This window comes from Prinia subflava, chromosome 4 (genome assembly GCF_021018805.1).
Source record: "Prinia subflava isolate CZ2003 ecotype Zambia chromosome 4, Cam_Psub_1.2, whole genome shotgun sequence".
Taxonomy (NCBI): Eukaryota; Metazoa; Chordata; class Aves; order Passeriformes; family Cisticolidae; genus Prinia; species Prinia subflava.
The window spans coordinates 35386530-35963245 of NC_086250.1; the positions used below are offsets into that span (position 1 = coordinate 35386530).

The 576716-nt window shown below is 38.1% G+C and overlaps 1 protein-coding gene across 1 annotated transcript; it reads right to left on the reverse strand.

Moving 5' to 3' along the window:
- Nucleotides 1-14125: 14125 nt before the first annotated feature.
- On the reverse strand, nucleotides 14126-282002 carry NAV3 (neuron navigator 3). Its single transcript, XM_063396422.1, has 38 exons — nucleotides 279998-282002; nucleotides 197884-198001; nucleotides 197100-197152; nucleotides 173529-173601; nucleotides 169950-170127; nucleotides 156387-156455; nucleotides 153496-153635; nucleotides 145469-146504; nucleotides 137452-137567; nucleotides 124206-124314; nucleotides 122049-122432; nucleotides 118515-118634; nucleotides 79251-79389; nucleotides 75925-76201; nucleotides 73110-73815; nucleotides 71083-71571; nucleotides 64616-64657; nucleotides 62137-62297; nucleotides 60124-60312; nucleotides 57696-57748; nucleotides 53299-53322; nucleotides 50944-51021; nucleotides 42696-42779; nucleotides 40975-41086; nucleotides 39592-39713; nucleotides 37620-37792; nucleotides 35139-35292; nucleotides 32081-32255; nucleotides 28355-28452; nucleotides 27619-27714; nucleotides 27170-27338; nucleotides 26192-26427; nucleotides 24114-24268; nucleotides 23147-23218; nucleotides 22523-22719; nucleotides 21779-21897; nucleotides 18926-19129; nucleotides 14126-16788 (listed from the first exon to the last, which is right to left on the reverse strand). The coding sequence occupies exons 1-38, from the start codon at nucleotides 280238-280240 to the stop codon at nucleotides 16669-16671; spliced, it is 7083 nt and encodes a 2360-aa protein (XP_063252492.1). The 5' UTR covers nucleotides 280241-282002; the 3' UTR covers nucleotides 14126-16668.
- Between the last annotated feature and the right edge of the window lie 294714 nt (nucleotides 282003-576716).

Genomic DNA, 576716 nt, shown 5'->3' on the forward strand with positions numbered 1-576716 from the left:
GGAAACGAAACATAAGCAGAAGTAATTTGACAGAACTATGTAAACATGACTGGAAATTTAAGAACATCAAAAACTGTAATCCCTCTACTCAGATAAAAACAACAGTGAATATGAAATAATATTTATAAAGTACCTTATTTATGTGTCTAGGTATGTGTACATTTATGTCTACATTTATATTTATGTTAGAACTATTTTTCTTCTGGTATGTATATTATAGACATATTCACTAGATAAGACCTTTCTGATATTTTGAATTATATGAATCAAAAGCAAGGAATTGAGAAACACCCATAAGTAAGGCAAAAGGAGAAGTAACCTGTTGCAGGAAAATATAAATTGATTCTATGTTCATAAAGCAGAGCCTGAACAAAGAGAATTCCAAGAAATAACAAATAGATAGAATTGCCAATAATCATAGATAAAAGGCAAAACATACAACTACATTTATCCACAGTAAGGAAAGACAGCAAATTATGTCAAAAATTATATCGTACAGTGATAAAATACTTTCCCAGAGTGCTTTAGAATTTTGTTAAATAGCAAAGAATCAATAGAAGCAATTTACAAAATACAGAATACTTATAATGCAAGAACATTTCAAAAGTGAAAACTGATCACTGAGATTTTTTAAGAGCCTTAGACCACTTGAGCAATTCTGTTAACTTAAAAAGGAGTAAATTGTGCAAACTGAGTAACTCCAGACCCTTCCAGAAGAAAGAGACTAGATATGGTTAACAACTTTTGGACAGGAGTAGCACCCACACGGTAATAATGACCAGGGTAAATTTAAGGATTTAGAAGGTGACATGAATGACATTGTCTGGAAAAGACTGTCCAGTTTCTAAGCTCAGACTTCAAAATGAAGGCTTATAAATCCGAATTGGGTCAGGAAGGAACCATGAGATGGTGTAACAGAGTAAAAAAAACATTTTGAATAAGATTCTGGGATTTATTTGATGAGCAAGATTAAAAGATGGCATAGGCACAGCTTATGAGTACATGCTTCAGAAAGAGATTTCTGAGAAGTGGAACTCTTCTGCAGAGGGGGAAGAATGCTTGAATAGGGCCAATAAAGGAAAAATGCTCCTCAAAATCATTAGTTTGTGTCCAGTATAAGCAGAGGCTCACCACAATTCTGTTGTTCCTTATTTGTGATTTTTTAACAAGTGCATCAGCACTCTGTCATTTCTGCTCACAGTAAATCTTCATGTCCTCACTAGACAACCTGGTAGACCAAAATCTCAAATACTTAGCATAGACACAAGACTTTTGGCTGATCTTTCTGTCCAGAAGGACAACAGGGATTTCAGAGTTAGTTTCTGTGTCTAATTAAGGTGAACAGCTGTAATATTACAGACACGAAGTCATAGCAAATCTGATTTTCTATGATAACAGCTAAACAAAGTTGAAGGCTGTGGCTGAAACCACCTGTGGTGTCAGTGACTGTGCATTTCTGTTGCCAAAGTCTACTCAGCTGAACACTATACAAAAGCACCAGGGGAAAACAGGTGGTGTGAGCCCTGGCTGCCTTTGTGCTTTCAATGTTGTACCCTTTTTTTTAAACCCCTTTAAATAAACCATGCCACAAAGGAAAAAGAATAACATCACAGCAAGAGGAGACTGGAAGCATGCAGGATTTGCCTTCCTCGTGCTGGACAGCGTCTCAGGGTTGTGTAAGAGATGTGCTTTGCTATGCTCACAGAGCTTTCCAGAGAAACAGTACAGCCAGTAAAAGGACACAGAGCCCAGAACTCAGCTAAATGTGTGGTATTGGCAGGTACTGTGTTTTGGCAGTTCATAATAAATGTTTGTGGACCTAATGGGAACCTCCTTTTTTAAGGCAGGTTGCTGTTTCTTTGTCCTGACCCTTGGACTCTGGTGGCTGATATCCTTTGCTCAGCTGTGTTTGTATAATGCATCCTGTCTACCAACAGTGCCAGGCTGTTAACTCATAATTTGGTTCACTGGTTGTCCTCCTCCTTCCTCACTTGCAGCACAGAAGGAGGAAATGAAAAGCATTAATTTTTTATTCTGTATTATTGTTCATGGCTTATAACACTTTTACTGATCTTTCCCAAGAATTCCCTGTCTATTCATCTCCACTCACATACTGTTAATAATTTTCTTCTTCTACAATCCTTTTTGAATGGGGATCATCAGCATAGCAGCCTTTTTTAAAGTATTTCTTCTATATATAATAACCCCAGTGATATTTTAAATTTCATTTTTCAGAATTCCCAGCAATCCATATGCCTTTTGAATGACCACTATGAAGTATGCAAAGCTTTTTCACAGATGGTCAGGGTTTACCATTATTGAGAAACTAGCAAGTATATGAATAAATTCATGTGCTTACTAAAGAATGAAATACTTCTAAGGCATTTTTCATTTGCCATCATATGCCTTGTTTTTTCCCAAATCCTCTGAAAATCTTAGCACGTCCATATTCTGGAGGTGATCACCTCCAGACATTTACAAACCAAGTAATGCTATTACCTGTGACTGTTTTTGTTGTTTTGCATCATGAATAATCACAATTAACAGAGATATAGTCCTAAAAGCTACCCCTCCTAGATGCAGAGTGTTACCAGAGCACAAGTCTGTAAGACTGTCAGGCTCTTGTCTATCACACTCCCTAAATTTATGGTGAACTCAGTGCTGAACATTTCCTTTAGAATTCACTCACTCTTCCACCTCACACACCTTAAAATAATCAAGGAGTATCTGTAGGTCTCACCATGGGAAGCAATCAGCACTTTTGCAACAAAGCTGAAAATTTGATAAAGGAGAGGGTGCCTGAGGCATAGATGATTGATTAAAGAGGATGCAAAGCTTCTGTTCAGAAGATGGGAATATTATCTGAGTTCTTCCTGCTGGATTGCAGTGAAGAGATATTGAAAAGAAATGTACAAAGGAATTGTTGCTTCCCCTATTTGTTCTCTTTAGAGCAGAATCGAAGTTGGCTGCAGCTAGATGCAGTGTTTCATTTTAGTAAATAAAGTCACTTTTTATGGGCATATTTCTTTTCTGATCCTTCTTTACAAGAATCACAGAATAACTAAAGCTGGAATTGACTTCTGAATGTTACATTGCCTGACTCCTTTCTCAAATCATATTTAACGTAGCAGCTGTAGCAGGCTGCTTGTGGTCATATCTTTTCAGGTTTAGAACACCTGCACAAGCTCTTCCAGTGTTTCACCATCTTCATTTTGATCCCTACTCAACTTTTTGTCTTACAATCTACCATTTTATCTGGGAAGAGGATACATTTTGTCCTCTAGCTTAGTTTTTACTTTCAAAGACAAAAGAGAATGTAAAATACTCTGAAAAGTGAGAGTGGTTCTTTAATAGTAAGTATTTAATGTTTCTGTAAACTATTCTCTCAAAAGCCTACCTCTAACACTAATAACCTCTGTTTTTCAGAGAAAGAACTAGATCCAGACAAGATCCATCTGTGCCACCTAGAAACAGCAAAGCAGAAACCACTCACCTCACCACACCGTTAACCATTTGAAATCAGAAGGATGTGATAAGAAAGGAAGTACAGAAACACTCCTGAGTTTTCAGATGAAGACTGCTGCTCCCAGAAAATGCCTCTTCTTCTGTAGCATCTCCTATTTCTTCTGGCCTATAGATAATTGCTATCACAGTGTTGGCTATGGCCTTCTTAAATGATAATTCTTCAGGTGCCACATAAACTTCATGTGTTAGCTCTAGCTGTTGAAATACCTGTTCTGGACAGGGTTAAGATATATCATTTTAGAGAACATATTAACTTTATTTCCTCAAAAGTCATCTGCCTTGTCCTTCTTAAGAGCTGTCTCTTTTAGGAGCACTGTGAATAATGGGAGAAGCCCTTCCCTGAAGAAACTCAGTTTTTCTTCTTTATTCAGCTATTCAGCAACCCAGGGATATGAATAAATAACTATGATGTTTCATTTCTCCACCTTAAAGCATATGTGGCTTATCTGCAACTCCTTTCTCCTTCCCCTGTCTTTTAATATATTATTTTTAAGATCACAGATATACCTAAAATCTACAGGTTTCCTGTTGGAGCCTACACAAAAACTACCCTTCCCACCCTCTGTAAGCATCAGGCAGAAGAAGGCTATTAGAAGGCTTGGTATGTGTCAGATTTATTGGATGGGTTAGTAAAAATAAGGACAACAGCTGCTATTAAATATCTAACCACAGATTATGCACTCAAGCAGCTTCAAGGGTCACTCAGTATTTGGGCACTGATCAGACTCTCAGGCACTGCAGAGGTTCAGAGCTACCTACAACCTATTCAAGATGGCAGAAATGGATGGAGAGTCTGACTGTGGATCTGAGAAAAGTTACCATCTTTGTGTAGGAAAACCTCTTTCCCTGCATGGGATTCCTAGATGAACTAAGGAACTAGGAGAAAAGCACAACATTATGGTCTTCTGTATTTTTTTCTTTGCTTGTTTGTGGTTTTTTTTATTCGTTGTTTTTCTTTTCTTCTTCTTTTTTGAGTAGCCATTACATTAATAATTAGAGAACATTTTGGGTTTTTTTTTCCTAACCAAGAACTGTAAGTCTAGACTCACGTGCAACCATACATGAAAAATACATATAGCTCATCTTTTGTCACAGATAACTACATTGTTGCCATCAATACCATCTCATTCTTGGATGTGATCAAAGCACTGGTGAAAAGTGGTAGGAAATGAAATGGAACACAGATTACAACCAGCAAACAGTGGAGGGTAAGGGCAGGGCAATGGTTATTCTTGCTTTTGTCACCTGTTAGCTGGACTGAGGCTCTGTGATATATCTGAGTCTGAAGTCCACAGCCCTAGAAAATTGCAGGTAACATGTAAAATAGTAAAATAGGTACCTTTGTCTGCAAGTCAGGATGCTGCATATGTAGCAAACCTCTCTCTGCAACCTCTCTCATGCAAGATTTTCATAGCATTTAAAAGAAAACTAAACACATCGACATAATAAAAATACCAGCAAAGTTGTGCCCAAGATATATTAATAAATCTCACTCTGTACATCTGAGTGGAAGAGAGTCCTCCACCTCTCTGTGCCTTTGGTGCAAAGGATCTCTGTGAGCAGGCTGGATCCTGCCCATGCATGCCCCACGGGGAGCATTGCACTGAAAGAGAGCTCCTCACCTGCTGCTGCCAGAGACCCACCTCTGACCACTCCAGTCTCACAGCAGCACTTGGATTTAAAAAAAAGCAAATGAAAATGTCTTCAGAAAACAAAATGTTCTGCCCCTGCTTCTCCCCCTGAGGGAAGGATTATAGTACAAACAAGACATGAAAGTTGTTTGTCATGGCACGTAAGTGCTCAGGTGCTCTCAACACAGCATCAGAAAAACCCCATATGGATTAAAATATAAAATAGCCTTCTCTGCTTCTTGCCTGCTTCTGTCATGTTGCTGCCTATCTCCTCTTTTCTCCCTTGCCTCATCTTCATCTCCCATAGCAAAGTTAAATCCTGCTCACCAGCAAGCACTGTCAGTCGACTTTCATCGTCCTTCTTCAGCCCTCTGCTGTGTTGACAGAGGGGACCTTTGGAGGCAAATAGGGAACAGTGGCATGCAATGGTGCTACCCTGCCACAGTGTTGCTTAAAGTGCCTTGTTTGGAAAGACTTGTTTTGGGTTATATATAAAATATTTCAGTCAGGCCCAGCTAACTCTCATATTTCTTTATCTGTACCCCTTCAACCATCACTCTCATTGCACAAAACACCCACGGGTCTGAAATTCTAAGCATAATATTCCACATGGCTGCAGGGAGGATTTTTCAGGGGGAAGAGGTTGTTTCCCACCTATCTATTGCTTTACACCTCATGCCGCTCAAAGTAAATGGAAATTATTGCAGCCAATTCAGGAATGCTACTGCTGCCATCTCCTGAGAAAAGCTAGGTTGAGCATGTTTAATGGAGTTACAGAAGCTTCTGCTGCTGCCAGAATCTCTGCCTAACCATGTCCTAATGAAATGGGGTCTTTGCCTGGACTAGACTAGTCTAGAAATATGGAATCTCAACCCACATGCCTAGCAGTTGCCTGGAAATCTCATTTGCAGATGTAACATTAGATCACAGTATATGATGTCATTAGTCTTCTCTGCTTCCCAAAGGCACACAGGAAATCCCTGCTCTACTGAGCTATGGAGGCCTCTAAGTCCAGCTAAATGGGAGCCCTGAAATATTGAATTCAGAGAGATAAATGCTGTTGGGACTCTAAGCAGAAATGCTTACCTTCTCTCATTTAACCCTGAGCATAGAATTTTTGAGGAAAACTGTCACAAACTACCATAAATTTAAAAAATGTCAAGGGATAATATGAAGTCTTCTCAGGTATTCCTGAGCCATCACTGAAAGCAGAATTCAGTCTCCTTCACCCAGTAAGTAACATCAACGCCTCTGTGAAACTCCCATTTATAAAATCCCCAAACCCAATGATTAATTTTTCCCTTCTCTTTCTCAATATGTAGACATGTGATTGAATATGTTCTCACAGACAACAAAATGTTTCATACTTTCTAGGATATTGAAAGTGTTATCCTATACTATGCAATCCAAAAAATGTTCTAAGTCTACATATGATATACAATACCCTCTGAAATAAGGGGTGATAGACAGTAGGAGCGCAAATCAGCTTGAGAGCTTTCTTCATTAGCAGCATCTTGACACACAGTCCTTGCATGAAGCTGTGCTATGTTGTCATCTGCACCCTGCTGCCGTTAATGAGATTTCTTTCCCATTCACTCCTTAACAATAATGCTCATCCTGACCTTTGTAAAGTACTTCAACATGATGCTTCAGAATCACTAAGAAAGTATGAAATAATATTACTTGATCATTATAACTCATGTGACAACCATGGAAAAATATTTTCTGTGTTTGCCCAGAGCTAATGACTACTTAACAAGTATCACTATAGTAACATGACTATTTCTAATTTTATTTCAAATTACCAATGAGTCTTGGCTTCACTGTCAAGATGAGATGTTTCTGCTTGTAATATCTGAAACTGAAAAATTCTACCATTTTTTACAATAAAAATTCACCTTTCTTGGTCACAGAAGCAGCACTACTGATATCCTTCTTTTCCTTTAGTCAACCATAGAGAAAGAGAATAAAACTCCTTTGAAAAGACTCAATCTGAGAGCAGAAGAATAGCTTTGGAGCCTCTGCTCCCACTGTCCTGTATCCTAGATAACTGTGTATCCCCCCTCTTACATCCCACAGTCTTCCTCGAAGCTAAAAAATATGAGCTATTTAGTTTTGTCAGAGTACTAAAAGCAGTAAAAGGTTGCTTTTTTAACTTAATATTCCTCAGTCAGCAGAGATGGGGGTATAGAGAAATGGATGGCAGTACTGAGAGGCCATGACCCGCAAGTCATTCAGTTTTTTCACTGCAAACTTATTACCATGGGTAAGGTCCAGGGCTTCCCAGAGGCTGCTGACCTCTCCTGCTGCTGCAGTGGGTCTGCCATGGCACTGGCAGAGGAGTCAGCACTCGGGCAGAGTCCAGGAGGGGATGCTGCTGGCTGGATTGTGATCGCCATACTCTGCTCAGCTGTGACAGCATATGCTCAGCATTCAGAGCCAGAAAAGTACATGATGCTGTCCTTGCTCACTCTGAGCAGCCAGCAGCCTTCTGGGGAGTGAGGAGATGGACAAGGGAAACGTGTCAGGCAGAGAAGGGGAGCCAAACGGAGAGTCAATGGGAACAGCAGAGAGAAGAGGAACACGTACGAGAAATGCAAAGAAGGGATGTACAAATGGCAGAAGGGCAGAGAGGGGAGTGAACAAAATGCTGAGGGAGGGAAAGGACCTGTGACACTGACAGGAGATATTTTCTTATCTATAAAAGGATCCAAGCAGAAAAAAAAGACTTAAATCTCAATGCTTGGAATTCTCTGACAAAATGCCTTCCTTTCTTTGGAAATGGCAGTCCTCAGAGCAAGTTGCAAAGTCTGCCTCAACAACGCCACCATTGCCACTGCAGTCCAAACAGACTTAAGGACCCCATGTTACCATAAGGTGGATCCATAAAGAAATTACCTTTACAGTAACATCCCCTATGTGTATGTGTTGGAAATAATTTCAGTAAAAGCTTATCTATAAAATACCACTGGGAGGAAATTCTCCATGATTCAGTTTTAGAAGGAATAGGTGGTTTTTCTCATATTGTCTGGAACAGATCACAGCAATGTCTGCTTTGTCCCCTTCTCCTCCCACACACCTTAGCAATTTTTTACCCCATCATCAGCTTCAGGACACATTCCTCCATGGGAAGTGAGGGTAGTGTGGATATTCATAGTGAGGGATACCCTACCTACTTAGGCTGCTGGAGCCTCCTGAGGAGTGAGAACCTGAATTCCTGCAACAGGCTTCTCCATCTCTGTAGCAAGAAGCTTCATGCTCTGGATCCTGAACAAAACTTCACCAGAGCTGCAGATCTCTGCAGTTCTGGTTCTGAAGCATCTGCCTGGGGAGCTGGCAGGAAACAAGGACAAAAATACTCTCTGCTTGTGGTACATCCAGAGTTCATTTACTCTGACATTCTTTGGGCACTATTTTGGCTTCAAAGGACAACCTTGTTAGCTGGAAACCTCCTGACCAGCTGTGGTTTGGTGTTCAGCAGGTCTGCTGATAAAACTGAGGGGAGAGAATTCAGGCACAAATAGGCAAAAGAACCAGACTTCTTTTTTTCTCTTTATCCTGCTCCTTCAGAGGAAGAACAGGACTCAGCAAATATGGAGGATTATATGGACATAGGCGAAATTTCTGTGCATCATAGTATGTCCCTAAGAATTAGGCAGAGAATTTCAATTTTAAAGTCTGGATATTTATTTTAAAGTTCACACTGAATTTCAGTCTTGTATTTTACATTTTGATTACTGCTTAGTTCAGGCCCCCCATATTTGACACCTGGTAAGAAAATATTATCATTACTTTAAAAAGTTACCTGACTTGTCAAGGAATGGTAACAGCTGAATGATAGTGACATTTTTTCAGTACGAACCATTTCTTTCAGCATGCCCTGTAACATTATGCTATAGCTTGTCTGTCTTTCTCTAGGTGGAGTAACCTCTCCATTGTCTTGTAGCTAAAAATAGGCAGTTAGGCTTTATTGCCAGCAGCTGCTCCACTCCAGAAAAGGAGGAGGCCTCCCTCCATTCTAATTAGCAACATGGTCTGAAGGTTTTATTCAACACTACAATTGGCAAAATGGAAAACCACTGAATACTGGGCCTAAGCATGCAATTATATTATCATTCTTGAGTGTAATACTCTGCACAGTTGCTACAATGTTCAGCTGAATCTTGCAGCAGTTAGTTGACCATCTTATTCTCTGAAGATGGTTTATGGAGAAATAAATTGCAGGCACTGAAGCTGAAATTAAGGAAGCACTTCACATGCTTAACCCTATATTCAGGACACAAATTAAAGAACATGACTTATGCAGAATACATAGGAAGACTAAACATGTTATTTAACCCCAGAGACCCTTAAGCTAGAGATGAAATTTACTGTGTGTGGATGTAGTTTAGCCTGTGTGTAGTAGTTTAGCCTACTGTGTGTAGCCTGTAGTTAAACAGGCTGGTAGAGTGGTACAATGTAATAACCAGCTCTCAAACAAGTACTACACTTTTATACTTGGAAACATAATTTGTTTTTACAAGAAAACTATTTATAAGGTATTTGAGACACACTGACTCTAAAAAAGCAGTAATACAAAGATTAATTGCTACATTAAGTAGCAATGATATTAATCACAGTAATTACTAATGAGACAAGGTTTTCTTATGTAGCTTTTAGGTTTCTTATTTTGTCTAGATGAAAAACACAATTGCAATGTAATGTTAGTTCATTTAAGATGCAAATTCTGCCTCCGGTGTGACTTTATACAGCCACAAACAATCAAGAGTCACTACCATTCATACAAAACACACCAGTGCCCCCTGCTTGACCCAGAAGAGCAGGGACAGAGTACGCTCAAGATCATGGCAGTTACACGAAGAGTATGGTAATGATGGAGCTAAATTATTCATTCAGCCACCAAATTACGTCTGGTAGCTCCCAGACTGCTCTACAGAAGGCACATCTCTTTCTGGCATGAGGTCTACATGAGTGGAACATCTTACCTGCACTGAAGAGTCTGTTTTCTGACTGTGTATGTCTTTTCACTGCACTTGCAGAGTGCAGCACGACATATTTAAGGTGTATTGAATTATCAGTGCTAAAATACAGTTCACTAATTTAAATTACTTTTTCTTTCACTATGTCCTTGGGCTTTCATCATACAGGTAACATGTATTTTGTCTGCTTCTGTTCTGCCAGAGCCATCCATGTATGGCATGATGAAATCATTAGTGCTGGTTAAGTGTCACCATGCAAATGCTTTATTTTGTTCCCAGGTATCTTTTCTTCCAGGTTTGGCATTTAACTGTCAAGATGCATTCAAGTTTCCTAAATTGTATAATCTAGTTTAAAAAACTAGAGAATGCACTAACAAAGGTGAAACATTATTTCATTTATGAAATTTTTTACTAAAGACATGGTTATTCAGTGTGCTTTCTCATTGCTATTTATCAGCATTTGTTTAAGGTTGCAATTGAACAAAGAACGGTAAATGCAGTTTAGTGTAGAAAGGCAAGGTCACATGGCCTTGGCTTTAGTTAATTTATCTTTCATGACATATTCTATTTTCTGTTACTAGTATTATTACCAGCATTACATTTCTCCCATGACATTGCATCTGGAGCTCTTGCACTGCCAAACTTAGTGCTAGCATTTAATTTGCGTGACATTATTCAGTTATCAAGAAAAAGTGCATGCTGAGAAACACTGTAGTTAGTTAATGATAGCATAAAAAATGAGTTCTTGTAAGCAAGAGCAATGTCTCAAGTACTTTGCTAAAACACTTCTTTCAGAGGCTGCACTATCCCATTCCTGTCATGGAAACCTGGGCATTCACCAAGCAGTCTCCAGATGATGGTTTGCAGGTAGATATGCTGAGACATGAGACACAGAATGAGTTTAACCATTGAATTTCATACCTTTTCCCTTAAGTAATGGCAGCTGGACAACATACACACTGCAGGACTGAATTATAGGAAAAGCACATTGAGACTGCCCTAGTCTAATACTTTTTCTGTTGAAGATCATCTCTACATATGTAATTTTCAACAGAAACAAATCTAATCCATCCTTGGAGACCTGCAGTGATGGAGAAGCCATGTAACTCATCATGCATTTTCTGTAATATTATATACACATGGCTTTGTATGCTTATATCCATATTAACTGAAATACAAATATACCCATGGCACGAGTAGCTGTAAACGGGAAATCTTCATGGAAGGTCCTACCAGGATTCAACAGGGCTCTGCTCTTGACAAAACATAACTTACTACCTTTATGTACAAACTGAAAGACAAAGTAAAATGACAGTGCAGTTTTTGGAAATTATGGAAGCTGCTGAAGTTTTAAATTAGACAGATGTCGTGGTTGGGGGGGGAGGTGAATTCCTCCAGGGGGATGTGGGCAGTCCAATCAGTGATCAGCTTTTCTTCTGGCACCCGGGTTGGTCACTCAGAGGTTTGGACACGCCTCTGAGGACACAAAGAGTTAAAAGCAGGAGTCTGAGGGGCTCGGCCTCTTTTCGGATCCGGGTGTCAGCAGAAAGATGTCTCAGGTCTCCTTCCCCCGCCTGGCCACGAGGCTGGGTGGGGGAGGGGAAACACGTGGTCGGCTCAGGTAAGCCGGAGCCCCCCGGGGGGGGGGAAGAAGAGAGGGGACAGAACTGGAACTGAGCTGCCCCATCCAGGATGGAGGGGTGGAAAACTGTGGAAGTGCCTTCTGTGTGTGCTCATCCCCCTCCTCCCCCCAAACTCTGAGAGAAGGTGCTCAGCCATGTGGGGGGTTGCCGAGCCTGGTCTGCAGCACCCTGCCGAGAAGAAACTGTTAACCCTTGCTTGACAAAAAGAAACTTTTCTTAGACATTGATTCTCATGACTAGTAGTTTTCGGAGAGAGGGAAGCGGCCTGGGACCGAGATAATAAAGCATGATTGGAAGGAATTCGATAGAAGAATGAGAGGAGTAGCCTTGGAGCTAGACTTTTCTTGCATAATGTCAGCCATAGACTAAACTTGAGTCTCTTTTGAACATAAACTGCATTTTTGGGTGGATGCAGCTGCCCCTTGCTTTTGCTACAGTGACTGGCACTTGAAGAGTGGAGCGAGCAGAGAAAAGAGGGGGAGGGTGAGGTGGCGCCCTCTGCCCTCTGGGCAGACCTGCTCCTGGAACCCCGGCCCCTGGGTAAAAAGGGGAGAGCTCGGCATGCAAGTATCCTTAAAAAGCCCTGTATGTAGTTTTGGCCTATGAGACAGCGGTGAGAGCGCTGGACATAGGAAAAAGAGAGTGTCACCCTGGCAGACTTCTCCGGGCGGTGCCACGGGTGACATGGAAACACATAAGGGGTAGACCCGTGTTTTCTGAGGAACAGTCTGTGGTGCGAGAGAGACTCCTCTCTCCCTTGCTGAATTGAAGATTAGTTTGTTTTTGAGTAGTGATTGTTTGATCTAAAACCCAAAGGTTGGTCTGTGAAGAGTGATGGGTGGGGAGGTAGAAACTGAGAGAAGAAATGTTCTAAGAAGGTTTTTATTTCTGTCTTTGTGTGTGTTTAAGAGTATTTCTGTCCCTGTTCTTATGTAATTAATAAAGTTTTGGTGGGTTTTTTTTTGTTTTCAAGATTTAAGCCTGCTCTGCTCTGTTCCTGATCACATCCCACAGGAGTTGTTAGAGAAAAAACATATATTCATGGGTGCACTAACATCTGGCCAGTGCCAACCCATGACAACAGATGATAATTGTAGAGAATTAATCATTTAGTAGGGTGGGCTGATTTGAATATCCTGTTTTAATACAGATAAATTTGCACTTATATATCTAAGGAAGAAAGAGCATATTTTATACAGACAGGATTGGACTAAGTATTTCAAAATGACAGAACATGAAAAGAAGTCAGGGTCTTGGTAGATAATTAACTGAACATGAGTTTGCAGTGGGATGATGCAATTAGAGAGTGAATGACAGCCTTGAAGCCTAAGCAGGGAAAATATGAAGTGGGAGTAGAAAGGTGATATCAGCTCTGTTTATAGCAAATGTAAAACCATGACAAGAATGCTGTGTTCAACTCTCATTCCCACATTTCAGAATGGACTATCTGATAAACCACACAGTCAGAAAGTCCTACTACAATAAAAAGGTTGAGGCCTAAAAGGCATGGCTTATTGTGAAAAGCTAGGAATGAGCAAACTGCCTGTCTTATCAAAAAGACAAGCAAAGATGTCTATTGTAAAAGATGTAAAATATGTTTTCAATTGTGACTGGCTTTTTAGTGTATGAAAGGGCATAACAAAGGACACTATGGGAAATTATTCTCTTGAAAAAGTCATATATAAGATTTAATTGCAAATAAAACCCTTAAAAAATCCAAACCCCCCAGTGAATAATTATCCACATATTTAACAAGGTGATGAATCTTCTACTCTGTACTGATACGTCTAAAGGTCTTTCCTGGGACATTGCACTTCCAGGAGAAATTACAGACCTGCTGCTGAGACTTACAGCTGAGGTGCTGCAACTTGCAATAATGATTTCTTCCAACCTCAAAGTCTATGATTAGGTGACTAAGACAATTATACTTTCTTTGAATTCTATCAAACAATATTGATGTATACCTGCTGAGGAAGTAGCTCTAAGTTCTTTGAGTTTCAAAACAAGACTGTTTCATTAGACAGTTCTGGACAGATATTTTGTCACTAAAATCAATAGGCTTGTATTTAAAAATAATCCTGCAAATGGGGAGATTGTGAAGTTGTTTCTGAATGGCATAACCTGTTCCCACCAAGGAAACAGCCATTCAAAAATCCTGCTGAATCATTGGAACTGGAATCAGTATTTAATTTTGTTTCTACAGAGATTAGTTCTGCTGAATACAGAAAAATCCCATCCTTCAGTATGTCATTTTGTTTTCCTGTTCATATATTTGAAATAATATCTGTTAAGTAGTCCTGACTGCAAAAACACCAGACTGTGTTTTCAATAAATAATTCCACTTTAATGGCAAAGTAATAATTTAGACAGATACAGTGTGCACACCTGCAAAAAAAATATACGCAAGCTGGTTTACAAGCTAGAGGAACAATAAACCAATAGAAAATACATCATCCAGTTAAGTCCGATGACACCAAATACTTATTAGGGTTTTACAAAGACTACAAAAATCTTCAGATGATTTATTTCACTGTTTCTGTCTATTTACAAGATATGTTACATCAAAAATGTACAAAATATAAAATGTGTACAGACAAATGTTTCACAAACAATTTCTGAGTTGTAAACTAGGTGGACTCACTGAGATGTATTGCAGGAAGTTTTGTATATGTAATATTGTGTGTTTGTGAGCTAAATATGGCAGGAAAAGATTCGCAGGTTTGCTCAGAGCACAGGTACAAGAAAGAGCAGCTTTGCTTTAGTTCTTTGAGTCAGTCAAGGTGTATGAACTGACATTTGCATCAGAAATAGATCCAGATTTGGGGGGCACGATGTTGGTCAGACTGAATCCTACGTGCATAAATGCAGAGTTTTATTAGGGCAGTAGCACCGTGTAGGAACCTCTAGATTCAGCGATGCAGCTCAGTGCTGTTTGGAAACTGCATTGATTTCTTTAAGTTACAGCAGGTGGCCACGGGGTGGCCACCAGGAGTGAATAGCACCAGATACACATCCCGAAGGTAACATCCATGAGGTGTACAGTACATGACTACACAATGCCAGAGCCCTTAGGTACCTTCTTGCTCACGTGCACCTGTTTTAACCTCACGGCTCCCGCGGTACAAGAGTGCTTCTGGTTACCCGAAGCAGTCCGGACGCAGTCTGGCTGCAGCCTGCCGTGACGTATGAGCTGAAAACATTTTCAGACTTTTCCCCCCAAAATGTATTGGTTTCATACAGATACTGAAATGTGCTAACTGTAGCATTGATAGTTCCTGCATAGTCCTAACAGCTGTAAGTACAGGACAAACACACCAGGTAATAAGAGCTTTTAGGTTTTGCATTCTGTATTTGTTTGCAACATACAGGAAATCTCAGCAAGTGAAACATCTCTTAACACCAACAGAATAAAATACAATTTTTTTGTTCGTTTGTTTTTGATTTGATTTGTGCAAGGCTTTTTTTTTTCCTTTTTTTTTTTTTTTCTTTTTCTCCGTATTTACAATACCCACCCAGTAGACTGTGCAAAACCAACCCACTTTTACAGTATAAATTCTTCCTCTTCCACAGTGGACATCACTGCTTCAGTGTTCTTTTATGCTGAATTCTTCATGTACAACTATAGCAATCAAAACAACATGCTGAAACTAGAAAAAGGAAAAAAAAGAAAAACCCATATATTTGTGCTCATGCTGCATCAAGTGCATCCAGCTCTGCTGGATAAGTATTCAAAACATCTATCCTCCCAAAAATTCCGTTCCAGGGGACCAAATGGATTTTAGCTGATTTTGTCAGCATTTAGGTGGCAGTGAAAGTGGGTTTAGGTTCCTTGTGTACTTCTGAGGGTAGGCAGAGAAATCTATTCACAAGATAAAAATATTATATAGCAACTGTTCTTTCTCGTATCCATTACTTTAAAAAATCATGATATACAGATATGAGGCTACTACGTTAACTGATGTTTTCTCATAAGTAAATGAAGAAAAAAACAGTGTAAATTACCAATGGTTTACGAATTAAACTAACTGTAAAACTGTTCTAGAAATCTGTTTTAAGGCAGTGAGACAGCACCATAAGAAATGTTCCTTCTTTCACTGAAAAGGCTCAAACAAATGAAGCCCTAAAAAGCCTTTAATCAGTGTTGGTTAATAATTGGTAGAAAACTGTTGTTAAGGAGTGGGCAGGCGGTTAAAAAAGACCCTTGTGGTAAAAATAACTTTATAAAATCTGTGACTTGTGTACTAAAAACTTGATGGAGCGCATCACTGTGACCATGGCAGTTAGAATTAAATTGGCACTTATCCAGCATATCACAGTCATGTTTTCTGGTGATTGCACAATACTGTTTGTGCTTTCTGAGTTACTATCATCTTTTACTCATTTTGGAATGGGCAGTAGTGTATAACACAAACACCACTGCCGTCCTGTGACCAGCACCATGTGGCACAACAGAGGTTAGAAGATAATTAGAAGACTGCATTGTTCATGCAGCACCTCAGGGTAAAATAAAGGAAAAAAAAAAAAACAACAAACCAAGAAGTTTCACTGTAAACTTGTATACAGAAACCCAGAGAGACAGAGAAAGAGGATAAGGGGAAAAAAATTCCAGTTTGGCTAACACGTGTGCAATCTGCTCAGATGCCCTTGGTCTAGGGCACTTTCCAGTTGACAAATGGAGCCTCACTTGGCTCCATAGGTATTGAAACACCTTGAAATTAAACTAATTCAAGCTTTCCACTTCAATTTTTCTTCCTGACTTTGCAGAGTTCGCTCTCCTGCCTCCCTACAACACACCATTCTTACTCAGAGACCTTGGTGTGCTGCTTTAATACTGGCAGTGGTCTAGTGGAAACAGATTTTACCATCATCCTACAGCAAGATTTGTCCCTTTCAGAGAGTTGATTCAAGGGATGAATCCAAAATGTCGTCATGATGGCTGGTGCTATCACTGTCACAGCTCTGTGCACTCGAATAGTTGGCTGCCTCTTGAAGCCTCATTAGCATATTCATCTGAAAGAAGAAAGCAATGTTTACACAATCTCGTCTCATTTAATACTGCAGTGACCGTGTTAAAATTTAATTAGGCTCCCTTGCTGTATGAGGTGTGCTGGTACCTTGATGAGGGACCGTACAAAAAGATTTCAAGAAGGGCAGGGTGTTAGCAGCTCCTACTGGCACTCTTTTCATCGTCTTCTTGTTTTTAAATAGAAGTTTAAATGTCCAAAGAGCGATACAATGGAGCTGCCTGATAACTCTTTAATTCAGGGGTGAGGCCAGCTGCAGCTGCAACCCTGGCAGAGGAAGCAAGCTGAATCTCAGCTGGACATCTGGGCCCATATTTGGAGACAGTCAAGCTTCCAGATAATTTTTGGATGGTGTAGATGCAGTACACTGGAAAAGCATCTGAAAAAACTATCACAGTAACATACCCCCTCTACAAGAGAAAGATGGAGAAGGAATGAGAGAGGGGTGGACTGAGGCCAGCTGCTTCATAAATGAGTTCCATCTGCAGTTGAGGGGCTGACCTCAGGAGTGGAACAGCAACAGATCCTCCTACCCAAGAGAGTAGAGGCCCTCATAATTTATGGACTGTTAGTACCTGAAATCCATCTGAAAATCATCAAATAGCAGCACTAAGATTCAGAAAATTACTTGGATGCTTGATGTCTAACTACATAATGGTCAGGATTTTATTTATAAAGCATCTACTTCTGCCAGCATGCTAAGGAATGCAAGCGATGCTGACAGCTCCTCAGTGTTTTTCAAGGAACAAATACACTGCTGTTACAAAAAGCAGGCAAGCCAAAGATGTATTCCTATCAGTTTATGTTTTAAGCCTCTATTTCCAGTTTGCTCAGAAATCCTTACATCTCCATGCTTTCAGCTTGCGTGGTGATGTTTTCTCTAGGCACTGAACAGTGTTATAAACCCTTTTGTGTAGTTTCTGCTGAAACTCTAATAGGTATCTATGCTTGCAAACACAGGACACCTGCAGTGTGTGTTCAATACATCCTGAGACGTGTCCTCTTTCCACAAGCCCAGTGTCTGTCCACCCAGGAGCTCCCCTGGAGAAGGGGGCAAACCCTTCAGTCACAACTTTCAAGCTTCTGATATTTACTCAGGTACAGATGCTGACCACAGTGTGCAGGGAGCAGGGCTGAGTGGGCACTGAACTCAGGCTGCCCATAGCCTGAGTCTTCACCATAGCAGAGATTTTGCCGTGCTGGGAGCCCAAATCACAGGGTCAAAATATCACCTGAAAGCTTATGGAATGGAAGAGCAGTTCAAATAAGATGATTTTCTACACTTGTTCAGGACACAATGTCTGTTTTTGAACATGAAACAGTGAGGTGTAGGAGCCATTTTCTTAACACTGTTAAGAGTTAAAAGCATTTTTCTCTGAGAAATTTCTTTTTCCAAGGGCCGCTGTATTCTAGAAATACAATTCTCTAAAATGGTATTTTGAATTGTGATAAAGGCAGTCCACAGAGAAAGCACTACACAAGAATAGCAGATCAACAGATGCATTTTAATAGTCTATTATTAGAGAAGGCAATGGTAAACCCGAATGTCTGGGATCGTATTTAAATAAAACACTACGTGGCATTGAGGGAAATCAACTTCTTATCGTTTAATGCCACCACACTTGCATTCTTTCCACATTAAGACTATTACATAGACATCAGTTATCTTGAAATATTACGAGAAATGGAAGGATGGCTAATTTCTATTTTCACTAAATTCTCTACAATAGGGAAGTTAGATAATGTGAATATTGCAGTCCTTCATTTGTCTAATGTAGATGAAAAACTGCCCAATGAGGAAAGATGTTTTAATATTAAAACTGATTAATAAGCTGCTGAAGAGTGGTACCCAAACAATCTAATGATGAAGACCTGATACATGGTACCAGATACCAGATACATCTGGGCAGATGGGAAATACAAACAATGTAAGGATGTATTAACATCTTGGTGACACATGCCCTCCTGCTTCCTTTCATCTTCAACATTTTCATAAATTACAGGAGGATTTATTTTAAAAGCCTATTGTGGAACAGGTGCACAGTACTTTTTTACTGCATAGTGTACAGTTTAACACGTGAGATTAAAGTGCATACTGAAAAGCCCAAAAGTTTGAATCTTACCAAGGGATCGCCCTCTGTATCAGTCTGTGGAACGTGCTTAGAGGTTGTTCCTTCTTTTGCTGATGCATAACCTTCATAACCAACATCTTCGGGCCTTAACTGAAGTAGTGATGGCCACTCATGCTGCAGAGTTGCAGAGCTCCACGGGTAGGTATCAGCAACCCACTTGGAGGGATCCTCCCAGGGTGCCCTCTTACCGTACATCTGGATTACGGATATAACACAGGTAAGTATGCTAGAGAGTTTTCAGCACCAGTTGCAACAGCAGAAAAAATAGTCATCACAAAAATCTAAACCATTTCAGAAAGAGATTTGCTTTCAGATGTTCTCAGTACTCAGGTACTCAGACTTTAAGGAGATCGGATCATCTCCACTAATGCTCCTTCAATACACAGAGTGGCTGCAAGTTAGAAAATGCTCCATAACTAGTGACACTTGCAGATGACAGCAAGTGCTTGATACAATGTGAAATGAGACCTCCAGGTAATTTGCTTAAGGCATATCAGGGAAATTAACACAGACCTATCAAAAGCATTCAAGTTAATTGGGTTTTGTTTGAAGTGAATTAGGAGGTGGCAGTACAGATTGTTCACTTCTCCTAGCAAAATGAGATGCTGAACCAGACATCTGTCCACATCCTAAATGTGATAACTTTCAGAAGGTTAAGGGAAGAACTTCACAAGGGATATATTTTTCCTTACTATGAAGCATAAAATGCATATGAATCTAGGAGGAGGACAGAGGAAGTAAAAATGAGAATATTGTAATTTTAGGAATAGCTTCCTCACTAAAATTCACCCCTCTGTGTATTGCTGTGCACAAGCAACATGTTGACTGAGAGCCCCTCAGTTGCTGCTTTAAAGATTTCCTTTAGCTGTGACAATGACACACTGGGATGGGGAGCCATCCACCAGGGCTTTTTGTAATTTCTCCTGCCTCCAACAGCTTCACACAACCCAAAGAACACCAAGGCTACTGGCAGGGCATGCACTCATGGAGGATATAGGTGGGCTGCACTCCTAAAGGGAGTATAACAGGGGAGGACCTTAGTGAAAAGGCAGAATGATGGGTTGTGCTTATCTGCACAGCTGCTGCCAGGCACTTGCTGAATGCAGAGCTTCAGCAGCCAAGCTCCCTGCATTCGGAACACAGATACTCAGACTTCTGCCCAGAGCTGAGGCTAGGCTGCTACAACAGGGATCTGCCTAAATAAGCCAAGAGAAGTGTTTCTCAGGGGTAGCAGGCTAATTTCAGGCTGTAGCACTTCCACTCATCTGAGATTAACGGTGACTAAATGTTTTCTGGAATCTAGAGCAAGGCTTGTAAATCCTATGTCTGACAAGTGAGTTTGTAAAGCACCTGACCAGAAAGGCAGCTTCTATCCATCTTTGGTTCCAGGAACACTTAGTTGTATGATATAAAAGATTTCTATTATTAATATTTTTATTCAATGGAAGCCATCCAAAGCAGCTAAAAATTGGTACAGCTCATGAAACAAATATATTTTCTTCTATATGCTGCCATCTTCTGCTCCACAACTGAAGTTTTCACTTAAGCAGTTACCCTGATACTTGGGAAAATAGAAGCATGAAGAATATTTCACTGCATTTTTATAGCTGGTCTAAACAAGTGCTGTTAATCTCACTATTCTCACTGTTCTATCAAATGTTTGGCAGTATTCTGCACAAGGCATAAACACTGTAATTCCCAGAGAGATAAGCAGTTTTAGGAAAGTATGAGATATTCAACAGGCAAGATTCTAAACCTCCATTGCATCGGTATGTCACTGTGACAATACAGGTGATAAAGAAACTGCAGCTGCTTACACAGTTCTTTGCCATAACAATCCTCTCTGCACTACGCAGTAATTTCTTTTGGTGTCATGTGTGGAAAAAAAAAAGCCTTTCCACAAAGCATCTTTTTAGAGGATATAGAATTGCAGTGCATAAACAAAAAAAGGAAAAGGGAGAAAGCCAATTAAAGATTGGGGGGAAAATACAAAAAAAAAGGAGACTGGATTAATGTACAGTTTGAGGTTTCCTCCAAAGATGTGGAATTATCCAAAATCCTAGCCTCCTCTGGTATAACCCAGAGAGTTATCCTCCTGGAGAAGACCTCATTGCAACCTTCCAGAGGGCTTACAAAAAAGAGGGGGAACAATATTTTAATGTGGGCAGATAGTGATAGGACAAGGGAGAACGGTTTTAAACTAAGACAGAAGAGATTAGATTAGATTTTTGGGAGAAATTCTTTACAGTGAGGGTGGTGAGGCACTGGAACAAGTTGCCCAGAAAAGCTGTGGATGCCCCATCCCTGGAAGTGTTCAAGGCCAGGAATGAGATAATCTATTAGGTCCCTTCCAATCCAAGCCTCTCTGTGATTCTATGGAAACATGCTTGCTCACAAACTTTTCCCCACAAACGTGTACCTACATGTGTGTGCAGGTGGTAGGAGAATTACACAGACCAAAGCTATTTTCTGGCACCAGTGTAAAGCTTATTAACTGTTCTATTCAGGGGTAGGCTGAGACTGCCTTGACTCAGGGAAACAGTCTGAGCTGTATTTAGCCATGCTGGGAACTCTTTAACCAATGGAAAAATACCACTTTCCTCCAGTCACTCAGAAGAAACCCTCTTCATAAAATACAAGATATGTTAGTGCTGGAGCAGACAAAGCCAAATCATACACCAAAGTAAGAGCAAGTCAAAAGGAATAGTCTGCCCTCTATAACCCACCCAAAGATTTTCCTCTTGCAAATGCAACAGCATTCATACCATGATGCACTGTTTAAAAACAGCTTGGAGAAAGCCTTTGAAAGCAAATAAAAAGATTTCTAGGAAACAAATGACATACCTGGAGTCCTTCTCTCACAGCTTCCAGAAGATACGGAACCAGGGAATAGTTCCAAAGGTCCGTGAACCACACTCTGGAGCCATCAACATCCATAGGGCAAGGCAGGAAGAGACGGGGACCTGAGGAGTCAAGTTGTGTATTAAAAAAAGTAGAACTAGGAAACACACTAAAAAATAATCTCAAAATTAAAAGAGCAGTACTGGAACAGCTCAAGTTAAGAGAATATTAAAACAGGACAACATTAAAGGAGCTAACAGTCTCATGTTATTAAAAATGAACTAGTGTCATTTAGTCCAATTTTAGGGCTCGATGAACACTTAAAAGTTTTATGGCAAAGCTACGGTATGTAAAATCTGCCATCTCTGCTAAGATAGTTACTCCATTAAAAGACCTCAGGTCCAAAGGCTTTTATTGCTGTAATTATACTGCAGTGTAAAAGCAGGAGAAAAAAAAGTTTAGGAAAGTTACTATTGGGGTGATTTTTTTCTTTAAATTGAGTTTTAAAAATTGTGATACTTGAAAGTATTTAGCAACAAAGGAAGAACTACCAGGAAATATATATACTCTCTCATTAAACTTTCCATCTCCTTTTAAATCTTGCAGACAACTAGACAAATTCCCCACACCTATGTTGCACTTCCCATTGAGATATGCCAACTTAAAAAAATAATGATATATTCTTCCCAAAACCCTAAAATGCTCAGCCTGCCTCCCTGTTTCAAACCATTCCATCAATGGACTCACCAATGGTGACATCTGAAGAGCTGTGTGTTTCTAGGAAGCTGTTGAGATGATGCCATGTTTTGGGGATCCAGTCAATGATTTTCATAAGCTCATTATTGCGTATGTTCTTTTCTATTTCAGTTTCAATCAGTTTCCTTCTCAGGTATCTGCCCAAGAAACCTTTAACAGGCTCCGTGTGATTAGCACACAGCACCCACCTGGGTAGAAGAGATAAATGTCAAGCGGCAATGAATAGCAAATACATTGTTTCCTCTTAAACATATAGATGAAACTAATGTCATGGACTCTCATTAGTCAGCAAGTATAACACTGCCCCAATAAACCTCATTACTGCTCACTGTTGCAACACAGCCATTTCAGGTTCCAGCAGGAATTCAAGACACTGCTGAAGACAAATGAAATGCAGAAATGCAATGATTTTCAGCTACTTGCTAGAGGTGCCAGACAGTTTCTTATTTCTTTTACCATTCCCCAACACCATTCAGGGACCCGTCAATAGAGGAGAGACACTGAAACTGAAATACTTTACTGTGATGAGACACAAGATCAATATTTGTCAAAGAACATGGTTTAGAAGCAGGAAGCTGTGCAAATATGGCCACAGTAAATACAGAGTGAATGTACCTGAAATTGTGATGCATCTCCAGATTTGGTGAAGAAGAAACTCCCTGGTTCATGGTTCCAATAATATAGGGACTGGAAATATAAAAGCAATGGGATTTTTTGAGGGAGAATTCATTCAAATATTCAGAGTATATTCCTTCTTATTATCTGCAGTAGGCCAATTTCAAAAGAGTCTTTGGGTGTACTATAGTCATAGATTTAAAATATTTCTGAAGTACCCTTTAAAAAATGTTTATTCTTGTAAGATTTACTTCTTGCACATATTTCGTGCACTAGTGCTCATCTGTAATGAAGAAATAAATAAAGCAAACCTGTCTTAATGTAATTTATAATTTGGCAATAGGCTTAGCTTTTCAATTTCAAAAGCCAGTAAATCTCAGGAGTAAGATACTGCATGCAATGATTTTATGAAGGGTAGTCCCTATGATGTCACTTTTACAGCAGAAATAACCAATGTTATTTGCCAGTAAAAGTTCTAGAAAACATTATTTTTACTCTTGCTTGAGAACAAAGGACAGTCAGTCAACTTTGTACTTCTGCACTGCTGCAGGAAAACTGTGGGAAGGGTAAATCTGCTAGATACACAGCTGCTTCTGTATGGCATGGTTTATCCCAAATTCCACTATTACAAAGTGTAAGCTGTTCTCATGATACAAGTGAGCTTGTGTAATCTGACAGGTTGCAAAGGATAAGACTATAATTCAGCCAAGTGTTTAAGTACATTCTTAAATTGTGTGGTACATTTACACCTCAGTGAGAAGCATGGGAGTCATGTAAATGAAGCGAGTGAGAGAACTATGTTTTTGGCCGAAAAGGGTTAAAATCACTGAAGAACACAACAGCCTTGCAGATGGCTGATGAGAGCCTAAGCTTTCACTGGGACATTTTATTTTGCTAAATAACATGGAACTTTTACTGTTTTAATTGTAAAACCTGTGTGCAAAGAGAGAGAAGAGGTACTACCTACCATTTATTATATTTACAGTTGAGGAAACCATTGAAGATGTCACTCAGTGAACTGATGTGGTGGAGGTTATCAAGAATTATGACGGCAGGGAGGTCAGTACCATTGTTGTCAGCACTGCATTGCTCAGCTAAGTTTGCTAGATATTGTCGCAGATCCTTCAGCAGAATTAATAAAAAAAACCAAAAACAAAATCACAAAAAAATGCCCCAAGCCCAGAAAAGATGAATCCAATTAGACCATAGATGTAATTTCACCGGAAAAAAACTTCAGAAAGACAAAATGAGTGCTAAAGCGTTTTCCTTCTGTGGATCACTCAGCTGGATTTGCACATGCAGGAAAACATGCTGCTTACGCAGGGCAACACTAAAGCCACATGCTAGGAAAAGCAAAGGTGCTAAACACAAGGCAAATGACTGAAGCATTTTGATCTGGAGGATATATTCCTTACAAATTTGCTGATAAAATATCTTATATCCAGAGGAAAATATGTTGCAATAAAAAGGCCATTTCCAATGGCCTGAGATACTCATACTAATTTTTGGACCTTTGACACATTTATATACCAAAACCTCACCACTTTGTCACATAATTTTGGTGTATTGAACTGCTCCTTTAGATATCTCCTTTCAGCACTCTCACTGAAAATCTGCCTGCCTCCCTTGGGGATGCCTTATCACACCTCATAATAAAATCTGTTGTGTAAATTCTTCTTTCCTGTCAGCTGTCTAGCTGCTGTTTAGTGCAGAAGGAAAAGAGAGCTTTCTATAACCAAAACATTTCATATTTTTGTCAAGAGTTGCTCTTGAGAATTTGGGCTAGTCAAGTTTTACAGCTGTATCTCTAGATGTATCTAATTTTGTCAGGGTTGGAAATACTCAGTATTATGGACAAAGTTCCTATTTCCATTTTATTCTTTTGGATCAGGGATAGCAGAATCTTTTCTTCTTTAATGGGAACATACACCTTTTTATTTCAAGAAATATTTTTCTTTGCCTTTTTATGATCAGGTGTCTCTCAGGGAAAATTACAGGTTTCTTCTATGGAATAGTGCCATCTGTATTATTCAAACACCCTTAGTATTTGACAATGTTGCCTTTTTTTTTTTTTTTAATTACAAACTCAAAAATTCTACATGGACTTTGATAGAAGTAAAAAAAAAAAAACAGGGAAAAAACCCCAACCAGCCCAATCCCAAAAACAACAGCCAAACACCAAAACACAGACCAAGCAATTTAGCAGAAATTCAAAATCTGGCTCTTTTGTGGGACAATTTTCTTTACAGGTGTGTATGGAATAACAATAAAACATAAATTCATTCTCTGCCAAAGTAAATGGCATCACAAATCCTCTGTATAAAGACAGTGAAAAGCAGTTATTTTTGCCAGAATGGTCCTTTCGCCCATTTGGGATCTCCATGTTCTCCCTTCTTACGTTAGCATTCATTATGTTCCATTTTTTTCCCCCCAGGTACCCGTTAGGAGAACACTCAATTCAGGACAGCCAAGTGAATAGCATTATCTGTGGCTAGCACAGAGGTCCTGCTAGAAACCTGATAACCCGAGCTATGTAAATCACTGGGAACGTGACATGATGTGTGAGGCAATTTCAGTATGGTCAGCTTCCTGACTGATGCACACCAGAAATCATGACAGTCGTATCTCTCCAGTGCTGATTATGAAACTGAGCCCAAGACAGTAATTTCAAATCACTCCTTTGAAATCTTGGCTAACAAAGGCTGATGTTATAAAAAAGCAAGTTCCACTAGTATTATTACATAGCCAAACTTTGACACAGGAATTAAAGACACTCCAATATTTAATTTACATAGGACTTGGACTCTGCATATATACTCAAAGTGGGTTTCCTTAAGAGGGGGAAAATTGAGATTTCCTTGACAGTGGTTCAATGGTTTGTTTACAATGGGAAGATCTGCTCCCCACACATCACTGGGATTGGAGACTGAATTCTTGTAGGAAGAAGTGCTAACTGAGCAGCAAAAGAGTACACCAGTTAATGGAATCTGTTCTGCATCACCACTACAAATTGGACAATAGATTACGTTTTCAACTGTAACTTACCTTGCTTGACTTGTGATCTATGTTAAAAGTTGCGATTGCATCCTCTGTTTTTTTTCTGCCAGATTTAGTTATAACATATTCAGCCAGCCTGTTAGCTAAATAGGTCTTTCCTGTGCCACTGGGTCCCGAAAGAATGATTCTGCGATGCTCCATCAGTAAATTAAAGTACCGTTGGGTAATTGGCTTAGGAATTAATGTGTCAAACACAAAACTGTCCAAACTGTTTTCTTCTACTCCTGGGGATAAAAGAAAAGAAAAATGGCCTGTCTTATCCTTGCTAAGGTAGTTATTTGGCACAGCTCCTGATGGCATCAGTGCTACACCCAAAACAAGGTAAGATATCTCTTATATCAAATCTTCTAAATCAAATCCTTGCTAAAAACTTCCTTACTGTAGAAATAATGGTATCCTTCCACAAAAAATTAAACAGCAGTAGTGAATTGAGATGAGTGGGAGAGATGCAATCAAAGTAAATGTGAAGAGAAGGCTCAGTGAGGCAAAGATATATGTTTTAGACATTACTGGCAACAATGACAAAAAAAAGGTCAAAGTGACAGCCACAAGGGTAACCAGTTGTCACATCCATGTATGTAAAGTCCTCCTGAAGGCCCCCTCTCCCCTCCAGTAGCAAATCCCTAGAGCTTTTGAAATGTATAGAATTTTTCCTGTGGAACTGAATAAAGCACAAATATTTCTCATCATAATCTCTGCTTTGGGGTGGGTATTTTTGCCACTGTTTAGAAATCTGTACTTTGTTGTGATCTGGCAGTCGGGCAGGGGAAGACATATATTCTTGGATTTCCCTCAAAAGGCTGCGAGAGATATTATGCAATGTCTTACGTACAGTTTATGTGATAAACGTGTCCTAGAACTAGAGACAATACAGAAAGGTCAGGTGTAACAAAAATAAACACAAAAGGATAGGGAACTGCAGTGTAGAACTCTACAGTATCTGTGGAAATATTCCTCAGGTTTTACCTTTCAGGTTCACAGTGATGATGTTATTATCTCCAACCAGATATCCACAAGGCAGCAGTTCAGGCACTTCTAGGCTATGGGCTCTAGTTACATCCCCTATACAATAGCTAGCAATGCAGTCAGAGCTTAAACCCAGGCTGGTAGTTGGATCCACTCGAAAAATATACTCCTGAAATTACATGAAAACATAAGTCATAAAAATATTTATTGAATGAATGCTATTAGGAAAACTGCCTACAGTCATAAAAAAAAAAGAACTGTGACATTAGAAATAAAGCTTAATAGTGGTGTTAGATAGATATAAAACAAACAAACAAACAAAACCAAAGCACAACAACAACAAAAAAAAACCAACCCAAACCAAAACAAAATCTTGGCAAGACAACTCAAAGAATACAAGAATTTTCTAAAATTTTAATAATACTTAAGCCAATTTTTCAGTGTCTTACCTTAAAGAGACGTCTGATTACACCATCTAAAACATCCCATTTGGTTTTTCCACTGACTCCAATTGATCCTATCAGGTATGCATGAGGCTTTTGATCCTGCAAAGAGAGATTTTTGGAAACTGGATTAAAAATGGTGCTAATTAGTCTTCTATGAAGATTCATAGTTTTCCTAATGAAGAATAAGAATATTATTTAGAATGAGAGGTTACAACTTCAGTAACAGTCTTGCCAGAAATAGGTATAAATTGTATTACTTTGATACATCTTCATAAAGAAGGGAATACAGAGTCTTGTTCTGCTCTTTGACTGCATCTGTGTTTTTAAAGAGATGACTAAAAAGAAAGGCTGCACTGTATTTATAATTTTTTATAACACAGAACACGAAAACATTACAATACAATTTCTCAGCAGCAAATTCATAGTTGCATCCTAAGGAGACCAAGGCATAGATCTAATTTATAATGACTTTTAAACAGAGATAGCAAGTCCCAGGATATCCTACTACTAACTAAACCAAGAATTGGTAGTGTCTAAGCCACCACAAAGGCAGAAAGAGGCTGTATGACACTAGACTATGGAGTGTACCTAATTGTATTGAGCATGGATGACAGAGAAGAGAGCTGCTATCAATGGGATATTTCCCTTCAGTTCCTGGCTTAAAACACTGAAAGAAATTTCAGCTACTATATTCTAGCATTTGCTTGAGCTATAATTCTGCTCTGGGTAATGAACTTACCTTGGCTCGACTATAGCCTTTGTTTATAGTGACTAAAATTTTGACACTGTGACCTTCTTTGTGGAGTGCTCCATCAGTGACATCATCCAACAGAATATCTACATTAAAAGAAGGGAAGTGATCAGTCTGAAAAATCACATCAACTATGTTCACATCATCAGTTCAATATTTGTTCAAAGGATTTTTTTTGATAAAATGAAAGGCTGCCATGACAATAACTTGCAATTGTTATAATCTGTACCTATTCCTAATTCACCATTTTAAAAAAAAGTTACATGTTGTCAATTTTTGCAGGAATATTAGGAGTTTTAATAATGTAGAAATGAATAGAGACTCCAAAAATAAAATCTTGCATTATAATCTTGTCTTTGCTTTCCCTCTTGTAACTTTTTCAAAATTACAGTATGTTCACAAAGTAATGTTGTTTAAAAACGAAAATAAATTTATGTCTTTGGGCACTCATTTTTGCCCTTTAGAATGCTGTAAGAAGAGAAAACAAGAAATCCTTGCATTGATATTTTTGCTGTTAAATAAAATAGCATTTAATTTCACTTTCCAGGTGATTCCCTTACTTTCTTTACATATGGCATGGATAGAGTCCTTTTCACCCCACTCTATTTTCTGCCATTCCTCTAAGGAAAAGCTTCATTTTTCTTGGAGGTAAAGAGTGATTTTGATCTACTCTGTATCTCTGTTCCTACCACTTCATTAACTGCTAAAATGAGAAAGCAGATGTATTTCTCTTTAAGGCTGGGCCTACAGCTTTATTGCAAGTGATAAAACTGCTGCTTTCTTCTAGATGTTCTCTCTGAGATTTTACTGTTAGACATTTAAGCCAACTATAAAATTAGATGAGATTATGGATTTGCATTTTCTTCAAAGGCCAGCACAGTAATCCACTAACATAAGCCCCATTTGTTCTTTGTGTGAAAAACATCGACTTCATGACGTAGTCTGCACAAGGTCAGATTTCATCCAAATTAAATGAGGTCCCAGTAAGATTCAGCCACTTGTTCAAAGGAAAACCGAAGAAGGCTTATGAATATAATTTCTTTTAATGTATTAAAAAAGAAGTTTTCAAGTTAAAAGTTTGATAACTTACATCCAGATCTAGAATGTGGATTCTGCTGTTGTTTTTTATTTTTTAATTCATTGAACAAAGGCATTTTTTTCTTTTTTTTTTGTGAGTTTTAATAAATCTATGCTTACTTTGTTCCAGTCAGACAGATTTCTTGTGTCACCACTGAACATTTCATTTCACTTGTCTTGTTTTTTTGGAACATCTGACAAATCTTTGAGCAAACCTAAGAGCTTTGATAATGTCATAGTTTATCTGAGGGCAAATTATGGTATGATCACCCTGTGAAAATTTTCGATCTCTAAATGACCCTTATGTAGCCCTTTAAATTAATTCTTCAAGTCTAGGAATGAGGAACCACTGTGTAGCAAAGGAAAAAATTCCACTTTCTAACAGCTCTCTCTATCAGTGCTACAAGGGACTGAGAAGATGCCCAAGAACCTCTAATTTCATGGTGGTACTAATTGCTTTAATTACACCCTGGCAGGTATGCTTTTTAGGCATGCTATGATTACTTCAGTTCAATTCTGGTCAGAGCTCTCTCACACTCTTGTACTGGTCCTTGTTTGCTCCTTTCACTCCAGTGAGTGACTGAAATAGGAGTGCCTGTAACCCCAAACCCCTTCCCAGGCTCCCACTGATCTTCAGGGTATCCTCGTATCCTTAGGAAGTGACGGTGGATAGCTTTGGTCATTTTCAGATGACCGTGGTTGATTGGAGACATTGCTCTCAGAAAGGGCAATGGCATTTTTATAATATGAAGAGCCAAAGTACTAAATTCTCTGAGCTTAATCCTCATCATGATTAACCTCCCCATATCTCAGGGGCTTTTGTTCAGTAGTACTCCAGCTGTCTCAGAAATCCCACAAGACCTGGTGGGAAGCTGTCACCCTTCCAAGTTCTCTGGCACGGCGACAAAATGATCATCACAGTGATCAAAAATTCTAGATTCATAATCAAATGAAATTCTCCACTCCTCATTAGGCACCCTTTTATCTTTAATTTCTTATAACAAAAAGTAATTACTTTGCATGTGAGAAAAACATTCAGAACAATAACACAGAAAATTATATAAAGTTTATGAAATAGTGGAATCATTTAAGCTGGAAAACACCCTCAAGATCATTGAATCCAACCACTTCTCCCAATCCTGCTCTCCTTCCTCCTATTCCTTTACCCTGTTTTCCTCTTCCCCTTTCTTTTTCTTCCAGCTTTTATTTTTTCTATTCTTTTGCTGAATACTTCTTCCTAATTTTCTTAATTTTCACTCTTTTATCTTATCTTTTACCTTCCCTTTTCTTTCCCCCATTCCTCTTCACCCATTGTATTCTCATGTAGTTCCCCCTCCTTTTCTTCAGACCTTTCCTCCTACATGCTTTTTTCCTGTATCTAGACAGAGTTAGTGCCAAGCAACAAAGTGCTAATGGCTGCTACTCATGAAAGACATTATATAACTACTATATTGCAAAAAATGCTGTTACATTTTTTTGGTGGATTTTTTGTTTGTTTGTTTGTTTTGTTTTGTTTTTGTTTTGAACACATGTCACTCTGTGAGCAGTTAAATTCTTTCTCCCTGGTTTTGCAACACCTCATTGCAAGTTGAGGCCTAGTTCAGGGTCCTCCATGCTAAAAGTTAAACCTTTCAAAGAGCAGGAATGTAAATAGAAAATATACCAATTTTCATTCAAAATCTGATATTAACCAGAAAAAATGTTCAAATATCCATGTAATCAATGACTGGCAAGATAATATAACTAACTGCCAATCCAAATTACAGTCAGTTTGGCATATTCCCAGCTGTACTCCTGCCTAGACTCTTTCCACAATTATTAGCCATATTTTTATTGCTTCCAGAGACTGCATTATAATTTCTGTGGCGTCTATGCTAATGAGTGCTGCTTCTCCCCTGCTTTACTCCTGGTTCTAATGTTTGAGACAGCACCTCTGTTTCTTGGCTACATTATCAAAAAAAAAAGTGGAAGGCCTGTTATCATAAACTCCATGGCATGGAAAATAATCAAATGTTAATGTTCAGGATGTGGACCAAAGTTCTGCTTGCTTTACTTCATTCACAGAAGACAATGAGAGTGCCTAATAGGCCAGGAGGGGGTTTGCTCCTGTGATAAATGGTGATTTGGTCCAACACAAGCTAGCTTGCTGTACCAAATTAAAAAAAATGTAAGGGATAAAGCTAACTGAGACCACCTTCTGCCTTAGCTGCAAATATGAAGTCTAATTAAGGGAGCTAACTGAATAACTAAAGATCGGCAAACCAAAAGAAGAAAGTTTCACATACTATACTCATATGCCCATCTGGGCAAGAGAATATATCAATACAGTTGTCACGTATACTTCAACAGGTATTTCTTTTCAAAGAAATTGTAAACTGGATGACCAAAGAGTCCTGTAAACTACATAGGCAGAGAGTGTCATACCTAGGAACAAAGCAAACATAATGATCAGTCCTACTGCTGTTCAGGGGCTTCTAAAAGCTGCATTTCAGACATAACCTCACGAATTCTTCCTCCTCACCATTACTGAATGTATACTCGACATCAACCTGAACGATATGAGGTGTTTTAATTTCCAGTCATGCTTCTCCTGTGTGGCCCACTGCTGAGGCGTGCAAGTGCCCAAAGTATGCTCACCTGATGTAACAGATTCTGTGATGTTTAAATTGTTCAGAGAAAGTCCTAGTGACTGCCGTGATGAAGAAGATGATGTGCTGCTGGACGACTCTGACGATGGCCGGGCAGGCTTTCCACTATTTCCAGTCTCTGCCTTTAAGCGATCATTCTCAGCTTTCAATATCTCAATTTCATTCTATATACAAAAGAAATCAACACAAAAGCACAGGAGGTTATTCTTCTGGAAAACCAATGCTGGTGACTACTCTGGTGATGCTGTTCCCCTGACCTAGTTAACTGCTTTACCACTTTCACAGCAGAGATATAATACAGTGAAAACTGGACTGCCTTTACTTCTTAAATGAAGGGAAAAGCCCCAATAACCTTGTTTTAGCTTTTGCCTTAAGATAGACACTAAACAATATAAGCTTCAAGTTTTTGTGCTTATTGTACAGTTGACCATAATATGAATGTGATTAGAATCTTCCCACCTATCCCCATTTTTTTCAGCTACTTTCTGTTGTCAAATACCTCAGGTAATAATCAGTTAAGAAACTTACTGGATGTTTCTAAAGCCACAGAAAATTATTACTGCCATTGAATAAAAAATTTAAGCAGTAACTTCACAGAGAAATTTAACTAAAAATGAAAAATTAGAAAGTAATACTTTAACAGTTTCACAACATTTCCTGCTATCAAATAAGACTTTCTGATCATTCAAACACTGGATTGTTCACACAGCAGTGTGCAAACTCTCTCTGATGAAAACAGACAGTGACAGATGAATCAGAACAACCGGAATTTTTTTAGCTAAATCTGCTGTGGTGCCAAGTGATTACTGAATGTACAATAATAAAATGAAAACTTAGCCTGAGAACATCCTGGTACCAGCTAAATCTAGCTTCCAAAAATGCATTACAAAGCAACTGCTTATTCTTGCAGACAGTTCTGCATATCAAATTTAATTCTACATTCACTACCACCCTGCTAAAAAGTCTCATTTTTTAATGGAGGCTGCACAGCAATATCATACAAGTAAAAACATAAGGGATAGATAGTATCATAAAAAACCCCTGCTACAGCTACAAAAAGATTAGATCACATACACACAGGTATGTGATCTAATCTTTTTGAGGAGATTGAGAAAGGGAAGGGACAAACCAGAATAATAGTAACGGGAGGTAATAGATGTGTGCATAGTTTAGTCTAGGGTTCAAATCAAGAGCCACTCTGCAATTTATGCTGATTAATTACACAGCTCTTAGCAGTCTTCAATTCACCTGAGCTTTAAGTTTTTAAGGTGCTTTGATTCTAAAAGTATCACTTCCACCAGTCCCATTTTTTCCCCTTACCAATCCTCATCAATCCTCTATCACAGTTTGGCAACTGCAAGGCAGTTCTTTTGGACTTCTTTTGGACTTCGCCAAACTTCAGAAATGGCGATAACCCTGTCTCAATTAGTTGCCTCTGCCCAGATTTGAGGAAGTTCAGACTTTGGAGAACTGTGCCTACAGCTGAATCCTCGCTCTGAGGTGTTCACCTGGCTCAGGTACTCATCTCCCAGTATGAATGAGACTGTCATCAGATGATAAGCCTTCATATCCTTTTCTCCAGCACTGCAATTTACTGTATTCTATTCCTCATAGTTCCTTAAAACCTTCCAGTGCCTCAAGATCAATGCCTTACTTATATCTGGCAAATGACACCATACTTATGGACAAGTTCTTGATAAGTCTTCCCTCTAAACGAAGTTCAGCCAAATAACCCACAGTAATGTTGGCACCTAGTGGTGTGAGCACCTGAGAGGATGGCAGGTACCCTGATGTTTAAGATCTGGCTGAGATGGATACAGGCCTTGTGTAAACAAAGAGGTCTAGAAAAGACACCAAGCACACCATTTCTGCAGTTATGAAGTCAGGTGCTATGGGCATCTACACAAAAGTGCCTAAAGGTGCACGTGACCTAAGCATCCAACACAGAGCAATTCAGCTCACAAAGCACAGGGCTGGATTCAGCTGTGCAAATGTGGGTTTCCACATGACAAACACGGCCTTCCATGGAAAAATGCTAAACTGACATGTCATGCAAATGCAAATAATTGAGGCTGGTTCAAACGGTAAAAAGTGCCTAAGCTCAAAGAACTCCATTTCACCTTCTGTACCTATCTTGGGGTAATTTTAGGATAGCTCTTCAGCCCTCAATACTACAGGACTAAAACTCGATTGACTACAACAGAAGTTTATCATGCAGCTCATTCCTAGACTTTTAAATATAGCCAACCATGTCTCAACCTGAATCCCCAACCCACGGCCTTGATTCTGTTCCCAAAAGGCAGATTTATAGTGCCTTCAGGGATGACACAGGTATCTTAGCTGCCATTCCAGAAGGGCCCAGTTCCACTGAAGGACCCATGTCATACTGTGTGGATATTATAGATACTTTTGGGCATCACCATAGTACTGGGAATTTGCATGGAAGCAACAGAGTTGAGTCCCATAAAGCTCAGTGCTCCACTGAAGAACACTGCCACTCCTTTCAGCCTCATGGAAGGGAAAATCTTCTAATGAAAAATGTGATCACAAAGGAATTGGAGCAATGTAACAAAATAATGTAGCAAAATTTTATGATGCTGGATACAGTAGTTAGTTCAATTCTACATTCTTTGCCTTGGCAGCCATAACTGAGTTAGGAATCAGCAATGATGGAAGAGTATGCACATAACATCCTGGCCCCCTCCACGGCTTAAGGACTTAAAATGCTGTAGAAATCACTTTTTGATCTGTTTCTCTGTCATGTTGCTTACCTCTGTCATAGGCTTGAGATAATAAATATCCTTTGGGCAGGGATTATGTCTTCTTCCATATTTCTTAAACACATTTTAGCTACTAATATATATGCTAAGAATGTCTTTATTATAAGGTGAACACTTATCATACCCATCCTTCAGAAGTACTGTCAATCCAGCAATTTACTTTGCATTGACAGGTTTTGGTACCTGAAACAAAGTACTGGGAAAGGAAATACCCCAGTCATACCTTTGGTGTGCATCTCTGTCATCACTTAAAGCTACTGCACTGACCTGCATGCGGTTCATGGCTTCCCGGATCTGATCCAGATGGTGTGCAGAGCTGAGGGCCTCCAGACGAATATCCGTTAATTTCAGCTCCTTCTCCCTCAGCTCGCTTTTTAGCTGAAGAATAATTTCAGCCTCTGCCTCTGTGCACTCACAGATCCTAAAGAGGAGCAGGAAACAGGCAGGAGATTAAAGGAAGGTTCTCTCCCCAAAGCAGTGTCATTATTAAATATCAAAGAACAGAAAAATGCTTGCTGCTGGTGAAACCTTTGAGTGAAGAAAGAAACTTATCAAAGAAACATGAAAATTACCAAACTGCAAATTAAAAATGGAAAAAAAGCCCTCTCCCGAAAAAGTGATCAGACTGCTTTATAGCTTTTTAGTTTAGTTCACTATGGCGAAAAACAAATTCTTAACTACTTTTGAGGTATCTTTTTTTGAGTGTGTATCATCCATTGGTTTTAACAGGATTTTATACTCACATAATTTCTTTCGTGCAAAGTTTATGATTTCTCTGCTTAACAATAGTCAGAACTGAAATGTGCCGATTAAACTGTACTGCTATTTATTATTTGTAAGGCATAAGTATTTTTCTCTGATTTGAATATTACACAAAGGGACAGTCTTTGAATTTATGGTCTAGAAGATTTTGATCTGTAATGGTTTTGATTTGTGATGGCTGATGTTTTGCCTATAGCCTGTCATTTTGTAATGTACGATATATGAAATCATGTGGGTTGGTTTTGGGTTTTTTCCCCTTGAAGATTGGATTACCATGTGGTTATTTTTCAAGAGCATTTATTTTAAGGGAAGAAACCATTACATTGTAGGATTGAAACATGTCTGGTTCAGGGACCCACAACCGTCCAGCTCTCATGTCAGACTATTTTGTCTCCTTGTATCATCATCAGAGCCAACAGTAGAAAACAAAACACTGAACTTCAGCTACATTGTTACACTAAGCAGTATTTCCAGTCAATTCAGTAAATGTTATTTGTTCTCTATTACTGTGACTATAGATAGTTAATATCTGCAGAAAAATTTCAATATGAAAGGTATTTTATGAAAATAAGTATTATTATTGTGATTATTACTTCTAATATTAAAAAAAAAAGAAAAAAAAGAAGGAAAAGAAAAAGGAAACCAAGGTCAGCATTTAATTGCCAGAACACATGCAAATGCATTTTGGGAAAAGAAGATGCAGCACTCTTCAGGTCAGCAGTTGGGTATACAACTCCATGCCCCACACTCAGTTTTACCGGGATCTATGCTTGTAGACCACACGACCGTTTTGCCTTTTCTTTGATGCCCAGACTAGAGATGACCTGCACACACATGTACTAGACAGATGCAGTTGGAAGAAAGTAAAGGTAATGGTTTAGAACACGGGACTCGGTCAAGAAAATATACGAAGAAATCGCAAGGAAAGGGAAGATGAAGAAGTTCATGGCAAATAAAATATATGTCAAACAGAGGAGGAAAAATAATGAATATCATTCAAAACATGCACAGATATTTTAAATGTGATTAATAAAGACATACACTAGGATTTTTTTTTCACGAATATTATGGTACAGCTCTTTCTGTGATGTGTCCATACCTGCCTATGCTAAGAAAATAAGAAATGAAATTTTATTTCCCTGTATGTTCCATTTATTATCTAAGAAAACAGTCATGAGACTAGAATTCCTTGAGTGCCTTAAGAAAGAGTAATTGTGACCTGATTATTCTCAATTAGGAGAAGGAAAGTAAGGCTAGCATCAGTAGCAGGCATTTTTTGGTTCAAAGAAGTTGATTTCCCCATATTAGAAAGTTATGAGTTTAGCAGAATGAAAAAAATAAAGCAGAGGAATATGAATAAGAGCTTGGAGGTCTATAAGAACATATCAGATATTCAAAAAATACTGAAGAAATGGGACAGCTGTTGACTGATGACTTGTTCTCAGACCTGAAACCTTAAGGGTGGTGATTTGAATAAAACATAAAAACAAAATCCCATAAAAGATAAAATCCTGATAAAAGAGAGAAAATAGATTGAAAATTGTATACATCAGTAGCTACAAAGTAGATAAAGTAATAACAGGAGGAATGAATATACTGTAAAAATTAATAGCCACCTGGAAAAAAAATTACATTTTTAGAATGTCATGAAAAAAGAAAACAAGGAAACTTTAGCATTTGGCCTTTACTAAGTGGTTATGATAGAGCTGCTAATGGTGCAGGGAGAGCACAACATAAGCTTTTGGAAGTTTGGATATCTGGGTGATTTTGCGTAAAGTCTGTGAAAGGAGGAAAGATTATGACTGAATAAAGAGCTGCTGCATAACCAGTGTGTAAATGGTGAAGCTCACGAGAAAACTGGAAAATGGATGGAGGTCAGGACTAAAAGATCACAGCTGTTTACAATGATTTCTGGACTGCAAATGGCCATGCTAGGGAAGGAGGTCTGTTTCCCAGTCCATCCCATTTGCCCAGAGAGACACTTACGCAGATGCTGACTGTGATGGTTTCATCGATGTTGCCGCACACTCTCCTGAGCTGTGGGGCAACTTAGGTGAGGAAGGAAGAGAAGAATCTGTCAGCTCTTCTATGTCTGAATGTGAGGAAGGAGGTTTGGTGGACTTTTTCTTTCCAAAGGCCTGTTTGAAAGAGCTTCTTAGCTGGAAAACAAATACAGAGAAAGATTATTTTCGTCATCACAGCACTTTGTGTGCAGCTCATGTTTTGAAGAGTTAGTTTGCAGATGCCATCCTAAGCCACTGCCTGAGGTCAGTATGCAGAAGCAAGGTATTAACATATGCAACACAGTATCTCTAAAAACATGATACAGTGCTTTGTTTTGACTCCATTAATCCAGCGCAGTGCAAAAGTAATGCTATGAAAAAAGTGCAGGACTCAGTGGAACAGCTATTGGGGAGAGGTGCTCATTTAAAGCCATTAAGCCCCAGTGGAATCCCATTCCCATGGCATTCCCTTTAAGGTGTGGCTTTAAATAACCACTTTGCATCTAGGTACAGCAGAACTAAATGCTGAAATCAAAAGACAAGTCCAATTTACAGGGTTTGCCAATCTATTTTCCCCATTAAAACTGTGAATGGTCAGACTATGCAAATGCTATGATTTGGATCACAATCAGGAGGATCTAAGCTGGGACATGAGGTTTGCCTTGTTGCACTACTGAGAAGAATGTTAGCTGAAAGGTATATACTGCTTCTTGCCATTTCCTTTACAGTGGTAAGATCTCTGAATGTACAAGCATTGCCTTTTCCGTCTAGAAGCTTGTATACAGTATTGAAAAGGGACAGAATAGCCAAAGAGCCATTTATTTCAGAAGCCAAGATGACAACAGTTTTGTATGCAATTAAAATTAACTAGCTCATTTGTTTATACCTTTGTCTAAATACAGAACTTACTAATCTTAGGTAAAATACAGGGTTTATTTTTATTTTCAGAAAGTTGCTCTGATCAAAACCGTACAGAACGCAACAACCAGCTGGTTCCTCTATGACAAAATGAGGACTTCAAACACATTCTCATGGTATAATTGGAGAGTGGGGAGTGTGACCACTGTTCTTAATAAGCAACAATATTTAGGTCCTTTCCAGCTCATGGTGTCTTGTGAGAAAGAAATGGATTTTGGCTACACTCACCCTTTCTATAGTCTAAACTTTGAGATTAAAATAAATAAAGACAAACTGAGAAGACATATAGGATAATCTGGTTTTAGAAGGTATAAAAGCCTACTGCCAAAATAAATAGCAATCATGCCAAGATAGGGTTTTTTATAGATGCATGCCAACTTTTCCACGGTTTATATTCACCTCACTTCCTCTAGAGTTCACCTTGCAGAAACACGAAAGAGTGTGGAATTACAAATCAAGGGAATGAAGGCTCATCAGTAGTTTAAAACAAATGCTTATGCAGATAATATTTTTCAAACAATATAAAACAAATTTTCTGATTCTTTATTGAAAGTATTTAATTAAATCTTTAGCAGTATGTGGTATTTGTATGTTCTAGTTGAGAAAAATCTTGATTTCTTTAAACACCATACTAATTTTAAGTGAGAATTCTTAACAGATTTCAACTCTCTCCATAGCTGGGTAACATATTTGAGTCAAGCTTTTGAGCCAAACTTCAACTCAAGAAAAATCAAACAGGGTTTCTATATGGCCCAGAGGTAGTTCTGGTCACAATAGCTATTTTAAATTGATGTTGTTTTGTTGTTGTAATCGTTGCTTGTACTTTTGTTTGTTTTAATTACTTTTGTGGATAAAACCCTGCTGATATTCAATAATTTTTAGTTTGCTGGTAGTGTCACAGTATGGATACGCATGTATTTCTTGATATCCGTCTGGCCTCACAAGAACATTGTAGATGAAACGGACGATTATGTTACTCAGGCACTAGGAAATGACATAACAGCTACAAGATAGGTTTCAACCTGCTGAGTACTCACCCAGTTTTTCTTTTTCTTTTTTTTGGAATCAGCATCATTACCACTTCCAATACTTGAGTGACTTGTAGCACTGTTGATACTGGAAACACTTTCTGAAGAATGTTGCCGCCTTATACGTAAATCTAAAGAAAAGAAGTTACTGTGAAATCTGTTTCTGCTTCAATATAATAAAAATTGTTTTATTTATGTAGCATTTTCCTCCTCAAAGACAGTCTAAATGAACAAAAATGGCATTGATGCTTGCAGTGGTTCAGATTCAAGCTACTGAAGCCTGTGAGAAACCACACAGGGGTTGCATACAATTAGTCCAACACTTAGGGGCTTCTCCAAACAAGGCTATTCTTGCCCTGAAGGCAATGACCCTTCACAGCAACCTATGCTTGTGTATCCTCATAGCTGAGCACGTGGATTACTTTGACATATCAATGCCAAATGTATTATAGTTCTGAGGAGTGTAGGCACTACTCGACTTGTAGCAGCCCTGATCAGTGTTCAGATGCTACCTTCTAATATACCATGATGGAAAGAAACAGGCAGGAGTTCATGAAAAATGAATGAAACAAAATAACCTGGAAGTGGAGAATATTAAAAATGGTTGGTGAGGCTTCTGGGTTTCAATTTCTTATAAGCGTCTGATAACTATATCTTAATCACTGGAAATTATTCTTGCAGAACGTGCCCACTAATACCAAGGGAAATTACTTTTTAGATTATTTTCTACTTCCTAGAAATTAGCTTTGCTACACTCAAGTCATGCAGCGAAATGACCTTAAGGCAAACTCCTAAATAATGACCTCTCTAATGGAAGATCAATAACACTCTCAAAAATGAATACCGCAATTATTTTTTTCATGTAATTCCTTTGCTGTTGCTTTTCAGCAGGCACTTTTGAAGTACATATTTATCATGCAATATCTGCCTAACTGCAATGACAAATTAATTCAAGATGTGGAATGTAAAACTTGCTATCCTGCACTGATTTAGCACTTCATGAAGCGCTTCATGTTGTCAATCCGTCTCTTACCAATGAGGATGCAAATTTACAAGCTACAACTTTGGTTGGATTCCCAAGCTGTAAGCATGTTATACTGTAAAACTTCACTTGTGTCTTGGGTGTACCTCGTTACTCAATTGTAGGGACACGCTTAACTCTTGATCGGTTTCTGGCCACCCAGCTCTAGGAAGATAAAGGTCCAGGAACTTTGGCAGGCAGGAAGCTTGTGCAAGGTTTCCAGCTCTGGAAATACCACAAATATGCCTACCATTCACTTCAGAATTTGCTTTGCCTTGCAACAGGGCTCCCAAACAACAGAAAAGTAGTGACTTAGTTCTTTTTTCCTGGGGAGAAATTCTGCATATATTTTGATAATGACAAACCCATACCTTTGTGGGTATGATCGGGGCCGTTCAAGGCTCCTTGAATAGCAGCTTGTGCAGCAGAATTCTGGGCTTTCAGCATTTCAATGGTTTCCCTTAGCTCTATGAGCTCAGATTCCTGTGGGAAGAGCAAATAGAGATCAAAATAACGGCAAAAGAATAATGTTTGTCTAGGCTAAAAGAAAAAATTACAAGAGAAGAGTGTTCAAATTAAAAATCATGGGACTGCTTGGGTGAATATAAGGACAACAGTAAAAAGAATGCATTCTTTCTCTCCAAAGACATTAAAGTAAACTAACATATTCCTTTTCATTTATTCTATATAAAGCAATTACGCTATTTCTAAGATGAAAACATTTTTAATAAGGAGTAAAAGAGTCTCAACCACCTATTCAATATAAAATTAAGAAAAGCTCAATGACTTTATTGCAAAAGACAATGGAACCGTTTGAAGTACATCTTTTAATATGTGAGGCTACTGCTTAATGGATGAATTCGACATATTTAATTTGTTAAATGCTAATTTAGTTTAAAAGCCCCTGTTTAATAGAAATTGTCCTGAAAGTTGAAGTAAAATTATTCCACTTGAGTGCAGGAAGTTCTGCACTAGAATGCACAGCTGATTTTTATTAAAAAAATATAATTTATTATTGCTTTTATAAGCACTATTTTATTTATTACTCCCTGTACTTCCAGTCTGTACTTATATAATTAGGGTTAAAGGAATTTAAACTCAACAACAGAGAAAAGAAGGAAAAGAATAAGTTCTAAATCTATTGGGAAAGAAACTTGGAGATGATCTGTTTCAATGTCACTGCTTAACCCCTTCTGGGAATTCTAATGGGATTATAATTTGTAAAATAGTTAAAAGTTTTGGTTTTAAGAAAATTTCATTGTGATTGTGTTCTTTTTCCCTCCCCCATAAGATAAAACAAAAGCAAACAATACAAATATTTTCTACACAGTTCACAATGAGTCTTTCCACATTTTATCTATTGGTGCTCAACCTGATTCTGAAATGCTATTTTTGTAGACAGCTACAGACTCCAGTGGTGACTAGCAGCTCACAGTTTCTTTCACAGTTTGGCTCCAAGAGGCCTTTGTGTTAATTGGACATTGTTCAAAATTCATTAGGGTAGGAATTTGCAGAAGTTCAGTCCTGAAAGGTGCTAAGCAACCTCTTAATCCTGAACTTGGTAAAAGGGCCCACATTAAATTTCTTCTTATCAGGTTTAGAGATTTTCCCCCCATTAGACAAAACAGCAGAGTGAAAACCCAGACTGTTTACTTATGGATGGGATGCCTAACCTTTGTTAACTTTCTCAATGGGGCTATTTTTCTTTACTTAAATTTTGTTGTTTCCTCTAATTCTACTATTCTGGTGGCGCTGGGAGGCTGGACGGAAGCACTGCAGCAGCTTATGATAAGTTTTGTTACAGGATCTTTCAGTATGGAGTAAACTTAAAGTCACACATGTTTTAATTAAATTCTGGAAACAAAATACTTTATCTTCAAACTATTTTATGACACTATCTGTGTAAACCTGATGCTGCATATTTTTTTCCAGATGCTGCTGGACATTCATGAAAATTTGATTGCAGCAACCATTGAAGAAAAATCTTATTGTCATAGATGTCCCTGTTCTCTTTCAGTTTTTTTTTAAGCAAAACTCTCTCATAATTTGCTGACTGTTTTCTACATTAAAGCATCTGCTTTGATAAACGCACCTTTTGTTCAGCTGTCATCGTTAGACTTTGCAATCGTCCTGTCATGTTTCCCAAGCTTTTTTCAAAAGCTGCTACTAGATGAGCCTGTGAAAGAAAGACAACATTTGTCATTACAATAGGGCAATTTTCCCAGATCTATTTGGTTTTTAAAAGTATGTTTTTCCTGCAAGCACATTTTCTCTAGCTCTTTAATATTAGCTTAAACTCAGACTGAGCTAAGTTGGATAGATGAATCAGTCAAATGAATGCAGTGTTCCTCAGGCTTCTTTAGCCCCCAGTGAGATTAGCTCAGGTATCTCTGCCTGGAAATGAGTTATGGATTTAATGCCTGGCTTTAAGTCTACTGATATATTGACCAAAACTAGTCTGTTCCCAAAGAGAAGTCCAGGAGCAATTATTTTCAGTTACTGGACACTTCAAAACAGGAATTCAAGTACTTCATCTTGAAAAGCAAATTTTAACTTCACAAATAAAATACTTCAGAAAAATCCCGAGCCTCAAACAAAAAATATTACAGTTAGTCTTATGTCATTGCTTAGTCTATTAATGTTACATTGATCATATATGTCTCTGTGTGTATAAAACATATTTTGTAAAATATAAATGTAACATTTATAATGTGTGAAAATATAAATATAAAATAAAATCTTGAAAACTGGAAGTCTTCTCAGTACAAAAAGCAATGAAGTTGAAACAGACCAAAAGATTAAAAAAACCCTTCTTTTTCTTTTTCTTATTTTTTAAACAACCAGCATTCTACACTGTATGTAAGCTGAATTTATACAAATGATACTTCATCAGATCTAACTGGCACTGTAGGCAAAGAAGAGCAAATGGTCATAAAAATCCCAATATGCTTAGCTAGCTTGCACTGCCAAGGGAAAGCCACGGTTTAACTTTTAAGGAAGTCCAACTAATTCCATCCATTTCTCCCCCAACATCAAATAGTAAAAGCATACGGAAATGCTTATTTTCTCATTACCATCTCAAAAGTGGTAATAGACAAAGTCTCCAAACATTGCCACTTGGAAATATAACTCAAACTCACCATATTTATATGCACAAATAGATTAACTGAACTTCCTAACTGAGGAAATTTAGTTTTTATTATAGCAGTGCAGGAACACAGAGTGCCTGGAAAATTTTTCTGTTGCATATTTGCACGCTTTGACAAGCATAGTTGAAATATTTTGAATGTATGTGGTTGTATGGAATCTGAGGTATAATCAAGAAAAGACATGGTCCAAAAAGGATTTTGTTCTGCATTTTAGGAGAGGGAAAAGAGCTTCTTGCCACCTTGCTCTGTTTATTATCCCTCAAATAGAAGAATATTACCATATATATAATAGTGGGCTACTTCTGCATCTCCACTTCAGAGCTGTTATACGGATGAGTGACTTTTGCGTTTTGTAAATAATTTTGGATTGATATAAATATTTAGGTGTCTTGAAAACCATTTATTTTATTCTTATTAAACTTACAATAAGTTTACTCCTTGCAAACTACACTATTAGTATACTTAGATATACTTAATTACTTATGGGTATAGTGGTCGACCTACCTCTTTTCTGCATCTGCAGGGATATCTTAGGGATAAAGACTAACTCCATATAAACATGAGATTAGATAAATATGCAATCTCTTAAAGATTAATTGGTAATTGTATATATTCCTATTTTAACACCTATTTTAACATTTATCACTTAGGCTACATTCTTGAAGTTACAATCTTTGATAAAATGAATCTGAAAACCAGTCAATCAATACTACAGCCTTTGGTTGCTTTTACTACTCTATTCCTCTGAGAAAATAAAATAACTGGTTTTTAAACTTACTTTTAATTTTATTAATTAGCTACATATTAAAAATATCCAGACTACAATGTTTTCTTTCCAAAGAAATGACTACAGACCCAGAACATTATCAGAGACAAAATAGCTGCACTACTACAGAATTTTAGCCAAATGTTTATTCATTACTTTTGTTTAACAGGAAACTAATGGAGCTCACAGTTCCCTGCCTCATAAAAAAATCTATGGCTTGGCTGATGGCCCATGGTTCTGCTTTACTCTGAGAATTACAGTGGGGACTGAGGGCTTGAAAGAGGAATAATTTGTTTAATTATGCATTGCTTCTCTCCTTTTCCAGCAATTAGACTGTAGTAACCACAGTACTTTGGTACCAAACTATGGATACTTGTGCAAAGTATTTTCCTATTCCATAGATACAATTTCATCCTGTATTGTGCATGAATAGACAACAAAGAACTTACAGGAAAAATTAAGTACTAAAAAGCAGCATTAAAAATGTCATCAAAGGTCACAGAAACTATTATTATCTGACAGCCTTTAGAGAAAGACGGCCATGTCACAAGGATTCTTACTAAAATTCAGCCAGTCACAGAGCACATTACCTTCTTGGAATATTATATCAAGCTTTTTGCATCATAAATGTAAATAAATAAACCTTGGATCAAGATGATGCATTTTTCCTAACTAATTTCAAATAAAGACTATTAGGTCTTAGTTTGCTAATAATAAAGAAATGTAATTCAAATTCCCATTGACCAAAAACTATTCAAGAAAAAAGCCTTTTAATTGCAGTGTTCATTACTTTAGGTGTTTATTATAAGACAGCACTCTTCTACTGAAGTATTAATTTTACATTCAGAGTAATAAACTGTTCTATCTTTCTCCATGGTAGCTAATATTCATTTATTCAGCTGTCTAGGGAACTCCTACTTGAAAAATTATGCAGATTTTCCCTACAGAAATACAATACAACAAAATAAGAAAATTTAGTTTGAAGAAGTCTAAATTATCAGTATACTTATATGTGTGTTGAAATATACATAAAATATATGTATATATTCCCATTTGAGATCAGGCTTTGCATTTGAACAGTTAAATGCAGAATAATTCATGAAACAATTAAAGCAAAGAGAAATAAGTATCTGTGTCTTTATAAACATTCATCAGAAATTAAAAATTCTAATTAGAAACTTTTTTCACACTTAAGAACTTGGTATTTCATTTTGACTGGATTGCTAATCCTCAGTTTCTGAGGATGATTTAATTTATTTAACAGCTTCCATTCTTTTATTCTTGTAAAAATATTTAGGACTTGCTTTGTTTGCTTTTTTTTAAGATACACCCAGTCTCTCACACCTTAGAAATCTCTGTGTTAGATTCAGTAGTTTCATTCATGGAGTACACACATCATTGCAGTACTTCAAAGAGTAGCCTGAATATTACACGTGCTTTATATAATGCTTATGATAAAGTAAAAACATGTCTTCACAATTGATTGCAGTATTTGCACTTGAAAAAAGACAACCTGAAATCAGAGTGACGCAACTGGGCATTACTTAAAAGTATTCCTGCAGCAAAATATATCCATCATTAACATGACATACGTATTAGATACACAGATGTACAGCTGTAGATATCCTTCATGTATGAATGAATTTTGACTTCTATTCACATGTGAAATGCCACTGTAAATAGTCAAAGAGATCTATGCTAAGGGAATGACTTCAGTGCTAAGACGACAGATTTGATTTTAAACACTCCCTTAGTAAACTGTCGCAGCCAGGCAAACCCCAAATACCTCAGCTCTCAGGTTTACAGCCTGAAGGTGACATTCATGTACGAAACACCTGCCTTCCAACACACTTTGGGATTTGACCTGTGGCATTCAGATTTACAAAGCAAAGGTAAATAAATAAAGTTCCTCCCACCTGACACGGCTGAAGGACAGGAGGTGTGAAAGGCCAGAAGAGGCCAGGCTGATGGCAGGCAGCAGCTGTACATCTGGTGGCCTCTCCTGTTTGCTGCCTGCTGGCCTCTTGCTGCGTGGCTGTAGGGTAGCGGTTCAGAGCTGGCCAAACAAGAGCATTAGCCACCAAATCCCCTCTGCCTTCTACTGGCATCCTGGCTCTACTACAGTGAGCAGGCATGCACCCTTCAGCTTTATACAGCACAGAGCACTGATCAAAGGCCCTCTGAACAGGCTGGGTCAGGCTGCTCACTGGAATTTGAGCCCTTGTCAGTCACATACAGAGTCTGCTGGTTGGACATTTTCTGCGCTGGAAACAGGCCCTTTCCGAATTAGTATTGAGATTTACCCTTCAGTCACACGGAGACAGATGCCAGGGGTAAAGCAAGAATCTCAGAGAAAATCTGTAAATTAATCATCCAAACGACAGCTGGACCCAGCTTGAATTTAATCATATGCAGGCAAAACACTGGCACTTTGGGGTTAATCAAATGAAGTAAACTGCTGAAGTCAAGCATACCATTTGAGTCCAGCCAACAAAACCTGAACAATGAATGAAACCAAATAAGAAAAATTTTAGCAGAGTTTTCTCTAACTTTTCAGTAACTTCCAACTGACAGATTTTGGTATAAAATAATGTATCAAGCAAAGGCTTGATTAAATAGGTCAAATTTCAACCTGCCAGTCTTTTAATGACTTATGTACTAATGTCACCAACAGTCTTCTGTGGAGAAGCAAAGAAAGGCACAAATAGTGTTGAAATGAGCTGAATAAAATACTCTTTTTTCACTCCCATACAACTTTTTCTCAGTTCTACAAAGGGAAATGCTAACAACAAATTCACATTGAGATGAACTATGAGGGAACAAGACTTATGGCTATTAAGAGTTTCCTGCTCCAGACCACAGTGAGCCAAAAAGTGCTGCTTGTTTTCAGACAGTGAAGGTATGGAAATTAGGAGGAGCTTAGGACTAACACTAAGGACTAACGCTAAGATGAATGCATTTGTAGCAAAAGCATCAGAAAGGACAGGGCATTTTTCTGGTTAGCGAATGCACACCACAAAAGATACTCTGTTCATACCGAGATGGATGTATTGAAAGAGAAGAGAGGTAGTGATCAAACTCTTCTGAATTAACCTTAATGTTGGTTCAAGTTTTAGCCCTACTGATGAGCAAAACTGACTCAAAATGAGGGTCACAGTAGTATTATCCATGTAGAGATTTATTTTCTTCTCTGAGAATAAATTCCAGATTTTGTGTTTAGGACTATTTCTCCTTTAAAAGGCAGTGACTGGTGAAATATGTCTCTTAGACTACAAAGCAAATGATAAATGAATACATGCAAGAACGCATTGCTAAGGCAGTAGAAGTTCATGAAATTTAGAAAGCCATCTAGGTTTTCCATAAGTTTGCCACGTTAAATCAATTGTTTGTTAATAACTCAGAATTTTAATGAAAAGTACTTAATCACTGGTGTTTAAACATCAGTTCTGTAAGTAGACTAAATTTCAGTGTTTCTGTCACAATTAAATAGTGGAATATACTCTCTGCTTTCAAGCTGTATTTTATTTCTGATGTTTAAGAGATACTTTGTAGAATTTCTTCTCATAAAGTTTAAGGACTGGCAGCTTTAAGGACTGACAGAAGGAATGAAACATTTAATCAGTCTCTTTTGATTGTTTCGATTCATGTGGAAATATTGTTTTAATACTTTACAAGTACCAGAATCAACAGAGAATGAACTCCAAACCAAGTTTATTGTGAAATACTTTTCAATTTTTTGGTTCTGTAAAGTATGTATCTCATGAGAACATCCTGCCAAAAATATTTACTCCCAATATCCAGTAATATCTACTTTTCTTTTAAGATGGTATTCATTGTGAATATAATTTTGCTCATGCCTGGAGATTTTGAAGCCTCTGAGTTTCATGCTCCTGAAAAATTTAATTTTTAAGGAATTTCTACATGTTGGGGATTTGGCAAGAGGAAAGATTTCTCTTGTATCATTTAAAAAAATGCATGTGCAGAATGGATCAGCCTTAGGGTTGCTTATAGGTTTAAAGAATATCTCCAGGGAGATGGATTAGGAGGTGTGTAACAGACAAATGAACATGATTAAATTAACCAGATGTGGTACTTCTGGACAGGCAATATATTCTTCAGGGTATGCATATATTTTTTAGCTATCCTATTGAACATGTTACCCTTACAGTTAGATCAGTAGAAAAGCATTCTTGCTAGCTGCTCAGAAGCCCAGAGGCAGTATATAGGTTCCCTACAATCCAATCTGATTTATACAGATCAACCCACATTTATTTCTTACCCATGCAGCTGATTTAGTTTGAGTGAAAACCAAGCCAAAATACCCATTTTGAAGTTTACTCAGTTTCTTCAAATTATGGATCAAATGTGATTATAACTGGGAACTGCCTTTGACAATTTGCCTAGAATAAGTAATGTTATTAGAAACCATCCTGTATGGTGTTTATTCAATAGAAAGACATATTAGCCAGAGGTATAGTGAAGGACTTCCAAATAAGACTCACGACAGATTTGACACATTTTGTCCAAACAAACAAAATAATGGCTTCATTTCCTCAGCTGCAGAGAATGCTCTGACATCCTCACCTTATTGCACTTGTTGCTGTATTATAGACCACAGCATATGGGTTGACTGAAAAGTGATGGAGACTGAGAAATCCTTCAACTCTCCCTTTCCACACAGCAGTTAGAAAGAATATGTTAGTGTTTTCTGTTCTGAGCCAGTGGAAGGAGAGAAGGGAAAACTGTTTTTCTGCCTGCAGAATAAAGAGAAGAGTGGTACCAGGGGCCTGAGTTATCACCTGGAACAGGCACTGAGCACAAGCCCACCAAAGGCAAACAATTTAGTTTTATTGATATCTCACCTCTATTTAGAATCATGAAAAGGTTTGGATTGGGAGGGACCTTGAACGATCATCTAGACCAACTTCTGACTGTGGAGAGATACATCTTTCACTAAATCAGGGGCCTGCTGGATAATCTCCTCTGGATAACACCAGGGCACTCAGAGGGCATGTAAGTGTGTCTGTGATTGTGCTGTGTCACAAGCCCAGCCAGGGATCACCTCCCTGTGCTCCCCATTTCCATGCAGAGCTGCTGCATCTCTGCATTTGTGGTGGAAAAAAAAGTGCCCTGCAGAGAACAATAGACTAGCAAACACACCAACCAAAAGCATGCTAATTTAGCTCTTCAGACCTCTCAGTGTGGGTTTTAGTTTGTTGCTCTCAGGATAGGTGAATGAAAAACTGCCCAGACTGGTAAAGAGAAAGGTCAGTGTCTAAAACATGTGAATAAAGGAACCTCAAACCCAATATAAATATGGTATCTATTCTAGCTATACATTCTCAAACTAATAACCCAGTTCGAAATCCAGATTTTGAATTTACAAACATTGCAATGTCCCACATTGTCTGATTCACTAGTTCATTCTCAGAACTCAGAGGAGTCTGGCAACCTACACTGCTACAAATACCCACAGGTGCTCTGCAGCCATCTGAACAGAGGAAAAAGTGCTAAGCATAGCTCTTCCATATTTTCGTGTACTGAAGTTACACATGAACAAGCAGCTTTCACAGAGCTAGAGATTATTTTATCACAACATGAAATAATTTCTTTAAAATCAGCAGTATTTCTAAGTCTAAATATTCAGCACACCTCTACTTCAAAGAAAGGCACTGTATGGGCTGCCCAAGATATCAGGAAACTGCTTTCTTGAACTGCAAAATGATATATTCTTCTAACTGCATCTCAGATTTCCCTCATAGTAGTAATGATAATTATAGTCTGAACTGCATTTAAAAATCACAATACTAGATTGTTCAGTAACTTCACCTGAAACCACAGCAACCAGACAGGATTGTAGCTTGCATTCTGTATCTGACGTTATTTTCACTTAACATGTTCCATAACGCATATTACCAATATATGTCAATTGAAAGGAACACACAGAGAGCTCTCTGTGAAATAGCCCAGTTTTAATTAGTTATATATCAGCACTGGTTTTGTAGCATTTAAATTCTATATACACTTGTACACTTGTGCCTCCCTTCAGACCTGACTGCATTTTGCAGGGTTTGTCTTTGTGAAATGAAACTCTAATGAATTCTATTAGAAATCATACCTTTCTTTGGTTGTGTCTCCTTACTTTAGGCCTTTTTTTGTAATTGATTCTAAGAAAAGGGTGAAACAGAACAGGATAGGACTGTCACATCCAAAGTGGGGAAACTCTCCACTTTTACTGTCTACTTTCCATTTCCATAAGATTACTGCTACTGGGGCAATACAGAAATTTAATGAAGTCAGTAACTTGGAAAAAAAAAATCCAAAAAATAAATAAATAGTAGAAGTCTCCAAGAATACGTGTTGAGTAAGAGGCATTGATAATGTAATTGTTGATACTACTTATCATCACAAGCAAAAATACTTACATTTGCAGAAAGCTGAGAAGTAAGGGTAGCAACTTTCTCCTGTGATGCAACCAACTCTCTCCGTAGTTTCTGAATTTGCTAGAGAAACAACAGACTGATGTCAGTAGTTCACTAATATTTTTTGTTGTTGTGATTATTTTTGTGAGAGATCACCAATAGGTTTACCATGTCTTAGCTTCAGATTTAAATCTCAGAACTATCTAGAAATACAAACTAATAAAAGTTGTCTCTTAGTGTTGCTCCAACTGTTTTCTAGCACTCAACTGGTATATGAGCCAGGATTCCAGTTCAGGGAGGAAGTAGGAGCAAATGCTTAATTACTTTGTATGTACTCTCCTCCGTTTGCAGAGGTTGGTTTTCACCAAATCCCATAAGTTCCAAACACATGCTTAGCGCAATCAAGGAGAGCTGCCCTGGATGTGGTCTGAGGTTTTAAAACATGAATGCACTTGGGTGAGGTTCACTGTGCCTGACTGTAGGCATATTCAACAACATATGTTGAATGTCTACATTAGAATAAGATAATGTGAGATATGCACTCCCACACTGACTGGCATGAGGAAGGCTTTGATGGCTACCTCAGATGCAGATTTTTTTCTTTAAGGATGTCTAAAATTATTGAGGTAAAGTAGTATATCTTTTTTCCTAACACATGCTTCCTACAGTCCTTGAAATTCAAACATGCAACCTCTTTAAACCTTATACAGTATTCAGAAACTTGCTTGCCAAGTTAAAAAATAGCTTTAAATGTGCTTGTTGACACTAAAATAAACTCAAGACTCCTTTATCCTTTAATGAGAAACAGAATCCTTAAGAAAAATATCTGTTTCCATTTCAGCTGGGGTAGATACCTAGCATGAAGCTTGCACATCATTTTAAGCTCATTTAACCCTATTTGAGATCTTACAGGGACTTCCTGGCATTGCATTGAAATCAAGCACAGCATGGAGTTTCACTTTGAAGAGCCTTTCATATTCAGACGTAAATTATTCCAGACTAGAGAAGTAAAATGGGTAAAATTTCTAGCCTAGGAAAGGGAAGATTTACAGTCACTCGTAAAGACAATTGCAGTACTTTAGTTCTATGACTCCCATGAAAACCAACAAGGAATACTGCACAAGCAACATGAACATGCTCCTGTACTTCTATAACACAAAAATAGCTCATTTACACTAGCTCAGTGCAACAAGGACATATTATTGAGCTGTTCTTCGTTCTGAACTGACCCTTTTATTTTTCCAAGTTTTCTCTTTGGTTTTTAAAAGCAATTATTTGACATTCCAGCTTAAGCTGGAATTCCATCATGTTCTTGCAAATTCACAAAGGTAGGCCTCATGAAGTGCTGTTAAACATGCTCAAGTGCTCTCTTGTAAGAGCATCTCAAGTAGACCCAGATACAGAGAAAACATCATGTAGAAACACACAGGAAAGAAATGTTGTTTCACCTCTATATACAGCCCTATATAAAAAGCAATAAAATGAGGAATTGTAATTTACACTACTGAGCTATGGCATGCCTCTTTAGCTCCTTTGTTTTAACTTTTAAGAAATGTGAGTTTAGATGAAATTATATTGAAATATACTGTGGCAAGGAGGGAAGGATATGCTTATTTGTTCAATTTCCTCAAAATATCTTTTTGTTGACGTTTTCTTTGATTAGAATAGTAAAAAAAGGAGCAGCATAAATGTAGGAGTTGGAAGGCATGTCTTTCTGTGAAGTGGAAATGCACCCCTTGGTGCTGTATTTTATTGCTGCTAGTCTTCGGTGCCCTTTTAATACAACCAGGACTTCATTTTGAGAAAGGCTATAATTGTATGCAGCTGCTGACCCAGGCTTGTCATCCAGTCTTGTACACTGAGAGGAGAAAGAAGCTATTTTCCACGTCAAATTTGATTTATATCTGAAATCAATCTGCATTGCACCGGTCCATCAAAGTGGTCAGTTTCAGAAATTTAATATAATGCAAAATGTGAGGGAGAGAAGTTCAAAGCGATCATTTGAAGTATTTTTCCTCCTGAAAGGCAGCACCTTACCTTGAATTGCACAATCCCTTAGATCCTGCACAGAGTGGTATTAAGTCTGAAATCAGACCTAACTCAACTCCTCCACTCAACACCCAGTTCTCACTGATTCTTTTCATCTTTTCAGAATGACATGCTGGAGGCTTTCTTCAGCACAATGCTAAGAAAACACCTTGTATTATACCAAAAGCTTCACCAGGTTTCTCACCAATATTTAAAAGGTGATGCAGGGTGTATTTTCCCTACCAACTACGCAGTTAAGCCAAAGCGGGTAAACAATAAACTATAAACAATGTAAAGCACAGAAGTATAAAAACGAAGAAAAGTTCTTACCTCTGAATGTGCCTTTTCTTCTGCCTGGAAGAAAACAAAGAAGAAACAGCTCAGAATCAGTGTGCAACATAATTGCGGTAATAGGGCATAAAAGGCAGCTACACTGAAGTGAAATGAATAGCTTCACGCATCCATTACATTGAAGGAAAGGATCCAGTAAAAACAATAAATTGAACTTTTTCAACTTGCTTGGCAAGACTCCAGCTGAAACACCAAAGAGCTTGCCAGCGTACTGACAAAATGAAATGGTGGACGAAAGGAGAGCAGGACCATTTCTAAGACACAAACAAAAATTTACTATGCTCTCACTGCATGGATCTTAGTCTGACACAACAAACTTTTATGCTGCAATGATTGTTAGGGCTCCTGGATTTATATTTGTCTTACTGCATACCAAGAAATGTTCCTAATATGATAATAAGTAACCCCTAATAAGTTGACAGCATTCCTGTACATACATTGGGGAAGGTGAGGGGAACTTGCATTTTAATGTAATTTCTTCGATACAGAGTACTGACCAAAATATTAAGAACTATCAAGGCATGTTCAAATTTTCAAATAAACTTGCTAATATTATTTTAAAACTTTGGTATTTTCCATATTACAATGTATTGTGTCATATATATTGAAGCTTTTTACTCAGCAGTATTTTTCAACAAGCTAAGAAACTAAACCACTGTAAGGCAAACCTTTGAAAGTCATTCAGTTTCTAAGCATTGAATTAGTCCTATTCAGGAGACATTTGGTGGACAGATAAATCTTGCTTCAGTGGGATTCTAATGGAAAAGAATGGCATGCCATGTGAAAGGAACCCTTTCATAACATAAAATAAGAACCAGTTAATGTACTGGAAATCAATCCACCCCATGGTCTGAAGTGGCCCACATTCAGAGTAGTAGTCTACATTATCTGGAAGAGAAGTAAGCAGTAAATGGAAAATGTAGGTAGAGGAATTATCTATAAATAACACTAGCAACACTAAAAAACCCCAAGGTAAGGGTTCTTCAGAAAATTCTCTGGCATCGGACTGTCTTATTCTCTGTTAGTACAAATCAGTATCACTGATATAGCTGACTCTAAGCCTGTAATAGGCATTAATTTTGGCCTGTTAGGATTTTAATGATTTTTAACAGAAATGGGATTTTTTGCTTTGTGTAAGGGGAGAAGACCTCTGGAAAATGCCACTCTCCATACATGCTTATCTGTTAGCAGTTACTAAACAGACTGTGATGCTATGATATTTACCTTCACAACACTTAGAAGTGCCTTGGGCTGAAACTGCTCTAATACCTGACACATCACCATGTGAGGATGATTTAGTAATGAGATATTCTTTTCAACACTGATGTGGCACACATACTGTAACACACTAACTTTCTGATCTATGTTTGCAAGCAGGAGATCTGCCTACAAAAAAAAATATTCTATTCCAATTATTGTTGCATCAAATATGCAGGGCATGGAGAGTCACAAAGGGACTGAGGTGACAATATTCTCTTATGATTTCTTCTGTGGCAACAAAAGCAAAAAATTAGGGTTGGTGACCTTTTCCTAAAACTGCCATGTGGGGACATGTGCTTGTCCTTGGACCACCAAACCTGCTGATGAAGGCATTGCTAAATGTTGCTACCAGACAACTCCCTCAATGCACAAGGGGTGTCACCTCTCCCTGAGTTCAGAGAGGTGGCTCCCACAAGTCAGATTTTGTGGACAGTTAAGGATGTAAATTAATGAGAAAGACCAGGATTTTGGACATATTGTCAGCTTGAAAAATAGAATCTGACAACCAAATACATCTGAGCAGTTTTTACTTAAATTCATGCTCACACCATTTTAACCCAAGACTCAGCCATTGCTCCAATAGGCTCTAAAAGGAAAAAATTCTTTTTCTCACTCTACTTCTCCATCATATGCATGCATCCTGTCCTTGCAAGGATTACTTTTTCTTTTTTTGAAGTCTTAGAATATTAGGGTACAAATGGCATGTCCTTATACAACTCCTCTGAGCATGGCTTAGCACAGTCAATGAAGCCTAGGGAGTCAAAGTGTAGCTAATGCTGAAAGCCAGCATGAGAAATTGGCAATTAACTAAATATGTGAAAATTTAAGTGTTTCACCTACTGAGCACGAGGAGATTGAAACAGGAGATATCCTACCATAATTTTTTCAATTACCCACAGGGCTAAATGTATTTACTGCCAAAACTGAATGAGTCTACTGCACCTGCTGCCGTGGTATATTTTTCTGTGAAACAAAATGGATGTCTCTATACATGCAGATCTCTACAAGCTAGATTTCCATTCTATGCAAGTTAAGTCCTGAAAAACCCAAATGCAAGTCAAGAAGAAAGCCAATATATACAGCAAAAAGTAGTGGATGCAGAACTTCTGCGTCATTGGACTTATTCAATGTCAGAAAAAAATGAAATGTCTCTTCTGAATCTCATATTCTAATTCTCATAGAAAAATCTTCAGAGAATAACTTGAAGATTTTCAACTATTTTCTAGTAATTATACATGAAAGTCTTGATCTTCATTTAGTACTTTGTCTGAATTTCTCCAGCGATCAGGTCACAGAAAACACTAGCACTAAGGCTGAAGACAATGTTTGGGAAATCTGATAAATACATTTAATTGAGATAACCCCGTGAAGCTATCCCATTGCTCTCTTCACTCAGCTGATGTGATTCTGAGTGTTAAACTTTTCATGTTTCTATACTCCACTTGTGCATAATTTTTGATTAATTGCTGAAAAGTTTAAACTATTTTCACAGAGGGCTCAATCAGAAAAAAATTGTATCAAAAATCATTGCTAAAAGTCAATCCTAGTAATCTTTTCATACTAATTTCTTTCTGGTCCTTTTCAGCTTTTTCTGCAGCTTTCATTAGCCTACATAATCCATTACTTCAAGAGTGGGGCTCAGCTGCAATGTGAGATCCCAGTCAGAAGATATTTATAGTATGAATCTGGGTAAACAGTTTAAAGTTTATTTTGCAGGAAAAATACCATTCTTTACTATCATGGGGTTTAGTTAGTATTTCCAACACACCACGCTGAAAGATAACAGGTTATATTCTTGCTATATTACACAACATCAGAGCAAAGATATTTCAGAGTTACTCACTGGGTGCTGAAAGCATCCTGTGTCACTTTATAACTTGATTTTTTAATCTATCAGTTTCATAACATTCTTCAAAAATTTGACATCAAAGCTTGAATTATAATTTTTGACACACCTTCCCAAGCAAACTGATTGTAGTGTCTCATAGACAGGGAAGTAGCTCTTCCTTGAAAAAAGATTTTTTCAACCACCAAAACATAAGTGAGAAGCTTAACTCTAAGTGTTAGCTATGCCTCACGTGTAGCCAGCCTGTGTATACATTCTACATCCCTCAGCCCGACCTCCCCTCTCTCACTTCCTAATAATTCAGGACTGGTCTGCACTGGAATGACTTGCATTTTGCAGTTTAAGGCCTCTAAAAACCTAAGGCATGCGTACTTGATGTTTTATATATCCCCTTGTATGAACCTTTGATGATTAAACAGAACTCGGAGAGTGCACGGATGCAACATACTTTTCAAGCTAACATGAGTTTAGCATTGAGACAGAGCTACCACGTGCTACAAATGCATCAAACTGCATGAGCTTGGTACTCCTAGGCAAGGGAATGTCCAAACACGTTCAGCTGCTCCCCTATGGAGGATTTCTTGTAAGAACAATCGAAGCAATAAATGATGCAAAATATGTTAAAAAAACCCCCATACGATTAAAAACCCCAACAAACCCACAACCAAAACCCACAATAAACCAGAGGGAAAAAATCAAACTCAGAACAACTTCTGGAGATAGAAACAGATATTACTCAATCTAATTAATCTAACTAATGAAGATTAACATTTTATAAAGTTATTCTTCTCTTTGTAAATAACATCTAAATGCTGTCACTTGCAAGATAAATCAGTAGACACTTAAACTCCAAATTACATCTCTCTTGCCCTAAGGCAATCTTGTGGTTTTCAAGAAGTTTACCTCAAACAGCACTAGGAGATAAATAATTTTCCAAGTTGTGCACTAGCTGAAAGTAAGCAAAATGACTCAAAATAGTCAACTACAATAGCATAAGGACCCCATAAAAGAGACACTCAGACATTCACCTTTTTTTTTTAGCTTTCAAAATGTATACTGGGTGATTTTAAACATTTATAAGCAATTCACATAAAAAGATGAAAATAATGTTTTCTAAAATAGCACGCAGGAAAAAAAAGCTGAACATAAACATTCCTATTTTATTGCAGTAAAATTCTAATTCTTCGAGATCTCAGAGTATTGAAATTTTGACCAACAATGAACAAGAACAGAGGCAGGCAGAACTTTTTTGTAAAATATCAGTACTCACCGTGGAGTAGAGAGAGGATGTACTGGAGACAAGTGATAATGAGGACCCATGTACTTTAAGAAAAGGAAAATAACATGAAATATTGATGAAAGCATAAAATTTCCCCTATGTAGCTCAATAAGTAAACAAATTTTAAAATGAGAACCAATTTTCCACAAAGACCAATTATGAGCTATCAGTATAGAATAGCTATTGATAGATTTCCCTGCATTTAGAAAGATTGTCCTATACAGAAAAAGCATTTTCCTGCTTTGGCAGGTGAGTGAGCCAATGTCATTTTGTATTATTATCAGCAAACCAAGCATCACTTTTGTTGCTTTGAAAAGAAATCACTTCATAATTACACTCTTCATAGAAACCAGAAATCGAGCTGTTTATACACCTGTCCTAAGCTGAGCAAATGATTTTAGTAAGAGACTACGCTCTGAAAAACAGTTGACATGCTGTGGGGTGAGCTCCCAAGCTTTCCTCAGCAATGCTGACCTGTGTAGTTACAGTCCATGGGAACAGCTAACTGTGAGAGGCAGGGCCATATTTCCCCTAATCCTCAGTGGACTCAGCCTCAAGAGCATTGAGTGAACGTTGCAAGGCTGCACTTTAAGAAATGGGGTTCCTGGCCTACCTGGAAATGGAAAATGAAGACTAAAACTATAAAAAAATGTGCCCCTTTTTGCTTCTGATGACTCTCCTGAGGAAGGCTATAACCACAGATAATTTCAAAGAAAATTTATTTAATTACCTCTTTTTATTTTTATTTCACAAGAATTTTTCTGATATTTTTAATTTGCCAGGGTTTGATAAAAAAGTATTTTGCTTTTATAGCTACCTGTATACAAAAAACAGACACGACAAGAATACTTGGATTAGCTAAATGGACTTTAAATCTAGTTTTGTATTTATAGAAACATGGTACACCAACCACTGAAATGGAATGGCTCCAAAGCATGTTTGTTTTTCAGTCTCTGGTTTAAATGCCTCAGCTAAACTGCCATTCTGCATTCATACACAGTGGCTCTATGCATGATCTCACTTGTTTCATTTTAACCTTTTTCAGAGATCCTATCTTAAAGTATACTTGATCTTATAATAGCATCATTTCATGTTAATCTCTAATGACTGTAAACTGCTGAAAACTGTTTATTTCTGCTGCATTGACTTTCATTTACTCAAGTTGATCACGGTTACCTTCTCCAGCTGGATATGAAACATAACCAATGAAAAAGCTTTCATCAAACCCACTGCTGACCTATTATTGAAATCCTATATTTAACACCTCTTTTTCTATGCATAAATTGCTTTGTTTTCTTTATTATTCTTCCAGAGTTTCCTTTGATAATTCTGTTCCTTAGCAAAAGGTCTGTAGTCAGCTCTGTCCTTGAATTATGTGATATTCTTCTGTGCAGTCAGCCATCCTCTCTGTGCTGACTACTCACAGCTTGAGTTGTCCTGCACCCTACTGCTAGTATTACATACCCAGATGTCTGCTTGATACATCATCTAAAATACAGTAAAAGGAATCAAAAAGTAGAAGTATTATTTGTCTGTTGTTTTATCTAGGACTCTTTTCCCCTTTTATCTTGTAACTGTGACCTTTGAGGCTAAGGCAAGAATTTTTTATTTGCCTACTATAAAGATAATTTACATTGTCATCACTTAACAGTAAACAAGAAGAGTGTTATAGAATGAATTCCATGGAATTTCAGTTGTCTTTTTTTTTTAATTAAAGGGTATAAGGACTTTGCACTCATGGGAACTCTGCAAATAATCATATTTACCAGAAATGTTAGTCGGAAGAAAATGTTACAGTGCATTTAATTAAGACTTGTCAGGTTTTCGGTGGATGAAAAAGAGCAAAACCCAAAACCGAACTAAAAAATATTCATCATGTTGCAGATAGCATTAATGAAAGCAGACAGTAATAATCTGCATAAAGTAGTGAGGTCAGTTTAAATTACAGAATTTCAATACAGAAATTCACATGGTGTTTGCTGTAGGAGGCTGTAGGAAAGTGGGGAGATTAAATGACTGCAAAGGAAAGGAGATGCTAAGTAGCACTGGTGTTTGGGGAAAAGAAAGGAAACACAGAAGTAGGACTAAGAAAGCAGAGAAACACATTCAGACATTTCACATTTGGAGGAAAAAAGAATAATTTTCCAAGAATGGTTTCCTTTTCTCAACATTTCTGACAGAGGATTTGTCCATGTATGAGATACATACAGAATTGCTTTTTACTGGGTGAAAGTAATAACTTCCATATTTTAGGATAAGGAAGGCTTGTGAGTCCAACCCAACAGGATTAATAAAAGCTTCACAAAATCATTTAAGTTTCTATGTTGCAGGGTGCAGAAGAAATATTTTAAAATTTTATTACGCTTTGGATATCTATTTTGGGACATGTTTGCTGGTCTAAGTAGTAACTCAGCCTTACCTTCTTCCATGCTGTCCCTGAATGAACCTGAATGACTGATTGCTCGTGGTCTCTCTTCTAAGGAAGTAGCACTGCCACACAGTTGGGAGTCATCATAGAGATCAAAAGAAGTGTCTTGTGCAGGGATGCTGTTTGAACGCATCATGCTGGGCCCAGGAAGGTTAAACTGTGATAGGTTGGTTGGACTCACTGGAATAAAAAGCTTTATTAATGAAGCACATTTCCATTAAGTGAATTTTGGTTCTGCACAAAATTGTAGTGTAGGACTAGCGCGGTAGGGTGGACTTCATGCTGTGGAGAAAATGGAAGGCTTTTATTCCTATATTTAATGCTACAACAAAAAGGTGAAGCGGATGGCCTCAAAGGGGCTGGATGAGATTAATCCTGTAAAACACATGGTAACACTAGCAGTGGTGTCTGAACACTCTTTGGCAGCCCAAGACAGAAAATCAATGGGGGAGATTCAAAAGTTAAAAAGGAATGAGGTCACAAGTATTTTTATAAGCAGTTCTTCTAATTAATCAGTATCTGTATTTTATTGTTATATACCTGTATTACTGACTGCTGTTAAGACCAAAGTTTATTTGCATACGCAAGACATTTACCGTTTGACTTTCAGGAGTACCTACCACTGTATTAGGTTAAAAAATCATGCACAGGCCTCAGTTGAATCTCATCCTAAGAAACAGGTGTAGTCAGACACGATTGAAATCAAGCATTGATGAACCTACTTTAAGCCTTCACAAAGTTCTTTTACCAGTAGGGAGGAAAGCCTGGATATGGTTACTCTGGACCACACAACCTCAATGCCTAGAAGAAAAAGCTAACTTTCTATCCAAATTCAGGCTCAGTATTTGGACTTTTATTTTAGATCATATGAGATGTGTTCTAAGTTGTAAGCGATCAAAACAGCTGTGTTGTGAGAGTAAATTTTCCACAGGGTTATAAAAACTGAATAAAAGCAAAGGACAACGAAAAAATAAATTTTAAACCCCATGATCTTATTGCTCTCTATTGTGAGTTCACAAGAACTATGAACAAAAAGAAAAGGAAATAACTGTAAATGGAGAATAACATAGTGCAGAAACTGCTTACAAAGACCTGTGTCTACAACTACAGGAGGAAAATTCAAAGCAGTGGCTTGTTTAGCAAGGATCCAAATTAATTTTTAAAAGTTGCTTAGCTCAACTTCTTTTCCTGTATGTAATAAAGACTAACATGTGTATGTCTGATTAAATTTCTTTTGAGCGATTGTTACCTATAGATGCCATAAGCTGTGACAGAGTGATAGAAGTGTTAATGCTGTAAAGCATGTTATTAATTCCTCAGTAAGGGCTTCAACCATAAAAAGCTCATTGTGAACCTAGGTACATGTCAAGTGCAGTGCAGATAAGTAGTTTTTATTCAGAATTAAAGAAAGAAATAAAATTATAAGAAAAAAATAAACTTGTGTTGGATTAATTTTAGCTAAGAGTCAGAGGAACCAAATCTAAACCTTGGTTCATAACCAAATAAAACTGCAATGTGGCTCACATCCCAAAATCCTATATTGTATTCAGGTTAGATTTTGGATTGGGCCCAGTGCGGTTATATCCAGGTCCAGCTACTGAAATGCATTGAAAAGGTCTGTCTCAAAGCAAACCTATATGTAGGAAAAATGCAATGTTTAGTTTCTGACATTCACTAAAATCAGCAGAAAGAATCCTACTGACTGTGAAACCTAGAAGATGAATAGCTTTGAACTAGAAGCTAATTCCCAGATCCGCCTCAAAATTTATCTCCTTGGTCAAGTTATAAAGAATATGTGGGTTTTTTCTCTGTGCAAAATAGGTGGTACCTTGACCTACTTCATTAACAACGTTGTGAGTGTCTCCTCATTAGTAAGGTAAATCACTATGGTGATGAAGATGTTAAAAATAAACTACCTAGTCTGGCGGACTAAGAAACACGTACGGTTGAATTTTATGGTTCTGTTACAGAGGGGGAGAAACAGTGAAGGGAAACAGCATTTACCCAGGTTGGAAAAATGATATTTTCCAGTTGCAGATGAAGACATAGCTGAAGGAGAAACAAGCGGGGACTGACTGCCAGTGTCTTGCAGGCCTCCAGTTGAATGGGAGCGTAGCCACTCCTTGCCTTCCTCCTGACTTGTCTGCCGGGATGACGGTGCGTATCTGAAAAACCACAGCTGACATGCTCAAGACAATGACAAGGTGATGTCTTGGAAAGAAACACGTCACATAAATATCCTTCAACAGTTAGATAGAATAAATCCCTAGGAAAACATCAAGTCTAGTCAAGTGATTATCACCAGAGATTTTAACTAGGTACAATTTACCACTGAGTTACAACAGAAAACATACAGGACTTGAACCCTCCTTACTCTTCATCCCCCTCCCCAAAACAGCATTCCCTTCTTTTGAAGAGACAGGATGACAGACCATAGCAGACAGACAACTGAGCTGACAGAAAAGGAATTCAAAGCTATAGGAAGCGTACAGTTGATACAAAACTTGGAAGCTGTAAGGTTAGGATGGGGAATGGACAGAATAGAAGCCAAGGAATGTTAGTAGCCACTTACAAAATGACATCTGTCACATATCACGTGGGCAATTGATTAGACAACAGGAGTGAAACAGATCAATAGCTCTGGAAAAGGACTTTGCGTTGGTAATGACAGCTACCCATGGTCATATGCATGTGGTCTGCCACTCTGAATGCTACCTCACATTGAGTCCTGCCCCAGACTGAGGGGAGGGAAAGGGACAGGAAAAATAAACAATTAGCAGAAACAAGTTCTCTGGAAGGAAGAAGTTTGGCAATCAAATAATTAATCAACTGCTTCCTATGGTAAACCAATAAAACAAGTGCAATATGACATGTGGGCTAAGAGGGAGAACTGGTAACTTAATGGTCCAGCCTAGGCTGAGCTGGAAGAAAGGCAATTCTGACAGTGATTAGACATTAAAGTGTACAGACAGTGTGGGTATTAATCAAGAGATTGTTTTCAGCCATGTCTGAATAGTCTGCTTCATTCAGACAATATCCTGCTGAGAAATGAACACCTTCTTCACTACTGTCATGAGCCATCAGTGTTCCCCAAAAACAGCAGAGCAGAAAGGCTTTTGTTATTCTGGCTTGAGGCTTGTGAGGCACAAGTGTTTCTGCTTAGAGAGAAGATTAAATGAACATGTAAGTTCTTGTGTTGTGCTTGGGGTTGTTGTATCATATTTTGCAGTAGTAAACCATCTTGTCCTTATTAAATATTTACTTCCTTTCTCCTTTCCAAAAGACAGCTATGATCTTTGTCTATAAATGTGGTAGAGCACAGAGTTACTGAGTGGTTATCAAATTGGAAAGATGGCAGAATGAGAATTCAGGATCTAAGTTTTGGACTGGGACCTCTGCCCATTAAATCAAACCGATTTTCTTTTTCTGAGCTAACTGATCATTCTCATATGCCTATAAGCAGTTTTTCCACTCCAATTCACTTTCAACTTCCAGCCACCATTACAGCTGTACATCCACAAACCTTGATCATCCCATTGTATCCTCACAGGGTCCCCACTATGCCTTTAATGTCTTCCACCTTTTCCATGCTCTCCAAATCCAAAGTGATTGTTTTGTCACGATAGGAAATTTTATTGAATTCTTATTAAAGAACAGCTAGTGCAGAAGGTCCGAAGGTGCATTATAGCGACAATAGTTTAGCACAATCTTAAAATTTCATAAATATTTATTTGGTGTAATTTCATTTACTGGAAAGCTGCAGTGTCTGTGTGCATGAACATATATCCTTGCTTGCCAAATCTTTTTCCTGGATTGGGGAGATGGGATAACATGCCTGATGAGATCAGCCAAGTTACCTAATGATCCACTCTTTTAACCATGGAGGAGAGAAGAGGGTGGATAAATTCCGTTTTCTGTGATGAAGACAGAATTTAGTGAAGAGTTAGTAGCAAAGTTGGACTGGGTATTGCTGGATAAGGACCAAGGAAACTGTATGGAGCAGCATGCATTTTATACTTACAAATCTTAGATAGTAAAATTGGTACTTTCTATCCCTATTCTTTAATAGCTCTCCAGTTCAAACTGCATGAATGTTTGCATGAGTTCAAGTCAGATCCACCTCTAAATTCTTGTTTTTCTCCATAATGTTTTCAATAATCAGTCCTACTGAATTGTGTAAATATCTTATTCTGTCTCTTGAAGCTCTGCAGGATTCAATGCCTTTTAAGATTCATTGCATAAGGAAATGATCCCTAATAGTATTTACTTTCCATGGTATATCTTGAAAGAAGATTTACTCCTTAGGTAGATGTGGTAAGAAAAAAGTCCATTGTTAAAATTTACATTTTCTGGTTTGAATTGAAATTCCAAGAACTCTGTTTTAAACACGACCAACAAAAGAAGAAAGAAAAACAAAGGCAGTGTAGAAAAGGTTACAGGAAAATAGAGAAGCAGCAGTCATGCTCAAAAAAAAAATATATACCTTAATCCCTTTTTGGGTAGTGTATTTCTGTCAAGCTGCATGCTGTTAAAACAAAAAAAATCCCTAAGGACATACAGCAAACAGGACTGTTCAGAATACAAATTTTAAAGCTCTAGGTTTGTGTGCAGAACAGAAGGTCATTTAATGCTTTTTAATATAACTTTCATGATAAATCCTTTACACATTGGAAGGAACAATAGGACATGGACTGCTGCACATTCATTTTTCATCTAGACATGCTCTGGGCTGGGTCAATAGTAATTTGGAGACTGTCCAAGTCAGAGAGGAGTGCTTCTTTACCATTTCTAACCTTTCTACAGCTTTGCTCTACAATCTGTGTGAGAATCATATGGTCACAGTATGAATCTTTATTTTTCACAGTTGCCTATGACAAGGCAATAGATTTCCAAAAGAAATGAAGGTTGTGGCACCTGCTAAGAGGCAGCATGGCCTTGCCAGAAGCCAAATGACAGCTCTGCATGTAGAAATATGTCCTAAAGATTCAGACTCTGGGCTTTCTGTTTTTGAAGGGCTCACATAGTAAGGCAATGGTGGGGACAATGAAAAGTGGCACCAGAGCAATGTTTTTCCATTTTCCTGCACACACAGTGTCAGAGTGGCTGATTACACAAAGTATATAGACGAAGTTTTCCTCATTTAAATCACATCACTAGAAGGACACCCACTAGCCCTCCTTCCAAGTGTCCTTTGAGCATTTCATCATAGAGTCTTCGTAAATTGGTCTCTGGTTAGTGTGGGTTGAACTAGTTATCATCAAGTAAGTACTGCAAAGTTTTCTCCCTTTAGAACATAGCTTCGTGTCACCATATGGATTAAATGGCAAAATGGCTTTTGAAAGCTTCTGTATTACATATCATAATCACACCTCTGAGAGCAGCAGTAACTTAGGACCCTTGCTACCCAAGAAATACCCTTCTTAAAGGAGTTTCCTGTTGTGCTAGGGGTGATGGGAGTCCTACTGTCATGTATCCTCGATCCAAGTAGATAAAGGCAGTGAAAACACTCTTGGGCATGGACAATCTACTATCAGCAAGACTGCCTACTATCGTGGACAACCTACGATCAGGGCTTGGGTGAATGGAAGCAGACTACTCTTACCACCAGGAAATCTTACAGACAATTTTACTAGTTTAATAAAGGGCCTTGTTCTGCATTTGGAGAAAGCAAAAGGAAGGAGAAAATTAGCAGTACTTCAGCTGAGGCTCAGTTATCATGGTCCATGTGAGAACAGTCCCATGTGTACAGACAGAGGACTGTATTTTCAGCATTTTGCTCCAAACATAACTAACAGGACCAAGAATGCCTGGCAAAAAGAAATTTGAATGAACAATTCACTTTTTTTTTTCTTCACAGAGAAAAATGGGGCCTTGATGTTCCTCTATTTATCTTTATGCACCTCTAAATCTCATGATGAATAAACATGATCATAACACCAGTTTCTTATGCAAACACTTAAAAGTCCAAATGAACAATGCATTTTCCAATATTACTTTAACTTGGGGATACATGTATTTCAAAGTAATCTACAGCGCATTATCTAAAAATAAAGGAGTCAGTGTTCCTTTAAAAAACTCCACAAGCCAAAAGGTATGCCAGTTGTATAAGTAGGTTGAGTAGGTTGACTACAGGATTTTCCAAAAATCCTTTGAATTCAGATGATCAAATGAAATAGGGATGAATATAATATGAATGAATATAATCATGGAGTTATTGCAACTGCATTAAAGTGAGTGTAGCAAATGATCATTCTGTGTTTTTAAAATAATAAAGCTTACAAAGATGCTCCTAGATTTCAAATAATTGTATGAAGCCATTAAGCATGGTCTAATATAACTATTGCTTCAGACCAATAACTGCCCTTATCCTTTTAATATCTGAAATCATTCATCCACCAAAAGCTGGGTTCATTGCTTCCACAGAAACTGGACTTTTGGTAAATAGAACTAAATTTACCTCACATCTCCAAAGTTGATAATGATCGTAAAGACAGTTCTTTCCTGAAAGAAGCAATGCATACATGGACAAAAAGCAATATAAAGTGAGGATGAGAATATCATAGTATTCCTGATATTTTCCTTTGCCATGTAAATTGGAATAAACAATCTTGCAGAAAGATGAATGAAGATGTAGGCTAAAGTTATCAAGCCCACTGTATCTCATTCTCTTTTTTTATTTTACAGTGCAGAAACTGACTGCAATTTCTATGAGGGAAATTACAAGAAGCCTCACATTCCTCATTCTCCTACCTGCCCTTGGCAGTGAGGTTATCTTGGGAAAGGGCCACTATACCATATCCTTGAGCTACATCTAACTCTTTCAGAGCTGTTAGGGAATAAAACAAACTATTGCAAGCTAAGAAACAACTAGACATGTTTCTCCATGCTCCATGACAGGCTGGCCCAAGCTGATACAGGTCTTACAAGTTAGTTTCTACAAAAGGCTAGGAATATCAGAAAATCCAATACAAGGTGCACTGTTTCACACCTTAAAACCACAACTATCAATATGATAATTTTAAATAATTGAAAATCTTGAAGGGCTTAAGTGGATTTCAATGCACTTCATAGCACTCAAAACTAAGCATTCTTTTAAAGGGAACCAGAGAAAGCCAGTCATATTCCACTCTGCTAATCTTAAAATGCAGCTATTACTGCTGATCAGACCACCATTTATTTCTGTATCTCTGCATTTTTATGCCTTCCTCGCTGTGTCCTTCAGATTAAGCAGAAGAAAGTTACAAATTTGCAATGCTCAGCAGCAATTAAGGGTTTGAAAGAACTGCTTGTGATGTGTTTACCTGGTAAATTTTACAACTAAAGCAGTAATATTTTCAATTAACCCCAGAAGATGTTTTTGTTTTAGAGTATAAGTACTTGCAGGATTGTTTTAATCCCTCTAAAGTGTTGTAAGGTAAAATACAAGTGACCTCCCATATAGGGAGCTACACTGCTATTACAGTAGAATTAGACTTGTCTAAATACTGCTAGTGCAAAACCAGCAAAAGGCATGAGAGAGATGCAAAATTCTGCTTTCCTTCTGAAAAAGAAAATACTTTGCTTGCTTTTACTGAGTCTATTTTCTGTTTGTTACAATGCAATAGAATCTCATTGACTGATGCAGGATTTGGCTGGAGTAAACTTTGACTTCACCCCAGGAGTTGTCAGGCAGCTCTGTGTTGATGCTGTACCATCACCCAGAGGGTAGCCTGAAAACTGTGGGCAACATCTGATCATCCCTGGAGGGACAGGTGGGCAAATATAGCAGAGACCTTGCACATTTGCTGTCTCCATGAAAGGTGACTCTTTTTTTGGAGGCAGTCAAGGGCTACTTCACAGAAAACATGGATGTACCCCGAGATTTTGTTCTCATTTTCTGTGTTCTTTCCAGCTGCTCTTTCATAAAACTTGATGTCCCAAAGTCTCAAGTTAAAGCCTTAATGTGAACCATATATAATATATGCAGTATTTTCATTTTCAAAATGCTTTGTCCCAGCAAGGCACTACAACTCTGTACACACACTCTGCAAAACAGCCTCACTATTTTCCATTTTATATCTATGCAAATATATCCTGCCCTGTTATATCCCTTCAGACTAATAAGCCTTTGATCACTCATCTTCAGTAACTCTTTACCAACTATTCAAGCACCTTATCTTCCCCATGTGCTTATGAGAGTGTTATTAGGAATATCACTTAAAGCTTTAGTAAATTCAGGATTTTTATTCCATTTGCTACTTTTCCTCTATTCAGAGAGCATGTTTTCCTGAAAATTAATTAAATCAGTCTTTATTATTTAAAAGGCTGTTAATGACTAATCCCATGTCATCTGTTACTTAACTTATTTTGTTTCATCTCTTCTGTATTTTTTCCAGGCAAACTGGCCTTCGTGTAATCCCTTCACCCTCCACCCCAACTCTCCTCCTCACTCCTTCTTCAGCACAGACCCTTTGAAAACTCTTCTCCAGCTCTAATGACTGCAGAGTTTTCAGGCTGTGTCTGAAGCAGGGAAATGAAAAGTTCATCAGGACCAGTGAATCAGAGATATCTTTTACCTTTTAATTTCCTCCTAGTATGTTTGCCATTACTGATATTTATGCATCAAATTACAGCTAATTCTTTAATGAAAGAACTACTTTTTAATTATTTTTTTTTAATATCATCAATCATTAGCTCTCTCTCAGTTTTTCATGCAGTTTCTCTGCATGGACTTTATGCTGCTTACTAGTTGTACCTCATTGTGCACTTTGGTCTTTCTGACTTTGATTATAAGGACTGCTGATGCATTCTTTTTCAAGCTCTAGGGTGACTGAAGAAGAAGAATCTCCTTGCAGATAATTTTTATGCTATGCCATGCTATAATTAGTATAGCCAAAGGCATTTCAGATATAATCTGAGTTTACAAAGAAAAAAGGACATAATCTGCTGCCAAACATATCTGTCTCCAATGTTGAAAATCAATGCTTTTGCAAAAAATACTTTGCTACATGTAAGTTTTGATGTATAAAAGAGTTTAGAAACTCAGCACTTGTATCAGACCTTTAAAAAAATCAAACTGCAAAAACTCTATTGGGGCTATAATTCAAGAAATGACACCATTTACTCTAGGTACATATATTTGTTTTGAGGCCAGATCAACATGAACAATGGCTCTCTCTGGACTCAATCATAATATCCCCATATGGAAAAATCCGAAACTTAAAAATATTGCCAACAGCAAAGTATTTGGAACCACTGAAATTAAGTCACGGAACAAATACATAAAGCATTAGCAGTGGTGATTGCTCAGGAACTTATGCCAAGCCATTAATATTTGAAATGTGATGTTTAAGATCCTGTGTATAAATATAAATTTTGGCATAAACTCACACTCTTCTATATCATTCTATTGACCTCACCATCCATATATGTGGCAGTGAAGAATTTTGTAAGCTTATTAATAATTGACCTTTTAAGAAATATTGTCCCATTCAGTTCATAGTTCAAATTCAAATTCCTTTTTAAAAATTAAAGGCACAATGCCAACAACAAATTACTCATGTATCAGTGTATTTACAAGTACTTTAGTGTATTTACAGTATTTTTAATAATACTGTGTATTGTTAGTGCATGTTGTATTGTTACATATATATGTTTTATAATTATTAAAATGAATAATATAATTTAATATATTAGTATAGAATTGTAATATAATTTCTAACTATATTAGTAAGAGGTGTGATTTTTAGCTGATATAGTAATACTTACGAATGTAACATAAGAAAATGAAATCTATGAAGTTTCCATCTAGATTTCTCAAAGCTTTGATTATGAGGGGCTTTTTAAATGCTGGTTCACTGAAAATGAATTCCTCCTATGTAAAGGATGGGTATTGAAAAATCTCTGAGTTTATATAAAAGAAAGAAAAAATCTTGACACTGTATGTTAAAAGTCTTTTTTACTTTCAATGTTTGTGTTGTTAGACAACTAATTAAGCTTAAAATACTTTTGACAGATTCAGTAAAATTTTCTTTTTTGAATCAAAAGCTAATGGAATATTTAATATTAATTTTACAGTCCCCACGTGAAATAGGAGTTTCACTGTCAAATCCTGAAAATTTTCATGGGAAGTGGAAGTTACTTAGTGCCTAGCAAAGAGGATTTTATTTCTCTTCTGCAAAAATCAAATAAATATTACACAAAAAGAAAAAAGAAGGAAAAAAAAAAAAAAAAAAAAAAATCATGGTTCAACTGTGCCAGGCTGGTTGCACATTTTATAATGTAACTTAAATGGTAAAAATTCTGCATATCAAAAAATCCTTTAATGGGGGAAACAGAAAAATCTTTTCTTGCATTTCTTTGTCTGTTCCGGGCACTTGCCAGGACTGACCGTACAGCAAGGATCTCATCCCGTAAACTGTCTCCCTGCCAGTGAAATTGCACCAGAGTGCTGATCTGTGTAATGATTACCATGCAAGAAGCAACTTGTCAAGACTGAGTATTTTAAGGCAAGACTGGTCAGCTGAAGACCAGGACACACCAGCTCTGCCTGTGCTTTGAGCTAATGGAAAGAGAAAAGCTGGGGTCCCACAGCTGGAGGTTTGCTTGCTTTGGAACTGCCAAATGCTGGGACAGCAGGTGGATCCAGCATGCAAGAACCATTATGTGCCTGTTGGCTGTTTACACTTGCCTTTGATTAGACAATTTTTCCCCCTTTTCTCGCGTTATCTCCAGAACAAGGGGAAAAAAAATCTCAAGATAGAAAAAGTGCTTGTAAAACCTTAAAAGGCAGTTGATTCCACATTACAATGCCTTTCAGCTCTCTTTCTTCCTTCCTTTTTTTACATAAAGGACTAAGCTGCTCATTAAACAGTGTCCCTTTAGCAAAACAGGTGGACGGCTTATTTTTTTGGCTCCTGTCCTTTTGCCTCTCACTTATTTCGTGGTCACTGTATCTCCAGGCAAGCTCACCTTTCCGAAAGAGTAGATCTGACGCTTCCAGTCCTCATGAGCAGGCTCTGAACCTCCTGAGTGCTTGTTGTCAGTCCAGAGAGAGAGCCATGATGGCTAAGAGGAAGGTCAATAGACTCGGAACTGGTGTGAAGGCTAGTCATGGACTGGTAACTTGGTGTGTCCTTACTGCCCGCTGAAGAGCTGCTCAGGTTTGCAGCCCACACAAGAGCACCTGACGTGAAAGAGTGCACTGAGGCAGGACTGGAAGCCAGGGAGTGACTTAAGCTTACAACATCTGCATTTAAGTCCGAAGGTTTACTGAAGAGGGGGCTGCTGCTACCACTTTGCCCACCTGCACTGCCCATGCTGCCTGTGCCCGAGGATGGCGATTCCAGGCTGCCTTGCCGTGCCAATGTGGTACTAGGGCTGGGCATTGCCGATGTGGGTTTCACACCTTCAGTACTGGGTGCAGAGGCAGCTTTACCACTTGCCTTGGCACCAAACAACCTAAATGTAAAACAAATAGCTTTAGAGAAACTGATAGCCACATTAAACATTCATGGCGCAACATCCTAAGAGCCAAACCACACATTTTTAATTACTGCTACGAAAATCACGCCTACCTAGTTGATCAATCACAGCGCAAATTTAAATTCACTTCACCGTATCACAATAATAATGGTTTGTTTCTTTAGTAACAGCTCTTATTCACTCGTAGTCAGATGTGCCCTTTGCACAGAGACCCTCCCAGAGTGAGGTAAAATAATCACATTTTTGTCTTGTTAGTTCATAAACAGATTACACTTTCACCCAAATTCAGTAATTAAGCATTCCCAAGTCATTAACTTTTAAACTCCTCAAATCTGCTTAAATGATTGCAAAAAGAACCTTGCAAAATCCTTAATAGTTTAATAAATATCCAAGTATTCATGCAAAATTCCCCTCTCATTGTTTTTTGCACAGTCATGTGTTTATCAGTCATGTGGTAACCACTCAGACAGAATAAACTGCACCCTGGCAAAATGGGTTCAGTTTTTCTCCAAGGGCAGGAATGATAAAAGCGTATTTCACATAATGCTTTCCAGCAATTCTAGATAGAAAAATTTTATGGTGATGATGAAAAAATAAACTAGAAGTCCTCTAAAATCTGAACTAAAAGGTCCTGTCATGCTTTAATGTATTTCTGGAAATATTTTAAGCTGCAGTTAATGTACAGCTTATCAATTACTGGTAAACAAATACACAACTTATCATGATGTAAAGTAAGGATGTCTAACAACACAGGAATCCGTTTTACATACTACCAAGCCCACAAATCTAAGACTCAGCTCCCCAGCTGCCTGGAGATGATGTTTGGGTAAGTAGGCACAAGAGGGCACTATTGGCTTTTTCTCCAGCACTGCAAGTACTCCATCCGAATTCATGGTGCATTCATGCGGATTTATACTTCCAGAAATGTTACCATAGAGCATTTACAATTGAAATTTAGCCTTGCCAATGTTTTTGTCAAAAAATGTAATGAAGCTGCTAAGATAATGAAGCGTTTGTAGCTGGAGCTGCCAACAATGTGAAAGCAAATCTCACTTTTTATAATTTAAAGAGCTCTTCAGTTCTCCATCAGAATATGGTAGTTGCCTGTTCCATTAGCACAATCTGCATAAACACAGTGTCCTTCTTCCTTCTGGGGGTTTACCACAGTATTGAGAAGAAACTTCACATGTGGCTGAACTGAGAATCAGAATATCTTGAGTAGGAAGGGACCCATAAGGATCAGTGAGTCCACCTTCTAAGCTTCAAACTATGGTTTATAGGGATGCACATAAAATGCTTAAAGCTCAAGAAGCAGCCATTTCAGGTCTGGGAAGGTCTTTAAATCTCAAAGAAATAATTGTATTGTATGAAGAAAATACTGCCCTTTTATTTTACTGTACTTGATTTGTTTGTGGCAAAATATTCCCTAAAAAGCTTTTTGCAAAGTATTTCAACATATTGAAAACCCCTGCTTTACATACTGCAACTTCAAGGAATCACAGAAATGCACCAACCTTCGAAACGTGGGAGAAGCAATATCTGGGTACTTGGATCCTGGCTGTCTAAGTCCGGGTGTGCCAGAGGCGCTTGCCGAAGTTGGGCTGGATTTAGGGGAACTGGACAGCGAGACGCTTTCAGAATCTGACACTGTCACCTTCTCTTTTTCCTTGTCGGTCTGGTTGATGGTGACTGGGCTGGACCTCCCGGAGCCAATCTTGCTTGGCTCTCGCAGTTTGGTGGCAGTGGCGCCCGCAGACTTGCTGCTCACGTTGGAGTCGATGCTGCTGGTGCTGGAGCGGTGGCCGCCCCTGCCAGGGATCCCGCTGCCGCTGGACTTGGACGGGCGAGGCAGACTGCGATACTGCAGAGTTGTCTTTGAGCTCACGTGCAGGACGCCGTCATCCTGGTTTTGGGAACCGTCCAGGCTCGTCTTCCTCCCTGCATTGGCCTTACCACTGATGGCTGAAGATTTTGGCATTTTTCCCAGTGTTGCTGACCCGCTTGTGATGGTCGCTCCACTTGTGGTGATTATGGCAGAGGATCCCAACCCAGACTTCTTGAATCCAAACGACCCTGTAGCAGTTGATCTCCCAATGCCAGAGGGAGGCTTTTTCCCTTCATCACTGCTGCTTTTTCCTGCATCTGATGGAGATCGCTGTATGGAGGCTCCTTTCAGGGGAGTTTTCACTTTTTCCGAAGCTTTTGCATCATCGGTTTTTCCTAAGTAAATTTGAAAAGGTCACTTGTGTTTAAGCTGCAATCTTTTAATATCTAATTTCAACACTGTATGATTACAATTTCAAAATGAAAAAATACACAAATAGAATTCCCCTAAGGAAACAGACCGGTTTGGTCTTTAGTCTCCCATTAGCTATCTGCAGCAAGTATGACACATTACAGGTAAGCTTAAAGTATTAAAAGCTTGAAATTCCCGTGAGGACTTCCGGTTTTATATATAGGTGGAAAATGTAGTTGTACAAAATGATCTTGAACAAACTATAAGGAATTTTGACCATTTTTTTTTCTGTTAACAGTATTTCTTTATGAAAGAAATAATACTGGAAAATAAAACATTACATGTAATAAACATCTCCTGAAGTATGACATTAATTATGCATGTAGAAATTAGTGGTACTTATAGAGTTCTTTGGTTTTCACTGATTACATCTTTCTAGCTTATTGCTAAGTTTGTTCTGGTTTTAGTTACACAAAATTATTAGGGAGAGATTATATTATGGAATGAATCATCTTGATCTGTAACAATATCAATTACATAAGTTACTTAGTCTTTCTAGTATCCTTGATGTCTTCTCAAGATTTGTGATTTTTTTGAGAGGTTTTCTTCCATCCTGTGTAGGCTTGTGACTATATAACATATATTTCTATGTTTCTTCCATGTTTTCTAAAACTTTGGAAAGGTTGAAGTTAGATGATCTGCTATATCAGAAAGTACCCTCTTCCTAATTTACAAATAGATAAAAATTGCCATTTCAATTCTAATTTATCTCTAAGCATCTATTGTAGACCACTAATAAGTCCTAAAACAAACCCAAGTTTTTAATTTACCCTTCAAGTAATCATGGAAACTTTGGAGACAGATGACCTAATCTCTCTTAAGAAACTAAACTGTAATAAAGAGTAACACCTTTAAAGCAGAACTAACTCCCCTCCTGTTTTATCCAGCACACTTTTCATGCTACACAAACAGATGCACATGCCATGATACAGATCAAACTCTGACCCAGCAAACATAGAGATCAATAGTAGTTAATGCCTCAATTCTGTGTTGCACAGTGGCTGCCTGATCACCTTGAGCAAAACAGATCTGGAAAGCTTAGCTGGGCATGCAGCAAACCTTTTAGTATCTCCATTTTTAATTGCTGTTAGAGGGGTATAATTTCTGTATCCATATGATCACCATGGCAGTGCTCCTCAGGGATCTCACAGATAAGAGACTGCAATGTTTAGCAGCTCCAAATTGCAAAGAAACAAAATGGGTTCACAAATTTTGAGTGGGAATTTATTCTGCGGAGATCTTTTTTTATTTGCCTTTACAACTAGGGGTTGAAGCAGGCACTATTTTGTCACAACATGACAAAGCTCCAGAAAATGTTCTACTGAGAATACACATTTCCTTAATGAAATGATGGATTAGGATTGTTGGATGGTCTTAATTATTATCTCTTTCACCAGCTTTGGATTTTTTGCTTCAAAACTAGATTGCAGAAATGGTTACTACTTCTGAGAGGCCTTCCAAAATTAGGTAAGAGGGCATTTAGCACTGAAAGGGTGTAAAAAGACTTTTTTTTACGATTTTTATTGCTTAACAGTGGTCTGTAGAACACACTAGTATATGGAATGTGATAATCCAGTTTTAGTTCAGAAACAACTAAAAATATTATTTGGAGTCTCCTGCCTTGAATATTCAATCTTTTTGACTCAGCTTCTAATATTTGGCCATTTCTATGCATATGCTGAATTACCAAAGGTAAGATTTCCTAGAGAATAAGGATAAGGCACAGATGAGTCCAAAAATACTTCTTGGAATTAACAGACGTTGGCATACACAGATGACAGCACAACAGAATGCAATCACAGTTTTTGTTATAGATCACCTATGTGTACTTATTATGATGCATAATGTGTACTTAATTATTATTATGCATGTAGCATACTAACAGTTATAGAAATGAAAAAGTTATAATATTACAATCTGAGCTTGCAGTCATTTATGGGATGAGAGAACAATATACATATAGTATATATACATATATAATATCCATCGATTACTTTAGGACCACTGTAATCTGAACTACAGAAGATTCCTACCTGGGGTCTTGAGTGCACTTGTTCCTGCTTTGTTCCTGGACTGAGTTGTTCCTACTTGTGCAGTCATGCCTCTCCTCCAAGATCCAGTCTGTGATACAGAGAGGGATGTTTTCTGCCCCCCCTTCTCTGACTCTTCAGACAGCCCCGAGGGAAGGCCTTTCCACTTGCCACTGCTGTCTACACTGCTGTCAAATTCTTCCTCTGGTTTCTTCAGCTCTTCAGTGCTCCCCCAAGTTTCACTGTCTGTAACTGAGCGCTTCTCTGAGTCTGTCTTCAGCTACAAGAGATTCACATGAAAAACGGTCAGTCCCAGCAACTCCATTATTTGCTGATTTCTTAAATCATAGCAGAGGAGGAGAATTTGGTCTATCAGCAAGGGCTGCAGAAACTTTCCTTCTGAAACATTAGTATTCTGATTCCAAAAGTTTAAAAATATATTAAATATAGCCATTTAGGGATGACATTTCTCTTTCATTTTCAAAAGATTTAATCCTTTTCCCATATAGATAAACTATAATGAAGCGAAATGTATTTCACTCTAATAATCACTGGTGATACTGTATTGTTCCTCGATTCAGTCTGGATTTCAGAAGTGATTTACTGTGCTGAGAGATTTTTTTACTAAGAGCTTGGGTGAGTGAATTCCTGAGTATACTGCTAAAATTACCTCAGTCTGGCTTCTTGCTTTTTCCTACCCAAGACTGGATTAGGAACATTTCTCCAGCAGAACAGAGTATATTGTGCCACCAGTGAGCAGGTATAGTATCTTCCCCGAAATTATTTGTGCTACAGCTGATGCCTTTTCTACTGGTCTGTCCCCACAGAAATGAATTGTTTCCAACAAGAAACTCTCCCTAGTTGTATCAGCTAGCAGAGCAGAAGAGAGGCTTATGCCACCACTAGTCATCCATGGTATGAAGGGAACCAGCTGGGCTCATGCTCCCTCTGAAACTCACATCCATGTGGAGGATGCACCAGTGAGGACCTAACCCCCCTGTGGCATCTGCCTTCCCTGAGGCAGGGTGATAAGGAGGGCTGAAGGAGCAGCCCAACAAGACAATGTAGAAGCTGTGAAAGTGGCTTAAATAGAAACAGAGACTGACCCTACCCTCCGTGTTTGACAAGACTGGTGTTCTTTGTGCTTGGCAGGCTGTTTAGTAACTCTTCCTTCTGTGTTTTTCTGCAGCCTCCTGACCTCAGTCTGAAGCCTTATTTGCACATCACCCTCTCACCACCCCTGCTTGCCTCTGCCCCTCTTTAACAGCAAAAATATGGTGCTGCTCTCAGGTATCACCAACCTAAGAGGGGCTGCAAAACTGATTGCATTGGGGGACAAGGTATTTAATTATTCTGGGCTGTCACAGCTCCTTCACCACAGAGACCCCTCTGTGGCTGTTTCCTTGGCACTGCTGTCATAAGTAGGATTAATACTGATTAGACGACCAACAGAATAATCAGTTTCTGTTTACATATTTGTCAGCTGAGGTGCAAAAAATGCAAAAGCTCTCTGCATGTCCACAGTTCGGGGACACATGTGCTTTGGACATGCTAGCACAGATTATGGGTAAGGATTAATGGGAAAAAAGCCCAAGCAAATATCTACAAAAATATTGCAGGGTCCTTCAGAAGAGAATTTGCATTCAAGTTATTGTTACAACATGTGTAACATGTAACAACATGCTTACAGGCATTTTTAATAAGAAAACAACAACAAAATATGCAATTTCTGTCTCAGTCTATAGCCAGCCCTTACTGCTCCAATCACCTAAAAAGACTGAGAAAGGGATCCCTGTGTTGCAGTGTATCTAATACTTGGAAAACTGGCAAAATGAGTATTCTGGTCATCTCAGCTTCTGCCTGAGATTGACAGCTGGCATGGAATACAACGAGTTCTGCTTGATGTGCCTGGTAAAGGCATACCTGATAAAGGTCTTTTCCTAGTCTTCATAATATAAAGAAATTCTGGAATGAAAGTAAAATTTGAACATGCACTGCATCTCTGTCTGTTGCTGAACAATTTGCAAATAAAACAGAGGCTTATTGTAAAGCAGCTAGAACACAAGATAATCCAAATGAAAACAAAACCACAAGCAGTTAAACAGTCAGCCTGAGATTTCCCAGTCCTGATGATTATGCAGTAGAACAAGTAAGCCAGAACTACCTGGCCATCACGGTTGATGGGCAAGGGAAGAGGCTGATCTCCAGTTAGCAAGCATGGAAGTCCGTGATGGAGCAGGAAAGGCAATGGTAAGAGTTGAAGAATGTTGGCATTTGAGTGAGTATCTTTGCATGAATGCAGCCCTGGTGGAGATTAAAGCAATTTTCATTCCAAAAGAAACTGTATTCCCCTATCGTCTGGGGGAAATGACAAATATGTGTTTTTCTCCTGCTCACCAAATCTGCTTCCATGTGCATTGACAAAACAGACCTCTGAACTGCAGACACTGGCTGCCTGCAGGAGTCTAAATGGAATCAGAAGTGTCAGTCTTGTGTCCTGAATACTTGACATCAAATCACTGGAGGCAGCCATTCTTCCCCAATGCTGAGTGTTCAGTCTCAAAGTTCCCTGCTTGTAAACAGGAGATGACATGGCAGAGAATACTTTCCTATTGAGACAAACTTTTCTGGTTTTATTTTTTTTTTTTTGGAGGGAACCAAGTTCTGCAAGGATTCTGTATTGACTTCTCTATCACTTGCAATTTTGAGGGGAGCTGGAAAGAAATGCCTGGATACTCTCTGGCACAAGAGTTTTACATACACAGACACACACATATATGTATTATGTATATAGTTTGTGGCTGTATGCCTTTAAGAACTCTGTTTTGACACTATGCATTGTCAGCTTCTATTGACACTTTCATCCCTGGACCTAAGCAGGGAGAAGACAATCTCTGCCATTTGAAAGGACAGTACAGCCTGTATATTTCTTCCCTAATGTGTTTCAGCTCATAAAAGAAAAAAATACATTATTTTTTATTGTACTATCTGTTGAAAGAGATACTCCAAATGAGCTGAAGTGAGTAGAAATCCACAATCACAGACCCAATCATAATGCATTTGTTTTGTGTTAGCGTGCAGCAGGGGCTGGGTCTCCCCAGCCAGCACCTTCAGCAGTGATGCATGCCCTGGGAGCAGGGAATGTGGAATTCCAGCTCACACCACAATGTTGGGTCAATGGAGTCTATGGCTTCTTGCATTCAGGTGTAATAGAGGATTTTGTAAGCTATGAATACTTCATTTGTTTAGAGGCATTGATACCAACCTTTTTCTTTTGTTATCCTGCGTGCTTGGGGGTTGTTGCAACAAATGGCAACAAAGCTACTCACCTGGGCATGAGTGTTCTTCCTTGAAGAGGCTGTTATGTTGGAATAGGAGCTGACAGAGGAGGTGGTATTCAAATCATCTGTGCTGAGGTTGTCAAGAGTGTCACTGAGGCCACTGCTCACCGAGCTGCTGTCATCCCAGCTGCAGAGAAAGGAGCACATCTACTTTACATATGAGTATCAACAGGGCAGAAGGCATCTCAAAATCAATAGATGTGATCACTTATTTTTCAAGTGATTTACCAGAAACTTTTCAGTATTATTTCCTAAGGCACAATGAATATTGTTCTTCAGACTTTGAAATTAATTATTAACTTGCAGTCAAGTGGTTGCTTGTTCAATTAATGAAAGAGGCAGGTGTCCTTAAAAAATTAACATCAGGTCCAAGTATAAGTCATTAAAACAGTTCATTTCATGCTTCATTGCAATCACCTTCAGTACACTGGCAAAGAAATCCATTACCCTTACCTGATATTGCTAGTAAAACATTATTAATATCTTGGAGAAGCCCTGATGAATTGCCAGGCTACATAAAAAAAGAGTATTTTTTTGCAGACTAATCCACTGTCAGCAAGATGCCAGTATTTTCAAAAGTTTTATTTTCTTGCCTTCAGTCTCTGTCTAGTTGGTGCAATGTCATCAAAATAGGAATCCCTGAGAATACAGCCACTGGAGCTGACAGAGAATACATTATACATCTCTGAAGAAACACAGTCTGTCAAACTGTTTTGCTTTGTGAGATTGAGGCAAAGGATGCAAATGAGAGAGGCTGCTCTTACAGAAATGTCATTACTGAGTCTCACAAAAACCTTGCTTTCCCATGGAGGGGAGGCTCATCTGTATTTGCCAGACCTTTCTTTAAAGAATTGCTTCTTTATGGCATTACATTTTCACTTTTATTTTATTGCCATATACACCATTATACTTTCAGTATTTTGCTACATCTCCACCTGTTCATCTTGTTTCGGATTATTCATAGGCCAAAAGTTTGAAAAAAAAATCACCTTATCGCTTTCCATGGGATTCATCTCCTATAATTTTAAGTATATAAAATTAGGTATCTCATTTAAGTTATCTAGGTATCCTCTCTAACCAGTATTAAAAGCAGCCTCCTGCAGGAGGTAATTCCTGGCTAAGAATGTCTCAGGCTTGTGGGATAAACTGTCCACCAAAGGTGCCTCTTTTTGTCTTTTACTCTTGTAGAGGGGAGAGGGTTGATAAAGCTTCTTCTAGATATATAACTTCTAGAAAGACTAAGCTTGGTGTTTACATCCGCTGATAAAGTCCCAAACACAAGAGAGTGATTTTATCCTTGTTTTGCTGTAGCCACTTGAGATGATTTTTAGAAAAATAAATGTGAGTCAATCCCTTAGTTAAATTGCCAACTAGTCATTCAGAGCAAACAAGAAAAATATCTGTGTATCCTTATTTTACATTTGGAGTTTTGGGAGACAGCAGCAGTGACAGGGAACTGCATGGAACACAATGTGTGCTGATGCACCAGAAAGTTCAGTGCACTAGTCTTGTATCATAGCAACAGCAGAAAGCATTACCTTTCTTTTGCAAAAGGTAGAAAATCACATTAGTAAGCCAGCTCAGTGACAAGATAAACATATTTCAGAGGGCAAGAGTTTATTACAGTGCTGCACTTTCCACTACTGAGTACAATGACTACAAATAAATATGTCTTCTGCTACATTTCCAGGTGATAAACAAGAGAGTGATTTAATAATGAAATTATAATGTCATACATAATAGGCTGTCCACATTCATCTAAGAACCATCTCTGAAGCACTAGTCATTTAGGCTTTCTGTGCTTTTCACTGTCTGATGTGATGCAGAATTTCACTGATGCTAAAAAACCATTAATAAAATGCTGTGTACCATATGGGAATATACCTTTAGAGCAGTGTTAAGACTGAGAACCTTAAGGATGGATAAAACCATAAATAAATGTGATTAACTTGTAGAAAAGATAATATAACCCCATTAAAAGCTGCTCTTTAAAAAAGAAAAAAAAATCATAAACCAGATTTCAAATGATATATATTAGATACTTCCAGAAGGAACATGAGCTTTAAATGTATGACATTCATATCAATTAACATTTGACCATCAGCCTTCTGAGTCTACCTAAGACCCCGGGGATCAAATTACCTCCTCTTTCCCCAGGTTCCTTTGTTATTATACTCTGTTTTAATTTTTCATATGCTATTTTGTGGTCCTTTTTATCTGTAAGAGAATTTACATTTTCTAAATTCTGGAACAGTTCAGCTGATTCACAAAATACAACTATGTTCTCCACAGCCGAAGTTTTCAGACAAATATTACTATGATCATGTTTTCTATTGTGGCTTCTCTGCGGCGTTTCACACTCATCACACCTCACTCCCCAGGGGATTATTAGTGGGTTTGGAGAACACTCATGGACATCTTGTAAGTTGTATAGAAGATCACTCTGACACCTCCACTACTGACCTTTCAGAGTCATCACTGTATTTGCCTGGAATTTTTTTCTCTTATGATAGGTGCTTGAGATGCTTTATAAATTTGGGGGCTTTCATACACCAAAATTTCTGACAATATTCAGTACGCCTATAAAAACCAGGAATACTGGAACCCACTTTCTTTCTGGTATATTCTAAAGACTGTTACAGAAACTGATGCCTACCTGACACAATGTTTTGTACCAGCCTTTTGAAAAGACATGGTAAACCCCAAAAACTCCAACAGAACAGACCATATCTGCTACCCCTTTGGCAATGAAGATTGTTGTTTTTACGTATTTTAATGTATTATCCAGAGTTATTTTAACTTGCTCATGCAGCTTAATTTTTGTATTTCAGTACTTACTGTTTCTACTTTTACAGATCTATTTCCCCAGATCTAGACAGTGGAGTTGCTATCAGACAAGTAAGTATGTTTTTGATGACGAAAATGCCTTGTTTATAATTTGGAAAAAAAATTTTGATGATTCATATTAATGTATCCTTTAAACTAGTAAACTCATGACAAAAATATCTGATAAAATTACTGTGCATTTTGAGATTGAAAACCCAATTGTGGGAGTCTGTAGCAAACTCTAATTTTAGTTCTTGTTCCTCCTACCCTTCATAGAAACAATATTCATTGATATTTTAATATAATGGCCGAGAGTCATATTTCATTTTTTGCTGTATGTTTCATTTACTTTTTTTTCACACATTCTACAGAGTCTATGACAGGTCAGGTTAGCACTGCTGCTCATTAATGTGTTACACCACTTTGCTGTTAAAAACCATGTTTTAAGTACTTATAATGTTGACAGAATTTGCTTGATTTTTCTTGATGTCAGACTCAGACTGATTTCTTTAAAAGAAAACGTCAGCAAATATTGTTCAGCTATCTGGGAGACTGAGGATAAGAGAAAAGTGCATTGTTTTTACAAGGTCAGGCAACTTTTTCTTTGAGAAACCCCTGGATCCCAAGAGGATCTGGAGAAGAACCTTGATAATCAGTAAGACATAATCTTCTCACTAAGGATATGAATTTTGCTATATCTAAGAGAAATCTTCTTAAATCTGGATAATTCATAACAGTCTTCAAAAACACTGCTTGCATGTACCTGACAGCTTTTTATTTTCAGTAGCTCAGCTCATTCTGCTTTGTCTGGGTTTGAATCGGCAAACAGAACAAGCAAACAACCCAGTAGTCACTGCTCTCATTGTGAATGCATATAGCACCAGTGTTTGATAACACAACCACGTATTATTTTTTCTCTAGAAATGCTTAATTAATTTAGTGCTTGTAAGAGGTTTGCTTTAGGGGATGAATCTGAATATTGAACTAATGAAAGATGCCTTCTGTCTTCATGCAAAGAAACTGAAAGTTCTGTAACAAAAGGGACTATATGAAGCACGACTGAAGCCCCTGGTGTACTAGACTCCCAGCAATCTGCAAGGTGACTGCTTTAACCAACATTTTTAAATAAATCGGACACCAATAAAGAGCTTCTAATTTACTTTAGTGGTTCACATTCAACTTGCAGAGATGTAATGCATTGAAATATGTTCTTTGAACCTACATTTTGCTGCAGGGATACCTTAAAATTTAGGTTATTATCAACTCAAATTGCATGTCAAGCCCAGCACCTCTTTTTTTTCGCCTTACTACTGCTGTACCTCAGCTTTACATCTGTAGAATGAAGACAAATACATGAAAAAATGGTTAAAATGTTGGCCACTGTGTTACAGCTTTCATCCAAAAACATACCTCATGCCCTCTCACTTTGCCCAGACTCTTTATTGTAACTTTGCTGATGTTCCTTCTGCTTAGACCTGTGTTTTCCTTTGATATACTAGTTATGCCAATGAGATCATTTGCACTTGTTCATCCCCTAATTCTAGACTGCATCTATCAAATCTGAACAATTCTAGCCTGTTTTGATGCAAGACATTTTCACTAATTGGCGGAGGTGGCTATGAATATTGCACACATCCTAGTGCTTCACAAAATGCTCCAAATGCTTCAAGCAACATTTCAACTCCTTGACTGTATCAAATACTCCATAAAGTTGAGAAATCCACAACTTGCTATCTACACAGTTTGTTAGTCTCCACTATCACTCTCTTTCTCACTTTCATTAGTGTGTGCTAGTACTGAAAAGATCTCCTCATAATAATCCTCTCATTGACCCCCCTACCACATAATGTTCTGGAAATAGCAAGGTGTCTGAAGGCAAAACACGGTGCTTGACATCACTGTGTAGAGCTGAACAAAGATTCCAAACACATTCCAACAAGTATCCTCAGATGGAAAGATAAATTGCACTCAGCTGTGCTCATGAAACTTTCCCGTTTGTCTTCCACAAGTATCTGTTTGGTTTTTTTTAAGTTCACAGTCTGAAGTATACAAACCTAAAGAGGAATACTTTATAAAAAATAATACATTATTTCATACAACAGGAAGGCAAGCAATAGAGCAATAGGGCAAAGATGCAATTTGACTGTAGCCTACATAATGACGATCCACAGAAAATATGCAACACATTTTTCTAGATTTTTGCAGCATGTCCGAAAGTAAAAATGCAGTGGATTAGGAGAGCAATGAATTCTGAAGGTATGTGACAAGAAGAAGGAATATTAACAATTGTATTAGCTCCATGGATACTATTTTTCTTTTAAAGTACTTTTTTCAGAAAATCAAACCACTCTAGTTGCAGACAACATGACAGAGCACTTAGACACAATTATTGTTCCACCTACTCTTCCTGTTTTCACTTTCAGCATTTTCCTATGAGCCCTTAAACTTGCCAGCTTACTGAAGTTCACCACAATGTTAACCTGGGTCGGTGCCTGGAATTTGTTTCAACATTGGCATACTTGATTAATTTATGAGACCACCTCCAGCCAAAGTGCCTAAGTATACAAATAAAGAAGCTTTTCACAAGATCATCAGACACAGCAAGACTCCAATCAATGTGCCATCATGAATGCCAGAAAATTATGGTTCCTTCAATGTATCCATTCCTTGCACAATTTGACAAGCTGCTCACACTGTTTTCTTTGGTTCATTAGCCATTTTTGCAAGCAGAAGCAGGAGTTACAGCTTCCAAAAATACAGCTGTAGAAAAAAAAACCCAAAATCTTTCCTCTTAAAGTATTCATTTAAGCAGAATAACTGTTCCCTCTGGGGAGGTTTGTAGCTGAATGAAAAGTAGCACTGTATTTGTCACATGTTTTGTACTCCACTTGAAGAGCTTTAGACCACAGCAGTAGACACAGATACTTGATTAGGAATGAGAAATCCTTAGGCACATTCTTGCTAATGCCAATGGAACTCACATAGCCCCAGGGATGTCTGTCTGAATTTGTGATACAAGGAATATGAAACATTTAGCAAAACAACCTTTGCTTGCTTTTTAGTAGTTTTAGTAGTAGTAGTAGCAGTTTAGTAGTAACTTTGAGTTTTCAAATTGTGAAGCCCTTTTAAACACTTCTAAATCCTTCTCTGCCACGTCAGGTACACACAGGGTGGTGCCCAAGTGTATTTCGCCAGCCAGGAGGAATGGTCTTAGAGGACAAATAAGACATGAACCGAGTTCATGACACAAAAGTAACTTTCAGAGAGAAACAGAAACTTGACTTCTGAATGTTTCAGGATCTACAAATCTGTACTATGAGCAGATCAATGATGAGCAGTAAGTTGTTACCCCTTTCTTTGCCTGCACACAGCTCCTTGTTTTATATCAGTGAATCCATAGATGATGCAGGTCTCTCTGCCCCTTTCTTAGAACCTCTGGATGTCACTACACAATTTTTCATAGAAACAGGTAGATATATGAGAAACCAAGAATTTATTTGATTAAATTTGATTTGAATTTATTTGATTTTATTTGATTTGTGGTATAGCACACCTCCATGTTTGCCAAATAAGATGCTAGTACAGTAGTCTACTGAAGTGGATAGGATTTGGACATCCTCAGTTACACTGGATACTTATTTAAATTAGAGTGTTCTAAAAATACACAATCCCTAGATTTAGGCACCTGTGAGGTGAACAGTTCCCTGGGGTGTAAGATAATTTGTGTCAGTGATGTGCAAGGCATCTACATTCAATGTGAATTAGGAAATAAAAGGTTGGCATTTGATCCCCTAGGTAGTCAACAGACAAAGGCAGATATATCCAAAAGATAAGCAGGAAAGACAGGAGAGATAACAGCAAAGCAAAGGACTTAAACTATATGTCCACAGTAGAAAGTTTGAACTTAGTACACCTTTACTACTTTACTCACACAAGTTAAGCTCTGAAAGATTGAAGAAAGCATTTAGGCTACTTCTACACACATAAAATCCATATAATAGAGAACAAAATGCAAAAATCAGCCTCCACAATGCACTCCATGCAGGTGGTCATTGTTTCTCTACAGCACACCAGTGAAGCGAATATTAACGTGCATTCTGGGCTGCTGCCATGAACTCTCTTGACACTCATATTTCAGGTCATGTTTCAGGAGAGTAAGGCAGGATTCAGCTGAATATAAAGATTTTATAGCTACTTCCATAATTGACTTTTGAGAACAGAAATGATCTCTCAGCTCATTAAGAGGAAAAGATAAGAAAATAATTGGACAGTTTTACTTAAAGCAACTCCTCACTAACATGCCAATATATCAGCTGGCAAAAATTTCTCCATCAAAGTTCAATTCAACATGAATTAATCCTTTTTAAATCTTCTACTGTGATCTCAGCTGCTCATTATTCATGAAACAGCTACACTGACCCTTCACAGACAGATTCAAGAGGGCACAGAGTTTGTAAAATCAATACTTTCCTTCATTCCACACACTGCAAGAGCCAAAGCCCAGGCCCTGAATCAAATTAGAAACTTGTAGGAGCCATAAATTTCCCTATAGCTATTCTATGCTCATAGCTAAATGAAAACATAGCCAGCTGGACTCATACTTCACCACTTTTTCCTCAGCAAGTGTAATGCATTACCTATCATACCAAAACAGGGCAACTGCTGAAGCCTTAATCCTGAATTACTTTGAGGTCTTTAAGGTAGAAAATCATGCCATGTAAATTTCAAAAGGGATGTACTGAGCATATTCGAAGGAAATTTGTTTAGAGTTAAAATGAATAGGAATGCATTTATGCACCTGCTTTAATGCAGTGTCACTTTGCAAGGGTTTTATTTCATGTTATAAATTTATTTTGTAAGAACATCCAATTAGAAAATTATATCCTGCTAAAGAAAATACAGCTAGCCCAGGAGCATCATTAAAGAAAAATGTTTTTTTGCAAGGTCAGTTAATTTCCATATTCTTCCAAACATTTAATACATGTTTGAGAAATAATTTGGTTTTAGACCAGCAGGGAAAAAAGAAAATGAAGTAATGGCATATTTACATTCCTTGAAATCATTATACATACCTTGCAAAACCTGCATACCACACCAAAGGATCTAAATAGGTCTTGGCCAGAACCCCTTCTGCTTTCCACTCATTTCTGAATACAACACTTAATCTGACATGATAGGGACAGTAGAAAGTCATTACAGCTCTGAATTCCTAACAGAACATATAAACAATCAGAAGAAGGAATTTTGTAAAATGAAATTTAGGCAGATGAATAAAACAATAAATATCCAGCTAGGAAGATAATTTATTTCTGGAATCTACAGGGTTGTGTTTTGTTTTGGGTTTGTGTGTTGTGGTTTTTCGTTTGTTGTTGCTTGTTTTTTTGTTGTTGTTTTTTTTTGTTTTGTTTTGTTTTTTTTTGTTTTGTTTTGTTTTGTTTTGTTTTGTTTGTTTTTTAACTTTTTTTTTTTTTTTTTTTTTTTTACATGAGGTACACGGCATCCATTTTTAATTATATTTTGACCAGTCTTTGTAAAAATAGTAATATATGGGCTGAAATATATGTAAAAAAATAGTAATATATGGGCTGAAACAAGATGCAAGAAAGTAATTTCATCAAGAGCTGTTGACAACATCCAACAAACCAAGGGAGAAAATCTTTTGATGGAATTATCTTCCTGCTGCTGTTTGTTAAGTTTTCTATACACTGGATGCAAGAGATGTTTACCTTTTTCAAATGCAGATTCAGGCAAGTTAATTAACATTAGTTGAATGAGCATAAATAAAGTACTAACTGGCAATGCAGTTCTTCAGAAGTTACAAAGCAACGCAAAGCCCTATTACTTCTTGTTATCTCTGCTTTACAAAGTAAAAATCTCATTCTTCATATTGTATATGGCCAATTCCCATTCCGAAAACTTCAAAGATAAATGAGATGCCACAAACAGAAAGAAGTATCTCATGGTATCTGCATTTATAGTCAAAGAAAAATCATACCAAAACCAGCCCCTTAAACACCCTGAGATAAGCAGAATTTGCCATTCACCTTCGCAAACTGTCAGTCAGCTGCTTCAGATGGGAGGGAGGTATTGAAATATCAAACCTCTTTAGTCAACTTTGTATCTACAGTATATTAAGAAACCAAACAGTTCTTCCTGATATTATCAGGAAGAGATAGTTCAGAGAACTATTTCCAGTAATTATTTGCCCAGTGTCAAAATCCTGATTAACCGGTAGAGTCTCTCATGCTTAAGCATCTTTGTTGCTAGAACTACCTGTCTTGTTCTTGCTTATGAGCAGTAGCAGGAATTTATTTCTCCTGTCTGCACCTGATTCAACTCAGTCTGAAAAAACCGGTGTACATAACTATGTTAGCAGAATGATAAGTAAATCTGTCTTCATTCTGGTCATGATACTCATCCTATAAATCTCCATGATGTAGCAAGTCTTAAATCTAGAGTTTTATACAGATTTGCTGCTGTGGTACAGCAAAATTTGGAGTGGTTTTGGCTTGCGACAAATATTTGTTACTCCATGCTACCATTTGCTTAGAGTGGGAAGATGTGGCAGACAGAGACTAAACCAAAATTTTGTATTTAATTTGTAATTTCACTGAGTTTTTTAGAATCATCTTTTACAAGTGTAGGCTGACAGTAATCTCCTATCCCTGTCACCTCATTTCAGCACTCCCTAATAACTTTATTACCATAAAACAGTCCCAGATTTGGCAGCCTTGCACTACCATCCAAGGAGAGCATTCTGGCTGCAGGATACACCCCTGATACATGAGAACTCATGATACATAAGAACTATTGGAAAAACAGTGCCTCTGAAAGTGTAAAACGAGTTGAGTCTGGGGGAAGCAATGGGTTTCCTCACACACAGCCTTGTGCAAAGTATTTTTTTCCCTGCAGGTCTCAAGAGAAGGTGCTGGTTTGTTGAGTCTAGCAATAAGTTGTGACCATGGGAAAAGGTGCTAGTTCAAGGCCTAAAGAGGTCCTTAATATAAACCTTCCCCATTGAACCTCTTTGAGAGCTGATCCACCCAAATATTTTCAGATAACAAGGTAAGCCTATTTCCTGAAGCCTAATAGGATTACTTGCTTGCAGTCAGCATTGTGACAACCTGTCTGCCGAAGGGCAAGTTAAGCAGAACACAGGTGTCACTGTTTTCTTGGTTTTGTTTGCCAGGATTGTATCTCATACCTCTTGCTTCTTTCCCAAATTTTGCTGAGTAATGATCCAGGTTGCAGCTTTAGCAGAGAGTGGGAAGGGACTTGCTCCTGCATCTGCACGACCTGATTTTCAGCATCAGTAAGGAATAAAGGCTTCAATGGTCACGCTCCCTGTGCATCTGCCCTTCAGGGTCTTGCTCATCACTGCTCCCTGACAAAAGTACTGGCTGATTTTAATAAAACTTTGCAGAAAACATAAAAGTCAAGAAATTATATTTCTTAACTCTCAAGCAAATACACAGCCACATGAAAGCAGAGGCAAAGCAGAAGTTCTTCTGAGAGGAAATGTGCAATATGTATTAAATACATCAGACATTCAATATATTATACATAAAATCAGACTGCTTACAAATTAGCAAAACCAAAAACTTAATGCAGTTTAAGTCTATCTTTAGTCTCTTTTTAAAAAATAGTTTCATGGAACATTTTTATTCAGGTTTGAGACTTGGAGATTTTCAAGACCCTCTAGCCTTTTCACCCACAAAGGCCAGGGTGCTGAGTTTAGAAAACACAGATTTCAGACCCTAACTTATTTACAGAGCTTTAGCCATCCAAGCATTTGTTTGATATTTGATATTTTTTTCAGTATCTTAAATGTTCAAGATTTTGTTGCTCTGCATTAAAGGGCTTTCTTGGAATTTACAATATTGACACTGCTTAGTTTAAGGTAAATTCTGTTTGAAGGGTTTAATGTTATCTTTAATCTTGGTTTGTGCTAGGCTTTTGCAGCAAATCTAAACACTATTTATTTGCAGCTTATGTTACATGACTGCTTTTCACATGGTTGTTATCAGCAGTCACTGACAGTAACAGTAATTTAACTGTGCTCAGAGATCACAGTTGTCATTGATTCTATCAACAGACATTTTCAAACATATTTCTTATTCCATATGCCAGTGGTACCCAATCTTTGTTGGTCTCATAATCGCTAAAAAAGTCCCTGTGCAGTGTGTTTATCATCTTGTCAATGAGGGTAGGAGCTCACTTATGGAACTGTTACTTGAGGTTTCAATCCAATCCTTATTCAATTTTTAAGTCTGGAAAAGGCAGGGATTTAGGAGTAAGTTATAGGCCAGATAAACCGCTCAGGTTTCTGGACTACAAAAAGTAAAAAATCATGAAACTGTGCAGATATAAAGATAGGTGGAAATTTTCAAATAAAATATAGTTTACCATACACTATTTTTTAAAATAGAAAATGAAATATCTTGAAAAATTTTTAAAAAAAAATTCTCAAAAATTGGAATGGTTTAGGAACTAATTTTTAAATTTCAGTTAATCTATACTTAGTCATATTAAAATCAGAAATAACTTCCTTGCACTGAGAAAACAGGTGAAATAGGACACTACAAATGTTCTTGTTATCTCTTAGCTTTCAGATGGTTCAATTTACTTCATTTGATATTTCAAATCATTGTGGAAATGATTTAACATTGAACAAAACTACCTTTTAGTAAATTGAAGCATCTTCAATATTATAACATTAACTAGCCATATGAAAAAAGTATATATAAAATAAAATAATAAAGGATAACATAAAAGGCAAACCAAAATTTTAAAAAATCATTTTTTTCCTAAATAAAACATATTTGAATTTCTCTTGTAACAAACTAAAAAAAAACCCACTTAAAATTGAATGCAAAACCAGAGCCAAAATATGAAAAATTCATTTAAAAAAGAAATTGCATATTTTTATCAAATCTCTAAAGATACACAACCAAACAACAATAACCAGTTTTTATGCATACTAAACACTTTGGTATTCTTCCTAGTACACTGGCAGCTATTTCTTGGAGGCATTGCTACCTTCTGTTTTGTAGACAATTTTCTTCAAAAAATGAAGAACCCAATCCCTTTAGAAAGTTGCAGTCCTTCCTCTGGATAACGGAGTAATTCTCTTGGCTATTTTTAGCTCAAATTTCAGAGAAACAGCTCATTAAAAGGACCCCTATCAGCTGAAAAGATGGCTGCACTAATGTATCTCCCCATGAGTCCTCCCTTTCCCTGGGATGAAAGTACTGAAATTACTATTATTGCTAGATTGACTGAAAGAGAATAATGGTGCTTATGGATTCAAGACAGTTTTGACACAGGTGTGGTGTGAATGGCAGGAATGTGGCACGGAATGTGTCCCCTTTTAAAAAGAGGACACATTTCTGCCTGTAAACGTTTTCAGCAGCAGAAAAATAATGCCTGATCTCCCTGTAGACACATAAATAATTGTCCAAGCGGATTTACTCCCCTTATATATCAAAATCTATCAAAAATTTAAGTAATTCAGCTCTGGCTGTTTTTAATGAATCTGGAAGATTGGGAAGTGCACAGAGGTCAACACCAAGAGGCAGAAAAAGAATTTTGTGGTAGGACCAAAGAAGTCATAAATGCCATAGACAAAAGTCCTCTGGCTGGTTCTCCCCAGCCCACCACAGCCACACACGTGTGGTTCAGGAATGGTAACAGCAGACACAAACTGTAGGGGGGAGATTTTGGCACTTGATGGGCCTTTACTGCCTGTCAAGGCATATGTGCTCTGTCAGTCCCACTGCATCCTGCTGGGCACCAGGGGCAGGATCTCTCCAGGCAGCTCGCTTTGCTGCATCGGACACTTCATCTCAGAGCCAGTCTAAATGTCCCTCCACAATGATGATGATTCCATTCAGCTTGCAAAGACACATTTTAAGTGCAAGTTACCCTTGCAGCCGTGTGAATTTTTAATTTACTTAAGTAACATAAGGAGTAAGTTGAGTATTTATTATTACCACCCAAAAGACACCAACGCCAAGGTGAGCTGTGAAAGGGGGAAGTGGATCTAAAATCATCATGAAAAGAAGAAGAAAGAATGCATGCTCACTGTTCTTTCAGTTCAGTTTTTCTAAGTGAAAAAAAAAAAAAAAGAAAATTCCATAAAGGATAGGCATGAAGGATAGGCAGGTAGTCCTGCTGGAAAGTGAGCAGAAAGGACTAGAATCTTCTTTACCACTTCGTAAGAGAACTGAGAATTAAAATTCTCATCTGCAATGTTGCAGAAAGAATTAAGATGCAAGAAAGGCAACACAAGACCAGACAGCAAGAGATTGTGGAAATATGATGGATTGCAGCAGAGAAGGAAACCAAGCTCAAACCCTGCATGAAGAAAGGGTGAATGTCACCTACAAAGGTCAGAGCTCTAGACATTGGCAGGGAGTGGAGTTTGGAGAATTGAATTGCTGCATTGTCTCTGTCCTAGACACATACAGCCAGGCAAAGGGCACTACAGACAGCAGCACAGGGCCTGCAGCAAAAACCCTCCCATGCAATCCCAGCACAGAAAGTAAGCTGTCTTTACATTAGTCAAGTATTTTGTTTACTTACTTTTCACCTGAAATTTCCCTGTTCTCTCCCATTTAACCTAAAAATCAGATAATTTTTGCTCTCTGACAGACCACATAAAATTATCAGAAGCAGTAGAAATTAAAGGGCAGAAGGTATTGCAGTAGTGAGAACAGGATATGGCAGGCTGAAAACTCTACTGTAAACTTACCTCTTAAAATCCCCAGCATATACAATATGTATTACTACTGATATGATAGCTCTTCTACAAATAATCAATGCTTATAACATCTAGCTTTCTTCCTTATAAGAAGTTCCCATTTCCATATGTAATCCCTCCAAAATTTCATTTTCCAGGAAAGATAGGCATAAATACAAAACATAAAATGTCCTAAAATGGTTTTGAAGAACTAAAATTTGAGTAACGCAGTACCTATCTTATACTGGGTAACGATTAGGATTATTTAAAATGTAACAGAGAGGACCAACTCTTAGAGAAGCAACATTTATTTCAGTATTAAATTGCTAGAAAAATGAATGATGACTACAATTTTCTTTTGCAGTACCACAGAAGAAAGTCCTGCAAAAAACACCACTCCATTTTCTTGACTACGTTGCTTCAGTTGCTGCAAAAGCAAAGGGGCAGCAGTATCACAGAGGCAATTCTTCAACCGCCTTGTTATTTTTGTGGCTTTTTCCAAGGGAGAAGAACACCAGAGAGAACAGAGGACATCTGACCTTCATTTTTTGCTAACTCACTGCTTTGATAAAGATGGTTACTCTCTTATCCTTCATTCAAATGTCTGATTTTCAATTGCCACCTCTAACACTGCCATTGCGTCTAAAAGAAATCCATGTGAAAATTCATGTTTTATTCAAGAATACCATTCTAATGTTCTCATTGTGAAACACTGAAATACAGATGATTTGTTAAGTGTGATAGTTAAACGGGTTAGATTCATTTTTAATAACAATATGAAAACTGGATGTTGGAGACAATATATACACCCTGTTCAAAAGTCAAGTGGCCATAGGGCAGCCTGTGCTCAGCAGCAAAGCTCTGTGTGTGGCCTTCCCCTCCCTCGGTATTGCTGCTCTTTCCCTGCTGAGGCACCTGATACATGCACTGGCTTAAGCACACACTTGCTTTTGGCCTCAGACTCATTCTACAGGAATCTAGGCATCAAGCCACAATGTCACTGTAATTAATTCTGGTGAAGAGTAAAAACGAGAGTGCCAAATCAAAGTTCAAGTTGGAAGCCAGTTCCAGTCATCTGCAAACAGCAGCTTGTCCAGCTCTTGGCAGGTGCTCCCACACAATGCAAAGAGAATCCAGTTGGTACAGATAATTACAGAAAACACCACAGGATTACTTCTTGTGACAAACAAGAATACTCCTGTGGGATTGCATTTTATGGAAATGGTTTGCTCTGGCTCACCCTTGGAAAATGTATGGTTTATCCCAAGTCTGTACCCTCCCTGCAGTATCCTGTATCTGTAACCTCATTGGCTGGAGAATGTTACCGCGCCCCTTTGAACCTCTGTGATAAGAATGCTAAGGCAGAAGGCTCTGCCCCTCTTGCCCCTCTACCCCTGGAGGCCTCCTGATGCTCCCTTTCCCTCTCCTCCCTTCCCCCCCCTTTCCCTTCCCCTCTCCCTCAGTGAATAAACCCTCACCTCATCAGCATCCCACCGGCGTCTGAAGTCTCTTTGCCTGCCAGCGCAGGAACACCACGACCCCAAAAGACCCCGGGGGTCTCCGGGGGGCACTCCCCGGGGACCCCCCATAAATTTAAACAACAACAGATGACGCACCAACGTCGGGCAACAGCATCAGCGACCCTGAGAAAAGATGGACCATGGTAACTCCGTTTCAGTGCCGTCTCCGGTGGAGCGGCCGTTCTGGGCCATCGCGGCCCAGGGCGGCCCCTCCCCCACCGCGCAGAGACCTCGTGAGCCACCACGCGGCCGTCCCACCACCGCCGACCAGCCCGGCGCGGGCCCGGGTCCCGGCCCCTTGGGGCCCCGGCCCGCCTCGGCGCTGCGCGGGCTGCGCAGCCCCGCCGGGCGGCGCGGCCCAGGCGCGCGGCTCCGCCACGGCGAGGCTCCGGCGTGAGCCCCGGCACGGCGGGACCGCTGCAGCGGCGCGTGGCCGCGGCGCGTGGCTGCGGTGCAGCCCCGGCCCGCCTCGGCTCGGCGGTGCTGGCTGCGCGGCAGCGGCGCGGCACCCTCCGGCCCGCGGCAGCCGCGGCGCGGGCGGCGAACCAGCGGTGGAGCGGCCCCGGCCCGGCACGGCCCCGGCGGAGGAGCGGCCCCAGCCCAGCGGGACCGCGGCGCGGGGCAGTCCCGGCGCGAGCCAACACGTGGTCCCGGCCCCGCTGCAGCGCGCGCGGGCCCCAGCACCGGGAGAAGCCGCGCGGAGAACAGGCGCCCCTCCCCCCGCCCGGCAACAGCGGCGAAGCAGCCCTGGACAGCAGCGAAAGGAACTCAGCCAGACGGCCATCAGAGAAGGAAAAAGCAGTCTTCAGTTGTGCCCAAGCCCCGCACCTTCCACAACTCGGTTTTGTAAATTGTGTAACCTCCTTCCTTACCCTTACCCCCTCCTCCCCTCGCTGCTCCTTCTCCCTAACCCCCTTTCCCTTAACAAACCCCCGAGAGTTAACCCCTTCCTGCTAAACCCGGCACGGCACAGCTAACACCACGTGCTGCGCTGTGACCGCATGGCCACCATGGCCACGTGCTCTCAGTCCCATCTTCCGCTTTCCAAGTCCCACAAGGTAAATGCTAAGAAACCAAACCCCAAAGCTAAAGTGAATTTGTAATACCAGTTTTGCAGCCTTGTATAATTGTTAATGCTACTTTGATTCCCTTTCCCTGTTTTTCTGCCCCTGTCCCTTGCTGTTCTGGCCAAACAGCAGGGTGTCCCAAACCCCTCCATTTCCTTCCCATCCCCATGAAGTAGTTTTTACAATCATGCCTTTCTAGCTTTTGTGTGTGTTCATACTGCAGATTCCCCTGTTTTCTGTTTTAGAAAGCAGAGGCCTTTTCAGGTCACAAGTGTGGATCCAAGGGAAGCAGTTTTTAGACTGTCTTCTTGTAAAGCGCGAATCAGTAGTAGACTATTGAATCGGTAACGCTTTTTGGGTTTATACTGTCCTCAGTTAGTTCTGAGGGTGATTGATAACCTGATAGAGTGTCTGAGAAAGTATTTGACAGTTTCTGTAGTTTTTTTCTTTTGTTTTTCTTTTGATGACCTAAAACTGGGGGTCTTTTGTTAGGCGGTTGAACCAGTTGGAAAGTGAAAGGAGTGATTTGGCTCAGATCCTTGGGTGAGAATCTGAGGCCGTGTGTGGAGCCCGGGGAACTCCACGTGTTTTCCTGTCCCTAGAGTGGGAGCAGAGGTCAGCGCCTCAGCCTAAGCTGGGGGCTGTGGTGGTCTGAAAAGCCAGTTGGAAAAGACTAGACACTATTAGGCCAGTCACGCTGGAAAGGCTCAAGCAAATTTGTTAACTTGTTTCAAATCTTGCAATATAAACTCACATAACCCGTCTACTGCAATTACAAGGTCAGATCAACTGTTCACCTTATAACATAATCCTTACTGCAATTGTATTTGGTTTCATGCTGCAAAACTGTAATTACTGTTTCATTTTTTAAATTGTTAATTGTCATATGTCATATTTCTCTTCTCACATTTTAAAGAAAAAAAGGGTGACTTGTGGGATTGCATTTTATGGAAATGGTTTGCTCTGGCTCACCCTTGGAAAATGTATGGTTTATCCCAAGTCTGTACCCTCCCTGCAGTATCCTGTATCTGTAACCTCATTGGCTGGAGAATGTTACCGCGCCCCTTTGAACCTCTGTGATAAGAATGCTAAGGCAGAAGGCTCTGCCCCTCTTGCCCCTCTACCCCTGGAGGCCTCCTGATGCTCCCTTTCCCTCTCCTCCCTTCCCCCCCCTTTCCCTTCCCCCCCCTTTCCCTTCCCCTCTCCCTCAGTGAATAAACCCTCACCTCATCAGCATCCCACCGGCATCTGAGTCTCCTTGCCTGCCAGCGCGGGAACACCACGACCCCAAAAGACCCCGGGGGTCTCCGGGGGGCACTCCCCAGGGACCCCCCATAAATTTAAACAACAACATACTCCATTGGATTTTCATTCACTTATTCAAGTTTTTCTCTGAAAAACTGTAAATCCACTCCTTCCTTCTCTTATTAAAATATGGGTATGAGTCACGCATGGTCTGTCTGCAACACAGCAAAGCCCAGGAGTCTCCCAAGACTGACAAGGCGCTCAGCCCCCACTTTTTTTTGCTGTTACTCTGCTATTAAAAACATTTGGCAGAGTTGAACATGGCATGCTGCTGGTTCAGGCCTCTGGTCATTCTCAAATCTGTCAAATGTGATGGCTTACACTTGGGAATGCTGCAGTGTGCATACTTGGAAAATAAACAAGCTATTAAGGGCTCTCCTGTAGATTGGGCAGCATGTGAGTCCATCTCATTATATCTTTATTCTTTTCCACTATCAAAATAGTCTGTCAGTAGAAGTCAAGATATTTATTTGTTAGCAAAAAAAATTCCTCACATCTACTGATACTTCATTCACTGTTTATTTGCCTTTTGTCTTATCAAATTCTTCAATTCAGGTTTTTCTAACCATTTTTTGACTTTCTGTTTGCTTGTTTTTTATGGTATAAAAACTTTTACCAGACTTTGTCTGATGGGAATTTTCACTATTTTATTTATAGTTCAATTTCTGAAAGTAATTTATTTTAAAGTCCCTTACTTGAGACACAAAAGCAGAAGTCTCTTGGGAAAGAAATGAAACAAACTGAGATATAAACCAACTTGACAATTTTTTAAAAACACCTACTGAAAGTAATGAAATATATTTCATAAAGCAGTGCACAATTAAATATCAGATCCTAGCTAGCCTTTTCAAAGGAAATAGAAATTAATAAGGATAATGCAAATATACACTTTTAATATTAGAGTAAAAATAAAAGCCCTTTATGTTCTAAGTTATAAATTATCCCTAAATATCCTTCCCCTAGGATAAGCATTTTCCTAAGACTTTCCTTAGAGAACAGAGATTGCCTTTGTTATTAAACCATAATGTAGAGGATTTTCAGCACTTACTTCTGAGTGAAAAAAAGTACAAGTTTCTTGATATTATGCAACATCATTTTATTTCATGACACGTAAGGTTTAGCTGGAGATCAAAATTCTCAACCACAGTCTAAAACTATGACACTTAAACAGTTAAGGACACCATCGAATGGCCTGATTTCCCCAGCTATGGCACACCCTTCTGTCTGTTGACAGAAAACCTGCCTAAAATTATGGCAAATAATGCATCTGAGCAGGGAGAGCAGAAAGATCTCCTATTACTTCTTTGTTTCTATCTATTGCTCCCAAACATGAGAAAGATTAATTTGCCACTTTAAATTATCTGAATTAATTTTTTTGCCTCTTTTTACCTTTAAAATTGGAAGGGAGAAGAGTTGGTTTACTCTTGAGTGCTAAGTCTTCATCTTTTATACACTGATGCTTTTTACGTCTCTGAAATCAATGAACTTTACAAATACTGAAGAAAATTTAATGAGAAACTGCTAAAATGCCCTGTTTAATGCTGCTTGAAAAGATCCTTCCATTTGAAAGTTAATTATTTCTGAGTCAGGTTCTGAATGCATGGTATGTCAAATTTGACAGCTTTCCCAAAGAAAGGTTGTGTTTGATGATTATTTTAGGGAATAAAATCTGATGAATTTTCATGTTCCAAAACTAAATTCACTGGCTTACAGCTCTTCAAACTAGCCATTTGGTTTCCTCTGCCTTTTTTAATGCATCCTAGGTGCTTCTTGCTGGGTGACAACCGAAAAGTAGAAACACTAAATTGCATTTTTAAGACCATGTCTTTTCTCTGCAACGCCATTAAATTCAGTGGAAGTTAGTGACACATGTTTTTTAACAAGTTAATCTCCACACTGAAGTTTACTTTTTGGGACTGGAAAGGAACATCTATTGTGATTTTCACTTGCTCCCCTAAAAATAAGAAAAATAACTTTTACATGCAAAATGCTGCAATATAACTGGAGTATACAGGATCAGTAAAAAACCCAAAAATCTGAACATTCTGAATGACTGACAAGAGAGCATATCACAGAGCTGGTGTAAGAAAAAAATTCGCCATCTCCTAGATGGAGAAATCCAGTATTGAAAAAAATTAGTCCTCTTAAGTGAGACCAGACCATCAATTCTCCAAATTTAGACACCAGCCTTCATCTCGCTGCAGCTTGGTGCCATTAAATGCAAATCAAAAGCTAGCAATCACTTCTTATTTCTAATAATTCAGGCATCATTTTGCAAACTGCCACTTTCTCATGCACTGCCATTTATGTCTAATATTCTTACTGGGTATGTAGGCTTCAATGTACAGCCTAGTAAGTTCACAACATGCAGCACTGTGAAAGATAAGCCTTTGAAATGGTGTGACATTTCAGGGTGAACAGCTGAGCCATCGTTTCCCTAGCAAGCCATATTTCATAGCCAAGATTACCTTGTGGAACTGAGAAATTATCTCCTAAGGCCACAACAAGCTACACAGTCCTATGAATCTGTCCAGAACCTACACCCCAACAACTTATCATGTAAAATCCTAAGTAATGAGATGTTCAGTTACTCCCTTACGGAAAGTGGGACACAGACATTATTAGGATTGAACATGAAATCTCAGAGAGACATAGATGAGAGCAGAATACTGTATGCAACTTCAAAAATAAATTATAACCAAAGAGGAACTTGTCATAGTTTAAAAACCTCTGCCAGTAGAAAAAAGGTCTTTTTATTTCCCCTTGCTCACCCAGCAGTGCTGTGCTGGCTCAACATGTTCCATTTGGAAATGATACAAACAAATAATATTGGGAGGAGAGAGAAGGGAGAACAGCTGACAGTCCCATTGACATGATGGCTGCCTGGCAGTAAAGATTAGAAGCAGTGTTGATAGGCAAAGGCAAAGATAAGCAGGAGAGAACAACCAAATCCTACTTATCCCTGCCATTGTCTAATTCACCCAAACCCAAAGCTGTCTTTGTAGGCTAGTTGTGACTTCAGCTCCACCAGTGACAGCCCTCCTTTGTGTACTGCAGTGGTGACCTTTTCCTGCAGGGCTCAGCAGCACTAATCCACCCTGTCAACCATCCCAGGAGCCTCTTCTATCTTTAACCTTTGTACAAAAACCTTAGGTATTGTGGTAAGCAGAGTTAGTAGATGCTGCCAGAATCAAATCATTAAAGCCAAATGAGTTCATTGACATTGTTGTCACTACAATGAACAACCTAATCTCAACTGTTGTAAAAAATATTGATTAAAAGGAAAGATTTTAAAGAAGTAGCTGCAGTTATTTTCAAGAAATTGCCTGCAGAAAAATTGCAAGCAGCATTCTGGAAAATTTGTCTTATTTTGATCTAGGTTGAATTATTTTACCTAACTTCATTCTCACTGTTTTCTAATCAGTTTAGTGTGATTTGCTCTAATTTAATTTGGTATTCAGACATTTGATGGATGAGAACTTCACAATTTTTCTACTACTACAGAGAATACTTTTTCATTATTTGATTAATATTTCCATTAACTTAGTGATATATTAATAGTGCAATAAATATTAAAAATGTCTCCAGTGACAACAGTCACTGTGAAATACCCTAATTCCCCTGTTTCTTCGTGGTTTATGTGCCAAAAAGAGTTTCAAAATTGCTGAATCTCATTTTGGTTAACCATTTTGTTCAGCAAACTGTTTATTACAACCTGCTCTGGGGGTTTGCATTTAATAGGTAGATCACCTACAGTGTGCCCACAGTTATATAACACCACAAAGTGAGTCAGGAGATTCCTCTCCATGGTTAGATAATGAGCCCTTTCTGAGTTCTCATGTACCAGGTCTGGGAGGCCTCCATTATTCTGTAGCAGAAATCAACTGTTACTAAGAGGTGGTATTGAAAGCTTTATAATAATCTTTCCAAAAATCTAAAGCAAATGCAAGGGAGCAGCACTACAGAAAGCAGAAATACACTTGGCATTTTCTCTTTCATCACATTGTGGCTGTTTGTCAAATATAGCAGGCATTCTTCACATGTGAGGATTATCTAAATAATATACACTTGAATTTACTGCATAAAGCATCAGGATTACTAAACAATGACTTCTTGATTCCCTGTGGGTCGTATTCCCATTGTGTGGTTCTGCATTTATTTTCTCAAACTAACTAATACCAACTTCCTGCCTTCAAGAATTCACTTAACATCATTTTAAAGTGTTTCCCTGCTTTTCCTTTCAAGATGCTAGGATTCTTTCTGTCCAGATACATCAGATTATAAAGTTATCAACGAACATTTCCCTCTGTCATTGTTACCAAGTGTTAATTTTACCTCTATAATCAACCACTGCCTTGCAGAAAATCAGTACTTTATCAAAATGGACATAAACCTTGTTATCTGATAAAAGCCTCTTTTCTAGTGCATTATTAGTAAGATTATGAAATCTATTACTTTTTTTATTCCTTCATGATCTTTATATTATTGACTCCTGGCTCTAATATTATTTTGCTTTCCTTTTTTGCCTTCTATGCTCTGATTTCTTTTCTGATAGCTCTCTCACAAACATTCCTTGCAATTTCTTGCCTTCTAGTATTTACTGCTGATTTTTATTTTAGTTTTTTATGTTACTGCATTTGAGAAAAACCTATATAATAACTGAGCCCAGCAAGAAGAGTCAATTTAACAAGATGCTCTGGGCATAACATAAAATCTTTACTATGGGAAATAGAATATTCAAGTGAGAACAGCCAAATATAATTATTTAGCAACAGTGCTGAATTAGAATACATGGTGAAACAAAGGGGCTTTCCAATTCCAATCTCTAATTTCACAGCCCCACTATCTCATTACAAAATACCCTCAATTAATCTTTTCATGAACAGTTATATTCCATCTATTTTAGGCATGCCATTTCAAGGAAGAATTCTGATGAAAAGGAACAACGCCCAGCATGACTGAATCATTAAGGAAAAACATTAGGTGATATTTTTGACTGAATTTGAATAATGGATGTGAAGCTAACTTTGTAGGGTTTGTTTTAGATGATCTTTACTAATGGTTACCATAAGATGTATTACGGTATCCTCTAGATATAATGCTCAAATATTTTAGTTGAATACATTCCCTGCAGACTGGAGCAAGATGCAACTAAAATCTTTGCCACAGAATATTTATAATTTCCGTAGCCTTTAGGACACAAGAGGATGAGAAAACAGCCAGCATAAGAATAGAAGTATCAGTGGTGACCACATGCAAAAACTGAGCAAGGAAGCAGATGAAGAAGACAGGCAGAAGCTGTTTTCCTAATCAATAACATGAGAAGTAAGGGTGTAAAGAGCAGATCTATCACAGTTAATAAAAAGAGCATAATCTTACAGTGTAGAAATCAAGCAGAGGTAATGTATGGATGCTTTTGAGGAAAAATGGGTATATGACTTTTGAAAACTTGACTCTGGAGGATTAAAAGGGTGGATAGCCAGTCTACAAAACCAGCAGACCTAGTACTTCAATTTTTAAGACAAAGATAGCCCTTTTTCTTATTTTTCCCTGACTTCAAATTAAGGAAAATACTCAGCACTGGGATGTTCGGAGTATCAGGGAATGTCAGTACATGTAGATAAAAATATTAAATACCAGATACTTCCTAAGACTGGTGATGGCAGAGTGATAATAAAATATTTCCTTCCTTTGTCATTGTAACAAAAGGAAAATATCAGCATATGCTGCTTGCTTATTTCTACTTCTGAAACATACAGTAAGAGATAATGTAAATGAGGTCTAATATACAGCACTATGCTGTCAAGCAGAAATTGGTAAATAATTAGCAGATCCAAATGACACTGTCAGAGTAAATTTTTAATTATCTAGTTCATCAGACTGGAAGAGCCAAAATAACACCTGGAATCTAATGCATCTTTGCAAAATTCTTTGATAAATAATTTTACTTCATCTTTAACCACTTGGAGAACATATCTATAATCACTAGAACATTTTCATTGCCTTTTTCTTTCTCATGAATATGCTCATAGCATCATTATTTATCTGTTACCTTCCTAAGACAAGCCTTATACTTTATCCTTCAAGAGTTAAAAACTTATCATGCAGTGTCATTTCTAACCAGTTAAGGTCACAACCTCTTAGTTTAACACCCATCCATTTTCAGGGTGATATTCAAAGTCAACCAGCTTTAGGCAAAGGGCCAGCACAGATGGTGACAGCATGAAGAGGCAGCACAGCTTGTGAACCCCTCCTTCCTCCACTGAGAACCTGATCGCTCACTGTACACACAGAGAGAACACTGACTCATGGGCGTGTACCACGAGTGCACGCCCACATCACTTGGACAAGCACCTGCAGGCAGGACACACAGAGGCACAGATATGCTGATATAATGTGCATATCACATTGGTGATTTGCAGGGATGGGTTTTCTACAGAACAGAAAAGCAACGCTTTGAGTTTGTTCAAATCTTGTGTGACTTAGGGGTGCACGTGGTAAAGTCATGATTTTGCCTTCTGAAAAGTTGTCTACAACTTGGCAACTACGCTACAGAAAGCATACCTGTTTCTTCAGTCAGTCTAGGGAAAAAGAAACAGTCCACGTAGATTTACTGTACTGTGACAATTTAAAAACAATAAGGGACATAATATTAACCCAGGAACTTCAGATCTTTGCTCTGCTCGCTTGTTCAATTATAGCTTACTGTTTGGTTTGGGATTTTGGTGTTTATTTTTCAAGGTAAAGCAATTAAATCCAGGCAGCTTGAAACAGAGGCTACTTAATAATGATTTAATGATTTCATCAATTCTGTTATGTGTTTGCTGTAAGTTTGGGCTGAAATGCACCTGTAAGTTTCCAATCTTGTATTAGGTGAAACAGGAAAGATTGGGTTTTGTAACAGCAAAGAGAACCGACTCTGTAGTAATTTTCCTGGCTTAACCTCTGATTCTTTTATTAGATCCTCTAATTATTAAAGTCCCAAAGCACCTGCACATAATACAAAGAGTCTGGCTGAAACCCAGAGCATATTCATCCTTTTCCAAAAATTGTATAAAACATATGCTATTTTGTCTGAGAAAGCAAAGCAGACTCTGCATTTAAATTATACAAATAGCAATATACATCCAAAATGGCTGATTTTTCTTCCACAGCTTAGTTGGAACTTATCAATGTTTCATATTAAAAATTAAATAACTCTTAGGCGTAGAATTAGAACTTGAATGACTAAGTCTATGACACAAAAAAATTTTGCTGAGAAGGTAATGGGACCTCTGGCTATCTGTGTTTATAGCAGTAAATGTACCAGGATCACAGTCAGGGAGATGAGGCAAGCGGCTTTTGTAAATCACTGCCAAAAGGCAGCCAATTACCCAGGCTCTCACCCCAGTATCCTGAAGCTCTCTCATCTCCCATAAATGTCATCTTGAGTTAAAGCCAGAAAAAAACCAAAAACAAAACAAAAAATCCCAGGTCTACTGCTTGGCTGTGCACATACACAAAAATAACAATCCCACACCCAAAACAAAACAAATTTAAAAACCCCTTTATCAACTGGAAATCTTGAGGAAGACATAGCAGCAATATAGCACATCTCTTTTAGCCTATTAATTACTCCAGTTAGACTACTAAGCTTCAGAGGTGAGCCACTAACAAAGATGGAAGGTGGCCATAAATGGGTTCACTATATAGGGTGAAAAAATCCAACTCAAAAGATCCCCATTACAAGGAAATACTTTCCCCACTTCCTACATTAACAGATGAAATATTCAATTTGGAGAACACGCTAGCAGGTGACAGATGGAATAAAAATACAGCTGAAGACAGCAAAAACATTTAAAGTCTGTTGTAATTAATTAAGTCTCTGCCATCTTTGGAAACTTTGTCCTCCTCTCACACTCCAGACTTCCAGGCTGTCATGTTTGCTACCACCCACTGTGCAAAGCTGAAATAATTCTTTGAATGTTCCCCATCAGCATCAGTATGGCAAAGACTTTTTTCCAAACTGAATACTGACAACAGCCTTTTGCAGTTCTTTCTCATTAATGACTACTGTTCCTCTCTCCCAAAGTCCAGCCAGCCTTTATCACTTAAGTTTACTCTGATAGTAGAAGAGATTGAAAGGTGAGGAGGAAGAGGGCAGAGTTATTGAAAAGTAGTACCCTGGAAAAAAACCTGAGACCACAAAACCAATCCGGAAAATGAATGGCAATCATCTTCATAAACATTACTGAACAGCAAAAGTAGGTTCTCATATTTACGGCAGAGACAGAAAGGGATAGAAAAAAATAGTGACATTTCAAAATGGAACCATTGGTAAGCTACAATCTCACCATCAAAAACACTGTGGCAATAAATTTAAAAGAGGCGACCACTATGGAAAGGCCTATAGCTAATTGCTGAGTAACTAATAGAATCAAATATTAGTGAAATTGGCAATCAGAATCTATTTTGAATCACAGTGTATTCTAGAAAGGTGTGACTGGAGGAAAGAGCTTGGTATATTTTCCTTTGGTCAAAAAACCAAACCAACCAAACCAACAGATGTTGAGTATAAGAATGAAACTAGCTGGAAATGTGAAAAAAACCCCAGATCCAAAGAACGCAACTACTGGAATACAGGAAAGCTGGTCAAACTTAAAAGACACCCCAGGAGGTATAATGGAATTCCATACTGCTTCAAAAGGAGAAATGCAACGAAAAAAAAATGACCAAAGAGAGTTAGAAGTTCGAAGGTTAAAAAAGTCCTTTCTTGTAAAAGAAAAATGGAAAGAAAACCAATTAGTAATATGGCTTCAGACAAGTCTTGCAGGCAAGAGATAACACTGGAGAAGAAGCACTGTGAAGTAATGCTACCCAAATGGGAATACAGAAGGCTTTTATAAAAACATCAGAAGAAAAAACTAGCACTAGGAAGAGAAAGCCATTAAGGAAGAGGGTCTAACTTTAAATTAGCGGTGATTCAGAAATAACTGAGGTAGCTGCTTATTTTAAAAAATCCATCTCCAAAAAGAAAAAATTAAAACTCTGCCAAAAGTTTGTTTGTAAGAAATTACCAGTGAAATTTTTTTTAAAAAAAAATTCCAAGATTTCTCTTGAAATTTAAAGAAAAATAGCAGATGGAAGAGCTTTATAGAGAAACATCAACATAATACTAGCTTTCAGGAAATGCATGAATGATTCTGTATGTTCTTGTCCAACAAATCATTTTTGTTTCTGCCAAAAATAAGTCCTTTAACAACACAAAAATGAAAATATACTGGGAAACAAAAAAAGTCTTTCCCTTGTTTAACTAACAGAAAATAAAAGCAACCTGAGCATTAAAATTAATTGATGTATAAAGACTGCAACTTGTTACATACCACACCTTCAATTAAGTATTTTTTCTTAAGAACTGTTGCTGCCATACATTTTCATAGAGCCTCTGATATTAATTTCATGAGATCTTACTCTGATTAGAATATGGAACCAGCTGATTCCTAGGGCTTGCACAAAGTCCTGATGGAACTGACACATAGCCTTTATAACCAACTGGCAGCTAAATATGTATCAAAGCATTTTGAAACTGCAGCACAAAGAAAAACTATCAGTAAATTTTTTCCCACTATAGGATATTACTCTGAAGAAATATTGTGATAAATGCCTTTCCATTCCTGACACAATAAGCAGGGATTTACAGTTAACACAGTTTTCTTCATGTACTTTATTTGAGTTTTACATACTCAACTACTGCAGGTTAGATTCCCTGTTTCATCCCAACTGAACACAGAATGTATTGATGCCTCCAGGCCATATCTGGATTTCCACAATCTGGGGATAACTGACAATTAATTAAATGTCTTTTGTAATTGAGAGCATCACAAAGGGTTCTTCAGCAATCATTTGGCTATACACAGCAACTAGCAAGCGCTGAAGCATGAAGCTCAGGAAACCACATCACCTCTGCTGAGCTCTTAGACCCCTCTGAACCACCAGCAGCATTGCAGGGATGCTTAGGGCTCTCTGTGCACCTGGGCAACATCCTCTGCAACAAAAGGCCAATCATGTTCCTCTAAAAGAAGGCAAAATGTCCATGCTAAAGCCAAACACAAAAAAAAATACTTGCCTTTTTTTTTCAGTCAACAGCCTATAAAATAATTTGAGAATATCCCCGTTGAGTTGAATGATGATATTGCAGGGTCTGATGTTGCTGGCACACTAACCAGAGCAGAAGGGCAGCCACACAGACATTGTAGTGACCGTTTATTATTCTTGTGCTTGTCATGCTACGAACACTGTTGAGAACAGCAGTCTCCTCAGTACCCTTTTGATATCTTTTATGTACAGTTTCAGCAGTCTCTTTAGAAGACTTTGAGGTGTTGGGAGCTGTACGATAATTCTGCTTTAATACATAATTACTAACACAATTTGCATCCTCCTCATGATGAAGGCCTTTCTCTGCTGTCTCTCTGGAAGCATCCTGCTCCTGGTTCAGCCCAGCCAGCAGGTCACTTTCTGACTGCCCTTTTAACATATACTCATCTGGAAGAACTGCTCAGGAAAATACTAAATTGTTTTGGTGACCTGTAAAGAGTATTTCAAGTGTGCTAATAAAATCCTTTTTGGGAAGCTCTGAATGACAAATACAGGACTGTAGGATTGCATGTAGGGTATGGACCAGAGAGGAAGTGTAGGAGCTGTTTCATCTTTTTCACTGGGACTGAGTAGTAAAATACATATAGCAAAAGTCAAGCTGTTTAAATGCATTAGAGACCCACAACATTTTCATCATACTATTCCACATCTTCTAAAATCATAGCTGTTAAACATAATGGGGTTTATTTTCCTATCAGAAATAGAAAAAGGGAAGAAGAGTAATATTTATGTCTGAGTTTCCTTAAATATATATGGCTTTCTCTGACATGTACATTAATCCACAAACTTCTCTAGAAGAAATTCTCCAGGGTCAAACGAAAAGAGAATGTAATTTGCTAAATTTACAGCTTAAGCATCCAGCTCTTGAATCTCATCATGTGTCATTTGGAAAGAACTGACAACACGTTCGGCATAATTTCTACATTATGACACACTTCTGCAAACAATATTTTGGAAAAACTTTCAAAGGTGAAATAGAAGACAATTAACTGGGAAAGATTCAGTTGTTTAAAGTTCACTCAGGAACATTTCTGTTTGCCTAAAAGATGAATAGTAAACACGCAAAGATTTAACACTGTCCTATGAAAATCTATTTTTATTTATAGCTTTTCAACCTCCACAGTGCAAGCCATCCTGAAATTACTAGTTACATACAATTCTCTTTTTTTTTTAAAATCAAAAGATCCTTATTTATTTTGCTTAAATTCTCCTATTTTTCCTTTTTAGATGGTGCTTATTTCTTGATAACGTGGCTCAGGTTTTCAAATAAAAATCCTATAAAACCAGGTGTGAGATACTTAAGTTGGATTAGTTTTAGGATTTATCTCAGGCTTTTATACCAGCTTTTCATTGCAAATACCAGGAACAAAACCCACAAAGCTGCTACTCAAATATAAGAAAGTATTTTTTTCAGAAACTAGTGGCAGAAATAGGAGAATTTCCTTGCAGCTTTAAGACAGAAAATGCCACATTATTCTGTTCTCCACTGTAGCAGTCATGGCTAGTTAAAGGAAAGGAGCTCTTGTCAAGGAAATAATTATGGTTACCTCAATAAGCATTAGTCAAACCCACTACAGACTGAGGACCAAAATTACATGTGGCATTGCTGACCAGCTACCTTCAGTATTTATTGCCTTTGTGCTGACTTGGACCAAATAGCTGCAGTAAGTCCAAGAATCTGACAAAACACCACCAAACAATCCAAAATTAATAAACTGTCTATCATAAATTTTCTGTGATGTAGGCTGTTTTTACTGCCTACTCTGGAAAGCTGCAGAAATTGGTTCAGAGTTATTTGGGCTCACTTGCCACTGCTCAACAATTCAGTGGCTTGCTGGAATGACACACATACACAAAAGCCCCATTGTCTTAAAGTTTCTAACATTTCCAATCCAATAGATGCATTTCATAAGAAAATACATGGATAATTTTATTGAAAATAAGTTGTTTAACGAATGCTGTTGAAAATCTAGTTAGGATATTAAGTTTCAAAATTTATCTAGAAGGCTCTAAATTATCGTGGTCAACATGTATTACTTTTAATATGCAAAATTATTTTTCCTACATGATTTTGCATTCAGTTTATCCACTTGATATTAATCCATTTCTCAAATGTATGGCTGGTATCATTAATTTAAATTATTAGAAAGATGTACAAAATAAGAGATCCTAAATTTCTTTCTGTACTGAACAAAGGAAAAAGACTTGCAAAATACAACAAATTCAGTTATTTGCTATGCACAGAAAGTTTGGGTCATAAGCAGCACACTGAGTTAACTCTTCACAAAGGGGAATGATTTTAACTCAAAGAAGAAAAAGAATAATTCTTCATGTTAAAAGAACATGGTGATTCCTCTTTCAATAACTTTGATGTACAGAGAAAAACTCCATTTTAGGAAAATCATTCTAAAAACCCTTGAAAGATAACTGCTTCCACTAAGGAATTATCCCTGGGTGACAGGCTGTCACTTCACTTCACTGCAATGCTCTATTAGAATTTATTTTACTTAAAATTAAAATTAAAAAATTACCTTTTTAAAAAAATTCTTCAAAACAGTCATGCTTCATCTTAATATAACCCAAAAGCTAGATGTCTAGCAATGTTCCTAGTACAGCTGACAGAGATAAGGACTTCCAGCTGGGGGTTCAGGAATCACAAAGATTATACACCTTTGCTGATCTCTGGCTTCTCAGAAAGCATTACATATCCTCCAGTCACCGTAGATGAAGACCACTTATTAAATTTTGTCTACTTTAGTATTTAAATCAGTAAATAAATATCTTACAGAAAGATCTAGGCTTGATTTTAAAAAATGAAGCACCTTTATTCTTCATGTTTTCTTCCAAAAGTTCACAATGCTATTAAAATTGTGTGCATTTCTAGTTTGAATCAAAAAAAAAAATCAGCTTTTATCTCCTGGCTATCAGTATGAATCTGTTCACTAATAAACTCTCAGAAGATATGCAACACATAACTTAGTGTGTGTAGTTTCTTTTCCAGAAACTGATTGAATTAATATCCATTTAAAATACCCTAATTTCACTTTTAAATCAGTATACCTAGTGTCTGATCAAAAACTGTTGGGTATTTAAACATAAAAGACACTAGCTTAATATCAATATGATTTGTTTCTAAATAAAATGCTTCGAGGAATGATAAACACCTGTTTTAAAAGTTGTACTTCCCAGGGAAATGCAATTATTTTCAACACTACAGATGTATTTAAAATGCAATAAAGCAATTTTTGCTTTTATGAATTTATATTCACAGCAGTTGATAGGATTAGCAGCCATTTTACATTCTATTCTGCAGTATGAAACATAGTAGAGTGTAATGCATTCAAAAGAAATAAAAGGGAAAATTTAGCACATCAGAAATTAGAGCTAATGAACATAGGTAAGAGATTAAAAGTTTATTTATCTAGGTAAATTTAATTAGGTAACTCTGGTTTTAAAATCTCCTTCAAATAATGTATTTTAGATTGTTTTAAATTATTCAATCCAATAAGCAGGTTTGAACTTATTATAAGTATATTGTATCCTCTTGCAAAAAAAACTTCTGTAGAATTCATTGAGGGTTCCACTCTTTAAATTTACACATCTGATCCTGCTTAAGTTGTTATGACAATCTTTTGTTTACAAAGGAAATCTTTGAAGACTTAGTATTTTAACAATTAGATACAGATGAGATTAGTGCTGTAACTTCAAAAGAAAACAAACTCCTAGCATATTGCTGCACCAAACATTTCCCTGTGTGGTACTGAGGTTGTCACAAGGGGCTCAGGAGGGGCAGGAAGCCTCCACAACAGCACTTGGAGAACAGATTGATGAGGGAGGCCAGTCTTTTTCTCTCTCCATCAAAAGAAGGCTCCTAGGTGACATTGTTAAGCTTTATAAGTAAAGTGTTGATATAAGCAAATGGAGGGAATTTTTTTTCCAAAGGGAGAGGTTAACACACGCTGTGCTCTGCAGCAGGCAGCCTGCAGCACGGGGTATTCCGTGCACTGGCTGGCAGGTTGTCAGCCACGTGGTATTCTTCCCAGCCTTCCCTTCATGCTCTCTCCCTTTGAACACAGTCTTTAGCCAGCCTACAGTGTTCAAAGTCTATTTCTCTGTCAAGGAAAATGAAAGGCTCCCATGTTTTTTAACCTGCACAGCTTTAGAGACATCCTTCTTTTAATTTTAATCATAGATAACCCATGACCAGTTTTCATCTGGATCCCAGCTGTCTTTAACCACTCATTATCCAGTCACCTTGCAATGCAATTACAATTCCAAAATGGATTGAACATCGCTGCTTTCCCAGAGGCCCAGGACACAGCAGCACTGTTTTGCTCAAAGAGCAGCACATTGCAAAGAAAAGAGTCAAAACCTTTGAATTTTCCTCTTGTGCACTATAAGTAGCACTACAGCCTGAGCAGCAAAGTGTACTCACACTTTAGATGTTTAGTTTAACCTAAATTTATTCTTCCTTTCACTTAACTATTTTTCCACCTGTCAACTAGGAAAAATTGCAAGTGTACAAAACAACAGTTTATTTAACCCCTTTCTCCTAACATCTCATGAATGTAAAAAGTCCATCATGATGGGGGTCTCCATTTTTACCTATTTCTCATTCTTCTCCTGAAGTTGCCAAATTCATATTTTATTTGAAGTAAACTTATATCTAATCAATCCAAGGCAAAGGATTTCTATAGTGTTATAAATTAATTGCTTTCCATGAAAAGGTTAATTGGAATGTTCTTATAATTCATGTTTAGTTTTACAAGCATGCAACTACCTCAGTCTAGAATGCAACTATTATAAAAACAGTTCTTTAAAAATGACTTAACCAAGAAATAAGTATCTCTCAGGCGATTTAGAACAAAAGACTGCTTAGGAATCATGAGCTGCTTTATCTCCAATAATAAATCATCAAAATCCATATTTTTATATCCAGTTTTATGAGGCTTCTGTCTAAAATACCGTGCGCTTGTTAATGTTACAACTGTAATATCAACTGCTGCTCTTTTATTACAAATTTCAATATGATTTTTTAAAAAATAGCCATGCAGGAGAATCAAATGACAATATTTGTTTCCTCCAGCCATGAAACGAATCAAGACATTTTAAAAAAATTAATTCATTCTTGACTTCAGGAATCAAGTAGGTGTCACATGGGAGATTCAAGTTCTTGAGTTTTACATTTGAGCCTGGGGTATTTTGGTTAATGATTTAAATCACACTACCCATTTTTATTCTAACACAAATTGGCAGTACAGTAGTCTTTGCTGATAACAATGAAGTACAGTGGTGGACCAAAATATTGCTGCTGCTGAAACTGTAAGCTTAGTCTTGGAAAACTTTTATTAAATACATTGATACTCTCTTCAGAAGTAGATTGCAATCAAAATAAACCGTCTACATTTCGCCTGAAGTGAAGTATTAGAAACCTGTTAATAAAAGATAAAGCCCTACCTCACTTCATATAATTTTGAAGTATTAAACCAAATTTTGAAATAAGCAGAAATGCCAACAGACTCACTAAAACTTAGCCCCACACCATCCAGATTTAAAAAGTACATTTACGAGAATATTATATGTGTCATCTGCAAAGAGCCAGCCTTTGGTTCAATGAACCTACAGCAAACTGTGCTCAGCTCATTCAGCATTGCATGAGAATGTAGTTTTCTTGTATTCCTGTGGAAGTTTAAATATTTATTTCTAATAATTCCTTTCTAACCTAAACTGAAACTACTTGTCCCTCCTTTATCCACTTAATAAAAACTTTAAAAAGAGAAAACTTAATTTGTCATTTGCAGCCTGGTCTTGTTTTAAGGTAAACATCTGCTATTCACATTTGCCTTTTTTGAGTGTGTATTTCTTATGTAAGCTGGGTGCAAAAAATGTGTCTTGCAGACATGATGTTGCAGGATCATGACACTGTAACATACTAACAACAGCATGGTAACAATGCAGTTTGTTTATGTCACTGATATGAATATAGTATCTGAACCTAAAACCACACAGCTGCTAAATGTTTCCATGTTTTGGTTTGTGGTTCCATGGGCAATTACAGTAGATGCTTAAAGCAAGTAAGGAAGCGTAAACTTCACAAAATTAGATCAAAGTCTAGTTGCTTTGCCTATTTTATGTTGTCCAAATCCTTACTTTGGAAAGCATGACCAGAAACAAACTGTACTAATTCAAATACCATTATTTCTAAATTAATAATGCTTTACAAAATCATGTTACTGAAAAATTTATTTCTCATTATGCTTTTGAAAATAAGGAATTCATCCTCAAAGAGTTCTGAATACTTAACAACATAATGAACCAAAACTCCAGGAGTGCTCCTTTTGACAAAATTATTCTGACCTTCATGCATGGATACACACATATTTATGCTTCAGGTACTTAAATTTAGCATCCATACTTTGCAGGAACGATAAAAGCTAAGATAGGCATTGAAATAGTTACTTCTAACCAGTAACTTTCTTGACAGCCTAGCAGATGCTAAGATGAGCAAAGATTTACACCAGAGACTATGAAAATGCAGGATCATTTGAGAAAAATAAAAAAGTAAATGGTGGGAAATGTTAACAACAACAGCTGTGAAAAGAAATTAGAGAATATTAAAAGTATAGAAGAGAACAATAATAGTAAAAACACTTTAAAATTTAAATTGCTTCAGAAGAGAGATTCCATAATTATGGCTTCTATAGATATTTGAATAGTAATTTCAAAATCAGTGAGGTATAGATACTTAAAATTTTTCCAGTATCCTAAGAACTTACTAATACTGTAAAGTCACAACCAAGAGAATGATAGCAGATCACACAATTATATGCACCATGCTGACTTTAAGGCCTACAATGACTTTTTAGATTGTGAGCAGAGTAACAGTCACAGGCACACTGAGTGGTGAAGGCAGATGCAAAGACATTGGAAGCCTTCCTACACAGTGAAGTTTTACAGCAAAACTTACTTTTGCCCAAGAAAGCCTTAGGTAGCAAGAAGGTATATCTGTTTCTGTGTTGTATTATTTATTATTTCGTATCTGTGGATATTTGTATTTATTGCCATAAACACAGGTACCCTATGTTGGAGAGATCTGACATATTGGCAGACAAAGGAAAGGGTAGAGGGCTGAATATGTGCACACAGGGAATAGTTAAATACTGTGGCACATACATTTCTTTTATCCACAGTAAATCCTGCTCTGCAACCAGAAGCAGCAAACTGAACTGGTAATAGTTGCACCTTGGCAGAAAAATGGTCACACCAACACCAAACTGCAGAGACACACAACAGAAAACAGTACTAATAAAGTGACGAAACACAAATCACACAGAATTACCTGGATAGAAAGACAAAACGTAAAGTATGCCCCTCCATTTAGCAACATCCCAATGGGATAAATTCCAAATGACAGCAGAAATTTCAATATGCTTCTAGAACTGTACAGTATGAGAACAGGCTTTGTACTCGATTTGGATTTCAAGTTACTGTTCATGATATCTCAGCCTCTTCTGATACAACCAACCCTATGAAACAGAGCTCCCAGTTCAATGCCTATTGATCTCTAGAAAAGTTCCTTTTTCAAAAGCACAGTACTCCAACTCAAGGCTCATCTACTCAGACAAACACCAGAAGAAAACTTACAGTCATTCATGCAGGAGGTTAGCTAATAAACTACAGGCAAAATCTGGAATTATTTTATTATAATTAATAATGTATTATGGTGATTACTGTTTGGCTGAGAAAAAACAGGCAAGGCTGAGCTAGTCTGAGATAACTGCCAAATCTTCTGCACATGTGGCAGATGGTGGAAGCATTTGGGAGAGTCCTTATGCATAAGAACTCTGTATTACATGGGCTTAGATTCAATGCAACAGCGAAGTAGCTGAAGTGGGTCATGATAGAAGCACACTAAGCAGCATAAACTTTAAAGCCTTGGGTTTCATCCAAAGAAAATGTGAAAAAGAAAGAATATTGCATTCAAGGGATGTGAGAGGAAAGTGGTTGTACAACCTATATTGACTGATGAAGGTGAAGAAAACTGTGGCTTATGACAGACTGCACTAAATTCTGCAGGTATAGGAAGTGGAAGGACAGTGTTTGAACTCTGTGGAGCTATGCCTTCTAATAGTTAAACTTCCTTAACAGTTTTCATGAACATTGCAGGGTGGTTTGGAAACCTTACAACTTACATTGCAACGACCTTATTCTTCCGAAGAACATAATTCATTTTGTGTTTATATCTAATCTCTTTTGGCTCATCTTACTTTGAAAAAGGCTTTGAACTCCAAGAATGTTCCTCAAATACTCCCTCTACAAGTCCCAGGAGGCAAATGCTAAAGCATAGAGGAAGTAGAAAAGACATGTAATACCACTGAGAATTCTCTTAGCCATATTCCATGTAATACCCGATGCAGAAAATCCATCTTCCTCTGATTAATTTCTTATGGTAACTGAATCAAGGCAAATTGGAAGGAACAGGCATTTATTTAAAAAAAAAAAAAAAAAGTGTCCAAATTAAAAGAAAAAAAACCCTAACAAAAAGAAATCCACCACCAAACAAACAAAAAAACCCACCCAACCAAATAAACAATACCCAATGAAACAACTGTTGACATATGATGCTGCCGTGTCCTTTCAGCCTTTACAATTTTTTCCGAGAACAAGAAAATTTGCTGTACTACTTTCTGCACTGATGTGTTTTATGGAGCAGTATGCAAGCAACATTTAAGCCTTGACTTATGTTGACTTCATGAGTTTAACTTTTATGAAGTTGTTCAAAGAGCAATTTAATGGGGATGAGCTCTCTCACACTAGGTTTCCAACATGGAAATCCTTCAATCCTTTGCTTTTTGGCAAGATGTGGAGATAGAGGTGTTATCTGAACCAATTTAGTGTCACTATACTGGGGACCTGCTTGTCTTTTTAGATGATCCAGGAAATGAGAATTGGTCTCAAAGTATAAATTTACCAGAAATGGCATTACCCTTAGAGATATCAGCCCACATCTCTAAAGAATATTGTACTGCCAGCTCACAAAGAAAATGTTTTAAGATATAAGCAAAAGCTATAACTTAAATTTTCAGAGAAAACCCAGGTTGAGTTTCCATGAACATGGGATTGCTGTCAGCAAAAGTTGCTGCCTCTAGTAATGGACAAATAATCAAAACTTCTCTCTCGCTTGCTAATGTAAATCAGATATTTGCAGCATATAATTTCTTTTCTGCCCAAAAAGAGATGCCAGCAGAGTCCTTTACAACAGAATGGCAAGGGCAGATCATGCCAATTATGAAAAAGGTTTATGATACCACATGATACCACAGAGAAAATGTGTATGTCCTTCACATATCTGCAGGGGTGACAGTGAGGAGAATAATCCTCTTTCACAGAAGTTCACCATCTCACTGAAAAGGCATGCCTTGAAGCTGTGACACAAACCCTATTACTTTTTTGTTCAGAGTAAACAACAAATATTGCAAAAGGCTATGTGATGCTATCAGATGAAATCTAAGGTACCCACACTGTTGTGAAGGACCAAAACTTTCCCTGCCAAAGTCTCAGCAATCTCTATTGCTTTTTCCCCCTGATTTCACCTCATAAATGTGAAAATATTCTTTAAGATCATCACAAATAATTTTTTTCTACCTACCCTAGGTTTTTTTTTTTAATCAATTTTGGTAAGCATGTGTTATCATCAGCACACACAAACAATCTTTTGGTTTTTCAAGGAATACCATATGCTTATACATAAAAAACCCTCCACCTTATGTCCATGAAGAATGATTAAGTTTGTAAAAATAAAGTATTGAAAGATCATGGAATGCTAGAATTGTCTGAATAGCCATAATTCAAATACCTCATGCCTGTGCATTATGACAAACCTTTTTATTAAATATTAACATAGTATGTTGCATGAAACCTCATTTAGAGAGTCTAAAAGAACATAGGAATCCAGCTTGCTTTCTTTGTGTAAGGGAAAGCAGTCATTACTTGAAGTAAGTTCTACTTCACATTTGTAGATGACACACTCCCTGCAAAATATATACTTACCTGCACACTGTACAGAACAAACAAATATCTATATTAAGACAAATAAGCACCCAGTGTTTGAGTGGCATCTAGAGCTTAAAGAATACTAAGAAAAAGTAAAAAATCCCTTATTTTTGACTTTTTTTTTCTTCCGCAGGGGAAATCTGTGTGGTTTGAAACCTTAGTGTGAATATTGCATGGTGGGAAGAGCTCTAATAACTTCACTCCCAAGGGAAAAAAGAGACGCATACAAAAAAGTGGGCACTAGTGACACTCTCTAATTACATGACTGCCAGCCTCTAAATTTTCCACCCTCTCTCTCAGTTTGAGCATAAGGATTCTGTTCTCACATACAGAGCTCCACAAACGTCCCTCCTGCCCACATCTCATTTCTCATTTTCTCCTTCTGTTACTGCCTGAGTTCTATGCAAATTATTTTCTTAAAAGCCTACTGTACACTTTCTCTGGTCTTTGCATCACGTCAATGCTTGCATTCCAAAGAACCTATCCATGTTCTTTTGAATTTATATTTAAAGTAGTTTTTTTCTGCAAGGTCAACAAATGCTCTGATGTCAGCTAAAGCAACATTCTTTTTTAAGTAACTGGTTTCCTAGGTGAAAATTATGTCCTTTATCTTGATGCATTACTTGCACTGTTTGACCAATGCAGACTACTCCTGACTTACGTCACAGGCATATTTTCATCAGAAAATGTGAAAAGTAAAAACTATATCATACCTAGGTAAATATCCTAGAACTTCTTCAACTAATTTGCCAGGTTTATAAAACCAGAACCACTCCATGAACATTTTTGTCTTTTGTGATTCAACACTTTTTTTTTTCCAAAAAGAAAATTAATTTTAAAACAAGGGCATTCAAATCAACCCCATAACATTTTAGACTGCCAAATTTCACAGCTGTTTCTTATCTCTGTGATGGTCTGACCAAAACCTCGGAGCTGTCAGCTCCAAGTTCTGCAAAAACTGGATTATGAATTTTTATTTCCCAGATGTGGACACAAGCCACCAATATGAATGTACTTTAAGCTCAAGGAAAAGAAACAGACATGTTTTTATGCTCCCACCCATATATAAGGGCAAGATGGAGTTGTTTGTTTTTTCACACTGTACAAACAATGGAACAGAACCCCAATTCTCACTTCTCACTACTTGCCGGTACTGCCTTCTTATGATACTTACAAACGGCAAAACAGGTGGACAAGGCCATAGTTCTAGTTCCAGCCAAATCCAAATGCATGTTTTGAACCATGTCACCAGGCACACACAAGCTGTCTGCTACCCAAAGACCATGTGAATTTTCCCTTTGCTCCTCAACTGATAAGGCAACCTGTAAAAATCACGCCCCATTTCAGAAGTTCAAGATTGCAAATAAGGTCTCAGCTTCTCAATATTTTCTCTTACAACAAAAAGTTCTTCCTGAGTCTCTTCCCATGTGAGAACTTTGCTTTTCTCCCCACTCACTGTGGTATTTGCTATTTTGGCGCTCAGAAACTTCACAGCCTCGGAAGCTTTCTTCCTATTCCAATTCCTTATGTGATATTTTAGCTAGTATGAAGGACACACAATATTTATAGAGCTTAGATAGGTTTTTACTTAGCCAAGCACTGTTACCTGTCAGCATCCACAGTCACATCGTGAACCCCTCTTTGGATGACGTCTCGAGAGGCAGCAAGGTCTGGTATTCGGTTCAGACTTCTTGTATATAGGTTGAGTCCTCCATCTGTCATGTACCTGAAAATAAATTTGTGGTCAATCAGTGGGAAATGCAGCCATCTGGCAATGTGTTTCACTCTAAAGTCAATGGTCTGTGAAATTCAAATGTTTAAGGTACAGGTTGTCTGATTAGATGGTAGACTTATACTAAATATTCCCACTTTATGTGCCCGGCACAGGGAGATTGAGTATCTATCTGCCTGTTTTCTGGGATCAGTTGCCTTTTTCTGTGATGGCTTTCAGGCCAACCTCTTTTAGTAAAATATTTTTAGACTGAAGCCCTCAAGTATGTTCAAAAGCACAATTTAAATACTGTGGTTTTTCCAAAAAATAGTGCCAGGTGCAAGAAACAGCACTCCAGCTAAAAAAAAAAGAAAAAAAAAAGAAAAAAAAAAAGAAAAAATAATTAGTAGCATTTATCCACATGGCAACAGAGGTTAGGAACCCAAATTCATAGTCCCTGTTCAGATGCAATTATTCAGATATGAAAGAGATGTTCACTGAAGACCTTACAATGATATTTAGGAATATTTTTTATGTATGTTCCTTTTACTTGATTCTCAGCACTTCACATTATAATGAATGTCCAATGAACGAAACAGTGAGTATAGTGTTGTTTACTCACTTGAGAACCATTAGAAATTTATGAATTAAAAGTACCAGCAATAATTTCTGGAATGTCTACCTACAGTTTGGTTGTGTCTCTGAGAGGTCTTGGCACTTATAATGGAACAGCATCACAAGCCTGTCTTACCCCCAAGACCTCTCCATTACATTCCCAAAAGACCTTTTTTTACACTATCTTCCCTCTTTGGCTCTTGTTTTTCCTGTTTCCGTTTTGTATTTTCTGATAATATACCAACACAGTTAGCATAAATTTATTTGTGAAGGACCATGCATGTGTATGGCACTGAACATGGAAGCATACATACTCAGAAAAAAAATTCTGTACCTCATTGAACCTACTCAAAATAAAATACAGACTTACTGAAATAGGCATAGTCCCAATGATAGGTTGATGGCTAAAGTGATCTTCCAGAGTTTACTCACGATTCAGTCTTTCACACAAGCTCTCCTTGAGCCATGAAATGGTGCCACACAAACCCACCTTTCAGTCTAAGCATGTGTGCAAGCACACAAACATTTAACTTCAGTAACTACACAGAATCCCAGGCACCAACCAAGGCACACACACATGGCTGCTGCTCCAGCTGCTCTGCTGGCCTTCTCCCTGTGGCTCCTCCTGGGAGCAGATTTAATTGAAATCATGTGTGACAGAGACCTGAGGGCCAGTACAGCAGTCTGGGAGCACCTGCCTGCGCCTCTCTCCACGCGGGTCAGGAGGGTTGAACAGCTCAGGCCTTGAGAACAAAGCTGCAGTGGTGGAGCTCTGTGTGGCAGCTCCAGTTGGAGAAGGCATCATGTTCTGGGTGCCGTATGGATGAAGACAACCTCAAGTGCATTAAAACACAAAGGGTTCCTTTGATTATTCTCAACAAAACTCTGAGGCATGTAATGCATGGGGTAAAATTTGGCCAGCAGTTGGGCAAAATATTTCTGAAGCCTTGGTATCTAGAGTTTGGAGAAGGTAACTTCACATTTGTTTTCAAAGGTAAATTAACAGTCACATTTACATACTATATTCATCTTTTTATAAAACAAAAAACTCAGACTTGTTTTATAGATTATTTAGCTTGCCTTGAATTATCCAGTAGATTCCACAGCTTTAGAATTGCATATTCAGTTTAGCTGTGGCTTGAATGCAATCCAGACTATAGGAGTTCTTTTCCTGCATAAGTAAGGAGAGACTTAACAAGTGCAACAATCCTTCCTTGTACTAACTTCTAATTACCACTGCATTTTTCCCAAAGTGTTTAAAGTAATTAAACTGATAATGGAAGAGGCATAGAGGAGATAAGACTTTACATGCCTGAGTGAATCCTGAAATTTCAGAGCTTATCAACTTGTTTTTAACATTTACTGCACCTAAAAATGTTAACTGAGCACAGAGCAACTTACTATCTATTGAGTTATCCTTATTTCAGATGCAAAGAAAAGTCACATAAGATGACTATATTCACCCTTTAATGTGATAAGCTAATTAATACAACTCATGAGGCACTGCAAAGGATTCCCCCCCCCTTTTTTTTTAATAAAATCATGCATCTGTCAAAGGCAGCATTAATATTTCCTTTATGATAAGAGGTCCTCAGATATTAAAGTATCATATTTTCCATATGTATTTTCCCTTTTCTAGAACATATAAATATGGCATCCTACTTGACAGTCATTAATGCTGTGTTGTGGACAGTGCTGTCAGCAGCCCTCCATACACAGATCACTGAAATAGTAAACCAGGGAGATACAGAAATATGCTTTCTTTAAAATGATCAATGCTTTTTCTAGAGATCTGTCTTTGGATGGTGCTTGAGATGAGACACTACCCTAGAGAGAGCTTTGATCACAGACTTAGATTTGCCTTTAGGAATAGATCATACTCAATTTCATCACCCACTATTCTCTAATCACAGCTATACTTCAAACTAAGAGATTAGACTGACAGCAGGAATTCTAAAATTAAAGAGTGAAGCAGTGTGGTGTGACATGACCAGGTATTCTATGGAACTTCTATTCAACACAGGGTTACACCAGTCAGCAAGCAGCCTTGAGATGCCAATAGCAGCACTCAGTAGTAACTTGAGTAAAACTGTAACATGGCTGCTCTTTTTTAATGATGTTCTAGGAGTTCTAACATTCACAGGACAGAAGTGACTTGTGTTTCTAGACTGATATAAAAATTGTTGAATTTGAAACACAGGGAATGCAGTACCTCAAAGTACCTCAAATTGCAGTACCCCAATTGACTGAGCAAACAAAAGCAAAAACTGTGATTCCCCCTCCTGGATATACTAAGAGAGTAACTGGTGTAGTCTTTTATTAAAATATATTGCTGCTGCTCAAATGATATGCACATTTCAAAACCTGCAATAAAGGCCCATTACAACGACTATGCTAGACAGTATCTGAAGTGGAAACAGAGAAATTCAGTGCTGTCAACAACTGCTTTTCATCAGCTGCATCCAATGCCATACCTATCATCTCAAACAAAACATAAAAATACCAAAAGAAGACTCATCCCAGAGAAAGGAATGCAAAATGATGGTTCACAGGACAACCGAAAATTTTCAGTAAGTAGTATTGGAACTCAAAGTTCACAGCAAAGTCATTTTGATGTTAAAGGAGAATAACAGACTCTGAAGGTAGCTGAGAGTATCACTATCAGATTAGAGGTTTGGTTTTTTAATATGTGCATACATATTTAAATATTGCAACTCTAATGCAACTTCTACATGTGTGCTAAATTTTTTTAGAAAAATCCTTTGACACCTACCAATTGTGCATTAGCTCAAAACAGGGAAAAATGCTGCTTACCCGCTGTTGATGTCATCAGTCCTCAGGCTTTTCCCCAGAATGTCTCCGTCACTCATGTAGCCACCAACGTCCGCCTCAGAGGATATGTCCAAATCTCCACCTCCTTTCTCACTCATGTCAATCTGTGAGATATTTCCAAGGCGGGAAACAGCTGCTCGGCGAAGCGGGGTGGTGTACATGAACCGAGAAGGGTCTGTGTGTATGAAGCGGCTTGCGCTGCTGCGAGGGTAGCCAGCGCCCAAGGACGGAGCATCTCCTGCCTGCAGCCGAGGACTGGCCTGCCCCAGCCTCCAAGTCACAGGGGTCGATCGGCTGGATAGGCTTGGTATGCTTCTCCCATTCACCTCAGTTGTCACAGTACTGTCAAAAGTTGTCTCCAATGTGCTGCCAAACAGAATGGAGAAGTCAGTGAACTGTGCTTTCCATGTTCCTGAGAAAGCCAGAAACGTGAATGCCGGAGGAAAGTATATTTGTTTCTAAAAATTCTCTGTGTGTATGTGCGTTCACCATATGCACACATGTGCTTGTATATGCTCTCAGTACTGAGGCCAGTTCTGTTTAATATCTTTATGAATGACCTGGATGAGGAGATTGAGTGCCCCCTCAGTCACTTCGCCGATGATGGCAAGTTGGGCAGGACTGTTGATCTGCTGGAGGGCAGGAAGGCTCTGCAGAGGGATCTGGGCAGGCTGGAGCTATGGGCCAAGGCCAGCTGGATGTGGTTCAGCAAGGCCAGTGCTGGGTCCTGCACTTGGGTCACAACAACCCCGTGCACTGCTACAGGCTGGGGACAGAGTGGCTGGAAACTGCCCAAGGGATGAGGTAGCTGGGGATGCTGGTGACAGTGGCTGAACATGAAGCCAGCGTGTGCCCAGGTGGCCGAGGAGGCCAATGGCATCCTGGCCTGGATCAGCAATAGTGTGACCTGCAGAAGCAGGGAAATTGTAATTCCCTTCTACTCGGCACTGGTGAGGCCACACCTCAAATCCTGTGTCCAGTTCTGGGCTCCTCAGTACCAGAAAGACACCGAGCATGTCCAGAGAAGGGTAACAGAGCTAGTGAAGTGTCTGGAGCACAAGTGTAATGAGGAGTGGCTGAGGGAGTGGCCTGGAGAAAAGGAGGCTCAGGGGAGACCTTATCACTCTCTACAACTACCTGAAAGCAGGTTGCAGTCAGATGGGAGTTGGCCTCTTCCCTAGATAAGTGATAAGACAAGAGGAAATGGCCTCAAGTTGTGACAGGGGAGGTTTAGAATAGGTAAGAGGAAAAGTTTCTTCATGAATAGGGTCGTCAAGCACTGGAACAGGCTGTCCAGGGAAGAGGTGGAGTCACCATTACTGGAAGTCTATACAAGACTTGTAGATGTGGCACTTTGGGACAAGGTTAATTGGTGGACTTGGCAGTGCTGGGCTAATAGTTGGACTTGGTGATCTTACAGGTCTTTTCCAACCTAAACAATTTTATGATTCCTTGATTCTGTAACCTCCACTTGTGGGAATGGTGCCAAACACCTGGTCTTAACTAAAATTAGAACAAGAGAATATTGACCCTAGAGGCTTTGCTAATCTGTGCACGTGATTGAAGGTGCTGTGGGAAAACTATTTTGGTTGAAAATGCGCCATAAAATTGTGTGACTTAGTGTGATTGAAAATAATCATATGCATGGAATGCCTGAGACATGTTTTGTGTGTTACAAGATTAGCAGACAACCTAGGGACCAACCAGAAGGAGGTGGTTTATCTGTAACAAAATTAAAAGGGAGCTCATGTGGGAAGAAAAGGGAAGGAGAGGATAAAACCAACACCTGGAGAGCTCAAAACTATAAGACTATTACAGTGTCTTTTTCCCATCGCTGACATATTTATTTTTTACATTTAGATTTTCCCTTGCATTTGATCTAATCCCCAACATCTACTTATAAAATTAACTAAAATAAATTTTATTGGCTTCTAAATAAATGTGTATGAAACTATAACTGTCTTTGTGAATGACTGCATAAGACATTTTGACAGTACAGTGTATTAAAGTCTCATGTAAGTTGCTAAGGCAGTTTAGTGTCATAGTTAATTTTTCTTTGCAAGTCCCTCATTCATTCAGAAACTAGTAATACTCTCTCATGCTCCATATTTTTTAGTAGTCTACACAAAACCAGTATACCTGTGGCTTATCTGGGTCCCTCTAAGGCTGGACATGGTTTCTTCCAAATTCTGTCTCAGATCTGCAATATTCTTGACGGTTCTCATTCTCCTTGTTTCAGGGTCTTCCCCTGGAAGAAAACAGCAAAACCAGCATACACTTTAGCATGTGAGTTTATAAGGTTGAATAAAGTGCACACATGTATCCACAGCTGAGAACGTACATATATGATTGTAAATAGGGCTGTCACTTAAATCTTTTAAAAAATAAAACTCCATTTTTTCATTAATAAAACACATACACTTATAAATAACACATAGTATGTAAAAAATCCCAAAGTATTTCTGATAAGGCCCAAATCTATTAATGAAGCTTTTATTTACAGTGTTGGGATTTTTTTGCTCTGTAATCAAGGCATGATGCAGCCCCAGACCACTTGATACATTATAAAGTCCCTTTTTAGTCCTTGACATTTTACATAACTCAGTAGGAAAAAAAGCCACAGTAAATCTGTGTCTGGAAAAGACTGGGATGACTCTTAGAACAACTCTTCAATATTCACTTAACACCCAGGCTATTTCAAAGTACTTCTTAAGTAAGGCACTTAATAAAACTGCTTTTCTGGACTGTAATGCTTCCCTGGAGAGGGACATTATTCTTCAATGGGATAAATATAATATGCTTCTTGGGATACAAATCTGAACACTCTAAGCACATGCACCATTTATACAAGTACAGGTTTCAACAGCCTTCAGGATCCATTGTGAAAAGCTACTCTCATATCTCAGATATTGAAGCTTTCAGAACTTCACCTGGAATGTCCTGAACAATATTTACTTCATGCAGTTAAAAATAAATTTAGAAAAGGAGAGAAGTTATATATGATATGTTAAAAAAGAGAAACATAACAAACATCAAAGAAGCCTCCAGTCATCATACACAAAGAAACAGAAATGCAGGTTTTCTAGCAAATTCATAGATCAAGAAAGTTTAATTTGTTTTACTTTTGAACAATAAGAGAATTTCAAAAGAAATTCTGTGACAAAAATCTCTGATTTGTTTAAGGCTAGTGTTCTACTTCTGCTCATGTCCTGTATCTGTTGCTTGTAAAAAGGCTGGCAAGAAGCAAGGGTATTAGAGTTATGTGTAAAATGCTGAACTTGGAGTGCAAATCATTCCTTTTTGATTCTATCAATTAGAAATTTCACATCATACCTCACAGACCTTCTGCAGTCATGTCCTATTGCCCGAACACTTTGTAGTCTGTTAAGAAAAATCTCAAGTCCTGACATTAAATGGAAATAAATTATTTCATATATATAGCATATAAGCTTTAATTCTTCCTGAATAGGCAAATGATGCTTTAAACTAGCCAACATAACCTGCAGTTGTGGCTTAATGTCAAAACAGCTTTCACAGCAATGCCATTCTGAAGTTTTCCCATCTAATTTGCCCTGGTTGTGTATTCTGTCCTCTTTGCTGCAGCCAAACAGTTCTTTGGGAAATTATGTTTGCCTATTTTATCACTCACAAAAAATTCTTCACTGCCTTAATGATACTAATGTCTGTAAATGTCTAGTTTGGCAGTGGGATCAACACCTGGGCAGGATGGAAACAAGTGGTGGGGATACAGGCCCTGCACTGCTGCCAGACTCTCTCTTCTCAAGCCACACCCCAAGGTTATGTCTGTTCACGGTATTTAGTTCCATAAAATAAACCTGTGTACATTTTTTACATGTAGTGCCTTGCAGGAAGCAAATATTCACAGTCGCTGAAATTGCAGCTGCTCCTGTGTTTCGAGCTAGGCGTGTTTGATTAAGCACAGGCAATCCATGGACGCATGGATGCCACCAACTCTTTGCAGAAGTTTCTGTACCACCCTGGAGATTCCTGTGGGGCAGAAGGGCTCATGGGCAGGCTAAGCTGAAGACATTTACATCCTGTTAGACTGTTTTTTAAAGCCCAGGCAATTTCCAGGCACACTGTCCATGCATGCCTCCAGCCAGTTGTCTGTGGTACACTCAGTTCCTCACTGTCACTGCCCTTTGCCTTCCCCACGCTGCCAAATGAATTCAAATTGACTTCCAGGAGCACATTATATTCCTGCTACCATACCATAATATAGGGAAGATCCAGGAAATGTTACCTGCCCTGCCTTGAATAAGAGGTGAAAGGCTAGTTTTGGTATAAGCTACATATATTTACACAGAAATACAAATTCAGGAGTCTATTCAGGCAGAACTGAAGGCAAAGCCATATTTTACCTCTATATTTATTTGAGGAACTGAATACAACTCATATTTTACAGTGACCTTGCCCTTTTCCTTCCTTGTTTATATTTGTCAGTTGTCCTTTGCTGTATGTTAACATTGCAAATTCTTGCAGCAAAAATGACAGCAACTGTCTTTTTTAATATGTATTGCACAGTAAATGGCATAACAAAGCCTTGAGGTATAATTGCAATACATCAAATAAAAAGGTACATATATGGCAAGCTGCCAAAATATATTTTCACAGTGAAGAATACTTTGCTTTCAGACAAATTATACCGTAAAATTGGTGTTATCTTATCCTGCAGAGGTGAAAAGCTTGAGATCTAATCTCTTTTGCTCTCTCAGTCCAAAACACATCACAAGTTTTAACGAAAAAAAGTTTAAACTGAAGTTTTATTATATTAAAACACTACACAGTACTATTTAAAAAAATTCACACTAACTTTTGGAGTGGTTTAAAAGAATTTTTTTCTTTCCATCATTCTCCAAAGGCCGTATCACTGGAATCTTCCCGTACCATGGATGAACAAGTCAGAAAGTATAAATAGTTGAACATGACAGTGAAGAAATTTTCTGCACTGAGTACAAGATCCTATGTTTTCATGACAGCACTGACTCCCCATCCACATCAATCCTCCGTCTGTAAAGAGGACCACAGGGATGATGAATATGTTTATTTTTCTGAAAACTAGCTACCCCATGCCTGCTAGTGGAGACACTATGGTGCTTATTGCATCAGGATTGGGTTCAAAGGGATCCCAGACTCCTCTGGGTACTGGTTCCTATAATATGGCACACTGACATCATGGAGTCTGACTATATTTGCTGGACCTAAGATATCAGAAAACCTCCCTGTCTTGTTATCTCAAGTGATTCTGGTTTGTACACGAATTAAAACCCATTCTGTTTCACATATGGTAAGAATGGGATAAGACTAAAACCAGGATAACCTGAAACTTTCTGACAGAATTCTGTTCCTCTTACAAGAAAGGCCATTTGCTCCAATCATTTGTAGCTTCATCACTTATATTAAACATGAATATTCCAAAAGATTGTCCCCACAGTGAATCATTATTCCTTCAGTAAGTTTCTGGAAAACACATTGATTTATTTCACTGTGTGAGATACATTCATAGGAAATTGAAATAAACATTTTACAGAAACCACTGTACCTAGGTCAGACTTTTATATTCACATTTCTGAAGCCCACCCATAATTTCACATTCAGTAATATGGTTCATAATAATTTCTGTTCTTCTGCACACGTAATCACAGCCCAAAGGAAATGGGAGAGTAACAATTCCATCAATTGTCTGATTTGCATAAAATGATTTACAAATAAAAAACGTTTACCCAGAGAATTGTCCACTACGGGATATTAACTCAATTCAGAAAGGAAAGAACCAGTTTTACCCTGCAAGTGGGGAAACTGAGGCTTACAAGAGAGCAGGGATTTGTCAGTGACAAACAGCTCAAGAGGAACAGAGGCAGGTTAGAGCTCAGTCTCCTGTGCTAGCAAGCTTTTGAGCTGTAGCAGAAGACCTTTTAACCTACTGGTACAGTCTAATAATTAAAGGTATGCATACAAAGAGAATTCTTGTTTCTTCCTTGTTTTGAGATGACAGCTTTTTACACTACATACACAGGAAAAAAATTGTCCTTAATGTTTAAACACAATCAGGGCTCCAGGTTGGACACATGACATATAACCTTCGAAAAGCAAGCAGCTACTTCAATGATTTAACTGGCTGCAGAACAAAGCTTTGGAAATGAACACTTTGAGCATTCTTATAAAGGGCTGAGAGATGAAAAGTAAAGCCAGTAACACAGAAGCCTTTGAAGCATCTATGGATGTGGACTTCAAATACTCACTGGCATGCACAGATATAGCAAAACTGGTTTTCTAAGCAAAACTAAGACCCTGGTAGTCACCATTCCACATGCAGGGGTGCAGTTATCTGCAAAGGGGCTAGTGAAGGGGCAAGAAATACTGCAGGGACAGTTTGTAGGAAGGCCAAGACCTGTTTTGTCCCACTCAAAACCTGGATTCAAGATATCAGTTTCAAATTAATGAGAAAAATATCTTCAAAACAAAACTATTTAACAATAAACTAATAGCACTTAAATATTTCACCTTGTTTTTCAAAAAGCAAGCCATGTTCAGTTATTCACAGGCTGGTCCTGCCCCTGCACCCATCAAAAGCAATTTACACATTTGCGTCTTTATTTCACAGTCTTAAGAGGTCATAGTAAGGAAACAAAGAAGAAATGGCTAGACCCTATTTTTACATACTACTGCAAATAAACCCAGTTCTGTCTTGGGAAATCACTGTCAAGATCAAAAATCTGCTCTGTGCAGATATGTGCTAACACTTGGGTCTCCTCCTGCCCTTCCTGATGTCAAGCCAAAGTTAACTTACCTAAAATATCAGTATAAAGGACCTGCTCTAGGTCACCCAGCATTGTTATTATGACATCTTCGTCCAGATGTGCAGTCCCTTCACGCAAGCACCCCTCCTCCTCCTCCTCTGTCCAGGTCCTGCTAGGGAAATGGGATGTGCAGGATGCATTTTCATCATCGGATTTTTTGCTGTCCTCATTGTCAGTCTGAAAGCCTTCACCTGCACACCAATCTCCTGACCTCCTGGATGTCCTGCTTCCAGAAGGTGGTGTCCCCAGAAATGCTTGGGGTGTGGTGAGGCTGGAGCAGCAGAGGGAGTGCACTGACTGTGAGAATGCCTTGGACAGGGAGCCTCTGCACCCAGCTTCTGCATCCCGCTGTTGGTAACTCTGGCTGGACTTGGAGGCGTTTCCAAACCAGTTCTCCCTGTATGAATATCGCCTCTTCTCCCCTTCACTGATGAGTGTGAGATTGGTCAGAGACTTCTGCTTCTGAAGACGAACACACCCTCTTCTAACCTCCGTGCCTTTAAACACTGACAATTCAGCAGATCGCTGCATCTTTCCGGCTGGAGCTCCAGCTCAGTTAGATTTCATATTTCTGCGATGGACAGCAGCTCAGTTCCCCTGAAAGGTGCGGGCGGTGCTCCCTGCATCGCCGCACGCTGCACCCCCCAGGAAGCACACACTGGCACTGGCAGGGAAAGCACAGCTGCAGGCACTCTAGGTACTGTAGGGGACTAGACAGGCACAGTCATCTTCTTTAAAATTACGCTGCTGTCTCTGCTAAGCCACTTCTCGTCCGTCACATTAATCTGCAGTACTTACAGTCATTTTCACTTAGATTTCTCTCAAGCAGAAGAGAGTTGATCAAACACTCTGCTCCAGCACAGAAGTAATCCCAAAAGCCAACTGTGTTTTCCCCTCTCCATCCAATCACCAGTCTCATCGGAGCGGTGGGCCTGCATCTCTTTCTACAGCTGCTGCCTTCTGAAATCCAAAGTAGGCACAAGTACTGTCTCAGGCTTTTCCCTCCCTCTCACCAGCTCATGACTGATCCTAGTGCACAGCTCTACACTTTAGATGGGCTGACACAGAACTGCAAGTACAGCCTCCACGTCAGAGCTCAATAAAGAGCCAAAATTAACCACTGAAGCACAAGCCTCCTTACATTTTAGTATTCAACCTGCATTCCCAGATATATAGCTCTTCTCTGCTACTGCAGTGAATGCTGCTGGCTGCCATGGCAGCAAACATCCTGGTGAATTAAACCGGAGACACAGAAGCCTCTGCCCAGTTTACAGTGCCACAGGTTTCAAGACACAGCTTCACCTGAATGGGATGTGCTACAGTAACAGATCTAGCTCGTGGTCTAATCATATTTTTCTCCCCAAAAGGTAAGGATGAAAAACTATTTCTTCCATATCATTGTTACTCCCTATGCAGGAAGCTAAAAGCAGACTTGCAAAAGGACCTTCAGTCTTGCAATTTCTGCTATAAATAAAAAAAATAATTTAAGATTATAAGGCAAGACATGGAACACAATGGCATTTGTCTGGTAAGATGATTCATAAAAGGAAATATTTAATTTCTTTCTCCTTAGAAAGCTAAGGAGTTTGCACTGTTTGGACCTCTGTGAGATTCACAGGCTAGCATAGAATTTGAAAAGCTGTAAAAATCGTTGTTTCACAATATTCTGAAGAAAAGCTATTATGGAGGAGTAATTTTTTTATAAAGCAATTTGGTATTGTGTCTGAACTACGTTCAGCAATTTTGAATGCTATTTTTAAATTCATTATCCAGAGAGAAAGAAGACTTATGTTTAAATGTATGTCTTTTCTCACAAAGAAAAAGGTATTAGTCCCAGAAATAAGGGACAGATGAACAAAGAAATAGGTGACTTTAATTATAATTTTTAGACACAAACTTTTAATCTAGGGGAAATTATTTTCACAAAACATTATGCAGAAATCTACAGGTAATAAAATTGCTGTATAAAAATATACTGCTTTTGTCAGTGCAAAAATATGCTCATCTCAATTCTCTACCTGAGAAACCCTGACAGACAAATAACCTTTAAAAATGCCACTCTAAGAATTACAAGCTGTTCACAAATTTCCTGTATGAATAAACAGATGTTAACAGAAGCCTCAGTGTGTATTTCTTGCCTTTCACTGGTTCAGTTTACAGTTTTTGAAGATACTCGGGGGAAAATTCTTGGAAATTTCAAAGGAAAGGTACATTTCTTCCTAGATAACTCTCAGAAACACAGAACAACTCAGCAAAAAATCAGTAGCCTAAAGTAATGGTAGTTTTCCATATTAAAGCACTGTTGAATTCCTAGAAAGACATGTTCCACATCAAGAGGAGGTACCACTCCCATCCCCACCTAGAAACCACAGTCAAGGAGGAGAGAACTGGAATGGTCGGTCTGTCTGAGCAGAAAACTGTCCCAAATATTAAACACCTATCACTTTTTCAGCATATTTCAGCATTACCTTTCCAGAAACAAAAGGTAAGACTGCTGTGTATACTCCCAGGGTCTGCCAGCTGCAGTGACATATGGGCACTTGGAAGGGTTTTATGAATGTGCTGGTGGCTGCCTGCAGCAGAGCCTGGTGTGGATGCTGATGTGGTTTATCCTCTGGTGTCCAGAGCTGGTGTGGTGTTGGTGCTGTCCCAGAGTTCCAGCAGTGCCTGCACACTCCTGTGTTGGTGTGCACTGACAGTGCCCTGTGCTGTCCCAGCATCCAACATGCCTGATCAAGCTATGGTTGTTAGAAAGTCCTCACAGGGAGGTACTGACAATAGAGAACTTCAAAAAGGAAGGGCAATCTCACTCTTTTTGTATTAATTAGTTTTATATCGTAAATTTATACTCAAATTGGTACAGTATTCTCCACTGCTATGTTTTGAATTAACAGGAAGGATAATGGTTTTTGGCTCAGTTAGTTGGAGCACAGTGCTAATAATGCCAAGGTTGTGGATCCAATCCCTCTATGGGTAATTTACTTAAGAGCTGGACTTGATGATCCTTCTGGGTCCCTTCCAGCTCAGACTCTGTGATTCTGTGATTTGGCCCTGTGATGCCAAAGTTCTCTTGGTGATTGTCTTGGAATCAAGAGAACAAGCTCTTTTCGTACCACAGGGAGCAAGTCTGAATCTGTCCCTGATATTTCAAACCATGAATAACTTCCCCACCTGTGCTTTCATGCCCCAGCACCTGCAGGCAGTGACTTGTCTCCATGGTAAGCTGTAGGCAGAGGTGGACCCGCTCTGCCTCCATGCAGGCTCCCAGAGTGCGTGGTCACATGCAGCAGCCAGCACTGCAGAGCTGCAGCTGGCCCCAGGAACCCTTAGGGGCAGGGCACACCCCTCGTGCTCAGCACTGCTCTGCTAGGGAAGCACTGCACAGCGTGGCTACTCAGCCACAGACCAGACACCAGACTGCCAGGATTGGACAGCTATAGTCAGTCCTCTTTCTAGCTAGCAGCAGAAATAGTTATGGCAGGAGCTCAAAAAATTTGACCCAACGAGCCACACCAAGCCTCACACACAGTGTTGGCAATAGGTGCCACACCCCTCCAGGCTGGAGGGGTTTCTGGTAGTGGCACAGCTGTGTCCTGGGCAACCCAGTGGGCCTCAGTGTCTCTGTTGACCTGTTACTTCTCCCTTCAGCAGCACTCAGGTCACAGACCATCATACTGAAAACAGAATGACGCCTGGACTCCGTAAGAGCCATGTGAGGGTGGCTGGCAGCTGCAGCGTTCACCTGCCTCATTTCCAAATACACTGAAAACACAATGAGTCAAATGCTTTTATACAAAGTTCCTGAGCTAATCACACAACCTTCACTCAGTCTTCCTGTGTAAAAACATTTTACTGCCTCTCTTAATTATAAAGTTGTATGAACTTCTCTTCCAATAATCCCATTGCCTCACTTGGTAGACTGGCCATTGTGATCACCCCAGATATGGCGGATATTTATTTATCTTAGACCAAATGCTCAGTAGAAACAACACTGAATTTATCCTCATACTTTACCATATCTCTCTGCAGGGTGTAATTTGCCAAAACATAAAATTCATACGTGGAAAAATCTCAGGTTTATTTATTGAAAAGTAACTTTCTAAAGCTCAGCTCTCCATTTTAAAAGGTTCTGATTTAGCAACCAAAAAATACATTCTTCTAAGCTAAGAAGTATAGGAGACTAGAGGAGAGCAAATGTCATGACAGCATTATTCCCCAACTACCCTGTGTTCTCCACCCAACACGCAGGAATACGTTTACATCAAGAATATCTTAGGGCAGTTCTTCAATCCATCACAGTCAATGTAAGATACTACTTTATTTTTACTGTCTCTTTCATAAAAGGAATTATAAAAACTATTTTAAGAACCAATAATCTTTGGGCAATTTTTGCTGTCAGATAAGACTTTCTTTGAAGTCTCAGTGGATGGTTTAGAACCCTACAAATGAATTATGTAATAGATCTGGAAATGCATAAGATTATGAATCTCTTCAGCTAAGCTTACTTGAAAAAAAAATGTAAACTATCCCTGCATGTATTAATTAACTGTTTCTTTCAGAGAGCAAAAAATTAAGCACAATAAACATAAAATATTAAAATTTGAATGTTTTTATGCTAATCCTGCAATTGAGATAGGCCTGTAACTTTTAAAAGTACTGTTTCATTTCTGCTTTATCCCTCAGATTTTTAATAATTAGTCAATATTTACAAATTCATGAATAATTACCTAATCAAACACTTCGCATTAAGCTCTTAGGACATGCCAGCACTTGTGAAAGCCAAATGTTATCACTGATTTCAGTTTTGTATACTGACATGTACAGTTTACAGTGGATTATTAACTAATTAAATTACTGACATCCTTCTCCAATAAACTTGGTGCAGAAGGTGATAAATGTCACAGTGATTTTAAGAAGAAATTGTCTGTAGTCTGAACAACTTGTTCCCAGCCATACCACGAATGCCAACAACCAAACTGGATTACTTTATTAACCTTCCTTTTCATTATCATTTTATAATCTTGTTTATAAAGGTATATTCCAGTTTTGTAGAAACTGAGTGCATAGATACTGAGCAGTCTTGTTGAGGTAAATGGTACATAAAGTACATACAAGAAATTGTGTTCATACTTGAATGCAGAATTGATCCTTATTTAGGTGTCTCAGATTTCCGTCTGGGATTTCCCGGACAGAGGTCTGCACACCTGTGTGCCACACGAGCAACAAGCCTGCCACACACAGAACACACCAGAACTACTCCTCAGGTGTCTCATGCCTACAAACAGGGCCCATTCAGTGGGAGTACAAGTATCACTGGAGCTGTGCACACAGAGGGGACTCAAGGTGTGCAGGAAGACTGAAAAACCGCTCCATGTGTGCTCCAGTGCTGATCTGCATGTGCACTGTGGAAACACTTAGAGCTGTTCTGGCTGAGCAGTGAATATTTAAAGGGGGAAAAAACCAGGAAAAAGTCTTGAGAAGCACTGCTTCAGATCACATCTAGAACAAATTCCCACCAAAGACATAGGAACAGATTTACAGTAGCTCTACCCAGATGCAGAACTGGCTTTAGATATATATACTTGAATATATACATAAACCATGTATATATTCACCAAGAGCAGCAGATTATTGGTGACAAGGCAAAAATAAAGAGGCTGTCCAGTCTATCAGGACAACCATAAGCCACACTTCTGAGTCCATGCCTACACCAGCCTCCCCATCTCCCTTGCCTTCCAGCAGTATTCTCTTCTCCTGACTGTGAAGGTAAACCCAAGAAATCACTTGCAAAGCAGTGGACAGGAAACAAGAATCTTGAGCTCTGAGTTTACCTTTCACCAGTTCTGAGTTGGAAGACAGGAGAGGTTATAAAGGTAACCAGCTCCCTTGGAGGAAGAAGACAGAACAGAGAAGAGCTGAAAATTCCCTCTACAGATTATTGATTTTACTTTCTGCTTTCCCATCACCACTGTTTAGACAGTAGCAACGGGATGTGAACTGCCTTGCTGGACACAGAAAGCAAAGCCATGACTTTTCACCACTACAGCAAGGAAATTAACTTGGGTTTGGTTCCTGAATTACACCAGGAGAATGGTGCCTGGCCAACCACTCCTAAATAATTTTAAGATTATTTTTTCTGCATCCAACTTTTGTGTTTATTATGGAGAAGTCCTGAACCAGACATGCTTAAAGCATTAGTTTAGGTTCAATTGCTGATACTGCTGCAAAGTGGATTAGGAGTTCTGATATGAACAGCTTGGCTGGTTATGGGATCACTAATCTTCAGCCAAGAAGCAATAACAAAAAGAATGTGTAAATACTCAGAAAGCAGTGAAACAGTTTATACAACAACATTGGGTAAAATATTCTAGTTCTGAGGATGTCAGCCTTAGTTCTAAATATTTGGCACTTCAAAAATAATAATGATTAATGAAGCAGAAGCACAATACAGGTGAGACAGAACTTTATGAACATACTCCTCCAAGCTGTTTAGTGATTTCCACAGATGTTCACTCTTTTGCATTATCCTTACTGATACTTACTTTTACAAACATATTGTACTAGGGTGGTGGCTACCAAGTTTCAAAAGAAGATCAAGATATAACAAAGATGATGCCCACCCATAGCAACAGTTGAGAATTTCAGGAAAAAGGTAATATCAAAATCAAAGAAACTGGATTCATCGCTTAATACTCTGAAAATAAGTGACCAGACCATAGAAATTAACCTTGCCTATCTCTTTGCTACTAGTGTCATCCCTTAATCATACCAGAATAAAGATGCTCTCAAGTAAGAGAATGTAACTGTTCTTTCTCATAGCTAATTCATCATGGAATAATCCTCTGAGCAACTATCTGCCCAAGCTTTTATCCATGTAGATCTAATAACAGAATCACCAATGACTTGGGTGATAGTTCATCCACGCAGACAATTCATTATTCAGCAAATATAGTACTTGACCCATTTATTCCTTTTGCTGTTAACAGTTAAATACAAGTGACACACCTCTGTTTCCCTATGCACACAGGAAGTCACTGACCACATTTTCCCAGTGTTTTTGCTTTACAGCAATCAATGGCTAATGCCAGAGTCTAAATAATCAGATTAGGAACATCTCTGGTGTCTAGTTTTCCTTCTGTAATTTTCTTTTTGATACAGTTTCATTTCTGTTCAGATCTGTAAAAGGTCATCAGACATGATATTCTGTTTGATCATTTCAGGAGGTATTGAATTGTTTGGGGTTTTTCTAGCCTCTCTCTGGATGATTCCTTGAAGTGTTTCTTGATTTGAGGTAAGTATTTAAATTAAAATCTTTATATATATTAGACGAAGAAGCCAAATTTCTAGAGTAATTAAAAGTAATTTTATATTTTAACAGTTATGCATCACTTCCAAAGAACATTACACCATTTTTCAGAGTGACATGTTTATCACAGAAGCTGGCTGCGCAAATAAAGGATGTTATAAAACTTCCAAAGAGACTGAGACAAACCAGGACAAAACATTTCTCAGGATGAGTCAGCTAAATGTCAAGACAGACCCCATAAATCTTGGGCATCTGATTTCCCTTCTGGTGGAGAGATAATTTTAGACTGATGTGTCAAATTAGTGCTTTAAGTGAGTTATATCCTGTGTGAGAAGAACCACATGACTCATTACAAATCCGTTTAAATGTTAAAAATTTGTGGTAAAAGGGCAAAACCATAGGTGAAACCAGTGAGATAGGATATCACCTATTATGTCTGTAAAATTATAAGAGTAAGGATGCTAATGAAAAACAAAACAAAGCAACAGCAATCATAAACCCTGAAAGCCCCAAATAACAGCTCTTGCAAAGAGTCCCTTTGGAACAACTTGTACACAATCCTGCAGTGCAATTCAGTCCTGGTGAGAAAGTGAGCTGTGGCACACTTTGCTTTTTGCACCCACAGGCAGAGTCATGGCCAGATCCAATGCTGATGTAACTCAGCACAGTTCTGTTGATTTCAAAGGCATTATTCCAATACGACTAAAACACCCCATCCCTTCAGCTTTGTAACCTAGTAAGGACTTTAATCCCTGTTTAGAAGGAATTCCTTGTAACACAAGCTTAGCTCTAGAAGCAGCTTATAGGTCAGGTACAATATTAAGGACTTGCTTGCTTTCTGAATATAGATTCATTTATAAAAGCAACACGTATATTATGTAATTTATGTCTCAGTTCTGATGTTATGATTTAATTTGATGTTATTAAATGATAGTGTTAAACTTTCTAACTTGACTTTCCATTGCTCCTCTTGGAACATTCAGTATGATTAAATAAAATAACAATTACATGAAAACGTAGATTGTGAAAGCCCAGTTTCTGCAAAATGATGAAGAGGGTACTTGAACAGAAGGAACCAGTTCAAATAGACATCCGTGGATTTGAAGCACTAAATATGCAACACCTATATTTTGTGTGTATTTAATACCACTCATGATTAGAGGTCAGAGGTGTTATTTCAATCCATCACAAAGCTCATGGTAAGAAACAGATGTAAATAAAGAAGTTCACAGTTTTCTCCTGGCATACTGTTACTCACCAGATATCTCCTCTAGGCACTGTTTGGCAGTCTTACTAAACGACAAATCCATTTTAGTAGGACTGGTACAGGAGTCAGCAGGTGGTAAAGAGGTACTGTCATTTTCTGAGAGAGTTCTGAAATCAAGCAAGAAGATTGATTATTATCATTATCTTTCATGTATTCATGGGAAAAAGTGCTACTTGCAGCTCCATCTACAATCATATCACTACAAGATGAAAATATAATTTCTGTCACATTCTTATTACGGTAGTTTAAGTCTAGCTGCACAAACGTACAAGCAACTAAGATTTCTCCCTCTCTCTGTCTCTCTCTGCAGAAACATCTTGTAGTTAATCCATGAAATTTGAAGCCATATTTTTTCCTCACTTTTTTTTTGCAGGGTTTGTCAACCAAATCTAGTCAGAATCCATTTACATTGGTTAAGTCACATCCCTGCACCCACATAAAGGAAATAAAAACTTGTAACTAATGAAATATTAAGTGAGAAAGGCCATGTGGGAAAAAGCTTATGCAAGGCTGGATGGAAATTTGGCCCAGATATTTAAATCTATGTGCAGCTTCTTTTGATAATGCCCCTTATATAACCCTGGGGAATGGGATAATACAAGTTTTTCCATTAACTTTCTAACAAATAGCTCATCTTTTCTTTGAGGGTATATTTCTGTGAATATCAATGATAAATTATAATGGGAACCCCTCACCCAACACAGTTAGTTTCTGTTATATGAAGGTAAATAGCAAGAAATACATGAGAACACCAATTACAATGAAGAAAATCTCACACACACACTTCTTAAAGAACAGTGGTTGAATCTAGTTTACACTGGAACTGCTGAACTAAGATGTCCTCAAATTACAACATGTACAACAAAAAGAACACATCTAAAGATATAATAGCCACACTTTGAAATAAAATTTTAAAAGCTCTTCACTTAAGAGTTTAAGTTCTTCCAGCTTTCCTGACATGAATAGCAGTCACTCATCTGACTTATTAAAAGACTAGTGAAATATTTATATCCTAATTTTAAAATGTAACATTTATAGTTCAATTTTCAAAATTCACCATAAAGTGTTTCCATTGACCAGCTAAACTTAAAAGAGAAACATTTAACTGTGTGATGTATCTGTACTTTATAAATAAAACTCATAAAAACAATGACTTATCTCTCAAAATAATTTTATAGCAACTTATTTTATTAAATAAATTTCCATCTAATATTTTCTTTAAATTCACTGAATGGATTTGTTATGTAATTCATAACAATAGATGAGGAAATAGATTTTTGCACAAAGATCAGCACAAATACTGACGTGGTGGAATCTATTGATTAGGATCATTCAAGTCAGAAAGAGAAACGTAAGTTATGCCTGATCAGATGCATTGTTTTCTTACCAATTTCTGTTCTTTTGAGATGCTGGAACAGACAACTCCTACATTAAAAACTATTTTTGGTTCTTGTCTGCCACACACTACCGGAAACACAAGCTCAGAACATGTTGCAAGGTTAACTATGTCCTGCCAACCTTGAACGTTGTTTTACCTTTGATGCTTGAGAGGAGAGTCTCTTAAGTGAAAAAGGAGCTCACTCTATCCCTCTGCAGTGAATACACTCCGAAATTCCACAGCCCCACCTGCTTTCCCAAAGGGCTTCAATCATTAAAATTTTAATTGTCTGAGGAAACACCAGAAGTCTCATGGAGGAGTATGGATTTCACGGCCACCCAAGTTTGCTTACTTGAGACTCCTGGTTATTTGTACTCGTGGTACAGACGGACTAGAAAGCACCAGCCCTTGGGCAGCCGTGATGGAGATACTGCAAGGGGGGAACAGGGAACAGGCTCTCACAAACAGCTCTTCTTCTACGAATCCTCCAGGGGGCTGCCAGCACTTACACACCACTCCTGCCTTTTCATGCATGATGGCCAAGGGCCTGATTTTCCCTGGAGTCAAGCTTAGCCCAGCTGCACCCAGAATGGTGAAAGACTAGACTAGGGGTGAAAGATTTCCAAGTAAAATGATGTAGGATTTTGGGGCTCCTGGGGAACAAGGAGGCCCAGATGCACACTGGGTACCTAAAACTTCAAGCTGTGTTGCTGTGGGCCCGTTGTGGGTTGTGATACACTAGAAGAAGATTATAAATGCCTCTTCTAATTTTTGAAAACTGGGAAATGAAACCGTGAGGTTTGTCTTCTATACTTCTGTCTTTAATGTCTTTCTGTGGGACATATTAATCCCATGAATGGCTCATGTGATTGCTGCAGGACTGCAGCACAGACTGAGCTAGAAGCAAGTAAACAGCAAATTAAGTGATCTGCTCATTAACCTTGCACACTGGCCTTAACGAATAATCCTCTATCCTCTACTTATTCACAGCCCACTGCCTTAAAAATAATTAAATTCTTGCATCTCTCTTGATATCAAGAAAAGGGAAAAGAATGTCAGTTTCATCAAAGGCAGCCCAGTGATATTTCCTTCAGTGCTGTGCATCTACAGTGCAGTTTATTTAGGCAACATTCATGAAGACAGGACAATCTGTTTCTATTTTAATCATGGCAATTTATCCCCAACCCACTGAGTTACATGCTACCTATTTGTAAAAGTATCAAATTCACTTAATGGGACAAATCCTTCTTTCAGTGAGACCTGCACAAGCTTATTCATTCTGATTAAAATGAGCCTGTACAGGGTAATTAAGAACAGAATTTGAAACACTACTTAATAAGTGGTCTTTAACACAGTCAGTCATTTCCTGTTTCTAATGAAACAGCCAGCCTTAGATAAACACAGATAACATCAAAGATCTGTTTTCTTTTTAGTTGGCATGCCAAAAGATATCAGATGAATATGATGGCGTTTTTCCAACAGCTCTCTTGGGATGCAACTGTCTTGAATGTGTATCACTGTCAGTGTAACAGACTGGCAGGACCACATCTGCAATATGAGCAGTTCAATCACTCATATTCAAGAATTGTGAGTTAAACTGGGAACAGATGCAAGGAAGGGCTACTAGGATGCTCATGGGGAAGAAGAAACCCTTCTGGAAAAAAACCCCACCAAAACCACAAAACCAGAAAGAGCTGATTTGGTTTAGCCTCACAGAAGAGAAGGAAGGGTATGATTCTCTCATATTTAAAAAGAGAAATCAAAGAGAAGGAAAACACCTTTTTCAGTCAAAGGACAATTAATCAAATATGTGTTTATAATGATTTCTTCACTTATTATGCTTCTTCCCATCTCTTAAACTAACACCTCTACAATGGAAACTTTTCTTGCACAATTACTTGAAAATCAATCATGGAAAAATGGGAGGATTTGTCTAATGACCATGTATTTGTTACAAGTAAAACTAGTGAGTAGAAATCTTTAGCACTACCTATGATTGCAAAACTTTGGTAGTGACTGTTGCTTTATTTTCAAAGCAGCAACATACATAATAAGAATCAATAATGCACTGCAGTATGACTTCAAGTCCTCACTTTATTGAAGAAAGTATGTTTAGCAGCATAATCTGTTATTAAATAAACGGAATTTTTTTTTTCTGTCAACTTAGTTTCAACTCCACAATCAGTGATACGGAAGTAGCTTTTGGTCATAAAAACTGTACATCAGTATGACTTCAAGAAATCCTGCACACATTCTGGTTGCTGAATCCTTGAAGAGTAGTATAATTTTTTCCCTAAGCCTATAAAAAACATCCTGAATAGGCATCTGGAATTTAATTTCACTGCAATTCCAGAGATACAACCAGATTATATCCTATTTCCCATCTGTTACAGCTCTGAACCTCCTACTCACCTTTGAAGCTATGGCCTAGTAGAAGAATTATGTTAATCACCATGTAGTAAAGGAGTTGAGAAGAAAGTTTTAGTAACCAGTAACACGTGTATTTATTACACTGATATGTCCTTTTTTCTCCCCTATCTATTGAACACTTTTCTCATTGCAGAATCATAAAGTAATTGAGATCAGAAAGATGATCTAGGTGCCATCTGGTCCAATTAATTTTTTTTAAAGAGGGTCTAGTCACATTAAGTTGCTCAGAGCCTTGATTTGTTGGATCCTGGACATGCCCAGGGACAGATTCCACTGCTTCACTCCACAGCCTGCACAAAATATTTCACTGCCTTTAAACTAAAACCATATTTTTTTAACTTCGAATCAGCACCTCCAGTACTATAAATTGCATCTGTTACCTCTTTTACTTTCACCCTGCGTTTCAGAGAAGAGTCTGGCAACATCTCTACACCAACATATCAGGTAGCTGAAGTTACCAGTTTCTTACGCTGCAGGGACAGAAGAAGTGCTAAACTGGTATTTGTAGTCCAGCATTAACGCTGAAAGAATAACTCTGCAGGACTGCAGCTCAGACACTGCTGAAACTTCTTCCAGATGTTGCTATCATCAAACTAAAACTTAGCTGGAAAATGGGAATTTAAGAAATGCACAACACAGAAGTGCAGCTTGGGATGATGAGCGGTCAGCTAATTCTCTGCAGCAATTTCTGTACCTTCAGCATTTCAGGCAGTAAGCAATTGCTGAGCAACACAGGCCCTGGGATTTGAGAGCTTTAGATTCTATATCTCAGCCATGGGAATGAGACCTCCTAAGCCCCTACAGTGGTTACTGGTGGAGTTAATAAAATAAAACTGAAGTGCAGTGCATGCATCCAATTACAACCCAACATTCTCCTACTGAAAATCAGTAGGATTTCTTTTTTGCCGTTAATGTACCTTTTTCCTGCAGTTTGCACTGTAGCGTAGTAAGTACTAAACTTCTGTGTCATTCTTCTCCATTTGAAATTTAAGCAGTACTAGGAAGACAGCTGAATTCTAAGGCCAGTTTGAATGCTGGGACAAGTTTAAGGGACTTGGGAAAATGGCACAATTTCCAGCCACCTACATTTCTGTCTAGGTAGAAGAATGTGTCATTTTAAGTGGCTGGTGTACTTTAAACAGTTACACAGTCTCTTACACCTTCCTACTGTATCAGCGCGGGGCCTAACCAGAAATGAGACTCGGGGACCGATCTGAGTTCATCGAGCATGCAGGGCAGGAAGGCTCGGTTTATTTACAAAAACCCATCTTTATACATTTCCTATGAGGCCTGTGGATTGGAGGATGGCATTCCCACCTCCCCACCACATTGGCCAAGGAGGCTGTCATTCAACCTCCCCTTCTCCTTGAGAAGGAATTCATAACAAGGGCAGTGTTTATAAAACATGGTCCTGTGTTTATATTCAGGAGCACGAGAAACTGCACATTTCTCCTTTAATATGAACGCTCAGCAAACCAGGAAAAAACCTCATGGCAACAACACTACTGTGTCTCCCTTATCAAGCTTTCTGGCAAATAAATTACATCTTCTTCAGTCTTACATCAGTTGGACCCTCCAATCAGCTTCAGAGGGGACACATAGGAGACTAAATAATATATTGACAGCCACATTTGAAAATAAATAATTACTTTCTGGCAGAATGGAAGAATTTAAATTATACCCATTTAGATAATCTCAAATGCAACTCTGACTGTTGCTGGTAATCTCTGAAGAGAAGTTATAATCCCGTATGAATTTAAATGTCAGGTAGTTAAGAGGAATAAAAATACAATCGGATATCAGACAGGGCAAAGTACCAAGACTGCAAAGCTGAATAATGCAATATCCCACTTGAGAACCTCCCAGTAAAACAGAATATTCTCTTTACTGTCCATTGATAAAAATACAGACTTCTTGAAAACATGACTATTAATAACTATTGTGGGTTTGCATTACTTACTTGAGGAAAATACAAGGCAGTCTCAAAAAAACTCCTTGGAATAATTCCTTTTCCTCACAAATCTACAGTAATATCCTCTTGGTTAACAAAAAATATTTCAAAATATATGGTATCTGCAGGTGCCAGCAACAAATCAAGAAATCACTAGCTTACTTATGCTTGTGCTAACAGTCTAAATAGATGACACAAGTATATTACAAGAAGACTTGTAATATCTTCTGCAGAACTCTAGATAAAAAGCACTCACTCCATTTTTACTACATTTTACTGACTTTTTTATAAGGACTGAAGTACAAACTCACAGAGCCTAGATATTCCTTGTAGCTGGGAAAAACCCCTATTAGTCTAAATGATAATCATTGTTTACTAAGTCATATAAAGTTGTTGAAAAGCACATCTGAAAATTCTGTGTATTAATTGTGATGACTGCTTTGAAAACAATTATGCTGAAGAACAAAAAATGTAAATATAGTACCCCAGGTCTTGCTCATTTCCACTCACTATATATCCACAGAAATAAATATGCTGACTTTGAAAATTTGGACATTTTATCCTTGATTATATTTATATTTTTCTATTAAATCATTGTGTTACCACACAATGCCCTGGATATTTTAAAGAAATTTAGTTACTGTGTATTTTTTTAGTCAGATTCTGCACTCAGTTAGAGAGATACATACCAAAACAACCTCCTCCAAGTCAATCTTTTACACTGAGCTTAATGGCATTTTAAGATCAGACACTGTCTCTGAGAATTTTATTTTCATGTGAGATTTAACTTCAAATACAGTCTCCTTTGCCGTTTGTTTGAAGCAAAGAGACAATTATTAATAAGAAATATTACTGGAAGATGCATGCCTCTATCACTCTTTAAAATTCAAAATACGTACTGCTTTAAGACGAAGCTTAAAACGAAGACATCTCCATCATGCAATGAAATGGCATCAATGTGTAATAAAATAGCCATTAAGCAGCACCTACATCTGAAGGCAAAGCACAGCTTTTTCTCTCTCCTTATATATGCACCCTGACACATATGTAGGCTGTCCCATGTACCACACCACAAATGCTCAGTATCACTGAGGTTATTCCAGATAGTCACTTGCATATTAAGTGCATACAGTGATACATATAATTTAAACTCAAGAGGCTCCGCTGCATATTAGCATAAATATAACCCATACTGAGCCTTTTCTTCCTCCCATATGATTTTCTGAATTCATCAGTCATCCAGATTGGTTTTGAAGCTATGTTTAGTTGTGTGTAATGATATATATACTTCCTCAGAGCCTACTTCATCACCTCTTTAATCTTTAGCCAAGATTATCCACAGTATTAGTCACTAACAAAAACTGGCAGTATATTTTGCTTAATAATGTATTTGTCATTTTATCAGATGTTAAACTTACCCACAACTGTAGTTAAAGCCCTCCAACAGCTGACATCTGAAAATATTATTCCAATCAGCCTGTCAATCTTTCTACACTTTTTCTGTCTTCTGAGTTTACAACAACGAATGTCCCAGCTTCTCTTCAACTGCTCTATCATATAGCAAAATAAATTCACAGAAATGTTGACACATTTAACTGTTCATTCTTCTTTTCTAGAGCCTTGGCCCTCTGAAGAGTTACTATTGCCTGTAAAAATCAACTGCCTGCAGGGAGTTCATCTACACCTGTTTCATGCAGGGAGTTCATCTACACCTATTTCATGTAGAAAACGAAATAGGTAAAAAACTGCAAACAGCAACCTTTTCTGTCTACACAAACTGTTGAAATATTTTTTAATACTTGTATCCACCGGTACTGTTACACATTCTGAAAACATCAGGAGTTTATTTTATGATCTTTTAAAAGAATGGTTAATTTTAAGCAAATATTATTATCAGTGAATAGATGTTGAGGTTCTTAGAATGCAAACAAGAAAATTCCCACTAGAAACGTGACTCAGCCGTGACCTTTCCGAAGCAGCACAGAGAACGTACCACATGATCTGTATTTCTAATCAAAACACCCTAAATGTTAAATGGTAAATATTTGCAGTGAATTGCTTTTGTACAAGGTAAAGACTCAGAGTTCTTGTAAGAAATTGTTCATAAAGTAACGTTAACTAAAAAGTAATATTGGGAAAACATTGTCATGATGCTGTGACAGAAACTGTGGGATCCACCATTATTTTATCCATTTTAGCTCTCTTTCCTGAATGGTAGCACAAACCCCAATTTTCCTCCATGATCTTACCTGTAAATGAAAGGCGCTACCGTGGCAGTGTTTGGGTGGCTGTATTGCTGCTGCTGAGGAAGCTGGACTACACCATTTCCTGTGCCTTGGCCACTGCCTGCAGCCATCGAGGCTGACAGACCGACAGAGGATCCTGGGGTGGGAATAGCACTTGGTTCTTTCCCTTCAGAAGAAGCAAGACCAGAGGAAGGAGAAGCCTTCTCACTAAGCTGAGATTTTGGTGTTGACTGGGACTGGTTTCCTTTTGTAGTCCTCAGTTTTTCAACCTCCTTACTCCCTGTGCATGCAGAGGAAGTGCTCTGCTTTGCTGTTGGCACCTTTGATCCAGGTTTTGGGATCCCACTAGAAGATGATATTAGACTTTCTTTCTTGGCTGCTGTTGTCTTGCTTCCCTTTGGGATTAAGCTTGCAATTTTTGAGCTCTTCTTTGTAGATGATTCAATGACCTGATCCTTCTCTTCCTTGACTGCTTTCTCAGTGCAAACTTTGTTTTTGTCCCTGTTCTTTTCCTCTTTGTCCTTTGGCTGTAGCAAAGACTTTTTATTGCTGAGATTTTTGCTGCCAGCTTTCGGAGGGGTTAACTTCGGTGATACTTTGGGACTGCTACTTGTGGAGCCGCCGCTGTTCACCCCACCACTTAAGACATCCATTTCACCACACTCTGAGAAGCTGTCATCCTCTCTTCCACTGTCACTGGGTCCTGAGCTCAGTGACAAAGGAGGTCTCAGAGCAGTCCTAGCATTAACCAGCTTGAATTTTTCTAGCATAGATTTCTGTCCAGATGAAGGGGGCTTCACACCTTCAGAAGGAGGTGGCTTGAGCCTGTCTGAAGTTGGAGTAGGGGAGGTTGCAGGACTGGGCTGCTTCACAGACAGCATGGTAGAGGTCGCGCTGTGTTTGACATTCATGGATTTGCTGCGCCAAGGCTTGCTGGCACTTGGAGAGGGTATGGCAGAGACCTGCTGCTGCCCGGTGCTGGTGGGATGCTGCACATTTCCATTCATGCCTGCAGAGGGGGGAGGACCTTTTGGTGAATCTGCTTGAAAAACAGAAAGAAACCATAGTGGTATAGTTACTCTCCCATCTCCTGCTTGAAGGTGATGTCATACCCTGGCATTTAAAACACACTTACATGTGATCTAAAACAAACATAATTTATATGTGCATGGAACATGAAGGACACTAATAGAATACGCCTTTCTTTCCACCATTATCATGGTGTTCGATACTTCCACAAGTCCAAGAAAGCCTCAGAAACACCTTCGTTACAACATATTAATTATGCAAATCAAGCCTTCCAAGTAAAGATTTTATTTTTTAATCTGTAATAAAGAAGTTCTTCCAATCACTTGTTCATAACAAAACACTGAAGAAGAAAAAAAAGAATGCTGCAATTATGGCAGAAAAGCAAACTGGACAAGGAGGGGTTTGATATTTAATGAAAGAAAAATATATGCTAGAAAGCTACAATTTTGGGCAAGAGGAGAAGGTTTCAGTAATACTGAAATTAGATGGATAAAATCAATAGTCATAAAAGCAAAAAAGGATGATGACAATATATTTTTTAGTTTTAAGTACTGTTAACATTATTTAGCAACTTCACGAACTTATCCCAGTACACTTTCATAGGTAGAAAAAACTTTTATCAACAATTTCACCAGTGTCAGTACTTGAAAGTTACAGTGATACATCATCTGCATGGGTACAGCAATGATAGCTGGTTTGGCTCTGAACTCAGGTAGGTACAGAAGGCTCTGGCACATTCACTACATTTGCATCATCCAGGAACTTCAGTGGATCTTCAGAATGAATGAGAACAAGGCTTCTTCTGCAATAATCAAACTGTGATGCAACTTAACAGCTGTCATTTTCATCATCTAGCCTTATTAATTGAAACAGACCAATGCATGAAAGGGTTAAGCTCTTCTCTGTGAAGTTCAGATTCCCAAGACATATCTGAGTATATAAACACCATCACTCTGAAACACCAGATAAATGAAGTGGCAATGGCAATCAAATCCTGTGGTACATAGCTATTTCAGCAGCTGACATATATTCTTTGTGGATGTATCTTGCCGTGCCATTCAGTATTGGGACTGTTGGGGAATTAGATGTAAGCTGGTCTATAGTATTTGAATTCTGTACTACAAAAAGCTCATGAAACATGCAATGCAGATATAGTTTGTGTAATGACAAAAAGAGTTCTTGATGCTTTGCATATACACATAGTATGTCATACCTTGGGCCCCTCGCATCTGAATAATATCGCAGATGAGAATGCTGAGGACAGTTGTCCCTTCAGCACAGAGTATGAAGTAATGCATCATTTTCATTTTTGCAGTCTCAGCCCTAAACCTCAAGTAGAGATTCAACTACCCATCTGGAAGTCTGAAGGCTGATAATACATTCAGGAAAGGCAGAATTTTGAGAATATTGAAAGTGAAGCTGTTTTTCCTTTAACAAAGAGAATGTGAACATAGCAAAATTTACTGCTCTGAACAGAATTAAGAAGTTCTAGTTTAGAAATATTTAAAAAATTCTGAACAAAAGTAACATGACAACATATAACATTTTTACTTGCTTAACTCTGTCAGCAACTAGTTCCATTAAGCCAATCATCTCCACCTTAACAGATGCTATGGAATTCCATCTGCCCAGTGTTTTTTGTGTGCTCCTCACCCTGGTATGTAAATGCAACAGCACTACATGGGGGACATAGATGATGAAGGGACTGAAGCATCTCTCCCACAAGAATAGGCTGGGAGAGTTGGGCCTACTCAGCCTCCAGAAGAGATGACTGAGAGGGGACCTCATCAATGTATACAAGTATCTAGTGGGAGGGTGTAAAGTCAGGTTTTTCTCAGTGGTGCCAGCAACCGGGTAAGAGACAACAGGAAGACCCTGATGCACGTGAAGTTCCACCTGAATATGTGGAAGGACTTTACTGTATGGGTGACTGAGAACTGGAACAGACTGCCCAGAGAGGTTATGAAGTCTCCATCACTGGAGATACTAAAAAACCATCTGGATGAACCCATGCTCAATGTGTTGTGAGATGACCCTGCTTGAGCAGGGGGATTGAATCAGATGACCCACTGTGATCCATTCCAACCTGACACATTCTGCGATTCTGTTATGAGCTCATTCCACCTTCACAAAAGGTTTTAAGCTGCTCTGCCAAGTCCTGTTCTAAGCAAGAAAACATTAACTGGTAAAGCTTGCTTCAGAGTATTTTTGGTGACAGGCGAACCTGCAGCATATTTCCCAGGCTCCAGGTTGCACCATGGAGCACCTTTGGTGCCCAGCTGCACAGCTGATCCCTTGGGATCAAGGCAGGAATTATGGCTGTGCCCCTGTTCTTGTGTAGTGAGCCTCAGATGCCATAAGAGAGCCTGGGGCCAAGCACAGCTGTTGGAAATTACTGCAGCCCTCAGGCTTTCTAATTTATACCAGGAATCAGCCACAGGGCTGATGAAAGTGGGTGTGCACTTGCATACATCTTGCCTTGCACTAAGCTAGCCCTACATACACAGGAGGATTGGGGGCTTAAGCTATACCAATAGTTTTGCAGAAGAACAATTCACCATAAGAATATGCAAAGCTAATGCAGAATACATGTAACAATCTGTGAACAGCGGGATGCCACTACATTCTGTTGTATTATTTATGTTACATATTTATGGCTTCAGGCTATTAGCTTTACTGCCAAAAAAAAAAAAGTGTTCTGATTAAAAAGAAGAATGCCTGCCTTGCCATATTTGCAGCTGTATAATATTGAAATCATTGAGGGGGAAAATGTAAAAAGAAGAGTATTTACTGTTTCATCAGCAGCTTGTTCTGCTGCTTATACACACAAAAAATACAGGTTCCTGGATCCACTGGTATTTATTTGATCCCTATGTCACAAATCATAAACAGCAACAAAAAATTACAGAGAACTTTAGCTTGTCTTTAATCTTCAATTTAAAGGGCACCCTTAATATTTCTGCAAGGAATGTGAACTGCATGCTCTCAAGAAATATTGACAACCTGTCTGTATGTTTAAAAATGTGGAATTAAAAGATCCATTCCCTGCCACCTCCAGCACAAATGCATTACTTGAAGCTGCACACAATTAACTGCTTTCTGTGTATTCAACTGGGCTTGGCTTTAGCTGCTCATTACACGAAACTTGTCCCCACCTTGTGGTGATTTTGAGACAGAGTGAACCCAGCATATGAAAAGGATTTCTCATTTCTTGTAAACTGAATTTTACAAGAAGTCCGTTTTGGGCTTAACCCCTCATTTTTGAGATGATCATTGAGTCAGCTTCTGGTGAAAACAGTTTTGCATTCTGCTTGAGAACTCATTGCTTCAGAGATCAACCTCTGAAAAAAAAGCATGGCAGAAACACAATACCCTCAGATGTTCAATGCACAAAGATAAATTTCTATCATAATCCAGCAAGACTATGACGATCAAATGGACATTTTTAAATCCACTTTTTATAGGCTGTTGAACAAATAAAGGATATGTGAAGAGTTGAACTTGGGGCCAGTACATAATCAACCTCCTTTGTCTTTTCATCTGTGACCTTTATTGTGTTCTGTGCTGCTTGAGAGGACAACCTCTTAACAACAGCTCCTCCACTGCAGCAAAATTACTCACGATAATCTAAATATTTGGTAGCAGGCAGGTGTCCAGGTTATACATTTTTAGTCAGTCACAATAAAAAAAAGTTAGTAGAAAACAGAAGAGTTGCAAGGGGTTGCTATAAGAATGTTTGAAGGAGTGGGAGATATATGTAGAGAGATTAAAAGAATTCAGCTTGTTCAACTCTCCCTTTTAGCTGTCCATGAGAAAGTCACAACCCCTATCAGGACAAGAGCACACCACCACCAGGGACAACTGGAAAAATAGTGGCACCAGAAGAAACATACACAAACTAGCTACAGATGTACATACTGGCCAGAGATGAACAATTTGCATCAGCATCATCACACAATAGAGTTCCAGGGCAGAGTTTCTCAGAGTTCGTATGGGCAAAATAACCACTACTGTTTAAATTGAGTTTGGAGAAAACAGAAACACCATCTTATATCACTAAATTATATTGAAAAGCTGGAAATACAACTCCATGACAAAGAGACCTTCATCAGTGTTCAAATAAACTGTTTGTAAGATCTAAGGGGTAAAGATTTGTTTTAAAAATGTGGCATGAATTAGAACATTCTTTCTTTGCTGTACTCAAAATGTGCTGTTTTTCCACCTTATTAGCAAATCTGAATAATCGCTTCATTCAAATAGTTTAATTTTCCTAGTTTTATTTCTATCTTTATGTTATTAAATCAGAGGCAGATAAATCTGACGTGTATGAAAAGCAGGCATGTTCTTTGAAATTGATCTGCAAGCTGCAAAGTCCAGGGGAAAAAAAAAAAAATGTGCTAAAGCTCCAGGTGCAAGTTTCAGCTAATGGTTTGTTCAATGTTCTGGTGCATTCTGTTTCAGACTTAGCCAGAGCCATACACAGTTACCTGTGTCACATAATGGATCGGGTCTGTTGGTGAAAACTGCTCTGCTTGGTAAAGAGCAAACCTGTATTTGCGCAGGGGAGCCAGGTTTCTTACTGAGTTGAACTACTCCCTAAGCAAAGTTCAAAGGAGATCATTTCAGTGAGAGACTAAGTAATGGAATACTAAATAAGAGGCTGATACCACATCTTCTTTTGGACCACCTTCAGGTCTCCTTTAACTTTGTGACTACACATCCATTCCCCACTGTGGCTGAGTGACCGTGTTAGCCAGGAATGGATTAAAAGTACTACCTATAACTGGATTTAAAAAAAATATCTTATGCTGTATATATTTTCTAAGTCTCCTTATTGCATATACGAGAAGGTGTACAGCAGAGAAAAATGTATCAACAGTGGTCCGTCCTTGAGGAGGTTTGATGGTCCTGGTATCTAACAGCTATTTATTTAGCATTAGTCATCTGTTTTAGAAATTAGAGGGCATGAACTGTGCATGTATTCCAAAAAAGCTGGTAAAGATATCGTGCACCAAGCATCTGCATCAGAAGCAAATAATTGAAATACAAGGCCTCTTATTTGTGCTGCAGAGTAGGGAAATATCAGTTTGTTACTGATATTTGTTGCATGGTGAAACTACTTTTTAAAAATATGGGTTTTGTATTATTTTATATTATTACTATTGTAAAGGTTGAAGTTTGTTTCCAAACAAATTCTTCAAAAAATCTCAGGTTATAGAACATCCTAAAATACCTTTTAAAATATAAAAAAAATGGAAATCTCATTGTAATATTCAAAAATTAGTCACTATAATAAGTTTAAAATATAGCATGGCACATTTGTTTTTCTCTTTAAGAAAAGTAGAGCACAGCGTATTCAAATACAAGTTCTTCTGTTCTTTTAGGATACTATGAAAGAATATCAGTTTTCTACCCTTGCATTCACAGCAGGCATTTTCTGTAATGAACTTCTCCTTTATACCCTAAAACAAACTTGTATTCATCTTGGATTATCATGTAAAGTTAACATTTATTCCTCCATTCTGCTGTTTTGATAGGAAAAAAAAATACACATGGAAACATCTCAAATACAGTAGTCTGCAGAAATGCAGCATTACATCTATTTTCTGTAAAATGAATTGATTGACTTTACAAAAAAAGCCACCCCTTATCCTCTTGCAAGTGGTGACTTCACTCAAAACCCCATCAAGGTTCTCATTCTCTGCTGTAAGGAAATGGGGAAGTAAAGAAATACATCATGCAAAAAGTCACATAAATGTACAATGCAATGGAAGCCTTAGCAGTCAAAAGACAATTTCCAAGTAATGAGAAAAGAATATTATCTACATTCATGTCTCACCTTGAATCATTTCATTATCACATATTTATGTAGCAAACATGTCAACATTGTGAAGTAATTCCAAAACCTAAACTGTGGTACATACCTTCACTCAAGTAGCCACATCTGCTTCATAACTTCACTATCGTATTTGTGAACTATACAGTGTGTGCTCACTTTTCACTCTGATCTCTTTCTAGTTTTAGCTTGGATGTCTTGACACAAACAAGTCCTTGATAAAATAAAACCCACTATAGAACTATGTGAAACATTCGATCCTGATAGTGAAAATAAAGAAATAACTATTGAAAGGATGGTTTTATATCTTCAGATACAGCTAGGGGCAAAGCGTGTTCATCAGAATTTTGTAAAAAAAATCTGGATAGCTGCCTGTTGCTTGGATGAAGAACATTCACTGCATACTTGTTCCTCCCACAGACCCCAAGGATGCAAATGGGTAGTATGTATATTGTATCATTTTCAACTGGGTTCTAACCCAGAGATATGAATAAAATGCCGTTCATTACACAAAGGGAAAAAGAAGGGGAGGAAGGGGATGAATTAGTTACACAACTCAGAAAGCTGCATTTTTGCATTATTCTTTTTGAGATAAAGCCTGAAAAGGCACATTTTCCAGGAAAATAGTCAGGGTGAGAGAAACGGAAGGACCCAGGGTACGCAGCTCATTGTCACAATGGCTGCTCCAAATCCTTGCAAAATTTCATTTCACATGCAATCCTTTATTCAGTATTATGCACACACTAAGCCAGGTTCTGAAAGAATAGATATATGTAACATTCTGATGCACATATAATATTCTGATTCTTAGCCATTAGAGGCTATGATGCCAAGTCCCTGGAAAATGATGGCAGCATTCTTTCAGGGAAGAGCAGACTTTTACATGGAATAAGATTATAGGCATCCAATATGGATTTACTTTGTAAAAGTTGCCCTGTGATATTTCCATAAAAGATGGATAAAATATGATTATAACACCTTGAAAGTTTTCACATCTGAACTTAAATCCCAACTGAACCACAAGTCCTAATTCAGGCCTCAATTTCTGTACCTATTCCTTACCAAGTCAAAATACTACATTCACTTCTTTGACCCTTGTGGATAGTTCTTTTTTTTTCCTTCTTGTGTATTATGGAAAGTAAACTTAGTAACTTTAATCCCTTACCTTTTTCATTTCCGTTTGCATATTGTGGAGGCTTGTTTTTGTCAATGCTGTTAAAGCTCTGACTTCTCCGATTTAAATTGGAAGCTCCCTGGACTTTGGTACTGCTGCCTGCAGCTGGCACCCTTGAGGGTCCGGGAAGCCTGGAATGGTGAGAAAATCAGTGAGAAATCAGTGGGAAATCTATTAATTTTATGTAATACAACAATGCAGTGGAGACAGTGTGCAAATATCAGACCACAATTTTAAACCAACTAAACCCAATGAATTCAGGAGGCAACAACAAACAAGAGGATTCAAATTAGTTAGACTCCACAAATGAAAATTAAAGCTTATCCTTAAGCACACAAAAGGGAAAAAGATGCTTTCTAGAGTCACAAGACATGTAAGAAGATGCTTTGCATTTGCCATTAACATTGCTAAAACAGATTCACCCTAACCAATATTAACGTGCAATATGAACCTTTATTAATATGTCACTTTTGGAGAGGAAATATTGAAAAAATAGATGAGAAAGCACAGCAATACATAGTTGAGAAATATTTTGTACCTCTTACTTTACTAAATTTTTCACAGTTGCGTTTAGCATAAAAGTTGGCTTTTTAGTTATCTTCTTCAGTTATTTTTCAGAAGGCTATTTGCTAAAATACTTCCACCTTACTATTTTAAATGAAAAATATTGAAAATACTTATTTTATCTAGATGATACAGATACATTTATACCTTTTAGATAGAAGCATATAATGTAGACTCTACAATTCATTTCTTAGTATTTGCTGCCACCATCTGAATGTTACTATGTGGCTATGCTAAAGAAAAAAATGTAGATTCTTGTTGTTTCTGGTTTGTGTAAGTCTGTATCTTTTAAACTTTGTTTTGTGCTCTAAGATTCCTTAATATGTACCTACTTCAAACGTTCTGAAGCACCTTAGTGGGCACCCCCATTCCTTTCCAGTTTTGTTATTTCTTAGAAAAAATTAATTGCTCAAATCATAGGCTTTTGCCATAGAAGAGCATCTCTCTTCTGTTTCTTGGTTATTGGAATGATTTTAATAATGGCAGTGCAAACTATACCAGAGTTATCAAATTCTGTTAGTTTCACTTTATTATGAAAGAGCAGCATTAGGCGGAAGAAAAAAAAATCACATTACAAAGAAGTACAAAACATTTGAATTTTTTCCAAACTTTTTTGTTTATTTAATACACTGGCATAAAAGACATGTTCAAATAATTTTATTTTATTTGCAAACGTATGTAAACAGCTCCATGTTCTCTTTCTTTACCAGTTTAAACCTCAGAGAACCAATCCAGTGGTTATTTTCACGGCTCATTCTGGCCGCCAGCCTGCCCTGTTGCTCTGTGCCGAGCCCAGAGCAGACTGTCTCTGCTCTGCAGCTGTACGCGTGCTAACCTTTACTGTGACCCGTGAATTCGAGTGATCTTCTGTTCCCTGAAGAATGCACTAAAACAAACTTAAAAATCCATTTTCTCCTTCTCATTACCCTAATTTGACAGGCAGTAAGAGCCCTGAGACCATTTGTCAAAGGTAATGACAAAAGCAATGAAAAGGCATGTGCAACACTAGAAACTCATCTGTTTTGTTAAAATACAAAATAGTTCTGCATATATTCTATATGCCAGAATTCAAGAACTTGCCACAATAAGCACATTATGCATGAAGTCATTTCCTCTACACACTTTCCAGTTTACCTCATTTGCTGACTTTCTTAATTGAATTCAGGTTTTAAATTGCTCTTGCAGAATCATGTTAAGCAGCTAAGGAAATGCAAAGAAGAGTATAACAAATAAGGGACAAGTCACATACCTCTGACCAGTCTTCGGAAACACTGCCACAGATTTAAAGTATTAGACAATAAGACTGTTAACTTTGACATGTTGAATGTGGACAAGACAGGAGCATCAGCAATAAGGAAAACGAAGACCTATAAATGCAGGTGCAAAGCAACTGGACCGTGGTATAGCTCATTTCAAGCTATCACCAGCAACTCACATTATGTTAGTGTTCTATACTGCAGAACGCAATCTTTATTGTAGATTATGCAATTTAGAGCTCATTGGTCTCACCAATGAACTGTACAGCAAAGGTATAATTAATGAACACATGAATTATCCACCCCCGCCCAAAAAAAACAAAACAAAATTAAAAAAAAAAAAAAAAAAAAAAGAAAAGAAAAAAAGAAAGAAAATAAAGCAAGCTAGGCAAAACAGTAAGCTTTAGACCTCGGCTTCTTTCTTCTACAATCCGTCTTGTAGATTTTAGTGCTCATGGAAATGACAGACTAAAAGTAGTGACAAAATCTGAAACAAGTCAGCTCCTACACACAGGTCTGTCAAATTCACTGCCAAAACAAAGCCTCTCGTTCATGGGCACTGTGTGCAGGCTACTCTTGATGGAGCAGAAGTCTGGGAAGTCATTCTTTTTTTCTGCTCTATTTTGCTTCTGTGTAAACTTGACTCTATGAACTCCAACTTTCAGGTGGGTTTGCTATATATGCCAAACATCTAATGGGAACGGGGGTGGACTCCCAAACTTCTTGTCACTCATGACTAAAGTCAGGAATTGAGCCAGAAAGTATAGAGCACTAAAATCACCAACTAATCCTTCCCATCCAATATTTTACATGCAGAATACAAAGATGCAGGATACATAACAACCAGAAATATTGCTAATATAAAGTACAAATCAGCCAATTGGCCAAAAGCCAATTAGTACAAGGCTTTTCTGTGGCAAAGCTCATCACTCCAAAGCTTGCACACATAACAAAAATTACACATTGTTTAGTGTCTGCTTAAGTCCAAAGGATAAAATATCAATGGGCATATACTTGCTTGAGTATCACTAACAAGCAATAAATTAGAGACATTTAACTGACCTAGAAGCCTTTTTTTGACTGGTTGCAATTCCACTGTGATTAGACTGAGTTGCATATCTGGCTGTGAGACTGTATGAGAAGAAACAGAGAAATTGAATTAAAGAATTTCTTTGAATATGTATAGAAAGAACACACTTACCAGTAAACGATGAGTTAAAGAATGCAAATTGAACATGGATACAAAATGCAAATTAACTGGAAACAATATGAAACAATGTAAATATGCAGATTTTTATGAGATACAATGAACAGGTTATGAAATAATGGATATTGTTATAAAATGTCTCATTTACTAGAAATTATCTTATGAATAGGAAAAGCGAGCAAATTTCCACATGACTGAATTCCTTAAGTATAGATCAATTCACGCAGAACGTGAACCTTAAAACATTGTGTTGTTTTGTTTTTGGTTTTTTTTTTCCGTAAAAAGCACTAAGCACAAATACACTCCAACTGGTCTCTCCAGAAACCTGACTGGATTCACAGTAGGGCTGCTATGCAACAGATTTGCTATACCAAATTCAACGTGGATTCAGAAGAATTCCCACTAAAGCAAGGTGACCCCCCTCACTGTAGAGCTATAAGGAAGAAGCACCCTATCACTGATTTTATTATTATTACAGCATAGGTCATGTATCTGATGATCCAGGCAATGAATCCAAGGCTGCATTAGGAAAGCCCTGGCATGTGCTTGGACTCACTGTGAAATTCCATAGGAAGATGCACCTTTGTCTATTAAGGCATCCAAGAAGTACTTCTGCAACAGAAAACATGCTGTGCTATAGGGCTAAAAACTGTATGTTCCTTTTCACACCCAACAACCTGGCACTAGTAGACAGCAGATTATTTCTTCCAATCTTTTAGACATCTACATAGCGGATATGTCAAATATTTGGCCAAGGTACAGCTTTCTGTCTTTCAGTTTCCATAGACAGGTGCATCCTTTGGGATCCACACAGTCTGAGGCTGTAGACAGGTGCCTAAGCCAGGTGCAATCACAACATCCAATTCCTTGCATTATTAAAGAAGTCATGAACACCTGACTAAGCAGAAACTCTGATAGTCACAGACTTCTTTCGTTTCTCAGAGTTCTGCATCTTCCAGCAATGTCTCTGAGTAGCAGCAGAAACCACAGTGCTCTAGTCCCAGCTTTATAGACTGGCAGCCCTTTTAAGAAGCACCTGGTGTTGAGTCTACCACAGTAGTGTCAAGCAAGTTCTGCCAGTCCACTGAAGCAGCCAGACCTGAGTGTAAACCAGATGGGGGAAGCTGTCAGGTAAAAAAGGTCTTCCCTTCCTTAGTACTGCTGAAAAGGGGCAAAGAAGGCGGCACAAACCAAGGGACAATGTGAGACTGGAGTGAGATGTGACTTTATTGCTACTTTACTAAATTAAACCACAGCATTGATTCAGAGCTGCCTCTGTTCCTGCCAATTAAAAATGACACATTTGCACATGATGCATATAAAAGAAGAGTACTTCAGTCTTAAGAGGGCAAAAAGGAATCATTCAATATGTAAAAGCAGCATTCAATTCTCTGACATATATCTTTAGAGTAATGCTGACAAATTGCCTTTTTATATGATCATAGCTTCTATGGATATTATAATATATCAAATCACTTATCATAATATCATATATTACTTATAATAATACAAAAATTATTTCATAATTTCACTGTGTATTTTTATCTGTCTAGTACATTGAATTATATTTCACTTACAGCTATATTTCTTAATAATGTCTGGACTTATAATACAAATGTCACATAGATTGTTTTACTGAATTTGCTAGATTTGTGCCTGGCATAATTGCTTTTGATGAGATCTTTCTCTCATGTTTTTTTTCCCCAACATATTTTAAATGAAGGAATCTAGAAATGAATAGCTGTTTATCTGTGTTGACTAAAATAAGAGATTTGTGAGAAAAATTGTATGTCAAATAAAACCTTTGTGTATTTATGCTGTAAAAGGTGGAATGATACACAGTACAATCAACACAATGTAAGATGGGAAAAAAGAGTGAGTAGGTTGCAGTGCCTCAGTGTATCATAGCATTTCTACCTCAAACAACACATTTCAGAGTAAATTGAAAGATCAAAACCCTTAATCTCAGTGTTCATAAGCTAGCCCACAGAATTTTAATAGCAATAAATACATAAAATACCTATCTGATAACGCTTGCTAGAATGCTTCCCTTCTGTGCCTGTTACTTGGCACTCCATCCACTAGTAAATTCATGAAACATTAGCCTATAGACTACTTTTAAACTTTCCAGATGGGCTTGAAAGGCATTGATGAAAGTGTCAATGTCATTAAAACATCATTTATAAAGCATGATTTCCACTGTAACTGAGTAAATTTATTTTCCAAAGTAATGTGACAAAAGAAGGCAAAAAGAGAATTTAACCACTCATAAAGCAGGTGCATCAAATTCCTAATGACTTTAGGTTTTCCTTGTCAATTAGCTCTGGATGTGCTGAACCCATGAAAGCTTTGCATGGCTGTGTTTCCCAGTTGCTGGCCTCACTTTTATGGATGTGAACTGCAACACTGTTTCAGACTAGACTTTAGCCTAGCCACTCTTCTAAATGTATAAACTAATATTTAACTACTGCCCTCCATCCTACCAGATAATTGTCTGTGGGCAGTATCTGTCAGTCAGAAAAATAAACCTGTTTTGCTTAAAACAGTACTTTTTAATGCTTACAAACCCACACCATGATATAGTAAGTATGTGTCTGCAATAAAGCAGTAAATGGGTCTTAACATATCTGACAGTACCAGTTTAACACTACAGCATTCAGCACAAGGAAGGATTTCCTTGTCAGAGGGCTGCAAAAGGGGATTTTGAAGGTCTCTGGTTCTCAGCTGTCTGCTATCAAGACCCTTTCCACTGTCATAATACTCATATCAGCAATCATCTACACCATGTACACAGGACCAGACATCATGCTTAGCTCTCCTCTTCCAAATAACACATAGGGGAAGTGAAGTAAACGCTGTCCAAAACAGGTAAAATGGCATATAGGCATCTGATACCAAATCCTTAGAAATAATCTGGACTCTGCAAAAAAGATATGAACTCTGTCTTCCGGATGGAAGTCATCAATATTTTGTCTTACCAACCAGGGAAACACTAGTCAACACAGCAGATTTGAAATGGTGCCAATTGGGAAATTTCTTTTGCTGTGAGAAAATGGGATAAACACCGTGAGACTGCCCAGAAAGGCAGTTCAGCAGAGAGGTAGCTGAGGTGGTATCAAGAAGAAAGGCCAGAGATGCTGCTGACCCCGAGGTGCTGATGGAGAACACCACGTCTGTGTGGCGCTGCCTGCTGCAGGACCGGGGCTCTGCACGGTGCCACACGGCTGTGCAGCACGATCAGCTGCACTGGGGACTCGTGCACCACGTTCCGTCAGGATGGGAAATTCACTGGCAGGCATGACATGGTTACAAAATGGTCCTAAGAGGTGGAGAGGAGATTAGGAAATCAATATAGCCTACAATATTAAATGACTTTATGTGGCATTTAGGGATAAGTTTTGGTGGTGGGCTTGGCAGTGCTGGATTAGCAGTTGGACTTGATGAACTTAGAACTCTTTTCCAACCTAGATCATTCTATGATTCTAAGAAGAAGGAAGGCAACAGTTTGTTTCACACTGGACTAAAGTACCAGAAACTCAATCTTGTTGCCGTACAATATATCAGAAAAGAAGCAGGTCCTTGAAAATGTGTTAACACGTGAAGCTGAAGGATGATGCTTCTGTAAACCTGAAAAGAGCATGAATCAGGCTAAGAATATTTTAACATCCATCTTCAAAGAGTAACCCATGCAGTGACACCCTGAATATCATATACTTTTTATTAAGTCTTCCAAAGGATCAAAAGGATCATGTTACATCACACTGTCATTTTCCTATAATGCTAAGAGTCACATGGTGGTTCTAAAATGCCAGCTATGCACTATGTTAAAATTAAAAAAAGGCAAAGGTTTTGTAGTATATAATCAAACTGTTTCTTCCTTACTGACATACTTGATTTTTAATATGCTGTTGATCATATAAAGTGTATTTAGTTTCTAGTGTGAATGCACTCCAGAGCTGTTCAAGACTTTTGTATTAGAACAATTCTCTGAAAAATGACTAGTTTAAAAAAAATTCTTTTTCAACATAAAAATTTGCCCAGAAGGTCTAAGTTGCCCTGTGCACCTTTTTCTTTTTAATTTTTTTTTCTTAATTAAGTTATTTGACTGGTTATAATGCTACTGGTTGAAAAGCACAAGAGATAACGTTATAAGGTATACCTGATTCCAACTTCTAAGTGTGCCTAGAAAGATGCCACGGAGAACAAGCTTCCAAGCCCTCACCATACCAAACAGTTTGGGCAGGTAGAAGATCCCTGATTCCCCAAATGTACTTTCCAGAAAAACTAAGGAAGAAACCAAAAGAACTTGATTTTCTGTACAAACAATATTTTTGAGACATTTATTTTCCCTTTTTAGCCCAGTCTTGGTGAATTAATATATGGCCATATCTAAATGTATGTATCTATGTATCTACGCATATCTGTACCTATATTTATTTATAAATAAATAAACATTTAACATTTATATAAAGGTTATGAATGCGTATTTTATAGGTAGAGGTATATTATCTGTATATATGTAACACATGAATACACTTTCTTTTTTTCATTCACAAAAGGAAATGTCTATGGCTGAGGCAGTTCTAGCTCATACCCTGTCATCTGTTCTAAATTATTTGGACATTTCTCCTTTCCGCTCTTTGAACTTCTGGCATCTTATTCAAGCAGTCTGTCTCCAAATGATTAATGCTTGAAGCTACAAGGTAAAATTATGTTTTCAGTTTTCCTATTGTTCACAACTCATAAACCAAAATGTACATAACCCAGTTTTGCATCAATATTTATGTTTCTGCAGAATATAGGGACTTTTAATAGGAACAAATCATATGCCACAGTGACCATAGCTCTCCTGCTTTGGTCCAAGTATTGTAGTGTAGATATTTTGTGGAATTTAATGAAGGAGTACATGAATCACACCATTAAAGAAAAAAAATGGATATCCAGCAGTAACTCTGGGTAGTGGTTTAGGACATGGTGCTACTTTGCTACTGTGCTTAGCCTAACCTGTAGCACATCTAAAATGCCATCATTCAAACCTTACTATTTTTCTCTGAACAAATTGGACAAGTGGGTAACAGTGTGCTGCCAGAACTAGGAGTAGGCCCTTAGGGACCAATTGTACCATTTTATGACCTTATCTCCATACCATTTATGATCTTTTACTACAACAAAATTATATCAGAGTATCTGCACAGAATCATTTGTCGCCTTTCTACTTCACAGTTTGATACAATAAAATGGTAATAAAGATTTTTCCTAGAGGGAATGAAACAGAAGTGACAGAAATGCTGATGCTTTTAATTCTTTAAATCTATGCTAATTATCTCTTGAATATTTGCATAGATTTCCAGAAAGTCCATATTCATAACACATCCTAATATGTGGTTGGGATTGCTACAAACCTGCATCAGTCAAAAAATTATCACATGGTTAACAGTTTCTATTGACAGTAATAAAACATTTGTAAGCATTTTGTTTGGTCTCCTCATTGACTTTAAAATGGTAAAGCAATTTGTAATATAAAGAAAATACAAAAGATGCTACCAGCAGTTCAGCTATTTTCCTTTATGCATTTTCAAAATGAAAATAAATTCTTGTAAGTCTGGTGAATTATAATATTTAAACCCCCTTTTTTCCACTTGTATTTGATCCATTTTGCTTCTTTGAAACTTATATGGATTTTTATTTCAGAGTTTTTTTGGTTAATCAAAAGAGAAAGTCATCTCCATCACAGCAGCTTCCAACTGTAATATTATTTCATTAACTGACACCTGCAAAACCACAATATATAGAATATCAAATTTGTTGCACAGTCTCTGAAAACAGTAAGATATAGTAGATGATATAAAGGATTGACAGAAGCAAGGAAAGTAACAGTACAAATATAGAACTGTGACTTAAAGGAATGCAAAAATGCAAGGAAAAGACAGGGCCACATGTTGGTATCAGGGAATTTATTAAGGAATGAATAGGAAAAGAAAGAATATTTTGCTTCATAATAGGTAAAAAAGGAATCATCTGACAAACAAGAAAAAAGAAGAACGAAGGCTGCACTAATTTAATATGGGTATCCTTGCATTTTACATGTGTTGAAATTTCATTTGCCATACACAAATAATTATAGGCAACCTCCAGTGTTCACAAGATGTCAGAATTAAATTGGTGGCAGGTCTGGGAAAGTAATAAATGTATGGGCAGTTGCATCATTTTGTATTTCATTTCAGAGAATGAGAAGATCTAATGAATCTCAGTAGAGAGTGAGGGTAGAGCAACAAAGAATGTCTGAAGGGAAAGTAACTTCATTATAAAGCTTCTATTCCTTCAAAGGGAAATGCATAAAAGATTGGATTCAAGTCCTACAAGGATGAATGGAACACTTCCCATTAAATTCTACATGATCTGGATGAGTAACAGTGAAAATTATGACCAAAGTGCATCACAACTGACATATAAAAAGTAATGAGTGGCAACAGACAATGAGAATATCTGAAATGTACAAAATGAAAATTGCCACTAAACTGATTTAAAACACTCTTTGGAAAACTGCAAGAACAGATAATGAGAAAAGATGACAGTTGCATTTTGAACTGCAAACAGCAGAAGAGGCAGGGAAAAGAAATTGTTCTTGAACAGACATAATTTATAAACAGAAGAAATCAGGATAACTACATGTCACAGGTTTCTAAAGAAAGCATTCAGACATACATCAGGTACTTTGCAAGGAGAAAAAAACTGTATGCAACAAACAAAGGAAGATACCAATCAATAAGGGACAAGTCTGAAGGATGCAGCCCACAGAAATATGTAAAAAGGTAAAAAGTGAAGCTGTTTATGAAGGATTGATAGTGAATTCCTCCAATAAGCAATGAACAGTTTAAAAAAATCTGAAACACTATTCAGAGATTAAAAATTCTTTTTAATTTACATTTTTTATTTTCTCTCTAGGCATGCTATAGTCTGCTACAGTAGTGTATTATAACTATAGAAAAGTCCATTTATTTTAGAACCTGAATGTCACTTTGAAAGACCCTTTCCCCCATTATTTTAAGCTTAAGAAATGTTATTAGATAGCACCTTAGAGAGGATGGGTTACATGGAAGAAGTATATGACAAATATGTTCTTACTACTGCTTTGTTCTGTCTTTTCTGTGTGAAGGTTATTAGACAGGTTAGTCATCTGTCATTGAGACACATTAAATGCTTTATTTACTTGGACTTCAGGACAAATATAATGAAAGAACTTCCTTTCTGAAGTTTCTGTGATTCAGAACCTTAAGGACTATACTGATTGCATCTTTGGGGAGTAGAACAAAATAGGGCTACAACTGATTTGCAAGGTAAAAAAAATGTTAAAATAAAATTATATACCTAATGGCCATTTGAAGGTGAGCTTCCTGCAGATCCTGGGACAATCATATTAAGCAACTTATTCTGCAACTCATTCATCCCAGACTATAAAAATACATCAGATTAGATTAATAGCACTTTGTTTGCTTAGACCCTTACTAGCAAACAGAGAACAGAAAGAAGAAATTTTCCTAATTTTTCTTCTCTTCATAATCAGTGATTGGTACATGATTCCACAGTGGGAAAAGCAGGAACTACCTGCCTCTTTCCTTCACCAAAACCAAGTGACTAGCAATGGCAAGAGCTAAGGACAGCAAAGGGACTTGGTTCACCGCTTTCCTACATTTTGATCAAGAAACACACACAACTATGTACACTTTACACTTCACACTTTCCAGCCTATGTCAGTGCAATGCACTTGGTGTACACTGCTGTAATCATATTTTAAACCTTCAGAATACTTAAATGAAGGCCTTTTTCTAAGCAGAGTGATGTAATCAAGATTGCTGTGCAGATTGCCACTATTCTGATGTGGCTCTAGTTCAAGTCATAATTATAACCAGCACATTTTCATTCCTGTATTTCACACAGCACAAGCTCTGTGTCCAATATGCTTAACTTCTTCCCTAGTACTTCTGAGCAGCAGGCAACATGAAACCTTGTTCCTTGCAGTAGTTATATATGCAACTGTAGAAATCAGCTACCTATCTTTGTTTATATGCCCAGGAAAACCAGGGTGCACTTTTAATATAACAAATTTAACAAAATCCATCTGGACTTCAAGCTGTGCTCATCATTCCTGTACGTGATAAAATAGTTTGTCCATCTAGGGGAATTTTTCTGACAGCTTACTGAAACCAGTTACTGTCTAATCTGTAAATGAGACAGAGCTTCTTTCATCCACATATGTTTTCTCTTAGTATCTGGGTGGTTGAAAGATCATCACTACAGATGTATTGCTCTGATAATGGAATCCACTACCAAAGTGAAGCATAAAAATATAATGTAGCCATTGTTGTCATCTATCTGTACTGACAGATAGAAACAAGGCCACCAGCACTGTATTTTTTAAAATAAATCTCAGAGCTGCAATAAAGTCATAAGGAAACGCCAACTTCAGATTTCAAAATATTCAATTCCCATAGTTAGTCATGGAAGAATATAAGAAATTTTAGGGTAAAAAGAAATCAGAAACCACATCTAAAACTATTTTTTGCCTTTGGTTACTATTTATTTACTGCAGATTTTTTCACTAATAGTCTAATAATTTCAGAGCTTTTATAATTACTAGTACAAAACCATAATATTCCATAAAGAAAGTGAGCTGTTTGCAAGGCAATTTCCCTTACCATGAATCAACTTCCTTCTTTATTTTTACATTTAATTTGAAATGTTGCTGTTGGCTGTAGGACTAGATAGGCCAATGATACTCTTTCACAAGAAGAATCTTGTTTGCCTTCTCTAAGCACAGTTTTCACAATTCTGATGTTGGTCACAGAGAGCTTACATGGGAATAGGAATGTTAGAGTATTGCCATACTGACTAATTTTGTATAACTTCATAAGGAGCCTGTGAAAGGAGATTCATTAACCTCCCACACAAACTTTGCTCTTAGGAAAGAGAGGCTCCTCCAGAAACTGGTTTAATGACATTCCTAGTTTGTGTTGTCTCCTAGTCACAGAAGGACAACTAGCCTCCTGAATTCGTCTCCTGAATTGCCCATTTCTGCACAAACCTAATCCATTCAGCCATGTGATATTCTGATTATAACATTTCCCTAGGGTTTCTGTTTGTTTACCTTAGCTAAACAAGCTGTGTATGAAACCTGTAGAGTCCCAATACAATTTGGTGCCTGTTTCACTTTTTGTTGACAAAGCGCTCAAACACTGTATAAAGCAGCTTGTCTTCAGTGGCATAACTTGGAAATGGGGATGAGTACCATCATCATCATTATCATCATCATCATCACCAGCAGGACCAATCTCTTAAATGAGGAGAGTGAGATGCTAGCCCTACACATACAAATACAAAATTTTCTTGGTCTTCAGCAGGGCTTGAATGCTACAACCTCTGTAGGTGGACCATCTTCAGTGTGACTTCTCAGAGGTATTTCCCTCTCCCATGTATAATCTGTATTTCTATTGAAAAAAGCAAAGTGCATCACCTTCTCATATTTGTTTAATAAAGAAAATACAACAGCTTTTTACCTCCTAGGAAATAAAGTTGAAATTACACAGTATCCTTAGTATATGTAAGCTGAAAGCAATGAAGAAGATAACTTTTCTCGTAGAGTATTCTAACCTAAATTAACCTCAGTTATTAATTGAAACTACGATATAGTTTCAAATACTTCAAGTACAACATGAAATGTCATTGATTATTGAAGATTTTAAAAATGTATAGTCTATAAAAAGCACCCAGCTTTTTCAGTGTATATATTTTGCTTTTGCTTACATGTATGCACACTTATAACCACATGGATATCAAATGCACTTAAATGTATGGAGTGCATCAAAAAGACACCTTTATTTCTCAGGTGTCTAGCAAAGTAAATATGTGTGAGTCTTCCAGTAAAAAAAAATACCCATGGTGTAAGAAGATGATTTTCACAATACCCTTGATAATTTACTCAAATTAGGTTTGAAGCATTTTGCCATTACTGAAAAAAAGATGAATGTCCCATTCATGTGTTAGCAGCTACATTCATTATCTGTCTTCTGACAAAATAATAAGATAATTTTTCTTGTTCCTTTCAAAAACCTGAAAGAACTATTTCTAGGTAATAAAAGACCACAGGTCAATTTAATGGAAACTACTCTGTTGCGTGTGTTTGCCAAATATTTTTTCCAAAATATACACCATAAGGTATTTTCTGCCTTAAGGCTTCTGCATACCAAACCTTTCCACAGTTATGTTCCACAAAGAATCAAGAATTTTTAAAAACATATCAAGAACTGCAACATGGAAATAAAAAGGCATACCTGCACAATAAATGTGTAGTAATGAATAGCCATAAAGATTAACATTCACTATGAAAGGATAAAAGAGCTTGTTTTATCAATACCACTTCAGAAAAAAAGTAAAATTACTCCATTTTTGATTGATAGCAGATTATCTATTGAGTTAATAATTTTATATGGACAGTGTGAAAAATGTACATTAATATACACTTCAGATTTTAACACTTTCCAAAATTCCCCATACAGTGAAATGTATAGGTTTCAGTATCCTAAGGAAACTACATTTTGCCAAAAATATCTCAAGTGGTCTCAAGTGTCCCACAGAGCAGACATGTGAGGTCCTCAGGACCTCCTAAGTCATGAGCTTCCCCAGCTCTGTTATATTGGTTGCTTTTGTAATTGTTGCTGAGACACACCTGACATGAAAGCAACCACAGAAATCAGTTTGAGGAATCATGTAAGCTGCCTGTCCACATTTTAAATAGCAAAAAGTGGGCGAGGCAACATGAATCTCACCAAAGCCATCTTTTCTTTTCTAATTCATATTTTGCCTTCTTTCTAAAAAGAGACTTTTATTTACTCATTAGCACCTTTAAACTAGAAAGGTGTTTGGTAAATATTTTTAATAATTTTTCAAATAATTTATTTTATTGGGAAAAAACAATTGAATAAAATGACTGCTATATAAAGAAGCATTGGTGAGTCCACCACAGAGAATTCACAGAAATCATTGTAGATTTAAATATGCCCATCTATTTGTGGAAAACTTGTTTTCACATGTAGTCATTTTTCTTAAGAGGGGAAATATCATTTTATGTTAATTTCCTTATATTGCTTCAAAATAGTAACAAATGAAAAAAAAAGAAAATTAATATTGATAAAAAACTGTATTTCTGTTTGTTTCTGAGTTCCAGGACTCCTTGTTTTGCTAGTAGCTCATAATACTAGAAGTATTTATAGTAGAAGATAGAAACTTTTAATATAGGAGAAAGTTTTTAGTAGGCAGTTTTCTTTATCCTTAAAGACTTAAATGAAAAATATATGGATAGAGGAACCATACTTCATCAGGCAATAAGGCAATACAGAAGTTCATAGTAACAATGTGTCAAACTTCTCTATGTGTGAAAGCAAACAGAAAAAAATCTTGCCTTCAGTTTACAGATAAGAAATAAGAAAGATGGCATCAATCTTGGTCTAGTAATTTTGGACACAGAAATATTTTACACCTAAAACCTAGCTATGAACAGAAATTTAATCAAGTAATTAAACTATTTTAAACTACAAGAATAAAGTGGAAGGTCAAAGCACACTGATGGAAGTTGAGATTTTTTACATCAGCCTTAAATGTCACTCTACAAAATCATAAATGTGGAGGATCTGGGACACGGAATAATTGCCTTTCTTCTTAATGAAGCAAGTTTTAACATAGTAAAATAGAAGAGGAGAAAAAAGTGCAGAAGGACCATGAGATCTCAGGGAATTATAATGGAAAGCTTAATTCATCACCTCTTTGCCTACCATGTGCAATCACTGTCATCCAAATAGTAAAAAACCTGCTTTGTCCAGGCTTTTTTGGACAAACCCTTGCAACAGTCATGATGTACAAAGAAACACTGTATATTTTTTTAATTAAAACTTCATCATGGGTAAATTATAAAATCAGGAAATGTGTCAGTTCTTTCACTAAATTAAAAACAAAAAACAGTAACTAAAGGTATTTACAGGAAGCTGCCTAAACTCTTAATTCCCCTGATTAAACCTCTGAACACTTAATTACTGAATAACAAGATATCATTGCCTCTCATGCAGTATTAAATATCCTTCGTAAAGCAGAAATTCAGCTTTGGAAAATGTTAAGAATGGTCAGATTCTTCTAGGACCCCACCATAACTTCCTAGATTACATGTTAATAGTATACTTCACAGGGAAAGCCTTCAAAGACATTAATTTTCAGCAGAGAAAATAAAAGCATTTCATTTCATAATGCCCCAGCCAAACACAGGTATCTTAATTTTTGTATCAAAGGAGGTCATTAAAATACTATTAGCAACACTTTCTTCCAAAATATATTTTTAAAACATTTCTAGTTCCAAGATATAGATTTCTATCAGGCTAAAGGGTTAAAAGCTTTTCTTCAATTGAAGAAAAATATGTTTATTATACACATGAAAATGTAATTTATATAGGAATGGACTTAAGAACCAGAATCTCAATATATTAGTCTGATACTTTTATTCCAACCTAGATCGACTTACCATATTCTAGAAATACAGTTGTTCAGTAAGTCCAAAAAACATTTTAAATAAGGATATAAAAAATGGAACAAGTACTAAACCAAACAAACCAATAGGCAAAACTCTGCATGAAGATCTATAGTTGACTTTTTTTAACTTCCCCAATAAAATACACATTGTTAATACTCTTTCTATTTAAATAGATATGTGTTTCAAATTCATTCTTCTATAATGGCCTTTAAGCAACTACCTTCTGAAAAGATGTTTTCAGATGCAATCTGAAAGCAATGTACTTCAGCAATTACTGGATTCTGACGAGTGCTTTGCTTTCTTAAAACTAAATAAAAAACTGCCCCCTTAAAAGAAACAACTACAACAACAACAAAGGCTATTTCTTCTCCCATTTAAAAAACATTCAAATAGAATTAGGTCCTCAAAAACTAGAATGTGTGCAGATAAAAATAGTTTATAACAAATTAAAGTATTAATTGTGCCCTTTCCCCATCTGTTTTGTTAATTATTGGAAATCTTTCATTTAAATGTGGAACTAGATATGTGAAGAAAACATGAAAATAACCAGTATACTAATCACATGGTGTGCTAGCAGCCTCTTACGGTGCAATGGGCAGAAAAATCAGTAATAAAATAAAAGAAAGGCTTGCAATTAATTAAAATTTGGAATTATATCTAATTGGGAATGTTCTCTGCTCTTGCTCTACTCCCAAGAAATGCGGGCTTACTATCAAAAACCACATTGAAACCACTGCGTAAATAGGAAACAAAAATTAAATGGCCTAATCTTTACCCAAAATTTTGTTTTTTTCAAACAGAAAAATAGAAAGCTTTTACACCTGAGAAAAATGACTTTTTAACCTACCTTGACTGCATATCTTGGTGTGTTTTGGACTGGCTGATTTCAGCTGGAGTTGAAGGGACTTGCTGTTGTAGCTCCACCAAAGACTGGTAATACTGTTGCTGATGATGTTGCTGCTGTTTGTACCGAGACAAACTGAAAAACAGCCCTAAAATGGCTTTCAAATTTCCATTCCTTATTTCTATTAAAAAAAAAAAAAAAAAAAAAAAAAAAAAAAGAGAGAGAGAGAGAGAGAGAGAAAAGGAACTGAAAACACTTTTTTAGACTTCAGTTTTGTAAAAGTCATGCTAAAATACGCCCACAGCTATACATGTTTGTGTCATATCTCTTCATTTACCTGTAATGTCAGAGAAATTTTAGGTGTCATTTATAGTTTATTTTTATTACAATTTTTGGGGTTTGATGTGTCAACGTTGCAACAAACACCTGTCTCTACAGTGCCCTCATGATGAGTCATTTGCATGGTCATAAAAAAGAGTATATCCAACCTTAAATATGATACATAATCTGCACCCTGTCCCAACAAAGTACAAATATTCTAATTAAGGAAAAGATCATTCAGAAAAATCGAATTCTTGTGGTCTTAAATATACATCCCTTCAAACCTTATGATTTTAAATTATTCTTTTTGCTTTTGGAGCAAATTCTGTGTGCATTGGTAATAAACAGTGAAAAAAAATCGAAAAGACTGCATGGTAATGGTTCTTGTCAGTGAGCACACATCCCTTCATACTGATGTGCAAGAAACATGAGAGAAAATAAATGGAAGGTTGTTTTTAAAAAAGGTGATTGTAATGCTCATGATTACATCTTTGGACTTTCAAATGACGTGATTTTATAGCTTTCTATTTTATACTGCTGTTACTGATAATGAAAACAAGAACTACAGCTTTGATGAGGCAAAACAGCCGAATACTATTCTGGTGAATCCTGGTGGCATCCCTATGTCTCCCATTACTTTTTTAACTTTCGCTCAGCCTGAGATGAAGATTTTATAAGGATGTTGTTATTTGCTGGTAAAGGATCTCAGTGTCAAAAAAGAAACCTCAGAACACTTCAATGAAATTATCTGCAGCATGTAGGTCTGTTCACAACCTCATTATTAATTTTCTTTGGCACTGACCCCCTTGTGAAAGGTTTTTATTATACCTATAGACTTGCAACCTGACATGCAATGCCACAACCTTTCTGCCTTCCCGGCAAATCAAAATACTGAGCTGTGTGTGCCTCACAGCTTTCCGAGGCAAATTTTCCCAGGTTGAATTTATATAAAATTACTGTTATCTTTGTGTCTATTAAACCATATTCATTTTCTTTCAACAGGATTAGGTGAAATGTTAATACATATACTAAGGCCAGCAAACACTGGAGCTTTTATGTTCACAACCTGTTCTTCAAAAGCAAAACCAATCCTGGACACTGGAATATACTTTTCAAACTGTAAATTTGTTCTAAGCAACCATACTTATTCATCTTCCTTGGGAAGATGCTGCAGGATCTTTGATTAGCAATGAGACCATGACAGATATGCAGAACTTTCCCAGAACAAGTAAACTTTTCAGGCAACTATGACTTTTGCAGTCATGTTGGTTTCAAGGAAGATCATTGTAAAAAAATACAGAACATTTGTATTTAAAATAATCCTAGATAAAATCTCCAAAACCCACATAACTATCCATTTTAAGTGGCTCTGATTTGGGAAGACTGTTGGTACATCAAACTAGTTTATTGATTCTAATAATTTTGCATCGCTTTTTTATTTATCAACTGGGCTCTCAAGCAGAGATTTGGTAGTCAAAATCTGAAAATTCTGACTGTTTTTTTCTAGACCTCTTTACTCAATTGTGAAAATGAGGTCATAAACTAGCTGGGAAATCTTCAAAACTTGTTAAGCTAATGGTTTATTGTTCCACAGCCTTTCTGATCATTAATAAATGACCTGATAGTAAAGGTTATTACAAGAAACTCAATTTCTTCTCCCCCTAAAAATCGCAATATTCAGGATTATACCTAGTAAAAATCGTATATTTAAGGAAATCACACTTCTGAAGTACTTTGAAGAATATCATTGAGAAGACAGTAGTGGATATACTCCAGATTTATACTACCAACTGTGTAACAGCAGAATTAATTTTAACCTTACTTCAACACTAAATATTAAAATTCAGTTTTGAAGAGTAATGAGCATTTTAAATCATCCTATGTAGTAGTATTGCTTTTAATAGTATATGAACTTTAAGCTACACAATTGAAGCCTATATCCTATTAAAATTATTTTCCAAAACAAAACAAAGGTAGGAATAAAGGTATTACAGGATGCACACAGATTCTGATTTTAAAAAGTACAGAAAATGTGTCATGTACCATGTCAAGTATTAAAGAATGACGACTATCCTCATAAAATAAATTAATGCTATTCACACATTTAATTCATACTTAATATGCAAGTAAAAATAGGTTGCTCTAGAAATACAGGTTCTAAATAACTTTGAGGTGAATGACAGCATGCAAACTTTCAGTATCCTCTTGCAACAAGATATCTACAAGTACACACAAAGGCTCTCTTAAATCGCTTGAGGAGCTTTTCACCATTTGACAATCAAGGTGAATAGATACTACATATCTGTGAATAGTTTGTGTTGCAGGTTTTAAATCCTAGATAGGTTCAGATGGTGAAAGATAGTAATTCTGAGTTCATTTAAAAATAAAATAGTGGTTAGCATTCCAAATTTTTTCTCCACATATCCTCTAGCATTCAACCGAAATTATCATGTCTGGAAAAAAAAGTCCTTCCAGCTTTTAGTTGCGCTAGGAGCAAAATAAAAATACAGGGTTGCATCTCTGGACCTGTTCCCTTCAGGTGCCACAGAGGTCAAAGGGGTTTGAAGGTGCGCAGCACCTTGGAGAACTGCTTAACTTGCTACAGGACAAAGACATATACATTTTATTAATTCACTTGCCTCTTACATGAACAAGGCAATATTACATAATAATTAAGGCAACTGGTATTTTTAATGGTTTTGTTTATTATATGTATTAATTTAGTTGCAACCACGTTAGGCAATCACTTAAGGTGACTAATACAGCAGAATAACTGAAACAGCAAAACCATTCACTCTTTCACTTAATAGGAGACATCAAAGGAATACTATAATTTCCAGACTCATCTGGACAGCATTACTACTACTAATAAATTTGTTGAAACAAATAGTCTTCTCTGGGTTTATTTAACTGAGCAAGATTCTTATGTTCTTGTTTGCTGTTTTGAATCAAATATTGAACAAGTAAAAAAAATATGCTTGGGAAGTTCTGTGCCTATCTAATATTGTGGAGGTAACATGAAAAGATTAATACCGTTGTAAAAATATTGTTTTAAAACATTGTCTCAAAATTCATAAACACTGCATTGGTTCAATTTCAAGGGAAAATTAAAAGGGAACTCTCACTTGTTATCACTAATCTCTATTTGCATGCTGTTCAAGACAGCTGGAGCTTGGTATTTAGGTGCAAGTGATTTGTGTTAAGAAATTTAGCTTTCAGAAGGAAATCTTGTTATTTGTTCTGATGATTTGTTTCTCTTACCTTCTGCAGAAAGACCTTGGACATTTACGCCTCTGGCTGCCAGAAAGCTAAGGCAGACATCAACATTCTCAATCTGCAACATGAATAGAAATAACAAGCAGGATAAGACTATTTGACAAAACAGAGAAGTGCTGGGAGAGGGGGGAAAAAAAACCCCAAAACTGCCCAGGAATGAATACTTTACATTCATCGCATACTACAGCTCTTTACCCAAGTTTAGCGAGAATGATTACTGCTAATTGGGGAATCGAGATAAAGCTTCCATTGTCCGCTTTGGTGCTTAGAAACAATTCACAAATGCCCAATCCAGAATGGCATGCTGGCAACTCAACAACCCACCTAGTTAACATAAAACTGGATTTTGTATGCTACAAACAAGCAGCAGTGAAAGCAACCAGAGAGAATTAGACACTGAATATATGTCAGGAGAGATGATCGCCTGAGTTTACTAAAAAATGTAAGCAAAAACTTCTAACGGTGTAAACAAAGGTACTTGCTTGGGATGAGTAGGATTCTGTGAAAATGATATCACCTTCATTAATGGCTGCTCCTCTAATTTCTTTCCTTCAATCTAACAGTAAATAAATTTAATTTATTTATTGTTTATGCTCCTCAGAAGAGTTCTTGCTTATTAAAGAACATGGTGCTGGCTGCTCATGGTGATTTAGAAGAAATCTACAGTTACCACAGAGAGCTTTATGTACAAAAATGTAGCCTAAATATATATATCAGTAAAAGGATAAAACTTCTGCCACTAAAATGAATAATGACTGAATTAGACTCCTTTCATGTGTCTGTTTCTAATAGATGAGGGAGAGAGGTGTTCCAAAAGGCTCTTGAGTCATCATCCTCAGCTGATTACCCCAGTCCTTCCAGGACCCCTGAAGGAATAATCAGCTGTAAATATAAAAATTACTATCTTTGTCTATAAATATGCTGCTATGAAAACAGAAAAATTATGTATAGAGAGGTGTTCTGTTGCAAGTGGCTTCAACAGGTTTGAATTTAAAATACTTTTTCAGATTGATGCATTTATTTCCAGGCAATTGGGACCAAAAAAAACCACCAAATTTTAACAATATATTTTAAATACCTATTATCATTGGAGAACATCAAGCAAAGAATATTCGACACTAAAAACATAATGCTGCAGTAGCTCAGGTCCATGCAGTTTATTTGAATGTTTACACATTTTACAATGTCTTACGTTTTGATGGTTTTCAACCATCAAAACATAAATGGTAAACTCATCCCTTGAATGAAAGCTACTTGATCCTTGGCAGTATCTTTTCTTGCCTAAGAAAGTCTTTGATTACTGTCATCTTTATTGGAGTTCTGCCATTGTTCTCCAGAAATGGTAGTAGCTAAAAGGATACAGATATTCCTTTTACTACTGGTCCTAGAAATACGTATTATGAGTCTACAGACTGTCTTGATCCATGGGTATAAATGTATACATTTATAAATACCTGAAAAATACATAGATACGCTCTTCTAGAACAATAAAGGCCAATACACATTTTTAGAAGTCTTTTCAAACCTTGATTTCAAGGACATACTAACATTTACAGTTGAATAATAAACAATTTCTTTACTGAATCAATTACAGAAGAACACCAAACTCAAAGTCTGCAGTTAAACTAATGAAATTTACTAAAAAAATGGGGTCTGCTGTAAAGTTTCATAAATCAGTTTGGTGGGTGTCACCAATTTTCACAGCTTAGAATATGCAATAACCATCCTCAAATCAATGTGATTACTCCAACTCCGGCCCAGCACAGTCACTGAAGCAACCCAGGCATTAACTGTAATTTTCTTAAATGTTTATGTAGTTTTACACCACAAAACCCCCCAGATTAACTAGGTAATTTTGTTAGACCTAGAGACGTGACACAGCTAAATCAGTCGCAAGTTGGCTGCAGCTAAAATAGGAAGACCTGACTCTTCCTCACCTCCTCTTCCTCCCAGCGCGAGGGCCCTGCTGCTGCTGGGCTTCAGCGCTGCTCTGAGCGCAGCGGGAGCTGGCTGCGCGCACAGAACTCACCCAGCAGAAAGGCAAAGGGACTTCACTCATTCCAGTTTCCCGTGCAGCCAGATAAGCACAGGAGCCAGCAGAGCGAGGGCGTGTCCCAGCCCGAGTAAAGCGTGGTTTGGGAGAGGAAAGGACGTGGGAAGGAGGGACAAGGCGGATGGTGCCACTCCTGGTGGCATGGGCTGGCTCAGCCCTGACCTCCAACTAAACCCCTGCACAAGTTGAGCAAATAGTGCACATGAAGAGAATATTTCTACTCCACCTTTAAACAGAGTCAAGTACATAAGAAAAAACTTTGAACTGAAATGTTTCTGCCCTGAAGAATTGAAAAGAAATGAACATTTGTTGGGCTATTAGCTGTATAACTCTTTGCACTTTCAAATCAACCATAATGCAGTATCAATTGCTTCAAAGATGGGAAAATCGGCTCTATAATTTACTAGAAGCCAAAGAGAGGGAAACAAAAAAGGAAAATAAGAAAGAAAAATCAGTACAGTACATCGGTATCACCCATCTTCAAATAACTGGAACAATATTTCCTAACACATTCTAGTTTAATCAGATAATTTCTGATAATGGTCATGTCCCCTCTGCAGTAGTTCAGGTGACCACAGATAAAACAAAAACCTAGTTCACTGGAAGAATATTTAAACCCTAATGTGAAAACATTTCAATATCTAATACCAAATAATAAGCCTAATACCTAACCTCCACATACATTTAGTGAAAAATATCCTATAGAAATAGCACCTGGTTACTTTATGTGTCTACTTTTACGGCATGTGTCTTTGAAATCATGTTTCTCAAACTCTCAGAAAAAAACTAATCATTACCACTAACATCTGACTCAGTATGCTGTGGAACTACAAAGCAAATTCTGTTTGGCTTCAGAGTTCACCAAGAGAAGTGTAACAGAAGCTTTGAGTCCAAAGTCACCCTTTTGGCAGGGGTGTATGAAGCAATAGCAGTGTCCAAGTTCCAGACAATAGACTGGAGTTGCACTGTTAGCCTTATAATAAAGTCTTGTTTTGACTTGTGAATTGAGCAAGTTTGGTGTGGCAACTGACAGGCCCATAATACCCTGAAAATGTCAGAAAACAACTCTTACAGTCAGCTTTCTGATAATAACTGCAGTTACTATACAACTCTCAGAAACTCTTAAGGGATTCAACGAGACATTAATACATTTTTGTGTTATTTTCACTTTCTTTCCACTCCAGTCTATAAGATATTAGCCTTGAAATGGTCCTATTTTGAAGCTCTCAGTGTGTCTCTAAATATTGCTTTAATTATCTACTTGTTGTCCTGGAAAACCACAGTTATTCTTTGAACTCAAACCCAAGCAGCCTAAACACATCTTCAAACTCACTCACAGACAAGAGTAATTTTGCAATTACAAAAGTTCCAAGAGATTTCAAGCGAAATTCCCGGAGTCCATATTTATGTAAGTAGTTATTCACTGGGGTAAACTCCTCCTAGAGCTGACACTGTGTGTGTTGAATTCTACTGCTTATATATCAGTGGCTGAAGATTCTGTGGTGTAACACACAAAAGATACCAGACAAATTTTGTACCTTACATATGACCACAATTCTGTAGTGAATTTTGCTTGCACAAAGAACTAGTCTGTAGCAGAGATTGTTTATCATTATAGTGAGTTGTATCCTGAGAACGACAAGGTATTGTAGCAGAAGAAATTGCTCATTACAGTACAGAATTCAGGATATACAGATTGACTTCAAATCTTACATATCAAAACAGAGAAGAGCCTCAGATTTGCAAATTTACTTGTACAGGTACATGTTGCAAGATTAGTTTGCTGCTATTGATAAAGTTCTCCACCGCTGGCAATTCCTGATTTTTATTTTCTTCCTAGGTTCTTATTTTATATTAAAGATTCAAATGAGTGGAATAAATACAACACATTGAATAGCAGCACTTCAATATTAAAAACCTTGACAACTATAAATAGGATAAGTAATTGCCAATATAATGAATCTTCATTGCCATATGGGTATTTGCCACTTAGTTATTCAATTAACCATGTTGAAAGTCAATCAACACTACATGAAATTGCTTCTCAGAGGTAACAAAAACCTAGTTCTGAAACCTAATCACCTCCTTATCAAAATTCAAGGATATTATGTCAAATTCTGAAATGTAGTTCCAGCATTGTGGATGCAAGATACACTTGGCTAAGATGGTGATAATTTAAGAACTAATTTGTGGGCATCATCAGGTAGATAACATCATTTGATAATTTTTAATTTAAGCCTAATGGGTTATGCTTACAACGTATTATGCTTTCTTCATGAATCTGATCCTTTTAATAGTATTCATACACATAGCATCATGAAAAAAGCACCTGGAATACTTAACACTATAAATATCAGTGATGTCCAATATATTTTTACACTGACATTTAAGGGGATACAGTTCATTTGATGATGTACAAATAAACAGAAATGTCACAGCTCTGATAATATTAATAGATTAGGTGGCATGCAAAGAAGATATATTGGAAATACGTTGACACGTAAGATATTGCATAGTTGTGGGTAACCTCCTTTTGAGTGAATGCTATTTGAAATTTATTGACAGAAAAAATCACTAAATCAGACTGGGGGACTTTCAAGTAGATAAACAGTAGTACTTAATACCTGACTGATTTACGGGAAGAGGTAATTTGTGGGGTGTACTCACCTGTGACTCAACACACACAATATGTCTATTTATTCCTATTATTTTTGCTATTTCCATGATTAGTTTTCATCTCCTTTGTCTGAAAGACACTTTCTTCACTCCCAAAAATAAATTTAATTGTGGGATGCTCAGAAGACATGTAATTATGATAAACACAGCCTTATGTTTCTCTGAGTGTATAAGAAGCTCAAAAAAAAATCTTGCTTTGACTACCTCCCTTTTATTAAGTTTATGACAATGTAGTTTACAAGAATGTATAGACACAAAGTTAATTACTGTTCACCTACTTTGAGCTGGATTCTTCCTGAAGAGTGGGAAGAATAAAACCTTTATAAAAATGACAAATTATTACAGCCACAATAGAGTTTCTGTACATATATGCTCTTTAATACTCTTGATTATTTTTGCAGCAAAAGTAAAATATTAATTTCTGTTAGCCCTTCATTCAGTGCTATCTTCCACAGTTCTGTGTGTGTGTGTTTTGTCATTCTGATTTGTGACCCAAATCCCAGATAAAATTTGGCAAAAGATTTTTCCCTGTAGAAGTTTCATAATATTGCTGATGGTTGATTAAGGACATCCATGGAAGTAGTACTCCACACAAATCCAGAGAATGACATACATGCTCACTTTCCACTGAACAGAAACTCCACAAAGCTCTTCAGTATTTGGTGCTTTTTTTTCCCTTTTTAATTGCAAATAATAAATAGTACTCCTTTGAGATTGGTAATATGGTATGAGATAGTATGTGTCATAATAACTGTATTTCAAACACACTTTACCAGCATGTTTCTTCCTAAATGTCCACAGAGTATTAACCTGAGTTGAGAGACATGCATTTGAATCTTCCTATTGCATGGATATTCATCACTAATACAATTTGTAGAGGATTTAAATGAATGCAGAATCAGAAAATATATTATTGTTATACATGTCCTTCTCTTTCAAGTTCTGTAGCATTAGTGCAATCAAAATAAAATAAAATTCAGGCCTCACAGATGGCAACCTGGACTCTTAATATTTACAATTCACATGTTGCTTAAAATTATTAAAATTTAAAGAACATAAAAGTAGATACTATTTGTCTGATATTAAAAGGAATGAGTCACGTAAGGAGATGCATGAGCTTTTGAGTTCTAGCTGCTTACTTAGTAAGTGAAGTGCCAGTGATCTAGTCTCAGTTGCAGGGTTCAGAAAGTTTAGAGGTTTCAGCAAGCAACCAAGATGTCTTTATGAGTAAATAAAATCATTTTGGATGGACATGCTGGAGTTAGTAAGAGAGCTAAACTTTCCACATAGATTTAGCTATACAGAATGCTCTGGGAGACACTGGAAAGTATTTCAAGGTGGAAATGGCCTAAACTCTGATTTTCCCATGTCTAATAGCAGTAAGAGAATGGGTCATGTACACTCTCACACATACATGGTTAATCCTCAGACATACACTACCTAAACAGGCTATTCTTTGGCCAAACCTATAACCTTTCACAACCTGCTATGCCCACAGGTGTTCTCAGAGATTTAAAAGGATTTCTCTTTCTGTTCTTAAAGTACTCATCCATTGCACACATTATGACTTGTTGACAACGCACTTGTCGTGTGGGAAACACCCAGATTTTTGATTTGCTTTGTAATTTTGTTCCATATGGGTTTTCTTCCCAGCTGGTTTCACTGGTTTGTATTTAGGTTCTGCCAGTCCTCAAAAAAGAAGAGCTAAAATGTTACAAGACAGAGAAATATAAATAGAAAATGTTTGCTGTTCTATAGTGCCATGTTTTTATCCTCAGTTTTATCATTCAGATTATTTAACAAAAACAGGCTTGATAAACCAAGCTTCATAAACCAGGCAGGTGGACATTTAGCTATTTTTTCACTATATATGTTTGATAGCAGACTTACTCTAAAGAAGTCCAACTGAAGAGGTCAAAAGCACCATCCAGACAAAATTGGTATAGCAAAATGGATTACTCAGTTCAATGTCCTTATCCTCCTGCCTATCCATTCTTCAAATGCTACACATTCAACACTGTTTGGGAGTCTAGATGATTCTTAAATGATCATTTAAACAATATTCAGTAGCGGGAGTTCCCTCTTCTTCACTACAAGACAGGTGTTCAGCACACCTGAAATTCTGCTCATCTCTTTAGAAAAATGCGTGACTGATAATATAATTAAAATATAAAAAACCCTAATGCCTTCATGATTATACATGTCTTGTGGGATAAAATGTATCTAATACATAAAAAGTATGCAATTATGATTTATTTGCTATAACACATGGTAAGATTTATTTCAATTATTTGTAAAAGTACCAATCAGTAACCTCAATCATTACAAGAAGCACCTTCTATGCCACATGCTCCATTCCATTTGACACTGTTGTTGATTTACCTGCTTTCTGTGAAAAGTTGTCATGAAATTTTACTTGCAAAACTGTTGTACCATTTTCACTACACTGTATTGCTGTATGATGTCCACGACAGCTGATTCATAGGTATTCTAAAAGGAAGGATTCTTTTTTAAATTTAAGAGTAGGGTTTCATAGAGAACAATGTGATATAGACTCATATGGGCTCATTTTGCAAGTATTATAATTGAGCTATCACAAGCAAGCTGGTTATTTTTAGAGAGAGAGAGAGAGCACTTTAAACTAGTTTAAACACAAGGGACAGAAAGATCTGCTTTCTTGTCTCTTGCATTTCAAAGTTGTATATCCTTGTTAACATATAAATGTGTTCATACTAAATTAATTACTGATTTTTAATTTTGAGCAAGACTGTCTAAAAGTTGTATATTTCCATCAAGATTCCTTGTGAGGAAAGTTTACAAAGTATTACTACATAATATTTTTTTTTTACTAATACTACATAATAAGGACACTTTAAAGAGCAGAGAATACACAGAAAGTCTTCCAAATCTGAAAGTAAATGCAAAGGGAAGAAATGTGGTCCAGAGCAATGCAAAGCTTATAATGACTCTTCTGAAGACGCTGTTTTAAATTTGCAGTTTCTCTGGAAGGTGCTCGTATGTCAGGCTGCATGTTACACAGTTCCCTTGGCCACAGACTACTGAGACTGAGTGAAATTTGCCTTGAATTCTCAGTTTCTCTTGTAGAAATGGGGAAATTTGAAGAACGGGAAATTTGGGAGATAAACATACTCTTGAAAATCATGTTATTTATTTCCTGGTAATTTATTTCCCATAAGCTCCTTCCATGGCAGCTTATTGCAATAACTTTTTGTGACTGCACTGGAAGGTAATGTCAACTTTCCACGGCTGGTGTAAATTAGAAAACCCACCCAGATAAAACAGGTGTTAACAGTCCTGCTGGGAGATGTTTCGTGCATTCTGCTGACTTGCTGTTGCACGTGGCCTAGATTAAGGCACATTCTGTATTTCCATCAAAATTATGACACGTTTTAGGGGTTAAGCAGAATACACTGACAAGCAGACACATTCGGCTTAACTCTTTCCTAGCAAACTCATCATTATTTGCAATAGAATAATTCAAGGAGCATTTAATAAAATATCTATCAGTGAACCATGCAACTTCATTCCAGAAAACTCTTCCAAACTAAGCATTGACTTTGCAATAAGAGACCATACATGCAAATTAAAAACTGATTTACTGGAGGCATTTGGGGAGAATTTTACCTTAGAGAATAATAACTACTGGTATGTAGAAGGCCTCCCAGGCAAAAATTTTTAGGAAATTATGCTGGAGTTATTTAATTATAGTTATTTTTTGAGGAAAAAATGACAATCTAATTTAAAAGTGAAATAGCTTCCACTTCCTTTTCCAACAGATATTAAGGAACACGCACATCAAATTCTTCCAACGTGCAGTCCAAACACGAAATATGACCAGTAAACCCAGAAATGCAAAAACAAATTAAATTCTCAAGTACTTGGAGAATTCAACAGACATATGCACTGACCTGCTGATAAAAGAATGCATGAGGTCACAACTGAGGTCAAAGCATGAGCTGGGGTGTGTATTGTTTTTAAGAAAATGGTACAGAGGGAATTGGATCCCTTCTGGCATGAATTACTGTCAGCCCTGTCAGGAACAAAAAAGTGGCAATTGGTGTTGCAAATTTTTCACTTAGCTCCTCACTTAGAGCTTGGAAACCTTAGAATGAATGTGAGATAATTTCTGTAATGGCAAATACAGAATACAGTTTGTTTGTTTGTTTCTGTCTGTACACATCAGGAAGTTAATGAATAATTTCATTATTCTAAATAAAAAATAATCCTAATTATAATTTTCAGATGGCCAAACAGATCATAACCATCTGCTGGTCAGTTTCACATAAAACCAAAAAAAGCTGTATCCACAAACACCAAAAACCCTCCACCACATAAGAGAAGAATGCAAAATTTTACTCTGATCATCTATATAATGGTGTGCTTCTCACTTTTTTACTCACTCTTCTTTCTCTTTCTTGCCTTGCCTGCATTTGCTCTCCCCATTATTTTTATACAGTAGTCTCTGCAGCAGACATTGTAAAGCACAAAATGCAGTAATGGTAATTTCTGAGATGCTTTTGCACTACTATAACAGAAATGGTGAGAAGAAAGTTCTGAAATTTTGATTGGAATAGAGTACTGGATTTGAACCAGAAAACCATGGATGTATTTTAATATGTTTCACAAATTTCTTAAAAATCTAAATATGGCTGCACAGCAGAATGGATCAAAAGAAAAGACAGGGCAAAATTCTCTTCCAGAGTCTGCAAGTAACTTGCTACTTCAGGACTCTAATCTCTACAGGCCTGAGGGCGCCACCGCCATGAAAGAGCCTTATACATACACTAAGAACACAAAATTGAAGATAAATACTACCCTGGGAGGACCTTTCTTTTTTTTAAGGCAATGATAAAAAGAACTCTGTTTAAACACAGAATTTCTTAAAGTAATGCTCTGCTTTAGTGAGACTTTTTACAATTTTTTTTTTTTAATTATGCAACACATCTGAGTCAGCAAGGTACCAGTGTCTAAATATTTATGGAACTTGGCAACTTCTGAAAACTGGTGGGCAATGTGAGAAAGCACGCTTCTTTAAAACATAGGAGGTTCTCTCCATTAGGTCAAAAGACAGTCTACAACAGAGTCTTCATTTATTAGATTTAATTAAACCTTTGAAAGTATTCCAGTTCTCTCTTTCACCACTACTTAGTGCACAGCAACTTCATTCAGCTCACTCAAAAAAGCAGCTTTTAGAAATAAGGGCAGTACAACCAGTGATGGAATGAATCCTTTAAAAAATGAGTAAACAAGTAAACTACGAGGCATTGCACTTCATCTCTTGAACTTTGCATCTGGACTCCATCCAGATGCACTGCGTGCTTTCTGAACCCTCCCTACTGACTCCACTAGAAGTCATAATGCTATAGCTTGTGCAGGAGAGACACTAACAGTTTGCTCCTATCCATCTGGCTTTTTGATTTTATGAACATTCTCAGGTTTTTTAATTAGATATATTTTTCATATTACCCTGGGAATAGTCATAGAATTTACAGAACATATAGTGTTTGTAGAACGCTGAGCTCTTCAAAAGAAAAGTGATAAAAAATACTTGATATTAGCAACCCCCAAAAGTACAGCTCAGAGTTTTCTGTAGGACTAAAGTTACGTGGCTGGTCCTCCAGCTGGAAATTAAAGTCCTTGGGAATATATGCATGAGAGAACATAAGTTACTAGTTTTCCTCTGTGTTTAGTTTTTGTATTACTTACTCAAATTGATCTAAGCCCTAAAGAAAAAGACAAGAAAACCTGATGGTGAATTGGCATCACAGGTTATTAAAACCATTCAGATTAAACCAGGCATCTTTAAGACCCACAGGGATAATACAAGGGACTCATATTCAGGCTTTCACTTTTGCTAGTGTACCTGAGCATTGCATTTCAAACCATGTTTAGTATAATATACATAGGAATATGAGGCCATGCTGTATTTATTTTCATGCCATGCTTCTAAAAAGTTTTCATGCTTGCCTGTTTCTGCCCTTTTCTCATAACTACGGTAAGAATTTTTCACATTTTAACAAGATCTTGTGTCTAGATTCCTGGTCAGAGACCGTTTAAGCACCTGGAACCACAGAAGGCTGTGGGACATCTGCCTGTAAGCTCAACAGGGTCAGATTCTTCTTCTTGGCTTCTCAGTCAAATCCTGTCCTATTAGAGAAGAGAAATATCAGAAGTGCTCAAGCCTATAAAATGAAGCTTTAACAAGCACTTGGGGCTTGCCACATCACTTCCAATTGCAGCCAATGAAGTGTAAAGTGTGGGAAGAAACAATTTTTTAAATAGTTACCCAAGTGTTCTAAAGTTCCAAAATACTGCCAGTATTACGTGAAAAAAATAAACTTTTTAGAGGGGCTTTAGAGGGGGCACATATCTTCAAACACATTAATTCATACAATGCAACAATCTAAATCTTTCAAAACTGTTTATGTCAAGAAATCCAAATAGAAGCTTTATATATATATATCCATGAACTGTGAAAACACCCTTGCGCATATGTTTACCCTGGAGTGTTACTGCTGATCTGCCTATGAACTAAGTAAGAGCCCTTACCAAAAGAAAAAAACCAAACACCTAATTTAAAGTTGTTATTGGGAGAAATTACTGAGAAAATCTGACAGGAAAAACAGGCTGGCATGATGGTTAATTACTTATGTGTACACTTAGAATATAGAAGACTATAACTATCTAACTCCATGAACTACTATTTATGAAAAAAAAATTAATATGAATTATTACATGCAAATAGGTCTCAGTTCTTAAGTGTGGAAACCAAGGGACAAAGAAAATTCTTGTGGTGTTTTTTTTCCCCTAGAGCAATAAGCCATTTGTACATTCCCATTGTAATTCCAGAGAAACAAAGAATCAAGAGGTATGAACAATCCAAGCAAGGTTCTATTTAGCTGCCAATACAAGCCTAAACAAAATATAATCTAATTGTTACAGAATTAAAGGCTGCCAAAAGCTACAAGCTAAAATACAAATGTATTTCTCTTTCAGGAAGACCGTTCAGATTCACCCTTCAGAACTTTGTGGGTTTGGTGTTGGTCTGGATGCCAACTGAAAGAGTTGCTAGGGACTACACAGGTAAACAAATGCTTTTAAGTGGATATAAACTATCAAAAAAGCAAAAAACATTTGTGCTCAGTTTGTGAGATTGAATACAACCTTGTCCCAACAACAACAAAAAAGTATCTTGGACAGACGCAGAAAAAAACCCCTGCCCAGACTTATACATATCCAGACACTGGGCCAACTTAAAATAAGTTCAACTCTAAATAAGTATACTTCTGATTTATGTCATGTGGTCATCTGTTGATCATATGGTCAGCAGACTTCTCAGAGTAGGAGTGTTTTAAATAATTCCTGCACATCAGAAAGCTGCCAAATAGATTACTATGTTTATATTTATACTATTTATTTCTGCTGAAACAAAAATGGTTTACTGTATTCTAACTATTTATGTATTAAGTTTCAGGTCATAGTGGATTTAAACAGACAAGTTACATTAAAAAAAAAAGGAGATTGTGTTAATATTTTAATTAACTCGATCAAAGCATTTACATGAAAAGGGATTAGTTAATGCTGTTGAAATAAGCAAGTTATCTTTGTGATAAGTTGCATGTTCTACAGTTAATTTAAGCCAATTTACCCATCTGTATCTTAATAGCATTGCCTCTAATAGGGTCACCAGCTGTAATAAAGTTTATATTTAGAGTTAACATCAGTCTTTAAGTCCACTTCAAAGTTTGTCAAAATCTCTACTAACACAGAATTTCAGGTGCCTCGTGCTCTCTAGTGCCACTTCAAAGCAGTCTGATCCACGGGCTCTTGACAGCGGGACAAGGCTGCCAGAGCAGTTATTCCAATGAGTGAAAAAGCCATGACCACGCTCCATCTGGTCCAATGGCTGTGGACATGATTGTGAAGGACAGGAGACACATATTTGCTGACAAATACAACCCATTTCATTTTGACATTTCGTGGAATATATGGTGATTACAACAGTAGTGCATAAATATATATTGAAAGAGCAGGAAAAGAATTCTAATTACCTAGCACAGTAACTTTAGATATTGGGGTAAGTAGGAGGAGAATGAAGGAAAAAATGCCAGGGTCAATTCTTTCTTTTTAATTCACCCCTCACATTGTCATTCTCAGAGAGGGAATATTGAGCTGATGGAGCACTGCTAGTCTTGTGTGCCAGCAATAGCACATTGGGGAGAGGCTGTAAGGGGAAGGGATTTGCAGCAGGGTTCAAAGAGGAGCTTGTTCTTGGAATATAATTAAGGGCAAATAAAAGCACAAATTTAGGTGGGTTAGTGTGCATAAAAGTCAAGGGACTCCAAAATGGTGAGTATGTAGAAGAACTGTAAAATCAAGCAGATTTGGCATTCTTTCCATGAAAGAGGCTCACACTATGCTGCAGCAGATGTAGGCAGCTTCTGTTCCAGCAAAGATCAAGGGCAGATTGAGAAAATACATCTGGACAGATCGTGGTAGTTTCAATATGCACCTACTTTCATTTTTCTCTTCCTTTCCTAACACTGTAATTGTATTATATTCTGGAAGTAATGCAATACTGACAAAGAAACTCAACCTTTTTGAGGCAGCAAATTTTTGATATTTTACTTTGTAACAGGAGAGCAGGGAGAGGTTGTAAAGACTTTCTAATGTACATCATAATTTTAAATGTAATAAGACAGAATAGTTTTTGTGGCCACATTAGTCTGTAATTAACAAGAATGTTGCTAGGACATTCTGTGTTACTTTATTAGCCTCATGTCTTGCAGTCTCTTTTCTGTAAGACCAAACTTTTAAATACCAGGTATGTATAGTGGCTAAAAGATGATTAAGTGACCGGTACCGTCACCTAGGCATAATGTACCACACAACACCTCCAAAAGCTTGATCATTTTTTGATAGTATTTATTTTAATTTTAAACAAATGTAAGTGGTTAAAATTACAAGAAAGGTGTTGTCTTTCTTCCCTTCTGCTAAACTCACAATGCAAACCGTGTTCCACCCTAAAATTGCTAGTTCTGTGGAACAATGCAAGCCTCAGCTTGCTGCTTTCTGGCACCCTCTGCTGCTTTACACATTACACCACAGACAGCGTTTTATGGACAGTTGCACAGTCCCTGTATCTCCATTAAAACATCTTCACAGGAGTTGCATTTCCCAGCCCAACCAAGTAAAAGCTGATGATACTCATACTTGGTGTGTGCCCTCATTTATTGTTAGCAGATGTTAATGCTTAATTCTCAAAATCTGTCTTGTAGCTCTTTTCTAACCTTAATCTGGACTTACCCTAAGGAACAGAGATATTAAATCTGTAGAAGAGTGGCCATCTCAGGCTCCCACAGATTTCCAGATAATACCAAAATTCCAAGAATTTGAAAGCTCCCACAAACTTTGATTCACAAATGAGAGGTAGAGTGGCTTAAATACCTTTGGAAGTGAATAAAATCATTGATAGTTCAATCAGGACTGCACAAGGTGCTTCACAGAGATGCATGGCCATGTGCGTGAGCCACACACTAAAACATATGCTCACATTGTTTCTCAAGAGACTTGCATGTTACTGAAGCTTCAGAATTCTCCATTGTCAGGAGAGGCAATAGCAGATTATTTTAGGAAGAAGGATGAATGAAAAACCTGGGTACTTCACCTGAATATTAAGAAATTTTCTTTTGTGAAAATCTACCTCTCCGAGGAAACTCAAAGCTCCACAGACACAGAACAATAAACTTCTCTAAATAACACAGCACTCAAAATTACAAAGTCTAAGCAGATGAGGGAGTGGTTAGAAAATATTTAAATAAAAGTCCTCAACTTTAACTATAAGAGAACTGGCATTTTGCCACAGTTCCAAAATAATCAGACATTTGAAAAAATCTAGAAAGCTGACAAAATCTCAACATTATCAGAAAGCCTTGTTTGGTTATACTGTAAAATAAAACCACTTCAGATACATTGTTTATTTTCTTGTTCAGCTTAAATATGCATTTTTGCTGTTCAGCTAAATATCACGCACTTTCTTCTCTATTTTTAAATCCAGTAAACATTCTAGACATTCCTGGTATTTATAACATACTCTCCCTATAGAAGATGATAAAAATACACCATCATGAAGTAGACATATTTACTGTAAGCTGCTGCTGCTATCTGGGAAAAATCTGTTAATGTCTTATAACTACAGGTGCTTTCTAGAATGTGTCATAGTCCATTTGTGTGTATGTATTTTAACTGCATGTTTATGTTAAGACTTTTCAGTGCATTGCTATTAATGGAGGTTTCAAGGCCATTTATTCCTCACCTCTTTGTCTAAGCATATGCATTGCTAAAATATATCTGTTCTATTCCAAACTCCAGGGAATGTTCACATGACATTTTTGAGGGACAAAAAACCCAAAAAACCCCAAAAAACCAAAACAACAACAAAAAAACCCCTAAAAACAACCATCACAAAGAAACAACTAAAAATTGAAGAGTATGGAAAGCTAATTACAGATAGGTGAAATGGAGAGACTGTAAACTGCATCTCTTCAAACAATAAGCACTTCAAAGTGTATATCACTCATTAGTTTTCAAGCAGAGTACAGCACGTAATCTCTGCATGTCCTCCCAATACAGTTTAAGTTTCTGATCCATTGACGTTCCTGACAAACACAGCTGAGGGATGGGGAGAAGAGGTAGATGGGTGAGATGGTCATATCTCAGGGGCATGAGTGGCATATTCCAGACAGAGACTGAGGGGAGGTGGGTTTCAAGGAACTGCAGGGGAGAGGGAGAAGGAAGGCAGTGTTTGAGGGAAAACAGTTGACTTTAGAGAACAAAAATACCTTTTAGTGTTTGGTAGTCTTTGTCTACAGAAGGAAAGTGTGCAAAACCCTAATTCCAGTCCTAACCAAGCAAACCCAACTATAATCTAATGACTCAGTAGATTTCATGGAGACTGTATAAGTATTCATCACAATATTCATTACATGATTATTTCATTAACATCTAGATGAGTTACTCTCATATGACTCTACACAGTAGTAACACAAGGGATTTGTAAGTGTAAACAAAAGGCCAATAACAGCGCACAATTTATACTTCATGAATAATGTACTTCTAGCCTGACAAAATAAAGTCAGGATGTGCTCCTGCAGCATTTTCTTTTATATGGCTTCAGACAGTCAAATGTGAGTGACTCAGGGGAATATGTATCTCAGTGCCTGACACCACAGTGAGTAACTCTGAGTTATTCTGTGAAGACAGAGTCTCATAAATCTTGTGGTCCTTTTAATGTTCTCAAATGTAATGTTCGAAATGTAAAGAGAGCTGCTTGTTTCAGTGCAGAATAAAGAGGTCTCACAAAAAAACAAACTAGAATCAAACCATATCAAAAAAGAGATGATTTTATTGTCTTTTCCTCCCCATCCTTTCTAAGACAGTAACATTCTTAGGCAGGATAAATGAAGTGTTCCATTCTTTATCCTCTACTAATCTCTCACTTGCAGCAGTTCTTCCATCCTTTCCTCAGTTTTCTTGTACTCTCAGAGTAAAAATATGCTTGGTCTACCACAAAAAGGCAACTGTTACTCTATCTGTCCAGCTGTCATCCCATCTATATTTTCTCTACAATTTCTTGAGTTCCTGGAAATTCTAGGGTTTGTTTACAAAAGCACTTGAAATTCCTCCTGTTCTATGCTAAACCAGTTTGCCTCTCATATTACTCAAATTAATAACATTAACAATCTCTTATCAGCAAAACTTGAAACAAGAATTCAAACATCTACACCCTTGAGATTCAACCATCGTTAACACCTTTAACCTTGCCCTTACAAAAATTGTTCTCTTTCTTTTCTTTTGTCTCTCCATTCATATAATCACAACTATTCCCAAAATGTATTCTTATATAGACCGTCATTATTCCCATTATCTTTTTTATTTTGAGGTTACACATATCTCTAGTCTTGATACACTAATTTTCATTTTTACTCTAATCATTATGCCAAGTTAATTTCATCTACGAACAAAAAAAATAAACTTCAATGTCTACACTAATGAAGATGTTACTTCCTGTAACTATCCTTAAATTTGCATTATCTATTTACATATTTTCATGGTAGATATATTTATATGCATCATGTTTTGCCAGAGAATTTTTAAATTTCTGTGGCATAGAGGATTACAATAAAAAAGGCATGAGCCCCCTGCAAGGCATATACAAGTTTAAAAAATGGCTTTCTTGATGTCTAAAACAAAGAAGGAAACTCCAATCCTGAAATTCAGCTTCTAAAATTTTGTCCTGCACTCATCATTCATGATTCAAGAGTTTGAAATATGGGAGACTTCAATGATAGCTGGCTTCAGCATTCACTGAATGCCAAACGAATTAGAAATGCTCTGAAGCAGTCTTGTACATTGTGTGCTGAACAGTGGATTGCAAGTGTCTGGATGTGTCAAACATTATCCAAGAAAGTCTTCCCTCAAACAGCTGAGGACAGTCACTGGGGAAGTATGTGGGAATGGGATTAGTTCTTAAAAAGAAGATCACACCCTGAACCTACCTAGGAAATGAGAGGACTTGTCCAAGAAAGCATCTTCAGAAGGCTAGTTGGGACATGCTCCTGGTTAGGAAAGTATTGGGCCCCTAGGTTCTGGGAGTCCCAGAAAGGTTAAAAGTTTAATGTAAATCACCTACCTAGGGAAGAAACTCACAAAGCACAGCTGGTTAAGTAAAAATATATACTTGAAAGTGCCATCAGAAAATGGGAAATCTGAATATGCATCAGGTTGAGGAGTGTCATTTCCCTCACAGGAAAACATCTGTTTATATCCTTTCTTAATGGAGCTATATCAGCCTTGTCTGCTCTTCCACCTAGAGCTGCCAGTGTTGCAAGGCAGGAAAGAAGAGATTGAGAAGTGTTTGCTACCCATGTGACTCTAATGCATATTTAAGCCATAGTTCCCCCCACAAAAAGTTATTGCACGTGACTTAATTCAGCCAAACCATGAGAGTTGGATTCAGAAATGTGTAATTAACAGGTAAGTAAATCCATGTGAGGCAGGATACCAAAGAACATATAAGCTGTGCATTACTATGACCCAATTTTCCCAGGAATGGGGATCATGATGCTTCTGCCACCACTTAAAAAGTCCAAGGAAGAAATACATTTGTTGGGACCTTGCTAACTTTTGGGGACAGGCTCATCTACACTGAGGGCAAAACATCCTCAAAATTCCCAGCTGGACAGCAACCTGGCTTGAGGCTGCACAGAAGTGTGGACAATATGGTCTGAATTTAAAAAAATGGGGTCATACAGATCTCAAAAGGGGTCATATAGGTGTCACTGCAGGAAGAAACTGGTCCACACATTAAAAGAGCTGGTGTTAGTTTTCAAAACCCAGATTGAATTCCCAATTTCCCAAGGGACCATATTTCTTCACCCAGCCAAATTTCTGTATATACTTCAATCTGTCACACTTGCGTGGAAGGCTCACCTGAAGCTGCTCCAAAGCACCTGGAGCTGCTCCAAAGCCCAAAAAGTGTATCTTGAATCCATACAGCCAATCTCATCAACAACTGCACCAGCAAAGCCAGGAGATTCTTACACAATTCAAAACTGCAGGCAGGAAGAGCTCACATGTGAGCCCACTAGACAGTGAACACAGGGATGACATCTTCAGACTTCCCATTCCTCAAAGAGCTACACACAACCATACCACATACATTTTCACATGGAGTTAGTGAACCTTGGTAGAACCCTGAATGCTCACTTTATACACAATTATCTGTTTTTCACAGTTTTTAGACACAGAATATCATGCTGATGTTCTCATCCTTGGATGCTGACATTGCTGGACACGGACGGGTGCTACTCCACAGTGTCTGACCATCACATCTGTGTCAGAGGAAGTCTGAAGGACACGTGGCACATTTAGCAGTTGTAGTTTCCACCCTGCCCACAGGTTGACTCCCTGTTAAGAAGAGATCTGCATACACCCTATCCTCTTGCAACCTTCTCCTCCTCCCGAGAAAAACCCAAGCATGTAAGCAGAGACCACCATGGGCTTCTGCAGGAGTACAGGAACACCACAAAGCACATCTAGCACAATAAATTACAAGCAATGTCTACCAGTACATACACTTTGTCTTTAGGCTTCACACACTTCTTTAACTTCCTCTCTTAGAGAAAAAGCTCCCTGGTTGAGGAGACTGATTCACCTACTCTACCTTCCTCTTGTTAACACACACAACTTTTCTTCAGTCTCAGAATACAGCAACAGTTTTGGTATTCTTCCGTCTTTTTTACAAAACATTTTAAATTCATTAGTGTTTTTTTAAAGGTGTTATTAATGAAATCAAGTACTATGTTGTAGAAATGATCTTATCTAGTTCTAAACATAGTCACAGCAATTCACACTTCTATCAGACACACCGCTCACCCAAAATTGGTGCTAGCTCTGATAACTAAAAGCTTTTTACTAAAGGTTTTTATCAATTTGGGAATGTTCTACAGCTCCAACACCTTTTCTCCACTCCCTGATTTCCAGGATGAACAAGACCTGGATTTTTAGTGAACTAAACTTTCTCTGTGGGACTGCAGCATATCTGTATTCTAAATTATAAAAATTACCTCTGATGCATACCTTTGGTTTTATAAACTGGTAGAAAAGTGTGCCAAAGATCAGGCTGACAAAATAAAAAAATAGTCTTCATGAAGTGCATACAACACTGGGAGACTCTTTATTAAGAAAGGTCTCTCCAGTGCTATCATAACTATAACAAAACCCCTGCTACCAACAAAAATTAAGGATGCTTTTGTAGCTAGATGGGTATTGGCAGAGACACTTCTTGTGGGAATTAGCTAATTCTAAGAAAAAAAAAAAACACCTACTACGGCAGCATTAATCTCTGAAGGAAAAATCACTAGAAATTTTGGTCAACTTTGAATTTATTTTATGATTTATGCTGTTGACAGCACCGTAAACTGCATGAGGAAAGAACAGAAACATGAGTTTTGAAAAAGTCACTAGGGACAAAACTACAAACATCACCATTAAAAGATTTTCAGTCCAATACCTTTTGATTCTCTTGCATTTTCTCCAACTACCCCAGGATGGATTGAATTGGTATGTTTTGTGTGCTTACTGTATGTTTGATGTGATGTGTTAAAAGCCAGAGAACAATGGAGATTTTCCGGTGTTTATATTTATTATATTTATATTTGTCATTTGTTCAGGAGTAAAAAAAACACTCCTAAATGCTTTCTCTTTGAACAATTAGATAAAGGCTTTATAACATAGTTTCCACCCAGAAGGCTATCTCACTTTTTCTAGTGATGGGGGAACTTAAAACAGAAATTAAAGAAATGAATGGGTTATAAAGAAGCATAAAGGAATTAGCTTTAGATTTTATCAAAAGGCAAACCCCTGAAATCTCATTATTTTCTAAATAAAGATGATATGAAATGTCCTTAATTGATAGACTTATTGAATAATTCATACAAGGAAAAGATAGAAATTTATGTGGCATTATCTTCTTGAAGGGATTCAAAGAGATGATGAAAAAAATAGAAGTTCTATATTGCTCCTTGAAAGCATAGCTGTAAGGAAAATATAGGCAAGACTCTACATGGCACTCTGGACAGACAACATATGCTGTAATACACAGAGGTTTAAATCCTTATTATATTTATGAAAACCATTCATAAGAAATACTCAAATTTATTCACCACAGTAGACTGACCCAGCAAACAAGTGAACCTCTCCAAATCTTTTACAAATTTTATTTATTTAAAGCTTCTGAGATTTGAATATGAAATAATCTATCCCCCAGTACATCTCAGATTCTCAGGTTCTGTGTGCAACATCAAATGGGTGAACACAATGAATCCTGATAAAGCTAACTATGCAGAAACTGGGCGCTGCTGGGCTTCACAGGTTTTTAGATTTTATGAACTTGGACCTATGGAGCCAATTCAACTTGTCTGCAAGTGCTTTATATATCAGTGCCACAATGAGCATAGGGTGCAAGACATTGCAATGGAACTAACTAAAGGAAAACTAAACCCCAAGGATTTTATATACATTTAAAATAAACATTAAAATATGTTTACAGTTTAAGGTAGCAGCTGAATTGAGATGCCTCAAAAATCACTTGAAAGATGATGCCATTGGCAAGAGGAAAACCAAATTATGAGTGGAAAAGAACTTGGTAATATTGGTAGTGATTAATCATGAACCAGTATCAGTATCATCCACAGAGAGTATCAAGAATTTCCAACAGCAGACAATCCATGTCAGCGTTCTCTCGCTTTTTTAAAGCTAATAAAATATCCTAGACCTCCTGAAAATGGGTATCAAAGGCCTCCTGGAAAGGGTATCAAATGGCAGATGAATAGAGAAAACATTTGCCCCTAATTGCAAGTTATGAGAGCAAGGATTATGAAAACATATGTGCAAGAAGAGGGTAGTGGGATTCTTGAGGTTTGTTAACTACAACTTTTAAAATTAGAGCACTGACTGAATGAATGTTATTGGAGTATTTTGACTGTTGCTGGTTTGATGGCTGATGTTCTAGCAGGTTCTGACAGGACATATTGCTGCATACTAGTGTATGTCAAACATACAACATGCAAACTACTGTTATATTTTTTTCCCTGCATATCACAAACACCTTCTCCTGCTATAAGGAGAAGAGGATTTCCCTACCATTAAGTGAGTGGACTGGCAAAATTGAGCACTGCCAAGTAAAATTACCTGAAAATATGGTAAAATTGTGCCTTTGGCTAGGCTAGACCAGTTCAGAGCCCAAAGGAAACAAATGAAGAGCAGACTCAAACCTGGGGTCTCTGAGAGATAAACTGACAAGTTTGAATGACTTTAACTTCAGAACATTTTAAATTTCCTAACTCAGTTTAGAAATCAGCAGTATAGAACTGGTTTGTGAAAAGGGAGGAAATAATTTGATCAGTCTGTGGAGATAAAACAATTCAGTAAAGAGATTGTGTCAAAGGATGGATAAATAAATATATTAGTATGAAGTTAAAGTGGCTAAATGCGATGTTTTAGTCACCGTGCAAACACTGATGTATGGCTATGCACAGCAGCTTTCAAAGCACCTGGTTTGACACCCAGAGCACCTGGGACATATTCTTTGGCCTGGCTGAGCTGAGAGATGGGCTTGTGGGAGGAGAAAGATGGATGCAAAGAGAGCCACAAGTACTGCTGCAGTGTGGGCATGCACTGACCACGTTTCCTCCACAGCTGCATGGAGCTAGAGATGAGATCCAGAATCCCTCTGCCTCATAAACATGCAACAGGGAACCTACACCAATGTTGTTTGGGAGATGCAAACATTGCTAGAGTGAATAGCTCTCTCTTCAGCTCATCTTTTTCTTGTGGAAGTGAAGCTTGTTAGACAACAGAGCGGTGGATCCCTAAGCAGTCCTAGATGGCCACTAACCATTTCCATAACCTTGGAAAATCACACCACTCCCCTGTGCTTTTGTGTCTCCTTGTTTGTCTTGCCTTTCTGGAAGGGCAAGTTTTAACGTGATTAAAGTAGAGAGTGATTATCTCTTGATCTCTGTGTGTAATATTAGAGTGCTGTGCTGGAGTTCCCAAAGTTCTCAGTCAGGGCCACTAGGTGCTGCTGTAATATGAGTAGTTAAAATAATAATTATTATTAGGGAAATTGTGTATATTGTTTCTATGGACTATTTCAAAAAGTCTGAAAGTCAGAGAAAAACTTATTCTAAAGGTGCCCATTTTTTGAACAATTAGAACAAAAAGACCCCATTATTCACTTCACTAGTACTCAAAAAATGTTCCCCTTACCTTTTGATGCTTTGCAGAAAAAGGCTGCAAACACCTTCTGCCTTTAAAAAATGCATAAACTTTTATGCACTTTTGCATAAAAAATGCACTTTTTTTTCTATTTCATTTCCATTTTTAAACCCAGTTTCAGCAGTTTGCTATTATGCAAGTTCAACCAAATCACTATACTCCAAAATCCTTGCCAGCCACATAATTATGCACCTTATTTATATATTATTTGAATATGAACAGAAAGGCAAAGACCTCACCATGGGAGAACATGACTTGGATTGTAAATGATTCAATAAATGCATGGTGGTTTTACTGAGGCTCAGATTTTGTGTCTGTCACTTTCACAGTATTCTAAGGAGGTTTTGTCTTATTAAATGTAGTTGACTAGCCATAAACATAGTAAAAGATTAATAAGACTCCATATGAATCACAGTGACTAAATGCTTCTTGTCTGAGAGTATTAAAAAGTCTTTAGACAGCTGCCAGCTATAGCTCAGAGAGCTATATGACTAAAGGGCTATTTCTGAAAGTCTTGGAGTCAGTTCATCTAACTGGACTTCACAGTGGACAATCCAAAAGGCTATTTATATTTAAAAACAATTTGGCAAGTGTTGTTCATCAAACCAGTTTTCCAGACACAAAGACTCCACTTAATATTTTTTTCTTAGATTAACTGCCCTTAAAATGAAGCTAAATGAAATTATTTGGATCCTCAGAAGAACAGGTCTGATAAGGCAATTCTGGATTAATTAGAAGTGATGAAGTCTTGCTGCCAGGTTATCTCAAGATCCAAAGTTAGCACAGAAACAAAGTTAAAAACATTAAGCATGTGTGGAAAATAAGTATCAGGAACCTGTATGATAATTAGGACTTTATGGTAAAAATGGGATAGAATATTCATATTTTATACAAATCCTTATTTAAAAGTATTTTAGGAAGGTAAAGTGGTGCCAACACAAACTAAAAATATATTTTATTCTTACCATTTGAGACTGGCTCCGTGGACAGCCATTGATATCTTCAACCTTTTCATTTGCTAAACAAAAACAGTGAGGGGAAAAGCAAAAGTAAACAATGAGATAAAACTTTCCTTTACAACCCCTTGTCAAAAAATAAAAAAAAAAAAAAAGAAGAAAACTCAACCCCAAAAGCCTAAAAATCAAAACAGAGAAAAAAAAAAAAACCAAAATCCTGAAGAAAAGCAGAAAAGGCACAGCAATAACATGCAGAGGGTTTTGTTGACAGAGAGCTCCTCTCTAAGTAAAGCTCAGTCGTACAGTAACAACACTCTTGTTAGCAGCAGTTGCTTCCATATGCCAAATCATGCAAAGGGGGAAGTGCGAAGGAGGTCGCTGCTAATTCTTCAGCCCCTGCAAAATAACTGCTGACATGAAATCTTCCACAATTGTCTTTGCAGGGTCAGGATACAGTTTCAAGGCATCCCAGAAAGTATGAGCCTCTCCAACTAACAAAATGCACACATGGGAGACATATGGTTTAATGGAGCATTCACTTCTGACAATTCAAAGTGTGTAAGATACAGTTCTGGCCATTTAAAGTATGGTTAAACAGCAACTTCCAAACATGCTCACATAAACATATTTTTTAATTAAGACAAGGATGAACCACACAAATATCAGAGACATATGGACCCAGTCAAATTGTATTATTCAGGGTTCATCTTATTGTGAAATACATTCAACTTGAATCGTATATTCCCCCATGCAAGGAGTCAGCTCGCAGTGCTTCCCTCAGCCCTGGTCTTACCGATGATCTGGATGATTTCTGCTAGCAGAACTCCATCTGCAATGTCCTGTTGCAAATCCTTGATCAACCGCTTGTGGCCAGATTTTGCTAGGTAGTGGTTAGCCCAGTCAGTGTAAATCTGCAGAGCAGAGAGGGAGGGCAAGGGGAAGAAGGGGAAGAGAGGAAAAAAGACAATAAAAAGTCTTAAAACAAATGTTGGCTTACATAGCAGAACTATTCTGGAACACATTCCCATTTAAGAAGTCAGCACCAAGGGAAACAATTTTAATGTGTTTTTTGACTTTTTTTTTCCCCCTAACGGTCATGCCCCTCCCCCTGCCATCCTCTGTTTTATTTTAGCTTCAAATGATTCAGGCTGTTTCATGAGGGTTCAAACTTGCTGTGACCAAGCAAAATTCCCCTTATGACTGTAAAGGAAACTCCTGTTGTAAATCAATCACATCTACCAAAATTCCACCTCCCACCACATTTCTACCTCCACGCACACCCTGCCAACAACATTCATACTCTGGGGCTGCCTAAGAGAAAGTGATAGAAGAGGCATGTGCCTGTTCTGGAGTAAGGATTAATTAGGGTGTTACTGGTGTTCCTGTGCCTGCTGATGCCTCTGTAAGATTCTATGCAGTAATCTTTGCATCCCACTGCCCAGGACAGGTCGTTTGCCCCCTTGCCTACAGTTCCAAGTGCTCTAATGTGCACAAAGGAGACTGAGAGCACCAGATGCACAGTAGTCTCATCACTGGAATTAGAGTACATATATTGTGGAAATATGCTGTGCCCTTTCTTTGCCCGAAGAGGAGGGAGGAACAGTGAGAGTGAGCAGCACCAAATACTTAGCAACAGGCAGCACAAAAATGGCAGTTATCAACAAAAGGTTGGAGAGGACCAGCTGAATTACATCCTCCAAAATAAAGGAAGAGATGAGCATGAAGAGAGAGGCTGAAGGCACTTCATAAGGTGTATGTACACAGAGAATTTGGTAACACCTACAGCACACACACAAGCAGAACCAGGTTTACTTAGGGTTGGAAAAGAGGGACACCTTCCCTTCGACACTGAAGGAGCGGTGCACCCCAAGAGCTTCTGGCACCTTACTGGAGTGTCACAGCAGGCACAGGGAGCTCATAGAAGTGGAGATTGGCAGGGGGTGTCACACAACAGGAGTGTATCCGTGGCCTTTGGCAGCCAGCCCTGACTCCCTTTTTCAGGGTGTCTGTGACCTCTTTCCTCACTCCAGAAAACAGGAGTTGCACAGAACCTCCCAAATCTCCCACTGCTGTGGGATGATATCACTGAGAGAAAGCACATATGTATGATAGCACCACCGTGTGAGTAAATAAAATAACTAAGAGTTTCTCTGCTGAGAATATTGTTTGAAAATGCTGAAACGGCAGCTTTTTCATAAAAAAAGAAATAAGCTTACTTTACAAACATCCTTTTATTTAACCTCAATAGACACTTGGGAGAAGAAGGGGTCAGAATCTCATTTTGTAAAGAGAAGAAACAGAGGCGAAAGCTATTAACTACTGGCTTATTCCATCAAGGAAATCTGTGGCAGAGCCAGGGTGGGAAAATAGATGCATTTCCAGACCAGAGCCTAACCCAGAGAACCATCATCTGCTTTCCACCCCACAAAGTATCACCACTTAAGTCCATGCTCACTTGCTAAGGACTCCTTTGCTACCTGAGTACCATTGCCACAGATTTTCTTCCTCTTTATTAAAAGACAGAAAAATAGAACTTGTTTGGTATACTCTATTTCTTCCCATAGTCTTCCAGGTGGATCCCAAGTTGATTTGTCATAGCTTTCTTGACAGCTTTAGAACTTTAAATAACTCCACGGAATTAAACTGTGGAAGTGGATTCAGCTCTCCCATATTCAAAGGATGCTGCTGTTCCATGGGGCCCTTAATTTTCGTGCTACACCCAGAAGTGCACTTGAATCTCCTGTGTTTTCACTGAAACCAGTGTTTTCACTGATTGATATTCTTTTTTTCTCTATTACAGCTAAATAACATAAAATGGTCCATTAAAATTTTTTTTTTAAAGCAAACTGTAGCTAAGTGAGTGTTTTTCAACCGTATAATTATACCGAGTGATTTTGGGGTCTCTATAAAGATTGCATGAATACATATTTAAAATAATATGAAACCATGATGATAAAAGACACATATCACACCCATAGCATCATATATTCCCTACTACTTGTATTTCAACTTCAGTCATACTTTTTTAGTAATGTTTCAAAAATACTCTCTATTAATATAAGCAGAACTATTTTCCATATTGCAGTGAAACTGATCCACTGGAACATACAAAATTTAATACCACTAGTATTATTTTAGTTAGTTTCATATTACAAATAAAAATACCAGGCATTTCCTTTTTCATTTGTCACACCCTCACATAATTGGGTGTATCAGTCCTAATTCGGACTACAATTTGAACTATCCTCCCACTAAGCAGACAAGGAAATTTCAATATAGCAACTGCTTTGCAAGTGTCTACTATTCAAGGAATGGACTTCACTGATCCATCCACCCCCTCCATAATTTTCTTTTTTTCATTAATTTAGAAGTAATAAGCATAAAGAATGCAAACAGAGTTTTGTAAGCAAAGGTTGATTATCCACATCATACCAAAATTTTTCTGATAGTCAGCATTCAATAGTCATGCAATGGTACAAAAACAGTACTGGGAGCAGCCAGTGTTAAAAGAGGAGTTTTTTCACTTCAGATGTATTATAAAAAAATCAAGAAGGCAAGGATTTATTCATGGAGACAACATAGCAAGCCAACACCCAGCTGGCAGTGGAATGTCACATTTTATTTCCTCTCTTTCTGTAGGAAATACCACTTGCTTCTGTTCCCTCCCTTCCCCACAGGATGCCTTTCTCATTCATCTCATTCTTCTGGGGACCCAATTGGTCAGGAGTCTTGTAAAAATGGAAAGCATGTAGATAGACACATGAAATTATAGGAATGTACACATGCCACCATAATCTTTTTACATTAACTTCTCTCATGTAAGTGTAATGAGAAATGGAGACTCTCCCTTTCACAATTTTCAAGTATCATATCATGGTTTTATCTTTAAATCGTTGGGAAAATATAAAGCTCCAGTGTGCTTCATCATTCACAATACTCAGTTATCACGGGAGAAAACTCAGAAGATCAAAAATAGTAACTTCATGAAATTCAGCTCTTTATGTGTAGTCCCCTTCCACTGGGTGCAGAGAAGCTCTAAGGAGGAGCTGTGCATGTTCTCCCTCTTCTCAGAATTAGTAATAGATCACGGCATCTTGCATTAATTGTGCAGCAATGTTTCCCCTAAATCCTCTTATCTTAAATTTTTCTGTAATGAGGCTGTTTCAGAGAGAAACACAGACACGAGTGTTGTTGCAACATTTCCTCCCCCTCCACTGCTCCAGTAACCCTGTGCTACAGCCACACACTAGGCCAGGCTGCTGACTTACTCATTTCCTCCCCAAGCTTCCTCTCCTCTGACCACCCTGCTCTACAGGCACGTCTGACTGGGGAGCGTTCACTCCAGTGCCAGGTCTGATAGCAGCCAGTGTGCAGGATAGGCACTGATACCTGACTGCTGTGTGTGGGACAGGCACTGATACCTGACTGCTGTGTATGGGACAGACACTGATACCTGACTGCTGTGTGTGGGACAGGCACTGATACCTGACTGCTGTGTGTGGGACAGGCACTGATACCTGACTGCTGTGTGTGGGACAGGCACTGATACCTGACTGCTGTGTGTGGGACAGGCACTGATACCTGACTGCTGTGTGTGGGACAGACACTGATACCTGACTGCTGGCAGTGTGTGGGACAGGCACTGATACCTGACTGCTGGCAGTGTATGGGACAGGCACTGATACCTGACTGCTGGCAGTGGGACAGACACTGATACCTGACTGCTGTGTATGGGACAGACACTGATACCTGACTGCTGGCAGTGTGTGGGACAGGCACTGATACCTGACTGCTGGCAGTGTATGGGACAGGCACTGATACCTGACTGCTGTGTGTGGGACAGACACTGATACCTGACTGCTGTGTGTGGGACAGGCACTGATACCTGACTGCTGGCAGTGTGTGGGACAGGCACTGATACCTGACTGCTGTGTATGGGACAGACACTGATACCTGACTGCTGTGTATGGGACAGGCACTGATACCTGACTGCTGTGTGTGGGACAGACACTGATACCTGACTGCTGTGTATGGGACAGGCACTGATACCTGACTGCTGTGTGTGGGACAGGCACTGATACCTGACTGCTGTGTGTGGGACAGGCACTGATACCTGACTGCTGGCAGTGTGTGGGACAGGCACTGATACCTGACTGCTGGCAGTGTGTGGGACAGGCACTGATACCTGACTGCTGTGTATGGGACAGACACTGACACCTGACTGCTGTGTGTGGGACAGGCACTGATACCTGACTGCTGGCAGTGTGTGGGACAGGCACTGATACCTGACTGCTGGCAGTGTGTGGGACAGGCACTGATACCTGACTGCTGTGTATGGGACAGACACTGACACCTGACTGCTGTGTGTGGGACAGGCACTGATACCTGACTGCTGGCAGTGTGTGGGACAGGCACTGATACCTGACTGCTGGCAGTGTGTGGGACAGGCACTGATACCTGACTGCTGTGTGTGGGACAGGCACTGATACCTGACTGCTGTGTGTGGGACAGGCACTGATACCTGACTGCTGTGTGTGGGACAGACACTGACACCTGACTGCTGTGTGTGGGACAGGCACTGATACCTGACTGCTGGCAGTGTGTGGGACAGGCACTGATACCTGACTGCTGGCAGTGTGTGGGACAGGCACTGATACCTGACTGCTGTGTATGGGACAGACACTGATACCTGACTGCTGTGTGTGGGACAGACACTGATACCTGACTGCTGTGTATGGGACAGGCACTGATACCTGACTGCTGTGTATGGGACAGACACTGATACCTGACTGCTGGCAGTGTGTGGGACAGGCACTGATACCTGACTGCTGGCAGGATATGGGACAGGCACTGATACCTGACTGCTATGTGTGGGACAGGCACTGATACCTGACTGCTGGCAGTGTATGGGACAGGCACTGATACCTGACTGCTGGCAGTGTGTGGGACAGGCACTGATACCTGACTGCTGGCAGTGTATGGGACAGGCACTGATACCTGACTGCTGGCAGTGTGTGGGACAGGCACTGATACCTGACTGCTGTGTGTGGGACAGGCACTGATACCTGACTGCTGGCAGTGTGTGGGACAGGCACTGATACCTGACTGCTGGCAATGTGTGGGACAGGCACTGATACCTGACTGCTGGCAGTGTGTGGGACAGGCACTGATACCTGACTGCTGTGTGTGGGACAGACACTGATACCTGACTGCTGGCAGGATATGGGACTGGCACTGGTATCTTAGACCTGGCAGTGTACGGCACAGCTGCCTGTATCTGCCATGAGGAGCACCGGTCTCAGCAGCACGATGATGGAACAGACCTGATGCTGTGTTTGTGTGGTCTGAGCCCCATGGTGAGCCTGGTGATTTAGCTGCTGGCACCACAAATAGGGATTCAGCAGGGCAATCCGAGCCCGGGCACAGGCTGCTCATGCTAATGATGGTTTCCCCTGGCATTCCTCAACTGCTCGTCATACTCCCCTTCAGCAGAGTGGAGGAAATAAACCCTCATACCCAAATATAGTTATGAACTTCACCTCGACACTTCACATGTAGCTACAAGGAGCACAGTAGAGCTGCTTGGCAGGATCTGTAATGAAGCAAAACACTTTGTAATGCAGTAGCTTAATGAAGTGAGAAAGAGAGAGGATCTCACAGGTTACTGCCTTTTCAGAAAATGTTTAATCATAAACCATGTAATATACATCAGGCAGTGATATAAAGCATCCTCTTTAAAACTATTACAGAAATGTTACCGCGCACGATCAATGCCAACTGGGAAATGTCAGATGGGTTTCAAAAGTGCAGTCAGCCTAATGCAATAATAATGCATGACACTTCGTCAGTGTCTTTCACTAGATCATTATGCTTTCCAGGCATAAATGAGGTCACTCTTTCTATTTGTTATTTCTGTAGATGTGAGGAAACTGAGGCATAGAGGCTGCTTTTTGATGTTGCTCACTCAAGGGCTAACAGCTGGGACTACACCCTAGATATTCTGAGTTGAAAATAATTTCTTCTGTGAGCTTTTAGATCAGGTACTATTGGAAAAATGCTTGGTGGGAAAATGCATATTGCAAGAATTTAGATCCTTCCTGATTTTTAAAAATTTTGTTGTTGTTGTTTGCCACAGAGTATAGAATCTCAGGTCTTAAAATGGTCTCCGTTTGCCATCGGGAAGGTGCCTTTCCATATGACTCTGTCACTCCCTTATGGCACAATGTTGCTGCTTAGGGAGAACAGCAGTTGCTGTCAATTGAGGTACAATAAGACTGTGACAGATTTCCATACCATCTAGGAGCATAGGCTAATTTTCAAAAATATTTAAATATTTTTCCACTAAATGAAAAAGATATGTGGAATGACCAGACAGAATCCAGTTCTTATCACTTGTCCTTTAAAATGTTCTGTAGGAGACAATTGAATCTTCATTCATTAGTATAGCAGACTTGAAATGCTGTCCTCCAATGCTCACTATCACCTTTGGAGGTGGGGAGGCTTTCCCCGAAAGGAATCTGTAGGGGAAGAGCAACCTTCTCACAGATTCTTCTTTAGTGTTTATTTTGTGGCAAACAACAACAAGTTGGGCAAATGGAAGGAAAATTTATCTATTAAAAAAGAAAAATGTTGCTAGCACTGGGTTGCAATATTTCACAGCAATACACAATGCTACTTCTCAGCAGAGCAGAAGTCTGTCTTTTATTCTGTTTGGATTATATCAATACATTTCTTTTTTTTTTTTCTCGATGAAAAATAGAGTAAAGGAAAATGAAACTATTAAATAGCCCCAAGACTAGAATTTTAACTGTCAGCCAAAGTGGAAATATGGCACTGTTAACTTAATAGAAGGGTTATGTGACTTCTAGTGTAATGTTTTCACTCTACTTAAAATGTTGCCATTGAAACAACTGATAGTTGATAGCACTTTGAGCTTTTCACCCATGGACCCTTTTTCAATTTCCCCCTAAAAAAGAAAAGATTGATGAGTTGCTTCTGTTGTTCTTCAGTATGTTACAAAATGGGCTGTAAATGCTGTGTATCTATTTCCTGGGAGGTTTTCCAGTGTGTGGCCTACCCTGGATACTGAATATCCAACACAGCCTGCATAACAGTCCCAGAGTCCCTGTGAAGAAGATTTGCCAGAGGAGAGGGCATGACCACAACTTTATTTCAACTTAGCTATGCTTGTCTAATAAATTGTGGGTAGCAAAGCACATGTTGGAGTGTCCCTGAAGCAGTTTGTATTTTTAAAGAGAAGCTGGGCAACATCTTGATTAGTGTTAGAGTAGGGTGAGGAAATCAGATTGCAGAGAGATGCCTTTCTCCTTCCCACTGCCTATACATTAAGGAAAACTCAACTGGAAGGCAGGATCTGACCTTTAAAAATATTTTCTCATTGAAGGTTATGCCTCTGGGATGCAGAAAAATAATTTATTAGTTTCAGTCCTCCACTTCACAAGTAAAAAGACTAACTTTGAAAACAATGGTTCACATTTAGACTGCCATAAGAGACAGAACAATGATTGAATTTATGTCTTGATTTAATTGGCTACAGAAAATACTCTGCAATTCATTTGCTATGGAGTAAATCTAGGGTCTGGGGGTGGCACTTTTTGTAACATTAGGCAAATTACATGAGAAAGAAAAATATTTACACAATTAAAAATATATAGCCAGAAAATGAAACTAGAATGACTTAATTTATAGGCAAAATGGAAGCCAATGCACTTTATTTAACAAAATGAAATGAGTATTAAATGACATTCCACAAACCCTGTTTCTGAATCCCACTGAGCAAATGAGAACAATTATGAGTTAAGGAACAGAAACCACTTAGAGGGATACATGCCAATTAACCAAAATGTCAGAATCCCTGTAGTACAATTCTATTTTGTAAATAGCAGCATGTATCCATCCATACTACTCAACAGTTTACAGATAAAAACACAATTAAACAAAACTCCACTAATCCCGGCTAAGAAATTTAGTAGAAACAATACTCTTCAACAATCACTGGCAAGCCTTAGATGACTAACCCAACTTAAAGAGGGCTGTTTTATGTTTCCAAGTTCCACTTGCAGTGTGTGATCAAATCAAGTAACATTAGTACTGACTTAGTGTGCTCCCTTCCTACTAATTTCTTCCCAAACCCCAACTCAGAATTAATTTAACACGTATGTTTGAGGCCAATACTCACCAAAGGCAGTACTGCAGAAGCAGTACTTTCAATGCTTCTGTGCCAGATGGAAGGTAACAGTATAAGCTCCTTTGAACATGTATTTCTTTGTGTGTGTATTTGCCTGTAAGGTTCACTGAGTAATTTGTATATTGGCCCAGATAAAAATCCAACACTTTACAGAATAAATTCACTTGTTCATACTTTGAAAAGATTCCTACTGATTTGCTTTACAGTTTAATCTTACAGTTTTATTTACTGGCCTCAGTCTTGTGCAATAGCAATAAAATGCCACTGGAAGGAGCCAGATCTTCGTCCTGAAGCTGCAGGGACCCTGAACAGGCAGCTGCTTCTCTACAGGGTTGTGCTGTGGGGAAGTGATACTTGTCAAGGGAGCAACAGCACCACTGTTATTAACACTGGCCTCGAGCTTCCTGAATTATCAGGAGATATTAAGTGCCTATCACATATTAAGTGCCACCCACACAAAGCAATCCTCTAAAGCAGTTGACCTTGAGACTTTCTGTCATAAATATGCCATATATTTGTTCATACAACTTCGGAACTATTTCTTAGATATAGATAGATACATAGATATGTGTGTTTATATATTTTTATATATAGCCTTTAAAGTGCATTTCAGCATCCATTCAGCAAAAGTACAATAGAATACCTATTATTCAATGCAGCTTTTACATAAAACATTGATTTAAACTAATATCTCAGATCATTTTATTACAGTGAGGAAGACCAGGATTATTTGGGGGGCATTGTGTTATACATAGAGGCACCACGAAGAAGGTGTCAACATTTTAGTTCAGAAAAGCAGTGTAACTCTAAAGGCAGTGTCCTATCACCAGGGCTCTCTCAAAAGTCCCCTTCACATAAGAAAAAAAGAGATGTGCTTCAAAAAAGCCATGTTTCTAGTTTTCTTGGCATACAGGATAACAGAGACCCCATCAGTGTGAATCTCAGGTCTCATATATGTCTTGTCATTGCCAAGGTAAATTTCATGACCAATCCTGCATTCATTTTAATAAAGAAACCCACAGTACACAGAGTTAGGTTTCCTGTAAAGGGAAAAATTAACAAAATTTGAATGGGTTTCCTTTCTGGCTTACCAGTATAACACCACAGATGAATGGACAAGACTTCTACAATCTGAGTAGAAGGCATGAAATAATTTTGAGAACAAAAGCATTATTGCTTGATTGGTTCTTTTGCAAAAAGCCACTCTTGCTATCAAACAGACCATTTCTGGGTGAACATTTGCCTCTGCAAATCAGCAGTGGGGCTCCACACACAGAGCTGAGAAGATTCCACTGTGAAACTACTCCAGATTTTCCATCAAAGCTCATTTTAAGGATTTATAACTTGGACAGGGAGATTCTTTCCACACTGCAATTTGGCATTAAAGAACTTGGCCCAGGGATCAAAATAACTCTCTTTGCCAGCACTTCTTTTTAAGTGTGGAAAGGCAAATTTCTGATATATAAAAATACAAAAATAATAAGACATACATCTCTTTTCTCCTCTTCTTGTGAGAAAAAAAGGAGCAAATAAGGCCATAACTAACTTTAAATATAGAGTCTTGAGCACTTTTTGAGGCTTAGATAACTAATTTAAATTACCTAGTTTCGTCTCATGTGGAAGAATAGTTTGACAAATCAAACTAAACAAAATACACTGCTTTCTGAGCTACATATTTTATAATAAGATATTCTAACTCCTGGGTAATTTTTCTCTGTGCTTTGATGTTGATGTTTTTCATCAACTGTATGATTTTAATATCAATAATGGTCTTGTACATATTCAGAACACCACTGAGGTGCTACAGGTAACATAGTAATATTGCATAAGCTAATGATTTCAAGAGAAGTGATCTGAGACTCTTACTGTCATTAATCTCTGTTAGAACAGGCCTTGGTGGTGAATGTGAGAGTTGCAATGGTTGCATGTGCAACTGCTTTCCCTTTTGCTACCTATCTGAAGTTAGGAAAATGAAATTACGCTTACACAGATGACAACCTATACTTATACCTCTTCAGCTCAAGAAATGCAGTGTTTCAAGGACTTTGAAAGATTAAAAATGCAGTTTGATACAATTGGGATACCACTTCAGTACATTTCCTTTCTTTCCTTTGATCAACATTGAAAGCACTGCCCATAATAAATACCTATCTGTTCTGATTATAATAATACTCAAATTTACAATCCTTCAGGGCAATTATTTTTATGTATGAAATAAATTGTCAGTCAATATTCTTTAAACAATGAAGAGGAGAAAATAATCTTATCATAGTTATGACAAGAGAAGACTTTTCATCTCAAATGGGAATCAATGTTCTAATCTTTCTCATTCCTTAATAAAAGATGTGTCTCATGTACACCTTCTGTAACACAACCAAAATTGGAAGGATCCTACAGTGGAAAGAAAAAGGTTCTCTATTCCTACCAAAAATGCCTTTAACACCCTTCTTTTCTATCATATAAGGTGCCTAAATACCTCTAGTGAATGCTTTGGCTACACAGCACATGAGAAGAGGCAGTGTCTCACAGAGGAAGGACCTTAGGATGTGGAAGTTTTTGTTCACTGTTCAATCTGCAGTCTCTCATGCATACATTCTACCAGAGTTTGAGGCTCCTACACCCTTCCACAGGACCACAGCACCACCAAAAATAGCCCCAAAGATATAGGATCCATGACTCAAAATCTTTTCACCCATGATTTACCTCTGATTTACCAATGAAACTCCCTTCTTTTATGAGACAAAATGGTGCTTTAGTGTTTGAGGTTTGTTCTCGGGGTCCTCATGGCTGCCCATGCACAGGGCCTGCTTCCTCAGGGGACTGCTTTCCACATCTGCAACTTTCCATTCACTGTTCTATACTTTCTTCGAAAATACACATTCCAGTGATACCATGACTCCTGGATGACAGACTAGAAATGAAGAATAAGGACTGACTAACTCACTTTAAAGGGCCACTGCCTGTAAATTTAATTAAATCCATATCTTCCACCTCCCACACAATTGCCCCTTGGGACTAAAGGCTTCTGTAAAGGATTAGGAAGGGGATACTCTCATTGCAGCCACACCACTATAGAGAAAATAATTCAAGATTTGGGAAGTTGTGAGCAGGAAGCAGATGAGGAAGAAAGGGACTCATTGAAAACACAAACAAATAACTCTGCTGGCTAGAGATTACAGCATTTATTTCAGACAGAGGTGATTGTGCTCCAGCCATTCCTTCCAAGAGCCTTTTTGTATTTTGTCCTACTAATGTAAGTAAGAAACAGAAATGATCCAGTAAAAGAAGCATCATGTCTCCTCTCAAATGAGTCCCTAACACAGCTGCCTACCACCTTGGGTCCTATCCCATGTTTTCTTGGACTGTGGTGCTGCATAGCACTAATGGAACCAGTAGCTCGCTCCTCAGGTACCTCTGAGAAGGCTGGCACTCCAGGACAGCCCACACAGCTGTTCAGCCATTCACAGGGATATGGAGTATTACTTTGGGGACTTCTGTTTGACACATACTAGCTTCATTTTTTTTTCTCTTCTTCTTCTTCTTCTTTTTTTTTTTTAAGGAAAAACTTATTGCTGATGAATAATAAATATTTCACTCTGAAACACTGGCAAGGGTTATTTTTTTCCCCAGCTGTAAATTTTGTTAAAGTAGGCAGGTGCTTATGTCACCTGCCCTTTAAATAAACCTTGCTGGCAAGGTACTTGACTTTGTGAAGCCAACGCAGCTTCTGAGCTTTCTCAGAGGTACAGTTTCATGTCTGTACAGATCCTTAATGTAAAAACCTGGAATGGCTATGGACGGAACGTGAGCACTGCCAAAACTGACAGCTGCTGAGTGGGAGTTCTGAGGATGAGAATGATAGATATAGACACCTAAAATGCAAGTGAAATAGGTCATAGGAACATAAATTCTTTGGGGGAGGAGGAAAGATCGTATTTCAGGAATTACTGTACAAAGGATATCCTTTGTTAAAAAGTCCAACCATTTCCTATATTATTTAGTGTGTAAGTTTGGAATAGAATAGTCCTTAAAACAAGTTTTTCCTTAAATTCTTATAGTTGCTCTTGGAAGGTCCCTGATAAGAGAGGACTGCGGTTTCTTAATAGCACTTGCTGGATATCTCTTATTCTGATGTAAATGTAAGGACAAATCCTTTGGAGGAACTTCCTGAGAACATAAAGAACCCAAGTGCTTTTTTTTTTTTTTTTTTTTTTTTTTTTTTTTTTTTTTTTACATTTGGGATCTTGAAGTTTGAGTTGAAAGTGAAGTTTGAAATTTTATGAAACTGGTATATCTCTCAAGTTGTTCAGTCCCACAGAGAGGCTTCTCAAACTTTGCACCAGATGGCTTTGTTCTCACCTTCCCTGGACAGTTTCATGTTACTTCACTATCAGGAATAAAATCCCATACTTACACCAATGCTTCATTTTATGTTACTGTTGTGGGAAATATGGTTATTTAATTCATGTTTTATAAATAATTATAGATTGGGAACTGTGATATATATTATATAAAGATATGTATGTGTCTGCTCAACTCGCACGTTTCACGAACTTCTGGAAAGCACCTCCCTGATCTTCCGGGTTCCAAAAATGGAAGGTGAGAACGACCTGCTCCTGCCTACGTGCAGCTCAGCTCATCGGGACTCGCAACGGTCAAACGCTACACCGGTCATCACACACCTCTACGGCAGTTACTCAAAGCAAGGACTAACTCTGGACATTAGCATTTGAATGTGCCCAGGGACCCTTTCGGGATTTAATGTAAATAAAGTTAATGGTCGATGATTAGAGAAACAATGGGAGGAAAGTTGCCGAGGGGGAAACTAAGTGTATTTAAGTTGGGTCTTTAGGTGGGCAAGTTTGTGAACCCAGTTAGAGGCACTGGCTGCCAGGTCCTGTGTCCCTGGGGTCACCCTTGACTCTGCTTTTCCCGGGAGAACTTCGGTCAAGTAAGTTTGCTGTTCGTGGGGTTCGTATTGTTTTGTTTTTATTGTTTGAAATTGTTATAATTTGATTCTAAATTTTGTGATTTGGATGTTAATAAACCAAACTATTGAATTTGGCAATAAATTTGTCCTGGCGTTTATAACAATTTTGACGCCCAACAGCGGGGCCAGTTTTGAATATTCTACGGATCCCTGCTTCTGACCGGGGGGCGCCCCGCCGTAAAAAGCGGCCTGGCAGAGCGGGTAAGTCCGGAAGAACGAACTGGCTTTACGAACCCAGAACCCACAACAGCAAAGGGATTAGGCATTAGGACAAGCTAGCTTGGGGGGGCTCGGGAACTCAGCAGGGGTTTTCCCCTGGAACCGCGGTATTGTTTCACTCGTAAAAATCTAAGTGCACGAAGAATCCACGCAGGAAAAGGACCGTAAGTATAGCGTGGTTGAGTGGGGGTGACCAAGTGCTTGAGAACGTGTATGTGCGTGTGAGTGTGTGTGTGAATGAGACGTGATTTATCACGAAGCGAGAGCGGACCTTAAGGTCGCGTTTCCGCTGCTCCCGCGAGGGACACAGCCGACCGACGGGGAAGCGATTGGAACGCGTGATATTTCGCTTCGTGTGTGAGTGCTACCCGACGGGGTGGGGGAGGTCACCAGGGGTCCTGAAGGAAAGAGGACGTCCCTTTTTGAGTTCGGGGACGAGTAAGCCTTCTTGACCGCGACCAGGGGGGTCGCTTAATTTTTTCGGTGGCGGTTACAGAGCCCCGCCGTTAACCGAACATCCACGGAACGGTCATCCGCTGGATCATTAAGTTAACGGCATCGAGTTCGGAAACTCGGGATTTAATTTTTGGTATCCCATAACTTCTGTGCCACGGGGAGTATGGGATCAGATCTCAGCAGAGATCGGGAGGATTCCTTAAGGGAAACACGGAATGAACTGGACTACGGGATAAACTTCTCTCACGGCTCGGTGGCCCCCGTCCTGCCAGCCCCTACCCCTACCCCTTCCTCCTCCCTGGCCTTCTCAGGGGCAGAGTTAGCACTGCCATCCGAGACCCATGCGGAGCCCCGAGCTCAGCGGCCACTCCAGAAACCTCCCTCCCGTTCAAGGAGATTCCCGAGAGGGAATCCTGCCCCCGTTTCTGGTCCTGACCCCGCACCTCGGCCACCGACGCTAAAATATGGAGAAAAAGAGAAGAAGGGTAAGGAAAACGAAGGGTGGAAGAATAAACCAGACAGGTATATACCAGTTAGAGCCCTGGCTAAAACCAGGACCCCCGAAGGAGATCTTGAAGAGCCCGGGAGGGATTCGGGGTGGGACAGTTGGTGTGAGAGCAAGAATGGCCCGGGAGGAAAAATGGGGGAAAAGAAGCATTCCCGTAAGAAATTTGACAGTAGAGCAAAACAGAAATTACCAAAGGTGAATTGGAATGCATTAGAGAATAACTAGTGGTGTTGGGAAGCGTGCAAATTAGAAATGCGAGAATTCACGTGAGTCTGCAAAAGGAGAAAAAGATAGAAAAGGGATTAAAAGGAATCTTGCCTACTCTTTTCCTTGGTGGTGGTAGATCTTTTACTTCAGGCTGAATACATTTTGGAGACTCCCTAGAGTTGTGTATTTTGCTTTAAGAGTTTTTTTTTTTCTCCTGGACGAGATCGGCGGAGTTGTTTTTTTTTCTTTTTCTTTTCACTAACGTGAGAATGGAACGAAACCCGCCCCTTCCCGCAAGCGGCAGGGCGAGTCAGTCCATGGTTGCCGGGAGACGAAGGGAAGCGGCAGCTTTAAAGTGATTAGACGAGGCTGCCCGGGGCAGAAAACCGCCCTGTAAGGCGAAATAGGAAGCAAAAATGGATAAAAGTATTGAGAGAAGAGACCAAGAATGAGAGCTATACTTATGCGTAGGAAATACCTAGGTGTTTGTTCTTGAAAAGCTGAAAATATATCTTCCTTTTAGTTGTCTGTCTGCTGCATGTGAGGATTTTGTGCAGATCAAATGGTTGATAGTATGGTGGATGTAGCTCGTCTATGTTTAAAACAATTGCTACATTTTGAATTCGGATTGTTAGCTTGAGCAGGAATATGGCATTGGTGTTGGCAGACAGTGTACTGCAAGGGTTTTGTGTGTTTCAGTTTTTCTTTCAAAAGGTTGAAGCATGTGGCCGGTGAAGCCAAAATTAAAGTGGCTGTTGAGAGGCAGGAAACTAAATCTTTCTGTGTTGGAATGGTAATTGGAGTCAGGATTCTAGTATTAAGTTGGGAAAGTGGTATAATTCTCTGTGTTGGTAGTTACAGGATTTTTCTTTATTCTTTGCAGTTCCTATTCTGTATGTATTTTATCTAGTTGGGAACCGGGATTCTTAATTTTAATTATTGACTCCTTAGAAGGAGATGGTTTGTGTTGTCCCTTTGATATTATGTCTTCTTACTTGCTCCTCAATTTGGAGGATGTGAACCTTGAGGTTGCCCTGGTGCCAGTGTTTTCAGGGGTGGAGAGTAAGTGAGGTATGAGAGGCAGCATTTTGTCACCGGTGTTAAGTTTGGTCGGTGTTTGCTTGTGTATCTAAGTTTAATAATACGCAAGAATGGATAGCAAATACAGGAGCTTTACTTTGGGAATTAGGCACAAGTTATCTCGAGTTTGTTTGTTAAGAAAGGCTAAGTTTGTGAAGTTTTTTTGGACTGAAGTAAAAAGCAGTAGTGTTAATGTTCTGATAATTGTACTAGATAAAGCTGTCTGATTACCGGGGCCTGATGTTTACAGTGACTCCTGGCTTTGGAAAACTTCTGGGTTTTAAGTTCCGAATTTAAGTAATGTATGGTTTATTACAGAGTAAGTTCTGCTCTTTGTAATAGTTTCTTCTATTTGGTGTGCTTTGTTTTTTTCTGTCTTGTTAAAATACTCCCCCAGGATTATGGGTGAGGTCTTAAGTTTTTCTCTTAATTTGTACAAATTTTGCTTAAAGTTATCCTTTATTAAGTTGTACTACTCACTGACTGTTTGAATTGGCTCTCTGATGAAGGGAAGAAGTCACTTCAGCTACTGCTGCAGGATTGTATCTTGCCACGCTGAAATAGGGGTCTGCAGCTGATCCTGTCTGTGAGAAATGGTTTGTAGACGGATCTGCACGAGTAGTTGATGGGAACTGCCCCGGTATATTAACCGGGAGTTCCAGCTTTTCGTGGATGTTAGCAATCACACGGCGTATGGAGTTCTTACACAGGAGTGGGCGGGAGCCAGGAAACCGGTGGGGTATGTTTTAAATGGCTTACTGAATCCCGGCTATTGAAATATGAGGCAATTCTGGTAAATTCCCCGGAGTTAGAACTCCGTACTGCTGCTGCTTGAAACCCCGCCCAGTTTCGGTCCTGGGGAGGATCTGAGGAGTGTAGTCACAATTGCTACGAGGCAGTGGAATTACAAACCAAAATAAGAAGTGTCGCCATCAAGCTAACAGCAGAGCTGAAAGGTCCGATAGTGCTTCTGGAATTGTGTTAATTTTGCTGATCATTAGGGGTGGCTGAAGCAAAGGTGAGAAGCAGTTGTGAAGGCAGATGCTTCTTGGAGGCTGAGTGAGAATGGCCATGGCAGGGTGCACATCGAAAATAAAGACAAGGTAGTCCCATTGTCTCACTCAAGTTGCGTCCTTCTTTTGGCTGTGTGTATCTGAGAATGTGCTGGGTAGGGGTCTGGAATATAAATATGTAGTTCAGTTAATTAGCAGTAGTGCAGACTCATTACACTGAGACTGTAGAAACTGAGTGAGGATGTGTGTAACATTAACAGCTGATTGTCCTAGAAACTGCTGTTGTCACCGAGCATTGTAGGATACTGGGTTTTATGAATGTTTGTCTGTATGCCAAATCACTCTGAATGTGCTGAGTTTGATTCTTGAAATAAGCCCAAATTGTTTGTGCTCATCTATGATTTTTTTAAACTGAATTTTTCTTTAAAAAGCTAAAACCTGTGTTAATACTATGGGATTTGGAGTAGTCTTAGTGTTTATTGTTTGCTCGCTATATATCCAGTGGACATTGTCAGAAGTATTGGTAGGATGTAAAAAGAATTGTTTGTATGTTTCAGTATAAACCTCGTTTAATAAGAAGTAAAATTCTCTTTCTGTTAATTTTAATTTTTCCTGTAACAATACAAAAAAGGGAAAATTCTGGATTGTATGGTACATTGGGTGAACAGTGAGGTGAGAATCATAGTGATCCAGGGACAAAATTGTTTTTATGGTAAAGGTGTGAATGTACTATTAGATAACTTGTTCTAATATTCAGATTTTCTGGACATGACAGGGATTCTCTCTATACAATATTCTTGTAGTATTAGGTAAATTCAATCTGAGGAAGTTGCAGGATTTCGATGTATATTCATGAGATACAACCAGGAGATAAAGTACTGATCAGAGCTTGGAAAGCGGTGTCATTAACCCCTCATTGGGAGGGACCCTTTCTTGTCCTTTTAACTACAGATACAGCCATCCGAACAGCTGAAAGAGGCTGGACACACGCTTCCAGGGTTAAGAAACTAACAGCCCCGAGGGAAAACCCTGAATGGAAGGTCATCTCTTCCCCCGGAGATCTGAGGGTCCGGCTGCACCGAGGATGCCAACACCCTGGAAACATTAAGCTGCAGCCTAGAGGAGCCTCAAAGGAAACTTAATAACCACCCGACAAGAAGGACTGAGAGAGGGAAGGGTAACCAGAAGGAAGGTGTTAGAACATCAGGAAGGGTGAATCCGGAGCTCCAGAAATTTAAAGAGAAAGAACTCCAACCCCAGGATATCAGAAACAAATGGCAGAAGAAATATCCATGCGCTGCTCTGAACCTGGATGCCCCTGCAATCCATATATCCATTTCAAATACAATTATTGTCTTGAAATTTGGGTGGTGCACTGCAAGTGGGGGTGGGGGGGCCGCTGGGGTTATGCCCCAGGTGTTCTGAGGAAAAACAGACTCTGACTATGCGATTCTTAAACTGTGCCACACGTTTGGGATTGATAGAACCAAATTATCCCGGGTGGTATTCAATATACGAAAAGGGGTTAAAGGGAAAATTGGATCTAAAGGCCCAAGTGTTAGCCACGAAGTGCCGTCGAACTAATGTAGTGCCAGAACAAGTAAAGTAATCTCGGTGGGGAATTTTTGAAAAGGAGGTATGCCGTCCGAACCACCCCGAGGGTCCGAGCAGAGAGCCCCTGCTGTCGCGAAGAAACTTCCCCGTTGTTCGGTTGCAACCCGACAGACGCTGGGCCAGACAGAGGGAAGCTTCTGCGGATCACTCTAGGGAGTGTGAACCAGGCTGTGCGCTTGGTGAAGGGCTAGCCCTGTGACCTAAGGCTCCTCCAAAAAGTTACCCCTGTTAAGGCACAAGTAACTAGCTGGCACTCAGAGGCAGTCAAGGACATGGGAATTGGAAAGATAGAAGAAAAGCAGAAAAGGCAAACATGGTTCAGGAATCGCTGATCAGGTGTTTCTCCAAGGAGGAAAAACAATTAAGTAAAATACAAAACATGAATTAAAATTATTGACAAAAGAAAAGAAATGGGGGAATTGTGGGAAATATGGTTATTTAATTCATGTTTTATAAATAATTATAGATTGGGAACTGTGATATATATTATATAAAGATATGTATGTGTCTGCTCAACTCGCACGTTTCACGAACTTCTGGAAAGCACCTCCCTGATCTTCCGGGTTCCAAAAATGGAAGGTGAGAACGACCTGCTCCTGCCTACGTGCAGCTCAGCTCATCGGGACTCGCAACGGTCAAACGCTACACCGGTCATCACACACCTCTACGGCAGTTACTCAAAGCAAGGACTAACTCTGGACATTAGCATTTGAATGTGCCCAGGGACCCTTTCGGGATTTAATGTAAATAAAGTTAATGGTCGATGATTAGAGAAACAATGGGAGGAAAGTTGCCGAGGGGGAAACTAAGTGTATTTAAGTTGGGTCTTTAGGTGGGCAAGTTTGTGAACCCAGTTAGAGGCACTGGCTGCCAGGTCCTGTGTCCCTGGGGTCACCCTTGACTCTGCTTTTCCCGGGAGAACTTCGGTCAAGTAAGTTTGCTGTTCGTGGGGTTCGTATTGTTTTGTTTTTATTGTTTGAAATTGTTATAATTTGATTCTAAATTTTGTGATTTGGATGTTAATAAACCAAACTATTGAATTTGGCAATAAATTTGTCCTGGCGTTTATAACACTGTCATTACCTTGTTACAGGTTATAATGGTATTGGCATTATCTTCCTAATAATTATTCTTGAATAACAGCAGTAAAACTCTTTTAGAGTCTCAAGCTTTGATCTGGAGTCTGCTGAACTACTTAAGTTTTATCTGTGTCTCTTTAACTGAAAAATGATGTACCATACATTAAATAAGAATGAAAGTGGGCAAATGGATTCTATAGTGTGTGCTTTTACAGTAAAAAAATCCAACCTCAGCCACATAGATTAAATGCACGTCACCATAACTTATCTTTATATATATAAATAAAAATATTATAAAATTATATATATATATATTTATATATATATATATATGTATTGTGTAGATGAACTCACTACATTCCTTCAACTTCTAATCCACAGAAGCATTCTCTTATAAGTAACTGTTTATACCACAGTGCCAAAACAGGTGACTTTGTTACATGTCAAACAAGATTGCAGGATTTGAATCTCCAAGGAACATTCTAAAATGAAAATATTGCAGTAAAAGATGTATTTTAGCATACACATGATAAAGTGTCTTGTATTGTAAGTCATTAAAAATATTATATCCTAAAAATGCTGTTTAAAATGCTCACAGTGATATTCAGTGGTACAACACATTTCTGTAAATAATTATCTTAAGAACAATGTATTTCAATTAATTGTGTTAGCACGCTCCAAATTCCAGTCACACAACAGCCTCAGAGATACAGAGGGCACAAGACAATTCTGCATAATCAGCTTTGAAATTATGCTCAACCAACAAACTGCTCACAGAGCAGGGAAAGCATCTGAACGTGCCTGACATGAAACAAAGGTTGTTTTAAAACAATAGCATGCCACATGCATATTGTCCATTCTTTGCAAAACAAAATTTACAAGTTTATTGGGCATTCCAGTTTACACAAAAGGATCACCCATGTCCTTCAGCAGTAATGAGGTAATTTTTTAAAAAACCAAAAAGCACAAAACATAAAACCTACAGTGTGCATTTGGATGGATCGATTCCAAAGACACAGGAAGAAAGCCAAGAATTGAGAAAATTTCTTAAATCCACAGGTAGATAGTATGGTTATCATCTAACTGTTTTAGCTATATATATTTCAGTCATTGAATACACACTCTATAAGCAGAGTTCATGAAGAATCTAACAACTAAATGAACAGCAAAGGCATGTGAAGAGAGGCAACAAAAATTAGGGAAGGCACGATGTTGAAGCACAGCCTGTAGAGTTGTGCAAATCCTCAGCTACGTACACACCCGTCTTGGTGTCCCTCATGACAATGGGCAGTGCAAACACCTCAGAGCAGCTGTGGCATGCTGAGTATCTTAGGTTGTTTTTCAGCTGACCAGCCCATCTGACTTTGGCACAAGTGAACCTTTTTTGTGGAATGCTGTCAGAATCAGAATTTGCAGGGAAACCCAAACTCTTCTAAACAAACTTCACGTATTTATTCACTTGAAGTCAGGAGGCAGAACAAAGGCTTAAAACAACAAACAGGCTTTTTTTTCCCCCCATTGCCTGTTTTCAATGTTCTTTGAAAGCTTTATAAAGTCACTTTAGTCTGTTCCCTGTTCCTGGCTGGAAGGAACTGGCATCTTCTCTTCTGTCTCTGTGACTGTGGAGTTTTTAGAGAGCCATGACAGACACAACATGGCCTAGTCCATTCCAAGCCTGAGCCCTTGAAGTAGAAATGCTCTCTTAAACCCTGAAGCAGTTCAGGGGATGCTGAGATGCAGGGGGATCCAGGATGGATCCAGGAGGATCCAGGGGATGCAGGGCCTCTGTATCCACCTTTCCTGTGTAAGCTGAATGAAAGTGCTCTGTTCCTTTAAAACAGCAACCTTTTAAAAGTAGTGTTTATCCTATTTTTGTCTTTCTGTACCTACAAGCTCTTACTGATGCTTCTGCTTTCTAGCACCATCATTTTTAAGCCTCAGGATGCCCTTTAATCTTACTCTCTACAGTCATCTTTAAAAAGAGTCAATTGCTCTCAGCCTGAAGAGGGCAAAGATAGAAAATATTTCCATATAATTATTTCTCCTATTTTTGCATGAAAGATCATTTTTGCCATCACTTCTTGTTATATTCCTGACAGATCTTGTATAGGGTTCTACCTTGAATCCGTAACTTGACTGGCTGTCAAAATCTTTGTTGGCCTCAAAACATTTTCCTTCAGAACTCTTTTATCTTCTGTATAGCAGTGTAATCTGACTTACAGTAAGCATTTTTTCAACTGCTTTTCACGATGCCTTGAAAACAGTCCACTGATTCATGTAGGTCTGCTATATGATGTGTTGTAAATCTTAAAATAAGGAGGGAATATTTCATATGACATCAAAGATTGAGAACTAAGGAGGAAAACAATTAGGAAAAAAGATATCCTTTCATAAAATATTCTTATATCATTTTCATTTATATCATTACATCTTTTTCATTAATGCTTTTTTTCCCTTAAGAGAGTAGGTTGATATATTTTAAGTTGTCTCTGTGAAGATATACCTAAATTAAAAGATAAGGTAAAACTGTAAGAGACAGCTAGGCACGGAGTTTTGCTAAGAGCAAAGGCAGATGTAAGGTTTTCAGGGATTCAAATAAATTTGTCAGAATACAAATTGTGAAAATTGTTTCTGTTGAGATGATGAACAAAGAAAAATGACCTGACTGGAAGAAGCAGAGACAAAACTCAGGGTCAGAAAAATCACTGCAGAAAAAATACCCAAATCACAGAATAACCTGAACAGTATCAATGTGCAGAATAACTAAACGTTTCATGTTAAGATTGTGGCTAAAATAACCTTGGATATAGGCAACGACGTTGGTCTGGATTATTTGGGTATTTTACCTTTTAAGATAGAAAGTTGTTCTAAATTCTTGTAAGGTGGAAAACAGGATTTAAAAATTTCTCTTTTCTTCCTTTTGCCAGGAATAATCTACAAAAATCTGAATTTCTTACTAGCTATTCAAGACAAAGCGTTAGGAATGTGCTTCAGTAAATCTGTTTACTTGCAGAACACCCAATGTCATGACATCAAATACAGGCAAGATCTTGACTTCCCTCAAAAATATCCAACTGCAGCATATACTGGTGCAAAAAATAAATAATCCTCCCCTCACAAAGGAGGTAAAACACATTCATCTGTTTTCAGCTGGATCTTTCATTACAGTTTCTGGGGTTTGGCCTCCTCCTACCTGTACCATGAGAAAGCAGAAGTATCTCCACTTAAGACAACATATAACCAGAAGAATTGTTGCATTTAGGGTAAGAAGTAGGGCCTGGAGCTAAACCAACCAACCAACCGCATCCCCCCTTGGCACTGCAAGTGTTCATCACAGCTTATTGTAAGCTTATGGTACTAATGAGTATCTGATGCTCTGTCTTGTTTGCAGATACTTAAAAAGCTGTCTTGTTTCTATGCTGGATCAATTGCTTCACTAATGCCATTCCAAACTTTGCTCTGCCCTAATCCTTTTTCATGTGGAATTAGGTGGAATGAACGGCTTTCTCTAGCGCTGTCATCTTTGCCAGGCATCAAAAACCAGTTCGAGGCAGGCAGGAGGAGCCCAGCACTCCCAGCAGCACAGGGAAACCTGAGAAGGGAGCTCTGGGGACAGGGGTGGCACTGGGGCCAGGGTGAGCCGCGGAAAGCAGGACGTGCTGTGACTAACCCTGGTGGAGCAGGAGTGTCACCCCCCGCCCCCACATCGTGCGAGTCACTCATCCCGCAGCTCAGTGACACAGAGGATGCAGGAGAGCGCCAGCAGCGGCATTTACACAGGAAGAGACTGTGGAAAACAGGGCTGCATCCAGCACTGGCACACACTCCCAGCTCAGCTCTGCGACCTCTGCTGTTCCCACGCCCGAGGGGCTCAGAGCAATAAATGCACCAAGTAATTGCAACAGAATATATCAAATAATATATAATAACTGTGCATAACTATGTGGAAATATTTCTGATTTATGCATATTTGATTATATATGAATGTATAACATATATATACTTATATGCATATCCCATACTAGTTTGTCTGATATGGAAATAAAGACAGCTGATCACTTAAAGTTGGTAGTATTAAGGAACCAGATATTTTCCTCCAAAATGCAGGCATCTGGCCTGAGGTAGGCATCTAGGCTCCATCGACAGTCTGTACCAAGAGAAGTAGGAAACTGTGAAGCAGAAAACCCAAGCAGTTTAACCCAAGGATGGGAGCCCTATACAAGAAGAATGAATTCCTCTCTGGAGTTAAAGTCTTACTTTTTAGAGGACAAAACCTAGTGAGACTAATCCCACATGTAGTGCACGACTATCTTTAAACTCTAATTTTGTGGTTGACTCTGGAGCATCTGGTTGAAAAAGGGGGGTCTGAAGAAAAAGTGCACACCAGATACTCTTCCTCACAGTTTTAGTGAAATCTCTGATAATTTATCTGTTGATTTCTACTGGAGCAAGACTGAATGGAGTACATCTGTTCTGTATTGACTCGTTCCTGCAAAGGGACAGCAGGAATTTGCAAAGCAGGAGCTAATGGAGATGCAACATTCCTGGAATATGGATATGGATAAACACCTGTATCTCACTATCTCACTGTCCCCTTTTCATTTTTCCACCTGCAGAATCAAAAAGTATCCCAGGCCTGGCACAAATATTGCTACGAACAAGCTGATCTCACATTCAAATAAATGATCACATATTTAGTAGAAACTGAAGGCTAGAAATAAAAATACAGAAAAAGATGTTGAGAACAGCATTTCATCATGTGGCAAAACCTCTGTTTGGGGGTTTATCTCACTGAAGGAGGTGATATGGGAAGAGAAGTGAGAATGTATATCTAAGCAGATGCCTAATAACTTGATAGAGCATAGAAATGCAGTCAACTGCTTCTAGCTATTTCAGTTCATTCCATCTGTGGGAATAAAAAAAACTACCTATGAGAAATAAAGTAACAGCAGTAATTTACTTGACAGTTGTCCATACTTTCAATATAAAAATATAAATATGTCAAGCACTATTAATATATTTATATGACATATACAGCGCATACAAAGATGAACACAATAAATTGCTTTCATTCTCCTCTGATCCCGAGCCAGGCCTGTATCAAGCCAATATTTTGGCATTAATTCACGTAGCCTTAAAAATGCTTCACCTTGTGCCAACTGACTAAATTGTCCTACAGTTCTCATGAATTAGGGGGCTGAAGCTTTCCCGAGTTACAGCTGCTCTGCCACACCCATCAGCAGCCATGGTTCCCCATGGCCCACCAGACTGAGTGTCCCCTGCCAGGACTCTCCTCGAATGACAACCATCTGACCTGGTCTGGTGAAAGAGCTGCTCTGAATCCTCCCCAGTCAGACCTAAACTGTATGTATCATCACTCCTCTGGCTACACAATAGTGTAATGTTGTATAGAGGTGTCACACATAGCAAGTGTCTGGCACTGGGGGAAAATACTGAGGGAAAGGGTCATACTTTGATGTGCTGTTTTGAGTTCTATTTTAACACTACACATATACCGAACTGTTGGTGAGCTTTATTTTAATGTAAATCCTTGGTGAGAGAAAGGGAAGGAAATTATCAGTGTGATAAGCTGCGATCAATTCCAATATCAACATCAACTTTTTGAAAAAATCAATAATTTAGTGAGAGAAATGCTTTCAGCCTGGTTTCATAGAACATTTGTTTCTAGGCACATATTTTATTTACAAAAGGAAAATCTGCAAAGAGCATTTAAAACTTACAGCCTTTGTAGACATACAGGAATTGTAGGATTCTCACTATTTGTTTGTTACACTGTGTAAAAGAAAACTACATACAATTTGTGGTTGTTTCTTGAAAGATTCACTCAAAAGTCTAAACTAAAAATTGGAAGGAGTAGGATAAAAGCCACTGTTAAGCAGCAGCTGAGAGTGTTATGGGAGTGATGTGTTTTCTTGACTCAGACTTATGGCAGAAAGCATTTGGAAAGATTTTTTGGTAAAAACTGGACTCTGTATATAATTTCAAATGCAGAATGTTTCACATGGAGTAAGAACTATATTGGATTGCTTACAGCCAAGCAGAAGTAGGCTGTGAAGATATCCACTAACACTGACCACTAAAGCATCTCAGATTGCAGGAAAGAATGGCACTACTATCCCAAGACAAACCAACAGATAACTCCCTCATGATTTCTATTGATGTGCAGCTGTTTCCTACCCTCAATTTTCTTTTTAAACCATTGACATCCCCTCTACAGGGGCAGTTCCACTTGTTTCCAGACTCTCATTCTCCTGACTGCCTCCACATTCTCATTCACCATTGCTTCAAGGGCACTTTTGGTCAAATCATTTGCACTTTGAAGTCACAGGTAGTTACAAATGTTTAACTCTAAAGGGACTCATTCAAGAGAAGCTTTATGTAAACAAAGTATGTGGCATCCATAAGCAAGCCAGAGCCACAGTGTATTCGAAACAGGTGCCTTAAGCCAACAATATGTATTTACTCTTGCAACTTAAACAATACAGATGTAATTCTTGACATCCTATTAAAAAATCTATTTTATTTTCAATGCGAAACATTTGTTTTTCCATCACATCAAAACAAGTATAAAATGAGTTCATCAACTTTCTTCCAAAAGGCTAAAAGAATTAATAAAAGAACATAAATAGCATATGAAGAAATCTATTACAAACCTCCCAGGACATACTGCAAGCCAGAATCTTTAAGATTATGTTAAAACTTAGAAGAGCACCTGATTCTCTGCTTGGAAAAAAAATATAGAGAATCCAGAAAAAGAAAAAACTGTCCCAAACCAGATCAGAATGTGAAACAAGAAATCAGACTCACATCGGGAAAGGATCACTGTAAAATCACCTGATCTCTGATTCTGAAGTATCACATAAGAGTGTGCATAACAGGAAACATTTCATATTTGCATATTGATGATAGGAATTCAAGAGTCTTGAGAACAAGTAAAACCACTCTGACAATCAGTAAAAGCTATTTCAAGTTTTCTGTTTCAAAAATCTTTCCTGGCTTACATATGTAGTTGCTATCAACAAACAGGGAAGAATGTTTTGCCATTAGGTAGAGGCAGACCCCAGTCTACTTCGCTTTTTACTGTATTCCTCATTACTGTTATTTTATTCCATTCAGGATTATGAAAATTTTCCAAGGAAAAATTCTGGAAAAAATGTGACAAAAACTACTGGCTGGCTAGCTGATCTAGCAACTAAAAGTCCTGCCTTGGTCTTTGAACTTCTTCACATGTCTGCCTGTTTAGCTTGCTGCCAAAGTAGACAGTTGTACAGTGCTTGAGAGTCTCAAATACCATGGCATATTCAAATACAGAAAAAATATAATTTTATTTTAATTGGTTATATGGAAATATGTGCTGTACAGGTAACAACAGGTGAAATTGTTATTTTTATTCTCTTGAATTATGACAGAAATCCAAAGAAATGCAGCAAAGATGGAGGTGAAAGTCCTGCTCTAGAAATGCTAGGGATATATTATATTTTTGACCTCACTTAACTTAGACTCATGAAACTGTAATATCATCAAAATACCTGTCAACTAAAGAGAAAAAACCTAAATGCATTAACCAGAACTGAAAAAATAAATTAAAAATAGCATGTGTACATGAGTAAAAAAGCAACATCTTGTCCCACCCACACCACCAGCTTTACAGTTCAGTAAGAAAACAAACCAGAACAGGGGGAGGAAAATAGGCCACTATGCCAGGAATGTGTTTTTGATGAAAAAATTAGTCCTGTTTTATACAATGGCTGCATTCAAACACCTCTCAAAGCAGGTCAGATGTTGGTTGAAGCAAACTAATAACATTCTATATGTGCTTTTAACCCAGTCTGACTCTCATGCTATCAGCCATTTGTCCCAAAAGCCTCCACACTGTATCAATCAGCTCCTGACTGGAAGAGATTCCTCACACAGCTGAAAGACACATCTTAAGCAGCTGCTGCTGCTACAAATCTCCTGAGCCCTTCTCATCAGTAACAGCACTTTGCACTGGCAGCAAAACAGCTTTAATTTAAGGGCAGGACTCATGTCCTCTGTTTGGAAACCTGTGGAACCATCTGAGTGCGCTGAGCTTGCCCATGCTTTCCCAGGAACCACGGGCACCTTTAGCACCGAGGTGCCTCATTCATTTTAATTGTGCAGAAGTTGAAAGCCTGAGCTCCGGTGAGAGCAGCCTGCCAGCTCAGCTCAGGCAGCCCCTCAGATGCACTGAGCTGACACAACAAGGGGAGGTGTCAGGGAGGGAGCAAAGCAACAAACAAAGCCTGGGGCAAGCTCACAGCACTGGGGATGTAGTCTCATCCTCTTTTCAAAGTAAAACTTTAGTAACCTATGCTACAATCATGGAAACATTGGAGAAAACAAACATTTGGTGCTGATTATATTATTTCTTTTCTGCCAGCTTATACAGCCTTACATGAGCTTAAAATTCTTTCCTCAGCATACTGTAATGCAAATCAAGATTTTAAAAATGCTGACAACAGTAAAAATTCGGTATTTTGTCTCCCAAAGAAGAACAAGTGACAGTCCAAAGTATTTCAGCTTAGTAAGGAGAAGGAAAATTGTTAATGAAACCAAGTCCACTTCTAATATGTGAAATGTACACCAAAACAAAAACAACAACAAACAAACAAACAAACAAACAAACAAACACAAACAAAAAAATCCCACCAAAAAACCCCAAACAATTACCTCTCTCTCCCAGTAGCCTGCCCAATCTCTGCAATTCCACCAGCAAGTCCTTTCTTTTTGGCACCTGTTACACTCCCCACATGGCTCTTAGAGCCAGTGCAGCACCACTAATGAAGAGAAGCATCTACAGAGTTTCAACTACCACACTGCCCCTGAAATGCATTTCAGAAATAACTGCAGCTGTAATGATTTAAACTATAACACTCCCCCATCGCAGTGATTCAAAAATATTCTAGAGCAGCTAAACAAAGTGCTGTGTATGTTACTAATTAAAGTACTACAGCATCAAGAAGTCCTCCTACACTCCAGGGTCTTCAATGCAACTACATTGCATTGAAGAAAAAGTATTTCTTGCTTTAGATAGTGTAAGGTCCATCTCCAAGTGAGGACCTTGCAGACTGATAGAAAAAGTCGTGTTTAGGAGAACACCAGGCACACCCCTTCTGTAAGTGCAGGTACACTCTAATAAACTGTAATTGGAAGGGTAAACATCCTGTCCCTCAGGCAGTGAATCCTAGCCTCCAGCTGCGATATTTTCATACTTTGCTGCTGCACAGGTACTAATCCACAGGTCAAAGTGCAACAAGATGTAGAATTGCTGAGTCAGCTCCCTGGGATGGGGTGTCTACCTTGCCAAGGACAGCAGCTTCTGGGCATGCATGGGACCCTAACGTGGGTGCTAGACAGACAGCATTCACTGCACATCACCAGCAGACTAAACACCAGCTTTACTTTAGGCATTACACTGAATGCATTTTAAGACTCAGGTCATACAGGCTCAGACAAGACTCTACAGCTTACTTGGCCTGCTAAGGAGGCAGTTTTCAGTGTTAATATGATAAATATAAGAAAACACCAAATGGTTTACATCTTATTTTCTGCACAGTCCAAATAGTCCTCCTCTTGGTCTATACTGATCTTGGAAGGAGGCTATTTCATACCTGTTTTGTTGGAACTTAAGTGTAGAACATATTCCTAGCTAAGAGGCTTCTACTTACATTTTTTTCTGTTTCTCACTAGAATAATCACCATGTATTCTTTAGCACATTAAACTCCTCAAATGATCAGCTCAATCTAATTCATGTTTTGCCTTGTTATTCTTTTGGATTAATTTTCAACTCTATTTAAATAATATTTTGCCCTTTTGAGAAAGATTGCCCAGATTTTTTACAACCACGCTACTCATCTTTTGAAATTTCACTCTGCAAATTCTCATATCACATGTGACTTGGCACTGAAAGTAGTTTAATTATTATTTGAAAATATTGACAGTTGAAGCTAGAACAGGATTTGATTCACATCAGTATGTCATCTAATTAAAAATATATCTTATTTTACAGTCTGTCACCAAAAGTAGCATACTGGAATTCTGCTGAACACTCTATTGATCCAAGGCCACAAAGGCAAGGAGGAAAAGGCAAAAGAGCAACAACTGCACTCCTTCTGAAATAGTAAGTTTCCTGAAAAAGAAACTTCTGAAACTGTTGCACTCTGAGCAAATCCTCCTCTTCCGTAGCAGTGGAGCTGTGCCTGTCCCAGATCTAAATGACCAGCTGGTATACCATCAGAGAAATCACCACCACTGAAGCTGTTTATAAAAATGTGAAAAAACAAAGGCCATCAACTCCTTCTTAAATGAATTACTAGGATGAATTATTTTGTGAGGGCGAGAGCTCAAAGTGCCTGGAGAATGACTGCCTGAACGTCGCTGCTTCAGAAAGACCTAAATTCTTTCAATAATTTGTCCTTTAAAGCACCTCACTTCCCTCCAAAGCAGCTGTTCATCCTCGTAGCGCTTCCCTAGTTCTGAATTGAGAGACACGCTGTGACTGGTACTTTTGACTTTCTGCCAATAGACAGAAAACTGTGAAAACTGGATTTTATAATCCTCTAGTAGGTAGGAGATAGTAAGTGGAGGTGGGGTCCTGGGCAATGAAGTGAGAGAAATGTGTGTAAAGAGCAGAGGACTAAGAAAAATGCAAAACAAGAAGAAAAATTAATCACACTCACGTGTCTTCAGCAAGTGTTAGGCATCAGACAGTAAAAAAGGGCATTTAGAAAACAAAGTAAGAATAGGGCAAAAACTGTGATTTAAATAGCCATAAGGGAGCTTTTATTTTCCTGCAACTCCACCCCTTTTCTTACAAGATACAATCCCAGTGATGTTTTATGCAGAGACGGCTCTGTGAGCTACCCTATTTTTACACTCTTCTGAATCACTACTATCTACATGAAGATCCAAATGAATCCCAACAGGGGCCCGAAGATCCTCTTGCAAATGCAGAGTTCACAAAAGAAAATGTTTGCAATATTCACACAGTGAATGAGGTTAACTGAAAGGCAAATTATCCATGACTTATGCACAAACATAAATGTAGTAGTCAAAACACTCTACTGTGTAAAATCTACATCTACCTTTTCTGAGGGGAAAAGAAACAAGTTCTGCAGTACAGCTAGGTAGTAAATAAAGTATGCTCGTGTTCTGCTCTCAGTATTTGGCATTAGAGGTTGGTCTCTGCAGCTGCATGTACTGACCATTCACAAGCTAAGGCAATTCCTGTGCAAAGGGGAAGAGTTTTAGGATGTTTTGAGCTCTATGGATATATGGCTGAACTGTGAAACACTGGATTATTTAGTGTGTTAGCAGAGAAACAGCTGGGTGAACCAGAATTATATTTAATTAGGAAATAGTGTCAAGACTATACCTGAAGCCACTGAAAAAATTATCTGTACAATGATTTTTTTAATTGCACTGTTTTCCCTTACAAATTTGAAAAGCAATTGACTAAGAAGAATCCTACAAAGCCTAAGAAGGGCTTCAATCCTATGTTCAGAAAAATCTCTTCTTGTTCAATTGCAGAATGTTCTTATCATCTCAGCAGAGAAACTCCACTGATGACCCTCCACCTCAAAGGAGGGTCCTGTGCTTGAGAGTTGAGGAGGGGCAACCTCCAGGAGGAGGGGCACTTTCCAGAGCAGCAGTGCCACTTCAGCAAACTGGAAGGCTTCTAAGTCCTGTGCTGCTCAGGTGGCAGTAGCCAGGCACCACGGGGAGCCACTGCTAATGCCTTTCCAGTCTTTCATGCCTCAGACACCCTTCTTATTTTTTACAGTTCAGTCTCTAGTTCAATAATAAGGATTCTTACCAATTTCTTTATTTACCCAAATATCATAGGCTTTGAGGACATTTATTCTGCTAAATTAAAACTTTTCCTTTCCTGCTATGGACCTATAAAGGACTAAGGTCAACATTATAACTTAATTCTCACTGGTGGCACTCATTCTGACTTCTCATCCAAGTTTTAAGACTCCATTTTTTTCCCTTAACCATTTCTTTAGCTCCAGATTTCTCATAAACTTGGTTTCTCTTCTCACCAGAGCTCTAAACTACAACCTCTTTGTTATTTCATTGATGCTGATTCCCCCAAATGCCAACCAGGCCTGAGAAAGATAAATCCTGTTGCTGATTTTTCTCAGTGCCCATGTCCAGTGTTACAGTGACCTCTGGTTGCTGGGAAAAGCAAGCCCAAGCACTGGAATGTGTTCAGTACAAGTATAATTACGGGTAGTTTATTTTCTGATCTCCAAGTTTAGAAAGCTTGTGTGAATTGAGATTTTCCAATGCTCACATCCTGCTCAAATTTCAGAAGATTTTTTACAGGGAAGGAGTGAAAAGCATTTTGTTGACCTTCCAGCATTCCCTTGCCAAATTTGAAGACTGCTCCAAAACAGAGTTGTCATAGCTTCATAGTGAAATAGTCATAAAACTCTCCTCATTGTATCAGTACCATAATACCTATCTCCATTTCATCTTCCTTCTTTTAAATAAATGAAATACAATTTGTTTGCTATTCTTCTAAAAATTCTGCTTAAAGCAAATACTTGCCTTGAAAGTATTAGCCCATATATTAAAATTGTCAAACCTATAAACAGCTGAAAATAAGGCCTTGTGATGAACAGAGATGATCCATCATCCTTACATCTTTTAATATATCTGGTAGATTGGCACTGAATTGCATTGAGCCCTAGATGCTTCATCCCTAAATCAGTCTGAAAATTTGCTCAGAAGCATTGCTTCAGCTTTATTTCTCTTGGGATGTTTTATAGCATGTATGGGGAAGGTCGACTATCTCCTCCCTGAAATTAAAGAGACATTACAGGGTTCTTTCCTCCTTTCTGCAGTCTACTTCAAAGGGTGAATATCATTAAATTGTAAAGTCAGTGAGAGACTCTAGTCTTTCAGAAAGTCTCCCAGAAACCTCTCATCCCACCCTAGGACAATTGTGTTCAGAACCTCAGTGAGCTTACATGATCAGATGCCTCACCTCCAGGCCCTGACTATTTTAAATGCAGCTTGTGCATCATCTGTTTGCAGTTACAAATCCTCTGCCAGGAAAAGACACGGAATCAGAATTAAAATCCACAAGATACAAATGGTCCAGTGTGCTAATCAGCTGGCTGGAAGGAGGAACAATAATAAATAAGCCCTTGAGTCAGAAGCCAGATGTGGCAGAAGCGCCCTGCAGCTGCTGGGCAGGCTGAGCAGCCCAGCCCTCTGAGCTGGGGGTCACTGTACCCCCTTTGCTATGAGGTCTCTGGCACGGACATTATGGCACTCAGAAATGGAGTAATACAGCCCCAAAGTATAATCCATTGTTCAGCGAGATTATTGTTTTAAACATTTAACATGAAGGGTATGCTGATTTTTTCCATCCAAAATACAAGTTATAATTTTCTGTCAGTCCCAGCAGACCACAGTCCATATTCTAAAAGTAGCATTTTTTCAAGTTTCTCAAAAAATTATAAAATAGGCCTATAAATTAAGCAATTGCCTCAGTGAAGTAGCCTTCTCAGAAAGTCTTCTTTCTCAAAAGTATTTATTGTTTTCATAAAGAAAACACCCTCAATAAAAGATGTTCTCCAGTTATATGAAAGGCACCACAATTTCTGATTTTTCTCTGAATGCAGATTACTTGCAGCATCAAACACTACCTGAAGTGAAAAAACGTATTATGAGCAACTACAACATTGTAAAGGGCCATGTGGGAACTTCAGCTGAATATGTTGACCTGGGTGGGATAAAAATCATCTTTAAGGAGAAGGAATGAAGACTGGAAAAGGAAGCAGAACTGGGCAAGCAGACACTTTAAACTCTTGACAGCACAAGAGGGCAAAAACAACAGTTTGCAAAAGCCCAATTAATATGTTAGAGGAATTTGATCACTACTGGAGAAGTCACTAAAACCATTTGTTATCTGATCTGAAGCCTGCTAGGATCTTAATGCACTGCTAGCTATTCTGCCATTAACTGACTGACAAGGGGTGGAGAGATTCTAACAACAGTGGGCAGCAATTTTTTTTTCAGAGAAAAAATTGCTGTCATTTCACTTTTGGCATAATTTGTTTTACACTACTCACAGTAACCTCAGAGTTTCAACAATGCTCAAGCAAAAGCAGGAATGAGACTGTGGCCACAGGAAGGTTTGGGGTTTGTTTTTATTCAAATAGAGCCACCAACACTCAGGCTCCGAGTATTTGGATCTTTTTTGATGTTTTCCTGTTATGCTTTTCCTTCGTAATAATTGTTTTTCATTTTTTAAAAATACAGCAATAAACCCGGAAATTCCATACAAGCCGTCTTCTTTTATATGAAAGTAAGGGGGGAAGGGGAACCACAAAACCATATGGAAGTCAATGAAATGCTTTATTTGTTCAGCAGAAAAAGGAGACTGTGTATTTCCTGAATTAAATTTATTTTCATTGTCCTTTTGTGGCCAACTAGTTTGGGGAGATCCTATACAATGTCACTCTTCATTTGTGATTCTTTAAAATAAGAGTGCCTGTATTCTGCAGGTACGTAGTTTTGCAGCTGAAGCTAACTTTGTAAAATCTGTCCTTCATACTTATAATGATGTAACTGGAAGAAGACTGGTGCTGTTGTGCTTTTAGCAATGCAGCTCCCATGTAATTCTCCACAGTTGTATAATAAAAATATTAACAGCTGTATAATTTCTGTTAGTAATTAAAAACTAATCCTTAAGGGAAAGGGTAAAACCAGTCTTCACACACATTTTTTTAATATCCATAAACATAATATGTGTCAGGGGATAATTTTGGGCAGCATTAGATATAGGGCTCTGTTGAAGAAAATCTATGTACACACAGATCCATTATTGCAAATTGCAGGTAACACTGTGATGAATATTGAAAAAATCTCAATGCCCTACATTATTTCCTATAATTATTATTCATTGAATACTGGACATGCAGTGTTCCAGTATTCACCATTTTTAATTTCAAGGTGATTTAAGAGCAATGAGTCACCTTGTGATTATTGTTTTACCATCTCCCATTCTAAACCATTACACTTTCTGCTGCTCATTAAGATTTTTAAAATTGCAGTTAAGCTCTTAATCCTTTGAGGCTCAAAGAATATGTACTGATCAACCAATATGTACTGATATTTAGATATTCATTAGAAATATCTCACAAATGAATGTATACCTTAGGAAGTGCAATATATTGTAACTATATCATATGATCTATAAAAAGTACCTGGGAGAAAGAAAAGACTGACAAATATTCATCCCAAGGAAAACACAAAAGGGGAAGAAGAAGAATTAGCAAGGAAGTTTTGACATGCAGTTTTAATTTACCTGTATGGCATTAAGTTGCTGTTTTGATGACAGCACCTGTAGATACTATGTAAATTGATGGAAAGTTCAAGGAAGTGATAAAAAATGTTGTTTTGGAATAGAACGACTCAGAGTCAGCTTTTTATACAGCATCTGAAGAGCAAAAGGACATGGCTTTTTATTCTGGACAGAAAGTAAAGAAATCTGTGCTTGATTATTCTCTCTGAACAATACTCTGGCATGGTTTTAAATATAGAAATAACTGCTTATTAGTAATATCCAGAGTTGGATTACTTAGTCATTAAATTATCACTACATTCACGTGAGCTCAGAGGTAAGATTTGTGCATTGCTCTGATTTTCATATACAATGCAGAAAGAAATGTGAAAATACAGAATCACCATGTTCACCTTGTTCACCACATCTCAAGAACATCCCAAGCCAAACAAACTGAATAAAAACATTCAAAGCAGATTAAAAACTGAGAGCAAATGATAAGAAAAAAATTAATCTAGAGACATTGAATTCACTTTATAGATATGCAAATACAAATATCTCAACTGATAACCTCTTCCCACACATTATCTATCTTTGGATACAATCATATAAAAACATATAATAGGCTCCTGAGGAAAAGTTACGAAAGTGGAATACAAAGCTGGGAACTTCAGACATGGAACATGATTTACTTCATAAAACTGAATAATTTGAAAACTGAAATATTTTAAACTCTTCTGAAACTTGGGAAAAGTGGAGAGTTTTAACATAAATAAAAATCCAAACTGAACCATTTGCCAACTTAAAGGGCTCATAATAAGGCATCACAAGGAGATTAATTCTAACAGCTGCAATACATTTGCAATATCTGGGTGCACTAATCACATAATGTGAACTTAAGTATCAGCAAAAGTACACATTCTGTGAGTCACACACTTGTTTAAAGAATACTCTATTGCATGGGAAGATCAGCTAAGCAAGGAGGAGGAAAAGGAAAAGGAAGCACATTTAAAATTATTCATGGTCACAGTGAAACTTGTCAGTTCAGACCTGATTTAGGAGCACTTCTGGGCTCCTTGCATGTTAAGCTTCCAGCAGTATCTGTAGCTCCAGATACAAGTTCTCTTTGTATCACCTCCAAGCAGTCAGCAAACCTACACCACCCGAAAATGGCTTACTCATAGATATTCTCACATCAGTTGCTTCTCAGCTGGGTCCTAGAAACATCATTTTATTGTGCCTGAATTTTTCAACCATCCTCAAACTCTACCTGCATACTGCAGCATACTTGGTACTCCAAGCTGTCTATATAAGCTCATGCTGGGTAACTCACACGCCACTAATCTTTGCACTTTTTCAATCAAGCTGAAAGCTTACTTTAAGTTACTAAAATCCTGATTATTTTTTTCCAATTCTCTTTGTCTTCTCTTAAAAAGAGCACTAGATTCAATACTGCTAGAATAAATGAATATTAAATACCTACACTGATGCACAGAAAAACAGAAAATGAAAATAAGAATTACTGAAGAGATGACTAGACAGCTAACATTAAAAATTGATATGTGACGTATGGATGGAATTCTCCACGTTTCTTTAGCTTATATAGCAAATAAAGACCATTACAGGTTGGAAATTAAACTGTGGCTATTAAGGCACATAGATGCATGAGGAAACATCAAGGCTTACATTGCATGATACAGTACAGAATTATGTCTTGTTCTATCACCTGCTGTTACCTGCTCCTACAACCCTATTGCCACCATGAGTCTCCTCCAAAATTGGATAGCCATCACCCACCTTGCTGAACAAATGTAATTTAATACAGCAGAAACCAGCCTGATAACTTGAGAGAAATGATAACTGAGAAGTTGGGCAAGCTGAATCAATCCAGCTGTCCAGCATCAGTGCTGGCCATAGGCAGGAAAAGAGAACATGTGGTCTTAAGTAGGAAGGGAGGCCACAGATGGGGAGGGAGCTGGAAAATGTCCTCTTCATTAACAACCATTATTTCTGCTTAGCTTTACCATTAAACACTATTTTGGGACAATGTTATTTATTTACTGTTGGTCTTCCTAGCTTCAGACTTACCTCTGAAGCAAGGTCAAGGGTCACAAGAAAAATTGCTAGTGAATAAAAGCTTATGTCTTCAAAGAATTTTCACAAAAGCAAAGAATGTATTTGTAAGGAAAATGAGAACACAGCAAACAGCATAAAACGTCAGTAGCAACGAATCCCGTGAAAAAGATTTAAATAGTTAGGCTTATACATATGCTCAATCTTCACTGGCACATGTTTAAACACAGACTTTCACAATACAGTGACTATTACTTGTGTGTAAGCTTTAAGCCCACACCTTTCCAGTTAAACTGAGTGAAGATATACAATGTTTGCTTTGCTCGCATGTTGTTATTATTTTTTTTAAAAAGAGAGAAAAACCAAATCAAAACCAGCTAACAGTAGCTGTTAATGAAACTTCTGTAGACAGATTAGCACCTGGAAGTGACAGAGATTTTACCTTTCCTGTCCTGAGTCTTGCCCGGTAACATGTAGTCAACACACTTGGGTAAATGTGAAGTGCAGCATAATGAATGCATACGACCCAGAGGGAACAGTGCCTATGTGTATCCAAAATGCACACGCCAAATAAGTGGGGATGCCTCAGGGTCATTTCTAATTCTTTTGTTAATATCCTTTCCACCCAATTACTGTGTCTCTGGCTCCTCTTTTGGAAAGGATGGGATGTAACCCAACAGACTGGGTTACAACTATGTACAATTAAACCCATTTTGTTGCTTAACCCCAGCAACTGCCATATGTTACTTCTGAATCTTAAAGGCCCTTTAGCTATCAAGGTGTGCTGACCCAGAGTATTAAAGAAAGAAAAAAACTCCTCTCTTTTTTAAACCAAACAATTTGCACTGAAAGGTATAAGCACCTCCTATGTATAATTGCTTGCAACAATCTAGATGTCTCAGAAACACCACAGTAGAGTTCTGCTCAATGTTTAGTTAAACGTCCCTATTTCCAAGCATGCTGAAGACAAAGAGAAATTTTCCAAGGATTTTAATGGGCTTTGGGAAGACACAACTGGTTTAGGTCACTGACTTCTGTTGATGCATGGGCTTGATTTGATATTCTGAAAGGAATACCAAAAGTTAGTTAATAAACATATGCCATGTAAATAGTGATGTACCCTAAAACACGATACTCAGCTGGTTTCCATCTCAAAGCTCAGATTATAATAACACAGAAGCCAGGTGTATGGCACTGACCCAGACTTACAGTTTCAGATCTAACTTCTGTAAAACAGCCCAGCATGTATTTTATAACAAAGTTATAAAATCTGATATGAGAAGTAGTAATAGCAATCTAAAAATCCAGAATGTATTTTGCAGGGTTTTGAAAATAATAATTTTTTCCATTAGATGGCTTTACATATGGGACAACCACAAAACCAGCATTCTTGTACCCTTATGTCCATTACTATCAGTTTTTGTTAAAGCATACCATTGCCATTTGAAATGAACTATTATTTTTGCACTGTTAAATATGATACAATATTCTGACTATATGTTTATTTTTATAGCACTGATTTCACCCAAAATTTCTAATTTGACAAGCCTCCAGCATCACAGATCTACTAAAATTGACTTCATCTTTATATACACACCTAAAAATGGTGCTTTAGGCATCAGTGAAAGCTTTAGGCTTCTGACTTCCTGATAGCTTACAACAGAAATAATAACTGTATTCACCCGCACGCACTGAATAGCTAAATCCATTTCATGATTTGGTTGAACCTTTAAACACACAGAAATGTAACGCTAAATCTTAAAATGCTTTTACTGTCATGATTTACATCAAAGAATTGCATGAGAATTCCTGTGGTTATGGTTCTCTGCTCTTTCTGAAAACTTAAATGGGTAGGGAAAATGGTACTAGGAAAGCAATGTTTAAAGATAAGATTGTCCATTCATGGCTGTCCCAATTCCTCCTGTTTGCCAGTAAAGTATTTTCAGCAGTATTTTAAAATGGTCCTGCACAGAAAATGTCGTTCAGGTCTTAACAAAGAAATTCATCCCTTAAGAACTTTCTCCTTTCCCACTTACAGAGCATTAAAAATGTTACATTGTTTTGCTATTTTCTGAAGCACTTTTCCACAAAACCCAAAAGCCACTGCTTATGACCAGCCAGCACAGCACAAATCATTACAAGGACCTTGGGGTGGTTCACCAATGGAAGTGCTGGACTCAGACCGCACTTTAAATTTATTTCATTACAGTGTTTACTTGTATCTTTAGTCTCTATCTATGTGAAAGGGCAAAGTATGTTCACACAGAGGTAAGCAACTTTTCCCCAAACTGTTAAAAAAAAAATTAATATGCTAAGAAACACTCTTCCAATGGGCCAGAGGAGGAACTTGACGAGCTATTGTGTCTCATTACTGTCATGACTGAGAAACATTTCAAAGTAGAAGGAAAAGGGTTTGCATGTTTGTATGGAAAATCAAATAATGCTAGAGATAGTAACTTTATTGTGTTTTAGCATCATTTACATGCAATGACCAAAATTTTCCAAATTGGCTTGAAAATCCTGTCCTCAAAACTGACATTGTTCAAGATTTGAGAAAGTCACTTTGCAGTCCTAACTATTTTTAAAAATCTTCCACAGTTACTTTATGCATGTATGTATCTGCTGTCTTACAGCATTTAGAATTACATACCTTATTCTGACAGCTCTGAGACAGGCAATTATTAATCACCTTTGCTTAAGACAGTCAATGACCCAAGTGGGAAGAAGCTTGTAACTTATAATCTAACAGAGAAACTCAGCTTCTCTTTTATCACACATCTGCTTTCCACTGGCAGACAGCATCTCACTGCACAAAAACAGTGTTGATGTAGACCTCCTCACCATATTGAAAATGTCACAAATTACCTCAGATTCCAATAACCAAGCTGGAATTTAATGCACTGGGAAGACAATTAACTGCTATCTGTGTGGTACCCTATACATCTATTGCTTTTTGAAACAGGTCCAAAATTTGGAAGTAACTGTATGGAACTGTACACAAATGATTTAGTCAAGCACCTTAATTTCTTCCTCAAGACTGTAAGCTTTTTTCTAAAAGAGCAGGTATTCCAGCCATGTAATTTCAGCATTTAATGTCTCTAGATACAAAGGGATCTCTGTTAAGGTGCTGCAGTTTCCACCTCTCTGTACATATATAGGGTTTGGAAAAATAACATAAATTTACATTCAGGTAAAGTATCCATGGGACCTTCATTACCATCATTACAAATAAGGATTTATAATTAATTTGCTTAACAAGATCTGGAAGCACTACTTTAACTATCATTAGCAAATCATTAACATCAATACTGCTGCATGAAAAAAAGACAAGGACACTGGAGTTTAAAATTTTTACATATCCTATTTTATGCAAGTTGAACAATCATTAAAGGTATCTGGAATCTAAAATTGTGTAATTTCTCTATTTACCCAAAGTATGCATATGATACAGAACATAGCAAGTTTCTTAATGATGACTATGTCAGCTGCCACAGACAAAGTCATCTCTTGAGTCAGAGGACAGTTTAGTCTCCCAGTTATCTCAGTCACTGGCCTCCTCGCTGTGTTCTCCAGCATGGTATTAATTAGTTGCAGTTCCATTGTAGACTTCTGAAATATCAACATCTGTTCATATACAAGACCACACACTTACTCTACACAGGCCTAACACAGCTAGTTATGACTGATCTGAACTTAAACTGAATCACAGCTTCCTAAAAGTAAGTCTCCGTGATGGTAACATTAGTTTGACTATTCATTACTGTTTCCCATTAAATCCATTTAAATTTCTAACTTTAGTTTCTAGTTTTCCTTTTTTAAGCTTTTTTTTTCCTCTTTCAGATGTATTTTGGAGAGATTTTTCTTAACGTGTTCTCTGAGAATCTCTTCAAACACAGGAAGATAATTTAAAGCATCAGACAAATAAGAAAGCATTAAAATGAGGTAAGCCAGGAATATTCAAATACCTGATAAATGGTGTATGATTTTAAACCTTATTTGGATATTAACATAAATTTTAAGACACTTTTGTATAAGAGCTTTTTTGACTAGGAACTAAGAAGCTGTAGAAATCAAACTTTGTGCCTTTTTGTGCTGATTTAATGCTTTGATCTGCAGACAGAAATGAATGGATGTATGTGCAGTAGGTGTACAAATGAATGCTATCTTCACAAATATGATTAGAATAGCAGAAATGTTCCTGAAGGGGTGATTTGGAAGCTTCTGCAGGGGCACAAACCCCCTGACTTTAGTGGACTCTTCTGAAAACTTCTCTTATGAATCTTGTTTCACAGATGGCTTTTAGTAGGCTATCTCATGACTATATTTAGGGAGAACTGAATTTCATTTCAGAAAGACAAAATAAGGTTTCACTGGTACAGAAGATATAACTTGAAACAATGGGATAAAGTATATGATAAGTAAGAATCTAAGTAAAATGTTTTTTCTTTTTTTGAGGCTTTTAGAACAATGAACATTGCATTTTTCAAGAGCTTGTTACTGTCTTTACATCATGTAAGAATCCTTCATGCTTTTTTTAAATAAATGAGGTTGCAAGAAAAGTCCTCAGCTAAACATTCTTATTAGAAATACTGTCTTCTTCCTCATTCTTCAGCAAAATTCATCAAAATGGATAGGGTCTAAATGGAACATTTAGTCCATTTGGACTAAACATTTGGTCCTACATTATGTGAAAACTCCACTTTGTCTACAAAATTATTAGAGCTCTGTTTTAGTTGGCTTTTGCCACACTTAGCAGGGTCTGAGGTCACTATTAGCTTGATTACAGAAGCATGAAGTCATTAATATGCATTAGTTGATATGAACTAGAACACTAGGCATCAAATTATCCTTTCTTTTCCCCCTCAGTGATCACAACAACTAAATTCAACCCTGATAAATCAGAGTGAGGAGAAAAGAGAACATGATAGTAAAGACTCATTAGCAAATAAAATGCCCTATTAGAACAGCCTAGGCTGTTTTGCTCACAAGATTTTTGACTCATTAGGGAAGCTGGGTGGCCTCTAGCTGAAAGTGATGCAAAGTTTCCAGGAATCACCTCAAGAGTTACAAAGGGAAAATCTGCTGCACCTATTTTTCCACGTCATGTCCCACTATAGGCAATTGCTGCACCTCTCTTTCCACACCATATATAACCACAAATATTTTATGTTTCTCAATTACCTAGTTTTCTGCATTAAGCAGGAACATCATGTCTCCTGGTCTCCTGAGCATTTTTCCTAGAGTTAGCAACATGTACTGATTCATACAAGGAAATTTAATTATTTGCCATCTCATAAAAGAGCATATTTGAAGTGATCAAGCTGAGATATAGAGCATCCTAACAAAGCAGTTCTGTTAAATTAAAAAAGTACAAGGAATCAGATATTAAATTGCCTAACTTTAAACATTTTGCTACAAAGAAGAATCCATAAATCTTTCTGAGTCACCTAGGCTACTTATGCAGTGCTTGTGAAAAAATAGGCATCAACAAAAAACATTCTAAGTGATCCACATAGTGGAATTATGAATGCTCAAAGAACTACTTCAGTGCACAGCATGTTCAAAGACAGACTGAGGTAAAAGGCTCAGAGACAGCTCCATTTCCTTGGGTATTTTTCTCACAGGATTCGTGAACTAAGGAAGGCTTACGTTTCTGTGTCACATCTGAGGTGGCAAAGACAGTGTTTACTTCTGTGCTTGGTATGTTGAAATGATTTGTATGTTCATTTTCCCAGTATTTCTTTAACTCACACATTAAACAGACACTAAGTAAACAGGCTTAAAGAGAGACTGGAATCCAGGGGTCACCTTTTCCAAAAAAAAAAAGGCAAACTCAGAGAGATGTTCTTCCCAAGTCTTCCATTATTGGCAGAGAAGTAATTCAAAAACAACCGACGAGTAACCTCACGCTACATTTGCCCATAGTATAGTGATTTCTGCTCTCCCGCATGAAGCAGGAAAGGGCAGGGGTTGACTCCTTAAGTAGAAGCCAAAACTTCAGACTCTTGCTCTCAGGTCTCTGTAATCATCAGACTCTTACAAGAGGATGAATGCCAGATTTCACACCTTTTTGTTTGAAACAACCCCTCACCAAAAGGGGTCAATCCACTTGCATTAAAAATGCAAAATGCGTGTTTAGGAGCATTGGTGGGAACAGCTTCTTGGGGCAGGACACAGGCCATTCTGTTCAGCTTTTAGTCTTTGACTCATCTCAGGCAGAAGAGCTGGACAACCTGGGCCTGCTTCAGAGCCACAAGTCATGCTCATAGTGGGCTCTAACGTTACACTGAGAGACATCTGGTAAATTTAAGATACTGAAGGTTGAGAGATCAAGAGATGTTAGGCTCAAAGATTTCAATCACCCTGCTGAAAACACATTTTTTATTTCTTCTAGCCTGACAAGCCTTTCCATCTTCTGTGGAAAAGATTTATTGCCTGACAAAATTTACCCATCAAGATGTTTTACTAGGAGCAAACTGAAGGATCTTTCCTCATGTTCACTAAGAATCTGACTTAACTGCTCTTTTTTGTGCACATTTTCAATTTTCTCTTAGTTGATTTTTCAAGACAAATCAGCCCATGAATGTACTTTTGAGTCTTGATTTTGCATTCAGTTTCATAAATAAATTAATGTCTTACCTAAGGGAGAGATTAAGATAAAATTTCAATGAAATATTGAACTTGGATAACCCACTTTTTCATATAGGAGGTATAAAAAAATTCTTCAAAATGTTTTCATCCAGTTCAGAGCAGAATTCATCTGTAATCCATAGTGCACTAAGAATGGCACAGAATTAATGAAGAGAATTTCTTTATGCTAATTCACCTACCCTTTTAATTAAAACAAGACTTTTCCTCAAAAGGAATAAAAAATTTAAAACCCCAAATCTTGTCCTATTAGTCTTTCTAATGTCTTTTGTAAAATGCTGTGAACTTTTCTCATCACTTACAGAGATGAACTTCAGTATTACTTCCCGATTTTGGCTGCGCACTCATAACTGCAATTTGAACTGCAAATTTTTTAGGCAGCTGTTAGCACTTACAAGTGTTGTCTCATTTGAATAATTATCTAGAAGGTTTCTACAAATAATCAACCTTTTTTCAGCAGGAATAAGATCTATAACTTTTGCCTAGGATCAGCTTCCCCACTGTGCAACGGCCCAGCCAAAGTTTTATCAATGGTCCTTCCAATACACTTCTAGGGGCTACCTTTATTTTCATGTATTTCCTCTGCATGAGAATGAAGAACGGCTCTAACTGCAAAAAGGTGGCAAATGGTGAATAGGTTTCAAAATTCCTTACATGTTAATAATTTAAATAACCACAATAAATTGAATTATTATTTGAAGAAAAAAATACAGTGGCTCAATACACATCACAATAACACCAGATATTTTGGCTGGGAGCCAGCATTTTTATTTCCTCAAAGAAAAAGTTTTTGCAAAGTTTTTTACCAGTATAAACATTCTTCAGAATTTTTGTGTTTAATTTATTGGATAAATTATTTTTACCTATCTTATTTGCAGCACTGTGCTGTTGTAATGAATGACAAAACCCCAAAAGTATGCTTGATCTGAGGCAAGGCCAAACCAATGCATTTTTGCTCTACAAACCAGCTAAAGAGTAAAACTGTCCCCAGCTGTAATGGACATTTCAAACAGCCATGGTGCACTCCTGCAAGCCTTGGCTTTGATGAATAATATGTGAAGTAGCACATGCAGCTCAGACTCCAAACAGGGAGAAATAGCAGTGATCTACTTTGATGTTTCAGTTGGGGGTCTGTGTTTCCTGCAGTCATGCCAGCAGAGCTGGCCAGCATTTATTCCTGGCACTGATAAAGAATGAGAGTAGGCATGAAGAGAACAAAAAATACTCTTTGAAAAAACAATAAAAAATATTTTTTAAGAATAAATATTTTTTTTAGATTGGACATGAATTCACATCAGTGTTGTCTATCTCCAGCAAAATATTAACAGGTGTGGTCCAAGTAGGGGCACTCCATTAGGCATCCAAAGTTCCAATACTTTTTAAAAACAGGGGATTATTAGCAATGAGAGAGCTCTGTGAAAGGAAAACTGCAGTTAGAGACTCGTGGTTGTTATTTGCTATCTCTCTTCCAGTATTTTGAAATGAATATTCAAAGCCTTTTCCATTCCAAGCCTCTAATCTTCCTTTCAAGTGTGGCAAGCATTCTTGAAATCCTGAAAGAACAGTATGAATCATGTAGGAGTTCACTGACCTATCCATTTTTTTGAATTCTGAATCATCAGTAGAAACCTACTCCCTTCCACAAGTCACTATCGACTATGAATTAAAGCGTGGAGTGAGATGCATTGACTCAAGTCTCAGAAAATAAACAAATGTTAGCCTGATGAATGGGACTATAGCACTGTAACCTATGAGAGGGAATAAAAGAAAGGAATGCTAGGTTTTGCCAGCTCTGTATGCCTGACTTCTAAAATAAAAATAATCAAGATTTGAGTGAATGCAGCCAAGATGAGGATTGATGGTGAGATCTGCTGGGCATTGAAATGGACAGAAAATCAACATCTAGAGAAGCATTCTCTCTAACTTTTGTTCAGTAAGAATTTAATCTAATATGTAGGTATAACCAGAAGAATCAATTACCATACTTTAACTGAAGACTATGGAATATTTATATTTCATATTTTATCTATATTTTATGAAATGCAAAATCTAATTAGAGTAAAACACAAATATATATCTTCAGAATGCTGGAAGATATATATTTGTGACCATTCTTCATCATGTCTTTTAAACATTAATTTCACTTTCTGGTGTTTTCAGAATAAGGTAATTTTAATATTGCTCGACAAGTCTGAAATTGTAAATTTGTGTATGCAATTTTCACACATATTTACATTTAAAAGGAATACAGGATTTATTGTAGAGCAGGACTAACTGTTATATTACAATGGGAAAATCAAAAGATTACTACACCTCACCTAGACTCATGGAAAATTCCAGTTTTGCATTTTTATTGGAAGCTCATTTAAACAGATGCATCTGTGTTTTTAAAGTAGAAGACTATTGACTTTCACAATAATAATACAAAATAATTCTTTATAACTGGATCTTTTTCATTACCTAAAAGTTAATGACAGCCACACAGTGTACTTAGTTACTAAACATTACTCTGAATTATCCAGCCTTTTTCTAGGGATATGAACTACAATAATTTCCCCTTAGGACCACCAAAATATATTGCAAAATTTTATTCATCCACAGCCCTCCTACTCACATGACTCGTTTTTTGAACTTTTCCAAGTCAGTAGAGCTCATGACACCTTCCTCTCTTCCTGTCTCCAATACCTTGAAATGTCATGGAAATTCTGGTATAGGCTCAACTTATCAAGCAGGGAAAAGAACAGCTATTTATTTAATTTCAGCTCTCTTGTTTCTATTTGCAGGTGGTGGAAGGAAGCACAGTTCTGCCAAGAGCTCTTACACCAGTTCCCTAGAGGTTAGTAATTATCAACACTGTGGACACTAGGTCATTTATGGTGTTGTAAAGCACAACCAGACACAGCAGCTCCCTCTTGGCCTGAAATTGCACAGGTGCAACACGAATTACAAAGATATGGCACTTAAAGGATTTCACCATTCTTTTGATTCTACCATGACAGTTCTTCATGGACGAATTCACCCTTTGAAGCAATTCTAACTTTTGACCATTTAAATAAGAATTTATTGTAAAACTTATAAGTTAAATAGAACTATAATGCACAATTTATATTTAAAAAAAAAACAAACAAACAACAAAAAACCAAAAACAAACAAAAAAAACCAAACAAACAAAAAACCCCCCCAAAAAAACCAAAAAAAACAAAACAAAACAAAACAAACCAACAGAAAAAAAACCCCAACAAAACCACACCAATACCTCAAAGGCAAATAACTTGGAAGAATTAAATTCAAAATATATGCCTCATGTAAATTTGCAGATAACCCTGTAATGTGCCTGCTATTGACAGTAATAGTTTTTAGATGCTGTTTTGGCTTTAGTCATTTGAAACAATTTCTAAAATTGAAACGTGTATTATTATAAAAGTGATAATGCTTATATAGAATTTTTATTTCTCACGTTGCTTCTTTGTCTTACATCCCATGAGCCAAATTCTATTCTTTGGATGTGCTTGTACTTGTCATTGCAAATCATGTGTAATCAAGAGAAGATTTTGGTTCTTTTTTTTTCTTTTATTGAAATGTTCTAAATTATGATGTTAAACATTCAAAGATTATTTTCTGTTTATCTCAATGGATATTCCTTTTTATTCTCCCTATTTATGTGGAAAATAATTTCTCAGCAAGAAAGGGATTTGCTTTGTTTAAAAATCAGTAACAAAGTTTACAGATTTACAGTAACTGTCATCCTAACCAATTGAAAACTGGTAGTTATTCCCTCCATAATATGGCTTGCATTAAAAAAACCTTTAATAATTAATTATAACTGAATTTTCTTCTCCCCCCACAGACATTCCATTCTTATATTTCCTAACTAAAACAGAGCGCATAGGCAGGTGATATAGACATTTTCTGCATAAAATCCTGCACTCACTTAGCTAAAATATGTGTGTTTCAAGCCAATTTAGTTAAACTTATGCAGTCTGTTCTAGCACACATATTTTCATTTACAGATATATTAGAGGGAGCTTTGTGAGAGTGTTCAGTTGGATTATGGATTCTTATTTAGAGAGTGAGGCCGAGATTGAAATTGGATCCAGAGAGAACATATTTCAAATATTAAATCCATTTTGGCCTTTTGGAAAATAAAACAGAAAACTAAGGGATTGGTTGTGGAAATTTCTGTTCTCACAGAGAAAGCGGTTCCTTTCTATATTTTCTTACCAAGTTTAGAGTATTATAAAAACTGTCACGTCATCTAATCCAGCAGAAGTAATGTTTGCTATAAATCTATAAATCGAGTTGTTCATTGGTGGTCTGCCTCTTCACTTTTACTGTGCAAAGCCAGCTTTCACAAGGAGCGGTATTTAAGGACCCTTATCCTGTTATTTCATGTATCTGGCTTTCAGGCACCTATTTCTCCATTTCTCCATTTCTCCATAGACACATTATACTGAGGACCTATTTAATATATTCAGTCCGTATGAACATGTTTCATCCTCTGTAGAAGTAAAGTAATAGGAACCTGAGGATTGTATCACACTGAAAGTCAAATAAACCGATTTCCCTCCTGCAGATTGTAGGCAGTATACATAAAGGCAATGGGTTTTCCTTACCTCTTAATTAATCATCAGCTATACTTTGAACAGTCCCCCGTGGTGAGAACGAGCTATAGGCTGCATGGTCTATACTCTGCAAGTCGCAGCAGCCATCTCACTCTCATTGCTCAGGCCATAGATGCAGCCTGGTGGGAGACTTGTCTCTTCCCTTGGTTAGCCTTCTCATCAAGTAATTTAACAATGTTCAATTTACCTCAAACTTGATCCTGCAGGTGATCCTATCAAAAAGAATTACTCTTATTAACTTACAGAATAGAAACTTTTTTTTCCTGAATGGTGTCAGAAGAAAGTTCCCAGTAACCTCTGCTCCTGGGTCCACTGCTTTTCATCAGAATGACTGACAGATTCTCCCAGTAAAACCAATGTGAGCAGGGAAATGGGGGCCCGTGAATTCAGACTGAGAAAAGCCTAAATATCATGTCTTCTGTTTCTTGCTGTGGATGTAAAATTTAGGTACAATACTCAACTGCTAAGCACAAAGTAAACACATCCTCCTTTTACAATAGCTTGAGAGAAAAACAAGAGATGTGTTTAGAGTTTAGTCAAAGAACTGAAACCTTCTGGGGCCTAACGAATCCCTGAAAGCCTCAAGAATAAAACGAGGACATAGCTTTTCAGTTTGACCGCAAGGAGCCTCCCTGAGGCATCCAGACTAACAGAATTTTTCACGTAGGTACATCTTTGAGGAAAAGCTAAAGTGTGCCTGCCACTGGCTAGAAAGTGAGGTAAAATTGTTTGGCTTGTTTTCCTAAATCCTTGGTGATTGATCCAATTTGTGAATTTGTGATCTCACTGTTAATATAGGACCTTTTAGCTTTAACTACTGTGCTCTTTGTTTCTATCTCTAAATTATTTTCAAGACTGCTCTTAAAATCAAGTCCTGTATTTACAAGATTATAATCTCAAAGAGGTTGTAAACACGCTCCTTGTTTCCACCTCCCTCATGTCAAGATGGATCAGCTCATATTGGCTTAATGTATCATTGTCCCAGCAGCTAGAAATTTTGCCACTCTTAGTCAGCACTTCTAATCAAGGAGATTAGTATTCAAATGCCTTCTACCTGGGGCTCAAAGCAGAGATCTTTATCTTACAACCAGAACTTTGTTCAGTTTTCACTTTTACAACCACATGCCTACACTTGAAAAAAACTATATACTTTTTTCCATTGTTCATCTAGAATAAATTCATTCCTTAATATTTAATTCCAACACAGAATGTTATTTTTTTTCCTAATTTGGCATCATCTTTCAATATTCAGATCAAAATGCATTGCAATCCCCAGTCTGCTCCACTCCAAAATATCATTTAAAATACATTCCTCTGAGATTTTTAAAAAGTTTTCCTTCAGTCATCCCACTTCATCTCTTGCCAATCTATGTTCTACTTCATCAACAGATGTCCTTTTTTTCCAATGCCTCTCTTTGTCTGGCCACTGAATGGGATTAATTCCCCTTCCATAGTCTATCTTTCACCTCCTGGAAAAAGAGTTCTGCATTTGACAGACTCTCTAATTTATTCTGCTCCTTTTCAAGCCTTTTCTTCTCTCCCTTCCTTAACTTCTAATCACAGCTGTAGCAAAATAAAGTAACTACATTCTATGCCCAAACTCCACATACGGCTTTTGCATTATTTTTACCACAGTCTAAACACACATATAAATTCAAAAATTATGTTAATACATAATTTAATTATATTTCCTCTTCACAGTGCATATTCTTTATATTTTTATTAACATTACAGACCATAATTATTTGGTAGTTCAAAACACTTTTATGCTCATAAGAGTTACATGTTGAAGTGAAAAGCGTTTTGTTGCATAAGGTATTTATCATGCAGTTACTGTCTGTGATGAAGAGTGGAATAGAATGTTTGAATTATTTGGACAAAAAGGTAGTACGTGCCAACTGACAAGTCCACCCTCCAAATTAACTCAAAGAGGAAAAATCTGAACAAGCCAAAGTTCAGAGTACTCTTTCTCTCTGTCTCTCTTGTACTTCTAAAATTACTTCCAAGAGCAATTCAGCTCTTTGTGAAAGGCTGTCAAGGCAGCCTTGGTCCAGGGGAAGGTCAGGCAGTGCCAGGAAGCACCACACAAGACTTTTCTTCCTTTGGTTCTTCTTTGGGTTCTTCTTTTCCTAGGATCTTCTTTATTCAGGAGCTCCTGGGGTCCGAAGAACCCAGATGCTCAGGGGAGCAGAATTTTATACACTTATCTGAGGGCGGGGACAAGAACTTGGACCAATAGGAAAATAACCAATTAATGAACATATCCAAAATACAGCAATAGGAGAACAGAGAACCTAGGAACTGTGAACCACGAATCAGGGAGGAATGATTTGCATACAGCAGCAAAGACTCATAGGGGTGTGTCAGTCACCTTGCCACGAGGCACAGGGAAGTCACAAGTCACTTAGAAAGACCTCCCAGAGGACAAGGCCTGCCACCTCGAGAACAGCTCATGTGCTGCACATGCTCCAAGGGACAATGATCTCCTTGGTGGCAGCTCAGGGGGCTGCCACAGTATAATTGTCTTCCTATGATGGACATCCTAAGGAAATAAAAAAGCTCTTAGAGAATCAGAAATACCCTTTTCTCCTTAAACACCCTACCAACACCCTTCCATTTTCTTTCCATGCTCAGGCGCACCATGAAGGAAAAAGGGGTGACAAAAGGAATGTAAACAATGGAGGACATGTGATAAAGAATGTAGCCAGAGAATATATCAGAAGCAACAGAGGATCTTAGGGGGAAAGGAGGTATGGAGTGAAAGACAAACTGAAAGAAGTGAGTTTCTTGAGCAATTCATCATAGGGACAATAAAAAGAGAAACCTGGGGTAGAGCAGAAGGAAATAAGCTGACCTCTGATCAGACAATACTAAAATGTAATACTAGTAATAATAATAATAATAATTATATTGTCTTTGGAAATAGCTCATCTTGATTTAGCAATAAAATTTCAAAAGGATTACTTGTTTCATAAATCTGCTTAGTAACTCCCATAAAAAGAATAATAAAAAGAGAGATAAACTTGATTAGCTAAGGAAATAGCTGACTTGCTCTTAATGATCAGAAATAACTCCCTTCATGTTTCCCAAACACATATACATACATACCTGTTTTTCATTGTTAGGCACTAATTTAAAAGAAATTTTCAGTCAACTAAATGTTTCCTTCCTTCCAATTATGTGTGTTTTTCCTTTGAAGCAGTACTATGTTTCTTATTTAAAGCAGGAGTGAACATCCCTTCTTTCTTTACAGATCTTCCTACAAAACTATATAAATGTACAAAACGATATGAATGCTAGTTTAAATATGTCAGGTCCACAGGAAAATTTATTCTTAACTCCTAAGACCTACCACAGGTTCAACTACAGTTCACTGTAATAGAAAAAAAAAAAAAAAGGAAATTTTCATATAGAAATTTATATGCCATCCCAGGAAAAATCATACAAAGGTGGTTTTGGTCATGTAGTTCTGTTGATATGTAAATTAGCACAGATAAAATTAACTCCAGACATTTTAGAGCTGTAATTTCATCTGGCAGTCATTTTATAAAAAGCTTGCTGTACTCAGTATCCTGCATCATCTGTAGAATTCCTTTCTTATTAATTTCTTACATACAACTTCCCAGTTCCATGGCTTTATTTGGTATAAATCTAATGCTTAATTTTCAAACCAAGAATATTCAGGTTCCATTTTATGATCAGCAGATGCTCTTCCAATGATTCTAGAAAAATTTAGGAAGTAACACTAGAATGATTTTAAGTCTACCCACAGTATTTTCAAATAGTAGTTTCCTATCCATAAAAGACATAAATACAAACTTTAAAAAGCCTCCCCTATTTATCTTAGGTGCCTTAATTTTTAATCTGAGGCTACTGAGTCTTAGTCTAAGGAATGTTTCAAACTGATATGAACTGACAACTGCTTTAACCTACCCACTTCCTACACCCACTACTTACTCCTCCCTTCATCTCCTGTTCCAAGAGTCTGTGAACAGTCCTAGAAAACAGATCCAGATTAAGTCATGATTTTTATTTAACTTCTGGTAAAAGTCTATGAATTCTGATCTATTTATCTACAGGACTACTCAAATACTTGTGCTAGCTCAAGACTGAGTGTAAGAGGAGTCAAAAGGAGAATAACAGCCATACTTAAGTGTTTGCAAAAGCAGGACTGGAGAGACTCTAATCATTATCCATTAGAGACTCTAATCATTATTAGTACTTTTCTACCTGCATCCAGGAAATGCAGGTGGAAAAGCGCTAATGCCTTATGCATTGCACATGACTTCAGGAAATATTCTAAGTAATGTGTGGATGAGAGGTAGCCTTTGGGAGATGTGTAGTTCACAGGCTGATTATGAAACTATGTGGCCAACATGTACATTTGAAGTAAATGTTACTGAAAACAGCACCATTTGAATTTTAGGAATGAAACAATTTTGCTCTTTCTTCATAACTTTTTCTACACACTAGACATCCAGTAGGATGTGGTAGTTAAAAGCAAAATTAGCAACACTGTTTCAGTAATTTCCAGGGAATTCCTTAAACTCACATTTATAAAACTATTTTGCCTGATATTATGAAACTTTCTCAAAGAGGAACTTACCAATCTATAAAAATATGAATGTGTTTTCAACGGTAGCTATTCAGAAATTTTTTTAACCTTCAGTACTTGACTTACTGATTTGCATGTGTGCTGATGAGAACCTGACATTAATTTCACTTAGACTTGAAAGGTATAAAACACATGAAGAGATAAAAAATGGGTTTGGGAAATTGTTTGATAAAATTTCTTGGGTATCAGTAGAGCCCTGTTAAAATCAAAAAGGCCTCTCAGTTTTAAAAATAATATCATACATGAATGGGTTCCTACATAATCCTCTATAACTAGCAGCAATGTCCTCAGATAAACAGATGAGGCAATTTATAAGCATCCTCTTTCTGTATCTACAGCAGCATGACAGAAGTGGTGCATATTACCCAGAAAAGGGCAGTTGATCAAGCTGGTCAAAACCATACATTCCTCAGATGTTATAGTGGAACAAATTCTGCAATGACAGATGTTAATGATAGAACTACACTAATGATAGAACCAGGTGGTGTTTACTACACTTTTTCACCTGCCCACTTATGAGGAGAATGAAGACCACTCAAGAGTAGGACTGTCCATAATTCAGTATCATTTGTGGCAAAAAAGAAAACTGAAATACAGGAACTTAAATCTAAGTATCAATAATCATATTTTGTGCATTTCATATCTAATCTGTGTTTCATTTTTGTCACACTTTTAATGGATTATAATTTGGCTGAATGACAACACTGTTTTCAGTGGATTTTTCCAACTGTCAGTGTAACATCCTTTCCTATGTAAAGGAAAAGAAAGTAAAATAAAACTGGATGAAAATGAAACACTATTTATCAAAGAGGAAATACTTAACATTAAGAGAGACACCTAGACTCAACCCAAAGTACAGCATTTTTCTTGTTTTAGACCTCATCACCATGCTATTTACAATACATAAAGATGTCTCATGCTGCCTTTCAGAAAGTCTGCTTTGCAAAGTCTAAATTAGGATTAGTGACCCAGGCAACTAGCTTCTACTCCAAGATCAATGTCAGCTTCCTCAGAGGGCTTCAGAAGGGGACAGACAAAAACAGATAAACAGACAACATCTTCATTGAGGCCTCTTTTATTTGCTGTTGAATGGGGAGCAAGTACAAGAGGTGCCAAAGCAACTCCTAGCTCACAAGACATCACAAAGGGAAGCTCTGAGTTGTGTCTGGAGTTGTGCTGATATGTGAAATCCTACCAAATTTTTAAACAGATGTGAGTTGTTGGAGTCCAGGATATCCCTCTGGCCGCCCTGGAGGATTTGAAGACTGTACAGGAGGATTTGGAGACTGGACAGGGGGGTCTGGGATCTGTACAGGGGGGTCAGTTAGACCCACACAGATCCCAGGAGGACACTGACTCTGATTCCTGTCCATGGGAGTGAACACCCACATGCAGGAAGAATCACAAATCCTAAGAATTTTAAAAAGTAGTGGATGGTTTATTATAGAATATAAATATAGAAATTAAGATTCTTAGCATATGGGGCTGAAGAGACAAGATGGAGGAATTGGGGAGTGGCCCCTGTCCTCCTTGTTCTTGCTCTCATCCCCCATCTTGTGCTGAGTTGGGCTTTAGAGATCGGCCTAGAGTAGAACTGACATGTTAGCATAGGTAGTAGGCATTGGTAAAATTTTGTAAATAAAAAATATGTCTCGGACAGTGGTTGGGTCAAGGGTACCGTACATAAAGTGCGGGGCTCTCTGATCCGCCCCAGTCCAGCCGCGTGTCCTGCTTTGCTGGGGACGCCTTGCAAAGCTGGACAAGAACTGATAGATAATTAAGAATAAACAGCTTGATAACACGAACTGCTGGACTCAACTTGTCGTCTCTGGCTTCGGTGTGAAACACCCAGGGCGAAGAGAAGACTGAAAACCTTATTACCTCTGGGAACAGCAACCCAGAGGAAACTCCCAGGGAACAGCAACCTTGGGGGAACCCTTATCGCCTTGGGGAACAGCAACCCTAAGGAGAATCTCAGGGAAACAATAACCTTGAGAGTGAGTGGGTGGTAGAGAGGAGGAAATCATGTCATAAGCACACAGGGACTCTGAAAGGGCTGATGCCTGCTAAGATCATCCATCTTCCCATCTGTGGTGAGGTGCACCATCTTTTAACTTGCCATGAAGTAATGAGAGTCTGAATTACTGCTCCATCTCAAGGCTACTATGGGCATCAAAGACCATCAGCCCTTCTAATTTGCTGCAATGTCAATCTCCATGAAATCTGCAGTTTTCCTTCTGTCCAAGAGAAAGGCATGCAGAAACTGTAAGGAATAAAGTCTTATTCTTTGGCTGAGGAATAGGAAAAGTTTTCGTTTGAAAGTCTGTTAGGCAGAATTCTGAGTTATTAAGCTTACAGGAGTCGCACTACTTTGATCATGTACAGCATGACCTTGTAGAGCTGCTCAGTTTTTACAAAGACCTGCATTTCCTGCATCCTGATGTACACACAGAGGTCATGCATGCAGAGATGTATTCCCTCTCTCTCTCTCTCCATAAGATTGAAAGTAGAGAATCATGGAAATGTACAGATACCTGTGTCTCAGCAGTAAGCTGAATCATATCCTATCATTGATGTGGATGCCATACTTGACAGCAAAGGAAGTGAAAATACATTTTTAATAAGATGAAGTCAATCTGACAGGTAAAATCACAGAGGGAAACTTTTAAGAAGAAATGGTATATATAATTCAACAGTATTTACTAAATACCAGATGTCATAAAGAATACATGTGGCTAATGAAAGTTGTGCGCTGACTAAAGGATCCTGCCCTTTTTGTTGACAAGAAACACCCGAGGAACAAAAATTTCAGTATTAGACTCTGCTGAGATGCAGAAGAACTCAAGTTTTACCAAAAGACCCACTGAAAGAAGTAGAGAAGAACAATATGAAGATTTTACCCTAATATTTATCAGAAAATAATTATTTGGCCAAAGCAGGGAAGAAAGTTTTCCAAGAAAACTAGGCTGCAAGAAAATTACATCTTAGGAGTAGATCTATAATATATATCCTCATGCTCAAGTTGATTATGTTAAGATGTTATATGTTTTCAAATACAAATAGTAATTTTTTTTTAAAAAAAGATGATGACTGGAAACACACCTACAAACAACAATCAGTATAGTCAAATCAGGTTTTAAAAACTTTCCTTATGCAGTTGATACAGATTTCCCTGCCATTTGAAACAAAAGAACATGGCCAACCAGATGGTGACCATGAGCATAGTATTTTCCTGTGCAGGAATTTCAGGAAAAAAACTCAAGAGTTTGATGCTTGAGTGAGGCAAGGATACCTGCCAACCACCATAAAACTGCTGTTGTGCACATGTGCAGTCTTCCGAAGAAGAAAGACAACTCCTAATATATGTTATAAATAAATTCTCTAAGTGCTAGGCTAGGCTAGATTCATTAGAATAAATAACAACCATGAGGCCAATGGGACTTTCAAATCCTTAACTTCTGGCAAAGAGTTAAAGGACTATATTCTGTCCTTGGATATGCATGGCTCCCAGATGTACTCACAGATAAAATGCTCAGCCCAAAGTGATGTCAGGTTTGGTGTGAATTTTGCCTCATCCCACATCTGCTTTAATCTGGGCCCTCCTGAAGTTGCTGCAAAAATGCCTTTGATATTAGTGACATTTACACACAGTAAGGGTGGTTCCTGTCCTCCCGTGTGCCCTGGTAAAACCAAAGTAATATTTGTAATGAAGGTTGGCAACAAGAACCAGTTACTGTGAAGTCGGTTGGTGGTTTCTATTCCTTGCATTTAGGTTACAGTGAAAAATGTGCACATGATGTAAGCACGGGACAGCAATGAAATATAAATCCCAATCCTTGGATTAGTGGTAATTAGCATTGTGGTAATTATTCATGTAGACAAATGTTTAGAAGTTTTCAGAGCTAATGAATACTGGACTTATTTGTAGGGTCACCTTAATAATCTGCCACAGATTTCACAGAGTAAGGAAAAAATTTTTCCAGTAAACCATGAAAATGGGGTAAGATATAGGAAAGCTATTTTCAAACCACATTTTCAATCTGAAAGCTAAATTTCTTAAATTTAGGTGTCTTTCCCATACTTTATTTGTATATTATAAGTAGAAATGTTTTCAGCTTAGTAATTTCTTTTCTTTCCGTACACATTCCAACAATCTTTCTACCATATAGGCCTTTAAAAGTGTCCTCAAATGCTGCCTGCTCTCAGCCAGCCAGAAGCATCCTATATATTTTATATCACGTGAATTTGGTTTTTTCGCAATAAGAAAATCCAAAGCTCCTCAATTCAGTGAAAGCAGGCCAAAGGTAAAGAACATCTAATGCAGTAAGATTTAGCATGCTAAAAGAATTAATGTATCAGATATGCTGAATATTATAGTATCCATTTTACAATGGTTACAATAATGGATGTGTTAGTAAAGTCAGTAAAAACATGTGACCAGTTCTTGTTAAATTCAGTGATCAGGTAAAAAGGAAATCTTCGTTCATGACCATTTGATGGACACAGCTCTAACATGAACTGGATTTTTCTTTTGACTGTAGTGAAACAGAGAGATTAAAGCAAACTTCACATGCAATCTATAATTTTTGCAAGGGAAATATTTTAAACTGGCATTAAAACTACCTGAGTATTAATTATTAATAACTCATTTTATTCTCTACCCTCTAGAATCTTTAACATGAAATGTTTTAAAAGGGACAATTTGTTTGGCATTTACACAATCTCACCAAGATAATAAGAATCAATTTGTTTCAAAATATGGAGAAAGTGTTTAAGTTAAAAATAAAGCATTTTACTGGGATAAGCAATTTACTAACCCATAAATAACATATCTTAGCAAATCATGTGTGTTAGGTAAAAAATAAGGCTGCAGTTAGCAATCAAATCTGAAAAATAATTGTCTTCCCTAAGAACAAAAAGAAGATATTTCCCCTATCAACTTCTCTAGTGCAGTCTATTAAGTTACTATATGCCAGTATAAAAGGCAAAGCAAGTAGGATATAGCCCCTGTGTTCTTGAATTTATTTCCTTCCATTGTAACAGGTTCTTACTTTATGTGGGATTACCCTGCTCTTAAAATGAATTCTTAAATTGACTCTTGTTCTCTTTTTTCTTCTCCCAAACATAAAAACAAGCCAATCTAAACATGCTGAAATTACTCAGCAGACTCAGCAAAGTCTGGCCATGTTGTTGTTTCTAGCTTCTTTCACCAATGGCAGAAAACTCAATTTTGTCAGTGTGTATTATAAAGCAATTCATCACTGGTGCATCAGATTCACACAACAATGATCAAAGGAAGCCAAGAGCATCCTTTACCACAAAAAAACCCTATAAGTCATTGCAATAGTACATAAAAGTCTTCTTTGGCCAAAAACACTGTTGAGAAATGAACTAACAGCTGCACATTTTTACTTGCTGAACTTAAGTCCGTGAAATGAACCCAACACTGAGTCTAATATGAGAGAATCAATGGACTGTTGCCTTACTCAGTGCTCCTCCAACGACTTTTGAACTAGAACAGAATTCATTTTAATGAGCATCCAACATCTGGAAAAGCCCCTTTAAGAGTTACAATTAGCCAATTTACAGAAAGCCAAATTTAAAAAACCTTGCAAGAATACCAAATCTCTACTGAGAAAACACCAGAAAGACTGGAATAGGAGAAAAGAAAAAAAAGTACAATCTTCAATTAATATAAATACATTTTGAAATTTAAAGTGAATTATGATTTAGAGATCTATTTTAAAATAATTTTGGACAGAGTTTCTCCTTTGAGTATTTGATTAAAAGTGATCTACCTGTAATTAGCAGTAGATTTTTGGACTGAGTCCAAACAGCAATTTTTCTAATGGCTTTAAGTAAGATAGTTTTACTCCTTTCTATAGAGCACAACTATACCTTTGACAGTACCATAAACAACCATAAGGAAAAACACTCCATATCTCTGGAGGGTATTTTTTATTGCCTCCTTTCTGTTTCCCGCTCAGTTTTCAAAAATTGGCTGCAATGCTTTGCTGTCCTGAAAATAAAAAGAACAGAGTACTTCTGCAACTCTATTTTATTAGTCCTATAGCTCATGCAACAGGTGGTTAATGTCAGAAAAGTTCAGGTCAAACAGAGTCTGTGCACTTGCAGACGTCCAAAGTGTTTTCTAACTCAAAAATACATTCATATATGTGTATATATATTTGACTTTTGGCCTCCGTTCACTAGTAATTTAAATTAGGCTCCAAAAAGCTAGAAAAGCTGGATCTACTATGTAATATTCAGAGTATCTCCAGATTTTACACATGCAGCAAATGCCTTCTGAGATACAGATTTTGAGGAAGGACAACTGATAGTATTTTACATGTTATTAATTTTATCCTTCCAGAACTTGCCTTCATCACTATGACACAAATAAAAACAGTGTGCTAGAGTGACTTTTGATTTTTTCATGGCTGAAGAATCTTATAAAGATGAAACATTTAAAGATCCTATATTTTTTTCTCTTTGTATTGAAAATTAAAAAACAGTAGACAGTGATGGATCAATATACATAGGAAAAAGGTTGGAAGAAGGAGAAATAAGATAAAATTTCTAGAGTTTTCTTTTCTGTTTGCCATGATTTTTATAAACTGTGACCCTATTAAAATCGCCACTCCATACACTTTTGTAATCAGTTCCTTTTTTGTTATTGTGCCAGTGTTGTATCCACTGTATATGAATTAATGCCAGATAAATATGGCTATGTTTCAAGAAGCACTGTTTTTCATAGCATTACCCTGAACTTTCTGGCTCAAGTACACAAATCTGAGGGACAAATGTCTCTAAAAAGAACAGTCTACAGGGCTTCCAGCCCCTCTCTCCTACATGACTCTTCTGCAGTTGTACAAAGGCCAACAAACATCAAATGAGACATGTAGACTGAAGCCAAATAATTCAGACTAAACTGATCAAGTTTACCCATTCAGTGCAAGATGTTTTCAGTTCATAAGATCATTTTTCTTTTGTACACTGATTAGAACAACTTGACTAAGACTTACTGAAATATTATATTCCTTGCCATTCAAAAACTGTATGAGCCAATGCCAATGCTACACCGTGTTCCCTTTTAAAGTCACATGCACTTCTCTTAAAATTTTAAACCTGCTTAAGGTATCCACAGCTGCTTCTAATATTTTGACTGTTAAATTCTGTTTTTCCTCTCCAACTGAATTGCTACAAAGTATGCCAAACAGTTAATGTTGTTTTGGGTTTTTCTGTCTTCTTGCATAATGCTGCCGTATTCAAACACAGGAACTGTACGACTAAACAACTGAAGCTTGTATTTCTAGGTTCAAAATTGAATAGTTGCTCATAAAACCTGGAGTTTGCCTATTTAGCTCAGCATAGATCATGTCGCTATTACAAAGAGTTTTACCTGTATAGGCAGAAAAATGAATACTCTAAAATGTATCTCTGGGTTTGAAGAGCCAAAAAAGCATAATTGGTATTTAAGGTTTATCCTGGTAACAGTAAAGAGAAGCCATATAATAATATAACTTTTTTTTTTTTTTTTTTTTTTTTTTTTTTTTTTTTTTTTTTTTTGGTCTCAATCTGTTTGGTTTCAGACCGATAAAGAATTTTCTGTTGATTAGGATGAATTTAACAAAGAATGAGACTTGTAGGTTTATTATATAAACTTTGCATAAGAGAGTTTTCTCTTTTTACTACTCTGGAAAACATCTCATTTTCCACAAGACAGAGACTTTTTTTAACTTTAATAAATTCTACCTAAATTTAAAGTGTGAGTTTTATCTCAACAAAATCTATGTTCTCCAAGATTCACACCAAAAATAAAAATCCCTCTATGACACGCATATAAATAAGAAAATGCAAAAAGACTTAGCAACAAATGTTCAGATATTTAATAAGGTGCAAAGCAGCTGAGAGGAAGAGAAAAAACCTGAACTTTTAAAGCTGGAGAGACTATATGTATGTATAATATTATACAGATACATACACATCTCCATATATACTGTGGATACTATATACAGACAAGGCAGCCTGTGATGAGGGAGAGGGGAAATACTGGGGTTTTTTCTCCTTATGTGTACTCTACTCTGACACTAGATTATAAATTTACTTCCTAATGCAAATCAGATTATTGTATTTTATTAAATTCATGCCTATACCTAACAATTGGTTACTTTGTAAATGTTGGTTACCTTGAACAAAATCTGAAGGAAAGTGAGAATTCTCAAAGATTTTAAAGATTTTTCATTCTTAATTTTTTCTTTCTTTTTTTTTTTTCTTTTCTCTTTCAAATGGAAACAATAAGTCAGAAGAAAAAGGCTCTCAGTGTGAGCTCATCTGTGGTTAGACTTTAGCTCTGAGCAAGTGATTACCAGAAGGGCTAAATACTAAAAAAGCAGAAAACCCTACTATTTTCATGGGCAACATTGTATATAAAAATGTATCACTATTAGGGGAACTATGACAACAATAATAAGAATGAATAATGGAAGAAAGGCACTAACTAGTTTTATAAGCATCATACATTGTGATCTTTATAGAACCTCAAACTATTGTCAGTGCCTTAACTAGCACTAGGTAAGTCCATAGATGCAAACTGTATGTTAAAAGTGTTCATGAAACCACATCCAGTTTTGGAAGCAGCATGATCCTGCTACAGCAGTATCCAGCAGAGCACCCATGATTGCTTACATACCAATCAGGTATGACACAGACTTCAAACACTGCAGTCAGCCACTTTCCTGTATGTTAAGGACCCCATAGATACAAATTAGATTGCTGGCAAAATTTTCACTAGCTTCAGGAAGGGAAATCTGCTGTAACATACATCATCCATAGTCCTCCACAATCAGAGCTTCCTAGAGAGAAGCCCATGCTGGCAATGCTTCCCACAGCTCTACTCAGCAGGAATAGCCTAAAAAGAACTGAAAGTGTTGGCTAAGGGAAATATTGAGTCCATGAACGCAGGGGTGGAGGATAACTCATCTGATGCACTTCCTAAGTTGTCCTCTCCAATCAAACCAAGAGCTCACTGAGATGCTTCAAGAACCGTCCCATCTATTTTTTTTCCAGAGCAGTAGAGATGGCACCACAATCTGGTTCCTTTGTGCATGGGCAAATGAGGAATCTGACAGGACATCCACCTACAAAGACAAGAGCAGCTGGGTCCTGTGCTCTTTATAGACCACTTTCATTACTCTGCATTTTACAGCACCTGTCCTTGGCAAAATTTACCAAGTTTTCTTCATTTCATATAAACACCATCCAATGTAGAGTCAAAGGAAAAAGCTGCTTTTTCTTTCTTATAGTTGTAAATTTTGAAAGATGATTCACAGTATGTTTCTGAGACAACCTTAGATAAGAGGGTTTTTTTAAGAAACAGGGGAGGAACAGAATCACCAAAAGGTATTTACCTAACTGTTTAGTTAAATTGTGACTCTAATTAGATCAGCTATAGAAGTGTAAAACATTCCAATAAATGGGTAGATTACTCTTCACAGAATGGGTCAGGTTGGAAGGGACCACAGGGGGTCATGCGGTCCAAACCCCTGCTCAAGCAGGGTCATCCTTAGAGCACAAGGTGCCGGACTGCATCCCCACAGTTCTTGAATACCTCAGTGAGGGAGACTCCATAACCTCTCTGGGCAATCTGTTCCAGTGCTCGGTCACTCACACAGTAAAGTTCTTCCTCATGTTCAGGTGGAACTTCCTGTGTTCAGTTTCTGCCCCTTGCCTCTTGTCCTATTGCTTGGCACTGCTGAGAACAGTCTGGAAGCATCCTCTTTGCACCCTTCCTTTAGATTCTGATAGCCATTGATGAAGTCCCCTCTCAGCCATCTCTTCTAGAGGCTGAACAGGCTCAGCTCTACCAGCCTCTCCTCATAAGAGAAAGACTCCTGTCCCTTCATTATCTTTTGCTGCTCTTCACTGGACCCTTGCCAGGAGTTCTGTACTGAGGAGCCCAGAGAACTGGACACAGAACCGGACACAGCCCTTCAGATGTGGCCTCACCAGGGCTGAGTAGAGGGGCAGGATCACCTCCTTTGACCTGTTGGCAATGCTCTTCCTGATGCACCTCAGCACACCACTGGCCTTCTTGTCCACAAGGGCACTGCTGGCTCATGGACAGCTTGTTGTGCACCAGGACACCCAGGTGTTTCTCTGCAGAACAGGCCAGCCCTCAATCTGTGCTGGTCCCTGGGGTTATTCTTCCCCAGGTGCAGGACTCTGCATTTGCCTTTGTTGAATTTCTGTTCTTGTAAACAATGAGATAAGAGTCAAGTTGTAATTTCCGTTTCAAATATCTACATTTCAAATATCCTGCATTTTCCAGGATCAAGGTCATACAGCGTCTAGTAATGTAGAAAGTAAGGGAAACTAAATGCTCATGGAGTCAGTGCACATAGAAAACTTGCTGGACTGTAACTATGAACCCTGTCATGGCAGAGACTGTGAGTCAGCCTTTTGTGCTGAGCACTGAGATGTACAACCCTATCCTCTGTGGCTGGTAATCCCATCCTGTTTCCTCAGGGTCCCCATCTCCCTCCCTGCTCACCCCTCCTTAAAGTCTCTTTTACTAGTTTAAGCCTTGCAAGCAAAATATTTGGGAAGAACAAGCTACTTGTAAGCACAGTGAAACTCAGACACAGGACAAGATAGAAGAATCTGTATTTAGTTTGCTGCTTTCTTTGCTTCTACCCTCCTGTGGAGTTAGGAAAAAAAACCCCTCTCTTTCAATGAGAAACTAAAGGCTGCCTGAACAAGCAAGTGAATGCAGTGACTGTGGCATTTGTGTTGCAGCCGTTTTCATACTAACACTTTCAGATAACTTTGCAGGATCAGCCTCAATGTGTACTTTGTTCAGAGAAGATTCGCCTAATCATCAAAGCACTGCATAAAAAACAATCACAGCAATTAGGACATGCCAAACAGAAGAGGCAGCTGTGAAGATTTTTTTGTCCATTTCTCTGAACATCCTTCCTTTGATTCACTTGAGTTGAGTTCAAATTTCTAGTCTTAAACTTCAGGCTCTTTCAAATAGACACAAACCGTACATATCTATCCAAGTGTTAACACTGCTCCACTGTCTTCAGAGCAAATAGCAGAGCCTTGCTCCTCACTCATCCTGTCCTCACCCAAACATACATGCTGTTTTCACCCATCCCCAGGGCACTGAAAGTCTCTAAGACTTTAACTGCCCCTTCCAAAGAGTGATTTCTGCTGAGGTATTTGACAAGAAATAAGTTAGCATACTACAGCAGGGCCAAAAGAAGTTCAACATTTAAACATTTATGTTCTAACATAAACATAGATAAAAAATTTTTATGTATCTGTGAGTTGCTTCCTTCTCTCCTCACATTTGAGACACTTTTTACATCACAACTGATGTAAATGAAATTTAGATCACTATTCCACTTGTATAGCATCTGGGATCACTGATCCTGTCATTTAAGTGCTTGGATTTAATAGTTTTTAAGTCATAAGATGGCAAAAGATAAAAGTTTTTTTAAAATTGAACTTTTGTCTACAGTATGCTGTATTTTTTTCTGATACACTGTCAAATTTATTATCATGGAGCTAAAAAATTATAGCTTCCTCAGCCTTAAAAGGATAGCTTGGAAGATATATTAAGAAATACCCTAAAAGCAGGTACAATACAAGAACACAAGGCAAGACCTGCAGCCTTTTGAGAATAAGCTGTGCTGTACAATAATTGTATCACAGCTGCCACAGTGGACAAAAGTGAAAAAAATCACAGTTTTCCATAAATTTTCAGAGAAATTGTAAAAAAGAACTAAGTTCAGCCTGCTACAATTTAAAATAGGTTTGTTGTTTAAAACTGATTCCAAAGAATATGGAAATATTAACAACTTGATGATTTCCTTTTCTCTGAGTTAATCTGTTTTATTTTCACTTCTAACATAATGGAAGAGACTTGAGAAACTTAAAATATTAGGCACTTCTGCATGATCAGCAGTGTTTTACATAAAGGAGAATGATTTTTATATGTATCTAGTCAACCTTATAGCCTCAAATATTAGATTGCCCAACTTAAAAATTTTGAAAGGAAATTAGTTTCTGTGCTTTGTGAAGACCTTAAACTCTCAGATGCAAAAGCCAGTCACTCCTTTAATATAACCACTTCCCATACACCTTTAACACTTACACATCAAAATGTTTATATTATTGAAATGGCAGGCTACCTTTTGATCTCTATTTTGCAAGATATTGTTGCCTTCTCTTTCTTACACTAGTATAAGGCTCTGCATCTGTGTCCTTGGGACTGCCTGGTTTGAAATACCAATGGCAGCAACCAAATTGTCAGGAACAACACACACCTGTGGGGCACACTCACACCAATCTGCATATTCCTTCCAGCGAAGAGAGCAAGCACAATGTCCAAAATGAAAATTAGCAGCCTGGTTAGACAGGTGACAGGTCCAATGCTTTCCAGACATTTCTACATCATGACAGTTTGCCAAGCAAAGTAGCTTATAGCTCAGGAGGGATTTACCAGGGAGATTACAGCAACCACAGCCAACGAGCAGCACCCTTTGCAGAGCACACATCCAACTTGATTAAGCCTGCATGTAGCCCTGTCACTTGCTATAAGCTTCTCTGCTTATTTCAAGTTGTTAAGCAGAAACCAAAATTCCTTAATGATATCCTTTCCCATAAGCAATGGCTGTAGCAGTTACAGCAATGTCATTCAGTTCCTAGCAAGAAGAAAAATAATTCACATGAGGGAGGTGGTAATCCTCAAGAAAAACTTTCCTAAAATGATATATGCAATACTCTGCAAGGCTGAAAACACATTCATGAACATCCCATTTTTATACTGGCTAAATAACTTGTCATCAGATTCTTTCTCTTCAAGTATATGAGTAGTTTCTAGATGAATGCCACCCTTCTCCTCAGAAAGACTGTGACAGCAAGTGAAGAAGGAGGGAGTCTAACGCTGGCAGATGAATCCAAGTGCTGAGTACATCTGTATGAGATTCTGCAGAGACAGTAGAGAACTTTCAACATTTGTGCAAGTACACCTATGCCTACATCTACATATACAATTGATTGCCCACCAACTCATTAAATATTTCTCCTTGTGTGTGCACATGTAAGACTCATGCTTATATACACAGTTTGTTGCCCTACATTCAGTAAACTAATTCATTATAGTCTTTCTGGGTAATGATCCATTTCATTATCTCTACAATCTCTGCAGCTTTAAGCAGAAAGCTGTGAATATATCAATATATATATCAAAATGAAACCTGTCTTACTTCACAGAGGTGTCACGATCTCCCATGCAATGGTTCATTTCAAATATTATTTTTGCTTGCCTATTAGTTCTCTTCACCACTTCTCAGGGACTTTATATCCCTAATCTGTTTTAAGAATCAAAAAGAGGATGTCCCTCTGATAAAAGCATGATCCACCACCCTTATGAGGGCTATATCTCAATGACTTTTCAAAGTAGCCTCAAAAGATTTAAATAATGTACTTTGAAATACAATTGTACAATCTGTCATAATAATTATAATATTAGCAAAAAATACCTGAAAAGTACTTCACAAATAGAAGTTCTGCATAACAGGTAAGAGGCATCTCAGCTGATTTCACACACTGAAAATCAAGTGTTTAACTTAGATGGTTCATCTCCCCTTAATTAAGCAATAGGTGCACATACTGCCAGAGGGTGAGTCATTCTACATTTACATAAAAAAACCTCAGAAAAAATGAAGGAACTGTCCTCAAGAAGTATTTATCTCTGCCATCTGGATAGATTAGGAGCTCAGACTTTTAACTGGCTTTAATGAAGTAAGATGTATTCTGCCTGGAGCTTCATAGAATCACGGAATGCATCATTAAGGCTGGAAAAGCCCTCCATGATCATTGAGTCCAACCCTTGACCAAACACCACCTTATCAACTAAACCAAGCACTAACGGCCACACCAAATTGTTTCTTGAACACTTCCAGAGATGGTAAATCCATCATCTACACTGTTTAACCACGCTTTCAGTGAAGAAATACTTCTTGATGGCTATTTTGAACTTCCCCTAGTGCAGCTTGAGGCTCTGTCCTTTTGCCCTGTTGCTGGTTGTCTGGGAGAAGGTGCTGACTCCCACCTGGCTATAGCCTCCTTTCAGGTAGTTGTAGAGTTCTCAGTTTTCAGCAGGATCTCCAACCATTCCTAAACTGACAAATATAATTAATAGGGTTCCAATTCTCAATAAACACAAAAATTACAAGACAGAATTAACAACTTTTCTTCAAACAATTTTGGTTTTGTGCTCCCCACTCTCTGTTGATTCTGAACTTCACTGATCTATGATGCAGTAAAAAAAAGCTGGGACTCTTTTGAACTTTCCTAATATTTTCCATTGGTCCCAAGCTATTTGCAGACAGGAAAAAGCAGCCCTAAAGAGCCTCTCGCCTGTGCTTCACATATTCTATTCATACTGACCATTAATCACACATACTTAGTCCTGACTTAATAGCAACATTCAGCTATTCAGGACATAATATTACTGAACTCAGAAAGAAAGATTTCCTTAAAGAAATACAGTATTTTAGGACAATGGTCCTATATAGACTGGACTCTGTTGGTACATAGGATAAGACAGAGAAAGCTGACACGGATTGGCAGTAAAGATTGTGAGTGGATTTTTACTGACCACATTTCTACTGCCAGAAGTCATTAATGGGTGGGGCAGAAGGAGCCTCAATTTTAATCTTTAGAGCCATGAATGTGAACAATTCTCTCTGCAGAATTTATGAGCTCCTTTATTTATCAGCATTTCCTCAGAGTTTTCACGCAGTCAGATTGATTACCCTTTCCTTATACTGTTTGTGCATACTCCAGTTTGGCTATACAGTGCATAAAGTGGACATGAACTGCATACTGTACCATACAAGGAAATGAAAGGCAGCAACTTCCCAATCATAGTTCTTAAATTTTTGGTCAACAGGGTATCATATACAAGAAATATCTAAATGTCCAAATACTTCAGCGACAATGATGATCTAAATATTTGGGGCTTTTTCATTAAGCAAATTCAAAAGGTCATCTAAACAGTTAGAATTTTAAAAAAATGGACAGTTTTAATTTTTCCTCATTAATTTTAATTGTAACAAGCCCGGTTTTCATAAAACAATCCATTCTGAATGTTTTCGGTGCATAAAAAGTAGAAGTTCAGGATTTTTTTCCTCTTTAGGTGCATAATTTCCCTGAATAAAAATCTCAGATTAAATTATTATCAGAAAATACCAGTCAGCTGACATGAAACATTACAGACACAAACACAGCCCAAGTTTTCCAAAAATGAGACACAAAAGCATGGCTTGAAAATCTTACCTTGTGAAAATGTAAGAGGTTGTAAATTGTCTAACCACAATGATGTGGTTAGACAATTTAAGATGATGTTCTTACTCCAGTGAGCAAACAGAAAAGCTCCCACTGATTTAAAGAACACAGCAAGTTCTAATTTCAGAAGGATTATTTTGTCATGTGTCTAGAATAAAGTATTTAAAGTGATGGAGCAAACAATGGTCATCTTCCTAGAAGACATCACAGAGATGGTGAAAGGAGAGAGCTGCAGAAGCATACAAATATAGGGCAAGAGAATCTAGTCTGTTTGGAAACTGACTCCCAGTAAGTTAAAGAATTTATCTACCATTTCTCCATCACTCTCCTCAGCATTGAAGAGGCAGATTCCCACCCCACAGGAACTGGATGGGGTAATTCACCCTGAGAGAGGAATAGTGGAGGGACAGAGTGGAGCACTACCTGCCAGACCCTGGCCTGTCACTGGGCACGTGGGCTGCTGAGCTGCTGCTGAGTGCTGTGGGTGCATTGACTGGAACACATGGTCTAAGCAGCACAGGGAATCAGTGCATCTGCTGGGTTTGCCTGTTTCAGTATTGAACATATCAGTTAATGCTACAATTAATGACAAGTAAAAAGATATGTTCTCACTTTTTTGCATGCTACTATAAGAGTAATTCTATCCTTTTTTTAAAATTCTATTCTTTCATTAATAAAAAGATAGCATATATGGCACATGATGTACAAGCAGATACATGTGTGCAAGTATAACATCCATATATGCATCTTTAAACCACCTTCCACATTAGTAAAAAAAAATTATTGACAGCACTTTAAATTTTTGTAAATACTTAGATAAATGTTAACAGGTATTTGTATATGAGCAGAAATACCCATGTCTGTATTTACTATGAACCAGAGACCAAATATGTATAGTGGTTTCACTCTACGTAGGATTCACTGCTGGTGTCAAAATGCTAAGGCTACATTTATTACCTCTGTGCTAAAAAATTAAATCTCATGGTGGCTTTAGTGGAGCTGTACTAATCTATTCACTGAACTACTGGTTTAACAATTTGAATCATATCCAAGCTGCATCCTGCTACTCCAAAAATGCTGGGGCAAACCAATGCTTGTCACACTGAAACACATTTGAAAGTATCCTTAAAGCAGCTGCAGAACAAAATTAATCGTATGAGCACAAAAATTCTTAGTTAAATAGTTGTTCCAAAGAGCTCAACTCTTAGGGGCAAAACACCCAAACTGCACTCAAAGGAAGACAGTGTGTAGCTCTCAAACAAAAAACACTGTATAGTAATGCTGCCTTACACAGTCCTTAAGTAGCCAATTGGAACTGTATCAAATAGTAGTTGAAATATCATCATTCCTAAAGATTAAATAAGAAAGCCAAAGGTAGTTATAGAAGAGTGTTTTTGCACTTGCAATTTCTTATTTTTGTATCTAAGGCTCCACTACTTGAATATTTCTGTAAAAATGTTTCAGCATTAACAAAAAATAGTTGTCACACAGATAGTAATAAATCCACATTAATCTTACCAAGCAGCTCAGGAACTATTAATGAATTACACTTTGCCTCATAGTGGATCTATGTGAAGTAATACCCCAGCCTTTTCCAAGATGATCCAAAATGTTTTCTTGCCCTGAAATGGTGGCTGTGGGAATAGAGCTGGTTGGGATGGACAGTGGGGCAGCCCCATCTTCCAATCAAGGCATCAACTTGAGGCCCTGGGAGTCAAGCCTGTAGGATGAGAGGCTAACACTGAAATTGTGGTACAAAGGTTGATGGGAAGTTAATATGTTAACAGCTACCTTCTACAGACAAAATTCCAGAATATTCCCTGGTTCTCTTTCCCACTGGTCTATGTTTGATGCAGTGTTTTGCATATTCTAATTCCCAGTTTCTGATTCGACCCTCACCCTCAGATCCGCCTCCAAACTTACCTTTTATATATCCCCATTCTTAACCCAAAGTGTCTTCTGAGTTTGATCCTATACAGGGTGTTCACCTTCCCCAGTTTATTGTTTTTATGTATTAAAATACTTTTGTTTTTCGGACAACCCGGTCATGCCCGTCCTTTATCTCACCGTTAACTCGACCTTGAGATCGTGGTAGCCAGACCATGATGGGTGGTTATTCATATATCGTAAACAGCCTCTACTCAACCTTCAGTTCAGGTTAGCTACTGCATCCGTGCAGAATTTTATGAGACATGGACTAAGTTACAAATACAGACTTACAATATGGCAGGAACCAACATTCACCTATACCTTCCAAAAGACCAATACTTGGATATGACACTGATTTATGGCTTGATGAGGATAGGTAACATTTCTCTCTAATTAATTAGGAGAAAATTACTTGTTTATATTGAAATGGTGTTGGGAATCTTGTGTTACACTGTGCAACGGCTGCTGAGACCTTTAAAAAGAAATATACATCTGAGTGAAAATTATTTTAGAAAATACTGACTTCATTGTCATACAAAATAAAATATTTAAAGGAAAATGGGTTTTTGTCCCCTAGACTGAAATCTGACTACTATCATTTCATTTTTGCTGGGATTTAAGCAAATATTTCAAAATGAAATCTTGCCACTTTGCTCAATTAAATTAGACTATTAATTGTCCAGGAAAAAAGGGATAACATTTTCCACAGATGCAAATATGTTCCTAATCCCCTTGCTTTTAGGAGGTCTGAGTTATCCAGTATCTATTTTGCTGATCTGAATCTCCTGTGTAATATTATTTTTCTTTTACCAAATCATCTTTAAATAATTTTTTTGAATGACACTATTCAGTTCCACATACTGGTACTCAATACGTTGAGATTTACATGCTCCCTTTTCTGAAACTGCTTAATCAGCTCCCCTCAGTACTCTACATCTCTATATCATGTCCACAAATAAGGCTGAATAACTCAGAAAAAATCCTGCACTGACTTGGTGGGGGCCTGGGAAAAAGCCTTGTTTTCATTTCCACACATTTTTTTTTATTCCCCACTCCCTTGTGCTAATAGCTTATCTTATAAACCAAAACTCTTTAAGGCTGTGAGTGACATAGCTGTCACAGATGGGGAGGGTTGCTTTGCTCTTGTTCACTGGTAACACAAACACCAACCCATTCCCAACACCCAGCTGGAGAAATCTTGTTCTTGCATAAGAGAAGCCTGGATGTGAAAGTTCTGCAGATCAGACTGTATTAACACCCGCCACCCCACATCTGGAGATGGCATCACCTATGAACAGAGGACTGTCAATCACTACAATAGTTTCTTTGTGGAAAAACCTATTTCTTAGGCTTAGCTAATAATACAGAACCATACCAGTCTTCAGAGTGATACAGCAGCAAGGCAAAGGAAACAGCAAAAATGCTGTTATTCTCTCCTTATTTTTCTCAAGATCACAAGGTTACACAGGAAAAGAAATTGATGTTGTATATAAAATGCCTTCTACTTGTTACTTCTTATTACAACCAGGAAAAAACAATGGATGCATTATTAGCCTGACAGACAGGAAACTGAAAACATCAGTAACAGATAAGATTAAAAAAAAAAACCTATGATAATTAAAAGTAACTTCAATAGCACTTTAAAAAGTAGCTAATTAGATTATTTCTTCAGTATTTAAAAATAATAATTATAATAAATAGTTAGCCGAGAAACAACTTCACTCTAAAAATTCTATTCATTATTACCATTTCACATATGAGCTGATTTCAAGGAGGTACTTGATAGTAACCAGAAATGAAACGAGATTGTGAATTCCCATGTGAGTTGCTCAGCTTCACTCCTCCTCAGAAGCATTTCAAAAGAAAATCTCAACCTGCAGCTGTCAAGTTTTCAGATTTGTGCTGCTCCTTCATGAGAAACGGATTCCTTCAGCACTTCCTTCCAGGACTCTGTCTATGGCTGGTGAGCTGGCCAGCAATGACGAAAGCAGGCAGACTGCTCAGCTGAGGAAATTTTTAAACTCCTTTTGAACTTCTATTTGTTATTTCACATTCTTATTTAATGCCTATTTATTTCCACTACAGAGACAGCTTACAAAAAAAAGAGACTGAAAAACAAAACCCAAACCTAAACAAAAATACTCCTGCAAGAAAGAAACCAGCTTGTTTACTGCATAGATGTGTTGCCAGGAAATCTCATTGTTGTGGCAGTGAGTAAAAATCCTGCACCCTGACTTGTGTCTTACTCACCCCTAAATCATGCAGCCTTTCCTGATTAATGAAAGTGGTCAAATGTTTTACAGCACTTGCTAGGAAGTCATCTTTCTCTGCATGGCCGTGCTCATTACTAAGCTGTGATGGTTTTACTCCTGCCCTGTAATTCAAATCCTGATGCACAACAGGAAGTTTTCACTGCCAAATCTTTTAGAGTTTAGCACAACATCAACAAGATACAAAGCCAGGTGTTAAAACTGTCACAGAGAGATAATTTGAAATGGAAAACACAACAGAGAGCTCAACAGCTATTTTTGTTCCAATTTGTTTTCAAATTTGCTGCAATTGGAGAGCTCCACCTGAACAAAATATTTTGATCAACTGCTGAGAGATATATTGAAGGACAAATGCTTTCTGCTAAATTAAGATCAGAAGGGCAAAGCAGCAAAGGAAGATTTACAAGGATTAAATATAACTAAAAAGATAAGTCAGACCAAATGTCATGGTGAAAGTAGTTTAGGACAAGACTAATATTATACTTGGTCAATTTCTCTCATGTTTTATGCAGAGTTAGTACTTTCAGTGGCTGGCACCTTCTCAGTTTATATATCCAGAAATATTATGATCCGGCTCTAACCACTTCAAAATTATACTTCCCTTTGATTTGCTTATTTTCTAAGTTCTCTCAGCTTGGTTTACATAGAACATACACAAGAGCCATCAGAAATCTGCACATCTTACATGAGGAGTTATCCTTTCACATTTACCACACAAAACACTGTGCATTCCTTTTCTGAATTTTAAAGAAGTTACGCTATCTTTCAGCCAACATCCTCTTGCCAGTAAAAACAAAAATGAAGTTTTTTGACCTTAAAAACATCACGGGCAAGTGAAGATTCAAACAAAATAGTCCACTACTAGGTTTGAGAATAGATATATGCTTCCTCCTTCTCCAGCTTAATTCCCAAACACCCTCACTTGTCAAAAGGCTATTGTTAAGGCATGGGCTTCCTCCAAGGCCACATCCTGTGAATCAGGTCAGAGTGAAACACAGAGCTCATTTAAATGAGTGGCTCTTTGCATGCCCTGTATGTAAGTGCAAGAAAAACTGTGTGACTCAAAAAATAGTCCAGTGTAGTAGAGAAAAAGAGACAGTGGACCTAGACCAGAATGAACACTTAGTCAAAAAAAAAATAGCAGTTCTCATTTGTAATTCATGCTGTTACTATCTAGAAAATACCAGTTTCTGCTACAAGGAAGCTAGGAAGTATACTCAAAGGCAGGAATGAGGACCCAAAAAAGCCATTTTTCTTCAGAACAGGCTTGCTTCACAAATACTTAGATTTTCCACATCATGTTTAACAAGTCAACAGCCTATCAACAGCATTACACACAGGACCATTGATGAGTGTTATACTGCTTCACAAAGGGCACAAAATAGTCTGTATCTTTAATAAAGTGTGCTAGTCTGTGCAGGCTGGATACATCAAAATCAAGACTATATGTCTCCTGGAGTAAAATTCCACCTCCAGCTCAGAGCTGGGCCCACACTTACGCTAGCTATTGACATTAAAATGATGACAAAGCGGAAACTGTCCTTATGAGGCATGCAGGAAAAATAACTCATTATTTGGATGTTTCATTCTTAACTGATCCCTTAGAAAAGACAAAGGATAGACTTGCAGTTATGATGTGGAGATTGGGACTTGAGATATATATGACTTGAAATTCCCAGTCCTGCCACAAAGTCCCAGCCTGAGTGTGGGAAAATCATCCATTTTCCCTTTAATCTCTCCCATCCTTCTGCACTATGGGGATTATGTTTTTCCCCTTTCTCCCACAGTCTGTGTAATACAACCATATGTTCTACAGGGCTGGACTGACTTTTACACACTTGCACACTACCTGTCATAGTAGGACATCAACCTAGTAAAAATTTGTGGGATCAAGATATGGTTGAAATAAACAGAAAAATCCACAGAAAGAACATTATTTTTATTTGAGAAAAGAAACATTTTTCAGGGCATCCAAACTCCCTATTATTAGTGGCACCCCTTACTCTGATGGGTACTTTGGGATGCTCCTGTCTTCTAGGGACTCTCTATAAAATGCAGCTAGAAGAAATATTCACTGCAGTGCTCCTGAAGGGATTTTAAATTAAGGATTTTTAAATTCATAGGGCCTCTATGTTCCTTGCTATAGGGTAAAGAACTGAGTCCCCAAGAGTTACTCCACTGTCTCACAGGCTCTTGAGGCATGAGGACATTCCAATACTGATATGCCAGGGAACTGAGTGTTTTCAAGCAAGCCGCTAGCTTTCTGGGCTCCAAGAACACCCTACCAGTGTGTTTGGGAAACTTAACAGGAACTGCAATATTTCAGTGCAGTGCCTCTGGAAATACTCATCTGCACAATGGCACTTCTTCTGAGGAAGTCAATCTGCCTCCAAAGAGAGTCCTTAAATATCTGTATCACTGTGGCCATGGTGCTGTCAGCTCAGGTTCTCAGGGAAGCATGGTTTCATTCCCATGCACCTGAAGTCAGCTGAACCACGGAATGACAAAGAGAATGAGAAAACCATCAAGGTTGTCACCGATTCCTTTGCACAATGAAGGATCACTGCTAATACTACTAAGACTGGCAAGTGTACACATTGGGTTTTCCGGTGATGGAGATACTGTAATTCCCACAGGAAAAGTTTAACTACTGTTATGGCTGGGAAGCATTACTAAAGCCTAACTAAACCTCCTGGGGTGCAATATAAGCCCATTATTTTTATCTCAAGTTGGGAGACCACTTATCTCCATTTGAGGTTCTGAAGAACAGATTATCCCAGTGGGCTGCAAGGGTGTTGTACCAAGAAAACATTGCTGAGTTGCTTCAGTTGTGCTGGTGCATTCACAGTGCATCGCCCTGCAGACACACTCCCATTTTTGAGGACAGGATTTTTTATTGAATAGTTGTTTGATCAGAAAATCCCCAAGCAGCTTCCCCAGGCACAAATGCAATACAAAAGAGTAAGTGTGATTGTTTGCTGACGATGTGTAATGCCAGCTCACAACACACCAATTGATATGGAATAAGTTGAGTTTTATGTTCTTATTTTGTAAGAGAAATAACATGAAAGCAGTAGAAATTTAGGCACAGGTCTTCAGCTCAGGTGGTGAATACCCTCCTATCCATGATCCCAATTACAAATTACAGATGAGAAACATCATTCAAACTATATTCAATACAATTTGTTCACAAATACAAAATATTTAAGAGTTGATATTGTGTTACTTTACATTTATCTCAACTCTATGAAAACGTGCTTGATACAGATGATTAGACAATAAACATGTAACAGTGAAATTTAGTCCCAGCTCATACAGAATGAAGCTCTTAAATCAGTTATAATATAGCATAGACAGATGGTACTGGATACATAAAGCACGTTAAAGACACTGCTATCTGTTTGATAAAGAAATAATTCAGAGCACTAGACAAGAAGCTGAAATTGCTGACAATCTGAACTCCTGCCAGCTGTCCTGGCTTCACTGGGGCTGTGTGAATTTTAAACATACACAGTCCCAGGTGTCCACAGTGCTGACTGAAATTTCTGGCAGCTAGTTCAATGCTTTTGAAACACTGCTGGCTTCCCATCACTAGCAGTCACTATGGGGAGAAGATAGGCGGTTTCTGGCTGCTTCTGCTGCCCTTTCTGCTGCCTTGGCTGTAGTGCTGTAAATGAAACACTTGGCACAATGAGTAGCCTCTTTTCTTGCCAACCCACAAGGCAGATACCTCCAGGGCACTAGTGCTGAGAAAAGGAAGGGTATGACAAAATCAGGAAAGAAATTCATTTATTTACATTCCCTAGATTCAGTGTGTCAAGAAGACAAGCCAGTGGAGCTTGGCCCTCAGAGACCAGACAAAAACGTATCCAAGAAATTGAAAAGTCAAAGAGATGTGGGATTGTAACAGATGCCTTGCTTTGGAGATATTTGGGGAATGGTGGGAAAGGGTCACATGAAACCTAAGTAAGTGGTGTGGAAGGGTTAGCTGAGGAAAGACAGAGATATGGAAGTCATTTATGGCACACATCTGGTATTCCAATGTGCACAGCACTCCCGTTGACGTGAACAGGAGCTCCACCCATGTACGGAAAACAAAAATATTTGTCTTGAGGTCTGTCTCTATAAAAGAGCCTAGCTGTTCTCCAAGTTTGGTGTCTTGTGATGGGCAGGATTTACCACATCACTGACAAACTACTTAAAATTGATGAGGGAAAAATGAGATGTTTCCATGTGCATCTTAATGACCTAGTGCAAAGGGGCTGGCTGAATGACACTAGAAGCCTCAAAGTAAAACTGAGATGCAATGGTACTATGCCAAATGAAATGGACCCTAAGAGTCATTTTAACAGATCCAGCATGTTTTTGCCTAGCCAGATCAAAGTACTTAGCTTGGTTTGTGACACTGACATTCACTTCAGATTACTTTAACAACATTCACTTGGTACAACTAAGTGTTTTCGACTCCATTCTCTGTTGGACATGCTCCTGAGGTAGCACAGTCTATTCCTGCTGATTTACTGGGGACTGCTTTCCCAGCTTAATTGTTCAGATTTCTGTGCTCTAGAGAAGTTAGTTGTGTCTCTTTACTCAAGTGGACACATAATATTCTTTGTCATTTCTTCCAGATGGCCTTGCAAAAGATCAATTTCCTGAGCTCCCTTAAGATCTTCCTGTATAAAAATTGAACTTAGTAGAGCTGGACCCCTGTGAGAGAGGTCACAAACAACTGTCTATGCATCCTCTGGATACCAATATCTCCATACTACTAGGATCTTACTACAAGCCCCCAAAACTAAGGTCTCTAGAAAAGTTTTAGGTTTAAATATGTGTACTGGATCAGCTGGGGAGGCTGACTAGCACATTCTGATAATGAACAGTGATATGAAAAATGCCGCAGGCAAGACAGGAAGACTTGATTAGGGGATACAGAGAAAAAATAAGTCATATTCAGTAGCCTCTAAAGATGTCTGCCAACAGGAAGGAAGAAGCAGATAAAGCAGACAGAAGCAGAGAGATAGCATGAACAAAGAGAAATTGAAAAAAAAGAAGAAAGAAGATAATACAACAGTAAAGGAATTAATTAACTCATGAAAGAAGGCTAAAATCTTATCATCCAAGTCATGCAACAAAAACACTACAATTAATATATCAGATTAATCTCAGAGAAAATTCACTTTGGAAGCATAAATGATGGTGCTCTTGAAAGAAGGATGTCTAATGATGGGAGAAAAACTTTGGGAACATAAAGCAGAGCACTGCAAGAAGCAGCCCCAGGAAGCCAGACCAGAAGACCAGTGTGCCTAGCAGGGGTTGCTGACTCTCAGCAGCTGCACAGCTTTGTGCTGGAGAGGATTCACAGCAAAGCACTTGTCACTACACCATCAAATGTGAGAGAATAGCTGAAATCAATCCCACTTTCAGGTGAGCTGGAGTAAAACACTATTGCCATTGGCATTTTGCTACAGGCCAATATTACAGACTGCAGTCCATCCCCTGTACTAAAGAAGGTTCACCTAGAACAGGTTGCACAGGATTGCATCTAGACAGGTTTTGAATGTCTCCAGAGAAGACAACTCCACAACTTCTCTGGATAGCCTGTTCCAGTGCTCTGTCATCCTCAAAGTAAAAATCTTTTTCCTGAAATTCAATGGAAATGATCCTTGACATTGGCCTGTTTCTAGGAACAACTGAACAGTCTGGCCCCAGACTCTCAACTCCCACCCTTAAAATAATATCGTAAAGAGTATTGATTTAGTGACCAAATAAGTTGGTTTTGCAAATAAATTCTTTCTTCATTCCTATAGTTTTAAGTCATTGTTTAATTTACCTTTCTATAATATCAATGGATATTTTTTTCACTTTCTTACTGTTTAATGGCTCATTCTACAACTAGAGCAGTATTAAAAAGCAACCTACCAGGATCAGATGATTAATTTTGCAAGCAGTATAAAATTAGTGGTAAAGAAATACAAATAATACTATATCCACAGATAGAAAAATATTAGAAAATATATAGTGATGTTTTCAGACATGGTTTTGCATAAAAACACACTATGGTCCAGCTGAACAGCAAAACTCCATCTGCTTCAAAGACAGCCAGCATTTCACCTCATGAATCCAGCAGCTGAATTCTGTTCTGTGTACATATATAGGAATAAACTTTTGTCTATATGATACTCAGGGAAAAAGAATGTGCTCTGAATACTTGTGTTCAAATATTTTGCATGACTATTCACATCATAAAGTGTTCATGCAGTCAGCCTAAACATTAGTGTGTTTAACAAAAAAGCAGATGGACCTGTTGTATGAGACTAAGGCATCAAAGCACAAATTATGAAAATCTTGAACAAAAGTGCATTTGAATAAACTACACACAGAATAATTTAAATTATTAGCAACTTATTATTTGCTTTCGTAAGCTTAACTAAATTCTATGCAATTAAGAAAAAAAGTAAACATCATCACCTCAAACTTTTTCTACCACAGTTTTTAAAACTGACAATATTACTTTTATTAAACCTCAAACTTCATCATGTCCACAAACAAGAAACCAACCAAGACTACATGTGCAAGTGCAACAAAATCCTGTGAGATGAGAGAAACAGGAAGGGAAAAGAGAACTGATATTTGGCACTATATTCCCAACCAGCTTTGGCCTTGTGAGAAAGCCAACACAAGCAACAAAACTCTCAAACAATCAGGTTCGGTGAGAGTGAAGTTCATAGAGGAAACAGCTGGATGGCAATGACCTACTGTATGGACATGCATAACCCAAATTTATTTCAGAATAATTAAGTCTTGGGACTTAATAGATAGCAACAGGATATGTCACAGTGACTACACGTGTCAGTCTAAGTGCCTTGCAGACAGGATGAGAAAACTTGTGACCCACAGTGCAGCAAATGTGAAACACCAAAGCAAGCAATGCAAAAGGAGCTGCTATCAGCAGACAAGAGCCAAAGTTAACTAGATGATGAATTCGTATGTTCCACTGTCTTTTGCAGACAGAGATCCATATTTTTTCCCTCAAAAATCAGTGCTGCCTTATATGCAATGATACCTATAATGTAATTATACCAGAAATACGTTAGTCAGATTTTACTCTAAGTTCGAAACGGACTAGATATTCATTACATTTTGATTGAAAAACCTTTTACCTGACCATTTTTATAGTTACACAGTCTCAGTGTACAGCATTGCATACAACAGTCACACAGAGATATCACATGGATTAATGTGTTTGCTGACAAAGGTCTATTGGAATCAGCACTCACAAATGGTCAAGATTTGGGATGACACAACCTGTCGTGTAGAACTTGCATCTGCTCAGCAAACCTGAAGAGAACTCTAACAGCTCCATCAGATCTGTGCTCAGAACTACTGTTTAAATAACTACACATACTTCTAAGGCAACTCAGGTGGCATGCATCTCCATCACTGATGAAGAAAACAGTATTAACACTTCTAGGCTGATCCTTTGATGCTTACTAGTAAGAAAAGCATTAAAATAATGTAATCTTCATGAATACCCATCCACCTTACAGTCCAAACCCCTCTGGCAAAAAGATTTCATGAAGCTTTCTTAAATGGTGAATAAAAGAGCATCTTTCAAAAATGTGCCAGGAAGAAAATTGAGTAAAGGGCTGCCACTAAACTTTACTGGGAATGTCAGACATATAAGGGGATAATACAGAAAGGCTTCAGAAATTAGTAACTTTTTGAATATTCAGCACTTCTATAAATCCAGGTGGCTGGGGGAAGATTTCAGACCATCATGTGCACAGCCTGGTCTTACTGTTTATGAATCATCTTATAAAACTGCTCAGCAGCCTCCATTGAGAGCATATATAGAGAAGGATGTCATGGATGTTAGATTGTTTTTGTGAAGTTGGTTTGCTTTTTGTTCTTTAAAAAACAGTCTCTGAGATGACAGGTATTGTCAAACCAATTAAATGGCAAACTGGTATCACAGTTTGTGTCCATCCAGGCTGTCACTTTACTCACTGGAAGTTCAGCAGAGTTCAGGACCAGATGCCTTGGAAGGATAACACTCCCTGTTGGTCCCACACTAATTCCTAATAGCTCCCAAGTGATTTAAACACTGGAGGCAGGATGCTTTATATCTTTGTCCACACTTTTATAAGTAAACAAGAAACACTTCTCAGCAGCCAATGTGCTTTTTGCTTTTTGCAACTGTGCTTTTTTTCATGGAAAATAGTATTTGCAAATCCAATTTACTTTTTATGGAATATCCATTAAGGAGCACCATTAAAAACAAACAATATTTTCTCTTAAAAATAAGTAAACAGGCCGGAATTGCATTGTGTTGAAAACTTATTATCTTCCAAATTATATTATCTTCATACTCATGTTATAGAAAGGGGCTGTTCATCACTTGTGGTAATCAAGAGGTGAACAGTTTGCTCCTTTTTTTTACATTTCTTATGGGTGTCTGACACCACCAATGCATCATCTCTGGGAGACAGGGAGATATGACACAGAAAACTTCAAGGAAAAGTTAAGTGGCATGACCAAAATCCCATGTGTAAATATGTGGCAAGATTTAAAAAGGAAACCAAATGTTCAGAATCCCAACCCTATGTTTTAACCACAAAAAAACAACTTTCTTCACTAAAACTGAATTAGCCCAGTAAAAACAAAGAAAAAACAAGTACATATATTATGTGCATCTTGCCACTGTAACAACTCTAATGACATTTAAGTGTACTCAAACTAAGATAGAATTAAAAATATATGTTTAATTCCAGGGTGGTAATCAGTTCCACAAACCAAGAGTAGTAGAAAAGCAAGAGGAAGTAGCCTCACAGCTTGCTGAAGCTGTGTAAACCACACATGCAGCTGTAATGCAGTAATTGAAAGATCTACAGAAATATACGCTGCTGACAAGAAGGGACTCAATACTCATGTACAAAGCATGAAAAATGTTTTCAACTACAACAGAAAGCCTAGCTGAAAATCAAGCAGAAGTTTTATTTTAAAGTTAATTAGGACTCAAAAATAATCCCCTTACAAAAGAAAAAATATCCTAAGCAGTCTAAAAAATATTGTGGTATCCTACTTCAGACTTTTTTTTTTTTTTTAATCACAATGAATGGGGCTAGATAGGAGCTAGGAAGAAGCTATTTTGCAGAAGAGAAAAGCACAAGTACTTCTCACTGAGAAGCTGTTTTTCTGGTTCAGCATTTCTGCAGCAAGAACAGCCAGATCATTTGAAAATTGAAAAGAAAATCAATTGCATGTTTTTATTTTAAAAGAGTCTCCCTGTGGGAATAGGTGTGGGCGTGAGATCTCTTTTTAAATTTCATAATATAACAAAAAGCTGCCAAGATTTTTTTTAATACTCTGTTTACTGGGTGCTAGAATGATTTTTCTCTCCTTATGATTCTACTGATCCTTATCAAAAATCATCTGTGAAGTGAATAATCCTAACATTTGAAAACAGAATATTTATTCATACAGCAGCACTGAGCAAAACAAATTTTCAAGGCTGCTATGGGAGTCCAGTGATGACAGCATAAATCTATTTATACATTTACCCCCAAGTTCTGCATGCAGAAAGTTTGTATCAAAGTTTTTTCAAAGCAAATCAACTTTTTTTTTTTTTTTTTTTAGAATTAAGTTCCACAGGTAAAGTTTACAACTAACCTTGCTATCTTCAGTCTCCTGGGTTTTTCCTTGAAGCGTTTTCCTCTCTCCAAAATCACAGGTTGACTTTAACGTAAGCTGACAAGAAAGCATCGAGCTCTCTGCCCCAGTAAGCTCCAAGGACTTTGGTGAGTACTTCTGCGAGCTGGCGGGGCCAAGGTTGGGTATCGGGAGGGCAGTGTGGACAGGCTTTGACCCTACGGCTGGCTGTCTCAGCTTGGAGGCAACCCCAAGCACAGGCATGGCTCCTATAAAAGTATCTTCTTTCTGCCAAAGAAAATGCTCCTGACCTCAGTCTGGTAGGCTCCAGCTCCAGCAATTTCAGAACAACTGCTTTAAACAAAAGTAGCAGTCATCTTTTCGAAGAGTCTTAAAACAATAACATTGCAAGTTTCACAAGGAAGCAAAATTTTCCCTTCATCTCTCCCCCTCTCCCTCGCAGCCACTCACACGCACTGCTCAGTGAGTCAGTGGCTCTGTAAGACTAAACGCTCCTTCGGGGCGTGAACTTTCCTTGAAGGTAACTGCCACAGAGCTGCCTGTCTGGGATTACAGAACTCATAAATTCGCTTTCTCTTCTTCCTACAGCATTCCAGGTCCGTGCATTAAGTGAATGAAGGATGGGAGAAAAACAGAGAGAGAAGAGAGGAAACCTCCCCGTACTCCAACTGTCAAAACAGCTCAGAGACCACAACACTGGAAGCAGAGACCTCTTCCTGACTACATAAATAACCAGCCCACATCTTAAAAAATAAAAAAACCCTCTTTTTTTTCTGTTAAAAAAAAAAAAAAAAAAAAAAAAAAAAAAAAAAAAGGAAAAGGACCTGAGTAGTGGCCAAAGCAAACAGCTGTTGGACGAGTTTTCATCCCGGAAATAATCTCAGCAATGAAGCTGTTTGTCTGATTCCTGGCTATTTTTCACTCCTGACAACCATGAGCTACGGTGCTTCATTCTCTGTTCCTCCCGTGAAATCAGTTTAAAATCATGCAAGAGCATGGCTAGGAACAGACACTGAATCACGCTGTGGGGTAACGTCTGTCTGTGCTATGAAAAATCCATACAAAAACACAGAGCAGGACAAGCAGGATACAGGAGACTCACGAGCATTGTTAGAAGATTCAGTCAATACAGCTTTCAGAGCTCTTTTTTTTTTTTTTTTTTTTTTTTTTTCTTGGTGGTGGTGTTAACGTCATCTATTCAGTGTTAACACTTCCCTTTCTAAAAACATCGAAAGCTTCATGAAGTCCCTGTCCAATGCTTCATTTCTGTTTGGTGCTCACAGAAATATTCTTTCTGGCAACCTCAAATCCTAGCACATAGAAATACAAGTCAGGCAGGCAGAGCAGGCTCCAAAATGAGTCATGATGGAGAGTCCAAATTGTTGAGCAGTATAAACACTCACTTAAAAGAACAACTGTAAATTCCATTGAGATCCTCTAGCAGGGGAATCCCTTTTAAACTGACAGAGGAAAAAACCTGTGCAGAAAAATCACACCATTCAACTCTTATGGGGTTTTATCACTCAGCATTATAGGCATGGGATTTTTTGTTATGCCTTCCAAAATAAAACATAAAATTACTTGACTTATTCTGCTCCAATATACTACATGGTATTAACTATGCTTTCCTTGAACAGTACACACTATTACCACCATAGATAAAAACACAAGAGAAAATAAGAGCCCTCTGGACATTTATGTTCTCAAAACAAGGATGGCAAAAGCTAAAAAAAAAACTTTGAAAAGAAAGTAAATGAGAAGAAGATGAAAAAGACATTAAATCATGCTTTAAAATTATTTGGCAGAATAAACCTGTGATACCTGCAGTGTTATCCTCTATAGTTCATTTCAAACATCACAGTGATAGAGTTGATAAATTCAGCTCTCTGTATTGAGTTACAAAGTGTCCCATTCTTGTCTGTGGTTTGTAGGAGTGTATTTGGCCTATTGTACTAATTTCCTGAAATTTGAAGTGAAAATACAGAGAATCAGAAAACACACTTCAGCATCCTCTGCTTATCTGCTCTTTCATTTTGCCGCTGTTAGCAATAGATGCAATGGGTTTTGTTCAAGAAAGCACAGAGGTAGCTGGTCTGCATTTTAGACAAGTTCGGCCCACAGGATACACCAATTTGCTCCAATGATTGGAATACTCTTGTTCAATGTGACATTTCAGATCTTCTGCAGAGCAAAGGGGAAGAAAGCTCCTTGTGCAGTCTGCATTTGTTCTCCAGCATTTTAAAGAAATGAGGCTGTGTAAGGAATTTAGATTTCTTAGGCACAACTATTAACAGTTAACACCTTAGAAAATGCACATATGCCAAGACTGAAGTGGACGAAGGAAAAGAGGGATTTATCTCTTGCAAGGTTTGAGAAGCTGGAAAATCCTCATGAGAACTGTTACCCAATGATCAAGACAAAGAATAAACTACAGCCATGAGGCAGATACTTTCTTAAAAAGAACTTTGCCAAAAAATGTAATTGAATCTTATTACTTCCCGGGGTTATAATTTTACAAAGTAATGCACTTTGGTAATCTTGCTGATCTTCTTTTGAATATGAATGATGAGGTCATGATACCCACAGTCTCTTTTGCAACCTATTTTCCCAGCACAGAAACCCTGAAAGTAATAAGTAAGCAAACTTACTAGGAGAGAGTCATCTGTAATACATAACCAACAGGATTTGGAAGCAATGGTGTGAGGCTGGTGTTACTGCTACTCTTTCGAAATAATTCTTTGTTATACGTTGACTTTAAAGCTAGTAGCAGGTCAGGGCCATCAGCTTCAGAACCCCATCTACCTAGAATCTGTACAATGATAAATCACAGAAGTGTTTCTGGTCTATTGAAGACACAAAGAAGGGTATACAAGATTCTTTGCAGGAATCATGAAAAACAATGGAGGAAAAAAAATATACTCTGTAAGAATGCAGCTACAAGCCTAGTCTTCCTTTTCTTGTTTTATCTAATTCTAAGCAAAAGATAAATAAACAAACATCTGCTACTCTTAGAAATCACTTAGCTACAATCTTTTGCTTGAAAGGCCTTTGTGTATCTCATGATGAATGTGGGTTTTATGAAGGCTGTCTTGGGGGAAAGAATATTTAACAACTAAGCTTCGGTACTGTTTTCCACACAAACAGGAAAGTACAGGATAAGGCATCTGTGGACAACATACACAAACTGTCATCGGATGCAGGTGCCAGTGGGATGACCCTGCAGGCAGAAGGTGTCTGAAGATTCCATAAGGGAAAGAATTCTGGGGAAAGGGCAAAGCTGGAAGCTGCAAAGAAGGGCACACTGTCAGGCATCAAGCTGACCATGTGAGTTTGGGAGGATTTTCTTCAGTATCTCTGGAGTGGAAAACTAAGTGACTGTCAAGCAGAGCAGACAGGGAGAACCTGAAGTCAAAATGAGGATGATTTAAATATGTGTGAATAATGTCCAAACAGAAAAAAAGGTGAATCTGTGAGAAAATAGGGGTGGAGGAGGTGTACACTGTGGCTATAATCTGGACTTACATGAAATCAAACACAATGCCAGACTGTCTGGCATGAGGGACAAAGTATTACAGTCAGGATAGAGAAAGCAGTGAGTAAAAAGGTATAACTGACAGAAATAAGGGACACACATACTCACTTGGTTACATGAAACTGATATCTTTAAGAAGGGTCTGCAGAGAAACAGGTCAGGATAAGCATTGTTCAGAGAGGAACTGTAGGTTTATAATTTATCCTCTTCGACTTTATAGAGTAGACATCCTCCAGTCAGGCAGGCAGGGGACATCTGGATTCAGGATTCAGGAGGATGAACACAGATGATGACTGAAATCCTGACACAAGGGAAATGATGTGCAGAAAAGGTTGGAGAGTTTGTGAGGAGGCTAGGAGAAAACTGAGATTCGGGAAAAAATAGAGGGTAACATTTCAAGTGAGACACTAGATAAAAAGGTAAAAGTATAGAGGAACCAAAAAATGAGAAAACAGAGCAAAGGTCAAAACACAATCTTTAGTGGTTTTGTCAACGGTAGTGGCAGTTCCAGCAATGTGTCGAACTTAGGCATATCTACCATATATTCAGCTTTACCTGATAAAATAGTGACAATCTGGCTGCAAAGCATGACTGTGAAAGTGTCACACAATCACCACTTTTACAGAATTTATAGGTTATATTAGTGATCTGTACCTCAAAGTAAGACAGCATGTATGCATTAAGTATAATAGTTTCCCCAACAGTCTCCCCAATATTTAATAATTAAATATTTAATATTTATTTTAAAAAGCAGGAGCAAACACACCTGAAGCCTAAAACACTTCATCAAAGAAGACCTCAGTCACTTGTAATGTTATGGTGAATTTTTTCTCTCAGGACTGAACAGAAATAGCTGTTCACAGCACAACACCCTGGCATATATTTCCTTTCCTTTATATTTCCTTTCCTTCATTGAGTCTGATACCAGCACAAGTCCCATGAAGGTTGCTCCCCTCCTGCACCCCCAGCCCTCAGACAAACTGCTGCAATGAACTGAACAGACAGCTGGCAGTGTCTCCCAGAGCACAGGAAATATCGAGAGAGGGGACACCTGCCTCAAAAGTGGAGCCAAGATATTTGTTTGCTCCTTCTGCTCTATGATCTTCAACAAGGAAGCTGTTGCATGTGTACAGGGTCAAACAGGAAATGTCAGGGGTCCAGAGACTGCAGAGCTCTGTTCTGAGCTCTTTCCCCCCTCCATCCCACTGGTGTAGCAGCTGTGTGTAGAGTTTACGTGAGGCAGGCCAAGTTCTGAATGAGCTCAAATGTGCCTGTACAATCCCATGATTTTGTGCTCACTTATTTCAGGTTAAGCAGAAAGTTTTCCCCAGCTAGGGATGAACAACTCTTAAAAATGCAACCAGTGGTTCTAAAATACTGAAGGTACCTGAATCAATATGATTAATTTGTTTACTCCAGATAAAACAGGTTTAAACTTTAACAATGCAAGTAAGACACACACCACGTGTCTGTTTGGTGTAACAAAATATGTTCAACCTGTCAGATACTGATGAGAGAAATCCTTCAGCTCTGACTCATATTCACAGCATAATTCTATGGACATCATTTTTAGTACAAAAATCAGGTGAATCCATTAGTCTCAAAGCAAGACATTGAACAAGAATTTAATCCTATCTGCAAGTATGTAATGCTACTGAGTAAGCTGCTGTTGTTTTGCTTAACAGTTTTGTATTCCAAAAGTTATATAATCCAAAGCCCAGTTACAGTCACAGAAAAAGGTGCATCTGGCTTCCTAAAGGAAATCCTTCTGCTTTGGCTGAATGTCTGGGGAAGTTTTTCAAAGAGGACAACCTTTCAATAAGGATATCATTTTATTTTCTGAACAATTTGACCTTTTGAAACTCAGACAGGAGTTTAAGAGTTTGAATGCACTAACTGATACAGTGACCAGTTCTATAATTTTCATACATGCTGTACCTCTGCAGCATCTTCCATCAGATGGTTTCAAACCTTTATATGTAATTTAGTACCATACCACCTTGTGAAGTATGTAAGGTATATTAAAACATTGTTAAGTGGAACCATGAGGCTAAATGACCTTTCCAGGTCTATACAGGGCTTCAGTACTTTCTTTCTTAAGTAGTGATTTTTTAAAATTATAAATCCATGTGGGTTCAAAATTACAGTTATTTCTCTTTGTTGTCCACTCCACTTAATCATGAAGTATTTGGCTTAAAGGAATTGAGTTTATATACTATAGGATTGGAAAACATAAACTAAAATTTTATAAGGATAAGAAAGAACTGATGGCAACATAACACACTGTGTAAGTATTTACATACTGATCTACTGGCTAGACCACACAGCCAGCTGGTAAAGCTTAATGAAAGGATCAACTTTTCTCTTTGGGAGGTGGAAGAGGAAAAGAGGGAAAAAAAAAAAAAAAGTACAATCTATTTATTAATTTCTAAGCAAATGACCCAAATAACAAATGCTGAAGACTCAAAGTTGATATTAACTGCAGCTAACAAGGAAAGCTAACAAAGAACAAACTGGTCAGGAAGCTAACAGTCATAGTAAGGATTGAAGTGACAGTTCTTCTATCCTTTTACATCCTCTTCTATCTGTTTAAAAACTCTCTCCAGGACACAGTCAGAGCAGGCACACTGGCTTCTCCAGTACCCTTCTGGACACTGGCAGGTATCTTTGCCTTTTACCATTTCTGCTCTCCTCCAAATTTGTCTTTCTTTGAAAGGATTTCTGGCTTTGTATCACTTTTGATGGGCCCTGGTGAATTATGATTTCCACTGCTTGCTCTACATTTTTCTGTCTTAAAACACATGACAGATACATGACTTCAGTGCTGCATTCTCAAAGAGCACTTCTCCCTCTTATCAGGGTAATTAACCGCTTCAGCTCTTTGTAGAATGTCTAAGGAGGAATATCTAAGGTAGACATGACAAAAATAGACATTTATAGAATGAAAGATTAAGCTCTCAAATGACAACATTACTTTCAGTGGAAGTGGTAAGAAACAGAATCCCTAGCCTGTTTTAATAATGTTATTGATGGAAGAAGTCTTGATCCATTTGAAATTTTGACCAAAGTTTAAATTATCTTGTGTTCCCCTCAAAAAATGGTCCTCATGAATTCTCTGCAATCACTACTGCTTTCAATATGAATTCCCCTGGAAAAAAAATTTCCCAATGCACATATACTCTAAAATTTTGATGGACTATTTCATGATGCTATGGAGACATTTATAAATCCTTAATTAGATGTGAAGGAAATTGGCAATATTTGTGATTAATCAAAGCTGTTCTGACTCTTGATACTAAGTGTGAACTGTTCAGAAATTTCAACCAAAATTTCTTCAGAGAAATTCACTTGTTTTACTTACTATGAAATTTCCTAACAACTGTAAAAAATAACCCATAAAAAGAAACTGAGACTAAGCAGGAAGGAATCTGCTGATTATCCGCCATCAGGTGGCTGGCAGAGTGGCAAACCTATGCCTTCATCTGCAGGAAACTTTCCTCTTACGAGCACTGTGGATCTGATAGAGAGTTTCAAAGTCAGTTATGTTGGCATTCACTTCAGCATTGCAGTGAAAAGCTTCTACATAAGGTTCCCACTGGTCTATTAAAAAAAAAAAAAAAAAAACTTACTGTAGAAAAATAGCTTAGAAACATCTGCTACAGTCATGATCAGACTCTTGGCCAAGTGCAGCAACAACAGTAAGAGTCTTTGAAGTCAATCAGCTTTGCTATCACCACCAGATACCCCTCTAGTCAGTGGAAATTACTGCACAGAGAGTTTAGGAGATATGAAGAAAACTTGCTCGGCCAGAAGTGTATATAGACAGCAACCAAGTAAAGAACAATTTTTTTAACAATCATAAAAATTGTTAGAAATGAAAGGTTAGCAATAGGTGTTTAAAAAAATACTATATTAATACTTAGAGAACACTCATGAAAACAAAGATGGATATCTTTTAAGGGATTAGCTTTGATATTTGACCTTAAATAAGTGCACTGCAGCTGGAGGAGCACATCTGACTCATGACCTACTGTCTGCTTCCTTCTTGCTCTGAGACTGTAATCATTCAGTGTCAACTTGCATCCCCCACAGTTTATACCTATTATAGCTATACCACCTCTACCCATCTGCTACCCCAGGCCTTGATCTAAGTAGCAATTATTGCACAATATTTCCTGTTATTCCTCGCTGCTTAGCAGTGTAGTGGAATGATCCCAGCAATGCTTTAGGTTTCCTGTTGGCCTTTGCAGATAATTATCATAACTAATTTTGCTAACAAGTAACCCTTCCTACAATGTCCATATTATTTCCATCTTCTTTAACCACATAAATATTTGATATTTATTCTACATTTCCTGTGATTTGCACCAATTTAGGACATACTGATATGCATTTTAAAGGCAAGATTTACTAAGGCAAACGTAACACCTCAGTATAAAGTATGAAAAACATTGTAGTTCTTAGTGAAACATTAGAAGTTAGATAAAATTACCGTTTTATCACCTTCCCTGCCACAATTCCCATCAGAAAATCTGGCATTTACAGCGCTCTCATTCTGCATGGATATATTGGTGAAGCATTACTCCCCATGGCAGTGCTAGGTTTGCAGCTTGACTGTATGATCTCAAGGGTTTTTCCCAACCCAAGTAATTGTGTGATTTTATAAGCCCCAGTGCAGCACACTTCCCTTGCACATAATCTCTTGCTAATGGTCAGAGGCACCATCCTGAGTGCTGGATCTTTTCTGTGACCAGTTCTTTCATTTTGGATCTCAAGTTTCAACATGAAGAACAGATATTGTACCTTGAAGTCACTCTAGGATTTTTGTTTTGTTTTGATAAACAGACATACTCGTTTAACCATGTTTTTTGTGCCATTTGCCTGCTCTTGTTGAGGACTTATGATAGCACTACATGGAATCCCCACTTTTCAACAGTATTTCCTCACCAGGGCATATCACTACACCCACTGTGGTTTTAATGCTCTTGTCTTGTGCTTGACCAGCTTGGAACTCTGGCAGAGATGGTCACTCACCTCTACCTGTGAAATAATAAGCAGACAGGCTTTATGTGTCAACAAATGAAAAACCTTGACCACGTATAGTTGAACTCTAAGTGGATGCTCTTTTCCTTCAAATAAAAATTAGCCTAATGCACATACTAAAAATCTCACCCATCTGCCTCTATCTCCTGTTGGCCATATGTGAACATATCCTACAGTGAGCCTTGAAAGCTTGTGCCTTTCTCCATTCTGCTGTGATCAGAGCATGCTCCAGGCCAACTTCTGAAATGGGTTCTGTATGTCACGAGACTAAACCTTCCAGGTTTTTGATCAGTAAGTGTCAATGAACTGCTGTTTTTCATTACCAAACATCTCCCATCTATGCTAAATCATACACCTTGTGTCATCCCAACAAAAATCTCAGAATAAATTACAGCAGCAGCTTTTCCAGTCAGCAAACTCCATTTCCTCACCACTACTCTGTCTATAGATGCATGACTTTATCTTTTGTGTGTATCTTTATGTATACAAGAGTACACATGTTTAACATGTCAGACAGACATTAATGCTCCTTGAGCAGTTCACCTGGGTTGTTTTATCTTTCACAAAAACAAAACAAAAAAAATTAAACCCTTAATACCACACAGCTGTCAAAAATAACTTCAAATCCTGCAGATGTCAGAAGCTTCCTTCCTGCTTTCTGCATACTGGAGAGAAATTTTACCTTACAGATGTGACATTAAATTGAAAAAAGAAAAAGGAAGCTTTCGATATATATTTGTCTTACCTTCAAGTGCAAGAAAAGTGCAAGATGGGAGACAAATGATAGAACTCCTCTCCCAGCTTTCATCCATCACTTGGGCTTTTAGAACTGACATATGTAACAAGCATTTGGCAGCCATAAAAGCAACATCAGCATTCACAAATTAAAAAATGAAACAGAAAGCCAAAATAATTTTTTTCCACCTACAATAATTCTAGGATGAGCTACAAAGAAAGCACAGTTTTATCAAAACCATAAGGGAGACTTAACTGGTTATTTAGCTGCATCTTCCAGCTAAACAGACACCATTAGCTATAAATCAGCAAGAACCAAGTTTACAGCCACTAGTGAAAAATTTCACTGGTGGCGTGTGCACCTTCAATGGTGACAAAGGCAGAAACTATTATCTTCAGATAGATATGTCTTCAGACAGAAAATGTCTTCATTACATGTTCATGCAGCATCACAGCCAACAATACAGTAACTTTCCTGACAGATTCAGGAAGATTTTCTATTGGTACAAAACTCTGTGATTCTTATTACTTCTCTAAGCCAAGTACAAGTCATACAGTACAGTCTCTCTCTTCTTTTAGAAAATATATAATTAGATTCCATACATTATTCCTTTCTACTCCTTTATTTTTTTTCTTATATTTTCTTTGAAAGTTTTATTTTTCATTCCATTCCCATCTCTGCACCCAGGGAGGGAATATTCTCCAGAATAAGAACAAGATGTGCGGGCAGTATTTTTATTTTCTTTTCAGAAATCGCTACAGCACAGCATTATAATTTCTGTAGTACAAACCACCTGAGCAATACTTCTTTCTAGCCTTCTGTGGAATTTCTTTTCTCTAACATACCTGAGCACTTTTATTCTGCCTTACACAATAAAGCTGAAGCAGTCCAATGCCTAAAGCCATGGGATGCTAATGCAAGGAGCAGGAGTCTATTCTTGCTCGAATATATTAGCTAAAAATGGTGGAGGAGGAGAGGAAGAATGAAAGAGGGATACACAATGTGCAGTCTGCTTTCTGACCTGGAAAGGTTTCCTTCTGTGATTAGAGTTTGTGTTCCAGGCTAGTTACATTCTGGCCAAGCTGATTTTCCCACCCGCACATAATTGAACTCTGTTCTTCATTATATGGGTGTAAATCTGCAGCAAAAACTTTGAACTTTCAATGAGTAATTGTAGATCTATGCCAGAGTAATTGAGAGCAGAATGCAGCCTCTTGGTTGCTCTTAGATATTATACTATTTAAGATTTCTGTGCTCCAACACACTTGTGAACATTCAACTTTACCTAGCCTCCTACTCTTTCCTTTAAGCTATTCAACATTTGACACTATTTGGAATTTTTAATAAAAATCATATTTGGAATTATTTTACTTCCAAATCAAGGGAAAATGTAACTACTGAGAATGTATATATCAAGAGGAGCTTTTTGTTCCACAGAGAACATCTTTAAGAACAATACAGAAGCATTCCTCTGGGCTGACACAGGCTGCACGCATGACTGTCCAGCTCTTTTTCAAGTCTGCAGAACTGTTTCTATTTATTAATCTCTAGACTGCTAACACTATTCAAATAGCAAGCAGCTCAAAAAGTTCATTAAATCTGTATCTTTAAAACTGTTACACAACTATTTTGTAACCACTGAACTCATTAAAAACAAAAATTATTTCTATGAAGTGTACCTTCTATGTGTTGGGTAAACTTTATCCCTGGTATAAGTTTAATTCCAGTGAGTTTTCCTCCAGCAGGAAAGAATTTATTGTATATATTACATGCCAACCATTTCCTAGATTTAATAAAATATGAATCCTTCTTATGTTATAAGTTCTGTCTAAAAATTTATCCCAGTAGGGGGTTTTTTGAAACAATTTTGCTGATAATGTCCCCCTCTGTTTGCTCTTCACAGAAGCCAGCAGCACGTCAGAGATTTTTCTTGCACGTGAGAGGCTTTGGCCCACCCTGTTTGTTCACATAACACCAAAGTACCTGGAGCTCAGAAATTCTGGCATTGTGCAACTGTGACTAGAGAATTGCTTTTCTTTTATCTTTGATTTCAAGAATTCTACAATTTCCACTTCTTTGAGGAAAGACAGTTGATTTTAATTAAAAAAAAAAAAACAACAAAAAAAACCAAAAACAAACAAACAAACAAACAAACAAACAAACAAACAAAAAAAACCCACCCAAAAAACCACAAAAAAAAACCAACAACAAACCAATCAACAGGAGGATTTCCCAACAGGAAACAGAGTTAAACTGAGCCAAGCCTTAGCACCATACCTTGTGGATCATGCCCTCAGCAGGGTGTAAATATCCAGTAATTTTAAACTTCAGCTTAGGCCACCTTAAATTCTCACTAATATCTGGATTTACAGTGTACAAATGAAATCAAAATCTTACAGAACAACTACTTCTCAAGTATGGCTTCAAGCTAGGCTGTTGAAAGGCTAGAATTTTAAAGGTCTCTACTTTAAAGGTCTCTAAGTAAGTAATTCTTGGTGATTTCAATGAAAAGGAGAGGAAAAATCCTTTCCTAATTACAGTGGTCTCAGGGAACCCAAGAACCAAGCCCAATTTCCACAAAAATCTTTCCACAGACAGAAATCTTTCCATAGACTTTGGTGGCCACATGTGCTAAATAGTTCTCACTCAAGTATTCTAAGACTGGGATTATACTATTCACTTATGTAAATGAGTTCAAAGAAAATGTAGAAATTAGTGGGAATGGTAGAAACTTTAGGACCATTATGAGATTTGCTTAAATTGACAGGCTGAACTATTCAGCATCACTTCTATAAACTCTTTGAAACAAATCTGGCTTAAGCAGAAGCTCTCCTGAACTGATTAAAAAACTTACCAAGGCTGGTTTTAAAGATTTATTTATTCAAAATCTCTTACTGTACTGGCAGCCAAGTTGAAGTCAAAACTCAACCATGGTTGAAAAGATCATTTGGGTTATGTAAAAGCTGAGACTTTTTGCCCAGAAGTAAATCTGAGAATGTTATATTGATAGTGGTAGTCTGAGAAGTCAGAAAAGCATTTAGAATCCGAAAGCCTCAGATGCTTTGAAAATTATTTTGAATCCATATAAATATGTTGGTTTCTCCTTTCTGGAGAGAGGTCACTGAGAGAAGCCATCGTTTTTCTGCCATGATATAAGAGTAAAATGTCCATTCCCAAATGCCTTCCAAATTCCAAGTCTCATGCCCCGGAAGTTTTGACCCTAGAGGCAGGGCTCCCAGAGTCTTTTTGAAGTCTATTAGAAACCTTCATATAGCTCTTAATTTTATACAGATGAGACTGTACAGCAATTGAAAGCAGTATCAAACCTCAGTAGTCTTTTTCTATTTGTTTCGAGATAGGAATCATAACCACAGGACCCCAAGATCTGTAGAGAGAACAAAAAAGTCTGTCCTCCCTTAGGGAATATAGTGGGTAGAGACATCATCCAGATTTTGCTGGTAATACCTCAACATATGCCAGTCTGTTTGAAGAGATCCGAACTGTCAAATCAGGAAACCATCACGACCATGATGCTAAGAAAAATATGGTGAGTGATTATGATCTTACAGTCAATAGAATTCAGATGGAACAGAGTAGATACTCAGAAAAATATCTACTTGCAGGAAAAGCAAGATGATATCCTATCACCATCCATCATCCATTCATGCATCTATCTATGTTAAAAATACTATGGGAGCCTGGCCACTCATTATTGCCCTGTTCATTTTATTCATACACCTATCTATTGGAAAAGAAAACAGTACTGCTGTATTCTTAAGCTTACAGTAATGGGTGTTTATGAGTCGTGACCTGGATTCTACAGTAATTTCATCATTACCCATTCTACTGTCCTTCAGCTGATCAGTGTAGGAAAAAATCCAGATTATTATGCATAGCCCATGACTGCATTTCAGCTAAAAAATTCTATGATATAAGCTTCCTTCTAATCCTTCTAGAGCCCTTAATTATATAGATTTTAAAATGTACCCTATAACTATTATGGGTCCAGCTTGAAATTAATACTTCAGGGTTTTTTTCCCCTTTTACAAAATTCCTAACTTACCATAATATTTTTTTTTTACTTTAAAGATTCTATACTAAATCCAAGTTTTATTAGCTCTTAAAGCTCTTAAAGAGGAGAACTGAGAGTTACATTTCTTCTGCTTGCAGTGGAACCTGTTTTGAAACAATCTCTGTCTACAGAGTTTGTTAGATGTACACATAAATAGCTGTAGTTAATGAGAAATTTTTAAATTTTTCTTTTTCACATTAAGTCAAATATGATGAGGTATAAATTGAAATACATGAGTTCAATTGTAGTGAAAAAAGCTAAGGCATACTAGAAGCCTTCAGCTGTACACTAGGGTAATGTATTTCTAAAGGCTCAGTCCTGCAGCTCTAGCACATACCCATTTCTCATCACCACCATGAGTTCAATCATCACACGCAGACTATAAAGCCATATCCATTTCAAGTCATTAAGCAGAGCTTGCAAGTTGAAGCTGGTGGGAGTTGTGCAGATACAGGACAGTAGCTGGCTCTGAGGTTTTTGCTAATTTGTTCACCATCCTTTGAAGCACAAAAGCAGGAAAGAAAACCACATGAAATATTAAATCATCCCACATTTCCAGGAAGGTTCTGAAACAATTAAAAGCTACTATCCTAATGTATAGATGTTAGTCGGTTCTCTAAGGAAGCCAGAAAAATTGTAATAGGAGTAATAAACTTTCTACTTACAAGTACAACAGCAGAGTTTATGTTTAGTATTACCCACTGAGCAATAAAATATCCATTGAGCACTTAATAAATAACTGTAAAAGCACACGCTGTTATATTTCAGGCAATTGTGATTTTATTAGGAAATTTATTTAGATATTCCTCCAATTTTGAAGACATACAACAATAGATTTAGATCTGGACTAGGACTTGATAAAGAGAATTTACAAAAATGTGAGGAGACAGATGGCAACAAAAGAAATTTTTCAACAAAAACTAGATAAATATATTAAGAAAATCTAAATTTCAGACTGAAAATTACTAACAGCAGATTATTGCTTCTTTACTCTTAAAAGTAGTTCTGCTCCTTATCTGAAAACTACTTTGTTTTCTTTCAAAATTCTTCTTTCAAACCAACATATTTAAGTTACATTTTAAATCAGATAGTGATAAATTTCAGTGACTAATTAAAAAAAAGTACTGAAAAACATATCTTTGCCACATTTCTTCCAAATATTTTACTCCTAATTTTCAAAGTGTCTCATTTCAAAACATTCTGGATCTTTTATTTAAAAAATGTATGTAAAAAAATATATAAAAAGCATTTAAAACATATTAGATCAAACAAAATACTTTTCTCTCTCTCTGAAACAATTTAAAAATTTTAAAATAGAGTTGCACAGCTGTAAGGCAGCTATAAGAATAGCTGATGCAGGCAAGCAGCTGTTGTGCAACACGCCTGTTTTGCAAATGAATCATAATTGTGTCTCTTGAAACTTGTGCTCCCCCATCTGTCTGTTGTCTCTGTTACAGAGAGGAACATGTCTCTATGAAATTATGAACTACATTTTGTATTATGTTCGAACATATGTCTAATCCAGCCCAAAGCAAACCTATCAAATTCCCTGCCAGACAGCTGCCCTTCCTGCAAAAGATGCTTGACATCTTAGTGGAAGAATAACACTGAAAAACCATCGAAACTGCAATTTGAAGCCTACTTCTTCAACTGTTAAGTCTACTTCATCTGTTTAACTAAAGTTATCCCATGGAATAGCTAATGCTAGGCAGGGGTCACTAGAATTGAGGAGGCAACTTAATATGGGAAGAGACCCTTTGAAAAGACCAGTAGAAGTGATAGTTAATACCTGGTCTGTAGTGAAAGAAAGGAATCACACAAGAGAGTAAGTTAAAGAGGCAAGAAAGGGTTTTGCCTGTTCTTGGACACATGCAAGCAGGAATTCATCTCATGCATCTTCACAGATCTATGTCCAAGCAAGCCAGCCCCAGCTGTAATTATGTTCAACAAAGAGAACTAGACACTGCTTTGAGTATGACACTAACCAGGCTCCTGAGATGCCTGTTTCCTTCCACTGACCACTGCGAGTCTCTTCTAGGTATAATTGGATTGGTATGACAAGGCTACAGTTTCAAGTTACAAAAAAAAGAGGCAAAACCACTGAACTACTCAATTAGACTATTCACACCTTTGTCCTCCTGACCCCATTACTCCCAAATCCATGCCACAGGCCTCTGCTCCTTGGCAGTGCCAATAGTGTCTATTAATTGAATTGATCTATTTTAAAGCAAACATTTTGTTCCTTTTCTTCACCAAGGACTTTTCTTCTTCCTTTTTTTTTTCCCAATATTTCCTAAGGGGAGGATAATTTGCCTAATCGAACTCCAGAATAACCAAATTTTTTTTTGAAGAATGGAAAATATGGCTTCAGATCATGCATGATAGAACACAGAATTAAACCTGGACTTGCCAGAACAAGGAAAAACACCCCATCTCCTGAGTTGACTCTGAAAAACATCCCAATGACACTGATAGTACTTTTTTTCCCCCCTTTTTGGGTTTTCCTCCATCTTCTGCATTTGCTTGCATTGGCAAAAAAGAAAAAAGAAAAAAAAAAGTCAGGGTATTCTGAGTCAGTCTAAAGTCCATCTCATACTCAGTAACATAAGCTTCAGGTTACAATCCAATTATCCAAGACAACCCAAATTTTGGTGCTAAGGACAGGAGCATCCCATATCACCAGTCATCAAAGATATGTTCTGAGACCTAAGACTGTGACTGTACACTGGTCCCACATATAAGTACAGTGATTATGTGCCATCCAAGCCAGCTGAGATGGGACTAAATGCCACATACAGGAGATCCCTTGCATCCACTTAGACTGCAAGTTCTTTAGGTCAATTGCTAATATTGAACATCTCTAAACTGATGGACCCCAAGCTTTCTGGATAATTCTTAGCCTACAGTGCTGCTCCAGAGTTCTGTGTAACCTGGAACTGGTGAATTCTGTTAGATAAAACTGTAGTGAGATAAGAGAATTGCACCGTTGCTAATTTCCTGTGGAGGAAAAAGTAGTCTCAGCATAAAATCCATCTCAAGTCCCAACAGCTTTTGCACATATCCACAAATTTAAACATAGCTTTTGGCAAGTAAATAATTGCTATTGATGCTCAAACTGTGAGCTTGAACTCATAGCCTTGCAACAACCTCTTATCTCTCACTGATCATAACCAATTTTATGTGAAACACAAGAAACTCATACATGAATTGAATCATCTCCTGTTCTTCTCTTAATTCATAAGGAAAATTGTTCCCAAAGTGCTTCCCATCCAGCACTTAATGTCTTCGATGGAGTACTGCTAGCTACATAGTAAAAATATATGGAAATCCAAGTTTCTTCCTCAGAATTTTAACAAGTAATAACGTAGCAAATGGAATATCTGTACTTGGGCAAACTTAATAACATGAGCCATTTGCATTCAAACAATCCATCAAACCTTTCAGATTACTTTGGGGTACTTCAGCTCCAGAATATGACAGCAGAATGGCAAAATTTATTTTATAATTTACATGTCTGAAGGACATCAGGCTATATGCACACTTCATTAAAGCACATCAAAAAGTATTTATATAAAAAAACCAGAAACCTTTTTGGAAACAGCTTTTACGTGTTTAGCAGGAAAAATGCAATTAAAAAATAGTCAACCAAATAAGTGTTTTTCCACTTATGGCTGTGCTTTATCCATTTAATTCTTTCTGTTCACACCCCAATATTTAAAATTGTTGCTTATGCAGGCACATATAGAATGCTATTATGAAGTGTCTTACCACTTATCCTTCAGTGTTATTGCTTACGGATGGTCTTTACAGTATATTTTGGCTCAAAGGCACAATTCACTCCTAATTTCCTCTCTTTGATAGAGAGGAAAAGGGTAAAAGATCCCCTTTAGCCCTCAGGGTAAAAGATCTCCAGGGATATCAGCTCAGAAGTTGCATAGAGGTATCTGGAATATTTGTTATGCTATGATTGCAGCTCATATGACCTCTGGGTCATATGATCTGGGTTCGTATGACTGGTGGCAAAACCTGGGTTATCTGCATTTTTATCTAGATAAAAAAAGGATTGAAATTATTTTCTCTAACTAGAAGGACAGTTCCATTTCCTGTCACTGCCTGCATTTAAGGTCCACAGGGCTGTGTGTAGCCTTAACTGAAATGTTTATTGATTTACGAGTCAAACCAGGACTGTGCTGAGGGCTTTGGGGAAATTTTCCACTCTATCCAAGTACTGGTTCAGTCCTTCCAAAACCAATGATACAAGGAATATCAATGCCAATTATCTACTAATTGTTGCCATCATATCTGTTTGCCATCAAAAAAATCCTAGAAATTTGCCTAAGAGGGGCTCTCCAGAGGCTGTCCAGTCGACCGCCAAGCACAGAGGCAGATTAAATATAGGGGCCACACACATCAGCTCACTGCCTGAGCATTTCTTCACCAGCTCCCATGAAGGGGATAACAGGGTTTTATTAAGCAACCTGTTCCAGTACTTTATCTTCAAAACAACTAGAAAGCCTTTCCTGGCACATGGTGTTTTGGTAACAGCATGCATTCTGGCTCGGGAGAGGTTTGGATGACACGGGAGTGTGTGTATGGGAGTGGCTTTTAGCAGCAGGAAGTATTAGGGTTGTTGCTTTTGTAACTTGGGAAGTTGCCCTAAAATCTTTCTTGTGGGCAACACCTCAGTAAGTTTAGTCAAATTTTGTTCTGTCATTGATCATGTTTTTGAATAGTCTAAATCTGTGGGTGCAGGTTTTATCACACCTCACACTGCAACTTTTCCACCGTATTTCAGAGCAGAGTGGGAAAAAAATCCATTAAATACTTTTATTTTCATACAATGTTACTACAGTCTTTTCTTCAACAGGAGATTTACCAATATACACAGAAAGAACAAAAAAGTTTTTAATAAAATAAACCAAAAGATAGTCCAAATAAAAAGGCACTTTTTAAAGTGCAGACATAAAAAAGGGCTTGATTCTGTAAAAAAATTATTTGTATCTTTAACTCATTTATAATTTCAGTGGCAATTTTAGCAAAATAAATTTATTTGTGAGAGCTGTGCAACTAAATCCTTTTGAGGGAACTTAGAAATCCCTTTGAATTTCTCCTACCGTATCATGTCAAGGAGCAAAAAATAACTTGATGAGACTACTATGTTGAGATTCAATTGCAACAATTTTATATAGTGACGTAGGGTATCTTTAATAAAGGCTGGTCCTTTGCTTGTGCTCTTCAGTCCTTGGCAGACCTGAACACAACTGGAACTGTCAGTTTATAGCAGTCAGGTCTACTTGTCTTTTGGTTGTGTCTGGGCTCCCGAATTAGGGGAATTTTGAAGTGAATTTAGCATACAGGAAAGAATCAGGCTATATTTCTTTAATTAATATTCCAGCAAGAGATTGTAAATATATTTGTGCATGTGTGCAAATTGGTTTTATTTTTAACTTTAAGAAGGGTCTCAAACATATACTCAGTTTTGGTTTAATTCTTGGGTAAAGTAATCTTGATTTCACCAATGTAAAAGGGTGAAAAATGAAGAAAAGAAGAAAAGAAGAAAAAGAAGAAAAGAAGAAAAGAAGAAAAGAAGAAAAGAAGAAAAGAAGAAAAGAAGAAAAGAAGAAAAGAAGAAAAGAAGAAAAGAAGAAAAGAAGAAAAGAAGAAAAGAAGAAAAGAAGAAAAGAAGAAAAGAAGAAAAGAAGAAAAGAAGAAAAGAAGAAAAGTCACTGGTGGCCTAGAGACAGCTCTGTGGCAGGAAGGAAGAAAAACCACTGCTAATACCTCTGCTATTATACGAGGATATTCCATTTAATCATAACCCTCATCATAGAGTGCCTTCAGGAGAGTATTGCAAATCAAAATTCGCATCCATTATACAAAGACTCAGTTTTACTAAACTGTATATGTCTCTAATGTTTTGGCAAATTATTATAAATGGGGCCAAGTCCACCACAACTTCAGGAAGTATCAAGGCCAATATGCCACCCAAAGTACAAAGATGCCTTGTAATTTTGCAGTGCATTCTCCTTTTATTTCAGTTCAAATAACTCAGATTTTCCTGCTCCCTACAATCTTTTTTCCTTCTGAGAGCCTGCACTAGTGTCTGTCCCCGGAGCTTTTCTGCCAGACATAAGGCATTACCTTCCATGTGACACTGTGATCATCTCGCTCCAAGGGCAGCTCTTCCTACCGTGTTCTCCCCTGACATTTCAGAGAGAAAATTTAGCTGAAACTTTTCACCGTTTTCAGACTAATTATCCATTCCCACATGAAATAGTAAAAGGCATCATTTTTGGTGCCTAAGGAACTCTTAAATTAGGCAGGCTGATTTTGAAAATTACAGAAACTTAATGAAAAATCAGACTTCCACTAAAATGAGTCCATACACATTACTGCAAGACATACTTATGATTTTCAGGCATTTTAATATCTGGTTTTAATAGGTTCTCAGTTTAATGTTTTTATAACAGTAAAGGTGACAAGCCAATAAAAATATTTGGCAAGTCTTTTTTCTTTTTTTCTAGAGTGGAATATAATGAACCCAAGTTAAGACAGATACAGTCTAACCAAGTCCATGTCTATCACCCTTGAAAGAAAAACTGATCTACAATTTACCATGGAAAAAGCTACAAAACTGTGGGTTTGCTATAAAATGGGGCTGAACATTTCAACCCAATTTTGGCGACAGAGTGCAAAGAAAAAGACAAAAAAAGAAAAAGAAAAAAGAAACGAAAGGAAAGAACTTAGAGCAAAGAAACTGTGTTTGATTTGGATTTATTTTATTTCATAAGCAAAAGAAAAATCTCCATCTCAGGAGAGCAAAAATTAAGGCATGAAAAAGGAGGGGAAAAGAATTCACCTCTTCCTTAAACTGTACATTCCTACACAGCCACTGTATCACACAGAACTCTTCAAATGCTAACTGAACAAAAGAAATAACTTGGTTCTTTAAAGCTTTAATAAAGTGGCACAGAAGCCACCGACAGGAGACAAACTTTCAACTGCACTGGCACTTTTTTCCAGCAGAATGTCTTGTCTCTATAAACATGGCAGCATCAGGGTCAAAACTCCATTTCATTTCAAGAATTTCTAACAGAATACAAAATTACCTTCTTGGCTATTTCATCAAGGATATTTGTATTTTTCCAAAAGCTTATGCATGTTCAAATCTCCCTCTCTCTCTCACTAGAAGTTGCTACTCTAAAATACGCAGGGGAAGAAATAACAGGAAATTCATGTCAAAACAACAGAATCATTATATGCCATGATGAAAGATAAAAAGGGGATGTGAATTATCTTCAGCAAGATTCATAGGAGCAAAGCAATGAACTGTCCAAAATGTACAGTTTAAAATTTGAGGAATTAGCCCAAAACAAATGGCATGGATTTGGTTCTCGCATATGTTCCAGCTAGGTTTAAAAAGGCCAAAATGTTGCCAAATTCCACTCAGTGTATTCTGTCTTCTGGCAAAAGCCTTAGTCCACTGACAGAGCATAGAACTGAGTGCCATTTTAGTGAAGAAGAATGAAGACCAGGCAGCTCTTATTACTTTGAAGGAGATATTTAGAATGAATACTTGGAAAAATCTTATTTAAGAAAAAAAAAGTAGTCAAGTATTACATAACAGAAAGTATAGGGGGAAAAAAGAGAATCTTCAGGCTATACAAACACAAGGAAACAGCCTGCTATATGACTTCTACTAAGGTCAAAGAGGCAAAGCAGCTTTCATGACACAGAAGCTGTGGAAAATCCCCAGGAAATAAGAGATCAAAGCAAACCAGATCTCAAAAATAGGCCAGTTTTCCCCAGCATTAAACTCCAGATCATCATAAGTGCTATTTCCAACATATAATGAACTTAAGCAAAGAACATTTTTTCTTAATGCCATAATTTTTATCACTCTTAAAGTAATAAATACTTAGAGTAGATTGATAGATTTTCTTTTTTTTAACATAAAAAAGAAGAGGCAGTCTCAATCTATTATATGAATGCTATAATCAGATTAATACACACAGAGGAAAAAAATCCTCTTCCCAAGGCCAGACTTAACACAACTGAGGTAAGTGGGCTGCTGCAAATACCACACAAGCTCATCTGTAGACAGTTGACTGCAAAATGGAAAGGAGTTGTAGGAGGGCTGAAAGCTCAAGCACCCAGATTTAAACCAGAAAAAACATATATATTTCTTGTCAGAATAATTAACAAATAAGCATATAACAGTCTACAGTTGCAAGGATCTCTTCATCACCAGCAAGTTTTTAGGTAACACTAAATTTTTGCTGAAAAGACAGACCATAGTTCAGCTACAATTACTGAGACTCAGAAATCCAGACCAGATATCACATAGTATTCCCATCATCTAATGAGTTAGGCAACTGCAGTTTTAAGAAGAAACTAAGCATAAAGCAAATTAGCAACTATAAATGTAAAGGAGAGAGACTGAGAGCTAGATGTGCATGCAGTGAAGAAACAGCTGACCTGAAATTCAGCCTCTGTTTTATAAGAGAAAAAGGCAACTGATATAACACAGGTAGCCCCAAGATATTGAATTATTATCCCAAGGTACCAGAGAATGAAAATAAGGGCAGGAGTTTCTTCCCTCTGTGTTTTCTGTTCTCTGTCCTTTGAATAAGGTGGGAAATGACTTGATTACTCCTTTTCCTGAATGTTTGGAAGAAGATAGGAAAGGAGTAATATCCAACTCCAGCTTTGAACACAGAATAATATATTGATTCAGGGAAGGGCTACTTGTGCTTTAAAGAGATTTTGAAGTGTTTCTAGCATGGCTAGAGCTGCTATAAGGCTGACATCCTTCCAGGTCCCAAGAGTAGTCTTATTTGCTGATGGTGAGACCAATCTGCTCATGCACAGCATGAGCAGTTATTGCTTGAAGGGGCTGGTTTTTCTAAGTGTCAAAAATGACCACAGTAAACATGGAATTTGCATGCCTCTATATAAATACAATCTCTCCAATAATCTAAACCAAAATGTGTACAATTAAAACATGTTCATGTCTTTACCTAGACATTTATTGGGAGACTTGTAAAAGAAAGTGGAAGGGAATTGACTTGCTTTCCAAGTGAACACAGCCAGATTACCACTTCTCTAGTCATCTGTTAAAAAAAAAGGGGAATCCGGGCTGAAATAACATTTCTGTATTGAACTACTGCAAAACACTGAGCAGCTGTTGTTGCTCAGAGATTTTCCTAGCTTGTACTCATACACATTCTGTTTAACGTGGTTTAAGGAGGGAGTAATTTTTTTTCTCACAAGCTTGTCCTTGAGTAGGGCTGTGTGCTCAAAAGCTTGTCTTTTCCTTCAGCTGTATCAGCTGTTACAATAAAAGATAGCACATCTCCTATAAACCATAAGCTCTCCTTTCATCAATGGAAGCTGAAATATCTGTAGCTGAAAGCACCATTTTCCCTCTGAGAAAGGCAAATGTTGAATTCAGAAGGCTGAAAAGAAGCAACTGTTGTGCATTCAACAACTTGATGAGATCTTGTAGAAAAAAAAATCTAAAAAGCAGATGTCAGTTATAGTGGAAGCCAAAGAAAAAATGAAAACTGTAACAAATGAAAAAGTGTTAAAAAGGAATCTAGGCTGACAGTTGACTGGGTTGATTTTCTGATTGTCCAGTCCCAGTTTCTGTGTGATTTGAGCTAGTTTCAGTCTGGCCTCAGGTGCATCAAGGGTAAGTGCATATTGCTGGATGAATCAAAGCTTCTCAACAATATCTTCTCTACCTCCAAATGCAGCATCATTTAACAGCTAAGTACTCTTATTGCAGATGGAGACATCAGGCCACAAAGGCCTGTTAATCCAGCAGCAGCTGGAAATACTGTGTATTAGCAGCACTGTTTCAAATGCCTTACTCGGACCTAAGCCACGTACATATTAAAAGGTGAAAAATATCATGTGTGAAAATAATCAGTGTGATCCTGTGGCTGTACAAGAAGGGGCAGGGTTCTCATCTGATAACGAGTGTGCCTTGCTCCCCCTTTTTAATGGTATGGGGCTGATTCCTAGCAGTGGAGCATCACCCCACCAGCTCCAGAGAAGTCTGAGTCACAGCAGGTTACCCTGTGTAATTTGAGGAAGAGGAGACAGACACCAGGAACACCATTATGGCTGCACAGCTGTCATCGTGGGTTTTCTTTGAAGTGCTTTAAAGAGGGAGAAGAAAACATACCCCTTTCACCCTATGAAGTTTATTAGAAAAACTGCTTTAGGCTACTGGCAGACCTTTTGGGGATTCCTGTGAAATACTGGGGCTGAGAAGCATTGAAGTTATGGCACTGAGTAGGTAACTACCCGAGTAAATGTCCTCTGTGATTACTCCTGTTTCTTGCTAATCCCATCAAATCTGGCAGGTTTGACTGTATGTTTACTGAAAGGACGAAATAGTCATGCATTTGCAGTCTGATGAGAGATAATTTACAGGTTTTTCAAGAGGATGTGAATGGTAGCAGGAGGAAGGAGAAAGAATTACACTCCATGAATGTGCATTAGCTTATGTAATTATACAATTGGAGGTAGACAGGATAAGATTCCAACTCCAACTGTGACCTAGCATAAAACCTAGAATTTCAAAAACGAAATAGTATTCTACTCCAGGGACAGCACATTTACTACTCCCCTATACTTTAGCTTGTACTTATCTGAGAGGTTTATTCCCAATCTTGGATGTAAGATTACTAAAGGAAAATAATGTCATGTGTGAACACAAGGAAGAACAGAATATGAAAGAGTCACCGGTAAGTAATCACCTCAATTTGTAAAACGTCTCTAACCATGACACAGCTGCCTGATGACGTGGAGGCCATTACAGTTAAGGATTTTCCAGTGCTTTTCTTTTAAATTCCTACATCCAGAGCCTTATAACTTGTCCATAAACTTCGGCAAACCGATTACTATGATTGAGAAAAGTAACATGTTCTTAAATACTGATGTGGCTGTGTCATTATATTGGCTATCACATAAGCCTGAACAGAAAGAGCTTCCAAGTAACATGATTTAAGAAGAGACCCCCTATTTGAAGGGCTGTACCACATCCATCACAGACATTGTCTCAGCTACAAAGTTACCATAAGAGGCACTGCACACTTTCGTCAAAAAGAATTGCAGAAAGCATCCACCACAAGATTATAGCTGTACCTTCTTATTTAGAATCTTTTATATTTACATATAATATCTATATTTATATAATATATATTTATAATCTAATGCTCAAAGTTTATGCCTTCTTCATCCAGCAAGAAGCCTGAGGACAAGTATATTTCATCCTCACATAAAAACATTTTATGAATTGTTTGTAAAGCACAGTAGGAAAGCAAAATATTTACACTACTTTGTGCACTGAGGTGAGTTGAAAGTAGCCCCAAAGCTAAGTTTCTTAGTGCCACAAAATGTCTTCCTGAATACAGTCCCCCCACAAACAGTTGTATGCACTTTTTCTTTAATGTATGGTATCCTTGTAGGATGAAAATAACTTTCTTTGAAAAAATGCTTGAGGTAAAGTTTACCATTGCTTAGATAAATGTTTACATTAAGATTTCTAACATCCATAAAGTCAAGATGCTTTTTGATATTTGAAAAAAAATAAAAGCTTATGTGTACCTCCACCTCGTGTATGAGAGTTCCCTTGAAAAATTAGACCTTATCTTCAGAGTTCAGCAGGAAGACTGCTTGCATATGTACAGAATAAGTTTGTTTCAAAACAGCCATAATTTTTCCACCCTGCAATCTGAATTACATGCATTGAAAAAATAAGAAAAAAAAAGAGCTGATTTTGGTTTTAAGAATGTACCAAAGAATTAATATGAATAAATATTAAAAATGTCTGACACAAAAGCAAAGACCTACACCACAAAGGTTTGTGCATTTTGTGCCTACTGGTGTACTGGAGACAATTCCAACCCTGGGTAACTTTGGAGAAAATAAAGTTGGATGTAACAATTATCTTTACAAAAGTGCATCTACCAATATATTTTATTTTAAAATAAGTAGAAATTACAAGGGCAAGCATTCATGCACATATATCAAGATGCACACAAAGATAAATAATCAAAAACACTAATTATTCAGCTGAAAACAAGAAACATCCAAACAGAATGATATGTGAAATATATTGTGATCCAACTCTATTACTGAAGGCCAGTATATTACTCTTCATCATAAAAATGAATACCTTATTTCAAAGACAAAAGTCCAAATTTGCCTCCTAGGTCCTTAGTGACAACTACTTGGTTTAACATCAGTCATAAGATAATTGTTGATGAAATCACCTTCAAACCACCCATACGTTTCTCACAAGCCCATTTTTTTAAAAGCTGCATTAAAAAATCCAATATTAAAAGAAAATTTAGCTATGTTAACACCACTTACAGCAGTCATATTAAAAGGATTACAGATTACTCCCATGAATATTCAGAAATCTAATACTTAAAATGTGTAAGTGGCTGAATTTACAGTTCAGCATGCTGAAATCACAGTTCACAAAAAAAGGTTAACAGTAGAACAGTGGCAAAATCTGCAGCCACAAGTTGCACTAAACAGGATACCATACAAAATGCTCTCATAGAGTAAATAATGCCAGTAACTATCAAGTGCTGCACCACAAACTACACACCTGATGGGAAAAAGGACCAGTTCTGCTCCAATTATTAGCAAATATTTCTTTTTGTCTTTTGGTTTAGTTCATAAATGTTAAACACTTGTTCTAAACTATAGCATTTAAACATTATTAGCATATTCTGCAACATTTGAGTAAGCCATAAAGGCAAGATGTTGATTTAGATTAAAGCAATATATTAACTTTCCTACAAACACTGCCTTTGGTATTTGACTTACAGGTGGTGCATTGCTGTCCAAAATACTGTCTAAAATACACAGTGTTAGGAAGCAGGCAAGAGAGACTGCAAAAAATATACAAAATAAGTAAAAGACCCTTATTCATCCTAGATTAAATTCACCACTGTGCAGAGAGCTGGCACAAGACTTGTGTACTTCTTATGTCTTACTTAAGTCCCATTTTAGGAATGAGTACATAAATTCATGCTGTCACAATATTTCTTAGACTCTATAAATTATGTTTTTCCTCTCTCCATACATGTGAATTTCTGCTATTCCCGTGGTATGCTGATCTCAATTAAAAAACAGTAAATAATGTATTTTCTTCAGTCTGAAGTATCATAGTTATGACCCTTAATTTCCATAATGATATGCACAATTTTCATGCACTCATGGAATAATTGTTGTATTGTTTGTTAATTTTCCCCTAAACAGGGAGTATTAATGGAATACTGAACAACTTCCAGTATTTTATTTTTTTTCCTCACTTTAGCCTTCTATTCTTCTAGGACAAAAAATTATAACATGATAAAATTCAAATAAAATGAAAAGTTCTAGTTTAGAATTCATGCAGGAATTTACCCATATTAAAAAAAATACTTCTTTTTCCACTATTTTTCTACTGAGACCCAGAATTTAGGGACATGCCAAAAAAATTTCCAGTTGGAAGCACTCCATCCAAATGCCTTCCAGAAGGTATGTTCCCCAAAATTTCAAGTTGGAAGGGTGCAGCTTTGACAACTTAGAAAAGTATGCCACAACGAAATGAAAAGAAAATACTGCTGTTTTTCTCCGGTTCAACTCTAGTGCACTGAAATGAGACCTCGATGTCTTGCTTCAAATCCCTTTAAAATCCCGTTAAGCTGCACTTCCCAAGGTTGTTAGGCAGTGAGTGAATCAGTCGGAACTGCTGCTCCAGGACAAGGCACATCCCGTGCGGCGTCTCCTGCCGCAAGCTCCCACGCCGCTCACGCGTGGGCAGAGGAGGCACCGGGTGAGGGATTTGGGACCTGCAGGGAAGCAGCAAAACAACTGCAATGCCGCCAGTGAGCCCTTGGTATATTCCTTGCCAAAACCCACCTGGATGCTCTCCTGTGTAACCTGCTCTAGCTGGCCCTGCATGGGCAGCAGGGCTGGACTGGATGATCTCGAGAGGACCATTCCAACCCTAACTGTTCCGTGATTCAGTGATTCCTAGCAAGAAAAAGGTGTCTTATCCAAGGTACAGAAATTCAAATTTGCCTACATATTGGATCACACTGTGGAAGCTGTTTTCCTGCTAGGAGACTTGAAGACAAGGGTGTTTTGTTCTCTGGCAAGCTCTATTACAACTGAAAGCATTACAAAGAACATTTTGCCATCTTTAATATAATATGACATTTCCATGAAAAAAATCAGAATGTATTTTGACATTTCCAACCCAAAAATTGCAGTCCTCATACCTACACATACAGACAAGCCCAGAAATTCAAATTTTTATCTCACAGTAGCATTAAAATTTCTCTCTAAATGTTTATAGGCTGCCCATTCCTAAGTCATTAGCTCTAGTAACTAGTAACTTTCTAAGTGACTTTCATTATCAGAAGACCAACACTGAACAATGTGTCACAAGTCATATATAAAAATACCAAGAAAAACTAAAACTTACCCATAAGACAGTAATGCTAGCTATTTTAAGAGACAAAAACAACCTCCCACAACACCTGCATTTAGACCTGACATGCAGTGCTAGAAGTAGACACAGCAAATCTTGATGGTCTCTCATGATGCACGACATCCTCTAACCCCGTTTTTTTAGCCTGCTCCCACTGACGGTTGTTACGGACTTCTCAGTACCTACAGGAGAAGATCTTTTACTCAAAAATGCACAGGCTAATCAGCAGGCATCTGCAATAGTACTGTGTTCATACTGAATCTCAAATGAGTAGTTTCTTTGAAGCAGAAATACATCTTGTGATTCCTGGGCACCGGCCCTTGCATCTGGAAAGCTATACAATTTTAATACAATTTTTAAAACCCCAAACCCTATAGGCAAACAAAAAGCCCTAATCCAACACAAACCAACCAACCAACCAAAACAACAACAACAACAACAAAAGGAATATTTTAGTTAAATTTTCCTGATTAGGCGTATAAGGTCAATGAGAAAAACATTCCCATCAAAGAGAAAAGAAGATTCTATATTTGGGTTTTTCCTTAGACTGACAGCTGCTAGACATAAGGAATATAAGTTATACTGCATGTTTTTCCATTTCATGTTATCCTTGCTGAAATATCTGAAATACTGAATAACTAATACAGGAAAAAAGTATCTATTTTATGATCTGTGAGAAAATAAAAGACGGCTCTATGGAATGCTTAGCAGTAGGTGCAGCAAAGATTTTGGATTTCAGTGAATAAATGATTTCCATTAAAATGTTTACCCTTCACCCAGAATGCTGCTCAGTATAGGCAGCCTCAAAACGCTGAAGAAATTATCTTCATTCTTTGAACAATGTTTCTGTTGATGCATTGCCCAAGTGTACAAAACAGTATTTCATATGACAAGATTTACGGTGAAATAAAAGCATTTCAAAAAGCATTCTCTTTAAATTGTCTCTGTGTTACAAGGATGAAATAAATTTTATAACAAGAATACAGTTCTCACATGTTTTAGACAGATGACCTACTAAAGGACAATTAAGAGTGTATACTGAGGCATAGCGCATAGAGGACACAGCACTAAGGATTTGCCTAAGCTAACCACTGCAAAGAACTGTTTGTGACATCTGTCTTCAGCATCTCAGAAAACATGCATGAAGAAAATGACTGTCACATGGACTAAAATGTACAATTTGCAATGAAACGTTATTGTTCCCATACACACAAAATGAAGGAGCTAGAAAAGAGATTATCAAGAGCAACAAAAGGGTAAAAAATGAAAACACAGATCCCAAAACCACAGAGAGAGTGAAAAAATAGGTTTAGAAACAAATTATATATGCACACACACACACTTAAACCACTTAGTATTATATGCTCTTTTTTCTCTGCTACAGTGCTTTCCCTCTATGCTATCTCCATATGAGCCATCAAGACACCTCCCAGGTTTTCTATTACTAAGAGTTCTCTGCAGGGACAACACATAAAGACTCACTGGGATAACAGTGTCTCTTGCACTTGCATCTGCAAGTGAACTTTTTATTACACCCTCACCCATGAGATACACTTCTGCTGAACTGATGGGGAAGACTAGAAGACATTTCTGCAGGGAAGGACTCCATTTTTTTCTCAGATATTCAGACAAGTCTTCCATGCATTTTACTCATGACACAGTAATTAAACATTCTCCCTTTATGAGTTAAATAGGAACAAAAATTACATAATATTGACTGAACACCCAAACACTCATAGCAACAATTCTTCATTAAATAGAAACATAGCTTTACAGAACAAACCCCAAACCTTCGGAGTCCTCCAATTGCAGGTAAGTGATGCAAAGCTGCCATGCAAAAATCAGACCCAAGCTTTAAATGCTGCTATATGGGGGCGTTTTTGCTACTGCTACCACTACCATTCAGATAAAAATCATGCACACACCATCCCTATGCCACCTTATGTCAAGCCTGACTGACAGCAGCACTATATAGTTACAACCTTTCTGCTTATTATCATGTTTAGCCAGACTACAGAAAAACATTCTCTATTATGACACTAATTAAATTATTTCATGTCTTGATACTCCTAAAATTCCCAGAAGGATCAATTTGATGTTTCTTTAATGAGAGGAGATCCTTAGAGCCAACCTGAAAACTATGAATTGATGATAGTAACAGCTGCTAGGAAAGACTACTCCAGTGGAATGAGAATCAAGTCTGAGCACTATCATATAATATTGCTTAACCTCAATGTCACAAAAGACCACTTTAGTGATCAGAAGTAATCCTTTCAACCCAGGAAGAATGCATCTTTGTTTCTGGTTGTTTGAACTGACTCAGGCAATTTAAGTTTTACCCAGCTTCTCAAATAACTTTATCCATCTAACTTTAATCTCATAATAGTAGTCAAAAGGGACAGAAAATTAAGATAAAAATACAACATTTGAACATAAAATATAGTTCTGTGTTCAAAACCTTCCGGGCAAGATTTCAGCCCAACTTTATCCATGTCCAGCTTTTATTCATAATAAGCAGCAAGACAGCCCTGTCAGCATTTTAAAAACCATGCTAATTATAGAAAAAGGAACTCTCAACCCTCTTTAGAAAAGAGCTGCTTCTGATTTAACATAGTTATCTCTCCCTGCCACATCTCCTTTCTTCTCCCTAATGTAAAAAATCCTCAAAAAATAAATTGCAGTATGAACCCAACTGAGATGAAGCCTTTCTTCAGAACCCAAACCAAACAGAACTGAATGGATTTGGATTCTTTTATCTGGTTTCAGCAAATCAGAAGAAACTCTGTTTTTACTTAAGGAAATAAAAGCTGTTTATTCCAAAAGAGGCCTTTAGGGAGAATTTCACTTTAGCACAGGAGGTCAGTGAAGATGTAGTCTTTACTTTGGTCCTGCACAAGCCCTCAAAACATGGAATGAGGCACAGAAACCCTTGGGTTAGCCATCCTATGCAGACACACAAAAAAACCTCATGAAGCAAGATGGAGAATCCCTTGTTGGCTTTCAAGGGATGGAGTAAACTCATAGTTCTCATGCTCTTGCATAGTAGGATCACCTGTGATCACCAACTGCCTGAGACCTAGCTAAGACTCTGCTCCTTTCCCAATACTTTAACTCAGATTTTTTTTTTTCTTTCAATTGAACTCAATGTCTGGCCAAATATAACCTGGAATATTGCTTTTCTATTGTGGTCACATTGCTTACCATTTTTTAAGAGGGAAATATCCCACAGTTGCCTATCCTAAGCCATCCAAATCCAATGCACTTTTCCTTTGGATATGTGCATGCTTGATTGTATCAAAACTACCATTAGGATGGTGTGAAGGGAGATAGATGCAATAGGCCTATATCAATGGTGGTAACATTTCTTATTAAGTGTTAGGACCCATCTTTTTTCCTTGCATTCCTAATGTTAACTTTTTGTTCCCTGGTTATTGGATTCTGTTTTAGCACATTCACATTGACATTTACAGACCTATTACTTGTGTGGTTGTCCTCTCCTGACTTTTCAGAAAAAGCATGGCTGCAGTTATCTCAATGGCAAAAGCCCTAATATTGAAGAATTTGAACTACTGGCTATGAAATATTCATATTTTAAAATGCAGTGTCCCAAAATTATTTTGGAATTTAAAGCATTACAAATGGAGCCACAGAAGATTTAAGAATTAATACTTTGCTAGTGGTGAAGGTCTCTGTGTGGACCTCCTGGAAGTACTTCAACCACTGTGTAGTATACTGAAAGCCACCTCAAGAAATCACAGACCACAGAGTGAGAATCGCGCATCTGTGACAAGTAAACATGAAATCATCTGTCACATGAAATGTTCAAAGTATAAAGTTCTCTGAAGAACATATATTCTAATTAGCACACAATACCCCATTCACTGTAATTAAAAAGAAGGGTTTTTAAGCATATTAAGTTTGTTGTCACAAGTCTACTGTGAGAAGAAGCTCGGGAGTAAAACCTGGCCCTGCTGAAGGACTGCTTCTCACTGATTTTACCCATGAAATATTATGTGCCATTCCACAGAGAGGAGAAACAAGCATGGAAGCTTCAAATCAGTCAAGAAATGTGCACTGAAGTAATTCAGTAATTCATTTTCCCATCTGTTCTATCACCACTAGACTAGACTAACTCTCTTTCCCAACAGACCATCTATGACAACAAATTACTGCCTCCTGATGACAATGAGCCAGAAAAAATATGCAATTAGCCAACTGAATAATTATGGGTTTTATTTTGTATACTTAAAATATTAAGCAAAAAGAAAAGACAATTACATCTTTCCCCACTTTAACTACTGCCCCTAAAACCAAAATAAATACACTCAAAAACCTATTAAAAACAAAGCAAGAATTTGTGAAGGGCCAAGAAAAACAAAAATCTTCATATAAAATTTGAGTTTACACAGAGATACTGGAGAGCCACATAATTTACTTTTCCATGTCCTTATCCTACAAGTCTTTGTACACTCACTCACTCACATGCATAGTCCCAGTGATTCTCGAGAGTATTCTTGGTATTGCTTTCATTAGCTCTTTTCCAAGAGCAGGAATTTTTTCTATCCCATAGCGCAAGCATGTATGATCTAGCAGCCTAAAACCCATTTTCAAATCCATTAAAAACAAAAGGAATCTTCACTTGCATTCAATATACGCAGAATCAGGACCTTCTAGAAGATTTATATTGTCTTTAAAAAGGCAAGACTTTAGCTTTTAGGTCAAATTTTTAATGTAATTTTTTGCTTAGTAGAAGTACTGGATCAAGATCAATTCCTTGGTTTATTAGTATTAATTCTGATTTTAAGTCCTTCCTGTGGTGTTATAAGTCTTTCTGATTCCTGAAATCTTTTTTCAGAACATCTGCTTTTTTCCCTTAATGGCATAATAATAATTTCCTCTTCACATTTCTAATTTTTCAGGAGGAATCTTGACCATTGTAGCTTATTGATACACCCTCAGTAAAGCAGTTACAGATGCTCTATGCCTACCTCTTTTCCTTTACACAGAATATTAACCCACCCCAGGGGTGACAAATGACTACATTTGCATTTAAAATGGTGCCAAGATGGAGTCATTCTATTTTGCTATTTAATACTACCAGATTTATATCACATTCATAAAAGTGGTTCTTAAGCAAATCCAAGAAACAAAGAAAGCATTTCAAAGCACTGAAACATATTTTTTAAAAAAAGACTGCAGCTGCTTGAAGTGATCCAGGGCAGTATGGCTATTTCTATGGGTTAACTTATCTGACAAAGCAATGGAACTTGTGTAGGACTTGGTGTTACAACAATTTGTCCACTTCTGATACTTTAACTACATGGCTCAGAAACCTGCAGAGCTCTTTTAGATCTGGAACATGCTGCAATCAATTATATTGATCTTTACCAAACAGTTCAGTACAATCTGTGATTTCATATTTAGAATTTAACCTTTTTTTTTTAACTTTGTGCCCTCACTGACCTCAACTGCAGTTGTTGAAAATAGTTGCACTAATGCTCCCACTAATGAGAATTGGATTTAGTCTTTAGAGGGTGAAAGAACTAAGGAAGAGGAGTTTTACATTACTACATAACTATTTGAAGGAGCAATCACAGCAGTCAGAATTCACAGATTCAAACATAACCACCAATATGTTTTTAAAGAAAATGTTTAAGACATCATTTAATATTCACAGTTCTGGAAGCCATTCTCATCTCTATAAATTGATTGTTCTTGGCAATCAAGCATTCTGTATGTGCCAAGAAGATTAAAAAGAAAAAACAACAAGAAATTGAAGCCAACATACAGCAGCCTTATGTCAAGGCTGATTTTAAAAGGAGCAATAATGAGATATCATTGCACTCTATCTTTTGATAGGGCTTCTAATTTTTTTTTAATTGCAATCAGCATAGGGACTGCTTTTAAAACCCAGCAGATTTATCATCGCCTGTCTCTGCAGTGCTATTCCTCCTTTAAAGGTATGGAACTTGGGCACAGAGAAAACTGTTTATCCAAAATCAAACATGTCACCTTAAGCAGAACCAGGAATTTTAAAGCCCTGCAGCTTATTTCATGAACTTTACCATAAGATCATCATTGTTTTCTGTACTTCATTTAAGATGAGGTATTCAAACTACCTCAACAGTCTGTGGCTTTAACAGGCTTTGTACCTCCAGTCACACAGGATTTTTTTAATTCCCATGCATAATTTACATTACTCCTGCTTCTTAAATAATAAAGAAGTTTCTAATAATAGAGTAATATTTGATGTCCTACTTCTAGGACTAAAGTTTGCTGAATGCAGTACATACGCAATGACTTATTTAATTAGAAGAAGTACTGTGAACTCATTGGAGCTTTTAGTAGAAAGTAAGAGTTGAGAAAATCAGCATCCCTTTATAGTTATTACAGTTCCTCTAAAAAAATTTTAATACCAGCACTGTTCAACAGGGAGAGAAGAATCTATTACCTGTAACTATACTTACATTAAACTATTTTAAGAGCTAATTCTAAAGAGTGTACTACTTAATGTAAGACGTGTCCAAGACCTGCCCAAGAAGCAAAACACTTCAGAAGAACAAAATGGCACCACTATTCTTGGAGCAGTATGATGTTTTGAACTGCTTTTATATACACACATTCTTCTGTTTCTTGGAGTTCTGAAATATTTTTATCAACAGATGTTAGTTATAAACATCAAGCCAGTGCTGGCTGCATCAAGGTTGTGCCACAACAGCTCTACCCTGGGGTTCAGTGCTGTTTCTACTAAAGAAACTGAACCAACAGAAATAAAATTAGGACATTTTGCCAATTCTGGCTGGCAAGTGTAGAGCTCCTATGCAGATTTTAATAACCAAGAAATGGAAATACTTGTAAGTGTGCTACAGCTGGTGCTACTACAGTAATACTCCTTAAAAGTAGCATCATCATTTTACATCAGTTTGATGTAAAATGTTTCAGGATGAATACTACAACCCTGTAAAACCAGGATGGAATTAAAGGATCAGAGCCTTATTTCAGAGGAACGGACTGGAAATTAAGAAATGTATCCCAAAACCTGCATACCCACTCACTTTCTTAGGTCAGTTCTTCTGTTCCCAGCAGCCTGCTTTTAGTAAGGAAGTCCTCCCCTCTAAAACTCTCTTTCAAACTGTAAAACAGGTGCAAATTGTTTTGTCTGTTTTTTAGAATTTCTTAACTATTTCTTAAAGGAGAATTTTATATCAAAGTTCTTTCTTTTATGGGTAATCATGGAAATAACATCCTTAAAAGAGTCAAAAGGACCTAAATTACTTTTTCAAGTCCAAATGATGGTCCCACTGCTCTTAAAAGCAGCAGGATAAGCCTTTGTATGTACGTGAGTACAGCATAATCCAAAATGCAGATGAGGATCACCTTTGTCCTTATTTAATCAATCATAGCCATTCAAGTGTAAAGTGCAATATACTGAGTTTTTCATAAGACAACAGCTAATAACGAAATAAGAATCATGAAGCACTTTCTAGCATGGGCCAGAGATTTTCAAATCTGCTTTTTATAATTATTAAAGTAAAAACTGATACAAATTTAGGGCAGAACTTCAGCAGCTGCCTATTGATGACAAGATTCCATCTTAAAAATCTAATAATGACTGCCAAGAAAGAGAGTAGGCAAAATGAAAAAGAAATGTTTTCTTCATTTAGACAATCACAGCAAATTCAAATAAGTTTCCTAGCACACATGAACTTACCCTGCAATGCTTGGGCCTAACTTCATGAAAAATAGGTTTTGAAATGTTATATGCCTCATATCCTAATTTTACGCAGGAGGATCCTTACAGCTTTAGCAGAGTTCAGGAGTCTAGAAAGCTCAGCTACTCAGTTCACTACAAAAACAATTCTGCAAATCAATTTCTGACACCTGGTTTATTTAGGCAGTTCTTATGCTCCACGCCTAAGAAAGGAACCCCCAGAGAAATAAGTGTGTCCAAAGCAAAGAAAACCTATAATTACTTCACTCTTCAGCTGTATGAGAATGCATTTCCTGCAGGTTTAAAATTCATGAGAAGAAGAAAGATCAGAAGAATGATCTGCAGCCTGAAGTAATTTCTCAGCTGGGAATTTCCTGAAAAATTGTGCTACTCCATGCACATGAAAATAGTAAAAATGTGTGTATTTGGGTACATAGGGATGCAGAGGGCCCTAAACTCATAAATATTACCCAAGTTTAAGTCAAATAACACCTATTACACACTGATCTCAACAGCTATAATCCCATGGCTGAAGCTTAAGTCTAACACATAGGAAATTCCTGCTGTTTCCTATCCAGACTCTGAACCTTCCTGACTCCTCAGCAGAGGTTTTACCTTGTGAACACATGCAATGGCTGTCAGGAGGTCCAGCAGTTGTAGCCCGATAGGATGGCCCACCTTTGTGTCTTCCATCCAACTACCAAGAACATATCTAAGTGCAATATTTAAAAGAAATCTGTATCTAGTAAGGCAAGGTCCTTATTGCCAGGTGCTACCCAACAGGTATTTTATACCAGTTTGTGTAAGTTGGTGGCCAGGATAAATTTTCAGAAACTCAAACATCTATTTTCAAAAGTCTGATTCAAACTATACTCATCATTTTCTTTCACTTTACTTTCCATCTTGCGAACTCCCAAGAAGCTGTCAGTTTAAAAGTCCTGAAAGTCACCTGAAATAGATGAGTGGATCAGGTACAGCTGGAATGGGAAACATGAGTCAGTCTTCTGCCGAAGCAGAACCATTCCTGGGAGAACATGAGACTCCCTTCAGTTTGTAAGTGATACTAACACAGACACACAGGAGTCACAGTAAAGGACATAGTAAACGATCAGGAACATTAATGTCTACCAGATCAGGCTTTTCATGAAATGATATACTGCTTTGTCTAAATCATGCTAAAAATTCTTGTGAACCCTCTATTCAAATTTCCTGGGTGATGATACACAGATTGGGTTTGGACAAATCACATTATCTCTTTATATATCTCTTATTAGTCATGCAGTTGGGTTTGCAGAGACACACCACCACCACTCAAAGCAAGTGAATCATCTAGACAGAATACACTCTAGGCAATTTCCAGAAGGGGCATGTACAGAATTCTATGAAGCTATGTGCTATTTGCACTTTTAAAAATCTTCTCCTCACTTTCAAAAAATTCCAGGTGTACACAGTTTGTTTCACACTTTAAGGATTGTAGCCAGATACATGTATCTGAATTTAAAAATTATCTCAAAATTTTCTTTAAAAAACCCCAAAAGGAGATATTTGTGCAGAGAAACAGATTTTATATAAACCTCTAGTAAATACACTTGCCATGATGTGTCACTGAAATTTCAATATTAGATGCTCCTCCTCCCTTACATCCGAAAAAAAACCCCAAAGCATTAAGAAATCTCATGTGTTTTGTCATTTATCATTAAAAAGTGACTAGAAGAAATATTTTTCTTTCGTAACTAAAAAATCCAAAAAGAGAGAGTTCATTAAGTTGCATTTGGCTGTGTTTATATGCTTCTGACAAAACACACAGCATATGTAGATAGGATAATGCACTGCTAAGTTTGTGATACTTGATGGAAGATGTGGTGGATAGCTTGTTTATGGATAACCTCCACCATGAAAGTATTTTCCTGCTATTTACTGTGGCCAGATCTGCAATATTTTTCATTTAGAGAAAACTTTATGAGCCAAGAGACATGTCAGCTATGGAAAAGATATTTGCAGCATCTAGAGATGGAGCACTGCGTAACAGACAAATAAATCACTGATAAACACTAGATACAAAACTGTAACATAGGGCCTCAGGGAGATTTTCATATATTTTCATAACATCATTGGCTTCCATAGTAAAATGGGACCTAGTACTCTAGGGAGACTTAGATTTTTAATGTAATTTTTATTTGATCAAAAGGAAAGGGAATGGAAAAGAAGGAAGGGGACAAGAAAGGGAAGGAAAGAATCAAACTTAATTCAATCACTTGTACATTAAATTGCAGGGCTGTGCAAATTATATGCATTTCTCTCAACAACCTTTGGTGGTTTTGTTTTCTCCAGTTTGCGTAATGAAATTATGCAGTTGTCACAGTACTGAAAAACTGAACTGCAATATTAATTCAAAACTGAACCACACAAGAAAGAGTAATTTTTTCTAATGAAAATGAGACTGATCTCATTTTCTGCAGCAGGAAACATCGACACATATTGATTAGAAAGTTTTGCACAATTCTTTCATTGCGAGGGTAAAGTGGCTAAGAATGTTTTCAAAGGCACATGAAAATGGAATTGCCTGTCAGTTTGTATTCACAACTTTGTTCAGCCAGTAAAAAGCCTTTGCACTAGCAGCCACGAACTTCTGCTGAGAATAAGAAGCAAATTGTTCAGTCTTAAGAACACTGGACCAAGGGGTTGCAATATCAAAAGCAGGAGAGTGGAAAAAGGCATGAAGCAATACAAGAAAATTCTGGATGACACTTGAAGTTTTAGATCTTTTAGAAATTCTGACAGACAGAACATGAACATTCTTAGAAAATCAAGCTGAAGCTACAGTTCAGAGGAGAATTAAGAAATTTGGTTGATGAAGATTGAAGTTTGTTTTTGTTCTCATGGTATCCCTGTAACAGTTTGTCCATATTTTTTTCTGATCAAAAAAAAATTTTCAATGTGCTCAGCACAAAGTGACGTGACACAGTTCTCACAACTTAGTCCGAGGAAAAGGGGAATGAAGAAGTCACTGTAATGAATGTGACATAGTGTGAGGGCTGAGCAGGCGGGATCCTAAGGACGGCTAAAGCATAGGAGGACACAATATAAACACGATGTAGTTGGTTTTGGACAAGAGCCCAGTGATGCAGGCAAGGAGAAAGGAATGTGTCTCAGTGAAAAAGTCTATGGCCAAGGCCATCGCAGCTGCGCTCCTCTTTCTCAGAGGAGCCCTGAGAAACGGCATAAAAACAAAAGTTCATGTTATATGGCTGGAGAATATCTCAGATGGGTTTAAGAGGAAAAAAAAAGTCAAGGAACTTAAGGGCAACAAAGCAGGCTTCTAATACTTTGGGGAGTTCACTTGACTTCAGCATCAGCTGATTTGTGCTTAAAGTCTTATCTCTTTGTTTTTCTAATTGATCCTTGCTAAACAAAATTCAATCTTCTTACTCTTGTAAGTGGTGATAGAAATGCCTAGTGATATAATGTGGCTCTCATAGATTCTCTATTAGATCATATATAGAAACCCTTAAAAAAATTATCTAATAAACTGTGCTTCATAACCGTGGTTTATATTTGATTTTTGCAATGAACTATACATGGAAATCCTGAGGAAATCGAAGTGCCATAGAAACCCTGGGCCCTTCTGTATGAAAAAAAAAAAAAATCTAAATTACTATTTCAAATATGTCACAGTGTATTTTAACACGAAAATAACTATGCATTAGTTCTCTTTTACTACTAGACATTATTGGAAAAATTAGTCATTTCAGTATTTTGTACTGAAGGCAATAAACTACCACTTTTACAGGTGAAAACCGCAAAGCAACAGAAATTACTTATACCAAATGTGAGACTTTGACCAGAATTAGAACTGAGAGAATGGTGCCTTCCCTGGGCTTTTCAGGCACACTCAGTTGCAGTGCACAGAAATGGGGATTTTGAGCTGTATACGTGAATTCTTCATTGCTCATATTCAAACACTGACAAGTCACACCCTGCATGCCAAAAGCACTATTTAGCTGTGCTCTTACCTAAATGACAGACTTCTTTCCTTCATTTTCAATGCAGACTATAGCTGACTGAAAATTTTGATGAAGATAGGAAGAAATTAGTACACTACAAAATTAAGTTTTGCTTTTCCAACAGATCCCACTGTGCTGTTATATTCATGTGAAGATATTAAATCTGGTACAGTTAATAATACTAGGATCTCTTGTGGGTTTTGCTTTGAAAATTTCAGAAAAGTATCAGTTAAAAGTGTCAGTAGGAATGAAGTTGGAATGACCTGCATCATCAAACATCACAACAGCAAGGTTACAGACACCTGGAGATTCATGTTTACATGTCTAAGCCAAACAGCAGAATACTTGATCTGCTTCTTAGGAGGACTTTGGTTAGTTTTTCAAATTGTTTGCTGTGGTGTTTTTTTGGGGGGGTGGTGGGGGTTTTTTTGTTTGTTTGTGGTTTTTTGGGGTTTTTTTTGTTTGTTTGTTTTTGGGGTTTTTTTTGGTTTGGTTTTTTGTTTTTGTTTTTGTTTTTGGGGGGGGTTGTGGGGTTTTTTTGTGGGGGGGTTTTTTGTTTGTTTTTGTTTGGGTTTTTTTAAACCTTTATTTTAAAAAATATAGAACCACCTTCCTTAAGTTCCAAGGTGACACTATATTACTATCTGAACTGAGCTGTTCTAACAAACATAAAGGTATACTCTCTTATCTTTTTCCCACTGTTTGAAGGCATAAATAGCAATCATTTTCCACTTCAGAACTAGGTAAGGAAAAAAGACTCTGTGACAAAGCAGCATAGCTTCTCCCTTCTCCATATCCTAATTCTCTCATCCCTGCTGAGACAGAGATGGCACCAAAGAGCTCAAACACAGCAATTTACTCCTGTGTGGCTAAGACAAGGTAAATCAACAGCCTTGTGTTGGCCTCTGACTTGATGCTACTTTCCCCAGAACAAAAATTATTAAATAAAGGGCAGAAAGAGAAAGGTAGATAATTAAGAACTAGCTTGTGGTATTCTATGCTGCAACAAACACAGACTGAACTCATACCAATTTCAGTAGAGCTGAAGGGCTGAGAAAAGCCAAAGGCTCTACTTTCACAGCCTGTTCTCAGAAAAACTTTAGCAGGTGCTGTCTGAGATTGGAGTGACATGTCTTTGGAGTGGGCAAATAGAAGGCACAACCAGGACAAGATAAGAGGTCACCATAGCCTGCAGGAGGTAAGCAATCTCACCATCTTATCCACAGAAATTTTGTCTATGCTCTTCACAGACTGTTTTGGATATCCTTGGCTAAGACCGCATAACAAAAAGTACTACCTTTTAATTTCCTTTCTTTCCAGAGTGAGTAAATAAATTACATTAACAATACAATGTGAAATACAGAAAACTTTTGTGCTTTCATGTCTGTTACTTCCCTGTGGTTCACTCTTCCATACTTGTCATGCTTCACACCAATTTGTCATTCCAAGTTCGATCTTATAAGGAAGGAAATAAAGAAAGGAAATAAAGAAAATAAGTAAAGAAGAAAGAAAAGGAAATGGAGGAAGGGGATAAAGGGGAGGGGGAGGGAGAAGAGGGAGGATAAAAATGCAGGGAAAGGAAAAGAAACCTTCTCAACTGCTGTCATCTTAGTCTAACAAGTATTTTACATCAGAACTTCTTATTACCATTGCTACTGGGCAAACCCACATGTGTTTATGTTTTAGCAACTGGAACTAATTTTTTCCACTTTCACATATTTCCAGTTTGTTCAAAGACACCAAAGTCATTCAGACTAGGAAAAAAAGTGAGAAAGGGTTGGTACAGCTTTCTGATGGAACACCCTTGTCAAAATAAACTACCTTCCCCCAACTTTTAACTTCTGTATGTCTTATTACAGCCTTTGCCACATGCTCCATAAGACAGATTGAACCCAGTAAATATTCAAGCATCAGGTAAATATTCTTGCCTCATGTCTCATATCCTATTTCCCAATGCAAGGAAAGTAGAAAAGCTCACTTGATACAACAGAACTCTCACTCAATCTCAAATGAAGGAGTTACCTCTTGGATTTTATGTCAGAAAGGATTTTGTTTCATGTTTTACACCAGAGGAAGACACTATGCCAAGTTTAAATTAAGAACAAAGTCCAAGTAATGGTGCATCACTTGTGGTTTTGGCAATAGTAAGAAAAAAAGATAGCCTCAAAGAAAACATACCTTTTATGGAAACCAAATATAGACCACAACTGGCAAAGAGAAAACTGCATGGACAAACAAAACTGCTGGATAAACAAATCAAAATTACACAGGAAGCTAACACCCATTCTTTACAGTGGAAAACCAAAGATAAAAATGAGTCATATATCTTGTATTTTTGGACAAGGCAAACTCCCGTCTGTCTGGCGGTATATGATTTATATTCTCAAAGTAGTCTAATATTTCCAATATTACCCCTAAATAACCAACCAAATAATCAGGCAGAAGGATCATTTAAAATAGTTGATGTCATGGAATAGCTTACTAGTTGGTGAATAGTAGGAAAATGACTGGCCTTGAACTGCAATATGCATTTTAGATCAAATTATTAGAGCATAAATATAAAGAATGAGCAAGGAAGGGAGGAATAGAGGAAGAGAGGAAGAGTGAGATAAACAAAGAAATAGGGAAAATTCCTAATATGCTCTAGGCACATTAGATACTAAGTTTCTTCTTAGGAAGGTAAAAACAATTTTAAAGGAAATTACTATTTTTTCATAGAATTTTGAAAATTTGATTCTAGTTTTATTTTCTTACTTCTTCTGCTTGACAATTTTCATCCTGATTTGTTTTGCATATAAAGTGTGATTTATAAACACTTTTACTCATTTGTCTAGCAGGAATCTAATCACATCAAATTCAAAGGTAAGAAAAAAGTCAGTACCATAAACTGGGCCAGGAGAAGCAACACAGTAAAGCACCAACACATCCTGCCTTATGTCTCTGACAGTTTTTACACTTCTGGAAACCCTAGCAGATCTTTTAGTAATTTATTTTTACATATCCTCAAATACACAACCCCTGTTATCTCACTGTTGTCTTACTCATTGCTTTGCCGGAGGTTATCACACTTCTAGAAGAACTGACAGAAGCAAATGTGCACCTCCCCATCAGCTACCCTAATTCAGGTAGGTGAGAAGTTGATTCATAAGCAAAAAGGGGCAGTGAATTGTAACACCTTGTGGATAGAAATATAAAAGTTTTTTCACAGCTCTGATATGAGCACAGTAATGCCTTTAGGGACACAAGGATAATACGCTGATTTGAATTGCAAGAGGGTAAGAAATATTAGGTGTTCAAGTGATTCCTCTTGAGTCCAGGCAAGTCCCTTTTATAAACTACTTGTCACTTTTCCTTTCAGATAATAACTACAAATCCTTCCTTCTCTGCATAGAAATAAAAGAAAACATAAACCAGTTACTTTGAAATTTTGTAATTTTAAAATACTTTAAAGTGCATGCTAGATGTATCATTCTGATGGAAGAAAAAACACTTGAAGACTTAGTTGATGTTTCAACGAATGCAAGAATTAGGCGATGTCTGATACGTATTTAGGACGCCTATGCTCTTTTCTACCACACTAAACTTAAGACTGCCTATGAAAGTCTACCAATTTGGAAGCTACTTCTCACTGGAATAAATACATAGTTGAAGTACAAATTCCTGTGAAATGTATCCCTGTGTATCTATGTTCGGACTCTCTTAAATTAACTCTTACTCATCTAGTGATATGCTAGTGCTATGTTTCACCACAATGTTAGGAAGCCATGGTAATTCTGCTGAAGTATAAAGAAAAGGAGGTAGGATTTATTTGTAAATAACATATATATGGCCAAAGCCAATTCACCACCATGTTCTTTGAGACATCTTCCCATCCACCACCACACACAGAAGTAACATTTACTAACACTACTTTCTGGTTAAGCAAAGTATGTATATGTTATTAAATAACATATACATATACAAAATAATGTAGAGATACTTTGTAAATCCCTTTAAAACCTGCTTGTGACAGAAACGCCATCAGCTTTCAGTATGGGAACTATGATTCCTACTAGTGGGACTGTAGGCTTCAGGCAAATGTAATAATATATTTTGGTATAAAATATGCTGAGTAAGATATCTGTACTCTAGGAAGAAGAAATAAAAACATTGATTCATAACGTTTTTGTACAGCACAGTGAATGTTCATACATCAAAGTTTTCTCTCATTGCTGTAGCAACAAAGGACAGAAAAAATAAGTAACAACTCCTAAATAGTTCAAAACAACTTCAGAAGAAAATAGGGCCAAAATATTTTTTTAAATACTGACATGAATCTTGCACTTCCAGAAGGGAGGGAAGAAAGACAACAAAATGCATGATTGTCTTTCTGTAAATCTAACATTAAAGAGTTATGCTGACATCATGGCCCCAGCCTGGGTTGTGGACTGCCCTGCTGGGCAGGGGAACATTTGATCTGCTGAGGGGCTGCATGTGGCACATGAGAAATTGGCTGGGTGCTGCAAGGTCCCTAAAGACATGCCACCCACTGGAGTGCTGATCCCCAGCGCTCACTCTGCTGCAGCCTCCCACTTTGTTACTTCCCTTTTTATATCATGTGGTACAGCAGCAACATTCACAGCTGGACTGCGGAGACAAATGCACTCACTGGAGAAGAAGAGACACAAGTATAAATATCTCCCAGTAAAATCAACATACAACCATCTTTCTAATTTGAAGATGTCAGTAAACAAAATTAGCTGAAAAATACAAAGTATTAAATACATTTTGAAGGTCATACTTTATTAGGTCCATTTTTATTAAAAGCCATAAATTATTTTTGAAGACATAAAATCACTCTAATCATCTGTATTAACTTGCTCGCAGTTTAAGGTTTCCTCCTACTGATACTATTTGAGGTTTTGGTGGGGTTTTTGGTTTGGTTTTTTTTTTAAGTTATATCAAGGATAAAAGCAAGCATTTAGATGGCATTATATTTCTGAGCATTAGTATATAAAGTATTTTGTAAAATTTAATAAACATACAAAGAAAGAAGTATCACAGCTTTAAGGGTCAGGATAGTCAAAGGAACGTTTCTTGAGCAGAGCCTACAGTAGGTCAGATGCTGAGCTGAGAGCACAAGCACACTGCACTCTAAGTTTCACAGTTAAATATCAACCTGATCACGTGCAGTGACACAATTTGGCTTTAAATAGTCAGCTTTGAAAAAGAGAAGTCAGAAGTCTGTTCACCAAATGGCTGAGGTTATGGTAACACATTTTTCAAATTTGTGCCCAAAGTTACTCATTTACTGCTAAGTAAAATGACAGCACAGGCCTAGATAAAAGTTGCAGCACACGGTAGAGGTAAGTCAGTTACTGTCTGTCAGAGCTCTAAAATTATGATTATTTATAAAAATGGCTCAAGGTTTTGCAAGCTAGTTAAGCATCCAAGTCCAGTACCTTCTGATATAGTTAACTTGGTATTTTACCCAAGAATGTGTAGAAAATTACCTTATCTCCAACACATTTCCACAAAAATATATATGAAGAGAATTATGAGACAAGCCAATCAATATCCAAGAGACAAACTCTCTTTCTCCACCATGAGATGGGGTATTGAAACATTATTCTGAGTTACTACAGAGTGGAAATATGTGCTGACAGAGACATCTGCTCCAGCAGATGCAGCAGTGGGCTGTCATCACAACCCCTGTTGCCATTTAAGGTCTCAAATACCTGTAGACCTTCCTCCAGTAAGGTCATTTGGAATACACATCTGGATACATATTCAATATAGGATCAAAGGCCTATATTAAAAATAAGTGGGGAAGAAGCCATTCTGTCTTACTACTCCTATGCAGCATACCAAACCAAGGAGCGACTCTTTCCAGCTTCACAGATTCAAAAGTTCACTCTCAAGTCTCCATTGATCATTAAAACAGAGGTGGGAGAAGGGAAGAGGAAAATAGTATATCATGGGCAGCCTGCCATGCCCAAATCATCTCATGTTATATGGTATGCACATATATCCTTCATCACATTAGGCTTGTAAAGTCCTTGCCAATTTTCTCTCTGTTTTTCACCAGCTTTTCCCACTGGGATCCATATAGTGCACAAAGAGTTAAAAGATGCAGCTTATTTTAAAAATTTCTAACCTTACAATGACAGCAATGTCAGGATGGGGTTTTTTGTTTGGTTTTTGTTTGTGGTTTTGGTTTGGGGTTGTTTTTTTTTTTTTTTTAGAAAGCCAACAATATATTTGGATATGTTGGTGGATAAGGTGAAAACTACATTCTTGTCATGTCAGCCTCAAGGCCGATGCTTAAAAAATACAAGGACACAGAGACATGCAATTAGAATTGCAGGGAGAGGGAGCATGGCTGCATCTTTCACTCTCTTTTGAATTGTCTTTACTCCATGACAGCCTTGACGTTTACCAGACAGAGTCAGATTTGTCTCATGCACAAGAAGAGGCAGGCTTTAGCTAAGCCAATATTTTGCCTTTCAAAATACCGGCATTAACACCTTAGTTTTAGGTAAATGTAAGCATGAACTAAAAACAGAAATTTAAATCTCTGCAGCTACACAACAGCTTCTCTATGTGCAATATATGAAGTGATCTGTAATATTTTTAAAAAATTCAAAGTCTGTAATAAACATCAAAAAGCTCTTGCAACAGAGATGAAAGAGATGATGGTTTTAGCAGGTGAATGACTAGCTTTGTAATAATCTTCAAATTATTACCTTAATTAGCCATTACTTCTGCTCAAACCTTGAATCTAAATTCAGTGATGCAAAGACAAAAGGGAAAAAAAAGAACGTACGAAGACTTATATTACACATTTTTCTGGCATACTTTTCCTAATATCTATCCAAAATTAATGGGTACTCAAATATACAAAGCACTTACAAAGCATTCTGCAGGAAAAATAAATTTTGCTTGATGACTTATGAGAGTTTCACTTGCATGTAAATAAAATGTTTGCTGCTTGGTGCCATGATATTTCTTTCAATAATATTATAGATGAGACTATTGAAATTTCATGCCAAATTTGATTTGCTTTCCACAGTTACCATTTGAGTCAAGGAAAGCACTAAACCATGTGTTCATATCAGTACCTATACATATGTGTTCCTGTTGGTACCTTTCCCAGTAAAGATGTTTGTTAGATGCTCGAACAGTGAAATTAGATTACGTATCTGTTAAAAGCTACAGAATTAAATATCTTACTAAACTGGAATTTACCTGAAAAATATCAGCATAAATCTGACTACTTTGGTTATTGGTCTTATTTTAAAAATAATATTTTTGATACATGCTGTTCATAACTGGATATCATCAACCATCTGAAAACCAATTTTTTTTTCATAAGGAAAAGGAAATTGAATACAGCTCTTCTGGAAAAATTCATTCTAAGCATCCATTAATGTCAACAGTTATAAAAAGTATTGGTTTTGTCTTCAATTACAGTGAATTTCACATGGTAGGAATCCAAATGAATTCCCTTTCTTCTTCCATATCTGTATGAGGATCCAAAAAAAAAAAAAGGGGTGGGGGGGGGGAGGGGGGAAGGAAGGAATAATAGATCCTCTGAGAGACTAGAATCTCTTAGTGACCTTTTGAAAGCCAGCTTTGAAAATTCCTTGACTTTAGAGGATGGCTTCCCCACAATTTTTTTTTAGAATAGGTATTGTCTGTGGGAAAGGGAAAAAATACAATTACAAGTACTCCTACATATTAATAATGCAGAACCATGAATAAAGCTGTTGTTAGAGCTCCCTTTTTCAATCAAATCAAACTCTGACTCTCATTGCTAGTACCATAACCTATTAGAAACCAAAAGGGTGCTTTACATAAAGGTTATACCAAGGCAATCTCTTTGAAGTCATTATCCATTTTATTCAAAGTTTACTTCTCTGAAATAAAGAAAAAACAAACAAGAAAAAGAAAAATACAACTATTTGTTTACGTTCCTTAAAAGTAGAGGGAAAAATAACAAAAAAAAATCTGTTATTTTGAATGGTAGGTCTACCAAATCAATTATTCACTAAGGGAGCTCAATTTGTTATTGCTGGGATTAGCCTGAGGAAGCTTCAGGGCACTTTAAATTTATTTTAATAGAACCATTTAGAAGGGCAGTGATTGCCTCTGCAAAGTAATGACATTTCAAAAATGCATTGGGAAAGTAAGCATCCAGAAAAATCACAGCAAAGACACAAATCTCATCTTGCAGAAATGTTGCCAGAGTTTTCCTGAAAGCTGAAGAGACCTGAGAATGCTCTAAATGGTAAAAGGGCCTTAGTTTCCTTTTTTTTTTTACTTCAGTTTTAGTGATTTCTCCTCACACCCAAAAAGAATATATTTTGAACCTAGAATTGCTGTCTATTAAGCAGACATGAGAAAAAAGGAGTGTTGCAATTCTGAAAAGAAGACAATATAATTGTATATACATAATGCAAAGAAAGAAAAAGGCATCCTTTGTAACCACAATTTACTTTGGACATCCATGTATGCAATGTACAGGGGACTAGGGAATAAGAAATTCTGTAAAGGAATATTCTGTTTGTCCAGCCAGACTCTGCTTCCCCTTCATCTAGGCTTGTGTGATCTCCATGGCTCTCACCAGTGGCTGGCACACAGCTCCCTCCATCCTGCTAAAAACCAGTCCAAATTCCATTAATCTCTTCTGCTGATTTCCAAACCTCTCCATTGTAATTCCCCTCACAGTTTGTTTTCTTCCCATTGTCCTATCCTCTGGTCGCAGTCTTCTCATCCCCTATCCAAGCCTAACTTAAGGAAACTCCTGCTTTAGCAGAGGGAGGAACAGGACAATTGTTGAGAATTCAGGAATGACTCGTTGCCTAACTTTGGAGGGAACTTCATGGCCTCCACAAAACACAAACATTTCAGGAAAATCCTGCTTTACCTGCCTGGCTTGAAAGCCACAGAGGCACTCTGGCAAACAGCTCCTGTGCAGTTCATGGACACACGCAAGTCCTCCAGACAAAAACTTGTGCCAGCATAGAACAGGCCACAGAAGTCTTCACTGAACGTGTCTCATCAATGATAATCTTCAAAGACTTATTAATCTCTCTGATCTGGACAGGTTTTCACAACTACAAAAAGGCCATGTGTTCAACACAGAGGTCACGTGCCCACTGTTATTTTAAAATACTTTTTAAATGAAATATATTTTAAATTACATATTTTAAAATGAAGCATCAAAATTATTTCAACTCTAAAAAAAAGATTTTTTTCCAGTTTTTTCCAAACATGAGTGGCTGACTGAAACTTTCAGAACCAGTTTCAGAAAGAAGATGTCAAAAGGCAAAATTTAATTAAATTAAGCACACTGTGGCTAAATTCTATCTCAGTGTCCCCAACCTTTAGTGTTCCCAAGTACACAGATGTCTAGTAACTTGAACACATGTACTGCTGCTTCCCACATTGCTCTAATGAACAATATTCTGCCTGTGATACCTGTCACTTTTTCCTTTACTAATTATTAACATTTCAAAAGAGAATATATGCTGTCATCAGCAGGAAACGTAAACCCAGCTACTTGTATTCTACATAGGAACATACAGATGTTATATTATGCTAGTTTCACACATTCATTTATTGACTTCTGCCTAGCTGCAGTAGCTGCAAGGGAAGAACGGCAGTATCACCTCTTTAAAACCAGAGATCTTTCTATTTACAAAACAAAAAACTAAAAAACAACCAAACAAAAATAAATCCGCAAGAAGCCCGCAAACAAATAAACAAATCCCCCAAAACAGCAACACAAACCAACCTGAAATTTCTTGATTTCACCACTGACCATGGTGGTGTACTGAAAGGCTAATAATATAGTATCTATAAACAGCATTTAAAAACATGTTCATTTTCCCAGATTTTTAGGTGAAGAACCACTTTGGGATGACTATCTAGCCAGGCAAGTATGAACAAGGGAACAGAAAGATGCTATGTTTTAGCACAGGATAATAAATCAAGCTGTTCAAAATTAAATTGAACTGACTAAACATGCTGAGACAGCCATGAGGAGGAGACAGTGCATGAAATTACTGAGCTTAGAAATGCCTGTCTTTTATTCTGCTGGTTATCAAACTTTATAGAGCTTTCATAATGAAGAATTGTATCAGTGAATGAAGTTATATGAAAGAGGCAGTGGCCTATACACAATCTTCACACAAAAACCAAATTAAACTTCACACAATCACCAAATTATTGAGATGGAAGGCACCTCTGGAGATCATTTAGTCCAACACTCTGTCCAAAGCAGGGTCAAACTACAGGAGGTTGTTCTGGTTCCAAGTTTTTGGTATCTCCAAGCCTGGTGACTCCATGATCTCTCTGGACAACCTGTGTCACTACTTGACCGTCCTTAAAATTTAATATGTTATTTTATATTTAAAAGGAATTAAAACAAGTCTAAATAATGCAATCTGCTTTGATTATTGATCACATTTTGGGCAATGTGTGCTTCATCCTACCTACCACAAAACAAGGTTTTTTAGACAACATAAGTAGAGATAATTATTGAAAAATTAAGAAAAAAGCCAACAGTAGTCATCTCTTAAGGTAGGATAGATATACACAGACAGTGGTATGGAGCAAATGGTCTTTTTAATTTGGAAAATATCCATGAGAATATATAATTTCTGGTTAAATTTCATTGTCTTTTATGGACTAGGATTTGCTTTTAGCAACAAGAATTCAGTAATTCCACACTGGCAATAGTTCCCTCTCTGCTATGAGTAAATCTGTTGTAATAGCTCAGTTACAGCTCAGAGCACTTCCCAGGTTCCCAGCAATGAAGTTAGGCCACTTCATGGCAGCATTAAAATCTGAGACAGTGAATTTTAAGAAAAGAGCATCTTGCAATTCTAGTGAAAGAAGTGAATCTTAACTGAATGCTGCATATAAATAAAGCAGAGACTGCTGTTTCATTAATATCCAAAGAATATATTGTGGCTGAAATCCACCCTTCTGTATCTGAAGACAAAGTAATTGATCTATAATTAACTAAAAGGCCACAGCTTCAGTTCGGTCTCTTGCTGCCTGTGGACTGAAATAGTAGCTGTTGCCCCTTAGCAGGCAATTTGGATCAATGTACTCCTGTTAACAACTTGGCACATCTGTCATCTTCCCCACTGTGCTGGCTACATCAGTGCTCACATGGACTCACAGGTTGCCATACTCCGTATGGGTGCAGATGTTCCTTTCAGCATAAACCACAGTATGTTCTTCCAAAATTCCTGAGTGCAGGCAAAGCTGGTGAAAATGTTTTCTCTACAAAGCTTTCAAGGCTAAAAATATGGTTCAATTTAAGGCAGAATTCTAAGGAGAATGTGATTGTTGCTGAAAATATTTATGTGAAATGTAATTTTAGTTCTGCTTTTCAGTTAAAATCCAATAGCACTGTATCAAAGGTATACTAAAAAGAACTACTTTTACTGCAAATGTAGCTTTGTTTTGAAGAAATAAAACAAAATAGAAATTAATTTGAATGGAAAAGATATTTTCACACAATTTATCTTAGAGAAACATCTCCCAATTAAATATCAAGGGTGCAAACATTATAAACAGCGCTGTGTAATGCTTGAGGTGAGAAGAGAATTTAAATGATCCTCCCAGAGTTATTTATAATAGAGCAATCTCAAAGTTGCTGCCTGGAAGTATGTTTAAAAAGCCTGTTTCGTAGACCATGACCCACCAGACTTTCTCAAACTCAGTGTCTACCAGACCTGATGTCTCCAGGATCAAGTTCTAAGTTCTTCACCACCAAACTTAGGTGCGCACCTGTCAGGCAACCTGGAGCAAGCCACCCCTCTCATCTGACAGAAGAGCCAGGACCTGAGACTGCCTTCTTGTGCAGCTCACAGGCACCCTGGTCAGGAGCCAGGGCGAACGTAATTGTGGGAAATGAAGACACGGGGTGACTGAAAAAGCAGCTGGGGTACCAGAACCCAGATCAGCTAGCTCAGATATCGACCCCTGCCAGTGCCTGTGGGGCCTCTCCCAAAACATATGCCAGTGTGCTGGATCCAATCTGCAAGTCAGGAGAGCAGAGCCCCTTGCTGATTTTGCGGTTGGTTAGGCTACCACGGGACTCTGGCACTAATGTTTGCCTACTGTTTGTCTGCTGGGCTTTGAGGGGGATTTTTTGAGCTTTTTCTTTCTTTTTGATTCTTACTCTACAGACAAGTTTGGGCTATGTTCTTCTCCCCATCTGAGTATATCTTGCAGAATGGACCAGCTCAAACTTCATGTAACAGCGTAATGCCCAATAATCAAAAGAGTAATAAGTGAGGAATGATGCACAAAACTCATAAAACTCCTAGGAAAACCCTTGTATCATAGTTTTGAATCCTACAGCAGGCACTGGAAATACTCATAATAAAAACGAGGCAAAAAACTTCAGGGCAGCTCACTAAATATAGCATGTTAATTAAAATTCACAGAGAAGAGTGGCTGAAACCTGTGATATCTCACAAACATTTCCAATTTTAAAGGAATGGGATTATTTTCTGCCAGTAATGACAATGTATGTGGTTGAATACAAGAACAGTTCTGATAGCTCTTTTATTTAAACCATATCCCTATAAAAATAAGTGTGGAAACTGCTTGGATGTTCTTCAAAGAGCTCAATGGGCTGCATAATAACATAAATTAAGGCTAGTTCAACCAAACTGAAGGAGAGTATTTTCATTTTATTCTATTTCTGTAATTTTGATGTAATTTGAACACTGTTGCAGACATGAAGTAAATCTCATTAAGACTAATCAAAACCTAATGTAATGCATCATTAATATGAAGAATATAGAAGATACTTATTTATTTAGTAAAATCAGCAAAGTTTCAGACTACAGACCTTCATATCAGATTCCTGCATCTCCTCACATAAATTTCATTAACTAGAGGTTTCTAATTCTTTGCCATCTAGTCACATATCTATAGTACTGACAAGGGTAATTAACTAAAACACAATAGTATTTGTATGGGTGAGGTCAAGAATTAGGTGTAAAATCATCTCCTTATTGAGAGTCCATCTGTTTTATACCCAAGAGCAATGGAAACTATATATGCAGGAAAATATTTCTGAGCAATTTACCCTCCAACTCTTTCTAAACTGCAGTGGCAACACTGAAACTATCAAGAGCTACCCAGTGTGTGTTTCTGAGTCGACCACTCCTGAGCATGGCTCGTATGCAAAGGTCCTACCACAAAGGCACATTCCATCTGGATGGAGGTTTCATTCCATCTGACTAGCACGCTTTGAAATCCTTGCTTAAACAAGCAACTTATCACAGTTTTCAAACAATGTGAACAAAATATGTTTTCTGATGGATATTTATTTGTTTTCAACCAGGTTTTCCCATACTTGCTAGTTTGCTTGTCTGTAGTTAACCCGTAACTTGGATGTGGAATCTCTACAGGCATACACCTTGAGCCCCATCTGTTACTGTGTAGGAGGAGACTGATCCTTTTTTTTAAACATTGTCTCACTTTTGCCAGCACTAAATTATTCTGTATTTGAGAGCTGATGTAGTTATAATAGCGCAGGTCACTCTAAATTGACTTTTATAAGCTTCAATATCTTGATGTGACCATATAATTTGGAAGTAAAACCTTCTCTCCATCTTGAAATTATATAAATTCTAATATTACCATTGTTTGCAGTATAAAAAATAACTTCAATTCTTGGTAGGCATCTTTTTCTTTCTTAAGTGTTTGTCTTAGTTTTCTAGGCAGTGGCTTTCAACAGCAAGTCCAAGAAACTCAAGGGAACTCTGCATTACTTGTACGGGGCCTTAAAAGGGCAACAAAGAAATGCAAGATAAATTTATTATGCAGAGACTGTGACAAGCATGTACATGTGAAGACTTTAAAACCAGCACTCCAAAGCTGTACTATGAATGACTAAATACTTGCTGCACTTAGGTCTTGTAAACACACATTAACTTTACTCTCCTTCGCAAAACTTCACTATTCTCCTACTGATGCTCGGTTTTATAGAGGTTGAAATAGTCCCTGTAAACAAAAGTTGTCTGGCATAACTGTACATTATCAGGCTGTAAACCAGCTGAGTCCTCCAGGAAAATAACAGAACTTTATCATAATTCACTTCTTCATTCTCAGCAGAATTGGCATATGGCTGTTAACAAAAATACTTGAAATGAATAGAACCATGTCAGCAAATATTCAGACCATATGTTCAGAGCTTAACGATAAACCCTGAGGTATACTAACAGAAACGAATGGAAAAAATGAATACCATCTCAAAGCTCATCAATAATTTGTATTTGTTTTTTATAAAAACCTTTTCCTGGCAATAGCAAGTTTTATTTCACTTATTAAAATATTTGTATTTTTTTCTACACAGTAATAATGATATATCTTTTACTTTTATTAAGGAAAAGATTTATAGCTCATTATGCTTAGTTATTCAATTCTTGATCAACGTTTGTGATGCTTCCATGACAGCAGGCATCTTTGTCAATGTGCTCATGTGTTTTAATTAAGCTAAACAGAGAAGAAGAGACGTGTTCAAGACGTGTTCATCCAGTTATATACACATCATAAAATTTTTTTCAAGTTGGTAATTACTCTTTTGTGATGCCTAATTCTTTCTATTACCTTTGTTTACAACTAAAATGATAGCTACTGTCTTGATTTTACATCCTCTCCTGCTCTGCTCGTACACAGGAAATATTGAGAGCTGGAAGCAAGCGACAAATCATGAGGCCACCCTGTGTCAGTCCCAGAGCACACAAACCCACAGGACAGCAACCAAAGCAGCAGTCAACAGGTTACAGAAAAATCACAGGAGCTCTCCCCGAGGGCAGAAGAGTACCTCTGATTCTATGCCATATTTCCAGCCAAAAGATTATGTTATTTGAGACATCTAAACTAATACCACACTTGGTGAAGCTTTCAGGGCACATTTCCTTTCATTTGCTGCCAGACTTTTTTTTTTTGCCACTCCCACAGAGAAATATAAGCAACATGAAGGAAAAAATATCTGATAAAAGCATAAATGTCAAGGAACTCAGAACCACCTGCAGCACTGGGCATTAAAAAGAACTATGTCTTTATGAAACCAGTGCTTTTTAAAAAACAACAAAAAGATGAAATGCAAATAAACAAAACAACTGTATCATAGTTTCCCCATTTAAACTTTTATTGTTATCCTCCACTGGCACTAATTCCATAGTGCTCTTTAAGACAGTTATATAATACTGTAAAATAGCTTTCTGTTTTAACATACACCATTTCTAACAAAAAATGTCTTTTTAAAAGATGCAAAATGGTATAATAGTTCATTTGGTTTCTTTTTCTTTTTATAAGGACAATTTCATTTTGTGTCAAATCCAGGCATATGCCATTATGAATACAGACCTCAGTCTGGTAGAAGTTGGCCAGCCTGGATTCATTTTGCACAGTATTTACTTAGTATTAAAATGACTAATAGTTTCCTCATCTTCAGAGTATGTATATGCTTGAGGCAAAATTGCTGTGTTGCATTAGTTAATAAATTGTGGAAAGGAGAGAAATAAATATATATATATATGCATTTTGAAAATTTTGATTAAGCAAGAAGTCTCTGAATTTTATCAATAGGACGATTGCGAGTCCTGAAAGGACAAGTGTTTTCCACTACTCAAAATTCTCCTCCTGTTCACCCAGACAAGCATGAATTATACTCCAGTTGCTCAGAAGGATCCTTGCAAAACACATAAAGTCAAGACTGTGGCTGAAGACCTGATTCCTGAATTAGGGAAGTCTAGGCTTCAGATGTATTCAGTGTGCATAGAAATGAAATTGGATCTCCTGTTACACAGAGGACTATCACACAGCACTCTCTTCTCCAGCCCACCTGTGCTTCTGTGCAGACAAAAATTGTGACCAGCTGAAGTGCAGATCAAGTAAAAACTGACCCTGTGATCAGGACACTCAACTGTGAGAAGACAGACCCAGCTTCCTGGGAACTGCATGTATTTTACATGAGACTTCCATCAGATAATAACACAAAAAAAACCCAGAGAGCAAAGGCCAGGGCTCTGAGCATTTCCTGTGCCTCTCCTCCAAGTGCTCTATATGCATGGTTTCATTCAGGCTCTTTCTTGTCTACTGTGAAGTTTCTCCTGCTGGGATTTTGATGAGTTCTAAGATGGAAGTGAACTGCTAGTGCTGGCTGCTCTCAGCTTGGCGCCTAAATTATTAAGAAGAAAAGGCAGTACTCAGATGTTAATAACATGCTTTGGTAGAAAGACCCCTGACTATTTCTAGGATCTTCAGAAACAGCGTTAAAGGGAAGATTGGTGAAATCAGGATGCTCCAAACCAGAATAACACCAGCAAGCTGACACTGCTGCCATACAACTTTCTTTTTGGTAACTAATGCTAAGTTTAAAATGCCCAGCATTTCAATGATTTTACTTTGCTTTATAAAAATTATTGAGAAAAAAAACCCAACCCACAATTATTCCCAAAACAAAGGAGTATCCAGAAATGGCAATCATGCTCATTCAAAATGTCGTTGTGCAGTACAAAGTATTTCAGCATCGTAAGAGTACTTTACTTCAATTATTTCATAACCTATTTGATTTGGAAATGAACTAACCAGGATAACAGTATAATATTCATACCGAGAGACAATCCAAATAAGAATAAAGCCAAGACATTTCAAATAAGATGAAAATAGCTGCCAGAAGAATCCCCACCAATACAAACCAAAATTCCACTAAGCTCTAGTTTCATCCATTCATTCTGAATTAGTCCAGGAAAGGAAATAAAGCAGAATGGAAGGACTGGATAGTGTGCAAACAGGAACAAAGTACAATGACACACAGTAGCACTGACATGCAATAGTAATGATTCAGAAAAACAAGTATTGAAGGTTTAGGGGCAAGACAACAGACTGATCACTTCTTAAATGACTGATTTACTCAGAGATTTTAAGGGAAAATAGCTGTTTCATTTGTGTCTCGACTAATGATTAAAATATGTATCAGCAGCAACAGGGTGGTTGAATCAGTAAAGCTGTTTAACTGATGATCTTACAAAGGAATTCCTCTCTTCCTGTCACATTTTGTTATGAGTCAGTTGTGTTTAGTCATCTTAGTGCTCACAGTGTTATGAGTAGTCACTATGTGGAAATGTACACTGTCATAACACAACAATGCACTGGTAAAAAAGGGAGAGTAGTAAGAAAAAAATAAATCAAGATTAGACTGAAAAATCAGGTGGTGTAATTTTTCATTTCCACAGGACTGTATCTTTCTTCCCTGCATTCTATATTAGGGATTTTCCCAGTGGAGTTTTGTATGTCTCTGTGATAGGGATTTCTCAGCTTCCTGGTATTCACTTCTCTTGCTTTGCTTAGTTTCATCCTACGATTATCAGCTTCCTCCTAGGGCAACATGAAATAACTCCACTCTCTTCTTGGTGTTTACATCCTTATTCATAACAACTGAGCATAGCACTCAGATAACAGAAATGGAACTTCCAGAAGCAAACAGGATTATGCACATATACATAGGATTACAGAAACAGAAAGCAAGTTGGAGTTTTTTGTAAAGACTGCCAAAATTTTAATATTTCAAGCAGAAACTCATTTATAGAAGCAACAGGAAAAAAGACTGCATGTGTTGGTATAAATAAGAGTCCCACTGAAAGAAATTTATATTTTTTAATGTAATGTAACAGTGATTTCCGAGAATGAACATTTTTTTTGTTTTTGTTTTTCTGTTCAAAAGAAGGATATCTAAGTCATGATACTGAGCCTTCTACTATCACAATAAAGCATTTCACATCATCCCTTTCACAGATTACTACCCTACTCCATTTTGAAATGAGTAATTTGCTGCCCCTCAAGTATTTAAATTTGAAAGCTATTCCGTAACATCATTTCTCTTATGGCTCTAGTGTCTAACCATGTTTTTTTTTTTTAGGATCATTTTATGTGGAATTTTCTTTATTGGAACATTAATCTTCTTCCCTAATGCTTATTCCTCCCCATCATGTATTCAGAATCCCTTCTCAATTTCTGATTCACCTGGCTAGACAAGCTCTTGTGGAATAGCCAAGATAAACTGAGCATTCTCCTGACCATCCCAGCAGTTGTATTCCAGTTGACCATCCCTCTAGTTGTATTCCAGTATGGGTACTATGAAGACTAGAACTGAGAACAACATTCCAAATGACACCTTGTCAACACCACAGATAGGGAAGTTTTCACGCCATTCTTTTCACTTAACATTGGATAGAGGATCATATTTGGCTTTTTGTCCCTCTTAGAGCTTATATTCATCTTATGATCACAGGTATCATTTTCTCTTCTTTTATTTTCTGATGAAGCAGCTCATATATTATAAATACAGAGTCACTTTGCCCCATTTCATGTTATTTCATGGACCTTAGAGACTCTCAAGATGTTTTGATCCTCCTTTGATGATGCATCTCATCTTTTTGATCTCCAAATGCCACTGGCAGAAACCTTGTTGTGCCTTAGTCATTAGTGAGAATGTTAAATAAGATCTACCCCCAAACCTATCCTAGAGTGAGGCTTCATGCAATCTGCTTCAAACCCTAGTTTGAGATTTCTTCATTAATGTTCCTTACACATCTTTTTTATCATGTACTAATTTTAACTTTCTCTATCTTAACAAATACTTCCTCAGATGACTATTGACTTTTTGTGATCTATTCTATATCCTTCAGAAAGAGAAGCAAATATCTAGTCAAGACAAGAAGGTATAACCCACCTTGGTGAATCCATGTAACTTTTTGTTCATCATTCATTTACCTCCACACTCATTCTTCTGAAGTATTCATAGAGCATTGTATAAAGTTTTATAGTGCCTTGAATTAATTTTTTCTTAAAATATTTGTAAAACACTCATCACTTTTTCTTCATCCTGTATCATCCCTGGTTTGATAGTCAGTAAAACCAAAGGCCTGTGGTTTCATATATGCCAGACTTGCCCCCTGTGTCCCCCTTACCCCATTCTGTACCTTATGAACAAAAGATTCCAGTACATTTACTGGGAATATAGTCCTTCATGCCTCTTGGGTATGGTAATTTCCATTTTATACACTCATTCCAGTTATTTATTCACTTGGCTTTGGCCTCTTGTTCAACATCAATAGCCTTACTGAAAATTGACTCAAAGTATTCACTGAGTTGTGAGGTCACACTGGTTTTACCTTTAATCTGAATGTTACAGTCACAGTGTAATGATCTGACATCTTTCTCCTCTCTCTTTTCAAGTGACTGAAGAGCCTACCACAATTTCTCGTCAGTTCCTGAAAAATGCTGAACCAGATTCACTTTAGGAATGTCACTTATTCACAGTACTTCCTGACTTTAAAAAGGGACTTTCAGTACTGCCTCTTCAAGTTCTTTGCATATCTAGGTGTCTCTTTCAAATATTTATATTATTTTGTGAAGACACAAACTTTTTTTTCCTTTTTTTTTGGGGGGGGGGGGGGGCAGGGGGGGCGGTGGGGGGAGGGGAAGTGTGGCAAGGGAAGGGAGAGTAAAAGTTCTAAATCCTTCAGTTTTGACTAAAAAAGCCCCAAGTTCTCCAGCCCTCAAACCTAAACAACCCTGTTGGGAAGCTTCCCTAATCCTCAGAATTAGCAATATTACAACTGAAAGCTGATATTATTTCATTTAAATGGTATCAATGTGGGACCACATTAGCTGAGGATCTTTCCTGCTAACAGTTCTATAATGTCTTCACATTTTAACAGAATCAAATGTAAAAAAATCTCTTTGCTGGTTCACTGGCATGGTGGTGAAAAACACTGCTCTCATTACTGAGACAGTTGGGACCTACCTTTGTTAGAAATGTTCTCAGATTTGTAACTAAGGGCTGATCTTCCATATTGACCCACGTTTCAGAAGCATTTTTCTCTCTAACAACTCTAAAGATACCACATTCTGCATTAAAATCTGTATGTCTTCATTGTCCCATTTTCATGTATGTGATATTGATCCAAATGAATTTATTTTATCTATCCTCTTTGCCATCCATATTAGTATATACTGAACCCTTCAGGCTTTGTGCCAGTTGTATTAATTACTCAAACATACTTTTGTTAAACAAACAATACCTGGTTTCAAAGTCTAAAACAATTCCAGATTTTTTACATTTAGGCATAAGCCCTTGAGCTGTGATTGGTGGAGCACAGTCAGTTCCAGGCCATGCTAATTATGGCACATTCATTATCTACACAATTTACCTCAAAAGCAAATATTTGCTTTCCTTACATTTGCTACTTCATTTTGTCAAAATGAAGATTTTCATTCCTTTTTCATTTCTTCTTTCATCTAATTGTCACCTTTCTGCTTCATAAAAATGGGTTACAAGACTACACGATTCTTTCCCTCACTTTGTACTAAAGTAATTATTCATTCCAAAGCCAGAACTCTATCCACAGAGAAGGGACCCATTTCTGTGAATGCAGTCTGGGCTTGTATAATCGTTAATTTGGAATGTACTACACTCATTGCATAAACAAATCTCAGCTGACATTACCTAGACATTTTTGTCTGAGCTACATCAGATAAAATCTATTCCTCTGATGCTGCTCCTTATTCAGATGAAGAAAATAAAATAGCAAGTTTTAGTAACTGATGCTCATGCTCTACCAGGAAGTACAGTTTTATATTTTATCAACAATTTATGTCCCAGTGCCTATTTCCACAAATAAAAGCCCAACTGTCCTTTCCATCAAGTCATTAAATAAACGTTAGGGGAGAAAAGTTTTACAAAAAAGGTAATTGTAAATGCTTCATTATATGATGGTGTGACTCAAACCTCTTTTAATCATTGTATTTGTTGTTTGCAGCATGGAAAAAGAGTTACAGTGGAGACAAGCATGGACTCCTTTAACTTTGACAGGGTAAGAAGGAAAACATTCCTTTTAAAGGAAATACCAGTTAAATATAACATGAAAGTGAACCTAATTCCATATGCTCACTTTAATGTGGTACATCAAAGGTGTTAATGGAGAGTGAGTTGACTGTATATAAAATATATATTTACTGGCTACTCCTCTGAGAACAGGTTCTGAGCTGTGGTTTTGGTTTTTTCTGAAGTTGCTTTTATATTCCAAAGGATTTCAAAATACAACTCTGAGTGACTGTTTCACCCCCCTGAGATAGGAAGACTATGTGGGCTGGGAATTGACATGTTTCTGGTTTCCCCCTCTAACCTCTGTGTTTTAAACTGTTTACATTTCATGGTTGTGCATCTCTTGGCTAACAATGTTTGGGAATGAACTCTGTTTTGCATTTGAGTGAAGAAGAATGCAACCAAACCTTCTGGAAAAAGTATATTCAAACCAACTCTCATTTTAGAAGCTGCCACAAAAATGAATCATGTGTCAGAAAGCAGGGATGTGCTGCACACTTTTCTAAGGACCTTCTGCCTTCTATTTAGTCTGAAGTTTATAACTCTACCCAAAGGACAAGAAAGAAAGATCTTCCCTAAGAAGCAAATGCTTGAAGTTGTACTGCAGAAACTTAAAGGAGTATTTGGTCTAGGATGTACTTTGTAATCTGACCTGAATATTGGTTTGCCTTGTGATATTTACTTCAATTCCATGTTCATGGAACAGTGCTTAATTTTCTTGTAGGCCCAGGTTAGAATCTCTTCAAGTGCAGTAACTCTGACTGTGTGGCCTAAAATGAACTACTGAGTATTGAGGGCAGCTTTTTCATAGTTTACTTGTTCTGCTCCAATTACACACCAATCAGTTTAAAGCTTTTATTCTTTATATTACATTTTTTCATAATTCTCCTTCCATCTCATGCTTCATCCAGAATATACATCTAGAGCTTTAAAAGCTTAAACTAACACAGACACACATAGCCTGGCTTTAAGGCACTTAGTCTTACATTAGCTTCCTATTTTGCATTTAAAAAAAAATTTAACTGAGTTCACGTAGGCAAATCTCAAGGGCAGAGGTTTTCCACCCCCTTCTTTTGCAGTTAGTAGGGTGTAAAATTCCTTCAGCTCATCAGCCAACACACTGACACTAGGAAATTGAGGAGAAAAACCCAACATTTTGCTTTTCTGAACTGGAAGCTGAAATTCCCCCAGGAAGACATATTTTGGAAAGATTTAAAAGAATTAAGTCCTGGCTGCCATGAGGACTTTGACAGCTTGCACAGAGCATCTTTTTAAGAGAAGCAGCAGTTGGAGAAAGAATATCTGAAGGGACAGCCTTGAGAGTTGACATAATTTTCATGCATTTCTGTTTGAAATTTCTGCTGTATCATGTCAAGTTACAAGCTTTGCTATGAACTCCAGGCTTCCTTTTCACAGCCCATCAGACTTGAAAAAGCTCATCTTTCAATTATCTTTGAGCTTGCATGCAATTTACGTATGAAATCTAAAATCCTATTTAGAATTAAATCTAATTAAAGAGAGCAGCTTATACTGGGAACTAGACAAAAGACAAAATTAAGCCTGTTAATAGCAACAAATGAAAATAAACAAAAAACTTAGTAGAAGCAACTAAATATCTCGCCTACATTGAATTAAATACTGATGGAGTCCAGCAGACTCAGAAAGCTGGAACTTTAGTTTTTCCAGAATGGAATTTCTAATTAGGTAGCAGCCTAATTTGAAAACTAGATTGAACTGTTATTGCACATGAGAAATTATTCCTGTTTGTCATTTTAAGCCAAGAAGGCTGCATGTGGTCATTTTGAATGCATGAGACTGGGACACAGAACAAGGGTAACAAGACTTTTCCAGTACCAAGAGAGGACTGTGAAGTGAAGGGCAGTGCACAAGACTCAGCATATTTCTATCTGGGAAAAGGTTATTGCAAATTAATGCATGTAGAAGAGAGAATGAATTATGGTGGGGACTAATGGGCACTGAAATTATAGGGACTTGGCAAGGCATTTTAACTCACTTTAAGACTCAATAAATCAACCCCCACTTTTTATCAGCAGTTACACATAAAATCTGATCACTATTTTCAGAATATTTATACCTAACTTTGAAAGCCAATTCTGTAACATGGGCACATTTCTCCCACCTGAACAACTTTGTGCATGTTTCTCAGCTGGGTTAGTTTGGATATTTTTTTGATAGCTTACTGCTTTTATTTCACATGTTGCTTTTCACTGCCTGGTCAAAATGCATAACTATTTTAGAGTAACAATCAATTTGTTAGAATGATGCAGGACATAGAAACATTGCTTAAAGCTGGACCAGACTTCAACCTAGTGGCTGGCTGAGAATTGTGGGCTACTCCCTTTGGTACATTAACCTGTGCAATGATCCCCATTGTGCTCATTTCTGTAGCAGTGACGTGACGTGAGGGATGAGGGCCCTTCCCAACTATTTCAGAGTATGTAAACAACTGGCAATTCTGACAATATCCAGTAGGTGGCAGATACCACATGCAATACAGTAAAGTCACAGAAATGCAAAAAGGCCCTCTGAAAAATACTGAGAATAGTTAATTAAAGTTAACCTGTCTTCATACATAATTCTTAATTATATAAAGTACCAAGTAGGAATCTCAATTTAATGAACGTGCAAGGCTGAAACACAAACCTAAAAACTCTTTCAAACAACGGAAACCCTTTTTTTTTTTTCTTTTAATTTCTTAAAACACAATGGTTTTCAGTAGAAGGCACAATTCACCATGTGCTTTCTCAGGAAGCATTAAATTAAAAAAAAAAAAAAGATATTTTAACGATTTTATAAAATCTGATATTCGTTTTCAGGATTTTGTAAGATTTGTAAAAGGATAATGAAACAGAAATTGTTACAAAACCCCCCTGAAATTTCATTCTAATTATAGATTCACTTACTTTCAAGGGTCTAAAGCATTAAGGTTATCTTTATTGTTTGTAAAGCTAGCTCTGTAAAAAGAGGTGCACAATCTTACGGAACATGCCAAAATGGGATGTCTGCCACCATTTTTTTTTTCCATTTAAAATGAAAACATAACTATTCTTGAATAGTTGGAGATGTATACTGGGCTAACATGGACAGAAGTAAATGATTAAATTAAAAAGGGAAGGTCACAGACTGTAACTGAATTGTCCAACCATGACTCATGACATTAATTGAGTTTTTAAACGTCCCCGTGTGATCAGGCTTCATAATTCTCAAATACCACTTGACTCTCCATTCCACCTGCCCATATTCCCAGCTGGAAAGACAGGATGAAGCCTCTTTTTCTACATTTTTAGAACCTTCCAAAACCATTTTTGAATCCTGAATTTATGGCTGCATCTGTAAGTACAAGGCTCTGTAATAAATGAAGTGTTTTGCTAGTGTGTCTTCTATTAATTTAAGCAAAATTATTCTTGAGGAAAAAATATCTAACTTACTAATATTAGGAAAACAGGGTTTTTACATTTTTTCAACTGATGTAGTTTATGGCTTGTATTTACACTAATCAAGTTATTCCAGCTTAAAATACCCTAATGAGTCTCTTGTCCTTCAGCAGAGGAAAACTGCTCTTTAATCTATGAATTTACATAGATCAGATTATGCATTAGGCTTCTAATACTGTTTTCATCAAGACTCTTCAAAGATCTGCTTTTATGTATCAGAATACAAAATTCATAACTCTTAACAGGGCTTGAAATCAGAAATTATGTGCTACTCTGCAGAAGCTCACCTCTGAGTCTATTTATGAAATAAAAACATTTTTGCAGGTACAGGGATGAAAAAGTAAAATACATTAAATTCCTTGAGCCTAAGGGTTTTTTGAGGGGGAGGCCTAAAAATAATTGTCTAAATTCTTTCTTTTTTTTTTTTTTCCTTCTTTCTGCTTCTAAATATTCTTTCAGACCTACATAAAACTATTTTTAAAGAAACAACTTTCCCAGTTTCAAGAACAGAGCTTTTGATGTTTCTAAGATCCTAGAGGCTAAAAAAAGTCAAATTTGAATAAAGTAAAGCATGTGTTTTCCTTGGTGAGAAATACAATGATATGATCTTTTGCTCAGCAAACAGAAGTCAATGATAAATCTCATTTATTTTTAATAAGCAAGATTCCTTATTTTCAACATGACTGTAAATAATTAGCCCAGCAACAAAGTAACATAACATCTTCTGTGGTACTGACATTTCATAAACATCTAGTGTTGCAAGCAAAAAAAATTCTTTTAATAAATAGGAATATTGAAGAAATATAATCAAAATTGCTTAAGAAGTGATGAAAACTAAGAAGCTCTTCACTTTTGATCCCTTCAAAGGGATCAAAAGGGAACAATGGCTTAGCACTCCTCAATAGCATCCTATAGTTTCTGTGATGAACAGAGATAACAAACCCATAATTTTATGCCTAGGTCAGTTCTTTCTCTATGTTTTCTTCTCTCTGAAAGTCCAAACTATATTGACAATTTATACCAACTGGCACCATTATATGTGTCATGAGGATACCTGGCACTGAAAACTGAGGCACAACTGCTATGTTATTTTATACACAATAAACAGTTGGCAAGATAGTAATTAATTTTCAGTTGCTAACAGCTTGGAGTTCCTCCCAACAAGAAGGGAATAGGTGACAATCACAAGTAAATTACAGTTCTCTGAGCCTTACATCTCCTCTCTCTCTCTTGTGAGCTGAGAAAGAAATGACATGTAACATTTTTTAAGTAGATGTCTACAATGAGAGTTACTCCTTTGAAAATGTAGCACACAGCTCATTACCTGTAAGTGACATCAATCTCAGACACCACATGTGAGAATAATCTTTCCCAAGGTCAGACTCTAACATTTTCTGCCAAACTGCATCTCAGGCTGATAGCTGCATATGCTCCTTCTAAACTAAAGGAATTAATTCAAATACCACAAGATTCTGCTCTTGCTACAATAATCCTCAAGCTATCTGACTGAAAAAGGGAACTACAGGCTACTCAAAATACATGCTAGATGACAGATATGGAAGATAAAAATGTTAAAGGCATGTTCTGGTTGCCAGCATTACGTGACACAGGTGCTCACCACCAAGGCCAAGAACCGAGGGGCTTGGCACCACAGACCCCACGAGCAGGAGATACTCCTGCAGCACTGCTCCTCAGGGACATGTGTACCCTCCCCATGCCACCAAGACCTCAAAGATGAGGAGAGTGTGACTCAAGGCATCAGTGTACAGAAAATCTCTCGTTATACTCGATTTTAAAAAATGAATACAGGCAGAAATGCTCTGGTGATGTGATGTCTGCGCAGCTAGATGTGTTTTTTTGACATCTGATATCATGGTGATCAAATTATGTCAAAGGAGTGGGAATCAAACAGAAGGGATATGCAAAATGCTTTATTCTCACCATCCTGGCATGTTAACTAGATACTTCATCACAGCCAGTGATGGTTCCTGCATTGCATGGAGGGAAGTGGAAGTCAGACCAAGTACAGCACCTGCACTCTAGGATTTGGTCCAGAACATGAAGGCTGTAGCAACACTATCCTCTTCTCAAAAGACACCACATAACAATCTAAATGGAGAATTTATGATCAATTTAAGGTACTGGCTACTTCTGATATTATGAACAATGAATGATAAAAATGTGCAAATTATGAGTGCATATGCAAGGGAGTGTGAAAGAGAAAAATTAGCAGGTGCATTCAATTCCACAATGTTTGTAATCATTCCAAAGAAATGAAACAGAATTTATATGCTGATAATGGAACATGTAATTTATTACTGTGAAATAGATGCATGGAAAAAACTCATCTTAGGACTTTGAAAACAATAAATGCTGAATTATTTAAAAATATTTCTGAAATATCAACAAGAAGTGTAGAAATATCACAGGCTAATTACCTGCAAAAATGCCATTTGAAAAAGCAGCTCTTTCATTGTAGATGAAACACCTTTGATAAAAACAAACAACAAAAAAGAAAGCCCCTGCATCTGTTCTGAAAACTAATGTGGTTGTAAAATACCCCAAATTCTCCTTTATCTTTCTGCTTCTCATGCCTGCTTCAGCATATTTGAAACACTAAAAAGGTTTGTGTATGTATGAGCTCTCACTTGGCACTACTTCTGATTAGTTTTATATACAGTAATCAAAACTAATTGCAACTGTTCCTTAAACAACATTATTAAGGTATTTTTGCAGGCTGTGGTGCCCTACATGTTTTAAGTGGCCTAGAAGAATATAGAGAGATGTTTTTCTTGGCTTTAACAGCCTCCATTCTGCTCACAGTAAGGACACAATAACAGAGCTGGAAACAGTTTATTGGCTAAGAGTAAGTCTAACTAAAAATGCTTTTTTTGGACATGGCCAAATTACTCACAAATTCAAGTCAGATTTGGCAAAGAATTCTGGACGAATGAAAATCCTGCGATAGCTTTTTGACTTTTTAGAAGGAATTTTCTAAACAAAATGTTTTAACCTTTTGTTCTGGATAAGGATTTTTATTTCAAGATTGACCTACTTTTAAAAAAGGTGCAAGAAATATTGTTGAACTGAGATCCATTTTTTTTCAACTAAAACAAAATTCTTTTTTGACAATACAGCCTCCATACCTAAACACTTATATTTTGTACTCCGCTATACAGAAACTCCCTTGCAATGGCTGACAACAAAGGAAGAGAAGACAAAAGATCTGCTCACACATTATTTTGTGCTTATATATTGTCATAAACCCCTTGTTGATATTATAATTTTATTTTCTTCCTCCAAAAGTAGCAAATTTTGCACTCCAGTGCAGTTCTCTGTTCCAATCCAATCCTTATTGAAGTTTTTGATTTACTACTATGTCAACAATATGGGTATATATTGTTATTAAAAAAAAGTGATGACTCCTTATGGTCAGAGATAAATGTTGTTGCTGCTTACATTAACCTTTATTATGCCTAGATAAATCAATGGTTTCCAGCATAAGCTTTCCAGACACAAAGTTAAATATAATCCTGTTTACATAGGTACATGATGAATTTTACTTGAGAGGCACACTATTTTTAATAAGTCTGGAATTAAGATAGAAACTCAAAAAGTAAGAAATTTATGGAAAAAGATGAAATACAGTGCCTGTTTTCAAGCTAAATACAATGGATCTCTTTCAGAAAAGAGAATGAATGTCAGCTGACATGGTTCATTTAACTCAAATTTCTATTTACATCTCAAAATCAAGGCCAATTTTGACTCCTGTAGTTTACTTGGAGCTTGTGTTCATGGGGAAAATTCACACCTGACAACATACACAAATGTTTTCTAACAGCTTCCAAACATGTTCAAAATTGATTTTTTTCTGGTTTAACCAAAGGCTATACTAATTAAAAAAAAATTGTAGTTGTAAAGTCAAACACTGAAAGTTTTAGGAAATGTCCAGATTATGCCTGTTGGTCCCACCTTAATTCACCCTGCTTATGTGTCCTTCCAGGAATTAATGCAGTTGTGCATTAGGGCCACATCTTCCAAACCATAAGTCATAGGCACAGTACTCATTACCAGGATGTATTCTCACTAGCAAACCCCAAAATGCAGGCATTGTCACAAGGACAAAATCAGCACTTTTATACAAGCCTCAGTTAATTGAGAGTTGTGTCACAGGACAACCATAAAACTGTGAAGTGTCTACCCACAGAACAGCTTTCCAGAGTGAGAAGGGAGGAATCCCTCTTCACAACATGCATGCATGTTCTGACTGGTCTTTCTTAGGAAGTTTAGGGGAACTGCTTGCCAGAGTTTCTTCCCTGCTTCTATTTGTATATGTTGATGTATACCAGAGGTGTGCATGTGTCAGAATCCTTTATGCACCTATTTCTTCACACTTTGAATTGCATTTTGGGATGCTATGAAATCAAAAGAATCATAAAATTCTAAATAGGACTGTTATGAACAATGGATATTTGTGAGTCTGCAAAAACAGCTATATATATATTGATGCTCTGTAGAACAGCAGAGAGATTCAGTGTGCCCTGTCTGAGTCTTCTGATCCTGCTCATTGTTGACCACAGGTAATTCTGTGTGCACAGGAGCTCCATGACCAAGCTCTGTCCACAGGTTTGGGATCTTTGTCCTCCCAACTCACACTTCTAAGAGAAACATGCTTGGGTTTTTAAGTTACTTTTTACTGATATTACTCTAAGCAAAAAAATATTCAAAAGATATGTAAGTAGTTTTACTGACACTCCTAGGATTTAAATTTATAATTATCTATTCTACGTTCTTGTAGCTGTATGGCTCATGTATTTCGTCAATAATAATGTTAAAATCACACTTGAAAAGTGAATCACACTTGAATCACACCAAAAATATCCAAATAATAGATGATAATAAAACACACAGATTCCTTCTTAGTGCATGTATCTATTTTAAATAAAAACAACTCTTAAAATTTTCTTGTATTATGTTTTCTATAAATTCAAAATAAAATTGAAGATAGTAAGTATTGTTAATAGGTGGTAACTGTGAGTATGCAGCTTAATGAAGCTTTTGAATGTGAAGATATTTATTCTTTCTGAGTTTTTTAATTAATGGGGCTGAATTAAAATAAGTATTACCATCTTTCAAGGAACAATGGCATTCTTCATTCATAATTTAAATATTCAAGGGAACCATAATTAAGAAAAATCACTCCACTTTCTTACTGCTGAATTAGCAGCTACTTCAAAGTCACTGGGACAGAAAGTTTATGAAACATCCACCTCCCTTAATACATATTACTTTCACATGTAATTTTTTTTCCTCCAATGGCTAATAGCACTATTTGTCTTCCCAGAAATCAGAAGCAGTGTATGTGATAAGTAAGTACAATGCAAGAAGGCTTCACATGGAAGCCAGAGGTACACTGTTATCACCTTTAGAGTTGGTCCATGGAGTGTGGCACCCTGTGTGAGCTGGTAAGCACAATGCCATGGTCAAGCTGGTGCACTCTTTGTTTCAGTTGCAGAGAGTTACAAAAAAAATTAAAATCAAGTACTATTTTTTACAAGCACAATAAATCTAAGGTACAACATACAACTCTACATAAGAAACCTAGACAACAGATACTGGAAACAACTACTCGAGAAATACAATTCTATGAAAAATGTGCGTAGCACTTACCAGTGATGTTTACTAATGTGATCTCTTTCAACGATTCAGAAGAAATTACTAAGGTGGCTATTAAGATCTACTGAATCATTCATGGAACATGCTAAGCACAATTCCCTGGTAATGCAAGCTGATTTGAACAGATTAAATTTTAAATTCAAAGTGCATGTGAGCTGTAAAAGAAATTACTCAGTGTCAGTGAAGCTTTAACTTTCCACAGAAAACACCAGAAGCTCATCCTTTATTTATTTTTACAATTTGGTGGAGGAGGGATGAGGGGGAGGAAAACAAATCAAGACGGCGAGAGAAAATTGAGACACCAGTAAGCTGGTGAATGTGTTTCATAATTAAATGTTGCTTACAGAACAAAATCCAACTGCATATAGAAATATATATAAAATCACACTGCCTTAAATTTAAAGATATCCTTAGGTAGAAACTAAGCTTCTCAAACTTTTGTGAGAGAAAACATTATATGTTATAGAAACCATTATACAGTGCATGCATTTTTAATATATTATCAACTGTTCAGATTTTTTTTTAAATCCTACTATGTAACAAAGTATTGCATATTATAGGCATATTTAATATACAAGGAAGACATTGTTATTTACAGAGATGTCTCTGAAAGACAGGAAAAATATCAGCATAGGTTCTGAGCTATTCATATCTACCTGGTTAAAGCATCTTAAAGGAAAATAAGAAAAAAGGAAATTATATGCTACTAAATTTCTTATCTTGAGCATTCTATTCCTCTTTGTACATCTGAGGTTACTCTTGACATGCTGAATTCATTTGTGGCCTTTCAATGTTCTCCTTCAAATATGTAAGATATTTACTCCATTTATGCAATACTTTCAATACGCAGAATTCTTTGCCATAAAATAACATTATTTCAAAATTCCTGATAATACTCAGCAGTAAACAGAAAGGTTCATACATTGATGAGTTACCACCTCCACAGTCTAAGAATTCATTTGCAAGAGCCTGGTATCAAAGTCTCTCATCAAAGTCTTCCTGTGGGGCGTTCTGTCTCATTAGTAATATGTCTGACACTTAAATTCATAATCATCAGGTCAAACTATAGTATTTGCACCTATAAATAAGGCAGTAAGCTCCCCCAAATCAATCAATTCTGCTGGGTAGCAACTGGTACACAGTAAATTACATATTTCTAGTGCTGCCACACCTTTTGGAGTGAAAATTCATATCACTTTGTGTCTTAATGTATTAAAAAAAAAGCAGGAATGAAATATGAAGAATAATAATAGGGCAGAAAAGAACAGCAAACAGGAATAACATACATAACAGAAAAGGCAAAAGCCATTTTTTGTTAGCTCTTGGAGGATGTACCTTGAAGATATATACTCACATATTCCATGAAAAAAGAAAAAAAGAAAAAAACATCCCTGAGCACAATAGGTTAAAATCCTTAATTAATCTTGCAAATTTTTAATCCGTATTTTTACTTCTGATGCCCTTTAGAAGGGGTAGGGATTTATTCAACAATATCATGCAGCAAGAGCCCAGACACACAAAACAAGAATTGCAAAAGCTGTAGCAAGAATGGGACAGTAATTTGCCAGCTAAATTAGAAGCTGGAAGAAAAACTTGGTGATTTATGTTCAGTCTATCTTGATCAGAGTCAGTCTGTACTGATTGTACTAAGCAGGCAGCTTGGGCGAGCCCATGGGATTTATCTGCTTTTTGGTGCTGTGCTTCCCTCAGCCCTGCTGCTCTTTAGAAGCTCTATACAGCACCCACAGGGTAGAAGACCACTCCTGCCCTCAGCTCTGCTCCTATTGAATCTTGCCACCAGCTTCTTTTGATCATGGGTCTTCCAAAGTCACCCCCAATGCTCTCATTTTCAGATTCAATTTCTATCTTCTCTCTTGAGTCTCCTGCAAATCCTGATTTGACTCTGACTTGGAATGCAAATTTTGGGATCACTGTACCAAAGGATGTTGTCACCATATTGTCTAAGTCAATATATATATGAGCATAGGTATCAACTTTGATTCAGGATATGACTATATAGTTTTTGGAATTAAAAAGAGCTCACAGAACCTGGGCATTTATTTAGTCTTAGACAAGAAAATCAGTGGGTGTGCTAAGTGGTACTTATTCAACAAATGGCTGTTCATTAAAACTATCATTTTCAGTATCCGTTAACTTTCTTCTGTTATCATTTACTATTTTCCAGTGTGCTTCTGCATTTATCCAAGCACCATTCTGCAGATTTTACTGAAAATTGCAGATAACAAAAGTTCACTTTAGCTGACTGTATGTATACATTAAAAATGCATTCTTACAAAATGCTGAGTAATCTCCTTCAGCCCCTACTGAACTGTTAGGATAATGAGATTCACTAAACTCACCAGGCTTAATTAAGGAAAAAAAAAAGTTCTGGCCTACAAAGTTCTTTCTTTTTTTATCATCTATGCTTTGTCATCATTTGAGTACATGGCCACCTACTTGTGTTCTAGAGTGAATACCTGCACAGGATCTTTGCAATACATGGAGAGGTAGTACAAGCAACTACACTTCAGCCAATGTCAGAAAAGACACCTGTTACTTCTTTTCTCCTCATTCTTTGCATTCATATTGGTTGACATTGACAAGATAAGATGTCAAAAATATTTTATACCAGATAAACATAAATTATGTGTTGGGAAATGCAGAGAGGGGAGCCTGGCTGAGCTCTCACTGTAGGACACAAAAATACAGACACTGGCAAAACAAAGCAGAGCACCTCTCTGCCCAGAGGTTTGTATTTGAATGCTGCATCACACTGTAAATTAGTTTAAATCCGCAAACATGTCTCAGTCTCTTAAAGTGTAAACTGTCACCCAATGAGAAAAGAAGTAAAGCTAGGAGAACACACACATCTGACATCACAAAAAATAAGTTATACATTTATGGATTAATCAATGCACTCTTCATAAAAGGAAAGACATTACAGCAGCACTGCCTGAGTGAGACTTTATGTTATAATAATGGGCTTGGAAGTGGAGAGAACCATAGCCAATTACCCATGTTTTGGAGGGACAGTTTCTCCATAGCCACATCTATAATTGAAAAGCCACAGTTGAAGAACTCTCCTCTATTTCATTACAACAACAAAAAGAAGGCTTAAGACCCTGATTTTTCAGTGTTTTCTGCTAGTACAGCATTCAGCATTGTTCATGGCCTGAAACAAGGCTTCATCACAGTATTGATAAATCTAGCACACAAGTTCTCACATTGGGCAATAGTGAGAGATTGCTCATGTTCCTGCAGTGGGAGAAAGGGAACACGGTGACCACAGACCATCAGTCACTGTCTCAGGAGGAAAAGGACCCATCTTGATGGTAAACTATGGCAGGCAGTAGGACAGGATGTAAGAAGAAGAAAGGAAAAAGAAAAGACTACCAAATTAAGAATTCTTATGTATATTAATGAATGAAGAAGTGAGCTAATAATAAACCAGTTCCAAGAAGTTCTGTCACATTTTAAGGATTCAAATATGGTGCCTGCACCTCTGCTCTGGCTTGCTGAAGTTGTTTTCGTCTTTAAATATAAGGGGACAGAATAAGCAGGAAGGGAAAATAAAGGCCAAGAAAATATCAGTCACAAATATATAGCAGAGGTAAAAAAGGAAGCAGCTGTGAAAGTAAAATATAGTGTGTACACATTTGAAAAAGCATATTCCTTCAAGAGAGCAAGTATTTAAAATTAACCATAAGTTGAACAGATCTAAAGGACATAAGCACTATTTCCATGTCTGTCAAGCAAATTCCATCACTGAAGTTCTTTAATGACCAAAGCAGATGACATTACAGTCACAGTATGTACTGTACTGAAATATGTACTGTAGTGAAATAGAAACAATTCTCAATTAGATAAGGTAAAAGATGGGCTAAGAAACACAAATATAAAGTATTAGGACATCTCACATATCACACCCATTCCAACTTGAACAAATTAAACCCATTTGTTTCGGGATCCTTATGTGTAGAGACAATATCTTGATAAATAGATTGGAGCAAAGGAGAGAAAGACTGACCCAAGGACAGTGTATTTAATGGTCTGAGGACTGAAAGTAGCCCAGGGATAAAACACCTCCACACATCTTTCTTTAAAGAATCTACTGCCAGTCCTGCAAGGAGAGTGAGAAGGCATCTCCCTAGAAGAAGGTAGCATAAACACACTGCAGAGGAAAAGTCAGGAGATTTGCTGTGCCCATATTCCACACAAGTGAGATTATTTGACATAGAGGGGGTCAGAGGAAAGCTTATGCAAATCTACAGGTTTTTAAAATACGTCACATATAAAGCTGAATGATTTTATCCTAAATTCCACACAGTGACTTTTCCAGAGGACACAATAAACACTGCACAAAACTTACAAGTGGCAATCCTGCTATTTAGTGTTTTAAGTATATAAAACAGCCCTTTTATTAGCCTGCACTGCCAACTGAATCTTCAAATCCTGTAGTTATGCTCTCCATTATCAGATGTAAGATTTGTAAATTTCCTTGCTGTTATTGGGACCTCAGTTTTCCGGTATTCCCTTCTCTTTTAAGTAAATCCGGCTACTATAACAATACTGAGAGCTTACTTACAGCAAGGATTGCTGTACTTTTCACATCATTTGTATTTCATTTTTAAATTTGAAGGCCATTAAAACAACACTCATCTTCCGTGGCTCAGGAACGCATTCTAGCTAGGTCAAATGATCTCTTTTATCATACAAAGCAGACTCTGTAGATAAATCAAGTCCTTCCTGTCTGTTTAAGATGCAGCTCACATTGACAGCTAAGCACTGATCTGGAGATCTAAAGATTTAGAAACCAGGCTTATTTTTTAGTCTCTCCTTCTCTCACAAAGTGAATTAGATATTAAGGTTTTAATCAGGTGTTTATTCAGTGCAACTGGATTGTTTGGCTTAATGGAATGGAGGATGCTTCTTCATGTTTGAAAAATTAGAAGGCAGCAAAAGGAAGCAAGTCTTATGCATGATTTATGATTTCTGATTCATATTTCTTGAAGAATGCTACTTTGACTCATTGCATGCTGGTTTTGTACAACTATGTATTGCCAAAACAGTTTCCATAGCTAAAGAATAAACCTTGTTTAGAAGCACTATAAAATTTGTACACAATAATTTATACATATTAATTTGTTAAAAACTTAATGGACTCCGAACACTACTGGTGGCATGATTAACCACTGAGACAGACAAAAAATCCTGTATTCAAAGACTCAAGATTTTATTTAAATGGTCTTTGACATTAACTGCAACTGAGTGAGCATTCATTGAGTGGATTATCATGATCAGATTAAATAATTACAGGAAACCACATTAAACAGGCAGATTTTTAAAGGTTGTTTCTTTTGTTGCTTGAACTAGTCATTTAGCTTACTCATCATTGTTAGCATTCTGAAATATTCTTTGTTATTTCATGCATGTCTTTAACCTTATTATAGTTTCAGCTTTCTCTTTCATGCTTTAACTCACTTAACTAGTAAAAACTGGATTGTTCCATGCTCCTTTTGTAGGTCTTCATTGGCTTTTGTTTTTCAGTCATGCCTATTTTCATGGGCATCTATGCAGTGCTCAAGAGGAAATTTGATATGTGTACACAGGAGTTAGGCTAATCCTAATATGCTTCTGAGAAAGTCTGTTAAACAGCTAGAAAGCTTATTACTGTGTTCTTTCCTCATTGCACTTTTTCCTTCCAAAAAAACCTTTTTTGTTCTATCAGGATGTTCAGTATTTAGATTTTTCACTTCTTCATGCTGTTTGATTATCACCTTCTTATAGAATGTGCTTCATATTTCACAAGTTTAGAAAGAAGAAATTAAAGTATGTGTTTCCAATATGACAATTGGAGGAGGATAGCTGAATATAATACAACCAGAGAGGAAACTTGTGCATCAACCACAAGGATGTGCTGTCTTCATCTTCAATGGCGGTTGCTGTCCAGAGGGTTGCAGAAAGCCCATTACTTTTTCAAAGTTCAGACTTTTTATTTTTGCCAGATCTCAGAAAAGCAGAGATACCTGGGCTAATTATTCAGTTTCATCAGCCATCAATCACTTGCTACATTCATTCAGACCATATTCTTAAAAAATAAAAAAAGAGACAAACAAACAAGCAAAGCATGTCCCTGATCTCCACTAAGGCTTGTGATCAGTACTATAATATAGGCATTAAAAAGAGGTATCCTTTGGGAAGTGGATCTGCATGAAAATGAGCTTTCACAAAGGCAGAAATGTGCATGTTTTTTCCACAGTTCAGAGACAGCAACCTAGTCACACTGAAAACAAAATAAAAAACACCTTAGAAATTGAAAAAAAAAGTCAAATCCTTCATTTTTAATTGAGTAGAGAAAAAAACCTATTTATATGCTGATTGGGGTTGCAGGGGTATACCTTGAAATACTGATGGAGAGCCCCTCCATAGCAGACTTCATTTGCAAGTTGGAAGAGCCCTAGACAGAGAGCACAAGATATCACTGGGGAGTTTGGTTTGTAAAAGTAAAATCTATAGGATCTTCCATCTATATTCCATAGGCTCTGTCAAAATCCAACAGTGTTCTGTTACTTACTCAGCTTGTGGTTACCCTATGATTTTCAAGATCCTATGTACTTGCACTAATCTATTAACTAACCCCAACACAAACACTCAATACTTCTGAGGGCTCAGGAACCTAATCAGAGTCAAATCCCATTACCCTGGAGGTGTTTAATAGTTGCACAAAGCTTTTTTTTTTTTTTTTTTCTGATCAAGAGTTGCAAGGTTTGAGGGACTCAAGCTTCCAATTTCCAACTGATTACTTAGAACTCCCCTACACTGACTGTCTAGTCATGTGACATTTGTGAATTATGCAGGCAATCACAGCACACACTGAGTGGCTAATCTACCATGAACTTCACTCTCAGGATCTGTGGGAGGAAAGAAGTGTGAAACCGCAATGGGCATGAGAATACAAGTATAAATTAAGTAACATGAAGTTGACTGTACAAAGTAACGTAGACAAGGCGGCTGCCTCCTGCAAATGGTACTGCTTTCTAGCAAGCTGTTTCTGCAGCCTAGGGAACTAGTGTTGTACTCCATAGGACTTGGTGTTGGTTTGTTTGTGCAGGGGTTAAGGATTGGAAATTGATCTTCTTCATTAGTGATTCTCACCTTTCTCCTGTGGGGATAATTCTGCTCTGGCATATTGCTATTTCATCATTTGGATGAAGTCTATATAACTACTTTTTAGTAAGTCTTCATGAAATCTAAATCTTTAATCATCATTGATGTTTTTTTCTGAATTCCTTCCAACTTTCTTGTCCAGGATTCAAACCTACTGCTTGCAGCACTGCAAAACGAAAGGACAGCATGCTCCTAAGATCTGTGTGTATTAATAGAGGATGACCCAGTAGGAAAGTTGTTAGACTGGGCATAATTTCTGAATAACTGGCCAACAAAATGTAGACTATAACTTATGTTTGAATTCTGATGCATAAACTCTCTAACTAGAAAATATGAGGTATTCAAATGTTCCACTTACACTAATGATAAATAAATAGAAGAAAATAATTAACAGTAATGAATTACAGTATAAATGTATCACATAAAGATTTCTGTCAGTTGAATGCTGATTTTCTTTCACAGACCTTTTCACATGAACAGCAAAAATCCTTAAAGGAATCAGCTAGAAGCCCCTGTCTATCATTAAAAAATGACCATATGCTTCCATCCCAATTGTTAACTGTGTGGCATCCCGTACACTTCATCTTCTTTTGGAGCCTTTAATGAAATACCTTGTCAAAAATCTACATGGCTATGGTTTCCCATGCTCAGCAGTGAGCTGACTATAGTAGTAGTTCAGGTGAATCCCAAGGGAAATTGTGCCAGCTGAGCTGGAGCTGCATCAGACTGTGACTAAGTGAAGGTTGGCTGCTGTTAATTTTAATTTGAATTTTGTGTTAATAATTAAGCAGTAAACTCTATCCCACAAACGTCAGATACAGAAGTGGACAGGCACTGAGTGAGCATCTGTGAAGTTGCGACATCGATTATGTACAGTGTTGAGACTTGACATTTTCTGAGAGAATAACAGAAATAATGTAATTTGTACAAGCAGGTCACTATGGCCTTCCTTCCACGCTTATCTTTGGCAGCATCAAGGGCATGAAGCAATATGGAAAAAATAATATCTCAATACCAGCTATATATGGTGGAAACAAGTAGAGGAAAAAAGGCAATTCCACAGCACCCTCACTTGTCCTGATGAACATGCAGGATGTGGAATGACAAGAGATGTTTCTAGAGAGAGGCAAGAGCTGTTTTCTTCCCTCTGCTATGCACATCATTGGAAAGGAAGCATTATGGTTTTGATCTGAGTGCTTCTGAGCCGAAAAAGACCTCTTTGATGTTGGTGTAGATGCAGGCATCCATGTATATCTGCTTTATCAGGACAATCTACCTTTCCTTCCTGTAATCTCAGCTGAGCAAACCACTCTTTCCAATAATGGTGAGCAGTGTTGAAGTTGACTATGTGTATAGGTCTTGTTGAATTAAATGCTAAGCATACAATTAAATGCCTTGCTGACACTAGATGTAAGCATTCCTGAGGCCACAGCAAGGGGTGCAGAAGCTCCTGGAGCATAATAGCAACTACAGAGCAGATTTCCTTGCTGCAAACAGCTTTGGGGAGTACTCTTTTCCCTTTTATCCTCAAAGCAAATTCATGCTGTTTATGCAGCTTCTTGAAGAGAGAAGACTGGTTCTTGTACTTGCAATGTAGCTGATAATTTTGTTAAGCAGTAGACACAAGATTATATTTGAGGTAACATGCAGGAACTAGATTATACTGAGATGTTTGGGCAGAAAAGTAATTCTTTCATTTGGTAAAAAAAAATAAATACCTATAATCATAGATCAATCTCTTCTAAGACAGAGGAAAAAATTAGAATTCTGAAAAGATCTCCTATAAATAGTTAAGTGAAGCCAACTTGCTATTCTACCCAATAACATAACTCATCTCAAGCTATAGGCTGGATGTCTTGTAGTATTTGCCTAATCACATAAATGTGACTGAACATCTCCATCACTGTAAAAAACTGTCTAAATATCACCACTCTACCACTCTTGTTGCATATGAAAGTAACCATAATGCCTTTATTCCTTAAGAGAATGAATAAAACATGCTGTTTATTGAAGTGACATAGGGACAGACTGTCTCGGGCACTCAAGTGAAAAAATGACCAGCATAAGAGAAATGAACATCACATTAAGGTTTATTAACTCCCTTGAGAGTGCTTCACAAGCCACTGGTCAAAACACCTCATTACTAATGCAGAATTTTTCTCACAGTTGCCTGAAAATATACAAGTCCCCAAATACAGAAAAAACACTTACCTTTTTTCATATTCCATTGTTAGTATTTAGTCTTTCTTTCAAATGTATCTAAGATCTCTTGTTTCAGATATTGTATCACACCACACCAGCTACAAGGGTGTAGCTCACTTTCTTTATAATTGCAATTAGGCATAATGAAGCCACAGAATAGATTGCATAAGATTTGTGCAGGATGTTTTTATACTACTTGTATTATTTATTTCTATGTAACACAAATATATATATGAGTATGATTTAGCTAAAGGCAGAATCCATGCCTATGCTCCTTTAAATAAGATGAAGCAATTCCCAAGGATCATTTACACCCAGTGTATGAAAAACATACTTATTTTATGAAAAGAAATAATTTATGTTCTTTTACTTGGAGTACGTGGAGAGAATGCTTTACTATGCAGAGGAAAGGTGTGTTTTCCCCAGTTTTTAGAGGCAAATGGTATCTTTAATTAGATATCTGACCTTTAAAATTTTATTTCTTTTCCCCAGCTGCATCAGGTGCACACCCCTCCCATAATTACTTTGCCCTGCAGACAGCTCATTCTTTTGTCCTTGATCATTCGCAGCTACAAATAACAACCAGAACAGTGCAAGTAACAAGTAGAGAAAAAATACGTATGCAAAATTTAGAGGAATTATGCTGGTGAATTTTATTTGATTTTTAAATGTCTTCAACATGGAGCTGAAGTGGTGCAGCTCTTTATATTCTACTCATATATGTGAGGGCTGTTTGGCAGGGTAAGAAGGACATGCTAATCCTTACTTTCTCCCATATCTTCTTAATAATTAGGGAAATATTAGATGCACACTTAGCTATCAGAGTAGTTTGATGAGACATAACTCAGAGTCTCATTTCAGTAATTTCAGTATAAAAAGCAAATCTTGATGTGCTTGTTTGTTTTTTGCTTTCTTTATGGGATTGGCATGGAAATATACCACCCAAAGTATATATGGAACAATTCACAAAAAAACCCCCTTTTTTCCTGTGGTAAAACCTTTTAGAAAGCAGAACCACATAGATCTCTATTCACACTACATTTGCTGAAACATCAATTAATACAAACTGAAGGCAAATAAGCTAAGAATATGTTTAAGAAGAAAGGCAAAATATGTCTTTTAGTCAGTAAAACATGAAATTATAGAAGGAACAGGAAAATAAAACCTCTTAAATTACAGAGCTACTGGAAATTAAACAGCTTTTAGAACTCCTTTTAAGGCATCCACTGAGGAGCAAATTTGTAAAGGCACCACAAAGCACCCAGAAGAAACCAATTACTGTTAGAGTAAGAAAATCTCATTGCAGTGAGTCATTGCTTAACTGTCTCGGAGAAGGGATACTGTGCTTTAGAAGGAACATTAAGGTTTGTGTTTCCCTACCCTAAGACAACAAGCAGCTCTCCAGCATCAGAAAGCAATTTTCTCGGCAGAACTTGCTCCTTGTGCTTTTACAGAGCTGGAGCCCAAGGTGGCAGTGTTACCATCTGGGATTGCCCTCTGCATCCCAGAGTGAGACAGGAGTACCACCAGACAGCACTCGGCAACCTCCCACCAACTGCTCGAGATAAGGGGCCTTTTCAGGGGGTGGACTTGTCCTCTGATAAAGCCAGAAGCATATTGTCTCAGGAAGAATTTTGGTCTCATTAATAATTTTTCAGGAGACATGCCCATTAGAAAACTTAAGATAATTATTAGGCTGGGTACCGTTTTGAACAAAGAACGGGGTGAGGGAGGATGGAGGGGGGGGATAAAGATAAAGCCTATTTTCTTAAAAGCAAGCTTGGTCCTGTATTTAAACAAAGTTATCATTTATTTTCTTAAAAATATGTCATTATCTTGTTAACAAGCTTACACAATGGGTAAAGGAGAATAAAAACACCTTTAAAGTCTGCTGTGAGATACAACTGCGAAGCAGCAAGATTACTTTTTATAAACAGGCATTTTCAAGTAAATCTGCCTGGACCTGGCATTGTTTTTCCACCCAAATTTTAGTAAAGAATTCAGGTGCTATGTTCTTGCTCTATTTGAGTCAAGAGTTGTTTAATATTATTTTAATAACCTGCAGCATATTTTTGTTTCTTTGTTTGCTTGCTTGTTTATGGTGTTTACAGTGCAGAAATAGAGGAAAAGTCTGGTCTATAAACCACAACAGCATTTATCATCAGATCCACTAAACAAGCCAAGACAGACCAGGCAAAATCCAAAAGACAGCTCAGCATCACAAGAAAGCTTGAAAACAGAACTTAGGACCTACTCAGTTCGACTGCCCTGAAATCAGCATGGCAAACAGCCTGTTCTGGAAAGATAAAGCAAACTGTATCACTTCTACTCAATGTTAATTCAAGCTAGGTAGGAAATGTGGAAAATAGCAATATGAAGAACCCAGCACTAATGACAGAATCACTTTAACAAATTTCAACCACCTTTAGAATCTATACTTGAGGTTTTCTTACAAATATTGGAAAGGAGAAGGGGGAGTGACTCACCTTCTGAGGGTTCCCATTTTCTGTGTTTGATGTTCAGGGATGCTAGACAACAAATACAGACAAGAAACCTAATTTTTATGCAGCTATGCTTAGGCCACCTATGTTTCTACCTAAGTAAAAAAAAATCTGAGGGAACACAAGGTTTAAGAGGACAGCTCTCCAATATGCAATAAAAAGTTTGTTGATGAACCTAATTAATTTATTAAAAAAAATTAATAAAAGAATTAGATACAATAAAGGAGACCAGAACTGCTATTAATAATTCTTTCAGCACTGGCAGCCAATAGCAATACTGTCAAATTAACAAGATTTTAAATTAAAATCTAGGTTTTTCTTGGAGATGTAAAAGGTATTTGTCTCAAAAGCATTTGTTTAAATACAAATTAACATATCAGATAAAAGTACCATTCTAGATTCTTTCATTTTTAATTTTACTTTTTAGTGCTTGTTTTAAGCTACTAATAAGTTTCTCCTATATAAGAAAAACCAGAGCAAATTTAGCACACCTGCAGTCTGGATCTACAAGGGAGGAATCTCTGGAAACACTTTGTTCAAAAACTGGTTCTCCATTAGCTCAGAGAAATGAGCTATTGAGAACTAGGAAAACAGACTTCAGAAGATGAAATTGTGATTTTTGCTGCTTGTAGTGAAAATATATATAGCTCTTATAATTACATAAATAATTACTATAAAATTGCTTTTGGCTTATCTACTACTTATGACACTAATAACAATTTATCTTTTTCCTCTGAAATCCTCAATTTTTTGTATCTCTTTAATCCACTAAGAAGGTCTTATTTCTTAATTGAATTAGCTCTGTAAATACAACTTTCTGTCACTTCAGTAAAGAACCCACTGAATAAAAAATAGGAACAAAAGAATTATATTGGTATGATTTTCACACAGAAAGGTGCTTACAATAGTTACAAGTAAAAGAGGAATTTGTATCTGGGTTTTTTTTAAATTTTATAAGTATATATTTTTGCTGTGTCAACAACACTGAAATTTTTAAAAATAGCTCTGTTAGTATTGGAAAATGTTCCAAGGTATATAAAACCTATTACTTTCTTTTAGTGTTTTTTTCTGTGTTGTTTTTGTTTTGTTTTTTATACGTTATGTTGTTGTTGTTGTTGTGAGGTTTTTTTAAGAAATCGGGTGCTTTAGCAAATCTGTCATGTTATTTTTGAAGTCAAAATCTGAAATAAATGTCAAAATATTCAATTAGCACAGCTGCAGCATGAATCTAAGACTACTTCTGCTTCAAGTATCCAAAAACAAACTGAAGAAGTCTGTAACATTTGGATTTGATTTTCAAGGCTGCCAAATGTTTACACACACCTACACCTATCAGTATGGGAGAATCTGTATTGCCAGCACAGACAGACTGGACGGTGACAATGAAGCTGTATCAGCTGCACGTGAGCCAAAGGCTGACACACTGTATTTCTTTCAGAAGTTTTCAACAGTGACAGGCTAAAGAAGAGCTGATATTCCAGAGCCTTAGACACCCATATAATCAATGGAGAAAAGGATAATTGCAAAGAAGATGTTATCAGCACAATACGCATTGCAGCTTGAAAAGGCACAAACATTGTCTGCATTCAGCAGGTCACACACTAATGAGGTTGCCTTTACCCTTGCAGCTGATAGAGGTGCAAAACAGTTCTCTAATTAGGTTTACTGACTAGGGGCCTATACTGTCTTCTCAGCATTAGCAAGTTGGGAATGCCACAACCTTCTGCATTGAAAGGAAGTGAGATATCTGCCTTACTCCCCACATAAACAAAACAATTATAAGTCAGGAGTATCTCCATCACTTCATCCATTCATTCATGAAGGGTAATTACTTCAGTCTGTCATTTTTACAAGCCTTTAACTTACTGAAGGCAAGCCTTAGGCAAGTCAGATGTATATCACTGACAACAGTAATCTACTTGATAATATTTACTAAATTTTTGTCTTTTTTTCCAAGTCTTCCTTGCTAGAGGTCATAATGCATTTATACTTAAGCAAAACTGCTTCCTATTGCAACATATGTACTGAAAAAATATATTCAGAAAGCCATAGTGTCCATGCCTAATTCAGCCTCTTCTCTCCAAGAGCATGAAAAATTAAATGGACAGTGACTAGACTACTCTATCTGCAAATCATGCTTGTAGTTGCAAACTGTATCAGCCCTATAGCCTGTGACCATATTGACAGATACTCTGATATTCAGATGCTTCTGTGCAGGCAGCAGCATCCACCAGTCAGGACCTGTTTGGGAATCAATCCTTCAGCCTCTATTTCAAAGGGCACAGCACTACACTTATGCCAGTGACAGGTTAAAGCTACCTAAACTGGCTCCGTTAAGTCTTTATTATTATATAGTCATGCGGACAGGAGCTTGTGGTTCAGACTGAACTTCATACAAACCACAGAAATGGCAGCACTGCATAATAACATTACCTGAATTTTGTTACAAGTATTTCAATAGTATGTTCTTTTGTCAAAATTCAGCAATTTGGTTTGAAAATTTCCACACTAGTTTCTGCAGTAAGTGCAGAGAGCACAGTCGGTATGTGGAAGTCTAAGCAATGAATTTCTAAGGAATCAGCACCTTCAGCTATTGTCTTTGCTAACATGATTATTTGATAATGCTATTTTGACAATGCCCTTTTAGTATAACTACATATGTGTAAACACGATTTTATATTAAAAAAAATATGGCAACTGGAATGGTACTGATTTATATATAATTTACAGTCCTGAAAAGCAAATTTTGTTGGCCTCTCACCTGCAAGCTACCAAAAAGCAGTCATGGACACCACACTGGATACTAAATCCATCCATAACGTACAGAAATCAACATGTTTAAAAACATGTCAGGAGACAAAGAAAGCACTGCTGCTCAAGTTTACTAGGTAACTGTATGTTATTAAACTGCTTCAGGACACCAGTTCTTACAGGTTTTTGCAGGATCCTAAGTACCCTACCCTGTCTTATGCTAGAATTGTTAAAAATGCCTCTCTGCATTAAATTGTAAATACATATTAGTGGAAAAATTAATTCATAATGAGATTAAAACAGACTGAGAATGGCATCAGTCAGTTTCAAGAAGAGTTTTGCTGGGATAGAAAATAAACAAAGGCAGCCACAGTCTTTGTGAAGCTTGTGATGCAAGTAAGGGCATAAAAATGAGATCCTGCTTTTAATTTATAGAAGCAATAGTAGCATTCCTTTTTAAATTATCAAGAACATTATGTCATTAATAGCTAATGAAAAAATAAGTATTCAAACCTGACATTTAAAAAGAAATGAAAAGTATTACTGATTCATTTTTTTAATGAAATTGGTCATGTATGACTTCATTGCAACCAAGAGATTAATTTCACTCATAGGGATTATCTGAAATGAGCTTTTCAATTAACGGTCACTAGCTGAATAAACCCCTGAGGAGATCCTAGTCTGTGTTATACTATACCATACAAATACACTTGGCAAAAGCTGAAAAAGCAGAAAGACAGAGGTCCTCCTTTGTTTATTAAAGGAAACCTATTGTCTGTGAAAGCCTTTTATTTAGTAATTTAAAAACTGCTGTACAATCTCTTCAATAAAGATAACTATCTGTAATGTGGCTACTTCCTAGTACATTTATTTTTTAAAAAAAGCATAGGCTCCTCTCAAGTTTCAGTTTAAACCTGAAAATAAAGGCCTTCTGTTGCCACACAAATACCTCATAAGAGTGTCATATTAGCATCAAAGGCCTACAGAAGGGGCACTGGAAGATGTGAACTCAATTGAACAGTTTGGGTTGCTCTGCAAAACCCTCTAGCATACACTGAATATGGAGATATTGGAGCCCAAATACGTATGCCCTTTCAGGCACAACTTGCCTAGGTCTAACTCCAACTCAGGTTCCTTGGAGAGAAGGTCTGTTCTATATTGCCAGTCTCTGCAAGCATTGAGATCCATCCAAGTGTTACAGTGTGACATCCCAAGCAATCCTCCTACAACTTCTATTTTCATTGTCAACTGGGTTCAGAAATTAGTTTGTTTTTAAATCAGGTATTCCCCTTAAGTAGACAGTTCTAAACCCAGATGCCACTGGGAAAGGTAGCCAGGAAAAAACTGTGACAGCATGTTGCTGGAGGAAGAGTTCCTATATTTTGAAAACTTCAGTGCTAATAATCACTTCTCACTTTCCTCCTTTGCAGCCTCAGGTTCACCAAGCCTTAGACTTCAGATTTAACATTCCTCAGAATATGTATTGTTTGGGGTGTCGTTATGGCTACCTCGTTTAAAAACCTTCAAGATTAGTCCTTAAATGTAATTTTGAGAATGTAATTCACTGGATTGCATGAACAGTGCATTCTGCATCTTTCACAAAGAGCAAACATCCAGTTCCTTGCTGTTTTATTTCACTTCCCCATCTCATTCTCTGAATTTTCCTGTCTTGTGTCCATTAATCTGATCTCCTCGTTCCACTCCTTACCAGCAAGTAGACCATTTACAACAGATAGCTCTGAAATGCTCAGAATTAATTGTAGGGTGCCTTCAGTCACCTTCATGGATAACAGAAAGTACCTTATCTAAGAACAGAAAAAAAATAATGTACTATTGAAAAAATTACAGAGACACACTCCATCTAAAATTGTGGAAAGTTAAAAATGTTCTTGACAGACATTAAGATAATTCGTCATCAGTTTCATTAAAAATAACTCCCTTTTTGAAAAGCAGTGTTACTGTTTCCTGAAGATGACCTAAATCCACTGAATACATTGACTGTTCAGAGCAGTCCTCAAAAGCAGTCATGGTCTTTACTGAGCTTGCTCATGGAAGAATCTTGTTTAGCCCCTCCTGAAAGAGAAGCCTATGTTGTGAAGAAAATAATCCTCATAAAAAGTCTGTAAGTGTGTAAAGATATTGCTAGATTTCTTTGAAAGAATTAATTAAGAAGTTAGTGATATGGGTCATTCTACCATTAAGAGTATTGGAAACAAAAGATGTCCACATTTACTTTTTCTTATATGTATATTTTATAAGATACAGACCTAACTATTGGTTTATTGATTTTAAATCACAACACTAAATAAAACCAGTTATAGATATCTGTCTTTTCAAAGAGTATGTGGAGCAGAGGAAACACCATTTTTCTGTGAAAGATATGATTAGAAGGATACGAATCAAGTATAAACCCTGGTTCAGTCTATGAATTTGTAAATGGAAGTACCCTTATTAGTTAATATGCTATTACAAGCAGTTGTAAACACAGAAGTGATTTTCCACATTAAAAAAAAAAAAAGAAAATTTGTTTTTTCCTTTAACGTGTGTGTCTCTAAGATAAATTTGGTAACATTTAGTGAAAATTATTACAACCTTGATAAGCAGAATACTTAGGTACTCAGACAGTATTTACTGTGTCTAAGTTTTAAAATATTTTTAAGTTGCACTAAGCAATTCAGGCTGTACACTTTAATTATATAACTAATTCTGGGCCCCAAACATCAAGCTTCAAATTCTTAATCGTGCAAGTCATGTAGAAAACCTCCAGTCAAGTTTTCAGTATGCTATAAATCACTTTCCAAATATTTTTTAGTCAACTACAATGCCTTTCATGAGCTTTCATACTGCATACACATATACAGCATTTAGTAGAAACTGTACTCTTAAAAGCTTATCAATTAATTTGTCAGTCTTTAAATGTCAGAACTTGTATTCCCTGATGTCAATTCCAATAACTCAAAGTAAATAAAAGCCATGTCAAGCACACATCCTTAGCAGACAACCAACTCTACAAAGTTTCCATTCACTGAAATACAGGAAATTCTCTGACATTGCTTACAAAGCTTACTTCCTTCCCCTCCCAGCTTTTCAACTTCAAGATACTTTCAACAACTACTCGAGATGCTGATTGTGAACTGTCTGCAGTCAAGATTTTAGTTGTGTGGTCAACACATTTCAGAAGGCCACCCAGTCAGCAGCAAATTTTCTTTGTATCAATAATTAGTTCCCCTTTAATGTCATTGATAATCACTGAATTATCTTGAATATCCATCTGTGATCTGGGACTAAATTTTAACAAATTGAGCTCCTAAGAAGCCAATAAATTGCAATAAATTCCATGTTTTTTCTTTGTTAAAAATGATGAGCATAAAACATCTATATCAGCAATCATTTACATATGTGAGACTACACAAATAAATATACATTTATGGCTTAAACATACCATATATGTTTGTGTTCCAGTAATATCATGAAGATAACTTGTGCAACAAGTTACCAAAGATATAAGTATCTCTTCTTAGTTATCTTCAGGATGACCCTGCTTGGGTAGGAGAGGTTGGACCAGATGACCCACAGTGATCCCTTCCAACCTGACCCATTCTGTGATTCTAGGAACTGATAATCTGAACAGCTGCCTGAGACTATGAAGTTTTTAAATCCTTTAAACAGTAACACACTTTCACTGCAGATCCTAACAAGAGGTTTCAAAGCACTTGCTGCAAGTCCTAGTTCTTGCGTTAAAGAAAACAAGACCTTTTTTCCTGCATAATTGAAAGTTTGTATTTAAGGATTTGCAAGCAAAATTGGCCTTTCTGTCTGGAAGACTAGAAAGGTTGGGGGGATTGTCCTTGCTAAATGGTGTTGCCAGTAGTGGTAGGAAGAGATGAGCAGGTGCACACAGGAGCAGAGGTACCATAATGACACCATGAAAAACAGCAAGAGGAATGGAATAAGTTGTGATTGGCTATATGCGTCAGAGGGACAACAGCAGCAATAATGCATCCTTAGCTTCCATAAAGAACAAAACCCTGAAAGCCAGATTTATCAATTTATCAATTTAGAAATAAAAAAAAAAAAAAAAAAAAAAAAAAAAAAAAAAAAAAAAAACCTTTTCCCTGTGTGTACCGGTGTAAAATTGCACTTAAAGAACATCTACTGACTGATGGATATTTTACACTTCTCCATTCTAATGAGTTGACAGCTCCTATAAATACAGAAAATTGCACCAGCTGGTAGACTGGGCAATATTTATGATTGATGTGAATATTACATAAGTGCACAGGTACTCTAAACAAATGCATAACTCTGTTAAGTACTGACAGAAATCAGGAAAATTCAGGTACAACAATGAAGAACAGGCATAATTGGTGACTTTTAACAATTACATATGTAAAATAAGATAATTACTAATTACTAAAACACTGTGCTTTCATCTCAGAGTCTGCAGACAGCTTTTGGAACCTTTTTTCAGTTTGGACCCAGACCACCTTTCCCAGGCAAGATGCTCAGGTCCACCCTGAAAATTGGTTCAGCTGTCATTTTACAGGGTCAAATTGTCAAGTCAAAATGACTTGAATTTGTTTTTTGAAGCAGAAACCATCTGAGCTTTTAGCAGAACATCCATCCAGATAGAGTCAGGGCTTGGCCAAGGCTCGGGCTCTAAACTGGAGTGAGGTCCTTTAATACATTTCTAAACCAAAGATCTTAACAATTAATATATCAACACTAATCATCCTAGAAAATTGAAATGATACTTTTCTAAACTATCATATACTTATAACTTACAAAAAGGGAAACTTCACTAAAACAGCTCACAATCAACAATCCCAATGTGGCTTTGTGAAATGCCACTAATAATAGAACCTTTCAAACCTTTCAAACCTTTCATCTTCTTCCATCTAATAATAGGTGTTCCCCAAGGTTTCATCATCGCTGTTCCTGTGAAGTATCTTATCTCTAGAACTAATTTAACTTTACAAATAAAATGAGCATATTTTCTTAAAAACAAACAACACTTAATATGAATAAATCTTAACAAAACTCATATGCGATAAAAACCTTAATAGGATATAGACTTAATATTATTTAAATCTTATAAAACTTAAACCTACCAAAACTTAAAAATAACTTAAACTTAACAGAATTTAAACTTAACCTAACATAATTTAATTGAACAATACTTAACCTATACTTAAACTAAACCACACTGACTATACTTAAACTAAACTATATAAAAGTTTATCTTAATATTAACAGATTACTAAAATATAACTTAACTCAAACATACATATATAATAAATGATTCTAATTAAAAGTCCATTTCTATTAAATCCATTTCTATTCTACTCTCCATTGTGATTGTGCTTCATATGGTAATGTATTTCTGTATTAATTAGAGTACAAGTTAGATGTTGTTGTACTTTTTGGTGGTGACTAGTTTCCCTGCAACTGGACTGAAAAAGTCCAGAAGAGATGCTGGACAGAAATTTTTCATATAAAGACATACCAGGTCATTGTTACATTGTGTGTCTATGACATCTATCAGGTGATCTAAAAACATGAGAAATGTCTCTAATGTTCCCTGCTTTATATCTGTATAAGTGTCTTTTGCGGTTTCTATTGACTGAGTCAACACCAGAGCTTCACAAGCAGGATCCCCAGTGTCCCCATGATTTAGTGTCTGTAGTAAGTTGACACCCTGTCTACCATCCCCGACTGACAAAGCCAGAAACAGCTCTGCAGCCAGGGACTCCTGCTGAGCCTCTCCTGGAGGAAGCCTCCATTCAGGCTGAGATGAAGGGTGTTCTATGTTAGAAGTGACTAAATCTGCTTCCCAGTTTAAGTCTACTGGGTCTAAAATTGATAAATCTGAGTCACTGTCCGAGCAAGTGTTATTTATGTCTGTGTTTTGGTGCATAATAGTCTTAAGGTGTCTCTCACGGATGTCCTGTGTGGTTATTTTACTTTGGTGCCTGCCCTCCCCTGTTCCCCCCTCTTGTTGCAGCGTTGGTATTGTCCGAGGTCTGTGCAGGATCGGGGGGGTCAGTGGAGAGTCCGGGCTCACAGGCACAGAATCAGGCGCTGAGGGCAGGACGGTGTGGGCTGGCGCAGGCATGACGTCACTCCGCAGCGCTGGTTCTTTTCCGCGGGCAGTACAAACCGCGTGGTCGTGTGATGGCCGCGTGGGTGCTGGCGGCGGCTCCCGCGGTCGCGCTCCTGGGTGGCGGTGTCCGATGCGTTGTGGCAGGTTAGGTGCAGGGTGTCCCGCGCCGTGGTCGGGCGGCGGCAGCGGCGGCTCCCGTAGGATGAGAGCCACGGCTGCCGCCGGACCGTGCAGCGGTGTAAAGGACGGCAGGGTTTTAGTTTGTGAACGATCCATGATCCTTGCGGGGGTGGGCTGCGGCGGGACTCCCGAAGAGTTCGGGTCCTCCCAGCACGGGCTTGTGTGTGGGGGGGGTCCCTCCGCAGCCCGGGTCCGCGGCTGGAGCTGGCAGGGGGGCTCTGACCATGCTGCAGTCTGCGTTTGTGCTCCCGAGCTCGCGGCTGTGTGCGGGGGAGCTCTATCGTCCTCTGTCCCGCGGCTCCCGGGCCGCGGCATGGGCTCGGCAGCGCGGGGAACAAACTCTTGTTGCTGAGGAACAAACAGAGATTCATCTTTGCCCCCCACCGCCCCTAGAAGCGAATCGCGGTCCCGGGTTACCTCAACAGTTTGCGATGCAGCTTTACCGAATAAAGTAAGTTCGAAGTTTGCAATTTCCATTTGTGATTAGTTAAAAAGTTTTACAGTGTTAAAGTAGCAGTTAAAGTAGCAGTTTTAGAGTAATACCTTCAAATCCTTTCCAGAAACATCATAGCCATTATTCAAAATCAGTAACTTTAAACAATCATAGATGTGGTTTTGTTCTTTAGACAAATTATTCCCCATATTTAGGATTACTCCAGACCATTATTTCGCTAGTAGGCACGGCAGCTTTCCCAGCATCCTGGAGAAAGCCTTAGAACACCGCCCTTATCCTTCCTTCGGGATACAGATTCTTGCAAAAAAGCCCGCGCGGGGGAATGCTGTTTTCGTCCTAACAGCCGATTCGAGCAGTCGTCTGGAGAGACCTGGCCGTTGCTTATGTATAGCAATGTACGCCGCTCCTCACACGGGGCACCAATTTGCCTAGGCTGGGTACGGGTATAAAGTCTCTAAAGATCTTACCACATCTTGATTTCTAAATAGAGTAATTTATTTATACAAAAGCACATATCTGAAGGCAGAGAGTTCTAAGAGCGGCCTTATTCTACAACCAGTTACAAACCTAGGCAAAGAAAGTCTAAACAAGACAATAACTAAAGCATAGAAATCTTAACACACAGAGTTCTAATGAAACAGCAAACAAAGCACAGAATTCCTAACAAGCAGAACTAGTAAGACTATAAGTAAAGCACATATCTGACATTACAGCCTCTAGGTAAATCAGCCTCCCATCTGACCCCAAGCAGGATTTTCCAACCGTGGGGTCACAATAACAGAAAGGGAACACAAGATCACAGATCCCAGACAGGGGTCCCGGCCGCGGGGATCACAGTGGCAATGGAGGGGTCCCCAACTTGGCAGAGTTCCCGAAAGCAGGGCCGCAAGGACAAGGAGGGGTCCCGGGGTCCCAAACCCTTGCAGTTCCCGGTTGCAGAGACAGAAACCCTCACAGACTCCCCAGCAGCCCCGAACAGAGTTCCGGGGCAAACGCCGCAGGGGAAAAGGGAAGGGACGGGATCGCAGGGGCCAGGGAGGATCCCTGGGGTCCCGAACCCTCGCAGGAGGAAGGGACGGGACCCCAGGGCCCAGATCCCAGGCTACCTTTAGATGATACCTTTAGAATCCCATTCGGCCCCCTGGCAAGGCTCCTTCCTCAGGCTGCAGGAGGTGGAGGTTGGATCGATAGATCGGATTGATCAATCAATCCCCCGACCAACTGACCCAGAGGCTTTTTATCCCAAATTGCAAAATGCATATTCATATTTTTTATCTACACACTAACCAATCTAGGTACAATTCTAAAGTTCGTAAAACTACAAAAATCAGCGTCAGAACCTACGCACATAACATATCTATTAACGCAAAACACTATCTTGCTAGCCTCAAGTTCTATCTTGTTATTGTAAAAAACCTCTATCCTATCATATATGAAAAACTCTGTCTTCCCTACATAAAGTTTATACGAGTTACAAACAGCAGTCTACCCTATTTTTGTTATGTCTTCACTCTATCACTAGGCCTGAAGCTGTGTCCTTCTACACTGAACTAGGACTTAGGGCATGTAAAGCTTAAAGCTAAGGGTTAGATTTCTACTTTATGCATTTAAAGCTTTTATATATTCTAATTTTTCTAAAGGCTTTAATTCTATCTCTGTACTTTTCACTCTCTGTGGAGGATCCATGGAAACATGGACTCCGACACTACAGTAAAGCAGAAACCTTTCTCTGGAACTGAATGGTTCAGTGTAATGTAATAATACACAGAAAAGCAAAGTGTGAAGTCTGGAGCCTGACTCCACTGCTATGCTATTCAAAAAAGGCTGAGTGTGTAGTCCCATAGTATGAATCTAATTCCAAAAGATATTGTAAAAGGAAGTATATTTCTTTTATCCCAAGTAAACTTAAACACTTATCATCCCAATGAATAGACTAACATGCTTCTTAGAGAAAGACACACAGGACTTCTGTAACTCCAAAGAACCTGCTAAAAATAGTTTATAATAAGTCATAAGGGACTGCAACATAATGCATCTGCACAAATGCAAAATAAAATTGCATAATATACCTTAATACCACCTCTACATGATTAGCTTCATATTCATGGTATCATTTCTTTCATGCAGTTTTACTGCATTTGATACTGTCCATTCCATAGCAGCCCTTGGGACTGAACAAAGCTAGTGAATGGTATGGGCACAGCACATTTGGACTGAGTAGGCAGACTGCAAGCAGAGACATATCTTCTATTTCAGCTAGAAGACTATTCCTATAAATGCTGATGTATTTACTAAAATTGTCACAAATGTGAAATCTGCAAACAGGTGTGTTGGGTCTTCGGGCATAAATGGGACGGGACTACTGCTAGGTGTCCCTCAAACTTTTTCATAGTGGCATCAGTCTCATAACAGGGTTTTACACAATTGAAGGATGGCAACAGGTCACGTCTGCCAGCAGCAGCCAAAGATTTCTTTGTTACAGAGCATTTTAAAAGTTTTCCAGCCAATAACATATTGCTAAAGCTTACAGACAATAGTTCTAGCCAATCATTGAAATCACATGTACACCTGCTTCAAACATTGCTTGCTTGTATGCTTTCTAGTAACAATAGACAATATTTCATTATTAAGCTTAAAACTTTTTACTATCTTGCTAAGCATATTTTTCTGCAGCCTTAAGATGTATCCTAGCCAAACCTAAGACTCAGACTACTGTTTACATCCTTGCTTGCTGTACTATTGTAATTTTTCCTTTTATCAAGCTTTGCGGCTACAGCTAATTCTAAATTCTTCTGCTCTTTCTGTTTCTGGGGCCCGCTTCCACAGCTCTTACTTATTACCTTTAATATTTCCCACAACAGGAATAGGATTGGAGCCTAAATAGGTTATGAAATGGTTTAGGGACACAGTTTAATGGTGGACTTGGCACTGCTGAGTTAACAGTTGGATTCAAGGAACTTCAAAGTCCTTTTCAACCTTAATAATTCTATCATATAGAGAAGAAAATAAGGAGAGGTTTGTGTTTGTTTGTTTGTGAGGGGTTTTGTGTTGTTTGTTGGTGTCGTTGCTGCTGGGGTTTTTTTGTCTGGTTGGATTTTGGTTTTGGTTTTTGGCTTTTTTCCTCCTATTTCACAGGAGAAGAGCATGTACAGATCTAAACATGTACCACAAAATCAGGGAAGTCTAAGGCGCAGGCAAGATTTGAACCCACATATCTTTTCAGTTGCTTAGTCACAGCTTTGTTTTCTTGAGGTGTAAACTGTTAATTAAAGCTTGGGATAAATCCATTACAACACTGTATCCAAGAGCATATTCAGCATTAGCAAGCAAACTTGAAACAGGTACACCTTAGAAATATCTCAAATCTCAAACAATCATTGTGAAAGAGTCATTATCTTTCCCAGTATCATTACATAAAAACAGATCTTATTTTTTTAGTGTTATGATGCAGTAGAGAACATTTCAAAAATTAAAACAGCTATTCAACCATCATTTTAAATCTCACTAAATATCAAATTGCTTCATCTTTAATTGGATATCTACACCACAGCATAGCCTTTTAACACTGAAAAACAAATGAGACAGCTCTGACTTAGCCTGCAACTCAGCTGTCTGTGCTGTACATGATGAATCACTCCCTATTTTGGGCAGCTTTCCACACACTGAAACGTGCATTCATAAATTCACATTAGGCAGTTAATGGGACAGAATCGGGGTTGCTATGGCAACAGTGTGATGTGCCCTATCACTTAAGTGAGAAAACGAACACTAGTAATTATCACCAAGCAAATGGTATTTTTTTCTTTTGTATACAGTATCTTTTCAATGTTTTACTTTAGCTAATGAATGGATTTGTGATTTTCTACAAAGGTAGGAGAAAAACCAACCAATGTATTACCTGATCTCATCCTAAAAGGGAGTCAGAATACATCACCAAGCAAAGCTCACAGGACTTAGGTATTTACAAACAACATTGACAAGATTATAATGACATTAGGAAACTACAGTTCTGAGCTCAACAGTAGGATGTATCAGATGAAATTCACCGGGTGAACAAACACTGTCTCAAAGATGTCCTCAACCTGAAATAAAGATTGCCTTCATGCCATGAAGCCCAAACAGACATAAACAACATACAACACTGACTTTTCTCATTAGGGTTGCAACAGATATTCTGTATTGCAGAAAAATACAGTGAAGAATCCTTTATGCACTTGCTTTCCCTTTTGAGAAGATCAGACTGACCTATTAACATCTGTTGTACTTAAAGGACAGATGAAAACAGAATACACTTGGCCTGATATTCAAAAATTAAATATTGCTAAAGCCATAGATTTATGATCTGTTACATTTCTTTTTGTTTATTCCATGCATAGTTTAGAATGTGCAATATTTACTTTAATATGCTAAGAAAAATGATATGTGTATGTTCACATTTAAAGTCTCTACCTCCCACCATTGATATAACTCCTCTTTAACCTCCAGGAGTTTCAAGACATGTTCTTTTACTCACTTATCAGCAGATAATTTGAAACTGTCCCTATTTTCATGGCTGTTGAGTACAGCAGCTGCCATTTTTGTCTTAAATAGCCTGAAAGAACAGACTGTCATTCTCTGAAACTGCCAGTGACCAGTATGTCTCAGAGTTCAAATAAGCACAGTGATGCAACCTGCCTTCTGACGGAAAATTCAGGTATGGTTATTCAAAGGGTCTATCATCAAAGTAAGTCAAAACTGAAACATAGAGCTAGTTTATCTTTAAAGTTCTGAAGCTACATGATAATATGATAAACTTCCTTATTCCCATGAGGTTAGGGATGGTAATAGAGGCAAAAATCCAAAGACGAACATTTCGATTTGAGACTTAGTGCAGTCCTGACCTAACTTCATAGTCACTGCTACACCAAAAGGTAGATCTGCCTCTGACAGATGTGGAAGACCATAAAGTGTACATGGAATTGTTATTCTGCCTTTACAGACTCCATGACTCCTAAAAGAGTCCCAAAGACTGAATTGAGAATTCCTGTCCCACAGTGAAATCGACATTTGATAAAATGTAGATAAAGCTCAGGAGAACCTGAAGAAACAAGGAAAATACTTGAGTGATACAATATAAAAGGGAATAAGGGAGCATGATGCTACCACAGAATAAGTAACTCTGCTATGTCCAACACTGCAAAGTAACTGTTAGAAAGTTGTTCATCAGTGATTTTAGTGCACTATATTTATATATATAGATTTATATTTCTTATATTTTAGTGCACTATAATATTTTTTATATTTTCATAAAACAATAAGTTTCTAGATAGTATAAGTTTCATATGTTGCTAAGTGTGAGGTAAGGGAAAATGATTAATTTTATTTTTGGCATCTTGAGTCTGGAGAAAAACAAAAAGCCAAAACCAAGCTAATCAGGTAGCCAGAGATTAACACATTTCCCAACTTTTCACAATATCCAGTTTACTGAACATTCCTATCAAGCTGAATTCTGTACATATACATCTGCACACTCAAAGGCGATTTTCCATTTAACCAGGACTTGTTGGGTTAATTAAGTAGAGCTTAGCTGCAGCTGTTCATTTTTTCCTCACCCAAAATTTTATCTTCATGCTTTCAGGAAATATTTTTCTTCAGATTTTTAATCAAAGTAATGTAATTTCCTGGTCTAAACCTGGCTGGGAAGTTAAGGAGATTTGAGGACTACATTTCAGGCCAGTAATCTCTACTATGTGACTTTGTGATCAATGACTTTTGCTAGCTTAGACTACAATTCCCATGATGTCAGTAGAGGCACAGATTTTGGCTCTAAACACTCTTCATTATGGACTTTTTCGTCAGGCAAATCACAGTAGTTGGTTGCTATTCATCTGTGTATTTAATGATAAAACCACATAAACTCAGAAAGGCAGATGAGCTGAATTCTACTGTAGAACATAAGCAACATTTCATGGATAAGAAAGACATAAATTAAAATAAAGTTGTGAGATCCACTGTTTCTAGCTCAATGTAATCATCCTTCAGTGCAGAGCTGTATAATATACTTCATTTTATTCATAATACTAAAGATAGCTTTAGCTCAGTACTTTTATGAAAAATGGCAGAACTACTATATTCTGATCTTTCAGAGAGGTAACATTCCCATTTACTGCTCTGAAACCAATGGTCTTAAATTAGCTACTGAATTATACAGTCTTCCTGCTTTCCTCACTCCAACAGATGCCCAGTGGTAGAGCACAGAACTGAAGGGGAGTTTTTCTCTATAAATATAAGTTTTTCTCACGTAAATGGTTTTACTAAATCACAGAACATGTCCAAATATTTACCAGAGTGTCACCAAAAACACAGTTACTCACACGTGATTTATAAAATCCCTCTTCATAGTGACCTCCCAAAACTTGCTCCCAAACCAAACAGCCCAGCTGGGAAGTACTTTCTCACTTTTGAGAAATTATTGTACAGCTGTTATCTATCAAATCCTGACAACCTGCATAAAATAAATTATCTAACTACTTACTTTAAGAGAAAAATCACTGATAGCAATCTTACTGTTAAACACAGAGACGTACATTTATTTATCCAGGGAAAGGTTTTTATACTGCATTTTCTGCTGCTCATAAATTGTGAGCAGACAATTTAAGAACTTACTTTCTTCATAAATCTTCATTAAAAATTTTACTTAAAAAATAAAAACTTCCATTTAAAGAGCACAGTTGGCCAGGAAATGATAGTATAGTAATAAATAAAATCAACTGTCACTTGTGAGTATTCTGACCAAATTTACTGTAAGTATCACGGGTAAATTTTTGTGCATTTTATTTCTTTGGACATTTTGTACAGGAATTGTACTGTGAAAGAAAAAACAATCATGAACAATGGTCAGGACTTCATTGACAGTCGGGAGGGAGAGAAAGAGGGTGTCTGAAAAGAGATTAGTGTCTGTGTAATCTCAAAATTCCCTCTTTCATATAGCCATACTTGTAAAAATTCAGTGTGAACTTACAGCTTTGTACTAGCAGGGTTTCCATCAAACTAGATATGATCTATATTTCCAGACCAGCATAAATCAAATGGACTCTACATCATTTTCTCATGCTCATTTAAAACAAAAACAATGCATTCCCATGTCTAATCTAAAATGCCATCTTTAGATGATATCAGACTATACAGGTGAATATAGATTCATAAATGATATTTTCTTTAATTTCCTCATATCTGGATCAAATATTTTAAACTGATTAACTGTTCTGATGTTCTAAAAAAACTCCTTTTTTCTGCATTTCACCTCAACTGGGCTTGAATCAGGGCTGACTTAACCATCTGAAAACACGGCATTTGCAATCAAAACCAAAGAACCTTAAGTCCTTACTTTCTCAGCAATTCCTAGAAACTAGGACACACTGACAAGTGTCTAGATCCTCCCCCATAATTTCTTCTTGCCTAACAGAAACACTCACCTCTAAAGATGATGTAAGAGTCTATTTAAAAGCCAGAAGCAGAGAAGGTTGTAGAAGAAGTACCATTCAGGGACAACTGTTTTTTGATCTTTAGGGTAGTGTAGTGGGAAAACATATTTGTGCTGACAAGTTTTTGTTGTACTCAAATAGGTTTAAAAGTTAGCAGAAACATCCTCTACCTTCTACAGAATTGTCTCTCCATTGGCAGAAACTGGTACAGGGAACAAGCATCTATTCTTTTCTAACACAAATTTTGTCGCATTTACCCCTCTGAGATTTTTTTTCCAAAGTTTAAAATATTATGCATTGTTGAGCAACATGGAGAATTTTTAAATCCACAGCTAGGAATTTGGCAGGAAAAAAGTTTATACCAATGCAAACACTTTTGAAAATCACATGTCCATATGATACTGTCTTAAATATTGAGAAAAGCCAGTGAAATCATTAAATGAGCAACACTAAAAGCAATGACTCTCAAGTTTTATGTAAACATCATGTATAGTTCTGTGCCAAATACATGTTGTCTTGCCATGTTAGATGTGTGCAACAGACACAGCTGACATTTACATACCCACTTGTATTTTCACTTACATAACAAACAAATCTCAGTGAGTTTAAGAGTACTTACCACAGCTACCAATAGAGAAATGTGCATGGATCAAGCATATGCCCACAGCATATCTATGTTCAAGCAAGTGTAGATGATGAAAATTAAATGTCTTCAAATACCAAGAAAAAGTTAACTACTATCACTGGAGAGACTGAAGGGCAAAAGGTGCAGAACCAAATTTCTACTGCTGTGTGAGAGTCAATGAAACTACAGAAAAAAAGGGAAGAACTTGTTCTTCTCTCTCCTTGATATTGTTATCATAACATGCAAATCAAAATGTAACAAGAACTGAAGCTGACACATGCACATAACTTTAAAAGTCTACTAAATACTGTATTTCATAGAGCACAAACAATATGATGTACGTAACAGAAGCAAAATGATAGCTTTTCTAATGCAGAAGCAAATACCTGTGGTAACGCTCTGCATCCCAGAGGCTCCCTAAAAATTTTGAGACTGTCCTACCATACCTGCACTTCACTTTCATAATCAAAGATAAGAAGTATGAGGTGGGGAAAAAATCCTCATGAGATCAAGAGGTCAACTGCAAAGCTATTTAAGGTCTTACAGTTTCTCAGTTGTACACCACACATAGAAGAAGATAAATGCAATAACAAGCTGAAGAGAGTTAAATATTCAGCTATTCCTTGTATTCAGTGAAGGAGGTTATTTGTTTCAGGAATGTGATCTTGCTCTGTAAGAATACATAAAACCCACATGTGCTACGCATTTGGTTCTTGTCAAGGAGACTGTTGTATGAAAACATGGGGTCATTTCAAAATGAGACTAACTGCATTTAGGCAGAAAAGCAAACATTAGCTACAAATAGCACAGTACCTTGCTTTTCAAAAAGAGTAGGATGTTGCTTGCCTTAAAATGCTGCCTTTGGAACAGTAAGCCCACTAATATTGTCAAAACATTTAAACAAAGAAGAATGGAAACAGCAAGTGCCACAAAAAAAAAAAAAAAAAAAAAAAAAAAAAAAAAAAAAAAAAAAAAAAAAAAAAAAAAAAAAAAGCCTTGAAGAATAGAGGCTTTTAAGAAAGACAGTTGATTCATCAAGGATGGAACTGCTCAGATAAAACTAACATTTGGAGAGCTTTTGTTAGGTAAAAAAATTCCCCTGTTATTCACCCCCCCGCCCCCCACATTGGGATTAAACAATTTCATGCCTGAAAGTTGTCCCTGGACATATACAGAACAGAGGACCTTTCAGCCCTGTTTCAAGGATGTTTAGGAGCAAAAGGCTGAGCAAGGGACAGTAAAGCGGGGGAGAAGGGGAACAGAGAGAAACAAAACTGGTTACATGCGCTGGGATCCTTGGAGCCTTGACCCCAAATGTGGTGCAAGACCAGTGCCTTCCTCTGAAACAAACTGCTGTATCAGGAGAGGTAGAAAGGAAGTGCACCTTAGATTTCCTGCCTTCAGCAGGGATAGCCAGAATCTGTCCTGAAGCTCTGACTCAGCACTGTCTACCTTGCTGCTGGAGCAGACGCAGGGGAGCAGCACTACCACACCTTTCTGAAATGGAACCTTTGCATCAAAAATCTTCCCTGTCCCTTTCACAGAATTCCCTGATTAATAATTATGGAAATGCTGCATTTCTGCACTGTCCATGTCTGATTCAACACAGAGGATGGGCAGCCCAGTCCAGGAAGCCTTTCCAAGGCATTTTTGCTACTGCCTCTGCCTTACTGTTGCTTCTGGAATTTGAAAAGGTGAGGCACTCAGAGGTGTTATGGCAGCCTGGGGGGAGAAAAAACTTGAGAGAATTCAGTCAGCCCTAAATTTTTGGGCACAATCTAGAATGCCTCAGAACTGATACAGGCAACTTTGCAGGTCACAGATAAACCAAAGATATTGATACTGACTGAGTGGTTATCAAAGGACGGATGCACACTTGAGACAGTGTCTGACATGAGTGTTTTCAGCTCCCAGCACTGTCTACCCCTCCTGTGCCACGGATAACCACCCTGCCTCCTGGGCCAGCAGAGCACAGCCCATGGGTTCACACTGGGGCTGGTGGTGCCAGCAGTGGCACTGACTCAGCAGAGAGCTGACACTGACTGGGAGCACAGCAGCTGATGACAGGCCATTATTGCTGTGTGTCCTGCTCGTGCTGCCCCTCCAATCCACAGCCACAGCTGCACCTTTGGCTGTCTGCACAGAGCCACCCTGTCTGCACACCACACAGCCTCCTCCTGCCGCCTCCCCTCACCACTGTGATTCCTTAGGGTGGACAGAACTGAGCCCCTCAGCACCAGGCAGGGGTGTCAACACATGACTAAGAAGAAACAAGCTCTAGAAGTGTATTCTCAGTATAGCAGAAACCATTGCATTGACACAGTCTACTGAGAGGGAGATATTTTTCACAGGTGAATCACCCAGAAAAATTTGGAAAGCTAAAATAATCGTACTGTGCAAACATAGGCAAACATCTTTAATTACCTTTAGTGTCCTAAATGAAGTCCATGCTCTCTTATCCTGTAAAAATGAGGATTCTGGAGAACAGTAGTGTAATTTCAGGTAATTAGATCAAGCTTAAAAGACAAAGGGAAGTGCTTATATGAAAATAGCCCAAATATTAATCGGGCAAGAAATCTGATCCTTATGCAGGAACAATGAAAGCTTTCCGTACAGCTTTAGAATGTACTCATACCATTAGAAGCAGTAACATCAGTAGTTATAAAACATCACCCTGCAGTTCAGGCACTACATACTTCATCATATGGCAGTAGGATATGACCAGTTGTTGCAGAAATCTAAAGGAATTTATAAATTGAAAAAATAAATTCATATCCTCACATTCCCATATCATTAAAAACATGTTCATAGTCCTTATCATCAGACTACCTAATGCTAACTATTACAACTATCAATAAATTTGTTTACAAGATCATTTGTGGAGGGCAAGAATGAAAAAAACCCAGTATCTATGAAGCATCTGGTAAAAATCTCTGCAGAAAGCAATTGACAGCTTGGGCATCCCTACACAGTCCTAGTATAACTCTGATAACTTTTAAAAAAATCAAATAGAAATACTTTAATATTTTTACACACACATAATTAGTTCATTTAAAACATAGAAACATCCTTCACTGCTAGAAGAAATTCCAATATAGTATTCAAATAAAATCACAATTAAACCTTTTCTAACTAAAGGTAATTGCTTTGCAACAACTGAAATTAAATCCTTTTAAATTATTTGCATTTAAAAAAAATCAATAGAAGCCTTGGGAAATAAAGCACAAAAAGTAGCACAGGAGATAAAATGATCCTTTCATGTTCTGATTAAGGGTTTGTGGATAATGAGGTATTTGTAAGGCAAATACAACAGCAATCCAGAGAAACACAAAAATATTCATAATCTTCAAAAATAAAAATGAAAATAGTAAAAAAATATATTTGGTTTGGTTTTGGTTGCTGGTGTTTCTTGCTTTGTTTTTTAATAAACCAGAGATTTTGAGGTTTACATACAGACAGAATTTGTATATGAATACCTGAATATTGTTTCCTCAAGTTACAAACTCCTCTGCTCTGCCTCTGCAATAGAAGTTCCCTATCCCCTTTATTACCTGAGCTCCACTATGCACTATTAGCTTCTCACAGAAAAATTACTTTTCCTCATCATGAATCAATGGTGCTCCTGGCTTTGCATTACCTGTCCACAAGTGCATTTGATGGGACCCTGACCTTGCCAAGAGAGGCAACGCTTTAAGCTGGAGAAGGGGTAGGAGAGAGATCAGAGAGGGAACTCTGCATGGGAACTCTGGTTCTTTAAACCATGACTGTATATGAGATCAGCATTCCCAAGATGCTTCACAAAGAGCTGGATCTTGTTTTCTGTGGCATCACTTGTCTTCTCTTACGGTCATTTTCATTTAACATTCTTTTGCAATGAGGCTGAACATGCATCTTGGTGTCTGTGACTGAGTTCCTTAGCTCTCTGTGTTCATTTTCTCTGCAATCACTACATCCTGTTCTTTGTCCCCCCACTTGCAGAGCTCAAATCAGGAAATACATTCACATACACACATATTAGTCTCCTTCTTCCTTAGGGATGACACTAATACTTTGTCATGATTCTAGAAAAGGCCTTGAGGGAAGCTCTTGTCAGATCAGATGGTAGTGATCAAAGTCATTAAAAAAAAGTAAAATAAAACAGAGTCCCAACCAAAGAGGAAAAACCCCTTCTGTACAAAGGAAGCCAATGGAACAGTTAGTGAGCTGAGGGAGAAGCCTCTGTTCAGAGTCTCATCTTTAGATGTTGCATACAGAACTCTTCTGTGTCTGTTTCTCATTTTGCATGTCTGGCAACAGGATGGAGCAGGACCCTTGAGGGGGAATGGGCACTTCATTCTGTTCTGAGATTATGTATGTCTATTAATGCCCCTGTCTTTATATAGGAAATATTTGAGGAGGAGGGGTTCTTGATGGGAGTGGTTTTGATGGGTTTTTGGTGATATTTATTTGGGTTTTTCCCTTTCAATCGTGAGACCAGGACACAGCTGTTCTATTTGTTTCATAAAGTGCCCCCTCTGGATAATCACAGAGTAATACTGGCTGGAAGAGACCTCAAAAGAGAGCCCTCTACTCCAGGCTCTTCCAAGTAGAGTCTGCTCAGGTCAGCTTGCTCAGGGCTGTTCCCAGATGGAAAATCTCCATGGATTGTCTGCACAGCCAGTGCAGGTGCCATCTCTTACAGTACTTGTACTGTCCTCATGGTGAAAACCATTTTCCTTTCAGTACAGCTCCTCTTTTTTCAATTTACTTCTGCTGAACATGTGGAAGAGCAAGAGACAAAGAGCCTGGTACCATATCCTTGATGTTCTCCTGGCAGGAGCTGAAGGACTTCTCTTCAAGTCATCCCCTCATCCAGACTTAAGCCAAGTAGCCCCAGGTCCTTGGCTTCTCATCACAGGTAGCTGTCTGCTCTCTCCCCACAGCATATTGATACTCTTCTTGTTCAGAGGGGCCCCAAACTGTAAGGAGTAGTTTAGATACGTTATAAGAAATGCTGTTTGAAGGGGATCATTGCTTCTCTTGATCTGAGGTTATATGCCTGTTCACAGAGCTGAGGAGGCTGTTGCTGCCTTGGCTGTCAGGCAGATACTGCTGTCCCTTCCACCTACCAGAGCCCCAGCACTTTTTCCACAGACAGGTACACCTCAGCCTGTAACTTCGAGAGGAATTGTTCTTTCCCAGGAGCAAGACTCACAAGAGCAGCACTCTGTGTCCTCTTCCAAGTCATAGATTAAGATATTGAACACAAACAGAACAGAACCCTGTAGTACTTCTCTCGCTACCAGCCTCCAAGCTGTAGCTTGCTCCAAAGTATGACCCATTTAAATCAATCTCTGGACTCAACGATCCAAACAAGGTAGTTGTTCATCAGACCATAACTCAGACTTCAAACACCCTCACAGAAGAATGTTGTGTGAGAGAACATCAAAAGCCTTGCCAGAAATCTACTCTCACTCTATATTGTTTCTTAAGACACAAAATCATTCAGCTATAGCATTCCTACAAATAAATACTAATTTTCTCCCAAACCAAGAGGCTGGTAAAAATCACAGTTCTCACTGTGAACCTGTGATGAAATCACTGTACTGGGACAACTGAAGACAGCTGTTGACTTTGCATACTGGATTTCTTCCAGCTGTCACTTGCAAAATGGCATTTTCACTTGTGCTATTTCAGCTGCTCTTGTGGTCCAGTTTCCATGCTAGAGTTCCTCCTTGCAAGTTTCAGGACTGTGGATAACCTTTGGCTTTCTAAAAACTGTTTCCCACAGTATTAGGAGAATTAAAATTAATTTCCTACAGCATCTAATCTCAGTAAGCAGGGATTCCCTAAATAAATAAATAAATAAATCGTTCCATTTTCAACAGTCAGAGCAATTACAGCATGAAATAAATCAAATTTGGGGTGCTAGTGTCAGTATTGCAAAGAGAGTTGGATGAATCAAAACATATTTGCACTGTTTTAATGTCCAAGTTCCCAAATGCTGTGAACTTCACAAAAATTGGATCAGTCAGCTTCAACTTTATATCTGCCCATCAAAATTTACTGCTAAATGGAAGAAAGCCCCTTGGGGAGCGGGGTGGAAAACTGCAACTTTTTTCTGCAAATGCAAGATATGTGGCTGGATACACATCCACCGATACAAAAAGGACTTCTGCTTCCTTCTTTCCACTAGAAAAGCATCCAACATTACCTGTACAAAAGCTTCATTTGGAAATAACTACCACCTGGTGTGGACATGTTTGTTATATAAGCAAAAACAATTTGTTTTAAATAAAAGTGAAAAACTGTTCTCAGATTCTGAAGATTAATACTTCACCTCTGGACTCGTGAGTGTATCTTTCAGAAAAGAGATCTGCATGTGGGGAAGAGCATGCCTCAAATAACATAGAAAAATATCTGATAAATTTAGAGATCGCCCACCTAAAAATATTATTTTTCACAGACTCATACTATCTTTCCAATCTAAAACTAGTCAATTATTAAAGGAGAACTTCCTAAATTCAGATGTATTAAGATGTCTAGATTTAATTCTACAATTTTAAAATAGTATCTCCACAGCCTTTGACCAAGATCATACGGATCAAGCAATGTACACAACAATAATTTCTATAGATTTCAAGCTTATGTTAAAAAAGATTTTATGTCTGTAAGTGCAAAGATCAAATGCCAGTGTTGGGGTTTTCTGGTAGCCTGTGAAAAAAAAGAATTACTCTCTATAGTATTGTTTACTTGGGACAGAATTAAAACATACTGCAGAAATTGCTGCTACAAAAAGAAGAGCAGTCTTCCTATAAGGCTCCACTCCAGCTCTGCATGTAACATAACGGAGGCACATTTATAATTCCAGTGAAGTCAGACTGAAATCAAAGGCATAACCTGGCATTAAGAGCAAAAGCTAAGAACTAAAGTTTTGAGAGGCTTTTATATTATTGTTCTGATCCTTGAAGACCTTTAATGTTAAAGCAATTTTCACACCTGATGCATGATTGTGGGTTCTGTAAAAACTAAAACCATGGCACAGCCATTTATCCGAGAGATCCTCCTTTTTTACATACACATACCAAAACCTGTCTCTATCTTCATCTTTTCTTCACTGGGTACTTTAGAACAAAAGTCTACGTGACACAGGAAGCAGAGACAGACTTCTTCAGAGACCACCCTGGCAATGAGGGATGACAGAGTTGTATCAGGGAGGGGATGAGGCTGAACTGGGACCATTCAGAAAGAAAGACAAATATTTTTGCACCGAAAATGAGAGGGGAGCAGATGAACTCCTGGGAACACAGGACTGCACATTTTGTTCATCTACAGAATCTTGACATGTTGCAAAGGTGGTGAAGAACAAGGTCTTCAGCTCTCTTCTGTCTTGCCCCACCACAGATAAAGCCACACTCTTCAGGCACCATTCTTTAGAAAGATGCCTCTTCCCCTTCAGCCTTAAGTTCTTATGAGCCCTGCCCAGAATGGTGAAGACTTGGAGATGAAGGTACATGCTCTGGGCATGGTGGGTCTGTGTTCCGTCTGAGAGCACAAGGAATTAGGACCAAAACGAGTTTCCACCTACCTTCTCTTAATTTTTGCTGCTAAACTAAGATTCTGGGTTTTTTCCTAACCTTAAAACAGTAGCAGTCCTCTGTTCTTTGAACTAGATTTGGAGTACAGATGCTGATTTTGAACCTTATTTAAAGACACATTAAGGCAATTAGTGTCAGATCTGCCCCCACCTCCTTCCTCCAGATCTTTTCCTCCAGATCTTTTCAGAAACATTTTATCCGTCTGATACAACAGTTGCTAAGAGATGACTAATTTAAAGAGCTCCCCCATATTTTCCTGCAGAGTTAGCTTGAAATACAGATATGCGTATTTGCATGGCCGTGTCCCCTAGCAAGCAAAGATTGGACTGTTTCTAGGAAATGGTGCTCAGTAAGCAAAGAAGCTTCTGCAACTTGCCCGAACACCAGCTAAGTATGTCAAAGTTCAGAAAAGTCATGAATGTAGTTAAATATTGAATTTGATTAATACACATAAAAAGACAACTACCTCAGCAAGAAATAGTTAAGTAGGGCCATGACAGTTTTAATCGGATTCAGCAGTTGGAAACCTATGATGTCATCCCTTAAGCAGCCAAGGATTCCTTCATCTCTTTCACAATCCCTTCTGCTGAGAGCACTCACACTGCAAAATGTGGCGCCACACCTCTCCCTGTAGCACAGGAGCAGAACTGCAAATTCTGAAGCTTCACATAAAGCATAAGTCTCTTTCTGAAACAGAATCAAAATTCATCCAAAAATATTCCCTGAAACATTTTTTTTTTAATCTAATGATTAGTCTGTGTATTCTGTATCTGAAAGAGTAACTTGAAGATTATCTAAAGAGTAGCTTCAATTTTGTATTACAGAGGGAGTATATCTTGGTTGAACAGCAAACAATAACAGTTTATTCTGACTGTGATTGAGGCATCTGAAAGCACAAATCAAATCAGATCATGTCAAGAATATAACAAAAAAATCCTAGTCTAAATCTTTAAGATAATTTGCTTTTCAGTTTTCCATTATTTGCAGTATATAAAGAACAAGAGACAATGACTGACTTTAAAAGACAAGGGTAAACTAACAAAACAAATTAGTATGGTCTGCCTGGTAATACAAGCTAAGGATGGTCAGATTCTTTACCAGTATTCTCACAATATCTTTGTACTGTAAAGATGGCCATAATAGGAAAGATAGAATTCCTTTAGTACTTTATAATAGATATTAGAACTACAGAATTTAAAAAAAAAAAAATAAAAATGGGGGGAGGGTCAAGGGGAGCAGTTAAAACAATCATTTTGGTTATGCTGTGGGACTCAGGGCCTCAACTGAAATCTGCAAAATATAACAAATATGGCACAGGTAAAGGACACCTTTGAACAAGATACAAAGAACTGGTGCTCTGAGTGGAAGTAGTAGTCGACATATTTTAGTTAAGCCAAAACAGATGTGAAGTATAGTCAATTTTCAATTACTCATGGAAAAACTATCCAGATTTCAGATTACCCATAATACATGGAGAAAAGATCCTGAACTTTTTCATTTTCATTTTTAACCTCACTCCATATCTTCATTTTATGTTTAAATATAGATTATGAACAGAATGCTCTTGCAGTTATTTTACATATGTTTTAAATTTGTGGGTTTGCTTTATCTTCCATATCCCACCTCATTTATTACCCAGAAAAGCAGACTCAGTCATAAATAAATACATACCAAGTGTACTTCTCATTTATTCTTTTCCAGTGTTTTTAGTCGTTGTTACAATAAATCTTAAAAGACCTGATTTCCATCTCTTTTACTAAGAGATTCTAAAGGGTGTATATGAATAATCAGCCATACGATCTATAGAGTACAGATCTATATGAGACATGATTAAGTAAGAAAGATGACTTATTTTTAATGGAATTTCTGAGTGGCCTTTGGATGTTGCTAAACTCAGGCTAGAAAACCACGATCCAATCTGTCTGTGACAAAAATAGGGATTAAAAACCATAAAAGCTGGCTGGAAGAAAAGGTCACCCTAACAGATAAGGTACAATTAAGGACATATTTAAAACATCTGTTTTAGAAAAATGTATAGGGAATATTCATCAAGATTAATAAATTTCTCAGCTTATTAAAAGTGGCTAGTACACATCTTTTGGAAGACTGAACATAAATCTACTGTCATTTACAAATACTCAGTCCACACGTCAAAAATTCTTCTGCGTGATTTAAACTAAAGCCGAAATAATTTTTACCTCTGCCTTCATTTCACAATATAATAGAAAATCTATATTTAATGAAGTCTTCTTTTGGCAAAAGAAAATTTGGACTCCAACAGACTCTCAGCTGTAACCCATATCCTTCCAAGAATTGTTTCACAGATATAATTATAGGGTAGAAACATGCTTGACCTAGTATTATCATTAGAAAAGGTGAACAATTAAATCCTAAATTGGCATAAGAGTGCTTGTAGAACAGAAAAGTCATCAAATTTTAACTCCTTCAAAATAAAAGAATAGAAAGATTTATACACTATTCTGCTACCCCTTTTTAAAACCCAATATCAGAATTAATCAGTAAAATAAAAATTAACAAAAATTACAAAAAGTTGTCAAAACACTTATATTCCCTTCATCTTTGTGAGAATACCTGTCCCAGACTTTTCTACAGGGAGCAAGGGTGAATCCCGAAATGCCAACTGGTAGTCAGTACTTTGATACCATCAGTGAGCTAAATTATCAAAGCATCAATAAAAAAAAATTGTGCTCAACTCAATTTAGAATACAATAATGGAAACAGGAAATCTCATCTAAATCATCATCTACAAATGTTGAAAATTTGCATCCCTGTTTGCTTACGAGCATTAAACCATCCAGATCTTGATATTATAAGTTCAAGTGCAATCCATCACACTCAGTGGGACTCAAAATTCTGCCTGGAAAATTCTGGATATGAAGATGGAAACATGCATTGCACAACTCACATACTCTGAGCAACCCTGCTGCACTGGACTCACTGCAATAGAAAACCACTTTATCTGTTTGCAATGGCTATTTGTCCAAGGTTTTGAGATTTTGGCAGGCTGGCAAAGAGATATCCAGGAACAGTATTTGCACAAGTTGGGAAAAAAGACATGTCCAAGACCCAGACATAAAACAACTTGTTTATTAAACATACAGTTTATATAGGTTTTTAATATAGTTTATAACATTTACTCATTTTATCTTAAAGAAGAAAAACACCCTTTTCCCCTCTCCCTTATTTGCCTCTCATTACAGACATGTTTTAGGAACCCACAATAGGAAAGTTGTACAAACAAAATCTTGACACCTGCCACATAAAAAACAGAATAATGACAGATGCGAAAGGATGTGGTTTATAAAATAAAGTGTAAGCATCTACCCATGTAAAATGTGTATATCTGCCGATTTCTGCTTTTCCAGTGACACTGATTTTCTTTGTGAGCAGTAACACAGGGATTACACAGATTAGCTGCTGCAATCATTGTGAGAAGAGAGGCAGCAGCCCTCCAGCACAGGCTGTCTGTGAGCAGAAGAGGAAAGTGTTTCCTTTCCCTCTGAAGTAGACAGAACTCAAACTAAAGCTATATTCAGTTCAAAGACTTCAAAAAGCACATGCCACAGCTCAGGTTTTAGATGAATCTTTACATACAAGCTTCAGTAGAGAGACGAAGCTTTCGGTCTTCAGGCAAGCAGTACTTAAAAAAATAATTAGGAATTAAATGCATAAAACCATGTAACTGCAGCATTGAATTATGAATTTCTTTGCAGAGTTGAGAAAAGCTAAACGTTACATTTGCTGGCTAAGCAACTCACCATGCCCTTATTTGTCCAACATGAATAAGCATTACAATGTATTTGGTGTCTGCATAGAAGGCACACAAAACCAGGTGAAGCAAGGTTACTATGAAACCTTTTCCATTTCATTGTCTGGGTGCTCTAATACAATTTAGCCCCTTAGCACTGCCAGATGGAATTTAGTAGCCTAGTCATACCTGCAGGATAAAAATACACAGGCACTGTACCATGGTAATCCAGAGGTGTATCTTGCCAGATAAAAGCATTAAAAAAGCCCACAAAAAATGTCTTTAGAAAGGTGGCTGCAAGGAACAACACAGGGAAACGGAAACAGTGCTACTGACCACAACAGCATTCATGGCTCTAGACATAATGAGCTACCACCACTGATAGGTGATGCTGTCCTTAGCAGTTGAAGATCTTGCAATTTGAATGCACAAAGTTTTTGTTTTGTTCAGGTGCACAGCACTGACAGCAAACTGTAATGCCTTGCTACAGCAAGCATTGGGCCAAAACCACTAACAAAGGTTTTGGCCCAATGTTATTTGCTCAGCCCCAAGTGATGATTTAAACATTAAAATACAAGGGCATCGATGCAGAAAGGGAAAAGAAGTAAAGAATGTGAGAACTTCTTCCTAAAGAGAAACAAATATGAGACAAATGAATCCAAAGACAAATGCAATCAAAGGTAACCTTTAAGGAACAATGAAGAGGTCAAAAGCAACTCAAATATCAGAATCCTGGTGTAGAAATCCTATTCTTTTAAGCTGATTGTGCTAGAAGTAATGTGTGGGAATCTAAAAAACAGAAGACCCCAGAAGGTGCAAAAACGGCCCAGAAAGTAGACAAAAAAGCTGATGGCTGGGACTCTCAATACTTTCCCATGGGAAGCAAAAGAAATTAGGAACTAAGTGAATACATTTTATATCTATCATAAGGAACAAGAACAAGGACTGATTGCTGGTTCAGGATGTAAAAGGTCTTAGATATATGCTTTGCAAAGATAGAAAATGTTTCAAACTTAATGAATTGTTGTGTATTGTTTCTTAGGTTTTCAAAAGTCCTTCTGTTAATATTAAACCCAAGTGGGTCTTTTTCTGATTTGCTAGAATAATATGACTCTAAACTTCTTCTTGTAAACTATTGGTTGAGGGAATATCTGGAAAAAGACTTCACATCAGCTGTGCTTTTGTCTCTGGTCTAGCTTTGCATGGATTTTGTTGTTTTCCTGTGTTTCTTGCTTATTGCTTGTATGATATGGACAAATAATAAATCCTAAGTCTGCAACTAGACAAAGTCCCATCCTGTTTATGATATCCCGACCAATCCGGCAGTAATATATACGAAATTGTACATTTTCCAGATGAGGGACACATTTTAAAACACTTTATAAGCTTGCATGTATGTTCAGGACTTGATAATAAAAAATTAGTTATTTTTTAGTATTTTAACAGCAAACTTAGGATTTTGTTTACTCTTCAGTGTGACTTCGTATTCAGAAAAGTTCTTTCTGGTCAAACACCCATTCCAAGACAAATGTCTGACTCTCATTTAGAATAAATTTATGTGAAGCTTCACTCACTGAGGAAATTTAATTGGAAAAAAAAACAACCCAGTATTAAAGAGAGCAACTAATACCAAAGAAATATTTTTTGCCAGCCTAAGAAAAGATTCAGTACCCAACAGTACTATATCAGCTCTACTAGAAAGCACAGCACTTCTGCATTGCTTTGATTAGCTATTTCTTGGACACTGAGTGCTCAGTGAAAGAGATTTCTGATTTTTACCTCTTGCTCCTTGATTGCAACCTCTTGTATGAGAGACAAGCCACCACGGTCCAGAAAGCATGATACACTGACACATTCCTTTTCCTACAGTGCTTACAATTATTTGAAAAGCAAGGCTTCATAGCTGGAGTTGAAAGACATAAGGATTAGCTACAAAATCCCTTTTGTTTTAAAGCTCCTCAGCCCTTTCTGAATTCTCTCCCTCACCTATACTGCCAAACCCAAACATCTCTCAGTTAAAAACAAAGTAAAGTCTCTGCAGAATTTTCATTTTGCAAACCCAACAGCTATATATTCTATCCTTTACTGCATCCAGTGTCTCAGATTTGATTTGCTGCCTTTCAGGATAGATTGCAAGATGGATTTCTTAATCCTAAAGACCTTGTGAAGAGATGATTCACTGAGACAAGTCACTGAATTTATGTCCAAATGGTGTGCCTGGACATAAGCACCCTCAGCTTAGAAGCTCAAAATCAAAACAGCTAAACAGTTGAAATAACTACAAATTTTTTACAACTTTCTCAGAAACACCTTAGTCAAGACTATCTTTTTGTTCACTGTCAAAGTGATAAAAACTGCAGGGTGTCCTCCATCTGGCCTGTTAGGCCTACTCGTAGAAAAGCACGGCTGTAAGTCCTTCAAAGAGACACATCTGTTGGGTGGAAGAAATTGTCCCATTTCTCCTAGTACACAGTAGGATAAATGACAGATGTTTTAGTGCGTGGGATCCCATCTTGATTCCCACACAGAGCTAGTCGGGGAGCACCACAGAGAACGCTGGGGTTCACTGCAGTGAGGCCTTCCTCCACCCGACCTGAGGCAGCAGCAGAGGGGCTGACAACCTCCCAACAGCCAGGACATGGCTGCTATTTACAGCGGCTCACAGAGGTTACACAGCAATGAACCTGAACATATCTAATCCTATTTGCACATCTATTAAAATACAGTGTACTATCTGAACAGCATCATTCTGGAGTTTTATCATGTTTATGAATTTTATGAGTACATTGTGAGTAGGCCTGATGTGATACAACTGTATTAATTTTCCACTGTATCTGCTACTTGCTTGAAAGTTATTTTAAAAAACCAAGATCAGAATAATAGTAATGCATAAGCAGATTTAGTCAGCTCTTTCAGTGCCTTCCAAAGGAGTCTTTTCCTGTTAATTCTTGTTCTTTATATGCATTTATTTTTCAGGTTTGATGATAAAAATATTTCCGAAGTGTACATTTAAATAAAAATCCACCATGACCAATTGAAGCACAGTAATGCTGAAAGACAACAACTGACTTCTGTATCTTACAGCAGTATTAAAGAAACATTACATAGATTTACATATACATACACAAATCTACGTGCATATATTCATAAATTTATATGTACACTAATAACACAATAAGATGATAAATGGTTATCACAAGACTGCTAATGTTCAATCGATATCCTTATTATAATTTTAATTAGTTATTTAGCCAGTACTGTAGTAATTACAGCATTTACAAAGCATTTTAAAAGCTGTAAAATAATTTTCTGGAAAGATTAAAATAATATAGGTATGGTCAAAATTTTAATCTTTATTTCCATGTTTATCACATTTTTAAGCTAACAGTAGTCTAAAATATCAGATCAGAAAGGCTATCAGCAAAAAATAAAAATAGAAAAATACTTTTTATTGAACTCTTTTATTGAACTCAACTTATTGAATAGACTGGGACTACAACAAGGAGATTGTTAACATTGTATCTTTGTTAGAAAGAAATATTCTAGATTAATGCTCACCAAAAATGCAGATTAGTTTCAAAATTTGTGTAAATGATGAAAAAAGAAAATTGATAGTTAAATTCATTTAATTAAGTACAATTCAGACTTATCTATCAAGCCCCAGAGGAGAAAAAATCCCCATGGGATCATAAGATTCTTCTAAATCTTAAGACTGAATTTTGTGAAGAAAGCTGAAAAAAGCATCTCTACCTCAAGAGCAAACTAGTAAACTTTTATTTTGAATGTATGGAGCCCACTCTTACTCTGTTTTAAAAACTTAATTACATCAGAAGCAAATCTTATTAAAATAGCTGAGTGTGTGTATATTCAATACCCCACTTCTTTTGCTCAAAGGTCATAAAAATACTATTCTAAGTATTAGGGGGCTAGAAGAGTATTTAAAAGCTTATTTCCTTTGTATTGTGTCGTTTCTTAGGAAAAGAGTCAGGGAAACTATAAATGTACATGTATTTAATTCAGTAGTGTAAGAGCCAGATGGGAGAGATGCAGGGACAACAGGCAACTCTTTTCCAAAATGCTGTTTATTGCAGCAGTCCTGGGTCAGGGGTATACAGAGCCCAGCCTAAAAGCTGCCACCTACAACTTACAGGCATGCCTGAAGCCACTTTGGTTCCGGTTACAAAGTATTATATAGTTTTCTTTGCTGAACACCTTAATACATAGAAGCCAATCAGCATCATACACAATACCTTTACATTTACCTATAGCCTATCACAACTACTAATATTACCATATTATGTTACAGTTGAAGCTCAAAGTTGTTTTTCTGTTTTCTTGCAGTAGAAAATTCTTAGACTTTGTTTCTACTTGGTAAAAACATGGTTTTTGTTTGCTTATGCTATCTTTTGCTTTTGTAAGACCTATTTCTGCTTGGTAAAAACAAAATCTTCTTTGTTTGTGGTCAACATATGGCTTTGCTCTAGCCATAAAACTTCTTTCCAACTTGACTTAACCTTTGTTTTCTTAGTTGTCCAGTAACAACTGGCTCAGCAATTCTAACTTTAGACATCTTTTATTTTTCTATATCGAAACTTGCTTTCATTTCTAGAGAACCTTCTGCTAAACATTCATATCTGTAAAATTTCCTTGTTAAATTTTCATCTTCCCCAACAAGTGGCCATTTAGTTAAATTCTAATAAGCAATCTTTATACATAAATGTTTCTCTTCCTGACTAGGGGAGAAGTAGTGCAAGACAACATGAAAAATAAAGGACTACCCAAAAGGTTCTTCAAAAATGCTCTTCTTTTGAACTTTTATATGGTTCAGAGGCATGCTGTGTAACCAACAACATTAATGAGTTCACTTACAGCAGCAGTGTAAAGTGGCTGATCATGTATGCTGGAAGGGCTAGAAACACTAAATACTTCATGTTTCTATTGCTGCATTCAATGACAGCCCTTACTGACACTTTTGGAAGCAAAATGTAAAAACATTTTGGACTTCTCCCATGATATACAGATCAAATGTACTTGAAGCAGAGAGAAGTTTTTCACCTCACCTTGAAACTGATAATCAAGCAATTTTGTTTTCAGCTGGTGTATTACCAACTGCAGAAAATAACTGCTGCTGATGAAATTTTACTCTCAGTAGCAGATGTGTGACTTAAAGGTCTTTACATTTTGAGTTCAGCTGTTCTCAGACAACAGCCTCTTATCTTCTCGTGCAACTGCATAGATTTAGCTTAAGGCAAAGTTTTCTCAAAGCAGTACCAAAAATTCTACAGAGTCCATTGACTTTCACTTCCTGTACATTAGCTGTATAATAATGCTTAAGTCAACATTAAAATGATTAAAATGGTTGCATTTGTAATTATACAACCATAAATAATTACAAAATCTATAAAGTACCAAAGGTTAAGACAGCTGTAAACACAGGTAATAATGGTGCCTCTGTCTTCTGTTATCAGGACAAATTCTCTTACAAGCAGTAGACCATCACAGCTGTATTGTGAGATAACATGCAGGTGTTTTTTTTATTCTCACCAATGTTGATCTCTTCCAAATTCAACTTTATATTATTTGTTATTTGACATCATGACTTTGTCTCAGCTTTCAGAACACTGGGAAGAAAATGTGGTAAGAATGATGTAAGAATCCCTTATTGACACAATTTGCTATGTGGGTCCCAAGCCACAGAAATGGTTTCTTTCAAGGAAAGGAAATTGAATTAAGGCTTCTGAGACTACATACTCAATAAGTGAACCACAAGAGGAATAAGAATCCTTCATTAGAAAAACCTAGAAGACAATAATATAACCCATCTCAAGATGATTCTCTCTTGCTATCTAGAGACTCTCAGGCTAAATGAGAATACATAACAACATACGATATTTTCCTATTAATTATAAAAATCAGTGCTTCACTTGACTTTCCTGAGAAACTTCTATATGTGCTTCCAATTTGAGGTCATCTCCTTTCATTCACAAGAGCTAAATATTTGTGCAGGAAAAAGTTCATCAAGCCTGTTGATATTCTGGCAGATGTCACTTTAATTGTGACAAAATATCAGGAGAATAAAATATAGCCATCAAACCATATCCTGTGTTCTAGGGGATAAATTGCAAGGTTCCTTTCAGTACATTTAAATATGCTGTCTATTGACAATAGCCGAAAGATTTCCACTCCTCCTCCTCTTCTCTCTAGCTCAAGCATTCCATTGTTATAGGTTTCAAGTCAGGAATGTCTAAAGTCCTCTGCATTTTCGTTTCTCAGAAGACTACAACTACAACCACACCTTTGCATCATGACTGGAACAATCCATTCCTTGAAAAAAAAAAAAAAAACAAAAAAAAGGCAAAAATATGTAGAATTATAGACAATAATTACAAATTCCCAACCTGCTAACATAGATTTCGGCCTGGTACTTGGACTTCAATACAAAAATAATTACTCCGTATAATTTTGCATGGTGACAGGCACTACATGGTCTGATTTAAGGTCATGGCTAGATACTACTGTAACACAAGCACTGCAAGAGTAATGCAAAAATCACAAAAAAGTAGTTAGGACTTTCTGCCTACTACCATTTGCTTCTTCCAAAAGTCCATTCCTTTCATTGCCACCTACTCTCACTTAAGTCAGGGTAAAAGAAAGATAAAAATATTTCCATGGCATCTGAACATTAATTAACAGCACTACTTAAACATGAAAGGCATCGTTTTAATTTATATACCATCTAAGTGTATGTATTTCTTTAGAAAAAACAACAACAGAAAAAATCCGGTCTGTGATTGAAAGCATTCATGCTGAACCCTGAGATGAAATGCTATCAAATTTGTGCAACACAAAGCAAAGAGGAGGGAAAGAGGAAATACAAGAGGGATAAAGTAATTGACACTTTGATTACGCTACTTGTTTTATTATATAAAATAAAGTAGAAAAGATGCTAAAAACATTGAAGCAAGGTTTTGTGAGTGAAAATCAGTGTAGTAAATTAAAGTCTTGAACACAGCACCTTATGTGGTCCCAAAAAAGCTACCTTTTCTATTACATTATTTTGATCATGTCTCTAAATGGAAGTACAGCTACTCATTCATTAATGAACATCACCTAATTATGTAAAGCCTCTTTCTAATATAATTCTAATTGTCAAATTGTTCTACACTAAAAATCCAGTTCAATTCATAAACTGGATTCAATTGAATCCAATTCAATTTGTAAACTTGAAATATTACATTTTATTCAGGACATTTACAGTGGGATTATGCATAATTTCAATTTTAAAAAGGGTGTTTGATTTTGGAAACCTCTTAAAGTAGACTAGCTACTCAAAATAGGCTGCTAACCTTACGCTGGTTTAGACTGACCATTTTTCAATTCCACCTACTATTTGTATGTATACAAAGAATATCTACCACCATGGGACTTTCCGGCCCTGACTTAATCCCAAAGTCATCTTAAATATAAATTGCTATGAAGTAACAATAACATTAGTAATTACTTGTTTTCGCCTGGGGCAATTGCTGTCAAGGCCAAGCTAAAGACAGGGATTCATTCACAAGAGGCACACAAATATCCAGCAGGTGCCCACCTGTAAAGTGACAGCACTAAAATAGATGGATCTCCACCCTGCGCTATGAGTCAGATCATCTTTATTCTCTTATCAGCATATAAATAAATAAATAAATAAATCATATCTTCTAAACTTTAAGATATCTAACCTACAAGTGAAAAATTAATTTGAAAACTTAGTTTAATCAGGCACTGCATAGACATACTCTAAAAAGGAAAAGTCACTTTCCCAAAGAGCCCTTGGTTTTGGATAAAGTACCACAGGAGTAGGAGTTAAGAGAATAAAGAAGATGAACAAAAAACCAGGCAAACAAAACTGAATGTAGCAACAAAAAGAGACTAACACTCTTAAGATGAGGCATAGTCAGCTAGTTAAGGAGACAAGTTAAATCCCAGTTGTTACCATAATTTCAGCAATTCCAATGAGTTTGGGCTTTGGTGGAAGCATACAGGCATTGCTGCGTTTCCTCAGTTTGTCAGTGTCCTCCAGCACACAAGGTACTGTGTGCACAAACACAGAGGTGCTACTTTAACCCCTAGTATTCTGATTTTTCATTCACTTCTTGCTTGATTTTGTGAGTAGACAGTGTCTCCCTCCTCATTACATCATCTCCCATTATCTATGAAGACCAAAACTTTTTGTCAAATTATCAGTCAAAATACTGTACAATGGAAAAACAGGATATCATATCAATAATGTAAAACAATATCAACATTACTGATTAAAACTAGTACATTTATAGGCATCCGTGATTGTGAAAAACAGTAAACTGCAAGTACACTGCCTCTTAATATAAAAAATTCTCCTTTCACAATCCACTCTTAAAGTTTACTCAAACCAGACAGATGATCATTTCTGTCAAGAATATAAAATAAATTTTAAAAAAAGATAAAAGCTCATTTGAAAATTCTAGGCTGTAGATAAAGACATGAAATGCATGTTAAATGACAGTTTCTTTAGATTTTCATTTAAGGAATAGAATATGTTCTTTTTCCCTGATAATTTACTGCTTGATTTTCTTTTCAGTGGCCTTTAGAGCCACACTATCTGAAGAGTCAGCTTCATTAAACTGTAGAACAATATTCTCATCTTCTGCATTTATTTCCATTTGAATAGAAACCCAGACACTTACAACTTATCAAAAAAACCCAATTCCAAACTCTGTGAAAGTAGAAAAAATTAACCTGACATTTGCATGGATCTGAAATTTCCAGAAACATTAATATGCCAGTGTATTTTCATGAGGAGAATAATTTACAGCACCAAAGCTCTGGGCTTTACTGCAGTTGGGTTTTCAAAACTAGCATGCAATGCATGTGTGTCTGAAAAATAAGGCAGCAGCTGATCCTGTACTGGTGGCATGAATTGTTTCAAGGTAATATAATACCAATACCAGTAAGAAACTGAGTTTCTACAGTACTAAAAGCCCACACTTTTAATGAAAGTAATAAACACGATATAAAAAAAGCCCAAAAATTTAAGTATCAGAGCACAAACCAAATAAAAATACTGTACAGAAAGTTTGATTTTATATTGAGAATAAAAGGAAGTATTATAGTTGTCTCTAAGGTCACAAGTCTCACTATTCTATCCTTAACTTTGCATAAGCACTTTTACAACAATCTTTCCACATTAATTCTAAAAACAAATTTAAAAACCCATCTGCATCAATTTGTCATCAACCTCCTTCATCCATCATGCAATAGCTAGACTACCTTTGACAAAAAAAAAACTCCCAGGCTTTTATAACAGGAGGAATGACTGGAAAAGCTGCTCCCCCTGCTGTCATCTCCACTCTCTTCTTAAAAAGACTTTACTCACCTCACGAAGACATACGGCCAGATAGGTGAGTTATGGGGCAGCCACTGATGGGACAGCCCAGAAAATACAGAGCACAGGCACCTTAGAAGCAGTCTTCTCCCCCATATCACTCCATTGGAAGAACAGTGATAACACTCAGACCTATGTCAGCCCCTTGAGTTTAACTTACAGGTTGCCTTTTTCTGTCAAGGCAGGTTGGGTGTACTGCACATGGAAACAGTGAACTCTATCTGTAAACCATAAGATGGGAAGCTCTGGAAAGACAGAGCCCAGTAGATCTGGAGAAATCTGATAAATCTTCAGCAGCAAAGTGACTATATGAGAAATAATCTTTAAGTAAAATCAGAGTATTATCTTGTCTTGAGGTATGAGCTCATGTTTTGCTTTCTGGACCTTCTGTTAAACAAATCCAAGAGCCAACTACATTCAATGATGAATTTTAAGAAATATTAAAATGTCTCCTCTAGAAGAGACAGTCTGTGTTTGTTCCAAACAACATTAGAGGCAATTCAACCCTTGTCTGAAGAGTCAGTCTCATTTAAGGGCCTCATTCAGACAAAACATGGTTTGGAAGATTTTCAGTCTCTAAAAGCAATCTGCATTGCTGCCTTGAAAAAAAACAAAACAAACATTGAGGAGCCTTCTTTTCTAACTTTTGGATAATATTTGTTTGTTTGTTATTAGGACTTCTTTCTTTCAAATCCAATTAACTAATGCTCTCCAAGAAGTAATACAAAAGAGTATGGACTTCAATGTCTCTGCAATAGCTTTGGCAGATTGGTAAATTTGTTTGACAAACTGAATTTAGGTTGTTCTCAACGAAGTTAACAGCTACAAATATCTTACTTTAGTGTAACTCCAGGGCCTACAGACTGCATGCATACACTTAAACCAGCAACTGATGGGGATTATTACTCTCACCTGCTGTGACTAGACACATTTGGACCTGCTGCTTTTTTAGTTTTGGGTTGTTTGGCAAGTTAAAAACCCAAACAAACAAACAAACAGAAAAATTATCCAATATGCTGTCTCTTGAAATAAAAAATACTCCATCAGATATTGAAATGGAAATTTTCTACAGAAAGCCTGCCAAAAATCATTGGAAAAAATCCCACTGTTATCTAGAGGTCTGAGTGATTACACCTTTAGAGTATAACTGTGAAGTATTTTAATGTAAATCCAACCACAGCCTAAACCACGAGATTGCCAGTAATACTACACCTCTTTAAAAAATTCATGTGCAGCTGTTGATTTGAGAAACATGACGTTATAAACACTCATGGCACATGCTTAGAGCACTTATGAGGATGCATTTGTAGATACAGAATCAAAATATTCACAGAGTGTCTTGCAAATATAACAAATGGTACCTGCCCCTTCAATCACTAGCCATGTTATTAAATGGTAAAAATCTTAAACAGCATTAAAAACACACAGACAAATAAATTCTCAAGTCGAAAAATTGGGGCGGCGGGGGGGGGGGGGAGGGTTTACCACAAAGAACTAGCAACCTTTTGTTCTTTTTCTTTACAAGGACCTTCATGATTCAAGTAGTGTACTAGGAATATGGTGTCCACAGCATTCCCAAACTTATGATGCAATAAATAAGGAAGAAGAAAAATGGAGTTCAGCCTACTGAAAATACACTGACAACCAATATCTCACAGAACATGCTGAGCTGGGAGGGACCCACATTGTGTCCAGCTCCTCCAGGAGCACAGGACCATCCCCAAGTGTCACCACACACCGCGTGCCCGAGAGCATTGTCCAAACACTTCTTGAACCCAAGACAGGCTTGGTGCTGTGACCACTGCCCTGGGGAGCCTGTTCCAGTGCCCAACCACCCTCTGGGTGAAGAAACCTCTCCTAATATCCAACCTAAACCTCTGCTGACACAACTTCAGGCTATTCCCTCGGGTCCTGTCACTGTGACCACAGGGAAGAGATCAGTGTCTGCCTCTCCTTTTTCTTTCAAAGGAACTCATGATAGGAAGAAACAAGTACTTTTGAAAATATTAAATAGCAGCGATGGATTTATTTTCCCCCTAATGAGGCATCAATTGTTGCTTTATTATGAAAAATTCTCCTAAGAGAAAAAATAAAGATAAAAAAAAGAAGATCATATAGTATTCATGTGCTCACTACCACACAGAAAAGTCTTTGGTTTCCGTGTGCAGCTGTCAGAGCAATCAACTTCAGCCGCAGAAATGTCCTTTACAGAAGAAAATAAAAATTAAGACCAGCATCCCTCAAACATATATTGCATGGTTTCCCTTTTATCTCCTTTGAAATTCAGTTTTTACCCAGGCAAGCAGCACAGCCAGAGCTGAAAATTTAAGTTTAAAATCTGCGACTCAGCTTACCTTCGTAATAAATTAATTCCTGGAACACACAACTTGGAGTCTGTTATGCCAGCTGTTCTACATTAGCAGAATGACAACTCTTCCTTTCTCTCTAGTTGTGACATATCAAGATAACACAAGATTTTTGACAGATCAAATTTGGATTGGCTGCAATTATTAGATACACGTTATGGAGGAATGACTTGGTTTGCTTTAATCCTTTGATGGAAATACGCAGATAAGTAAAGGGCAAGAAAGGACTAACTACTGTTAAAGGTACTTTGCATCTCTTTTACTGGTTGATAGTTTGTTTATATCAATGCTAACCAAAAGCAAACAAAAACACTAGGGGAGAGGAGAAGGGAGCAAAGCAGACATGCACTATTTTTGCTTATGATGAATTCTGAGATCTCCATAATCACTCTTCGGCACTTTTGAGTTATAAATCCACTTAGGAATCTGGCTCTTGGGATCATTTTTGTTTATAATATTTACATACCATTTTAGCTCATTACTGTTGAGCATGGGATAGCATGGAATAGTGAACTCCTTTTCTGTAAGAGATGCAAGTAAATCTTGATGTGATGTTTACTCCTAACAGACATCTATAGCTCATAAGTTTCTTTCATGCATAATTTTGTTGGGGGTTTTTTGCATGTGTGTCAATTCTGAAAATCAGCTTGCATTACTGGTTCATTTTTTAAGAACAGAGCTCCTCTGAATTTTGATCCTGAAGTCTCATTTTACAGCAGGACTGGTGCTACTCCAGAGCAAATTGTAACCAACTCCATCTGCTTTCAAAAAAGAACGCAATCCCAGTTATCTACACTCACAAAGGAAAATATTAGGAAAATCCTGTGATTTTCTTCTATTATTTCTATCTTCCATTCCTCTGACTGATCCATTTGGTCATCTTGAAATTATTTCATGTGATCATTTGGAAATATATAGAGAAGTGGCGCTGTAAAAAGTAGCCATGTTGCAGTAGTCAATGACAAGAAAGTGCCACCTACTTTAGCTATCACCTAAATAGAACTAATTAAGAAAGTATTACCCTATCTAATGCACAATCCAACAGGTTCCTGTATTCCTGAGAGCATATTTAGATTACTACTGGTTAATTAGGATTGAAAAAGGAGATACAATGCAGTAACAGCTAAGGCATGATAATTATTTTGGTGAGCATGACAAAGAAAAAGCCTGTATATTCCTTATTTTCTGTACACAATCTTCTCCCTCATCCCTCACACATAGTTCTAAATGGCATGTGGTTTTGTATAGGAGATCACATTCTACCAAGAAAAAGACATATTTATCTCTTAGGGATTAAATACAAGGGTGGAATCAAGGAATATTACAAGCAAACTGTAAGGTCTTTAAACCAGACAGTCTTTTTGACTGTATTCCTACAGCAGCAGCAGAACTGTATCCTGATTCCGGACTGAGACCCCACAACGCAAATAAATAGCCATGCGTGCAGCATATTTATTTTAAACACTACGTAAATATATTTGACCTTTAATATGAGGATCTTAATGCTCTGAGAAAACTCAATGATAAAAGATTCAGAAGATCTTTTAATTTTACAGATGAATAAAACTGAGTTCAAGCAACTTCCCTGAGGGTACAAAGAAAATTGACAAAGCTAGAAGAGAAACAGACCTTCAGTCTTTTGCCTAAACTTTAACATACATAATCCATCCTAAAAGGGATAATGCAGCAGCTATCATATAGCAATAGGAATATTTATATTATTAATAAGCTATTCCATGACATTTACAGATAGAAATGATGTTCCACAAAGCTGTAACTGCTCCGCTACAGATATATAGTATGTTCAGGCAAACTGAACTACCACCTTCCAGAACTTAATCAACTTAATATTGATCTGCTACCTTGTATTGATTTGTGTGGCCAGATTTTGGTAGAGGGGCACTGGGTCTACTACAGGGGTGGCTTGTGTTTGTGCATTGTAGTTCCCTTCGTTTCTCATTTACAATGCCAACAATAAATCCAAAGTTGCCTGATCTTTGCAATCAAGCCAAAAATTGCACCTGCTGAAAATTATCCCTTCCAAATTACACATCATGGACACAGTGTTTACATCAGGCAATTTAGAACAACAACAAAAAATATCTTTGGCAGCTTCCCCCAGTCCTCTTTTCTTGGTACAATGCCTCCACCATACTTAATAATAACTACTCACTGCCATGGACTTACCATGCAACTTACTAATGGCATCAATGTAGTGATTCAGACAAAGAAGGAACTTTAATCCATGTCAGTCAGATGGCACAGGGACCAATAGTATTTTAAGGCTGCTCCTCTTATATCAAGGGCTAAGAGCTACAACCACGCTTCTGACTGAGGTGGAGAACACTGACAGGATCTATCAGAGGAAGCAAGTAAACACACAAATTTCTCACCACCATCAACACAAAAAAAGGCAATTTGAAAAAAAAAAAAATTTACTTACTACAGCAATTGTTTTAAAAGACTCAAGAACCCTCAGCTGTGATTCCTGTCCTAAGCACTGCACAAATGTGCACACAGGTACACAGTGTGACAAAGACCTTGCACTTAGGATACCATTTTCCAGAAAAACCAAAAAACAAACAGACTATGGAGAAAGAAAAACATTTTCAGATTCAATTACACTAGAGACTTTCCTATGCAATGTTGTCCATATTACACATTTATATAGAAGCAATCCCTCAAAATACTTGTACGCAAAGATATATAGCAGGTATGCACGTTCATGCATGCACATACACACGGTTATCTGCATGTTCATATAGGCACATATAGTGAAAAAAGTGATAAGCTGAGGTAAGTTGAGCACAGGAGAAGGAAAATGACAACAAAACAGATAGAGGGCAACAAATATGCAACAAGGATAGAGGGAAAATGACAAGTAAAGAGAATGCTCCTGACAGAGAAATGAGCGAACAACAGTAACAACAAAAGGAAAAGGAGAGGCAGGCAAAAGAAATAATACCAAAAGCCTAACTAACAAAGACAGCTTGCTGACTTGCATTTCCACTACATGTTTATTTTTCTATCAAAAATAATAAATGTTAAACTGTTACAACGGCAGCTTTGCCACAAACTTTTGATATATCCTTGTATTCTGGAGGGGTCCCTCACCCTGGTAAAATCTACATTCGGTCACTTAGGTAAAACTATCATTAAGAAACATTTCTTGCCCAATACTGACAATTCTAGAAGACATCAAGGACTTTTAATATCAAAAAGTATAGGGCCTCAGTAGTGCCTACTGAGATACAATTTTATTACATCTTAATAGGTTATAAAAAGAATATTCACTTAACTAACTGTAGAGTATCATGAAGTTAAAAAAACCCACACAACCAAAAAAAAAAAAATCCAAAAACCAACAACCAAAAAACAAAACAAAACAAAACCAACAAAAAAACCCCAAACCCACAAAATCTAGATGTGAAATAGAGGAAACATTGGTATTAAACTCAGCAGCTCTATCAGCTTTTTATTCTCCTCAAGAAGAGGCTTTTCTCATTTACCTGTAAGAAAGAGAGCACAACTATGTTACTTTATATATATATACATATATTTAAATCAAAATGGATATGTATGTGCTTGCCAGTAACTAGCTATGAAAGGAAGGAAGAAAATGATAACCATTTCCAGAGTACTTCCCTGCTTTTGCATTCTTTTGTACTTGAGCACTGGAGAACAGCCAACATCAGTATCCAGCCATTAAAAAAATAAAAATGAAGCATCTTCCCAGCAATATTCTTTTATTGGATCACAGCATGAATGCATCCTGGCACTTCAGGTTAAGGTGTAACAAAGCATAGTCTTCCATTCTAGCACAATATCCTGACCCTAGAGATTCATGAGGGCTGTGTGCACTATGAAATTAATGTGACAAACTAATGTAACCTTTACAATATACCTTGTCCCTAATTCTACAGGTTTTGAGGTTTGGGAGGGTTTTCATGTGCATTTCTTTCAGTAAGGATAAAAAAATACTAGAAAAATACCTCGTTTGTACAAGCTAGGCTTTAAATTTCCTGTGCATCGTTTCTGCATTCATACAACCCTTTCTCATTTTGTCTATCCAGAGTGTGTATTTAAATATCATATCTAAGAAAACAACAACTGGTTTAATTTGGGACTACTAATTGTTGTTGGCACTCACTCAATGCTCCACCAGATGATTTTATTCAGAAGCTAAAAGCCACAGTACCAGGCAAGGTTGTCCTGTCATACACTGCTTTAGGCTAGGCCTATCTAGAATGAGTTTAAAAGGTTATTAACTCTGCTGTATAAGCAGACACACAATGCAGTTTCACAAGAAAATTCTTCCTTTAATGTTTATAAAATGCAATCTTAAAAAGGTCTTTATATCCCTCCCACAAAAGCATACTGCAGTATAGCCCCTCAACTTGTTTACTTCTGATATAGCAGCAGCAGCAGATGCTTCTCTTTCCAATTTCAAAAATTAGCCTTCCAGGGGAATTAGAGAAGCAAATAGAACTTTCTTGTGTGACATACAGATTCAACAACACAATGCTTTACTCACACTGCAAGACTGCCGAGATAATTAGGAAGCTGCAGAGTCCTTGACCTGAATTTAGGATCCATTTAAATTTCAAGGTAATGTTACAGAGTGATTTCAAGAAACTAGCTTAATGCAAATATGGTAAAAATAACAACAACAAGAACAGCAGCAGGTTTTCCCAACTACTTCATAAACAGTTCTTTTCACTTAAAGTAGAAAAATTATCAAAGTGAAAAAAAGCTTTAGTTGCATCCATGTCAACCTTGTTCTAGTGATTTGTGTTCTTCAGAGATTCAAATCTAGTCCAGAACTGGAATAAGCAGGAGGTTCAGGTGATATTTACTTACTTCTTCCAAAATTTTGGGAGGAATCCTGGCTATTCTTTTATTAGTCTTTATTATATGCAGCCTATTTAACATAGTGAAGAATTCCATAGGAAGTGTAAGTTCAAGGGAAGGGGAACAAGAAAATGGCATTTTTCTTGTAAATGCATGGTTTGGCAAAGGATAATCATTAAAATTTAGGAAAATACTTTCAAAATCAGCAAGCAGGATAGCTGAGTGCTAAGGCACTCATGGAACCCATCACAAAGATGAGATTTCAAGCAGCAGAAGCCTCAAAGCACCTTTTGAAGGTAAGATTTTCATGAGGCTGGGTGATAAAAATCCCAAAACAACGTCACAGTGCAAGAGAAGGGATCAGTTAGAAGGCCAAGTTCAGATTCTGTACAGTGTTGTATGTAACTGTTTCTCAAGCTTATACTCCTTCTTGGAACACATAAGATAGGACAAGGCTGCAGAGATGAGTTCAGCATATCATCTTTGAGGTTTATAAAATTTTTGCAGATTATGATTTCAGGACAAAAGCAGACAAACAAATATTACTGAGAACAGTGTGAAAAGTAACAGTGCTAAGAACAGAAAAATAGTAAATAACAATTACAGTGATTTCCTTGCTTTGCAGTGCCACTATAGAGAGACAACAACAGAAAGAAAGTTTCATTTGCTTGCTAAACCATTTATTATCACCTAAAATATTCTTTGTTCTGAGGCTAATAAGAGCTTTGTTTTAAAGAAAGTAGGAGCAACAGCAATCAAAAACCAGGATTTATAGTATAAAGTTCTTTAATCTTTTATTTTCTTTTATATTTGACATATTTAAACCTTGCAGGTAGTTTGTAACCACCAAGGTGTCTACAGAATTATACATAATCATGAGTTACTAATTTCATTAATTTCTCTGTTTTCTGCTTCTTAGCCATTGTATCTTATTCCAAATCAGAGAAGACCATTTGAGACAAGACACTTAAATCTACCTTTGCAATGTAACTGGTAGAAACTGGAAACTGTGTCTTTAGCACTAAGAAGACCAAGGCAAATCAGTCTGTTTGTTTTTTCAGTGGGGAGAGGGAGGGAAGCAATCAACCCAAGTGAGAAGCTGCTGCCTTCTCTCACTCAGCTCAGTAGTGTATATCCCAAGCCATGCTGTATACATACACATAGAGTAGCATTCATTTCAGCTATCTGATTACACAAAAATCTGCCAGCAGTAACAGCTGCAAAACAGCTGATCGCCCTCCAACCAGGCAGTGACAACACCCTGTACGACTTTTACTTGGTATCCCTGAATAAAACCAACTGTTACTCAGTTATCAGGCATACATTAACAGCAACAATTATAAGATAAAACTGACAGCCATTGAAAAGGAAAGCAACCATCTACAAAACCAAGGCATACTAACAAAATATTTTAAAAAATCATCCAGCCAGTATAATTTTAAGAAAAGAATTTGTTTCATCAGTATTTCATTTCTTAGCTGTTTTGGTGCAGCACTGGGACAAAATGCTTCTCTGTAATCAAGTCTTTCTTGCAAATAATGGCTTGGGGAAGGCAATTGGCTTGGGTTGAAAAATGTAACCAAAAATGTGTATTCTATTTTCATCTGTTGAAACTGGTTGGGAGATGTTGTTCCTTATCTCTTGTAACTCTAGTGGGGGAAAGAGGGCAGATGCCTTCTGTTAATGGACAACTGATAACACCAGATAAGGCAATGCCTTCTTATCTTCTCCTCCCCCCATCCTCCTCAGAGGGCATCACCTGTGAATGGGCCATTTAAGGCCTCTCACAGGACTGATAACATCACCTCATTCCATTGTGAGATGCTCCACCCAGTGGGAGGAGCCAGAGCCTTTCCACCAGGATCCCAGCAATCCCAAACACCAAGACTGCCTGTTTCCACTGGATTCCCAGAGGATGACTGGACCCTTTTCTTGAGGATCATCTCTACTCCAATGGAGCCACAATTGTCACTCCAGGAGAATTTGTCTCAGGCTGCTTCCAACACCCTGACCAACAGGGTTTCAGGTTTGCATTCTGACTCTGTCAGTGCTCCTTTGTACTATTGCATTTATTTTATTTTATTTTATTTTTACCTTTTTTGTTTTTTGTTTCTTCTCTCTCTATTAAGATGTATTTCTGACTTGGAGTCTCATTGGTTTTGCTTTCAAACCAGTACAGCAATGAAAAACTATAAAAGAGAAATATGTGCTATCTTATTTGCATCACGGTTCTCCAAAAGGAAGAAAAAGCCTTGTTAACATGCAGCAGAGGACATCAGTTTACTTTATAAATTATTAAATACATGATTCATAATCCATAAAATGTTGTTTAACTCCATTTATTAAGACTGTAAAGGTTGTGTGCTTTTTTTAAAAAAAAATTGAACTTCCCTAACAGCACGCACAGAACAATTTCAGAAAGTGAGAAGAGTCAGGTGGTGGGGCCCCAGGGAAGTTTGATAGACAGGGAGATAATTCAAGTCATTCCAGCAAAACTTTTGAAACAGAAAACATATGGAGTATGGAGGGAGAAAGCTTAAGGGAAGGAATGACAGAGGTAATATATGACAAGCTGATATAGAAAAGCAACTGTAGTTTTATCCCTACAGCCCATTTCTTCTTATCAGCTCTATTAGTTCTTATCTGTGCCTAATTCTTGGGCATCAAAGTAAAAAAGCAAAAGCCTCAGCCCTCATGCCCTGATGACCCCTCACCATTCCCCTGCTGCACTATTTTTGGTTAAAACCCTCATACGTCCTGAAAAACACCCCACAAAATCCCTGCCAGTTGTTGTGCAATATGGGATAACAGTGAACTTTGAGCCTAATGAATCTCTGATTCTTCAGCAGATCCCCAGACCCCCAGTTGTTTGCAAAGCATCCCCTAACAGACAGATGAGCAGATGGACAAGAATTGCACAGAATATACATGTATATGTATATGTATATATGCATAGGAGGGACTGGGGTGCATGAGGAGAAGGGATAGAAAGCTCGGTTACAGGAGCCTCAGAGAAATAAAATCAGAATGGGAGAAATCAACCTTTCTGTTCACGTAACAAGCAACATCATTCAGATCCTAGGTCTTCAACTAAAAATGCACTATTAAACAAAACTAACAACAACTCTGGCCTGCCCAAGATTTCATATCATTATTTTTCAAAACAGTTGTTGGGATGACTACAGATTTAGTCATAAAAATCAAAACTGACTTGTGAAAATGGGGAGCACAGATACGGCAGTAGTAGTGTGTTCATGAGAACAAATTATGCTTCTGGCCCAACTGCCTCATGAGGATGTCACCTCATTTTCCTGAAATGCTATCCCAATCACTGAATATTGACTAGAACAAAGGAGATAGGGGATGGAGGAACAGTGTAACATGCTGATTGGTTCTATTATATCTGTCCCTTCTAAACCTTCTCTCTTGATTTGTTGTTTTAAAGAACTGCATATTAAGACTGCCTGATGCTTTTGACAGTAAACTATTATTTTACGCCATCAAGCAAAACCTGACTGATTACTGGACTTTTAATTAATTGGCAAATGGCTACCAGGGAGATCAGCAAAACATCTAACACTAGACAAGGTTTGCTTGCTATTCCTGCTAATTAGTTATATTTCATTATTGTCCAGTAATAGAGCCTTGGTGTCTATTTGAAAGTCCCTCTGGGTACAGTGGCTCACCTGCCTACCAAAGGAAAGACAACAAATAAATGTCATTTGTTCTGAAAACAGAGATTCTTATACTTTCTCATATTTAGCTTCAAAGCATATATTTGGGGGAGATGGTGCAGTGCTAAAAACTTGCCTCTATTTTAATTTGGTTTGGATCTGCCTCTAAACAGAAGAATCAAGGTCTTTTATCATGAGAGTTCAGAGGAAATGCAATGAAAAACTATCCTGTGACCATTCTGGGTATGCAGAATTCCAAGATGTGGAAAAGAGGTGTAGAGGTGCAATGTCTCGTATTTTTGAGACCAGAAATTCTGCAAAAATGTAATTCCTACTGAATTCTGCATAATGTATTTCAAATTCAGGCACACGTCTTTTGTGCAGTCAGGGTAGGGACTCGGAGGGTTTGTCTGAAACACCCTAGACATTGTGGAACAGAAAGCAGTCAATCAGTTGGCAGACAAAGCAGACATGCCAAACCTTTAAGGCACAGAGTATTATTGTTACTGGGAAACATTTTGTACATTCCTGTATTTCTGAAACAATTTTACAGATTTGCACAGTGCTCAAGCACATAAAGGACACTTGAGGGTACAGCAACCTGTGTTGTTTCCTTGTGTGCTGCCTCATCAACATCTGCACGCCCACAGTGAACCACAGCCAGGCACCCACCCCCAGCCTCCAGACTCCAGCAGGGCCACAGCAGCATTCCAAGGCTTGGCTTTGCCTGCCTGCAGCAAGCAGGTGTTTTTTGAAGATAGACTGTAACCTGGACAGTCTGTCAAAGAAACGGCCACAATGGGACTTTTTTGTAAGGAAAACATTAAAATTAAATGACTGGAGTAGTTGGGAAATTCTGAATGTGCATTCTAAAGATTGACTAGCATAAACCATGTATGTGGCAGCAGATTACAAATTGCAATGTTAACTTTGAAAACAGAAGAACCCTTCTGAATGATGAAATACAGATAGATAAGACAGCCCCTTTCATGTTTTAAAGTCGTAATTTTAAACAAGTTGCCTAGAGAAATCTGTTATTCAAAAGGCTATTTTGTGGCTCTGTATGCCATGTGCTAAAATCATGAACTTGCACACCAAACTGTAAACAGCAATATATGGACCTGCTACTCACTGACATTTCTGTCCTAAAGCCTTGAGTTTCATCATACTGATTTAATAAGGAATTTCAGTACACTGTGAAAAGGGCAAACAGATGCAAAAGCACAGCATTTAACCTGAAATAGCTACATGGGTGAAGCTGTATATCTAGCACATCAACCCTGGAGAAAGAAAAGGCTTCTTTTGGACAGAGTTATCATGGACACATGGTTCTTGGGCAGATAGAAATGATCTACCAGTTCCAGCTCATTCTCCATTTCCTGAGGCTTTGCATCCAGATAAAAATTTGTAGAGAGAGGGCCTATGCCTGTTTTCTGTAAGAGGTCAAATTAATTAAAATGATCTTCCTAAAACCTTTTTCCTCTCTGTGCTATTAGCCTGCCTCCCTCCTTTCCCCTTCAGCCACAAAAATCAGACTACTGCTTCCACATGGCTACCAAAACCTCTAGCTTCATGACTAAGCTTCATCTTTTACTGTGAGCATTAGCCCAGTGAAACATGCCAGCACCACAAATATAAGCAAGCTACTGCCAGAAATCAATAAAAATTTGATTGCATCTTGCAGCTACAGGAAGGATAAGGAACTTGACAGTCCTGGAGCCACAGGAGAAAGATGTACCTATTTAAAATGCAGGTGATAGTGTTTGTTGAGTTTTGGTATAAGAAGTACATTTGAGTGTCATACAGACTAGCAACATGAAAAATTATTTAAATAAAGTTTTTCAGGCCCAAATCCAGGCCACAGAAAAATAACCCAATGCTGTGATGTATATAGCATAGTTATGAAATTATTAGAAAAGTTATATCCCAAAGCACAGTCAGCATTTTTAAAGCTACCTGAGAAGTCTTATATGGAGCTTTTTCTCAATTTGACTTTTTTCCTAAATTGTTCATGCAGAAAACAGTAACAATATATTCTGTAGCAAGACAACAGTTGAGTCTTTTCAGAATACAATATTTTTTATTTATTGAAAGGACATAAGGTACCCAAGAAATTCAGCTTGACTCTTGCCTAGGGTGATCCAGGTAGTATGCAACTAAGGCACCCATGTCAGCCAGTAAGACAGCCAATACCTCCTAAGGCGGTAAAATGTAAAATTATGTAAAAATTTGATTTAGAGACAATGCAGCAAAAAGAGATAGCCAAATTACTACTACTTCTTATGTTTCACCACCACCTATAAACCCTTTTTTTTTAAAAATATTAGCCTTCTATAATGACATTAGCATATGAATGATACTCAATTACTAGCAAAGATCCTTAAATTAAATTAAAACTAACATGATTTCTGTTTATTACTATCACATTTACTTCTTTAGCATCAACCACAGCACAAATGCAGAGCCTGTTATCAACTGCAGAGCCTTTGGTGGTCATTGCATAGTTCTACAGATGGACAAAATATCTGCAGACTGGCTCAAAGAAAAGATTTGACCTTGAGGTACAACAGATCCTCTTTGAAACAAACCTTCTCCTCCTAAGCAATCCAAAGAGCTAGCGTCTAAGAGCGAATGTGCAGGTATTAGACATGAAGGGAAAAAATTCTTTTGAAGTAAGAGGGGGCTTGGAGGAAAACAGGACTCGACCATACTGGGTTCCAGGTCACATAACAATGGTTCAGAAAACAGTCACCAGATGGTGAGATTAAGGATAATGTTTCTCAGCTTTTCTTTTGTGCCACAGAAGGATAGGAATTATGAAGTGGAGAAAGTCTCATGTTGTAAACTAATTATCTTTTATCATATACCTTTCTCTTCTCCATTACACAGAAAATGCTCGAAGGTTGAATATATTTTCTGTAATAATTTCATCATGTGTGTTATCATAGTGTATTTCATACAATTGTCTGCATTTTAGATATGACTGAATGACTTATATTAATACAAACAAATCTCAGAGACACTAAAACCCAGCATTTGATTTTACAGGACTTAAAATTTTTATGTTGTCCATAAATTACACCAATTCCTACTTTTTCTCAAATAAGATCAAAATTATTTAAAACATTAACCATTCATACCAAAAATTAGAAAAAAAAGTACCCAAGCCAGAAGCATATACTGTAACTCTGTGTAACAATGAAGTACATAACCTGCACTTCAATACATTATTTGGACAGTCCTACTGAACCCATGCAATAACTCAAAGAGCCAAGTAAATCTCACTTCAAGGCATTGTAGGAAGCACACCACTGCCTCAGATGCTACATCAGAACATATTCACTCTGCTGGCTACCAGTTAGTGCAGGCCTTACCTTAGAATCCAGGCAAAAAGAAAATTAGAGCATTTTGAAGTTTTAATAAACTAAAGATTGAGAAAACCCACAAAACAAAGCAAGCGAAAAGCTTTTCCAGGAAAAATCCATTAATGTAATAAATACCAAAAGATCAATAAAGCATGGGTCCTTCTATTATCCCCAAAAAGCTTAAGACATCAAATTGAGGTTTATGAAATAAATTAGACATACTTCTAGACCATAGTACAAGTAAGTAAAGGACATGAACTTGGAAGATGAGATTTTGAGGACAGTCAGTTGCAGAAATGGGATTCTGAAAGAACTTTCCAGACTATGGAAGCATGAATTTACATGCTTAAACTGCTTTATATACTCAAGGATAAAAATTGAACAATACATTATCCAGAATTATGTGTAGGACAGAATGAGAAGGGTCTACCCAAGCATCCACAGCAAAAAACCAAAGATCTCAGGCTGATATCAGACTTCTGCTTCAGTGCGTCAGCAAGTACAGGTTTTGACAGACTGTTTGCTAGACAATCTCAGGGAGTTTTCTGTACTGCAACATCGTGTGAGCATAGCAGGCTACTTTATCCTCAAAAGCACATTCATTTCCAGTTCACTGAAAATCATCAAAGAGTTTGCAAGTAATTCAAATACAATTAAGTAATTAAAAATAATCTTACCTTCTTTTGATCTTCTAGTTTATGACTTACTGGATTCCTTCCATGTTTGTTCATCTCTGAAGGTAAATCCATCACATTCACTCCTCGCCCTTCAAAATGAAATCGGTTCAGCAAAGCAGCAAACTAATCCAAAAAACAGGAGCTACAAACACAGAAACATGGTGCTTTTTTCCATCACACACCATCTCTGAACATCAATGACTTGGAGAAATTACTAAGAAATGCATCGATTGAGCTGAGGAAAACTTTGCAGTTCACTCTTGAGCCTTTCCAAATCACCATAGCGTTTTTAAAAGCTGATGCTTAAGAAGAGAAATATTCTTCTGCCACTTTTAATTCCAACTGCTATCTGTATCTTTCTTCACAGGTTTCCATTTTACAGGAAGTTACATCCTGACTGTGGACCTGTTGAGATTAAAAAAAAAAAAAAAAATCAAGATTTCTTTACAATTTTCTGTCATTCTGTATAACTGATTATCTCTCTTCATTAGGTATGCATGTGGATTTTGTGTGTTTTTGTTTTGGAGTGGTTTTTTTTGATTTGTTGTTGTTGTTGTTGTTGTTTGTTTTTTGGGTTTTGTTGGTTGGTTGGTTGGTTTTGGTTTGATTTTTTGGTATTGTTTGGTTTTTGTATTTTTTTATTGTTTGTTTTTGTTAAGTGGTACTGGAGTTTCATTTACTACTTGGCAGGATAAAGTCATATATGATCCCACTCATTCCCCTCTACATCTGTGGGCACAGAGTATTCACTGCGAACAGCTACTGAATTCCAGCTACCAATGTAAAGGAAAAGTTATAGGAAAGATAAAAGCAATGACTATTTTGCTAAAATACTGAAAACACTAAATTAAAAATGGACCAAAAAAATCCTCCTTAAAATGCCAAGTCCCACCCTTAAGCTTTCATATTGTAATCCAGTCACAAATAGGAGAAAGGAACAAGGGTGAGATAAACCAAACATTGACAAAATCAAGAGATCAATATTGATACAAAGAAGCACTGTACCCTGTGAGATACAATTTCTTCCCCAGAGTAGAGAGTGTTGCAATAAGAAATAAAATTGTAGTTATTCTCACCACCACAGCTTGAGGCACCTATTCTTATCCATATCTATCTTCACATACAATTGGACATGATAGCAATAAAGGACTAATCAAGCAATAAGGACAAGTCCTTTACAAAAATAATTAGAAACAAACAGAAGATGCATTCACCTTGGGAAACCACAGTAATACAAAGAATCGTACACTAAGGTGTACGATATGAGAGAACACATACTCAGCTTGTTACCCAAACACTACTTTAGCCTGATACATCTTACTTTGGAATCAAATGAATTTTCCTTCCTATTCTAACTTCTAAGAATCACCTTCCACAGATAAGTGGTGTATTACAAACACACTCACCAAAGGAAACTCAAATGCTTAGAGAGATTTTTTCTACTCATTATTTACAGCATCCCAAGGAAAGTCAGTGAAATCAAAAACAAGACTGCCCAAGAAATAAAAAACAAGACTAAGGCATTAACTGCCCATAATTTAGGAAGTAGTCATTAAAAATATGTTGTTAAAATCTTCCATAAATTTAGGATTTCATTGGTTTAAGACACAGATCAGATTCAATAGTATACTATTGAATATATGGTACTATAATCATCCCAAGCACACATAGCTTTTCTCACCCCATTTCCACAGAATCTGAAGCACAGTGGGACAGAGCCATATATCACTCTCAGGTGCAGTCTGTTCCCACCCCCACCTGTGATTTCCCCTATTTGACAGTTTCACAGACCCACAGAATCCACAAAACCATAATGCCAGGATGCAGGAAGATGAAACACGAGATACTGCTGCAGGGATCAACACCTGGATTCTGCTTATAACAATGGTAAAGCCAAGATAAGTCAAAATCACACTGTTAAAACCCAGCAGTTTCTCTGGTTCATTTCATGGTCAGACATGTGAATTATATTACTTCCCATGCCTGGCAATCGTGCTATGCTAGGCAATTAAGCTATTCTGTGGAACTGCATTGTGTTTTCAAGCCAAAGTTCGACAGAATGAAAATAATTTTGTTTGGACTGCCCTCATTACTTTTAACATGCAAAGCACAGGGTGGCAATTCTTGTTCATTCCATCCAGCACATTGTTCCATGGTCTTCAGCCTTTTCAACACAAACAGCTGTAATTAAACGCTCTTGGCTTTTTTTTTTTTCAGTGGAACCAAATTTATTATTCGCTATTTTACACTTATATTTAACATACACACAATCACAGAATAAAATATCCAGAGTCCTAGATAGCATGATGATCACACACTAAATAATAGAGTTTTAGTGGGTCATAAATATAACAGTCAAGGTGAATTAAAGCTTTTTTACAATTTTATTCTCTTAACAGACACAAAAAAGTCACTCAATAACAATTTCTAATAATTCACAGATACTTATAGTGAAATAGTCTTTCAGATGCATTTAACACTGCAAACACAGGCCTAAAGGAAGTTGAGCAAGCTATCCAACCCAGGAACATCCTTAGACTTTCTTGCTAAACAACACAATGAAGAAAATACTATGTGGAACTATTTGTGATGGAGGTGAGGGGAGGAGGTGACTTCCCCCTCTAAAGAAACTATGGAAAGCATTCATGGTGATGAAGCTTCTGGTTTAAGTACCTCAAATACTTGTCTAAATTCAAGTGGACTTAAGTCAGTGAAATGGCTCTGAAATAACTTCTACTTCACTGTGAGCTACAGGTTACTGATAGACTAGTGGGGAACAATCCCAGAATATATTCTGAGAATTAAACCAGAATTATACTTTCTATACTGTTATTATCAACACAGTTCTCGGAAAGTTTACACTGACAGGATTTTCAGAAAGAAACCAGAATCCTCAACTAGGATTCCCTGTAGGCCTCTTCCATGTACTAGTAATAGTAGTTTTAGTGATAATAATAATATTTTCCTGTAAGTGGCACTAAATATTTGGTGGAAGTTAATACAAATATCTTTACAGAGTCTGGATGTTGCAAATCAGCCTGGTTGAGAAGAATGTTCAGGGAGGGTGTGTTGCAAGCAACTACTGTTTTAGTAAATTCTAATGGTTCCACAAAATCTACAAAGAAAAAGTTGCCGTACAGCCATAGGAAAACTTTGGGTAATGAGTTTTTTTCCTAGGTTTCTTCCCACTATCATTGGCCTTCAGATGTTTTAAAACTCCATGACCACATAAGGTGCATTCCCATGGCTACATGGGTGGCTTCACACCAAAACACTGTTCTGTGGTTGTTATCATTGACAAGGGTGGGGACGAGGGCCACATTAGAGACCAAACAGATTACTTCCTTTTCCAAAATCCTCTTGTGCCCACATGGACATTCTTAATTTTTGCCATACCATTAAAGCAATATTGAAACAGGTCCAGGCATAAAACTATGGCTGTAATTTGCACTTTTTCTTGTTTGTGTACAGGGTAAGTCTACTGAATTGCATCCTGGGTATTATGAGCTGCACTGATAATGGCTTATGCTTAATAGAATTATGTTTTTATTAAAGAATTTCTGGAAATCTAGACAGAGAAATTATTTTCTGGATATGCTAATAGGAAATGCCACGCAAATTTTAGAAGGACACAACAGCAATTTTCAGTACTAATACCTCATTATTAAAATGGAGCTTCTAGTTTACATGCAGTTATTACAGATGTGGAATTTGGGGGCTGGGAGGGAGAACAAACTGGAGACAATACCTATTTACCTGTTTCAACCACGACAGTATGTATGCCAGGACCAAAAGGAAATGCCATCTGTAAACCTCAATGTACAGCTAAAGCAAACCCCAGATAAAAACCAGCCTTTGTTCCTGCTCATCAGTGTTCCCAGGGATGGCAGCATGGCTGAGAGAAATGGTGGGAGAGGTATGAAGACTCTGTGACTCCCTTGAGATTGGCAATGGGGCACGTCTTGTGCAAGGTATGCTCTGCCTCACTGTCCTTGAGGTTGATAAGGCTCACCACTAGCATTCTACAAAATTATTCAGCTTCACATTGAAGATAGGCAGGTCAGAAATATCAGAGGGATAACTTCCATACTTGATATGATCCTGTGAATCTTCTAGGTGATGTGGCACCCCAGTATGGCTCTAATAACCTACTCATAGCAATAGTTTCACAATGGCCTTAAAAAAACTCCAACCATGAAAGCTCCTTATCTTTCTTTGTAGTCTTTCCCCACAGGGAGAAAGCATTAAGGCTCTCTGTATGGGTCTAACTTCAAACATTATGATCAGGCACACAAAGAGTTATCAGAAAAAGAAGATGATGTTGACTCTTGGAGGATTTGAGAGCAATGCCAGGGAACACTGCTTTTAGCCAGCATTCAGAATAAGAGGCCAGTATCTGTTCTCTGCATACACATACGATAGAAGTGCCATAGAAAGGCTTGTCTGCACCAGATAAAAGCAGTCTGGGAAAGCAGCTGGTGAGCCAAAAACATCTCTCTAAGCACTGAGGCTTGCCTACAGAATTATTTATTCTGATACAAAATTAATTCTGCTCCAAACACACATCTGTTTCAAGGCAATACAAAAAGCTGCAGTGTTTACAGCTTTTTCTAATCAATATAATGGTTTTTACATAGATAAAAAGTGACCCCATAAGAACAAGTTTAGAGATGATGTTTCCTTTATTAAATGCATGTGTGGCTGAAACATTTTGTATTATTTCTGTAAGTTGTGTCACCTTATCCTCTGCATTTTTTTCATAGGGCAAATTCTTTGTCAGTACAGAATGCTACGTGGAGACACAACATTATCAGTGAGGATAGAATTACAATTGCATTGTTCCTGGTTCTAGTCAATGCATATTAAAACATTTCTTTTCAGATTTGTATGGATTAAAGAAAAATATAAAGGGTTAATATTTACATCTTTGCAATGCTTTTCTGCTAAGCAGGATGCCAGTTGCCTCAAAATCATAAAACTGAATGCACAAATTAACACTGGTGCACATAGTGAATTAGAAAAATAGTTTAAAAATCATATGTATATATGTATACACACACATGCATTATGAGACTGTTCTGTTCTCAGAAACCATTGTTATAAATGGTACAGCAACTCAAATCTTTTTTGTTTTCTCAAATCCTTTTTATCTTACATCACAACCTCCATCAAATAGGCTGAATTCTCTATACAGAATTTAGAGCTGCTATTACATGACAATTTTATTTCAGGCTTGGAACCAGTACTAGACAGGAATGCCTTTTCTCTTCCATCATCCAATTCTTTTGCCACTGAGTATCAGAGATAAAGAAGCATAAGAACGGGAATACAAAGTCTATTTTTAAGAGATAGTCCAGTCTAGCCTTTTACCATGATGTCTCCTGAAGATTTGTTGTGAGGGATGACAGTTTTGTTGCATGCACAGTACTCTGTGCCAAGATACATAACTGAGCATCAGACCTAAAGGATATTTGGTTATCTTCCCCAGTACTGCCCTGCTACATATGCAATCTCATGAGACTGATGAAATGTCTACGTTTCACTGTGCCTTACAGCACTTCTGCAGACATGATGCAAAGGACAAATTCCACCTTACATCAATTCCACCTCTAGTTTCAGTGGAAAATTTCTTCATTTCTGTCCAAACTTGTTTTGAATGTTCCTCTGTACTAAAGAAATAGATTAAAAAAAAGTATGGTGTAGCTTTTACATTTCTAATGTTTAGAAAACAATAGAAAGAATGAATATTCCTTATTTATTTACGTGCTAAATACTCTGCAATATTTGTATTGTTATTTATAACTCTGCATGTATAACAAAAGACCTACCTTACAGAGAAGATGGGCAAATATTCTCCAAAACCTACCAAAAAACCTGGATGGGGTGTGAGAAAGAAAGACAACACTGAGGTGGAAATGCTGGGAAAAATAGAAAGCATATTCTTGTATTCTAGCTGTACAATAAGGAGTAAGCAAGAAAATACAATTCAATAAAACAATGCAAGTACACCTACATGGATCTTAAATTGCTCTGACCCATTAACCAAAGCAGTCTCTTTATGCATAAAAACTATTTATGAGGCTCATGAGAAAGAGAAAGGCTAATCAAAAATAGCAGAGAGCTCACATACCTTTGAAATTTTGTTTCCTAGGGAGCTATTAAGCCTTCATTTCTCTTGCTTTTAAGTTTTGATTGGCATGCTGAAAAAAGATGAAGCTGACCTGTGTCTTAGCAGTGGCCGATCTTCTGGGAGTTTTAATCATTTACAGCTATTGCTCTAACCAGATAGCAAAGACATAAAAAATCTCAGAAAAATTGCTTAATACTTCTTTTTTCTTGGTGCACTTTACAAAATTTCCAGGAAGAAAAAGGCCCTGAGCTTTGGGAAATATGTTGATATATAGTAGCTCTATGGAAACTAATATATGTGGTATATTGCAATACCCCATGTATGTTAAAACTTTGCTACCATCCATGAATGGAATGCAGCAAAAGGAGAGGTGTTTTTTCTCTGGTTCATAGGCTGTGAATATGACACACAGGAGCACATGTAAAGTTTCACATATGTTGCTATTTTGAGCAATTTACATATTCAAACACAAAAACAGCATACTGAAGAGTTGCCAGTTTTCTTACATGAAACACTTAATTCCACCTCCCCTACTCTACTGGAAATGAGAACTTACACTTCCCAATCTGATATATCTAAGTTCTTGAAACTTAAGAGTATCACTAAATTACACAGCCTCTTGATGTGTCGAGACTTGCTAAATAACTCAATCAGATAAAAGATTCAGCTGTATTTTCAGAGCATTTTTAATTCAATGCCTGGTACAAATGATAAATCAAAAAAAATCTTACCTATGCTCACAGACAATTTCACAGCTGCTTCAAAATCTACCAATTAATTCTTCCAGTATTTGTTTAGTGGCAGCCTTTCCAGGTGAACCCCATGCTCATCACAAGAAATTACATATAGGTGCTGAACAAACATTGCAAACAGTGCTCTGTTACCTCAGTATTCAATCCATGTCCAGACCAGTCTCCTGCAACTAAATCAATTGATTCAAGCAAATATGTGGCTGAAACAACAACTCCTAGAGACTGCAGAGCAGAGATAACTGACTAAATGAGAATGTGGATTGGGGGTGGGGGAAGGAGCTAAAGAGAGGGAGGGAAAGGGGATGCAAAAGGATTATAAATATTTTTTATAGAAAGAGCCAAGTGACAAAAATATTTCAAATATTTGAAGACAAAAAGCATCAGTAGGTGGTGCTGTCTTAATCGTGAAGTAAAAAGATGACCTTTGACGGCAGAAGTTTGTTCTAACAATCACTACATCACAATCTAGTTCAAATTTGGGCTGGGAAAGACCTTCTGGGTAAATTGCTTCCTGGTCTGCCAGTGCAGAATACATTACCACATTGTATTTTCTAATGCTTTATTCTGGTATTACTCTAAACTCCCAAGTGACACAGCTCACAATGCTTCCCACATAAGAATGTTAAACAGCCCAACAGAAAAGAATCCTCTAAGAAGTTTCTCAAAAGATGGGTATATTGACTTAAAATTTAAGCTGAATTTTATATTCTTCAAGCAATTTGTATCAATATTTACCAACACAGATAATTGCTCACTCTATATATTTTTATACAGTGATTGTAACATCACAATTTGGAACACATTAAAAATTCTTTTATTAATTATGAGTATCTAAGCAAACTTTGATTTTTGACTTATCTTAGGTCTCAGTCCATTCAAGGGAAACTCAAATAGACCTTGAGAGTAACACATATACAACTGCATTTATGATGTCAAAGCATCTATATCAGTTGCTCCCAAAAATCTCAAAGATGGAAATCCATTCACAGGTTACATCAAAAGAGCTTTAACTAACAATAACATGGACTGGAAATACAAGAATACCTAGACAGTCCTAAGCTTTACTGAAAATGTAGAACTAAAAAACGTTTAAGGTGACATGTAGGAAATGATTGTTATGGGAAATATAAAGTCTTTGTGTCTACCTGGAGCACACGGTCCACTCATGAATGCCTGAACTATTGTCTAAAGACAATAATGTACTCAAAGAACAATGTCACACTCCACTTGTAAAGAGATTTGCATCACTAGGTAAATCAAATTACCCAGTGAGACGATCTTGAGTGAGATTCACTGGAACAAACATTGTTGCATAGATCTAAAATCATGGCTTCAGGGTCTCTCTATAGTTTGAGAAAATAAGTAGGCATTTTTAGAATGGAATTCTTCTCATCCAAACTAGCTGAGATGAATCATGACCTAGAAGAATGATGACCTAAGTGGCTTTGGAATGCAGAGGCTTTTGCTGTATGTATGAAATCAGGTGAGAGGGATCTTTCCTTCAACCACACATCTCAAGGGATGGAATACGTGAGGCTCATACATTCAAACAAATGTTAGGAAGCCATTAAAACAAAACAAAAAAAACACCCACCAAAATCCAAAACCCAAAAAACAAATGAAGTCTAAACATGACAACACATCTGATCAAGTCCTACCTGAATAATTCCACACAAGTAGTCCACCAGCTATCTCTTCATTCAAAGTGGTTGTGCAGGAACAATAGATTTTTCTGGTTTGTCACAGGTGAAAACGCTGGCTGCCACAATAACTGAGCTACTCTAGGGGAAATGAATCTGCTCCTTTCACAAACAGTTGCCTAAAACAATTGCTTCACTGAGAGCTGTACCTCTTTCTTAAAAGTTTGATGTTGACTTGGCAGATCTTTTTTCACTAGTCTCACAAAAACTTACTGATTCCTTTTAAGTACAAAAGGCACAAATACATCTCAAGTACTTCAAACTTTGTCCTGTTTTTCATTGTTTATGTTAAAGAAAATGTATTTTGTAGCTACTGAAGTCAACAATAAACCTTGTTGCTGTGGTTTAGGAATGATACTCTCCAAGTTAGTCCTGCTAAAACCACTCTGCACTGCTTCCCTCTCCCCCTGCAAGTAGAAGCACAAAAGGCATAGATCATGGGTTGACATAAGAACCATCTACTAAAAAGAGCAATGAGGTAAGAAAATGAGCAGTAACAGCAGCAGTATTAATAGGAAAAGGTGTAAGACAAAGAAAGGATTTACAAAGAAAACCTGCAACAGTAGAAAGTAATCAAATACCAATCAGCCACCACATTTTCTCCTACTGCAAGGAATGTCCTTCTCAAAAGCAAAAGAGAGACCCTTTTCCCAACCCCAGGCAATGACTGTGAGGTAATATAGAAAAACCTCCTAGTCCTAGCTCCTCAGCTACTGCAAAAAATTAACTCTGTCCTGACCAAAAGTAGGACACTTGTGAAGACAAAAAGCAGGCCTTTTGATATATTCTTTTAAATCTTTGAAACAGCTTTGAGAGTTTTTTGCCTCTTAATATGCAGAACATTTTTTTGACACAGTCTTTTCGTAGCAGACATAGCTTGGCCTATTTCTGTAATATAACACTGACAATCTCCTTATCACATCATACTAGTTACTTGCCCTGAAAGAATAACAATAACTGGGACAATCTTATGGCTTCTACCTGTGTAAATACCACTCCTTAGATCTGAGTAACATGGATCCCTGACCTAGCTACAAGTTCTCTCCTCACCCATATCCTGTGCTTATATTTAGAGATTCTGTGGTTCTTTTTAACACAGAGAGATTAAAGAAATTTAAATCAAAGGCTTGACTTGCAACATGTTTTATAATACCATCTGTAATATCTCCTACTATTTCCTGCATGAATCACATTGTCTGTAATACTTTTGATTTTGTTTCTCATATCTAATTTTTAATATCATATAGTACTGCAAAATTTTCTCAGATCCTAAAAGCTAAATTGTAACAGTGAATTTCTGGTTGTTAATCCACCTTCATCCAAGTTTACAGGATCTATGTTGTGATTTTAAGATCAGCTGACAATTGAGCATGGTTCAGCTGTTTGCTCAACCTCTCTTCCTCCCTCCCTCCCACTCTGATGGAATGGGGTGGAAAATCAAAGTAAAAGTTTTATGTTGAGACAAGAACAGTTTAACAGTTAAAACTGATGGTGACACTGATCTACAGCTTGGCTGAGGTGAACTACCAAAGGTTCTATTCCTCTTTTTAAATAAACACATCTTCCAAGCCCTTAAAAAAATGCCAAAAAATTAACTTCATTTGAAACATGCAATAATTAAAGAAAAAAAAAAAAAGCTAATTATCAATGCAAACAATTCTCATTTTCTCTGTTGAGACAGCTGTCTTGTAATTTGCCCTCCCAATTATTAAAATGGGATTCATGCCACAAACACACTGCTGAATTAGACCACAAATGTGCACTGCTTGCGCTGCTGTATTTACATCAAAATATTGTCAGTCTCCAAGACGCTCTTGGTAATCAACACACAGAACACCTATCATTCAAGATAAGGAAATGCAAAGGTCAGAGATCATGCACAATAACAAAATAAGCACAATTGCTTCTTGTGATAAAACACACATGGACTTGTGAACAGTATTTAGCTGCATTATATGTGCATCTCATATGTATAATAATCCAAATCTGCCATTAGCCTTGCATAATCAGAAATCAGGTACGGAAAAAACTCAGAGAAATTCAGCAGCTGGGTTTTTAAGAAAATCTGGTTTCTGAAATTAAAAACTCAAATTTAATTATTTTGTTCACCAGATGCTCAGACTGACAAAAAGAAGACTGAAACAGTTCTGTAAAGTGTATTATGTACTCTACCACAAAATAGTATCTACCTGAAGAACTTTCTGTAATTAATTGCAATATATGTTCATGTACAAATATTAAAAGGTTTCACCCTAAAAAGATGTCCCTATGCTATTAATTTTTGACAGCCAATAACATTTCAGGGTAAAAGGGTAATTCTGAACATATTACTGCATCTAAAATATATCAAACATACACAGAATATTGTTTTTATGCAGAAAAATATGCCACACTTTTTCACACACTCAATGCAAATTTATACACAAATTTAATGACTGCTATTAAATAGCATGCACACAGATTTCATATAGATACAAAATCTTAGTGTTCATATCGTCCCTCAATTACTTTCCCATGCCTAAACCCAACTTTTTCTTTTAGTAATTTAAATGAATGAGCCTAAACAGCCTCAACCAAAATAAAGATTGCTACAGTTATTGCTGGATAATAATAAAAACCACACTGAAATACTGGTATATTGATTTGTTTTTAAAATAGAGCACTGCTTCCCAAATCCCACCAATTTATACAAAGCAATTTGATATGAATGATGCCTCATTTTATAAATGCTTATACATACCAAGTGATGCAGTAAGAAAATATGATTTTTCATCCTGTCACTGTGAGATTCTTGTGAAGCCGCTCTCCATCATTTACCAACAAACCTGGCTCACTGGTGAGGTTCTGGATGACTGGAAGCTGGCCAATGTGATTCCCATTCTTAAAAAAAGGTAGAAATAAGAATCCTAGTAATTATAGGCCAGTTACAGCCTGACCTCGGTACCCAGTAAAGTAATGGAGCAGTTTATATTGAGTGTCATCACACAGCACTTATAGGATAGCTAGAATATCAGACCCAGCCAGCACGGGTTTAGGAGGGGGAGGTCGTGTTTGACCAACCTGGTCTCCTTTTATGACCAGCTGACACGCCTGGTGGATGCAGGAAAGGCTGTGGATGTGTCTGTTTGGACTCCAGCAAGGCCTTTGGCACTGTCTCCCACAGCACACTCCTGGAAAAGCTGGCAGCCCACGGCCTGGACAGGAGCACTCTGTGCTGGGTCAGGAACTGGCTGGATGGTGGGACCAGAGTGGTGGTGATGGTGCTGCATCCAGCTGGGGCCAGGCACCAGTGATGTCTCTAAGGGGTCTATGCTGGGGCCAGCTCTGCTCAATATTTTTATTGATGACATGGATGAGGGCATTGAGTCCTTCATTAGTAAATTTGCAGATGACACTAAGCTGGGAGCGTGTGTTGATCTGTTGGAAGATAGGAGGGCTCTGCAGAGAGACCTGGAATGGTTGGATGGATGAGCACAGTCCAATGGAATGAAGTTTAATAAGTCCAAGTGCAGAGTCCTGCATTTTGGCCACAATAACCCCTGCAATGTTACAGGCTGGGGATGGTGTGGCTGGACAGTGCCCAGGCAGAAAAGGGACCTGGGGGTGCTGGTGACAGCAGCTGGACATGAGCCAGCAGTGTGCCCTGGTGGCCAAGAAGGCCAAGGGCATCCTGGCCTGGATCAGGAATGGTGTGGCCAGCAGGAGCAGGGAGGTCAGGATTCTTCCCCTGTGCTCAGCACTGCTGAGGCCACACCTCGAGTGCTGTGTCCAGCTCTGGGCCCTCAGTTCAGGAAGGACCTTGAGATGCTTGAGCACGTCCAGAGGAGGCAACGAGGCTGGAGAGGGGCTGGGAACACAAACCCTGTGAGAACGGCTGAGGGAGCTGGGGGTGTTCAGCCTGGAGAAAAGGAGACTCAGGGGTGACCTTATCACTCTCTACAACCTCCTGAGAGGTGGTTGTAGCCAGGTGGGGGTTGGTCTCTTTCTTCAGGCAGCAGCTGCCAGAACAAGAGGACACAGTCTCAAGCTGCGCCAGCGGAAATATAGGTTGAATATTAAGAAAAAGTTTTTTACAGAAAGGGTGATAAAGTATTGGAATGGTTTGCCAGGGAAGTTGGTGGAGTCACCGTCCCTGGATGTGTTTAAAGACAGACTGGATGTGGGACTCAGTGCCATGGTTTAGTTGAGGTGTTAGGGGTGGGTTGGACTTGATGATCTTGAAGGTCTCTTAAAACCTAGTGATTCGGTGAAAACACTTAATTACTACTACTTATATATTCCTACATTCTTGCTGTTTGTAGATTAAAATAAATAAATAAATAAATAAATAAATAAATAAATAAATAGCATCATATGAGTAGAAGCCAGGACAGAAGAAAAGGCTCAGAAAACAATGTCATTACCCAAAGACACATTGCAGTGACAGAAATTTAATGGTTCTTCAGGAAGCATAATGAACAGCCTTATCTCAGGAGACCTCTGTTCTCCACATACATTGAGTGGTGACAGCTCATCCTTACCAGAACTGATACATAGAGGAAAGCACTTGCCCAAGAGTGTTAAAACCCCAGCATGTTAGATACCTGCTGTCACCAGAGACAAGCATTACCATGCAGCCTACCAAGCTAGCTCAGATATCGCAGTTCAGACAAAGAGACCTTTCTGTATTTCTCTGTACCACAAATCGAGAACACTTCTGTTTGAGCCGGTTTGCCTTTACTAGCTCGGCAGTCCCTGACTAGTTCCCCATACCACTACACCAACAAGCCAAGTCTGGCCTTGGCAAGCAGTGGGGAGCTGCACAGGCAGTACAGGCAGTCCTCTGGAGTGGAAGGGAACACACGGCTTTATCCTGCCACATTAGCAGCAGTACTGATTGGCCACAGGACTGTTCTGCACAGACGTCCTCCAGCAGAAAGTGGGTCTCTAATACTGAACCATCGAGTACAGAGGTAAAAGGGAAGGCTGTGAAACATTTGGGGTTTCAGAAGCATTTGGCTAAGCTTTCTCCAAAACAAAAGCAGAAAGGAAACCAGTCTAGCTCAGCAACTAAGCATTTACGCACACAACATTCCTAGATAATAGGAAGCAGAACAGAGTCTTTTGCACAAGAATCATCATGAAAATTCATGACCCGGTCATTCCGTGTAACTGAAGCAAGCAAAAAGCTGTAGGCTTCATAAGAGTTCAAGATAGGGATGGATAAGTAAGATTTGTAAGCAATAAAACATATATTCAGCTATTCTGTAAACAGATATTAACAGAAAAAGCCATCCCTAGCTCTCTCAACTAGATATTTCTATACATAACTTCTTAGTAAGTTCGAATTGTACTCTAGTTTTCACAGTCTAGAGGCCCTCTGAGACCCTCAAATTTTATTAGCACTCCATTGTAGTGCTGGACACCCACACTAAACATCAGTACCTTCAACAGGAACAATTACATTCTGCTTTAAATGTATCTCAATTCATACATACAGAAAACATCACTGAAAGCAAAATCAGACCATCTTCTGATGAGCCATAAAAACAATTTGTTATTCACAACATTTTTTTTAAAGTCATGTTTAAAGCAATTTTAAAAATCTATTTACGTTTGTAGGGTCTCTGTATTATGAACATACTTGCTTACCTTGAACATGCTACTAATTTGTAGGAGCAAAGGAATAATGTCATGCATCCCCTCCCTTACCTCTTTTTTATTCTTACCCCTTAATAAAATGAGTTGCAACAAATAAACATAGCCAATTTTCTTGACTGACTCACAAATATTGGACTAGTAACAAAGATAAGTTATCCATGCAGTTTACAACAGATGTTAGTGGCATAACAGTCAAAATGCAGAGACCCATATTATAATCTATGACCTGAAATTGTTTTAATTAAGTACTTATCGTAACATTTCTCTGCATAATATTTTCAAAAATAAAACATAATCAAGACAACACTGTTTTATAAGCAAACCACTTTCTGGTCCAGCTTCTACAATCAGGTTAAGAAACATCTTAGCAGTCATTCATGCTTACAAGAACACAATTTTCTATCTCCACATGAAATGGTGAAAGAATTAATGACAATGACCACAAGATTCACATTTCATCACCTCCTTTTGTGAGATCTCTTTCCTTTATATAAAAATTGTTGTTGTGCTAGATAAACCATTTAACACTACATCCTTCATTAGCACAGAATGGAAAACGAAATGGAGAAGATAGTCTCCATCCTGTTCACAGTAGGCAACCGTGCACAGTAAAAAAAAGCTATGGTCACAAAAGCAGGTATGAAATGTCAATTTTAGCAGAGCCAGGAGGCAAGCTGGAAGCTGGAGACAGTCCATCTAGGACAGGGCAGACGCACAGGCGGTAACTTGCCGTACTGGTGTGTTTGTTCTGGGGATACAAGATCAGGCAACATTTTTAATCTGGCACCTCAGAGGAGCCCTTAGTTTTCTTGCACAAGTATTTAAAAAGAGTTTGCTGTTTCCATGATAAAAATACTTTTCTCATATATTCCATTTGTATCGTGCCCTTTTGCCAGACAATTTTCAAGTGCTCAATATTAATTAGCTCTCAAAAGGCATATTTAAAGAATAGACAATCATTTCATCCACACTTCTATCCTCTGTGGCACTATGTGGTGACAACATGACAGCTACTTAAAAAGCAAAATATAATAATGGAGAACATAAAGCTGCTGAAGGTAAATTTTCTTAAGCTTGAATTTTCAAAGCCTATTCAATACCCCAGCTGAGCTCCTTGGGCTTCTTTGAAGCTTCTAGTTTTCCTAATCAACCCAAGGATCTTTTTTCAAAGAGAAATGAAAATCTCAATACTATTAAACCCTATTAAGCACATACCTTTGCCCCATCCTGGCTTTATTTTGTTATTTGGGCGTTTTTTGAAGTTTCTGTGCAGTACTTCTGGGCGTTTTTTCTTCCCTGTGAATTATTTTGCACTCTCCTACTTTCCAGAAGGAAAGCCTATTACTACATCTCAGACTTAAAACTATGTTTTCTATTGACCTTCATGTAAAATTCAAATTATGAAATTAAGATCATACACAAAACCAGGATGGAAGATGAATACTGAAGGAAACAATTATGAGGCTATATTTCTAAATGTCTGAAAAATGCATAGCCAGACAACAACTGGCAGGTAAGCTGTAAGTAATATCACTCAGTTGGTTTGCATTTTAAAGACATTATGTGCTAACAATGACAATTAATTTACAGTTATTTGCTATTGAGATATTTATCTTGTTCATCTGCACTATTTATGATACATTTCTTCCACTCTTTTCAGTGGCAAACACTGCAGGCTACAGGTCAAGCACTAGGAGGCAATCCTAGGAGGAGCAAGAAAAAAGGATTTCAGTTTTGTCAGAACAGCAGAATACTATTTTAAAATATCTAGTATGGATACTGAGATGACATAGATAAATTATCTGTAATGGAAGCAGTAGCTGATGCTAATAACTGAGCTAAATTGGTAAAATAACCAATTAAAATGTCATCTTTAATTAAAATGCCAATTAGAGCAAAGGGTTATTAAGATACATGTCAGTCACTAAAACTGATGAATCCTAATTCTTTTACAGGATGTCTTTTCTTTAGCCTCCCCCAACAGCAAGAGCTCTTACCCAAAATAAAACCCAACTCTCATCGCCTTTTTTGAACACACATTGCATTTAAACTATTCCAAAAGGCAAAAATTAATAGTGTTACAACACAAAAAATAAATTAACTGGCTCTTAAGACAAAGAGATATCCAATATAACCACTCAAAAAAGGGGGAGGGGAAAAAAGGGCAATTAAGGTAGCCTAAGGGTATGGCAGCTGATATGAAATGCAGATCCTTCTTCCCAGCCCCCCACCTCTGGAAGGAAGTCTTCTACAGATTTCAAAGCTTTTATTATGAGGAGCCAATAAAACATCATAATCTGCTAATGCCTGTTACTGCTGATTCACAGGACTTCCTTTCCCTTCAATTAACCCACATCACATGGATCACCATGGGTTTACTAGACAGTGCAGGAGGATAGGGATTACACTACAATTGACATAAGATAATAACAAAAGAAGTAGAAACAAAGCAATAATACCTGCAACAACCCCTGTAATTGGAGCCAAGATATTGTAATGACAAATCTATTAGCTAGGTCTATTTCCCACTAGGTCAGTGGGAAAACATCTGGGCTGCCGCTTGCAAGTGGCAGTTTTCTGGCCTGACCAAAAACCTCATCGTTCTGTTTCTTCTTCCCTGTTTAGATCAGTGGGTTTTGGATCAAGACAGCATCATTATTTTGGTATCTCAGTATTGCTGCATTCAATCACATTAAGAAACCATAAATCCATGCATATAAAGTAGTCCACCAATTGGATATCATGCTGCCTTCCTTCTATCTCCTCAAAACCAAAATTTAGCAAAAAGGAACATAACCCAGTGAAACTTCATTCACAATCTGAAAACAGACTTCCAAATCTAGAAATCAGCAGCTAAATGAACAATATACACACATACATAATTATTTTGCTTCAATGTGCCCACTTCTTTGGTTTCCTCTCAGCCTATCCTTCCCCTGCTTTGCCAACACTCCCTTACACTTGTTTCATTGCAAGATCTCTTCAGAAATTGCAATTTGTTTCATGAATATGTGAGCCAGCTAATCGGTTCTTGGCCTAATCAACCTTAGGTTCTATGGTTTTACCTTCCAGGGTAAACCTTATCTGTTTCTACTGTACTATACTACAATACTAAAATGAAGAATTAGATGACTCAAACTGTCTCTATAGTTTTCTCATGAACCATGAAAACTAAACAAATGAAACAACACTCAGTGCCTATTCATCACCTTTATTTACAGCTTCTTTCTATTCTATAAATTCCTTTCATCACCATGCTATATTCCTAATACACAATATTAGAAAATTCATAAATCTCACACTCCTAAGGAGTTTTTTTTGGTTGTTTTTGTAGGGTTTTTTTAACTAAACAAATTTTAGAATGCCTATATTTCATTACTCTTCTGCTTAAAGAGAACACAACTTCATTGCAGTCTGTTAGGAATTATTGAGAGACATGACCACCCTCCTCATCAAAATCTCCAGAGTCATCGCTGAAAGTGCTGCAACACATTTATTATGCCTTCTTCCATACTGCTGTTGACATTCAATCTGCCCTTTGAGGATGAAATATGCAAACTGTAGAGGCAGAATTATGAGGTTCATATTCCACTTAGTTCTACCTCCCGAAATTCAACTACAGAGACAAAATCTGTGTGATGCACTCCTGCATTCCAACCAGGCCATCAAATATCAGACTGGTTTTATAATGTAGTATTTGCAGGAAAATTAATAAGAAAAGGGAGATCAAAAAGCAGTCTGAAACTTATTACTGAAACCTCAGAAAACTGCTTTTCTGAAAGGCTCACAAATTGGCAACTGATCACAGGATCAACTAGGTTGGAAAAGACCTTTGAGATCATTGAGTCCAAACTATGACCTTACACCACATTGTCAAGCCGTATCCAGTCTTTTCTTACACACCTCCAGGGATGGCAACTCCACCACCACCCTGGGCAGCCCATTCCAATGCCCAATCACTCCTTTTGTGAAGAATTTCTTACTAATGTCCAACCTAAACTTCCACTGGTGCAGCTTAAGTCAGTGTGCTCTTGTCCTCTTGCTGGTTGTGTGGGAGAAGTGATCGACCCAGTTACAACCTCCATACAGGGAGTTGTAGAGAGCAAGAGGGTCTCCCCTAAGTATCTTCTTCTCAACTCAATTGCTTTATCTTTGCCACTGGCTTGCTTTAGCAGATGTTTTCTAACCACCATAACAACTGCCTCAACTTGTTTCTATATTCACTTAGCAGCACCATTGTACTTTGCAACTCGTGACTCATGGGGTTTGACTGAAAGTTCAAAAATTGGCTGAAAATATCCCATACATGTTAGCCAGTTCACAACACTGAAAATGGCCCTTTCAAAACTATAGTCACTTCAAAATAGAGGCTCAGAATTTTACCATTTCTAAACTGGAGGCTAGCCCAGCACAAGAAGAGGAAAGAGGGTAAAAGTCACAACTACCCTCAGTGCATTGGCCACAAGAGATCCTTAAATGAAAATTAAAGAGATTTAGAGACTTTTAATTTACACACGACTCTATGCAATTCAAAGAAGTCTGGTTATCATCTGAGGAATGGGAAAGTAAAGGCATAGTTCAGCACAAAGTTCTGTTCTGTGAAATTTTCTTTCCAAATCAAGACATGACAGAAGATGAGAGAGAGCTATAAAGAAATCCTCAAGGAACTCCCATCCCTGGAAAGCAGAGTAGAATTGGACTTCCAACTTACTAAGCTATGCTACACTATACTATGCTACATAATGCTCTACCATCCATAATATTTATTGCCAGGTAGAGGTCTCTTAGTATTTTGATTCTTTAACAGATAAATTATAATGGCTTATTGATGACTAAACTGAACACTGGTAACTGAGAATATTCATTTTTAATGAAAGAGTAATCCTTAATTACTAAAATGGGGAGAACAAAAGTTACAAACCACTCATCTCTGACTTCATAAGGTAGTGTAAGTGTAAACATACTTCCACTGGATTATTTTGGCATACTCTGTGGTGAGAACAGACAAGACAAGCTGTTTAAGATCAGAAAGTTTTCAGTATTTAATAGAATGTTGGGGAAGTACATCAAAGCAGACTGCAACGGCTAAATAAAATTTCAGTACATCAGAAACTTCACAAAGAAAGAAAGCAAACAAGCAGTACCAGCAGAAATAGATGATCAAGAACAAAGACATCTAGAAGCACAGCATTAAAAAACCCCAAACTAACAAACAAAAAAAAATCCAAAAAACTCAACAAACCACAAAAAACCTCCACACTAAACCCCAAAAGTTCAAGCTCTTTACTACTGGGCATCCTTTCTTTTACTGCCTTTAGAAGTATCTTTTTAACATACCTGTCCTTGGTTCCCAATAAATCAATTGATCTGTCATTTGCTGAGTGATTATACAGTTCTTCCTAGCAGAAAACCAATAGTCTGAGTTCTAATTGAAGCACGAGTTACCAGAATGAGGTTTATAAAACTTAATTAATACATCTCTGACCAGTAGGCTTGCTTTATGCATTGATTCTATAGGTTGCCTTGAAAAAGATTATGTTAATTAATAACATCCTCTCTCTGGATTATTAAATTTTCAGATCTAACAAAAGCAAAGAGAACTGGCAGAAGAGTTGGCCTCTTCAATTGGCCAAATGGAACACAATATACTGAGCGGAAGATGAGATAATACAGCTTCTGACAGTGAAGTAGTGACTGCACCAAAACACATGAAATGAAGAGAATTAAAAATAATGTAAAACTGTAATTTTTTGATTAGTATCTTCTATAACAAATTCAAGGACACATGCTACACATAAAATCAATGAATGTATGTATTAAACATAATTTGCTTCATTCTTAAATACTGTTTCTTTAGAAAAGGTGAAAAATACACTACTAGGATGATTTGACAGTCTTGTTTATTACTGCATGGAAAACTATTCAACCCTGACTTCATGAGTTGCAGTCCATTCCTGGGAAACAACTTTTTCCCATTCTGTCCTCTGCTCAACATATCTGCATCATTTCATCATCAGGACCTGTTCACCTGTACAGAATAGATCACTTTTCCAGCAGAGGACTTGATCCTTTAAGTCTAATGCCATCCAAATCTCTTGTAAGCCATTTTATTTTCATCATGCATCTGAACATCCACAAACATATATTTTTAAAGGCCTAATATATGTAAAGTTGCTCTATTTGCCTTTGTCAATGCACACAGCTGAGGACAGGTTGCCCTTCAAGAAAAGCTCAGAAGAAAAATACCAAAATCTTTGCCCATCAGTTTTTAGTTTGAGTTACTGCTTGAAAGGCTTTATACCTATTACCAGATCATATGGTGTATTATCTTAGCACAGGACTGATCACTTTGAAGCACACTAATTTCTTTTCATTTCACGACATTGCTATTGCCACTACTCAATGACACGAGATTTGTACACCACCCAAGCACACAGTGCTACTGCCACAGCACATCTGGAGTTAGTCAGTGATGTCCTGTTTATCAGTCTCCTCATGCTTCAGGAAACAGAAAAATACCACACATCTGGTAGAGCTGCTTATGATCCTCATTTGTGTCTGAAAACAGAAGACTGGGGCCATCAGAGCAGAAAGATTATTCCAGAAACAAGTACTCACAGAAAAAGATGAAAGTTTCCTCCAGCACCTCAGATTTTCGTATCAGAGTGACATTTTTTCATTGATACTGCCAAAAGCCTTCTTTAGGAAAATACGTAAAATTACTTTGTTTTCAGTTGGTGATAAGCCTTATCAGAAACTCCTTCAAAGCTCAGCCTAAGCTCTGCTGCACAAGAGCATACACATCTATCCTGTACCTCCCAGACTTTGTGAGCAGTGAGCTGTTCACACTCATATCTTTCCATACCCTCCCCACAGCTGCTGTCCTTCAAAAGCCCATGTGCCCACCTGGACCATGGCATATTTATACTTTTCCTCCATAGAATTAGTAACTCTTAATGTTACTAATTACTCTTCTCAAAGCAGTTCGTATTAGATGCTACAACAAATGGTGTTTTCTCAAAGAGCCTGCTGAAGATAAACATCCCAGAGACTCCAACATAGACATTAATTTGACAAAACCATCCTGGAAAACCTAATTTCATTATGAATTCTAAGGTCACAGGAAGAAGGGTCATTTAGCATGAAGTGACTGAAATACTTACATAGCTGAAAAATTAAACAGCACAATGCACAACACAGAGCCTGAAGGACTGGTATTGTTTAGTCCTGACACACGACTTAGAGCCTTAAATGCAGTTATGTGCAAAACTGAATCAAGTTGTTTCATTTTTATTCCTTCAATGCTAAAAGCTCCAAAACAAACAGAAAAACAGAAAATCAAACCCTTCCACATGACCACAGGCAGCAAAAGCAGCAGTCCAACAGTTTACCTGACACAACCCTGCATGTCCAAGACTGTCTCCATTCTCCCTACAAGGGCATCTAAGGACAGCTCTCCACTGCCAGCACCAGTCCTGTGACTACATGGATGAATCACGGAGTCTCTTCTCATGATGTGCAAAAGCATTATTGCTTGGCCACTAGCTGCTCTGAGTGTGGAGTAAATCTGCTCTTTGGATAGAGTATCCATAGATAGATACTCTATTGGAATGAGGAGGGTTTGTCCATTTGGGATCTTGATTATAGTAAACACAAAATTCAGCTCCCAAAAACCTAACAAAAGGCCACTGTTTTGTTTGCAGGTTATAAGTTCATCTCTACATTCCCCCGTGTCACAACTAGGACCATTAGCAGCATTTCTCTTCCATCCTTTCTGCAATATCATTCTCTTGGGAAATTAATTAAAAGGCTACACAGAGACTTGCATTTCAATCTGGACAGTTTCCCTCCCTCCTCCTCCACCCCCATCTCCACTGAGGACATATGATAAAATTAAAGAAAATTATTTTGAAGAAAAGTCAGATGTGATGCAGTATTCCAAATGTTTATACAATTCAGAATATCATCATATAACAATTCATTCTTCATTGGTTCCAGTGGGAGAAAGTATAAGGAGAACGCTACTAGTATCAGAAGCTTATCAAATTAAACTAAGAAAGAAAATGAAGAAATATTCAGAAAATTATCGGTAACAATGAAGTCATGTTACCAGGATACAGTTGCGTCTTCTCATAGCACATATTCATTTAACAGGCACAGAGCAGCCTCTGACCACTTACTCAGGAATCAAGAAGCATGTGACACATCACAAAGTTGTAAACAGTGGCATTATTCCACAAGCTAGTAAAAAGGTTATTCATTTACTGCTCATAACACACTGGTTGGATGGTGCTTGATAGCTCCAAAGGAGAAGAATATCTGTTCATATTCTTACAAGGTATCAATACTTTAAAATTCATATTAATTGTGCAGTGAACTATCTGAGAATAATGCTTAGTTCTTCTTTTAATTTCAGATAAGCACAAAACCGTGTTTATGTACTCAGAGCTGTTCTCATACCAGGGTAAACCAGCACATTTTCTCATGATCTCCACTGGGGAAGAGTCCAACAACAAAACTGAAAACAAAATTCCCAAAAGAAAATTATTTGTTTGCAGGAATGTCTTTACAGATCCTCAGATTTATTAATAACATGTTCTTAGCTATTACTGTACTTCCTTACCAACTAGACACATCAGTCATCCAAGCTACAATTTGAAAAAAACACACTTTTCAATGTTATATTTCTATATAATTAAGCATATAAAGGACTTCTTATACTTCCACAAGAAACAATAAACAGCAATTACTCTCAGAAGTGACTGCTGTCATTCAAAAATGAAAATCTCTGTATGTTTACACATGTTTTTGTCAGAAAGAGAAATGGTAATTGGTGCTTTGGGAGGACTCCTTTTAGAGTTCATATGGGATATAGGGCATGAAAAATGACAGGCCCAACAATCAGCTGAAAATAAAGGCACAAACAAAATGCCATGTTCTTCTGCATATCATATAACTGTAATGCTCAACTGCATGACAGCTGCTTTAAAATATTCACTTTTCTCAAATAAGCATGAGAAAGAAGTGCTAACAACCTCATTGCTGAGGTCTCAAGGAAAAGATGTCCCTCCAAGTTTTTCTGTAATGCCTAAAGCAGCAGTGCAGCCTCCCACACCAGCTAACAGGTTTGCCATTCGTGCACCAGATTTGCCAGTTTTTAACCTGCACCTGCAGAACGAAGCAGTGCACTGAGATTCAGTGAGAGCGTGACAATAGAGTACAAGACTGAAGCTGATGAGGAACATGGTGCTTATGAGGTGTTCCTGCTGTCACCAGCACAACCTGCGCTAAGACCAGGGTCTTATCTCGTCTACAGTTTGCAAGAGTTTGAAAAGGCCATCCAGGAGTTAGGCTACAGCAAGAAATCCAACTCCTCTCCAGATAGATTACACATACTACATGGTTTCTCTGTCTTCACATTGCTATATGGACATATCTGGCATTAATAATTTTTCTGAGGCTTTGTCTTATTCTCCACTTAGGCTTTTTTATTTATATATTTACATTCAAAAAGAAAAATGCTGCTAAAGAGGCAGACAGGGAAAGGTTTTTTGCACAGAAAAGATGTTGATGCAAAGAAATGTTTAGTCTGCATGAAATGGAAGAATACTTCTTAGGAACCCTTAAGGCAAAAATCGGGAAACTGGGCTAAAGAGAAGGCACGCGTGCATATCTCAGCATATATTTCTGCTGATTAAAGAATATTCTTCTTATTAGGAAATAAGTTAAAAGTTCCTGAATCTTATAATAGTATTTAGCTCTATACTTACACTAATGCAGCTTTCCCCAAGCTAAACTAGTGCTCTCATTTGAGAGCACAGTAAAAAAAAATAATTTAGTTATCATGAGAATCATTTACTCTTAACAGGGCTCAGGAGTTCTTGATGTTTTACTTCACCTGCGGAATATCTGAAGCCAGACAGTTCTAGTAAGTGCTGCACAACATGGCAAACTGCATAAATGAACAAGAATTTGGACTAAAGCAATTGGAGTACGTTGAATTTAGCAAAAGAGTGAGACTCTTACATTAAGAAATTTGAATCTGAGCAATTTCGTGAATCTTCCAGCAAAGATCTGATAGTTGTTTTGGTATGCTTTTGTTTCATGTTCTGAAAAATTGTTTCTTTCTTAACTCAATGGTTTCTTGGCCACCTAGATTTTTGATTACTCTTTACCGTAAGTCATTTTTTATGATAGAATTTATTTGTAATCAATCGTACATTTTCTAGAAGCAGCGAGGATTTGTATAGAACCAAAAATAGCCAGCTGCAAGAAAATTTTACATGAACTTGCTTTTATTATGAAAACAAAAATAAACCAATCCCCAGCTGGCAAAAGATATAGTGAAAATTAAGAAGTTGAAACACTTACATCTTTTCATATAGATAAAAAATACATTATTTGGGTTTTTTTCTAACTGAAAGATATAAAACATTAAATTTCACTGCAAAATGTTTATTTGCACTCACAATTATTACATTCAGCTTCTGCATCACATGCAAAAGAAGTGTTAATATGTCAAAAGTGGATCTATATATCACAATGGAAGACCAAGAACATAACACCATTAGGTATTTTAATCAAGATAAGAATTTTCTATTACAATAGAATTCCATCATGACTTAAAAAACCATTTAAATACACTAAGAAAATATGAAAAATTTGGGAGAAGTGACCTGACAAGAAGGAATGCGTAAATGCTACATGGCAAAAAATGAGGAAATCCATAAAAGTCATTAGTGGCAAAATGTTTTATTACTGTGATTTGTGAAGTCAGCTTCATTGTCCTTGTTGCACCTAAACATTTGATAGACTAAAGAAAAAATAAAATTACAAAGCCCTATTCTCAGTGAATGTGACAGGAAAATAACCAACTTCTAGGTACATGGCAGCTACACAACTAACTTCAGAGATGAGCTTACAATCCCAAACATAATTACCTACTTTTTGACTCTGAGTTGAAACATTGACTATTTATATATGTTTAGGTATAATAATAAGCTTCTTGGTTTTGAGGGAATTCCACTTTATCCCTTAGAATAATGCTAGTATGGCTGAATTTCTTCATGTCCCCTTAAAGGATAGAAGTTGTTGGCAGGAGATCAGACTTGCACCTGAAATTTGATGTGAAAATTCAGTTTCTGCAAAACCCCCAACAGAGAAAAGAAAATACGAAAGAAAGAAAAAAAATCTGCAGACATAATGTAGCTAACCAAAGGGCTCCCTAGCAATAATTCCTTGCAAAAATGCATGCACCTACTGCAGCAAACATGGCATTCAAAACCAATTCCATTCTTTATCCAGTTACAAGATGTTACATCCCACCATCCAAGGAGCAGAACAGACAGTTTCCTGGTGTGTCCTGACACAAGCAGAGTGTTCAAAGTCTGTTTCTCTTCTATTATATAAAAAAATATATTTTTCTGAAGGGCACAGCAGCTGATTATCAAACCTTTCCAGGAAGATGAATCATGACTGAAATTTAAAAAGAGAAAGTATCCACACTGAAAGACAGACATAATGCACATAGGGCAACCTTGGAGCTCAGACTGGTCTACCACTTGACACCAGACAAAGCTACCTAACCCTGAAAAGCACAGATATATGCAAAAGTGGAATTTCTCTCTGCAATTCCATAGTCAGAGACTGGATGGGATCACAAAGTTGACAGTACTGATTCAGAGTGGAAGCTCCCAGGATAAACATACAGCAGATGGCTGGAACAGTAACATGCAGGCTGCATTCATTCACCCCTCTATTATTCATCCTGAAGTCCCTCTTGACTAAACTGTAATTTTCAGGAAATTACAATGATCATGGTAGGTAAATGAACAAAAATTAAGCCTAATGCAAATGAACTTCATCCACAAAACATGACTCATGCTGGAGCCATGTATTTTTTTAAAAAACAGAAAATGCAACTGATCTTTTTGGATGCAAATGTAAGTAGATACACAAATATACAAGCACTACAATTGCACAAATAAAATTTTGCATGTTATGGTGGCTCTGCACAAAATAGGGTCCATCACTTGTGGTCTATTCTCAAAAACAACCCTTTGGTTGATAGAACTATAATTAAGAGTTGAAGGTTTGTTACTCTGTCAGTTGAATGAATTGATCTGCAATGAAGCTTAAAAAAAAAGAATGTGAAAAGGGCCTTAAGTAGTCAATCTTCAGCGGTGTTTGTAGCCAGCAAAACACTTTTCAACAGGAATGAAGTATTCCAACATCTGCAAACAGAAATTTCTTTAAAACTAAGCATGTGCTAAAGTGAAGTGAAAGCACTGTTACATGTAATGAATACCAGTTTCAGTCTAGTTCAAAAGTTTCCTTTTATGGAGCAGGGAAGGAAAACATCCTTTGTATGAGGATATTATTAAATCACTCAACTTTAATTGTATATGAATTACCACAATATAATGTATTTTGATAGTAAAGCTAAGTATATATAGGGCAAACCACAGTCTAATAAAAACAGCAAAGAGGCTGATAAATCACCAAGTCCATCATTCTGCCTGTGTGCAGAGTGACTATTCTCTCTGACACATTTTCAAGTGCCCTATTTATTCAACGAAAAGATTATGCAAGAGTCTGACATGTATCAAATAATGTGACAGACAGACAGGAAGACACACATATCACTAAGCCCTGTAGCAAAGCTGCAATTTGTGGCAGAACCCAATGCTAATCTAACCTCTGTCATTTTAGCAGGCACAGAAACTGATCACAATTATTACTGCAATACATTCAGGTTTGCTTATTCAGCCTTTCCACCAGAAAGTTCAATGTCTTTTGTGCTGTTGAACTGCATCTTTAAACAGCTGTTTGAATTAACACGGGGAGACTGACAAAAATACAGCTCTTCCTTCAGTTCAGATTTTAAACTGAAACAGGACCATGAAGCAGCATAGTCAGAAAACAACTGCAATTAACCTGCTACAGAGCTATCTTCCAAATTAAATAATCAATAAAAAAAAAAGAGAAAAAAATCTCAGAAATATTTCTGATTCTCTTTGAGCATGTCTTATAGATTTCCCATAAACAAAATATCATATGGAGCACCAAACTAATTCTACTTATTAAAAAAATTAAAGAATTACCTTCTGCTTCTAGCAAACATTACTCTTGTTCATATTGAGGTTATCTGTATGAAAGAGAAGCAACCAAAAGTCTACAGCCTAAGTAGAAGAAGGCAGGTGCCAACAAAAGCTGTATCACTGCAATACCAGCAAAACCAAACCTAGCATTCTTTCTCAAATTATCATTATTTATATAGGCTAGATTGCTAATAATGGAAAAGACACAAGGGAGACATCATAATAAGCACTGAAGGCTTGCCTGGACACAACCAAGGTCTAGTGACACCACAAAAATATATACCAGCAGTTGTGAATTCATGCCATCAGATACTTGTAAGACATTTTCAAAAGTGCTTGAAAAATGAACTTACACAGTTTACTTTTTCATGGTACAAGCTTCCCATGAATTCCCTTAAGAACAAGTTATACAATATTTAGGAACGATTGTATTTTAGAATTCAAGCTCTGAATTATGCACCATTTAATTCTTGAGGATAACTCTGGTTGAGGAAACCAAACTTGGGAGTAGATTAAGCTAGTATTCAAATTTGTGAATGGTTTGAGATATGAAGGATGTTTCACAGATATGAATGTTAGCTCCTAATTGTTTGGGCCATTAAAACTTATTCCTACAGCTCAGAGGTTTAAGGCTGATGAATGCTCCATAAGTGTAAGTGGTTATTCATTTTATCTGCTACAACAAAAACCAAAAAATAATTTTCTGTTCAATGGTTTTACAGGTGCTTGAGTGCAAGCATTTCCAATAAATGCAAGTTAAAACTGTATCTATGCAACCTGATTCAATGTAGTTGTAAGCCTGCAATTCTCAATGGCATTGGCAAGAAATGGCTTCTACTGAAATCCCCAGAATTTCTCTACATCATTCTGGGATAATATTTTCTCCAGTGGTCTGGAAAGCATCTACTGCAATGCTTTTCTGGTTAAGAAAATATTATTCTGCATTTTTTATGTGGTACTGCCATGAGATTCTAGTCAAGACCATGACTTCCTGGGCTAAGTGCTACATAAAGAAGTGCTAAGTCTCCTTTCTGAGAATTTTAGCAGTATTTCAGTAAATCATGGACAAATCCAATCTATGCATGGAAATCTTATCCATGCTTCTATTCATCACCACAGGCTACTTAATACATTCATTTACAGGGAGAACCAGATTTGCAGAAATTTAGAAGTATTTAATCACACAAAACACCTAGTCCACATATCAGCACCCTGTTACTTCTCAAGTCTCCAGCGCATTTCAATTTTTCCCTGTCGAAATTTGCAAGTCCTTCTGCATATCAGTAATTTCTAGCCCTCGCAGGATCCAAAAAACTTAAAATACCTTTCTAAGGTAACCTCAGTTCTGAGGGAAGTGCCAGAAGACAACCAAGTCCCCAGATTTCTCAGACTCTGAAGCGAATTGTATTCATCCAGCACTGGTATCTGAAAGTAGCTGGGGGAAATAAGAAAAGCATATGTCTGCATCCTGCTGAGCCCAACTTTCAGCTTGGATGTAGCAGGCAAAGGTACAATTCCCTGTTCTGCCTGACTAGGAACATATGCACTAGAAATGCTACAGAATTTATGATTCTGCATAGAAATGAGGGTTCTGCTAGTTTCATCTCCCACAGAGCATGAAGAAATCTAAAAATAGAGCAACTGAGTAAATCATACGGATTGATTTTGGCAAAGACAGACTTAACCCCACCAAGGCTTTCTAGGAGAACTCCACGACAGGAAAAAACTGCTTTCCTATTAACCAAAGCAGACAGACACACCCAGGAAGAAAGGATCAGGCAAGGGGATAAAGTTAAACTGCCAGCAAAATTGAAATTTGAAAAAGAGCTTTTACACAAGATAGCAAAGAGTAGCATAAAAAATTCTCTCGAATTCTTATATTTTTTAAATTCTCCTCCTATTAAGTAGCCCAATATTGAAGTGCTTAATAATAGTTCTGTGTCTGAAATAGCAGGGTAAGAGCCATCCATCTACACTACTGACAGTCCTCAGTACAAGCCAGCACGCCCCTCAAAACACAAATACAGGATATTTAGGTGTTTTATTTGTTGTGATATTTAGGTGTTCTGATACCCTTTCACAAGTCATTTCTTGCATGACTGACTCTAGTACTAGACTACTGTGTGACTCTTTCACAAGCATTTTTGCTTTTGTCAGACTGGATTCAACAAATTGCTACTAATACTGCTAACAGAGACAGAGAATAAAGAACAACTTAACCAATTCTGATAAGATTCCTCTTTATGGAAGAAAATAACTAAAGCCATAGACTTTTTAAGCTCTCAATACCAAAAATCCCTTGATTTTATAAGTGTCAATACCTGATTACTGGCAGCTGATATCTCCTCATCAAGCAGTGCTCCAAGACAGCAGAATGGAGACGGCTGATCTTCACAGTCAGTGTGGGTGCCGCTTCTGTGCCAAAATCCACTCCCAACACTGCCTACAAGAATGCTGCTGCATCCTATGCTTTTTCCATCAATGGCCTATTTCATAAAAGTCTTATGACCTCATAGCTTCTTTTTTAAAATATGGCTATAGTCCCCAGAATAAACTCCACACAAACAGATTAATTACTCTGAAATGCTGCATTTTACCCAAATCTAAGAAAAGCTCAAATTTAGTACTCAAGATCACTTTAAAAATTACTTCCTAAAGCTAGAGGCTAACAACACAGCTTTCAATTTGGTAATATGGGAGGTATCTAAAAAGGACAAGAAAAAATGTTCAATTTTCTAACACCTTTTTACATATGTAGTAATTTAATTTTAACAAAGTAAGCCAGTAAATATGTTTTCTTTTAACCACAGTGTATTACTAGGAAGAGCTATTTTTCCTCTCTTCATACCTCTGAACAGCAACTCATTTCTTTCATTATAGTGTTGCTGTTCACATACAAGATGAATAAATTTCACTGGATTCTCCATTTCAGATACAGATGCATTGTGAACTGAGCAGAAATAGTTTCCCTAATTAGAACAGTTTCTGAGCCAGTTGCAACAGTTCAGAAATGGCACAGTGAACATCTAAATAATAAAAATGTGTTTCATTGGCAGAATAACTCAAATTTTCCTGCATTCACAGCCAGGCAAGAGCAGGTATAAGAGCACTTGGCAGTGACCAACAGCACCTGAGGTAACAAAAATAATGGTTTATGTGTCAACATCAAAAAAGAATTTTCAAATACCCAGGGAAAAACAAAACAAAACTAAAACCTGGTTTGAATAAATAAGGTAAATAAGATACAAAAGCTAGCTGGTTAACAGACCTCAGTGTGGATTCATGACCTGTATTTAAAAAGGTTGTAGCTAACCTTTTTGGAACCATAGAATCATTAGAGTTGACAAAGACTTCTAAGATCATGGAGCCAAATTATTAACCCAGCACTACCAAGCTGATCAGTAATCCATGTCTCTGGGCACCACATCTCCATCTCCAAGTCTTCTGAACACTTCCAGGTATGCTAACTCAACCACTTCCCTGGACAGTCTGTTCCAATGTTTGACCAGCCTTTGGGTGAAGAAATTTATCCTGACATCCAGTATAAACCTCCCCTGTCGCGACTGGAGACCATTTCCTTTTGTGCTATTGCTTATTAACTGGAAGAAAAGACTGACCCCTACCTTGCTATAGCCTCTTCAGACAGGTGTAGAGAGCCCTCCTCAAATTCCTTTTTGCCTGGTTAAACAACCTCACCTCCTTGGGCCACTCCTCATAAGACTTGTACTCCAGACCATTCAATAGGTTTTTTATCCGTCTCTGGACAAAATCCAGGTTTTTAACTTCAAATTGTTGTGTAGTTTGAAGATGAGACAAAGAGAAAAGAGCAACAGGAAAGTAGCTCCTGCTGCCATTCCATGCACTGACAGCAGTCTGACCAGCAGCTGCTTCCGAGGACGCCACAGAGCTGAGCAGTGAGACTGCTGCAGCCATCCAGAAACACTCCACAATTGCTGAGGGTAGGAACTGGGCACACATACACACCAGACTCTGGTATTAGTGAGGGCACTGTAAGTGGGTAAGCTGTCACACTCACAGCAATCAATGCCCAGCAAGACACAGGCCTGCTGGAAGGAGCTGTCCAGGCCCCGGGTCCCACCCTGCCCTGAGCTCCCAAGCCTGCTTCACCTTGTGCTCCACGTCTGCCCTCTTCACTTGCCAAGTCTTTGGTACCACTTTGGGAGACACAGCTTTTGAGGAACAACTGCATGCTGAAGATGCATGGGGTGCAGAGATGTCTAACACCAGCTGCTGCACAGTATGGGGATGAGCAATGGGACACTGCACACCACTGACATAATTGTTTCTTCCACTCCACACCACCAGCAGCCACCTGAGGGCCTTCTGCAGCAAAAACAAAGGGTCATCACTGCTACAAGAGGAAAAGAGAATGAGAGGTGATGTCTGCTCTGAAAGCCCTTCTGCAAGGCATGGGTCCAATGGCAGTAAGGGATCATCTGTTTCTCTTTCCTTTAGTAGCCCACAGAAAGCCTCCTGTCCACCATAAATGCTCCAATTGCATCTCTCCTTTCTGCCCACTCTCCTTATTTGACTGAACTACAAATCCCACATTTTGTTTTGCATCTTTGACTGCAATTTTCCTCCCATTGTGCAGCAGCAGGCTCTCCTGATGTAACTGGACTTTTCACCTCTTGAGGTATGAAGGGGAAGGTAATCACCCTGCTTCCCTGTAATCCCAAGGAACAGCAACACATTCACTCTGTCAGTTCCTGATTTCAATTCTATTAATGAGATCACAGTAAAGTCACATCTTACTGTGGTGGTTAGGCAATCATAACAGGAATGAAAATTCCTGCTTTTGAAATTATGCAGAACACTAAATTAACAATTGAAATTACAAAAGTCAAAAATCATTTTCTTAAAAAAACTTATCCTTGTGATGGTCTGAATCACTAAAATTGGGGGGGTAGGAGGGGAAGAATGTGAAACATGGGGAAAATGGCATTCATTCCTAATAAAAGTATCTCCCCAGATGGAAGTGTTTCAGATAATTAGTTAGCATATGAATGTAAATTAAGTCCAAACTAGAACAAATCTTACTTTTACGTGACTTTTGTTCATTTTTTATGTTCTTTTGGCTTGTTGTTGTTTTATGTTAGGTTTCCTTCTGTGGGTTTTTAAACCATAAAAAACCACTTGTTTTCAGGTTTTTTTTACTTACTTTTGTAGTGGTTAGGCATTCAACACAACCACAGGCTACAAAGCTAACTGAGGCATACCCTGTGCCAGGTCAGCTTTATCATTTTCTTACTGGGAGGAACTAGAGAACAATATAATCTTCACAGTAACAGACATTCAGGGATAGTTGTTTGGCCTGGCAACTGCCACAAGAAGTAAATAAAAACCACTGTTCCCTTTGACCATATTTTGTTCAAAAACAAAAACGCAGACAAATGCTTTAGTCACGCTGGTGTAGCTTACAATATGTGGACCAAATGTTTGCTACATAAACATTTGAAATTCTATGTAAATCAAGTTAATCACATGCTGACAGGAATACCTGTTAATTTCCCATTTTTGTTTGGCTGGATTTTTTCTCCTAGATTCTTAAACTACTGTCTTAAATCTGACTGGTAGTTACAGGAAACAAAAATGACATAATCAAAAAAATGAATCATACATAAAAACTCACTAGACCTCCATCTCCAAAAGGCTGAAAATAGGTGAGGACTTCTAATATGAATTACAGGCCACACACACACAAAAAAATGGGTTTTGCCAATATATTTAATCTTGGTAATTTCAACTGTTATTAAAAGAAAAATGTGCAATAACAGATGTTCTTGTAGATACCTATTTCACCTGGAGGCATTTGTATGCTTCAATGCTTAAAGCAGATGCATTGGATGGGCAAATTCATGCGTTGGGACCTGAATCAATTCACCTGCTCTTACTTCTGCAAGGACACTGAAAAGTTTGGACAAATCATCTGCTGACCAAATCCAGACCCTCAGCAGATGTATCTACAACAAGAAGGAAAGTAACTCATGAAAGGAAATTCTGTTACCCAGTATGGAAAAAAAAGGTACGTTACAATTTTTCTTCAGTAAGTTATGCAGTTAGTACTGGAGACTCTCAAATAATGAGGTAAATAAGGGAGAGACCATCAGAACTATCCTGTAAGTAGTCACTGAAATTCTCCAAAGGGAATTGTTGGAGAATTGTCAGCTGTCAGTGTGTCAGCATGAATTTAGGGCCAAAGTACAGCTGCAAGTGCTTTAAATTCTAACAACAACAACACCTCATAAAAACTTACCATGAACACAGTGACCTTTATTGTATGCTAACAATATACTTCAAGATATTTCCAGAACACAGAAATATAGTTGGAAATTAAACTTCAATAATCTTTTGAATGGATAAATAATCTTTTAGTGTCCCTTAACCCTCCTGTCATAGGTTACAATAAATCATGAAGATAATTCTTTCTGTACTTTTTAAAGGCAAGGCTTTAGTATTCTCAACTAAAGCACATAACAGTTGTACTAATGTATTACCATGTAGTGTGGAGTAGAAAAAAGGGAGTCTGAGATTAAGTCTTCATGACTTTCTACTTCCTCAAAAGAGTGATCAGAATTCTGACTTAATATGTACGACAACCTTGATGAACCGGTGGTTCTAAGTTGAAAGGATGGTGGTGGGGTTCTGTTTTAAATAACACAAGACCAGACAGAAAGAGAAAAGTCGAACAAATTTTAAATCTCTGGGAGTGCAGAATATATGTACCTTTAATAATTTAATTTAATATTCAAAGATGAGACAGTTCAATACACCATTCTATAGAGAGATAAAAGGCAGTGGCTGCAGAGTCCTTTTTTATTCCCTGTTTAACTTCCAACTTTGACATAGTAGATTATTATTCATTTAACTAAAACGTTTGGGATATTTCTGTGATAAGCAATCCTTTTTGTAGGATTTCAACAGTGAGCATCTGTGCTGTGATAGATCTATGAGCACTACATAGCTTGCAATATTAAACTGAAAGAATATTTTAAAATACTGTAAATCTGTATTAGTGTTTAAATTGAAAACACTATCAATAAAAATTACATGGGTGAATTGGTTGGTACCACAGTCACCAGGGCCAATTCTATCTCCACTGCAGAAGATGAAGTGCTCTGAATTGTAATTGTCTGTTAAGAACTCTCACAGAAATTCTGAATATTTTACTATTAAGATTCAGCAGCAATATCTGGCATTTGAAAGAGACTGGTCAAGAAGTATAATTTTTTTCATTCAAGAAAATTTTCTGCTAATTGATCTTCTATAGTTTATATGAAATCTAAAAAATGGAATCTTGTGCCCCTAAAACATCTGCATTGCTTAAAATTTTGAAGCTGGTGTGCAGTCCAGTGAGTTATTAAACCACAAATTAAGCTGAACCTTATTCAGAATATATCACTGCATCCAGGTGATACTTGTTCTATTCATTCACATTTTTTCTCAATTACCTTTAATTTTCAAAACAGACATTTAAGGGTTGAGGAATTTGCCTTTATCCCACACCAGAAATCAAAATTCCACCTGACAGAGGTAAAGAAAATAGATAATAACGTTTCTCACTGATTACAGTCAATATGCAGTGTGAATGCCTTGGGAATTTTTCTGAAATTTTTGCTATGCCCTCTTTCTGGGCAGTTAAATAAGTTAGTGTTACAGATAGTTAAGTAAGTGTCTTGCCACAGCCAAAAAACACAACACCACCAAGGGGAAAAACAAGTCTGAATATAAAGTTCAACAACTGAAGTCATCGTAATTTCTAAAGACACTGTGCAAGATATCCTGCGCAGTGAATTAAAGAAACATCCAGTCACATCTCTTGCTGAGCTGGGCAGCACACTCCTGTTCTGAAGCCAAGATGGGCAAAGGCAGCAGCTAGTTGAAGGATCTCATCTCCAGCCCATGGGAGTGCAGGAGCTTTCATAAGGAGGTGTAACAATAAGGACTGTTCAAGGAAAACCAACTTGTTTTCTTCTAATGTCATAATAATAATAATTCTTCTAATGTCAATTCCAGTCACTAGAGAACTTTGGCAAAGAAAAAAAATCAGTCCAAAGTGAATGTGACTATGGGAATTTTACAGTTCTGCTGACGAAAACAATGTTAGCCGTGCTCTTCCATGCACACTTAAAGTTTCACATCTAGTTTTCATAAAGCCAAAACATGTCTGCCTTCTCATTTCAACTAACCCTTAATACATCTTTCACCTTTCTAAAAGGTGAAAGCACCATACTTATTTCTGAATAAGCATATCCAACAAGAGTATTAAGGAGCTATTATGTCCTATTCAAGAAGCAGAAATCAATCCAAAAAAAGCGACACTTTAGGAAAAAAAAAAAAAAAACACCAAGAAAAAGAACTACTTTTTTAAAATGGAGATTTACATTGCAAAGTGAGGAGGTTGGTTACAAATGTGGTACATCAACGATCCGGAAGAGTTATTTAAAATACTTTTTCAGTTCGCACTCAGACTTAAAATGTCAAAGCTGAACATAATTTTGCACACCAGGCAGCTTTTCTTACCCTAGCTCATTATTTGATGCATTAGTATATGATATGGGTAGGGACTGAAATGTGACTTAGAGGCATTTGTGAAATCACCATGGTTTTACCAAATTCCTAGATAAGAGAGTGATCTCATAAGGAGTAGTCTCCTGGGAAATAAAAACCACATTAGGTATCCTTTTCTTTGAGCATCTTTAGCAATCGGTCAGGTTTGATCAGATGGCAGTGGGGAAGGTCAAAATTGCAGCAAGAAGTTACATGAAGAACACCAAGAGCATTACACGTATCGTTTCTTCTAGCTTCATGTGAAATAACATTACAATCTGGAGTGGCAGAGTGCACCAAGATCTGCTGATAGTGCTTTTACTGCCATAATGGCAGCAACCAAAAATTTAAAATGTTAGCAATTACTGTTAGATCCCTCTAATTAATATAGTCTTGTTAAAAGATGAAAGCCACCTTCTTTTACTAATATACATAATTTGAAACTAGAGTCTACCCTTTTTGCTTCTGTTTCACATTGAGCAGATATATATTATCCAAGACTGATACAACTCAAGGCTGAGAAAGGCCAGATCCAAGTCCTCTACTCTGGTTTAGTGTATAATAGCCCATATAATGTGGACATCATAGCTGATCTGGGACTGAAACCAAGACCTTATGACAGACTAGCACAGACCTTTGAAAAATGCATCCAACCTTGAACCAACCAAGGCACATATACATAGGTGTTCCTTTCACTTCCACGATTTACTTTATTGACAACAAAATTTAAACAAAATGCAGAAGTCATAGGAATTGAATTCTCAAGCAGTAAAAGTAAATTTAAGAAATTGTTTGAGTAGCAAAATGGAAGAAAATATTTGCTACTTGAAATCTTGGACTACCTTATCCTTATGCTCAGAACACACAAGTACGCAGGTTAATGCAGCCAACAGTATCAACTTTGGACACTAAAGTGAAAATGCTATAGAACATTTCTGAAGGTACTCGGTGGTTTCTTTCCCTTGGAAGAGGTCTGATCTACAGCATAAACATTTTCATTGCAGATCTTCTATATCTGACTTATTCCTTGTCATATCTTAGTTATAGCAGAAAGTAAAAATCTTCATGAACACCACCTACAATTGTTGAAATTATTAATTTCAATCCTATTTAATTTTCCAATATTGCTTCAAATAAAATGTGAATACATATTGCTTTAATCTGTGTGTGAAAAATAGCTTATGAATAATTCATTAAATGATAACTCCTCTAATCAGAGAATTATTTAAATGCTTTTGCTAGTGTTAGAGTAACTCTGTTCATTATTGAACTGAATTCCATGAAGAAAAATGCCAAAATTCCTCCATTATTAGCAAAATTCCTCCTATTGTTAACAAGTAAAATTATTCTTCTACCACAATTTCAAACTCAAAGAAAACAAAATTCACTCTGGTTACACAGAAATTTCCTACCACTATCCAGACACAGACATTTAAACAAATAAATACTTAACTCTGAGGAAGAATGGGAAGTCTCTTGAGAAATTTAAGGGTTGAAACTCAGTGGAAGAGAGATGCATCCCAAATCCATTTTTGTCCAAACAACCCCCAAGCTTTTGTACATGCATCTTTCAATTGTAGTTTTGAAAGTTTACCCCTTGGAGCATACCTGGCAGCAGCTGAAAATGGTAAGTGCTCCAAATCAATTTTCTGTAATCACAACTGTGACCTTTCTGCTTCTGTCCTCCAGGAAAGATTGTAAGGCACACACCATTTGAGAAAAACATTTGTATTATCATCATCACCTCCTGGATTAAATGAGAGGCTTCTATTATATAGTAGACTTCTGTTTCACAAAATACTGGGTTTCCTACTTTGCTTTTCAAAATCATTTTTATCCTTTTTTCCCCCTCTTGTGCAAGCCTTATTGTCTTCCTTTTCAACTGCAATTATCACTTTTCAATACTAATCCTTTCCCAAGCAGCCTAGATTTTCACCCCTTTGTACTGATCCAGATTCCTCAACATTTGATCCAGTAACTGGCTTATTTTACTTTCTAATCCCTCATTTGCCAGTTCTGCATACAACCTGGATCTTTCCCTACCTAAATAACTCATTTTCTACGCTCATTACTTCTTCCTTTGTACTTTTTGCCTCAGCCTCTGTAGTTCATAGGATTACCAATTCCTTTTCTGTCCAATAAACCTTGTTCTTTTCTTGTTTTATCTAATCATATTTTCCCAAAATTTATTTTAAGCTTTTTTCTTCTCCTATTTAATTCATGTTTAATACTCAGACTTTAGCTGAATACTAAGTTGTTGCTTTGTATGGTGAAATAAAGAAAATCAATGATCCTCAAAAAGCATAGCAAAATACACAAACAAGAAGTATAAAAGATTTGTTTCACTGGCATGCATGCACATATATAACACAGTTGACCTTTATTATCTCCCTATTGAGTGGTGAAGATCTTCTGTCTGAAGTGGTAAAACAAGTAGACAAAAAGGCTTCCTTCATACTGGGCTGTATAAGCACAGAGAGGAGTGGAGTTTCAAATGCCTAGCATCATGTTAAAATTACCAACAATTGTGAAATAATAATGTTTCTATCAACCACAGCATCTGGTCAGATGCTCAAAATCTGTCCAGCATCACCAGACACAGTCTGAGTCCTGCCACAATTAAGATTTTTAAGTTCCAAAGACAACGTGATGCATTCCTTTAGACTTCACTTATATTTCTTCCTAAATAAAGCTTCTGTTTGAATGAAAAGAAAAAAAAAAAAAAGAAAAAAACACCAGAAGTAAGATGCAAGGAGAGAACACATAACAGTTCAATCAAACAAAGAACCATTTGTTTTTTAAATTGTAATAAATATTTTATACATAGGTATCTTCTATAGACACAGAAGAGCTTTGTCCACTTTCCTGGCACCAATGGCTTTAATAAGACAGGAAAAACTCTCCACCTTCTTTAGGCAGAGAGGCATGGACTGGTAATGCAGGGACATTCACATGCCAGATCCCACATCTGGGCAACAAGTCCCAGGGTATCTTTTTTGCCTACAGGAGCTGGAGGGCCCAGGGATGTGCAGGAAGCTGAGCGCTCCTGACGTGACCCTGGCCAAGACAGAGCTGGCACACGGAGCCAGGCTCCCGCTCGCTGGGAGCTGGTGTGAGAGCTGGCTGTTCCACACTGGCCCCATAGACAGCCCCTTTGTGAGTGACAGAGCCAGCACAGCCTCAGCTCCCTCAGGAATACTGTCAGTGTTTCCCCGCATGTTTAGATCCCAAATATTTCCAGTTTACACAAGATATAAATAGGCATTGCTGTAGAAGGACCCTGGTTCAGTTTTACATTTGTGACATCTGGCTCACCTAGGAGTTTAAAACACTGAACAGATATTTCTTCAGAGATGAGTCTTTAAACGTGAACAGTCCAATATACGCTGCTACTTGGATTATATTCCTTCAGAAAATCCACAGTGGTACAAACATCCAGAAAGCAGAACAGATTGCAAGGATTTAAACCTACTTTACTGTTAGTTTTATGCTTTTACAGTTTCATGCAAAAAGCTCTGAATAGTGAAACCAATGGGGTAAAAAGGAGGTTAATGGGATTGATTTGTCAAACTACATGAATATCTATAATGTTGAAATGATAGATTTTTTTTCCTCAGAAATGTAAGGATGACTATCAGATGTCTAGAGGGCAAGTACCAAGGCATAGAAGTATGTGAACCCTTATCGGACTATCTTTAATGTGCAGTATTGTTAGAAATAATGTAATTAAGGACAGTAATAGGGATTTTTAAAAATAAATTATGCTAATTATATTATCATTTTAAAATTATGACTAAATATTCAATTATAAGAAATACAAAGGAGATTCAACAATTACATGGCATGTCTCTGTCATGGTGAATATGTTTTAAATTAACGTAGCAGCTCATTATAACCAGCTGATTTTATCCAACTACATATGACAGTTTTACTAGGTACTTCCATTGTCATTTAAATCAAACTCAATATACAGTATTATGGAGACACTTCCATCCCACTTGCTTAAGCTAATGATCTTTGTTCAAAAACTCATGTAACTATGTTCAAATATATGAAAATGGGGAAATCCTCTTTCTTTTGTGCTATGTTTTACTCAGCCTTTTTCCATCGAGCTCATTTACAGTTCAGCTGCCCAATGTCTACAGGACTCCTACCACACCAGTGAACAAATGCTAAACTCCTATTCAGAAGTGGCAGAATGCAAACAGACTTCCTTCAAGGGCTTCATCACCAAAACTGGAGATTGTCCTGTACTACCCACCCAGCCTACCTCACTGTTTGGAGAAATTCCTAAAACCTGCTCTGAGAGATGTTTATCCAAATATTTTTTGATGTTTAAGAAGTACTTGGGACCTAAGTTAAGTGGTTACAGAATAAACAGGCGTTATGCTAAGAGGTCAATTTAGAACTTTGCATTTCCTTTCTTAAATAAAAGGAGTTCAAGCAAGCTGAGAGTGGTTGAAAGTTTATCCTATAAATTTCCTTCCTCCCACATCCCTAAATACATTATAACTACATTACTACATGCTTTTGGGAGCACATTAAGTAAAACGGAATGGAAATTAGGCATTTTCTAAACTGAAAAGAAAAAAATTTAAAATAATTTATAATAAAAATCCCAACCACCTGCATTATCACTTACTAAAACTCTCTGTTATATGGTAGGAGCAATTTGATATACAAACTAGGAGTAAATATAAGCTTTTATTTTTTTGGTCAGTTTCTCAGAAGTTAAGCTAACTTTCTGAAAGTCGTTTGAAGTACTGTATGCAGGAAATCCCTAAAGCCTCAATTCAAACATTACTTGAATCATATGTCAGCTCAGAAAATAAAGAGAAATTGAAATTTATAATGAAGCATCTATTTTCTTTGGGTGAGGTAATCTAAAAGCTACAGATTTACCTGAAAACATCTTTTCTTTATGCAAATTCTGAGTGTTTCTATTTAATTTTTTAAACAGAGTTTATATTCCACTTAAATACAGGTGAATTGTATGTACAAGATAAAGGAAAACATGAAGATAATTTAATTTATATAGCCTAGTTTAATGAAAAAGCCTCTAAAACCTGCCAATTTAGGTGTTTAGTGATAGGTAAGACATCAGTCACTTTAAGCAGACTCCTGTATTACCACTATATGATCTTAAAAAAAGATCAAGTCCTCCTCATACATGGTGTCATCATTCTCAAGAGAAGAACTGCAGTTAGTAACATTACAACAGAATTAATATTAAATGATATGCAAAGATAATATCAGAAACTTATTGTGGAAGAAATACAGCTACACACTTTCACCTGTGAGAACAGCATAAGCTCTTCATCACTCTTGGCTTACAGAACATGCAGTTGTATCTGGCTATGTTGTCCAACATCTGTACCCTCCCACAGTATTCCTTCGAAAACAGAAGCTCCCAACTTAGGACACTACAGGTAGTACTATCAATAATTTCTGTACAGTTCGAGCTGTTGCTTCTCTCATGGAACCTCATTTAATTGGCTGCTAAATATACTCTGTCAACTCATCTTAAGTGACTGAAGCAAATGGTCAAAGTTCTCCTCATGGCAGACAAATGTGAATATTGCACAAAGAGCCAGCAAGCATTTTCACACTGTAGGCAATACCGGCCTGTGCCTTTCAGCAACCAGGGTGCCATGCCCTCAAACACTAACCCATAGCTAGGCTGCCCTCATATCTTCACATTCTGAATGCTGCTTTGTTCACCAGAACAGGCGTCCTGTACTGTTCACACACATCAGAACCCCGTATTTCCAACCCACCTGACCCAGCTGCATCAGCTATTAGCAGAACTTGTCAAATACTCCCAGGTTAACAGAAGTTAAACATAATGGAGAACAAGTGATTTTGCCTGTCTTAATATTATAAAGTAGATGCTTTTGTCCTTTAATCTATGGTACAATCTAGCTCCAGGGGTCACTCACCAAGCCTTGAACTTCCAAATCTGCTGTGAAATTCCTCTGAGAATCTAGGGAAGACCTTGACAAAACCTTTGTAAGAAGTAGGCCACCAACCAGAAAAAAGGAAATGTAGTTGGTAAAGCTCTCCAGGAAGGTTAAGGCAAAAGGGCTCTCCCTTTTGAGACTCACAGAAAATGTGTACTATTGATTCCTCCAAAACTGTCTTCTTCCATACAGCTTTTGCCATCCTTCCTTATATCCTCATGTAAGGGATACACTTCAAGAGAAACCTAGAGAAATTTCCCTTTTCCCAAGTTCACCACTGTGTTTTAGCTATACACATGGAAATTACATGAGATAAACAGAAACAAATCTTTACAGGGAAGGTATTTAAGAAATCTGTTGTAGGTCTTATCAGGTCACTTTGTTCTGTCACTTTATCATTTGTTACCAATATACCCCCTTCTCCAGGTGATAGGAACATTTGCTAGTCAACAAATGAAAGTAAGTTAATTATGATGATGATGCCAAGACTGACCTTTTCACAGCTGTTCTCTTACTCCCCATCATCCCCAAGATGCTTGGAAATCAAATATGAAGCAGCGTTATTAGTAACTCAATGAGCTAACAACTGATAATATTATGTGTTCTGGATTTTAGTTTTTCCTTAAAGTAAAACTAAATATGCAGGCCTTACAAACAAACAAACAAATAAATAAAGGAAAGTCTCACTCAACGTTCTTGTGTAGAAAACAAGAACTTCCATTCATTGCCTTCTTTACAGAGTTGCCCAGCAATTCTCACTACAGCATTTAGTGGAATTCAATGTTTGACCCATCACATTCAATTACACCACTGGAGAAGGGAGAATGAGGAATTACGAGAGAAGGTTAGTAAAGATGGTATCTTCACCTGGCAGAAGTATTCTCCCCTCTTCCAGCTCTTTCAAATTAAGATATCTGCACATAACACAGTCTTGTAGATGAATGAGGTCACACACATGACCTGTGGAGCCATCTAGTTTTATGTTTGGCAAGAGAAGTCTGCTGTGCTTCAGGTTCATAATGAGCTCCAACAAGGCTGTTTCCCAGGGCTGATAAGTGCTCTCTGTCTTGGGCCATGAGGGTTGGGAATCTGAAGCACTAGAAGGTCTCACAAAAATATCCCTATTGTCTGCCTAACAAATACCCCTACTAACAATGCCAGACATTTCTTATTCTACAGCTGAGCCCTTTCCAGCCACCTGTCTGGCACCAGCCTACTAGCAGTAAGGTAAGACCACGCCTGGTACCCTTCCTTTCATCCTCTCTGCTCACATACTAGTCACAGCACGAGAATGCAAGGCAAAGAAGGACAGCTACGCTCTGCTGACTTCCATACTCCCTTCCTGCCTCTTCAGATAATGACAGGTAGGAATAGTTCAAGAGTTTCCTGACAAACTAGATCAAGAGAGGTCAGTCCATGTACATGCAAGCATTCAAACTGCATAACCTTCAAGCCTCATCTCCTCATTATCCCAGAATCAACCAGGTTGGAAAAGACCTTTGAGATCATAAACCAACACAAGAAACCATACATTTGAAAGAAATAGCCAGCTAGCAGTCCACACTGTTTTCAGGCCTGCCTTGCTCAACCAGGAAGATAATATGGGGTTTTGTATCCACTGTGTGAAGTGCCATATTCCAGGCAATGGATGCTTTTATTTGGTCCCTCTTTGTTACACACAAGCACAGTTTGCATTTTCAGACAGTAAGTGCTATCTACAGCCATCTCTTAGCTACACTTCTGTTAACCCATGGAAAGAATGGTTAGATGGTTTTTCAAGAGCTAGAACTGACATTTCCCAACTTAGTCTTAAGCAAATGGAATGCGGTATTGAGAGAAAAATACAGTTAATGCTAACATTTTCTCCAATTTAACAACCTGAATGAGGCCTTTTCATCTCTACAGAGCACACAGTCATGCTGCAAATAAGGCAGGTATATGCTGTATCATCACACTTGCATTAAAAAAACACAATTGAACGAGACACCAGCAAAACCAGATTTTCTGTAGGCAGAAGAGGGAAGGAGGGTGACAAAAGTTACTGCTCTCTGAACAAAACTGGAGCACAGAAATGCTTAATATGTCTCAGTTAAATCTGAAAAGGAAAATGCAATAGCTTTGCTTCCCATGGACTGCATTTTTCATCCACTTTGTATTTCCCAGGAAAGCCAGTTGGACTCTTTCCACAGACTTCACAGAGAGCTGGATCAAAGCGGTTCTACCAAAACAATAGCTTTCCCATTTGTCCCGGTTCACTAGAACATTCAGGCATACGAATGCCACAAGGGAAAGAAAAGGACTATTTGACTGAGAGATGAGTGCTTTCCCCCCACACAATTTCTGAAGACTAAAGCAGCCATGCTGCCTTAGCCAATGCTTCGGCCATTATTGGTACATTTACTGAACCTTTCCTTCAAGAGAAAAATCCTCCTGCTCTACTCCTAAAAAGGTGCTAAAAGATTATGGAGTACCTTAATCAAGGTTCCAGAATTTTGCATTGCAGTTGGCGCGTAAAGGAAATAAGACAGTGCAATAGCCAGCAACACAGAAGATGAAGTATTACATTGCTTTGCTTATTCTATTATCATAGCTATTCCCCTAAAGATTGCAAGAACACTGGGGAACTACAGCTTCACATCCCTCCTTATCTCTTACCAACTCTCATAAAGAGATGGTCATTTCCTAGCTCATAAAAGGGCAGCCTAAATAATTTCCACATGTTTCAGGGAGCTTACTGAAATACAAATCTATATAACACAAAAGAATAGGAAAACAGCATAAAGAAAGGATAAAGTAATGGATTTTATTCTGTCTTTTTTTCCATACTTCAGAAATATATATGTGGGACAGAAAGTCATCTCAGTTCACATGACAACAAAAGCCCTGATGGGGCTGTCACTGTCAGCATCAACTAGAACTGCCTTCAGCCACCACATGCTGTGTGAGAGCAAACCAAATCCCTCTTAGCCCTATGTATAGGGGTGAGATACCTTCCAAAACCACTTGAATTTAGTACATTTCACATGTGCCTGAAAAATTGACCCAGATACTTGCATTTCCATTCTATCTCTTAATAAAATTAAAAATGAAAAACTATGAATATGTAAGCCTGCCTCATCTTTATACAGCTGAATAAATTCTTAGACTGAGGATTTTTTCATCAGGTGACTATTACCATACCATACTTTTAAGCAATAGAATTACATACAGATAGCATGGTTCTTCTTCACAGCTGAATTTGATCCCTATTGTGATATTTTAATAACAAGGTAAAACCAGCATGCACATAATAGCAGGCTGATCAGATTTTAAAAATAAATCTTCTCTTCAAAAGTATTAGCAGCAGCAGCAGGTTCTCTTTGCTGCTGTTACTCTCAGAAATGACTTTATTTGGGTACCAACTGTCACATTCATGGAAACATTTTGAACAGTGGGAATGCTGAAATACTTTCTAATAACAGTGAGCTGCTATGCAGATGACAGCAAATGACTTTTCAGGAGAAGTAAAAGACAGAAAAAGATACTTAATAAATGTTTGTCATCTATTACCCGCAAATCTCAATCCTCCTAAGTAAGGTAAAAGATAATTGATACGAGGTCTTATAAATACATTTTCTCCTTTTATCCAAAGTACAAATAATATATTAAAGTACCCTCACACACTGAACTATAGCTATAACAATCGAAGTGTCATCTATGTGCAATGGCAACTATGTTAATCATATATTTTACAGTCTTAAGAAACAGTAAGAAAGCTCAATATTTTCTAAAACTGCTCAAAAATATTACTAAGAAAAATCTAAAGTTTGAGAAATATATTAGAATAGTGCTAGCACCATTAAAAAATGCCATTATATTTTAAGAAATTCATCTTTTAAAAGTATAAGAGAGCGTTTCCACTTTTAAGATATATTCTGTCAGGAAACACATTGGAACAAGTTGATAAAATTATTTCTGGACATATGGCTGTTTTTATTTATAGAATTCAGAAAGGGATTTTATCACTTCTCCTCAGATATTTACACATTCCTCCTCCTTCTCTCCTTTCCCCAGATCACGGCAATCAGTGAAAGAGTTCTCATTAGAGCTTCCCAGGAAGTGACAGGAAGTCTTTCAAAGGTCTTCTTCAAACTGAAGTTGTTCATTCTTTTAAATAATTCCCCACTAATCTCATTGGGGCTTTCTTATACATATGAGGTGGCAACAGACTTTTCCCAGCCTCCACTAAAGTCTATCTAAACTAACAATAAGGACACTTTAATACCCATTACATATTAAACACACTTCTTACCAAGCAGTTTGATGCCTTCCATTTATATACACTTTCAGAGCTATTTATATTCTGATTCATAGATTTCACTTGCACAGTGAGGCTTACTCTCAAGTAGTACAAAAGAAACACCATCTGAACTCTGTGTCATGAGGGATGAGTTATGTTTATAATACAATGTAATATCTCCATGATGCACAGCAATACCCAGTCTCTGCTGGTATGCTTATTATATGGCATCACCTCAAAGAGGAAAGAAATGTATCAAAGAATCACATCCACAAAACCCTGAAAAAACAATCATTTTCACATACTCAAATTTGGAAATACAGGCACAAGGAAAAAAAATGCAATGTCTTGGTAAAGAGCACCTTTTCCTCTCACAACTCTTACATGGCAAAAAAGTCATAATGAACTATACAGATAATTTGCTAGGAAATGCAGCTAGAATTGACTCCTCAGACACAAAAACAAAGCAGTTATGTAAAAGTCCTAGAAGCATGAAAATTGTGCTTCAGCAGTATTAAAGTGTAGAGGCTGATAGTAGCAGGAGAACCCATAAACACAGAGTTGTCATTCCAGAACAACTAATTTACCCCTATGCTTAAGTTTGGCAACAGCAACCTTTCCCTTACAACAAAAACATATAGAAGTGAGATGTCAAATGACAATGACCAGCCAGAAAAACCCAAGGATTAGCAAAGTCTTATTGAAATTTCCCTTACAAAAATAAGGGAAAGCAGCTGTGTCTGATTTTAAAATACCCTTCACAGGCTCTCACCAGGTTGTTTGAACTCCAGCCCTGGCCTCATCTGCAGTTACTTTAGAGCATTTGTTAAGTGTACAAACATGACCTTTGTTACTGTGATCCTGTCCATCTTTCATAAAATTCTCTTAAGACATTTCCTATCCCAGCTATGTGTAAATGAATTCATATTTGAATAATTCAGAGAAAAACTAAAATAATGCTCAACAAAGATGATGGTCTCCATCCCAACTTGCAGGTGATTCAAAACCAAACAATTTCATCTTGAAACTTTACAATGATGTTTCACTTTAAAATTCTTTCAGTTCTTCTTCCCTGGATTTATTAATTTTTTATGTTTAAGCACATAAAATTAATTACAATTCCCCTCTTCCCATACTGCAAAAGAAGATTTTTGGTTTGGAGGTTTGAGTTGGGTTTTGTTGGGATTTTTTTGGCTACCACTTGCAAAGTTTTTCTCTTCCTTTAAAATGTCACCATCAGAAAAGGAACCAGATTTTTATAAAGATAAAAAGGGCAAAGCTTTTCATTTTCTATCAGATGCATCTAGTTTGAATAAGCACATTCCTTTATAGAACATCAACCAGAAGAAATAATTATTCTCCTCTCATTCGACAAAACTAAAATGGTTGGCTGGCTTATATATATGAATTTTTTTAGTGTAGAGACATAAATCTCCCACATTTCCTCTACATCCAAGTGACAAATCTTTGCCTTTTTACTTCACTGTGTCTGGGAGCTCTATTCTATTTATACACAGGAATAAAACTGTTCTTCATTTCCTACCCTAAGGCCTCTTCTTGACAGATCTCCATTATAGCTTTTCGTCTGAAAAACTGGATGCCTTTTATCATTTATCCTTGCTCATGTTCCCAAGTATCAGTCTTTATATAACATCATGTATTTTCATTCAGCTGTTTTCCATTAGCCACTAAAAGTCTGTGTATGTGTGTCCAAAATGTTGAGACAGCATTCACAGCAAAGCTAATTGAGACAGAGTTACACTTATAGTTCCAGTCTGGTGGTTCTGATGTGGATACTTTCCTCAGCCAAGGAAAAAGGATAAGAAATACATAGGAAAGCAGAACAGAGGGCTGGGATAAGTGGGGGGAAAGCATGCTCTAGGCCAAGTCATAGGATTATAAAAGCACTCAGACTGGAAAGGACTTCTGCACAGGTCATCTGGTCTGACCCCCTGCACAAAGCAAAGCTGAATTCAGAGTCAGGCCACACTGCTCAGGTCCTGCCAGGTCACGTTCCAAAGGTCTCCAAGGGCACCCCAGCCTCCCCTGGCCACCCCCTTCTCCAAGCTCAGACACACCAGTGCCGTGTGGCACCCTCCAGTTCCACAGAACTAACTGAAACTGTCTGAAGAAGGCACCTGAAGAGTCTTCTGACATCAGGGCACTCTACATGCTACAATTATATGATTAATGGCTGTGGAAATTACAGGCAGCAAGTAAAAGGTCTACAGGATTGCTTAACATTCAAGTGAAGCAGAAGCAGAGGAGGATTTCTAGACACTCAAAGAAGAAATGCCCCATGGATGTCACCCTGGTTTTGAAGACTTTTCTAAGCATTTTGTAATGTTCTTCATATTGGAGTCAGAATTTTTACTTTCTCACTGTTTGTACTATAAAAAATGGCCATGTTTTGCTGTCTTTCATTGTTTACATATTTTAGGTGGGAGGAGAAAGTTGATCAACAGTTGGCTTGACCAATGTGGTTTGAGAGTTGGAATTCGTCTTCCAATCCACAGGCCCCATAGGATATGTATAAATTGAGTTTTGTAAATAAACTCACCCCTTTTCCTGGTCTGCACACCAGCTCGTGTGGTTCTTTTAGTGTCATCTGTGACACACGACCTTTGATTAAAATACTGAAATGTAGCAATATTCTGTGGTTTCTTATGCTGTAGGTATTCCTTGGAGGCTGTCAACATTTTAAAAGCAACAACCAACCCACCCCATCTTTTCTAGTAAGAAAATACCTTAATTTTTAAATCAAGGGTAAAATTGGACAGAGTGCTGAAAGGACATTACAGATGCAGTCTTATACAGGAGCTGGAGGAGCTTCCACACACCCATAGTATTCACTACTCTATTCCTTCCCGTACTGCTAAAGAAAAAAGGAAGAAATTCACCAAAACATTCAGCATTGATCTGTGCTCACGATAAGCCCTACGGATTCTGCAGTGGCTTTACTGGAGCAACCAACCCCCAGAGAGAGCATTTTCAAAGCCTCCCCTAAAATTTCTGACTATTAGCACCATTGCTAATAAAACTGCACAGATTTGCCATCACCATGACCTGCAAATATCTAGATTGATAGAACAAACTGTCATCTCATATAATAATAGTTGTATCCTCAATTTCCCCAGTATTTATCCATACAAAGAAAATTTATTCCTGTGACCTTTGCTTCCTAAAATTAAGTAGAATAGATGAAGAAATTGTTCTATAATTGAAACCCACAGCATGACTATTGGCAGTTCAGCTCCAGAGATTTTTACCTTTAATCCACACCTCATAAAACCTGTAATGAAAATCACAATTAAATACAGCAGGCAATAATAATAACAGGGCGCTGCTTTAAAAGGCCAGTAATGTTACTCTGTTCTGTCAATGCCATAAACAGCATGCATAAGAGAATCATCTGATAATAATGAATTCATGGCTACTGCTCATGTTTTTCAACCTCCTTTGAATGACAATTTTGGTTAAAAAAAAAAAAAGACTGAGTTACTATAACTTATTTGAACACCAGTAGGCAAAAAGGACAAGTGAGATATGTAAAGCATATATAATACAACTGCCTCTACTGTACTAGAAATTAATCTGACAGACTTCTGAGAAAAAAAAAATTCTTTTAAAAATATGTTTGTGGAATACTTTTCCAATTTTCTTTCCCTTGTGTATTGTAGACAAGAAAACAGGAGGCTGCAGGTAAATATATCAACCCTCTATAGTCTCTCACCACCACCACCTGAAGTGTAATTAATTGTATTGTTTCAAGCATCAGCTTATCTCCCACTACACACACAGCTTTCTAATATGTACTGTTAAGCACCTTTTATTTTTCTCCTGTTTAGCCAAGCCTCAGTTATGAAAGAAGAAAATCAGAACATCCATTCTAGGGCAAGATTAAGAAAATGTTGCTCCCTGATCTGAATTTTAAGTATGTTTCTAGATAAATAATGATGCAACAATAAATTTAATTTGAATCAACTGCTCATTAATAATGTATGGTACCCATATATAATTATGCTACCACCATTTGCAATGTTTTGGAGTAATTTGAACTTTGAGACTCAGCTCTCAAAAATAAGGCATCTTTGCCCTGTGGGTTTCTGGCTGAGTCATGACCTTTCAGATGACCTAACTACACATTTTCTTGCACTCAGCATCCCAAAGAAGACAAGAAGGGCTTTGAGTCTCCCATGCTGGGTTTTATTAGAATAAAAGGTAGGGCCTTTTAAAACAGAGGGAACTCCTCTCTGGTGTATAAAACAAAATAACCGTAAGACAGACTTTCAAATCCCTATCTTCCTCTGCTCAGCCTGCCTTTTCTAAAAGGACCCTTTTGTTCATGCTTACACTTTCTCTGAGGTTCCTTGCTCCCCTCAACCTCCCCCACCAGGCTCTCTTGAGACCCAAAAGCACCACAGAGAAAGTTACTCCAGCTGCTTCCCATGTGTTTCCTCCTTGCTGCTCCCAGGAATTACCATCCTCCTGCACATTTATTTCTCCCCTTGGGAACAAGCCACCATCCCTCTTCCAGAGCCGTCACTGAAGCTGGCACAGGGCCCACAGGACAAGACAAATGGGCAGCTGCCTTCTTCCCTGCAGCCCCACCACAAGCAGGAGAGCAAACAAACGAATTAAATAGCAATACAGCCCACAACATTTTAATAGAGACTTATTCCTGTAGCAGTGAAGGATCTAAGACTGCAGGACTTTAGAGGTAGTATATTTTTCTGACATTCATTGCCAGTTTTTAAAAGCCCATCTTCATTCCTACCACTCTGCAATTCCCCCCTCCCACTTCCATGCCTCCAGCCTCTCAGGCAGCTTTACAAAGCCTGAGTGAAGCAGTCAGGCCAATCATTTGGGCAATTAATGAACCACTAAATTTCAAGATATATTTAACATGCCTACTCCAATATTTGCTTTTGCTGGATTCTCTTCTCTATTTTCACTTTTTCCCTCTCTCCTTTTCTTCAAAGGGTTTCTGGCTTTATCTCTGAATAGCAAGGCACATCTGGGTCAGGTACTTGGCAAATTCAGGGTGGACCTTCCTACTGATTTATCCGTTGTGAAAGGAAGAGTGCTGTATTATAAAGATCTCTACAAAAAGCCACAAGAATCTCAATAGTCTACAATCTTGCCCACGATCTGCAAAGCTTCCTGTCTAAAATTTAAATTTGCAGGAAATAAGGACATGGATAGCAGCCAGTTGATGTATACAGTTATGTGCTAAAATGTGGATTCAATTTCCAGATCTGATACCAGTTTCCTCCATGATTTTCCACAAGTCTCCATTTCTATCTTCAGGTCTGTACATTTAAGATATTGGTATTCCTCTGCATCCTGAAGGCCTATGCTATGGCATAGACAGGAAAACAAAGAGCCATGAAAAAACCCTCCTAAACAATGGTTACCATAAACAAAGAGTTAATTTCCCCCAAAAAAAAAAAAAAAAAAAAAAGCAGCTGTAGAACTAACCTCTTAAATCTGCTATGCAGAAGTAAAAAGTAAACTTTACATTTGAAGATTCATAATTAACTAATTTTAAAATATTGTCCCCATGACCAAATTTTAACAGCAGCACATGCACAAGTTAGAAAGTTCAAAGTCACTTGCAAGTGCAAGGTTACCTTAAAGAGCAATTACAAATCAAAATTAGAGAGACATAGATAAAATCATGAGCCCAGATCTCTACAAAGTACAATCCATTTCTACTTATTAGAAATAGAAATGTTTGTTGTTAATAAAACAGAAAAATACTTGCAGGTCAATGACAGCCAAACTTTTTAAATGATCTGGGTTTTTTTAAGATGTAGGATTTTACCATTTCCCCCATTTTTAGAGAACAACTAGAAGCAGAAAGACTAACAATACATAATGGCAGAGTCCTGCATTTAACTGGTGCTAAATATTCACTGTTTTTCTGATGCTTTGGAATCTAAATTAGCTCTTTAGAAAATTACTTTCACCATCTGCATAGGATAAAACTAATCTTACTCAACGGTTATTTTTAAATCTTAAAATATGAAACTAAATTCAAAAAGAAATTAAATAGAAAAGTGTGAAACTACTAAATTGAGGTTTAAACTCATAACAGCAATAAAAAAGCATCAGTGTAAAAGTGCAGTGCACGTACTTCACATTTTTCTTCAAGTTTAAGTAACTCCATAGCATTTAACTATTTTTTACTTCAGCACCAGAATAATTCTTGCCAATGATTTTGGCACTGTTATCATTATCAGTTCATTTGAAGTCAGACTTGCACCTGGCTTCTGATTGCTGGCACCCATTTACAAATTTAAATCAATTAAACCTATTAGTATGTTCTCTGTGATGCACTTTAATTTTTATAGTTATGCATTATTAATGTAATCATTTCAGCAAGTCCAATATCATATAAAGGAAAAAAAATTGGAAGGATTCAAGCTACATGAATTTAAGTAGATCAGAAGTTACTGTGCTATATATTACTTTAATATTAAAACAATTTGGTGAATATTCACTGTAACTTTTATATAATTGACTCACTCTAGGAGAAACATGAGTAAAGCTGATAGAAAATGAGCAGACAAAGCTACTGCAAGGGGGGCAACCTATGTAAATAAATTAATCTATGTGAATAGATCATCAGATTTTGTTACTGGATTTCTGTACTGAAACAAGAATAGTCTTTCCCCAAAACCAAGCATGAACAGTTCATGTAATAGAGGCTCAAGTTATAATATCCTATCTCTATTTGACAACTGATAAGTACATTGTCCAGAAAAAGGTGAGGTTGATTGCTGTGGCAATCCCCTTAATAGACTCATTGCCTAAGCAAAAAACAAGAGTAGCTTTTAATTCAGAAGAAAATTTTCAAAATTAAACAAGTACTGAGTGTCATTCAAACTATAGTAATGGGATCCAAAAACAGTACTTGAAAATCTGCTCAGTGCTAAGGATTTTGTCCAAGAGCTTGTGTTTGGAAAAGAAAGCTCATTGCAATAATTTGTTGGCAAGGACAAAGCCTCCTATCTAAAATATGCTTAAAATCAGCCAACTGAAACAAGAATCCTTTTTTTCCCTCCTTATTTACTTACAAGGTGCATCTTTCAACTATTACAGACCCTCAGTTCTTCCCATCATATTGAAGAGGGTTTTTTTAGCTATAACCCATATATAACCTGTCTTCAACTAATGACCACCTGTAAGTAATGCCAATTTAAATAAAGCTCAAAAATTTATATCCGTTAGGGTAAGCACAACTGCAGAAAATGAAACTACAGCATGCAATATTTTAATGCTCCAGACATCAAATCATTCTTAAGATGGGTTTTCACTATTAGAATTAATTAGCTTTAGAGTTTTATATGTCATTGCTGGTTAAACTTTGTGTTAATGGGCTTCAGTTCAACAAGCGAGACCTCTTTGGAAATGCCAGTTCATGAAATACAGTTGTTTATCATACCTCTGGAGCAATAAGAAGGGCACACCATCTGATAGCTGTAGCACAGAAAGCAAATGCTATTTCATGCTTCACAGCATCAACTAATCATAGCAGAGGCTGTGACAGATCTGCTTACGGGCTGCATCGCCTCCCTGGGCTGGTACATGCTGGGAGTTGCCTCAGCTGCAGCCTGTGCTGAAGAGCTCTGTAACAGGACCCAGATGGGACTGCTGAGGACCCAGGACAGCAATCCTGATGGCTCGCACCCTACACACCAGTTTACAATCCTTGCTCTGCAGCAAGGCTGAAGAGCTACAACTGGGCATAACTGGGTTAATAGGAAGAAATCTACCACTCCAGAGAGGCTGAGAACCCTCACCTCCCTTCAGAAGCACTGGGAAATGAGCATGATCAACATCAGGCAATACAGTGCTTACAGAGCACACAGTTTTCTGTCAGCTTGAAGGGCAGGCTGAGGCATGTGAGACACTGTCCTGGATGACCTCTAGCTCCTGTAACGCATCACCACCATGGAACAGGAAAAACGGTGCTTTTAGAAAACATACGAATGTTCACAATTTTTCAAAGTCAGATTTAGCATACCTTACCCAGTGCTGCCAACCCTACATTTTTATCTTAATCCCAGGATCTGTGATGAGTTTTAGCAAATCTCATAGAGAGACAAACTACAGGTATGGCAGTGAAAGCTGCTACATCATTTTGTAGCCTATAAGGACAGGTTTGTCAATATGTCCTAATTAACAGATGTCACACAACTATTGAAGAAGAGCTCATCAAAATTCACAGTAAGAATTGTTTTAGGGGCAAAATCCAATAGCATATGTTCACAGAATAAAAATCACTGCAGCTGTAAGTCAAACCAGTGTGCCCTGCTAGCTTCAAGCAGCCTTCAAGCAGCAACTTTTTGAGACCTTTGACATTTGAATCAGTGTGTCAGTATCTACTGTAAGTTTCTGCTGGTATGTCTAAAGCCCTTTGAAGATATTTTTGCTTCTGATCTGCCTACCATTTGGGGGTAACTAACTGCACAAGAATTAGTTCCTAAAAATTCAGAATAAAAATCAGAGATTTTGGTTCAACAGCTCAGCCTTGAGTCTATGATTGTCAGATCATTTCAATAGATAACACTAAATGAACAGAGGTTTAGACCACAGAGACAGACTAAAATATAATAATGAAAAAGAAAAAAAAGTGTCTCCTTCAACATTCATTGAATTTCAAGATCAATAATTCCATCACTAAGATGTGTACATAGCGAAGTACAACCCAAAGTGAAAATTGTGCAAAATGTATTATATGCATGTGGAATATCTGAAAGCCTGGCTCACTCACAGTAGTTCACATGGCTAGAAAAAAACACCCCTGAAACTAATCACAAATCCAGTATTGTCTCAGTAGAAAAGAACAGGGTTTTTTTTGTTGTTCTTTTGTGTAATATATATCCAACCTCACTCCCCCTTCTAAATGTTTTTTCCTTTGTTTTGTTTTATTCAAAAACACATTACCAAAGAAGGTCAGAAAGGTTAGATGCTATTTCAAAACAGGAGGTGGAAAAAAGAGCCTAATATTATCCCCCCTTCAACCCTCCAATCCTCAATACATACCTGATTTATTGTTTGAATCAGAATGTGCAGAGTAATATTATGAGCCAGTCTTGCTGCTCAGTGCAATTTTATGTGAACACACAAAGCACCTTCTGCTGGAAGGATAGAAAGAACCGGTAAGAAGGTTCATAATTAGCACTGAGAGAAGTGAAATTTTTTTTTCATCTCTTAGATGCATGTGGAAGCATATCTGAACGTTGTGACCGTAGGGAAGAAATGAAAAATTGAAAGCTCACAGAGAGTGGATAGGGGATATTGGATCTAGAGAAAAGAGGTGAACTTTTTGACAACAACAGAGAAGGCAGGAAGGAGGAAGATGAACATTTTATGAGGTATGTGAAAAATAAAGAAGCAATTAAGAAGGGGTTGAAGGGAAAAGAAGGATTAAAAATCAGTGGAGACTGTGAAAGGACAATGCAATGCAGAAACAATGAAGAAGAAATGGAGAGAAAAAAAGATAAATAATGTGAGAACACCAAGCAGTGAAGACAGAAGAGAGGACAAGGCGAGAAAACAATACACGATAAGCAGAAACTGTCACAAAAATTCAGAACTAGCACATGTCAACCAGGGAGAGAGATTAGAATTCAAAGTGTAAATTGCAAGAGTAAATATTCATTCAGTTATATGAGGTGTCAAAGCTAAACTGGGGCACCTCAAATGTGATTCTACCAAGGGCTATTATACTCTTCAGGTTTTCAGGTACAATACAATTTGACAAAGTACTAGCACCAACACTACTGATTATTGCTTAGAATATAACTTTGCCAAGCAACTATATTCCTGCAGTGTTCTTGATATGTCTATTGATCCAGATGTCAGTCTTGCTATAGCTACTTATCTACGACATCAGACAATGCTGGGAATATTTCAAAGCCATGTTTGCAAGGACAGGATTCTGGTGCCATTTTGGCTGTCCAAGGATATCTCTTTATCCTTCACAGGGAGCTCTAAGTTTCTGCTAAGCAAAGCCTTCATTTCCAGGGCTAGGCTCTGTTTTACTTTGTTTTACTTAAGCATGAAAACCAGAGTCTCTAGTAAAATTCCACTGCCCCATTACATTATGGCATAATGCAATGTAAACTTGTGTGTGCATACACACATACATGCACATTGAAGTAAGTACGCTTACTATAAAACCTACTGATATAATAAGAAAGAGAATTTTCATAAGAAAAGAAAAATAAACATTCTTTATCTATAACAACTTTCTAGGAAACAAACACTTCTGTTTCATGATTAAATGGCCCTAAAGGACAAACATTTCAGAGTTCAAAGAAGGAAACTCCTCCTTTTCTACATCACTGGTCCCTGACTATTCTCTAATCCCATCAGCAATTTACCAATCGGTGAATCTGTCAGAAGGTATTTCCCAGGTGAACTGTTACTGTCTGTGTATTCTGGGCACAACACACATTTTCTATTTTTATTATTTCTTTAGATTTATAGAAGATGTCAGGCATTCTGGAGGGGCCTTTTCTGTAGTATAGAATCCTGTGTAGACAGATTCACAATCTAATCAATGTCATTGCAACAAACAGAAAATTGCTGTATGCTCACTATAATGGTCTACAGACCAAATAAAACACCAGGGGAACATAAACTCTCTCATATCCTTTCCAGTGATTTCACAAAAATACCTCAATAACTGCCTGCTCTAGTTCACCATAACAAAAAGTCATCTTTGTCAACGCTATTAGAAACAGGCTAGATATTGTCCCTCTTAACTAAATCTAGCAAAATTTAAAGCTCTTAAGTTCCAAAACTGAGGTATTTTATTGAAACATGCAGGTTGCCATAATAGCTCCCAAGCCACTGCTTTAAGCAGACTTTGCTGAAGGCCAGTGGGAAATTGCTGCTCTTACCTAACACATCAGATCAGTGTGATTGCAAGGTGGCAGATGCACATGAAGGTCATAAAGGAGTAAGGTCAACCTGAAAAACATACAGCAGCTTTCAATATTCCACTCCAAGCAGAGGAAAGATGCACAGTCCTTTTTTTTATCCAAAAAAACCTGCTAACCCAAATACTACAATGAAAATGAGGATTCCAGTAGCAGTTTCATCTCAGGCTTCCCTAAAGTACATCCAGGTCATCTAAATTTCATACTCATTTAGAAGAGTGACCTATCCTCTTTGGAAATTGATAATACTACCTCCACATTTGCATAGCTCTATCAGTTTTACGTCTGTGCTGTCATTGGTATGTGCTATCCAATGATTTGTGGATAGTTGAAGTCTTTCCCCATTGCACTGACATTTAGGGACGTGAATTCATATTTAATGATGGCTTTAAGCTATCTACATAACTCCTTTTTTATCTACACATTGAGAGAGTGCTGTACAGGGCTTTTTTGGTTTTAAGTCACTTGCTTATTCACTTGTAGCAGCTTTGATATTCAGTTATTTTGTCCTTTGCATGTTATACCTCATTAACATAGAATGCAGACACCCTAGTGAATAATTAGCTAGGGTAGGATATTGACTCCCATAGACACATTTTTAATTTGACATTTAAATTAATATCAGATTGCTGTGGCTTCATTCAAAAGTCAGTTTAAAAAATCAGCAATGGTAACCCACAAAAGAATATATTCACTGGAAAGAAAAAAAAAATCTGTCTGCTAGATATGCTATACTAAAGTGCCAAGTTATTTATGGAATTAATTCTACTGTGCTGCTCAAGAAGAAACAGAACAAGGCTGTGTCCAAAAATAAATCAAGACAAGGGAAGTCTGTTGCAAAGCAGCAAACAACTGTTATTTAAATATTAAATGTGGATGGCAATAGGTGATCCACTCTGCATGAGGAGCAGCTCTGAGGAGCAGCACTGAAGAAGGTATCCCAGGCTGACTTAAGAAGCATTAAGGTGATTATGTCACTTGAATGAAGCATCCTTTAGCAAATTCATTTATGTACTGACAATGAATCACTTCCTACCTTAGGAGCATAGCCACAAGGTTTGTAACCTTTCTCAAACTATTGTAATCTGCTTATCATGGTCAAAAAGACCAACACTGTTTATCAGATATCTATTTGCAGCAATAAGTTAAAAGACATTTAAGATCTTATGCAGCATCCATGACATCAATATAGCTTTTTCCATTTTCTCTTCAGGAACCCAAAATTCAGATAAAAAGGCAGAGTTGAAATTGGTTTTATAGCTGGGTGTTTAACTGGTACTTCTCTACAGAATTATATTTCTACAGGTGAAGTCTAAAAAGTAGGTGTGGAACCCTTCCGTTTCTAAGAGGCTGAAATCTGATCTTACTCCCCTCCTTTCACCCAAACCCTAAAACTCCGCCCCTTCAACACCCTATAAAACCCCACGACTCGGGCCCTGCAGTCCCACAGTTTTTCCCCTGCCTTCCTTCCCCTCCTTGGTCCTGGGGGAAATAAAAGGGGATCTCCATGCTTAACAAATAAAGGCTTCTCTTCCGTTCTCCCTGTCGGCGGCTGGACACGACCTCCCTGGACACGATGGTCACTGCTGCCATATGATGCAACAGTAGAGTATATAAATTCTGGTTTATTAGCACAAAACAATAATTTCAACATTTGATGAAATCTATCATCTTCACAAAGGATATGCTGCACACTAGATGAAGATTATCTGACTTCTTAGCCCACCAAAATTTGAGTTATTAACTGTGAAAAATGCTGGCTCAGCCTGCAAGTTTAAGCTGCCTATTTTCTTCTGATTGTTCCAAAACTTTGAATTGACAGGATGGAAAATCCAGCTTTAATGTCTGAACTCAAATCACAATGACTACATGACATAAATAACTGATCTTATCTAAGCTCAAACAATTCTGACAGTTCCACTTGTGCAGTAGCATTACAGTAGATAAGGTCTCACCCTATCAGTAACGCTGTCACTTTATCAGGTATTTTATCTGGCACAAAAACCATGAGGCTGGAATAAAACTCAATCATGCTTTCTGACTAATGCAAAAGGAATGCAACTGCTTGAATGAAGCTGCCACTGAAGGGTTTGAGATACAAGAAAGCAGGCATATTAACTTGTCTTGCAAACTTCCTGATTTCCTTCCCATCATTATATCATGTCCTTTTCTACAGCTATTTATTTGGTCTTCTTGGCAGGGCTCAGCAAGAAAACAGTCGTTTACTGTACAGGGTTGATTGTTGACTAGGGAAAGCTCAAAAATAGAAGAAGTCTGAAAAAGCAGAGGCTCTCTGGTTATAAAACATGAACTTCCCTCTTGGACAGAGCAATTGTGTTTTTGTACAAAAACTGTTAAGTGTTTCATCAAATGGCACTGCCAGTCTTGTATTTACTCCTGTTTTGACTCCAAAGGCACAGCGTGCCATGGGGTCACTCTCTCTTAGCTAAAAGGCCGTTCTCTCCTGTGCAGAAGGGTTGGCCACAGGCTTCACAGCTCCTGAGTATTTCAAAAATACTCTTGAGATGCTAATGAAGGTTGGTACTATGTGAAAGCTCAGGTAAGACAGGAAACAGGAGGGGGAGCTCTCACTGCACCACATAGGACGAGAAACTGGTCAGGAATGGTTCTTCTGCCAAACAGGAAAGTTCAGGCAACATCACTTCTGCCTCCCAATGCTCTGCTTTGGCAGGCTCTTGCAGGTGGGAAGGGTGCGTCACTCTTCCAGCTAGATCCTTTTCTTTAAAGCATTCCCATTTTCTAAACCCACAGCTTTCAATGGTTTATTGGTTTTAATCTAATTTTTAAATTTATTTTCTTTACCAGGAGCAAGAAAATAATCATATTCTGCCATGTGAAAGGCTGCACTTCCCCTGCCCTGTGCTTTTGTCTGACTGCTTGGGCTAGGAGACCTGCACACATTTTTAATCTAAAATCCCCCACAACTTTGGTTCCCTCAGTAACTCAGCTACGCTGCATGCATGTATTAACACATCAGCACTTGACTGCACTGAGAAGCATGCAGCACTACTAGGAGTACAAGTGTGGAAGAATCATAGTTGCTTTGGTAACCATCACTTTTAATTTTCCTGACTTCCTTATTCTCTTCTTGTCTTTAAATTCTCAGCCATAATTCCACATGTGTCTGCATTGATTGTTGTAGGATTTAAGTAAAAACTATATTTTACCCAATGTTAAAACCCGACAACTGCAGTGTTTTTTGTTTTAAGCATATTCCCATATATATTTAACATTATTCTCATCTAGAGCTTTTGCCAGAATGAAAAAACATGAACATAAAGATGGCTTCTGATCTGATGGTTTCCCTAAAGAGGGGAATGTAGAAATACAGAAATACAAATCAAAAAAATATACAAATATACAAATATACAAAAATACAAATACAAAACTAGCCATGACTCCAGAGCTGCTTTGGTACACTCCTCTTTGCATGGCATAGAGATGGGGCACAGGGAGCACCCAGGGTGCTGCCCCCAAGGGACTCTCCATGTCAGTCCAAATACCAGTGACCATCACACATGCAACAACCTTTTACTCCTGATTCTAACAATGTACATTAGAAGTTTTGCCAATACACTCACTGCTAAATAAAAGCAATATCTAAACACTTTAAAGGAATGCAAGCTCTTTTTATTTTATAATGATTCATACATTCAGTTTTAATAATTAGCTGTTTTTAAAATTATTAAAAACTTTTGACATGAAATTAATCAAGGATCCATTTCTACCAATGCTGCCTTTTTCTGTAGAACATCATTCTGCTGCTGAAAATTTTATTTCAATATATAGGGCAATTTAAAAAAAGCTACTACAAAGAATGAAGCCAACACAAGGGCTTTTATAGACTCAATGTGAAAGTACTATTCACAACAAATCTAGACTAAGGATAGTATCGGAAAATTAAATGTTTCCATAAATTTATGCCTCCAACAGAGAGATTTCTTAAGCAAGGGATGAAATCACACAATGATTTTAGAATACAATACTTCATTTGTAATGAACATGAAACCTGATCTCTTAAAGATATATTAAGAGCCAAGAACTAGTCCTGTTAAGGGACAGAGTGGGGGGAAGGCAGGGGGGACAAGAACTGGGTGAGAGGAACCCTCCAGTATGCTGCTGGTACTGTAACTGGAAATACAGAGAGATGCCAGACTACTCCACACGTGCCTCCCTGCTTAGCCAGCAGTTCCTGGGCACAAACAGGCCACGAGGAAACAAAGGTCCACATCATCTACTGTAGTTCTAAGGGTTGCACTAACCTTTAAAAACAAAGGTCAGCTACTGTGGATTTGTAGAAATTACAATTTGGGTTTATGAACAGGGTGGAAGAAAACCTATCTTGTGATCTTTATATGTAGATACTAATCCTTTCCCCCTCCAAGTATGTGCACCAAATGTCACATAGGGCACACGTGAATAGAAGGTACACCATTTCCTCTGTACCTACAAGTCACCTACAAAATGACAGAAACCAAAAGGAATCATCTTAAATCTTAACTGGGTGACATTTACTTGCATCCCTGTGGAAAGACTAAGTGGAAATCAATGTCCTATACTGGGGCTACTTCCAGGCAGAGCAGCAAGTAGCCTGAGGGGAGAAAACTTGGATCCTCACAGTTTATCCACAGGATCAGCCTTGTAGATGAAAATACAGGATCTGGAGGCAGATCCAAATCACCTACATGCATTCAACAAAGTGTATCAAATCTTCTTATAAAACTCTAAGGATTACACTGCCTCTGAAATACTGCAGCTACTAAACAAACTCTGAACACAGGTCCTACTCCTAAAGAAGGAATTTATTTTTAAACCCTCCCCATTTTACATATCTCTTCTTCTAAAGTAAAATAAAATTTTAAAAAACGAGATGATGCCTGACAAGTGGAAGCAAATGCTCATGCTTCAAGTCTTGCTTACTGCCTTGCTATTACAGTAAAACATATCAAAACAGATTAAGAAGGTTAATGCTGAATTATGCAGAATCAGTAATACAGAATTACAGTGGGAAAACCAAGTAGTCTGTCAAACTGCCTGTAGAGAACTTGGAAGTATCTGGGGCATTTGCCAGATAATTTATTTTCACAGAACTATCTACCATCCTAATTTTTTTAGGATCTCCAATTTCAGTTATATAGAGAGAATGGTTCCACATAAATTTTCATTCACTGAAAAAAAAGATGGTCAACACTGTATACAAATTCAGATTAAATGTGGTGAATAATTTTAGATTAACAAAGAACTGAATGCTGAAAGGGATGCCATGATTCATCTGTTATATTTTACTTTTTTCGTTTGATTTTCCAGCAGCCACTCACAGAACTAGAAAAGGGAATGCAGGTCTGGCTTACAATCTAAAGTGTGTAATAACAGGACACGCAGTTTCAAATCTAGTGCTTCAGCAGCTCTACCTGAAGCATTTAGGGACTTCTTCAGGTCCTCTTCTCCATACTAAAAATCAAAATGCAAAAAGAGTAAAGGCAAATTACAGGAAGCACAACAAATAGAAACAAACCAGTGCAATTCCTATTTATCTGATGTTAAATGACTGTAGCTGTAGTTCCTGAGATAGCTCGGTACAATGAAGGCCATGGGAAGCAATACCAAAGTCCTCCTGGTGGCCCTGACCAGACCCTTCCTGTCTCAATCCTGCAGCTCCCACTGCAGGAACCACTGTTCCTGTCACCTTCTGGTTCCAGCCAAACCACACCTGCTTTCCTCTCAGCTCCTTTTCCTTACTCACAAATCATCTACCAGAGATTTCCATCTGCATCACATTTTGCATGCAGGTACATTCTGCAGGACACCCTTGGCACAGCAGTAGCTGCAGCCAGTCAGGTTATGCTTCACAGACTGCCTTTGGTTTCTGTAACAAAACAATGCATTGGCATTCTTAGGGAGTTTTATCAGAACTGCCCCCCAGATGTCTAGATATATCAAGCTTCAGGAACAGGAACAATTCCTACAGCTGCACAATACAGAGTATCTCTATATGGTAGCTTGAGAGCAGGAATGAATCAGGTTCACCACATAGTCCAAACAAAGCCAGGTTCCTACAGAGTTCCTTTGCTGATTGCTATGGGGGCACAGCTGCTGCATAAATTAGCAAGTTAAGTAAATTGGCTGGAGCCAATCTGAATATTTAATCTCGGCATGGAGTTCCAGGATGTGCATTTACATATATAAGGTAACTATCTTCAAGACCTGGTTTTAATAACTAAGTCATCCAATTTTTGATATTAAAATAGAAACTATATTGGTATATTACCAAACCTTCTTTATACTTTAAAGATGCTTTAGACATATAACAGCTGATATTTTAGTGGAAATTGAGCTTACTATCATGTAATTCCAGAGGAAAAAGTATCCTCTCATTTGTTAAAACAAAACAAAGCTGCCAAACCAAGTTTATCAATTACCTGTCAAATTTCAGTACACTTCAGAAACCTACCCTGAATCCTCAATTATCTCTTCCTACCCAATTCTCTGCAAGGTGTTGGAAGAATTCAATTAATGAATTTAATTAATCTAGTATTTTTTCTGGTTCTCATGCTAACTCTGAGATGATGTACCTGCCTGCAGACACAGGAACCTGCCTGCTGCAGCTGTACCAGGGCCACCTCAGTCTCTGAGCATCAGTAGCTGTCACTGTCCAAGAGCAGAAAAGCCAGCATAGGATTAATGCAGTTTCCAAAATATTTACATTGGCAACTACTGAAAGCCCCGAAAGGCAAACACAGATGTGAAATGGATCTCTGCTAGTTAAAGGGAACACAGAAGAATATTTTGGGCTATAGATTACACCCCCGCAATTCAATAAAACCCATTTCAGTTATTTTGTAGTTAATGGGAGTAACGGAGACCATGTTTTTTCTCTAATTACTCCCCAATGCTTAATCCTGCCATTGAAGCCTTTTTCCTAACACTCAGCCATTAAGCAATGATGTAGCAAAGAATCTCTGCACATCAAAGTATAACTTCTTGCTTGGATACTTATATCTACACATTATAGTTTTATATCTGAATCAGGGTTTATTATGGCAAAAAAATGTATTAATTAACCAACTATTCTGTTTTGTATTGTTGTACGAATTAGATGCGGGTATTACTTGAAAATAAACTGATTGCTCTGGTTAACTACATACATGCTCAGAAATTATGTTACTGAACTCACCGTTCTCCAGGCCAACCAACAAATGTTACACCAAGCAATAACTTAATTTCTCCATGTTAGAGGCTCTCTACCAGCAAAAGAATACCACAGAAGGAATCAGTATGATCTTTCTGTAAATTTGTACAGAGATGACCTTTACAAAATAAATGTAGAAATATCAAATTCAAGGTCTGCCCTTTTTCCATAATCCATATACCAAGAAGAAAAGGATTAAACATTTCCCAGTTCTCCATTTGAGAATGGCCCTTGAATGTTTCAAGTCAGGCAACAGAAGCAACAACTGTGATCAAAGCAAACATGGGATTCCCTCCACACCCCTTCACTCTCAGTTCTCAGAACCTCTCACACTGGAAGGAAAAGCAGCTTGTACTTGGTGAACAGAGGGCAGGAAGCTGAGACACTTACTGACTTTCAAGTGTTGGCCAACATGCATCTCAGGACACTACTCAAACTCCAAGAGACAGGAATGACCTTAGGTACAACTTGTGCTCCCACAGTAACACGTCTGTGCTAAGGCTGCCAATGCCCAGGCACCTGTGAGTTCTCCCCCTCTCAGACTAAGAAGAAGGACTGTAGTTATAACCCTGTAGTCCAAATGCAATTCATTCAATCTACCTGCATGTACGGATAAATTTTTCAATAAAAGACTTGGCTTGAACAATGTCTGAAGAGCCCTTTGTGGGCATTGTGAACAAACAGGACAGCTTTTTTTCCACAAGACTTTAAATAAGCATAAAATAAAAGTAAATTTAGTTGGCAGTTGTTTTAATAAACAAACAGGATAGTGAGCATATTAGCAAAATAGGTCACCAGAAGCAGGAAAATAGAAAAAATTAAGCAAAGTTTTGAAAGCCTAAATTAAAAATAAATGAAAAACACAAATATAAATTTTAATTTATAGTAGTTCTTCATTTGTGGTCAAAACAGCAGTAGACAGTAGAAACAATTTATCTAATCTTAAAAATTATTTAAGACTATGTCAACCATACCCTTATTGCCAGCCCCCAGAAAACCCCATGGAAGCAACAACTACAAGGCAAATTTATTTTTGATGTCAACAACTAGTTAAGAATTTTTTCATAAGAATGAAAGTACACTGAAGTCCCAGGGATTAGTCCTACCTCTTCTTAGCTTTTATTCTTGAAGATGCTTGTGGGAATACCTCAATTATTTTGACTGAATTGCCTCATTTTAAAGACGATTTCTTTGTAGAAGTACAGATCTAGCAGCTGGAAAACACAGCCTAGTGAGTCTTGAAGGAAGAGCTAATTTCTTTTCTGCCCAGCTAGGGCTATCAAAATTATAAAAATGAAATAAAAAAATATCTGCAGCTATTCCAATGCAGTTCCTTAGCATTTAAAATGATTTATACTATGGAATGTGACTGACCAAACCTGAAATAAATTGGCCCTGCAGCTGAGAATTAGCTATCAACTTCAATGATTAAATATAAAGGAAAATAAAATCTATTTTTTGCTACATGACAGTTTAGTAACCTACTGGGATAAAACCCAGAGAAATATGACCTTTTAGTCATTAAAATTAATGAATGAAACAGACAAAAAATATAGAGATCTGAAAGGTGGAATTTTGGCAGTCTTGTTTCAGTTCAGAACCGAAGCACATTTATCCTCTCAGCTAAAAGTACATTTTTATTATTTGAGAAGACTCTCCTGACAAATTAAAGAAAAAGGGCCCGTAGCATTAGAGAAACGGTGAGGGTGAACAAATTAGTGACACAAAATACATTTTAGTTGGCTCACATAACAGCATGTACTACTGACATTTGCTTCTATAATGTGTTTAATAGCAACTGGATATATTCTGGATATATACACAGGATATATTCACATTTTATTTATAATACTCCCTATCATCTTTGGTATGTGTTTTATTATATATAGGTTTAAATTGACTTCTGAGCATCTGAATGTCTTGAAGGACCAACAAATCTCTTAGTTAAGCCCTTTATTAGATATAAAAATATTCTCCAAATGATTAATCCTATAGAAACACATCTTTCTCCAGCCAATAAGCTGCTTGAATTCCACTGTGCTCAAATGATCTTCACCAAACACTGCCACAAAACACTAACAACTTGGCACTTTCACTAATGACAGCATTACTAATAAAGATATAACTCCACAGTGAAATCTTCAGCCAGATGATGAAGAAAACCCACTTCTATCTGGCATAAAATAAACTGAATAGTTATCCACCTCACAAAGACTTTGAACAATCATCCATCCTTGGTTACAAAGCTATCTGAGCCTTTAGAATGGAGAGTCATGCAGTTATGGAGTACAAGTATACTGTTAGTTTTAAAGAAGTGTTCAGAGATATCTGCGTATGCACAGAGGTGAGGGTGTGTGGGAATCTAAAAAGCAAAAGACCCCAGAAGGTGCCAGAAGGCCTCACAAGGCAGCCAAAAAGCTGAGAAAGGCTGGGAATCTCAAAACTTTCCCATGGGAAGCTAAGAAATTAGGAACCAAGTGAATACATTTGTATCTATCATAAGGAACAAGAACAAGGACTAATTGCTGGTTCAGGATGCAAAAAGTCTTAGATATCTGCTTTGCAAAGATAGAAAAAGTTTCAAACTTAAATAATGAATTATTGTGTATTGTTTCTTAGGTTTACAGAAGCCTTTTTGTTAATATTAAAACCACGTGGGTCTTTCTGTGATTTACTAGAATAATATGACTCTAAACTTCTTCTTGTAAACTGTTGGTTAAGAAAATAGCTAGAAAAGGCTCTGCATCAGCTGTGGCCTTGTCTCTTATCCAGCTTCGCATGGATTTTGTTGTTTTCCTGTGTCTCTTGCTTATTGCTTGTATGATACAGACAGATAATAAAACCTAAGTCTGCAACTAGACAGGGTCCCATCCTGTTTGTGAAACGCTGACTGATCTGACAAAGCTGCAAACATCAATTTCAATTGATTGTAAAATCTGTTTTAAGGCTGGTTTTGATCAATTATATCTTTGACAACCTGAACTATTTAAACTGAAATACTCTACCCAGAGTACCTACTTTAGAATACATTCATTTAACATGGAACATGATAGTACCGAGTTCCAGATAATTCTGATTTAGCAGTTCCACTACTTAATCCCTGCTAAAATCAATCAAATGAGCTGGTAGTAGTTTGGCTGAAGAACTCTAGCATTTTTATTAAATTTTTAATTTTTCTTTAAAGCATGAGAGAGGAGGGGTCTATGCATCTAAGGAAGACTTCCTTTGGTTACACCCTCTTTGTCAGTCAGAGGGATTCTTCTGTCTGCAAAGCCTATCCACACCTATTCCTTTCCCTGCGGTCCCAGAGCATCATCCCCACTCACTGGATGGGAGAAGAAGGATAGAAACACCCTGAGAAAGAGGAGGGATGAGAAGATGCTGAGGAGGAGGTAGGATAAGGGATAAACAGAAATACACTGTGAAATCTGTTATATCCAAGCCATTATCATCTGGACACTCCTCAGAAACAACAAGACACAGATTTTTGGCAAGAAATTTACATGAATGGGCATGCATCCTGCATCCCATGAACGGGGTGGAGATCCCATTCTCTAACAGCAGCACCAAACTGGTAGCTGCTGTTTCAGAGGTATAGGTTGCAGAATAGCCAGGCAGCATCCTTGCAGCCTGGACCACACTATTCTCATCTCTGAAAAACTGAAAAGGGATCAGTTCATGCATGCTCAAAGATTTCCTAAGAGTTGGCAAGTGAATTCCCCAAGCACCTCAGGCACATGTCCTAGCTCCAACCTGGCCTCAGCTGTACTTCTCTGCAGCAGTCCTGTGGCTGCTCTCAGTAACTCCACAAGAGCACTCCGCAGCCCTGCTGCCCTCAGTACAGTGACAGTGGTAAGAAGAAAGCCCTTACTACCCAAACCACGCTCAGACAAATAAATAAACAATTCCCACAGTTCAAGATTTACACACACAAAGCCTCACCTTGCATAAACTGAATCAAGTCTTGGGACTTCAACAGGGTAGTAACAACCTGCATCAACTAAGATGCTCCATAAAGAGAGTCCATAAAGATAGATTTTTACATAGGATTCTTCAGTGGTTTTGATGGAAAGGGTGGGGGTTTTTAAGTATTAAAAGTGAACAGCAGATTAGATAGAAATGTCTACATTTTTATGCACATCTGATTTTACATGGTCCTGCCTCCCTTCTCTAATTGGAGTAACATACTTAAATAGTGCCTGAAAAGCTGCTGCATGTCTCAAAAGAAGAGCCAGGTTTTCATGAAAGAAAGCTATCAGGAGAAAAATGTTATCACTGTAAGGAAACTCATTTGGGATAAGCGTCCATCATGTCACAAAGGAATCAGACTTAAATATTTAATATAATTTGCAATATGAAGAACAATATCCTACTCTTAATTTCATGAGTATTAATCCTATCATGTTTTCACTTATTACCTTTCCAAGCATTGTCTGATATTCCTGAAGCATTGCACATCACTTTTACACATCCCTTAGACAACACTTCCTTTCTATTTTGCAATCACACGAAAGCTCTGCACCTCCAAGGTAACTTCTAATTTTATCTAAACCTTTAAACTAACTGAATTCTGTCTTCCTTAAAGCTCTGGAAAAGCAACAAAACAACTATCAAGAACGTGGAGCTTTAAAAAAACAACAGGAAAGGAAACAAAAACTTAGGTAACAAAGCCATAGTTTCTGTTAGCATTCACAAATAAAAGCTTCATATACCAGGACTTTCCCAAGTGACCAGATGAAATTGTGCATCTGCTAATTGGACCTTGGCCTCTAATTTTGAGCCAAGACCCAAACAAAACCACAGAGCCATAGACCAAAGCAGGGAAGGAGGTGTGTGCTCTGCTGGAAGAGGAACAGAACAGAGGGAACGAACAAACACGAAAATCAGAGAGAACTTCAAAACCTACCCGTGAAAGCAAACATGAATACAAGCCCAGCAGGAGCTCACACATTTTCTGGCTCACTCTACTGTACAGGATGCTTGAAAGCTGCCCTGTAACATGCAAGTTCCAGGCAAGCAAAGCTGGGTCAGTGATGCCAGTGAAGCTCACACTGCACCTTCCCACACATCTACATGATCTGCCCAGAAGTGCTAAGGTAGGGCCAATTCCTGTACTCATGCTCCATAACAAAAGGAAGATCAAAGACAAGGATCTGGAAAGAGGAAAAAAAACCTAAACAAGCAAACTAACCCCCAAACTAAACAAAAAACCCTTACAGAAGTACCAAAAAAATCCCCAAAGTAACCACCTTGTTTGCATGTTCGGTAAGACAACAAATGTCAGCTACGGGTCACAGAAGTCACAAGTAAATAAAATACACTGTAATTCTGGCAACTTAAATGGAAACTAAAATGATTTATTAGTAAATAATTTGCAGACAACTTACTAATGATGTAGCAGCAATAGTTGTTTTCCCTCAAATATAATTAAGTGAATAAGAAACCTACAAGAGAACTTGTAGAGCTTGCAAAATAGTTACAAGCCTTGTTTGCCCTAGAAGACGTCTGAATGATTCCACAGCAATTCATTCTCTTTTGCAGAATGTCATTGTAAACTAATGTGTCAGTAGAATAGCTGTAGGACAGATTGATAAAAAATGGTAACAAATTTTCAAGGCCAGATGGCTTTCACCCCAGAGATTTGAAGGACTTATGTAAAATTGCCAAAGTATTGTCATAATCATTGTGCAATATCCCATTTGTACAATCTATCATTTAAATCATCTTCAGTGTTAGAAATTACAGTAAAGATTAGCATCATTAGATTAATGAATATCCATGATATACAGGAGAAGAGCCAACATAGATTTAGCAAGAGAACTGATAACAGACAAAAATATTAAAAACTCTTTGAAGGAATTAGCCAGCATGCAAATAAAATATGATCTCATGGGTTTACAAAATGCCTTTGATCAGGAAGCAGGACAGCAGTCACAAAACCAGCAAGGTTCCAGATTAAAACCTATGAAAAACATGACCATCTCGAAATAGGAGGAAAGATCAACTTAGAGATTAATATGTGCTTAATGATAAAAAGAATATGAATGAAAAGCATCTTTAGTAACTCTGAGAAATTCCCAAAAATCTAATCTAAGAAGAGCTACAGAAAACTCTCACAGTACGGGGAAACTGGGCAATAAAATGCAAGTGACATTCAACTACCAAAATAAGGCACATAACCAAGACTTGCTTTGGCTGTCAAAAGCAATGATAGACTCTAAACTTGCTACTAGGATTTTAGGTCTGTAGTGTAGTTATCAAATGAAAAAAAAAAAAAAAAACCCACTTAAACAACTACAAAAAACCCCCATACAACCAAAGCCACCCAACAGACTTTTCTCAGTTTGACGGCTTTCCAAAGGGCAACAGAATATTAGGAAGAATGACAATAAAATCTTCAGCAGGTAATTTAATATATATAGAAATGCTACATGCTTACAGTTTGAATATTGCATTTAGTTCTTGTGTCTAACTTTCATCACAGAAGTCTGAGACAAGAAATAGAGAGGGAGACAACAAATTAATGGAAAAAGACTTTTGTATTAGAGGACTATAAAGCAGAACTATTCAGTTTGAGCATGGGAGAGAAAACAAAAGCGATATAAATTTCTGCACAATCACAAATCACCTAAAAATAACATTCCCTAATTCTAATGAGACATGAGGTGTCAAATAAAATTAAATTAGCAAACAAGTTTGACGATAAAAAAAGAAAAAGTAATTTATTTCCAGACAAAAGAAAGGCAGTGACACACATTGCAGCATATGTTAAAAGTCTAAAATAGGTCCAAAACATTTTTAGGCCAGTTCATTGACTAAAATTCAGCATCCAGTAGTGTTCCGGTATGACTTCAGTTCAAGAAGCCTATAAACTGAGGAAAAGCTAGACAAATATAAAATATAAGCATACTTGGGACTGCTGTGGTCATGCCTCTCTTCCTTGCACTGACTTGATGGAACACCATCACCTACAGAGTAAATATTACACAAATGCATCCTAGGTATCACACTGCTCAATCCCTTCTTTAATATTGGTAGAAACAGGTTACTTATTAAAAGATGAACCCATTTCACACAGAGACAAGCTAGCCAGCACTTTGAAACACAAAAGACATGCAAGATATGAAAAATCATGCCCTCTTCAGTGCTCAGGCTTATATATCTCTGCATGTTCACAAAGATGGGGACCTCTGAAACAAACTCAGTTAATGACCATGAGGATATTCACAGGTCTAGAAAACAGGACACATAAAAAGAGAAAAGTGAACAGGTGTGGTCCATGAACACACAAAAACTTCAAGACTTTCAAATGCTGGTGAGGAGTGACTTAAACTGATCACATGTAGGAACACAGTGGACATATGGCCACTGCCATCCATATTTCTCTGGATTTAAATCAGTGATGGCTAAAATCATACAGTTCTAAGAAATATAGTTCTCAACATCTGACAACCAATACCAAGAGAGCTGAAAGAAGAGAGACACAGTATAGCCTCACACATAAATATATACCCAAATAAATGATAAAGGGAGAGGGGCAGGATTAACATCTTTAATATATATCAAAGTATAGCCTCACACATAAATATACACCCAAATAAATGATAAAGGGAGAGGGGTAGGATTAACATCTTTAATATATATCAACTTTTCCACTCAGTTGACACTTACCATGCTGTCAAGTTATGTTAATATTATTCTTTAGAAGCAGTAAATATAGAAGTTAATGCAAAGCCCTATTAAAAGACAGTTAAAAGAAAATTATATCAGGCAATAAATCAAATTAAAACTTCAGAATCAATCCATAGATAGGAATTGTGCTCTTTGTTTTTGAGATTTAAATTATTAATAGTAAACCCAAACACATTTAAGGAAAAAGAACCAAAACCAACACTTTTTAAATTACATATGTTGCAAATAAAGTTAGAGAAATATTTTGTACAATTTTTCTAAAATTTGAGTCAAATTCTAGCCCAGGACAGATGACAAATCAATCCATGACAGTTCTGTGAATAATTAAACTACAATTAGCTTTAATAATGAATGATATTTTGATACAGACTTTTAGATTGGACTTGTTCACTGAAGGTCTGTGATAATTAATGATAGCTGAACTTTGGCCGTCTTAGTATAATGGAATTTTAATGCTGCTTCCTATTAAAGATATGCATATCTATTTTTTCAAAAGGTTTAGAAGGTTTGCCATTCTTTTAAGTTATGAAACACTGATTATTTCAGAAAGAAGGTGCAATATTTCTTGTAAAACTCAGTCCCTTTCTGAGCTCTTCTCCCTTTAACTCTGGAAGGCACAGAAAGAATTCAGCTACATATATTTAAAGGATGAAGTGGGAAAGAAGAAATTACTGCAACATGAGTCACAACAACTCTGTGCAGTGCTACAGGCTGGCAGAAGGGTGGCTGAAAAGCAGCCCAGCAGAAAAGAACCTGGGGATGCTGGTTGGCAGACAGCTGAACATGATCAAGCCGTGCGCCCAGATGGCCAGAAAGGCCAATGGCATCCTGGCCTGGATCAGGAATAGTGTGGCCAGCAGGACCAGGCAGGGGTTGTTCCCCTGTACTGGGCACTGGTGAGGCCACACCTTGAGTACCGTGTTCAGTTTGGGGTCCATCACTACAAGAAGGACACTGAGGTGCTGGAGCATGTCCAGATATGAGCAACAGAGCTGGTGAAGGGTCTGGAACACAAGTTTTGGGAGGGACAGATGGGGTTGTTTAGTCTGGAGGAAAGAAGGGTCGCAGGAGAGCTTATCCCTCTCCACAGCTACCTGAAAGGACTTTGTAGCTGGGTGGGAATTGGTCTCTTCTCCCGGGTAACAAGGCACAGGACCAGCAGACACAGCCTTAAGGGGACATTTACATTGGATATTAAGGAAAATTTCTTCATGGAAAGGGCTGTCATGCACTGGCACAGGCTTGAAACTTATAGTAACGCACTAAGAAAATATGATTTATGGAGACTAATTGCTTAATAATCTTGTTGCCATGAACCAAGATGTTCACATCCTGTTACCATTTCAAGGATATTGCTCATGGTAGAGTGATTAAACACTAAAACACAGCCAGAGCAGTGGATACTCATGAAAGATACTCTTGCCATAGCACCATAAATACTATTCTATAATACGACAGGGAAAACGGGAATCAAAATATAACAGTATTTAAATCGTGTGTCTCAATACTACAGGAGAAATAAACTTAAGAGCTGTTGCAGACAATGGAAAGCTGCCTGGAAATAGGTAACTGAAGAGGTACCTGTCTAAAGACTATCCCTTTGCACTGTGTTCACTAGACACAATGGGTGCTTAGACCTGAGCAAGACCACAAACTTGGGGAATCACCAGTGTCTGCCATTAAAGGCAGAGTTAAGGCTATAGTTTCAAAATATATTTCAACACTGGTCAGAGGCCATAACATATTTTAAAATAATTTCCTTAACAGAATCAGCTAGCTTGGGAATAATCCAACAGCACTGCAGACAGCATTTATCTTTCCTGCACTGATCAAAGAAATAAATTCTTGCAGAAGAACAAGAGAGAGGGGGAAAGAAGGGAATATCATCCGTCTTAAAACCCACAGTTGAAACACGCTTGATACTTTCTTTCCTCAACAGAATGCTGATAAAAATCACTTCTCTGTAAAAATACCAGTATCAAACTATACATCAGAATAGTATTCCCCCTCACCAATTCATTAAGTCGGATATAAACATTTATACTACACATTGTCATTGGGTTTGGATATACTTTCAGTTTTTTCTCCTTTGTAGAAACATTAGCACAGCAGTCACCAAGTATTTTACTTCAGTTCAGCTACAGGTATTAAGATAAATTTTCTATTTGATAAGCAGTCCAAGAGTCCCAGTAATGCTACATCTGTTGCCCTCTGAGGAGGAAATTACTGGTTAATATTTTCATTATGGTAATAGACAGAGGTTTCAAAGCAATCAAGATTTTGTGGCATTAACAAGGGAGAGGGCTCGCAACATTTAAAGGACAAGATGAGACAAGATGCAATAAACACTCTGTAATGTGACAATGGGTGACAGAATAGGGGGCTTAACAGTGGTGGCAATGAACAGCACGATTTGCAAAAAAAATCCATTACCGGACAGGAAAGAAAAAAATAATGCAGAGTTATGTCACAAATAATCTTTCTGAAGTAAAAAAAAGGGTCGAGCTTTGAATTGATCAATGTTGTTTCTACATCAGTAGTAGAAACATCATCATCTACATCAGAGCACCTAGAAAATCCAGGAAGGCTCAGGAGTTTCCTACTGGATGAAGTAAAGATTAGAGCAGTAACAAGACAAGAGGAGAAGCATGCAACACAAGCAAGCGCCTCTTCCCCTGCTCTGCCTGTCCTGGCAGGCGACATGCATTCATTCAAATAGGATTCACACGGGTGAGCGCACAACTCGACAGTTCCCAGGATTAACAGTCAGTGTTCACAGGCATGGTTGGAGGTATGAGCAACGCATGGGTGAGCCAGAAAGTCTTCAGATGTCATCTGAGCATTTTCACACATCTGCTCTGATTCACATGTGAGCAAAGGCACTGGGGGATGAAAGAGAGACGGGCATTGTGGGAGTGGGGCTGTGAAGCTGCAATGGGGTGGCCAGTCCAAAGGTGTTTTCCTCTCTGATACAGGCAAGACCCTCTCAGAGCCAGGACATCCACAGATGCAGCATTTCAGAAGTAAAGAGCTTAAAAAGAATAACAATAAAAGTAAAAATTAGGTAATACATGGTTTCATCACAGCAGTTCTTAATAAGGGTGGCAAGAGAAAAAACCACCTCTGACTTTTTTTTGATGAGTACAAGGAACATGCCAGTAGAAAGAAGGACCTATAAGTGCAAATTTGCAGCTTCACTGGGGATTACGATTTCCTGTAACTGCATAAAAGTTGCCCTAGATAGGGCTGTTATCGTCACCATTTTCCCTTGAGAAGTATATATTCATTACAGTACATAGAGAGAAAGAGTAAGATCAGCAGACATATATAATGCACATGATCTTGCATGATGCACTGGTAAATCAGGCGTGTGCACAGAAAGATGAACTCAGCCGTCATATGCACTCGTGAAGCAGTGAAAAAATAGCTGTGCAAGCTTGAAACTGAATTATTATCCACCTGAATGTACAATAAAGCTGTGCCAGGCTCTCAAGCTACAGGCTCAAAGCAGCCAAATATTTAACACTGAGCTTTTTCTCTGAAACACTGAGACAAGAGGATCAGAGATGCTGCAAGCCACAGGTCTCAAAAGTGCTTCTCTTTTATGATTAACATTGTTAATTCGATTTCACTACAATATAGGTACATATTTGCATAAAGCATTTTTAGGACTAAGATTTCATAGCTGCCAAAGCAGAGTTCTTTAAGATGCTGACCTTAGCCAATGGGTTTCATAAATTGAGGCTTGTGTATTGAACGCAGATTTTTAGACCCAGTCTGATTATCACTCTGCTGCTCATAAAGCAAGCCCTCTGCCTTCTAGAAGGACAGTGATGTTTTGTTAGTTTAGACCCCAAAGCCAAACCAAGTTCTATCTTCAGGATGAGACATTCCCCCCACCACGGTGCCCTGAGTCAGAGCACCCATCCCTCTCCCTGTCAGCAGCGCTTTAGGGCTGTATCAGGAAGCGGCAAATCCCAATACCGGATTTGTAGTGTGAAGCAGCTGGTGTTGAGTATATGATATCCATGGTACACATATAGCGCGTGGGAAGGTGACTATTTCTAAATAACTCCATGGACTGAACACACACTGGCGGTTGGAACTTAGTTTTATCCTGCAGGTAAGTGTTCCAATACTGCTCTATGAACCAAAACGGAAATACTGATTTCAAAAGTGCATCCATAACTCAAGCTCAAACACTAATATAAACAAAAACTGAACATGGAGTTCACCATACTTATGCAACCAACACAAGTCACGTGATCAAAAGGCTGCTCTTCACAGTAAGGCTCTGCCTTACTTTTTCGTGTGTGAAGTATTAGGCAATTAATGAGAGAACAGGAGAACCTGTCTACTATTCAAGCTATTAGGTGCTCAGAGCATGGCATTCCAAATCCAGGAAAGGGCCATAAAACAAATATTCTTTTAGTACAAGTTCATCTTGTCCAAATACACCAGATCTGGTGTATTGCTTCCCTAGTCTAAGGACAAGTGCAGATCTATTTGGGAAGAGGCAGCAAGAGCACCTCCATCTTGAGTCACCCTGTATTTAAGTTCATGCTAATTTGCATGTGTGGATCTCTGTATGGTACAATCTATATGCCACCTGCTCTGTGCCTACATATGTAGCAAAAGACATGGACATATTCCCAAGCACGAACCATCTTTTCACACCAAGACAGCAAAAAGAAGCTCTTATCCTGCCAGACTTCACCAGCCAAAACTCTGTTTCAGGAGGTTTCCTGCTAGCATACATCTGCCATTGCCAAGCCTTGGTCTAAACTTTTTTCTGCCCTGTACTGGGAGCAACATGCTTGGAATCAACCAAGAACATATTGGTTTTCTCTCTATGGCAGAAATTTGTTCCTGAAAGATCCTACTCCAGTGACCTAGAGCTATTTGAAGAGTTAAAGTTAGAACAAACTCCCACTGTGTAAAACCTGGCTCTTGCCAGAGAAAATCTGTACTTGTAGCAGTATCCCCCATTAAAAAGTGACAATTTCAGCCATTGCAGATGCTGGCTGAAGTACTTCCTGACTCTCAGGGGCAACACTTACAACCTCAAATGCTTTCTGCTAACCACAGGGCTTCAAAGAGAGGCAGAGAAATGTAGATTGGACACAGCTCTGCCAATTAAAATAGAGCAGATAAAGTTTTGAGGGCAAAATGAAATGCTTTGTCCTCTCCTATCCCTGGGCTGCAGCTATCTCTTTCAGTACACAGAGCAAAAAAGGATTTGGCTTTCTTATTATATGTAAAATTCCACCAAGCATCTTGAAAATCTGTGAAAAAATACACAATTAAATACTGTTACTTTAATGCCATCAACAAGATGCTATTTTTGAGAGCATGTGTGACATGACGTAGTTCTATGCTATGCTGAATTTTAATACTCTAAGTTCTGCACAGATTGAAATTTCTTGGAGTCTAAGAAAGACTGTGTTTGCAGTGAAATGCCTCAGAGAATTTTCTTTCTGACTCATGTGGGACATCTGGGCTCCAATTTTTATATATAACTAGGTAGCTTTAGCTTTATCCTGCTGTAAAGACTGGCAGTGAAAGAGGGGTACTGAAAAGTCCAACTTTTTCCAAGTCCTGCTGTATTGTAAGATAGCCCAAAAGTGGCCACATGACTAGCTCTAATGTAACCAAGAACAGTGCAAAGTTATGATTTACATTCTCCTAGAGGGCAGGGGTGCAGAAGTGATCTATTTGATGGGATTAACAGGCCCCAGCTGGAGCAGCACGCAGTCAAGTACCTATGATTTTATATGTTCATGCACTGCACATGCAGTCCAGCACACAACAGAGGTGGTCCACAAAAAAATAGCCTTTGCTCAGAACACTTCTAGAACTGAGATGTGGGAAAAGTTGGATGTCATCTCTGTAGACCATGCCTGTCTTTCACTATCAGTGAGCATAGAGAAGGACACGTACATTCCATCATGGTGTCCAAACCTGCAGCTTGCAAGCAACACTGCTCACAGAAGTCTTGGGCATTATGTGCCCTGGCAAATGAAAATAGGATCAGAGTAAGGTGTATCAGCTTGACAAGGAGATCCGACTGTGAAGCTGTGCTCTGTCGGAGTACAGGGCATCCCTCTGGCTGCCCTGGATGGTCAGAGACCCTGACAGAGGGGTCCAGAACCCCCACAGGGGAGTTTGGGACCTTGGCAGGGGGGCCCAAAGTGACACTGTCTTTGATCTGAGTCCATGGGAAGAATTACCAGCATTGCATGAAGATCTACAGACCCCAAGAGTTTGATGTAAATAGTAGTTTATCACTAGGTGCTAATGGGGAAGGCGAGATGGAGGAATCAGGGTGTGGCCCTGTTCTTCTTCCTTCTTGTCCTTGTCCTCCATCTTCTGCTGTGGTGGGTCACAAGGGATTGGTATAGGACATGAAGTGTCCTACACCAATGTGACATATCTACTATAGGTAGTAGGTATTGGCCATTAACTGTAAATAAGAAATACCTTGTGGACAGTGGTTGGGTCAGAGAATGGGTACCAAAGGTCCAGTCCTCCCGACCTGGGGGGAGTTGCCTCATGCTCCTGCTGCAGCAAGGACCTTTGCTGGGCACAGAAGGAACTTTAAGATAAGAGACAATAAACAACCTTGAGAAACCTGAGCTGGCGACTTCAAACTCTTTCTTCTGCTTCTGGCACGGGCATTCAAAGGAAAAAAGACTCTAATCCCATATTTCTCTGGAAAAAAAAAAACTGAGAATGCTCGACACTAGAGTATTGCAGAAGACAGTATCCTCCTCAGTACTGGAGCTCAGCAGGCAGAACAGGTATCCCACATGGTCACTTATCAGGGCCCCACCACTGGAGAGTGTGACAAGCACTCTGCTGGCACAAAGTCACTACATCAGTAATTTCTGAGCAATTACAGCCTTTGCAGCATCCAGCCTCTCTAAACCCACCATTACAGAAGTACAGCATGAATTACTCATATTAACTCTGGAATAAAAATCTGAGAGATGATTCCAGAAGAAAACAGAAACTTGATTATGACTGCTGAGCATGAAAATAAAGACCACCTGATTTATAAGCAAAGTATGGCTGGCAGTTTTGTCATCCTTGTTTCCTGCATCACCTTTGGAAACTTTTTTCTTTTACTTCCTGGTGTTGTTTTTTGAATTTTGTGAGAGTCTGGGGTTGTTTTGTAATCCAAACACCATTTACTGAGACATCAAATGCAAAACAAAACAGAACTTGAGCAGAAATATGTTGAGGGAGAGGGTTTTTTATTCATGGATTGGCCGGGCATAAACCTGACTCTAAAAATGAGCTGGGCAACTATTTTCTCTAAGGCAATAAAGCTCGAAGACTGCAGGTGAAATCTGTATAAAAGCAATGAAAATATTGTTCCATCACTGACTTCAGTCATTCATCATCCATAACTGACCATCACTGGCATCGGTCAGGGCATCACATGAAACACTAAATATGTGATAGGATATGGACACTGTACTCATTTTATACAGGATCATATTGCACAGTCATTTAGTTACTCTGATGTTTGTAGTGCAGCTAGACTATGCTTCCAATTGCAACCTTAGCTATGAAACATGCATGAAAAAAGTGATTCCCAGAGCATCCCATTCCTTCAGTGTTTAAGGCTCAATACTGGACAGCATGCCTGCCCTAATAAAGCTGCTCTGACCAGCAATCAAGGGAAGAATGGCCATATTTGTCAGATTAAAAACTTAACTCAGGACCTATAGGAACACAAACAATTTAAAACCATGCCCCGGTAAAATCTAGGATGGCCATGTTCCTTGTAGGAATAGTAAGTTAGCAAAAATTTGAAGAAACAGATATTTCTCCAAAGCAGACCCATACACATCTATGTATTGAATCATGGAGAAGAGGCAAGGAAAACATAAGTTTAAGTAAATGTTAGATTAAAAATGAATTAGAAAAATCACAGAGTAGAGACTCAGAAGAAAAGAGAGATGTGAGAAAGACTTGACAAGAAACAGACAAGGTAAGAATAATCAGCTACAGAAAAGAGAGCAATCTGTGGAAACCAGACTTTCGAAAATAAAGTCCTAGGGAGATCTCAAAGGATCCTGGCCCAGTTTCTCAAGAGCCTTTCAGAGAGGTGAGGATGAAATGAAGAACTAGTACTTTCTAAAACGAGAAGTGCTGAACTCCTTGCAAGGAACACTCTGTTTGCTTTCCTCACTGAGTGAGCCTAAGGAGATGATGCCCTGTCAGCACACTACTTGCTAGATCCTCTTCTCAAGCTAGTTACAAGTTAGAAGAAGTACTGGTCACACATTCTCAGTTCTACAAAGAGGGTTCAAACCAGGGAAACTTACAAGTCAAGTTACTGCAGATTACTAGTTTGATGTTCAAAAGATGAACAACTATCTCTGCACATGCCAACTGGCATTTGGTGTGGGCTAAAGACTTCACTTAGCCCACGAGGGAACATGGTAGAACCAAGTACAGCTGTCCTGTGCTGACTATCAGCCAAGCACATAAGTTGCACTTCACACGTTTCCGCAAACCAGTCACAACCTGAACCATCAGCTCTTGCTTGGGTATCTGCAGCCAGAGACAGCACCTTGTGTGTGTTCAGCCAGAGAAAGCCCAGAAATACCTAATCAAATTCAGTGGGATCTATGTGCAGAAACTGAATGAATGATCCACGGTGTTGGAACTGTTACCTTCCTATTGGTCGTATTTTATTATTGGTGTGGGAAGGGGCATGTTCCATAAGGGAAGTATCTCTGCATTTTTCTGAACAACACACCAGATTAGTTTTCCACTAACAGTCTTTACTATCATCTTTTGCCTTGTATCCTTATGCAAAACCATAACTTCCAAAATAAAAGATAAAAAAACCCACCTGAATGTAAACAAAGCATTTACTGCATCAAGGCTAAAAAGATAAAGCTACATTATATGTGATTATTTCAAACATCAGAAAAATGAAAAAAAAAAAAATCAAAAACTTTATCTGCAAGCCCAAATTAATACTCCAGTGACGTATACATCACATCAACTTACACTTAGGTGAAGGAAGGGTCAGCTTAGTAGCAGATAGCTGTAATATCTAAACCACAAACCCTAATTTCAAAATTCTCCTATTCAGTGCAGTGGGGAAGTCAGGCTCCTACAGAAACCAGAAATGCCTTCATATTGGACAGTAGCTTCCAAAGCTAAATTATATTAAAACCTGAAAAGGCAAAATCAAGTTAAAATTCATACCTTTATTCTGTCAGTGAATTGTCTTATTCTCATAAGAAATATTTGAAGCCCACAGAAAATTATTGAGGTTCTGCATATAAGATTTGTTTCCCTCCAGGATAGATGGTAACTGAACAAGCAATCTGAAATTTTAAATTTTTAGTTTAGATAGAATAAATTACGCACTTTCTTGTTGGATCTAGCCCAAAAATATATTGGATATTTAAAGTTGAGCATATGCCTAAATATCTCACTCAACTTCATCACTGAAGAATTAGTTTTTCCACCCCTTTTCCAAATTATTTTGTGCTTACTTCAAAATCAAATTTTAAAAAAACTCAAAAGAAAACCTTAATATTCTATTCAAGTTTAATTCTTCTCTCTATCTTTGCTAGTTATTAGCAAAAATGTTTCAGCCTTCACTATTTAATATATAGGGAAAAATTCAAGACCCCTTTGTTAGGGCTGGAGGTCTAATTGAATCTATATGACATTTTTCTCCTATCCCTCTCCACAAACCTGATTTCAGTTATTTAATAGGGACTATACTCACAACACCCTGAATTAGAAGATATCCAGATCCTGGTATTACAGACTTAAATGACAATTTACCCATAGCCTTTCTGCAAAATACAGTCAATAAAGCAATGTTATTGGTTGTAACAAGGTGGGAATCAGCCTCCTCTCCCAGGCAACCAGCATGAGGACATCCTCAGACTGCAGCAGGGAAGGTTCAGGTTGGACATCAGGAAGAATTTCTTCACAGAAAGGGTTGTTGAGCATTGGACTGCCTAGGGAGGTGTTCATCACTGGACACCATCCCTGGAAGCACTCAAGAAACAAGCAGACATAGCACTTAGTGCCATGGTTCAGCTGAAGAGCAATGATTGGCCAGAGGTTGGGCTTGATGATCTGGGGGTCTTTTTGAAGCTAAATGACTCTGTGATGAGAATAATACAACAGGAAATAAAGTGGTTTATGTATTCATGCTGCTATTGGGATTTTTTGTTGTTGTTGTTTCTTTGATTTTTTTTTAATAACATTACTGTTGAAATAAAATAGGATCTGCATTGACAGCAACTCAGGCAGCATATGATATGCAGCTTAGGAAACTGCTAGTAAAGAGATATGCCTTGCTGCCCAGGAGTCAGAGTGATTATAAGGCAGGCTACTCCTGGATGGATTTCTACTGCTGCAGGTAACTGTTTTAACCAAGACGACATAAAAAGTCATCAATAAATAGTTTATATAACTATTACTTATAACATAACTTATTCTGTGGAAACAATGTAAAATAATGTTAAGTGCTGTTAGGATAATTTGAAATTAAATCAGATGATACAAGTAACCTGCTCTTAGTGTCTATGTGCACAGGGAGACTATATGCATGCCCATGTACAAATTATTCCCAGCAAGCCACTTTCAGCTCAAACAATTACTGAACTAAGTATTCTCCAGCTAGATATTCACATCTATATATAGGTTTTCTAGCAACAACATTATGTAGTTAATAATAAAGAAGGCCAGCACTAAAATGGAAAAATCTTATTGAAGGTTTGTTATTAGTGAAAGCTGCTGCTCTACAAAAATTAAGTTCTCATAATGTAAATTAACAACTAAGGCAGCCAAAATCGCAAGCTGTTATCAGAGGCAAGGTAATTGCTCTGGCTGGGATCTATCCAAGATTAAAACATCCATACTTAAGAGACTCTGAAAAGCATTCAAGCTCCCAGTACAGTCACTAGTCAAGGCAATGGATTTAAAGTATCTACTTCGGGCAAAGTCAAATCACTCTCTAGGAGCCTGTAGCCTGTCCTGACTTGAAGCACAATGCAGCTGGCCCTGCCATCAGTGTTTCACATCGTTTAAAGTGCCCAAGGGATGATGGACAGCAGATGGGGCTGATGGAAGACTCACACGTCTGAGGACTAGCAGCTGAAGGCCACAATGTTAGGCACGAGGGGTGCCTATTCAGGAACTTCTGAGATCTTCACCAACAGGATTAGAGACCCTATTCATATGTAAGAACTAATGATAAACATTTAAAATCCAGGTACCAGCCTCAAACTGCAATCAACCCCATGATATATTAGCATATAAGGAAAAGGGAAAGGAGGGGTGGTTACCTGGCGCTCAGAACCAAATATTCTCTTTAGAAGCTTGCACCCCTTCTCCCACATTTCCTTCTGCCCAGCACCCAGAGATGTGCACCAACTGCCAAGCTGGAGAATAATGACTAATTGAATTCAAATCCCATGAAAATGCAATCTACTTCCCATGCAAACAATAGAAAAATACAGCCCCAACCACTATATATGTAAATAACAAAGGATTAGATAGTACATGTAGAAAACTATTTTTCAGCTCGAAGAGTTGGAGGGTTTGAAGAAGGGAGCAGAAAACATTTTTGCAGCATATTTACTATGCATTGTTCATAAGCCTGCCTAGGAGCTTTACTTTGTAATCCAGTTGAAAAATGCTGATAAATCTTAGTTAAAAAACAGCCTAGGGTATAATGATTATAGGGCTCAGTGTATTTCAAGGTTTACTTGTGAGAGATTATTCCAGCAATCAACCCTCAAAGTTTTTGTATCTTCACTGTAGAAAAACACCTTAAAACCTTTAGCTGTAAACCTGAATTCAAGTCAGAAAATATATCTACAATCTATCACTGACGCTGTAATCTTGTATTTAGTTCTTATTGCCATGATAAATTTTATTATAAGCTTCATTTGTAGTTTAATTTAAACAGCTGATTTGTGGCTATATCTTGTCTCTCAGTGTTAATGAAAATAGGATTTTGAATTACATTCCCACAAGTTTTGTTTCTTCCTCTGGCACATGATTTTTACCTCTGCTTCCTCTAATTCTAAGCACCTTTGTGTGAAGGTGAACCAGAAGTTTGCTTGTTTATTGAACTTCACAAAATACAGGCAGTCTCTGACACTGCTCACATTCCTGCAGGAGTGGCCACTCAACCTCCCCTCCCCTGTAGCTTTTATCAAGGGATCTGGAAAGCAACTGAATATATATTTAAAATGTGACACCTGAAGAGGAAAAGAAAGGTCTGGCTGCAGCTCAGGGAGCCAGTTCCTTCTGTGGACGTCACTTCCCTCCTCTTCAAACCCTCCAGGTTTGAAAAAACTCTTCCCCATGTCCAATCATACCCAGGGAGTCTCTTGTTCAAGAGCCCTTCAGACCAGCAGGGCTGTGGGACTGCACTGCCCCATACACACAAATCACTCATCGCATACACCGCAGGAAATTTAAATCAATCACAGCGAGGCTACTGTCTCCCCAGGGCTCTCCTGTGGGTTTCTGCTGAGGAAAGGATGAATTTGGCAAAACAAAGCCACTTTTATACAATAGGAAATGCATCCCTTTTTCCTTCAACACTTGGAGAAATGCAGGTAAATGCAAACACAATTTTGAGAAAACCAAAAGTGTAGTTTTGCAATCAACACTGCCCGTGTTCAAACACTCCTGATGAAAATTCTAAGATAGAAGTTAAACACCAGCTTTAAAAGCTTTATGGAACGCATTCTCTGGAAGCATTCAGGAAAACATAAGAAGAATCATGATCAACAATACTGGCAAAATAAAAATTAACTTAAAAGCAGCAAAACTAAGGAATAAATCACATATTTTTAAAAAGCAGCAATTCGGTCACAACTACTACAAATTTCAAGCATGCAAAGCATAGGGACACTGACTTTTGAAAAAATATCAAAACAAGAAGTTCTGTCTGGCAACAGATTCTACACCATATTACATAGAACAGACTTGCTTTTCATTTGCTTGAGATTTTAGTGCTGTGTAGATTCTACATATCTCCCCTTGCCAATAGTGAAATACCTGCTCCGTATTTACTTGCCCCAAGGAAGAACATGAGCAAATGGCTAGATCCACAATACCACACTGCACATTGAGCTGGTCAAAATAGCCCTCTTTTGGGAGCTATGAAAGGGAAGCAATGCATGCTTCCTCAGTGGCATTTGCAATCCTTGCTGATGACAGGATGGTGGTCAAAACCAGGGTGACCACTGACATCACAGCACAGCCCCTCATTCCTAACTCATCCAACTGTCTCATCTTCAGCTTACGGTTAGTCTGCTGGTGTTGCCATGAGGTTTTTTCCTGTGTGTCGAGTGCTCATATTGAAAGAGAATATGCAGCTTCTCTCCCGCTTGTTAATGTAAACACTGGCCATGTTTTGCTAACTGTCTCTCCTTGTTTACATATTTCTAGTTGGGAGGAGAAAGGTGACTGACTGTTAGCTTGACCAGTGGGATTGGAAGGTGGGGATTCCATCCACCAATCAATAGATATAATAGGAAGTGCATTTAAGTGACTTTGTAAATAAACTTGGGGAGTTCCTGCTTCCTGCCCTGACCTGCTCGCAATCCAGAAATGTCTATGGAGTCCCTCATTTATCATCAGGCCCAGCGGCGGCATGCTGGCACCTCATTTCCAGCTCCCTAAATGCAAGGGAGTACTTTACATCCTCTTAACAATAACTAAATTCTCTCCTCCTGCCCAGGAACAAATAACAGGATAGAGATGAAGTATTCTTAAGCTCTGTCTCCTGGCCACAGACAGAAGCAGCTACAGAGAGGTCTCATTGAGTCAATGCTTCCTGGCTTGGAAAATGGTACACGAAGATTAAATTTTAATCATTTCCTGAACATTTGGTTGTGTTCAGAACCAGTGGAGGAAATGACCATTCTGATGAAACTGAAATTTCAAGGATTTCTTTTAAGAATTTCAATTAATAAATACAAGTAAAAAAACAAAAAATAGTTTGAGTTCTATGTTTTTTTCTTTCTGAAAAGCCATGCTTCTATCAAAGACATATCATTTAGAATGTTATTTCTTATTGTATGGAAAAATTAGAGGAGTCAAAAGCCGAATACAATGTTTTGATTTCCTTAAAATAGTGCTTCAATGAAGCTAAAATAACATGTTTTGAAAGAATCAGTTTTATGGACAAATTAATGTTTGTTTTCATCCTCATTCAAAAGAAAATTCAGCGTTGGCATTTCATTGAAAACAGACATGCCAAGTTTCAACCAGCTGTAATATTGTAACTGTGAAAATAAATTCCAGAGGTTCATAATCAGATCTGAGCTATTGTTAAAAACTTGTCACACCCACACTCCAAACAACCTCTCCTCAGAAAATGGCAAAAAGATACATGACTTCAAGAAATAAAAACAAACAAATAAAACAACAAAAAAACCCCACCTTCAGCAAGAGAACAGCTTCTTAGCAATATTCCTATGGGAGTCTAACACGGGAAAACAATTCACTTTTCATACACTTGCTCTGAAAAATGGAAGAGTTGCTTTTGCTGTATTTTCCATATAAACCTCTTTCCCTCGGAGATCCTTCGAGACATAGAGGAGCCCTAGATGATTTTTACCCAAAACTTTAATATTCAGAAAAGTTTCAACCAACTTAAGACATGATAATGCAATGTAACTCTCTTCTAAGACAGAGAGTTGAAAAATAGTTTTTCCCATTTATGATGCCTAAAATTATTTACATTTATACCACATATCAAGCATATTCATACAAATATGATGTAAACATTTCCAGGAAAGCCACATGCCTATGTTACTGCACTCTACAAACTGCATTCAAGCGTTCATTCTGAGATTTTGATTTTACAAGGCCCAAGTCCATTATATCACAGCATAAGTGGAATTCTAACACTGCACTCACATCCAGCAAAAATCAGTTTATTTTTTCTTTTAATCAGTTCAGCAATCACTACCACTTTTCTTCAATGTTGAAATTGTTTGAGTGATTTCTGTTTGAGGATTAAATCTTCTGTTGGATAGAGCCATAAAATTGTCTGTGAAGTACCTGTTTCATCCTCTACTGGTATGCTCAAAGATTATCTGATGAGCTGTGGTGGTTGAGTGACCAGAAATCACACATAATGTGGTTTATGCTGGATAGAAACGAAAGAAGAGAAATGTATACAGTTTTCATCTAGGGAGTGAAGACACTAAAAAAAATCATACCAAAATCAACTGTAAAATTAAAATCATAGAATATTTAAGATTGGAAAAGATTTATAAGACCCAATCTGAGTCCAACCTTTGACCAAAAATCATCATGCCAACTAAACTATAGCACAAAGTGCTGTGTCCAGCTGTCTCTCAAACACTACAGGGACAGTGACTCCACCACCTCGCTGGGCAGCCTGTTCCAATGCTTGACAACCCTTCCAGTGAAAAAACTCTTCCCCATGTCCAACCTGAACTTCCCCTTGTACAGCTTGAGGCCATTTCCTCCTGTCCTGTTGCCTGGGAGAAGAGACCAGTCCCCACCTGGCTACAGACTCCTTCAGGGTGTTGAAGAGAGCACAGTGACGGGCTGCCACCAGGATGCAGCTTCATTCACTTTCTGGGCCCAGCCACTCTGACAGATTTACCCAGCAAAGAGTGCAGCTGTCTGAGACGTGGGCTGCCCGCTTCTCCAGGAGAATACTGTGCGAGGTAGTACTGAAGTCCAGGGTGACAGCATTTACAGCCCTTCCCTCATCTGCTGTGTGGGTCATCTGGTCTCAAAAGAAAATCAGGTTGGTTAAAAACGACCTTGCCTTTCCTAAGTGCATGCTGGCTGGGCCTAATCCCTTGGTTGTCCTGTCTGCCAGCTCCCTCCAGAGCCTCAGATAGATTACCATCCAGCCCCATAGACTTGTGAGTGCCTAAAGGGCACAGCAAGTCACTCTCCTGGATTACAGGGGATCTAGTCTGTTCCCCATCCCTGTCTACCTGGGGGCTGGTTGCCCGGAGGATAGGTGGTCTTTCTGTTAAAGACTGAGGCAAGAAAGCATTAATTATCTCAGCCTTTTTCTTCATCCTTTGCTATGTTTTCCTATGCATCCAATAAAGAATGGAAGTCCTCTTTTTGTTGTTAATGTGTTTCTTACTACTTTTTACAATGGTGCCCAGACTGAGTTCTAGATGAGCTTTTGCCTTTCTAATTTTCGCTCTACATGACCTGGCAACATCCTTGTTCTCTTCCAGAGTTGCCTGTCCCTTCTCCCAAAAGTACTAAGCTCTCTTTTTCCCCCCCTCTGTTCCAGCAAAGGCTTGTCTTCTTCCCTGCTGGTTTGTCTTTGGACACATACGGATGGCCTGCTCTGGTGTCTTTAAGATTTCCTTCTGCAATTATGTCCAGCCTTCTTGAACCCCTTGGCTTCTAAGGGCTGTTTCCCAAGGGACTCTCCAAACCAGTATCCTCAATAGGCCAAAGTCCACCCTCTGGACATCCAAAGTACAGGTTTTGTTGACCCTCTTCTTTACTTCATCAAGAATCGAAAGCTCGATCATTTTTGGTGGCTGTGCCCAGGCTGTGGCCTCTGACTACCACATCTCTCACCAGCCCTCCTGTTCCTAACCAGAACGTCCAGCTGTGTCAGGAACTTAAATCTTCCAGCAGGCAGCCATCAAGATAAAGTCTCCCATGAGCCCAAAATGTCATAGAAATTTCAGCCAGTCGCTTACATCATACTTTATCTACCTCTTCATCCTGGTTGGGTGGTCTGTAACAGACCTCCACCAGGATGTTGGCCTTCTCCCTGATTCTTACACAAATAAGGCTCTCAACCTTATCATCACTGTCTTTGAGCACTATAAAGTCAAAACACTCCCTAGTGTACAGAGCCACCCCACTGACTCTCCTTCCTCTCCTACCCCTTCCAGAGAGCTTAAAACCATCCAAAATCATACTATGTCCTGCCTGGAAATTCTCTACCAAGTAAGCCCCATCTAGGGCATACAAAATGCAAGAATGTACATTAGCCTTAAACCACATACAAAAAGAGAAAAAATTGAGCAAAATTTTAAACCATAACACAGCTTGTGTTAAGGCCAGAAATCACTTCTGTAGCCTACATAAAACCTGTGTTATGTGATCTCCAGAAAAAATGAGAGATAAGAGAACACAAAGAGGGACTTCTTCTGTCTAACACTGTAGCCCACAACCCAGGCATGGAGGAGGTGAAACCCATAGGGATCACTGCAGAGCCACTTCCAATGGAGCCAGGGCATCTCTGACTTGTACTCACAAACTCAGCAGCCTGAAATACTTTTGAGTGGTTGCTTGGAGTGATATAGGCCCAGAGAAGAAGCAATAGGGCTGTACAGTGTCTAAATTCCTGTATCAGGACTGCACTATCAGGGAAGCAGCTGAGCTAATTCCACCAACAGACTCTGTTCCCTGATGAGCACCAACACATGTGAAAAGCAGTCTGAATTCTGCCTGCGGATGACTTTCACTTTGTGGCCTCACTAAAGTGCTAAGCTGAAATAAATCAGAAGATCCCCCTGGACCCATTCACCTGAGGGCTCTGGGACCTGCAGAAGCAAACACAGATTTCACACTGGGACCTTAGATCTGCAATGCTCCAAAGAAACATTTATCTCAGATTTTTCCAGCACTCCCATGAGCAACAGACAAGAGGAAAAATTACACTAAGAAATATTTAAACTAACAATATCAGTTAGGAGGAAGAAATAAGATCATCTTTAAATTTTTTGTCCGTTAAGATTTCTGACAAGATTTTTTCCATTTTCTTTCTGTCTTTCTACATATATGTTGTCTACACTTAGAGAAAACAACCAGATATATCCTTAACCACCCAGCAAACATTCACTGTTACCTATTTCAAAGAACCTGAAGTTTTTTCCTTCAAATTCAGTAAGGACAAGAAATGGGGAAAAACTTGTAGTACTGTCATGACTTACCTCATATACATTATGTGTTCAGAATAACAAACATATATAACAGAACAAGTTTTTAACAGTGATAAAAGGCATAAAAATAAGCACTTTTCACACTGTTATGTGCACGGGTATTAAGTGATAATGAAAAGCTATTTAGAGTATGGCAGAACTGGCACTCCATCAGAACAGAAGGAAGCTCCCTGTTAGGACAGAGAGTTTTACAAATGCACAGTCTACCTGCTGGGTTTTTCAGTGCTGCTTTATCTTCAGGAAAAATAAAGCTTACTAGAAAGCTTAATAAATACAACAATTATCACATGGGAGATACTCTAGAGTGAAATCCAAGCAGATGGCCTCATGAAATTTCTGATCACATCTACATCATGCTTGGAAATAAACTTCCATTGGAAACTAAATTAAAAATACAATCCACAATATGAAATAGAGCTCTTTATGACTAGCTTGATACATTTTAAATTTAATTTGCATCCAGCTACAGTTTTACTTTTGTGCCCACCATCCCACCTGCCTGGGAACCCCAAGACTCTCAATGAAAAGCAGAGCATGAGCCTTCCCTTCCAGATGCTCCTGGCTGGCAGAGTGACACTTCGTGCAGTCAGAGCAGCCTCTTGAGAGCTTGGGCTGGCCCAGGGGCTTACAGCTGAAGTTACCAGACAACATGTCTAGTTAAAAGTACACGACAAGAGCATTTGGCAAAGCCGCATTTGCTGCCTTCGTAAACTTACTCCTGCATCTGGATCTGCAGGATCACGTTACCAACTGACTCTCCATGCCCTCAGCTTACTTGCTACAGAACAAAAGCTGTCTGGAGGGTTTCAGGACCAAAGCCAAATAGATGCCAGGAAGTCTTTTCAAATAAACGAAGCTTGGGAGCAAGCTAGACAACATAATTTAAGTGACACCAAATGCTATTTATTTTTTGTATTATCTGCTACCTGTAATTATAAAAGTGAAAACAGCTTAAAAACACCCCTATACTTCCACTTAAAAAGGAGGTTTCTGGATCTCATAGCTTTATGGGGAAAAAAAATACAAAAGCATAAATTGAATATATAATAAAGGACCAGAAATCTAAAAAAACCCCAAACAACAGAAAACCACCAAAATAATAATAATATTAATAGTAAAAACCCAGCACACACAAACCCAGGAACCAAGAAACAAAAGGCAAAACCAAACAAATAAACCAAAACCCTCTCCAACCTTGCTATTCTTTTAACAGCTTGGAAGTTTTTACTCAGACATGTGATTTCTGCTTTTCTTTTGCCATCGATCACACTCGCCAGACACGGTCAGCCCTCATTGCCTCTGCAAAGGTTTTCAGTGTAGAAAAACAGCTTACCTAGCATCTTGTTTTTCCATATACCAACAAAATGAGACCTTCAGTTGACTGCAGTTCACCCCTTGAAAGGCAGCAGTCTAGGTAACAGATAATTCCAGTGCTGAAAGCACATGCATCACCACCTTTATAGGCAGCCTATCATCTTAAGAGATCAATTTGAATTATCCTTAAGGTTTCCAGAGTGGTTGAGTTTGACCGGTAGTTTAAAAAAATCACATCTATTAAGCAAGCGATTTCTGCTAGTTCGTTTTATCCTCATTTATGACATTTTAGCCTTTCTCTCAGGCATATACATTATGCCAACATACACAATTATTATTAACTGGGTACTGTTTTCTGAGTTTCTACCTTAAAGAGAGGTATAAAGGGCCAAGGTTGTAACTATAATTCAATTCCAAAGTTCAACCTGTCAAATTTCAAACCAACCTTGAAGGTGTGTTGGCACAGCGACTGCAGTTACCTTTGACAATGTAAAGAAGAAAAATGTTACCTTAAAGAGGCAGAATTTTAATTTTCAAGTTTAAATGACATTATTTCATCTTAATTGATATCCAAAAAAATCTGTACACTGGCGTTTCCAGTTTATATAGTGTCATATTTCTTTTTTTCCTCAACAGTCATTTGCATTGGGATGAAAATTCTTTCACTTATGAAGCTTTAGAATATCCTGCAACCAGAAGAATGTGACTGTGGAAATTGATTCAAAGTGAGCATGATCTGTGTACAGCTACAAGGCCACCATTTATTAACATCCTGCCATGAGTTTCATCACTCTAAGTTATTTTAATGCTTTTTCTGTAGAATTGAGGCAAAAAATATACTCAAACACCATAAAAATATACTCTATTATGAAATCCCTTTGAAAATATGTTGTGTTTTTCAACTGTTTTGCAATGCACAGTATTCCTGATTTATGAGTCTCTTCCTGCAAATCAGAACATTACTGTCACATAAAGTTGGATGAATATATCTATAATTACACAAAGTAAAAAAAAAGCCAGTGACAAAGAGCAGCAGACTTACAGTAACAAACCACATAATCCTTCTCGTCAGCACGAGCTACAGATTAAATTAAAAAGCAATAGGTGGGCAATAGCCCACCAAAGAGCATATAGGTATTTTCACTGATTCCTCGGAGGGGGAAAACATACAGTGGAGGCAGGGTGGAATGGGGAGGGATGGTGGGAGCTGGCATTAACAAAACTACCCAGACAGATGAGCTCTCTAGCACCTCGCTAGCTCCCGGCACAGCGGCCGGAGCCGTGGCTGCTCCCGCCGTGCCTCCGCAGACGGGCCCCGCGCTGCAGCGGCGCCCAGCACAGCCCGCGGGGCTCGGGGCGAGCGCACCCGCGCAGAAAAGGCACTGAACACGGCAGCAAGAGCAACTTCCAGTCCGTAAACACAGCATACACGAGCGCGTTAGCTCCCGGATAGTTATAATGACACAGAGAAACCTCTCCCCCTCCGACCAGAGGGACTGGCTCACCTGCGGGGGATAGAGCCCGGGCTGCCCGCCTCGCAAAAGGCGGCGCCGGCAGTGTGCGGTCTCGCCGAGCACACGGGCCTTTCCAGAGAGGGGCCGCCCTTCACTGCAGCAGCGGGGGGCTCAGACACGCCACAGCGGCTCCACACTGCGACCCGGCTGCCAGCGACTCCGTGCTTGGTGCTGAGCGACACACACGGGCACCGAGGCCTTGTCCATTCGTGAGAGCAATGAATGCCACCCAGCCGTCCCTCAGCTCCCCCCGGGTGCCTCAGGAGCCGCCAGGTGCTCCCACTCGGAGTGACAAAAGCAGCGGCAATTAGCAGCTCATTCCTGCACTTGGCTAATGCCAGGCTGAGGTGGGGAACGGGGAGAAGAAATTACAACAGTACTTGGGATAATGAGGCAACACACATCCTGCGGACTGAATGAGAAGAGTAACAGGTTTCAATCAGAGAGAAGTGAAGTCTGCAGCCTGCCTCATTGCTACCGCCAGTTGTCACCACACTGGTACATACAACCTGTGCAGCAATAGGCAAAGGAAAAGGAAATAATGGCTAAAGGGCAACAGGAAACTTTCTTAAAACCCTGTTCACACTGGAGGTCATGGTTCTGGAAAGTTTTATGTTTCAAGAAGAAACATAAATACCGACATCACAGTTCTGAAAGGGTTGATATGAGAACAACCCCAAAGTCAGACATGTTTTCTTTCTGCCTTCTGCCACCCAGGAACCATCTCCTTGCGAACTGATCTAAGAGTGACAGTATTAAAGCAGTCCTCATCAGTTAACCAAGGTTAACAGCTTCTGCACACAAATGTTAACAAATCAAGGGGATGCGTTCCTGCTGAAGGTCAGACGAGCTTATCTTCCCTGGCAAACTGAAAGGGCCTTCTACAGCTCCTTGATCAATGTGATGAAAGATTTCTGATTTCAAACTTTGAGACCAGACACACTCTTCCCCTAACCAAATGGCAATTTAGCCCAGTATCATGATTCCAATTAATGACCCTCATTCTGGTCTCATTTGTCTGGAGAATCATCTAGAGTTTTAATTTTATTTTATTTCCTTCCAGATTAGTATTTTTTCTGGTTTCGTCACATAAGAGACAGCTTTAAGGGTTTTGGGGGTTTTTTGTGAGGGACCTCAGATTCCTGAAGAAGGAATGTAAAAAAAGGCAAATAGAGAAATTCTCCTTTAGCAGCTCCTGGCAGTAGTTTAATGACTTGAGGCCGCATCAAGGACATGTTTAATAATAAGCAATGGACGTTTCTCTCAGCATAAGGGATTTAATCAGTTTCTCTGGCACTAACCAAGCATTTCTGCCTTCTCTTAATAAGGCAATTTAATTCTTTGTAAAGAATATAGTAAAGAAAAATTACCAGAATGACTGGTTAAGATGCAGAACTGAGATTCAGAAAATCTGATTTCTTCTCTTTGTTCTCTGAGCAAGTCCACAATACGGGGAAGTTTTTGTTAAAAATCAGCTATTTGACTCACTTTTGCAGAAGGAAGATTTCCTGTTTAATTTCACTGAGATTCAATTCACCTTTAATAAGGAGAATAAAACTTCTTTTTCAGTCTTGATTTAAATTGTAAGACTCTAAGAGCAGGATTCATCTTTTCTGTGATTCAGTATTCTAGTTTTTGGAAGCCAGTCTTGTGGCTACTATTTATAACAGTATACTGATATTTAAAGTCTTGGAAGAACCAAAATAAGCAGTCTGCAGCTCTTCAGCAAATATTTCATAGCTCCAAGATGGAAAATTTTATGAAAACCAGGAAGTCAGAGAAACAAATGCCAATAAAAATCCTATGGAGCCTCACTCCTTCAGACAACTGAACTTCCCACCTTCAGCAGGTAATGTAAAGCAAAGAATGAGGAGTGACAGGTGCTGTTTGTCGAGTTCGGTTCATACATGCAGGCTGTCACCTTTCCTCTCCACACCCTATACCTTGTTGGTAAAACTACTCCTACCTGCATTTGGTATAGCAAGGAGGAGGTTACAAGTCTGCTTAATGATCAGATCTAATGTAGAACTTCTGTTTGGGTTAGTTTGTTTTCCACAGATTTGGCCTACGATCAGTAGGGATGGAGAAGAAGCAGGACTATCCCTTGCTGGCAGCCTGCAGATTCACTTGGTTAAGTGTAGCATGAACCTACAGTGCTCAGCATCCACCTTCATTATCACAGCTGCCAAACAGAGCAGTCCTCCCCTATCTTCATTCCCCTTGGCCATTATTTTCACTCCCTACATGGTCTTCCCATTTTTAGCCACTTATTGAACAGGCTTGTAAGGAATCAGATCAGAGAAAGGGGCTTTTTTCCCCAGCTGGTTCATGAAGCTGACACAAAACCACTGGTGCTAGCAAAGGAAGGCAGCTGGTAGGGACAGAAATAAACAGGGAAATGTTACAAATTTAATATTTTTTAGTGGATGGTGTGAGGCAAAGCTGTTATCAAGTGTGTTCAGACAACATTTCAAGTTTATGCAATTTTGGGGTTGTATAAAAAGAAAAAAGAAGAAATTGATAATATCAAGTTGTAATTTTCAGATCTTCAAGAAGTGCCCAAGTGCTATAAAGAATAGATAATTTAACCTCTCTGCATTTGAGAATGTTGTTTCAACAGTTCATCAGCAACAGGAAACACCTATTTATTTTATAATGAAATATGATACAAAGGATATAAAACCCACTTGATTCATTCACATGTTTTAGAGAGGTTGAAACGCCTACTTGAGTTCACATATTACCATTTGATCATATCTTGTACATTTGTTTGGCAGCTGCTAATCACAATCCTTTCCAAGATAAATTATCAATTTCTGCTATTCACACAGTATTTCTGTGATCTAATTTTTCTTATACTTCTGATTTCAAGAACCAGGTGTTTCCCTACAAAATAAAATACCCAGCCTGGATAAGATGAAAACCACTTACAAAAAAAATTTATAGTCTCTTTCAGATCCTACCTTTGCATGTGGGATTCAGAAGTACTTGAGCAGTGAGAGCAGTTAAATATGGATTTTTTTGCAATGTCCAGACAGTCAGAAGTCACCATATTTGAGATGTGCTAATTTGAGATACTTCATCAAATATGGTGCACAAAGGGCAGATTCAAAATAGGTTCATGTGACCTTACTTTGCATTACCTCTTCAACCTTTGCACTCCTCTAAGATGAATAGTCAAAAATGGAAAAACATGAAGAACAGATTCAAAACTTCGAAAAGCTTCATTACTAATCCACAAATTAATGGAGTTTTAGACTAAAATGTGTGGTGGCTTCTCACTCTTTCCCAGATAAATTAGCAGTTTCTGCTCTTCACAAAAATCTGTGTTCTAATTTGCTCCTGAAAGATGATAAAAGTTTATAAAGGAAAAAAACCAGAAAGTATAGATTCCAGATCAAACAAGAGAAATAGTACTCAGGACTGATTGACTGTTTTGAGGAGGTGAGGACATGCAACATTTTCCCCCTATGTTTTACACAATTCATTATCCATATCCTCAGTTCAATAAACCCAACGTGTCTGAGTCAGAGTATCTACCATTAGAGATCTCAGTGTTAGTTTCAGGGTGCCAGAAGAGTCACTGAGAAAGCTTGCTGGAGAAAGCTGTTGCTAAAATATCCATCACATACATTTTAATTTATTAATGAGTAAAGGTATTCATATTTTCTTTCTGAAATTTTGATCCTATTATAACAGTATTGTTTTCTGTAATTAATGTGAAAGCAAATTTCATTTGGCAGGGAAGAGGATTTCTTGCCCACCTAATTATAGTTTACTTTCCCATAGAAATTTGGAGTGCCATAAATCCACAATGTTTCTGAATTTAAGAAAGAAAATTAGAATTTGACTGGCAGACATAGGCAGGAAGTGTATTTACTTGAAACTTCAAAATTAATAGAGCTCTTGATAAAAGAAATCTTCAATTATTCCTGAGAAAATTAGAAGTAAATTAAATTGAAACATGGTCGTATGCATCTGTCTCTTTCCAGTGGTGTAAGTTTGATTTAAATAGTTTTCATGATTGTTTTATTGTGTCATTCTTGCTAAAAAAAAAATTTGAAACCTTATAAAATCCAGAATGAGTAGACTGAATAGATAACAAGATTTTTTGATCTGGAGACTGATATTACCTCCTTTATGTACAAAAATAAAACCTTATTTCAGCATGAATGTGACAAATCACACAGCTCCAGCACTTTGTGCTTTCATTCTAGAGGCTTTCCTACAGTCTAAGAAGAAAAGCTTCTTTTTTTCCAAACTGAGGAATGAATTAAATAATACTACCATGGGGAAAAAAAAACCCAAAAAACCACACACATACACACACACACAAAAAAACCAAAACCAAACCAAAACAAAACAAACAAAAAACAAAAAAACAAAAACAACAACAACAACAAAAAACCCCAAAAAAAAAAAAACAAAAAAAACCACACACACACAAAAAACCCTCACAAAACAAAACCACAACAAAACAAACCAAAAAAACCATGAAAGACAAGGGAGGGTGGTGACAAGAGAATATGTTCTCATATTCTCATATTCTCATCTCCTGCCATTATTTAAATTAGGACTACGGCCATACAAAAATCTAAGTAATGAATCCTTTTGTCTATGAAAATCCTCTGCTATTACCACTTCCCTAGCATTTCCGTAGATAATTTTTCCAAATACCATTCTCTGCTACAATCTCTTGCCCTTTGCACCGCTGCCCTCTCAACTTGTTGCAAACCATCCTGTCACCCTCTCAGCTCCATTTGTTCATAAAAAAGCAATTTTCCCTCTGTGTCCAGCCCCTTACACAGCCACAGCCCTGGGCATTGTGCTTACCTTCTGGAAAGCCCAGGTGAGGTTTTGCTGTACCAGACTGGGAGCAAACTGTCTCCCTTTGTGAAGAGCTGCGCACTGGCCTCACAGCCTTGTAAAGAGGAGAAAAACTTTCCTACCTGAAAGTATCTGCAGTGAGCAGGCAATTTTCACAGCTCAGGTGGAATGTGTAGAAGAACAGGAGGCTGTCTAAAGTTTTGATGTACTACTTCCAAATTTGTCTATGTGAAAATAAGGAGTGAACAGCAAGACTCATTTTTAATTAGTCCCAGAGAGTCATTAAATTGTTGCTTATTTTGCAGGCTGCAAGATGGATAATAGAGTTCCTGCATTACAATCTGGTATAAAAATAGGAAAGTAAACTTACTCAAACACACACAAATCCAGACATAATGCTAGTAAAATGTTTATTGATGTTATGCAATATAGTCCAAGCACATCTCAAATATTCATTACGAAAAAAAGATGAACACAGCAAATAAACAATTTTCCAATTAAGTGAAAGCTCTCTAAAAGTTTAGACTGTATTCATTAAAATTGGATTCCATTTTGACGTTAACTAAAAGCAACTTTGTGGGGTTCCACATTTATCTTTTTTTCAGTAATTTGCATATAGAATGCAGCCATTTGCAAATCAAAGTACACTTTTTGTGCTGCCTGTACTGCAAATTCAACATGGACTCAACATAAATTCTTCTCGGGGCTGTCTCTTGCACAGTACTCCTCCATGTCCTCCAAATGCATCAGAAGAGCAGGAGCTGCTGTTCCCAGGTCCTCCCTGCACACACCACCTGTACGAGGCAGAGTGACACAGAGTCCCCAGGCAGGTGCAAAGGAGAGCCCCTTTATTGTAAAAAACAGACCTTTTAAAGCTGTTAGCTGGTTATCAGTTTACAGAGTTTTAAGGCACAACAAACCCAAGTCAACCAACCACCACACACCACGGGGACATGCGGCAGTCGTGCAGCACGTGTCTCGTGTCTCTCACATCTCTCACATCTCTCACATCTCTCACATCTCTCCACCCCTGTTCCAGCTGAGTCACTCACCCACAGTTCCCTTCTACTTAGCCTAAGTAGCAGGCCTGAGCCATGATTTTACAAGGGTAACAAGGCCTTTACTCTACAGGGCTTATATGCAACAGCCACCCTCACTCTCCTCAGCATCACACATGGCTCCCTCCTCAGCTGTAGAGCAGTCTGGGCTCTTCCTCGAGTACACATACAAAGAGTTATTATCTATATTTGCTGCTGTTTGGAGATGGGAATACATTCAGGGAGGGGTTCAACCTGTTTCTGTGCAATCACTGCTAGAGCAGTGTCCCTCTGTGCCCACCTCTGCACCCTGCTTGGACACTGCTACAGGGCTCATGTCAGATGGACTGAGCTGACCTCAGCAGAGTCACCTGTACTCAGATGAGCTGGGTGAGCAACAGAGGGACCCACCAGGTAAGGTCTCCCCAGTTCCTCTGGCCACCTGCACTACCTGCTCAATGAGAGCAAGCACTCTGTGTGAACATCAAAACATCACAAAACTAGTTCATGCAGGAAAACTTGGGAGTCTTCTGACATTTGTGTGGTGGTGGGTGTTTTATTTTGTGTTTCTTGGCCAGACCTTTATTTCATTTGTGTATTAGATATGAAGTTTGTTTCCCCTGAACCTGCCCTCCCCCGTTCTTTGAGACAGGCACAGTCCTTCATTTATATCGGTTTGTTCTATTCTTAGGTTCTGTACCTTAATTGATATGCATACTGTTGTGTCAATTCCTTTGCCTGTCAGCTGGCCATTCCCTAGAAGTTTCCCCATTGGCCCTCAAACATTTATCCCTTCCCTTATCCCCTCCTTTCCCAGTTGCCAATCCCTTGTATCCCTGCCCCTGTTTCTAGAGCCTTCCCTGTCAATCTCCCTTTGCTTGATGTATCATTTGCTGCCCTGCATTGTTCCCCTCCCTTTGTTATCCTTATTGGATTTAGTTCTGTATTCCCCGCCTCAGACTCCTCCCTAAGTGTACCCTCATTGGTTGTTTGCTTTGTGCTACCCCTCCTATAAAACCCACTGCCAGAGCCCTCCTCGGAGTTCTTGGGGTTTTTGGTTCTTGGAGTTGAGTTCTTGGAGCTTTGCTTTTCAGTTAGCAATACCTTCAATAAACCTCCTAAGTTCACGCCAAGAATCCGTCTTGTTCTCTGCCTCATCTCTGCGCCCCAGAAAGCGACCACTGAGAGCATCGGAGTCCCCAAGTGGGGAGCCACAAACTCCCCCGGGGGAAAGTGTCGGGCCCCCTTGTCACTGTGCGTCCTGGACACCGAGAGCACACACATGGACTGCGACGCATTTCTGTGGATTAAATGGGCTTATAGTGTCCAAAAGCAGCACAGCTCCTGCAGGAAAGTGGTAGATGATGAAGTCATGGGAATGGGAGAGGAGAGAACAGGAGCACAGCTCACTCCAGGCGGCAGCAACGCACCAGAGAGTGTTTCTCAGCGACTTGAGAAAGAGCATTCCGACCACCATAATGAACTGGAGGCTTATTACAGTGGCAGTGAAATGTAAGGTAACTACACAGAAAATTCAGAAAAACCACATTGCTTCAGTGAGGCTCTGAAGCATGGATGTTTCACATTTAATTTCTGTGAAAAGAGGTGCCGAAATGCCAGTACATGTAAAAAGATTTCAGTATAACACATGAGGAGGGACACACAGAGCCAGTCTTTGAAGCTGCTGCTTCACTGCTGTACTGGTGCTGTGAGGCAATCTTCCTTTTCTCCATGGACATGAGCAAATACAGCTCAGCACTCTGGGGCCTTGATCTGCAAGGCAAGGTGATACCCTTCCCTCAGAGCTGTTTTCCTGCCCATAGTCACATTAATCTAGTTCATCAAATATGATTGGGAGGGATAATGAAAGTGTACTTTGTCTCTCCTGACCCTGTGAAATGGGTATTGCTGGAATTTACATGAGTTGCGTCTCCACTACCTACTACTTGCATCAATTTAATTTATTTTTAAAAGCTATTTCTTACACAAACTGAATTAATGATCAGATAGAAATGAATGGTTGCATGCTACCTTGCAAGGGCAGGTTATTTCATTGACTTGGGCCATTGGTGTGATCAACAAACAATCAACCAAAGTTCACCAATTGCATCTCAGTATTTTGCCTGAGGATACTGTGAATGAGGTACTATATCTATCTTGAACTTGCTGTAATTTTAAACTGCTCCACTATATCATAGATCTTCATCTGAGTGAGTGGTGCCAGGAACTTGCCGCTGTAAAATTAATAACATGTTGACACTTCGCGCCACTCAGTCTATCTTTGGAGCTGGAAAACAATATCAAGGAATAGGTTATTTTACTTGGAAGTGATAGCAATTTGTCTAAGACCACAATTCTCCAAATGTAAAACAAAACAGAAAGTACACATTTTGGCACTAACAAATAAATCAAACTTGCATTGGAAATCGTTGAAGGCTAGATATTTTTGGCCTCTCTACAGGGACTCCAGGGCACAGAGGAAGAATGTTAAATGGTCTCTTTCCTTCTTGATAAAAATCACTGGGGATAGACTGTTCTCTCCCAAAGCTGCATAGATGGGGTCATGGGCCTAACTCCCTCTTGGAAAACACTAGCTGTGATCCAAGCTGTGGCATGATGCTTCTCTCCTTTGCCAGGGATGGCTCCTTTCTCCCTCCATTTGCCCTGCATCCCTTGAGGGGTCAACACTACTTGTAGGAAGCAGAGTCCCAGAGTAAGACCACAGAGAAACACAAGCAGGATTTAGAGGTAGCAGCTGTGAACTTCACAGGGCACCTGCTGCCACTCAGCGATTGCAAAGTACCGACCACATGTGCAATTCTTTCCTTGCCACTGCCCTCAGAGGGGCTGCTTCCCCTCGCCAAATGTTTATTCTGACAGTTCTCGTTGTAGAAACGAATGTGGGTTTTCACCTGGGTTTAAGCCAGGACATTCTATTAACCACACACAGTCTTCTGAGCCACAGTACATGGTGCTGCATGTCTGAGTTGCCTGCACAGCTTTGGATATCCCTTAAAGGTGGGACTTCAATCAGCTGGTCAAGCTTCCCTTTCTTGCATGAAGCTGCAGGGTGAAGCCATCTGAAAACATTCAACCCTCCGGTGTTACAGAATAGAATCATTAAGGCTGGAAAAGACCTCTGAGAACATTCAGTCCAACCTCCAACTGAATACCATCATGCCTTCTAAGGTATATCACAAAGTGCCCTGTCCATTTTATGAGACTCCCAAGTAACTCCACTAATTCCTTGGGAAGCCTGCTTCAATGCTTGACCCCCCTTTCAGTGAAGAAATCTTTTCCAATATCCACCCTTAACCTCCCTTGGTGCCACATGAGGCCATTTCCCTTTGTCCTTTCTCTAGTTGCTTGAGAGAAGAGGCCAACCTTCAATGGAACTTCTTAGAGCTATCAAGCCCCCAGCCTGGGCTGTCTTGTTGCTTATAAGCTCCTTGGGAGTGGAAGCAGGTACCTCACTGAATCATAGAACAGTTTGGTTTGGAAATGTTGCTCTACTGCTCTTCCAAGGACTGAACAGTAGTTCCTACAGCTGATGCAACTGATAGCGATGAGTGGTGGGGAGTTACCCTGGATCAGCTCACAGAGCATTTGGGTCCCTGTGTCTAATCACATGTGACTGAGGCCAGCTGCTCCCAGGGAAAGTGACAGGAACAGACCTTTTCTGTCAGTATCCTCGCACACAGGTTAAACTTACGTATATGCTATGTTTGGGATTCCAGTACCTCAAGAACACACATGAGCAGAAATATTTCACATGCTTCACTTGGAGCTAAAACTTTTCCAATGGATTTACACAAACAAGAACATAGCAGTAACAGTGGAGAACATGAAAAGCCAGAGGCACAGTAATACAGTACTCTTGTCTTACAAAAATACATTACAGAAGTCAAAAACTACTTCTAATATTGCTTGAGCATCCTCCCGAATGCAGTATCCAATAAGAATGGTTGTTCTTGGACAGCAGTGTACTTTTCTCCTCGTAATTTATTCATTGCTAAGTCTAATCCTCATGCTGATAAGGCAATATACAATAAAGAGAATAACATAATCATGTTTGAGGACAAGAGTAAGAAAGCATGCCGAAGCCATTTCCTGCTTTGTCACAAATGATTTCAACACCGTTTTGTTTTATTTCTTCCTGGAAGCAGAAAAACAGTGTCTAATGTTTCAACCAGAGAACTGTACTGAACATAGTCTTTTCTCTATCAGTATTATTAGTCAAGGATGAATTTCATAGCCTCAAAACATGGATAAGCTGGATTAAAAAGGAAAGAAATGGTGGGAAGAGCTCTGCTCTGCAGGGAATATCTTAGAAAAAATATGTATGATATTATTACAGTTGTCTTGTTCATGACTGAAGCCTGTATTAACCTAAACCACAATTAAAGCTATATTGACTGATGATGGAAAATGCCACAGGACTGGTGCTGCTCCTGGAGGACTGTCCTTAAAACCTTCTCTGCATTTCAATGCACATGCTTCTTGTCGGGCTCAAGCCACTCATGTTCATACAACTTTTGAAATTCTGTTATCCACCTGTAACCATCTTTTTCAGCCTTGAATCTTTTGTTATGATGTGTGGGGCAGGAAGGAGAGAAGTGGCCTCAGTTAAGGAGTCAATGCTGTGTTCAGAATGTCAGCGGTTCTAGGAAATAGATCTCTCATTGGCACAGAAATCACAAAGCAAATGTATTTTCCATCCAGCGCTGTCCCTATCCTACACTATGAGGGAATGATCTTCCCATTCTTGCTCAAGGATTTGCGTATTTGTGTCAATATCTGGATTCTTTACAAGTAGATGCCTGAACATATTGCAAAAATAGCATGAGGCAATCCCAGTGTTTTGATCTAGGAAGTTTCAGGACTCTTTCATACACTGTGATTGAATGAACTTTCAGATTAAAGACACATCTTCAGCCCTTTGATCTGCTGTGCATCAGTTAATTACTGAACTCGAGCAGCTGCTGTTTCCTAGAGGAAAAGAGAGGTTTTATAACAACCAGACAGGTAAGAGCTCCAAGTGCATGGAGATCAGTAAAGAGAATGAAATAACACTGGGAAGTGAAACAGATACTATGAAATATAAAGTATGCAACATCAGGGAGTAGTGTGCAACATGTCAGAAAGGTCTTTGGAGGTCAAGCAGAGGGTGTTTCACTTTCATTGTATAAAGTAAAAAGACTGTCTTGAACAAAAGAATGTATCAGCATTGCATGCATCCAAAGTTTATTTTATGCACCTGATTCAAGTGAGATGCAACAAAAGGAAAGGAAAAACCAAAGCAGAGGACAACCCAAAGGATTATAAACTGTCCTAAGGGCTTGAAAGGGTAAAAAAGAGCTAATATATATGAATATAAAAGTCTTCAGCAAATACCATCTTCACAAAATAAGCAACATTGCCCTAGGAAATCACCTAATGTATCTGACAGATCTTGGCTAATTTTATAATTATCCACTGTCTTTTATTACTTGATCAGCATTTTGGCATCATCTGATATTGTCCAAGATTTGGTTCCAAATGCAGCTCTAGATGTAAAGTTACGGTTTTATACTGAGATATAAGGCAGTTAAGCTTTATTACTGAGATTTTCTTACATAAATGCTTCAGATTTAATATGGGATTTTCCAGGGTTCAGAGCCTTAAGCACTCACTGAATAAAAATTTTGATTTCATACATATATAAGGCAGGTACAGTGATCACAGTGAAACATGGTCCCTTATATAAAAAGTTTTTAAAAAAAGGAAAAAGTTGTGTTTTATTACTACTTTTATAAATAACTTGTTCCTATTTTAAGAATTGATTTCTACTCTTCATTAAATACATGTTGATTTCTAATGGGTTCTTATGTTAGTGAAGAATTTTTGAGTTGATCTTGTTCACTGAACATCTAAATAGTGCAATTGTGACCTTAGAAATACATAACTGTAGCATAGAACTGTGGTAACACTAAGAGAAGTAATATTGTGATCTTGTTACTGAGCAGAAGAAGATCATAAAACTAGGAAAAAAGAGAAATCTGTGAGGGTGAGATAAACTTGCCATCACATGAATGAGAGAGATCATTTATTCAGCTGAGTTATTCAAGCACATCCTGTCAGCTTCAAAATCCTGATTCTAGTTCTATAACGTGTTTTCTGTATATGTTATAAGCATACATACACATAAACATACATAAACATAATTTTCCATATGAGAGAGCTTCCAATCACAGTGACTATAATTAAGTTACCATTATTAAGATTATAACAAACTAAGAACACACAAGATACTTATTTTATTTTTTTTTCACTTTGAGTGAAATAATTAGACTTCTTGGAGTTGTGACTGTTTCCCAAAATTTATATAAATTACAACAGTGGTAGTTATTACACCGGGGTAAAAAAACTGCCAGAAAGAAAATAAAGTAGTGAGGCTGAGGAACAGATACTGCAGAAAAGGTTTCCATGGACTAGGGATATCAGTTAGTGGTACACACCTAAGCAACTAAGTGATCCTTATCATAGACCAAGCCCCCACTGGGCCTTTCTTCAAAAGAAATCAAAATTAGTTTTCTTGTCTTAGAGAGCTAACATGTGGGAAGAGATGAGAAATGAGGGGAAATAAAGAGAGATTAAAATAACAGAGACAGGATAGGCCAAGACAACACACCATCATGCCATTGGTATTAAAACATTACAACAGAGGAGGAATCTGAGGGGAAACAAACATACACCACACACCCCCAAAACACATTTGCAGATACTTATGGGACTGTCACCAGGTAAGGGCTGGAGGAGACACTCAAGTGATAACGGGAAAGTTTTGCCAAAAGCATCTTAAAACTGGCATTGTAAAGGCATTAATCCATACACCACTAGGAGGGCTTTGGAAGTAAAGTGGAATATCTTAAATTAAAGGAATGAATACCAACACAGATCAGAAAAGTGGATGGCAAGAATTGTTATAGTAAGTGATAAAAGCATTAATGGAATACAGTAACAAAATTGGTAAGAGAGAAAGAAAGTAATAAATTTCCAGAGGAGATAAATGTCGTAAGACAAAGCAAGTTCCTTTCCTCTCCTTAGAGGATAAAATATCTGTCTCCACCAAAACCCTAATAATAAAGAGGTACTAAAATGGCACCAAATATTGTAGTCATGCACCTGAAAACTTTGGAGCATCATCCATCCCGCAGGGAAGGACCTGGATCTACTGGGTCTACCATTCACCCTTATCAGTGATCTCAGGACTTCCCAGGGTTCAGAAGGAAATGTCCTGTCTGGGCTCAGGAGCTGCCTTGAGTGAACAGCTGCTTTATCTCTGTGTTCTGTAAGCGCCTGTGTGTGATGGTTGCCTGTAACTGCTGCTCTGGAAAGAGCTGCAGGAGAGCTTACACAGGTCTGTACTGAAACACCACTTTTATCTTCTCTCATGCAACACAAAAGGCCACCTGCTGATATTAATTCTCCTTCACTTGCTTATGGGCAATAACCAAAACAAAAATAAACAGAGGAGATGTCCATGGGCAAAAGAAAACACTTTCTGAGAATGAACTTTAGAAAAATGAGTAGAGAATCCAGGACACTGCTGACTAGTTAACTTTACATCAGTACCTTGACAAATACAGGTAGCAATGAATACAGGAGGAAAAAAAAAATAAGACTTTAACAGTATTCATTGTAGCTTGTAATCACACATCATATGTAAAGACAAAAACCCCTTTATAAAGACTAATGCAATTTCAGAGCTTGTTGGCAGTTACAGTTCAGTGCTTCTGGAGACTGAAAACCAGTCCAGCATAAATTGCATAACAAATGACTGCATTAAATCCACTCACCAGGACTCAGAATGCAGGCACCAATCCTGAAATTCAGTACAAAGTTACACCCAGGCTGGTGAAACCATGGGGTGCCATGGAAAGAGGCATTCTCCCACCAGACTCCGCCCTAGCATCAGAAGTAGCAACCGTGCGAGTGTGGCACCAGCTGGTGCAGTGACCTGCCTGGCAGAAGATGATTAATCTGCCAAAAGGTTTTCCATCCAATCAGTTGGCTGAACTGACTCATTCTGCACTCACAGATTGCTCAGCCCAGTACAACATAAGCCAGGGAAACAGATGAGATGGAGGAAGCGTAGGACTGAGCACAGCCTCTACTCAAACCATGTTATGCACAAAGCCAAGCCTCACACTGAGATGTTCATAGGGGCTAGAGGGGCAAATACGTCAGTCTTTGCAGCTACTGAATAACTGAGATTTATCTCAAAGAAAGTGCTATTTTCCTACTGTGACCATGACTGAGAGGTCTGCAGTCTAACAGCTGTTAGGAAGCATAGACCAATATGGAGCTTTTGAAATCAGAACCTAAATGCAGAGCAAATACATACTTCCACACAGAAAATTTGTCAGACTGTGTCTAAAAAATTGACTTCACTTTAGGAGAATGTTCCAGTGCAATACTGCACACGAATCAACAAGCTTAGCAAATCTAGCTCTCTGCAACTGAGGAATCTGCCACATCTTCCAAGACAAGGTATTTTCACCAGCTGCACCTCCCTGAATGGAGAGGAACCACTTGTACCATCCACAAGATACTCTGTACTACATCTAGTGTGAGATATACCCACCAGCCAATATTAAGCTATACTTAAGCTATTTTGGATTTTCCTTATCAGCAGAGTCCATCTTTGATTCAGGTACAAATCAAACACTGTATTTTTCCTACCACTAAAAGAGATCCATATGGAAAAATGTATAGACAACTGTAATAGATCATTAAAATATCACAGAAAAGACAATTTAGATACAAATTTAGACTCTGCAGTACTGTGTACCGCTGATGACTAGCAATGTATTAAATTAGTGAAAATTTATATACAAGTGATAAAGATCCCCAAGAGCAAAATACTTTAAAAAACCCATTAAAATCAAACAAAAATGTATAGCCTAATATATTCCATTTCTCTGTCCCTTCTTCCTGGGTGTAAAGGGTGTGTTTCTGATGCTTGCAGAGCATGCTTCCCAAATGGCAAATGGCTGTCAAACAAATGAAATGTTGCAGCTGACACCATGGAAGTTTGGCTCTTTCCTTTATTCCCTTAGGGGAGTTATCACACAAGCATTTGCCTCTGGCAACCCATTCTAATGCACATTGTGATAATGCATCATTTGGACACAGACTGGCAAAAATTGTGCATAGTTTACATGGAGACTATCTCATATTTTCAAGGCCTGATCTTGGACATGGTTAATTGAAACCACAGGTCCCTTTATTCTTCATGCTTTGGTTGTCAGTCACCACCATACATTTCTCTAGTGCAAGCCCTGCCTCCTCTTCTAAATCTCATTCCTGCATGTTCTCCAAAGGGGAAAGAGCCATGGAACAATGACCTCCTCATACTTGACTTATTCTGCTGTCCACTTTTCCTTAAAGAAACATATTTTATTCATGAACTTTGGTTTGCATGTCTGGGAAATTGGATGGCATGATTTGCAAATGAAGTAAGTTATAAAGAGAACTTCAAATTAGCATACAAAACCTGATACTCATCTGCCTGTAATGGAGGGAGATTAATTCTGTGTTCTTAGAAGAAGTAGCTATTGGATTTTTTTTAAATCTACAGGTGACTGTATGTTCATGCTGGAGTTTATCCCCTCCCAGATACCCTTTGCATTTCTCCCCATGCACTTCTGCATTATATGGACAACTCCTGTGCTTCAGGCATGGGCTATCCACCATGGAGTACTTCTAAGCATGTCCTCAAAGTAAGGCTCCTCTGGCCTTGCCAGTCCTTCCCAGGGAACCAAGGCCAGCATGGATACTTACATGCCACCTGCCCACACTGTGAAGTGTCAGGGCGTGAGAAACATTGTCTGCTAGAAGCATACTTTACCTCAGAGCCCTGAGTCCCATTCCCAACCTGAAGAGAGCCAGCTCATGCTTGCATGTACTTTAAAGCACCTGCGCAATTTTTCATCCCCCTAAACCCCCTTCTCTTACACTTCCACTATCTATTGCTGTACCACATGATTTAAGACTCAGATGTCTACCTACGTCCATTTTCCACCCCTTCCAAACTTTCACACTTTGGAAGAAGAGCTATCATAGACCTGCATTGCAAACAATTCTCTCAGCTCCATCATTGTAGTCTTTGAAAGATTGTAGTCTTTGAAACCAAAAGGAACTATGTTTAAACAAAAGAAACTCTTTCACATTTCAGTGCATGTGGTTTTATTACAGAATTTTTAAGCCATGTTTTATTTTAAAATGGAGATATTATTGACTGCTTAGTAGCACATAGATAAAATAGCACCAGTGAATGCATCAGAGCTCTGAAACTGCAAACACATGGAAAATAAAGATGTCATCTCTCCTTCACCCATGCTTTCCTGTATAGTCGCTGGTTTCCTATTACTGCAGTATTGCAGGAATCTGTTGGTGTCTAGCCAATAACACTGTCAAAACAAATAAATAAACAATTCCTGGCAGCAACATACAGAGATGGATGGGAAGAAGAAAATTCAAAAGCTACCCAAATGGCACTGTGTAAAATATGTCAAGAAAACAAAGACAATTCCTGTGATAAAGAGGAATCAAGAGTCCCTTGCATTTTATAGCTTCCTTCTTCCAACTTCCATTTTAATGCCCTGAGATTTCTGGATTATGTATCCGCTTCCGTGGTTGCACTTTGTAATGAGTTAAATACAAAAATAAATTACTGAATCAATACAGCTATTAATGATGATAGTACAGGCCAGCAAAGAAGCAGCATCCACTATAAAGGACAGCACTCTCCTTTGTGAGTAGTTGAGCAAGCCTTAAAATTATCAAAGCACTAAGTTTCAGAGTTAATAACCTCTCAGATTAGATTCTCATATTTCACCTTGTCAAGATCATGAAGGAAGGCATACTTCCCTTCACATTTTTTAATATTGTTTTTGCAGGAATAAGAGTCAAGAGACCATTTTCTCTTTAAATAAAAGTTCAGATTTCAGAACTGAATGCTGTGGCAAAGAATAAATTTTGAAGATGTAAAATTCAAGCAAAGAGAAAATTTTTGCTAAATTATCTACCATGTTCATGCTAGGAAATCAGCACTATTTTCAAAGTCTTAACGCCTTTCTAGAACAGACTACTTGAACATAGCTCTAATTATAAAATGGTACCAAGATTTTTATTAGGCATGTTTCTAATTTGAGATATACATAAAATATGCAAAGAAAATTATGACCATCTTTACATCAAGAAGGGAATCCATCTCCAGAGAGGTAGATATATCTACTAAATCTCAGACCAGATAGAGCTTTAGGACTGTAAAAACATGGATGCTTACTAAGTTTCTACTTGATACTACAGCCAAGAAACAATGTCTCAAAGCTCTAGCTATGGCCTGCCAGAAAAAAGTCAGCTTTACTGCCTTTAAGCAACTGTGGTCTGGAAAACAACGCTAGCCAACATCTGTCACTGTCAAATGTTTAAACAAAAACACATTATTCCTTTCTCAGATTTTCCTTCTTGCTGTCCTTTATAAAGTACAGAGTTCATATTTTTCCAGCATTTCCTCATAAAGCCCACGGTCCTAAATTACAATATGATCCTCAAGCATGAGACTAAGTCATCACATGGGATGGAGTGATCTGTCTAATTAAGGTAAGGAAGACATGATATTTTTTAAGACCATCCTTGAAGAAATACATTTCATCATAATTTCACCAGGTATAACATGTATGTGGTGCCATAAATGCCAACATAAAATCAGAAGTTGACATCTTTGTGTGCCCACCACTCCTGTTATATCTCAGTCATTGCCCTGTAGGGAAACATGCTGGTCCTCATTTCTGTGCTGATCACTATAAGCTTTGGCTGGTATTACCAAAGCTGGGGCAGTTTTTGAGGAACTGCTGCCCATGGGAAGGACCCACTCTGGAGCAGTTCATGAGAGACTGTATCCTGTGGTAGGAGCCCCACGCTGGAGCAGGGGAAGAGTAGGAGGAGGAGGGAGCAGCAGAGATGAAATATTATGAATTGACCACAACTCCCATTGCCCATCCCCCTGCACCAGCTGGGGGGTGGAAGAGGTAGAACACCTAAGAGTGAGCTGAGACTGAGAAGAAGGAGGTGGGGAAAGTGGTTTTTAGTCCTGTCTTTCTCACTGTCCCACTCCATTTTTAACTAGGAGAAAATTAAATTAATCTACCCCAAATTAAGTCTGTTTTCCCCAAGATGGTAACCCCTGAGTTACCTCCCTCTCATAATCTGGATACCTGAGTTTATTTTCTTCCCCTGTTGTTTTGACAAGGAAGAGTGAGGCAGCAGCAGGATGGGCATCTGGCAGCCAGCCAAGGTCAAAATTGCCCTTCCCAATAATAGCAACAAATCCTCACCGGTGGAAATAAGAGCCAAAAACCCACCTGGTCAGAGATCACATCAGCTCTCAGAGAACAGAAACTTGAGCATGTGGGCTGAGCCTCTGCCTGTCTGATGAGGGACCCACTCCTGCTTCTGCACTTATCATTCAGAAGACAATCCAGATTCAGCTGTGAGAAGGAGTAGAGGACAGCACATTTCCAATGTCGTGGTTTTCCATGTTATCTTCATGTGTTGCTCGCACTAATCAAACTGAATATTACCAGCAGATAAAGAGCAGTTATGTCCCAAGGAGAGTAAACAAGTATTTTTCAGCAGGTGGAATATTTTACAGCAGCAGAAGGGTAACGTTTTATGCAGATATGTTGCTGCAAATCACCACTACTATCAGCAGTGCTTTGGTTGCTTTACTTCTTTAATACGAATTTATTAAAGAATAAAGACTATATTAAAAAATTTGAGAGAAATCTTAGGGAATATTTTAGGGAAAGGAAGAAATGGATATCTAAACATACTTCAAGCTGAAAACCTTTAAATCCTCCTTACAGTCAAAGATGTTGTGAATGACAATATTAAGCATCAAAAGGTTTGGCTTGAGAAAGTTATTTCAAACTGAGCCACACCTTTTCTAGTCAAGAAGCTCTGCTGCAAAGGACACTGGACTAACAGCATATCAATTGCTATATGCAGAGTTTTTTCTCCGCTTGGTTTTTTCCAAAGATGATTATAGAGTGGCATATGTGAGGGGGTACAAACTCCCTCCTGTTTCTGCTACCTTTAGTAACAACCAGTCAGTTTCCACCAAATCTGACAGAGAGAGGAAATCAAAAATCTACTAAGTTTCTAGAGTGTTTTTGAAGACAGGAATCAGAGCAGAGATGTTAAATTTAATCAGTACCTCCACCGAGAGAAAAGCTAAATTCTGAGTCTGTCTTTCAACACATAAGGAAGCATCCACTCATATCAAAGATATGGTAACAGAGACTCAATTGCCTATATCCCCATTCAGAAAACCAGATTTCACCTCTAACTAGATGTGAAAGGATCAAACTACTCTCCATATAGCACATGCACATCCACACCCACAAATATTCTTAGTAAACCAGGCTTCACAAGCCTCAGTGTTCCTGAATGTATTTCAATGTTAAAAATTAGTACGGGTTTCTCTTCTTTCTTCAGCAACAAAGGCACTGTAAGCTCAGTTAAACATCATTGTTATTTGGATTGACACCAGAAAGCTGGGGGACAGTTCAAAAACAAAAATATTGAGTTGTCAGTCAGCAGTCCCTGGGTTCTTTGGCTCACCTGACACAGCCTCAGTCTGCCCTAGGGAGAAAGTATGTGGGTGTGTAAATGCAAAACATAACATTTCAAGTAATCTGTTTTGGGGCATAACAGCATTTGCCATACTTATTCAAGATCATTTCCATGGAGAATACTACAAGACAAAAAAGACAAATCACCCCACTGCATGCCAAAACCCTCTCCATCCCTGTAGTAAGGAACTGAAAAAGGGTGCAAGCAGAGGGATAGTCACCCCAGGATGACCTGCACCTATCCCCTCCTATAAATGTTTCAGTAGGTAGGCAATTTTAACCTCATTTCTAAGCTCGTACTGCACGCTGCCATGTGAAGACAGTTCCTTCTTCCATACAAAGTTGAAGCAGCTTAAAACAGGATTCGAAATCTGGCAATTTATGCCACTTTATGCATTTGCTGACAGGAATACAATTCTACAATTCTAAATGATTTCCCAGGGTCACTCCTGTGCATTGCCATATAAAACAGTGTCAGTATTAGTCCCTTGTGCTGCAAGAGGGCATTAACACCAGTACATCAAATGTTCGGTGTCAACAAGTAAATCATGGAGAGGAGTTGACGAGCTGAAAATTGAACCTACCTTTCAGCAGGGCTGGAAGACCGACAGGCTGGATGGTTACCATAGTAATCCTCTGGCAGCTTCAGATTTATTGCCTTGCACTGCACAGTTACAAAGGTTCTTCAGCTACCTTCTGCACTGTTTCCAGAGTCAAGAGGAATTCTATGATAAATGTCCACTACCCAAAAGATATATTCAAGGAGATGTAATGCAGGAAAGCTGTACTTTAAATGCAAATTACATGCTTTTTGCCCCTTTTAGAATATTAAAGAAAGATTTCAAAGGAATGAAAACAAAGAACTCTGACCTCTGACACCATGATTCTTTGCTCTACAGATCATGATTTTCTGTGGAACTGCCTACTGCATATTTAAGTACCGTGAAACTGAAAATGAGGTAATAAATTGCACTAAAGATAGTCTGAGTAATGCATTGATTATGAAAATAAGCATACAACCGAGCAATTACTAGAGCAGGCAGTCATAGGGTCTTGTTCGGTATATTTAGATCTTTCTGTAACCATTAGAAATTAAATTATTTCATTATATTTAATTTATATGCCTTTATATTTTCAATAATGCAAAAGGATATTGCTATGTGGAATAAATATGACAAACCATCAGTATTCAGGTATTCACACTCTACACGATAAAAGAGTGTGCATTAATGTTACCAGATTGCATTAGATTTTAGTTTACCTCCATGATAGGCTTTAAAGGAAAACACTGATAATTTGCATTACTGTCATAAATACTGCTTGCTGCTCTGTTCAGCCACGACTTGAAAAGACTAACTTCTTTCTTCTCTTGTTAGTAAACATTGCAATTCATTAAATATTCCATTATATTTTACTGGATTTTTTATGTCCATAATTCTCTTTGATTACACAGCAATAAAAGGTTGAGGGAACACAGGCTATCTTTTCTACTAAGTGCAGAAGCACCATGCACTAATTTGAGTATTTGCAATTCCCATGTGAATACTACATTATTGATTCTGCCATCTAAATTCCACTATATGACAGGAAGGATATTGTGTGTAGGATTAATAAAATTATTTCCTCAAGCAATATTTTTAAAGCATTGATTGTGTACTTTTACTTCAGAAAAGCATCTCACAAATGTACATTACAATGTGAAAACAGGATAGTTCTGTGGTGCAACATAGTAAATACAAATGCAGACATGCTGTATGACACCAGTTCTGCAATATGCCTGTGTGTTAAAACATTGGGCTAAAACTGCTTTTAAAACACAAAGGGAGCTGCATACTTCAGAGATGTTTCATGCAAAAGGACATAGCACTCATCTGATTAATAGAACACATATTGCCATTGTAAGGTAGGCTATCCCAAAGACAAACAGCATAAGGTTTACAGTCTGCTGTTTGCACCTATGCAGCCCAGATTTTGTGACCTTTGTACTCCAGAAACAGAACCCCCATTCAAGTGTTTGCTTTTAGAAACAAATTGAGAAAATGTTCTCAGAAGTGTCATCTCTTGCTTGGAAGATAAATAAAGGGGAGACTTTGGCTGGCTTATTGTATCCCAGAAACACCAAGGCACACTTAGGTAGTTTTCTCTATAAGAGATGGTTACGTGTGAGTGAATGCCATTTATTTTCATTAAATCTGGCCTGCCCATTCTGCCTTAATGGTGACCCCCCCAGAAATCATCCCACTAGAAGAATCTGTTTGCTTTAAATCAAGTAGATTTTGAAACAAATACAAATGAAAAGATAAAAAGAAAAAAGAAAAGAAAAGAAAAGAAAAGAAAAGAAAAGAAAAGAAAAGAAAAGAAAAGAAAAGAAAAGAAAAGAAAAGAAAAGAAAAGAAAAGAAAAGAAAAGAAAAGAAAAGAAAAGAAAAGAAAAGAAAAGAAAAGAAAAGAAAAGAAAAGAAAAGAAAAGAAAAGAGAAAAAGAAAAAGAAAAAGAAAAAGAAAAAGAAAAAGAAAAAAAAGAAAGCAGGGGAAAAATGGGTATTAAAAACTCTAAGAAGTATATGCACTCCCTCTCTGCCAAGCCTGGTGCAGCTGAAGCAGCCTAAATGAGCAGTTCATCAGGTCAGGCCACGGTTCCTGCCACCATATGTCCTTTCCCTCACACCATGTTTTTTAATGACTCTATTTGCAGACATCAGGACAGACCAAATGGAGTTCCACACCTGGTGACAGGATCTATGGCAGTGGCTCTGGGCTGTGGCAAGGCTCTGGGTGTAACAGCCAGGACAGCAGAGCTTTCAACAATGCACTGATTGTTGAATGCTCTTCTATACAGGCAGCAAAATCCATCCCACACCCACTGGGGCCAGGTCATCTGATGGGCCAATGCCAAAGCTCCTCTTCTTCCTCTCAGCATCCTCAGATTTCCTCTAGCAGCAAAGGAAGTGCAGGGTGTGAGCAAGGCTACATCCTGGTCTTTACTTTACTTTTTGTGCTGATCTTCAGCCCAAAACCAGCACAAAACCATCTTCAGCTTCACCACCAGCAGAGGTCTGGTCTTCATGGCTTACACATAGACCCAGAGGCACTGAATCTACAAAGCTATGATACATTATCACAGCAGGTGATTAGTTATATCTGCCCATTAATAGCTGTGCAGTGAGCTGGGGGTCCTTGCAGGGGTCCCTCCCTACCTGGCCCTACTTCCCATGCATCATCACAGAGAGATATCGCAACTGTGGTCCTACTTCTCCTACCAGACTTCAGTGTAGCAAATCATAAATCTACAAAGCTCACAGAATATGTTTCTTACTGTATGTTATTATCCTAATAAAAGTGTGTTGTGTGGAGGGATCTAAAATAGTTCTCCCAAGACCAAAGCCTGGTTAATGCTCCTCAGGAATGACAGGTTCAATCCCACATCAGTTCTTCCTTAGGAACAAGTCCCAGAAAATTAATTTCTCAGTAGCTGACTGAGAAGCACAGAATCAGGCATTATTAGAACTGAAGGATGGCATTAATAAAACATAAGGAATGGAAACAGATCAAATATGTAAGACTCTACAGCTGGTTGTCAATGAATTCATGTTGCTCGTCAGACACTATTACATGCTCTTCTAATCACTCTCACCAGGAAACATTTCAATGCACTATATTTTAGGTCACAAAAATATTTATTTCTGTTTTATATAAAAATTATTAACAAAAATAAATGCAACTATATGCTTCTTTTTCTCCCCTTATCTCTCTTGATCAAAATAACTTCTATTCTGCAAGGGACAGGAAAGGATCAGGGATCAATTCTCCTTATTGACTGTATACACCAGCCAATGCTGGGTCCTTTTCTCTCTGTGCAATAACAGCAATGTGACATTTCCAAGCAGCAATGTTTGCTGACATCATGAGTCACTTTAATGCCATTTTCTCTACCTCATTTATCAGCAGCCATTTAAATAAAAGGCTGTGAAGGAAAACAGAACTCTGCAGATCCCAGAACTTTGCCCACCTTTCACAGACTTGGGACAATCCAGTGCAAGGCTTGATGCAGAGTTTGCTGCAGATCAGCAGTCTCATTGTTTGCCATGCTGCAGATAATAAAAATAATTACTTTTGACTGCACATGCAATCACAAGATGCAATGTGAATTGAAATGAAGTGACAGTGGGATGCAGCCTTTAACCTGCATCAGAAGCTATACAGAAACCATTAGCTTTTTCCTCTGCAGGAAAAAAACCACTGAGATAAGTGAAAAATGCCAGATTGTGGGTACTGTGCTTCTGACTAGTAAAAGCATTTTGGTCAGCTTGGTACATTTCAGTACTGACATCAGATATGGACAGTGAGGAAACTCTCAGTGATAAGAGAACTGGGCAGCAGAATTACACCAGTGTCCAGTCAGAGACATCCTTCATAACCTTTCCTGGTGTGATGCTCCGTGGCAGGAGAAAAGGTTGCTGCTGGGGAATGTGGCCTGTGAAGCAAAGAGAAGGCACAGGGATCTAGGTGTACACACATCTGCCAAGGACATTATGATATCCTTTCAAGGGCTGCTCCTGCTTTCAGAAACCTTTGTGGTGTGGAAAACAGGGATGAGACCCATCTCTTCTTCCTCACAAAAACCGAGGAGTAGTTCAAAAGAAGAACAGAACTAAAAACCTTATCCTGCCCAGCAATTTAGGGATAAGTAGAAGGAGGGGAAAACAGCAATAAACATGTAAACACCAACAAGCCCATAAAAGTTGTGGGCTAACGGTCATGAGCTGAAGGTGTAGTTTGAGTACTGACTCATGACCCAGCATTTGATTAAGAAAAAAAAAATTAAGTTATCTCTCTAATTTAAAATTGAATGTCCAGGTACTCTCAGGGGTCAACATAAATACGAGACCACCTGTTAGCAAAAATATAGACATTATCCAGCGTATTCTAAACTCACTGGAAAAATGTATCTTGATGATAATAAGTTTGTTAATTGAAAAGTGTAATAGTTTATCCTATATATAGTTATAGTTAAAGTGTAACACTTTACTGGTGTACTTTAGCTGCTACTATCATTCCAGAGACTAAAGAAATATTTCTGTTCCTTTCAAAATACTCAGCATGGGTAGAGTCCTTCCCTGCCAGTCCTTCCTTTCTGGCAGATGAACTACATGGACCTGGTACAAAAAGGAGGGTTTTGATCTCACTCAGGAGAACTATGTTTAATGACAATAAAAGCTTTCCCCTTCCCTCGTTTTTTCAATGGCATGGGAAGATTAAAAAATCCATCAGTGGTTCATAAGGTGTGGCCTTTAAATGTGGGCCAGGTATTTTTTTCTTCCCATGTGAGTAGTGATGCAGGTGTACTCAGCAATATTTCTTGCAAGGCATTTTAGATAGAAGCATCAGTTAAGATTGGGGAGTTGAGGCAATAGGATTTGAGAAGCAATCAACATATGAACAGAAAGAACAAAATAATTTAGCACTAGTCAACCTCTTGGATTAGTCATAATTGAACAATTAAAATACCATACAGGTTCCAGAGGAATTTTCATTTTTTTGTTCTGGTTTAGATGACAGCGATGGAGCAGTAAAGTCTGCAACTAGGATAAGCACAAAAGACAAGGTGTCTTCTTTCTTTTCCACCTCTCTCCAGCCAGTGTGGGATCTTTGATCAGACTTCAAAAGCCTCAAGAGTACAAGCTGAATCAGCATGTGGAGGATAAGGAGTGAGAGAATGAATGGGAAACAACCAACTGAAAACCTGCTCGGTTCTGTCTGATTCTGAAAAGATTTCCTAGTTACAGGAGAGTTCAACTCATTCACATTTCAAGCCCTGAAAGAGTCTATTTTTTCACAGCTTCTTAGCTGAAGTGGGAGAGAAGCCCAGAGGAGTGTTAACACTTCCTTTGTTTCCAAGACCTGAACTTAGCTAAATTTTCTCACACAAACAGGTTGAGAATTCACTTTTTTTGCTTATTTTTTTTTATCTAGCATGACTCTCATTGCCAGTAGTAACATGGAATAGCTGCCCAAATCAAGAAATGATCACATAAACATTGAAGAATTTAAGCACTGTATTTTCAAGTGCATGGCCCTTGTCCCATTCTTATCAGAAAACAAAAATTTGGTACATATATTTAACTCGATGCTCAAAATACTTAATACAAAAATACCTCATGATAACATCGTTTTAATTTTTAAAAGCCTATTCTAGTATGATTAATTATGTGATTGAAAAAAGATGAAATTAGCATCTTGGAACTTGGAAAATGAGTATCTAACTTTTGGACTGCTTAGGCACCATAATTACTCTAGAAGTTTTAGTTTGTTGTCTGTTGATTTAGCAGACTGTAATTTGGTCACACAGGAAAAAGAGGTTTCTTATTATGGAAAATAGGTACTTTTGTTGTTGTTGGCCTGAAATTGCTATACTGTGCAGTGACTCCTGCTAATAGTAGAGGCAGCATTTGACAAGTGCAACATGGTGTAGCAAACATCCCATTGTAAATCCACCAAGGCTGGAAATATGAGAACTATTGTCTCAAAGTCAAAAATACTGAATACCTGAAAAATACTGCAGGAGTAAAATGCATCCAGTTACCCAGGCGGGTTATTCAAAAAATTTCCTCAAAATATTTGAAGGGAATTATGATTATTTGTGAGGTTTTGAGACAGGGTTAGCTTAATGGCACAGAGGAAAGCATGCTGAGTGAAGAAACCAACTGGAGGGAGCACTGATTCAGCTGAATAGTGAATTAATATGCTGACCATCTGCCCTCAGGGCACTGTGGTTAAAATTCTGACATTGATGCTTGAGTTAGGAATCATAAGTGGGTGATATATGTATATACACACAGAGAGAAAATGTCTTGACTGCGGTATATGTAAGCAAGTCAGTACATTGGAGCTTCAGGTCTGTGGGTTTGAAAGAGTAGGTGGCAATTGTAATGATTTAGTGTTATGAAGCAGTCTTATTCCTCTGGATTATAGCTGTCATTAGAATTTACAAAGATTGCTGTTGCTATTCCAGCTTCTCATTGCATATAAACTTACTCTTGAACAAGAATTTTCTTGCCTCCTTCAGAAATGTCGACGGGAAGATATTTTACTCATCCAGCTGGGAAAAGTGTAATAAAATCATAATACGCATTTCTCATTATTTTAAAAAGAAACATTTTATTATTCTTGCATTGCAATAACCCTCAGAGTAGGACAAGATGTTAGAAGATAGTTGGAATCACCTTAAAAGGTTTTTGGTCTTTTTGAGAATTAGGGGAAAAGTCAGGTCCCATAGAAATTACTTTAAGTATTATCAAAGAGAGAGGTAGTAAATAAAATAACAGAAATTGACTAAACGGTAAAGAACTGTGCCTGTATGAAACAGTTAGGAAACGAAAGTCCTCCTGAATGCTAGGGACGTCATGCAACAGAAATTACCTTCTTTCGCATTTTCCTGTGCCATGACTCTTCAATGTCTGCAGAATAAGAGAGCACAGACCAAGCACAGAGAATAAAAGGCATGGTTTGCATGTTATTCCTGACCCTGACCCTTTATAAAAAAATTGGAGGGTTTAAAGTTTATAGTGAAGAATGGTCTGCACTATTAATATGTGTCACATTACTAATAAAGCAGACCAATTTTCAGTCACTTCATACCATGGGGACACCACACTGCTGAAACCCCAGCAATATTTTCTATTACTAACAATGATTAAAACTCAAAAAACAAATAACTGTTACATTCAACTCCCAGATATGCTAAATTGTTTTTTGTATGTGTTTTCTGAGCATGCATATAACATGCTATGCACTTATTTTCCAAATCTTCAAAACAGGATTGCAAAACAGTGCCAACTGGACATTCCATTCCCTTGTACCCCGGAGTTTTAGGACAAGCTGGCAAAGCACATCAGAAAACCCAGCGGCTATGTTCCTTCTCTATCCCAAACAATAGATAATGCAGGAATAAAAGTGAATCTTGTTAGAGCTTCTGCTGAGCGTTGCACACCAGGCATGGAGTGCCTGGACTGCAGAGGCTGTGCCACGTTGTTATGGTAACACGATAACAACTTTGGTGAGCGCAGCCGGCACTGTCACCTCGGCACTGAAATCCTGACTGGCTGGGCATCTGCCCCCTGCCTTGCCCCATCGCATCACTGCCACAGACCTGGTGTTGCTGTCCCAAAGTGAAGTCCAGCCTTGCATGACACAGGCAGGGAGCTGACACCCTCCCCTGGGTGTCTCATGACCTCCCCACGATCCTCAGAGTTTGCAGAAGAACATGCTGCAGCTGCCAGGACATTATGATACATGGTAGAAAGGACACAGGCACGACATCTCCAAGTCACCATCTATCTCTAAAGATATCAGTGGAACCTATTGGCATTTTGGCTGAACTGGATAGCTAGATTGGATCCTTCATTTTAAACAAAGATGTATAGCACACCCCTACTTATGTAAAAGATGCAGAAGCAATTTTCTTTCTGCTAAAAATAGACAGCATTCATTCTATCAAGTCTTTTGTCTCATTGCCTTATACAATGAGTAGTTGGTCCAGTCTATCCTCTGCCAGCACAAGACCATTTCCCTTTCTTCCTGTGTCCCAGCTTAACCTCTCTCCCTTTACCCCATCGCTCCCTCCAACTATTCATGTGATCATAGTTACTTTTGTATCCCTGTGAAAGTTTGGATGGTGGGTTCCCTGGGACACAGCACTGCTCTGGGCACCTGATGCAACCTTTGTGCTCCAGGTGTTATCACAGGTAACAGCTTCCAGCATTTAGCTCAGCATGCATTGAGTAAAGAGTATTTTCCTCATAGTGCCTCACTGCTTTGTCCCCAAATTTTGCCACTGCCACACAGGGAGCTACAATGAGAGGGAAAACTGGACCCTGTTTGACCTCAGCCAAGAGCACTTGCACATCTTTGCAGACAGGTTTCTAGGAAGATTGCCTTCAGAAACAGTTATATTGCCCACAATTAGTGCAACTGCCTGGGACTGGAAAATCAGCTTCCCATTGTATTCATGGAAGTGAGGTGCAGCACAGGGGGATGTCCCAGGGAGCAGAGAGGAGAGAAGAGAGGGTCAGGGTGCAGCTGCAGGGGCAGCAGCGGGAGCACAGCTGGCACAGCTGTACAGCAAACCTGAGCTCACACCCTGGGTCTGTGTGACACAGCCCTGGACTGTCACCCACCATAGCCCCAGTGACCCTGCAGGACCTGCTGCAGGATGGCCCCTGCTCTTCTCTGGAGGACTCAGGTACTCAGTGCTGCAGCTGTTCAGAGACAACATGACCTCCCAGGGGTGTTAATGGCTAACAGGTACCAGTTTGGCACCACAGCTAATAGACCACTACCTGAGGATCAGAGGCTAAAGGAGCAGCACACATCCCCACAGCATGAGATGTCCTTAGTAGAGGAAAGATTATGAGTGATGGTCAGATTGCAGGTGGATGAGGATGAAAAGCATTTTGCAAACTTCTGCTTTGAGGTCTATTTTTAAATACGATGTATTGGTCTTGACCTATTTGTGTGCCTAGAGAAATTCCTTAAAGAAAATGGGTAAGAGAAGAGATTATTATAAAGATGAACACCATGAGAGCTTTTTCTCTTAATATTATCTTGGAAAACCTCAAGAAACCAGTGGATATAACTAAAGACATTTTCAATTCCCTGAAACCCTATGTTACAGGAGAAGCCCACACTGCACAAATGGACAGCAATATAAGTACCTGCTTCCTACAGCATTAATTCCCTCATAGATTAGCTATAGTAAAAAATGTGCTGAATTTTAGAGAAAAAATCCTGCTTTGCTCTGTAAGTCTGCTTCATTGAGTGTGAAAATACATAATATTTAAGAAGCTGAAAGTGGCTTCGATGTCCACATCCCACTGACCTGGCACAGGGAGTGAGGCAGTTGTATCTGTTATCTTTTGCTGACTTCCTTCTACAGCAACAAATCTACAGAGAGCCAAGATTGATTTACATGGACATTTACAAATTACATGGGCTTACCTAACTTGATCCTTTTTTTGACTACGTGTAAATATAAAGTAGAAGATGGTACAAAATGTTACAGAACCAAGCTCTGGTTGTGGCACAGTAAGCTGAAAATTCTATGTATTGAAAGTTCAACAGTTTCTGCCAATGGAATGCTCCAGCCTCTGGGTTCAGCTGTTCTTTCTTCTTAAATCTTTCTTTGCTAACACAGAAACTACATTGCTCTTAGCAGACCTAAAGTGATGACCCCTCAACTACCCAGTAGTTTACATGCACTTTTGTGAGAGCACAGAAACTGATATTTGAAATGAGACAACATTCAAGTCTCAGCTTAAAAGAAAAAAAAAAAACAAATTGATAAAAAAAGAGATGCATTTTTTTCTTTTTTTTAAATGAAAGATATGAAATACATCTATTTTAAGGTTGTTCATATGCAAATATTTTTAATTAATAGCAGAAAGTTTATTTTTTTTTAGATCAGCCTGCTTTCCAGAACAGCACATGCTTACTACATCCCCCTAGCTTTTTTATTGCCATGGTGGGTTTTTTTTATCCTACCACTTCACCCTTCTCCTGTTTTCACTTCTTTCCTGTTATGAGAATGAAACTAATTTGGATCTCTCTGCTGAGAGAAGATATATAGGGAAAATTCTGGTCTTCACAACATGCCATAAGCAGGCTTACTTTCACCTTTGCAGGTCACTCAAGCCATGCTTGAAGTACTCTCTGCCTTTGGCTCCCAGCTTCACAGTGAGCCGTAATCACAGCAGCATCTTTGCTAAACCTGTGCATCCCGGCTGAAATGCAAAGTTGGTCTCCAAACAGGACTCAGTCCATTAAGAACAGCAGGATCAGGACCTCAGATGTATTCTGAATTGAATGGGGAGCTACCAGAGTGTGTAGAGCATTAGTGTGCAATGCTGCTGGTGCTCCTTCCTCCCCAAAAGACACACCATTTGTACAAAACTTATAGCAGTGGCTTTCACCTTCTCTGCAGCTTATGCCTCTGGCATGATGCCCTAAATCTTAAGTTATATGAAACTGGAAGGGATTAGAAGCTTCTGTTTCATCAGTTATATTACTTTTAATTGCCTTGAAGGGTTCATTTGTCTTCACTCCAGTAACCTTTGGCAGCAATCAGCAGTTCAAACACCACTGCTCCCACACACAGCAGCTCTTTTCAGTCATATTACGTTTACTGAAAGGTCCTTAAGAAACAAAAACAATCTCATTCAGACAGCTTTCCAGATGTATTTATTTAAATTCCACCTCTGATAAAATTAAAAGGTTAAGTACACTTCTGAGAAACAAGAAAATGCTTCATCATCACCAGGAATGAGCTTTAAATTCTTGTCTATGTTTTACAAACAGCATAATCAAAGTTCAATAGAGAATATGCCAAGATTACAAATCTATAGCAGACAGAGAAATTTACATAAATAACAGATATGAATATCTGATGTTCAGAAATAAAACTGCATGCTAGGCAAACAGACTAAAGTCTACAACACTAAAAAACATTTCATTATGCTGATTTTTCAAACCAAAGCTCATTGTAGGTGAATTTTTAAGAGACATTTCAGTCATGTAATGCAAGGAGAAACATCTATAGAAAAAACAGTATCTATATATTATGCTGTATTGCTAAAAGAAATTTTTATTAAGGATTGGATGAAAATCAGGATTGTTTCTCTTTAGAGACCTTTGAATTTCACAGCTACAGTAGAGAACTGTACCATTCAATGGGAACCTGGTACCCAAAGACCTTTAACAACCTTAAAAAAAATCTGTTCTTTAATACGTCACACTGAAAGTGAGAATTTGATTTTTTTTTAAGGAGGTCATGTAAAATACCAAATATCAAGTAAATTGCACTGATCACACTGATTCAGCTCTGGAAATATGACAAAGTCACATACAAAGATGACAATTTACTTATTACTGTGAGTTAAAATGTGAAATGTAATAAGATTGTCAGCAGAGCAGTACTTAGTCCAGTTCATCCATCCTAGAGCTAGCCTTTCTCAATGCATGACTTATGGTTTATGAGCCAAACTGGATTCTTGCAAGTGGTTTCCATTGGGAAGCAGCAGGATTCTACAGGTGTGGCAGAGGCAGAATTTGGTCTATTACTCATTGTTTGTTTTTTTAAGGATAAAACACTGATTTCACTAGTATCTGGAAAACAATAACATCTTGTCACATTAAGAATACTATCAATACTCACACAAAAACATAAGTAAAAAGGAGAACATGAATAAGCTAGCCTACAAACTTCAGTAATTAAAACAAACAAACAAAAACCCCAAAAAAACTCTGAACACCAAAATTCACTAAAAAGCAAGGAGAACCAATACCTCACATCTCCAAACACATTGTGCTCAACAAGGTCACCCTCCTAATTCAGAGAATTCAGTTAATCCTCTGGATGAATGCAGCATGTGTTGCACTCCCAATGAAACCACACAGGCTCCAAATAAGAGGCCATCAACTACTGCTATAAATGCAGTCAAATGGCTGGGAGCCTGAACAGCATAATTTGATTTTCCCCTTTCCAGTTAAAAAAAAAAACCAAAACAAAGAGAAGTGTTTTACTGAAGGTGTGCATTGTTTAAAAGGCCAAAAGGTGCCTTTCCTTCTAAATTTTAAAAACATTAATCAAGAATGAAATACACAACATGTGCAAGTCAAAGGTTAATATCCCAGGGTCTTTAATGTGCATTTACCACCCACTTCTTTTCCATTAACACCATCACCTACTCCCTGTCTTTCAACACCCCTCCAACTATTCTTGCCATGTGTCTCACTTATTCACACAACTGAAAAGTGGTAATTATTTTGCAGTTAATCTTCAGGAAACTGCTGCATAGAAAACAGGCTTTGCCTTCTGTTCCAAAGTCTGAAGGGAATGACCACTAGAGAGAAGCAATTGTTTCATTTCTCCTCTAAAGAGTTTGCCCGGGTTTTGTTTGTTTGTTTATTTAAAGATGAGACCAGTTTCACTATTACCTTGAAGACACTGACATCAGAACACAACAAAAATATCGTAAGCAAGAGTATAACCAAGGCCTATGAAGGAGATTTTGCTTTTAGTGATAATGGCCAAGATAGATTTAAATGATTTAAATAATGTGACTATAGAAATTCACAGGCACTTTCTGGGCTCTAATTATATCTGAACAATTAACCTTTACAATTGTGCTGTTTAGAATGCTTCTCTGAGTGGCTATATTGTTAATAATTGGGCCATTAATTAAAATTGCTATCTCAGGGGTTGTCAGAAATCTTCTGTGAAAAAGAAATATATTGGGCTGGGATGGAACCAGAACAAAATAATCCCTCTCTGAATGTGTGTTCTATCACAGTCACTGGAAAAAAACAAAGGAAAACAAAGAGAGGAAAGTAGATATTGTTCCTGTATGTTCTCTACTTATCTAGAAAATATAGAGCAGTATTAGAAAAATTTCAAAAGCATTTCCATATCAATAAGGTACCAAAAGGGTAACAAGATAACTTAGATTTTTTTTTCTTCTGTTCTTTCCCACAAGGTAGAATGAACCTATTGGTATAATACATCTTTTTCATTTCTCACACTGATTTTTTTTTAATTCTCCCTAAACTGTCTTCATGATTCTAAGCAAATCTCTAACATCATTACTTGTATTTACTGAACGAAGATTCTTCCCAAGTCATCCTTTCAGCAGTGAAAACAAAGACTACTGTATTGACTCAGAAAATATTTCTCAAACTACATTAAACGATTATGTTAGAAAAGAGGGGGGAAAAACTCCACCACTGAGATTTAAACACCTGTATATCTCAGTCAGGAGCCCTGCAATGTTACAGGCTGGGGATGGTGTGGCTGGACAGTGCCCAGGCAGAAAGGGACCTGGGGGTGCTGGTGACAGCAGCTGGACATGAGCCAGCAGTGTGCCCTGGTGGCCAAGAAGGCCAAGGGCATCCTGGCCTGGATCAGGAATGGTGTGGCCAGCAGGAGCAGGGAGGTCATTCTTCCCCTGTGCTCAGCACTGCTGAGGCCACACCTCGAGTGCTGTGTCCAGCTCTGGGCCCTCAGTTCAGGAAGGACCTTGAGATTCTTGAGCACATCCAGAGGAGGCAACGAGGCTGGAGAGGGGCTGGGAACACAAACCCTGTGAGGAATGGCTGGGGGTGTTCAGCCTGGAGAAAAGGAGACTCAGGGGTGACCTTATCACTCTCTACAACCTCCTGAGAGGTGGTTGTAGCCAGGTGAGGGTTGCTCTCTTTCTTCAGGCAGCAGCTGACAGAACAAGAGGACACAGTCTCAAGCTGTACCAAGGGAAATATAGGTTGAGTATTAAAAAAAAGTTTTTTACAGAAAGGGTGATAAAGTATTGGAATGGTTTACCTGGGGAGGTGGTGGAGTCACCAGCTCTGGATGTGTTTAAGGAAAGAGTATATGTGGCACTTGGTGCCATGGTTTAGTTGAGGTCAGGGTTGGCTTGGACTTGATGATCCTGGAGGTCTCTTCCAACCTAGTGATTTTGTGGCTCTGTGGTTCTGTGATCTCTGACCCATGGCGCATCAAGGCTGGTTGGACAGACACAGCTTGCAAGTTCCTTATTATATTTAATTTCACTCTACTGAACACTAGCTTTGTTGAATTAAACAAACAGATGAATTTATAACTACTCTTGAAGAATAGCAACTTATGCTAAACATCTTTGATTTTAGCAAGTAGATAAAAAAAGATTTGACCTCTGATTATGTCCAGACAAGCTTCCTAGCAAATACTCTCAGATGACAACTCATATTCAAAACCACAGAGAAGTCTTTGATATGTAAGTCCAAAACAAATCTCCTTATAACTTCTGGCCTTGTTGTATTGTATGGTATTGTATTGAGTCTGTTAACCTTATTGCTAAATATTCTTGTGTTGTGGAGTTACTCTGTGTTACCCTGGATGTGAAAGTACTTCACATATGCAGCAGGATGTACATTTTATGATTACTTTGGCCAACTCCAGAAATCTGTCAGGGGAGGCCATTTTTTTGCCATGTGGAAAGTTGCTTGTTCTGGTGCTTTACAGACATGTCTCTTCTGCCTTAAACTCCAGTGCCTCCATATCTGCTGTTTGCTTTCCTGCATTGCTTCAGGCAAAAGGTTGAAGGGCACTGTCAGGATTTTCACATCAGACACATGGAAAATCTATTTCAGGATCTCAACGTGGAAAGTGGTAGTATAGGTCACTTAACACTATCAGTCATTTTATCTCACGGGAGACATGGATGAGATGGTTGGGTAGAAGGAGAATAATGCCTCAAGCAGCTCAAGACTGCCTCTGCCTTGTCTGCTCCCTGAAACAGCATGGGTACACGTGGGAGCTAATACACACGTGTGCAGCTAGGATTGGGCATTCGTATTATTTCAAACACAACTGTTATTCAGCAGTTTGGGAAATGGGCTTAAAATACAAACAGAAACAAACATCTTGGGCCCTCTTTATCTTTCCATTACTCACTGCTTCTGAAAATGCATTTTTTCAATTTTTTCCCTTCTCAAAATGTGCCACACATTTTCAGAAAATTAATGTGAGGATCTATAGTGCTAACTTTATCAGCAGTGCATATGATTTTTAAGTAACTGAGTTAACCCTAGGCTAACATTTGCCTATGCAGTATTTGGTGGCATACAATGGAAATCCTGTGTGCCTGTACAACAAGGAAGCAGCAGGAAGGAACCTAACACCAGGCTTCATTTAGTGTTTCATCATGTGTAACTCTCCTACTGGGGCTACAGAGAGATTGCCAGGTAGTCCAGGTCCTACAAGAGAAAGAAACTGAGAGATGATGCTGAGGCCATTGTTGTGTCAGTCAGGACCACTCTATTCGTAAGGGACAATGTGTTCCACCTCTTCAGGCCACCTCTCCCTCCCTCTGAGAGAAGCCTTACATACTCCTCTCATTCTTCAAGGAAGGACATACCAGTTCTGTGGCTCTGACTGTGTGAAGATCACAAAATGTGCGTTGGAACATCAGAAGCATCTGCTTCTGGCAAATGTAGTGCTTGCAGTCCAAATACCCGAGAATCTCTGCCACCTAATGGCTGGAATAAATCAGAATTTGACTTCCATGCATTGACTGATCATCGTAAAATGAAAATGACTGGAACTCAGAGCCTAAAAATCTTTGCATGAAAAACTAATGTGATATTAGTAGAGAGAACAGCAGTTTAAAAATGGAAGGAACGTGTGATGGGACTGGAAGCAGATTTACCTGCAGATTTGTAGGTAAATCTCAGCTATATTCAGGTCATGAACTCAACTCCCTTGTTACTTCCAAGCTTGAAATTTATTTAATAGAAGGAAATAAAATGTGAGAGAGAAGCGAATAAATTATCCTATTTTAACATCATTGAGTTATGTGCCATGAAGTTACTGCACTGAAGTTTTCATCAGCGTGAGCAGAGGATGAGTAAGCTAGGGCGGAGCAGATTGCCAACAACAGCCTTCAGCTATATCATTATATATGCTTTAAAAAATGCTTGTAAATTTGTACACTTGGGAATTTCATGGACCCACACCTAGTGTTGATCTGGTCTTTAATCATGTCATTGATGCTGGCAAATTCTTGCAATAATCCTTAATAACTAGAGAAACTGATTTTACTTTGCACAGAAAGCTGTTAACTACTTTGCTGTTCAACATTTAAGCCATCAGTTATTCAATGTTGTAACCAGTATGGTTGCCTATCTATCTAAGGCAGATTACAAACAATAAATTAAAAAATTAAGAAATAAACCAAGGAAATACCCCAAATGACCACAGAATATAATAGTGCTTTCCAGGTAGTCAGCCAGTTGTCCCCAAATTGGTTACTTTACATCCACAAGATAATTTAATGAGCTTTAGTTTTTACCAAAATACAAACTATTTGCAATACACTATGCAAGAAAAAGATATAGTATTTGGTGTAGATCCACAAAGTTTACTTACAACAGAGATATTTGTAAATTCCCCCCCAAAAAAATATTAATCAAAGGTATTTGAGTTCAATTTTCTACCAAGGTATACAAAATGAATAACAAGGGACTGGGCTAGAATGTAGCAAGAATTCTTAATTACTTCCTCTAAGGATGAGATCACAGAAAATTATCTTACAACCAACCTATTGTAAATAAGAGAAATTTATGGTTTGTTTCTAATGTAGTAGACCTTTAGAAAACAAATTACAGAGCTTTAGTCAAAACTGACTCAGTGTAAAATTCAGTGTATAACAACTGACTCCATAAAAATGGGCAGCTACAGATAACAAAATAGTCACAAGGATACAAGCATCATTTAAAAGGTACTACAGAAAATGTGAATTTAAATGTTATTAGTACACTGTCACCCAAACAAATAGTGTGTCTATGTTAGGCTCAAATGCTCAGTTGCATCTTTTTTAGTGTCACTATCACATGCAAGAGTCCCACAACACTTTTCCATTTACCAGCCAAACCTAGCTGACTGATGCAGATTGTCATTTTGTCTTTATCTGCTTATTAATAACATGGGGTTAGAAACTACATGTATAAGCATGTATATTTCTTGTACTACACCTATAGTAACTTGTTATAGAAGTCCTTTCTTTCAACTCTTTGTAGCTAGTTATTAAAGACTAACTAAAATGTCTTTTCAGTTCAGAATGTGCTGAGCACTTTCCAGGAATGGGAAATCTACCACCGTTGGTGAGCAACCTGTTTCAGTGTTTACCACTCTCATTGTAAAAAAAGTCTTCCTTATGTCCAATCTAAATCAACCTTCTTTTAGTTTAAAGCCATCACCCTTTGTTACACAAGGCTTTGTTACAGGAGCCCTGTTAAAAAGTCTGTTTCCATCTTTCTTGTAGGCCACTTAAGGTACTGAAAAGCCACAATAAGGTGTCCATGGAGCCTTCTCTTCTCCAGGCTGACAGTTCCAGTGCTCTCAGTCTGTTTTGACATGTGAGGTGCTCCATCCCTCTGATCAGCTCGTGGCCCTCCTGTAGTCCCTCTCCAACAGGTCTATGTCCATCTTATGCTGGGGACTCCAGAGGTGGATGCAGCGATCCATGTGGGGTCTGACCATGGCCAAGAAGAGAGGCACAATCCCCTCCCTCAACCTGCTGGTCACGCTGCTTTTGTGCAGCCCAGAATACAATTGGGTTTCTAGTTATGTCCAGCTTTTCATCTACCAGTATCCCCAATGCCTTCTGGCAGGGCTGCTCTCAATTCCTCCATCCCTCAGCTTGTGCTGTTCCTGGGGGTTGCCCAGCCCAGGTGCAGCACCTTGCACTTGGCCTTGTTGAACCTCATGAGGTGCCCATGGGCTGGTTTCTCCAGCTTGTCCAGTCCCTCAGGCCAGCAGCCCACCCCTCAGCTGTGTCAGCTGCACCACTCAGCTTGGTGTTCTCTGCCAACCTGCTGAGGGTGCACTCGATCCCACTGTCTCTGTCATTAATGAAGATATTAACCTGTACTGGCCCCAGTGCAGACCCCTGAGGGACACCCCTGGTCACTGATCTCCATTTGGATATTGGGCTGCTGGCCACCACTCTCTGGATGTGACCATCCAATCAATTCCTCATCCACCTAACTGTCCATCCATCAAATCTGTCACTCTTCAGTTTAGGGAGAAGAATGTTTTGGGTGACTGTATCCAAGGCTTTGCAGAAGTCCATAAAATGCCATCTGTAGCCCTTCTCCTGCCCACGGAGGCGGTCACTCTGTCACGGAAGGCCCCGCAGTTGGTCAGGCAGGACTTGTCCTTGGTGAAGCTGTGCTGGCCATCTCGAATCACCACCCTCTCCTCCATGTGCTTTAGCACAGATTCTAGGAGTGTTAGTGCTGGATAGAGGGAGGGAGGAAAAAAGCTAAACAGACATTGCTTTCATTTAGAAGTAATTCATGATCTGGGCACTGTATTCTGCTAACAATAAAAATCTCAGCAGGGTGGTTTTAAACTTGAATCGGACTGCTTGGGACTGTTTATTTCTACCCAGCTGTCCAGACTGAAACCTGCTTATCAATGCAGAGCTTCTTTGCCTCTTTGCTGAAATTATCTCCAATGCTCTGCCAAAATAATGACAATGTTGTGACAGTCTCTGAAGGTTTGCTTTGATAACCTCTGCATCATGGTGACACAGAACCACTGGACTGCTTTGACACTCAAGAAAAGGACAACAGGTTACATAAACAGTGTTTTTTAGCCACAGAAGATAAACAAATTCCTCCTAGACCCTCTAAAGTAACAGCCTAGTTCATTTATTACTGCTCCAGTCTAGATCATTGTTAGGTTTTTTCCCTAACACTGGTGTGTTTTAGGGAATAACCAGCCTGCATCCCAAAACAAACCCTTCAGAAATGCTCTGTGCATCAGTACAGAAGTGACATACTTCACTTTCCTTCACTTTTACTGGCTCGGTCCCTACATGCAGTTACCCCCCTCTTATGTTCTTCAGAATGATATTTTTCAGTTTCCTCAGATATATCTTAAAGAAGTCATGCCTCAATATATATGAGCTCTACAGGAGTTTGTGTCTGTAACATGCAACTAAAGCTTCACAATTAAATAATTTTGATTTTATTGAAATCTCATACTGCCTAATAGTTTATAGTGTAACTCAGTGCCTTGTGCATGCTGAAATGCCTTCAAGTAACTGCATCAATTCTCCAGTGTATATTCCAAGATACATTGACTCTTTCTTTAACTATTTTGGTGGCTTGGATGACTAATCAGCTTTGTTGTGAGTCAAGACTTTCTGTAAGGATATTTGGATTTGCTACTTCCAGAAGAGCAATACTGCATGAATTCACAATGGTTTTAAATAGATCACAACAGCTCTTATCATCTTAGGCTCTTCTGCAAATTCATCAGCTGTTCCATCAACAATTTTTAACTGCCGGTTTGTCAACATTATTTTAACTTTTGCCAGTTTGATGTACTTCCCCCTGCTTTATTGATTTTTAAAGCTTAATAACAACACATTACGATATAGTCCAAAGATGAAAGTTTTACAGTCCAGCTGGAGTTTTACCATAAAACCTATTCATCTGCAGTAAACAGAATTGTTCCCAATGAACAATTAAACAATTTTGGTTTTGACATGCTCTTCCAAGTTGCCATGTTACCTGAGATTGGTTTTCCAATTAACTTGGCATTTTATAAAACAAAGAACAGCATGGACATCTATTTAAAAACAAGGTGAAACAAATTGGAAGTGAACAAATTGGCCAGAAAAAGTTAGATGTTACACACCTTTGAGGAAAAGTAACATTGACATCACTGTGAAAAAAAGACAAATATAAACAAAACCAGAGCCCTTAATACAATAATGACTCCTGAAAAAGGTAATTGCACCATAATTTGATACTTGTAACTGTAAACTTAATTAATGCTTTGTTAACAGATTGTAGCATCTTCCTTATGGATGGTATTTCTTCCCAAACCTAAAACAGTGATTCTGCTAGTCTTCAGAAAAACATTTTGTTTCAAGCAGCATCTATCATCTTGTTAATGAAAATGTCAATAACACAGAGAGAAGCAGCACATTTTCCACAAAGAAGGTACATATGTAATAAATCTAATATGAAAAAATGTCTCATGTTGTTTTTATGACATGTAAACATATTTGATATATTTTCCCTCCAAATCAAATTATTTAGTACACTGCAGGACATCCCACTTAAAAAGACTCCAGGATTACATTTTATTTCTCTATGAGCATGGTTCCAAATAAAAAAAAAATTCATGTTTTCTATTTGACACTGACAGAAGATTGATTAAAATCTGGGGAAACAGCAACTGCTACTATTTCTGTCAGCTCTCAGTCAAGCATTCTCTCTTACAATTTTTAATAGTGCTTAGGCTTTTTTTAACTTTATGCAAATGTTTTTCTGGTTCAGTATAAATATTAACTTTCTTTATTAACACTATTACTTCACCAACTTTCAGTTACTTCTCAATTATTTCTAGTCTTTCCATCTAAAAGGTATCATCAGTGCGTTACCCTCCAAGCACCAACTGGGACCACCTCTGTTTCAAATTTGAGCTCAGCACCCACTACTGCAGTACAAGTAAACCTAACAGTCATGACTGTATTTTGATGTAACAGAATACAATTATTATTGCTTAAATTAAGTTCCACGATGGAAAGTCACCAGAGATCGAAAGTCATCAGTAGACATAATGGTGTGACCTTGTTTTTCTTGCTCACATTTCCTTTCTGTCTCTTGGAATTAGTCTAGAAGGATATTGCTGTCTCATTTGAAATACATCTCCTGACATATGTGTCTGGATGTGGAACACATTTGCTCTGTGGAGCCATGAGCCTAACTTTAGTTCTGTAGACTCCACTTAAACACCGTGAATCAGTCATTGCGGTAAGTGACATTTACCAGCCCATTCCTGGGCGACCTGACCATCTCCATCCACAAAAATTAACAGTCAAAGCTCAGCAGATCTCAAGATCCACTGGCTCCATTTCAGACAAATCCCTGGGAAAAGCCTTTTCTGCATAAGTTTCTTGATACATTTACACAGAAGGGAGCATTAGTGCTTGCACCATCCAACACTGTCCCCAGAGGACAGTGATTTGCATGCAGACTTCACATGAACCAGTGCACCAAGAAGCTGGTGAGGACCAAGAAGCTCTGTCAGAAGAAGGGCTGACTTTTTAAATGTTTCTGTCCTGCACAGGGTTTTTGGGATGCCTCAAGGTAGTCCAAATCCAGAGGACTGAAAGCAGGAACAAGAACTGATGAGCCTTGGGAATGCTAAGAGATGGGACTCAAAGCTGAATCCTGGTCTGCTAATGTCCAGTTGAGAAGAGAGGACAGCTCACTCTCCCGTTAAAAAAACCCTCTTTTTTGGGTTTCTAGAAGAACATTTGGCACTCAATTAAATAGATACAATTCTAAATATAGATAGGGAAGTGGAAAAACAAGCTAAGAGGTGCTATTTGTATGCAGTCATTTTCAAGAGGAGAAAAGAAACATTAGAGTACAAGCAAAACATACAGCAATTACCAATACCTATTACATATTTTACAAAATGTGTCTGCAAGGAAATTTTACCACAGTATTTCTTATAATGATTGTCGGGCAAACAGTGAGAATGTGGGTGAGGGTCTGATTTGACACTGACAAAATCCCAAGTCTTTTCATGGCAAGCACAGTATCAGGTCCTTGCAATGTATATTATACTGATCAGCATAAGCAGAACATAATAAAAATAAAACCACAGTAGTGGTTTTGCCCTCATCTTACTTATTTCTCTGACATGATAGATGAAGTTTATCTCATAGAGGCCCCGTTTTCAGAGGCCAGCATCCATCTGTGGTAGCAATTTTCCATGCATGAATTTATCTTTGCAGTAATAACTGATCTACATATAAACAAACCAGTTCCTTCCATACAAATTCTAACAGCTCTCAGGCAGATTATTTCATCAGCATGTGCAGGCAATACCACAGGAGGCTAGTACAAAAAAATGCATATGCATCAGTGCAAGTCAGATTCCCTGCTAGAAAATCCAGCTACACATCTCCCAGCCATACACCTCTGATCCATCTCAATGTGGAGCATAACTGCAAAATTTAGCACAAATTAGATAACACTTCTCCAAGAAAATGAGAAACACTGTATTATTACATCCCTGTGTTACCAATCAAACATAATGAATTTTTGATCCTCTGCAGTATAAAGCACAGTACTGCCAGCAATCTAAAGCAAACATTCCCAGACTCTGAAACACAGCTGTAAGTATTCTTGCCCAAGGTGCTGATCTTGGTGGCAATTTCTGGCATTGACTCATGCCTACTTTTTCTAAGTCTGTACCAGTAACATCTGGGTAAAACAATAGCTTTATGAAGGCTTCTGTTAGCTCCTATGAATTACTGCAGCTAGCTGTCCAGTGATGTAAAACTGACATTATTTTTACAGTTCTCTTAAACCAAAATTCAAACTAATTTCAGCTATTCTCTCATAGTATTTTTAGTTGAATCAATATCATTCAGCCATTTTGAAAGCTATTACGACACACATAAACTAACACATACATGAACACATTCTTTAATACAGGAGAATAAAGGTTATGCTGCAAATCCTTTATATACATATGCAATGTTTTAAGTGTTTATTAGAGGAGCCCAAAAGGGCCATGGGTTCCCTCAATATACTGTAAGTGCTTTTCTCCCTGCAAGGTAACAGCCTCACATCTCCTGCACTTTAATCCATTCTGTGACTGATGGTGACCCCTCCTCACAATGCACGGCAATATTCACTGGTAAAAAGCCCTTCAACTGCTCTGAATTTGGCCTCCTGAAGTCATATTACCATAGGAGTTTTTGATTTTAACTGTGGTAGTCTAGGCTAGATAGATTGTGAACTCAGGAAAGTAAGTATATTAAAAGGTTTCTCAATTCTCAGATCTGATTTTTGTTCATATTTAAAGCCCACAGTAGGGGAAAGAGGAGAGAATTATTTTTTTCTCCTTGCAGCACTTCAGAGTCAATACATTTACCAAGATACAATCTGAATTCCATTCTGATTTGCAGAATGGTTAGCTAATTGGCAAGCACATACAATTTAAGAACTAGATTTCGTAGATTAAACTCATTACTTCAAGCTTTTTATGTTAGGCTCTGAGTCCCCGCATAACCTCTTCCCCTGCTGATTATCTGCCCTGCTCCTTTTCTGTGTTTCATTCCCCTGCTCTGGTGCTGTAATCCTCACCTGCCCCCAGCGCTTGCTCCTGTCCAGGCTCCCTCTGTGGCAGCCCCGGCTCCTCATACCCCAGGCTGACCCGCAGGTGACGGCAGTCCTCTCCGAGCCACCAGCCCCTGGCACAAACGCCTCGTCTCGCTGCACCGTTCCATTTCCCGGAATGAAGCCAGTTACCAGGCGGCGGCGGCGGAGCTGGTTGTTGATCTGTGATACCCTCCAGCTGACTGCCTTTTTAGCATGCACGATCTCCAGGCCACAGACTACGCCTTTCTTTTGTGTCTGGAAAGCCTGTAGCAATTGCTGGGCACTAGGAACAAACCAACCTTTGTACTGGGGGCTACAAAAACTCTTCTTACCTAAGAGGACTGCAATTCCCAACCACCTTCACTACAGAGAAAGATTAAATGAGGTCCGGGGGTGTTTAAGGATGAGTAGACTACTCCGAAGCAAGGCTTGGTTTCTATGTTTGACTGGTTTGCACTGAAAATAAAGCTCATCAAAGGCTTGAAGTTGCCTTTACTTCGAAAGAAATACGTCATCTTCAAATATGCAAAGCAGGTTTACTGTTGATAACCCAAGAGTTATTGACCTTGTATTTCAGCTGTTCTCGGCGTGCACTTGGGCTTTTTCTGTAATAAGATCATCTTACCACCAGATGATTATTGATCACTTATGACAGAAACAAAAAGCCTTGAGCAGACTGATCTATTCATTGTGCTCAGTGCAAAGTGATGTAAAAAAATGACAAACACTCCCCCCTCCCTGCCCACCCCAACCCAGCCACCCCCTCCCCAAAAAGACATAGTCGCAGTCAAAAAGACCATTTCAGGATAAAACCCAGAGGTCTAGGGAAGACGGCACGCAAAAGTAAGTTTTACTGGATACCAGCTTGGTGAACAACTACCACCTGGCAAGAGCAATGGCACTACCAACCAAGTACGATCACAATCGGATCAAGTCCTCACCACCTAACCCAAACCTGCTGAGGCCTTCCCCGTGCTGCCCACCCAGGAAGGGGAGACAATGCATGGCTGCAGGAGGGGGCTGTGGAGCAGGGCTGGGTGGCTCGGGACCCACGGGGCCATCAGCATCCTTGCCAACCCTATGCCGAGGCAGCGGCAAGATGTGTCCCCCATCTCCAGGTTCTCCAGACCGGTCCAGGCAGGTGGGCAAGGAGCAGGTCATGGAGGGAGAAGCTTCTAGACTAACCTGCTCACAGGTTTCCACGCTGTGCTTTCTACCTCCCTCGGGGGACCCAGACCGCGGCACCCGGCTTGGGGAATGCTTTGGGCTGCTCTGCCCCTCTCCTCTCCGACGGCGAGGGCGGTCCCCTGCCCGCCCAGCTGGAGGCTCCGGAGGGCTGCGGGCGCTCCGGGCAGGGCGCACGGCCGGGGGCAGGGGGCGAGCGGAGCTGCGGCAGGTACCGGGAGCGGGCAGCGGGCTGGCCGTGTCCTCGCTCGCCGCGGATTCTGAGGTTAAGTGCGTGCTATTTCTCACCCTCACAAAAGGGAGGGGGAAGGAAAGATGATTAAGGAAACAAACCAGGCAGGGGAGCGATGAAGGGGAGGGGGTGGGGGGGGGAGAAGAAAAGGAGGGAGAAACAAAGGGAAGAATAAAACCCTCTCCGGGAACAAGCAAACAAAGAGGGTAAAAGGAGCTCGGCGGTCTCCTCGGGGGGTAACCCCCCCGCCGGGCTCCCCGACACCCCGCCCCGACGTGCGGCCCCCCCGGGCAGGCGGCCGGGCTGCGGGCCCGGCCCCGGGCTGCTGCCCACGGCCGCGCACCGCGGAGCCCCGCGGGCAGGACCCCGCGCCCGGCCGCTGTCGCCCTGGGAAGTTCGGCGGCGCGGAAACACCCCCGCGGGGTCGGGGCACCTTACCTGTCGGCTGGCACTCCTCGGGGAGCGCTGCGATGAAGCGGGGAAAAAAATGGGGAGGAAAAAAATAATAATAAAGCCACCCCAGTTTCCGAAATTGCACCGCTCGATCAGGTTACTATGGAAATCGTCGCGAGGAGGCAAAAAAAACCGCCAGAAGCCATCCTCATCCTCTCCGCCTCCCTCCGCGAGGGACCGCGGCGCCGGAGCCGCCGCCTCCCCGGGCAGGGCTGCGCGCTCCCCGCCGCCCGCTGCTGTCCCCGCCGCGCACCGGCAGCGGCCCCGGCCCCAGCCCCGCCGCGCCGCCAGCGGTGCTGCCCCCGCCGCACAGCTGGAATTTAAAGGGGCCGTGCTCTCCGGGCGCCGCTGCCCCCGCCGCCCGGGGCCGGCTGGGTGTGCCTTTGTAACCAAAAGTTTCCCGCGGGTGCGCTGAGATACGCGCATCCGCAGGGACACGGGCGGTGGGGCAGCGACGCGTTTGCCGTGCGGAGCCCTGGGCGTTATGAATTATTATAGGCGTAACAGCAGGATCCAAAGGCCTCAACAGAGCTCTGTTTAATGAGCACTGTACACAGACACGGATAAGAGGCAGCCCCGGCCTCTGAGAGCTTGTAACGTGAGGACTGAGGGCAGACAGAAGGGAAAAAAGTGTATCAAATGCAGGAAGAAAGGTTGAAAACTTCCTAACCACCCCAGCCCAGAAATGACAAATTTAGATTACAAGTGAAAGACTCAAAAAGTACAACAAACTGTTCTGACACAGATCGTCCTGCCTGTGTCCCTTACCCATAAACAGAAGCACTTGTCAAGCATGCCCGTTCTGAGAAGTGAGCTTGGCCTGCAGGACACCCTGGCAAGCCTGGAGGCTGGATTCATTTGATGCCCAACTGTGGAGAGTGCTGTGCCAACAGCTGCCACTCACAGGCACATGCAGACTTTGGCCTGATTGGGTGGACAGAGCGTAGCAGCCCTTGCCATCACTTCATTCTGCCCTATCTGTCCCACCTTTACCCCTCACATGCTGCTCTGCTCTGCCCCATTCCCGTGTGAGCCATTTCCCACCACAAGCCCTCTCTGCTCCAGCACCATCAGGTGCTGCAGCTGGTTCAGGATCTACCACCCAAAGGATGGGTTTTCACCCCTAGAGAATATATTCTACAAGTTTTTTGCTTGTGGAATGAGGCTTCTAAGTTATTCCAGCTATAAAAAATGTCTGCCTGCAGAGCACAGGGAAGCCCCATCTTTGCTCTGTTGTTGTAAGCTGACACTATATGGGCTTTGGCTCCCAAGAAAGGGAAAAACGGGGAAAAAAGTCTTCAGATTATTGCCTTAAAACCCTATGAAGAAAAGGAGCCCGTTCTGGAGTAAAAATGTGAATATATTCTTTCCAGAGGAAGAACAATTTGCAAGTCATGGGTTTAGGGAAGATGGCTTCCATCATCGTCCCCATGATACCTGTGGGTCTTCAAAAAACCTTCCTCTTCCAGTCTATCAACCAGTCAAGCCTTGCAGCTCTTTATTTTGCACAAATATTCATCAGTGCTGGTCAGCACAGCTGCAGCTGGAACTACCTCATGAGGTGAGGGAATTAGCTACTGGAGGCATGTCTGGGTGCAGGAGTAAAAAATAAACAAAAGAAACAAAAAACCTCTCCTATGAGCTGTGCGGTATTTCCCCATTCTGAACAATGCCTGACATTTCAGCTAGCCATTTCTATTTAAGAAAGCAAGAGGCATAAAATATACAGCAGCTTGCAGCCTACTGAGAGCTTAGAGTTCAGCAATAAGAAAGAATTTTAAAAGGGCTGACCAAAAGGCAGGGATTGGCAGCCACATTGTCCAGGAATCCAGTTTTTCAAATATCATCATAACTTAAAATATTCCTGGCAAAATACCACCATCACTTGAAATATTCCTGAAAATAAATCAGGGTAGATTTTGACCACAGTTTACACAATAAAACATAATGGGACATCTGAGGCTGCCTTTCTTTTAAAGCTGTGAGTCAAGAGAGTGGCTGAGTATCTTAAAATTAGAATTACAAATACATGAGTGAAGATCCCAGGTGACTGACATCTTTCAGAAATGACAATCCCTGGAGTGGATAACCTGGAGGTTATTTCTTTCAATGCATGAAAGGCACAGAGCAGTGAGTTATCTCGGCAGTCTCTGTGCTGCAGGACTTCTCCCTGAAAGGTTAATTGGGTTAGAGGTGTAATTTTTACCCAGCAGAGATGTGCCAGCAGAGGCCTCTAATGTAGATGCAGTTCGCATTGACAGAACTAACATTTTTTACCATGGTGTGGAGTAATTTCATTTCACCAGCACAAAGACCAGACCTGGTGGTCCAGCCACACCTCTGCTCAGCCACTGTCAGTGCAAGGTGCAGTCCCCTGTACCAAAGCAGACACAGCAGCAGACACAAGGCTCCCACCTCCTTTTTGCCAATAGCTACTCCGTAGTTGCTGGTCTTTTTCATAAAAGGTTTTGCAAATGGATAGAATACTTTTCTGTTTCTTAGGCTCAACTATTTAATTTTATGCCTCAAACAGTTTTAGGAGCCTGTGTCTGACAGAGAAACAGTAACCAGTCCTCTAGTCCTAGAGGAAGTGATATTCCAGAGCAGAGAAATATCTTGTAAGTTTACTTATTAGCAAGAATTTTCTGCAATGGCTTTTGTAGTTTTGCAGAGAAAATATCTAAATAATTGTCTCTTTTTCTCTTTGTTGCAAAACATTTGACTAACAAAGAATGGTGAAGATTGAAAAGCTGATTCTCAGATGTCTTTAGAATAAATTGCGTAGTTATACCTTTAATGTATGAAACTTCAACACATTAGTTACATTGTAGTTTTCTTCTACACGAGCTACAAACAAGTATGTTGATATCACTGACATGAAATGAGATTAAATTTATTTCAGGATATACAGTAATTTGAAATTGCAGTATCTTGGCTTGTGTATTTAAATACAATCAATCATCTTAGCTAACATACGTTTATGTAAGTGAATGACAAAACAGTGACTAACAACGGCAAACTAATGTATTATCTCTGTGGACTTTCAGTCCTTTTAAAATTACATCACCATATGACATGTGACCTCATTACAAAGACTAAAGGAGTCTCCTATCAACCGTGAAGATTTAAACGTTGCTACTCAAATACATTAGCACTTCTGTCTGCTAAATCCCCATCTGAGACAAAAACCTGTTTATATGACTCTGGTGTCAAGTGTCAGCAGAGGAGTGTGCTTCTTCATCCCCAAAGGATGCTGTAATAAAGCAAAAGTTTCTTACTACAGCAATATTAGGAAGTTTGAAAACACCAAATACTAAAGTTTGTCTCAAAATCTTAACTTAGTCAGTCTGGCTATTCTCAGTATTTTCTGCTGTAAAATAAAATGCCAAACATTTTTAAAGTGGCACGAAAAGCACGGCAGTCTTGAATCACACATCATATATTGGCATGTCTGAATGGAAAATTACAACTGAACCTTTAATACCTGAACAAGCTCTTAGATCAGAATAACCTAGTGAAGCTCAGGCATTTCACATCTTGCAGGTGAACCTTTAGGGGAGCACTGTGGCTTCTTTCTGCAAAGATACTGGGCAGGACAAGTAACTGACATTTGCAGAACTCCTTCCATGCCTACAAATTCCAGAAGCCCATTTGCACCTCTGCGCTTTTGCATTCCCCCAGCTACCTGCTGTGGCTGTTTGCAAGAGCCTTCCCTGCCTGCCTACCTTCCTTCAGGCTCTGTGACAGCACTTCCTCCTTCCACTGCCAGCTGAAAGGTTTCCTCATGTTTTCCAGCTGGTCACCCTGCCGAGCCTGGCGTGAGTCCCTGTCCCTGCTGCCCTGGTCCCTCCCTGCCTCAGCAGGAGAAGGGAAGCACTGGAGGAAGGCCAAGAGGAGCCGGTTGTACAGAGGGCCGCTGAGCTCCAAAGCCACCAGCCTAAGCTCCAGGCCACATCCTCACTGGAGAGTGTGCACAGCAGGAGGGGAAAGCCCGGATGTACTCCACATGTATTCCAAAACCACAGGCACAGCATGTTTAGGAGAGGTAGCACTCTGAAAGCGCTTCAGGGGAAATGTCCAAACTCAAAAAAAGGGAAAGGGAAAGGGAAAGGGAAAGGGAAAGGGAAAGGGAAAGGGAAAGGGAAAGGGAAAGGGAAAGGGAAAGGGAAAGGGAAAGGGAAAGGGAAAGGGAAAGGGAAAGGGAAAGGGAAAGGGAAAGGGAAAGGGAAAGGATCTATCAAGAACAGACAATTCCAGTCTCCATCAGGAGAATGACTGGATAAGACATTTCACGTTATGTTTGTTGTTAGGATTGCCTTATCCCTTCTTTTTTGAAGTGCAAACACCTGGTAAGCACCATCCTCCTTCCAGGTGTTGACAGTCTCCTTTTTGCATAATTTGGCCCTTTTAGGTGATTTTCTGCCTTTTTTTTCCCTAAATGTCTAAGTTTAGCTTATTATAAAGTTTTCTGAAACACTGTTGATATCGCAGCCATCACCGATTAGGGGCTGTAATTACCAACTGAAAGTACGTTCCATTTTAAAGTGTGATACTGGAGTCACCATCCACCAGCATGTCTGTGTTACCTACAAGGACACACATGAACCTGAGACTAAAGCACTTCTCCCTTCAAGTGGCAGGGACATCTCATGGGAGGCAATGTGACCTGAAAAATGACTTCCATTCTTTTGTTGTAACACCAGGCATGGGCAAATCCACAAGAATGTCTATTGTGGAAGGGAAACACAAGAGAGAAATTGTGTTTTGCCTTGGGAAAAAAAAATGCTGCAGTAGTTTCCAGATTTCTGTTGACCTATTGATACATCTTCTGTATTGTGGAAAACTCCTGGCTATGTTACAATGTCTTATCACATTCTCCTCTGCAAGACCCATGGCTTTTGTCTTAAGGTTCAAGAAATGATCCCCAGAAAGCTGTAATCTTCACTGATGGCAAATCATGTATACTGATCTCCTGTTTATGAGTACACAAACACACGTTTATGAGAAAAGAAAAATACAAGGGCAAGCATTTCGGAATTAGGAAATAACACAATTTAAATTGTCTGCCAAACTTAATTGGGCCACTTATGCCTAGTCATACTCTTAAATGAGTTCATATAAGACTTGGTGTACCTGTTGGAGGATGTTCACTTGATCAGCAACTTCTCAATTATATGTTTTATCCTAATTACTCACAATATAGTTTTTTAATATCTTTATCATGCCCTGTTGGCAAAATCTTTGCATATCTATGTTTCTTAGTAGTACAGGCAGCAAAATTTCATCATTAATTAGCACATGGGGAGTTACTGAGAACAAAGGAGAGGAAAGTTTCCTCTCCAGTTTCCAACACTGACACCACCTTGGGGCAGAGGCACATCAAGAGCCTGACCTTGCACTTGGATCTCTGCATAGCTGGGGATCATTGTGCCCTCTCTCCAGCTGGGGAAGGCAAGGCCTGGCTGCCTGCAGAGGTGTGGGTGCACAGGAGTGCAGAGGGACACGCTCAGAAAACAGAACTGCTGAAATGCAAGCTGTCCCTGCAGCATCTGGACAGGTGTGGTTTTCCAAGATCTAATAGTTTGAGCAAGATTTGGAATGGGTTTTCTCAGTGAAGACAGAGTCTCCAGCACCCTTGCTTTTGCATGGAGAAGGCACTGCACAGAGCAGCTGGGGCTTCCAAAATAGCTCGAAGTGGAGATGTTTCTGTGGAATGGTGAAGGACATATCTATGATTAATTCACAACTTATTTTCAAATACTTGCTCTAAAGCTGGAGTTACTCAAAAAAGAGAGCACAACTTTAATACTGTTAAAGGAGCACCATTTTTTCCAAGTCTCATTTTCACATTCAGCTGAATTCTTCAACAATTTTGGTTTTTATCACACTATGGCTGCAAAGCAATCTGTATGGTAAGAAATGGACAGTCTGTCAGAAGTATCTAAAAACAGCCTATTCACAGGAAAAAGTGGTTTAAACTGCTGTAACTATTGTATAAGCAGTTGCAATTTGACTCTGAAGAGGGCATAAGCTCTGCAGTCCCCTGAGCCAAACTCACAACTTCTTTAACAGCATGCTCAATGTTTTCTATACTTCAGGCTTTTCTAGAAAATTCACTTTCCTAATTTCTGCTGCTTCTATTAGCCCCAGACCCCGTATGTTTTACACCAGCTGCATTCAAGAGAAGGGATACCCAACTGGGGGTACAAATTGCCTGCTGAATGGGCTCTCTGACTCCATGCTGTTACTTTTGACCTCAGATGGCAAGGAAAATGCTCTCCAGTTGACTTGCTTCCAAATGCCAGAAAAACCCAACCCCCAAACTTCTAAACATTAAACAGAACGAAAGCTAAATTGAGTTAAAATGACACTGTAAAACAGTTATATCATAAATATAGAAATATAAAAATGTTATAAAACATGTGCCTCCTGATACACAGAATAAAGGTACCCTGAAGAATGATTCTGTATTGTTTACAGAAGGGCTTATATACATTATATATTAGTTTCCATTGCTTTCTTACTGAAAACAGAGTTTTCTTAGGCAAACAGAATTTTTTCTTATACCTAGAAATCTGCCTGGTAGACATAAATATGTTTCTGTCAAATTCACCATTCTGCCATGAATATCAGAAAACATCTCGGGGAGATATGGACATGGATTTACTTCCTTTATTAATCTTTCAGTTCTTTGGTTCTCACATGACCTGGGTGTCTTCTGATCTTCTGTATTTTAACTCAGAAGCTCTTTCCATAAAACTCTCTCAACTTTGTTTGTGGTTGCAATGCAAGAGGCCTACAACTCCTGCTTTAGTTTGGTACGGGACATATTTCTTCCTGTAACTGAAGGCAAATGGCAGACATCACCTTCCTCATTTTCCTGAGGTATGCTTCAATTCTCTGTCTAGGTTAGCTGGCTAAATTATTTCCTTTCTAAATAGTCAAGTTCTGCTGTATATAGAGGTTTGTGACTTCTAGTGCTTAGTATAAGCAAGCACTGAGAGATGTACTGAGAAGTGTATTTTCTGCAAGATAAATGTAATATCCTTTCTGCTCCGTGTGTTCCTGCTGCAGCCTCAGCTGTAGTTGTAGGTCCAGATTTTGGTAAGGATTTAAAAAATGTTGGGCACCACTTAGGGTCAGTCAGACTAGCAATGACCAGAGGTTTAGAAATCACATCCTATAGAAAAGGTTTTTTTTCTCAAAAGCCTGTAAGAAATACAGAGTCATACAGACCAAAAATCTGGTCTTTCTCTTATATCAAAATGGCTCCTAGGTAAATTTCTGTGGCTCTGTATGCGAAAATAAGAGAGGCTTGTCAAAATAAAGCTAATAGTCAGTGGTGGAATTCTTTATCCCAGCAAAACAATTGAACTGTAGAGTGCAAATTAAGGATCAGAATGGAGAGAAAGAAAATAAGATGTAAAAAGATCCTAACAAAGGCTCCTGACTTTGTCAGTTGAAGTTAAAAGGTTAGCAGAGGTTGATCTGACTGTTAATGTTTTCTCATCACTTTATTTATGAGAAATAAGAAGGCAAGAAGACTTCCATCCCTCTTATCAGGTTAAGTTATTCTGCTTGAGTGGAACAACTTAATACTCCAAATCTACAAACTCCAAAGAGGATCACACAAGAACATTTGTCTCGGACTGTAATTGGAGTAGATCCATTTTTTTGTCTAATTGCCACCACGGTGGAAATCTGTGCTTCTGTATTTGCACAACTGCAATTATTTTCTAGGAATGAACCACCTGAATTTCAATATCTCGTGGATTCAGTGCTACACAGCATATTACAATATCTTGACCTTTTGAGTGTTCCATAAATTGATTGTCTGGTTGTTCCAGTCCTCCCTCGTTTACAGTGCTGGAATCCTTAGAAGAGATAACATGGCTGTCTGTAAGCTGTACCTTGTATATTTATCAGCATTTTCGGAATCACACTGCTGGTCTCTTGAAGGCTTGACAGAAGTTACACACTGTGTGCCTGAGGTGCAGTAGCATATAAAATCGTGCCAGAAAAGGCAGGGATGAGTGCCACTGGCAGGCTCACAGGGTCCACCACAGGTGGTCCTGTTGAAGGTCACATTGGTTGACCGGTATTGTTATCAAATTGTGATCTCTCCAGCGAGTTATTCTGACAGCCAGATAAACCTCCAGCTAAATAAATATCATGTGCAACCTTCAACCAACCAAATGCAACTGTTTAATTAATGTGCTTTCGCTAAGTAAATTAAAAATCAGAGGGAAAAGGCTTCTGGTCTTTTAAGGATGAATAAGGCAGAAAATGTAATACCAGATCTAAACATGAAAGGGAGTGAATCCTCTTAAGGCAGAGGATTCAGTGGTAATGCAAAGTAAGAAAATGATTATTCATTTCCAGACATCACCTCAAACTGATGGGGACTAGTGAAAAGAAGATACAAATTGTAACATACAATTTGATACAAATAACTGCAACTGTTGGAAGAAGATGCAGAGAAGGAGCAAATGCCACTTTTTCATTGTTTGTCCTCCATCAAAGAAGGGAGAGGGGAAATTCACCGTTGGTAGTGTTTATTATAATTGTTACAGCCTCAAAAAAACCCAACCAACCAACCAAACAAACAAACCAACAACCCCCCCCAAAAGAAAACAAACAAACAAACAACAACAACAGCAAAACCTCAGAACAAAACAGAAATGCTCTGAGGTGGCTCAAATTCTTCCTCTGAGACTAAATGCTAAATGCAGATTTTTTTCTGGAGATGCTTTTTCACTTCCAGATGTGCCTTCAAGTCCCATGTGTGTGCCTTGAGGTAAATTCCTCTGCCTAGTGAGTGTGGAGCTGAAGAGACCATTACAGCTTTAGTAGCTTCCTACAAGCATAGCTCAAACCATCCCATCTGGCCCTTCAAGCAGCAGCAGAAGGAGCTGTTTTGTCTCAAGCCCTGAACAGAAGTTACCTGCACAGCTGAGGTGTGGTGGAGCAGGTGGGCACGTCCTGCAGCTCAGCCCTGCTACACTGACCACTACCAGACACTGCTTCTGACAAATCCCCGTATCAGCTGAGGCCAAACTCTTCTGTGTTTGGACATGCATCACCATTTGAAGTCTCACATCCAGTCTGGGGTATGGGGACTGCTGTGAGACTATGGGACACGCCATGTAAGAGAGCCTGAAAAACAAAGAAGACTTCAGTTCCTTTCTTATCTGCATCCCATGAAGAGCAGTGCTCTCTATCCAGCCTTGTCCTGAAAGCAATATCAAGGTGATAAATAATCATATTAATGCAAATCCAGAGAAAACAGAGCAGTTGCGTATGGGAAGAGGAAAGCATGTTTAAGAAGGGTTTCAAAACCATAAATCTTAAGATTGCTAAAAGGAATCTCAGTCTTAAGTTTTTTGACTTACTGGTTCTGGATTCCCATTTACCTATGAAATGTGTTGAGTAAAACTCATGGTCTGTCCTCCATTAATAAGAACATTTTGGATAAGCCACGAAGAACTAAATCTGGTCACTGCCATGTTGATGTTACTTCCTGCAGATCTGCTGCTGAAACTGGAGCTCCTTGAATGCTGACCAGTAGAGAATGTACCAGCAATAAAGACCATCATATGCTGATCATTACTAACAGTAATCTGCACTTTTTCCTTCTTCTTTGTTCAATATAGAACTGAATTCAAGGCCTCTCTTCTGGTAATCAAAGGTTTCACTGCCACTACTATTTAAGGCATTACCTATGGATATGTTACCAGTGCTACCATTTGTGCCTTAACAGAGACTGGACATCATCCCATTATCTTTCCAACATATTAGAAGAAACATCATGGTCAGGAGGCAAAAAAGCATGTATTGTCTACATCATCCACAGAAGAAAAAAACCTGGGACATCTGTGGTGGTATAATTTGACTGACAACCAAAAAGCCTGCAGTAACATCATGCTGTGGCTTATTGTGAGAAAGGCAGGGGAACAGAAGCGGGCATCTTCCAGCAAAAATAATCACAGTAGGCCAGCAAGAATGGAAACCTATAGCAGGAGATTAACCCTCTATAATGATGGAGGTAAATGCTTATATGAGTATATACTCCAAATTGTGTTTTATCACCAGTGCAAAATTGTTATCTGGAGGCCAAGCTCTAAGATTGTTTGAAGTGGAATGAAATAACAGTGAAGTGTGTTATTGTGATGTGTTATTTATTTACACCATTCACATTATGTTCAGTAACCTCCAGCTAACATGGGGGATCTGTAGTAGACACCTTGTAAGCAGGAAACTCTGCCTTGCAAGGCTTGCTATCCAAGTGAGTAGTACAGGAGTCAAGGAGAGGTACAAAGTGAAGGGACATACCCATGTCCACATGACAGATGGGTGCCAGAGCCAGAAAACAGACAATAAATTCACAGTGCTTGCATCTTGCACTTGGCAGACAGGCTTGGCAATTTATGGTTCTTAAAAGGGACATAATGAAATATTCCTCTTGATGTCCAGCCACTCTAACATAAAAACAGGACAGCATGAAAAAAAAAAAAAGGCTGTGTATCTGAAAACTTGTTCAGAGATAATTTCCTAAATACAAAAATGTTTTGGTTGTCAGTTTGAGGTGTGAACCATTGCTACATATGTCCAACCATAGCCTCTCCAAAGTCACATACAGTATAAATGCCTCACTGGCTGATTTTAAGCTAGGTCAAAAAGACAGAGAAGGCCAAAAGAGAAGGATATTTCTTTCTTTGGTATCCACTATATCTTATTTTACTTCCCTTGTCAAGGTTTTTCATTAATTTCTGAGAGAGATTTCGCCAGAAATAGTTTGAGAGGATGGTGCTTATGAATTTGTGCATATTTTATTGCTAGGATATACTGCCAATACATGACACATTTCCAGATCTTTCAAATAGTATGTGCTCAACACACAGTGAGAATGGTTTTACTCATAAAACTTAGCTAAAAGGAAGTGTACAGTTTTCTTTCTGGAAAATAAGAATGAGTCATCCATGCATGCTTTTGCTTTCCAGATCCAAGAGTCTGCAGTCTAGACTTACGGTTTTCATTTTTCTGAGCACCTAATCAGTCTCTATATAGGCTGCTACATCCTGCTGTCAACAGGAGGTTCATAAGGGTATAAAAAACAGAGCAGGAGGTACCAGGGTTTTCTTCCAGGTGAGAAGGTGCAATAGTTTTCCAGAGTGGCTACTAAAAATAAAAATAAAAACAAAACCATGACCTTTACGTTGAGGGACCCCTTAGTCCTCTCTGTGCCTCACCCACAGAGAAATGACTGCCTATCTCTGTTCAAGTCTGCATCAATTCTTTTCTGCCTCCTGAGGGTAAGCAGGCTTTTACAACTGTACTTGCATTCTCAAGTAACAATTCAATTTGGCTCTGAGCTCTGCAAGACCACCAAAGGAATGGGGGATGATTTGCCTAAGAGAGAGGCTGCATGTGCTGACAGGTGGAATAAGGGACTTAGGAAATGAGAAAGTGGTGATGATATATAGAATTGTGTTATAAAAAGAGAAGAGGTTTCTCTTCCTTGACTCCGTGTCCTCAGAGTGTAGTCCATGTTCTCCCTTACTGCAAGTGTCGAGGACCAAAAAAGTCATCAGAAAATATACATATGCAGAGAGAGAGAGCAAAGGGCAATCATTCCTACACTGAGTATGTCCTGGGTTATGCTTATATTTCCCAGTCACTTCCCAGGACATTGGTGACTGAATGATTTGGGGAGTGAGTACAGATCAAGGACTCTACTGTCCCAGATAGGAAGAGGGTAGAGGAAGTCCTTCTTGTGTAGATCTCAGGTGAAACAGCTTCTCCCTGTTTCTCCCTGAAGTAGAAGAGGAAATAAGGCATTTTCCAGAAGACAAACAGGAGAGAAATGTGGATTAAGCAGCAGTTTCTCCAGTAGTCAGTGAAACAGGGAGTGCATCACTTTTCCAAAGTTTTGCTGGTGTGAGTCACTGTCAGAGACAGCAGTGCAAGAGAGCAGGCTGTGAAGAATATCCTACACCACTCCCCTATTCTGCCACCCTCAGCATTCACAGTGATCTCCTCCTGGCAGTGTCAGACAGATCAGAAATTAGACTTTGAAAGGAAAATGCTCTGTAGCCCTGTCTTTTCAAAACAGATGGAGAAGTTCCTCACCAGCAGGAATGGTGCTTGGATTCCTGTGTTCCTCCAGCAAGAAATTATTATAGTAGAAAACAAAACAGGTCCTGGTGGATGCAGGTAATTAAAAGAAGAAGAAGGACCTTCAACTTCTGAGTAAAAACTACACGTGGACACAGTGATAGTTACAGCATGGTCACACTGTTGAGGTGTGCTTTTATCCTTGAGAGAGCTGTGATGTAGCAAATTTGAGTGAAGTAGCAGTGTCTTCCAAAAAGCAATCTACTTTTCATCCATATCCAAACCAAAGCTGTTCATGCACCCACCATCAAAGCAGTCATTTACATGGGACTGCAGGGGCAAAGCATTGCATGATGTGCTCAAGTTCTCCACTTTTCTTCTGTGGCATTTAAATCCTGATATAAATCCATATAAATCCAGATATAAATAACTTATCTTTATCAATTCAGTTGATATTTAGCTTTGAGCAGCATATGAATTCATAGTAAGGAGCAAAGAGCAACAAAAGACACTACGCATTGTAGAAATGGAAATAATATGCAGGAAAAGAAAGGCAAGTCAGGAAGCAGGTAAGAGCAGCCATCCCACAGCTTCCCAAAGCCCACAAAGATTTGCTCTAGGTGTGCAATGAAGCTCTCTGGTGTTTGGCACATCTCCATTCTTCCCTGCTTCAGGTGCTCCGTACTTCTCCTCCTGCCAAGGCAGAAATGGGCTGTAATAAGTACTCAAACCCAAATCCTCTCAGTCCCCAAATATCAGTGAATTGCTATCCAAACTCAAAAGGCTGGCTTTAAACCCCAGCTTGCTCTGTGACAGTGGCTTCAGTGTGCCGAGCCCAGGGGAGGCAGGTGTGCCCGGCAGGGATTCACAGCAATGGCACAAGGTTCCAGTGTCAGCACGGGCAGCTCACCTTCCCCTGTGCTCTGTAAATCAGCGGGCACAGAGTTAATCGCTTGGGTCACCCCGGGGAAAAGGGCACTTGTTTCCTCCTCCTTTGTTGTCTTTCAAGGTCTTCCAAGTCAGAAGCAAGGCAGAAGCTCCCGGAAAGCTTGAGGTAAGCAGCAGTGTGCTTCCAGGGATTCTGACCTTGCTATGGCTCGCATAGGAAGCAAATCAGCACTGCAAAATAGGACTTTCCATGCTGATCAGAATATTTGAAAATAATTGGAAAGCTTGCTCTTCCAGAGCCATGCAGGGCTTAGGCAATATTTCCCATGAATGTAGGGAACACTACTTACCATTTCATTACCTGTTTTCCTTGTAAAATAAATTTTGTAGCTCTGAATTTGATTTCTATTGTTTGTGCTTATTATGGCAGCATGGTTATATCACTATATCCAAGAGAGAGAGTTGTAGAGAAACATCTATGAGAACAATAGAAACTCTTAGGAAAGATGGACAAGCTCTCAGGCTCTGTTTCTTCAGGTCTGGAAATAATTATTGTGATTAATGCATTAAAGACAGAGAATGGTATGAGCGTAGGGAAAAATACACATAAGTACTTTTGTCACCATCTTTAAAAAGCCGTTTAGAGTCATCACCATTCAACTCAAACTCTCTAAAATGCCAGTTTACATATTTTAATAGTTGTTGGCAAGAAAAATTAGTGCTCATGGTCTTTCTGTAAGGCTGCATCCTGGCCACAGCTCATATAATCAGTTTTCAGGCTCCTCATAATGTTTTCCTGAAGTATCCAAAGAAAAGAAATGCACCTCATACAGAAATGACAGGAAGTAAAGTCTGACGTCAAAATGACCTGAGGTACTGTTGTTCCCTAGAAATGAAAGAAAATTAAAAACAACATAAAGTACTTAAAGTATAGAAATGTTTCTATATCTGGCAGGGCAAACTAGCACCACAATCCCAGGATGTTTGTTCTCATTTTCATTATCACTACTATATAGTCCAGACTTCAGAAAAAAATAGCTCTGTAAATTTTGGGTTTGTAGTTTTTAGCTTTAAACAATTCCAGAAATACTGGGGGGCAGAATGGGGAGGGCTTGTTTTTTCAGTCATGTAAGTTGTTACCCTACTGTGGCTACATCGCGTTCTTATACTCACTTTCCAAATTTGACTATATATATTTAAAAACAACAGCAGAGGATTTTTTAACTAAAAGCATTAAAAACAACCGCTTGATCCATGAGCCATTTTACCCAGCTCTGGTACTTTCCTTTGTCAGGCCTATACATATGTCAGTAGTCAAGTATTTTGCTTTTTTTGCACAAACTGTGCAGTAACTACATCTTCTATGGAACATCAAATCTTTTGGCAAAAAGACCATCATACTGAAGGAATACTTGGTTTTATAATTGGGAGATATAATCCAGAATAAGTGCCTGGCCCATGCAATAATGATTGAGATCTCAACATGTTAGAGTAAGTTATTCAATTTAGTTGTTAAATTTTTTCAGCATGGGAAATAATTCCCACTGACAGTGATTGCGGTTGGTTTGATCTGTACCTTGGCAAACCCCCAAATTTTTAGTCAAACAACAACAAGAACAAAAAGTTTAGTTACCCCTGCAAATATTTAAGCATGTTTACTGCTCACGGAATACTGGGAAGTGACAGAAAAAGAGAGAGACATTAAGAAAAAAAGCGAGAAACACCTGCTTCTGTTAGTGTCTCCTGCTTGCAAGTTTTTCCTCACGCCACTGGGGGCAGGAGAGAACGAACGCCTGTCCCCAGGCTGGGGGACTCGTGTGGCACAGCACAGTCCCCATCTCTGCACAGTGGGGAGGATGGCTGCCGCTGAGAAAAGCCCCATTCCGTCGTTTTGTGCAAGAAAGGAAGGCAGCTGCAACATTTTTAAGAGTGGGTGACAGCTGAAAGTATGTCTTGTGAAGCTGCTCTTTGATGAATGTATAGCATACCTGGAGGAAAAATAGGAGTTTGCCAAGTGCAGACATCTTCTGTTCTCATATAACTAAAGCTGCTTTGATCTAAACTTGGCAAGCAATGTGTATATTATTCCACTAAAACCAGTTTAGTCTTTATAACTCAAAAAACAAATAGCCCAGAGACCTAAATCTGCTCATAGACACCTCCTCCTGGAACTCCACTGCTTTCAGATTGAGAAGCATGAAAAGAGCAGCAGAGGAGGGCTCAGAAAAGCCAGGATGGTTCAGATCTTCTTGCAGCTTGACTTGGCCTGTCTGGGTTCATGTCCCAGCCTGGATTTGGATTTCTTTCCAGGGAAATGGTAGCAGTGCTGGTGGAGGCGTGAGAAACCAACTCAGCCATGAAGTGTTTCCCTAACCTGCACTGACACTGACTTATATTTTACATCTTTTTGCTTGCATTTCAGAGGGATCAGCACTTCATCGTCTGTGGAAATTAATGATACATCTTTTTTTTTTTTTTTAAGATAGCCTATGATATCTAAAAAAGATGATTTATAAACCCTTTAGTCTACTTAATTGTATCTGTCTCAGTAAAGTCTGCTTGAAATATTGGTAACTTTGAGTCATTTATTGCCAAAATGAGAGCAGCATTCCGTCTATCTGGTATATGCATTGCAATAACTCCCTGAAATCCAATAATGTAAGAAAGTGTAAGAAAGTTTGTGAAAAGTGCCACGTGTTGTGACACTGAAGTTTGTCCTCTGCACATAAAATTATCTTCTTCAAATATATCCTAACCAAATACCTCCTGTACATACATCAAAGATAGCAACTCTAGATTCAATAATCTACATTTTAAAATTCTTAAATGTGTATTTGTTTGCTACATTGTATCAGAGAGTGCAATATCCTCTGACAGAAGCTCTCATACTTCCATTTGTACTTTACGGTTTCCACTAGCTTCCATCTAACTTCCAGCTTTGATTTACTTCTTGAAAGACTGTTTCAAAATTATTAACTTAATTTCTGGACTAAATCTAATCCTGACATTTAATAAAGGTAAAAAATACTTTGATTACAAAACTACTTTATTGAAAGCTGATTAAAATACATTTTCAGACATTAAGTTATTTAATAAAAATATTATGTTTTAATGGGAAGTGTTAGATTAAAATGCATTGTAAAGGATTCATTACAATTATTCACAGAATGAAGAAACCTGTGAAAAAAAGCTTTTTCTGCTGGTTCTGCTGAAAAGTGACTAAAGGAAACTCAGTTATATTGCACATGATGTACTGACCTGCATGACAGCACTACAGTCTTGGGGAAGAATATTTGTTTCCTCTCCATCCTTCAGCTGGGGCACCCATTGTTGACCAATCTGTTACCATTGCTTCAACATTGATCCTTCTTCCTCCAGAGCAATTTACACATCTCTGGTAATATATGAGAAACAGAAACAGCTGGCTATACATTCCTGCTGGGAAGTTAAGTGAGCACTAAAAAACAGAGAATCATACAAGGGTTTGAGTTGGAAAAGACTCTAAAGATAACTTAGTTCCAATCCCTCTTCCATAGACAGGAATACTTTCCACTAGACCAGGTTGCTCACAGTCCCAGCCAACCTGAAATTGAACACTTCCAAGGATGGGACATCCACAACTTCTCTGGGCAACCTGTTCAGTGCCTCCCCACCCTCTCAGTAAAGAATTTCTTCCTTGCATGTAGTCTAAATCTGCCCTCTTTCAGTTTGCAACCATTCGCTGTTCTCCTATCATGACAGCCCTTGTAAATAGTCCTTCTTCAGCTATTTTGTGTACTCCCTTAAGGTTCAGGAAGGTGGTATAAGCTCCTCTCCTCTCCTCTCCTCTCCTCTCCTCTCCTCTCCTCTCCTCTCCTCTCCTCTCCTCTCCTCTCCTCTCCTCTCCTCTCCTCTCCTCTCCTCTCCTCTCCTCTCCTCTCCTCTCCTCTCCTCTCCTCTCCTCTCCTCTCCTCTCCTCTCCTCTCCTCTCCTCTCCTCTCCTCTCCTCTCCTCTCCTCTCCTCTCCTCTCCTCTCCTCTCCTCTCCTCTCCTCTCCTCTCCTCTCCTCTCCTCTCCTCTCCTCTCCTCTCCTCTCCTCTCCTCTCCGAAATTCTCCCCTCCCCTTGCCCTTGCCCTTGCCCTTGCCCTTGCCCTTGCCCTTGCCCTTGCCCTTGCCCTTGCCCTTGCCCTTGCCCTTCCCCTTCCCCTTCCCCTGCCCTTGCCCTTCCCTCATACTTTTTTTGTTGGGACCTCTAAAATAATGACGTTCCTTTCACAGTACTTACTTATGAGGTCTGTTACCACATCTAGGGTTAAAATGTTGTGTGTTTCACTTTTTCTTTCAGTAAAGACAGATAATTTCCTTACTTCTTTCTCTCCCCACTTTCTATTGTGAGAATGATTTCCCAGGAAGAGATTTTCAAAATTTACCATCAAACAGTCTCCAGATTGGAAGAGAGAAAGGAGAGAACGTACAACCCTGTGAATGAGAAGCTGCACTTCTTGCAAATTTAATTGGTGTTTGGTAAGCAAGGAAGAAAAAAATAGTGTATAATTTAATATTTCAGGAAATTATACAGTAAATGCCCTGAGAAATGTAGTGTACTGAGGCCAGGGCACAGTCCTGCATAACTTCCCACACATGGAGCCATTTGCCAAGCCTGGCTGATGCACAGTTCTCAAACAAGTACCTAACTGAGGGGCATGAATTTTTACCAAAGTATTTTTACTTTTCAAGAAAATAATGTGGATGTTTTTGCACCAGAAAAATTGTTCTTTTGTCTTTTAGTTGTGCACATACTTAGTATGACAATAAAACAGTAGAAATTAGAAATCATTTAGGTAATCTATTCCCATTCCCTTGCCTGTGATGAATTATTTCTTAAATTGCCTTCATTAAAGTTGTTTTTTTTTTAACATATGAACAACGCTGCAGAGTTATGTCATGCAGCCAGGGAAATAGTATAGAACCCATAAACAGGATTACAGGAACATCTGCTGGAAACTTTTTTCTTGTGAAGTGTGACATTTATACCTTGGCAATGAGCAATATTGACATTAACTGTGGATTATTTGTACAATTGAACTCTCATTCCCTTTGACAACTCTACCCAGCCTGTTTCCACAACACTGCAAGAGACTTAACCCCATTTTTTGGAAGAAAAACATTTGGGCTGCTGGGATTTAAGGGTTTAAGCAGGATGTGTGGTACCTGGGTGTTGGCTGGCTTCTTTCAAGATATGTACCCACATACACTGTTTGTGCCTTTAAAACAGGTATTTTTCTGTAAGAAAGTGAAGCGAATAATAGAACAGATATAAAAAAAGCCAAATGAGAAAGCAAGGAGACTACAGCACTGTCCTGATCTTACTTATGGTAAAATGAGGAAAGTTCTCTGCTTTCAAGACAAAACTCGGTTGAAAGGTTTATTTTTTTATATACACAAATTCCTTTCCTTGCATTTTCATAAACCAAAAAGCAGCTGTGATGACAGCACTGCAAAAGGGCAAGAAAAGGTAAATAAAAATTACTTTAGAGGATTAACAGGCTTAATGAGAGTGACCCTGAATTCATACAGAACTGTACTTTAAACAAAAGCCCGGCTCCTCTGAAACAGAGGTAGTCATAGAGAATGTGAATGCTCCCTCTGAATTTCAAATTGTCATTTCGTTTTTTCATTGTATGTGAATGTGCAATGGGCTCCTGTGAGGTCACTGTGGGGCAAGTTCAGAGCCCATCTGGAATGAATGAGGTAATCAGTGACTGTGTAAATCACCATGTTGTCTCAGTCCTGATTTTTGTTTTAACTGAAGATGAGGAGAAGGTGGTAAGTGCTGATGGAATCTTGAAAGGCTTTCTGAGGCAGTGAGTATGAATGGGAGTGATATAGCAGGCCAAGGCCAGGGCACCTGGCCAGAGTTGAAGCTGATAAAGAAGCTGCTTCAGCTGGCAGAGAGTTAAATATCCAGGAGAAATGAACCTTTATTCATTATTATCTGTATAATTCCAGACTCTCTTTATCACCACAGCAGAATTGTGCCTTGCTCCTCCAAGTCTGGAATAAGAAACTCAGGGAGAGCACCCTGTCTAGTATTTAAACGGTAGCAAAAAGCCTGTCCTCAAATTAACAACTTTGGCTTTATTTGCTGAGTGTGTTCAGCTCCAATTAGAGTAAATGAAAGTAAATTTTAGGTTATCCTGAGCAGACGGACTGACAGGCTGGGGCTCTCCATGCAGCATTTTCTCTTTTCTCACTTGTGCGTAGATCGATGAGGGTTAGTGCAGGGCTGTGACTGTCCCTGCGCAGGCAGCTCAGGCAGTCCTTGCACCCATTTAATGGAAACTCTGGCACCAGCCAGTTGGGTATATAGTATTACAGCAGTCAAAACGTTTCTCTAGACATCTGATGAATAATGAAAAGAGCTTAATTGGTACTTCAAACAATCGCCCTTCCATTCTTTGGGGTATGGAGTTATCTTTTTGAAGGACTAAATCCATGCAAGTTGAAAGTTTCTTTTAAAAGGTACACCCTTTTGTGCCAAAGGGATGTGGATACAAACATAGGGAGACAGGTGCTTTTGCACAGGTTTTATTCCTGAACATGTTGACTGTATATTGCCTATTTGATCCAGATTTATTGCATCATTTAACTCACAAGGGCTCCCTCTGAATACAAATCCCTAGAAAGGGGGCTAGGATGGTAGCACCTGTATCCCTGTCTTAGAGATGTCATTTCTGATACGGAACAGAGGCTGCCAAATGGCCACATCCACAGCTTAGGAGGCTACAATGACTTGGCATATCCTTTTAGTTCATTTCATGCACAGATTTTATTTAAAGACTTATTATAAATGATAAATGTTAGGTGACTTCACAAAACCTCAAAGGAAGCTGACAGCAGGCACATACCAGGGTATGTGGCTGGGCAGTTAGATTGCAGGCTGGCAATCCCTCTTTTCTTTCAATCCATGATCCCTGTTGTGGGAGTATCATGTCATGTCAGCCGTAAATAACTAATGTAGTCTTCATATAGTGCCAGTAAGCCATTAAGAAGCCTCCCAGTTGTACTTCTACTGCTCTCTTGCTGACTTTGCACCTCACTTGTACCAGACGCAGCACAGGCAGTGTCAAGACTTGCATTGTCTTTGCCTTTGTAATGCAGAGAAGTAGCTATACAATATATTTCTAGGATGAGGCTAAGATAGAAATGGCAGTGGGTGGGAATAAGGAGAACCAGGTCGTCTGAGCAATCTGTTTTTAGACTACAACTTTCTCCTGTCTGTTTCTTGCCGTAATGATGATCTGCATGCTCTGTAACATCTCAGCCCTTCCATAACCTCAATCAAAAAACAATTAAAAGGAAATAAGGAAAGGTGATGCTTTTGAGTAAACTACCAAAGCTCAAAAAACAATATATATGCTCAGTGGTACTGAAGAGACTTGAACCTGCTTAATAAATTAAGATATGAACTATGCATATTAACTCTAGAATTCCTTGAAATATGGAGATTAGGAGCCAAAATGGATCATGACTAAGAGCTGAGGATTTTTGGTTGAGGGAAGAAGTGGAGAGATAATCACAGAGACACAACTGTGGATCTATGGTTGTTATTATTCGGTCTTGTAAATAACTTTTCAAAATATCAGTCTTTTGTTCAGCATTCTTTACCCAAAGAGAAAGAGGTATTTGTATCTCCTTATAACTGTTGCTTAATGTGTCATTTAGTTTAACTCCTGACTTGTTCTCCCTATCAGGTGCTGGCAAGAGCAGCCTTTCACAGCAAAACAAAATCTATGTGCACCGTCATTCAGCAAAGACTGTTGTAATCAGTGGCAAATATTTAATGTGTATTTGCAAAAATTACCCTTTCCTTTTATTCTGTTTCAGTATATTCTTCATACCTTCATGTCAAAGATCTGGTCTCATGGATCACTGCTAATGAACCTTCTAGATATGAGCCATAAGTATATCTGTATGTTGTTCAAAAGAAGACAGTTTCTAATTGGTAGGACCATACCTCATACAGGAAAAGGAGCTTCAGTCACATGAATTCTTTGTCTCATTGAACAAAAGAAAAATTGAGCAAAAGCACAGATTTGCAGCATGGGAAAATCAAGCAGCAGAAGTTATGCCAGTTACAACCAGAAGAGAAGGGTGGGATCCAAAGAGGTTGATAACTGCTATTTTACAATTGCTTGCAAGCACATTCAATAAGAACAATTTTTTATGTATATATATGTAAACATGAGTGGTAATTTAACCCATTTAAGTAAGGACAGTGCCAATGCCAGCAGCTATTTATGTTCAGGACAAAGAAACCCTATGTGTTTGGATTTTACACTGTAATCAAAACCTTCAAAATAATATACAGATTATAATCAATAGTAGCTCATGTCATGTATGCTACATATTTCTGTTTCACACATTTGGAAAGAAACTAAAAGAATTGGAGTATTATGATCAAATACTGTGTGAAAGCACAGGGCTTCTGACTCTGCTTGCTTCACTACATCCTTCTACTTGAAAAACTTTTCCATTTTCCTTTCCTTTATTCAGGCAATTAATCACTGGCATTTCATCAATTTGCCTTTTCTCAGCCTCCACAGTAATAAAAATCTTCATTTATGCTACTATTATTTAATTATTCCAGGTACTGAAGCCACTGCTCTTCCTAAGGACAGAAAGCCAGGATAGGACAAGGAACATGAGAGATACCTGCAGCTAAAGCATAATGGATCTTTTTTAAAAAAGACCTTTTCATATGGAGCTTAATTAGTATAAAAAGTTTATGGAGGAGAAAGAAAGTCATGACAGGGTGGTCCATTGTGGCTACTAACAGTGAACACCTCATTTTGACCCAAAGTCCAGGAATTCTCCTGTTGCTTTGGGCATATACAGAGATGTTCCCCCTCCTGTACCTCTGTGCCATCCCGCCTCCACAGACCCAGGAGCAAACACGCACTTCTCTGTTCTTGCACTCCTTGCCCGTAATCATGTGCAGGGAGAGAGGAAGCAGCACCAGACGAGCCTTTGCACTGACATCATGTGGATGTTCTCTGTTACACGCTGATGTTACAGGACACTCCCCTGCTACTGGCTCTCCCTTCAGCCAGCCCTGCAAGCCGGGTCTCTGATGCAAATCCCGGTGAATTCAGTGAAATCTTTTTTCAGATCTTCAGAGCAGACTCCTAAAGGCAAAAGCCTGGTTAATACTCCAGCAGAGAACATCTCATTGTTACTGGTCAGGAGCAGTAATCAAGTTACCTAAACAAAAATATTTAGGATGTATTATTGAAATTGCATTAGATTTCTGTACGGTCATTCTCAAGCAGAATGAGTATTTCCTCAATTTAATTTAATTTTATTCCATTTAATTTACACCTTTCATTACTTTGGATAAATATTACTCTACAACCTGTCTTCAGGAAATAGGCTCTGCAGGAAATGGTGTGAGCTACTGACATAATTTCTACTATCATTTCTAGTACTATAAAATATTGCAACAGTAAAGAGTTTTCTCTTGAATAAAATATAAACCCAAGGTTCTTCTCTGGATGCAGTTATGTGGTAAGTATAATTGCAATCTAAACATGTAAGCACAGAAATCAGCAGTAGACAGAAACAGCTTCTTTAATGTTCAAATTTGTAATTTTTCCCTTACTACATGGAAACAAAGTTAGCCAGTGCAGTCCCTCCCTCCGTGATGTCTGTCCTGCACCATCCTCACAGGCTTTTGGATCTGGTGCCCATTGGCTAAACTCCAGCAAAACCACAGCGTAGGTGCATTTGAGTCACCTAAGTCTCCAAGAACAATTTCACACTTAACAAGGACCTTTGCATCTCACAGGACCTAAAATCAAGAAGGGCTTCTGCTTTTGACCAATTTTCTAAGGGCCTTTGGAGTTTACTAGCAAGAAAAACAGGATTTTAAGAGGCAAAGGGAATTGGATACTCTGACCACCTCTCCTCCCCGCTCTCCAAATATTCCAGTCACTGAGCTATTGTGCAAAAGCAGAGCATTAAGCACTGTCTTCTTTCAGGTTCCCCACCAGCTGCAAACTAGCACCCTAAAAATATGCCTCACTCCATCAATTCAACAATGGTTTTCAGGGATAAGAAACCACAGTTCTTTCTTACTGCTGCTACATGCCAGGCCTGAACTCACTGAAAGGGTAAAAGGTGAACAGTCTCTGGAATTTAAATTTCAAGGAAATCTTGTTCATTGTCCTCTGAAGCTGGTGGCAGTACAGAGACTACTGTGATTGCTCAGTGTTGGTAGGTACTAAAAATCTGTTTGCCATAAATATTGAATTGTGTCATGATCACTTCTATGTGCTGGGCTTCCATAAATATTGGCATTTAGTAATTATACAGCTGGCTTTAAACTTGACTAGGCAGTCATTAAAAAGGCCATTAAGAGAGTTCAGAACAGGAAAAAAACTGCTTCTTATTCATTCAGGATACTGGAGCTCTCAAAAAAGGGAAAATTTTCATTTAAATAGATCACATATTCTGTATTTGATGGAATTTGTATCTCTGATCTCGTCATATCCCTTCAGCCAAAAATACATATTTTGCGTATTCATTTCCAGATTCATCAATACAAAATCGAGGCTTTGCTTCTGCAGGTCCATTCCAGAGTCCTCCAGAGAGAGGGACACATGCAAAATTACTTGCAAGGTCTTTGCATGGATTTTAAAACCTGTGCTTGAAAATATCAGATAGTATTGGAAGACCAGTGTGAAATCACTGATCTATCCTGTGTTTTCAAAGGATGTATACCAATGCTTATAGCTGAACACTACACCTTTCCAGGAAAATTACCCATACATGATGGGGAAACAGATACGGGACAATTTTCTAGCTTGGGCTTTCTGTTAGAAAAATTGAAACATGGTGTTATTGGTTAATCTTTCCTCTTGCATTTCATTTAAAAGTACTGAAGAATTTTTGGCAGTTTAAAAATAACTGTTCATTTACTATTTCTTTTATTTAAGGTAAATTAATTAGGCAAGGCCAGT

Coding starts and splice junctions, on each gene's coding strand:
- NAV3 (XM_063396422.1), bottom strand. CDS start 280,240: ATGCCTGTGCTTGGGGTTGCCTCCAAGCTGAGACAGCCAGCCGTAGGG. Junction 51,022..53,298: donor AAGAAAAGGCACATTCAGAG/GTAAGAACTTTT, acceptor TTGTTTCTCTAG/CAAATTCAGAAACTACGGAG. Junction 21,898..22,522: donor CTCTTCAGATGTCACCATTG/GTGAGTCCATTG, acceptor TTGACTCCTCAG/GTCCCCGTCTCTTCCTGCCT.